We start from the raw sequence: 576,716 nt of genomic DNA, 5'->3' as shown, positions 1-576,716 counted from the left end.
ATTAATAAAAGAAAGAACAAGAACCATATGATCCTCTCAATAGATGCAGAAAAAGCACTTGACAAAGTACAGCATCCTTTCTTGATTAAGCCTCTTCACAGTGTAGGGATAGAAGGAACATACCTCAATATCATACAAGCCATCTATGAAAAACCCACAGCGAGGATCATTCTCAATGGGGAAAAGCTGAGAACTTTCCCCCTAAGGTCAGGAACATGGCAGGGATGTCCACTATCACCACTGCTGTTCAACATAGTATTAGAAGTCCTAGCCACAGCAATCAGACAACAAAAAGAAATAAAAGGCATCCGAATCGGCAAAGAAGAAGTCAAACTCTCATTCTTTGCAGATGATATGATACTTTATGTGGAAAACCCAAAAGACTCCACCCCAAAACTGCTAGAACTCATACAGGAATTCAGTCAAGTGGCAGGATATATAATCAATGCACAGAAATCAATTGCATTTCTATACATCAACAAGACAGAAGAGGGAGAAATTAAGGAGTCGATCCCATTTACAATTGCACCCAAAACCATAAGATACCTAGGAATAAATCTAACCAAAGAGGCTAAGGATCTGTACTCAGAAAACTATAGAATACTCATGAAAGAAATTGAGGAAGACACAAAGAAATGGAAAAACGTTCCATGCTCATGGATTGGAAGAACAAATATTGTGAAGATGTCAACGCTACCTAGAGCAATCTACACATTTAATGCAATCCCTATCAAAATACCATCAACATTTTTCACAGAGCTGGAACAAATAATCCTAAAATTTTTATGGAACCAGAAAAGACCCTGAATAGCTAGAGGAATGTTGTAAAAGAAAAGCAAAGCTGGCTGCATCACAATGCCAGACTTCAAGCTCTATTACAAAGCTGTAATCATCAAGACAGTATGGTACTGGCACAAAAACAGACACATAGATCAATGGAACAGAATAGAGAACCCAGAAATGGGCCCTCAACTCTATGGTCAACTAATCTTCGACAAAGCTGGAAAGAACATCCAATGGAAAAAAGACAGTCTCCTCAACAAATGGTGTTGGGAAAATTGGACAGCCACATGCAGAAGAATGAAACTGGACCATTTCCTTACACCACACACAAAAATAGACTCCAAATGGATGAAAGACCTAAATGTGAGACAGGAATCCATCAAAATCCTTGAGAACACAGGCAGCAACCTCTTCGACCTCGGCCGCAGCAACTTCTTCCTAGACACATCGCCAAAGGCAAGTGAAACAAAGGCAAAAATGAACTATTGGGATTTCATCAAGATAAAAAGCTTTTGCACAGCAAAGGAAACAGTCAATAAAACCAAAAGACAGCTGACAGAATGGGAGAAGATATTTGCAAATGACATATTGGATAAAGGGCTAGTATCCAAAATCTATAAAGAACTTATCAAACTCAACACCCAAAGAACAAATGATCCAATCAAGAAATGGGCAGAAGACATGAACAGACATTCTGCAAAGAAGACATCCAGATGGCCAACAGACACATGAAAAAGTGCTCAACATCACTTGGCATCAGGGAAATACAAATCAAAACCTGAATGAGATATCACCTCACACCAGTCAGAGTGGCTAAAATTACAAGTCAGGAAATGACAGATGTTGGCGAGGAAGTGGAGAAAGGGGAACCCCCTTACACTGTTGGTGGGAATGCAAGCTGGTGCAGCCACTCTGGAAAACAGTATGGAGGTTACTCAGAAAGTTGAAAATAGAGCTACCCTATGACCCAGCAATTGCACTACTGGGTATTTATCCTAAAGATACAAAAGTAGATCCAAAGGGGCATGTGCACCCCAATGTTTATAGCAGGAATGTCCACAATAACCAAACTATGGAAAGAGCCTAGATGTCCATCAACAGTTGAATGGATAAAGAAGATGTGGTATATATATATACAATGGAATATTATGCAGACATTAAAAAAAATGAAATGTTGCCATTTGCAACAACATGGATGGAACTAGAGGGTATTATGCTAAGTGAAATAAGTCAATCAGAGAAAGACAATTATCATATGATCTCACTGATATGAAGAATTTGAGAAACAAGACAGAGGATCGTAGGGGAAGGGCGGGGGAAATGAAACAAGACGAAACCAGAGAGGGAGACAAACCATAAGAGACTCTTAATCTCAGGAAACAAACTGAGGGTTGCTGGAGTGGAGGGGAGTGGGAGGGATGGGGTAGCTGGGTGATGGACATTGGGGAGGTTATGTTTTATGGTGAGCGTTGTGAATTGTGTAAGACTGATGAATCACAGACCTGTACCCTTGAAACAAACAATACATTATATGTTAATAAAAAATGAATAAAAACAAAACAAAACAAATCAAAAACACATCTCCACTCTGATTTAGTAATAGTCCATGCAAAGAGAACCAGAGAGAATCAATAACCTGTGAGTTCCAATTTGGGCAAAATGGTTGTAAGACTTACTACTTCAGGGCCTCAGTTACCTCATCTATAGAATGTGGGGACTCAATTAGATATTTTTTACGGTCTCTTTATGGTTAAGTATATATGAATCTAAGGTAAATTTCATGACTCTTTAAAGCATAGAAATAAAAGTAATGTTCACACTAAACAGAAGGTGGCAGTGTTGTTGAAGAAAAGGGTTAGATTTTAATCCTAGTAAATGCAGGTGGATTGCTATACAAGGTGTTTGTACTTTGATAAAATTAGTGCTGTAGCAAATTAGTGACAAACCACTAATTTAGCAGGATTAAGATATCCTGTTACAATAGTTATGTTTTTCTGAGGTTGATAACATCATTATACATGACATTGCTTTACTGTGAAATGCGACAGAATCAAATGTGATCACCTAACTCTCACACAAATATAGAAGTCATGCTAAGCTCAGAGCTTTCAAGTGAATAATAATTATTGTTATATTGGTTTCTGGTATTTTGAAAGCTTTTGCCTATTATTAAGTGACAACTTCCCCATACATATTTGTAATTTGGCATGGATATTTTTAGTGAAGCAAAGTTTTTCATTTTTTTTTGTTTTCCAACTTTTTGAAATGAAGGAGCATTCAAGCATATATATTTTAATGGGCTTTAGACAAATTATCTTTAACACTTGGTAATGGAATTTAATAATTCAGTCTTTGTTCTATCTTAAAATATTTAATAAGAGTTAAATGCTTATACTGGGCTTAAGATATGAAGTTAAGTTTGTGATCTGTTGTTTATTTATCAACATACTAGAAGAATATTGTTCAAGAAAGCAGCCGATTGTAAGGGCATTTGTAAAGTCAAGATTTTGTCCATGCTGTTTTAATATATTTTACTTGGGTCAGGTACAGTCTTCTCTCAGGGCCCCTCAGGTTCCTAGATTAGGTATACTACCTTTTATTGGGATACCCCTTTCCTCTCAGCATTTCTTGGAATATCTTCTATATGGAACAATCTTCCAACCCAAATTGTCTTTCTGTCCTTCTAAAAGTTTTTGAAAAAGATTAAAGTAAGAGAAAACAGAACCAGCCATGCTAAAGATGAAGCATGCAGATTATATGTTAATGCTAACACTCTTATAAAAACCCTTCCCCAGAGGAGTCTGTGCCTCGGCGTGTGTAATTTCCATGAAGCTCACACGCAAAAGGGAGAGACCAGTGTGGGAGAGTAGGAGGGCCTCTCCAGGGGTGGAAATCAAAGGCTTCCGCCCTTGTACTGCTGGGCTGCCACCCTCGATGCTTGTCAACCTGCTCCCCAATTACTGTAGCTCTTGTAGCAGGAAGGCTGCAATTTCAGTTTAGGTAACACTGTCCTCCTTCATGAGGCCAACTCCTCTCTTAGGCTATTATTTTATAGAAAGAGTCTCTCCATATCATTATACCTTGGTTTTTCCATCCCCAATCCCACCAGTCTAAACTACCTATTCCACTATCTGTGGTATCTTTCTATATGGTATCAGGAGCACCCCTTACTGCCTCAAATCCGCAATGGCAGCAACAAGTCATGGTGACCTTCTTGTCTTTCCTCCATTATCTGCTTTTGTCTCAGGATTTTTTTTTAGTTGGGGTATACTTGAGATAACATTAATTTCAGGTATACAACGTGATGAAGCAGTATTTGTATATATTACAAAACAATCACCATAATAAGTCCGGTAACATCCATCCCAATACATCGTTACAATTTTTTTCTTGTGATAAGAACTTTCAAGATCCACTCTCTTAGTGACTTTCAAAAATGCAATAGATACAGTATTATTAACTATAGTCACCATGCTGTATATATTACATCCTTAAGACTTATTCATTTCATAACTGGACATGTCAAGATTTTTATAACTGTTGTTCCCTCTGTCTGGAATGTTCACCTTCTGATAATCACATGCCTAATTTGCTTAGTGCTCCCAAATCTTTTTTGGTCTAATGTGACTCTCTGTGAGGACCTCCCTCATCATCCTATTGGGAATTGCTATTCCCTCCCCTTTTTCCATTTTATTATTCTCCATAGTGCTAACCACCTTTTAATAACTACATAACTTACCTATTGATTTTGTTTATTGCTTGTCTCTCTATACTAGAATGGAAACTCTATCCGGGCAGGAATTTTTGTCTGTTTTATTAATTGCTGCATTTTCAGTGCCTAGAAAAGTAGTGCCTGATACAAAGGAAGTGTGCAATAAATGTTTGTTGAATGAAGATATGATTGAATTTCCTCAGTGGAATTTTCCAAACAGAACATGTTTCTTCTTTGATTTTATTTGAAATAATAGAAGTAACACCAATGCAGTGAGGCAACATACATGCTTTTAAAACACGGTGGATGTTTTAAAAATATTTCATGAAGATTCTTTGTGTTTATAATGCAACCAAAGACAATCTACAGAAAAATATGTGGCAATATAAGACATGTGTTAATAACCTCTGTACAGGCTTAATAATGGAATCTTCAGATGCAGATCAAGGCCAGTTTAGATCTTTTTGCACCTTCTCATTGATGAGTTTATTTTTCTTTGTTCACTGTTTCTTCTAGGAGACTGCAAGGATTATTTGGCTGGCAAGTCGCTAGACAGTGTTGCGAGGACGTGCTGGCTATTCTCACTCCTTTCCTTTTTCTTCTCCAGGCCAATCTTGAAAAGTGTGAGAGGCACAACATATTCTACAGATCACTAGTCCAAGTGCTTCGTCTGAGGTGTTTGTCTAGTTTATGTGTTTAAAGGCAATGCAAGTTAAAATTTTATACTTAAGGAAAAGTATTCTGATAGCACTTTATCTGGTGAACTAGAAAGCAAATTTTCATAAACTCAGAACTTTGACCACATTGGACAACCCCCTTTTCTTTATAAACATCCCTTATAATTTAGCTTTATTTCAAAATTCCTCCCTGACCCCACTGCCCCTTCTCTTGAACAGACCTGTTCAGTCTTCACACATTCAAATTTTCCTCATTCTTTAAGGATCAGTTCAAAGGTTACCCCTTCTTTATTTCTGTCCCTGACTTCTCCAGATAGAAAGCAGTATCTGTCTTCTCTCCACCACCAAAGCATTTTGACTCTCTCTGCATTAAATGTTAGTCTTGCATTTCAAGGAGCTTCCAGGCCAGCAAGAAGATAAGACATACATGCTAGTAACTATCATGCTGAGTAGTGGTTGATTGGTATATCCTTTTAGATAATCACATAAAGTCCTGTGAGCATTTAGAGACTGAGCAGTAGCTTCTGACTCCTTCACCGTGGGCCCTTCAGGAATGGACACAATTTGGGGGTGGGTGGTGGAGAGGAGGAGGAAAGAAGGGCTTGCAGGGTAAGAGATAGACTGAGGCATGCGAGCAGGAATTCCTGTAAGAAACAGAAGTTGGCTCAATGAATACAGTGTAACAACGTTTATCAAAGGGAAGTGAATGGGAGCTAGGACTGGAAAGATAGGCCTGGGCCAAATCATGAAGGGTTCAGAGGACCAGGCCACGGAATTTAGTTTGCTGCTTAAACATTTCATGAGAGGAGTGACACGGACAGAGATGCACTTAAGGAAGATTAAACTAAACCAGCGTGTAGGCAGGATGATTAAGAGGGAAAGAGACTGTAAAGGAGGAGTTCAGGGCAACAATTGAGTGAAGAGAAGATCACAACAGCAGCAAGTGGGAAAAGAAAAGAGTGGGATGGTTGGTTGACATGGTTGAGCTAGAACTGACAGGACCAGACAACTGACTGGCTGAGAAAAGGGCAGAGGTGTTGCTGTGTCTAGGTTATTGGGAGGATGGTGTTCATGAGCCAAAACTCATCTGCAGGTTGTCATGTATGAGGAGCTTTTATTGGAGAAGGGAGGAAATGTTGAGTCTGACGTGGTTTCAGGAGTTCATCAAAGAGTCAATCTCTAGTAGGTTATTGGATACCAACTTGTTTAATTCATGAATATTATGTGAGCAACTTAAAGTGAGGAATGGTGTCTGAAATCTTTCATTTTCACCTCTCATCTCTCCAGAGTGCTAGCACGGTGCTGAGCACCCTATAGGTAGTCAAGAAATACAGATTGATTGACACCGCATTTCACTTTAGAGGCCAGGTTTGGGGGAAGAAGGTAGTGGCCTAACTCTAAAATTTCTGATTAAAAAGCCTCCAAGGGCGCCTGGGTGGCTCAGTTGGTTAAGCGACTGCCTTCGGCTCAGGTCATGATCCTGGAGTCCCTGGATCGAGTCCCACATCGGGCTCCCTGCTTGGCGGGGAGTCTGCTTCTCCCTGTGACCCTCCCCCCTCTCATGTGCTGTCTCTCTCATTCTCTCTCTCTCAAATAAATAAATAAAATCTTAAAAAAAAAAAAAAAAAAGCCTCCAAGCCTCTAAAGTGTGCTTCATTGGCTAGCCTGAGGCTTGAAATTCCCTACACTTGAATCCCTTGAGCTACTACAATGTACCTGGATATTAACATGTAAATGATGGCTGGGTGGTTACAATACATTAAAGCATTAAGCTTTTATTAGTTAACATATTCCTTGAATGAATGTATCAGTTCCTTAGAAGACACCTGGTCTTCAGGGAATAAGAGAAAGGACAGATACTTTGAAAGGGAAGGAAGTGAGAAGGGAAATTGTCAAGTATGGGTCAGTGAGTGGTCTAGTACAAAGGTGAATCTTAACAAGATACCACCCACATAAAAGAAAGGAAGCCAGTCCTCTTTCTCTGTAAGTTAATTTGCTATTCAAAGAATGATGTTTTTTATGTCCATACCAGAGAACCAAAAGAAGAATGTAACTTTCTATTATTTAGTGATTCTCCAATCAATTAATTAGTCAGAAACTCATCTGAAAAGGCTGGTAAATAGGATTTGATCTAATGAGACTTCCATATAGGCTGGCTGGAAAGAGAACCATAGGATGATGCTCCAACTCACTTAAAATACTGATTCTGGGCTCAAACTTTTCATTAACTAAGACAAAGCTTCTCCTGGACAAAGAAATCATCTGTGCTTTTTTTCCCCACCAAAAAGCTCAAACTCTTGTGGCAGCATCAGAGAATATTCTGAGTATCATCCATTTCATTAATTTCTCATGCAGTAGAATGACACCTATTGCTATTATAAGGTATTTCCATAAAATTTAATGGACTTATTTCTGAGAACAGAACTAATAAAGGTGATTACTCCTAGAGAATAAGAGCAAAGAATTCACATATTTGGATTGATCCAGAGTTGGGTTTTGTAGAATAAATAAGAAGACCAGGAAGACAAGAGAGGTGAGGAAATATTGAGGATCTAACTGAAGGCATATAGGGATGAGCCTTTAGCTCAAAAGGCTAAACAGATTGGAAATAAATGGGGAGGGGGTGTTATGGAGGGACAAGAGGTTTCAGTGATGTAAAGAATTAGATACACTATGCCAAGGTAGTGAATAAGTTGGACAGTTAGGAAGTGTTGGTCATTCAGTAAAAGAATTTATTTAAGATTTCAGAGGGAATAAATGAGAAGGCCTACATGACTACATGTAGATACTTTGTGAGAAGAGCTTCAGTAGTTAAGACTGGAGACGTAGGGTGGGGCCAGACTGAGGGTCTTGTATGCCTCTTTAAGGAGCTTGAACTACATCTGAAGGCAGCTGAGGTGCAGCAGTGAGGATCTTTATACTGGGGGGTGACGGGACCAAAAGTTGCTTTTGGGTCAGGTATATGAATAGGGTCAGGTATGTGAATGCTTGCAGGATGGGGAGCAACTGAGGGTAGAAGACCAGTTCAGAGGTTATTTCGAGATAAGGAGTGGTTGGTCTAAGGCAGAGGCAGCACTACAGGTGAGATTTGATTTCTGAAACTTTCCTGTGTTAGAACTAATGAGTTTTGGTGACTCACTGGGGTGTCAGAGGTGAGAGAAAGGGAGGAAGCACAGAATATTCCCAGGATTTTACATTTGGAGTACCACCATTAATTGAGATAAAGAAAAACAGAATAGGTTTTGAAGAGGAGTGGGGTGGGACAAAACTAAAATAAGTTTTAGTCACAGTATGTGAGAAGAACCTGTGAAACATAAAGATGGACCTTTGTGTCTGGATCTTGAGAGAGACTGGGGCTAGAGATGAAGATTTGGAACTCATGCTCTGTGTAGATGGTAGCTGAGATCATAAAGGGAGAGGAGGTGGTGTGAATGGAGAAGAGGACTCAATATGTAAACACTGAGAACTGCTAAGAGTAGAGGTAGAGGTCAGTTAGGAGAGAAAATGATCAGAGCGGGAGGAGGAGAAGCAGGATCAAATGGGGTTCTGAAGAGCAATGAAAGAGACAATCAACATCATAAATGCTGCAGGGGAGCAGGAAAGGCAAAGAGAAATAGAGTTGGATTTAGCAACTGGAAGGTGACTGGTTATTTTAATTAGAGCAATTTCAGGGGGCTAGTGAGGCAATGAATTGAGGACTATACTTATACTGAGAAAAAGTAGATAGTGAAGATAGAACTTGCCTCTCAGAAGTTTGGTGATAAAATAGGTGTACAGCAATAGAAAAGGACGACATCTGGTGAAAGGACTGGGTGGACTCAAAATACCAAAAGCCTTAACCTTGCAAAGGCTACGAGAGAGTTTGGAAGATGTAGTCATAGTGAAAACCTACCTTATAGCTGTGTCTTCCTGCGCTTGAACTAATGTAAAAGTTATGATTTGGGGGACATGAATTTGATATTCGGAATGTCTAAATCTGTTTGCCAGCAAGCTGAATTATAGGCAACTCTGCTGGATATTATTTTAAAGAATTTAAAGCTGTTCCTTTTGTTTTTCTTATCCAACTGCAAACATTTCTTAGGAGGACAGTTCACAGCCTGTGGCAGGCACAGGCTCTGCGAACTTCTCTTCCCTGGACTGTTTCCAAGTCTCCCCAGTTCTCTGAGAGCCTCTGAGAGTGAGGTTCTCCGTGCATGAAGAGTCGGACATCTGTAGTCCCGTTGGTTGTTCATTTCCGTGATACAGACGGACTCACAGCCTTCTGTGGAATTCTTGCCCTGATCTCTTCGATCACTGACACGTTAGCTATGAAGACTATTTTCAAGTTATTGTTTTAATAGGCCTTTTCCATCAGGCTCAAATAAACCATGACTACCTCACACTGGTTGGAAGACAGATTTAGAGTTAATGGGAGAGCACTACTAAATCGCAGTATAATACATGGAAAATTTACCTCCTTTTAATGTCATATTTTTTTCTAAATGGCTCTGATGAGTGGTTTTTTAGAAGGCTCGTGAAAGTAGCAGAGTATTTATAAAAGTTAAGACTTTATGACAGGTTTCAAAAATACCTGAAAGTCAGTATATATGTTCAAACTTAATAGTTCCATATCATAATACCCATAATAGATTTTAAAAACTTTTCTTGGCAATTAAAAAATTAACTAGTACTAAAGAGATATAAAAAAAAACCCCTAAAACCAAGTGAAATGTGTCAAGATTATTAGGTAGAAGCTGAAAATGAGTATGTGGGTTGGAGAATAAGGGTAGACTTTTATTTAAAGCTATCTAGAATTTAGACAATGTGAAATTACTAATCAGTGTAATTCTCTCCTTTGGCAATCAGGGGAAAGAATTCTTCTCCCAGTGGTTAGGAATCTGTGTGTTTGTGCTTACAACAATGTGACCTCTAAAACCGTGGAAGACAGGGTAGCACTAAATACAGTTTTGGACAAGGCAAAATTTGTTTTCAGTACCTTCAGGTCTTACTTTCTGTCCTCTTTCTCAGGGCTCTCAGATTCTTCCTGGCTCCTTGCCCTGCCCAAACCTTCCCTTAGAGAAGGGTCAGCAAAGGTGATGTTCAGCTTAAATTGAAATTTGCCCATGTTTTACTGCTTCTAAAGGAATTTATAAGTTTTGTTTCTAATTGTTGTATGAAAGAAAGGCTTTGTGTTCTATCAGATTTTCAGGCATTAGTCAATGGATGGAAAGGTGTTTGCAGGGGAAAAGGGACTTCTTGGCATAACACATAGATAGCAGCTTACCATAAACATCTATGCAAGACCAGCATGGTTTTAACAAGTGGGCTGAAAGTGTGACTGTGTATTTGTCATGTGCATAAGATAAGCCACATGTGTGTTCATCTAGAGAGAGCTGGGTCTGCCTACTCTCTTTGCTCACATCCTACTTAATCCTCAACCCACACAACCCAGCTTCTCTACCTCCACACTCCCCTTAAAGTCACTAATGGCTCCTTAGTTATCTAATCCAGTAGACTTTTCTTTTTCCTGTGTTTTTTCATGTCCTGGCAGTAATATTTGGTACCAACAATCAATTGCTCCCCCTCTCTGTGGTCTATAGCCTCCGGTTTCTCCTTTGGAATTCTGCTGATTTAGCTCACCTCTCATATGACAGACTTCTGGGTCCTTTCTTCTCTCATATACCCTCTAGCTAGGCAAACTCATTTATGTCCATTGCTTGAACTGTGCATTCTGTCTTCTTCATAACCAAATCTCTATCTTTAGCCCAAATCTCTCTCCTGACCTCCAGATCTAACATCTGTACCTGCAAATTCCACAGACACCTCATGTGTCCTAATCTGAAGTCACAAATCTCCTCTTTCTGCCCTGATATTTCATCTGTTTTAATCAAGATGGAAACTTTGACATTATTCTTGTTTCCTGCCTCTTTCTCATGCTTTATCCTATCAATTACCAAATTCTGTAAGTTTGTGCTCCTAAATGTGTATTTGAGCATACCCGCATTTCTATTTATTGTGACTACTGATTTATGTTAGGCACTTACCATCTCCAGCCTGGGGTTCTTACTCTGCTTTTACTCTGCTCCAGGCTTTGTTTTATGGCTACAGTGACCTTTCCAAACTTGAAATTAGTATTGGTCCCTTTGTCCTGGTTCTTTGTGTATCAACTGTAGAATAAAGACTGAATTCTGTAGCCAGACATGACTGATCTGTTTCCTACCAACTGGCCGCATTTTCTCTCCTAGCTCTCTGACTCTCCACTCATATTTCACCCTTTAGCAACATCAATCTCTTTGAAGCACGTCAAGAAGGCATTTTCATGCTCCTGGATTTGGGCAGATGCCATTCCATTTGCCTGGAATGCCCTCTCATCCTTCCCAGGCTAAGAAAAATCTCTTTTCCATTCATTTTTTCCTTTGTGAATTTTTGTCTGACACCTCCAGGCAGACATTGGGTCCTGTTTCTTTCATGTTCTCATTGTATCTTGTACATACTTCTAATACTTCTGTTGTCATACTGTATTGTAATTGTTTTACCAGACTGTCTTTCCACTAAACTACAAGCTCCTTAAGGGCAAGGACTGTGTATTTACATATGTACCTGTGGTTTCTAGAATAGTGCGTAGCATTTTCAAAAGATATCTATTCAATGAATAAATGTGTGGATTAATTAGAAATGCATAAAAATGTTTCTCTTTTTTTTTTTTCCCCTAAAAGTGTTGGGGCCCTTAAAAGAGGCTCATCTGCTAGGTTATTTACCCTAATTCCTTTGTCGACATTCTTATGTCTTTGAGTAATCATTTACAGGATGTTCCCATTTTATACTCTTGAACGACTCTAGTAGTTCCAGTTATGGAAACTCAGAAAAGAGATACAAACAACAAAAGGGTAGTGATAAGGAAGAAAGGTAAACTACAAATATGGCTCTTTTTTTTTTCCTAATGGAAATAACATTTGAGCTTATTTTAAGAGTATAATTGTGATCACAAGGTACTGATTTAAAAATACCAGATAAATATTCTAATTTATTTGGTCTTTCCAATAGGTTGGAACTAAATATTTAGAAAGTGATATTTCATCAGAATGATCTCCTTTTTAGCCCTAATACTTAATTATTTAATTCTTCAATAAAGGCAACACAACACATTGGCACACTTTTCATGCAATTACAGGCCTGGGAGCTGGGAAGTGCTATAGAGTGTTCTCTTGATCAACACAGAACACGTTACAGAGAACAGTTATTGAACAGTTACTACCAGACAGGTACTGTTTTAGTTGCTTTCATATATTAATTCATTCCATGAGGTATGCACTATTATTGTCCCTCATTTTACAGATGAGGAAACTGAGGCATAGAGAAGTAATTTGTTTAAAAGTATAGAAATTTTAAAAGAAGTATAGAAATTAAGTGGTAGAACCAGGATTTGGACCTGTCTAGTTTAGTCTGTTCATATGATGTATGAGAAAGCTAAGACCCATCAAGGGTCTTAATTACAAGGGACCCAGTCCTACATTTTTGGCTTCTGGTTGTACATCAGCACTTTTTGATTTATTCAGGGTATGTGTTGTAAACCGGTGGACCATTGGAAATAGTCCTTTCCCATAGCCAGTGTTAGCCTTATTCAGTGGCTGTTCATGGCAAGAGAAATTTTCTTTTGAAAATTCTCTTTAATTCAGAATCAGAAAAAAAAATCTCAAATAAAACACACATACCCACACATAATCACACACGCACTTGCAAAGACCATTCTCAATCAAAGTGAGTCCCTTTGATCATTGCGGGAATATAGAACAGGCCAGAAAATCCAACTACACCCATATAAACAGTATAACAAAATGCAAGAATATACATGATTATTACTTGATATTTGCTTTTAGAATTTCCAAAATTTAACTTCAATACAAAACTATTTAGTGTCCAGTTTTTCTCTAGTTCTGATGTGAAAGTTTGAATTCCCAAGTTCTTGGCCTCATTTTGGGAAGCAGTGGACCCATATGGGACTGCACATGTTAAGTTGCTGTGGTTGTGATTTGCAAGGCTCATGAAGAAAGCTATTTCACTGTTTTCTGTGGGGATTACAGAAATAATTGTCACACTGGTTTTTGTATCTTTAAATTAGAAGTTCTCGGCGGTGGTGGGCTATTCTTTTAGCAGCATGTTTCTGCTTATTGAAAAGCTTTGCTGAACACTATACCCACTTTGCTATGTAAATAAAGACATTCTTGTTGGAATAATGAAGTTCATGGGATGCCTCTTCTGGTAGGCCTATCTGTCAATCTGTGTTTAGTTGACTTTCTCAGCCCACCCATTCTAATTACTGCTTTTCAGTCTCCTAGAATGGGGATCTGGGAAGGGGATTTGTTACAATTGGGTTATTTAAATGGAATTTTCCAAATATACAGTATCTCCTCCTCAGATCACAAGTTCACTCCCCCATTCCTTCCTACTTGCTTTAGAAGCTCTTGGCAGGCTATTATTAAGAACTGAAGGGCAGGTTTCAAGCACCCTCTATTTATGAAATGGTGAGGGCCAGTCAGTAAACTGCATGTGTTTGGGATTATTATACTTTATTCTAATTTCATTTTGACTGCCGCTGAGTTTAAGAGTGTGAATTCTTTTTATGGAGATAACATCATGAATGCTGAATGGCAGATATGCTGTCTGTCATCTGGCCATTTTAGTGACTAAAGTTTGACTGACTTTTGGCTAAATATAGGTCATATTCTAAATATTTTGTATCATCCAATAACTTCATATAGAATCTATTTTTTGAAAAAGATGTTAAAATGTTAAATTGAAAGTATGGAGGAAAATATTACCTTGAAAGGTAGCAGACCTGTGTCATTATTTGTGTTGTTTAGTAAGGCAATGGATAGCTTTGCAATATCCCTGCCCTTGCCCTCTTGGCCGGTGACTCAGAGATGGCTTTTCAAAAGCTAAAGAATATGGTCTATGTCACATCAGTGCAGAGATCTCTACATATCTTCTTGGATATGAAAGCATGCTGTCTCCTGTTGTGACTTATTTATAAAGGAACACTGGAGGCAAAATTTCTTGCTTTGTAAAATGAATAGTTCTTTTCTATTCTCCCTTCTAAATGGTTGCGAACTTCACATGGCTCATAATCCCTTTAAGCATTCATCTTATCCTAATATTTTCCTTTGTCAAACTTCCTTTCTCTGTCATCCTTCTTAAATCTATTACTGCCTGCATTTCTCATCACCCACTCATGTCAGTTCCTCGTAGCCTGGCTGGCTTCCATTCCCACTCCCCTCTCTGGGGTCACTGATGGTCTCTTCATTGGCAAAGCCAGTGAACATTTCTCTGTATTCGTGTCTTTCTAATGTCTCCATCATTTCATGTTATTGATCATTTTCCCATGGCCTTTGTGTTTCTTTGTAGGAACAATAATAGTAATAATGATTAATAAAATTATTATTGATAAACATAATTACAAATTATATAATATATACTTTTAACAATACTTATTGCTATTTTAATTCTTAGAACTGTGAAATTCTGGTTCTCCTTCTATTTTTTAGTCAATTTTCTGAATCTTCTTTAATGACTCTACTTTCTTCTATAATCTACTTTCTGTAGGCATTTTCCAATTTACTTAATTTAGGAGTTTTAGAGTGACTTGCCTCCTTGCTCTCTCTCTTCCCCTCATAATTACTCAGTAAACAAATCTTTTGGATCTTCCTTTGTGGTATCTTTCACACTCAGCCCTTCCTGCTCATTGCTACCCTCTGATCTAAGTCTTCAGCACCTCATGTCTGGACTGCTGCCTCCCAGTACAGCCTACATATCACTGCTGAAGTGAATTCTCTATTCCACTAATACACAGAAATAATCTGGACCTGAAGTAAAGCAGTCGTGGTAGGATTGAAGTAGAGCAAGAGATATTTAGGATTCACAGGACTTTCTGACTGATTGGGTACTGGGGATAATGAGTTGGGATAGTGATCTGGGCATCACTGTATAGAGGGAGTTGAAACTATAGGAGGACATGGGATCACCCTGGAAATAGAAAGCTTGGGACAGAATTTCACTTCTGAAGGACAGAGATGACCTCCTCCTGATCTTGCTTTGTCACTGGCTGCGGCTCCTGAAGCACCACAGGGAAACCACTGCATAGCATGTGGTATGGAAGGAGGAGGGGTGAGGGACAAGGGGGAAAACATATTTATCGAGTCTCTCTTTTGTCCTAGGCACTGTTCTAGGTACTTCCCATGTGAATGACTTATGATTATGGTGATCCTGGGGAAGGTAAGTGGAATCAGTAATTATTCTTTTCCAAGATGTTAAAATTATCGCCAGGCAAACGCTTCCAAAAGCATTAAAAAAATCCTTCATTCCACTTGGAACTGGCCTGTGTGCTCTTCAAATCACAAACAAACATGGATAGGTTAAACCTATTATACAAAATTGGTTGCTAGAAGCCATTTGACTCCAGAAATGTGATGTATTCACATTTGTTTTTCAGAAAAATCTCTCCTGAAAATGTAGATGTTCCAGGTAACTATTGGTATAACCCCTATGAATTATTATCAAGATAATTAGGATTATTTTACCAGATTCTCTTAGCACAACTGGCAAATTCATTCTATACTCTCTCTTTTATTTTTAAGGGCCATAACTGACACATCACAAATGATTCCTAGCTATGTGTTGTGTTTAATTTTAAAAGATTTTCTCTGCTTGATGTCTCTAGAGGTTTTTGAAAACTAACACTATAGAGAGATTTGTTTGGCAGCTTTCACAAGTAAGCTGTTATCATCCTGGTATATATTTAAAAAGTTTTTCTTAACTTTTGTCAGTGTATACTAGTAAAAATTTGTGTTATGTTCATAGTGGTACTGTAATTTCCTTGGCTTTGTATTATTTTATCTCATCAGAATGCAGTAGCAAAGTTTTAAAATGAAATTTCTCAAAAGAATTAGAGTTTTCCATGTGTTAAGTTTTAAATAAATTATGATTTAAAGTCCTCCCTTTAAATGCATTAATTCACTTTAATTTTGTCTCTCCTTTGCAAATACTTGATCAGAATTTTATAGATTTCCTTAAGGAAACTGTGTTTATAATTTTTAACAGAATAATATATTATGTCTTTTTAAGATCTTATGATGTAAAATAAGTCATGAACCAAACTCTTTTGTATATATACTTCATGCTTAGAGAGTATAAGCATGTAAGTTGATGTCCATGTACATACTTAAAGATTTAGGTCTTTTAAGTTTCTAAATTAACATTTTAAAACAGGGCTTTCAGAATTTCTGTATCTGAGGAAATGTCCCTTCTATTGTGAAAGGCAACAAAAACTTTTCAAATAAATTTTTCAGGTGGAAATTTAATTATTCATATTTTGATGGGTTGTTTTGGAAATAAAATCTTTCCTACATTAAGAAGCAAAAATTATAAGCCCACAACAATATACTAAGGGCTTTAGGGCTATCTCATCAAAGCAGCCAACGACCTAAGGTTTGGCTTTTTTTTTTCCTGGTAAGATAGTTAATGGACCGCCATTGCTCTCTTCATTGCTGGGATTATTGTGACCTGAATTAGGAAGACTTTTGTGCTTTCACCCTTTAATTAAATTAGATAATGATTTTGTAGTCAGGAGTTCCCTGGAGATAACAAATTTATTGACACTGTAAATCAACCCCTAGATGCAATTTCATGCTGTTCATTTCACTGCTGGTAGACAGAGAGTCCACGTGGAGTATGGGACAAATGTTAATTCTGCCAAAGATTAAGTCCTTAGTGATCTAGGTCTAACTTGAAACAAATGGTGGAAAGATTGGGATAGGAGGCTAAATGCATGAAGTCATGCAGAGATGCCCTGCATTTCATATAGTTAAATATGTTAAGATATTGGGTAGCTGGAATATTGCAATAAAGTGAGTCAAATGAATGTTTTGTTTTCTCAGTGCATAAATAAGTTATGTTTACACTATACTGTCATCTACTAAGTGTGTAATAGCATTATGTTTTAGAAAAAATGTACATACCTTAATTAAAAATACTTTATTGCTAAAAATGCCAACCATCATCTGAGCTTTCAGTGAGTCATAATATTTTTACTGGTGGAGGGTCTTGCCTCAGTGTTGATGGCTGCTGACTGACCAGGGTGGTGGCTGCGGCAATTTCTTAAAATAAGACAACAATGAGGTTTGCCATGTCAGTTGACTCTTCTGTTCGAGAACAATTTCTCGGGAGCATGTGATGCTATTTGATAGCATTTTACTCACAGAACTTCTTTCACAGTTGGAGTTGATCCTTTCAAACCCTGCAACTGCTTTATCAGCTAAATTCGTATAATACTCTAAATCTTTTGTTGCCATTTCAACGTTCTTCACAGCATCCTCACCAGGGGTAGATTCCATCTCCAGAACCACTTTCTTTGCTCACCCGTAAGAACCAAATCCTCATCTGTTCAAGATTTACCATGAGATCGCAGCAATTCAGTCCCACCTTCAGGCTCCACTTCTAATTCTGGTTCTCTTGCTATCCCCACCACATCGCTATTACTTCCTCCACTGAAGTCTTGAACTCCTCACAGTCATCCTTGAGGGTTCGAGACCATTTCTACCAAACTACTGTTAATGTTGGTATTCTGACCTCTCCCCATGAATCATGAATGTTTGTAATGGCATCTAGAATGGTGAATCCTTTCTAGAAGGTTTACCCATCAGAAGAATCACTATCTATGGCAGCTATAGCTTTATGAAATGTATTTCTTAATTAATAAGATTTGAAAGTCAGAATTACTCACTGATCCATGGGCTGCAGAATGGATGTTGTGTTAGTAGGCATGGAAAAAACATAATCTCATTGTCCATCTCCATTAGAGCTCTTGGTGCATTGTCAAAGAGCAGTCATATTTTGAAAGAAATCTTTATTTCTGAGCAGCAGGTCTCAACAGTGGGCTTAAAATATTCAGTAAACCATGTTGTATATGGATATACTGTCATCCAAGACTTATTGTTCCATTTATAGAGCACAGGCCGAGTAGATTTTGCATAATTCTTTGCATAATTTTCAAGAGCCCTAGGAATGGTAAATGAGCATTGGCTTTAACTTAAAATCACCAGCTGCATTAGCTCCTAACAAGAAACTCAGTCTGACCTTTGAAACTTTGAAGCCAGGCATTGATTTCTCCTCTCTAGCTATGAAAGTACTAGATGGCATCTTCTTTCTGGTAGAAGGCTGTTTCATCTACATTGAAAATCTGTTGGTCATTCTAGCCACCTTCCTCAATTATCTTAGCTGGATCTTCTGGAGAACTTGCTGCGGCTTCTACATCAGCACTTGCTGCTTCACCTTACACTTTTATGTGATGGAGACAGCTTCTTTCCTTAAATCTCATGAACAAACCTCTGATAGCTTCCAACTTTTCTGCAGCTTCCTCACCTCTCTCAGCCTTCACAGAACTCAAGAGAGTTGGAGCCTTGGTCTGGATTAGGCTTTGGCTTAAGAGAATGTTGTGGCTGGTTTCATCTTCTGTCCAGACCACTCAAACTTTCTCCCTATCAGTAGTAAGGCTGTTTTTCTTTCTTGTCATTTGTGAGTTCACCGGAGTTGCACTTTTAATTTCCTTCAAGAACTTTTCCTTGGCACTCACAACTTGGCTAACTGGTGCAAGAGGTCTAGCTTTCCACCTGTGTTGGCTGTTCACATGCCTTCCTCACTGAGCTTAATCATTTCTAGCTTTTGATTGAAAATGAGAGATCTGTGACTCTTCCTTTCACTTGAATGCTTAGAGGCCATTGCAGAGTTGTTAATTGGCCTAATTCTGGTATTGTTGTGTCTCAGGGAATAGGGAGGCTTGAGGAGAGGGAGAGAGACAAGGAGGAATGATTGGTTGCTAGAGCAGTCAGAACACAACATTTATCTGTTAAGTTCACCATCTTACATGGGTGTGGTTCACGGTACCCCAAAACAACTACAATAGTAACATCAGAGATCACTGCTCACAGATCACTGTAACAAATATAAGAACAATGAAAAAGTTTGGAATGTTGCGGAAATTACCAAAATGTGACACAGAGACATGATGTGGGTGAATGCTGTTAGAAAAATGGTGCCGATAAACTTGCTCAATGCAAAGTTACCACAAAACTTCGATTTGTAAAAAATGCAGTATCTGTGAAGTGCAATAAAACAAGGTATTTCTTTTCTTTTTTTTAAAGATTTTATTTACTTGTCAGAGAGAGAGTGCGAGAGCAAGCACAAGCAACGGGGAGGGGCAGGCAGAGAGAGAAGCAGGCTCCCTGCTAAGCAAGGAGCCTGATGCAGGACTTGATCCTAGGACCCTGGGATCATGACCTGAGCTGAAGGCAGACGCTTAATGACTGAGCCACCCAGGCATCCCTAAAACAATGTATTTCTATACATTGTTTAACCGGCAGAAAGTCTAGTGTGCCAAAGTGAGGAGTGATAGGAGATGAGTTTAGAAAGCTAGGCAGGAGACAAATCATAAAGGGCCTTTCAGACCACGTAAGTAATTTGGATTTTTTTCTGACTTTGATGGAAAGCCAGTCTTTGCAAAGCTCATTTTGGCTATTACCTAGAAACTTCAATGCAAGGGGGTTTATCTATTAAGAATGCATTCAGCTCTTAACCATAGGAGACAAACTGAGGGTTGCTGGAGGGGAGATGGGTGGGGGGATGGGGTAACTGGGGGATGGACATTAAGGAGGGCATGTGATGTAATGAGCACTGGGTATTATATAAGGCTGATGAATCACTGAACTCTACCTCTGAAACTGATAATACACTCTATGCTAATTAATTGAATTTAAATAAAATAAAAGTGTTTTAAAAAAGAAGATAATTTATAGCTTTAGATGCTTAAATTAGAAGAGAGGATGGGTAAAGGAAGTCAACTGTATGGTGACAATGGTAGCTAGACTTACTGTGGTGATCACTTTGTATTATATGCAAATGTAGAATTACTATGTTGTACACCTGAAACTAATATAACGTTATATGCCAACTTTACCTCACTATAAAGCAATCTATCAATCAATCATAGAATAAAATAAAATAAAATCTTTTTTGATCTTAAGAGTTTCAGAATAATATCAAAGTGTCTCTGCATGACATATTTTTAAAAAATAAATAAGATATTTTGTCATCATAAAAAAAGAGAATGCATTCAGCTGAAAACAACAGAGAACCCTACAAATAGTGCCTAAAATAAGCCAGGGTTTTATTTGTCTCACACAATAAGAACACTGTACATTGTCAGTCCAAATCTGGTTCAGTGATATCAGTGAGGATCTAGGCTTCTTCCACTTTCCTGTGCTCCATCCTTAGCATATGGCTTTTATATCTTGGTTGCAATATGGCTGTTTCATGTTTGGATATAACCACAGTCTTGGCAGAAAGAGGAGAGCAAAGGGCTGAAAGTGTGTGGTTATTAGTCTGCCCTTTCTGAAAGCTCTTTTGGAAATTCTACTCAGGATTATTCTGATTACTTCTCTTTGGCCAGAACTGGGTCAAATGGCCACCTTTAAGTATGAGAGCAGCTCAGAAGGCGAGTACTGAGCTGCTTACTGTGCATCTCCAAACAAAATCAGGGCTCCATTAGTAAGAAAGAAGGTGGGGAATGGATACTGCATAGACAACTAGCGGTGTCTACTACCATAAGGGTCAGGTTTGCAGGCTATTTCGGGAATCATGGAGAGATGATGGAACTTAGACTAGGGTAATAGAGACAGGGGTAGTAAGAAGTCGTCAGATTTATGATATTAAAAGGGAAGAGCCAACAAGACCTTGATAATGGATTTATTGTGAGATGACAGAGGTGACAAATAGTCAGAGATGGTTTCCACATTTTTGTCCTGCTTACCAGGTGAAAAATGGTATTATTTACTGTGATAGTGAAGACTTGAGAAGGAAAAGAAATCTAGAATTCTAACTAAGGCACAAATGTCACCATTGCTGATGTCAGAGGCAGAAGTGCTTTCCCCGAGTAGTCAGCAGATCTGCTGTAGCAGATATTTAGAGATTAGGCTGGTGATGGACAGAACTTGAACTTTTCAAGCTCCTTAATACATCACCTCATACAAAGCAGCAGCCAGCTGTAGCAAAGAGGTCAGTTTGAAACTCTTGGGACCTTGAATCAAATGAATTCTCTGATGTCATTACGGTTTTGCTGTAATTGGCCTATTTAAGTAAGAAATACCCTCTTAGATTTGGGAGCTAGGTGATTTTATCTTAATTAGGTAGGCGACTGTGCTTCTAAAGAAACAGAAGGAAAAAAGGAATATGGTAGGGGAATATGCATGGGTGTGATAGCTAAGGGAATGGGTATTTTCACTTTAAAGAGCACTTAAGAGTGAATAATTAAAATGTGAAATAGTGGAATGAAACTCTGAAATTAATCCTGTTGGATGCTGGTTCCGTCATATCGTTATGGTACCATAGTGCTGTTAGGATTATTAACATTTAATGACTCTTTAATCCTGAGTCAAGTCAGAACTTCTTGGCCTACTTCTCAAAATCCTCCAGGATATGGCCCCATCTAACCATATTTCTCACTTTGTGCTCCTAGTGCCTAAAGGTTGTTCTCCTGTTTCCCTTTTGTTCAGCCCCTGTGGATGTATCCATCAGTGGGATGAAGGCTATTCCACATATTATACAGACCTGATGTGGCCTATAGGTCTACCAGCAGTTTCAGCACCATCATCAGATGGGGTTTAGGATTAAGTCTTATTGTGTGTATCAAATCACCGTGATGTACACTTTAAACATCTTACAATTGTATTTGTCAATTATACCTCAATAAAGCTGAAATTAAAAAAAGAATTAAGTCCAAACTTCCTTAATGATCCCTGGCATCACAGCATTGCACCTTGGACTGGGTTTCTAGCTCCACCCCATGCCACACACCAGCCAATTATTTTGCATGATACCATTGTTTCCTTTGAGGATTGAGGATGCTGCTCTGATCTCCAATCCACATAGTTCTTCCTACTCTTGTTACCTTGGACGGTGGTATTACTTAGTCTTAGGTACAGGTTTTTTCCCCCCCTTTGGTAAATGGATAGGTCTCCCAGAACCACACACAATTCTCATTGATTCTCACGGAACTACCAGAGACTCTTGTCACCATGTCTTGTCCTGTGGATTAATTTTAGTTCTGAGTTCTGCCTGAACAATATGTAAGTTTGTTTTGCTCTTGCATTCTGTGTTGCAAACTCATTTTTAGGTTTTGTAGTATCTCTTTTCTCCCACCTCCTCTTCCAACCTGGCCGATCTTCTCACTTGATATGACCGTTCTCTCCTCTGTGATTTTTCTTTTTCTTGCTATTCACCTGATTTGGAAAGGGCTTTTTTCCCCCTCTATATTCTAGATCCTACATACCTGACTAGATCTAGCTCAAGCTCTAGTTTTTAAACCTTTATCAACTTCTAGTTCCATTGTATTGCCTCTTCTATCTGACCTCTTCTAATAGTTGAGCTCTTTAATTATGAACCCATTTTTAAAATGTTTCATGAGTATATATGTATCTCTGTTACTTAATAATGAGCTCTTGTGGCCATAAAATAAAATGCGTGTTTAAATGATTTGACTTGAGGTAAAACTTCCCAAGTGGAATTTTGGATTTTCTCCATCTAGACTGCATCTTACCCACTGGCTACACTTCCCTCTCTACCACCTTATATCTCTGTTTAAAAAGGTGCTATTGTAATCTTTGTGATCTTTAGTTAGGTAATGGTTTCTTAGATATGACACCAAAACACAAGCAACAAAAGAAAAAATAAATCAACTGGACATCAGCAAAATTAAAAACCTGTGTGCTTCAAAGGATGCCATCAAAAAGTGAGGCAATCCACAGAATGGGAGATTTTTTTTGAAAATCATATCTGATAAGGATTTGTATCTAAAACACATAAAAGATGCTTACAACTCAATAATAAAAAGACAAATAACACAACTGAAAAGATTTGACTAAACATTTCTCCAAAGAAGATATACAAATGGCATATGAAGAGATGCTCAACATCATTAGTCATCAAGGAGTGCAAACCAAAACAACAATGAGATATGACTTCACACCCACTTAGCCACTGAAATGGCTATATGCAATAAAAAGAGATAATAACAAGTGTTGGCAAGAATGTGGAGAAACTGGAACCCTCACACACTGTTAATGGGACTGTAACATGGTGCAGCTGTTTTGAAAATAGTTTGGCAGTTTCTCAAATGTTTAAACATAGAGTTACCATATGATCCAGAAATTCTACTCCTAGGTATATATCTATGAGAAATAGTTTCATAGAAACAATTATACATGAATATTCTTAGCAGCATTAATCATAATAGCCAAAAAATGGAAACAGCCCCAGTGTCAATCAACTGATGAGTGGACAAATAAAATGTGATATATCTGTAAAATAGAATATCATTTGACAATAAGAAGAATTGAAATACTGATACATGCTAAAACATAGATTAACATTGAAAACATTATGCTAAGTGATAGAAGCCATTCACAAAGGACCAAATATTGTATGCTTCCATTTACATGAAATGTTTAGAATAGGCAAATCTATAGCAACAGGAAGTAGTGGTTGCCTAGCACTGGGCAACAACTGGGGGAGACAGCGGGTGACTGGAAGGGTGATGGCTAAGGAGTATGGGGTTTCTTTTTGGGGTAATAAAAATGTTCTAAAATTGACTGTGGTGATGGATGCACAACTCTGTTAATGTATTAAAAGCCACTGAATTGTACATTTTAAAGTGGTGAATTGTATGGTACGTGAATTATATTTCAATAATGCTGTTTTAAAAGAACAAAAACAAAACCTCCACTCTGCTGTTAAAGGGATTCAGTTGTTCCCCACCAAGAAAGAAAAGAAAAGATACCACTGAATATTCTCTGTGGTGGATGCTGAGATGCACTACTCAGAACCACACTTGAAAGACTGAAGGATTTATTCTCCCAGCTGCTCAGGGTGTGGACGACTGGTGGCTCACAGCAAAAGTCTCTGTCTGGGAATTGCCTTCAGTTGAGGGTACACCTCATCCCAACCACAGTCCACATCCCACGATGGAGCAATGTGGGTGTCCAAAGGCCAGATCCCTCTTCTTCCATTGAGGACACCTCTGAAGGGTCATCTCAGCTCCAGAGCTACTCCTGAGATCAACTGGAACTGTATCACAGCTCAGTTTCCCTGACTCTTTTACAGGTACCATTCTAAATAACACTCCCCAATATACCTTCTCCATACATCTCCATCTCAGAGTCTGTTTCCCAAGGAACTCAACTTAAAAACACCAAATATTGAATGACTATGACTTATTCTCATCTTCTTTAATATAGGTGGTCCTCATCAGTTACATAGTAGGGACTCAAAATGTTTGATGAATTGAATTCTTTTCCAGAGACTGACTTGTTTGCTATCTGCATAGAGAATGAGTTTATAGACAATGGCTGTCTATCTTCTACTTAATCCCTGAAAGTAGTTATTTCCGAAGGTTGAGTTGTCTGACCTCTGGTTTTGTGTTCTGTACTTTTGGCAAACTCAGCCCTTTCCACAATCTCAGTTACCAAATAAATCTTTCTGCTGGTGAATGTCATATCACCAGGCAGCTAGACATCTCCACTTGCCTGTCCTGTGCATTCCTAATTAAGATTGAATGCTAACCTGTGCTGTGCCTATGGGTTGGAAGAATTAAGAGTGGTGATCCCCTTAAGACTCTAAGAACAGAAAAGAATGTAAGTAAAATGTGAAATGTATCTGGAAGCTTGTGAGGTTGAAAAAGAGTGGGAATGAAGGCATGCTGAATGAATTACAGAAGAGCTAGCCAGGACTTGCAATTAAGACTGAGAGGTAGGCATGTTGTAATCAGAGCCATTAGAAATTGTGGCTTGCAGCTTGAGCAGTTCCTTAGAAGCAGCTAGGGGTATTAATCTCTGAAAGTGTCAGCTGTGGGAGATGTCACCACAACATCTAACTCAACAAACTAAAACTCATTTTCTTATTTTAACTTGATAACCCCAAATATCCATTTATCAATTACTGGCACCATTCTTTCTCTGGTCACTCATCCTTGAAAAATTCAAGAAGTCTTTGACTCTTTCAGAGACATTGCTCCTCATATCCAGAAAAATCTCACTATTTTTGTGAATCACATTCTTTCTCCAATTCAGTAGAACTGAATTATAGTGACTGCTGCTTTTTTGTGCATAACTGATTTCCAGGATTCATTAAACAGTCGTTTATTTATTTGTAAATTAGGTTTTTTAAAAAAAGATTATTTATTTATTTATTTGAGGGAGAGAGAGAGAGAGTGCGTGAGCAGGGGGAGGGACTCTGGGATCATGACCTGAGCCGAAGGCAGAGGTTTGACTGACTGAGCCACCCAGGTGCCCCAAGAAAAAATATTTTTAAACTGTTTCAGAGGAGGGTAATATACAAAACTCATAAACATTACTTTATAAAATAAGCTTTAAATTTTTAACACAACAAAAATAATCCCCCACAAGTCTAACCCTAACCTTATCTTACAGATATGCACATCTGTGTTTGCAAAGATATAAACAAGGGTATTCACTGCAAAATTGTTCACAGTTTTAAGAAAAAGGTTTGGAGGGGCCCCTAGGTGGCACAGTTGGTTAAGCGTCTGACTCTTGATTTTGGCTCAGGTCGTGATCTCAGGACCCTGAGATTGAGCCCCACACCAGGCTCAGCACTCAGCGGGGAATCTGCTGGAGATTCTCCCTCTCCCTGTCCCTCTACTCCTCCCTGGCACATGTGCGTGCTCTCTCTCTCTCACTCTCTCTCTAAAAGTAAATAAATCAATCTTAAAAAAAAAAAAGGAAAAAGGTTTGGAAACAATCTAAATGTCATGTTCCTATACAAATGGTAGTATCTATAATAGTGTTCTGCATATTACTGTTTTTCTTAAAATGTTATCTTGGAGATTGTTTCCTTTTAGGATATACAGATCTGGATATTCATTTTATTCATTTATTCATTTTAACAACTACATAAACCTTCCTCCATATTTCAGATACCTTACTTTCTGCTTGTATTTCTCAAACTGTTCCATGCTACTATGTCCAAACCCTCTCTCCCATTAAAAAAAAGAAAGAAAAAATATCCCTCATTCACCCTTCATTGCTCTTCATTGGAAACCCTATCTCTCTCTTCTCATACATGCATAAACTTCTCAAGAGAGTTCATATACTTCCTCAACCAGAACCCGTTCTTCAACCCTCTCATCTGTTTTTGTTCTCATCCTTTCAACAAAACAGCCCTCAATAAAATCATCAATATCGTTCATATGACTGGACACATATGAAGTTTTTTCTCCAACCAGTGATCTTCTTTGTTTGTCTTGTTTACCATGCAGCATGCTCTCCCTGAGTTCTGTGATGGAAGGCATTCCTGGTTTTTCTTCTACTTTGATAACCTTTTATTTTTGCCTTCTGCTTGGCAATTAGATCTTAGAGTTCCTCAAGTCTCAGTTTTAGGCCATCTCCTGTCCTCATTCTACTCTCTTCCTAGGCGAAAATACACTACAGTGTCCGTCATCCTCCACAGCCTAATGAGACTCCTACATGCCTGGCCCATTCAGCTCCCTAATTGACCAGCACCTCTCCTTGACCACCATCTTTTGGAAGTTTTAAAAGCACTTCAAATTCAGCATGTCCAAAATTACCTCATAATCTTCCCCAAAAATCTAGGCTTCATTTCCAGTGTTCCCTATGTTACTAAGTGCTACCATAATTTATCCACGGCAAAAGCCAGATACCTCAGAATCATCTTTGATGCTTTCCTCTCCATCCCTGAATCCATCACAAAATCATGTCTACTTAACCTCTTGAATGTCTTAAATATGTCCGCTCCTTCCTATCTCCACCGCAGCCAAAGAATGCCACGACACCCTTGTCTCTCATATGGACGATTCCAGGAGCCTGCTAACCTCCATCCGCTCTCACCAGCCTCTCCAATCCAGTCTCATCCAGAAGCTAGTGATCTGTTCAGTATAAACACCAGGGATGCTACATTCCAATGTAGGAACATTAGCGGTGCTCCTGGAATAAAGACAAATGCCTTATGTGGCTTATGTGCCCCTGTCCCCTTATTGTCTAGCAACAGCTCACACACATTCTACACCTTGGCCATGCTTTCCTCCTTTAATTCCTTCACTGTGCCATGTTCCCTCCCACCAAAGGTCTTTTCACAAATTGTCCCTCTGATGAGATATCATTCCCTCTCTTCCTTGTCTAATTAATGCCTGTTTATCATATGTCCTACAGATCTTCATACCCCCAAGAATCTCTTTCTGCCGTCCCTGACTGGATTAGAGTCTCTCAATTAAGACACATCTCTGCTTCCCAGCACTATCACAGTTGCGATTTTACATTGATTTATATAATTATTTTATTAACATCTATCTCTTCTTTAGATGACAAATTGAGAGCGATACATGTTATTTTTCATAGCAAAGAATGTTTCCCAGTAGAGTATTTCCTGGTAGATGGCAAATGCTCAATAAATAACTATTTAATCTGGGCCCCTGGGTGGCTCAGTTGGTTAAGCGTCTGCCTTCTGCTCAGGTCATGATCCCAGGTCCCAGGATCGAGCCTTGCATCGGGCTCCCTGCTCCCTCTGCCTCTCACCCTGCTCGTGCTCTCTCTCTTTCTTAAATAAATAAATAAATAAACAATCTTTAAAAAGATATTTTCTCTTCTGGTAAATGCATGGTTTTTACTTTAGTTTTGTGCTTCAACAGTTGACCTATTATATTATAGTATAAAGAGTGAGGTAAGGATACAGTATTTTTTTTTCAGATGACTATCCAGTTTTTTTCAATACCATTTATTTTTTTATTCTATTTTTTTTTAAAGATTTTATTTATTGACAGAGAGAGAGACAGCGAGAGAGGGAACACAAGCAGGGGGAGCGGGAGAGGGAGAAGCGGGCTCCCTGCTCAGCAGGGAGCCTGATGCGGGACTCAATCCCAGGACCCTGGGATCATGACCTGAACCAAAGGCGGATGCTTAATGACTGAGCCACCCAGGCGCCCCTCAACAGCATTTATTAAATAATCCCTCTTTTCCTACTAATTTGAAATGCCATTTTATTGAATAATAAACAACTGATATATCTGGGTCTCTTTCTGGACTGTCCATACATTCCATTATCAAACCATTCTAATCAATTTATTTTATGTTTTCATATCTTGTGGCTTTAAATTCTATGATGATATTTTTCTTTCCCATGAGTTATTTTAGCTTATTAAGAAAAAAAAAAAAACCCTTCTTTTGTCTTCTTATTTCTCCCTTGAATCCTTCTATGTGCTTTGAACTCTTATTTCATAGAGGCCATTTCTAATATTTATATCTGCTAAAGAATGGTTTGGCAGGATGTTCACCTGTTTCATGGGAAAATTTTTCTTGTGTGTATTCTTAGTCCACCTTCTACTTATGCACATTTCTTTCCTCCTTTTTCTTTCAGTATTTTCACATAGATTTTATGTGTCCTTTCTCAGCATCCTTTTGTATTTTGGGCTAATTTTACTGCAACACTTATTCAAATATACTGTGGCATTTCCCATCTATTTCTGTTTCTCATTCTTTGTCGTTTGCAGGTGGTTTCAGAGGAAAACAGCCTCAATGATGTTTTTGTTCTGCTATCTTAAAGCTGGGAGTCCTCTGACTTTTATCTTTTGAGGCTACTTTTGGTTCCTCTTAAGCTTTATAGATTCAGAGTTACCTGGAAAGGCTTTCAGGAACTTATGCTGATCAACAGGGCCCTGTCACTGCAAGTATTAGAGTAGCTGTAAGGTTATGGAGTAAGTCAGAATTAGAGGAAAAAAATAATATGCAAGAGTTTATAAGTGGAAAAAGTAAACCTTAATGAAATAGTAAAATGAAAGTATATAGTTAATTTTTTTCCCTGAGGAATTGGTTGTATGATGGAATGGTAAAAATTATAAGTGTAAAGTAGATTCACTGTTTATATTTTAAGAGTTTTAAGTGGTTCATGAAAATCTATTTTTTTTTAGGGGGGGAAGGGCAAAGGGAGAGGGAGAGAGAGAATCTCAAGCAGACTCTGTGATGAGCGAGGAGTCCGTCGTGGGGCTTGATCTCACAACCCTGAGATCATGACCTGAGCTGAAATCAAGAGTTGGATCCTTAACTGACTGAGCCACTGAGGGACCCCAAAAAGCTACTTGTTATTGAAATGCTAAATTATTTTAAAAAATGCAAAGATTTATAGACATTTTGTAGGTATTATTGCTTATTGTTCAAGTCAATGTATTAAAAGTTGTACAAAAATAAAGATGACGATATTCAGATGAAGAAAACATCTATATGTGCCTCAACACATGAGTAAATACAAGAATCTTTTACTCTGTTGCAAAAAGCATTAAGAACCTGTTTTCCAGGGGCACCTGGGTGGCTCAGTTGGTTAAGCAACTGCCTTCAGCTCAGGTCATGATCCTGGAGTCCCCAGGATCAAGTCCCGCATCAGTGTCCCTGCTCAGCAGGGAGTCTGCTTCTCCCTCTGACCCTCCCCCCCATGCTCTCTCTCTCATTCTCTCTGTCAAATAAATAAATAAATAAATAAAATCTTAAAAAAAAAAACCAACACAGCATGTTTTACAGAACCAAAAGTTTTCACTTTGGATTTTCTTTCCACCTTGTGTAGTAAAACAGTGACTTTACTACATCCAAATTCAGGTGTAAGAAGTGTTGTTGTTTTTTTTCCTGGCTGTTAAAAATGTGTGGCTTGTTCATCTCTCTTTCATTTTTGTTTTATAATCACTGTTGAGAGATGTAATTTTTTTGATGTTCACTTATGGTAATAGGCAAATTGTACAGTTTAACAGAAATTTTCCATTTTTCTACCTCTTCACGGTCATTTTAATTCATTTTCTTTAAAAAGGGCTCTGCAAGTTCATATAAAAGAAGTAGATCCAAGATCTTTACGTCCAGGACTTTTCTAGAACTTATGTGCTGTTTTCTCTAAGATGACTTGATCTTTCTTTTTGTCTTTTCTTTTTTATTGAAGTATAGTTGATGCAATATTATATTAGTTTCAGGTATACGACACAGTGATTTAACAAATCTATACATTATGAAATGCTCAGGTGACTTGATTTTTCTTTTTTTTTTTTAAAGATTTATTTATTTGAGAGAGTGAGATCCATCCGAAAGTGACTTAAAATGGTTCTCTCACTCTTTAGGCTTTACCTCTTCAAGCCTAAAGAGTGAGAGAGAGTGGGGGAGGGTCAGAGGGAGAGAGAGAAAGAGAGGGGAAGCAGACTCCCCACAGAGCGGGGAGCCTGATGATGTGGGGTTCGATCTCAGGACCCTGGGATCATGACCTGAGCCTAAACCAAAAGTTGGACATTCAACCGACTGAGCCACCCAGGTGTCCCAGTGACCTGATTTTTCTGATAACAAAAGCTGCCAATCTGTTAAAGAGTAACCAAGCACTATACTCTACTTGCTATTTCACCATAAATGACACTTTTGAATTTTTGGCTTTAGTCAAAGCACTGAAAATCTAGCAGCATTATAATTTGGTTTTCTCTGATTCAGAACCAGTGATTCACTGCTGATTACTGTTCTTACCTTGACATACATTATATTAAATGGTTCTAAGTTTTAATTACCATATTGATTCCAATGTACTAACCATCAGTGATCATACTATATGGAGCATTCAGTCTAGTGTAAAGGAGACTCGGGACATTTTATTATATTTTCTCTAATTAGCTGTTTTATTATTGGAAATGGGAAGGAGATAGAGTCTTACATAATCTAAATCTGAGATCCATCCGAAAGTGACTTAAAGTGGTATTAGTAAGTTGTTTGTCATTTTGTGGTTGGAAGTAAATTTGTCTGTCTCATTCTATTTTCCTGTATTGAAAATATCCATGTTTTTTCTTCCCCTGCTACAGAGAAAGATTTGTAGATTTTTCTCTAAATCCGAGCCAGGAGTTAGCAAAGTGACCAAAAGTGAAGGTTCTAGAGGAGAAAATAAATGTCAGGGTATAGATATAAGAGAATCCATCTACAGAGACAAGACTGAATAAAAAAATGGTCAGGCTCCATTAGTAATATTATATGCCTGGGGATGGGGAGGCATGAGGAAGTGGTTTGAGGTAGAGTAATTCCCTTGTTCCTTCCTGCTCTCCTTCACAGCAGTCAAACCTGTATCTGAAGCTCTCCTGGCCTCTTTCAAGACCCTTTCCATTTTTCCTCACCAGTGTTTCCCCCAGTAAATCTCTTGCGTATCTAGTCATGTCTTGGCATGTACTTCTGAAGGTTTTGTCCACATGTGGTTTTGCTCACTTGTGGGCCAGGGTATTTTCAGGGGGAGTTAATATCCCTGGAATCTGTGGTGACAGGAGTACTAACAGACATAGAAGTGATAGAATTTGGATACAAAAAAGAAACCCCAGGAGCTATTTGGTTAGCTGTCTCTTCACATCTGGACATTCTTACCTCTTCAAGCCTAAAATACTTGGACACTGTGACTTTTATTTTGTTGTTATTATATATTGTAATAGTTTAATTTATCCAAAACCAGGCTTTAAATTGTGTTCCTTAATACCTTCATAACAGGGCACACAGCTGTTTACCTTACTCCTTGAACCTTATATATGTTTATGTCCATTCACATGAATGCAGGTTTTTCTTTATAAGAGACATGAGGGGTTAAAATGAATGGCTTGAGGCATGTAGTATGGTTTCTGCTCCTATTTTAATGTGTGGCATTAGGTTTGAGCTCTTTGGTCAGAGAAGAGAGGTGAAGAAATTTGCGGAACTATACAAGAGAGGCTTTTTTGAGATTCAGGGCATAAACAGAGCTGTTGGGTTATGCGAGAGACAAAAGGTGACAAAAAGTTGGACAAGATGTCATTGTCTTGTCTTTTAAAAGGATCCCAAAACACATTTGAGATCCCAAAGGTTTAGAAGTGTTAGAAGTTTCTGTAGTCAGCACCCTTGGCTTGGACCTTGAAGTTCCAAAGGCAGACAGTGTGAACAATGGAACCTCTCTTCCTGGCTTAATGGGTAGTGGACATTGTCCAGTTGGAGACAGAATGGTAATTCTAGTGACAAATGGATTTGTGGGCATATATGAGGCAATCTTTTTGTGAACTCCAGAAAAACTGAAGGACATTTTGGGAATAACTAGTTTCCACTAGTTTATTGAGAAATAACATTACCAAAATATGGTCTTTAAGAGTGAACAGAGCTTTAAGGATGCTTTCATTAATTTTTGGGATCTCTTCCAGGATTTTTATAATCCTTATGCAATATATATCCACAACCAGTACTCCCACTAAGAAAAGTAGAACTATTGTTCTTTAGCAGAATTATCCTTAAAGCTGGGCAACCGGGCCCTTGCTCAAGGCCTCAAGATTTGGGGGACCCCATTCAGGTCCTCCTCCGTGGGCCCTCCCCACAGAGGACTTGTGCCTAACTAGAGCCTGTGTCCTCCACTCTACACTACACTTGAGTAATCCTGGAACTCCTTGCCCAAATGACCCCAAACCTGCTTCCAGAGCCAGTATAGTCTTCTTTGACCTGGGTGTCCTAAGGGTAGAGCATGCTACTGCGTGTACACCCCTAGCCCCAAGGGGTGACCATAAAAGATGGTTGTCTAGAGAGGTATGGATGAAGGTTGGCTTTGCAGGTTGGAGCATGCATATGGATGTATTTGAGGCTCCATACATTGCAAGAAAAAGCTGTAAGAGGGAAGAGAAGGGCAGTGGGCCATGGAACTAGCATCTCCAGATATCCTTTTACCGCAGGCCCTGGAAATACTGGGAGAAGGCCTAAAATTGGGACAATGTCAGTGTCTTTGTTAGAGAACTGGCTCATGAAATATGGATGGGGATTTTTAGAGATCATGTCTGGCTTGATAAATACCAACAAATTGAGATAAAAGTTGGATTTGGAGAGATTTTTGCAGGTGGGCTTCCAGCTTCTGGGAAGCAACTAGTCATGAGGGAAGAGCCCTAAGTTTGTAGTCCTACTGGAATTTTCCACACATCATAATTTCTCCATAATTCCTCAACATACATTAGAAGAGGGGGGATACATGGAAAGTGATTTTATGTTTATATTTAGTCCGAAGATTTCTAAAAAGACCAACCCTTTTTGTGCCTTATAGGGGATGTGTCAAAGTTTTAGGTATGGGAGCACTCCTAAAACTCCAGTGACTTTCTTCTTAAGTGTACAGTGATAATGTCATTGTCGTGGTGGCTAATGGAATGTATGCTTGTGTTTTATTGTGTTTCAAGAAGTTCTCAGTTTTAATTAGTAATATGATAATATCACAGATATAAGCCACGTAAGTAAAAGTCTTGGGAGTACACAATACTTTTATTTACTTTTTTTTAATTTTTATTTTTTTAAAGATTTTATTTATTTATTTGAGAGAGAGAGAATGAGAGAGAGCACATGAGAGGGGGAAGGGTCAGAGGGAGAAGCAGACTCCCTGCCAAGCAGGGAGCCCGATGTGGGACTTGATCCAGGGACTCCGGGACCATGACCTGAGCCGAAGGCAGTCGCTTAACCAACTGAGCCACCCAGGCGCCCTACACAATACTTTTAAAGAGTATAAAGAGCTCTTAATACCAAAAGGTGGGGAACCACTGTGTTAGACATTAGTGTTTCTCACATGATATGGACAGGCAAATCACCATTCAGATATAGAGTATTTTGCTAATAGCTATAAGAAGGGGACAAACAGCATTTGTGATTTTAGGCCTACCCAGTAAAGTAGTGGAATGCTACTTTTCTATTACCACCCACCACTAAAGACAGTGCCCAAAACAAGACAAAACAAATCTAGGTGACTTGCTAAAATAATCACTGTCAACTGTTGACTTTCTACTCCTGATCTTAGTTGATAGGAATCAGAGCTGGATAAGAATGCCCCTACGCAGGTGAGATTTGCTGGGCAGTACTCCTGAGCGTATGGGAAAGACAGGACAGTGAGGTGGTGATTCAGGGGATGAGGATGGGCCCACTAACATCTCATGCAGCAAAGTTGTCCTGTGTATTTCTGCAAGTCTAATACAGTGTCCTTTGATCTTGAAGGTATGTGAAGGACTTCTAACCTGTAGATAAAGAAGTCACCGTGAAATACAGAGGGAAACTCTTACTCTGAAGAGGACTTTGGGGAATGAGCCGAATACTCTCCAGGTGGGGATGACGGTGGAAAGATTGTGGGAAGACACAGGGTGAGATATGGATCTGTTTTTCATCTCATGTTATGACCGAGGTGCTAGGGATGGAAGCAATACAAAAAAGCTGGATTCATGGTGAGACAGCTTCTTGGGTCCCATCTCTGTAGAAATATACAGGTATATCAACTGAATGATTGTGCTCTTCCTTAGCCTCTGCCAAATAATTATTTGAACAGACAGTGAACTTTATAAAGGAATATAAGTATGTTATCAGAGGGAGAGCGTATATGGAACAACTTTCTTTCCTAGCTTACTCTTATCTTCCATCCACCATTATCTGCATAGCAGGGATGCTATTTTGAAACAATTTCAGATATTTTCCATTTCTCTTAATTCTTGCCATCTCAGCCTTTCATGCAATGATGGGAGGAAGAATTGAGCCAGCAATACTCATAATAAAAAATAATGAATCATAACTAATAGCTACATAGTGCCAGACACTGTTCTAAGAACTTTATAGAAAGTCTCCCTCTTGAGCATTTATAGGCAGAACACCTCTTGTTTGCTTGCTTTTGTTTGTTTGTTTTTTTTTTTTTTAAATTTTTTTTAAAGATTTTATTTATTTATTTGACAGAGAGAGACATAGCGAGAGAGGGAACACAAGCAAGGGGAATGGGAGAGGGAGAAGCAGGCTTCCCGCTGAGCAGGGAGCCCGATGCGGGGCCCGATCCCAGGACCCTGGGACCACGACCTGAGCCGAAGGCAGACGCTTAACGACTGAGCCACCCAGGCGCCCCTGTTTTGTTTTGTTTTTTTTGATTGTTGTTGTTGCTCTCTACTTTTTTTTTAATTTAAGAAAGGGAATGTGCTTAGGGAATCTTCCAAATTCATTTTGCACTTCTGATTTTATGTTAGAAATAAAATAGGATTGAGCTGAAAACCCGTTGCCATTCTTTTGTAGCACAGTCTCTGAGAGGCCTCCAGTTCCTGACTAGTGTGAGACAGACAAGTTCAACATGCAGTAGTTTTGGAGGCAAAAATAAAGCTCAGAACGAAATCTCAAAGGGCTTAAAGATGGTTACAGCAAGAAGGATCATATTAGTAAACATTCCTTCACCTATCTTCTATAAATTGCTTAAAAATATAGATTCTACTGATGTCAGATTTCATAACTGCATACAGTAGGACAAATTAAATTCTGTCATATTTTTCTACATATAGATAACTGATACTTACATAATCGGATTTTTTACTTGTTCAAAGAGTTAGTACCAGTGAGCTAGAGTAATATTGGAGAGTAAACAGAAAAATAATCATGTTCAAGCCTGAACTGAAGTGAAATTACAAATATAAAATCTGTTTGCTATATCAACCAGCAAATTCTTCAAAAGATCATTTGGAAGAATGAGAAGAAATACAAGTCTTTTAGCACAGTTGTGTAAAGTCTTATTTATTAAAATATAGTTGTGCTTGTTTGGATCAACTCAGAGACATGAAACTTAGACCCACTTTGAATTACTTATGACTTAGCTTTATATTTTACCACAAATGATCCAGTCATAATATAGACATGTTTAATTTAAATATACTTGGTATCTCTAAAAAGGAGTAATGCATTTTTTTGAGTAGTGAATGATCACAGCCTGAAGAACTACTGCATGTTATCCTTTGAGGTACAATTGAAAAGAAATTTGATCTTTCTTTTTTATGCATGAGACACTCAAACTTACATAATTGCATATGCATCTGGGATGTATATAATTCAGAATTAGTAAATATGTTTATATATTTATTCTACTTTCATGGTTCTCTTAAAAATAAATTGTAATAGAGTTCTAAAATCAGCTTTTGACATCATAACATTGTTTTAATTTGATAATTCAGATTGATTGGCACAAATGACAAAACAATCCCACATTCTAGGTATATGCAAGGAGTAATCTTGTATCTAGTAATTAATAATATCTTTCCTTCATATTCTTCTCCTTAAGTTAACTGAGAGAGTTAGAAAATGAAACCTGGGACCTAGAAAATGTGCCTGCTTGGAGGAATAAAAAAAATCTTAAATCTAAAACATGTATGCATTGTAGTGGCATGATGGACATTTTACTCTGAGAGTGTCAACTTATTATAAGGTTGTAAGAATTGCTCCCATAATCACATGGCACCCATGTAAACATAAATGTAACTGCAAACACTCTTATGCACACATACTCTCCTGCTCCATAAATTGGTTCACAGTGTCATGACATTATGCTTCATTACACAGAATTTAAACCCATGGTTCTCAAACCATGTGCTGACATACCTTGAAGCACTGGAAAGAACTCACAAGGTCATTGCAGAATATTTAAAATATCCAAGGAAACACAATGATACTTATCATCTATCAGAAATTTCAGACTATTAGCTTGAAGTAGTTTACAGTTTCAATATTACTGCTACATTCCTTTCAGTGATGCATATCTTTACAACCCTGGGTTTTTGGTGGTTCCTTTGAGGAAAAAAAATTACCACAGAAAAATCAATATGGAATAGGAAAGGAAGGTGTGATGTACAATCTGATTCTAAGATTTGAGAATCTAGTGTGCCCCAAAGGTTCATACATCCCGTTAGCAATTGCTGTAATTTAAGAATGAAATAATATTTTCTTTCAATTAATGTTCATTATTTTTTCAGAGGCTACTAAGTCCGTAGTATATAAGGGCCTGTTAAGTTGTTTAGACCTAACTACTTAATAAACAAAACTGTTAGGTTATTTTTTAGGCGAAAGTACTGTGCTGAGGCCCCAGTGGAGACTGACACACACGTAAGGAAGGGTGAGTATATATGTAACTGGTTATTGTGGACTGAGGCTATAGAGGATGTGTTGATGTCTGTCTGTAGCAGGTGGGATGTGTGAGGGGGGACTGAGAATACGCTCTGAAAAACTGGAACTTGGAGTACCCAGAGCAATGAGAAAAGGTGTCTGTTCTCCCAACTCTCCAATCACTGAGGAGTTGGTCACTGAGGCATGTCCACTAAAACGGCAGCAGGTGACTGATGTCAGCCTCCTGATTATATGAAGTGACCTCAAGAAGAAATTAAAAATGGGAAGAACCAAAACCACTAAAGCAGAGACATGTAAACGATATTTTTAAACAATCTGATATGACAGAAATATAATGTATTAAGATGACCTAATGGGGGAGGGTAGGGGTGGGGAGGTGGGCTTGAGCGAGCTCTGGGAAGCGCCACCACATGGCACACCACAGGGCACACAATGCACCACCCTGCGGACACAGCCGCAGGAGTGGAGGTCCGAGGTGGGGGGAGGGAGGGAGGGGGCGAAGGGAAGAGGGTGTGCTGGGGGCGGGGCTTGGTCAGACCGGAAGCTGAAGGCGCCCAGCGCCCAGGAGGCCCGCGGTCTGTCTAGCAGAGCATCAGGACTCCCTGGTGAGTGCGCCCCCGTTGCAGGAGGGTTTGGGCGAGAGTTGGGGGCATGGGGTGGTTTGGGGTCATATGGTTTGGTTTTTAATACTTAAATTTGGTAGAGTGGGTATACTTTTCAGGCAGCATTTATATGGGAAAAATTATATTTATATTTACAAAACTCACATTTTAAACAAAAGGATGTGCAGAAAAAGTCTGGAGTTAATCCAAAGTGATAGAAAATCAGAAATTTGAGCAGACGTCTTGCACAGCGGAAATGTTGGGCATCTAGGATGCTGCAGGTTCCAGGAGGGGCCTCACCGCCTCGTGCGCAGTGCGATCCTGTCACTGTGTTCTGGTCCCGAACAAATTTTCCACAGTGCCTTTTGTATTGAGGCCTTGCCTAAAACTGTGCAATGAGAGAGTGTTGAAGAAAATAGTGAAATAACGGAGCAACGGAGAAAAGCAATTAAATGGAAAAGAAGATGTTACTTCCTACAAAGCCAACTGTTTTTTTTTTTTAAACAAATTGTGAATGATGTTTAGTGATCAGAAAGATGTTTTGAACGTCTAAATTCTAAGTGATATTTTGATAATTATGAATAGGCAGTTTTACGGCTTTAGTTTCTTTTTAAGAAGGTGACAGCATTGTGCCAAAAGCCCTAGCTAGGACTGGCACACGCAGAGGAAGGCTTAGTGTTGTATGTAACTGGTTATTGTGGAGCCAGAACATAGTCGTTGTGTAGGTGTGTATAGTGGGTGAGGTGTGTGAGGTGGGACACACATAGGGATTTTCTCATTTAAAAATAATGCAGTCTGGTGAGCATTTGTGCAATACAGCATTCAATTTTAGGAATGGACTACGGATGTTAAGTAGGGGGTGCTTTTAGTAATTTATTTAATCCTTACCACAGAGAGATTAATTAATTTGCCAATGTCACACAGCTAGTTAATGGTAGAACCAGACTTTGAACCCTAGCTCCAGTGTTTGTGCTCTTAACCACAACTCTATGTAGTTTCTAAAGAACACTTTACTTTCACAAGGTTCTTATTTTAAACACTTAAAAGAGACAACAGCCCCGATAGTGGCTTTCACTTGATCTTAGCCAAAAGGCCGAGAAGCGATTGACAGTGGTTTTCAATCTCAAGAATCCAGTATTGGAAGAAGAAATCTGTGTAGGATGTCCTTGTTCTCTCTCCCTCACCAGTCCCATCCCTGCTTCCCCTTTCGAATCAAAACCCTTTAGGGGTAGAACTTCCAAAAAGCTTTGGTCATGTTTAAGCAGAGGGGACCTGTGTGCAGCTTCTTGATGATTATCAGCATGTTCATTGTCATTTTTTTTCAGGGCAATAGATCTTTAGACATAGTAAGGTCTAAAGAATAAATATTTTAGGCTTTGCAGGCCATATGGTTTCTGTCACAAGGATTCAGCTTTGCTGTTGTTGGGTGAAAGCAGCCCTAGACAATACATAAATGAATGGGGCATGGCTGTGTTCCAAGAAAACTGGTTACAAAAACAGGTGGCCAGCTGGACTTGGCTTGTGAGCCAGGCTGTAGTTTGCCAACCCCTGATCTAGATCTTTGAGTAATTTCTATATCATTTTTCTGAATAATAGTTAATGTACATCAACTGCATGCTGTGTGTCAGGCACTGGGCAAACACGTTAACATGTGGACTCATTCAATACTCACACTAACTCTATGATGTAAGTACTTTTAAAATCCTGTTTTACAGATAAGGAAATCAAAATATACAGAGTTCAAGTTACTCACGTATCTCACAGGCAGAGCTGGGGCGTCAGAGACTTTGCTGTGAAATACATTCTATTAATAGGTCAAAATGAGGTTATTGTTTTGTAAAGTATGTCAGTATTATTTTATTTGGATTTCATTATTCATTCTGATATACTTGGAAACTTATCTGTTACCGTTCCAGTAATCCATATTGCCTTTTGAGATCTGGTCTGCAGTTTTTGCTTGTGGGCTTGACATTTCTATCCTGCACCTTTAAATTTAAGTAAAAATCCTGATTGCCCGTTTTGCATTTGATGCTTAGCATGTAGTCATTAATATTTATATAAGGCTTACGAAACCCTATCTGTTTATGGCTGTGAACATAAAAGATCTAATGACTTTGAAGAACACTTAAGAGCAGTATCCAAATATTTAGGGATAAGTGCTTTTGGAAACACTCGACAAAACTATAGTGGAAGCTGCGGAGACAAGATTACTTCTCTCTGCAAAAAAAGACCAAAGACAAAAGACCATCCTGGGAACTTGAGGTTTTCTTTTTTTTTTTTTCTTTTCAAGTATGCACGTGCCAGCTGAGAAAGCTGGAACAGATCAAATAGAAGGGTGTAATTCCAGGGGCACAACTGACTCCTTTGTGAGAATCTTTGGTCTTTCACCAAAACATAGTGGCTCTAAATCTGACGTCTGGTGAATCTTACAGACATGATATCTTTAAGCAAGCAGGCACTAGAAATCATCAGGAAATAATTTTTATATGCAATAAGATATATGTTCTTTTGAACATAGTGTTTTAACTTAATAAAAAAAAAGGAAAATTTACCATACACTAGAAAATGTATCTAAAAGGAATAGTCATTCTATTTAGAGTTAGAGTGCAGGGTACTCATAAGAATGTCAGAGTAAAACTTATTTCATGGTAGTTATTTTTTTAACTGTGGAAAAATTTAAACAAAGGCCTCAAGGAATACAACAAACCATGTTATTTTTGTGCCAAACATTCTTGGTTTTAGCCTTTAAGCAGTATCTCTGTTTTCCAGTAAAAACAAAAACTAAAGCCCGGAATATAGAACCCTGCTTAAGGCTTCGTAACAGAGCAGGACAGAGGTGCTGACTGAATCTAGGTTTCTTAAATGTTTTTCAACTTCTTAATACAGCTGGATTGAGCAAATAGCTGATAGAGAAAATTAAGTCATTTTAGGCAGAAGTTTCTGGCAGTTTTCCCCCTTGTTATTTTTTTTATTCAATTAGAATAAATAACATTATGGAAATTTGCTGAGCATTATAACTATTTCCGTTTTTGAATGTGTACTGAAGTTAGATTATCCTATTCTCTCTATAGCCTAAATATATTTCACTGCAGAAATGACATTAGATAAAGAAGTCACTTTTGCCCTCTGTAATTAGGTCACTAATATGAATACAATTCTTGTGAACATCAAAATAATCAGAGAATGTGAGGGATGAAGGGGACTTTAGAGACCATCTACTGTGCAAGGTTTCTTAGCTTCAAAAATAGTAACATTTTGGACTGGATGGTTTTTTTGTTTGGGGAAGTACCGTCTTGTGCTTTGTAGGGCATTTACCAGTACCCCTAGTCGCTATCCACTTAAATCCTATCCACTTAAAAAAGTCCATCCGCCTGCCACCCCCCCACCCAGTTTCAGCTGTGACAATAAAAAATTCTCAATATTGCCAAAGCTACCTGAGGGTGGGGGAGTTACTGATGTTTTCTGAATTAAACTTTTCCTCATTTACCTAGTTAGTATCAGAGCTAGGTCTAGTGTGCCAGAGGTAAGAGAAAACAAAGAATGCAGTTATGGATATAATTTAAAACCTGGCATTAAATAGAATTGACAGACGGAAAACTTTTATTTAATAAATCTATTCTTGCTTTTATGGTTCTTTCTATTATGTTTAGTTCTTGTTTCTAGGACCTTCAGATTTTGCTGTCGATCATACCATAAACACACTGTTTAATTCAGCTTTTTTTTTTTTTTTTGGCAGCAAGACTTTCTCAATGAAGGAAGCAATGTGTTGATTTACACTCTAGTGCAAGCTCCTATCTCCTCACTATCCTATAGCCAAGAGTTCACAGACAAGCACCAGTCTATAGTCCCCTGTTTGATAGTGCTGATATAGCTGATCAGGGCCTCTAAGGGGGCTCCCTATCCAGGCCCCACTTCTTACCTTGAAGCTTTGTTCTCTGCCTGTCATATTCACAAAGCACATCACATTATTAACTGTACTAAATTGATTAGAGGCAAATAATTCTTTGTTAATTCTCTAAAAATTTGTATTTGCATCTTTATGAGAATGTTTAGGAAGAGAAATGTTTTGAGACAGGTAAGTCTCTTGATGGCATCACTGATTCTTTCAGAAATTGATTAATTCCATAAATATATATAAATTCCACACACACACACACACACACACACACACACACACACATATCAAAGAGAGAGAGAGAGAAATAGGATGAGAAAGGAGGTAGTTAGGCAAAAGGGGTGGGAGTACTTCCAGCAAGAGTGTTTAGGTGGAGAGAAGAGTGTCTGCAGATTCTAAGGCAGGAAGGAATATGGTACATTCCAGAATGGGAAGACGTTTCCTGAAGCTGAGGCTAGAGTTCAAGGGGGGAAATGAGGCCTTGGAAGAGTAACAGAAGGCAGATGGTGGAGAGCTTGTAAGCTAAATTAAGTAGTTTGGATTTTATCACAAGGACAATGGAAAGCCAGGGATGATTTAATAGAGACTTAACAAAGAATATCTATCAGAAAGCTGTTTCCATGATCCAAAGTTTTCCAGTTTTTTTTTTGTTGCTTTCATCTTAGAACTGGTCTTAAAAGTGACCTAGTAAAGAAGAACTAAATCATAATTATAAAGATATCAAAGAAGTTATTTTCTAACTATGAGTGTTTGTGGAATGATGCCAAACTAAACAGTGATCAACATCAGATCGCAATTTTGCACAGCTACAAGAGGATATTTGGTTCAGGACCTAACAGCCAGGAAAAAGATCTAGGAATGTGACCAGATCTCTTAGGCAGGAGAGAAAAGCAATGGTTTCTAAATTCAACTTAGAAAGCTAGTGGCCACAATAATTTCTATTAGCATTTGAATAAATAACCTTAGCCCTAACTAGAGCATGCACATTTGGAAAACAGTCACAGTTTTGGAGAAAGCTGCTGTCAGTTCAGTTTTTGTTCTGCTGATAGAACAATCTGTTCCTGTTATGGTGCCCTGCTACCTCAATGAAATAGAGAGATTGCAAGCTGTACAATTGGGAAACCAACAAAGTCAAGCTGTCCTGACTTTTCTGGTTTAGCCTTTGAATTGTCAACTGAGCTATAAACTGGGACATGTTTAACACAGGAGGAGGCCCATATTCCTAACCCCCAAATGTGGAATGCTTATTACTTTTCCCGATTTAATTAAACATATGATTGTTCTATGCAATATGAAGAGAATATGGCCGTTGAATCGGAGGATGACTAAAATAATATCATGGTGCTCTTTGATGTGAAACCAGAGTTTATGTAGCAGAGTGGGGTCTGGCAATAACTCCTGTCATTTTTCAGCTTTAAAGAGTAAGTCTAAACTGCTTCCTTTTGTACTTCGTGTAGATGACCAAGACAATGAGAACATTATTAATAGTAAATTCTAGTTAGTAATTTTCTCTGAAGCTATTGGACAAAATTCTTTTCATATCATGAGCTAATAAACAGGAATCTAGTATATTATGCAGGCTGCCTCTCAGACTTTGAAAGCCAGGAAGTTTTTTATTATATGTTAGAAAAAATATCATTTTCAGGATTATTTTGGGACATGTATGTGGTAAAAGTACCATTCAAAATGTTTTAAAATAAGTGTTAAATATTTGGCACAATATTTTGAGATGCTTAGTTAAACACAAGGACTTCTGTGAGTTTTTGCATTAAAATATCAAATTCTTTTCAAATGGAGGTTTGAGGAAAATTATTTTGGTCATATTGGCTTTGGTAATAATTCCATTCATTCAGTGTGCTTTATTTCCTGCCTATTTATTTATTTGTTTGATTGAGAGAGAGCAAGCACGCATGTGTGGGGTGGGGGGGAGGGGCAGAGGGAGAGAGAGAGAGAATCTTAGGCAGGCTCCATCCCAGTGTGGAGCTCCACATGGAGCTCGATCTGATGACCCTGAGATCATGACCTGAGCCAAAATCAAGAGTTGGACGTTTAACTGACCGAGCCATCCAGGTGCCCCTATTTCCTGCCTTTTTAAATACTAATTTTGATTCTGAGAAAATTAAAAAAATGTGTGATAAAGAGATTTTTTTCTTTTACTCAAAAATTAAAAAATCTTAGTAATTTTCAACTTAGTTTTGCATTCCAAGTATGGGTTTACATTAAAAAAGATCTTTCAAAACCTGTATGTTTTGTTTTTCTTTTTTTTGTGGGGGTTAGCAGGTAATTGTTAGGCTATGACTGGAACTTTAAGCAATATTACCATTCTGTCTACATGATTCTTGAAAATAATAGGGGAAATTTCTTCCCTGGGAACAGAACAAAGATGTTGTAAGTGTAAAAGTTGCAGGGTGAAGATATTATAATGCCATACTTAAAAACTATGTTAATATAGGAGTGGAGGAATTGGCTATGGTAGAGACATGTCTTTCAAGATTGACAGATGGCTTAGAAGAGAGCACTGGGGAAATCAAAGACTTTTTTTTTGGTGGATAGTGGGTGTCTAGAACTAGCTACGTTTTCAGAGGGAAGAGGAGTAAGAGTTGGATATGAAGGGGATGTTTTTTCACTCTCACCTCCATGGATACTCTCCGTATCTTTCCAACTGTTTCCTTTTAAGAGGAAAATTTCTAATTATCATTTTTTGGCTCTATAACAGTGATGCACACTAAATATGAACAGTTTAGGCAGACTAATAGTAGTTAGGGAATCCAGTAAATTGTTTTCCCCAAATTGAGATATTTGGGCAGTCTTCTTTTGATTTCTGTTATTGCAGTGAATTAGAAATATTGATTCTCAGACTCTGTCATTATTAAGCATTTCTCCATATAGTTAAGTCTAAGTATTTTTTTAAAGATTTGTTTATTTATTTAGAGAGAGCATGTGGGGATGGGGAGGGGCAGAGGGAGAGAGAAAGAATCTCAAGCAGACTCCCTGCTAAGCACTGAGCCCAACGTGGGGCTCAATCTCAGGACCCTGAGATCATGAGCTGAAATCAAGAGTCGGATGCTTAACCAATTGAGCCCCTCCATATAGTTTAATCTAATTGCTTTTTAAAATTCTTGTTTAAGATTTTCCACAATAAAGATTTTTTTTTTAGATTAAAAAAATTTTTTTTAAGTTATCTGTACAGTCAATGTGGGGCTCAAACTCATGACCCTGAGATCAAGAGTCACACACTCTTCTGACTGAGCCAGCCAGATGTCCCACCCACAGTACAGATTTTAATGTCTTTTTTCCTTCTCTTTCTGTTCTCTCCCAATTTCTCAAGCTTCTCACAGTTTTTAATGTGTAGTATGTGCAGTGAGTGCTGAACTAGCCACTTCTGCACTTTGAACATGATTTTTACCCTTTCCTCGACCCTTCTTTACTCATCTGGAAAATAAGGAGATGAACTAAAGCAGTGTATCTCAGTGGGGATTATCATAAATCAGGTTTTGTGCAGGCAGACTCTGAGAGGGAGACTTGAGTGCACAAGATTTACTGGTAGATGTTTGCAAAAGATACTCCTGGGATGAAGTTAGGATGGCAGGATGGGGCAGAGGGAGAAGCTGAGTTGCAGCAGGATAGCCAGCTGAGGTCTCAGCCAATCCTACAGGGAGCCACAGGGAAAGAGAGGCCCTATGGGATTGTCCCAAGTGGAAGCAGGCCTTTGCATGCCTTTATCTGCCAGGTATCATCTGTGGGTTCCCCCGGGAGGTGCAGTAACCTTGAGCAATGCTCAATGAGGAGCATAGCTGTGAACCATAAGCAGACAATATTCCCAGCCACTGAGAGATTGGCCTTGAAGAGAGGTTCTGGGCAGAATACCAGCTTCTACTACTAGTACTTTGGGCAGAACAATTCTTTGTTAGGTACAAATAGCCCAGGCATTGCATAGCTCAGACATTCTCCACATTTCCAAACAACCCCTGGGACCCTGGTTGAGGATCATAGGAGATCACTAGGCTGAAGCATTGCTCAGTCTACTGTGGATCGAACATTGTTGCTTCTGGACGAGTGAGTATATTTTGGATGAGAGTACCACCTGATCAAAGTTAGAAAAGATCTGGCAAAAGAATGAGTGTGTTATGACTCAAATAATGCTGTGCTGAGCCTAGTTGAATATAAATAGTTCTGGGGAATTACCAGATCAAAGGGCATGAAGATTTTAGAGAGTGTTGCTCTGTGGAGTGGTTGGGCCAATTTATATTCTCCCTAGCATTCTAGCAATCATATACTTTTACTATTTTCTCTCTATTAACTTGAATCTCTGTAAATTTCATTGTAGACGGAGTCCAGCAAGATAGGTAAGGAAGTGGCAAGATAGGAAGGAAGCTTGTGTACCACAAGATGAGCTACTGTGTCTGTTTTATCCAGGTTTCACTAATGCTTCCAAGAACCCCTCTGATGACATGAGGAGAGCCAGGCAGAGGGTAGCGGGAGAATTGCTGGGCCCCTTATCTACAATTAATGTTTAAGAAAAACCAGAACACTTAAAAGAGATAACGATTTATGGGGAAGAAAATGGAAATGTTTTAAATATTCACTGTACAATTCAAACTCTCTTGATGGTAAACCTTTGTTAGATTAGTTTAGTTTAGATGAACAGGTTTGATTAGTTCAATGCTGTCTTTTAATATCTATTTTGAGTTCAAAAAGAAATATCTGTAGCTAGCCTCATCTTGTTCCCAAGGGGCCAGCTGGTGCTGGGTTTGGCAGCTTCTTTGGAGAAAGACTCAATGAGTGTGGAGACTAAAATAACAAATTTGTTTTGATATTGAGTGATTCCAGAACATGATTTGAGACTTTAAAAATTAATTGCAGAGGTATCCAGCTATTATCTGTGAACAGAAAAACCTATTGTCTTCCACATTTACACAAAGTTCTTGATGTGGTCCATTTCAGGATCCTTTATTTTCCCCCTGTTTATTTTTGTTTTCTGTAATTATAGTTCATCCAGTAAATAATTAATTTGCCCTCATATTTTAGTGTGTCAGTAGATAATGACACTTTTCTACACTGGTAGAACATGAGTCAGCCCATCACCAGCATATGGCAGAGACCAACACTGAGTTACCCATGTCACTTGAAAATCAAGTTGATGTGTGAAGAAACTTTTAATTTTACTTTGGAGAAAACCTAAAATTACAAGGGCTAGGTTAAGTATTTTGTATTAACTGTATCCCTTGATTTTACATTTTTAAAAGTGACTAATCAATTATCCTAAATGCGAAAAAATACTAGGAAGGTAGGTGTATTTTGTTATAATAGCAAAACACCCCCAGTATTCTGCTATAAAAACAGATTGGTTTTCTGTAATTGTTTATGGGTCTATTAAAATAGGTTGATATTTTAATCTAGATTCTTTCATTGTAAGAAATTTAAATAATTATTACAAGGGCAAAACACATTTATTAAAGACAAATCAGGAACTATGGAAACAAAAGGAAGAAAACAAAAAATATTCATAATCCAACCATTTATAGACAACCATGCTTATATAAACCTTGGTTTACATTCTTCCAAGCTCTTTTCTTCTTTTTTGGTTGCACCATTCCAGACTTTTAAAAAATGCATTTTAGTTACATATAAAATGTATTACGTTATTAATAATTATTTCCTAGCCTACTTTAATCAAGTATGTCATGAACATATTTCTAAATTTGGATCCACTTTATTTTTCTATTTTTTTTTTTTAATTTTTATTTATTTGTCAGAGAGAGAGAGCACAAGCACAAGCAGGGGGAGCGGCAGGCAGAGCAGGCAGAGGGAGAAGCAGACTCCCTGCTGAGCAGGGAGCCTGATGCGGGACTCGATCCCAGGACCCCGGGATCATGACCTGAGCCGAAGGCAGACGCTTAACCGACTGAGCCACCCAGGCATCCCTGGATCCACTTTATTTTTCCAAACAAATGAATAACATTTCGTACTATGGAAACACTATAATTTGACCAATAAATTGAGGGCCATTTATATTGTTTTAAATATGCCATTGTTTGGCAGAGCATGATGATGATAATTAACAATACTGTATTATATACTTGAAAAATTTTTTAAAGAATAGATCTTAAAATATTGTCACCACACACACACATATACACACACACAGAATTGTAATTATGTAAAGGAATAGAGATGGAGATATTAACTAATCTTATTGTAATCATTTTGCAATATATACATGTATCTAATCATCATATTGAACATCTCAAACTTACATATGTGATATGTCAATATCTCCGTAAAGCTGAGAACAAATTAAATTACATTTAAAAAGCCATTGTAATTCTTCAGGAATACCTTTGTATATAATTCATTGAATGCTTGTTAGATTAGTTCCTTAGAAACATTCTTAGCAGAATTGCCATGTTTGAAGGCATGCACATTTTTGAATTTGATACAGATTGCCAGATTTCTTTCCAGAAAGGTTGTACCAATTTACACGCCCATTATCAGTCTATAAGCTTCCCCACCAACACTGTGCATTGGCAGTTGTATTGAGTTTTTACAGATAGGTGATTATCAGATTGTTTTAATCATTATCTTTCGATCATTAGTGAGATCGAATAGCTTTTCGTATAGTTTTTGGTCATTTGCTTTTCTTGCATGAATTGTTTCTTTATGTCTTTTAATCTTTAAACTGTAGTGTTCATCTTTTTAAATAGATTTAAAATACTCTATTGGTTAAAGATATTAACATTTTGTTCTGTGTACTACAATATTTTCCCTAATATTTTCTATTTTTTAATTTTGTTTATGATGTATTTTCTTTTTTCTTTTTTTTAGAAAGACTTTATTTATTTGAGAGAGAATGAGAGAGAGAGAGAGAGCATGAGCAGAGAGAGGGAGAAGCAGACTCTCTGCTGAGCAGAGAGCCTGATGTGGGGCTCGATCCCAGGACCCTGAGATCATGACCTGAGCCAAAGGCAGACACTTAACTGACTGAGCCACCCAGGCACACTATGGTGTATTTTCTTGAACAGAAATTGTAATTTTTACATGTAAAAGAAATTTTTTTTAGAGAGGGAGAGAGAGAGGGAGTAGGGAGGGGCAGGGGGAGAGGGAGAGGGAGAGAGAGAATCTTAAGCAGGCTCCACACCCAGTGTGGAACCTGACGCAGGGCTGGATCTTACAACCCTGAAACCATGACCTGAGCTGAAATCAATAGTCAGGTGCTTAACCTACTGAGCCACCCAGGAACGCCTCCCTACATGTAAAATCTTTTAATATTTTCCTTTATGATTTCTCAATTTCAGTTCATGCTTAGAAAGAACAGTGTCAAATAAAAATATTGTAGTTTCTATTATTTAAAATTTTTTTTCTAAGATTTTTTTTTTAAGTAATTTCTACACTCAACATGGGGTCCAGACCTATAACCCAGAGATTGAGTTGCATGATCCACTAACTGAGCCAGCCAGGTGCCCCCATATTGTAGTTTTTAAAATATGCTATTGGATTTAACACATAAAACTTTATTGCTTCTGGAATTTATTTTTGTGTATTATGGTGTGAGGTAGTATTTCTTTTTTTTCTAAATAGAGGGTAATTGTCATAATTATAATTGTTTTATAATTCATTCCCACTTATTTGAAATTATCCTTTTATCTTCCACTTAGTTCTCCAATATATCTAGATTTTCTGTTCTCCTTCATTTATATGTTTACAATAGAATAAGAGAAGATTTGATCACTTCCATCTCTTATGAGAATGAGTCTAGTGCTTCGTCATTAAGGATATTTGTTTTTGTGTTTATTTGAAAATGTTTTGATCATGTTGAAGGAATTTCTACCTTTAATGAAATCTTTAAACAGTATATCGTTGTGGATGTCAATTTTTTTTTTCAAATGCATTTTTCAGGATCTATTAGAATGACCCAATTATTGTTCTTATTTAGTCTTGCACCATAATAATTTTTATCGATAGATAGCCTACTGTTCAATCTTTTTTGCACTCTTAGTATAAAGACTAGATGTTTTAATGTTATTCATAAGTTGCTGGATATAAATTTTTAATATTATACATAAGAGGCTTGCATTTATATTTCTAAGCAAAACTGACACATTGTTTTCTGCCTTTGTCATCTTTTTGTCAGGTTTTGATACCAAGTTTTTTTTTTAGGATTTTATTTATTTATTTGAGAGAGAGAGAGCACGAGCAGGGTGGAGGGATAGTGGGAGAGGAAGAAGCAGGTTCCCTGCTGAGCAGGGAGCCCTATGTGGGGCTTAAGCCCAGGACCCTGGGATCATGGCCTGAGCTGAAGGCAGATGCTTAACAGACTGAGCCACCCAGCCCCGCCCCCCACAAGTTTATGCCTGACTCAGAAAATACATTTACATACGTTTTTCCTTTGTTTTTTTTTCTTCTATGCCCCGGAATTTTTAAAATAATATCTTAATTGTATCTTCCTTGAAAAATTGAAATAATTAATGTAAGAAAGCACTGGTCTGGCAGTTTTTTGAATCTAGGTATGTGACAATTTCCTCATCTTTTCCCCATGGTTTTAGTTTTTTTTTTTTCTCCTTTATGTGGTCAATATTAGTAGTGTGCATTTTCCTGTAAGAATAGCCCTAGGTTTTCAAATTGTTAGCATGGTATTGTTCAAAGTAGCCTCTTACACTTTTTTTTCAAAACCTTTGTGTTTCTTATTCCTTCCCTTTCTGGGTCAGCAGACAGCATGTTAATAGATAAAGAGTATGGACATAGGGGCCACACTGCCTGGACTTGAATCCTAGCTTCACTGTTTATAAGCTGTGTGACCTCAGGTAAATTACTTTATTTCTCCTGCCTCTCCAACTATAAAATGGGGAGAAAAATAGTTCCTACCTCATAGGGTTGTGGTGAAGATGAAATGAGGCAATATATGTGAAAAGTGCTTAGAACAGTGGCATTTATAAATACTCCACAAATGTTTATATTATTATTATTACTTGTCCCTAATTTTGTGGATATTCCCTTTCTCCCTTAAAAATATTACGCTAGCTGGTGGTTTATCTATTACATTTGTTTTGTCTTATTGTCTTCCATTTTATGCTCTACCCTGATTTCCTCTCATTTTTGTCCTTTTACCATATATATCTTTATAAATTACTGCAAATGTAATAAAATATTTGATAGGTATAGTTTAAGATGCTTAAAAATTTGATAAATACTTACTGCATTTGAAGAAATTTATAAAGATATACACAGAATATGTTTGCAGCAGGTATACTTAGGAGATCATAGATGCCATGCCAATATTCTCGTGCAGAATCCCAGATGCCAGAGTTCGGACTGTGAGGGAATCCTCTGGCTGGACAATTTTAAGTAGGTAGAGTTCTCCTTGACCTGACAGTCTATCCATCTCCTGTCCCTTCTGCCGAGTCTGCCACTGCTGTTGAACAGCACTTAGGGGTGCCCATGATTCCTAGAGGAGAGGGTCTACCACCACTCAGCAGAAGGCCAAGGTGAGGCAAGCTCAGAGGAAGCCTTCTGATACGACTCATCCCAGTGCATTTTCTCTACCTCGACTTTCTGCAAACTGGGAGGTTTTAGGCCTGGACTCTTTTTTTTTTTTTTTTTTACCATAATAATTTATTTAACCAATCTCTTGTCTTTGGACATTGCAATTTTTTTTTCATATATCTGTTTTTTTAAATTATGTTATTCTTGATGGCATTTGCAGTGCTCCTGAGGACAGAACTTGGTCATCAGATCCATAGAGCTCTATATCTATTTTCCTCCTTCCATTCCAATGCCTCTATTTTGCCAGTCTCCCTCATGTTTGTCCCAAAAGAATTTCCTATCCAAGGGCTTGCCAATTTTGAGAAGGCCTTCTGTCTCCGGGAAAGATCCTGTTATTGCGATAGAACCACAAATTCTATTTTATTGCAATAATACACAAATTGCAGGATTACAAAAGAAGCCACAATGATTCTCTCTTTTTTATCTGCTAGTCAGTGCAAAGCTAAGTAGATTATATACACTAACCATATTGGGCCTGGGCTCTGATGTCATTTACAGTGACATGGGCTTCCATTATCCACTGGTTGAGAGTTGATGTCCAGGATGTTGACTCCTCTCCACTCATCAGTGTGTCTGAATCCCCCTGTTCAGGGGAAACTGTCTGGACCTTCTCACTTTGCTTTTGCTTCTGGTTTTCTAATTCATACCCGAGTGTATTTAGTTCCTGATTTCTGGGCTTTGCCTGAGGTTTCCAGCCCTTGTGGTTTCTTGTCCTGCTGATGTGAAAATTGGCTTCTTCAGTTTTAATTCTTTCCACTCTCAGATATTATGGAAAAAAACAAAAACAAAAATAATTTCAGATATTGTCTCGGTGTTGTATACTTGCTTTGGCCATCTCACTTATTCAAACTTGACTCTCCTGAAACCTAATTCTGCTGTTCATCTTTGCTTCCTTGTGAAAACTTTGGTCTTCTCCCACAGCTCTGCTTGGAGAATCAGATACTGACCCAGTGAGGGAGGGTAAGGTGCCAAAGGGAAGGTGTGTCTAGAAGAATGGTTAACCCCACCTTTCAAGCTCTTAATGGGAAGCCAGCATTCAGGACTCATTATGGATAAAACCCAGTGTATGCCCATTGATGCTTACTCTCGGGCTTAATTTTGTTTCTAGTACATCTCTAGGTTCCATGCCTCCAATTTGCTGCCTGTAACCTCGGCAAGTTCTTAAATTTCTTTGACCTTTAGTTCCTGCAGCTGTAAAATGAGAATTCTAATAGGTAGTGATAAAACCACCTTAACTGGATTGTTATGTCTGGCATATTAGCTACTAGTGTTAGAATCTTGAGTTTTCCAATAGACTCATTTCCCACCCAGCAGTCAGAAAAGCTCCATAGTAGTTGCTGTCTGGGCTCTCATCAAAACTCAGGGCCAGCAAGGCATGTGGGACCCAATATGCTGGCACCTGCCCACCTTCTGTCTTTGCTTTTTGTCTTCTGACACAGAGACCCCTAATTAACTTTGTAGAGAGTTAATAATGCCGTACACTTTCTTATATAACACATGTTTCAGACTATTTACATATATTGGCCCAAATAATCCTTCTGAAAGATAGATTTTATAATCTCTATTTTATAGCTTAAAACCAAAACCAAAACCAAAATTAAAACAAAACAAACAAAAAAAACCAAACAACAGCAAAAACCAGTGGCTCTGAGTGATTACAAGCTAGCCTAAAGTTATGCATCCAGCAAGAATTCCAATCAGGATTCCAATTCAGGCTTTCAGTTTTAAGCAACTCTTCAAATAGTGTGCTTCTTCATCATTTTATCCTCTGGATACTTGGTCCATTGTCCTAAGACAAAAAGTAAACAAAACAAAAACCTCTCTATTTAAATACTTAAAAAAATCTCATCATTTCTATTCTCTCTCATTCTAAGCTTGGAAGCCAAGGTACAAGTTTGGTAAATATATTACCTTGACTTGTTGCCCAGTGTTGTAACAACTTATTCCCTGTTTCCTCCATCTTGTATTCTTGAAGGGATTTGCTATACTTTTGATTAATCTCTGAAAAGCCTAGAAAGATATCAGCCTCTCTTAACCACTTTCCCTGTCTTGGAAATATTTGTGGCAGCCAGGCCTTTCTCCACTTGTGGAGATCAAAATAAAACTACTTATAAAGAATGGAATGCTTGAAAGCTTCTCTGATTTTATTTCAATCTTGATGACATTCCTGCTTGCTTTATTACCCGTTTGGTGTGGGGAATTCAACTAAAGAAATTGCCAGATGTAAGAGATATAGTTATTGCTGAAAAAGTGAAAGTTTGGGGGCTTCTGCATTTGGACTAACTCAAACTACTAGCCAGCCTTTCATTTTCAGAAAAATTCCAAGGCATTTAAGTCCTGCTTTTCTGCAGCTTTCTTATCCACTGTTCTATTTTTCAGGTATCAGATGTTTATAGTTTTTATACTGAGTTCTAATGTAAAAAAGAAATCAGATGAACACATGCATGTTCTTCATTCAGAAGTCCCAAAATCCTGAAATCTTTTTTAGAGTGTGCTCAGTGTGACATAATAGTGAAAAGTTACAAGTCAGTGTTGGTGGTGAATTATGACCAAGGTCATGGAAAACACATTGCTTTTTCTAGTGGTTGCATGATTATCAGGTCTCTGATGATAAATCTGCATCCACTGGAAATGCAGTTAACTTACCTTGGTGATTTTGATTTATTAGCCTAGCAATGGACAAGGTTGCCCATTTGTTAGTGCTTGTTTTATATTTGAATAGCTTGGAAGCATATAAATTTGAGGCATAGCTTAAAGTTTGTCTAGTATTTCATATTTTATAGGTAGCATCTGATCAGAGGACTTCAACTTCTGTTATTTCTATTGTGATACTATTCAGTTTTTAATATAGTGAGGACATTTGATTTGCAATTTAGAGCATCTTTCTCTGTGATCAATGCTGAAGTTTCTAAGAACTGTCAGAACTCTAATAAAAACATGAAAGTTATAGATGAGCAATCAACTTCATTTGGCGAGTAAAAGTTAAATGGTTTAAAGGGAGGACATTGAAAAACTAGTGATTGGTAAGATGTATTCTATTTGAGCTTCTCTGAGCTTTTGTTAAACACAGACATAACTGTAAGGGCTTTTATTAAAAATTATACTTAAATTTAATTATACAGAAGAATCGTCTAGCATTGGTCTGGAAAGGCATAAAGAAGATTCTCTGTGACTAGAGTGAGAACTTACGGTATGGGCTTTGAGTGCCAAAATGTAGAATAAATTCCAGGGTTAACCTGACCATAGAAGGAGTTATGTGTCAGCCCGAGTTCTCCTTTCTCCTTCCTTATTGCAACCTGAGGCATAACACCTAATAGGAGCTTTTGAGTGTTAGCCCTTGTAGCTGGGTTTCTCAGCCTCCACAGAACAGTCATTTGGGGCTGGATAATTATGGGGGGCAGGGGAGTTGTTCTATGCATTGTAGCTATGTAGATGTAGGTAGCCCTACACCCAGTTGTGATAACCAACAATGTCTCCAGCCATTGCCAAATGTGCCCCCACCCTGGGAGTAAAAGTCACCCCTGATTGAGGACCACTCTTTGATGTTCATGTTGCAGGAAAGAGAAAAATGACCCTCGAGAAGGTATGCATTGGGGTGTGTATTAAAATAAGATGCAAAGCACGATATTTAAACCATTTGCTATTAATTAAGCACAGTCAAGTTGAGCTAACCCTTACAAGTTTAAACCAGTCAGAGATAGTTGCAGTGTTATTTCAATATTCTAGATCTGGCAACTGTGTAACATTTGATATTTTGCATTTGATGTTGCATTTGAATACAGCATTGAGAATGATCAAGTTTTTTGATGTAATTTAATACTTGGCATTTATAAATACTGAAGTTTTAATCATCATGGACAACTGTAATTTTATACTGTTACATGATGTTAAATATTTTAAGAAATGAAAAATAAGGAATGTTCGTCCTTCAGTTAACTTTTATTGATTCTTTTAAATCTTGTTGAAAGTGGAGTTTTCCTTCTGTGAGGCATTTTACTCTTTTCTGTGGTCACATTTGGTATTCTTCACCAAGGAAGTTAGCCTGTATTCTTGTCTGGAACAGAAGGGCTCATCTTGATATAAGTAGTTCTATAGTAGCAGCCAATTATCATCTAGTACATCACAAGGAAATATTCTGATTCTAGAATTCTTTGGGTGTCTAATGAAGACAGACATATGGGAGAAGTAGGAAATAACCACAGGGTTGTCAGGATCTAGAAAACTATCTCAATTATTCATGACTTATTTGGAATTAGTTTAAAAAATTTTAAACAAAAATTTTAAAGTTGGATAGTTACAGATTAAAAGAAGAACAAAGGAAGAATATAGGGGTTGGGTATTATCAAGCAACTGAGATCATTATTACTTTGGGGCAGTGTTTCTGTAAGTTTCATTGGAGCTAAGGCAAAAGGTAAGTAGTTAAGCAGTGTCAATTGGGGTAAGTAGTATTAATTATTTTTTTTTAAAAAAGGTTTTAAATTATTCTGCAAAGTACTTTTTTTTTGTCATGGAATTTGTCTGAAGAAATACATTTTTTTAAGGATTTGACAAAATTATATTGATAGAATCTTTTGCTTAGAGATGTTGAGATTTATTAAGTGTTTTCTGTTTTATAATATGGAAAAATGTTGTCAATTAGCTCTCAGAGTTTTGTGCCTTATAGGAAGGAAAGCAAATGGCCTCAGAAGGAAAAAGTTTTAAGTGGAGGTTACTAATATGCCATATTGTGTATGAAGATAATTAAGACCTCTGGCCAATGTCTGATTTTAGGTAGTATTGCATCTTCATGCCAACTCAGTTATAAACTATATCCCCATGTAGCCTCGTGAGTTGATTCACTAGTTTGGGGTACTTAAAAATTTTCACTTAAAAGTTAAAGAATTTTGCCAGATTAAATATATTTAGTGTTAATGCTGAGCTGTTACAACTGTTATCAGCAGAGACCAACACTCCTTTGAGAAAATAAAATTATGTCATTTTTTGAAGAAGAGGACACTATTATTTTTGTCGCTTTCCTTTAAAAGTCAGTTCCATCACTAAACAATCCATGTCCTAATATATAGGATCTATGTGAGCATTATACATTTTTTTTTTTACTATTGATGGTCTCTGTGCATTGGATCTAATGTTAATGGTAGACCAAAGAGATAGATCAGAGAAATCATTCAGAGAAATTATTCTGAAGTGTTCCTAAGTGAAGTGGAACAGAGGTGAATAGTGATTGTTAGAATAACCAGAGTAACCATTCCAGACCTCTGGTTGGTATTTGTGATTTGCTATGAAAAAAATCTGTCCTGGAGTTCTGAAAATGTACTAAAAAATGTAATGTTTACACTTTTGAAGTGATAAAGTATAAAAACATCACTTTGTCCATCTTTAGTATTTCACCCTATCAACCTAAGGCAATTAGCTTGATATAGAGACCGGGTGGTTCTTTTGGAACAGGTTGTGAATATAGTTCTGGTGATAAGAGATCATCGTTTTCTAGAGCTGTTTCCAGGACAGCATAGCCATGTTTTCAAGGGGAGGAAGTTATAGGCTTCTACTATGACTTACAATAGGGAAATATCAACATAAATTATTTTGGAGTGAAATTACGTGATCAATATCTGATGGAAATTTGCTTTTCAATATTTCCTCTTGGAATGTCTTGCAGTTTTTAAACATAATTCTCTGTATTTGAGAAGTTTGGGTAGTGTGCAAAATGTTTTATTCTGATGAGCATTAAAGAACCTAGGACCCAGCCTCTGTTTGATTTTCTGTATCTTAAGCTTATCCAGAGAGTCTCCTGCTTATTTTTAGAAATGTGAAGGAATTCAGAAGATTCTTTTCAACTGCCTCAAACAATTTAGGCAACTCCTTCATGGAGCCCTGGATCCCAGCATGTTCCTAATGAATTGCAGATTTCCAGTTTTGGGGATGTTTGTAATGAAGCTTTGGGGTTCTAAATGGGTCAGAGCAGATTTCGTACTTTGTCAAGTTGTGAGAAAATCTAGGAGGCAATCTGTGCTAAAGACTCTGGAATAATAATTTTGCCACCTGCTGGTTTTTTTGTTTTTCTAGGGAGAGGAGAACATTATTGAAGACTAACCAATGAGAGTTCTTTAAATATTGAGAGTTCTCAATATTCCTTATTGAGAGATGGGTCAGTTTGTTCCAGCTCAGTATAAAGATGAGTCAAATAAGATTCTAATCATTTAATAAGATTCTAATAATTTAAGTGAAAACTGTTCTATTCGGCTTAGATATTTGATATTTGGCTTAGATCTAGATTTGTTTTCTACTTAAAATTAAATGTGGAGAAACTGCCCTAGAGAGCACCCAGCATCCAACTCAATTCTTTCTCGAGCTTCAATTGGTCTGCTTGGAGAGATGAAAAATTCTTAAATTACTTTGTTGATGATTTTCTCTCCTCTGTTTTGTCTTTCTCGAAATCCTGCTCTATAGTCGTTTGACCTCCTAGACTGGTCTCCTACCTTTTGTATCTTCTCTCTCTCTCTTTTTCACATCTTTTTATCCTTTTGATCTACTTTCTGGGAGATCGCTCCAATTTTATCTTCTAACCCTTATACTGATTTTTAAATCATGCTTTTTAGTTTCTAATAGTTCTTCTTATGGTTGTTCTTTGAATGTTTCTTATTTGTGACATTTTGATCTCTTGTTACATGGATGAGATATTTTGACTTCTTGCTCTGATTTTTTAAAAAAGTTTTTTTTTTTTTCCCTGAATAACCTCTGTGTCCTACAAGTTGCTTCTTAAATAAGATGTTTGTTTTGGTCTGTCTTCCCTAAATAGGGGACTGAAAAGCTTCTTGGAAGCTCCAAGCATTTTAGTAATGTCAAATTTAAGTTTTACTGTGGGAGACAGGAGTGGGTCATTGATTGGGTTGATCAAACTCCCTAGAGAAATTAATCTCCTCTCTGGAGGGAAAAGTTCTGGGGATAAGGGCTGTGGGGGTGGAAGGAAGATGTCTCAGCACCTTGTATCTATATGTACAGTTACATAATCTCCTTGTTTTCAGTAAGTTTCCCATGTCCTCAGTTGCTTGGGATTTCCCCGATTTAAAGACCTTCTGTTTTTTTTTTTTTAAATTTAATTTTATTATGTTATGTTAATCACCATACATCATTAGTTTTTGATGTAGTGTTCCACGATTCACTGTTTGCATATAACACCCAGTGCTCCATTCAGTACATGCCCTCTTTAATACCCATCACCAGGCTAACCCAACCCCCAACCCCCACCCCTCTAGAACCCTCAGTTTGTTTCTCAGAGTCCATAGTCTCTCATGGTTCTTCTCCCCCTCTGATTTCCCCCCTTCATTTTTCCCTTCCTGCTATCTTCTTCTTCTTTTTTTTTTTTTAACATATAATGTATTATTTGTTTCAGAGGTACATGAACGCTGTGAATTGTGTAAGACTGTTGAATCAAAGACCTTCTGTTTTACGCTTTTCAAGCTTCAGTGGGCAGGGGTGAGGGGCATTACTTAGTAAAGTGGAGTAGGGGAAGACATATAGGTATCTAACCACTTTTCAAATCGCTTTGATCCAATCCTACTTATTTTAGGTTTCCACCTGCCTCCCCCACGTTACTCTCAGTTCTAGAAAAGCTGGTGCTACCAGATGCTGAACATTTTGGGGAATCTGTTGTGTAACTAGGTAGTTCTTGATTTCTCCCACTGCCAGTTAAGATTGAGCTTTCTCGGGTCTGGTAATTTAATTACTGCTCGTGGACCTGCTTTCTACCTTCCAAAACTTAGCTGCTGTTGTTTTCTCTCCTGTTCTTCCCCTTCTTTATGGACTCATGTCTTAAAAAAACAGGACAAATTAGATACATTTGTTAAATATGCTATCTTGCCCTGGAACACTCTATTCAATTGGATAGGAAACTTTCAGAAGGTAGATCTTTAATGGTGCACAGGGTTTGGTGTAGAAAGTTTACTTAGAGGAATTTCCTTTTTGAGCTAAAAGTAAAAAAATATCAGTTAAAATTTTCTTGTTCGGGGTATAGGTATTGCAACTATCTCTTTCTCAGGTGGTAGTTTTTTATCAAGCCAACTGTGTGAATTTTGAAAATTAAGACAAAACATAATATTTTTATGCGGTGAAAAAGTTCACCAAGGACTAGGTTATAGGTATAGCCTGACATTTCTGCAGAAAGGATCGTGAACCCAGAGATATTAATGCAGTTGACTCATAATGAGGGTCAAGTTGTTGATTTTTACAACTGTTACAGCAAGTAAAATGCTAAAGACCTTTATCATGACCGCAGAGGTCTGTGTTGTCACCTTGTTGTAGAGGAGGGCAAAATTTATAATTAGGCAGAGTGGAGGATCAGCTTCAATTTACATAGATCAAACTGAAGGAAAAAAGGAAACAGTTTCTTCTCTTTGTATTTTATACCTGGGATAAGGCAGGAAAAAAATACACTGTCAAATAAAGCAAAAAGGGAGTTGTAATTACTTCTAACTTATTTTGTCACAATAAAGATATGTTAGCATTTTTATTATCAGTGTTATTCCAAATTGTTTAGGCAATATTTAGCTAAATTTCAAGAGGATACTCTGTAAATAATATTTGGGAAATGGTAATTTTTACCATCACTTGAGAGTGTGTGTGTGTGTATGTGTGTAGATGATCTAGAAGGTAGGATAGATGAGGTGAGAGGATGAATTTTACCTTGAAGTTTGTAGAGGCTCCTCTGCCATTATATTCTCATTTGTGTCTCTGTAATATGTGGTTATATCATATATTTCTGGTGCTCACTCTCATCCTCCAATTAAAAGTTAAAAAAACATGGGATTAATCTAAAAAGAGTATCTGTAGGGTCATTTCCACATGACAGAGGATTTGACCTTTGTCACAGTGATATTTGCTGTTTAAGGATGGCTCTTGGGAATTTGACTCCAAGTTAAAAGAAGCATTTATATTTCTCAGTTCACCCGGAGGAGTAATAAACCATACTTCAACTTCTGAAGTCTGTTTCAAAGTCAAATGTCTTCCTTTGAGAGTACTTTGCTGCTCACTTATAAAAGTGGAAAAGGGCATTTCAGTCAATGCTTTATTCTCCCAGTCAGGAACTGAGGCTGAGTTAGGTGGCCACCAACAGGGATAATTTAAGGGACCCTCAGAAGGCCCTTCTATCAAAACATATCTCCCTGGAAGAAACCTATATATTTCCCCCTACTTTTTTGAACTGTTTCTAATTCTGTCTATTACAGATTTACTTCGATTTCAGTCTCTTTTTTTTTTTTTTTAAAGATTTTTATTTATTTATTTGAGAGAGAGAATGAGGGAGAGCACATGAGAGGGGGGAGGTCAGAGGGAGAAGCAGACTCCCCGCTGAGCAGGGAGCCCGATGCGGGACTCGATCCCGGGACTCCAGGATCGTGACCCGAGCCAAAGGCAGTCGCTTAACCAACTGAGCCACCCAGGCGCCCCTCTCCTTTTTTTTTAAATAAAAATATCCCAGGGAGGGTCGAGTAGTCTATTAATCAATCATTCATAATTCAATGTGGATTAGTTTAATTAAGTTGCTTTTCTCTAGTTAATGGAAGTTTTGATGGGGGTCAGAAAGAGAGAAAAAGGAAGTAATTAAGTCCCTGGGGTTCTTCAGTGTAAGGCAATCCTGAGCAGAGGGCACTAAAGTGGGCTCACTTGACATCTCAAGGGCAACATGAGGGTAAGGGATACTGGGATTGGGAAGGTGAGCCACAGGAGCTAGGAGATGAGTTAAGAAAGACAAGTGGGACAATGACAAAGACAAACTTTGAACTTATTGTGGGCCAGAATCATTTTCTATAATACAGGCCTTTAAGTTAATGTTATTGGATACTATGGAGGAATGGCTTTGTATTTTTGCTTGGAATTTGTGTTATGTTTTGTGTAATACATATCTTAATATTTGGGGAAAGAGAATGTAGACTCTTAAAAAAACAGACAAGCTGTATTAGAAAGATGCCATAAAACATATATGGTACTTATTATATTTTATTTATAAAATGTTTAATGTATAAGCAAACAAATGTTTAATTCAATTAAACATTATTCATTAAACTTCCATTAACTAGAGGAAAGCAATTTAATTAAACTATTTTTTATTTTAAACTTAAGGAAATAAATAATCAGGGTTATCAGACTAATTGTTGTCAAGAGCAAAGCAGAGATACCAGAATTATTCAGGAGAGCAATTCAGCAACTCTTTGATTGAAAGAAATATTTCTTTTCAGAAATTTATCTTTTTTTCTTTGTGTTTTGCTGTGTAGCAGGGATAATGCAATATAGTTGTGTCTTTGGTAGGCTTGAAAAATAGTTTAGTTTAAACAGGTGTTTCTGTTTTTCTTTTTTTTATAGCTTATTCTAAATTGTCAAGCCTTTGAAATAGAATCTATTTTAGGAATTACTGGGCTTGTTCGTCTTATGAAATAGCATATGTGAGTAGCTAACATATTCTTGGCTGATCACACCGATGGGAAACTGACAGCTATGCTAGAGTCCAGACACCCCTATCACTTTTGAGTTTTTATCTTAATTACATATGTATTATCTCTAAAGAAATAAATGATCTCATTCATAGCAGTTGGGCAAAATCAAATCTGGAAGGTCAGAAGCTACCACTTTATATGTAATAGTTAGGCTAACTATGATTTATCATCAAATCCAAATCAAGATAATTGTGAGAGTGAAAAGTGATGTTTAAAATAATTAAAGTGTTATCCATATGCTTTTTATCTATGCCCAGTTTAAACTTTATTACTTCTGACCTCTCTTCAAGTTTAGTACTCTTTCTTCTGCAGTGTGTAATCCAGAAGTTAAGTCCATCCAAAGAATTTTTAAATTTCAGGTATTTTTCAGTTTTAGAGTTTCCCTTTAGTTCTTTTTTAGAGTTTCTATTTATCTTCTGAGTACTCCATTTTTTCAATCATTGTATCTTGCTTGTATTGAATATAGATGTTTCTTGACTTTTGATGGTTCAACTCATATTTTTTTTTTAACTTTATGATGATACAAAAGTGATACATAGTCACTAGAAACCATACTTTGGATTTTGAATTTTGATCTTTTCCCAGGCTAGTGATATGCAGTATTATACTCTCCCATGATGCTGCGCAGGGGCAGCTCCCGGTCAGCCACGTGATTACTAGGGTAAACAACACACACTCACAATCATTCTGTACCCACACAACTGTTCTGTTTCTTACTTTCAGTACGGTGTTCAGTAAATTACATGAAATATTCAACACTTTATGTTAAATAGGCTTTGTGTTAGATGATTTTGCCCAACTGTAGGTTAATGTATGTGTTCTGAGCATGTTTAAGTTAGGCGAGGCTGAGATGCAATATTTGGTATGTTGGGTGTATTAAAGGCATTTTCAACTTAGGATATTTTAAAAGTATGCTGGGTTTATTGGGATGTAACCCCATCAAGGAAAATATGTATGTATTCTCTTGATTTTGAGTTTCTTGTCTCTTTGCAAGTTTTGTAGTTACAAAAAATTATATCTTGTATATTATCTATTATCTTTTACAATGAAGTTTGAAATATCTACATCTATATATATATCTTAACCTTTTAATTTATTATTTTTCTTTTTACTCCATGTTTTCTTGACTTTATCTTGTAGTTCTTTCATTGAATTTTAATTTCAGTAGTTATACTTTTTAAAAAATTTTGAGTATAGTTGACACATGTTACATTTCAGTAATTATATTTTTAATTTCCCTTAAAATCTTCTTTTCTAATTACTCCTTTTTTTCCCCATAGAAGTCTATTTTTATTATATGGCTACAATATTTCTTAGACTTCTCTTGTGCTATTGATTTTCTTCAAATGTCTGGTGATGCATGGTTGATCATTCTTACTTGTTAATTGGGAAGTTTTATTAACATAACTCACTGGTGTAGCTTTCCTTTGCCATTGTATACCTCTATGTCTGCCTGAGTATAAACTTTTGAGTAGGCATGTTGACCGTAGATAGGGTTGAATTTAAGATGTGTACTATATAATGGACAGTTCTGGTGCTTTCCTTTGGAGGGTAAGCCTCCCAAGAAAAAAAAACCCTCTAAATTCTTTAGGAATTGTATGGTATTTCTGCCACTTGTCTGAAAGTGAAAGCAGGAGGGTCTTAGCCAGCTGTTCAGTAGTTAACCCTTTATTCAAATACCCTCAATACTACTGTACAACCTATTTTTGCGTTCCATGCTTCCAGGTTGTGTTTCTGGGTCATCTCAGGCAAAATAGACCTACCTTCTGTGCAGCCTCATCTGCTATCTCTGGCTTTGTCTTCACACATGTCGTCAGCCCAGTAATCCCATCTACATCCCGTCATCTCTAAATCCATGCAACATTGTAGACCACTCAGAACACACTACTTGCTCTGCTTTCCTACCTCATTCACTTTTTGCTATTATATTCCCTTTCCTGCATTTTTAGATTCATTTCAGTGTGATTTGAAAGGGAAAAGAAAGTGTTTATGCTCAGGCTGCCATCTTACCTCAGTAGGAGCACTCGTTTTGAATGTTAATGTTGTTATTGAAATATTTATGCTTTTGCTTTTTTTGGTTTGTTTTTAAAGAATTTTAGGGGCAGTGAAAGATTTAAGTATCTTCTGGTTCCCTGCCGCCCCTTTATCCCTTATGAATTCTGTCATGGACTAAATACTGGACAAATCCAGTAAAAAAGTTGAATGACTGATTCAACATGAATGACCGACTAACATGAAACCATGATGAAGTATTTTAACAAAACATGTGAAAATTTTGTGGCAGCAAATTTGGGTTCTGGCAAAAGTAGAAAAACAACCAACATATAGCATCCATATGTAAAACAATATATGTTTCAAATGAATTTTACTTAAAATAATCTTTAGTTTTGCCTGATTTTATAGATGGATCCAGGAGAGACTAGAGGGAAGGGGTTAGAACTGGTGGAATTCTTTTTTTTTTAAATGTATTATTTATGATAAGGTTCAAGTGCATTTTATTTTTTGTTATTTTTTTAAAGATTTATTTATTTATTTATTTATTTATTTATTTATTTATTTGACAGAGAGAGAGAGAGCGAGAGCAGGAACACAAGCAGGGGGAGTGGGAGAGGGAGAAGCAGACTTCCCGCGGAGCAGGGAGCCTGATGTGGGGCTCCATCCCAGGACCCTGGGATCATGACCCGAGCCGAAGGCAGACGCCTAAGGAGCCGAAGGCAGATGCCTAACCCAGGTGCCCCGAAGCTGGTGGAATTCTTAGAGCAAAGAGGCATGAGGAGGTGTAAAGTAGAAGAACTGACAGACGATGAGGAAAGAGGTACCACAAGGCAGAGTAAAAAAGGAAAATATCTGGTCTCCTGTCTCGTGCTTCCTTTGATATGAAAGAAATTTGGAGGTAGCCCTGAACACTTAAAACTCAAAACTGCAACAGAAAAGCAAATTTGAGTTTCTCTAGATGCTCTTGGGTGTAAATAATGTGGATTCATGACTTGTCCTCAGTCAGAAGGTAGCTATCTACTTTTTATACCAGTGGAACGTTTATGTGAACTAGTTTGGAGATTCAAACCTTTCTTAACACTTCCTAATTAGGCTGAAATTCCATCAAGGGATTTGTGCTGACCTCATAAATGATGAATGTGAAATTTAATTTTCCAAAGTCACAGGTGCCCAGTCAAGGATACAATTTATGTATCTTTGTAGGATAGTCTGTGACATGTGACCATGGCTCTGGTGCTGAAATGCACGGGGCCTAGTGTAGAGCTTGCTTTTATGCCGTGGTTGAAAACTTCTGAAAGCCTTTGTTTCTCTGAACACTTTGGAGACCAGTCAGGTGCATTACTGCCTGACTCACAACAATTTTGCAGGATTTTTGTATATTTCATGACTTGGTTGGATTGTTTGCTTTTCTTATCCCTGGAAATAATCTAGTAAAATAAAAACAGTAAGCACACTAGCCACATTTGGCTTCTGTTTATAAACATATTGAGCACCAGTAATAATAGAAGAAGATAACTGACGATTGGTCAAAGACAAAAATAGGTATTACTCTTATATTACATTTGTCTGTTGTTTTAAAATCACCTATGATGCAACTATGAACAATTGGACAGAAAATATTTAAAAAAAATCAACTTCCCTTATATGGCTATCTAACCTTACAATGATGAATTGACCCAAACACGTAGCTTTTATGAAAATTACAATATGGCTTTTTAAATTATAATACTTTGCAATTAGCATCACATAATACAAAATGTTCCTGCCTGAAAATTTTATATTTAATTTCAATCTTGCAGCATTACACTATAATTGTATAGTCTTAAACCATCAAAAGTAAGTTTAAAAATGCATGTTTTCATTTTTACATATGGAAAAACTTTCTCAAGTAAATTAAAATACTGTTCTCTTTTCATTGAATAATAAATATGGGTTTCCCTCTGATGTAATTAATATAACCTATACTATTCAGTAGAGAACAGAAATGTTAAATCGTACATTAAAAAGTGGCTAAGAGTATTTCATTACCAAACCAATTCTGCAATTTCCATAGACTTATGGAAAATGTTATTCACCTCTTGGGGAAAACCTTTGGCAGGAAGCTCAGTTTTGCTTGGCATCCTGTTTGCATCTGTTTAGTCTCTGGTTAGCTTGTTCTTGATGTCAGTTGTATATATACTCTCCTCATGTTGTGGAAGAGAAAACAACTTTAGTTCTCAACCCATATTTATTTTTCTACTGATATTTAATCTCTATGTTGAGTTTAAGATAGAGGATTCCAGTGTAATAGTTAAAATGTGTACTGTTTGCAGTAGTGACAATTTCCAAGTAGTCGAACGGGATTCTGGAGTTTTGCTTCTTATTCTATTATAGGCTCTTCACTTAAACATCCCCGTGGTGTAAAATAAGGACATCATATGAAGTATGGTTATGTTTCTGTTGTGGAATGAACTTTTTCGAATTCTCAGCCATTTAATAGCATGACTGCCAAATGCACATTAAAAATTTTCTAGGTAAAAAGGATAATTAGAGTCAGTGAAAGAAAGATGGAGAAAAACAACAAAAGATAGTAATAAAATTTAGTCAGTAAATAATGTTACCTACAAAAACTATTTATGTGTAATGAAATATGAAGCATAAATCTCATTATTAATCCTTTTATTGGAAATTTTGGTGCCTGAATAAAATTATTTCCTTGCTTTTTATTGCCTTGCTTTTTAATTACTGAAAGTTTGATTATCTAAAATAACCATTGCTCTTTCTAAAGTGAAGTCAATGATCTAACATATAAGAGAATATTAAGGAGTATAAATTCATAATATGTATCTTTATGTTAATATTGAGATGATAAATTTAAAAGAGAGAAGCCATTAAAATTGGATAACTGTTACTTCAAATCATCAGATTTTATTAGCATAAATGTATAAGAGCTAGATTTGGCATCTATTTAATTGATACTAAAGGGAAGCCGGCGTGCATATGGCCTGATCCCTCGGTTATCTCAGAGTGGAATTTATAGTTGCTGAGTTGTGCTGTTCCACTGTCATTTTTGATATTATATTACAATTTCAACCTATGTTATAGGGAGAATTTCATTCTTAATTATGCAACGACTCTCCCTTAGTCTTTAATTTATCTTTTAATTTAGAGCCCAGATTGTCATTGTCTAATTACCCCCACAAGTTATATCATGTCAGTTATTCATCCAACTAACACTTCAGGGTTTCTTGCATCAGAGAACACATTTCATTTGAGTTTATCCTTTTACAGTACCTGATCCATAGTAGAGGTTATACTTAAATAATTTTGACAGGACTCTTTAATTAAATTTAAAGCATCATTCACCTTCCTTCCAAATATAAAGTGTATATTTGAATGTTGGTGGACCTTGGGAAGGAACTATGCATTTATGTTTGCCTACTTTGTGATTTTTTAAATCTCCACAATTAATCTAAGGTATGGTTGGGTTAGGTTATTATTATTCCTACCATAAAAATGAAGAAATTAAGATTTAAGGGCGTAAATAACCAGTCCAAAATTGTATGGGCTAGCCAAATGTGGAAACGGGATTTGAAGCTAGGTCTTTCTGACTCTAAAGACTTTGCTTTCAGCAAAGCTGGCGGCATCACAATTCCGGACTTCCAGCTCTACTACAAAGCTGTCATCATCAAGACAGTATGGTACTGGCACAAAAACAGACACATAGATCAATGGAACAGAATAGAGAGCCCAGAAATGGACCCTCAACTATATGGTCAACTAATCTTTGACAAAGCAGGAAAGAATGTCCAATGGAAAAAAGACAGTCTCTTCAACAAATGGTGTTGGGAAAATTGGACAGCCACATGCACAAGAATGAAACTGGACCATTTCCTTACACCACACACAAAAATAGACTCCAAATGGTTGAAAGACCTCAATGTGAGACAGGAGTCCATCAAAATCCTAAAGGAGAACACAGGCAGCAACCTCTTCGACCTCAGCCGCAGCAACTTCTTCCTAGAAACATCGCCAAAGGCAAGGGAAGCAAGGGCAAAAGTCAACTATTGGGACTTCATCAAGATAAAAAGCTTTTGCAAAGCAAAGGAAACAGTCAACAAAACCAAAAGACAACTGACAGAATGGGAGAAGATATTTGCAAATGACATATCAGATAAAGGGCTAGTATCCAAAATCTATAAAGAACTCATCAAACTCAACACCCAAAGAACAAAGAATCCAATCAAGAAACGGGCAGAAGACATGAACAGACATTTTTCCAAAGAAGACATCCAAACGGCCAACAGACACATGAAAAAGTGTTCAATATCGCTCGGCATCAGGGAAATCCAAATCAAAACCTCAATGAGATACCACCTCACACCAGTCAGAATGGCTAAAATTAACAAGTCAGGAAATGACAGATGTTGGCGGGGATGCGGAGAAAGGGGAACCCTCCTACACTGTTGGTGGGAATGCAAGCTGGTGCAGCCACTCTGGAAAACAGTATGGAGGTTCCTCAAAAAGTTGAAAATAGAGCTACCATATGATCCAGCAATTGCACTACTGGGTATTTACCCCAAAGATACAAAAGTAGGGACCCGAAAGGCTACGTGCACCCCGATGTTTATAGCAGCAATGTCCACAATAGCCAAACTGTGGAAAGAGCCAAGATGTCCATCAACAGATGAATGGCTAAAGAAGATGTGGTATATATATACAATGGAATATTATGCAGCCCTCAAAAGGAATAAGATCTTGCCATTTGCAACGACGTGGATGGAACTGGAGGGTATTATGCTGAGCGAAATAAGTCAAACAGAGAAAGACATGTATCATATGACCTCACTGATATGAGGAATTCTTAATCTCAGGAAACAAACTGAGGGTTGCTGGAGTGGGGGGTGGGGTGGGAGAGATGGGGTGACTGGGTGATGGACACTGGGGAGGGTATGTGTTCTGGTAAGCGCTGTGAATTGTGCAAGACTGTTGAATCTCAGATCTGTACCTCTGAAACAAATAATGCAATATATGTTAAGAAAGAAAAAAAGAAGAAGAAGAATGTAGCAGGAGGGGAAGAATGAAGGGGGGAAATCGGAGGGGGAGAAGAACCATGAGAGGCGATGGACTCTGAAAAACAAACTGAGGGTTCTAGAGGGGAGGGGGGTGGAAGGATAGGTTAGCCTGGTGATGGGTATTGAGGAGGGCACGTTCTGCGTGGAGCACTGGGTGTTGTGCACAAACAATGAATCATGGAACACTATATCTAAAACTAATGATGTAATGTATGGGGATTAACATAACAATAAAAAAAAAAAAAAGACTTTGCTTTCAATCGCTAACATGCCAACTCCCTAAAAAGACAGTAAGTAGAAGTAAGTTGGTTCTGCAGATTCATTGGTAGGTAAAAATACAGTTCCTCCTCTCTTTAAGTTTACAGCCTCATTGGAGAACATTGATAATGTCCAAATATTATATTAATATTGAAAGTAAGCCTACAACTGTGATAAATGCTTTGAAGGAAGAAGACACAACTTTTTTTGCCTGAGTAGTATTAACTGAAGAAGCTTGAACTCAGATGGGAAGAGTAGGAATTGACTTCTGAGCAATGATGCAGGAGCATTTCAGAAGGAAGAGTAAATGCAAAAAACCTATGGAAGGAGAAAGCATGATGCTTTAGAGATGAAAATGTAGGGCAGGACACTTGAGGTGAAGAAGAAAACCAAGGGAGTATAGTTTTGGGTGTCTGGGGGAAGATGCAAAATAAGGCTGATTTTTTAAAAGTGTTTGGTGAGCGCTGTGAATTGTGTAAGACTGTTGAATCACAGACCTGTATCCCTGAAACAAATAATACATTATATGTTAAAAAAAAAAGAAAGAAGAAGATAGCAGGAAGGGAAAAATAAAGGGAGGAAATCGGAGGGGGGAGATAAACCATGAGAGACTATGGACTCTGAGAAACAAACTGAGGGTTCTAGAGGGGAGGGGGTGGGGGGATGGGTTAGCCTGGTGATGGGTATTAAAGAGGGCATGTACTGCATGGAGCACTGGGTGTTATACGCAAACAATGAATCATGGAACACTATATCAAAAACTAATGATGTAATGTATGGTGATTAACATAACATAAAAAAAAAAGTGTTTTTTTTTTTTTCCCTTTTCTTTATACTAAGAATACTGGGAAGCCATGAGGGGTTTAACAATCAGCCAATGGCATGATTAGATTTGTGATTAATGGAGGTGAGCTTTTATGAGAATATTATGCAGCTGAGCTCTTTAGAGACCTCCATAGATATGGTAGACATTTTCATTATCAACTTCTGTTGAGCACACTTGCAAAGAGTCCTCTAGTTGGGTTTCTGTTCCCTCTTTCCTTGTAACTTGCTAACATTTTATTGAGGTTCTCTGAGATTTTCCAGCTGAATAATATGTGTGAATGTCCTTTCTAGAACTATAAAGTGCTATACGTCAGGCGTTTTTATAAGCCATAGCTTGATATTCAGTATCAATCCAATGCAATTAGTCTATTAACACTCAATTTGATGGACAGTAGATAGCTTTCTTCTTTCTGATACCTCAGATTCCCTCCTAGTAAAGAGCAAAGATTCACTTCTTAGTGGCAGGACTGAATAGGCATGTGATGACCCTAATCTGATTACTAAAAAGGCATCCTTGATGGTAGGGGTGAAGTCCATGACTAGAAGGTTGAAGGGAGGGGGAAATTACCAGATGGAGTTAAGTGAACATCAGAAATATACCAAAGGGAATAAGAGGGAGCCATAGATCTCCTAAATAATTTTTGTTCTCAATTTTGTCCTGGGGTGTTGAAAAATGCATGAACACACTATTTATTAATTTTATCAATTAAGTTTATTTATTAATTTCTAGACAGACTCTATTATGGCACATAGAGGGCACAGAGACAGTACATCTGACCCCTGGTTGTTCTTTGTGCTCTCTAGACCTCTTGTGAAGGCAGACATTCAGGTGATAGTTGTTAGCAGAGATAGTGGAAAGCCGTTCTCACCCCAGTGGATGGGGAAAGCATGGGATCAGAGGAGTCTGGGAAGGCAGACATTACGCAGCATGACAACAGTGATGATGCTATGTCCATGGTGCCTAGTAGAGTGTGTAGAAACTAGCAGGAGCGAAATAAAAATTTATTGAAAAAAATGAATGAATGAAGTAGAGGTGATTTAGTGTTGGGGTCCTACAGGAAAAGAAACTCAGGAACATGGAAGCTTTGGAATTGCAATACAAGTGGGGTTTTCATTTTGAGGAATGCAGCAGGAATCCAATTACTACGCCCTGGGAACAAAGTCAATAAGAGGCTGAGAGCAAGGCTGAATCAATACAGGATTGCTTATCTGGGGTTCCTTAAATTCTTCAGGATTAGAAATCTTGCTGCAGAACTGATCTTGTAGTTGGGGGATAAGAGGTCTCAGATTTAAGAATTAGAAGGATGACAGAGTGAGTCATCATAATAGCAGACCTCTTCCTAAACCGATTTTCTGGTTCAATCAGCAAGAGTGTTATTTGTTTTTGTTTTCTGATTGTTTTCTTTTGCTTTTTGCTTGTGTCAGATACTTTTATATTGCCTTAAGCTACTCATTGGGCTGCTGTAGCAAATAGGTGTGAATCTGAACAAGTTTTTTTCTTTTTTGTTTTCACCTCCTCCTTCAGTTTAATACTGTTTACCACAGAATGTTTTGGTAAGGAACCTGTTTTTGTTTTGTTTTTCTTCTGACCTGTTTTATCAGATAGGAACATGGTGGTTTCTGGTGGTTATTTTAACACATGAATTCAAGTTAGCCCGAAATGAAAGGATATTAGTATCATGGTATTTTTGTAGAGGCCACAATTTGATCTGTATATGATATGGCTATTAGCCTTGGATAGTGAAAATCTAAGTTTCTGGTACCAAATAATCTCTTTTTTTTGTCCATCTTTTAGTAATATTTTTCTAATGTTCCTTGTAGAACTACATGTCATCTATTTTCAGTCCATGTAGTTTGGGTGTATCTCCAGGGGAGGGTATAACTTCTGCTGAACAAAGAGAATGTGTGGCCCAAGCCAAGGCCTTCAGAGTGAGTGATAATTTATAAATGAACCTTTGCTAAAACTAAGGGCATCAGAGTATACTGAGCTCTGACAAAGTAAGACTAGAACTGTTGGAAGCCATCTTTTCACTGTATATAGGGATCTTGCTGGGGTTGGAGCCAACATAGGTAAGGGCTGAGAGATGGAAAGAGGGAAAAATGAGCCCTGATGAAATTTTAAGCCCCTAGATCCAGCCTTGCCTGAAATGTGTCACTTTGTTTAAATTTCATGAGCTAATGCATTTCTCTTTTGTTGACCTTAAGTTTCACTCTGCTCTCTGAAACCTGCTACAGAAAGAGATCCACTTTTCTTTGTTTATGGAAGGCAGGCATACAAAATTAATAAATGGTGAATATTAAACAGTGATAGATGATGAAATAAAAATCAAATTTTATTGAATGCCAAATTATATATTTTCTGAATGACTAAAATGGCACTCTATAAGTACAGATAGACTAAGGTTACACAGTTGATATAGGGATAATTGGTACGAAGGACCTTTTGGCTTAATGAGCTATTTCTTTTTGTAATAGCTATTTCTGTTTTTTTTTTTACAATAGTGTATTTTGTTTTTCAGTAAAAAAAGAGACTTTCCAACATATGTAATCAAGATGTTTATCTCTTGATCTGAATTCTTGCCCTTTTCTGTAGTACATGATTAAGAAATTTGAGCAGATATTTTCCTGAGAAATATCATCTACCAAAAAGTCATATATCATGATCTAGTGATTAAAATACTGATCGTTACAGACAATTCTTTAATGAAGAGGAAATACAGATATGGATAAAATGCTTCACCTCTGTATTTTTTTTTTTTCACCTCTGTATTTTAAAACTAGATTGCTAAGGGCATGAACCCAGCTAAATATGCTGTGGACAATGCCAGGTTGGAGCCAAAAGCCCAAGGATTGTATGGAAGGTTTGTCCGTGAACAATATGGAATATAAAGAGAAGACTCAAAGGATTAATTTGGCTTTCTTCATTCAGTTTCCAGTAGAAAAACTAAGTAAACAAAAAATATGGAAACATTGGAATCATCTGCCTCTTTTCAAATAAGCTCTAATGTATGGTTACATTGAAAACTTAACTTAGGGAAAATGCAACTGTTAAATTCTGATTTATTCAAATAGGTAAATGATAATATGACAGTGGGTGCTTTTATTAAAAAATAGTATAAATTTACTAGTCATTCAGGAGCTTTAAATTTTTTTTTAAAAGTGTCTAAATATAGCTTGGCAAATTAAGAGTCATTTTTAAAATAGCTAATGGATTTGAATTTTAATATGATGCACCTGAGAATTTTTTACATTTACTGAAATCAGCCTACTGATTTCCTTGTTTAAAAACTGAAGTCAGAGGATAATCACTTTTAAAGATTTGGTGGAGAATGTGATTTCCACTGCATCTACAGTAACAGATTTAAAGAAAAATTTGAAATTCTATAGACAGACTTTGGAAAGCAGGAAGTTATTTCAGTATTGTATACAAAATACTCTTGTAAAGAATATACAGTCTTAATGATACAGTAAGGCTAATTTGATCACAGTGTTCTCTACATTTAATTGATTACTTTTAAGATACCTTTTTTCTTGTCCTTTGTAATAACCTTATTTTGTAGAAAAAAATAATTCACTTACTTTCAGAACAAATATAATCTCACTTGTTCTTCTTGAAGCTAGAATTATTTTTTATCTCATATTGTGTCCAGTCCCCTACATGAGGAAACCCGTTCTCTCCTTTTTGGATGTTGGCCCAGTATTACTCTCTCCACTGATATTTTCCAACAATTGCATGAATTAATTAAATGGTTTTCCTTAGGTGTTCCAGTAATTTTTTGTTTAAGAGTAAAGTTAAAGAGTAACAATTTTCCAGGGGCGCCTGGCTGGCTCAGTTGGTTAAGTGGCTGCCTTCGGCTCGGGTCATGATCCCAGGGTCCTGGGATTGAGCCCCAGGTTGGGCTCCCTGCTTGGTGGGGAGTCTGCTTCTCCCTCTCCCTCTGCCTGCTGCTCTGCCTACTTGTGCTCTCTCTCTGTCTCTCTGCAAATAAATAAATAAAATCTTAAAAAAAAAAAAGTAACAATTTTCCAGTTCCTCCCACAGCTACACTAGAGTATAGATACCATCCTTTCAGAGCTTAATTTCTCAAGTAAGTGCTTTAAACCATTTTCTCTATTGCCTTACCATTCACTCACTGCCTAACACCCTGTAATCTGGCTTCTCTGTCTCTACTCTGTAGAAGCTGTACTGTTCTCCCAGTTACTAAACCAAATGGCATTTTCTCAGCTCTCTTATCAAAATTTCTGTTGAATTAATCACTTGATCACGTCTTCCTACTTGAAATACTCTTGTTCTTTGACCTTCATAATACTCTTGTTCTTTGATCTTCATGATATTACACTAACTTGGGTCTTCAATATTATTTTCTAAAAGAATAAAGATTTTATTATTCTACTAGAATGGTTTATAAAAATGATATACACGCATTCCATGTAAAGTTACAAAGAAAGCTGAAAATTGCTAAATATCCACTCAGAAATAGCCTCCATTATTAAATAAACATTCTCTCCATTACAGATGAATGCATAGCCAGATCAACTGAGTGGCGGGTACTTAGATATAGTTTTATTAAAATAGGATCAAACTATATACCATTTCTGACAGACAGACTCTAAGATGGTCCCTAGTTATGCCTGCCTTCTGGTATTCATACACTCTACCAGTAAAGCCATCTGAACTAGGAGTTTTCTTTTTAGGAAGACTTTTAACTACAAATTTGACTTATTTAGTAGACTTCTTTGCCATTCATTTATCTTTTTTTTTTGAATGAGCTTTGGTAGTTTATGTCTTTTAAGGAATTTGTCCATTTCATCTAAATTGTTTAATTTATTGGCATAAAGTTGTTAATATTCTCTTATTTTAATTTCTGTAGAAACTCTAGTGACGTCATCACCCTCAGTGCTGATATTGGTAAATTGCATTTTATCTCTTTTTTTTTGCTGATCTGGCTAGAAGTTTATCAATTTTATTGATCTCAAAAGAACTAGCTTTGGATTTCATTGATTTTTCTCTATTTTTTTTCTGTTTTCTATATCATTGATTTTAATTCTGATCTTTATTATTTTCTCTTACTATGGATTTAATTCATTATTCTTTTTCTGTGTGTGTGTGTGTGTGTGTGTGTGTGTGTTTCTTTTTACTAAGGTGGAAGCTAAGGCCATTGTTTTGAAAACTTTCTTTTTACGTAATACAGACATTTAGTGCTATGTTTCTTCGTAGATATTACTTTAACTGAAACCCATAAATTTTAGTATGTTGTGTTGTCATTTTTATTCAGTTCAGAATGTTTTCTAATTTCTCTTTCGATTTCTTCTTTGACCTTTGAGTTATTTAGAAGAGTGTTACTTAGTGTCCAAACATTTAGAGGTTTTCCTATATTTCTGTTATTGCTTTCCAACTTAGTGCTATTTTGTCAGAAAACATACTTTATATGATTTGTATTCTTTTAAACTTATTGAGATTGGTTTTATTCCCCCAAATGTACTCTACTTGAATAGAATGTGAATTCATCTGTTGTTAGGTGGAAAGTTTTATGAATGTCAATTAGATTAAGTTGGTTGATAGTATTGTACAAGTGTTGTATATCCTTACTGATTTTCTGCCAATTTATTCATTAGTTACTAAGGTAAGGGTTTGGAATCTCTGACTATAATTTTGATTTTATTGATTTCTCCTTCTAGTGTTGCCATTTTTTGCTTAATGTATTTTAGAGTTCTGTTATTAGGTACATAAGTGTTAAGGATTGTTATGTCCTTTTGATTAATTGACTGCTTTATCAGTATGAAATAACTTGATCTCTGGTGATATTTTTTGCTGTAAAATCTATTTTGTCTGATACTAATATAACCACTTCAGCATTATTTTGATTAGTGTTAACATGGCATATCTTTTCCATTCCTTTTCTTTTAATCTATTTCTCTTAATATTTTAAGTGGGTTTCTTATAGGCAGTATATACTTGGTTCTTCCTTTTTTACCCAATAAGAAAAGCTCATTTATAATGCTTTTAAATTAGGGGTATTTATACCATTTACATTTAATATTATTATTGATACGTTTGGGTTTAAAGCTACCATCTTGCTCTTTGCTTTCTATTTTTTCCATTTTTTGTTCTCTTTTTCCTTTGTTTCTACTGAGTTTTGGATTCAATTTTTTTATTCCATTTTACCTCCTTTATTGGTTTATCAGCTATAATTCTTTGTTGTGTTATCCTAGTAATTGCTTTAAGTTTACAGTATACATCTTTAACTTAACACATTTTACCTTAAAATAATATTATACTACTTCATGAATAATATAGGTAACTTAAAAGTTTACTTACACTTTTTTCCTGGCCTTTGTGCTATTTTCATATATTTTACTTCTTATTTTTTTGAAGTTTTTATTTAAATTCCAGTTAGCTAACATACAGTATAATATTAGTTTCAGGTGTAAAATATAGTGATTCAACACTTCCATACAATACCTAGTGCTCATCACAACAAATGCACTCATTAATCCCCATCACCTATTATATGTTATATATGCCACAATACATTGTTAATATTTTTACATTAAACAATTCTTTTAAAGAGATTTAAATAATGATTAAGTCTTTTATATTTACCCACTAGTTATCATTTTCTGTTTTCTTTATTCCTTTGTTTGGGTCCAGATTTCTATATTATATCATTTTTCATTTGCCTGAAGTCCTTACTTTAATAATTATTATAGTGCAGGTTTGCTGGTGATATTTTCTGTGTTTATATGTCTGAAAAGGTCTTTATTCCACTTTGTGTTTTTTAACAGCTTAGGTAAGGTTCAATTAAAATACTATAAATCCATTTTAAGTATACAATTCAGTGATTTTTAGCATATTTGCAGAGTTGTGCAACCATCCCCACAGTCTAATTTTAGAACATTTCCATCATCCCAAGAAAAACTCTTATGCCCATTTGTAGTCACTCCTCATTCCTTCCCCCAGCCATATGCAATCACTAATCTACTCTCTGTCACTATAGATTTGCTTTTTCTGGGCATTTCACATAGCTGGGATAATATAACATGGGTTCATTTGTGTCTGGCTTCTTTCATTAAGTATAATATTTTCAACATTCTCCCATGTTGTGTCAAGTATTGGGACTTTGTTGCCTTTTTTTTTTAGAGATTTATTTATTTGAGAGAGAGGGAGAATGAGAGCAGGGGAAGGGGCAGAGGGAGAGAATCTTCAAGCAGACTGTCTGACATGGGGCTTGATCTCACGACCCATGAGATCATGACCTGAGCTGAAACCAAGAGTCGGATGCTTAACCAACTGAGCCACCCAGGTGCTTTGACTTGGTTGCTTTTTTAAATCACCAAATAGAATTCTGTTGTATAGGTGTAAACACATTTTGTTTATCTGTTCATCAGGTGAATGGACATTTGGGTTGTTTCCACTTTTTGGCTATTGTGAATAATGTGGCTATGAACATTTGTGTGTAAGACTTTGTGTGAACATATGTTTTCATTTCTCCTGGTAGATATTCAAGAGTTGAATTGCTGGGTTATGTGGTTATTCTATATTTAAAATTTTGAGAAACTGACAAACTATTTTTTAAAGCAGGTATACCATTTTACACTCCCATTAGCAGTGTATGAGGGTTCCTATTTCTTCACATCCTTGTTGACACTTGTTATTGTCTGTTTTTACTTGTAGCCATTCTAGTGGGTGTGAAGTGGTAAATAATTATGGTTTTGATTTGCATTTCCCTGATGACTAATGATGCTGAACATCTTTTCATGTGCATAATTATTGGTTGTTAGTAAGTCATACTTTTTTTAAGGCCTTATTTTTCTTTTTTTGTCTTCACAGTTTTGCCTTTTCCAGAATGCCATATAATTAGAATCATATGGTAGTGATACACATTTAAGGTTCCCTATGTTCCCTATGTCTTTTCATGGCTTGATAGCTCTTTTCTTTTTAGCATTGAATAATATTCCATTGTCTGGGTGTACCATTGTTTATTTACCATTCATCTACTGAAAGACATACTATTGCTTCCAAGTTTTGGCAATTATGAATAAAGTTGCTGTAAATATCCTTGTACAGGTTTTTGTATGGACATAAATTTTCCATACTAAGGAAAATTTGGGTAAATACTAAGGAGCATGATTACTGGATTGTATGGTGAGAGTATGTTTAGTTTTGTAAGAAACCAAATTGTCTTCCAAAGTGGCTGTACTGTTGTATTCCCACCAATGAGATATGACAGTTCCTGTTGCTCCACATCCCTGTCAGCATTTGGTGTTGTCAGTATTCTAGATTTTAGCCATTCTAATAGGTATATACCTTTGTTTTTGAAAGATATTTTCCTTGTGTTTAGAATTCTAAGTTGCCAGTTCTTTACTTTCAGCCTTTTAAAGGCTCCACTGCCTTTTGGCTTTTCACTGGTTTAATTTGTATCTTTGTTTCCCTGTATGCAATATGTCTTTTCCTTGGCTGCTTTTAAGATTTTCTCCTGATCACTGGTTTTAAATGATTTCTTGTGGTTCATTATTCTTGTGCTTGAGTTTATTGAGCTTCTTGGATTTGTGGTAATATAGTTTTCACCAAATTTGGGAATTTTTTGGCCATTGTATCTTTAAATATTTTTCTGTGTTTTCTCCTCTCTTTAAAGGATTTAGTTAAACAATTAACGGAACTTTGATAAATTGTAGGATCACTTTAAATATTCCCACAACTCACTGATACTTTGTTCATTTTTTTCCCAGCCTTCTTTCTTTTTTTTTTTTTTAAGATTTTATTTATTTATTTGAGAGAGAGAGAGAGAGAGCATGAGTGGTGGGGGAGGGGAGAGGCAGAAGGAGAGGGAGAAGCAGACTCCCCACTGAGCAGGGAGTCCAATGTGTGGCTCTATCCCAGGACCCTGAGATCATGACTTGAGCCTAGGACCCTGAGATCATGATCTGAACCAAAGGCAGATGCTTAACCAACTGAGCCACCCAGGCGTCCCCAGCCTTTTTTCTTTATGTGTTTCAGTTTGGATGATTTCTACTGATACACTTTCAAATTTACTACTCTTTCCTCTTGCAATGTTTATCTCTGTTAATCCCATTCAGTGTATTTCTTTTTTATCTTAGACATTGTAGTTTTCATATCTAGAAGTTGTATTTGAGTCTTAAATATCTTCTAGGTTTTTGCATAACATGCTCACTCTTTCCTCTAGCTATTCGAACATATGGAATACAGCTGTAATAGCTATTCTAATGTTCTTGTCTACAAATTTTATCATCTGTGTAATTTCCAGGTTGGTTTTGATTCAGTTTTTTTTTCGCTCACTATGGGTCATATTGGCCTATTTTTTTGCAGACTTGATAACTTTTGATTAGATGTCAAACATTGTGAATTATTCCTGCTGGGTACCTCTTGACCAAAAGTGGAAGTCCTATAAATTATCATATAGTTTTAAATACAAAATACCACAATTAGTTTTGCTTACATTTAACAGAATCAAAAGATCCCAGAGTGAAAATGAAAGAACAACAGAATTTTGGCTCAATGTTATTTAGCTAGAAGTCAACAAAATACAGCAAGCAGGTCAAATTTAGCCCAAGGCCTGTTTTTGTACAGTGTGGGGGGTAAGGTTGGTCTTAACATTTTAAAAGATTATAAAAGAAAGAAATAAAAACCCAACAGAGATTGTGTGCAGCCCACAAAGCCTAAATATTTACTTTGTGTCTATAGAAAAGATTTGTAAAAAAAAATTCCTAGAAGATCTAAGGTTACTAAAATTATTACAAAGGATAAATTAGTTGTTTGTGTCATTTAAAAAAATTTCATGCTTCAGTTTTTTTTTTTTTAAAGATTTTATTTATTTATTTATTTGAGAGAGAGAGAATGAGAGACAGAGAGCATGAGAGGGAGGAGGGTCAGAGGGAGAAGCAGACTCCCTGCCGAGCAGGGAGCCTGATGCGGGACTCGATCCCGGGACTCCAGAATCATGACCTGAGCCGAAGGCAGTCGCTTAACCAACTGAGCCACCCAGGCGCCCCTCATGCTTCAGTTTTTAAGATAATATAAATTTTCTCCCTGTTGTGAATTATGAAGGAATACACTTTTACTTCCTCTTGCAGCTTCTACACCAATCTTCCAGCTTTGTCAGTAATATTATTTCTCTTTGTCAAAGTTTAAAACATCCAAATTATATTCTCTAACAAATTACTGTAGTTGTTTAAATAGATTTATTTAAATTGATTCAATGCCCATCAACACTTATTTTATTCATTCTTGCTTTTCCATTTCTGAATCCCTTATTTCATCCATTTCTTGATTGGTAGGACTTCAATTTTCATAAAGCTATTGTAGAAATTATATTTCTTATAACTTTGTGTGCTTAATAAAGTCAGTTGCCTGAATCACAAAAGAAAATTTGAATGAGTATAAGATATTAATGTCATACTCTTTTTCTCTCAGAACATTTTAGTAATTGCTCCATTGTCATCTGGAAGTTGCTGTGAAGAAGTATGGAGTTAGTCTAATTCCCATGATTAGAAAAAAGATTATATTATTTTTCCAACCTGGATCATGAGGAATTAGGAAATTATCCTTTATTATAGTTCTGAATGCTTTTTTTCTGTTCCATTTGTTAGATTAAATTTATCTCTCTATTAAGTCATTTTGTTTACTCATATCTATTAGCGTCTCTCTAATTTCTTTAATAATGCATTTGCTTTAATTCATTCATTAACTTATCTATCAATTTATTTATTTACTCAACACAGGTTCCACATATATAGGTTAACAACAGATAACAACAACAAAATAATCTCTGCCCCCTTGGACTTTACCTTCTGGTACAGGGAGAAATACAATAAGCAGACAAATGAATAAAAATGCCTATCAAGTGGTGATATGAGAGTGTTGTGGAGAGAATAAAGCAGTCGGATGCCAGCAGTGCATGTTGAGTGGGGTTAGGAATTCCTGTTTTTTTTTCAGGAGAGGGTGTCTCCAACAAAGTAACCTTTGAATAGGTACCTAGAAGGTGAGTTGTGAGCTAAGCAGGTATCTGGTAACGGTATTCCAGACAGAATATTGAAGACTCTGAGCCAGTCTGTCAAATGGAAAATGTGGCAAGTCTGTCCTATATGAAAAGCAAAGAGGCCATTGTAGTTAGAGCAAAGTTTGCATGGTGAAGTGGAAGAAGATGATAGTGTCGTAGCAAGTGGCCAAACTATGAAAATGACTTAGGATTTTACTCCAAGAGAGAAAGACATTGGAAGATATATTAGTTTCCTGTTGCTGTGTAACAAATTATCACAAATTAAGTGGCTTAAAACAACACACACATTTATTATCTCACAATTTCTATGGGCCAGGATTCTCAGCATGGCTTGAATATGTTTTATACTTCAGGGTCTCACAAGGCTTTATTCACTGTATTGGCCAGGCTGCTTTCTCAACTGGAGATTTGACTGGGGAAGAATCCACTTCCATGCTCATTCAGGTTGTTGCCAGAATCCGTTTCCTTGTGATTGTATAACTGAGGGGCCCAACTTTTTCCTGGCTGTTAGCTGAAGTTAACTCAGATCCTAGAAGCCACATGCAGTTCCTAGAGGCTATTGCAGTTCTTTGCCATGTGGGCTTCTTCATATGGCTGCTTACTTCATCGAGCCCACAAGGAGAGTCACAAATACCTGTTACAGACACAAAGATGCAAGGTCTCAAAGAATAAATCTCAACACAGCAATGACATGAAAATTCTTTTAATGTTACCGTTGTTCTTTAAAAGGGTGACATAGAAATCTCACTGATAAATCATTTAACTTTTGAATTTTGTAGAAACTTTTGTCATTTTAGAAATAGAGAGATTGTAGTGGCTGAAAGAGGCATATGAAACAGGTTATATCAGGTTGTTAGGGAGCTAATACTGAGCTGGACAATTTCTAAAAAAACCCCACACGTGTGTCCTTTAATCATGGATATTTTTTCTTTGTCTGCATTGAGTGTTCTGATACTGGATGTCAGTAGTTATGCATTCTTGAAGACTGGAAAGAAATTTGCAATTTCAAAATGTCCAGGAATTTGCTGCCAGGGGCTCTAAGACTAAGTAGAATTTTGTCTTAGAGGCAGTCTTTTTTCCTGAAAGCGAATAAGTTAATAAGTCCTCTTGGTCATTGATACAGGATAAATCATTGTTCTGTTGGTAGCTCTGGAATTTGGAGAAATCATCCAAACCAGACACCTCAGAATAGGGTGTTCCGTATTCTGTAAAAATCTGATATGACTGGGCAGAAGTCTATATGGAACAGAAGTGGTCCAGAGGAGCTTTGGATTGATGGAGGGGAAACTTATTGCTGGAAGACACAAATATCACTGAGTTTTAAAATATTTATCTTGAATTTAACCATCTTACCAATTTTTAAAATTCTGGTCATAGTCACTGTTATTATACAGTCTTATTAGCAAAAGGAGGTGGTTTTATCTCTTCTTATCCAATATTTATCCATTATAACTTACAAGACAATTTTGAATAATAACAATGATGAGGATATCCCTTTTTAGACTCTGATTTTACTTGAAACTGTTTTAGCTCTTATTTTTTTTTATGTAGGTCAACTCTGTGTCATATAATTTCCTTTGATTAATCTGTCCTCATTTATCCATGTAATTTTTACCATGAAAGCAAAAATACTGTCAAACTGGTACATGTTATCTCCCTATATTTCTATATGGGTATTATAATCACAAGAACAGTGCTTCCCCCAGGTTGTCATTATAGAATATATCTATGTATCTAGTAGTTATAGCTATTGATGAAGCAGTGTGTTATAAAGGAAAGATATTAGATGTAGAATTAGAAAATTTTAGCACAGGCCTTGGACCCATCATTTATTAGCTGTGTAAACTTAGGGAAATCATTTACTTTCCCTGAGCCTTCATTTTCCCATCTAAAAGTGGGGATAGTATTATGTTATTTATCTCATAGCTTTGTTTCTAGGCAAAAAATTAAATAACATTTTTGAAAACGTTTAAACTGCAAAACATTGAATACCATTGTTAGGGTGACTATATGTCCCAGTTTTCCTGGGACAGACTTGTTTATGTCTGTTATCCTGGGTTAGTTTTTAGAAGCACCTCTCCCACTCTTAAAAGTGTCCTAATTAGAATAATAGATTTTGTCACTCCAAATGTCATTGTTACTTTCTTTATACCTGTCTTCCTGGGTAGACTGAAAACTGAATGAAGGTAACAGTGGTTTTCCAGCTTCGTGTCACCTACAACACCTAGCCCAGTGCCTTTCACTTAGGACTCTTAACCCTTGAATTAATGAATATTTTTAAACAGGTATTGAACTGTGATAGTTTTTTGTGATGAGCATTATTAGCATTACCTTGGCTGATATCAGAACTTAAAATAGGTTGAGTGGGAGAAACTTATAGCTATATAATATATTGCTTTTTACAACTTGTGAGCCAAGTATAATTTAGAGATGTATCTGCAGTGAGCTGGAAAATATGCTTTTAGAATCATTAATTTGGTTAAAAGACCTGTAAAACACATAGTGAGTCTGTGACCTATGCTGACAAATAGAACTCCTGAAAAGAACACCGTAAGATCAGAAATGAAGAGATGATAGTGTTATCTCACATTCTGTAGTAGGTTTGAATAGTTTTAGGGATCCATTTTCTTATTGCTTTTTTATCAGCAGAAATTTAAGGTTCTGTTGAGCTTTTATGCATGACTTGCTAGGTTATTACTAGCTTCCTCTCTGTAGATGTTGAAAATTTTAGGCATTACTTCCTTACTCAGTCTGAGAAATATGTATTCTGGGTCATATCTTGAAGCATTTGTTTTTGGAGAAGCAGCATTCAGATACTTTGGAGATTTTGTATTTAATCATTTCAAGAACATGCGTAGAATCAAGAGATCTATCTTAGAAACTTTGAATTTAGGTTAGAATGAAAGAAAGCAATTTATCTTTTATATGTTCACAAAAAAGGAGGAATAATCCAAAGTGAAATGCTTGAGTTGCTGCATTGACAAAGTAACTTTTTGGATTTTTTTTTTGAGCGAAAAGAACCCAAGAAAAATGTGGGCTTTTTTTCTAGGATCATTAAGTGGCAGTGAAGTAGTCAGACCCATAAACTGTCCAATAATGTGGAAGCGATTACTTGGTGGTAAGAAAAATGAATGTCTTCTCATTATTGCAGCATCTTAACTTGCTAAATTAAAAAAAAATTGAAAAAAAATTTTTTAACCTCACCCTTAAATATACTTCACTCTTGGGAAAGAGAAAATTGGTGTTTACTTCATCTTTCTGAATGTAATTTTTTTTAAAAGAAGTGGAGATTTTAATTTACTGCAAAGCTTGTTACTGCTGCGGGTTTGTAAGTTGTGGAGGTGATGTATATTACAGAGTTAGGCAGCTTGTCCAACTAATTATACTCTTGCTATATTTGAACAGAACTAAGGAGAAAAACTGCTTAAATGCCGTTTGAGTTTTTTTTTTTTAAAGTTACTTTTTAGGTATGATAAGAAAAAAAATGCCCATTACTTTTCAAATTGCTTTTAAAGTTACAGTAGCATTAAAACAATATGTACTATGACACTTAGAGAAACCTAATATTTGAATAATGACTGTGTTTTTTTTAAAGATGTGAGATGAAACATTAGTGTGCATTTATTTATTTATTTATTTATTTTTAATTTTATTATGTTATGTTAGTCACCATACAATACATCATTAGTTTTTGATGTAGTGATCCACGATCCATTGTTTTCGTATAACACCCAGTGCTCCATGCAGTACGTGCCCTCCTTAATACCCATCACCGGGCTAACCAATCCCCCCTCCCCCCTCCCCTCTAAAACCCTGTTTGTTTCTCAGGTCCATAGTCTCTCATGGTTCATCTCTCCCTCCAATTCCCCTCGCCCATTTTTCCCTTCCTTCTCTTAATGTCCTCCATGTTATTCCTTATGTTCCACAAATAAGTAAAACCGTATGATAATTGACTTTCTCTGCTTGACTTATTTCACTTAGCATAATCTCCTCCAGTCCCATCCATGTTGATGTAAAAGTTGGGTATTCATCCTTTCTGATGGCTGAGTAATATTCCATTGTATATATGGACCACATCTTCTTTATCCATTCATCCGTTGAAGGGCATCTCGGCTCTTTCCACAGTTTGGCTATTGCGGACATTGCTGCTATGAACATTGGGGTGCATATGGCCCTTCTTTTCACTACATCTGTGTCTTTGGGGTAAATACCCAGGAGTGCAATTGCTGGGTCATAGGGTAGCTCTATTTTTAAATTTTTGAGGAAACCACACTGTTTTCCAAAGTGGCTGTACCAACTTGCATTCCCACCAACAGTGTAAGAGGGTTCCCCTTTCTCCACAACCTCTCCAACATTTGTTGTTTCTTTCCCTGTCCATTTTGGCCATTCTGACTGGTGTAAGGTGGTATCTCAGTGTGGTTTTGATTTGATTTCCCTGATGGCTAATGATGATGAACATTTTTTCATTGTGTCTGTTAGCCATTTGTATGTCTTCTTCAGAGAAGTGTCTGTTCATCTCTTCTGCCCACTTTTTGACTTGATTATTTGTTTTTTGGGTGTTGAGTTTGAGAAGTTCTTTATAGATCTTGGATACCAACCCTTTATCTGTAGTGTCATTTGCAAATATCTTCTCCCATTCTGTGGGTTGCCTCTTTGTTTTGTTGACTGTTTCCTTTGCTGTGCAGAAGCTTTTTATCTTGATGAAGTCCCAAAAGTTCATTTTTGCTTTTGTTTCACTAGCTTTTGGAGATGTATCTTGAAAGAAGTTGCTGTGGCTGATGTCAAAGAGGTTACTGCCTATGTTCTCCTCTAGGATTTTGATGGATTCCTGTCTCACATTGAGGTCTTTCATCCACTTTGAGTTTATCTTTGTGAATGGTGTTAGAGAATGGACGAGTTTCATTCTTCTGCATGTGGCTGTCCAATTTTCCCAGCACCATTTATTGAAGAGACTGTCTTTTTTCCATTGCATGTTTTTTCCTGCTTTGTCAAAGATTATTTGACCATAGAGTTGAGGGTCCATATCTGGGTTCTCTATTCTGTTCCATTGGTCTGTATGTCTGTTTTTGTGCCAGTACCATGCTGTATTGGTGATCACTGCTTTGTAATATAGCTTGAAATCGGGCAACGTGATGCCCCCAGCTTTGTTTTTCTTTTACAACATCTCCTTGGCAATTTGAGGTCTTTTCTGATTCCATACAAATTTTAGGGTTGTTTGTTCCAGTACTTTGAAAAATGTCATTAGAATTTTGATCGGGATGGCATTGAAGGTATAGATTGCTCTGGGTAGCATAGACATTTTAACAATGTTTATTCTTCTGATCCATGAGCATGGAATATTTTTCCATCTTTTTGTGTCTTCTTCAATTTCTTTCATGAGTGTTTTGTAGTTCCTAGAGTATAGATCCTTTACCTTTTTGGTTAGGTTTATTCCGAGGTATCTTACGGTTTTTGGTGCTATTGTAAATGGAATCGTTTCTTTAATTTCTCTTTCAACAGTTGCGTTGTTAGTGTATAAGAAAGCAACTGATTTCTGTGCATTGATTTTGTATCCTGCCACATTACTGAATTGCTGGATGAGTTCTAGTAATTTGGGGGTGGAGTCTTTTGGGCTTTCCACATAAAGTATCATGTCGTCTGCGAAAAGAGAGAGTTTGACTTCTTCTTTGCCAATTTGAATACCTTTTATTTCTTTTTGTTGTCTGATTGCTGTTGCTAGGACTTCTAGTACTATGTTGAACAACAGTGGTGAGAGTGGGCACCCTTGACGTGTTCCTGATCTTAAGGGAAAGGCTCTCAGCTTTTCCCCATTGAGGATGATATTCGCTGTGGGTTTTTCATAGATGGATTTTATGAGCTTGAGGAATGGTCCCTCTATCCCTATACTCTGGAGAGTTTTAATCAGGAAAGGATGTTGTATTTTGTCAAATGCTTTTTCTGCATCAATTGAAAGGACCATATGGTTCTTCTCCCTCCTCTTATTAATGTGTTCTATCACATTGATTGATTTGTGAATGTTGAACCACCCTTGCATCCCGGGGATAAATCCCACTTGGTCGTGCTGGATGATCCTTTTAATGTATTGTTGGATCCTATTAGCTAGGATTTTGTTGAGGATTTTGGAATCCATATTCATCAGGGATATTGGTCTGAAATTCTCCTTTTTGATGGGGTCTTTGCCTGGTTTGGGGATTAAGGTAATGCTGGCCTCATGGAATGAGTTTGGAAGTTTTCCTTCTGTTTCTATTTTTTGAAACAGCTTCATTAGAATAGGTATTATTTCTTTTTTGAATGTTTGGTAGAATTCCCCAGGGAATTCATCAGGCCCTGGACTCTTGTTTTTTGGGAGGTTTTTGATCACTGCTTCAATCTCGTTACTGGTTATTGGCCTATTCAGGTTGTCAATTTCTTCCTGTTTCAGTCTTGGCAGCTTATAGGTTTCCAGGAAGGCCTCCATTTCATCCAGATTGCTCAGTTTATTGGCATATAGTTGTTGATAATAATTTCTAATAATTGTTTCTATTTCCTTGGTGTTGGTTGTGATCTCTCCCCTTTCATTCATAATTTTATTAATTTGAGTCCTTTCTCTCTTCTTTTGGATAAGTCTGGCCAGTGGTTTATCAATCTTATTAATCCTTTCAAAGAACCAACTTCTAGTTTCGTTGATCTGGTCTACTGTGTTTCTGGTTTCTAATTCATTGATTTCTGCTCTAATTTTAATTATTTCTCTTCTAATGTGTGGCTTAGGCGTCGTTTGTTGCTTTTTCTCTAGTTCTTTAAGGTGTAGAGTTAGTTGGTGAATTCGGGATTTTTCTATTTTTTTGAGTGAGGCTTGGATGGCTATGTATTACCCCCTTAGGACTGCCTTTGCAGTATCCCATAGGTTTTGGACCGATGTGTTTTCGTTCTCATTGATTTCCATGAATTATTTAAGTTCTTCTTTGATTTCTTGGTTGACCCAAACATTCTTGAGCAGAGTGGTCTTTAGCTTCCAAGTGTTTGAATTTCTGCCAAATTTTTTCTTATGATTGAGTTCCAGTTTTAGAGCATTGTGGTCTGAGAATATGCAGGGAATCATCTCAATCTTTTGGTATCGGTTGAGACCTGATTTGTGACCCAGTATATGGTCTATTCTGGAGAAAGTTCCATGTGCACTCGAGAAGAATGAGTATTCTGTTGTTTTAGGGTGGAATGTTCTGTAAATATCTATGAGGTCCATCTGGTCCAACGTATCATTCAAAGCTCTTGTTTCCTTGTTGATTTTCTGCTTAGATGATCTGTCCATTGCTGAGAGTGGAGTATTGAGGTCTCCTACAATTAACGTATTGTTATCAATATGACTCTTTATTTTGGTTAACAGTTGGCTTATGTAGATGGCTGCTCCCATGTTGGGGGCATAGATGTTTACAATTGTTAGATCTTCTTGTTGGATAGAATGATATAGTGTCCTTCTGTGTCTATTATTACAGACTTTAGTTTAAAATCTAATTTGTCTGATATAAGAATTGCTACCCCAGCTTTCTTTTGAGGTCCGCTGGCATGGAAGATGGATCTCCATCCCTTCACTTTCAGTCTGGATGTATCTTTAGGTTCAAAATGAGTCTCTTGTAGACAGCATATGAATGGGTCCTGTCTTTTTATCCAATCTGCAACCCTGTGCCATTTTATGGGAGCGTTTAGGCCATTCACATTGAGAGTGATTATTGAAAGATATGAATTAATTGTCATCATGTTGCCTGTGAAGACGTTGTTTTTATGGATTGTCCCTGTAAATTTCTGTTGTAGGTCACTCTTGGGGTCTTTCTCCTTTTACAGAACCCCCCTTAATATTTCTTGCAGGGCCGGCTTAGTGGTCACATATCCTTTTAACTTCTGCCGGTCGTGGAAGCTCTGCATCTCTCCATCCATTCTAAATGAAAGCCTTGCCGGATAAAGTATTCTTGGCTGCATGTTCTTCTCATTTAGTTCCCTGAATATGTCTTGCCAGGCCTTTCTGGCTTGCCAGGTTTCTGTGGATAGGTCTGACGTTATTCTGATGTTCCTCCCTCTGTACATAAGGAATCTCTTCCCCCTAACTGCCCTTAAGATGGTTTCCTTGGTTCTAAGATTTGCAAGTTTTACTATTACATGCCGGGGTGTTGGCCTGTTTTCCTTGATCTTAGGAGGGGTCCTCTCTGCCTCTAGGATTCGAATGTTTGTTTCATTCCCCAGATTAGGGAAGTTCTCAGCTACGATTTGCTCAAATACATCTTCTAGCCCTCTCTCGCTCTCCACTCCCTCCGGGATTCCAATGATTCTGACATTGGAATGCCTCATGGTGTCACTTATTTCTCTGATTCTATTTTAATGGATTCTGGGTTGTTTTTCCCTTTTTATCTATTATACTGTCTTCCAGATCGCTTATTCTCTCTTCTGTCTCAGTTACCCTAGCTGTTAGATTATCTAGATTGGATTGGATCTCATTGATAGCATTATTATTTTTTAACCACAGTAGTTAATAGAAGCAAATCCTCACCTGGTCAATGTAGTCTGTTTTCTGTAAATAAACTTTCTGGATGAGAAACTTACCCAGAAATCTACAGTAATGCAGCGTAGCGATATTTATGGCCCACTATCTTAGTGAATGATGTTTACCTTAGAAGTCATGATGGGGGGGTGCCTGGGTGACTCAGTTGGCTAAACATTCAACTCTTGGTTTCAGCTCAGGTCATGATCTCGAGGTGGTGGGATGGAGCCCCGAGTCCAGCTTGTGCTCAATATGGAGTCTACTTGTGATTCTCTCCCTCTCTGCCTCTCCCCTCCTCTCTTGCTTGGGGTTCTTTCCCTCTCTGCCTGTCCCCCTGCTCACACTCAAGCTCCCTCTCTCTCTCAAATAAATAAATAAATAAAATCTTAAAAAAAAGTCATGACAGAGTAGGACAAAAGATCAGTCATTTGAAAATATATATTCAATTGTGATAAAATCAGAACTTTGAGTTAGGTAGATGAACACAGTATTATCATGTTATTATTATTGCTGATTTGGCATTTCAGGGAAGCTACGATGACAGTTATATTCTATATCCTTAATGGTATGCTTAGTTAACAAATGGAAAACACCTCATGCAAAGGGAGATAGATAATAGGGATAAAGTCGTTAAGGAAGCACACTCACAATACTCATTTACCACTTTGTCCAGTGATATTAAACTCTTACATGAAGTCTTTCATTTTAACTTTCAACATGCACAGGAGTCAACTCATTTGAATGAACTTCTCTCCGCCCCTTCCATTTATAGTGGGAGTGCTAATGAATAGTGAAGTGGCTGAGAATAATCGTTAACTGACTAGTAAATGATGGAACATCAGCTGTGTCCTAACAGTTTGCTATAAAACTAAATGTGAGTAATGTGGATCACATCTCAGGAATATAACATCATACTGTGATATAATGATTATAAAAAATACATATTTGGTGTTGGCTAAGAAGAAGAAGCTGTAAAGCAACCAAAAGCATTTAATTGGGGTCCTAGGGATTGCAATCTGAGAGACAGAGTCAACTGAAATTAAAAGTGTGCTCTGAACTGCGAGCGGAGTGCAGGCTTATAAAGGCAAAAACCATAGGTTTATATAATTTGTTTTGAAAAAATTATGATTGGTGCTGGCAGAGTTTAAACTGACTGCCTAATAACACAATTGGCTATTTAGCTACTGATGTTGCATTATCTATTTTAGTCCAGAGTAGAAGGATGTATTCTAGGAAGTGGTGGAGTTGTAACTGACAAAAGTCAAAAGTTCATGATGTTAGAGAAATGAAACTAGAGACAAACCAAGAGATGTGCATAGGCCCTACCTCCTCAGTGTCCTTTTGACTATTTTAAGTGACTCTCCTAGCAATGCTTACTTCATTTTGAATCTTCTTTTGCATTGGTCATGCAGAGGATCAAAATATATTTCTCAGACATATTTGGTCTTCATCTACAGTTCCTGAACATGCTTCAGAGCCATAAAAGTGAAATGAGTGTCTTGTTATTAATGAAAGTGACTTTTGGACCCCACCCAGGGGCAGGGGCTAATTGCCAAGAGGACCAACCATGAGAGAAGACGGATGGAACTTCAGTCTGACTGCCTGACCACCAGGGAGGGGAGAAGGACTAGAGGCTGATTCAGCCAATGACCAAAGACTTAGGCAATCATGACTATGTTATGAAGCCTTCATAAAAATTAAAGAGAGTAGCTTTTTGGCCTTTTTTTTTTTTTTTTTTTCTGGAGAGCTTCCATGCTTGGGGAACCAGAATGCTTCTTTTTTTTTTTTTTAAATTTTTATTTATTTATTTGATAGAGAGAAAGACAGCGAGGGAGGGAACACAAGCAGGGGGAGCGGGAGAGGGAGAAGCAGGCTCCCGGCCGAGCAGGGAGCCTGATGTGGGGCTCGATCCTGGGACCCTAGGACCATGACCTGTGCCGAAGGCAGATGTTTAATGACTGAGCCACCCAGGTGCCCCAAACCAGAATGCTTCTATGTGTCACCAAGTCAGGCCCCAAGCTCCATGAGGACAGAAGCTCCTTTGTTTGAGATCTTGCCCTAAGTATCTCTTCTTTTGGTTATTGATATGTATTTTTTATAATATCCTTTAATAAACTGGTAAACGTAAGTAAGTGTTTCCCTGGGTTCTGTGAGCCCTTCTAGCAAATAATTGAACCTAAGGAGGAGATTATTGGAAGTTCCAATATGTAGCTGGTCATTGGGAAGCATAAGTAAATAGGCTTGGGCTTACAGCTGGCATCTAAAGTGAGAGTTGTAGGGGCAGTCTTGTGGGACTGAATCCTTAATCTGTGCAATCTGGTGGTTTCTCCAGCATAGGTAGTATCAGAATGGAGTTGAATTTTTGGACACCCTACTGGTGTTCAACAATTGCTTGGTGTTGTGTGTGAGGGAAGCGCCTGCCCTCACATTAGAATTGGTCTTAGAACACCTAAAGCCATGTCATGCCAATTTGGAGGGGTCATTAGAGAACACTTAGTCTAAATACCCACCTGATGCTTAAGTTTCCTCTCTAAAACAAGATTAGGAAGAATATCTTTACAAACAACAGAGGATTCCAAATTGGTTGTCAAGTAGGTTCTTTTGCCCAGTGACCTTACATGTGTTTAATGAATGGATAGTGGTCTCCAACTGGGTAGGGAGGGTAGGAAGATCCCATTTCATCCTTAGTTAGCTCTAACCATTAGCTCTTTTCCTCACTAGATGACACAAAACCTGTGTTTGCTTAAATTTTTCTTTCTTAGTGTGAGCATTCCCAATGTCCTTATGTGTTTTTCCTAAGACATTCAAGTTTAAAAAATATTGATCTTAGTTGCTGTCCTCTAAGTATATTCCATTTAAAAAAATGTTTCTTTTTAAAGTGCCCACAGTGTAATACTCAAGGTAGCATTGGGTTGCTGTAAGTTTAAGTAAGACTATACACTATGTCGGTTTTAGATACCTTTTCTGTTTGAATTATTGTTGGAATTAGTAATGCTTGAAAAGGATGACAGCACAGAAAATGATCTATGTTACTAGCCAATGTTACCATGTTGTTTTTAAAAATGATTCTTGCTTTATGCTTCATTTACTTACTCAAACTGGTCTCTCCATTGCCAAAACTTCAACCTGGTGGATCTTTCATCATTCTGATTCTCTGTCTTTCCTGCTCTCATAGAATGTTTATTTTTTCTGATTATAAAATTATTCTTAAAGAAAAATTTAAAAATACAGTAAAATGTGAGGAAAAATATGATTCATAATCATTATTCAGAGATAACCATTCATCATTTTGGGTATTTCTATTTTTATAAATGGTGTGTGTGTATCTGTGAAATATGTGTAGTAGAGAAGGGATTATATTATAAATATATTTTTTACTTTACTTTTTCTGTTAAAATTATATTTTGAGCTTTCTCAATTATTTTAGAATATATTCCATTTATTTATGAATCATTTCTTATATACCAGTTCTTCAGCTGTTGCCCTTTAAATTGTTTACATTATTTGTGAGTATGAATAATCCCATAATGGACATGTTTATATACAAATGTACATCTCTGCATCTGTGATTATTTTTTTAAATAGATTTCTTGAGGGATTATTAGATCAGAAGATTTGAACATTTAAGTCTGAGTAATCTCTAAAAGATTATAAATATATTTGAATGTAACACATTTCAAAGCATTATTATAAAGAGGAAGCCTGAACTAAATAACCAACCAGCAAGTATATAAATAATGAAGGAGGAAAGAACTCTATTAGTCTGTCTAATAAAATGAGAAAGAAATTATACTCTACTATGGACAATTTTGAAGAGAGAACTTTCACACTGAAAGTGAATAAATTCATTGGCTTGTAATAAGAGGACACTTTAAGAGACAGTATGACATTTAAGTATGACACAACTATTTTAAGGCAGTCTTTGTCTTTAGTCTTTATTTTTTGCCTTCATTTTACTTCCATCCTGTGATAATGCATTGTATTTGACAGGGGCAGATATTTAAATGCTAATTCTAAGAAGAAAATTAAATAAGACATTTTTAAAAACAGCAGATTTTAAAGTGATTGCCATGAGCATTCTTGGCACACAGTGATATTCAGAGTATTTAACAGAAGTTCCTTGGGGTCATCTGACCAAAAAAAAATTGTGCTTCTTCATAGGAAATACATAATCACTGATGAATGTTCTTGTTCTAATTTTAATTTAATTGTAGAACTTTATTTATTTTTTTTACTGTTTGTAATAATGAAGAGAGAACTTAGGGTCTATGTTTATTCAATATAGTACTGGACGTCCTAGGCATAGCAATCAGACAAGAAAAAGATATGAAAAGCATCCACACTGGTAAGGAAGAGATAAAATTTTTACTATTTGCAGATGACATGATACTCCATATATATAGAAAACCCTAAAGAGTCCACCAAAAAACTACTAGAACTAATAAATGAATTCAGTAAAGTTGCAGGGCACAAAATTAATATACAGAAATCTGTTGCATTTCTATACACTAGTAATGAACTAGCAAAAAGAGAAATTAAGCAAACAATCTCATTTACAATCACACCAAAAATAATAAAATATCTAGGAATAAACTTAACCAAAAAAATGAAGAAAGAAAATATAAAACATAAAATTAGATGTACAGTAGAAAGAGCACTGGACAAGTAATGCCAATTTGTCTTCTTTTCCAATCTGGATGACTTTCATTTTATTTTCTTTGCCTTATTACATTGATTAGAACTTCCAGGACAATGCTGTAGAACAGTGATGAGAGCAGGCATCCTTGCCTTTTTCCTGCTCTTGGGGGAAAGTTGTTCAGTCTTCTGCCATTATGTATGGTGTTAGCTGTGGAATTTTTTCCTAGGTGCTCTTTATCAGGTCAAGGAAATTCCTATTCATTCTATTCCTTCTCTTCATATCCTGCTGACAAATGATAATGATGATGATGACGATGATTAAAGAATGGATGTTGGATTTTGTCAAAAAATTGTTTTCTGAATCTTTTGAAATGATCATATGGTTTTTCTCTTTTCAGTTGTTAATACGGTGAATTACATTTATTGATATTTGATTGTTAAATTATTCTTGTATTATTGGAATAAACCTCCTTTTGTTATGATGTATTATCCTTTGTATATATTATTAGATGTATTTTACTAATATTTTGTTGGGGACTTTCTAATATGTGTTTGTGAGGGATATATCTGTAGGTTTTATTCTGTTTTTCTTGTATCTGATTTGTCTTAATGCTTGCCTAATTGAAGGAGTTGGGAAGTATTTTTTCCTTTTTCAGTTTTCTGGAAGAGCTTGTATGGAACTGATAAGTCTCTCAAAAATTTGGTAGAATTCACCAATGAAGCCGTCAGGGCCTGGAGTTTTCTTTATGGAAAAGTTTTAACTACACATTCAATTTTAAAAATAGATATAGAGCTTCAGGTTATCTATTTTTTCTTGAGTGAGCTTTGGTAGCTTGTTCTTTCAAGGATACTATTTTATCTATGTTGTTGAATTTATGGGCATAAAATTGTTGCTACTATATCTTTATTATTATTTTACTTTCTGTAGAATTGTGTCGATGTGACTTCTTTCATTACTGATATTTATAATTTCTGTCCTCACTTTCTTTTTCCTTATCAGTCTGGATAGAAGTTTATCAATTTTATTGATTTTCTCAAAGAACTAGCTTTTGAAGTTATTGATTTTTTTTAAATTTTATTTTATTTTATTATGTTATGTTAGTCACCATACAATACATCATTGATTTTTGTTGTTGTTGTTGTTTTTGTTTTCTCTTGTTGATTTCTATTCTGGTTTTTTATTTTGCTTACTTTAGGTCTCATTTGCTATTCTCTTGATAGTGTTATTTAAATCTTCTTTGTCCTTACTCATTTTCTATCTATTTTGTCTATCAATTATTAAAAGAGGAATATTGAAGTCTCCAACTATAATTGTAGATTTATTTCTCTTTGCAGTTCTAACAGTTTTTTACTTTGTATAGTTTGAAGTTCTGTCAGTAGGTTCATAAACCTTTAGGATTGTTAAGTCCTCCTCTTTATTGTTATGAAGTGATGTTCTTTATCCCTTGTAATATTCTTTGCTCTGAAATCTAGTTTGTCTAATATTAATATAGCCACTCCAGCTTCTTTTGGTAAGTGTAGAAAAGTCTAGCCTTTCTATCATTTTACTTTTAACCTCTTTTAGCTATTGAACACCACACATTTTTGGGCTCTATGTTTTACATGGTGGGTTTCTGATCTCACTTTGCACTTTTGGGGGCCTGGCCAGTATCTTTTCTCCTTCATTGTGCCCCATTAAAATGCTGGGTCTGAATGGTTGGTAGTTTTATTTGTAAGGATATGGAGAAGGACACATTTTGGATATAAAAGATCATGGGTTTTATCTGGTCAAGTTGAGTTTGTGATTCTGGATAAACCACCTCAGGGCCTATGTCCAGCAGGCTGTTGAATATATGGTTTTAGAACTTGGGCGATATCAGTCCATAGGAGGCACTTGAATTTATGGGTATAAATGAATTCCACTAAAAGCTGTTCAGAATGAGAGAAAGACCAAGAATGAAAACCTGGCAAGCATGGATATTTATTGAGAAAGAATCTGTAGTTTAGGTAAGTTCTAATAGAGTAGGGATACTTACGGTAATGAAAGTTTCTTATATGTATGAATTGTTAAGTGCAAATGATAGTGAATCCTTTATTATGGAAAATTGTTTGGGTATTTCACTCTAAGATCTGTGGAGATTTTAATATTCCTACTAAAGTGCTTGATCTAAATGTAATACCCTAAATAGTTTAAATTACCCATAAATATTTTTGTAAATTTAGTCTCAGATGCTGCAAAGAATTCAGTTGTCCTGGTGAGCAAGTTATATAAACTGCCCAAAGGCTCAAGCTTGTCAGCTGTTTTGTTCATAATTCTTAGTGCCAAGTAGTACCGCAGAAGATTTACATATCTTAAGCCTTCAGTAAATACATGATTCAATTGCTAAATCTTCTGAGTATTTTCCTTAATGACCCTTGATCTCTCTTTAAGTGCTACCATTGCTGAGTAACCTTACCCTGATTGGGTTGGGGGAAAATATTGGGATAATCCCATTATAGACAGAAATGTCACAGGCTGGATTCTGCATGTTAGAACTCTTGGCAGCACATGTTCAAGAGAGGGTGTGAGGGCTGTTCAGACAATTGATCCTAAATAGGATTTTATTTTAACTTTAAAATTCACTTGTCTAGAAATTTTTAAGTGATGCAATGACATTTGATATTCTATCTCTACTTAATTTTTTTTTTCTTGTTGACTCTGGTTGTTATTGGTATAATTTATTATGCCTGTAACAATCCAAAGACAGGCTAGAAAATCAGATGATTCATTGTAAATGATTTCTCTAATGAATAAACTTTTCAATTTCTAACCCTGGCTTTGTTATCACAGAGATTGTGAAGTGGGCAAGGTCATTCTGCCTCCTGGTGTTGCAGTTAATCCGGTCTTCAAATTGTAAAAGGCTTCACAGTGATTGTGAAACTATGTCTCTGCTGAAAGCATGATTACTAACAGTTTAATCTACTCACCTTTTCACATTTTTTGTGTGTGAAATAAAAGTTTAATTTGAAGCAAAATGCAAGATGTGCGAAAAGAACCTCATCTCCTGTTGAGTTATCTTTCTAGGAATTTAGAGAGGTGGTAAAATTTCTTATGTCAGGGCTGTGAGTTACTTTCCTTGAGACGTTGACTAGTAGTCCCACTCATTTTATATAGAGTGGTCTTGGCCCATGTAACTAAAATTAGGCCAGGTATGTAAGTTAAAAGTAGTAAGTACTCTAAACTCTAAAACATATCCCCTTAGTACATATACATTTATAAAAAGCCATTTTATGCTATCTTTTTGTTAAATGTATCTATAGTCCCTCCTATACTGCCATTCATTCTCTTCTTATTTTTCAAATGAATATTTACACCTAGAGATTGCAATTCTTCAAAAGCCAGTTTAACTTGTCATCTTAATGACAGAGACTAATGATCAGCAATGATGATAGCACAGCTCAACAGACCCTTAAGTATTCAGAGCTAAAGCATGCAGTTACAATACTAAAATTTTTACTGTAACCAACATAATCAGTGGAGAAAAGACCACAGGCCCTCAAACAAGATGCACTCTTGAAACTAGGGTCAAGTTCAGGTTGTATTGCCTTTTTAAAACTGATGCTAGCATCATGCATGGATGAAATTTGCTATTTACAGCCCTCTCTTTTAGAAGTGACTCAGCTAGTGTGATTTTGAAATGACAGAAGCTGAATGTGACACCAGGAACAAACCATACTAAGATATAATTAACTATAATGAAAGAAAAAATATATTAGAGGTATTTTGAAATGAATAAGGATAATAGTCTTGGATCTTTGAAAAGTCAAGAGCTATAGAATAAGAATTTCAACAAAACCACAAAAATCTGTGTGTGCCAAGCCTTTTCGGGCAAGATGTCATCCAGTTTAGTACTCTGATAGTAATGTCCGAGCAACATCTGTCCCTGTGAAGATCTTCATGATAGTTACTATAAGAAATGGATAAATTGCCATTTTGGTGATAGATTATTTTGGTTAATGAAAAACATCTCATTAGCTTTTACTTCTTCCTATTCCCTCTTTTAAAAATTATGAGTAATGCATGTTGTTTTTAGGAAAATTAAAAAGTAAAAAGAAAAAGAAAAAGAATCATGAAATTGCATCAAATTTATTTTTAATTTTTACAAAATATGGTCATTCCTTACGTATTATTTTGAAGCTAATACTTGTTTTGTTAATAATATCATTAGGTAAAAATGTTTTAATTAGCCCTAGGTAAAGTAACAAAAAATGCGATTACTACTATTCAGGTCAATATTAATCCTTTCTTTTACAGCATTTTTCTGTAATGTGGAAAGAACAGCAGTAGTGATGTTAAATGTAAAAATCAGAAAGTAATATGTAGTGAGTTTTTTGACTTGCAAACCTGAGAACCAAATCCTGTAGCTGTGGGGACTAACTGAATTTCCTGTTGTCATTAACCGTCTTTGGTAAGCTAAGATGCCCTCATAATAAATCTGCCAGTTATGGAGTAGTGGTTGCAAAGTAGTAAATGTTCTGTGATTTTTTTCTTAAATGATTTTATTTATTTATTTGACAGAGAGAGAGTGCACATGTACACAAGCAGGGGGAGCAACAGAGGGAGAGGGAGAAACAGGCTCCCTGCCATGGAGCTAGATCCCAGGACCCCCTGGGTAATGACCTGAGCTGAAGGCAGATGCAACTGACTGAGTCACCCAGGTCCCCGCTGTGATTTTTTTTTTTTTAGCAAATCAGAAATTTTAAAAACAGTGATAACACAGAGCTCTTTACCTTTTTTCTTCTCATTTTCAAAAGTACTTCATCTTTGATTTTTCTCTTGTAGTTCTTACACTGTCTTACCTTGGTCAATATCCACTGCATCCTACTTCACAGCAAAGCCATTTTTATTCTTTATTGCTCCATACAAGCACTTCGTGTAGGAGAACACTTTTCCAGAAAGACTCTTTCTTTTCTTGGTTTCCCTGATCCTAGTATTTGCCATCACATAAGATTCATAAGCTTTAGTCACAAATTTAAATTTCATGAAGAAGTATTCTTGGAGGTACTTCACATGTTTAAAGTGGTGGTGTGGTGGTTAGGCAGAGGAAAACATGTCCCTATGTTTAGCAGCTGTCAACTGCCTTCATTTTTATCCTTTTCCAGGTTGGTGGCCGACTCAAATCTTACTCCATGGTCCTTTTACTCTGTTCTTTCCTTCTTTCTGTAATATTCATTTGAAATGAATGTTAAAGCAATGCCTTCTATGAGTTTGAGCTAAGGTTACTGTAGTAAAAAGTTAAATATAAAATCTTAGGTAAATAATTTAAACCATAGCCAGCAGGAGACACGTGGCTGGGACTTGTTATATTTGTTAAGACACCACTTGTAGGATGTCAAGCTTTTATCCAGCTATGATGTCTGTGGTGCCCATTTCCACACAGCAGCATCCTCATTTAACATCCCCTTTGGATAAATTTGGATTTCTTTTTTTTTTTTTTTTTTTGAGGAAAATGCATCCTTTCCCTGGCAAATAGGGCACATTGCTTAACTCTACCACTGATACGACCAAATATTTTCTGCTCTTACTGTCTCTTCTTCATTGCAGAGAATCTTCTAGACTGAAGAAATGAGTTCCAGATTCTTCAGGCATTGCATCTTTCTGTGGGAGATTCTCTTCATTCCTGTCATAGCCAGAGTCAGTAAGCCAATGGTTAAGAGGTTTTGAGTCAGAGGATCCTGGGTTGAATCCTGGCTCTGCCTCCTATAGGTCTTTGGCTTTGAAGAAGTTACTGGACCTCTCCAAGCCCCAGTGTCCTTATCTAAGAAATTGATATGATTAGTACTAAGTGCAGAGCATTGTTGTGGATCTTCAATAAAGTCATGATTTAAAGGGTTGGCGTAGTGAAGATGGTGCCCTGGGGGCTTCACACACCAATTACCCTTATTTTACAAACCTCTGTAAGATTCTCTCTGATATTCCAGTTTAGGGAAGGAGCACCTTGGCTCTTGTGTTGCTCTAAGCCTCTTTTCCTCCTTTTGGAGCCTCTTAACATCCTACCTTTTCCACGTATTTTCATATGCATCCTAAACTCAACATGCAAAAATATAACACTCTGCAATGACTGCACGTTTGTTCTTTCTGGTGTTGTATAAATCCTGCTACACAGTGCACCAGCAGCATAATGTGTTGTCCATCCTACTGCTTTCTGATGATGACGGTGAAGGTAATGGCCTCTGTGTAAATAGGTAGCCATTATATTTTTAGGATAAAGGCCAATATTAAATAAGATTTACTTATATTTAAGCTTCACTCATTGAAGACTCAATAGCCTTTGTGATTTTACTTCAGATGGTGTTACCAGAACATGGGCGTGATGTGTGTGTGTGTGTGTGTGTGTGTGTGTGTATGAGAGAGAGAGAGAGAGAGAGTTGTACTCCATGTTTATATGTATTTAAATCTAACATTTTTACTAAAGCTGCTATTGAAAATTGTTGCATGGGACAGAGATTAACATCTCTGGGATCCCTTAGTAAGAGTAATTAGGAAAGGTGATTTAAATAAAAAAGTATTTTGGGATTTGTCTGTTAGAGGTTGTAGAGATCTGTGGAGAAGCTTATCATTGAATTACAACTGAATAGGCTTTTAATAAATTAATCTGAACTAGAAATTATTTTTTTCTATTCCCTCATGTGAAACTATACCTAAAACTTATTAAATAACAGGGCAATTAAATGTAATTTTCCTACTGGCAGCATTGATTGCCTTGTAGAGAGGGCCAAATGAGCAGAACCTACAGGATCGAGATGTCTTTATAATATAGAAATACTGCAGCCTTTGTCCTCCGTGCTCACATTTTAATGAAGTGAGAATGTCCTTTTCTATTAGCATTTAGTGCTACCTCATAGAAGATGAAATAAAATGCTTGATAATTGTTTTTATCAAGAGTTCCATACAGTTCATTGTGAAGCACGATGCTATAATTACTGGTGATTTGAATATGAAGCCTGGAAGAAGGTAACTTTTTTCCCAGACTGGATCCTGGTGTTATCTTCTTTTTTTTTTTAATTTTGTTTTATTATGCTATGTTAATCACCATACATTACATCATTAGTTTTTGATGTAGTGTTCCATGATTCATTGTTTGCATATAACACCCAGTGCTCCATTCAATATGTGCCCTCTTTAATACCCATCACCAGGCTAACCCATACCCCCACCCCCCTCCCCTCTAGAACCCTCAGCTTGTTTCTCAGAGCCCATAGTCTCTCATGGTTCATCTCCCCCTCCGATTTCCCCCCCTTTATTTTTCCCTTCCTACTATCTTATTTTTTTTTTTTAACATATAGTGTATTATTTGTTTCAGAGGTACAGGTCTATGATTCATCAGTCTTACACAATTCACAGCGCTCACCATAGCACATACCCTCCCCAGTGTCCATCACCCAGCCACCCCATCCCTCCCACCCCCCACCACTCTAGCAACCCTCAGTTTATTTCCTGAGATTAAGAATTCCTCATATCAGTGAGATCATATGATACATGTCTTTCTCTGATTGACTTATTTCACTTAGCATAACACTCTCCAGTTCGATCCACGTCGTTGCAAATGGCAAGATTTCATTCCTTTTGATGGCTGCATAATATTCCACTGTATATATATACCACATCTTCTTTATCCATTCATCTGTCAATGGACATCTAGGCTCTTTCCATAGTTTGGCTATTGTGGACATTGCTGCTATAAACATTGGGGTGCACGAACCCCTTCGGATCACTACATTTGTATCTTTGGGGTAAATACCAAGTAGTGCAATTGCTGGGTCGTCGGGTAGCTCTATTTTCAACTTTTTGAGGAACCTCCATACTGTTTTCCAGATTGGCTGCACCAGGCTTGCATTCCCACTAACAATGTAATCTTCTAACCCACTCTCCATCCCTCCATCCGCCTTGTCATTGAAGAGAAGCCTGCAAGGCTGACTTAGAAGGATCATTCTCCAATTATGATCTTATTCTGTCCGTTATTTTTTAACTCACATATTCCTAAATTTCTCCACCATTGAGGAACTTCTGTTATGTTGTTTAAGGTATCAGATACAATTAAAAAAAAAAAAAATCACTGTACAGAGGCTCCTGGGTGGGTCAGTTGTTAAGCGTCTGCCTTTGGCTTGGGTCATGATCCCAGGGTCCTGGGGTCGAGCCCTGCTTCGGGCTCCCTGTTCAGCGGGAAGCCTACTTCCCCCTCTCCCACTCCCCCTGTTTGTGTTCCCTCTCTTGTTGTGTCTCTCTGTGTCAAATAAATAAATAAAATCTTAAAAAAAAACACTGTACAGTTTTTCTTTATATTTTACTTAAAATTATCATAGTGTAGCTTAACTTCTTTTTTTAAATTGAGATATAATTGACATATAACATTATATTAGTTTCAGGTGCACCACACGATTCAATATTTGTATATATTGCAAAATGATCACAGTAAGCCTAGCTTAACATCCATCACCATACATACAAATTGTTTTTTCTTGTAATGAGAACATTTAAGATCTACTTTCTTAACAACTTGTAAAAACACAATACAATATTATTAACTATAGTCACCATGCTGTATATTATATCCCCATGCCTTGTTTATTTGGTAACTGGAAGTTTGTAGCTTTTGACTCCCTTCATCCATTTTACCCTACTCCCTACTCCCTGCCTCTGACAACCACCTTTCTGTTCTTTGTATCTATGAGTTCAATTTTGTTTGTTTTAGATTCCACATATAAGTGAGGTCACATGGTATTTTTCTGTCTGACATATTTCACTTAGCATAATGCCCTCAAATCCATGTTCTTGCTAATGGCAAGATTTCCTTTTTTATTGCTGAATAATACTCCATCGTAGTATATATACACCACATTTTCTTTATCCATTCACCTATCGATGGACACCTAGTTTGCTTTCATGTCTTGGCTATTGTAAATAACGCTGCAGTGAATGTAGGAGTGTATATATCTTTTTTGAGTTAGTGTTTTAATTTTTTTCGGGTTAATACTCAAAAGTAGAATCATTGGAGCATATGGTAGTGCTATTTTTAATTTTTTGAGGAACCTCCATACTGTTTTCCACCGTGGCTACACCAGTTTATATTCCCACCAACAGTGCACAAGGGTTCCTTTTTCTCCACATCCTTTCCAATACTTGCTATTTCTTATTTTTTTGATAATAGCAATAGCCATTCTAACAGATGTGAGGTGATACCTCATGATGGTTTTGATTTGCATTTCCCTGATGATTGGTGAAGTTGAGTACGTTTTTATGTGCCTTTGGCCATCTGTATGTCTTTCGAAAGATGTCTATTCAGATCCTCTGCCCATTTTTTTTAACCACGATTGTTTGTTTTTTTTACTATTGAGGTTTTTGAGTTCTTTATACGTTTTGGACATAACCTCTTATTAGGTATATTATTTGTAAGTATTTTATCCCAATCAGTAGGTAGTCTTTTCGTTTTTGTTGATGATTTCCTTTGCTGTGCAGAAAATTTTTGATTTGATGTAGACTCAGTTGTTGATTTTTGCTTCTGTTACCTTTGCTTCTGATGTCAAATCTAAAAATTATAGTCAGGACCAATGTCAAGGAGATATTGCCTATGTTTTCTTCTAGGAGTTTTATGGTTTCATATCTTACATTCAAGTCTTGATCCATTTTGTGTTAATTTTGTGTCTGATGTAAGATAGTGGTCCAATCTCATTCTTCTGTGTGTAGCTGTCCAGTTTTCCCAATACCATTTATTGAAGAGACTGTCCTTTCTCCATTGTATATTCTTGCCTCCTTTGTTGTAAATTAATTGTCTCTATCTGCATGGGTTTATTTCTGGGATCTCTATTCTGTTCCGCTGATCTGTGTGTCAGTTTTTATGCCAATACCATACTATTTTGATTGCTACAGCTTTGTAGCATGGTTTGAAATCAGGAAGCATGGCGCTTCAGGCTTTGTTCTTCTTTTTCAAGATTGTTTTGGCCATAAGGGGTCTTTTGTGGTTTCAGAATTTTAGGGTTTATTCTATTTCTGTGAAAAATGCCATTGGAATTCTTATTTGGCTAGACTAATTTTTCATCTCTCCTCCTCAAATTTGATAGCCTTTATCCTGCCTCAGTCTTTTTTTTCCCCCTCCTAAAGAACCATGCCTAGATCTTTTATTCTTTAATCACGAGGTTTATTTGGGGAAACTTATACCTTTTATTATCACTTTTTAAAAAATTGTGAGGTCTTGCTCTTGTGTCTTTCACTTTCTTAAATGTTATCTCCTTACCTGTGTATATTGTCCCAATTAATAATTAAGCCTTGTTAGTGGAGGTCAATTCCTGTTTGTTACTCTAAGCTACCAGACTGCTTCTTTTGGGAGTACTTATAATGACATCGCCTTTAGTTCTAAGGTACTTAATTTTCACTTTATATTGCAGGTAACTTTTTTCATAAATTTTATAAGTTAAAAACTTTTCCATTAATTAATGCTATAGGTTTGGGAAATCGAGGTCCCAGAGAACAAGTTATATCATTCAAGAAGTCAGCAGTTAAACCTAGTTTTGGTACATATATTTCTGGGGAACTGGTTTTTGGTACTACTAAAAAAGCTACCATAATTAATTGCTACAGTCAATTGTTTTACAAATAATTTTTGAACATTATATTTAGAGATTTTTCCTAGGATCTGTGAGGGATATTATGATAATTCAGACAAAAATATTATCCTTAAGACTTTTGTAGTGTAATAGAGGAAATAACATTTGCACACAAATAACCATAACACAAGATTTAAAAGGACAAGTGTCATAAATGAGAGATAGTGTAAGGGCTGTGGGATTCTGAGGAGACAAGGAAGACTTCCAATGTGGAGAATAAGAGAAAACTTTGTGCAGAAGGAGGCCTTTGATATGTTCCTCTAAGGAAAATCTGGATTGTTTGATCTTTGGAAAATAGGGAAGTTGCTATCTAGGTGGCAAGAGCAGAGTGAGCAAAACTGAGGAGGAAGGAAAGTACAGGTGGGAATAGGAAATGGGGAGCTTGCTTGCTTTGTGTAAATGAGAGCACTGGGACTTAGTGTTGGACTTATGGCTTTGGGTTATTTATTACCCTATGATTTTATAAACAATGACACTTTGGTCAAAAGAGGAACATGAATATGGTAGTTTCCCTTTTTTTTTTTTAAGATTTTATTTATTTTTGAGAGAGAGTGAGCATGTGTGCATATGTGAACAAGGGGAGGGGCGGGGGGGGAGAGGGAGAGAATCTCAAGCAGACTCTGTGCTGAGCTGGAGCCCCATGTGGGGCTCGACCACATGACCCTGAGATCGTGACCTGAGCCAAAACTAAGAGTTGGACGCCCAACAGACTGAGCCACCCAGGCACCCCTGGTAGTCTCCCTTTATCCAGTTTTCCTTTCTGTCATTTCACTTACTGGTGGTCAACTATGGTCTGGAAGCAATGTTCCTCCTTCTGGCTTATTGTCAGAAGGTCAATAATACCTAACGCTACATCACAATGCCTACGTCATTCACCTCACTTCATCTCATTATGTAGACATTTTAGCATCTCACACCATCACAAGAATATGGTGAGTGCAGTACAATAAGATATTTCGAGGGATCACATTCACCTTTTATTACAGTATATTGTTATAACTGTTCTATTTTATTATTATTGTTGTTTAATCTCTTATTGTGCCTAATTTGTAATTAAGCTTTATCATAAACATGTTTACATAGGAAAAACCACAGTATTACAGGGTTTGGTACTATCCACTGTTTCAGGCATCCACTGGAGGACTTAGAAGTGTCCTCTGTGGATAAAGGTGGGGGGATTTTTTTCTTTTTGATGTCGAGTAATAAAGCCATTTGTGAAGGAAGAGCTGAATTCGTGTATTATTTGTCTTTAAACACTCTTACTCATTTTCACATCCTGGCCTATATATCATAGGCATAAGAATTGACATAGGCATAGGTCCAGGGAATTGACAGAATAGTAATGGTTCTATATTTTGTGATTTTAGGGATACTAGAAAAGCTCATTTCACAAAGACTTAACAAAGTCTGTGTGCTAATATCTGATATTTTCTTATACACATTCCTTAAAGACAAGTGATCAACACTTGATGTTTTTTCCCGTGTTAAAATATAAAAGCCTCTGGGCATAGTTCAAGAGCATCGTGCAGGGAAAGGATATCTCCAAGGGGGAAGAACATTTCTGGAAGAAAATCTAAGCAAACACTGATTTTTATTTTTTTGACTGACTTCACAATTTTGCCTAACCTACTGTTTTAATGTATCTCAGGAATGTCAAATATAAATAAATGTGTACATACATGTAAATAAAATATATAAATACAACACACTGAGTTCATTGGTGGTTTTAATATTATTTTTATTTAATAAAAATGAAACAAAATGATCAATGTTTTATACCTAAAAGGTGTTTCCTAGCACATGAAATTAGGAACCAGACTCTTAGTGGGTAGTTGGATTTGGGATTTTTCTCTGGAGGAAGATCAGCTGTTCTTTCTTAATGAATACCTTGATTTCTGTTAATGAGCTACTCAGATGTATAAAAGAACAATTAAGTTCACTTTCAGCCTTCTGCTATATTATTATAATTTTGTATAAATAGTTCTTAATAAAGTCATTTTCTAAATTGATTTTATTTTATGTAATGCTAGTTTTTCACTTAGAAAGGAAAATGCTTGAAGAGCTAGCATATGGTTACCTTATGCTGCTCTTCAGTTGCTTCTTCCTTTAGTGCATTTCATGCTCTTCTCTGTGGTCTTTTTTCCTTATTTTCTGTGATTTCTTCTTCCATGTAGGATTCAGTGCCTTCATGCTGCTCTTGGATGTTTGAGCCTTCCTCACTTTCCTGTTTTACCTGGGCCTGTTTGGGTCTTCCAGCACCCTAACAGATCTAGACTTCTCTTCCCATCCTCTTCAGCTTTTCCTTTTGTTCCTAATATTGCTTATTTGTCCATCTGTCCTCCCTCCCTCCTCCCCTTCCTCCCTTCTTTCCTCCCTCCCTTCTCTGTTTCCTCCTCCTCTTCTTCTTCTCCCTCTCTTCCACACCTCTCTCTCTGTTTTTCTCTTTGTGGCTTGTAGATCTTGTCAATATTCATAAAGGACTTGTTTTTTTGTTTTGTTGACAGTCTCTACTGTTTCATTTTTTCTCACGTGTTTTTGATTATTCTTGTCTCTATTAGTTTCTTCTACTTTCTCTGAATTTAATAATTTTTGCTTTATATGTGTTAAAGTTAAATAACAATTTTAAATACTTCATTTAATAAATACATTTAAGGTAATAAATTTACTTCTTGATACTACTTTGCCTACATTCCATCGGTTTAATTTATTGTGCTTCCATTTGGTTCCTCTTCTAAATATTTCATAATTTCCATTTTGATCTACTCTTAATCAATTAGTTATTCAGGAGTACACTTTAAAAAACTATCTTTATACCGTGATTTGTAACAATTGTATTATTCAAATTTTTAACACTTATTGGGACATTTCATGTGACTTAGTATATGGAAACATTTTTTAAATGCTCTATATGTGCTTGAAAAAATGTGTATATTTGTGCAGGATTCTAAAAATATATATTACATCAAGCATGTAATGTTAAATATATATCCTTATTATATTGTGTGTATTTGATCCATGTTTATAATAGTGGTATGTTAAAATCTCCCTGTCCGATTGTTTTACATTTTTTCCATGTAATTCTATTAATTGAAAGTTTGGAGCATTTTGTTAGGTTTATACAAATTCATGATCATCCTAACTTCCTGAAGCATTGTTTCCTTAACCATGATTTAGTGTACCTCTTCATTCCTATTAATAATTGACCTAATATCTATTTTTGCCTGTTAGCACTAGTGTTACAACAGCTTTTTTTTTTTTTTTTTTTGGGCTATTATTTGTAGGTAAATATTTTTTCATGAATTTCCAATCTTTATGTGTTCTTTGGTTTTAAGTCTATCTTTTATAACCAACCCTTTAGTTGAATTTTATTTGTCTTACCTTATTCTATAATCTCTGTCTATTAATAGATGGGTACCATCTGTATTCATGGCACTGATTAACAATTTATATTTATTTTACCATCTTATTTTAGGTTTCCATTTAAATTCCATTTTTTTCCTTTGCTTTTTTTTTTTTCTTCTCTTGCCTTCTTTTGGCTTGATAGAGTTTTCAGTAATTATTATAAGATTCCTCTGGTGGTTTCAGAGCTATACATTGTATTGCCATTCTACTAGAAGTTATCTTTTAACATGTTAGTAGAAATATTTGTCTCTAATTTTTTCTTAAAAAATTAGTCAGTATATTTATTCTCTTCTTAAGCAAGACAAAGGCCCCGAACTTTTAATCCATTGAAAATTGCTCCCTTCTGGATCTTCCCTACCCCCTTCCTGGTTATTATATTTAAAATTTTGGTTCCACATAAAAAAAAAAAAATCCGTATTAACTACTCATAAGTTTTGTAGGTAATAGTTATTTAAATTTACAAGCATTATCAAATTTCTGTGCTTTTATATATATATATATATATATATATTTTTTTTTTTTTTGCATTTTATTCATTCCTTTTGGGCTCACTTTCTTCTTCCTGAAGTATGTCCATTAATGACTCATTTTCAGGGTGTGTGTGTGTGTTTGCCAAGATTTCTTAGACTTCGTATTTCTAAAAGTCCTTATTTTGTTCTCACTTTTACATGATAGTTTAGATTGATTTTGAATTTTATGTTTCTTGTTATTTTTCTTCCAATGTTCTAAGATATTGTCTTCTGTCAACTATCATTGCTGATGAAAGGTTTTGCCAAAGTTGTCATCCTTTTCTATGTAGCCTATCTTTTCTCTATGTGGCAGTTTATGTTTTTTTTTATTCATTTATTCATTATCCTTCAAATATTTATTGATTGACAGTGAGTGCTCTAGGCCCTGGGTACTCATCAGTGTACAAAGCAGTAAAAATGCCCTGCACTCATAGATCTTACAGTCTAACAAGTGAATATATTAGCTAAGATAAAGCCAGTCGCTGTAATAAATTAAACCCCTGATTATCACTGGCTTAATGCTTTGAGATTTTATTTTTTATTTTTCACACTGTCTCTTATGGATGTTCCTACTTAGGGAGCTCTCAAGGTATAGGCTTCTTCTACTTTGTGACTATGTCATCTTTAACATTTAGTTCTGATGCTGTCCTGGGGTCACCAACGTTCTAGCAGCCAGAGAGGGAAAAGAGCATGGAGGGTCACATAGGAGGTTTTTAAGGACTAGGCCTGGAGATGGCACTCACCACTTGGGCCCATATTCTCATGGCTAGGATGCAGTCACTTGTTCACATTTAACCTCAAGGATGCCTGGGAAAGGTAGTTCAGCTGTGGGCCTAGGAGGAAGAGAAAACACATTTGGGAATCAACTAGCAGTTTCTGCCATGCCACAAGTAAAATGCATGGTTTGCTAAATAGTATTAATACTAAGGAGGAAAGTAAATCAAGGAGGGGGCTAGGAGGGTTGTGGGAGGTCGGGATCCCAATTGTATATAGGTGGCTGTGAAGTCCTTACTTAGAGGGTACATTTGAGTGTACACCTACAAGAAGTGAGGGATTGGTACCTTGTGGAGATCTGAAGGAACATTTCAGGCATAGTAAATAGCAAATGCAAATGTTCTGAGGTTGGGGGCAAGCCTGGTCTGGCTAGAGCAACCAAGAAATCAGTGTAGCTCTAGGACAGTGAACAGGTGCTGGGGTAAAAATTAGGTCAGTGATGTAAGTGATAATGTAGGGTTGTGTGAGCCATCAGTGGGTTTTGAATGGAGGGCATGATCTGACTTAGGTTTTAGTGGGATAGCTCTGGTTGCTGGGTTGAGAATAGATTGAAGGAAAGGGGTAGGGAACAGAATGAGACCAGTTAGAGGTTACTCTAATAATATAGGTGAGAAATGGTGATGGTTTGGACTAGAGTGTTAACAGTGAAGGTGGCGTGAAGGTATCAGATTCTGAATATATTTTGAAAGTATTGCTGGCTTAGGATTAGCTAATGGCTAGGATGTGGGATGTAAAAAAAAAAAAAGGAGTCAGGGGTGGTTGTTCAGCCTTATTAACTGGAAGAGTGGACATGTCATTTGCTGAGGTTGGAAAAATGATCAGAGGAAAATTAGGAACTCAGTTTCAATATGTAAAATTTGAGATGCTTTCATGACACTCAAATGGGAATGTGAAATAGCCAAGGAGAGAGGACCAAGCTATAAATACGTATTTGTGAATCATGAACACAAAGATAGTATTTAAAGCCACGAAGCTGGACGAAATAACAAAGTAAATATATGTGGTGGAAAAGAAAAGAGATTCCAGTTCTGAACCTTGGGACATTTTGTTATTTTGAGGTCAATGAGATGAGGAGGAACTAGCAAAAGACATTAAGGAGGAGGTAAGAGAAGGTCTAGGACAGTGGGGGTTCCCAGGAGCCAGATGCAGAAAATATGTCAAGAATGATTCAGTGATAGGGTGCCTGGGTGGCTCAGTCGGTTAAGGAGCTGCCTTTGGCTCAGGTCATGATCCCAGGGTTCTGGGATCAAGCCCTGCGTCTGCTTCTCCCTCTGCCTGCCGCTCCCCCAGCTTGTACTCTCTCTCTTTCTCTCTCTCTCTCTCAAATAAATAAATAAAATCTTAAAAAAAAAAAGAATGAGTCAGTGATGAAATGTATAAAATGCAGTTAATAGGTGAGCCAAGATAAGGACTAAGAATCGTCAGTTGGATTTAATAGCATGAAGCTCAGCAGTGACCTTGATAGAAGGAATGGCAAGTTGTGTTCCCCAGGAGACAGACCCTGAGGTGGAGATGAGCAAGAGGTTTTTTAGGAAGTACTTTTGGAATAGTCATCTGTGGAAGGGGAGGGAAGGAAGCAGGAATTAGGGGAAGTTGGGCTGTGATGCAGTCTAGTGAAGGTTGCAGCAAACCCCATGGGGAGCTCTAATGTTGAGATGGGGTGATGTATCTGGACCTGCACAAACCTCTTATTGACTAGTCATCGAAAGTGGGCTGTACTGGAAGGAGGCATGGTTTTGGACAAGGTGATTCCTTAGCCAGTGCAATCTGAGGAAGGGTCATAACTGAGAGCTCTCTTCTGGTGCATTTCCAGCAGCTGGGGAGTAAGTTCTTTGTGAGGCTCTGGCTGGTACATCACAGAGTCCATTAGAAGCAGTTTAGATAGAGTAGGGAGGGCAAAAGCCTGATGAGAGTGGGTTCAAAAAATAATGGGAAGACAGAAATCAGAGACAATGAACACAGATGACTCTGCTCTTCATTCCTGATACTTGCTAGGACGTGTCTGGATGTGGATTTATTTTTATTCTTCTTGCTTGGCATCGAAGTGTAGTTTCAATCTCAAGATTCATGTCATTTTTCAATACTGGCACTTCAAACATTGCTTTTTCTCCATTTTTTTTTTTCTGGAACTTCTTCTGGAACTACACATGTTGGGATCTTTCAATCTACATTTTATACGTTTGAATCGTTACTTTATCTTTTTATTTATATCTCTTTTTGTTATCTTCTGGGAAATTCCTCAGTATTATCTTTTAAGTCACTGATTCTCTCTCTTTTTTTTTATTATGTTATGTTAATCACCATACATTACATCATTAGTTTTTGATGTAGTGTTCCATGATTCATTGTTTGTGTATAACACCCAGTGCTCCATGCAGAACATACCCTCTTTAATACCCATCACCAGGCTAACCCATCCTCCTACCCCCCTCTCCTCTAGAACCCTTAGTTTGATTTTCAGAGTCCATAGTCTCTCATGGTTCGTCTCCCCCTCCGATTCCCCACCCTTCATTCTTCCCTTCCTGCTATCTTCTTCTTCTTTTTTTTTTTTTAACATATAATGTATTATTTGTTTCAGAGGTACAGGTCTGTGATTCAACAGTCTTACACAATTCACAGTGCTCACCATAGCACAAACCCTCCCCAATGTCTATCACCCAGGCACCCCATCCCTCCCACTCCCCACCACTCCAGCAACCCTCAGTTTGTTTCCTGAGATTAAGAATTCCTCATATCAGTGAGGTCATATGATACATGTCTTTCTCTGATTGATTAAGTCACTGATTCTCTTATACTATACCTAGTCTAGATTTTATTCTGTATACTGAGCTTATAGAATTTTTTTTCAAAGAATATATTTTTATTCCAAGGCATCTGATTTTTTTTTTAAAGATTTTATTTATTTATTTGACAGAGAGAGACACAGCGAGAGAGGGAACACAAACAAGGGGAGTGGGAGAGGGAGAAGCAGGCTTCCCGCTGAGCAGGGAGTCCGATGCGGGGCTCGATCCCAGGACCCTGGGATCATGACCTGAGCCGAAGGCAGACGCTTAACGACTGAGCCACCCAGGCGCCCCAAGGCATCTGATTTTTTTGTCTTTATTTTATTTCTGACTGTTTTGTTTCATATTTTCATATATTTTTTTAAAGAATATTATTTCTTCCTCTGTCTCTTGGTAGAGTTTTTTTTTAAGATTTTATTATTTATTTGAGAGAGAGAGCGTGTGCACATGAGCAGGGGGAGGGGCAGAGGGAGAAGCAGGCTGCCCACTGAACAGGGAGTCTGACATGGTCTCATTCCCAGGACCCTGGGATCATGACCTGAGCCAAAGACTGATGCTTAACCAGCTGAGCCACCCAGGTGCCCCTCTTGGTGGAGTCTTAACCTACTTATTTTAAATTCTTTTTCATATTCTTTTATCATTTTCATTTCCTATGAAGTGAATTACTATTCTAGTTGTTGATTTTATTGACTATCTTTCCTAGTGTTAGTTTCGGATATGTGTTTTATAATTTTGAAATTATTTTATAATAATTTTCAGGCTTATGTGGAGTAGAAGTTTTATTATATTTTTATATTTTATTTACTTTTATAACCACCACATTCTGGTTCACAATATTGTAACTGACACAAGGTTTCCCATTGCAGAACCAGGTCTTAATATTGGTTCCTTTGGGCTCCTGCCCTTGTGATACTAATGTATTTCAAATCCTATCTCTGAGCCCGTGGCTGGTGTGGCTAGGTCCTGGTGGTGAGACATGTGTGTATCTTCTGCCTCCCCAATTATAGAGCTTTTGATAAGCCCTTGCTCCAAACAGTGGTTTGGAAGTTTTGTTTTCTGCCTCCTCTCATCTGGTGGCTTTTTTAGCAGGGCCTGGCCCTGATCCTGTACCTGACATGGGAATTGTGCTGAGTTCTGGGTATCCCACTGGAGCTGAACTCCAGGTGGCCTCTGCCTGTGTCAGGAGCTGGGGCAGCATCCTCAGCTTCCATCCCATCACCACTGTGCACTTATTTTCTATTGCTGGTTCCTGAAGATCCCTACCTATGGCCTTCAACCAGATATTGGTTAGAAAAAGATCAGTGTTTTGGTATTTGTTGTTAATGTGTTACTCCTCTTAGAGATTTTTTTTTCTAGGAAGATATAAATGCTAGATATGGTACTGTATGTATCAGTGATGTGGTAATTAAAGATTTTTTGGTCTCTTTTGATGATTCTTCATGTTTCTAAAGTGATCCCATATAGTAGACAAAGTATTATGCCTCTTTATCCCTTATCCTCACTTCCTCTTTCTTACTTACTTTTAAAAAATCTTTTATAGAATCTGCATATATTTATAGACTCAAGAATAGAATTTATTACTAAGCTTTCACATGTATGCCATGGCCCTGAAATTCCTTCATTTCTGGTCTGATTATGTTGACCAATATGGCCTTGAGACACTCTCCTTCCTTCTTAATGGACTCTTTATTTCTGTGCTATTCCCACTCTCCACAAATCAGCTGCTTGTTCTGTTTCTCAGAAAACTCATTCTCTCTTGGCTTTACATATCACCTGTGTCTTAAAGACTTTCAGAGCTACATCTCTAACATGGAGAGGCAGAACAGGAAGTGACAGGTATGGAAATGAGGGCTTACAGGGGCCAGGTTTAGGAGCTAGGCTGAATGTTTTTATACATTTATTCATTCATTTGATCTCCCAGCAGCACTATGAGGCATAAGAATGATTATTATCCATATTTTACAGATAAAAGAGCTCAAGCTTATTGAGTTAAGTAAGTAGCTAACCTAATTTGTCTGGGACTGAGGTAGCTGTCAGGACTCAGGACCTTTGGTTTTAAAACAAGAAAGTACTTGGCAAACTGGGATGAATTGGTCCCCTGAGGCCTACGGTCAATGACTAGGAAATGGCGGAGCCCTCAACTTGAACCCAGGCCCCCTTAAGCCTAAGATCTTTGCTTTTCACCACCATGTTATATTGTCTCTGTTAGAATAAAGTAGGAAGAAAAAGGACTGATTCAAAGAGGAGGTAGAAGGTAAAGTCATGAAAGAATTCATGAAGGTATACTGTTTACTGGAAGGAGTTTTGTTAGGGAAAACTGTGCTTTAGCAGGAGTCAGGAGACCGGAATTCTGGTTCCAGTTCATTGGCAAACCCAGTGTTGAGGTGGACAAATCACTTACGTCCCCATATTGCTGTGTCCTCACCCATAAAATGAGAGGCTAACAAGAAGGCAACTCCTAAGATTGTTTCCAGTTTTAAAATAAACTCCAAAACCATTTCATAACCTGTAAATATTTTTACAAGGTGATCGAGAAAGAAGAAATCCAAAAGTAGACTCAGGATTTACAGTATTTCAGGATTTTGCTCAAATTTCTAGATTAACATCTCTAACATCAACTAGTATTTCTGAGCACAGCCAAATTTCATTTAAAGAGTTTAACAGTTTTGGCCTTTAATTTATTTTATTTAATTTGTGGTAATTAACTTTATGGTGTTTTCGTTGTTGTCTTTAACTGTTTATGGTCCCAAACATCTCAGCAGGAGCTGCTTTTTCAATCCGGTTTTCACTCTTTATTGTTATTTCTAAAATGTTAATGTCTTCTACTTAAGGCATGTGTGATTAATAGCTGAGAGAATGGGGCGCCTGGGTGGCTCAGTTGGTTAAGCAACTGCCTTCGGCTCAGGTCATGATCCTGGAGTCCTGGGATTGAGTCCCGCGTCGGGTTCCCTGCTCGGCGGGGAGTCTGCTTCTCCCTCTGACCCTATCCCCTCTCATGCTCTCTCTATTTCATTGTCTCTCTCAAATAAATAAATAAAATCTTTAAAAAAAAAATAGCTGAGAGAATGTACTTCTTTTTTTTTTTTTTTTTAATTTATTTATTTGACAGAGAGAGAGATAGCGACAGCAGGAACACAAGCAGGGGGAGTGGGAGAGGGAGAAGCAGGCTTCCCACGGAGCAGGGAGCCCGATGCGGGGCTCGATCCCAGGACCCTGGGATCATGACCTGAGCCGAAGGCAGACGCTTAACGACTGAGCCACCCAGGCGCCCTGAGAATGTACTTCTATAACAGCACAGTTTTAATCTGTGAAAATTACAAGAAAAACAGAGTCACAACATGCCACAATTATTATTGAAGGCATAACTGCATTTATTGACGTGTGAATCTTCCTAAGATATTTTGAAAGCGTTTCTGATATAATAGAGTACTTAAGAAATAAGGCACTATGACCTTTTTTGTTGTTCCTGGACACACATATCATATCTGATATGTTTCTGACTAAAATTTCACCAAAATAAAACTTATAAGATATAACTTCCAGTATTTTTAACATTTCATTCAAGAAAAGCCATACTTTCCTTATTACCTCCTCTCCCGCCCCTTTCTTTCTGTCAGTGTCTTAAGGTTGAATTCAGACTGGGAATTTGAGGCAAGAAAAATGTGGAATAGTGCCGGCCTTTCTGAAACTTGTGTGTGTGTGTGTGTGTTTGTGTGTATGATTACTGCTCAATCTGGGCCAAAACAATTAGCCCCTTTTCTTATTTGGATAATTGTGGTCTTCCTATCAAGGTAACTGGGTGCATAAAATTAAACAATTCCATACATCACCCGGTGCTTATCACGACAAGGGCACTCCTTAATCCCTATCCTAGCTGTGGGAACATGGAAAAGTTGGTCAAACTTCTCTGAACCTGTTTCTCCAGGCAGTGAAATGAAATCCTAACTACTTCCTGCAGCTGCTGGAAGGAGTAAACCTGATAATGTATGAATGCACATCGCCACCCCCCCCCCTTGCCCAAGAAACTCTTGTTTCACACTTTAGCCATCATTTCACAAACACTTTTTTGAGAAAGCCTTTCCTAATGGCCACCCTGTGGGACTTTGGCCAGCCTCCCCTACTATATTTGGTCCCAGCACCAGGAAGTTTCCCTGTGTAAATACACATCATCATATGTGTTTCTTTGTTGTTCATTTATTAATGTCAGCGTAACCCAGTAGACACCATAAACTCCATTAAAAAAAATTAAAGTCCATCAGCCACATTGCAAAAAATTATGACACGTTACATGGAAAATTTAGTGGTCGTGAAATTTCTAAGTAGATATTAATAACTCTGAAAACTGAGCAGATTATAATGATCGAGGACTTCTTGCAGGAGTTCAAATCAACTGCTTTTTATGAGGTATTTATTGCTTGGCTAGCCATGTGCTTGGTCTTATGGAAGACACAAAAGAAAAAAAAAAAACTAGTTCCTTCCCCAGTCAGGCTTAGACTAGCAAAGATATTGTTGGCTTTTAGCAAAGCTCTACGCTTCATTTTTCTTTTGAGAAAGAAAAGAGGAGAAATAAAACTAATGATGAGAAGAGTGTTTTCAGAGTTTTAGTAGGTTACTTTGAAAAACTAATAATTAAAACTTAAAATTGGGGGCACCTGAGTGGCTCAGTCAGTTAAGTGGCTGCCTTCAGCTCAGGGCATGATGTCTGGGTCTTGGGATCCAGCCCTGCGTTGAGCCCTGTGTCGGGCTCCTTGCTCCGCGGGGAGTCTGCTTCTCGCTCTCCCTACCCCCACTCGTGCTCCCTCTCTTTTCTCAAATAAATAAATAAAATCTTTTTAAAAAAAACCTTAAAATGTATTGTTAAATAAATTTAAATTGATGTATAACATATAATCAGAAAAGTACACAATTTCTAAGTGCACAGCTCAAGGAATATTCACAAAGTAAACCCGCCTGTGTAACCACCATCTGATAAATAAACATTACCAGCACCCTAGAGGCTTTCCTTGTGCGCCATCAGACTCTACACCCTTTCTCCAAAGGTCACCATTATTCTGTTTTCTATTACCATTAATGTTTTGCCTGTTTTTGAACTTTATATTAGTGAGAGCATACAGTGTGTCCTCTTTTATGCTTTCTCTCAAGATTATGTGTGTGAGAATCAGTTTTGTCTGTGTGTACAGCAGTTCATTCTCGCTGCTGAGACACATTCATTTGTATGAATCTGTTGTGATTTATCTATTCTCCCATCAGTGGACACTTGGGTTGCTTCCAGTTTTCACCTGTTACAGAAGAGTGCTGCAGGGATCATTCTTACGTGTGGCTTTCGGTACACAATGTAGTGCTTCTGTGGGGCGTGGCAGGGCGGAGCCATACCTAGTTGTAGATTTAGGTTTGGAAGGTACTGCCCAATAGTTTTCCAAAGATTACCAATTTACACTCCCCACAGGCAGTAAATGAGTATTTCAGTAGCTCTATATCCTTGCGAACACTTAGGATTTTGTTAAAGCCATTCATTTGGGGGTGTGGTACTTGTGGTTTTACTTTGTGTTTCCTAATGACTGATGAGTTTTGAGCATCTTTTCGCATGCTGATTTCCCACTTGAAAATCCCCTTTGCAAAGGGTCTATTGCAATCATTTGCCTACTTTTATATTACATTGTCCATTTTTTTCTTTGATTTGTAGAAGTTATTTATTTTTTTATATGTTATTTTTGTGCTTATAATTTTGGAAAGTACGGGGACTAAAAGTCAGTATTTCAATTCCCTCTAGTAGATGATCTCTTTACTGAGGTATGGCTCCATCTGACATTGCTTGCTTTCCTTTCCCCCCTATGTTACTCCACTTAACCACCATGGGATGATAGTCTTATGTCACCAACGCCAGCCCATCATCTTCTGTCAGTAAGCTTTGATTCTCGGTGGCCTTCAATGTACATGTTCATGTATTGCCAGATCCTACTTTATACATCTGTATATCAAAACCCTAAGGTAAGATCACAGAAAAACTCTATAGCTTACTGATTATGGCTCAGAAGGACCAGTTGTACACATTGAGGCCAAATGGGAAAGAATTCATATGTTTTAGCTAAAGAGTATTTTAAAGTATCATGTTCGAGTCTTCCCAGTTTAGCATCTTCTTTTTCATGACTTTAGAATTGAGATGAGATTAACAGCTTTCTTTTGTGACTTAAAGATTTAACTATTTTATGTAAAACCAGAAATATTTGGGATCTCTTCATTAGTGTCAGTGTCCATGCAAGCCCACAAGGAAATTGAGCATAACATCTGTTTGGTGAAGTTGAACCTTACATCCAGAAGGTCCCTGTGAAATCATCGGCTGGGTGTCTCTGATCCGGTAGCGTTGGGGTTGGGGTTGGTGGCAGTGACCCCCATGCCGGGAGAAGCCCTGAGACCCTCTTTGGTCAGAACAGCAAGGCTTTTATCTGTTCTCCTCATTGACTTCTGAGGAAGAGTTCCTTTAAACATAGGTTGAAGCTCCTCTTTTAAAAATTGTGTGTCTATTTTAAATCCTTCACTTATAGACAGGAATTTAGAAAGGAGGTGGAATTCAGTGAAGTTAAGTGGTTTGGCCAAGATCACACACTTGTGCAATGGCAGAATCAGGACTGAAATCCAACATTGCTCTCTCCACAGTGCTCTGAGACTCTGCTGTTTGTGTCAGCTGGAGCAATATCCTAATGATTCAATTATGTCCTTTTCCTTCCCAATTCTCGCTCTGAGAAGTGTATTCACCCAAGTTAATTAGAGAATCATAGGGAGGTTTCTGTGTCGGGAAAGGAGTGTGCTTGCCACTGTCACACGCATTCCCCAGGATCCCAGCGTAGCTGGTATTAATGATCATGCATTCATATAGTATCTTCTTTCCAACTCATTTTATGGCCATCTGACTAATTTGGTTCATAATTTTAATTATGCAGTTGTACTTTTTTTATTCTCCTATTGTCTGGTATACATTTTTACCCATTATAGATGCCTAATATTGGCTCTGCTGTATTGGACTTGTTCCGTTTTGTTTTCTTTCCCTGCACTCCTTTCTGTTTTCTCATTCCTGGTGTTTGGTACCAGCATATCTGATGTCTGGTCAGAGGGACAAGGAGACTCAGCAGAGAGAAGTCAGGAAGCAGATCTGGAAAATGACCTGAAGGTCCTTGTTGACTTGAAAGAGAAAAAGTGGAGGAGGGTTCACACTTATTAAAGAATGAAACAGGACAAATGACTGGACAAAATCTCAGAGGGCGATCGTAGTGGCCAAGGGTTGAGAGGCACACAGTGGGGGCGGGGGGGGGGGCGGGGGTTGCAACCAGGGACATGATGGAAAGAGGTCAGGCCTAGGCCACTTTCTTGGATATTCTGCTCCCAAGTTCCAGAGAACAGAGAAAAGTGGAGAGGGACAGGATGGAGACGGGAACCCTTAACCACACAGTTTTTTGAAATTTGGGGCCAGTTAGAATTATATACATTACAAAAGCAATGTAATAATAGATTTTAGAAAGTAATGGGGCCTTTGAGGTCTTCTTGCCCAACAGTTTTATTTTACAAATGAGGAAACTAAAGGCTAAGAAAAGTCAAAGCAAGCCCCTTGGCTCAGTTCTCTGTGGAGCAGTGGGATGTCAGTCCTATATTTTTCATCCATATTTACTCAGTTGCAAGAGAGAGAAAAGCCCAAGGCAAGGAGCTAGGTTTTATTCTAAATGCATTTGGAAGTCATGGAAAGGAAATGATACGCCCTGATACACATTTAAGAAGACAACTCCTGCTGTGTGGAGAAGGAATTGGAATAGGATAAGAGTGGGGATTAAGACAGCAGTTAGGAGCCTGTTTCAACATTCCAAGAACGAGATGATTGTGGCCGGGAGAGGGAAATCGAGGAGAAGGAGATATATTTTGAAGTTAAAATGTAGAAGACTTGATGGATTGGATGTGGTAGGTAAAATATAGAAGGAGTCAACGTTTTATGGCTTGCGCAACTGGGTGGTTATAGGTACAATTTCTAACGTGGAGAAGTGGGAAGGGAGTAGCATATGATTGAAGGTCAGGAAGATTGCTCTCATGCACCCTTCTATCAGCTGTTGAAACTGCCTGTTTAGATCCGTGGATCATGACCTGTTTCCCCAAGTCCTGCTGAAGGCCATAGGGCAGTTTTTTGTCACCAGGATCCTTAATTATACAGGGTACCATGATAAAGTCTTATCAGTCATCCGCTTTGCAAGGATAAGCTAAGGAGATAAGGAAGGGAAATACTGTTTCTACTTTTGTTTGCTTTTTATCTGCATAGAAATAGAAAGCCCTTAGCCTTCCTGTAACCCAATAGGAGAGCCTTGAGTTGCACCTCCTGGAGGAGAAACGGAGGAAGGATGTTTTCACAGATGTGCCTGAAAAGACATGGAAAGGTAGGGCATCCCTGTTCAGCATGCTGTTGCCATAATTACTCTTTCCACAGTTTTTGAAATCCTTCTTTAGGCCAGGTCCTCTTAAAGGCACTGGGACTACTGCAGGGAAGAAAACAAAGTCCTTCCTTATGGAAGTCACATTCCAGAACACTACTTATGTCACTGCCTGCTTCAGAATACTTCAATGGGTTGTTGCCCATTTCAGTAGCATAGAGTCCAACCCTTTGCTTAAATCAAACAGAGCCACTGCTTGCTGTCCCCCAAACCATGTGCGTTCTGTTCTCACCTTGCATTTGCTTCTCTGTTCCTCTTAAATCAGCCAATCTGACCCACGAAGGACTGATATTCAGTACCACACAGGTGTGCTGGCCAGCATCCAGTGCTACCTGGTCGATGCCTGTACTGAACCAGTTAATCAAAATGTCACTATTACCCCTACACCTAACCTCCTATTTCGCCCAGTCTCCCTTGAACACTTTTCTTAGGTCACTCTCTCAGCCTCCAGGGATCCCATCTTCATTTGAACTCATGGCACTCATGGATTTATATCACTTATTTACAAAGCTCACGGACTTTTTTTTTTTCTTAATTTAAATGATCTCTACACCCAATGGTGAGGCTCAAACTCATGATCCCGAGATCAAGAGTTGGATGCTCTACCCATTGAGCCAGCCAGGCACCCTAGCTCACAGACTTTCTTATGACATCTGGTATACAGTTGTTTGCATTTTATTTAAAATATTGACTTACGTGTTTGCCTTTTCTTGCAAAATAGATGGCATACCCCTTGTACAACCCAGACACTAGATTTGCACTTATTAATCGATCAACGTATCAGGAGGGACTCAGCATTTCCTAACTGTCTGCTGGGGATATAAAGTGGAGAGGGATTCTATCTGCCGATATTCCATGTCAGTGTGCTGCTTATCTTTAAGTAATTCCATCCTCCAGGGCTTCCTCCACCCCCAGCTCCTGTCTCAGCATCCTCTATCACCTCGGTTTGCGGGGGCATTACCATGCCAGCACCCCTTTAAGATGCTTGGCTAGTTTTGTGCATTAAAAGGGCTGTGGGATGTCTTGCTTGCCAGCCAATTTAATGCAGGCTGACACTCCTGGCACACTGAATTAAGGTGGAGGAGCTAAACGCCCCAGAAAAGAGTCCATTTCTATGGAGATTAAAACAAGAAAATGACAAGAGTACAAAACACCTTTATTTTCTTCTCATATTTAAATGAAAAGAAGACAGTAATTAAGCCAGACCAGAAGATGAGTTCTGATTGTTAATTGCTAAGGGAGGTGTAGTATTTTAATTTGTCCCAGTTCATTTGTAGAACTAGGCAGATGAGGTACATGGTTGGTGCTCTTGCCCATGGTATAATGCTGACAATTTGAGGTTTAATCATTTTTGGATGTTCCAGATTTGTTATTTTAAAACTGTAACTATAAAATTTTTCCCCCTCTGGGTGGAAGTTGAGGGAAAGTGTCGTAGCCTTTTATTTAAGAGCATGTGGCCATAGAGTCATGACTTCCATAGGGCCATGATGGTTTGTGGATTTTTTTTTAAAGATTTTATCTATTTATTTGAGAGAGAGAGCATGAGAGGAGGGAAGGTCAGAGGGAGAAGCAGGCTTCCCGCCGAGCAGGGGGCCCGATGCGGGACTCCATCCCAGGACTCCAGGATCATGACCTGAGCCGAAGGCAGACGCTTAACCCACTGAGCCACCCAGGCACCCCATGGCTTGTGGATTTACTCAAATAATCCCCAAATTATTTAACAGGTCTTGAACACTTCACTACAGTTTGATGCTCTAGTCAGCTAACTGAAAATTATACCTAGAGTTTTAGAACAAGAGGCTCCATGGGACTCTGTAAAGCATTTAATATTGCTATTTCTAATTATAAAGCAATGTGAGCACACAGTAGTATGCACTGGTGTAACTGATTCCCTGGCTGTAGGGGCAACATTTGATGCATTTTGAATAATCCTTTGGAAGTAATGATAATTTCAAATGTAGGAGGAAGGACTCAGCTCAATAAACACATTAATCAGCCCTTTCTTGAGCACCTCCAGAATGGGATGCACTGAGCCGGGAACCATGAAGGTCAAGGCAAAAGGCAGGGGTTCGCTCCTCCAGCTGACTGTTTGAATCTTTTGGGAAACTTAAAAAATGCAGATGCCTAGGTTCCACTCTAGACGGATATATTTTTAACCACCTCCCACCCAGGCAATTCTACTAGACATCCAGGGTTGAGGAGCCCCTGGTATGAAGTATAGTTTGGTTTTCAAGGCACTTGGAGTTTAATTGAGAATATAGGACTTCTATTTATATTTATCACTCTTTTTTTTTTTTTTTGCTCCTTACACAGAAGCATTTGATAAGTTTCAAATGAGAGACATGGACATCATGACTACTGTGTTTACAAGAACAGACCCCTAGAGGCCCGGGTGATCATGAAGGAGGTGGGATTTGAACCTATGCTGTAAGGATGGGTAGGACATATGTTTTAAAAAAAAAAAGGTGTGAGAGCAGGGCATTCTGAGTAGAAGGCTAGCTTCAACCTAAGCTCAAGTGTGTAAGCTCAAGGCAAGGATGTGTAAGGTATGTGCCAGGTATTAACAGGATATTATTTGGAAAATAGTGAGAAATCGGAGAAGCCTGTTTAGGACTCGGGCCCAAAGATGGGGATTTGAGTTCTGTATGTGCCATGAAATAACTGCTTATGTCGACAAGTTGTCTCACATCTCTGACCTCCAGTTTCCACATCTGCCAAAAGTGGGACAATAGTTCCTGTCAGGTTGTTTGGAACCAGTAAGGTAATACGTATACAAGCACTTGGTAAACCACAGAGCCCCACCCAGTGCTAGCTGTTGTTATCTCTGTCTTTTGGAGGGGTAGGCATGGAAGATTTTAGAGCAGAGGAGTGATGTATAACAAGTGTTAATAATTCATCCATTTTTTTTTTATGAGTGGGTGAAAGAAATAGCTAAAAATTAGTATTTATAATCAATGCATTATTTAATGTAATTGTGTTTAGGGACTTGGAGCCCAACTTTCAAAAAAGAAGATCACCCTAACCGCCCATCATGGTTGCTGCAAAGGCTATGCCTGATAAGGCAGAATGTGAGTATCACACTTCTGTAACAACTCAGTGCATAATGCTTCATGCTCCACCAGCTTTGAGGAAACTTTTAATTATTAATCCTTAGAACACTAAAGTTATTGGTGCACCTTGTAAGAATTCATCTCATTCCCTTTATTTCAATGTCACCAACTTTTGAGATATCTATAGCAGGTTTTAATGTAGTGTGCTGTCCAATATGGTGTCTACTAGCCACATATGGCTATTCAGTGCTTGAAGTGTCACCAGGGAAACTAAGGAACTGAATATTTAATTTTAAGTCATTTTAATTTCAGGACAAAAAACTGATAATTCAGTCATTGGAAAACTTTTAACCATGTTTGGAACAACTTGAGTATGTGAATATATTTTTGCAAGTGGATACTTTAGAAAATCTAAGGCCAGTATCTGAATTGAGAGGTATATAAGTACAAAATACAAGATTTTGAAGACAGAACAAAGAAAGAATGTAAAGTATCTCATTAATTTTTAATATTGATTAATGTTGAAATGATAATACTTGGATATAATTTAAATAAAATCTATAATAATTACTGTATGTTTTTAAAATTAATTTCATCTCTTTTCATTTTTAAAAATGTGACTACTAGAAAATTTTAAATTACATATGTGGCTCACATTGTATTTCTTTTAGAGCTGATCTAGACTTGGCAACACTTCAGTTAATCTTAAATTTAGGCTTAGATAGCCTGATTGAGAAACACAGAGTGCTGAATAGAGGGTTGGGATTATCAAGGTTTTCTGGTTAAGCAACTTCCCCTTGGCTCTTGTGACCCCAGACAGTATATGGTGCAGGCCAGTGGGCTTCTATTCTAGGCTACAAATAGAGCGCCATGTGGATTACTGTAACTCTCTATTTGGATAATACAGCACATTTTTAGATGGAAAGGGCAGAAAGGAAGAATGTTCTCTAGTTCCATTTTGCCTTTGGGTCATGCCCATAATTACTTAAATTATATTTGAAGGCTTGATCCTGAAAGCTGGGAATTCCCCTGTATCTCCTTAGCAACCGAATCCCACTCTGAGAGAGATTAACATAGAGAGATTTTTTTTTTCTTTTTAGAGGGGAGGTGCACTGTAAATTCTCCCTGAGGTAGGTAGGCAACCTATTAATGACTTATTATTGCAAAGACAATAAGCCACTTTGCTAAAGAAGGAATAAAGAAAGTGGGGGAGTGAGGAAAAGTGTGTAAGAGACAACTCAACAGAATGCTGTTTCATTGGAAGTGGAGCGTTGGGTCTTAATGCAGAATGTGTTTTGGAAATGATTGCTGAATATAGGTTTTAGGAGATGATAGCCATATGCCACTTGGAATTTGGGTTTCACTTGGTTTTTGAACTCTTTTTGAAAAGAAATTAGACAAATTATATTTTCCTCACTTATATGTAATGAAATTGAATATAAACTATTTTCTTTGAGATTCCTCTTCGAAGGGCTTCCCTTCCGTTTCCTAGTTTCCACAACTCTTTTCCCTGGAATGAATTAAACCATCTTTGTTCCGGCTTCCCTCTCCTGCTCCTCATCCCTAAAGCTCCTAACCTAACTCTGCCCTTCCTCTGAACCTGCTTTGAGAAGATCTTTCAGCACACACAGTAATATTCAATCCTTTGTTAGTTTTTCACTTGTTTGCTGTGTGTTTGTTATTTTTAGCCAAGGAATATTTCCTACAAAATGAAAACTTAGGAAGAGCTCAAATATGTAAAACAGATAAGGTCTGAGATGCTCTGATTGAAAGATGGAAGAGCCCCGAAGGCACATGAAATTGACGAAGCACAGTTTTAAAACCACCGCCTTAGTCTGGATTTGATTCACTGTTTTATTTCTCTTGGGATATTTCTGTTTTAAACCTCATCTCTAATAATACAATGCAAAGTCTTATATCTTTAAAGGGGAATTCATACATTCATGAGCTGGCAGTTGGTGGGATGTTGGTGACTTATGCTGGCCTATGTCATAGCGTATGGATCGTACCAAATGTCATGGCCTTTATTGACAATAGTTTTTCTGGAGTTAGGCTCTAAATACCTGGAAGGTAGGGATAACCAATGTCCTATTTATTTCAGCACATTTAGCACCAAATTAGCACCAAATTTAGCACACTTAGCATCTGGGACTTAGTAGGTGCTTAATGAGCATATATTAAACCTCATTGAGTCTGAGGTATGGCTTTTCTAACACCTGTGAAATCAAACACACAGGCACTTACTTTGACTATATAGGCAAAGGAGGCCTTAGCCATATAGTCATACATCTTTGTTTAGGATATCTCCTTAGTAAATTTTTGTGAAGTCTCTGGAGAGTGCAGCCTGTTTGTAGGAAGGTTAGAAAGCCTCTTAGTAAGGCCAGTTACTTTTGTTATGGTTATAAAAAACACATGTTTGCAAGTCCCTAGGTCTTTCTAGGGGAGAAAAGACTTGCTCAATGATACAATCAAGAGATGGCCAGTGGCTTGTTCCCTGTTATAGCTTCCATAGTCAGGTCTTCTGGTATTTTCACTTCACAGATTTACTAGAGCAATTACACAGAGCTCTAAAGCATTAAGAGAATTCTGAAGTTTTATGAACTACTAGTCATAATACCATTAAATTGATGATATATGAAGAGTGAGTTTTTTTTTAAATATAAAATAAATGTAAGAAAATATTTTAGGCTAGTGAAATTGTTTGGCATTAGAAATTCATTATCTTTCCCCATGGAAATGTTAATATTTGCACTCATGTTTTATGTAGGTAGCATAAGTATTTCAATCTCTTCATGAACTTTATCATAAAATATTTGTTATTGCTTATAATAATTTTTATTGCTTTTGGGGGGTTAGTAACTTGAAGGATCCAAAGTATAATGAAATTTTATTATTTGCAAATCTATTAATTAATTAGTTTTGGATAAAAAGAACTATAATAAGACCAGATTTATTCAAACCAATTTAGAAAGTTGAAATTTATCTTTGTGCTACAGAAGAAATGAGGATTGACTAATGAAATTAATAATATAAACATGGTTGGAGAAAAGTTTAGCTCACTGATAGTAATAATACAATAACTACAGTAATAATTGCTCACATTTATTGAAAACTTATTATGTGCCAGGCGCTGTGCTAAGTGCTTTGTAACCAAGTCCAATTGAATCCTCACAACCCCATGCAAGATATATTATTATTATTATTATCCTCATTTTACAAATGAGAAAATGAAGGCTTAAGACAATAAAATAAGATTCATGAGCAAATTGTAATTCAAGACCAAAATAGTGTGACTCAGGAATGAGAGCTCTTAAAATTCACTCTATATGCTATGAGTATATATTTGCAAATAAACAAAGCCTCAATTACAGGTTTTTTTTTTAAGAGAAGGAGCAGACCTTGACAACTTCCTCTTAATAATTGAAGTTCCAATGTGCACTTCAATGTATGAAAGCTGAATGCTTGTATACTTAACATATTATGAACAAAGAAACAGAAGCTTCAAAGATTAATTGGATGGATTCTTAACATCAAAGTTGTTTAATTTCTCATAATTTTAGACTCATTTGTTGAATATATATATTCAACTCAAATTATAAAAATAGCACACACTAGCTTTGCCTTTTCTTTTCCTTTTTTTTTTTTTCTTTTCTTTTCTGGGACAAACTGGCACCAGCCATTTGCCTTTCCTAAGGTGCTGAGATATGAATGCTCTTGTGCTACCTTGAGAATTTAACTTTTTGGTTCAAAGGCTAATTTTTAGTTATAGGAGAAAATCCGAACAGCTGCCTTAGCATCTTAAATGCCAACGAGGGCTCAGGCTTAAATGCCAACTTGGAGTCAGCGTGTCAACATGCCTTCAGCTGGAGCCGTTTTAGGATCTGTGAGAAATCACTCTTTTCGGGTGGTGGCTGTCTTTCTCTGCCCCTTTAAGAACAGTCCCAGGCCTTGTCCTGTTCAAGAACTTCACTGCCTGACTGGGTTCATGGTGGCAGTCCCTTGATGAGTCAGAATCTACTTGCTGGTTCCAAGAGGGCCATTAGCTTTGCCAGAGTGTATCCTAGCTTCTCCACAGTTCACAGGTGACAGGTGGCTCTTGGTGATGGGGAAAACCAGATGCACTGGTCATCAAAGAGCCCAGAGAGAAGTAAGATGCTGCCTTGGGAATTTAACTCCTCTGTCTAAGGCCAATTAAGAAGGGAAAATATCAACAGCTTTATCAGCACATTAAATTACAATGAGGGCTCAGGACTGGCAGCTTGAAATCAAAGTGTCTTGGTCTGTTTGGGCTGCTGTAACAAAATGTCATAATCTGAGTGGCTTATAAGCAACAGAAATTTATTTCTCACAGTTCTGGGGACTGGGAAGTCCAAGATAATGGTGCCAATAGATTTGGTGTCCAGCGAGGCCTGCTTCCTCACTGACAGATGTCTTCTCACTGTAGGTTCACAGGGTGGAAGGGACTACCTAGCTCTCTGGAGGCTCCTTCAAAGGGCACTAATCTCAGTCATGAGGGCTCCACCCTGAGAACCCTCCTCCTAATACCATCATATTGGGCATTAGGTTTCAACATATGAATTTTGGGGGAATACATGTCTTCAGTCCATAGCAGAAAGTGGCGATGAAAGGCAAATATTTCACTAGAGTGACCAGGCAAACCTCAGAGGAGTCTCCAGTATTCACAAGAAGTAGTGCATGAAGTTGGGAAAGGCAGCAGATACGTAGAAAAAAAGCAGGAAACAACTCAGGAGACCAGCTCCTGGGTGGGCTTCCAGCATGGCTGACTTTGGAAAGGCCCTCTGTGTGTCAGAGCTTTGCCTATAAATGAAGACTAGATCTTCATTTAGAATGAAGACATGATAGTTTTTATAAAGCTACATTTTCACCAAAAACCGGTGACTTCATCATTTCATTATGAATAAGTTTTATTGTTTGTCATGTGTATGACACATGGCAATACTGTAATTATAAGTAATTATAGGGGAGGTAGTCAGAAGAAGGGAATTAAAGGAGGAAAGATGGTCGTGAGAGGAAGAAACAGGAGAGGTTGTGGCATCACTCCTCAGAATACGTTACTGCTTTTCCTCTGGGGAGCACATGGTCTGGTTAGAAGCCTCCTCAAAGTAGATTTAGATTTTAGTTGAAACTTGATGAAACAGTTTTCATTCCAGAACGCCTGTCTCTTCCATGTGAGGACCGTGCATCATATGGCTTTGAGTGGTGACATTTCTGTGAACCATATAATGACTGATGTGTGACTTTGTGCTCTGATCTACACAAGGAACATGTATATGTCTTGAAGCACGTGCATGAAGTCTTGGCAAGTATTTTTTTATTAGAAAGAAGAAAAAAATCCACCAATCTATATCCTTAGAAATATGTAGATAGCTCTGAATGTGGGGCAATACAGAGGCAAGTGTGGGCGGACAGGGAGATTTGGGTTTGTCGATGACTTACATACTTTCCATAGGTGAGAGTGGAAAGAGGGAAGAAGCTAGGGAGCAAGAAAAGAGGTTGTTTTTTTCTAGAATGATTGCAGAGCAGCAATTCCACTGCCCGGTGATGGGGACACCTTAGTAGATGCTTTTTCTCCTAACCCAGCACTTTCAAGGGGGTGGCTAGAGTCCAATTGGCTCCCTCCTTTATTGCGAGGGTCTCCCCCAGGCTTCAGTCCTCAGGATGGTATTGTCCCCAAACTAACAGCTGCCTGTGGCCCCTGAGTCTACACGGAGAAAAGTCAGGGGAAATTTTGTGAAGGAATGAAGGGAGAACTTGTCCCCAATATTTTGTTATGAAAATTTCAAACATACAGCAAGCTTGAAAGAATTTAAAATTAACACCCGTAGATTTACCACCCAGTTTTTACCATGAATATTTTACTGCATTTGATTTATTTTGTATCCATCCATCAACATGCATATCATTAGTCAGGATTCATTATTTGCTTATATTTTTTATTCTATTGATATAAAATGTATGACAACAAAATGCCAAAATCTTCAGTATATATTCACTGAGTTATAATAATTACATATGCCTGTGTGATTGATCCACTGTGCATCAGAGTATAGAACATTACTGTTACCCCAGAAATTTCCTTCCTGTCCCTTCTCACTCAATCCATGCCATCCCTGACCAGAAAAACCACTGTTCTTTTCTATCTCCCATATATTAGCTGTGTTTGCACTAGAACTTCATATAAGTGGAAACATAAAGTAGTGTGTGTGTGTGTGTGTGTGTGTGTGTGTGTGTGTGTGTAAGGATGCTTACTTTGCATAATGATTTTGAAATTCATCCATGTTGTGTATGTCAGTAGCTTGATTCTTTTTTATTGCTGAGTGGTATTTCATTTGTGAATAGCCCACAGTTTGTTTACTGTTCTCTTGTTGATACACATCTGGGCTGTTTCGAGTTTAGAACTCTTATGAATAAAGCTTCTAGGAGCATTCCTGTACAACGCTTTTGTAAAAATATGTTTCGTTCTCTTTGATAAATACCTAGGAGTGGGATTGCTAGGTCCCAGGTTAGGTGTATATTAAGGTTTATAAGGAATTGCTATAATTTTTCCAAGCTGATTATCTTATCTTGCATTTCTACCAAAGACACATGAGTGTTCTAGTAGCTCCACAGCATCACCAATTTTGGCTGTCATCAGTCTTTTTAATTTTAGCCATTCTGATGAGTATGTGGTGGTGTCTGCTGTGATCTGAATGTTTGGGTCCCCCCAAAATTGGAATGTTGAAATTCCAACCCCAAAAGGTGATGATATTAGGAGGTAGAGCCTTTGGGAGGTGATTAGGTCAGACGGTGGATCCCTCAATCAACGGGTTAGTGCTCTTATAAAAGGGGCCCCAGAGAGCTCCCTAGTCCCTTCCACCTTGTGAGGATACAATGAGATGTCTGGGACCTGGAAGAGGACCCTCACCTGACCATGCTGACACCTTGATCTTGCACTTCTAGCTTCCAGAATTGTGAGAAATAAATGTCTGTTGTTTGTAAGTCACCCAGCCTGTGGCATTTTGTTACAGCAGCCCAAATGGACTAAGACAGTATCTCATTATGATTTTGATTTGCATGAAGATGACTTTTTAATTAATTAATTAATTTTTAGATTTTATTTATTTATTTGAAAGTGAGAGAGAGAGAGGGTGGGGGAGAGAGAGAGAGAGCACGAGCAGGGGGCGGAGAGGCAGAGGGAGAGGGATAAGCAGACTCCCTGCTGAGCAGGGAGCCCAACTCAGGACTCGGTCCCAGGACCCAGAGATCATGACCTGAGCCGAAGGCAGACGCTTAACTGACTGAACCACCCAGGCACCCAAGATGAATTTTTTAATTGCTTAAAACATGAGAGGGTGAAAAGAAGAGAGAAAATCTTGATCCTAAGAATACTAAAGGAGGTAGAGTTATAGGAATGGGGATCACACTGGCTAGATTGAAAAGCCGATTTGAATCAATAATTTGGTAATATACAACTTTACTGAGTCCAGGTTAAGAAGAGGAAGCCAAGAAACACTTATAAATGTCAGAATCAGCTAATAATGAAGGAAATATATCAGGAGAAAAACTTAGACAAGACTAAATGAGAATGATGTAGTCTATGCTATAGGGAATTCTATACATAGCTTGGGATAAAAAGAGTAAGAATCTTAAGAAAATATAAATGGGATAAGAGTTATTATAATGTTACCCATTTGTAGGTGTGTATTTTTTTTTTTCCTAAAGATTTTATTTATTTATTTGAGAGAGAGAGAATGAGAGAGAGCAAGTACATGAGAGGGGGGAGGGTCAGAGGGAGAAGCAGACTCCCTGCTGAGCAGGGAGCCCGATGCGGGACTCGATCCAGGGACTCCAGGATCATGACCTGAGCCGAAGGCAGTCGCCTAACCAACTGAGCCACCCAGGCGCCCAGGTGTGTATTTTTTATGTCACTGCTATTCCTACCTAATAAACCTATTGAGTTTATTTTGCAGTTATAATTTTAACTAGTTGGAAGGTAAATATTTGTAAAGAAATATACAGCCATATGAATTAGTCATCAGGTATAGAAAACACACTTAGATTTGTTAGTCGTTTTTGCGCCCAAGTCATGTTATGTGTCTGTATAGTAATATTTAAAGAACTTTAAAAGCTGAAGGGGATTTAAATTTTGTGTACTATAATTGGTTCCCCTAGACTTCAATAAATTAGAATAATCTACCTTATCACTCTCACCTTTGTAAGCTGATGTTTTCTAAAGTAAAATATTACATTGAAGGAGCATTACATGAACTTCTTTTGCATCCACTGTTAACTTCCACTTGGAACACTTACCTTTTATAATGTTCTGCAAGAATCATCACTGCCCAAATTTTAATCTCATAGTTTTGCCATTTGTGATTAAGAAAGTACATTAATTACATTAAAAAATAAAACATTTTGTGTTTCTGTTTTAGGTCCTGTATTAGAGATCACCAAGCAAGATTTTTTTCAAGAAGCGAAAACTCTCATTGCCCAACATTATGAGAAAATAAATGAGGTTAATGCTTTGCCTTTATCTAACTTATTTTTCAGGAAACTAATAACTATTTTTGTATACTACAGTGATTGTTCCAAATGGTTGCATGAACCCTAATAGATTCTGAATAGAAGAGACAAATGAAATCTTTACTAGCTATAAAAATTGATTTTAGATTGCATTTAAAAATAAGATTTTTATAGCTATCCAGATTATTTAATTACATGTGTATTTGCACATTTAATCCAATTTTTAATGTTTTGATGAATTATCACAGAAATATTTGAATTACATATCTCAAATAAATATCTGTATTTAAACACTATTAGATAAAGCTAAACTAGGAAATATGCCATGAGCTGTGTGCCCCCAGCATGACATGCTTCCCTGTATCTTCTTTCATGTCACCTTGCGTTAAGAGCCGTTTACCAGTCTGATGGTTCCTTGAGGGCAGTGATTCTTTTTGACTGTTGCATCTCCAGCAACAAACTTTGTGGCTGGCTCAATAAATATTTGCTGAATGGCATAGATTTGGAAGGTGAGAAGGAGTGTAAGGGAATGGGTCAGCAAAGAGATAGGAGAGTCAACACAGGATGATATTTTAGAGGAAAGCATCTCCAGAGGAGATGGGAAATTTGGGGGAACCGCTGCTATTGTGACAAATGGGTCTTTGGGGAGATAGGTGAGGAAAGGGGATCTTAAGATGACTTACTGTGTGCCACAGTATACCATCCCCTTTTGAATACTTAAAAAAAATTTTTTTTTAAAGATTTTATTTATTTGAGAAAGAGAGAGAGCGCACGAGCACAAGAGGGGGTAGGGTCAGAGGGAGAAGCAGACTCCCTGCTGAGCGCCCCAATACTTTTTATTTTAAAACTGAATTTTCGATAACGATTTTAAATATTTTTCAATGCTTACAGTGTAGGGGAGGGGGATTATAATTGTTACATGTGTTTCATTTGAATGGTCCTCTAGGCTGAGACTGGTCATAGGTGGTTTTAATTTTCTAATCAACATTGTTAACACTGCTTAACTAAGTTTTTCCTCTAACTGATTAAAAATAATTTTAAATTATATTGATTTCACTAGTAGGCACATGGGATGAAAACTTCACAGTCTAAAGAGTTAGATAGATGTACATTAGATAGATGTACTTGACTTTTTAAAGAATTTTTTCCAATCATAAGAGTATACTCTTCCATCTTTGGTTGCTTGGCAGAACATAGTACTAGCATATTAAAACCTCCTTATTGGTGTCTTGGGTTGGCAACTTTTTTTTGGAGGGGAGTGACGAGGGCAGGGAACTATAGCTCTATCTATGGGCCAAGAGAATGTCTAGAATAGAACAATTGTAATGGTTTGGATAATTACCTGTCAGAGACCTGGGGCTGTATTATTTTTCTATTACTCAAGGTAGTCAAAAGTAAGAAGGAATTAAGTGATTGAAAGGATCTGAAATACATATCTGATTATTAATATACTTTTCTTGAGAACCTATTTCCATGTATGAGCTATAATTTCTTATATTCAACAGAAAGAGGTTTGAGAGTGTTAGCATTTTATGGACGTTAGAAAATGCTTAAAAGATGCTTGAAAATTATTAAATTCTTATATGCTTACTATTTGAAAACTTCTGTTTTAAAATGGACTTTAAAGTTGCATTTGAAAATATCACATATGAGGAGAAAATTACTATTGGAGAATTTACATTTTTATTTTAAGTGGCGTATAACCCTCATTCTTGTTAAGGGCTTTTGGAGAACTATAAAGGATAGCATCTGCTTTACCTGATTACTGTCGTATGTTTTATAGTAAATATCTTATATAGTAAGGTATGTTGTAAAATGCATTTAGTGGATATAATTTTATTAACTTATTAATAAAATGTATAATTTTATTATATGATTAATATTAAATTTTATTAAATTTATTTTTGTTTTACTCACAGAATAAAGTTCAAGGTACTTCTATAAATGTTTTTAAAAATAAACATCAAAAACCAAAATCTGGCAAATTCATACCTTTGGAGATTAAAGAAAAGGAAACACTTGATGTGGTCCAAGAATTTCGGACAGCACACAAACGTATTTGTTTTCCCAAACACCTGTTCAAAAGTGAACATTTTAAGGAGCCCTCGCAACAAACTTCTTTCAAGGAGCCATACATTTTTAGTGTAAAGGAAAAATTCAAGGACTCTATGGATCTGATTGTGAAAGGTAAGTTTTTGGTGTAGCAAAGAAGTTCATTAAACCGACAGGCAAAACTGCTTCTGGTGTGCTTTTAATGGAATTTCCTTGTTGAAACAAAAGCCCACACTTTAATTCTTAGCAGTGGAAGATGGGGAGCCATGATTAAAAGAGTTACTAAACTCTGGGGCCACCAGAAATTGAGAGGAGAGAGTATGCTAATGGGCATGAGGAATTTATTGGGACAAAAATGCTTAGCCACGTCTTCCAACAGAGTGATATTTCTTCTAATATAAGACCTCAGATTGTGTAGTTCACAGTTAATAAAGCAGTGAGAGGTTTATGGCTTTGAATTCTATTGTTGAGCAGGATAGTTAGAGTAGGCAAGCTTTCTGTGAATGTGTTCCCCCCAAAACCCCAAAAAGATTTTTTGGAAGCTATAGAATTTTCCTTTAAGACAAATTATAGTAAAGGTTTACTTTCTATCAGGAACTTGGTAAGATGGAACCTGGAAGTCTATTTAAGCAAAGTGATACTGTTTTCTGGAGACTAATGGCTGAAATATGTAACTTCTAAGATACATTTCTGTTTAAGCCTTCATAACTTCACCTCCATTTTTCCTCTCTTGTTACTGCTTGTTATGTTATTCTTTCATGTGAATTTTTTTCATTCAATGAGTGCCTGCTCTATGGCGGGCACTATGTTAGAAGCTGGAGAGACAAAGATTAAAGGGCTCATAGAGTAATGGTGGGGATGAATGCCTGGGTAATTTCTTATCACCAATTGTGACAATTGCTGTACTAGAGGTAAGTGCAAAGCATTATGGAGACACTGAAGCGTAACCAACCAAGTGCCAGAATGAAAGTTTCTCAGAAGAGATCTCAGTAGGGGTGCCTGGGTGGCTCAGATGGTTAAGCATCTCCAGGTCATGATCTTCAGGTCCTGGAATCGAGCCCCTCATCGGGCCCCCAGATCATCGGGGAGTCTTTTTCTCCCTCTCCCTCTGCCTCTGCCTCTCCCCCTGCTTGTGCTCTCTCTCTGTATCTCTTTGTCTCAAATGAATAAATAAAATCTTTAAAAAAATTAAAAAAAAAAGAAGAGATCTCATTAGGAAGGGGTTTTAAGGAGAAGTTTGTTAAATGTAGGGTCGGAAAAGAAGAGGCCATTTTGAGCCATGGGAGAAAAATATTAAAGCTCTGAAGGAAGAAAGAATGTGATGCGTTTTGGGAAAGGAGAGATGTGATAAGAAGTGAGGTTAGGAAGGTGAGCGAGGCTAGATTTAGAAGAGAATATAATAGCAGGCCGAGGATTTGCACCTGTGTATAATAGAAAGCCACTGGTGACTTCAAGCTGAGGGCAGGGAAGAAGGTGGAGAGGGATTTACAGCAGCATTTCTCAAAGTGTAGTCTTCTGAACACTAGTTCTGAGGGATTCATCTCAGCAAAAGGGATCTCTAGTTAGGTAAGTTTAAGAAAATGCATTTACTGGTTGAGATTCATATTGAGCATTAATATATTGAAAGCTGTATGAAATGCTGCAGAAAAGAACTCTGCTTGCTGTTTTTAACCTATCAGCAATTCACTTGACCAAAGAATTCCTAAAGAAAGACATTGAAGTGCCTAGTCTGGAAAACTGGGTAGATAGACATCATTAAGTTGAGATCAGAATTCAGAGGACAAATGGATTTTAGGCAGGTGGAGAAGGGGATGGGAAAGATAATGGATTCAGTTTTAGATCTGCTAAGTAGATAGCATATGGAGAGAGTCATCAGGAAGTTGGAATTGAAGATCTGGCAGTTAAGAGAGAGAGACAGGTGAAGATTGAAGATTGATGTTGGGGGTCATCGCTATGCCATAATTGTGGGGGTCATGCATTTTTTCAACCAATATTTACTTATGATGTGAGATGTATAGAGACAAAAGATATACTGTTTGTCCTCAAGAAGTTTAAACTTGATATATGTAATTATAGTGTGACCCATAGTGTAATAAAAACAAGCTTTACTCCTACTTCCTAGGAGATTTAGAGTCTTTGGTACATTTTGAAGGATGAATAAGTTTACTCAAGAAAGAAGAAAAGTTCTATCTAGTCCAATGGTCTAACCTCTACATGATAATGGATATCTGAGAAAGTGATAGTGGTATATTTGCAGGAGCTAAAATGATTTTTCATAACTGAAATGAGGATTGAAGAGTAATTAGAGATGAGATTAGATATTGGAGAACTTTGAATTTTAGCCTTAAAGCAATGGGAACCATCCAGATGTTTTAATGAGAAGTTGCAGTGATTGCATTGGCATTTTAGAACATTTCTGGGAGCAGAGATGAGGTGTGATGACTTTTGGAGGCACAGAGTCTACCAATGAGGGGACTAATTTATATGAGAAAGGATGACTTGAATTAAGGTAGCAACCCTGGGGACAGAACAGAGGGGAGAGATTTTAGAGATATTTGAGAGGTAGAGTTATCTAGATTTGGTCAACAATGGATGGAACATAAGACACAGGGAAAGAGCTGTGGGATTCATTGGCATAGTAGTTTGTCCTAAGTGGCAGCATGGAAACAGATATGGCATATTAAAGGGTTGGAGATGCATCTTACGTAATGGTAAAACTGCCACCAGAAACCAGTTGGAATCTAGACCACGTACCTACTGAGCTTTGTTGTTCTAGGCGATGAAGTTGGGAAATAGCATTATTGAAATATGTTGGTGGTTTTGGCTGCCTTTGGGAAGTTATAAAAAAGAGATGAACTAACAAAAGCATTGGCTGGTTTGCAAGCAGAAATGAAAGGGCATAGTCATACCAGGTATCTGGGTCCTTGGTTTTGAGCAAATGTCTTAAGACTTACCAACGCAGCAAAAATCAGATTAAGGGTATGTCCTTCCTAACCCAGCCCATTATCTCAGATCACCTCCAGGCACTCACTAAGTTGAAAGACTAAGGCAAGGGGTGAAGAAGTGAAGATAAAAAGAAATTTTAAAGCTATGCTTAAAAAAAAAAAAACATTGAATGTGGTTATTGGCATGAAGAATTAATTAGGAGAAAATAGATTAAAAAATCTACCAAATATTTTAGAGACTTTTATTGCCAATGAAACCATGAACCTTGGTTGAATTGAATATTCAAAAGTAAAATATGGTGGCTTTATTTGGAAGTGATCCACAAAAGCTGTACAGTTCCAAAGGAGGATAATAGCAAGATGTGGCCAACAAACAGGAAAAAAACTTCCCAGAGTGGATCCAGGGGCCACTAAAAAAATGAATATGGGAGTTTACTCCCAGAACAGAATCACTGTATACTCAAAGAGCTTCCCCACCTCCAGGGTAAGGGGCTTCTCAGTGACTCCCCAGCAGATTCTATAACTTCTTTGGTATGGTGATTGCTATGTGTCTTCTCTTTTTTCCTTTCACTAAGGGAGTTTTTCCTGAGGTTATCCTGTACCTGCCCCACTACTGGATGTTGTGTGCTTCTGGGGAAAGGTGGAAATAATTTTTATGTTTGGTACACGTTATTACCCGGCCAGAAGGAGCCGCACCTGGACCTGATGGGGAAGACTGCAAACAGCCAGAGATCCTGGACTCTGAGCTGGATGTGTACTTTGGTTGAATTTTAGGTCCTCCTTTGGGGAGAGGAAGAGTGTGATTTGTCAGGAAATAAAAATGGATCGATATTTGATGTCCAAAAGGGCTGACTGTGGCAGAGACTGGCTAGTTTATCAAACTTATTACTATATCCTTTCTTCTTGGGCACTTGGCTAACGTACCTTTCTCATGTCCCTCATAGTTAGGTAGAGCTATGTGACTGGGGGTTTATATCAATGGATTATAGCTGGAAGTGATGCCCATTCAAAAAATGTCTTGTGTTCTCCTCTCAACATGGTCCCCCCCCACCATTTTCAAGTATAAGGACTCTTCTAATACTCTTAAAACAATTGCAATTCCACTCATGGGAGAATGGTAGAAGTGCTTTTAATAACTGTTGATTGAAAAATTTTTGTTGAGATACTCAGTAAATGTACAAACTCAGTATGCGGAATGCAAAAGTGAGAAAAATGGTGATGATTTGCTCCCTCATGGAACTTGTAGTCTAGCTGGAGAAACAGGTATCAATTAAATAATCACTTATATGCAGTTAAAAGTAGATGACAAATGAATGGGACCTGGACTGGGGGTCAGCAAAGGCTTTCCAGAGGCAATGACAATTGTAAGCTATGAAAGATATAGAGGAATTACTCGGTCAAGAAGTAATTCCTGCTTGGAGTTCTAGGCCATGGGAAAACCATCTGCAGTGGCCCAAAGGAGGGAAGCACAGAAGTGATTTCAAAGAAGTACAAAAAGAACTAATGTGGCTGCAGTTCTGAGAAGGAGCAGGAGAGGGGTAAACTGTAGCTCTCTGAGAAACAGAACTCGTAGTCAGTGCGGTGCTAGCAAATGTTTAATAACTGGCTATGGTGGGCAAGAGGGAGGAAGCCTGATTTATAGCTTTGCCAGTTTCCATGGTGTAAATACTCTAAAGTAGCCAATTTCAAGCTACCAATGTTACATCACTGATTATGCGAGTTGGGAAGAGATGCTCATGGACTGTTCTGAGAGTTGTGGCAAATACCTTTCATACACCACTTGAAATCCTCTCAGACTCACTTCTTTTTTTTTTTTTTTTTTTCTGTTTTAATTTTTTTATTGTTATGTTAATCACCATACATTACATCATTAGTTTTAGATATAGTGTTCCATGATTCATTGTTTGTGCATAACACCCAGTGCTCCATTCAGAACGTGCCCTCCTCAATACCCATCACCAGGCTAACCCATCCTCCCATCCCCCTCCCCTCTAGAACCCTCAGTTTGTTTTTCAGAGTCCATCGTCTCTCATGGTTCTTCTCCCCCTCCGATTTCCCCCCCTTCATTCTTCCCCTCCTGCTACATTCTTCTTCTTCTTTTTTTCTTTCTTAACATATATTGCATTATTTGTTTCAGAGGTACAGATCTGAGATTCAACAGTCTTGCACAATTCACAGTGCTTACCAGAACACATACCCTCCCCAGTGTCAGACTCACTTCTTATTCCAGCTTCTGATGTAGAGGCTGCTGCCTTCTCCAGGCTTCCCTGATGCCTTCCTGGCTTGGGACACCAATAGGAATGGGCTCAACACTGACACATGAGCCACCAGGAAGGGAGGATAAGAGTCAATGGATCACTGTTTCTTCCTTTCTTTCCCTGGGCAGAAGGGTCTCAGTTACAGTTTGTAAAGCTTCTCAGAATGTCCCAAACAGTTTCTTGGAGTGATGGTCAACTCAAAAAGGATTCTTAGATTAGCCCTTTCCTTCTTGTTTTCTTTCTTCCTTAAAATACTCTCTTAAAAATATTTTGATAGTGAGTTGTCAGTACTTGCTGAAAGACTGGGTGTGGAGTGTGAGGGAAAGAAAGAGTCAAGGAAGGATGATTCTTAGACTTTAGACCTGATGAACTGGAAGATAGGAATTGCCATTTTCTGAGACAGGGAGGAGAGGAACATATAGTTTTCAATGGGCAGAAACCTAGAGTTGAGATTTGGACACATTATGTTTAATGTGCCAATTATACAAAAATGAAAGTGTCAAATAGGTACTGTGTAATGTAAGTGTGGGCTCAAAGGAAAGAAAGGTTGAAGTCATTCAGGTACAGATCAATGTTGTCTAATATAAATATAATATGAACCACAGGTGTGATTGAGAATGTTCTAGTGGCCACATTAAAAATTAAAAAGAAACAGTCAAGGGGCATCTGACCCCTTGAGCATGTGACTCTTGATCTTGGGGTTGTGAGTTCAAGCCCCACATTGGGTATAGAGATTAAATAAATAAGCAAACAAACAAACAAACTTAAAAGAAACAGGAAAATTAATTTAATTTAATTTAAATTCTTAAAAAGATTTTATTTATTTGAGAGAAAGAGAGAGAGAGAATGAGTGGGGGGGAAGGGCAGAGGGATAGAGAGAGAGAGAAGCAGACTCCCTGCTGAGCAGGAAGGCCGATGCGGGACTCAATCCCAGGACCCTGGGATCATGACCTGAGCTGAAGGCAGACGCTTAACCATCTGAGCCACCCAGGTGCCCTGGAAAGTTAATTTTAATAGATTTATTTAACCTAATATATCGAAAATAGCCAATCTGAAATTGTATTTTATAGTTTTTTTCATACTAATCCCCCAAATCCAGTGTATATTTTAGAATTTGGACTAGCCACATTTCAAGGCTAAGCAGCTACAGTTGGCAAGTGGCTACTGTATTGAACAACATATCAATTTTATTTACAATCATTGACTTAGATAAGATCATCTAAGAAATAAATGTAGGTGGAAAAAAAAATCCAAGGACTAAGTCCTGGAGGTTGCCAACATTTAGAGGGCAAGAAGAGGAGTACCCAGCAAAGGAAGTGGAAATAAACAGCAAGGTGGGAAACCAGGAGTGTGTGAAATATGTTACTCATAGTTCTTTTTTTTTAAATTTTTTAAGGATTTATTTATTTATTTATTTATTTTAGAGAGAGATAGAGCATGCACTCTCGTGCATGCGAATCGGGTGGGGAGGGGCAGAGGTAGAAGGAGAATCTCAAGCAGACTCCCAGCTGAGCATGGAACCCAAAGCGGGGCTCTATCCCACTACCCTGAGATCATGACCTGAGCTGAAACCAAGAGTCAGATGCTTAACTGACTGAGCCACCCAGGTGCCCCATGTTACTCACATTTCAGTCAAGTAGGAGGAATCCCTTAGACAGCAAGGAAAGCTTATCCATTGTCCTAGAAGGAAGACAGGGGCATGGGCACAGACACAGGATGATTGGTAGATGGAAGGATTACTACTATTTTTTTTTTTTCCAGTGAAATTAGAAGTGAGTTCTTCACTTGAGGATGGGATGGGAAGTACTGAGTTTTGAGGAGTGAGGAAAAAGGTTAAATAATCATAGTCTGGGAAAGTGTGGAAGTGCTTGGACTATGAAATGATAATTTGCTGTAAAAAATATACCCCCCTCTTTTTTTTTTTTTTTTTTGTTAAGAGAAAAGAGAAATAGTTGAGAAGTGTCAATAAGGATAAAGGAATAATTTGACTTTATCGTAGCCCTGGAGTATGGAAAGGGTAGAAGAGAAGAATAGTTACCCTTTCAGAGAGGTGTTGAAGAAGTTGTGCCCTTAGAAAAATAAGGGTGGTTAGAGTGAGAACATAGCTAGAATATCACTTTAGCTGATGAAAGATCTGGGGTTTCTTAGGGTACAGTGAAGAGTTTGGGGAGGTGATTTAAGGAAGGATGAAAGAGTGAGGGTCTGTGGAGATTAAGGTCAACAGCAAAGAGAGTGAGAAGACTAGTTCTGAGGGTCTTTTATAGAAGGTGGTAATTCTTTCTAATGGTAGTCTGTGTTTGGGGATTGTTTTCTTTAGTGGCTTGTATTTAGGAGGCCAAGGATGTTGGGGGTAGGGGATGTGAGAAAGGAGTCAAGGTTTTATCAAGAGCACAAGGAGGACAGCAGTCCTCCCGAAAATCCTATTATAGGCTCTGTTGAAGTCAGAGGCATTTTACTGGGAGCCTTTGCATGTGTCCCACCCAGACAGCTGTGAAATGCTGATCTTAGAGTTTACATTTGAATTAAAATTGGAATTCATTTCTCAAAGTTCTTATCTCAAGAAGTGTATATTAAGTCTGTAACTTGGATCTATTTTTTAAACATATTCCCAATCTTCACTTCAGTGTGAATGGAAGCATGATCTAAGATATCAGTGGTATTAATTCCAGAACTTGATTAAAGTTTGTGAGATTAGAAAGAAAAGTGAGTCCTGTGTGTATGATATATGTACCTTCTGCTCACGCTGCACTGACAAATCGGTTGCATTATCTTCCGTAAGCTAAACATCTATATGAGAACAAACATTCCTTGAATTTGATCCAAGGATATCAACTTTAAAAATACACTGTAACAATTATAATATCAAACATTTTTAGTAAATATGTTCTTTGCGCTTACATATAATACATGTCCATATTTTTCTTAATAGAGCAAAATCAGAAAAAAAAATAAAATGATTTCTTCTTCGAGTATATAGACATCTACAGTACTGCTTAACCAGTTTCCATTGTCAAGCTGCCAGCAATTTATGGATCTTGATAATTAGAAATCACACGTAAAAATCTGTTTCTTTAATATATATTAAATATTAGATTATAGTTACCACATAATATATAATATTCATCTGTTTATGTATCCACTTGGGAACAAAAAATACGTGTAATTTTGAGTCATTTAAATTTAAAAACAGATTTTAATTAAACCCAATGAGATTTCCTGGTATTCATGTCAAGCAAATATATTTAGGTTCAATATTGGATTGTTCCTTAACCAGTTTAGAAAGGAGTAGATGTGTGTGTGTGTGTGTGTGTGTGTGTGTGTGTGTGTGTGTGTGCACGTGTATATGTATTCTTTGGTTTCCAAACACAAATCTTCCTTTAAATATAAAACGAAGGCATAATGAATTTTAATAATGCTTTAAAATAACTACGTGGCTAGAAAGCACTGGAGAGATCTATCAGAAAAATGACTTTGTGCTATGTTTATTTTTTTGCCCAGTGGTATGGTAAAAACTTACCAAACAGATTTTTTTGATCAACAATGTATATAAAATCTTCTATTTTATATTTTAGTGATTTTAAGTATACATATGATATTAACAAATACATTAAAATTGTTTTTTACTCATTCCCACAAAATTACTTGGAAGAATTTAAGACCAAGTTCCATAACAATTTATAAGAAACATGGAAATTAGAGATTTTTTTTAATGAGGTAGAAAATTATATTGAATTTGATATTACAAAATAATTTGAGTTTTGGAGCTTTAGAACTTGAAGCATACTAATCTTCCTCTATGTATAAAACAGACTTTACTTGAGGAATTTCTAAATGAGGGAATAAATTTGGGATAATCACAGAATTTTGCAACTGCTTCTCTGCTTCTCTTAGTTTCTTTCTGGTTTAGATTGCTATGTTTCTTCCCATTTCTTGCCAGTAATTTTCTTTTGCTTACCTATGCTCTTGAAAAAGGAACTTAAACAGAATTAAGATAGCAAATTATATATCTGAGTGACATATGTCTTGAACACAGTTCTTTCTTCCTTATACTTTTTCTTTTTTTATGCTGACCTGGTAAGTTCTAAAATAGAAAGATGCAGGGCAGGGACTCTGAGACAGGAGACTCATTGCTTCTGTAATAACATGGTTTACTACATTGAAGTAGTCATGAACTTCATTAACTTTTAATAAAGTAATAGTATCTTAACTTTTAAAATTATCAAATATTATAAAGGATTTAGAGACAATTAAAAGGCATTCTTTTTACCATCTGCCTTCTATTATTTTATTAGCCCAGAGGATAATTTAGGGAATAACAGAAATCTTAGGATAAAGTAGTGACTTGCAGGGGTTTTATGATTAAACATATTTGTTCCATGTTTTGCTTTGGACCAGGAACATAAGCAGAGAAGAGCTGAGGCTAGTGAAATATTTTACAGTGGGCTAGGGTTTTTCCTAAGTCATTTGTACATAAGCTTTCTGTACAAGTAATGTAATACCAGCTTCTCTGGGGAACTAAAATGAAAGCAGCTGCTTCCTAGAAATGGTTCCCTATTTGCAGTGAAAACCTTCAGGGAACCTTTGTTGCTTTTGGCTTCTCAGCATCCTTTAACCTTACCTCTGGTTGCAGTGCTCAGATTGGACTTTGGAGAAACACTCCCTCCCACTTTGTGTAGTTTGGAAAGGGCTGTCACTGTCGCCCACCTCCCCAGCCCCAGCCTTGTCATGTGGTTCAGGCACAGCCAGAGAGATGAGTTTATTCTCCTGACCACAGTGATGGGCGGAGTGATTGGGCTTAAACCAGCAAGGATGATGTGAGCTTGGAGATACCAGAGAACACACCACGGAATTCTAAAATAGGGTCAACGTGGAAGAGTGAGCTGAATGATGCAGATAAATAAGCCCTGATGACATTGTTTAAGCCTCTGACCCAAGCTTTACTGAAGACAGACTGTACCTGGATTTTCCAGTTTATGTGAATCGGTGATCTCACCCCTTTGGAGAAGGCAATATAGTTTAGTGGCTCAGAACGTGGGAGTTCAACTCCCTAGATCCAAATCTCAGCTTTCACACTCCTCAGTTTCTTCTATTTGTTTAAGGTAATTTGGTTTTCTGTTGGTTTTCACTGGCAATCTCAGGCAAACACCTTCTTTATCCTGTCATTGTAGAAAAAATTCCACTTAAGGTGTGCGTAACAGGCTGAATCATAGCTACTTAAACATAGCACATCCCGTAATTTCTAAAACCTGTAAATGTTCTCCCTTAATTTGGAAAAAAGGATCTTTGCAGATGTGATTAGGTTAAGGGTCTTGAGCTAAAGAGATTATCCTAGATTATCCCAGTGGGTCCTAAATGCCACACAAGTATCTTTGTATGGGAAAACCAGAGGGAGATTATGGACACACAGAAAAGGAGACACAACGTAACCATGGAAGCAGGATTGGAATGATGTGTCCATAGGCCCAGGACTGCTGGCAGCTCCCAGAGGCTGAGACAGGCAAGGAATGGATTTGCCTGTAGAGACTTTGAAGGAGTACAGTTCTGCTGACGCCTTGATTTTGGACTTCTGGCCTCCAAAACTGTGAGAGGATAAATTTCTGTTGTTTTAAGCCACCAAGTTTTCAGTAATTTGTTACGATGGTCATATAGAACTAATACAATGTCCTTCCAAAAATAAGTTTCATTTCTAGACATCATGTAAAAAAATAATTTTCTTTGTTATAATGAGTGCAGAAGCGTGATCAATAGGGCCAATTGTTTCAACTTTCATTTCCTTATTCATATATTTATTCAGAAGTTTTATTAAGCTCCTCCTTAATAATCAGATAATGTGTACCGTGGTCCCTGCCCTCATGACGCTTTCGGTTTAGCACAAATTACTTTCCCTTTCTCTCTCTCTTAAAAAAAATATAGATATTGTAGGGTTTTCTTGGGGGGGGCGGGGGTGAGTCCAGGGTTATGAGTAACACTGCCTTTTTTCCCTTCTGAATTTAGAACCGATTGAACTGAAGAATAAGACACAGGAATTGGACAAATGGAGATTAAAATGTTCCTTTTGTTACAGAGAAAGCTGATGGGAGAATATGGCTCTGGATAAATAGCCCTGTGGCTTGTTTATCCTCTCCCAGAATTAAACTCACCCCCTAGCCGTAGGCAGAACTTGACAGCAGCAACCCTTCCTCCCCTGCTCTCTGCACAGAGCAGCATCTGCCCTCTAACTAAGCCTTGTAGTGCAGAGGAGTGTGTATTTGCTCATTCCAGGCGGCAGGCTGGAGACACTTTGAAGGGACAAAGCCCAGCTTGGCTCTTCTAGTCAGAGTGAGAAGGGGGCGGGGTGAGGCATGCCTTGTCCTCTCACAAACCAAAACCATGAACCTTTCTGTCTAGCCATACCCTCATCTCTCTTGTATTTCTGCACTAAGGGAAAACACAAAAATATGTGTGCTCCCCGGTGATATAGTTTCTTATCATCAGGGGCCACCATGTTATTTACCACTGGCAGGATTTGCCTGTAGGCTGAGGTTTACATACCTTTTGGGGGGTTTGGAAAAGAAACAGCCATAAACTGGGTATTAGGGTAATTAAATCTTTTGGAATGGCATGTAATTTTCTCCTAGCAATGTTGGGCCCTTTGGGACATTAAAAAAAATGTAAGCCACGGAACATTTCCTTCCTCTTGGTGATTTATTTGTCGCCAAGGGACCCATAATTATTTCTGTCCTACTGTGTGGAAGTTAGTCAACCCTAACTACTAACATGTGTATTACTTGGCCCTTCTTCAGACACAGATCTGATTACTTGTTAATTAGTAAAATCAAGTAATGTTAATTTTAAACATTTGAGTCTGAACTTCTTATTTAGAAGTTAAGATCTCCGTTGTTTTTCTGAGATAATACCTTTCTGAGATTGATATATGTTTATATAAAAGAAATAAGCAGAGGCTAACTTAATTGACTTCTCTTTTTACTAATTTTGAACTGGAGTTTTTTTTTCAATGACTTTCACATAAGCTGAAGAATGCTATTGAGATAGTAACCCCATTTTCAGTAAGAGACAGACTTTTGTCATTTTGAGGCTACAGTATTAACATGCTCCCCTAATTGTCTCCCTGCCTCTGGTCTAAACCTGACTCAGTCTTTAAAGAAACTTATGCCGGAGTGATTTTTATAAAATGCAAATCCTACACTCTCTTTTTTCTAAAATGCTTCAATGTGTTCCCAGGGCCTATAGGATAACAGAGGTAAAATTATATATTTTATGCATCCCAACTATGAATGAGGTCAATGATGACCTCAATGCCCACTGTTTTAGTAGAGTGGTCAATTCAAAAGTGAATGGGAAGGGGCACCTGAGTGGCTCAGTCAGTTGAATGTCTGCCTTTGGCTCAGGTCATGATCCCGGGGTCCTGGGATGGAGCCCTGAGTCAGGCTCCCTGCTCGGGGGGCCTGCTTCTCCCTCTCCCTCTGCTGCTCCCCTGCTTGTGCTCTCTCATTCTCTCTGTCAAATAAATAAAATCTTAAAAAAAAAGAGAGAGAATGGGAAGAGAGAAGTGAGACAAGCATAAGAACTATTTCAAGGAGTTATATTATAAAGGAGAATATAGAAGCTGGGTGCCTGTGGGGGGAGGTGAGATCAAGAGAGAGTGGTGTTTTTGTTTGCTTGTTTGTTTTAAGATGAGAGAGATGACAACATTCCTGATAAGAACGTTCAAGAGGAGAGGGAAAGATTAGAATAAAGGAAGGAGGGGGGAATCGTTGGGGCAATGCCCTTGGGAAGGTGAGAGTGGAGGGGAACTATTGGACAAGTAGAGGGGTTGGCCTTACATTGGATCGTGGATGTTTTCACCTGCAATAAGGAAAGGGCATCGAGTGTTATGGGTACCAATGCTGTCAGGAGGGGAGCTTTGATGGTGTATTTTGACTGCTTTTGTTTTCTCGGTGAAACTGGAAGCAAGGATATCAGCTGAAAGTAAGGTCAAGGGAAGTGTTGAAGGTTTGAGGTGAGAGTAGAAAATGTGAAATAGAGAGGGAAGAGTGAATGGACTAAGGAGTTGTGCTATGATTACTGGATACATTAGGCTACCTTGGGTTCTCGTTCATGAATGTGAAATGAGGCCAATCATGTTTTTGTTTGCTCCTTTCACATCAGGCATGCTGGATGCAAATACCACAAAATAGGTGGAGACTTCGATTCAAGTAGGGTTTTGTGTTTCCTCAGATGAAGGTGACAAAATGTGGGAGGGGCAATGGAGTTGAGGGTCTGTGAGAGTGTGCATAGGGATGGGCTTTGGAATTTCAGCTGGCTAAGGTATGAAGGTGGCAATATGCCAGGATAAGTTATTTTTCAGGACAACCAGTTTTAAATAAAATAAAAATAAATAAATTAAAATAAAAAATCTTTTTTCATCACTTTCCTACTGCAGAGGTACTGACTAAGCAGGCTCTGTAAGGGGAACCTGGGTGGTAGCTTCACAAGACATCAGCAGTCTTCCAAGATGAGCAGACATTGTATTTTAGAGGGGTGTTAGGTACTCCTCCAATCTATGGCTCCAAGAACATCTCCCATCAGATTGGTTTGCCTGTGTACTGGTCTGTATATTTCCTGCTAGAAAGTAAGCCTTTAGTGGACAGGGAGCTTATCTATCTCACTTGCACTCAGTGCCTGAACAGCAGAATGTTGGGCTCCTTTGGAATCTGAAAGTTTGTCTATACGTGTCTGTTGGATAATGGAATGATGGGTGTGAGTGTGTGTGTAAATTACTAACCAGCTTTAGGCAAACCTGGTGTTTTTTCAAACTCCTTCATGTACCAGTGAGTGGATACTTCTGTTGCAAGGTGCTGATCCCTGTGTTACACCTTAGGAAGACCGAATGTGTGTGTGTGTGTGTTTGTGAAATGTGACAGTCACTGTAGAGAATAAAGAGATCGATCCTAATCACTGTCCGGTGTGAAACAGCTGTTGCCTGAGCTATTCAGTGCCCAAGGCAGTTTATTCATTTCTCTGGTCTGCATGGATGCTTCCAAAATGATTCTGTCACAGCATGTGTGTTCTGGCATTCCCTCTGAACACTGGGGAACCTGGAGCCAAGGATCTATTAGTGCCTGAAGTGTAGAATGTGTGACATTGATCATCTCCTCTCTGAGCTGGCACTGCTCTGAAACAGCCTGAGAACCAGGGGAACAAGTCTCTGCCAAATCCATCTGGTTTTGATCCCATTGCTCTTAATGAATCAAAACATTATTTTAGAGACACTATTTTTTTTTTTTAACTGTTCCAGAAGTCCAGTGAGTACTCTGACTATACTTAGGATGGATCTAAGAAGTGTTTCATGCAGTCACTGTAGAGACATTCATGAAGACATATAACGTGTTAGCATCACATATTTAAGAGGTGCTCATAAGTACTTCAGTGTGATTAAGTTGATGGCAGTTTCTACTTAAGTTCTTGGTTTCCAGCTACACCAAACCACTAAGAATGGCCTTTAAGTAGCATTTAAAAACAGACTGAGATATATGGTTGTAGCACTGTAAATAAATGACCTTTGCTTTTGTATTTCTCAGTGAAAGTTTGGAAATCTCTATCTCTACAAGCTAATTTTTGGTTTTACAAAACCTGAAACTGAAAATGGGGGCGCCTGGGTGGCTCAGTCAGTTAAGCATCTGCCTTCGGCTCAGGTCATGATCCCAGGGTCCTGCATCGGGCTCCCTGCTTGGCGGGGAGCCTGCTTTTTCCTCTCCCACTACCCCCTGCTTGTGTTCCCTCTCTCACTGTCTCTCTCTGTCAAATAAATAAATAAAATCTTAAAAAAAAAAAGAAACTGAAAATGTTTCCACTATTCTTCTATTGGAAACCAATTAATGGAGGAGAGGACAGAGGAGCTAAAAAAATAACATATATTGAGCACCTACTACTTATTAGACACTGTATTAAGCCCTGCATTATCCAAAGTCTTGCAAGATAGGCATGTCATTAGTTGCATTCTGTAGATAAGAAAACAGGCTCAGAGAGAGCCATGCCCAAGCTGCTGTTACGGATAGCAAATGGCAGAACCAGGATTCTGACTCTAGAGTTTGCACTCTTTCCACTCACGCGCGGTGCTACATCCTGATTCTCAGTGGCATTAGGAGCAAATAGGTAGGGTACTTGGAGGAAGGAATGTCTCCCAAGTGCTCTGGGAGTGTGGAAGTAGTGCTACATCTCCTTCTAATTTGTTGCATACCTTGAGTAACTCACTTTTCTCTGTATCTCAGTTTGCCTCATAAAACGGATCTAATCCGTGCTGCTTTGGAGGCCCATTCTGTTTTCATGTAGAACTATGATCTTTCAAAAGATGAGTGACATTTAAAGTGCCCAAATTCATCTTAGTTAATAACGAAAACGACACCATTGTCATTTATGTCCGTAGCAATTGAAGGCTTTCCTCGTTCTTCCAAAGATATTCCCAAGGGGTGGCATCGTTTTTAATAGGTCCTCACAGAGGCATCGTGCAGATGAAGACAGAGAATGTTGGGCAGTGACCACGAGGTAATTCAGCACTGATTGTCCGCATCAGTAGTGAAATATTCCAGTACTGCTGCTGCATTCACCTTCCTGTCTGACCAAAGCCACAGAGACCTGATGCATTTTAGAAATTTCACCAGAAAAAGAAATGACATCTGGGGGGTGGGGTGGGGTGCGGGGTTATTGTGCAATGTATTGGAGAGCTCAAGAAATCCCAGGAAATGAATCTATTTTTGCTCGTAAAAATGAAAAGCCAGCTAGTGTTACACAGATATTTTAAAGGTTAGGATATTAGCTTTGGGATGAGCTTTGGCAGTTGCTTTTTTTTTTTTTTTTCTTTTTATGAAAATGGTGACTGTTCCCTACATCTACCCAGAAAATGCTTTTTAATAATACCACATTCATTAATGAAAGCACAGATGGATTCCTTGGGTGGGAGGAATAACAGGAATATGGGGAAGGATTGACCGTCTCTGTAAAAGAGGGGAGGGCATGATTACTTTGCTGGGCCAACAATAATGAGCTGCCCAAAATGGCTAGAAAGGTGTTCTTGATGTTCCTAGATGGTTTCTTCTGTAGAATTGTTATGTGAGTAGTTAGAACTTAGCAGTGACACTTTAATGTTTGTAATTCTAGGACCCAATGCTAGAACTATCAGGCATTTCTTTGCCTGGCTTTTCAATGAAGTCTGATTTTAATTTGTACATAGTGCCTTTGTCTTGTTTAGAGAAAAAAAAATCACAATAACTGAAACTCCAGTTTGCTGAAATCTGCCTTTAACAGCTGATGTTAGTTACTTATAGACATAATCACATTTAGAAAAAGTTTTATGGCATCAGCACTAAAATCAAACAAGTGTATACTTTTTCTAATCATACATTTCCTACAGAGATTTTATTTTATTTTTATTTTTTAACACTTTTATTTTCATTTATTTATTTATTTATTTTAGAGAGGGTGGGAGGGGCAGAGGGAGAGGGAGAGAGAGAATCTTAAGCAGGCTCCATGCCCAGTGTGGATCCTTACACGGGGGCTCGATCTTACAACCCTGAGATCATGACCTGAGCTGAAATCAAAGAGTTGGAGCTTAACCGACCGAGCCACCCAGGTGCCTCTATTCCTTACAGAAATTTTAATTGTCCAGATCTATAGATTTGGGTCTCTCTTCCCCTTGACAAAGGAATGTTTTTCAAGTCTTGATTTTCACTGTAACTAGAGGTTGCACTCCTTTTGTGGTTGGCCCCCAAAGTTTATTCTCTTAAACCTAGAGGGAATTTCACATCTTCCTAGATTTATTCCTGTGTTCGTAGCCCTGATATAAACATCCTGTCCATGAGGAAATATTTGCACTGCTTAAAGAAGCAGCTTCTGTGGTTGGAGCGGGTGAGACAAGAAGACCTCGCAGTTGCGCTTCCATGCTCTGAAAGTAGTCCAGGATGCTGGTCTGTACATGGATGATAATGGGAGTCTAATCTGCGTGTGCTTGGGGAAAGAATCCGAGAACCAGAAAGAAAATAAAAAATCAAGGTCTGGTTCTCTTGCCACATGATCCTGGCCAAACTGTTTCATATGCTGGATCCTCAGTTTCCTATTCAGTTAAATGGCAGTGATAAAAATGACCATTGACTAGATTGCTGTGAGGACCAAGTAAGATACCTGTGTGAAAACATAAACGATAAAATACTAGGCATGTTATTAAAGGCTCATTGAAAGACTCATATGTGCAAAGAACATATATGCCGATGTGGAAGAGCTGATGGCTGTCTTATCCTTGCAAAGCAATTACAAAATTCTGTGGCAAAAAGAAAATTTTCTTGGAAATATGAATGGGTTGGCTGTGTTCCCTCCCTTCCTTTAATTCCCCTCAGTCAACAGATCATATTCAAACATCACACTTGGTAGGGAATCTAAAGCTTAGTGTGATACGTTTACCTGGTGGTTACTTGAAAACAAATGTTCTAGTTTTACGTAAATGTCTTTGAGCTATGTTGGTGCCAAGCTACATTGGTGCCCAAGTGTGTCATCTAGTTTTAGAGTTTCGTGTGTCATGTCGTTTTCAAGAGTTAATAAAACGTTAACTACTTAATAAACGGCTCGGGAACAACTGTGACAAATGATGTTGGCACCAAATGTACTGGGAAATAGGGTTTTTAGCAGAAGTGTCTTAATTAGGAGTGGGGCCAGGTTCCCTCCTCTATTTCACCTTGGTTTCTGCTTCTGCGACGCATCACAAAACTGGTCAGCTTTACAGCCTCGAGCCTCGTGATTGGCTGCAAATGAGTCAGATTCCTGTTCTGTCTGGTGGTTTAATACCGTTGGCAAGTCTATGTAGATAAACAACAAAAAGACTGCCAAATCCATTTGAGGACAAACAGTGTATCATGGTTTGGCGAGCCATCGTTTGTCCTTTCACGCAGACTTAGGCACAGGAAAAATATGACTCCTAATGCAAGGTGAGAAAGTATGTCAAGGTGTTTGAAATATTTTACCTAAAACAAGTAATGGTATAAAATGTGAGGAAAGCTAAGAGCTGGTGAGAAAACAAAGAAAGAAATAATCATTTACAAATAGCTGTTTACCTCACTTGAAAATGATCCTAATCAGGAATTTGCATTTCTTTAAAGCCTTTTTGTTAGTGATAATATCGCTATCCCTATTTCTCAAAAGGCAATTATCACATAAAATGGCTTATAATAGAAGTGTTATTGCTTTCCTGGCGTTCGGCATGTAAGATTTTTATTGGTATACTTGTCTTTTTTTTTTTTTCTAAGCACCTGCAATTATATTTACATTCTGACAAAATATAGTAGAGGTGGCACTTAAATCTCTAAGTTCCTGTCTACAATCCTAAGCAATTTTACGGTCTTTTTAGCTATACCTGTTTTCTGTAACAATTTCAAGTGCAATTAAGGCACAGAAGTATCATTTGTAAAGTTTCCACAAAGAATATATTTTGGGTATTGGTGCTAGATAACATTACAATAACTTGCTTTATAATTAGTGTGGCAGCTCTAGGATTAGCTCAGGATCAGACCCTTAGTAGTGAGGCTATATGATCTTAGCTTTGAGTGCAGGAAAATTCTGACTGAGGAAAGAAGAGGTGAGGTGCTGGCATTTATCATAGGTAATGTTGAGTGGTTGCCAGGATGGGATGTTGATGGTAACGCAGTGAGTTACCTAACAGATGACAGTTTGTGAGAACCAGGAAGAAGGAAGATCACAAACACCACACAAATTCTCTTCCTGGTTCTAGATTAAAATATAGCACTTTGTATTCTCCTAAGAATAGGCAATAAACTCACCTTAGATTTGTACTAAGAAAAGGAAATGAAATGCATACAAAGTACCCTATTTTGCATTCATCCAGCAATCACGAATTTATGAAGCATCTTCACAGATGCTTCATAAGGCAGGAAGGTCTGGGATTTCCCCCTATTTACAAGCTAAAAACTTAGCCTGCCACAGTTTCGTGGATACAGGCAGGAGACAGAATCAGGACCTTTCAGAGCAAGGACTTTGTTACTCATGGTACAGCACTCAGGCTGAGCTTCCTGTCCATAGCACTTCCTGTGGCCCCCAAGTCCCATGGTGGCCCTGTGGAGGACTCAGGTGGATGCTATTCATGTGGTGGGTTTGTGTTACAGCCGAGAGATGTGAGCTTGTGGGAATCCGTGGCCTTTAGAGAAAGCATGCTCTCTGTCCTGGGAGAGGCATTACTTCTTCAAAGTTGGCTTGCTGCAAACACAACCCTGAGTCTGGGTAAAGAGCAAAGAACTGCTAGAATCTGGCATTCTTGGCACCCAATGCAGTTATCAGGGGTGCTTAGGACCCATGGTGGATTGCCTCTTCTAACCCTTAGGAACTTGAGACAATTATCTTACAAACAATATGTGTCTTTTGTAGCATGTATAAATTCTCTGCACATATATTTGTGGTTTCAAAGCATTATTATTCCTTCTTTTTAGCAAATAAGGAATTTGAGGCTCAATGTGTTTAAGAAGCTAAAGTCACAAATAAATGGCACAGCAGAGACTACAACAGTGTTTTTAATTCATAGCCTAATATTATTACCATTAGACTGGTTTTGCTTTACTGCTAAAGAATTTTCAGGCTATGTTGGCTCTGTGTTTTAGTGAGGGCTTTTCCGTTAGTTTATTTACTGCTGTGTACATTGCAGGAAATGATTACTCTTTTTGTTCATCTATTGCTGCATTTTGATTTTATCAGACTAGAGTGTTCCTGCATCTTTTTCTCCCTTTAGCCTAGATAAATCTGTTTATTTCTAAAGGCCTGTAGCTTCCCCAGAGTTCTAGGAAATAAGGTCAAAACAATGAAATTGACTGTTCATAGAATTGCAGAATTGCAGAGATAAAATGTACATCAGATGCAATTTAGCCTAACCACCCCATCTCCATTTTACGAATAAGAAAGCAGAGGTCCAGAGAACCTCAGTGAATTGCCACCCAAGGTCAAAGGTCTTATTAGTGGTAAACAAAAGAGCCAAACCCGAGTTTTTTTGTATCTAAAATACAGTGTTTTTGTCACTGCACTACATTGCGTTCTGAACGAAAAAGAATTCAAGGATACTGGTAGAAGCTTAGTACCTTCTCATTATGTGTTCTAATGTTCTGTTTGGTAACAGTAGTACTTCTGTTTTTCATGTACAGGAAAATCACCCCAGGTATTGAAATGACAACAGAATCATAATTCCTTTAAATTATGGGTTACAAACTTAAGTGCCCTTCTAAGATCAGCGGGTAACTGTGAAATAGCCAATGTGATCAATGGGAGGAATGGAGTCTATGGCGAGCTAGAGAAAACACAGCCATCCAGACACACTCTGATTCAACATCTTGAACATTGTATACAACCCACCCCGCCCCCGCACCCGTATGTCTGAGTCTGGATTTGACCCTCCAGCTGCCATTTTATAACACCTGACTTGAATAACATTGTTTTAAAAGATTTGCCTTATCTTTCAGTGTGATCTTGTCACAGTCTTTTAGAGTTAAATAAGGTATTCTCAGCTGCTCTAACCCATCATCATGCTGAAAGAGAAACAAAAGAGGTTCTGTGACTTTATTGACTCAAGTCAATAAAGCTAATTTGTCACACCAACTGTGACTAGAACCAAATTTCTAAGACTCCTAGTCCAGTGTTCTGTCTACTTCATCTTGAAACATTTTAAAAAAGATTTTATTTATTTATTTATTTAAAAGAGAGAGAGAGAGAGAGAGAGCAAGCGGGGGAGGAGCAGAGGGGAGGGACAAGCCGATCCAGTGCTGAGGGTGAAGCCTAACATTGGGCTTGATCCCATGACCGTGATGTCATGACCTGAGCCGAAATCAAGAGTGGGACGCTTAACTGACTGAGTCACCCAGGTGCCCCATCTTGAAACGTTTTTTTTAAAAAAGAGTATTCAGTTTTGTAATGAAAGTGATGAGAGAATCAGATTTAACATGGAGCAACACATTTTGCAGGTAACCTCTCAGGAATCAATTAATAATTATTGGGTGTGTTACCATAGACCCATGCTCAGTGACATGAGATCTACTAAGACATATCGGATATCTTTATTTTTTCACTTCTGTCTTCTCTAGTTGGGAAAGTCAAAACTACTATTACAGAATAAGTAAATGCTAGGATCTTTGGCACTGACTTTAAGAAAACTTCAGAAAGAAGGGAGATTACTGGGGACTTGAAAGCCTCAACTCTCCATATTCTAATAATTATATTTATTAGCATATTTAAGAGAACCCCCCGGCACAGCCAAAGGAATATTATGATATTTGCCAGAGGATGTCAATACTAGAATTAAGTGTGTGCATGTGTGTGCATGCGAGAGAGATTGAATTTGAATCTGTGTTATTCATTCTTCATGTTAAATCATAATTTTTGACCATTGATACCTTAAATATTTGGTTGGCCCCTGATCTGAAATTTGTGGCAAGTGCTGACATAGAAAAGGTATGCCAACTAAAGTTGGGCTGAGATGGAGAGAGATGTCTACCTTCTGATTGAGGTACTATAAGAAATATCAGTTTTGAAAAATAAACTATCCCTCTATACCTTTGATTTATGTTTTGTTTTCACCAGTATTTGAATCCTGTTTTCATGCTCTGTAATGCTGTGGTCAGTCTTACCCTAAGAGTTTTATTCTGGGAGGGATTCCTCTCCTGTGCCTGTTTTGTAACTTGGTTGGCATCCCTTGCAGATTTGTCACTTGGGTCTTTTTCTTTCCCTTCGTTTCAGATGCTCAGTCTTACTGCTCTATCTGCAGAACTCTCCCTTCTTGGGTACTTTGAAATTAATCCTGATCTGGGGGTGGGGGGCAAACTTTTTCTATAAAAGTTCAGATAGTACAAATCTTTGGCTTCGTGGCCCATGTGGTGCCTCCCACAATTACTGATCTCTGCTTTTGTGGCACGAAAATGGCCATAGGTAATAGGTAAACGTGGGTGTGGCTGTGTTCCAATAAAACTTTATTTATAGAAATAGGTGATGGGCTGAATTTGGTCCTGGCCATGACTTGCCAACCCCTACTCTAATCCATTGGTGTTATAGTAGGGAGTGCTTACTCCAAGGGTTGAGCAAGATATCATCTCATCGTATAGGAAGAAGATCCTGTTTATATTTTGCTGTATTTTCTGATTAAAATGTCTATTTTTGTTTGTTTTATAATGTATATGTTAATAAAGTTGAATACAAATGTAATTTATAGATAAACAACTTTACATATATTGAAACCCCTGCTCAAAAAATTTTATACTGATAGCAGTGTGCAAAAAAAATTGGAAAATTGGAGACTTGTGCTCCAACTTTGCATGTTCTTCAAATACCATGCATTGGGGAAGATACTTTTGTTGTGCTTATACACGAGAAAGGCATTCTCAGTATAAGGAGGGGTGTGTGGAGTTGTGAAATAGAGACAGGGTTCTAGAGAATGTTAGGATCTTATGAATTCTCTCTCTCATATTCTCACATTTTAATCAGAGCTGCCTCTTCTACTCAATAGTTAATCATTAGTCTGATTTTCCCATTAACAGTATTCATTTCCCCCTTGGCATTCTTAAGAATACTCTGAATTATTACTTTCTAAATATTGTTAAAATTACTTATTCTGTATGAGGTGTTCTCTAGTTCTGATGATGGCTCAGACCATATATTTTATCATTTTGTTAACCCCACAGCATCTGACAGAAAGTCTGATACACAGAAAACAACATGTTTATAACTAAAGTGTAAAACAAAACATAATTGAGTGAAGACCCTGTCAGTCTCTTTAGAGACCACAGTTAGAGGCCCTGGCCTACTGTCTAAACTAATACTTGTCTTTTTTAGGAAGTTGTGATAGTTACAACGTTCTGGCATGCATTTTGTGATCCATTTCTTCCACTTCCTCTCCCCGCCTAGTTCTAAACATGCCACTGGGAAGTGTTAATTTTAACAGGAAATGCAATTGATTTACTGTGAGAACGTTTTTGTTAATATCATGAGACTGTTCCATACAATGTCAGTACTTTGGGGCAATAATAAATCCCGGGTCAGAATATCCATTATAGGTAGCTAGCAGAGGTAACCAATCAAAACCTTTTACACAGTGTCACATTATTGCTTTCTGGTAGCCTTTTAGCTTATACTTAAGAAGTTGTATGTTTTAAGTTTTGTTGTTGTCGCTGCTATGCATTTAATTGGAAAAGTTGCAAATGTAAAGTATAATAAATACAGACAGTTTTGCATGTTTAGTGTGGCTGTGCCAAGTTAGAGTTTAGTTTAAGTTGGGCACACAAAGCAGATCATGCTTGCATTCTGTGGTGACCAGCTTTTCTTGTGCCCATTGTCCATTTTGTGGAGATTGGCTCTATTTGTGTATGCCCAGTTTCAGGATTATCCTGCATTCCTGTTGGAACACTGGAAACCAGAATAGACCCTTTGGACTTTTTGCAGTACTGGCGTTTCAGTATTGTTAGCCATCATTTGTTTCTCTGTTAAGGGCTATATGGAAAGTGTACTCTCTTACTTTGTAGCCATTACTTGTCATCCTTCAGATAGCCACATTGTAAGCATAACCTCTCTCTTCCTATGAGGGGAAAAAATCTTTTAAACAGTATTCAGAGCAAGCCTAAACGTGTCACTACTTGAGTTTCCGTCTGTATTTGCTTATTTCCCTTTTTGCTTTCTTCTCATGCTTACCAGGCTCTCAGATTCTATTTGTAATGAAACAAACCAGACATTTAAACTGGAGGAGGCATCTTGTGCAGTTGGAAAGACAAGGAAAGGAAGAGGACACATCTTTACTCAGTGCTTGATTCGTGCCAAGTGCTCATTCTAGACACTTCTCTTGTGTGAAAAGCTTCCTTTTTTGTGTCTTAGCATGTTATTTATTTATTTATTTATTTATTTAATTTTGTGGTTGATAACTAGACAGATTATGTTAATAAAAATATACATGTGGTATTTGGGTGGTCATATGCCAAAGTGCTGTGGGTATGTGTAAAGTAAGAGAGTCATCAGTAAGAGTGCAGAAATAGGAAGCCATCAAGTATGTTAGTGTGTTACAAAAATTGGTAGGAAAATGCCTGTCATTATTTGTAGATGTCGATCCATGCATTGTTCAGCATATGATCAGTCTTAACACATTTATATTTATGGCAGATATAAGTCATTCTATCTTTGTTTAAATAGATTGACTTTTGTACAGAAACATGTGTCAAGATATATACATAGAGGGGCGCCTGAGTGGCTCAGTTGGTTAAGCGTCTGCCTTCAGCTCAGGTCATGATCCCAGGGCCCTGGGATCGAGCCCCGCATCGGGCTCACTGCTCAGCGGAGAGCCTGCTTCTCCCTCTCCCTCTGCCTGCCACTCTATCTGTGCTCTCTCTCTATCTCTCTGTCAAATAAATAAATAAAATCTTAAAAAAAAAAAAAGATATATACATAGAAATTCACTCAATATTTATACTGGATTAGATCAGGTGACTGGATTGGGGATTTGGGGTTTGTTATGTTAGAGCATATGGGCAAGTTGTAGGCTAGAAAAGATTTATGGTGTTTTCAATTTCCTTCTAATTATAGAATCTTATCTATATCAATAAAAGTTTATATTTAACTTTGTACGAAGTGTATGTGGTGAGCAAAATAATTGTATGCACCCATGCATCTGTAAAGCATAAATTAAATTTTGATAAAAAGTAAATTGATTCTTGATAAAGTTCTGAATGTTAATGGGACAGACATTCCCATCTGACTCTAACCATTTTCTATTCTTGCAGTATCTTTTTCAGTGATATAGGCTGCCTTTTTTTTTTTTTTTGGCACCCACATATAGCAAATAACTGTGAAACATTTCAAACCTCAAAGTGACACTAAAACTGTGAAGTATGAAATGGAAGTGCCAGAGCGTGTGAGACACATTGCATAGCACTGCTCAGTAATTCAGCGTGTGCATGCAAGAGAAATGACAACACCATTGCAAGATGCAACATGATTAATGCTACAAAAATTAATAAATAAAGCAATCTCCAGTTGGAAACACTCCCTAATGCCTCAAAGTTACCACCTTCTATGTTTAGCAGCCCTGCCCTGGTAATTACACCCTTCTCACCCCAGGAATATCTGCTGTGAGGAGTAAGATATAAATGAATATCCTTGCCATGTCAAGGTTAACTAAATGGTTGCGATTAAGGGCTGTGGTATTTTAGGTTTCTTCATGAGTGCTTGTATTTTTCTTCCTAACATGTGAATTTCATCAGCTTTACATTGGTTTGTCTTTTATATCTGTCTCTTACTCCTGATGATTGCTTCCTTCCCAGGCTTCTTCAGACAGTATTCTAGGGGGGCTCAAGTAGGATCTGTGAGTCCTCAAAATCGAGTTCAGGGCCTATGTTAGAGTGTCCTTATGTATTTACTTGCTTCTGAGGCTCAGTTTGTGAATTTTTATGCCTCACTTTTTGGAAATATGTTCAGAGGGATTTGGGGTTATTAGCCAAGTCTCCTATATTCTTTAGGTTAGACACAATGGGAAGGAAAGATGGGTTCCCCCTGGCGATGTCCATAGTGGTACAGGAGTCCTACTAGGTAAGGCAAGTGCTGGGGAATTGATGTTTTGTGTCTGTGAAAAGCAAAAGAGACCATACAAACGTTAATGATGGCAGCAACAGATCCCTCTTTCCTGAGTGCTTATAAACTCAGTGCTTTCTATGCAGATAGTTTACAACTTATTTAACACATTAGAGTCTAATTTATAATGCTCAGGTGTATCATTCCCTAATTTTAAGAAGGAGGAAACTGCGGCTCAGAGAGGCTAAGTGGCTTACCTCAGGCCATGCTGCTCCCTTTGTTTCTCACACTCTCTGGTATGATGCATTGCCTGAAGGAGTGAGTTCTTACCAAGTTTTCAAAAACTCTTGAGAATTATTGCAACAGCATGGTTAGTACTAAAGAGTTTTTAGTAGGTGCCCAGCTGTAAGCTAAAAGAATAGTGCTGAGGTTTTTGAAGTCATAACCCAATGATGGACTTTGTTGTAGTGTGAGGAGGGAGCATGGGGATCAGGTATGAAGGGTGGTGACCTGACAGAGCTAGATAGAATCCTCACACATCAGCCAGTCAGTTCTTTAATTCCCTCAATGTAGGTTATCTGTGAAGGAAAGGCATGTGTCAACCCTGCTCATGTTAAGATTTATATATTTATCTACCTATCTGCCCATCTGTCCATCCATCCATCCATCCATCCATCCATCCATCCATCCATCCATCCACATCTATCTTGATAAGAAAAACATGAGATTTCTGGATCAGAGACAGACTTTTAATGACTCAGAGAACATCTTACCTCACTTTCCCCATGCCTCATGTACAGTGGAGTTAGTACCACAGAAGAAGAGGCACTCTAGAAATTATGAATCTTAGAGCTTATTTGGGGGCACATTTGCCCTTCCTTCCTTGGAGAGGCCGGGGCGGGGGGCGGGGGGGGGGGCAGTGGCGGTGGTGCAAGAGAACAAGAAAGTGCACAAAGGCTTTATCAATGTTAAGTAAATCCATTCTGGGAGAAGGAAGTGAAGTGAAGGTCCCTATATATATTACTCTTTGGAATGTAAATAAATGGCTCGAGGGGAGGTGCCTCTAAATCTCTCCTGAGCCTCTGTCTTTAACTTCCCTGGCTTGTTTGCCATTCAAGTATCCTTTAACCCAGGTGCCAGAATGTGTTGCTCAGAGCCCTGACAATGCACAAACGGAAAAATATTCGTTGAGAATTATCTCCTGACACCTGTTTTAATTCTGTTTAAGGGAAAGATCAAGATGGGCTGACTAGGGATATACACCGTCTTTTTCCATCAGGTGGACCAGAGCCCAGTAAGCCTGAGCGAAGGCTCAGGTTTGCAAGAGTCATTTCAATGGAGCCACCTCTTTGGTTTTTGTTGCTGTTTGTTTTTTGTTTAGTCATCTGTTTTATTTTTTTGCAGGAGAGGGTGACCCAAGAAGATCAAATAAACACATTTCTTCTGGGCGATTTTGTTATGCCTTTGGCTATGATGTTTACTTGGTAGAAATTCAGCTATTTCACTAGGGGATGTCTGGCGTTATTTTGCTTTTGGGGGAAGAGTGTATGCTACCTAATTTGCTAAAGGCTTAATGAGTACTGTTGTATTTTTTGACTGGATTAAGAGAGAAATGAATGCTTGATAGAAAAGTTTTAGGCATAAGAGTATTTATTTAGCATAATATGACTTTGTGTTTTGTTTTCAATATTTGTGCTATTCCTAAAAGTTTACATCCTTGATATAGTATTTTGGTAGCACTTTATTTTATGGCACAGGTAGCCTCCACTGTATAACATGTTATATATCTGCCTCATCTCCTGTGGGGATTATAATCCATGTCATGTTATTATAACCATTACCACCACTAATTTTATTGAGCATTTACTGTGTACCAGGCATCGTGCTAAGTACTTTGTATGTATTATTCACCCAGTCCTCATGGTAACCTATTGTCATCATACCCATTTTTACAAATGAGGAAGGTGAATTCAGAGAAATGCTATAACTTCCTGAGGGTCATACTGGTGATAAATTTCAAATTTATATCCCCTCAAGTCTCTCTGCCCTCTTAACTACTTCTCTGTGTGATCCCTTATAAAAAATGCAGCATACCCACCTAAAGGATGAGATTCAGATTCCTGAAACATCGTATCAGTTAACAAATACTTTGTACCTGGTAGATATTGAATTGATTATACTTGAATAAATTGTCCTAAACTTTATTGGAGTTGTGTGATCTTTGTCTTCTTTTTCATTACTATTACATTAAATTTTTAGATTTCTGAATATAGTTAACCTATTTGTTGTTTTAGTACATTTTGCACTATTGTTTTATACACTGAGGTCTCATAGTGGAGTTACATTGTACTGACAAAACATGTACTGATTTCCAGTATTCTTCTTCTGACATCATAGAGAACTTTATATTTTCTTGCATTTAATTCAATCTGCTCTTGGTTCCTGGCTGAGTTTTCTTTGTTCATTCAGCATTTATTGAGTACCTGATACATGCCAGGCTAGGCACTTGAGGTATTTGTTCAATAAATGAATGAATATCTTTACTGTGGGATTAATAGAATATAAACTTTTGGAAAGTGGTGATGACATTTTCCCCTTTTCTTATAACTGCCATGGTCTCTGGCACATGGCTGAAGGAGATGGTCAATTACCACTTATTAGTTGAATGGTATTACATTGAGGATAATAATACCTATAGGAGGTTGGGGTACAAAAATATATAGTGAAATCTGAAGTATTCAGACAACTTGTCTAGCATATTTCCCTTTCTGACTAAAAATTCATTGTAGCTGTACCTAGTAGATGCATTGATAAATTACTTCATTTATTCAAGTAACATTTTAAAAAAGATTTTATTTATTTATTTGAGAGAGAGAGAGAGCAGGTGAGAGAGCACAAGCAGGGGGAGAGACAGAGGGAAAGGGACAAGTAGACTTCCTGCTGAGCAGGGATCCTGACACGGGGGCTCAATCCCAGGACCCCAAGATCATGACCTGAACTGAAGGCAGACACTTAACTGGCTGAGCCACTCAGGCGCCCCTATTCAATTAATATTTATTGAGTTTCTGACTTATAATGCTATGTGTGAGTTAGAAAGGGAATAAAAATGTCTCCGTTCATTAATAGCTCATAACATACCAGAAAAAAGTTCGTTTGTTCGTTCATTCATTCATTCATTCATTCAGTATTTATTAAGCATCTATTATATGCCAGCCACTCTTCTTGACACTGATGGTGTAGTTGTGAAAATGGAGCTTACATTCAGCTGGGGGAGGATTGGCCAAAAGCATGCAAACAGATAAGATAATCACAAAACACAAAGATCACAATGAAGGAAATAGAGTGATATAATAGACTGTGGGGACACACTTAGATGCAAATGTCATGAAGGCGTCTCTGAGGAACTTATATTTGATCTGCCATCTCAAGGAGAGGAGGGCGAGTGGTGTGCTGGTAAACTGGCACTATGGGGAAAAAAAAAAAAGCCCGATATAACGTGTCCTGACTTTCATGGTGTAAATATTGCCGCTGTAGCTAATTTCAGGCTACCAAGGGTTTAACATCTAGATTGCAAAAGTTTCTAAAGATTTAACAGTTGACCATTGAAAGCTGGTACAAGCCAGCTGCAGCTCATCACTGGCAATATGAAGAGAAATCCAGGCAGTGCAAAAAACCTTGAGAGGGGACAGGAATGGACTTATTGAAGGTCCTGAAGGGAAACCGCTGTGGATGTAGAGTAATGGCAGAGAAAGTAAGGCTGGCGATGTGAAATCATGTGAGAGAGATGACCAGGAATTGGATGATGTACAGCCCTGTAGGTCATGGCAAGGAACTGATTTTTGTTTTAAGAGTGGTGGAAAGTGATTGAATGGTTTTAAGGCAAGTGTTATGATCAGATTTCCATTTTAACAAGAGATGTTGACCTCTATTTGTAAAATGGAGTCATAGAGGCTAGAAGGAAATAGACTAACCAGAAAAATATTTTTCAGTCCAGGCAAAAGATAACGTTGGCTTAGATAGGGTTATTGTTCAACACATATGCACTCTCTTTCTCTTCCACCTTGGATTGGAGTATGCTTCCCTGACCCACTGATTGTGAGATTGACCCTGTACTTGCTTTGGCCAACAGAAAGTAAGAAGACATGATGCAAGCAATACATTTAAATATATTAGTGGTTTAACTTGTCTCTGTACTCTTCAGTCTGCCATGGAAAGACTGTGCCCCAGGTAGATGCACCCTCCAGCCTGGCCCATCTAAGCCAGCTGACTCAGAGCTGCTCTGGCCAAGTCCAGGAACTGTGAGCAAACTCCAAGCTTGTAATCCACTGATTTTTGGTTTGGTTTTTAATGCAGCATTATAGTGGCAATTGTTGTGGAATTAATGGAATTGGAGAGAAATGGGCAAATCAGAGATATATCTTAGTGCTAGGTAATGAGTTTCTGATTTGAATGGGTGGCTGTATGATGATATCATTTACAGACATGAGAAATGCAAGGAAGAACAGTTTGGGAGAGAAAATCAAGAGTTCTGTTAAATATATTTGAGATACTTATTAACATGCAAGTTTACATGTGAGACAATTGTATACATGAGTGAAATTTTGAGGACAGGTGTGGTATAGAGAATAAAGTTTTAGTCATTGGTGTGTGGACATAATTTGTCCAAGGAGCTGGATGAAGTCTCCTGAGGAACAAGTGATGTTAACATAAAAGGGCTTATGATAGATGCTCAAGGCACTTCATTCTCTAGATGTTTGATAAAAGAGGATGAGTCAGCAAAGGAGATTGAAAATGAGCAGCCTGGTTTTCATAGGAGCAAAGCCAGAAGAAAGTGTCACGTAGTCCCTTCACAGGAGAGTCACCATTGCCATTGTGTATTGCTGAAGGCCCAGTAAAAAGCAGACAGAGATTTATCCAGCGGGCGTGATAGTGCGGAAGTCATTGTGTCCTTGATACGGTGACTGTGCAAACCATATTGGGAGTGGACCAGACGGTAAGTGGGGTGAGGAAGTACAAACAGTATGTGTAGATGGTCAGTTTAAACATTTTCCTATAAAGCAAAGAGAAGGTTTTGTTTTGTTTTTAAGTGATAGCTGTGATGATGACTGCATGAGAGGTAATCGAAGTTAAAGCCTTTTATTTGACCTTGGTCAGTTCGTTTACCTATCCCACTTACTGTTTCTTTCAAATCTTTGCCATTCTCCTGAAGACCCTTTCTGTACTTCTTTACTAAACTTCTATACCCCTCTCCCAGTAAATGACCTCGCCTCCTACTTCATGGAAAAAATAAAGGTCTTGATGGTGAACCCTCTAGAAACTTATTCATAGCCACCTAAAACTTTATCCACTTTCTTTTAGAAGAAAATACCTATTTTCTCTAGAGTATGGCTAAATTCTATCCCATCCCTTCCCTTCCTGCCAGGAACCTACCTCATCTATTATATATTATTTCTTCATTTTATGTCTCTACCTTCTCCTTTCCAATAATATATAAGCATCCTAAAGTCTCTCCATCTTAAAAATATATCGACACCAAAACATTCTTTCTCAAACTTATTTCTGTGATGGTCATTTCACCTCTCTCCTCCCCTTCAAACCATACTTTTCAAAGGGAGAGTCTACATTTAATATCTCCAATAACTTTATTCCTTCAAATCAGTGAAATCTTGTCTCCACTTCTATCTTTCCCTTTAACTGTCCACCAATAGCCTCATAATCCCTTGTCTTAAATGTATGAGATAATGGAAATAGATTTTCGTAATAGTGCGTTTGGAATTACTCAATTATTTGTATAATTAATTATTCAGTTAACTGAATGCCCTAGGACATAGCCTTCATAATACCCACATTAGGTTTTGCGTCCCTGGTGCCTAGCCGACTGCCTGTCACATTAGAGGCACTTGGTAAATATTTGTTGAATTAATGATTGAATTAGTGGATGTTGGATAAAAACACAATCCCTGTCCTCAAGAAACTATGAAAGAGTTCACAATGTAGGGAGGAATTGGCGTTCTATATAACACACATGTGCTAGAAATTCCAACAGTAGAAAATCATATGACATCCACCCAGCCCACACACTAGAATGTGAAATGTCAGTAAATTGCAATCTGTCATTCTTGACTAATGAATCTGTCTATAAATTTGCAACATTAAGTTTTAAATTTTATTATAATTCATATGAAATTGAATATAATTTAGATAGTGGGTCTTAAAAAAAAGAGTGAAGGTGAGAAAAGCATTTTATAATCACTCAATATACAAAATCCAAAATCTCATTTTTTGAATGAATAGGATCTGGATTTAGCCTGTGTGAAGCACTTTCTTAGTATTATTAAGTCTCTGTGTTGAAGAGACCTTAACATTCTTCTAGCCCAACTACTTTCATGATATAAAATTCCTTAATATTTTCTGGAAAGTTCCTATCCAATCTCTGCCAGGAAACACCTGTGATGGGGAATACCTTCCCTTGTACAGTATCCAATTTCTGAACTATTAAAGCTCTAAATTCTAAAAAACTAGTTCCGTAGCTTCCATTGGTCTAGCTTAACTAAGTTTGGCTGCTTTTAGCCACCTGAATTAGAGCTCCTGGGCTTGCTTGCTTGTTTTTGTGGAAGAAGAAAAAAGGGATTCTTTATGAAAGTTAGGGGAGAAATGAGGATCAGTTGAAGGAGAACGTATATAGTGTCTACCATATCGGAGAAAAAAGTTGAAAGAAATTAATCCTTTACCTTGGCAAACACAAACTAGTAATATTAAAAATTTTATGTAACTGAATAAGAGATGTTCAATATTTTATTTATTGATTCATGTAACAAATGTTTGATGAATGTGTTCAATACTGTAATGAAATGCTGAGGACTCAAGGGGAATAAATTCAGTTCACATCATTAGCAGAGTTTACAGACTAATAATGAGAAGGTGGGCCAAGTAAACAACAAGTGTTGCAAATTGTTTCAATGTTAAGATAGACCAAAGAGCTGAGTCTTGAAATGTGAATGGCTAGCAAAATGGGAAAAATATATCAGGCATTCCTTCATTAAACACGTTTTTAAAATCGAACCCTTGAGAATCCAAAATGAAAAAAACCAGAACAAATATAAACTTAGGGCAGAGTCCAGCTTTTGTTCCTGGTAGTTTCTGCATATTTCTGGTAGCTCATGGCTACCATTGGACCTTGCATGGGCAAGGAAGGCACACAGAAAATAACTAGCACTTGCAAGATGGGAAGTCAGGTCAGAGACTTCCCCAAATCTGAGACCCCTCAAAAGGTGATACTGTTAATGAAAGACTAAACCAAGAAAATAAAAAGCCTTGCTTTGTAAGAAGAAAATGGCAGAGAAAGCTGACTCTCTCAGCCTTGGCTCTGAGAGAGGAAAATTCAAAGAAATTTCCCCTTATGATTTATAACCACAAACAAGCTCACCTGGGATTGAATCAAAATCCATATTACCAGTATCTGAAAAATCCCTAAGTGAGAAATTAGTTTAACATTATTTTGGGGGCGCCTGGGTGGCTCAGTTGGTTAAGCGGCTGCCTTCGGCTCAGGTCATGATCCCAGGGTCCTGGGATCGAGCCCCGCATCGGGCTCCCTGCTCGCCGGGGAGCCTGCTTCTCCCTCTCCCTCTGCCTGCCTCTCTGCCTGCTTGTTCTCCCTCTCTATCTCTCTGTCAAATAAATAAATAAAATCTTTAAAAAAAATAAAAAAAATAAAAAAAAAAAAAAAAACATTATTTTGAATTGAAAGTTCCCTTAACTGCCTGAAGGAAAAACAAGTTATTTCTTGAGGAATGGATCTTAATCCCAGGTTGCAAGTAATTCCCATTCCTATGGAATATGAGTTTACAATTAAAAAATTTTTAAATGCATGAAGAAATAGTCACTCTGAGTGAGAAACTTAGCCCTCCAGTTCCCTCAAAATGCAATTAGACTTATAAAGACCATAGATAATAGAATTGTCTGATAGAACAGAATAGAAAATAAGTCAGCTTAATATGTTTAAAAAGTAAAGTATAAAAATATGAATGAACTAAAGACAATAAAAGTGTTCAGGAAGATTTGATAAAGCAATTAAGGAACTTCTAGAAATAAATATATAATAATTTAAATAAGAAATTTAATAAGTTTTTAAATACAGATTTAATAGAGCTGAAGATAGAATCAGTAAACTAGAAAGGGTAGCTTAAGAAATTTACAAAAGGAAGCACAAAGAGATGGACAATATGAAAGATTAAGAGCTCTAGAGAGTATATTGAGAACTTATAACACAAATCTAATCAGAGTTTTCTAATAAAAAACACTAGAGAATGGGGAGAATGGTAATTATGGAAGAGATCACTGGAGACCTGATTCCAGGTCTGGGACAGAGAAAGGACAAAGTGAGCCTAGAACTCTTACTGTGGCAGAAAGGAAGGAATGTTCAAAGACTAATGGAGGTATGTCGAAATGGTACAGGAACTGACTGGCTGATTTTGGCATTATGAGCATCAAAAAGAATAATGATGGGAGTAGATTATAACACACTGAGTAAAAAAAAAAGAGTTAATGTGTCCCAAAAAGGAGGAGAAAGAAAAAGAGGAAAATCTCTCCTTTACAGATTAATACCAGTTTATAAACATAGAAGAAAACACATTAAAAAAAAAACCCACATTAATTTGCAATTACCACTGTAATGACTGACTTAGGGAAGAGTTATTAGTGGATGCCAAACCATGTTTTTATGAGAGATGGTTGAGGAGCAGCCAAAGTATCAGCCAGAAGTTATTTAGTAATTACAAAGGGAAAAATGTATGTTTATAATGGAAATATTTGATAGTTGCCACCTTAATCAAGTGATTAAATTTAGTAAAACCTTTTATAAAAAATTTAAAGACTTTTTATTTATTCGTTTTAGAGAGAGACAGAGAGAGCACAAGCAGGGGAAGAGGCAGAGGGAGAGGGAGACGCAGACTCCCCGCTGAGCTGGGAGCCCGATGTGGGACTGGAACCCAGGACCCCAGAATCATGACCTGAGCCGAAGGCAGATGCTTAACCATCTGAGCCACCCAGGCGTCCCTAGTAACACCTTTTGATGTGATGTAATAGGAAGGACACCATACCACTTCTGTACTATTCCTGTCAAAAATATTTAATTTTAATTTAGTCATAAAGAAACAGTGGGAAGAATTCAGACTGCCTTCAAGAATGTCAAAAAAGATGAAAAAGGGTAGGAGGAATGTTCTAGTCAGTGCTGTCCTTCGAAAGACAATGCAAACCATAGATATAATTTAAAATTTTCTGGTGGCCACATTAAAAAAGGTGAAGAGAAACAGGTGAAATTAATTTAATAATATATTTTATTTAATTCAATATATGAAAATATTATTTAAACATTTAATTAATTTAACATTTTAATTAGATATATTACATTTTTGTAGTAAATTTTAGAAATTCAGAGTGTATTTATACATATAGTATAGTGAATGTGTAGGAAGTGTATTTGTTCTTAGGAGCTATGTGATGAAATATTTAAAGATGGAATGTCATACTGTTTGTAGCTGACTTTTAAATGGTCCAGCAAAAAATAAATTATGTATAGACATATATGTATATGTACATTCATATATGTGTGTGCATATACAAATCAGTAAGGTTATAAAATTTGATGTAAACAACTACATTAAGAAGTTTAATTTATTAGATGAATATAGAACAATGAGAGATAGAATCAGACAAATATGGAACGTTATGAAAATTGTCTACACACTGTCAGTAAACTTCAAAAAATTTGGAATTATACATCATGTTCTCTGATTACAATGAAATTAAATTTAAAAGCAATGACAATGATAATTTAAAATCCCATAATTTGAAAATCAGAGATTACTTATGGAAAGTAAGGAGGATGGATTGGAGGGTATCATGGTTGGAGGCAGGAATTCAAGGGAAGAAGCTGTTAGTGTTCAGAGGAGAGATGATAAAGGTCTGCTTTGAGGCAGTCTGTGTGGGAAGGGATGGAAGGGATTTAATGACTGATTGTATGAGGAAGGTTGAGGGAGAATGAGTATAAGGAACTTCCAGGTAGATGGATGGAGGGTAGTGTCATTAATTGTGAGGGAGAAATGATAATTGGGATGTCTTTGGGACGTGTGTATAGAGATAGTTGGTTAGTCAGATTTGGCACTTGAGAGTGCTTTGGCAAGATATATAGATTTTGTGAGACATCTGCATTTAGATGATAAGTTTAGCCATGGGCATGGACCAGATCATTTAGGTAAAGGGTAGAAGGCAGCCAAGGAAAGAGCCGTGGGGCATATACAACAGCTGGAGGTGGTCTAAGCAAAATGAGTCCATGAAAGAGACAGGTGAAAGAGTCAGAAGTGATGAAAATTGAATGGTTGATTGATTCCAGTTGAATGAATGGCCAATTCCAGCTGAATTCTGAGGAAAGTGTGGTAAATAGTGTGAAGGACTAGAGTCCTTTGGTTGGCAGTTCTAATGCCTTATGCTCCATGTGTTTGATTTCATACAAAAAACCCCAGATAATTATTGTTTTACCTTCATTTTCTTTTCCCAGTCTCTCTGTTTGTCTCCTATTTACCAATTATTCTAACCAGAGGTGATTTATAATTTACGGATGGGGTGGCTGGGTGATAGACATTGGGGAGGGTATGTGCTATGGTGAGCTCTGTGAATTGTGTAAGACTGTTGAATCACAGACCTGTACCTCTGAAAGAAATAATACATTATATGTTAAAAAAAAAAAAAAGAAGAAGATAGCAGGAAGGGAAGAATGAAGGGAGGGAAGTCGGAGGGGGAGATGAACCATGAGAGACTATGGACTCTGAGAAACAAGCTGAGGGTTCTAGAGGGGAGGGGGTGGGAGGATGGGTTAGCCTGGTGATGGGTATTAAGGAGGGCACGTACTGCATGGAGCACTGTTATACGCAAACAATGAATCATGGAACACTACATCAAAAACTTATGATGTAATGTATGGTGATTAACATAGCAATAAAAAAAGAAAAAACAAAAACAAGCAAACAAACAAATATATAATTTACATTCCAGAACTGAATTCTAGAGTTTGGTATAATTGGTGTAATTGGTCTAGAGACTAGATTTTACATAAAGGGAATAGTTATGAACTCTGAGATGATATAATTTGCGCAAAGTCACACAATAGTCTGGTTCCCCATCCAAAGGTTTAGTAAACTAATTAGAAGTAATGTTGAATTTTTTATATGCTTTAATTGCCTTTCTAGAAATCTCTCTTTTCTTTGAGGGATATAACTGTACTTATTTTTTTATTTTGGATGCAGTCCTAACATGATTTAGTTAAATGTTACCATGGGGGCTTTTAGTTTAACATTTAAATGGATTATGGCCGAAGTTTTTAACAGATTTTTTTCAAAATGGGCATATAGGGGTGCGTGGCTGCCTCAGTGGAGCATGCAACTCTTGATCTCAGAGTTGTGGGTTCAAGCCCCATATTGGGTGTAGAGATTACTAAAAAAAAAATAAGTAAACTTAAAAAAAAACCCAACAAAATGGGCATATCTTTTGCTTTATTAATTCTTATAGTAACACAAACTTACTTTCTTTAGCATCACTGTAAAATTCACTCTAAGTTAGATCTCTGGATCACACATCTCATGACCTTTCCTCCCTATCCTTTCTCTCCTTTGCTTTTTTGCGGTGATTTTTGCTGTTAGTCATGCTGTCCATTGAGAGTGGCAGTCACATTTTATTAATTGGTATATCCTACATCTCCCCTCTCTAGGAGTTAGGACAACAATTTTCACTAAGTAGATCTTTCTGAAATAAATAAAATAAATACGCATGTTGAGTATCATAGCGATTAACAATGCAGGCTCCAAAGACTGCCTGCCTGCATTTGAATATTGACTCTATCTACTGCTAGCTATATAACCTTGGGGGAGTTAATCTCTGTTTCCCTGCTGCCGTTTCCTCATCTGTAAGATGGGGAGAATAACAGAACCTAATTTATGGTGTGCTTGTGAGAATAAAATACGATAACCCAGGTACAGCAATTAGCACACATAGCATATGGCAAATATTTTTAAGATTCAAAATTATAAATTCCTTCTCTACTTCTTCATCTTAGTATGTTTCTCAGTCTACCATGTGTCTTTACTTAAAGTGTGTCTTTTGAGCTCCATAGTCACCCTCCAAATTAATAAACAAGGCAGAAATGACCCTCTTTCCCTGATTAGCACCTGAGGCCCCCTGAGCCATGCGGGCAGTAATGATGAAGGAACTTACAGTCAGAGGGATACAGGTTGGAGTCCTGGCTCTGCACCTTTTAATTTACCAGATCTTGGGTAGGCTGCTTTCCTCCCATGTAAAAGAGTAATCACTGTGCTTCACCAAAAACAAACAAAAATGCCAAGAACTGGTTCTGAGGCTGAAGTGTGAGATGATTTGCAGGGAATGCTGAACAATACCCCTGGTATATTATAAATAGTCCATACATTTTAAGATTCTGTTTTCCATTTCTCCAAAATTTTTATATTTTCTGTTATATGTTTTAAATCTAAATTAACATAATGTGGTCAACTATGCTCCTCTATTTGTTAGCATTGACACACCAACCAGTTTGTAAATATTTCCAAAGTAGAGGGTTTCATTTCATAAGTTCCGTGTATCTTTAATATATATTTAACATACCTGAGGTGGTAGCTAGAAGGCGCTTTAGAGATATCAACTTAATATTTTGTTATAATGTTTCAAACTATGTTAGTTCTATTATCTGTACAAAATACAAAGTAATAGGTATTTATTTTTATTTTTTTATTTTTTTATTTTTTTATTTTTTTTTTAAATTTATTTTTTTTTTTGTTTTGTTTTAAAGGTTTTATTTGAGAGAGAATGAGAGAGAGAGAGAGCACATGAGAGGGGGGAGGGTCAGAGGGAGAAGCAGACTCCCTGCCAAGCAGGGAGCCTGATGCGGGACTCGATCCAGGGACTCCAGGATCATGACCTGAGCCGAAGGCAGTCGCCTAACCAACTGAGCCAACCAGGCGCCCAGTAATAGGTATTTAAAAATATTTATGTAAATTTCTCTCTAGACTCCAAGAACTAGATTTTTTTTTTTTTAAGCAGAACTTTGCCTTTCCTGGACTTCAGTCTTGCTCTCTCAAGTTGATGAGTGTTCCTATTTACATTAACTAATGATTGCTAAATTATTTTAAAATAGCAGACTCTCCTATAAAAGCTAAGCCTTATGATGATAATGATGATAATAATGCTGATATGTATAAATGAGGCTGTTGGAATTCATCGGTACGTGCTGTGCTATTGCAGACATTTCTCGAGGAGCTATCTCCTTTCTGATATATGCAGTTCATTTACTCTATACCTTCAGTGCTAAATTTTAGTAATTGCAAAACATCTGAGGAGCAAGGGGTGAAAAAAAAACCACTCAAATGTGTTTTTAGAGTATCTTTGTGCTAGTAATTTGTTTGAAAAATATTGTATCTCTTGTTATTAAAAAATCTGTGATTTGCAATTTAATTCAAAAAATGCACTTAGAACTTGAAAACAAATCGTATACAATTAAAACTTATTTTTTTAATTCCAGAACAAGTTAAACTGGGTAAAATAGTGACTAATATTGAATCAGTGGGTAAAAAAATGGAGAAAGAAAAGCATCAGCACCATGGGAAGTCCAGGTAATGTGTAATTAGCTATAACCTATAGAAAATGTATAGTTTTATTCTACTGTGCCAGTATTTCCTGACCAATTGTCATGGTTTCCCAAGTCTATTAACACCCCATGCATGAGGCTAATTTATCCTTCTGCTTGAGTCCCTCAAAGCGTATCAATTATCAAAATTTTAGTTTTCAGTTCAATTAACTTTTGAACTGGGGGATGTCTGAGTAGTTAAGCAGACCATCTGGGTTTTACAGTGCATAAGCTCAAATCCAATTTGTGGCTTTCTTGAGAAAAATGCCATATTTTATGATAATATTACATAAGTTTGGAATTTTAATAACTCATCTGCAGCAATTATGGAGCAGAGTTAAATTATAATTTTTCTTTTTTAACTTAATAATTTAAAGTTAGTCTTTTTCCAACAGAGGGTGAGGCTGATCCTATAGAGCAGAGCTTCAGGATAGGCGCTTTACGCATTGCTTCTGCTTTCCAAAGGTGTGTGGAGATGGGTCAGTTACTTTTCTGAATTGTTCCACTAACTGTCATCATCATCTTCAAGATAACTTTACAATTGTGTACATAACTGTTGACCCTAGAGCTACAGAACCTTTAAAGGCCCTTCCAGCACATTTTGTAGGAACATTTATACTTGTACAATGTAAATACTGCTCGGTTAAAATGTATTTTTTAGTGGCTTGTTTTACATTACTTCACAATGTAGCCTTGTCAGAAATTTGGGGTAATTGGCACAGTTGTAAGTAATAAAAATTTGAGAAAATATTGCCCTGGCTATTAACCATGTACCTTCCAACATTTATCTGGTGAACTGTGCCTCACAGTAAAAGATTCATGCTGACAAGTAACCACGTTCTTGGCTTAATTATAATATGATATTCAAATTTGGGAGAATGGAATGTAGGTACAGTTCTAAGACTAAGGGTTTGGTTTTATCCATGGTTGGGGAAGATATCAATTGCAAAAGAAAAGAAATGATTGTATTGGGAATTTACCAGTTTTTAAAAATTTACTTTTGGCCTTTACTTAATTTAAGCTGAGACCCAGGTTGGTCTAGCAGAGCGGTAACTGCTAAAAGAGCAGTTAGCGGAGCAATTTGACCAAATAGTTTAGAATTTCAAGTAAGCTATTAGTAACTGGAAAAATTAACTGAACTAATTTGAAAACCTACCATTTTCAGTATTTGAGATGGGGCCAAAAAATTCAAGAAAGAATAATAATGACTTAAGGACAAGTGGAGCACTCATTAATAGTAAATCTGATCAGGTAGAATATCTTTCAATATGTCTTTCTCCAGAGAGTTGAGTATTTCTCGAAGAATTGTTTCTTCTGCAACTGGTGGAAGATAAAGGTCTCTTGACACCCTAACATCCCATTTTTAATGAAAACATGTCCTCCTTAATGAGGAAGATCAACATCCTCTGAAATTAAGAGCAAGAACGTGTACTTTCAGTGACAGCCAGGGCACATAAAGCCTGAACTTCAATCCACCAGGGTTGCTTTGTCTTTATTTATAGCTAGCTTATGGCGGTAACTTGTTTCCTACCTTAGCAGTTAGCTTCATTTCATTAATGTTGGAAGTGGGATGGGAATACAGAAGGGAAGACAAATCAGTGTTCTGGGACATGGCGACTCAAGGTGTTAGAACACCGGTGTTTAGCTAGACAAATAAGATGCCATTAGAGTGAAATTTTTATTGAAATCTAGTTCACCACATAATAATGATAAAAGAAACTTAGCAACGAGGATATAAGCAACAGAAAGGGAAACAGAATCAATCAGAAATCAGGAAGGGGATGGTGAACAATGCAGAGACAAGCACTGGCACTAATTAGTATGAATTGCCCAACTCTTTGTGAGACTTTTGGAAGATTTCTGTTCAATACAAATAGACCCTTGTGAAGGAAGCTATGTATAAACTACTTACAATTCCCCTGAAGATGCCTGGGAAAATATTAATTTCTAAGGTGACACATAATATTTTTAGGTAGACCATAAAAATGAAAGAAATTTCCTTGGATAATACATGAAGAAATATAATCTTATAAATGTATGATTTCCTTTTCCCAGACTTCTCTATGTTTGATTTGTGGAGGGAAAACAAAATCAACTAGTTCTGCATTTTCAAATTTAAGTTTAAAAATGTGAAGTTCTTCAATGTACCTTTGAATTCTAACTTCAAAGATTATTATACATTAACATACTTTTTTCTGACAATAATGATAAATGTGAGTGCATTCTGAATGTTAATTTTCCATCAAGGAAATTAATTTACTATGCACTTATTTATTAGAACTATTTTTTTTAGTTTATAATATTTGGTGCATTTGAAGGTATGACAATTGCATTTCTGTAAATGCGTTCTGTAATTCAAGCAAGTGAGCCGGGACTTCATCCCCTAGTTTTGTGATCATTGGGAGTTTGTTATGCGTTACATGACAATTTGTATATAGGCAATAAAATGGGGGGTGGAGCAAGATGGCGGAGGTGTAGGAGACCTGGATTTCGTCTGGTCCCAGGAATTCAGCTAGATAGGGATCAAACCATGCTGAACACCTACGAACTCAACAGGAGATCGAAGAAAAGAATAGCAACAACTCTCTGAACAGAAAAGTGACCACTTTCTGGAAGGTAGGACGTGCGGAGAAGTGAATCCGAGGCAATATTCGGGAGGATAGACGGCAGGGGAGGGGGCTTCCGTCAGCCGCTTCTGGCAAGTGATAGAGCCGCGGAGCACAAAATCGGAACTTTTAGAATCTGCTCCGCTGAGGGATTTCACTCCCAGTGGCTAAGCGGGGGGTGGAACCCTCACTGGGAAAGTGTGGTCTCAAGACCCTTGGGGTCACAGAAAGCCCGGGGGTGCCTGAGTGTGGCAGAGCTCCCAGGTATCAGAGCGGGGAAGCCGGCTGCAGAGACAGAGCCGAGGCGTGGGCTCTCAGCTCGGGGCTGTCATAAACCGTGATCCGCGGCACAGTCAGGCCACTGCTCCTCCAGCAGGGACCCAACAAGCGGCAGATCCGGGGAGACTCCTTCCTTCCCTGGGAGGAGTGGCGCTGGAGCGCACCGCAGGGATCTGCTGGGTTTGGAGACTCCACACCTAGTTGGGCGCCGGAGATAGAAACGCTCGGTCACAGGCCGGGTGAGCACGGAGTGCGGCCAGAGACTGGGGAGACAGGAGTGACTGACTGCTTTTCTCTGGGGGCGCACTGAGGAGCGGGGCCACGAGTTCTCAGCTCCTCCGGGGCGCAGACTGGGAGGCTGCCATTTTCACTTTCGTCCTCCAAAGCTGTACGGAAAGCTCACAGGGAACAAAAGCTCCCGAGAGCAAACCGAACAGGTTACTTAGCCCGGACCAGCAAGGGCGGGGCAATTCCACCTCCGGCAAAGACATTTGGGAACCACGGCAACAGGCCCCTCCCCCAGAAGATCAGCAAGAACAGCCAGCCAAGACCAAGTTTACCGTTCAATGAGAATGACAGAACTCCAGCGCTAGGGGAATATTGCACATAGAATCCATGGCTTTTTTACCATGATTCTTTAGTCTTTCAAAGTTAATTTTTTAAATTTTCTTTTTCTTTCTTTTTCTTTTTTTGAATTTTTCTTTTTCCCTTTTTCAACCAACATCTTATTGATCCCCTTGTTAAAAAATACTTTTTATTTTTCATTTTTAGAGTCATATTCTATCCCTTCATAGTAGTTACCCTTATTTTTGGTATATATATATAAGTTGTTCTCCCTTTAAAATTTTGAGATAGTTTCTTCTAACAGATCAAAATATACCCTAAATCTCTAGTATTGTTTGTTCTAGTCTCCTGCCTGATCACATTCTCTCCCTTTTTTTTTTAAATCCTCTTCTTTCTTTTTTCAACCAACTTCTTATCAATTCCTTTTATAAAGTCTTTTATAATTTTCATCTTTACAGTCATATTCCATCCCTCCATCGTATTAACCCTTATTTTTGTACATATATAAGTTTTTCTTTCTTTAAAATTTTGGGAGGCACTTTCTTCTAACAGACCAAAATATGCCTAAATCTAGTGTGTGGCACTGATCTATGCACCAGCCTGATCATATTTGATCATATTTTGTTTTTTTGTTTTGTTTTGTTTTTGTTTGTTTTTATCTTTTTCTTTTTCTTTTTTTTCTTTCTTTCCCTTTCTTTTCCCCCAGTTTCAGGTCTTTTCTGATTTGTTTAGTATATGTTTTCTGGGGACGTTGTTACCCTGTTAGCATTTTGTTCTCTCATTCATCTATTCTTTTCTGGACAAAATGACAAGATGGAAAAAAATCACCTCAACAAAAAGAACAAGAGGCAGTACCGACTGCCAGGGACCTAATCAATACGGACGTTAGTACGATGTCGGAACTAGAGTTCAGACTGATGATTTTAAAGATACTAGCTGGGCTTGAAAAAAACATGGAAGTTATTAGGGAAACGCTTTCTGGAGAAATAAAAGAACTAAAATCTAACCAAGTCGAAATCAAAAAGGCTATTAATGAGGTACAATAAAAAATGGAGGCTCTAACTGCTAGGATAAATGAGGCAGAAGAGAGAATTAGTGATAAAGAAGACCAAATGAAGGAAAATAAAGAAGCTGAGAAAAAGAGAGATAAACAACTACTGGATCACGAGGGCAGAATTCGAGAGATAAGCGATACCATAAGACGAAACAACATTAGAATAATTGGGATCCCAGAAGAAGAAGAAAGAGAGAGAGGGGCAGAAGGTATAATGGAGCAAATTATAGCAGAGAACTTCCCTAATTTGGGGAAGGAAACAGGTATCAAAATCCAGGAGGCACAGAGAACCCCTTTCAAAATCAATAAAAATAGGTCAACACCCCGACATCTAATAGTAAAACTTACGAGTCTCAGAGACAAAGAGAAAATCCTGAACGCAGCTCGGGAGAAGAGATCTGTAACCTACAACGGTAGAAACATTAGATTGGCAACAGACCTATCCACAGAGACCTGGCAGGCCAGAAAGGACTGGCATCATATATTCAGAGCACTAAATGAGAAAAATATGCAGCCAAGAATACTATATCCAGCTAGGCTGTCATTGAAAATAGAAGGAGAGATAAAAAGCTTCCAGGACAAACAAAAACTAAAGGAATTTGCAAACACGAAACCAGCCCTACAAGAAATATTGAAAGGGGTCCTCTAAGCAAAGAGAGAGCCTAAAAGCAACATAGACCAGAAAGGAACAGAGACAATATACAGTAACAGTCACCTTACAGGCAATACAGTGGCTCTAAACTGATATCTTTCAATAGTTGCCCTGAATGTAAATGGGCTAAATGCCCCAATCAAAAGGCACAGGCTATCAGATAGGATAAAAAAACAAGACCCATCGATATGCTGTCTGCAAGAGACTCATTTTAGACCCAAAGACACCCCCAGATTGAAAGTGAGGGGGTGGAAAACCATTTACCATGCTAATGGACGCCAAAAGAAAGCTGGGGTGGCAATTCTTATATCAGACAAATTAAATTTTAAACCAAAGACTGTAATAAGAGATGAGGAAGGACACTATATCCTACTTAAAGGGTCTATCCAACAAGAAGATCTAACAATTGTAAATATCTATGCCCCTAACATGGGAGCAGCCAATTATATAAGCCAATTAATAACAAAAGCAAAGAAACACATCGACAACAATACAATAATAGTGGGGGACTTTAACACCCCCCTCACTGAAATGGACAGATCATCTAAGCAAAAGATCAACAAGGAAATAAAGACTTTAAATGACACACTGGACCAAATGGACTTCACAGATATATTCAGAACATTCCATCCCAGAGCAACAGAATACATATTCTTCTCGAGTGCCCATGGAACATTCTCCAGAATAGATCACATCTTAGGTCACAAATCAGGTTTCAACTGGTACCAAAGGATTGGGATCATTCCCTGCATATTTTCAGACCACAATGCTTTGAAACTAGAACTCAGTCACAAGAGGAAAGTCGGAAAGAACTGAAGTACGTGGAGGCTAAAGAGCATCCTACTAAAGAATGAATGGGTCAACCAGGAAATTAAAGAAGAATTAAAAAAATTCATGGAAACCAATGAAAATGAAAACACAACTGTTCAAAATCTTTGGGATGCAGCAAAGGCAGTCCTAAGAGGAAAGTATATAGCAATGCAAACCTTTCTCAAGAAACAAGAAAGGTCTCAAATACAGAACCTCACCCTACACCTAAAGTAGCTGGAGAAAGAACAGCAAATAAAGCCTAAACCCAGCAGGAGAAGAGAAATAATAAAGATCAGAGCAGAAATCAATGAAATAGAAACCATAAGAACAGTAGGACAGATCAATGAAACTAGGAGCTGGTTCTTGGAAAGAATCAACAAGATTGATAAACCCCTGGCCAGACTTATCAAAAAGAAAAGAGAAATGACCCAAATCAATAAAGTCATGAATGAAAGAGGAGAGATCACAACCAACACCAAAGCAATACAATTATAAGAACATATTATGAGCAGCTCTATGCCAGCAAATTAGATAATCTGGAAGAAGTGGATGCATTTTTAGAGATGTATCAACTACCAAAACTGAACCAGGAAGAAATAGAAAACCTGAACAGACCTATAACCACTAAGGAAATTGAAGCAGTCATCAAAAATCTCCCAACAAACAAAAGCCCAGGGCCAGATGACTTCCCAGGGGAATTCTACCAAACATTTAAAGAAGAATTAATACCTATTGTTCTGAAACTGTTCCAAGAAATAGAAATGGAAGGAAAACTTCCAAACTCATTTTATGAAGTCACCATTACCTTGATCCCCAAACCAGACAAAGACCTCATCAAAAAGGAGAACTACAGGCCAATATCCTTGATGAACATGGATGCAAAAATTCTCACCAAAATACTAGCCAATAGGATCCAACAGTACATTAAAAGGATTATTCACCACGACCAAGTGGGATTTATCCCTGGGCTGCAAGGTTGGTTCAACATCCGCAAATCAATCAATGTGATCCAATACATTAATAAAAGAAAGAAAAAGAACCATATGATCCTCTCAATAGTTGCCTAAAAAGCTTCGACAAAGTACAGCATCCTTTCTTGATCAAAACTCTTCAGAGTACAGAGATAGAGGGTACATACCTCAATATCATAAAAGCCATCTGTGAAAAACCCACAGCAAATATCATTCTCAATGGGGAAAAACTGAGAGCTTTCCCCCTAAGGTCAGGAACACAGCAGGGATGTCCACTATCACCACTGCTATTCAACAAAGTATTAGAAGTCCTAGCCACAGCAATCAGACACCAAAAAGAAATAAAAGGCATCCAAATCGGCAAGGAAGAAATCAAACTCTCACTGTTTGCAGATGATATGATACTTTATGTGGAAAACCCAAAAGACTCCACCCCAAACCTGCTAGAACTCATACAGGAATTCAGTAAAGTGGCAGGATATAAAATCAATGCACAGAAGTCAGTGGCATTCCTATACACCAACAAGAAGACAGAAGAAAGAGAAATTAAGGAGTTGATCCCATTTACAATTGCACCCAAAACCGTAAGATACCTAGGAATAAATCTAACCGAAGAGGCAAAGAATCTGTACTCAGAAAACTATAAAATACTCATGAAAGAAATTGAGGAAGACACAAAGAAATGGAAAAGCGTTCCATGCTCATTATTGGAAGAACAAATATTGTGAAGATGTCAATGCTACCTAGAGCAATCTACACATTCAATGCAATCCCCATCAGAATACCATCCACTTTTTTCAAAGAAATGGAACAAATAATCTTAAAATTTGTATGGAACCAGAAAAGAGCCCGAATAGCCAGAGGAATGTTGAAAAAGAAAAGCAAAGCTGGTGGCATCACAATTCCGGACTTCAAGGTCTATTCCAAAGCTGTAATCATCAAGACAGTATGGTACTGGCACAATAACAGACACATAGATCAATGGAACATAATAGAGAGCCCAGAAATGGACCCTCAACTCTATGGTCAACTAATCTTTGACAAAGGAGGAAAGAATGTCCAATGGAAAAAAGACAGTCTCTTCAACAAATGGTATTGGGAAAATTGGACAGCCACATGCAGAAGAATGAAACTAGACCATTTCCTTACATCACACACAAAAATAGACTCAAAGTGGTTGAAAGACCTAAATGTGAGACAGGAGTTCATCAAAATCCTAAAGGAGAACACAGGCAGCAACCTCTTTGACCTCAGCCACAGCAACTTCTTCCTAGAAACATTGCCAAAGGCAAGGGAAGCAAGGGCAAAAATGAACTATTGGGACTTCATCAAGATAAAAAGCTTTTGCACAGAAAAAGAAACAGTCAACAAAACCAAAAGACAACTGACAGAATGGGAGAAGATATTTGCAAATGACGTATCAAATAAAGGCCTAGTATCCACACTTGATCTTAGCCAAAAGGCCGAGAAGCGATAAAAGGGCTAGTATCCAAAATCTATAAAGAACTTCTTAAACTCAGCACCCAAAGAACAAATGATCCAATCAAGAAATGGGCAGAAGATATGAACAGACATTTTTCCAAAGAAGACATCCAAATGGCCAACAGACACATGAAAAAGTGCTCAACATCGCTTGGCATCAGGGAAATCCAAATCAAAACCTTAATGAGGTATCACTTCACACCAGTCAGAATGGCTATAATTAACAAGTCAGGAAATGACAGATGTTGGCGGGGATGCACAGAAAGGGGAACCCTCTTACACTGTTGGTGGGACTGCAAGCTGGTGCAGCCACTCTGGAAAACAGTATGGAGGTTTTTCAAAAAGTTGAAAATAGCGCTATCATACGATCCAGCAATTGCACTACTGGGTATTTACCCCAAAGATACAAATGCAGGGATCCGAAGGGGTATGTGCACCCCAGTGTTTATAGCAGCAATGTCCACAATAGCCAAACTGTGGAAAGAGCCAAGATGTCCATCAACAGATGAATGGATAAAGAAGAGGTGGTATATATATACAATGGAATATTATGCAGCCATCAAAAGGAATGAAATCTTGCCATTTTCAATGACATGGATGGAACTGGAGAGTGTTATGCTGAGCGAAGTAAGTCAGAGAAAGACATGTATCATATGACCTCACTGATATGAGGAATTCTTAATCTCAGGAATCAAACTGAGATTTGCTGGAGTGGTGGGGGGTGGGAGGGCTGGGGCAGCTGGGTGATAGACATTGGGGAGGGTATGTGCTATGGTGAGCACTGTGAATTGTGCAAGACTGTTTTATCACAGATCTGTACCTCTGAAAGAAATAATACATTATATGTTAAAAAAAAAAAGAAGAAGATAGCAGGAGGGGAAGAATGAAGGGGGGGAATCAGAGGGGGAGACAAACCATGAGAGATGATGGACTCTGAAAAACAAACTGAGGGTTCTAGAGGGGAGGAGGGTGGGAGGATGGTTTAGCCTGGTGATGGGTATTAAAGAGGGCACGTTCTGCATGGAGCACTGGGTGTTATACGCAAACAATGAATCATGGAACACTACATCAAAACCTAATGATGTAATGTATGGTGATTAACATAACATAAAAAATAAAATGAGGAGATTTTAAAATAATGATAGAATCTCTCATCGCATTTCACATTTATGTTAAAATGACCCTGCCATTTCACCTGAATGTTTGTAAAATATTTTGCTTAAGTGGATGAATTGTGGTCTACTTCTGTTAAAATCTTTCATTAATAGGAATCATGAACAATGCAATTAATAGTCCTAATTTGGAGACTTAAATATTTAACCATGGGCAAGATGGAAAAGAGCAAAGAAAACTGTGATTGATCAGTGTATCATGGCCCCATTCTTGGTGACATACAAATAAATTCTAGAATTTGAAACGGAGTTTTGCAAAGCTGATTGTATACTCAAGCCTTTTATATTTTCCCTTGACAATAAGATTTTGTCATACTAGCCATACCTCAGTTTTTTGGAGAACTGCATGGGTGTGACCACACCACATGAGTAACAGCTAGACTAATAGATCCTGTAAGTCAGTCATTATTTACTACTTATAGAGTGTCTACTCTATGCCAAATGTAGAACTCCGAACAGAACAGCCACAGACTCTTCCCTCATAGACCCTAGTTTTCTGATGAGCAAAATGTTTTAAAATCCTAAAAATTTCTATAACATTTATATAACGTTTTAATTGGCAATTGCATTTCTAGGCATTTATAATAAGAAAGAATTGGACAGGTTCACAAACATGAATATTCATAGATTTTCATCCTTGTTTATAAATACCAAAAAAGTAGAAGCAACCCAGATATCCAGCAAAAGATTGGTAAATAAACCATCAGTATGTTAAATCCATACAGTGCAATGCTCTGTAAGGGATCAAAATGACAATGAACATCTTTGTACATTTACAAATAAAGATATTCACGATATTAAGTGCAAAAAATAGGCTAAAATGTTCATGTACATTTTATGTGCACGTAAACATAGAGAAGGTATGAAATATATTACACATGTTAATTATGACAAATGGAGTTAGTATAAAATAGTAATAAGGAGTTTAGTTCTTGAGGTCCCACTGCTTGGATTCAAATCCTGGCTCCACCCATTTCTAGCTGGGATAATTTGAACTATATACTACTTAACCCCTAAGTGTCTTAGTGTCTTCATTTATAAAATGGGTGTAATAATAGTAAAAACCCAGAGTATTGTTGTGAGGATTAAATGTAGTAAGACACAGATGGGGCTTAGAATAGTGTCTGGCCCCTAGGAAGCATTTAAGGGTTAAAATTATGACTAAAATATTAGGGTGGTGAATTAGGGGTCATTTTTATTTTCTTCCTTTTGCTTATGTACGTTTTCTAAAATTTCTGCATGGTGCATAGTTTTTGATTCAGCTGACTTGGTTGAAGCTCGCCAAGTCACGATAGGAAAACATGTTATTTAAAATCTTGCAAAACAGAGAAGAAATAGATATGATGCTTGTTCATTTTTCTGATTTTTGTTTTCATTTAGAAAGCAAATGTTCCTGTTTGTTATCCATGCTCAGAGCCAGCAAAATTTGGTATTATTTTGTCTTCATTCAATAAATATTATACATTTATTATATAATATAATGATATATAAATATTTATATGCTTTCAATAATGTTTATAGAGGGCCTACTGCATGCCTCTTACTCTGCAGAGCACTGAGAGTACAACATGTTTAGTCTCTATTGATAGAAGACAAGTGGTTTCCTCTCTGTGATTAGCATCTAATCCTATAACATTGGTTTAGAAAGTCTGTATTACAAAATAGGGACTATAAATCACTCAAAGCTCTAACTTTATGTTTTGGAAACAGATCATTGGTCTTACCATTTGCCACCCCCATCATCAACCTTGGCTTGCCCTTACAACCCATGACCTCCTCTTCCATGGGGCTTCTGAAAGAATATGGTGAGTCTCATTGCATTAGTGTTAATAGCAACACAATGATTTTCATTATTTTTGCATTCTTAAAATGTAGTGTCAAACAGCTAGTATTTCCTTTCAATACCATGTCAAAAGATAAAGAGATTTCAGAAACAACTACTAATAACTCATTTTCAGCTCTTTTATTAGAACTTAAGAGATTGGATGTTTTTAATGTGTGTGAATATTAAAGGCTTTAAGAAATTATAAGTTTAAATTCTTATAATTTAAAAAGTCTCTCTATAGTTCAGTTATTGTTGTTTAAAAAATACATAATTCTTCAAAAGAAAATATAGATAATTCTTTAAAGTCCTGTAAGTGTGATTGAAAAATTCATTGGAACTTGGTGAGTTACTTGAAGACCTAGGGGGCTATTGATTCAAACTATTTTGTCGTTTTCCTCTTTTTAACTTTGTTCTTGAGCTTCAGGCTGTCATTAAGAGAAAACTCTTCTTGTAGAGTGACTGATTTTGGAAAAAATTTTTGAAAATTTGCAGAAGAAACTCCTCAAGTTCTTAAGGCACTTGCATAAAATTTCCTTTATCCGACTACAATTTTACCAGCATTTCGCTGTGTGTATTATTTTAAAAGGAATTCAAGCATCAGATGGAGGCTCAAGTAACACATTTTCATTAATCCAACCAATATTCACCAAAACTTTTAATATTGTGAATATAATGTCAGAATCTCGAACACATGTAAATGCTTAAAATTTTTGAATGTTGAATTGATCCATAGCTTGAATTCTTTTCAGGCTTTTTTTTTTTTTTTTCCCTTTTTTTTTTCTTTTCAGGCTTGATTAGATAGTTTAGGCCCGAGGTAGTATAAATAATGGGTGGGTCTCAATTGAGTCTGGAATTGAATATGTATATGAAGAAGTAAATGCTGTCAAAAATTCTTCGTAAAGCATAGGATCTAATGGGTGAAATAGTTTTAATAGATAATAATCTTGAAATCTGATAATCCTGAAAGCTGAGGTTTGCAGCCTTTAACTACCTCATAAGTGAAAGTTCTGTGACATTTAGAGTTTATTCACAGTCGTACTAAGCATTGATAAAAGCCTCTCTTTTCAAATACCGTTGAACTCAGATAAATCACATTTATTTAGAGGCACCCTCACAGAGCTGCCTCTAAGCTCATTGAAGGGTTCAGTAATTCTCATGGCTTTACTCCGAATGTAGAAATTTAAGTCTTTTTCCATATACATGGAGCTTACCGTACAGGGGCTTGACCACCGTTTGTTTAATGCTAAAGAAAAGACAGAAAATCTTTCTAAAACATTCATTGAGAGAATCTTAGTTACTAGCTGCAGATTATTGTGAAATTGTGAGTAGAAGGCCAGCAGAATGGGGCAGTCACCTACAGGATGTGTTCCGAGATTTGCTAAATGTTCTGTCCATGCAAAAATGTTCTCCTGAAATACCTGAACTATTTACTAATAGAGGCATAGCTTCATAGAGGCTAAAGTCTCCTTGTACTTATCACAGTGACAGGCACACATTAAGCGTTAATAAGCATTTGTTGAATGAATGAATAAATGAAGACAAATTAAAAGAAGTCCCCCAAATGGAATATATTTCTATGTATCTGTGTGTCTGTTTGTGCATAGTAGGCTAAAATTTGATAACTGCTAAAAGAAAACTGAATTTGGAAAGTAAGTAAAATACAAAAACAACAACGAATATAAACATGCAAAAGAATGGCACTGGACCCTTTTTTTTTTTTTGCAATTCTGGTTTACACTGATTATGTTTAGACTGCAGAGATACCATAAAAATAAGTAAAAGGTTATACATTTAGCTTATATGCTTTAAAACCAAATTGTTGGACAGATTATTAGTTTTATGATGTAAGTCTCTCAATACTCATATAACTTCATGGGGAGTTGGAAGGTTGAACATGCTGAAAGTGTAAAAAATTTCAATAAAAATATTATTTCCAAATGCTATAGGGTAGCTGTTCTTTTTTCCTTAAAATGAAATGTACTTTTAATCAAATAAGAATGGGAATTTCATCATTGCTTTGTTGTATATGAAGTATTGTTTTATTTTGCTTTGTTTTCAGCCAAGCCACTCTTTTATAATAGCAACATTTTTTTTTTTTTAATGAGAGCAGAAATATCTGAAGTCTTGTGGCCAGCAACTTACTTTATGTAAGCTATTAGAGAAATATGAAAGATGTTGATTTTCTTTTTGAATAACCTAGGTGTGGTCCTGGCTTTGTGTCTTGGGTGAAAATGATGAATACTTTACGAATACTTTTTAGAATTCATGTTAATTTTTTAGTTCATTTTATGGCTTTAATCTACAAATTTATCCGACAAAGCTTTTTCTCCACACCATTATTAACACTGTTTAGTAAGCTACAGCTTCACTGAATGTCTGAAACAGTCACTGAGGTCTATTTAATAAGAGAATGTAGCTTAAATTGTGAGGGAATGCAGATCTTGTGGTTTTCTCAGGGGTGTATGGTAATTTACTGGGCCCTTAAAATTGCCCAATTCTTTTTTAGAATAAATGAATTATTCTTATTAAAGGAAAAAGGAAAGGAAATTAGAACATGGGAGTTAAGACAAAGTCATGATTTCTATTCATTTGACCTATATATATTATTATATATGATATATAATAATTATGTTATATTACATATAAATGTATATACTTTATACTACTTGAAGCCTTGACTTTTAAAGTGGCACAGTAGTCCCCCTTTACCTGCAGGTTAAGATGTTCCAAAACCCCCAGTGGATGCCTGAAATTGCAGACAGTACCGAACCCTATATATAGTATGTGTTTTCCTATACCTACATACCTCTGGTAAAGTTTAATTTATACATTAGGCACAATAAGAGATTAACAACTAATAATAACAGAACAATTATAACAATATACTGTAATACAAATTATGTGTATGTGGTCTCTCTCTCAAAATATCTTATTGTACTGTACTCACCTTTTTCCTGTGATAATGTGAGGTGATAAAATGCCTACTGATGCAAGGAAGTGAGATGAATGACGTAGGCATCATGATACAGCGTTAGGCTTCTATTGACCTTCTGACCATATGTCAGAAGGAGGATCATCTGCTTCTGGATCCTGGTTGACTGCAGATAACTGAAACCACAGAAAGTGAAAGTGCAGATAAAGGGGACTCCTATATAGCACAGTAGTGCAAGCACTGGTTATTCTCGTCACTCTAATGAGGTTAGAATTCTGGCTCTGCCAGTTTCTAGCTGGGAAACCTCATCTAAGTTACTTAATCACTCCATGACTCAGTTTCCTCATTGATTAAATGGGGCAATAATCACAGTACCAACCTCAAAATTTTTAGATTATGCTTGTAAAGTATATAACATTACATCCTGGTGCTTAATAAAATTGAGCTTTGACTATTAGCCTCAGTTCCCTAGATGTAAATAGTAAAACATAATAGACTTGAAAACGTGGTGTTCAGTGACCGATCCTAAAGGATGTATTACTAGAAGCACAAGACAAACCTCTGTACCACACTAACTTAAACTATCATGGCACAGAACTCAGGAAGTGAGGTTTATTGTTATTGTATAAACACAATCACTGTGGCCTTTCCTGCATTCAGCTATTTTTGTCATTGTCGTTGTTGGCATCCTGTTCTAGACCTTGAATCTGCCTGTTTACTCTGCTAGTTCAATAAATTTGGTAGGTCACACTGAAACTGATATTCCTCAGGCACCCCTTTCACCAGTAATTTCAAAGCTTTTTCTCCATTTTTATGATTCTAAGGGAATAGGCCCATGGTAGGAATTCTTTAATAGGATTTTTCAATATAAAGTTCTGGGAAGAAGGGAGATGTTTCCAAAAAGCCCACCTTGCTCTACATGAGATCCAACTCAGTTGTGTGGTTTGGTGTGAATCCGTTCAATTCTCTGGGTTATATTTGCATCATCTGTAATCTTTGAGGAAAGAATGGAACTGCCTTCAATGAAAGGAATGAAAGGGTAGAAAATTTCCTTTTCCTGTATGGCCGCTTCTCAGATATTAAAATCTCTCTCCAAAATCGTTGACCAAGGAAATCTCTCTAACTCTGTATGCCTTTTTTTGTGACCTTATCCCTTACCTTTTTTGCTCTTAAAACATGTTTACTGTTCTCCCTGAACTCATAGCCAGTAACCAGCAAAAACCCTAAATCTTTACCCTCTGCTAAGTGTTCCCTTCACCTCTTGGTCTTACTGAAATCTGTGCTCTGTCTCCAGCCCTGAGGACATTTCTTCCTTTGCTGCGCTCTCAAGTGGTGATGGTCTCCTCTCCCATGCCTCACCCATCTGGGATTGGAGATGGGGAAGTGACCTCCTTATTCCTCATACTGTTTCCAGACCGTTCTCCCTTTCTCTAACACACCCAGCTTTGAATCCCATGTCATCAAAGGATATCTTCCATTATCTTTTCTTCTTAGTCTATTGATTTGTATCCATTCTCTCATATCTTAAAGAATTTAGCCCCTGGGTCCTTGTGACTTTCTCTAGTGCTAGTCTTGTAAGAACTGTGATTTTGGTGTCCAATAAGCGGTCTGATTCATTGGCTTCTCCATTCCTTGAGCTCTTTTTGTCCAATGATTTTGCCTTCCATCATACTACATATATTCTCTGATAGTTATACCTTTGAAATTTGAAACCTGACTTTGAAGAGCACTACCATCCAACCAGATCACCTTTAAACTCTAACAATATTTTTAGTCCCACTAAGAGTCTTGGGGCCCTCAGTGCTCATAGAGGTCTGGTCGGAAATTTTTGAATTTCTTCTCTAGATATACTCATTCCCTTGGTAATTTCAACCAATCTGTGTCTTTAAATATCATTTATATGCTGATGACTCCAAACATATCTCCAGCCTGGTTATTCTCCTGAACTCCAGCTCACATTCAACTGCTTAATCAGCATTTCTACTTGACTTTTAAATAGGCACTTCAAATCTAATATGTCCAATGCGGGAACTTTGTAGGTGGTGTTCTCTTTGCCTGGAAAGCATCACTCCTTGACCACTTTTGGGCTTTTGTCCAAATGCCTCCTTATTAGTGAGGCCATTCCTGCCAGCCTGGTTTACCTCACCTGCTTTACTTTGATCTCTAACACTTGAGGTCTCAGGACATGTTGCTTCTTTTATTTATCTGATTTTGTCTGCCTCCTCCTGCTAGAACATCAGCTCCATGAAGGCAGATAGTTTTGACTGATTTATTCACTACTAAATCCCTTGGATCCAGAATCATTCTTGGCATGTAGGAAGTACTCACTATATTTTGTTGGATGAGTGAAGATACTATTTTATTTTCTAAAAGACTGGTACCAGTTTTCATATTTATTTTTTTTCTATTTAATGAAGAAATCTATCTAATTTATTAGAATAAATATTTTCACCCATGGAGCTCAAATATGTTGTTTTCATTTTGAATAAAAAATATAGCTGAAAAAAAATACAGCTCTGTGTGTGTGTGTGTGTGTGTGTGTGTGTGTGTGTGTGTTTCTGAGAACATGGTGAACAACTATGCAGAGAAAGACTTTTGGGTACAGAACACTTAAAAATGCTGGTTAAATATTAAAAGATAAGATTAAAAACCTGGCTGAACTGGCAGGAAAGCATCAAAATAATAAAACCAGAAAATATAAGAAAGTCTGATTCCATAAGAAATAATAATTAATATTATTTAGAGTAGTTTCTTTTTAGGGCTCATACCTGTTCTTGGTAGCTTAGAACTTTCCTAGTTAAAACAAACAAACAACAAAACATTGGTATCACTTCTCTCCCTTTCCTTATCAATCAATCAGTCATATATATATGCATACATGTATTTATTAGGCCTCAGGAATCCAGAATTAGATTAATAGAATTCCTTTTTATCATGATGCATTATTATCACTTGTTCATGGATTGCGCTCTTTTATTTTTTATTTTCTATTTTTTTTTTAATAATATTGATAGCTATTTACATCTACTTATGTGCCCTTCCAGAATCCTATCCTTTTGCTTCCACCCTAGATTGCTAGATTTGGAGGGGTTCTATTAAATTTTTGATACTAATCCTTTGTTAGTTATACTGTGGCTAGTCTTTTCACTTTCTTTAAGGTGTCTTTGATAAATAATATCAATTTAAATATAGTAAAATTTAACACAAATGTTACCTTCTTTAGGACAAAAAAGTGACTATGAAGTACTTGCTGGTTTGTTCTTTCTCTATTCTGAATTTCTTACTATCATTATACATTATTTCAATTTTGTCTTTTTTTAACTTTAATCTCACAAGCCATGCCATAATAGTTAATATAAAGATGATGTTTGTTTAGATTTATCTGCCTCCAGGTAAATCAAGAATTGAAAGAAACATAATTTTTCAGAATGAAATACAGATGATATATCCTTTTATATATATAGGCCTTTTTAAAGTCTCAATAATATTTGATAGTTTTCTGCATCTTTTTTTAGATTTATTTCTATGCATTTGACATTTTTGGTTCTATTTTAAATGCTATTTTAAATTTTATTTCAGACCCTACCCGCTTTTCTACGATATAGAAATACTGTTGATCTTTTTTACATGGACCTTATATCTTACGGACTTTATAAATTAGCATAACTTCTAATAGTTTATCTGGTTTATCTGTTGATCCTTCTAGATTTTCTAAATACACAATCATGTTGTCCTTGAATGATGACAGTTTTTTGTTCTTTCTATTTTAGACATTTTCTTATTTTTTTTTACTTTATAGCATTTGTTAACCCCTCTGTCTGCACAATGTAACACAGAAATGGTGAGCAGCTTTCTTTTCTCAATTCCTATCTCAGAAGGAATCATTTTTTATATATATATATAAGCATTAAGTATAATGTGTAGTATTTGTTAAAGCCTCTCTATATTATTTTTAAAAGTTCTTGCTTAGTTAAGAGGTTTTTATCATGAGTCAATGTTGAATTTTATCAGATGATTTTATTTTGATTTCTTAAGATGATTATATGATCTCTCCCCTTTGTTCTTTTAATGTAATGAATTATGCTCATTGATTTTCAGATGTTAAACTATTCTTCAACCTTGGAATAAACCTAACTTGAATTTAATTTGTTGATATTCTGTTGAGGATTTTTAAACTTACATTGAAAAGAGAAATGACCTGTAATTTTCCTTGTTTATAATGTTCTTGTCAGGATTTGGCATTGAGGTAATGACATTATACAATAGGTTGGAAAAGATTCCCTATTCCCTCTTTGTTTGTCTGGAAGAATTTGTGTAAGATTGTGGTATTTTTTTCTTAAATGTTGGGGGAAAATCAGTATTGATGCCACCTGGCCTGGAGATTTCTTTATATGGAATTTTAAAATCACAGATTAAATGTCTTTAATAAAATTATGACTGATGAAACTATTTTCATCTTTTGTCAGTTTTTGTAAGTTATGTTTGTAGAAATATGTCTAAATTGTCAAAAGTATTGCCATAAAGTTGTCCATAATAACAGTTATACTGATGTCTCCTTTTTAATTTTCTATATTAATTATTTAGGTTTTCTCTCTCTCCCACATTCCCTTCCTTTTTCTCTTGGGTCATTTGCGCTGAAGGTCTGTCAACTTTATTTATTTTTATTTATTTATTTATTTATTTTAGAAGAAACAGCTTTTAGGTTTTCTTATTTTCTTTGTAGTGTATTCCTTTCTATTTCATGAATTTCTATTAAACATTATATTTTCCTGCTCTCATATTGGTCAGCTCTGAGTGAGCACTTTCTTTGAGAACCTAATATTTATTATTTGATTTTCCTTCAGCATTTACTCATTACAATGAACATTTTTATTTTTTTAAAGGTTTTATTTATTTATTTGTCAGAGAGAGAGAGAGCACAGGCAGGGGGAGCGGCAGTGGGAGAGGGAGAAGCAGACTCCCCACTGAGCAGGGAGCCCAACGTGGGACTCGATCCCAGGACTCTGTGATCATGACCTGAACCGAAGGCAGGCGCTTAACTGACCGAGCCACCCAGGCATCCCACAATGAACATTTTTTAAAATATGTTACATATGGTATTATTATTCTCAATTACTGTGACAGAATCTTCTCTCAATAAAAGGGTTGAGTTTTAGGAGGGCAACGCTTCCCCTTTAAAAAGAGCCAATAGAAAGGTAGACATTTTGGAACTCAAAAAATGCTTTATAAATAGCTTTTGTTCCCTTGTGAAGATAGCTTAAAATAAACAAAACCCTTGCTGTTAGACTCATATTGTATTGAGATCACTAGCCAAATGTTAGGTTTCATTTTTTTTTTCTATTATAAAAATACAGGGCACCTGGGTGGCTCAGTCATTAAGTGTCTGCCTTCGGCTCAGGTCATGATCCCAGGGTCCTGGGGTCGAGCCTTATGTCGGGCTCCCTGCTCCACGGGAAGCCTGCTTCTCCCTCTCCCGCTCCCCCTGCTTGTGTTCCCTCTCTCCGTCTCTCTGTCAAATAAATAAATAAAATCTTTAAAAATAAATAAATATAAAAATACATAGAAACATATTAAAGAACAATTTGGAAAAAAAATTAAAAAAGAAAAATGTTGTCCGTTAATGCCACTACCCTCTGACAGCCATGCTTAACAACTTGGTTTATTTCCTTCCAATTTTGTTCCTTTGCATCTTTTTAAAACCTAGCGGCAATACTTAAATTTTTTTTTCTAGTTAAGTCTAAGATAATAGTTTTCTTTCATTAATTGGACATGAGCATCCATTTCATTTTCTCTCAACAACTATAAGGGAATTCTCACCCATGTGCCAGTGCAGAAAACTCGAGCTTCTTCACCTGCCCACCCCATCAGAGGTTATTCAGGAACTAGTTAGCTTGGGTTGCTGTAACAAAATACCATAGACTGGGTGGCTAAAACAGCAGAAATATTTTCTCACAGTTCTGGAGGCTGAAAGTGTCTGCATGTTCAGGTTCTGATGAGAGCTCTCTTCCTGGCTTGCAGACAGCTGCCTTCTGTCTGTTTTGTCATATGGCCTTTTCTGAGAGCACACATTCAGAGAGGGAGAGAGCTCTCTGGTCGATCTTAATAGGGGCAATAATCTCATCATGAGGGCCCCATCCTCGTGACCTCATCTAAACCTAATTGCCAAAGGCACCATCTCCAAATACTATCACCCTGGGGGTAAGGGCTTCAACATATGAGTCTGGGGGGGAACACAATTCAGTCCACAGCACTCAGTTTATCAGAGGAGGAAACACCATGTTCTTTGTTCTTGCCTTTGGACACTATGTGAAGCCAACTGAAGGGAAGGGGTTAGAGAGGCATTTTCAACTCATTGTAGAAATGGAAAGTAGATTTTTTAAAAATAATAAATTCTTTTTCTTTTTTAAACATCACAAGATTTTTTTTCACCATTAAATGTCTGAATTTTAAACAGATTCTTGGACTGGTGGCTCCTATCCATCAGCTCAATCAACTTTAGCACTGTTCTCATCCCCAGTAGGTTTTCCAGAATTACTACCTTCACATGGAGAGCTTTCCCAATTCAAACTTGGGCTTCTTGAGCATTTTTACTTTTCTGACATCCTGGAGTGGATAAATAGACTGACAAGTCTTTCTATGTCTTTTCCAGTGCTGTCTGGAATCAATTTATTGACCACTTCTTTCAAGTCATTTGTCTGCCCCTCTCAGGTCATGGATTTCCATCATCTTTTTCTGAATTTGGAGGTCCCGTTGGTGCTGAGTGTAAGAGGTCTTCTGAATCTGATTGTTAGTTTTTTTTGGTAAAACCAACACAAAATAGATGAAGCAAATAACCATCAGTAGTCTTGACATCAACATGAACTTCAGTCATGGTCTGCCATTTTCTGACCATGGAATACATTTTGTCATGGGTAAGATCCATGCCATGGAAATCAGCCAGGCAGTTTTTGCCCTGAACATCCTCAGTAATTTGCTTGAATTTTCTAAGTGCAACTTCATCATTCCACAGATCAGCAAGGTTCACTTCAAAAACATGACCCTTGAGGCCATTAGATGCGATTTGGGTTCCTTGAGTTCTCGTGACTAGTGTTTTCCCAATATTTTTTATATTGAACATAGCTGGTGCCTTTCTATCATACCAATCTTTCTTAGAAAATGGATCAATCACTTTCTTCTTGGTTCCCTTTTTGCTATCTTTCATAAGGTGCTTTTTCTTGCCCCAAAATAATAAGTTCTAAACATTCTAAATAGATTCAGTTTTATTCAGGAATCCACTATATTATAACAGGTGGAGTGGGAGGGAGATGATGCTTGCCTTGTGTACGTTTAGACTGTCACTTCTTTTTTTTTTTTTTAAAGATTTTATTTATTTATTTGAGAGAGAGAGAGCACGAGAACGGGGAGGGTCAGAGGGAGAAGCAGACACCCCGCTGAGCAGGCAGCCCAATGTGGGACTCCATCCAGGGACTCCAGGATCATGACCTGAGCTGAAGGCAGTTGCCCAACCAGCTGAGCCACCCAGGCGCCCTAGACTGTCGCTTCTTGCCTTTTTGATTCTGTGGTCACCTATCTCCCCCAATTCTACTGTGATCATCAAGTACCTTCTCATAAGTATTTTCATTTATTGATGTAATGTCAATTATTATTTTATACCAAGGCGATTCTAAAAATGATTTGAAAAAGCTGAAACTTAAGATATTTCAAATATTTTTGTTATTTTATTTTTTGCCTCAATGGCTACTAAAAACATCAACTGAAGGATAGATGTTTATAATAAAATAATAGAATAAATTTGTTCTTAATATAATAATAATATTTGTATCATTCCTTACTGGTAATAAGTTTCTTTTTACATATTGTGTCCTTGATTCTCATGGGATATTCAGGCATAGCTGATCTAACTTTTCCCATTGTTCAGATGAAGAAACTAAATATTAAAAAGTTTGCAAGTAGGTCAAATCTCACAAGTATCAGGCTTCTGATTTCCAGTTCTTATTCCATTTTGTTGTATTGCTTTATATATGTTCATATTGTCTTATATGTATTTATGAATATTTTGCTCTTTAAATATAAAATTGGGATAATTTCTTCAATATCTTTTCTTTTTTTTTAAGTAAACTCCACACCTAACGTGGGGCTTGAACTCATGACCCCGAGATCAAGAGTCTCATTCTCCACTGAATGAGCCAGCCAGGTGCCCCTAACATTGGGATATTTTATGGCTATATTTCATGATAAAACAGAGTGATTCAATATAGGATGGGCTTATAAAATGAGTAATTTGTAGTACATACAATGTTATGAACTAAAGAGTTGTGTAAATTTGTGTGATTTTTGAGAGTTTTTCTACATCTGATCCCATGTAATCTAAATATGGTATTTCTCACTATTGTACATATTTTTAGAAGTACATTTTCAATCAGTCTTACAAGTTTATCAATAATGTTACTATATCATGTACAGTTTTAGAGTGTTAGCCTTTATGTTGAATTATAAATTATTTGTATTGCTGTTTCAGTATGTAACAATATAATAGGAAAGATAGCTTTCTTACATTATTCCCCACTGCTCACGTTAATAGACATTTCATAAAAATACAAGTGTTTTATGTCTGAAAATGTACCTTGGCTCATCTTCTGTAGGAAAATGTAAAAAGTGTTTGTTTTTTTTTTTTTAAGATTTTATTTATTTATTTGACAGAGAGAGAGATAGCGAGAGCAGGAACACAAGCAGGGGGAGTGGGAGAGGGAGAAGCAGGCTTCCCGCCGAGCAGGGAGCCCGATGTGGGACTCGATCCCAGGACCCTGGGACCATGACCTGAGCCGAAGGCAGACGCTTAACGACTGAGCCACCCAGGCGCCCCATAAAAAGTGTTTTTAATATACCCAGTTCTAAATAATAAAAAATTTTCATGCTGGGAGAAATGCATACTATGATATTAAAAGTGTTCAGCAAATCTCAAAGAGATACTTGAGGTATGTGAAAAAGCCCTTTTCATTCCATTACAGGAATACCTGTGTCTTGAATCCAGGTATCTCTCTCTGTTCATTGTATGTTCTATCAGGAAAAGGAAAACCAACAGGGTTTAGCTACTTTTAGTTAAGCTAATTTCTGAAATTTCAAGAGATTAAATATATCATCTATAAATATTGATGGTGGCAGGAAGATACATTACATAGTGTATTACAGATACTTCTTATTCAAAATAATCTTGAAATATAACATTTAATAATCACAAGTAGGTAATTCATTTGTGTATCTTGAAGCAAGACTGAAAGGGCATCTTTAGACCAATGATGTACAATAGAAATAAAATGTGAGACATACTTATAATATAAATTTTCTAGTAGCCACATTAAATAAGAGAAACAGATGAAATAAATTTTAAACACATTTACTTTAACCTAATATATATAAAATTTACCATTTATATATAATCAATATGAAAGATTATTAGTATCATATTTTACATTCCTTTTTTCTTACTGTCTTTGAAATCTGGTGTATGATTTAAAATACAGCACAACTCAATTCATACTAGCCATATTTCAAGTGCACATAGCCACACATTACTGGACTAAGAACACAACCTTGGATTTTGGGTTGCAGTGGACATCGATCCCTCATGCTTGGCACATAGTAAATGGACAGTAAATGTTTAAAAAAAAAAAGAAGAAAAAAAGGTAGCAAAGATAGGCATACAAATTTGTAGTCTGATCAGAAAATATATATCCACTTACTAGATGGATGATCTTGGTAAGGATATTTACCCTTCCCAACCTCAGTGTTCTTTTGCAGAAATGAGATATTTGTAGTGTCTTTCAGTATTATTGTGAGAGAATTAAATGAGGGTAACAAAGGTAGAACACCTACTTGGTTTCTTTCCATCTCATTTCCCTTTGGAAATCTGAATTGTCATACATTAGATGACATAATCTATTTGTATCCACTTTTATTAGATCTTATAAATTGCCCCACCAAACATTACATTTTTTTTCAGTTAAAGCGAGTGGAAAGAAAGAAACTAGAATCAGAGTAGAAGGTTCTTGGCATCAGGATTATAGCCAAGGACAGTTATGTTAAATCGCTTAGCATGCTGTGGAATTAATTGCCCATGATCTTAATTATAAATATTTAATACTTAATTTATAAAACATCCTTTAAACACGCAGGTCTACATTCAGATGTATGAACATTTTGGTAAATAAGCTTCAGTCTGATAGTTTAAAAAGTTAATGGCATAATCACTTCAGATCTTCTTATTTCCCTTCTGCTCAGACCTCACCTACGGCTCAGGAACTTGCAGTAAGAAATAGAAGCGTGATCTGTTCTTTTCTTTCCTCCATTCACACATACACATACCCATACACAATACAACACATATGCTGAGATGTGCAGAAAATATACATGTATGGTGAGGGGGCTGGCTTCATGGGCATGTGACACTGCTGTCACACAGGACTCCGCCCTCAGAAGGGAATCAGTTCTGGGGATTAATGCTCTGTGGTCACCCTCTTGAACTTCTTAGTAACTTACCTTTAAATTTGTGGTTTGTAAGTGAGTCTGATAGGATAATAGAATAAGCATTGGAAGCTTGGAACCTTAATTCACAAGTGGTCCCAACTCGTGCCTCCCTACCTGTCCTCCCCTCCCGGGGTGGAGTCTTGAGCACCCACTCCCAGGTTCCAGCCTAGTGACTGCAGACACCCTCTGTCCCATTTGTGTTTGTAGAGCAAGGAGCATCTGGTGAATGAGTGCAACCTGCACTCCTGAGGATCTGCACTCACCCAGCAAGTGTTCCCATACTCAAGAGAGCACAACAATATATTGCAAATAAAACCTGCTATGATAGACTGAGAGAGACCAATGAATAAATGAAAATCTGGTATGATGTGATGAATAATTATAAAGTTAACCCTGTGTGAGCAGTACCCCCACTCCCACCCGGTCTCTTCCCAATTAGAACACTCTTACTCACCCCTCAGTGTTAACCACCGGCTTTGGTTTTGTGATAACAATTTCCATGCTTTTCTCTCTAGTATTACCACCCAGCATGATAATTATTTGTGCCTATTTAAAAATTTTATATGAATTAAATTGTACTGCATATATTTCTTATGCCCTGTCTGTTTTGCTCAATACTGCTTGCAAAAATTTTCCATGCTATTACGGACTACTGTAGCTTGTTCATTTTCACTAATGTACAGTATGCCATTTTAGGAATATATCATGTAATATTTAGTCTACCTTGATGGACATTTGAGTTGTTTTCACTTTAGGGCTGTATCGGTACTACTGTGTATGTCTGCCATTGTGCATCTGCAAGGGGTTCTCTAGGGTATATACTAAGGAGAGAATTTTCTGGTTCATGGGTTATGTATACCTTAAACTTCTCAATAATTCCAGTGTTCCAAGGTTGGTACTAATTCATGTTCATACTTGCAGGGAATAAACAGTCTCATTGTTTTACATCCTCTTCAGCATTTGAAATTGTTAAAATTGTAAATTTGTGCCTATCAGTTGGGATTCAGTGTTTAAAAACTTTTTTTTAAAGATTTATTTATTTATTTTAAAGAGAAACAGAGAGCGAGCACAAGCAAGAGGGCAGGGAGAGGGACAGAGAATCTCAAGCAGACCCTGCACTGAGCATGGAGTCCAAATGGGGGCTCTATCCCACGACCTTGAGATCACGACCTGAGCTGAAATCAAGAGTTGGATGCTTAACTGACTGTACCACCCAGGCGCCCCACATATTTAAAAATTTTTAAACACTGGGGGCACATGGGTGGTGGAAGTGGTTAAGGGTCTGACTCCTGGTTCCAGCTCAGGTTGGGGGTCTCAGGGTCTTGGGATCAAGCCCTTCTGGGGCTCGGTGCTCAGCAGGGAGTCTGCTTGAGATTCTCTCTCCTTCCCTCTCCATTTGCCCCTCCCCTCCCTGTGCATGTGCAAATACACACACTCTCTCTCAAATAAATAAATGAATCTTTAAATTTTTTTTTAAATTTTAATTTCTCTGATTATTGATGAGATTGAACACTCTTATCATATGCTTCTTGGCCATTTGGATTTCCTGTTAAAAAAAATCTTGTTTAATTACTTTTTTCCATTTTTCTTTTGAGTTGTTGCCTTTTTCTTATTGAGTTTTAAAAATTTCTCATTTAATTTCATAAACTGTGTCTTTGTCAGTTGCATGTGTTGAAAAAAATTTCTCTATCTCTATGGCTTGTCTTCATATACTCTTTTATGGTGCCTTGACAAATAGAAATTGAATTTATCAGTGTTTCCTTTATGACTATTTCCTTTTGTATCTTGTTTGTGAACTTCAGTGTAAAACCTTCACTACCTAAAGGTCATTAAATTAATGTCCATTAATGTCTTCTAAATTTTCATAGTTTTTATGTTTATATTTAGGATTTAAGATTTTTGAAGTGTATTTTTGTGTAAGGTGTGAGAGAAGGGTCCAGTTTCATTCCCTCCCCAATCTCCCCACTCTCCACTGCCATAGTGACGCTCAATTGTCCTAGACATATTTATTGAAAAGTCTCTCTTTACCCAGTGGTCTTCTGGGTCACCTCTGTCATATACTAAATGTCCACATATGCATAGATCTGTTGCTGTGTCTTATTCTGTTTCATTGATCTGTTTGTCTAGTCTTAGAAGAGTACCACATGCTTCTAATTACCATCTATTTATAATAAGTCTTTTGTCTAGTTTTTTAGCTGTTTGTGACAGGAAGTCAATTCCCATAGCAGTTAATATTTCAAAAGTGGAAGACATACTTTCTTTATATATAACTATGACTCTTTCCTATGAACAGTAATGGAATTTGTATCTATTTATTCTTCCTTCTTGTCTCCTTTATCCACCACCCAATTTTATCAGATATGTTTTTTTCTTAGTGTATAGGTATACATTAAGAGTATACATGATAATGATTTCACTCATATGTGGAATTTAAGAAACAAAAGAAATGAGCAAAGGGGAAAAAAAAAAAAACAGAAAGAGAGGCAAAATCAAGAAACAGACTATTAACTATAGAGAACAAAGTGTTGGTTACCAGAGGGGAGGTTGGTGGGGAGATGGGTTAAATAGATGATGGGGATTAAGGAGGGCACTTGTTATGATGAGCACTGGATGTTGTATGGAAGTGTTGAATCATTGTATTGTACACTGGGAACTAATATTACACTGTATGTTAACTATACTGGAATTTAAATAAAAACTTAAAAAAGAGTATACATGGTATTCATACTTTAAATATACCTATTTTTGTACCAAGTGATTTACTAATTCCAAATGAGAATTATTCCCCTTGACTATAAAAGATGTGGAAATCAGCTACTTATGTCATTTACCAACTTCTTTTCATTCTCAAAATTTTGATTAGTTACTTATTGATTGTGTCATCTAGGCTAGGATGAAATTCTTACATCATGCTCATTTTTCATAGACATTTCTCTTCTGCCTTTTAGTTTGCAGCTTTGCTTTTTATAGGTATATTGTTCTTTTGCCTGGCTATTCAAAGGATTTTTTATTTCTGAATTCTTGTAATATTTCTGAGATATGTTTTGGTGAGCATTATGCTGTGACAATTTTTTTTTCCTGATATAAAGTATGTCCTTCAATTTGAAGGTTCTAATCTTATTTTATTTCAATGTTTATTTCTTAAACTATGTTTTTAATATATTTTTATTCTATTACTTTGTTTCTTTTCTTCTTTCGCCTGTTTCCTGTGTCTATCATTTTTCTTCTGATCCCTTTAAACTTTCTTTTTTATGTTTCATGTTCACTTTTATCAATCCTATTTTCAGTGCCCCATACTCCGTCTTCATTTCTGCAAATAATTTAATCTTTTTCCCTTTACGTCTTTTTGGGCTGCATCAACTCAAGCAGTGATCTCTATTGTGTCACCATATCTTTCTTCAGCTTTTATATCCATTTTTTTGAGTATTCTTTAAATAGAAGCAATTATATTTTTTCCTCCAAAACCTTTCTTAAGCAATATGTTTGGTCAAAATGTTTATCTTTCTTGTGGCAATATTTTTCACCTTTTTTTTCCCCCTGGCAGCACTTTTCTTATGGTATTCATGTGTAATTTTTAAAAATACCTTTTCCATTTTGTTTGCTTCTGCAGTATTTTGGTATATATTTTATGCTAGATGATGATGATGATGATGATGATGATGATGATGATTACTCACTTTGAAATGGGGTGCATTCTTCCTGGACCAGCCATTTATAGGAGGTTTGCAGATAGGAGTGGCCAGAGCAGTGTTCCAGGTTAATGGAAAACACTTTTAATGACACAGATCTATGGTGTGCATGAGTTCTTTTAGCCTTTGCTTCTCCCCAGCCATTTTATTTCCACTCTGAAGGACAGCTCACATTGCTGAATGTCTCTCCTTACCCTCCACTTCAACTGGAGGTTGAGTCCTGAAAATCTGCTTCATTTATGTGATTTCTCATTCAGTCAGTCCCACCTTCCCAACTTCTTGAGACCTTGTGAAAATGTGGTTCAGTGCACTTCTGTTGTCAGAATAAACACCTTATTTCCATTTTTCCCCCAAAGGGGTTTGCTCCCCAAGATGTGGTTACTTATGTTGGAGAATTATTCTCTGCATTACCTGAGATCAGCAACTGTGGTGTCTTTAATTTCCTCTTCTTGCACTTTCATGTAGTTTTCACTTATATTTGGAAGTTCTGTCTTATATAATGTGCTTCTGGATTTTAGATGGCTTCTGATTTCATCAAAGGAATTTGCTTTTCTAATGTTTAATTTTTATGATTGGCTTTGGACTATTTCCAAGAGAAGAAGGGGCTAAGATTGTATTTTTACTCCACAATTTACAAACCAGAAGGTGTGATAATATTTTTAGGAACTCAAGCAAATGCCAACAAGTAAGCCTCCCTGAGAGAAATACAATTCATACATCAATCTTTAACAGAAAGCATATTATTACTGTACTTTTATGTTAAATGATAGTCTAATAACTTCCTCAGAAGTTACTGGTAAGATGTAAAATTTACAATAACATTTTAATAGGGTTTATTAGTTTGTTAGTGCTGCTGTAACAAATTACCACAAACTAAATGGCTTAAAACAACAGAAATTTATTGTCTCACAGTTTTGGAGGCCAGAAATCTGAAACTAAGGTGTTAGCAGGGTTATGCTCCCTCTGAAGTCTTGAAGGGGGGATCCTTCCTCCCCTTTCCAGTTTGTGATATCCCTAGGTGCTGCTTGTCCGGTGGCAGCATAATACCAGCCTTTGCCTCTGATTTTATATTGCTGTCTTCCTGTATGTCTGTGTGTTTCTCCTTTTCTTATAAGGACATGAGTCATATTGGATTAAGGGCCCACTCTACTTCACTATGACCTCATCTTAATCTGACTAATTATATCTGCAATGACCTTGGTTTCCAAAAAAAAAGTCACATTCTGAGGTACTGGGGGTTAGGAGTTCAACATATATTTTTTTGGGGGACACAATTCAACCTAGAGCATAGGGGGTAGTATCTTTCGGTAGATAATAGATTAGCTGATTGTTCTAACTCACTATTTTTTAACAGATAAACAAAGTTGTTGTGAAACAACTCTAAAGTATTCTTAAAAAACACAAACTTTGTGCATTTTATGACAGTTATATTGAACCATTGAGACATATTGATTTCCTTATTTTAATACCATGTTTACATTTGTATCATTCCTAAATTGGGAAAAAGGTGTTTGGAGACCTGCCAGTGATTAATATCACAGGAGATATAAATATAGTCCAGCATTACTTAGTTATCTATTCATGGACAGATAAATATGTATATAAGACTATAAAATATGTTACCATGTAGCCAAGGAAATGTGGACATTGGAATAGCATCTTGTTTTAGTTTGTGGATAAATGAAGTCTATTAAACTTGGATTTTAATAATTTAACAATTCTGATGAGACACTTATTTCACATAATGGGATGAGGAAATATTATTTGGATAAAGTATCCTTTTTGAAATAAAATATGTTAGAAAAATTATGTTTTAAAAACTGTATTAAAAAAGTCACTGAAGAACTAAAAAGACAGTGGGGAATGCCACAGGCCAATTTTTCTTTGACCATCTATAACTAGAGTGGGAAGCAGAATATTGGAGTGCCAAACCTGTTTATGCCATGAAGGCATTATTGATGCTGCATAGTTGGGAAAAGTAAGCATGTGGATAAGGAAGACAGTGTCAGGTTTAGACTCTGTCTTTTTGAGATTTTTACAAAAAAGCCTCCCCACATTAAGCCAGGGAAAGAGCAAACTAGAATGAAACCCATTCCTTCTCCATCAATTACAGGAACTATTTTTTGTTTTTATTTTTTTTTGCTTTTTTAAAATTGCCTCATTGCTAAACAGAAAAGAAAAATATGGAAGAAAGTTCTCTGAGTTGTGGCCACATACAGGGTCTTGCATGGATTTGTACCTCATGTACACATAGCCTACCTTAGTGAGGGATCCTCAAGTTATGACTTAGTTTAAGTTGATTTCCAACTGGCTGGTAGAAGGAAATGAAAAACCCTACTGACTAAGGGGAACTTATATTATTTTTTAAGGACGAAGACCTTGCCCTTAAAAATCAATCAATGAGTCAGTAATAGCTAAACACATGAGAAAACAATGGAAAAAGTATAAGAACCAATTGGAATAAAGGACAATAGTAAAAGACTCATTCAGATTCAGATATTGGAATTATCAGATTTAGATATTAAAACAATTATACCAGTGTGTTTAAAGGGAATAAATGAGAAGTTGAAGGTATTTGTAGAGAATAAGAAGTTATAAAAAGTGACATAAATTTGGAATAGAAAGAGCAGAAATTCTAGAAAACAGAAACACAATAATTATATTGGCAGTGAACATATTTGGTAGCATGTTGGATGCAGCAGAACAGATACCTAGTGAACTGATAGAAGGGTTAGAAGAAATTACCCAGAATCCAATAGAAAGACAAATAGCAAAATACAGAAGAGAAGGCAAGAGTGATACCATGAAGAGATCTAATATATATATGATCAGAGTCTGAGGAGGTGTGCATATCGCCTCTTAGCAATATGGCAAAGGCAATATCTAAAGAGATAATGGCTGAGATTATTCCAGAACTGATGGAAGACACCAATCCTCAGATTTAAAAAGTCTAATATATCCTAAATTGGATAAATAAAAAGAATCATACACTTTGAAATCATAGTGAAGATAAAGAAAACCAAACAAAAAGAATTTTAAAAAGCCAGTTGGAAAGAAAGAAAGAAAGAGAAAAGGAAAAGAGGGAGAAAAATTATTTCCACAGCAAGAGCAGTAAGATAACCGATTTCTCAACAGTGACAATGAAAGCCTGAAGATAGTGGAATAATAACCTCAGTGTGCTTACAGCCATACCTGCTAGTCTAAAAGTCTATAGGCATAGTAAATATCTTTCAAGAGGTTAAATGAAGGGGCGCCTGGGTGGCTCAGTCAGTTAAGCATCTGCCTTTGGCTCAGGTCATGATCTTGGGGTCCTGGGATCAAGCCCCCCTTTGGGCTCCCTGCTCAGTGGGGAGTCTGCTTCTCCCTCTCCCTCTGTGCGCTCTCTTTCTCTCTCTCAAATAAGTAAATAAAATCTTTTTTAAAAAAAGAGGTTAAATGAGGACATAATTAAATAAACAAAAACTGAGTGTTTATGACCAACTGAATCTCATGAAAGAAATACTAAAGATGTACTTCAGGACAAGAAAAATGATCTGAAAAGGAAGAACTGAAATTCAAAGGAAAATATAGATTTATTTTTAGAAGATTTTATTTTATTTATTTGAGAAAATATTACTCATTGAAAATAAATGAAAAGAGATATTCCAGTAAAAGTCAAAGAATTTTAGAGTGTAGGGAAAAAAGTCAACTCTATGTTATGTATGAGATATATTTAAAACATAGAATATAGAAAGTTGAAGTAAAAGTTTTGTCAGCTTTCTTTTGATCTCTGTTAGCATAGTATATATATATCAATCCTTTTACTAATGTTAAGAATATAAAAGGTGAGGGACACCTGGGTGGCTCAGTCGGTTGAGCATCTGACTCTTGATTTTGGCTCAGATCATTATCTCAGGGTTGTGAGATTGAGCCCTGCATCAGGCTCCGTGCTCAGGAGGAGTCTGCTTGAGATTCTCTTCCTCTCTTCCTCTGCCCCTCCTCCCCCTCTTTAAAATAAATTAAATATTTATATTTTAAAGATTTTATTTATTTATTTGACAGAGAGAGAGAGCACAAGCAAGGCAGAGGGGCAGAGGGAGAGGGAGAAGCAGACTGCCCGCTGAGCAGGGATCCTGATGCAGGACTGGATCCCAGGACTCTGGGATCATGACCTGAGCTGAAGGCAGACACTTAACCGACTGAGCCACCCAGGTGCCCTAAAATAAATTAATCTTAAGAAAATAATGCAAAAGGTGATAAAGGTGCTATATCATAGATGTAGAAGAAGAGAGGGAAGATGTTATGACAGAAATGTTGAGAATGTAGACCCAAGAAGAATGTTTCTGGAAAAATATAATCCACCCTGACTCAACGAAAGAGTACAAAACTTAGACTTTTATAATCATTAAAGAAAGTAACTCAGGAGGCCTGGGTGACTCAGTTGGTAAAGCGTCTGACTCTTGATTTCCGTTCAGGTCATGATCTCAGGGTCATGGGATCGAGTCCCCTGCCCAGACCCCCCTTTTGGCTTTGCACTCAGCGCAGAGTCTGCTTGAGATTCTCTCTCTGCTCCTGCCCTGGCTCATGCTCTCTCTAAATAAATAAATAAATAAAATCTTCAAAAAAAATAATTCTTTGTGAAAAATCTTTCCACGAAAACTGCTGGGGCAGATGGCTTCACTGGCAATTTCTATCAAGCATTCAAAGAATAAAAAGCTCTAATTTCATATTTCAGAAGATGTTAAAATTTATATTTCAAAAATATAAAGGATTTATTTTAGTCTAGGTCCAATCAGGAGACATGGAGTGACCAGTGATTTAAACAGGGACATTTGATATAAAGAGTTATTAAGTCATGATAAAAGAGATGTAAGAGAATTGTACAGTGTATCCTAAGGCTGAGAGAGATCATCCGAGGATGGAAAGACTTTGAAGGGGCTTCCTGCCCCTACACTGGAGAAGATGTAGTTGCAGCCCGCTAGAAGGCAGAAAAGTTCACTGTGTACCTGGGTCAGAGATGGTCAAGAGGGAAGCAACCTTCTGGGTTGCACATGAACCTGCAGGGGCAGGCACACAGGCACACGGGTGTGCCGGGGCACTGGGTATGCTCCTGTGTAGGTGGGAGGCCTGAAATGCCTGGTGTCCACATCAGGAGAGGATAGATGAGCAGAGGGCGTCAGGGTGCCAGTGCTGGTGGAAGGCCTGGAGTGTGATCTTTCTATTGCAAGGACTGTGGAAAGTGACCATCAGGCCAGACTGGGGCTGTGAGTTTGCCAAGGGATCTATATCTCACATGTGTATCTGACATACTAAAGAGGTGGCAGGGCATATGAGTGGAAATAAAAGGGATTTTCCAATACATTGTACTAGAAAAGGCAAAATTGAACAATTATCTCACATTGTCTTATTCTTGAGGAGTCGTGACTAAAGGGGAAGGAACATCAGGTGTTTCTAGTTGCTAGAAATCTCATGATTCACAAGGATGTTGGTGAAAATTTATTAAGCTGAATTCTCATGTTCAGTTTTCTGTATGAATTGTATTTCAATAAAAAGTTAAGAAATGGGAATTTTTTTCATGGAAAGTATAGGGAAATACATCCGGGACCTTGGAGTAGGGAGGGATTTCTTAAATAATACACTAAGTCACAAAACATAAATGAAAAAAACTGGTTAGCTTACAAATATCATGATTAAGAAATTCTGTTCATCAAATGCACCATAAAGAGTAAAAAGACAATGCACAGAATGGGAGAAGTAATCCCAATACATATAACCACCAATTCTCTAAAACCCAGCATATATAGCAAATTTTTTCAACCTAAGGAGAAAATGAGAAACAAACCAGTAGAAACCTGGACAAAAGACAGGAAAAGGAAATTTGAAATGAGGATATCCAAATCCCTTATTAACTTATAAATAAGTGCTCAACCTCATTAGTGATTAGGTATATGCAAAGGAAATCTAGGAGATTCCAGATCACACCCACCAGATCGTTACAGATCTAAAAGACTAACAGTACAAAGTGTTGATGAGGATGTGGAAGGCTGGGAACTCTCCCCCTGCTGGTGTCAAGTAAAGCTTAATTGCAGTGATTCCACTCCTTAGCTTATGCTGTAGAATGGTGCTTCTCATCCTGTACTGCATGTCATTCACACAGGCTTTAATGTTCAAAGGAATCTTGTTAAAATGGAGATTCTGATTCAGCAGGTCTGGGTTAGGACCTGAGCATCTGTATTCCTATCAAGCTCCCAGGTGATGATGATTCTGTTAATTCATTGACCATACTTTTCACTAGTACAGCCCTAGGGAATCTCTTGCACACATTGCACCAGAATGCACATACAAGAATATTCCTAACAGCATGGTCTGTAATAACCTGAAACTAGAAACAAAATGTCATCACCAATACAATGATGAATAAAAGTTATGGTAAATGCATCCAAGGGAAGAGTATACAGCAAGAAAGTAGACAACCTACATCCACACGTAGCAACGTGGATGAGTTTTATAAACATAATGCTAGCACTAAAAGCAAAACATAAAAGCATTTTGGTAGATGAAGTTCAAATAAAAAGGTAAAGCTAAGTTTTACAGTTTGATACCATTGGCAAATTTATTTTAAAAAGACAAAGTAATGTTTACAAGAAAATTCAGGAAAGGAATTAATTCTTGGGGGAAGAAAAACATTTTAGGAAAGAAGGGTTCCGGGGTGGTGGCATATATATTGTTTCTGGTACTATGTGGTCCACTATTTGTTAAAAATTGTACACATATTAATTTATGTGCTTTGTGTATGTTACATTTTAAAATAGTAGATTTTTAAAAGAAAAAATTCACTATGAAAAGCAATGCTGTGTACCTATTCTGCTAGCGCCTTGGGAGTGGGAAGTCTTAGAGTGATCAACTGGCCCAGTTGGATCTGGACTGAGGAGGTTCCCAGGGTTTGTGACAATGAGTGCTAAAATAGAGGCAGTCTTGTGCAAACTGAGTTGGTTGGTGACTGTGCATCCAGACCATTTTACTACCAGAGAGGCCATTAAATACAAAGGATAAGTCCTGAACTTCTCATCAGTTATTGTAAAATTATGCTAGGAAATATAACAGTAGGAAGGCAGAGTAAACTCAGGGTTTAAAATAGGAATCTGAAGTTAATCCATTGGAGAGATTTATTTGAAGTTTCTAGTTATAGCATCTAGGAAAACGCCACATTGTTAAATCATCAGTTAGGTTTCTTTTTTTTTTTTAATTTTATTTATTTGAGAGAGAGAGAGAGGATTTGAGCAGGGGGAGGGGCAGAGGTGGAGGGAGAGGGAGAAGAAGGGAGAATCTCAAGCACAGAACCTGACATGGGGCTTGATCCTGCGACCCTGAGATCATGACCTGAGTGGAAACCAAGAGTCTGATGCTCAACAGACTGAGACACCCAGGTTCCCCCACCCCCCATCAGTTACATTTCTTAAGAAATCCCTGACTGCCAGTTTTGTCCTGGCTGGTCAGCTTTTCTGGATATCATGGGCAACTTATGGATTTTGACTAAGTTCTCTCACTTACACCCTCCAGTCTGGCTAACTAAGTCTCAAGTACTCTGTATCTCCAAGAGCATTTGAGTGCCCTGAGAATGTAGGACTCAGAGCCCTAACTCATTTTTATTGCTGTCCTCCTCTGTGAGATGGAAACTCTTCCACCTCCTGCTAGAGCTACTCATCATCCTTTAGTATCCAGCTCAAGTGTCCAATCATCACCTGTGAAGTTATCCCTGGACTCCTCAGGTAGAATTGCTTTGTCTCTGTGCGAACCTCCACAACATACATCTAGTAAACACTTACTTCAAAGTGGTAGTGAGTTGTCTTTATTTACTTTCCCTAATAGAATCTGTATTCTCAAAGCCTGGGACTGTGTCTTGTTCATCTTGTAGTCTCAACACTTAGCACATGCCTGGCACATAGTAAACATTCAGTGTTTAGCTGCACCTGGTAAATACTAAATAAATACCTGCTGGGATTGTAGACAATAAAACCATGTATCGGACTGAAATACTAGGTGTAACAATGTATTTAGCCCTGAAGAAAACAACACTACATTATTATTCCTAAGGTTTAGTAAGTATTGCTTGCTTGAGTGAGTGTAACGGTGGTAAATAACACTTCTGTAAAAAAAGAGGTATAAGAAAAAAAAGTAAAAAAAAAAAAGTAAGCTCTGATCTGTAGGCTACTCTTACTGAATGTAAATGTCTTAGAACATAAACCTCTCTGTGGTAGATACTCTGTTGTGTGTGAGTTCTGTTAAGTAACCACATTTATTATTCCTAATTAAGAAAAATAACTGATGTGTTTTTTCTCTCTAATACATATGGCAACGGCTGATACAAATTTTATGGACCCGTAGACCTATTTGTGTCCCTAAATGTATTTTTGAATCTATCCTAAATCTGAGGAGAACTATTCATTACTATGTCCTAACTCATAAGGAAACCAAAGTCAGTCATTCTTCAAATTTAATATCCTGGAAAAATATCCTAGTGTTCTAAAATATACTTTACACCAATGAGAATGTCTGTTGTATTTGGATGATTGAGCTTTGAAGGAGCTCCAAATTTTCCTGTGCAGTCCATGAGATGGGATTATAGTTTAGATAGATGAAGGCAATAACTGTTGAAATCACAGAATGTCCCTTCTTTGCTAAAGGGGGAAAAGAATAGTTTTGTCATTCCTGACTGCTTTGCAAAAGGTAAAATATTTCATTGCTTTTAAGTTGGAATTAATTTATAGCAACTATTCAAAGAATCTATTCAATTACACACCAATGAGTATGAAAATGGATTTTCTATTTTATGACCCTTCATTTTTATCAGTTTGTGCTAAGCTATGTCCACTGGGAAATACAGTGTATGTAAGGGATGTTTCTTTCAAGCATTTCATACATATCAATCTTTTAAACATGAGGTAATGAAACTATGATGGCAAACTATAATTCTGTTGCTTAAAAACAAATAAAAGCCAAGGTGGTTTGACTTAAAGATCTACTGGGGTTTAGTAGCAGTTCTTCAAAGTGCCATTTATTAATTGTCATACTAATTACTTGTACCATCAGTCCTATAAAGCAAACCTCTGTGAGAGCATTTCCTGAAGGTAGTTTTTGTTTTTCTTGCTTTTTAATTTTCTCTTTCTTTCTCCTCACTGTTTGGAGTATTTCTTCCTGAATATACACACTGAGAATTTAACTTTGTCCTTGATAGGCAAAATTTTAATATTGGTTAATTAACTTACAGTGACTTTTGAACTATTTTTTAAAATACAGAAAGCAAGATCTTATTCCTTAATTTGCCTGTTTTTCCAGTCGATTTTCCAACCAGATTTACAATCCCTTTATTACAATTAAGGTAGTTTCTCTGGCAAAAGTTTTGAAAATTAGATTTAATAATTCATGACCAAGTGTGCTATAGAATATTTTGCAAGCTTATCTGACTTAAAAAATCGAAGGCTAATGCATGAAAATGAGTATAATTGAATGTTATAAAGTCTTCTTTTCCCAGGTTTCTAATTTTTGTCTTAAATTCCTCTGTGGGGCAAAATTTGGTTCAGAAATGTATTGAAAAAATATTTAAATGACTGGTGCATTTTCTCTTATTGTGGTTTAAAAAATGAGACCATTTATCTCCCACTTACAAAATTGGGAGAACACATAGACTTTTAAAAAGAATTCTTATGTTTTTCATGATCTTAATTGTCCCCTAACCATTTTCATTTAGTTGTATGTGAATGAAAGTGGTTTTCCACAATTAATCTGTAGAGCATGAATTTTTAAAACGGTATTTATATTTTTCAATTTTTAGTGTTTTTGAAATAATACATAATTAAAAATAGATAGGATTATGTGTGATTCTAATAACACAGGTCTTTAAAAACATTTTCCATTAGAATTAATAAATTGATGTAGAGAAAAATAATAAGTAAAATGGCTAAATAAAATTATAGTAATTCACTCATTACTCTTTAATTTTCTGTTTTTCTATTGTTTTGTCAGTTAGGTTTTTAATTATCAATGAAAATGAGAACAAATCTTTTCTGAAGGATACACCAAAGATGTCTAGTTGCTAAAAATCTTTTAATATATTTTTGGCATCATTAAAATTGCCTTTGTATCAAAAGATTGGCCTCAAAATGAAAAACAAATACTTGGATAAAAAGAATAATTTATTTAGGAAAAGTGGGGATCTTAATTAAGGACAAAGCCTTAAAGGGAGATGCTAGAGTTAGAAAATATTGTTAGAATTTAAGGAATCAAAGAGGAAAATAGTTAAACAAGAATTTCAAGCAAGATCAGGAAGAACAGTAAAAGAAGAGAAAGCCAATGTTTTGTCTTATTTATAATGAGGAAGAAAATTCCTCTTTTATCTACTATTCATGGTAAATATGAGAATCAGACAAGACTATGTAGAAGTTAAGTATAAACTGTGAGGTGCTGAGCTTTGATTACTACTTTTATAATGGAATATTAATAACTTGAATTGTATAATATTGCAGAAATTCTGAAGTTAAAAAGATTCTTCCATGCTAATTTAAAATACGCACAATACTGATTCTCCTTAACGGAAAACCACCTCAATGCCTTACTTAAAAAATGATTTTTAAAATTTGTTGCATTTGCTAGCGGAAGAATAAGAGCTTATTCCCAGAAAAACTACTAGGCTATTTAGATTTTGAAATGATCTGTTTTTTGACTGATTTATTCTGAAGATGAACTTTAAATTAGAAAGTACTTTTAAAGTATTTGGGAGGAGCTTCCCCCCCTTTTTAAAAAAAATTTATTATGTTATGTTAATCACCATACATTACATCATTAGTTTTTGATGTAGTGTTCCATGATTCATTGTTTGCGTATAACACCCAGTGCTCCATTCAATACATGCCCTCTTTAAATTTTTTTTTTTTTTTAGATTTTATTTATTTGAGAGAGAGAGACAGAGATAGTGAGATAGAGTGCACAAGTGGGAAGGAGAGGGAGAAGCAGGCTCCCCACAGAGCAGGGAGCCCGATGCGGGACTCGATCCCAGGACCCTGGGATCATGACCTGAGCTGAAGGCAGATGCTTAACCGACTGAGCAACCCAGGCGCCCACATGCCCTCTTTAATATCCATCACCAGGCTAACCCATCCCCCCACCCACCTCCCCTCTAGAACCCTCAGTTTGTTTCTCAGAGTCCATAGTTGGGAGGAGCTTTTAACCTTTTAGGATTATAACTTAAATTTGATTTGACACCATAACATGAGTAATATAAATTGCTTATGTGAAGATGCTAATAGAAGGCACATAGAATATTTAATTTATCTTTGTTTTTTATTGAAATACAACTATATTTAGTGAAATGCTCACATCTCAAAGGTACCATTCATTAAGTTTTAAGAAATGGATATCAAGACACAGCATTTCTATCACTCCAGAAAGTTTTTGTCTGACCCAATCAATCTACCCCTACTCTACTCTCTGCTTCTAGAATTAAGCACTGACCTGATCTCTATTGTCATAGTTTAGTTTGGCCAATTTGGGAATTTCATATAAATGGAAACATACAGCACGTATGTTTTCTTGTCTGACGTTTTTCATTTAGCATGTTGTTTTTTTTTTAAGATTTTATTTATTTATTTGACAGAGAGAGACACAGCGAGAAAGGGAACACAAGCAGGGGGATTGGGAGAGGGAGAAGCAGGCTTCCCGCTGAGCAGGGAGCCCGATGTGGGGCTGGATCCCAGGACCCTGGGATCATGACCTGAGCCGGTGGTAGACGGTTAACAACTAAGCCACCCAGGCACCACATTTAGCATGTTTTTGAAATGTATCCATGTTGTTGCATGTACCAGTTCATTCTTTTTTTCTTTTTTTTTTCTTTTTTTTCTAGAGGGGTCAGGGGCAGAGGGAGAAGGGAGAGAAAATCTTAAGCAGGCTCCAGGCCCAGTGCAGAGCCTGTAGTGGGGCTTGATCTCACAACCTGAGATCATGACTTGAGCCAAAATCAAGAGTTGACCACTTAACCGACTGAGCCACCCAGACACCACAATCCCCAATTTTTTTTTTTTTTAGAGAGTTGGGGGAGAGAGAAAGAGTAGTTCATTCTTTTTATTGCTATTGCTTAATAATACCACAGTGTAGCTGTCCATTCTCCTGTTTATGGACATCTGAATTGTTTCCAGTTTTTAGCTATCATGAAGAAAGCTTCCAGTAACATTTGGTGCAAGTATTGGTGTGGGTCTATGTTTTCATTTTTCTTGGATTAATACCTGGCTGCGGAATTGCTGGGTTACAGAATAGATGTATGTTTAACTAAGAAGGAAAGTGGGTTTTACAAAGTGGTGAAATCATTTTACATTTCCATCAGCTGTGTGTAAGTGTTCTGGTTGCCCCCCATTCTCCAACATTTGTTGTCAGTCTCTTTCATTTAAGCCATTTCAGTGGGGGTAGCTCTTCGAGGTTTCAATTTGCATTCCTCTGCTTGATGACTATTGATGCTGAGCACTTTCTCACATGCATATTTTCCATTTGTATATCTATTGTGAAGTGTCTGTGTCTTTTGCCCTTTTTAAAAAAATTTTTTATTGTTATATCACCATACATTACATCGTTAGTTTTTGTTGTAGTGTTCTGTGATTCATTGTTTGCATGTAACACCCAGTGCTCCATGCAGAACATGCCCTCTTTAATACCCATCACCAGGCTAACCCATCCCCCCACCCCCTTCCCTCTAGAACCCTCAGTTTGTTTCTCAGAGTCCATCGTCTTTCATGGTTCCTCTCCCCCTCCTATTCCCCCCCTTCATTCTTCCCCTCCTGCTATCTTCTTCTTCTTCTTCTTTTTTTTTTTTTTTTTAACATATATTGTATTATTTGTTTCAGAGGTACAGATCTGTGATTCAACAGTCTTGCACAATTCACAGCACTCACCATAGCACATACCCTCCCCAATGTCTTATCACCCAGCCGCCCCATCCCTCCCACCCCCCACCACTCCAACAACCCTCAGTTTGTTTCCTGAGATTAAGAATTCCTCATATCAGTGAGGTCATATGATACATGTCTTTCTCTGATTGACTTATTTCGCTCAGCATAACACCCTCCAGTTCCATCCACGTCGTTACAAATGGTCCATCCACGTCGTTACAAATGGCAAGATCTCATTCCTTTGCCCATTTTTAAAATAGAGTGATTTGTTTTTTTTGTTACTGAGTTGTAAGAGTCTATATATTCTGGATTTAGCTCCTTGTCAGGCGTCGTGAATATTTACTCATAGTGCATAACTTGCTTTTTTTTCTTTTTGCCTTTTCTTATGAGCAGGTTTTATTTTTGATGAAGTCCAATTTTTCATTTTCTCTTTTGTGACTTGTGCTTTGCGTCTTCTTTAAAAATCATTGCTGGTCCCAATGTTGTGGAGATATTCTATACTTTTTCCCAGGTAGCTTTGTTGTTTTAGCTTTTATGTTTCAACTTATGATTCCATTTCAAAAATAATTTTTGTGTATTGCTTAAGGTAGTACCATTTGTTGAAGAGATTTTTCTTTTTCCATTGAGTACCTTTGTCAAAAATCTCTGTATTTTTGTGTGTCCATTTCAGGACTCTATTTCATTGGTCTGTTTATATATCCTTTTGCCAATACCATATTATCTTATTACTGTAGCTTTATAGTATGTGTTGAAATTATGTGGTATACATCCTCCAATTTTGTTTCTTTTCAAAACTGTTTTAACTATTCTTGTTCCTTTGTTTTTCCAAACAAATTTTTAAAGTTATCTTGTCAACTTCCAGAAAAAGTGCTGGCTGTGATTATAATTGGCTTTGCTTTGAATCTATATATCGCTTGAGGGATATAAAACAACAATGTTAACATTAAGTCTTCAATCCATCAGCATAATGTATCTCTTCATTTATGTAAGTCTTTAATCTCTCAGCAATATTTATGTTTGTAAAATATATACTTTATTTTTATGTAAGGTTTTACATGCTATTTGTTAAATTTATTCTTAACTGATTTTTCTAATCGTTCATGCTACTATATAGAATACAATTGATTTTTAATTGATTTTGTACACTGCAACATTGTTAAATTCACTTACTAGTTCTACTAGTTTTCTTTTCAGTTCATTAGAATTTTCTACATACACAGTCATGTCATTATGAATAAAGATAGCTTTACTTGTTTCTTTCCAAATTGTATGTCTTTTATCTCTGTCTTGTTTTATTGCACTGGTTAGAAATTCTAGCACAATGCTAAATAGAAGCAGTGATTACAGACATCCTATCTTGTTTCAAATCTTAGGCAGATAGTATCACTATCTCACCATCATGTATGACATTAGCTATAGTTCTTTGTATGTTCCCATTATCAGGATTAGGAAATTTCCCTTTTTCCTAGTTTGCAGTAAATTTTTTTTTTAAATCATAAATATGTGTTGAATTTTGTAAAATGTTTTTTCTATGTATATTTTAATGATTATTGATTTTTCACTCAGTGTTTTACTGTAGTGAATTACACTATTAATTTTCATATATAAAACCAACTTTATATTCTTGGAGTACACTTAATTGATCATGATATATTATGCTTTTCATATATTGATGGATTTGATTTGCTAATATTTTATTAAGGATTTTTGGGTCTATATTTCTCAAGGATATTGGTCAGTTTTTATTTCTTGTAAAATCCTTGTCTGGCTTTGCTATTAGGGTTTTTAATGGCTTCATAAACTTAGTTGAATTTCCTGGCTTTCCTCCTGCAGCAGCCAACCACCACGTTGTCCTCATGCAGTGTCTCTTTTGGAGACAGGCTTCTCTAGGTTCTTCTGCTCCACCTGTAAACGAAGGTTAGACCCACACACCTGCATCATAAAGGAGGTCTCTCTCAGATCTCTTGCCTTACCCCGGTCTTTTCCATCAGACTCACTGGAAGCCTTTATAAAAGAGTAGAAGAGTGGATGCAGACGCCCCATTTGGGCTTCTAAAATTCTGTACTACCAAGTGAGTCTGCATTTGGCCTTTAAAGTTTTATAAAAAATTTCAGCTGTTTTTTTATTGCATGCTTCTATGATGGTCATCTCTTCTTCTCATGGTCTGTCCAAGGTGAATTGTGTTCTGTCTCTTTTTGGAGGAGCTTATCAACCTTGTATTCTGTCTCTTCTTGGAAGATCTTGTCAACTTGTTCATTAGTTGCTTTGTGACCTCAGCTTTCTTAGTGGTTAAAAAATTATTGTTTTATAGACTATCTGTCTTGTTCTCATTGCTAGGGTGCAAAAGATTTTTTTTGTGTGTGTGGCTTTATATTAAGTAAAAGGTGAAATGATATTCCTTAATATTGTATCTGAAAGCCCACATAGTAGGTTTGATTTTCTGTCTCTCATCCTTTGACTCTGGGCTCCACTTCAGGATGTTTTCTCTCCTAGAATTAATAATACTGAGTGAAAATGCTTGATTAATTAGAGATATCCTTAAAGAACATACAGATGGTTCTCCAATTCAAAGAGTGAAGGATCATGAGTAAAAAACCAGGATTGGAATCTCAGCAGATCAATATATTCTGAGCTTCAGTTTTTTCTTTTCTAAAATGGGAGAGGTAATCCCTGTTTTATCTATCTCCTTTTGGATGAAGCTAAAATGGGATGATGTATGTAGAAGTTCATCTTAACATGCTAAATAGATGTAAGTTACTGATAAATAATTTTCAGAAAGATGCATATATAATTAAAACTTGAATCTCTGAAATGAATTTTTATTCTAATAGTTTAATATCTATAATTAATCGTTAATGATCTTGTAGTAGTAGCCAGGGGAGAGCGTATTTTATATACAGGAATAATTAATGGATATCTTTTGAGGACCTACTGTACGTGCTTTGCTTGTTGCTGGAGAGACACTGGTGAGCATGACAAAAGTTATTGACCTCGTAGTACTTATATTCTATTGGAGAAGACAGATAATAAACAGATTTCTGATGCTCTGCTCTCCCTGAGGAAGGTTCCGGCCTAGAATTTTACAATATTTTCAACAAAGCCACCATGTGAGGACTTGGTGGGGATTTTGCTTAGCTGAGCTTTCTTGCACCTTATTGTGCAGTTCTATTCTTTCTTTTTCAAACTAGATCTTGCCAGATAGAAAAGTATTGTTATTCATGTTTTGCTCTGCCGTCTGCTGTTTTTTTCCTGATGATTAGCTATTTAATTCAAACTTTTCTTGGCATTGGAAAAGTTTATGCATTTTGGAATAAACAGATAAAAAAGCATTTTATTATGGAAAATCTAAATATATACAAAAATAAAGAAAGTAGGATAATAAACCCACAAGTACCCATCACCCAGCTTCAATAATTATAAATTCATGGCCATATTATTTCATCCATGCTCCCACTCAGTTCCCTTCCCAACTTGGGCTATTTAAAGCAAATTCCTTGCTATCCTTCCATAAATATTTTTCAGTTTTATTATAAAATATGAGGAATCTATTTTTAAAACACAACCAAAATATCATATCTCATCTAAAAATTAATAATAACTTAATATCAATTAATATCTAGTAATTATTCAAATTCTATATTTTTCCCATCATATTTTGATAGAGGCTTCATTCAAGTGGAGATGAGAGTTGTTATATAATTTTTGTTTCTATCTTTTACAAAGATAAAGACATTTTGGTATAAGTAATCATAATGGAAGAGAAGGTATCGTCTGAATTTTGAAGGCAAAATGATGTTGATTACAGTTTTTTTTTTTTTTTTTTTTTTGGCTTTTTGAAAACTGACCCTACAAAATGCTGTGCATGTTGGGTATAGGAATACAAATAAATTTTAGACATTAACCATGTCTTGTAAAGAATTTATGGACTTGTGGCTGAATTAAAACACAGAAAAAGGTGACCCATAATGAGAAAAAACAATGAGTTGTGTTCTGTCCCAGTGGTGGAGATGAGTGGTCTCAGGCTCCATGACCATTCACATTGTTATATCATATCAGTGAGGTAGTTGCAGGGCATATTTTTCTTGATACTGAAAAGACAAAACTTTGAAAATTATTTAAATTTTCAATAATTAGAATGGATTCAGGCTTATCTTTGTAATCATGCCTGTCACATTCCTTTGAATTCTAATATGCTTTTTTGAGTGGAGAGAAAAGGTGATAGACCTTGAAAATTTGGCCTTGAATGTTGAGTATGCTTTGGGATGGTGGAAACTGGTTAGGATGTCTTATAGGGATATAGTAGTCAGGGTTCTCCAGAGAAACAGAATCAGTAAGATCCCCCTCAATTTTCTCTATCTCTTGATATAGATATACTTAGATCTTTATCTATATCTACTTATTTATCTATATATTTATATAGAGGTTTTGATAGATAGAGGTATAATTAGATGGAAAGATAGGTACATGATAGATACCCTCTCTCTCATTCTTCGTATGTAATCCCTTAAATCTCTCTCTTTCTCCTCTTGACTCCATATATGGAGAGATTTATTTTAAGGAATTAGCTTATGCAATTTTAGAGGTTAACAAGTCCAAAATTTGAGACTGTCTGCTGACAGAATTATCTTTTTGTGGGGAGGTCAGTCTTTTTCTTAAGGCCTTCAACTGATTGGATAAGGCCCACCCATGTTATGGAGAGCAATCTGCTTTACTCAAAGGAGATAGAAATGTTAATATAAATACCTTTATAGCAACATCCAGATATGTTTGAGCAAATATCTGGTCACTGTGTTTTAGACCAGGTGACACAAAATTAACTGTCACAAATGGAGACCATGGCATAGGCAAATGAGTGGACTTCAATACTTTTTTAGGTTAAGGCAAGTATAACACTTGAACCAGAGGAAGGATTCATATATTGACATAGTCATTAATAAAACCAGTACTGTAAATTAAGAAATAAACTTTATTTTGTTCTAATTTATTCTTAAAGTTGCTGCTAAAATGATACATATTATGTTTCTCAAAAGAACCAACTTTTGTTGAATTTGATCTGTTGCTGTGTAGGAGTAAGAAGACAGAGCATCTGTGAAATATTTTATTAGTACAGTCAATTTTCATTTATTAGTGATAATGGAAACAGGGTCCACATGGCTACTGAGCTTTATAGATAATATTTAACACTTTAAAATCCAGAATTTTCATCATCCACCAGAACTTAGACTATTACTTGTATTTCTAACAAGTAGAAACATTGATATATGTTTTATCTTTGCCTCCTTTCTGATAATGATTGAAAAGACTGAAAAGGATGAGTAGAAATTGGCTAATACTTAAGCCCAATACTTGTACTTTTTTATCACTGTAATACAAAATTCGTTTTGTTAGCTTATTTAACCAATATTGTTTGTTATATCTATGTGTGGTATTTGCTATATCTTTATTGACTTAGGCTTTGTGAATCTCTTTGTACTTAATTTTCTGTAATACTCTGCCTGCAACTTAGTTAAGTTTCCAGCAGTCATACATGGTCTATACCTCTCAAGGTGACAGACTAACTCTCTCCTAGCTGTGACTAGGAGAGTGGAAAAGAATAGAGTGAAACATTTAGAATGAAAATACCGACATAAGCAGAGCTAAAATGCTGTTCTGTAATTATCCTTTTGTTTTTGCCACCAGAATCTTTTCTCCTGCCTTAATGTATTGCTTTAATGAATTTTAGTAAAGATAATGATACATTAATGAACTTCAGTCTTCTGACAAGCCAATCATCAAAGACAGATGGAAATAACTAAAAATTAACAATCTTTCTTAGGGGATTAGATTCTTGTTTTTGTTTTCTAAAAAGGCCAGCTCATTCCAGAATTTGCACAGTTATTCTATCTCATGCATAACCTGTGAATAAATAAAATACCAAAGATTTGTGACAAAATATTTTGTAGATAGTTTTGTTTTTTAAAACTTAACCATCCTTTTATATTACAAAACAACCATATCTTCATCACAGAATTTCTGGAAAGCTAAATATTCAGGTCAACCTCCTTATACATGGAAGGGAGTGGCATGTGCATATTTTTTTGACTGATGCATATATGTGAAGGCATCATGGGAAGTCATCCCCTCAACCTCACAGTCATTCTAGGTTCCAGATTTTTTAACGTTGGGATTATCAACTTGCTTCAGAGACAAGTAAAGGAGTTGCTTCACGTCTCAGCTAACAACCTACTTCTCTTTTGTTCATTTAGCATTTAAACTATTAAAATATAAGATTTGATTGTGTCAGATTGTTTCCATGTGGTACAGAGACCAAACTGGGAAGAGTTTGACCTAAATATGTTTGGTGTGCATACCCCCTCATGTCCAACTCATGTATGTTTGGCACCAAAGCCTTGACTAAAATCAGTAAGATCCATATTGTCCAAACATCAGTGCATAGTAAACCTGGAAGAATTAATTAAAAAAAATTTTGGATTATATGAGACAAACTTATGGCTAGTTATTTGTTGCTTCTTTTTGCAGGGGTGGGGCAGGGACCACTAAGAACACTCCACTACCATTCAATATCCAGTTTTCTCCTGGAACTCTTGTCTTTTTTTTTTTTTTTTTTGCCTAGAAACCTATGACATCATTGCCATCTGTAACACAAGCATCATCCAGTTCATTTTAACATTTATTTGTTCAAAACTATTAGTGCATATTCTGTACTAGGCATTGTGGTTGTGTGGAGGATAAAACAATGCACAGGACACAACTTCTGCCCACCTGGAGTTTGCAGTCAGCGGCCAGCACACGCTGTATTTGTCATAGTGCTTCTTGGCAAAAATGACAGGTGAGCTGTCTTCAAGAGGCATTTTCAGATCATGTGTTCAGACAGCTGCCCTCGTATAGCAGAAGTAAATCTGTGACATACCTAGTGCCTGGGCTTCTGCTTTAGTTAATCAAGAGTATTTTCTCAGCCTAAGACCAGACTTTCCCAAAGCTACCACAACAAGCCGACCGTCTCTCTTACTTCCTGGGAGGGGAATATGAGTTTTGACTCTTTAAAGATATTGTATCTCTTCCCCCACCCCCCAAATGTTGTGGTCATTGAGTACAAATTTAAAGGAAGCCTTTATTTTTGTATGTATGCTTGTTATAAGGTTTAAACAAGTTGTATATTCATCTTTATAAGTAGAAAACGTCCTTGTTAGAAAAAAAGGGGTAAATGCCTCCTTAGAGGTAAATGTCCCTAAAGTTCTGTGATGATTTCTCTAGACTTTGCTTTTGTTCATAGTTCTTTTTTACATAATTTTTGCCTAAAATTGTATAGCCTTATTTTAAATGTGTTCTCTCTAAAGTTGCAATTAGTTATAATAAGTTGCAGAAAATGTGGAAAATATAGAACACTATCACACAAAAAAGATAATCCTTTATTATTCTACCACCCAGAGATACTCACTGTGAAATTCTGGCGTATTTCCTACAATCTGTTTTCTGGGTATATTTTTCCCCTTAAACAACAGAGTGCCATAGGAATACTCAGAAGTTGTTCTCATGATATAAGGAGACACTTCCTGAGGGGTGTTATCATGACCTAGGTGATTCTTTTTGAAGTTTTAAGAAGGAGAAAAGTCATTATTTAAGTCCTGTGAAAATGAAAACAGCGATTATATTGTACTTTGTTATTCTTGTCTTGTTTACTGGGTCTCTATGTACGTATTCCAAATCTTTAGCCATTGTAAGTGCACGACCGACCAACGTTGGTCATTGGTTACCCATTTTTGATAATCCTAGAACAAGATTCCATTTGAAAGAACATTTCATTTGAACTGTGAGTGAGTTCACGTTTATACCCTAGGAAACAAATTGTTTCATTCCTAAGAAAGTAGAATAAAGCAGAAAAGAAACTATGAGGTTAGGACTGGTGGGGCCAAGCTGTACGTCTGAGCTGTGAATCCACGTGACTACACGTGGTCCCACTAGAAATGGCTGCACTGGTTACGGGAAGAACTGCTGGTACTCTTAGCCCATGATTCTTAAACTCTTTTAACCTTAATTTTGATTCATGTCTTGGTCTTCAGATAGATGTTTTTTATTTAAACAAAAACACTGACTTTTCTCAACAGACTTTCAGGGCATTCATATATTTGAGAATGATTTTTTTCCCTGACCTTTATAAATCGAAGACACTTTGGTTATAAAATTTCTGGTTCACAACTTTTCTTTTTCCTGGAAATTCTGTTTGTGGTGTCCTATTATTTATTGGTTCTTTTGTTGTTTCACAGAAGACATTAGATAACAACCTGTGTTTTACACCTTTGAGATGTTTTTTTCTTTGTAAATGTGTATGAATTTTTCTAGTAGTTTAAATTTTCTTTATTCCTGTAATTTTGCAGAATGTACTGCATACAAATCTCTTTTAATTACTTTCTCCTAACACACAATAAGCCCCAACACTCAGAAGATTCCTATCTTTTTTTCCGCTCAGGAAATTATTATTCAGTAGTGGATGTTTTCTCTATTTCTGATTGTTCTGGTTTCATCTTCAGTAATGTATATGATTCCTTTGATGGATATTTATTTTTTGTCCTCTTTAATCTATAATCTTTTCTCTCATAATTTTCATCTTTAGATACTTCTGTATTCTAGGAACACTATGCTAAATCCAGTCATTTGATACTCTGCACTGTCTGTTACAGTCCTACTAAGTTACGAAGTACATTTTAATTCTGTCATTACATTTTAGGTTTCCTTGTATTTCTTGCCTTTTAAAAATGACTCATTTCTAATTTTATTTATCTTGCAAATATTATTACTGTTTAAAGTCTTAGTTTATTTTCTCCCTTTATTGCTTTTGGCTTCTATTTTAAAGAGTTTGGCTTATTAGAGTACAATGGAATGCCAGTACTAGTCTAAAATTTTCTTCTGGGTCTATTAGAATATTTTTGACTTAAACTCTTTTACTAGATTTTCAGAATTGCTGACTGTATTAATTTCCCAGGGCTGCTCTAACAATTTACACACTTGGTAGCTTAAAACAACACAAATGCATTCTCTTACACATCTAGAGGCCAGAAACCTGAAATCAATTTCACTGGACTAAATGGAGATGTTCCCCAGGACTGATTTTTTTTTTTTGAGACTCCAGGGAAGAATATTTCTGTGCCTTTTCTGCTTCTCAAGGCTATTTGCATTCCTTAGCTTATGACCTATTCCCCAAATCACTTCAGTCTCTTGCTTCTGTCATCCATTTCCTTCTCCTTTTCTGTAGGCAAGTGGAGGACCCTTGTGAGTACACGTAAGGCCCATTAAGATACCCCAGGTAATCTTCCCCTCTCAGGATTCTTTTTTTTTTTTTAGAGAGAGAGTGAGAGAGTGTGTGCATGCAAGTGCGGGGTGGGGGGGGCGGGGGTGAGGTGGGGTGGGGAGGGACAGAGGGAGAAGAGAGAGTATCCTAAGTGGGCTCCATGCTCAATGTGGAATGCAATGCAGGGCTCGATCTCATGACCCTGAGATCATGACCTGAGCTGAAATCAAGAGTCTAATGCTTAACTGACTGAGCCACCCAGGCACCCCTCAGGATTCTTAATTTAATCATATCTGCAAAATCCCTCTTGCCATGTAAGCTAACATTTATAGGTTTCAGGGATTGGGATGTGAGTATCTTTGGGGCCATTGTTCAGTCTTCCACTGGGACCTTTCCCCTTGTGTCACTGTCACTGGGCTTCAAAATTCAGAATGACCTGGGTTTCCACAACTGCTTACTAGCTGTCTGAACTTGGGCAAGTGACTTAATTTGCTTTCTTCTCTGTTAAACTAGGGTTATTGTGCAGATTAGATCAAGTAATACATGTAAAGTATTTAGCAATCTTGGTCCTCAATAAACATTAACTAACATTGCCATGATCAGTATAGGCCCCAGTATGTTTAGTCTGCCCTGAATGAAGAGAAATAGCTCTATGCACAGTGAGTGATTACAAACAGAGAGAACATATGGATTTTTCTCTCCTCTGCTGCATGTTCACTTGGGTGTGTCAGTTATCTTTCCTAGTTCTATAGTTGATGAGCAGGTATCAATGCCCACTTCTCTGCCTACTTCTCAGTAACCCGGAGATGTCCATCTGGAACAGTCTGGCTCTACTGAGGTGGGGCTGTTCCTATTCCACACCTTCATTCTTTATTATTTTTAGCTGTTCAGTGCATGAAAATTACAATCCCCATTATGCATTTCTATCACGTCCTGTCAGTCCCACCCTCTGCAGAGAGCTCTTCCTTTACAATAGGACTGTGTCAAATCCTGGTGCCACAGGCAGGATTGCTCCCTCTCCTAGTTGTTTCCTGAGACTTGGGGTGTCGAAGTGGATCCTGGTAGTTGAGGAAATGGAAAGGGAAGTGTTCTCCAAAAGCAACACCCACATTGTAGAGAAATGGGTTTTGTTCTTTTTTCTTTATCTTTTTTTTGGGAGATATTAAGCCTTTTTCTAACATTTTTCAGATGGGTTAGGAATTTTATTATTATGTAAAGGTCACTAATTGCTTTCCTCAATTCACTTCTGTCATCTTAATTAAAGAAAATTTTTTTTTCTCATCTGCAAATTGGTAAATGGTTAGACTTAATTTTTTGTGACCTTGAGATTTTCATCTTTTCCTTTATTGTTACAATATTTTAGTGGGACTGTAAAAGGGGCTGCCACACAGCCAAAAGTCACAAAGACCTATTGAACCAGAAATAATTCTTTTTAAACATTTATTTTTTTAAAGATTTTATTTATTTATTTGACAGAGAGAGACACAGCGAGAGAGGGAACACAAGCAGGGGGAGTGGGAGAGGGAGAAGCAGGCTTCCCGCTGAGCAGGAAGCCCGATGCGGGACTCGATCCCAGGACCCTGGGCTCATGACCTGAGTCAAAGGCAGACGCTTCACTGACTGAGCCACCCAGGCGCCCCTCTTTTTGAACATTTTTAAAATCCACTTTTAGCATGAAAGTATTTGCCCAACTTGTTCAAATACTTGGCAATTCAGAAACATATGCAGCCGCGATGCCACTATTCTGTATTATATTATATCCTAATAAGAACGAAGTTCTCATATATTTTTCTAACTCACTTCAAGTTTATCCTGCTTCTTAGTATTTGCTCTGTATCTATAAACTGATCCCATCAGAAGCCAAAAAAAGAATTATAGGTATGTCTTCCTTGCTGTCTTTCAGCACATGCTTAAATACAAGTGTTACTTAGAATCTGGTACAAAAAGAGTTTATCCATATTTCTTAGATGTTTTATAATATAAGATTTGGGAGCCATGAATATTAACTGGTATTCAGGAGATATACATGAGTTAGTCTGTTGAATCTTTATTTTTATTGAATCCTTTGGAAACAGCTCCTTTAAATAAATGAAAGAAGGTAAATAGTTTAAGCAATTTGAGAATACATATTGTTCATTTTTGACTAGAAATTAACAATATGATTGATTTAAATGGACATTTCAGTTATTGATTCTAAAATTTGAACTAATATAACAGATGGAATTCAGCTGCCCAAGCAAGCTTCTGGGGTTTGATTATTCAAGTGATTAAGATGCTATTTGTCAACTCTAGTTTACCACCCCTTTTAATTATATAGATAATCAAACTAAGAACTGCTAATTCTGTCTCCTAACTATTAATTGTTTGTAATTACCCACAGATTAAAACTGCATGTGCAATTAACTCAAAGAATTAATTGATACAAGGGAATTGATAAAAGGGAAACAGAACAAGCTTGGCATAAAAAAGGCTCTAGGGACACAGGACCACTTGAACCCACTAGTGTCTTGGGCTCTGTCATGTCCTCTTAAAGATACTTCGCACTTTCATTTGGACTTCAGCTCTGTAGGAGGCAGCTGCGTAGACTATTTCTTATGAACGATTTCTATTATTACATTATATATTATTATTATAGACTATGTCTTATTTCTTCTTTCATGGTTGACTGAAACAGTGTATTTGAAAAGTTTGAACTTCTACTGTCTTTGGGTCTTTTGCTGATATTCAGGTGACTTGGACAAATCTATCCATTTGCCACCTGAAGGCAATGTTTGTCACTACAAGGATTACAGAAGTGGTGAATGTTTTAGCTAGGTAGGGATTTTTCCTTCCTTCTTCCCTCTTTCTTTCTTCTTTCTCTTGGCAATACCACCATAGTATAGGATCTTATCAGTTTTCTGTGAGTCATTTGAGTAATTTTAGTTTCTAAAATAACTATGCTTATTAAATTTTAAAACTATCTCTCACCTGTGCAAAGAATTGGCTCATTGTTTACATAAATTTAAATAAAAATGGGAAATAAAATAGAAAACCACCCCCAACTGAAATGTATTTAAAAACTATTACCATTATAAACATCAAGATGATGCTAGAGAGTGAGTGAAGATAATCTGGTGGAAAATATTTGGTGCTGGAAAAAAAAAGAATTTTAAAAACCCATTTTAAAGTTTTTTTTTCATTCCTTCAGATATTTATATCAGTTGCATTGTACGGGGCCTTTCACTCTTAACAGTTTTGCTGATTGGCCTTTCAGTCAATGCCAAAGAAGCCCAGGAGCATATATTGAATTTATGCTTGGGGCACAGCATTATATTCAGCTTTATAGGAAGTACAAAGCAAGTCAAAGATGTTTAAGTTTAGAAAGGAAAATAAGATATACAGGAGACAACAAAATAACTTGAACTAAATATATAATATTATTCAAAAAGAGTCTAAATAAGTATTGAGGAAATGCAAAGGCAGGAAGACATCAGTATGGGTAGTGATTTAACAAAATTTTTAGGTTCCGAGTCAGCTCCTGTTCAGTTACTGACTCCTTGTTAATCTGATGGAAACTTTTTGGTTTCTTTCCAAATTTTGATATTACATTTCCCCCAGGTTTGTTGAATATCAGAATATTTTCTTCCATCCTGCTGGCTGTTAAACTGGGATTACTGAAAAGATTTCTTATTTTTCCACCTGTCAGTATACAGCCTACTCTTGCTCACCCTCATCCCAGCATTCAGAATCTGTTCCTCTGTGGCACTATCTGTGAAGATTGTTGGCTCCGTGAGGGTTTGGGAACATTTAGTCTGATGTATGACTTTGGTCTTCAAACTATCAGTTTATAACTTTTGACTGACTTTGTGGAATAAACTGGAATTTAAAGCATGTCACCTTCTGTGCCTGGCTTCTAGAGGAGTCATTAGCATACATCAGCGTGTGAATGATTACCTTGAGGATTTTAGTGCAAGGTTTACTGTTTCTTGAAGTGGAAAAGTTATATTTTCTGGTGTGATACCTATATACCGGAGAAAATAATGCATGGCCTTCTCAACTACATGAGTCAGTTTTGTGGGTAAACAAGATAAAGTATTTGAAGTGCTCTGGACTGTCTTGGAAAAATAATTTGTATAGCATTTAGTTTCATTTTGGGTTGGGCAGTTCGGTAATCAGGAAGACTCCCTTTGCCTGTGAGATCTCACCTCCGGAGGCTAATTCTTATTCACCAGTGTTTACATAGCTACCTTAATTGCATTGCTGATGAACCAGAAGCATGGAGCAATTCCAACCAAGATACTGTCTTTGTCCTGAAAGGGTTTATAAATTTAAAAAGAGATTGGAAAGAGATGCCCAATTATCTAAAATGTGAAATGCCCAATTATCTAAAATGTGAGAACACTTATTGTAGAAGTTCATTAAGGGAAGTAGGTGGGCCAGAGATAATGCTGGTGAGTTGAGGAATGCTTCAAATTACTCAAGAAAGCTTCATAGGAAATGTGAGAGCTTATACATCTCTAATAACCCTATGCTCTCCTTTTATATCCCCCTGGGGTTATAAAAGTCCCCTGTTAAAGTATAATGTGTATGGCCTTTCCTTTGCTAACCTCTTTCCAGATACTAATATGTTCACTTTCTTCATAATCTTTCCATTATTGGCATTTGTTTCCACTAAAGAATTTTATTTATTCATATTGAGTTATGATTGAAATATATGATTTCTTATGTTGCTTCTTCTAGAGACTTTGCCTTTTTGATAGAGGACAAAGATTCTTTTTGACTGAAATGGGAGAAATTATATACATATAAAATCAGAACGGGGTAGATGTGTGCATGTTATTGATTGGGATATCTCTGAGATAACATTACATTTTTTATTCTTTTATGTTCCCACTCTGCCTCCCTATAAGACATTTACCTTATGATCCTGTAAGTAAATTGAAGCAATGAAATGAGAAAATTTATTACTTCTGAGTTTTCTCTAAATTTATCTTAAATTAGCCAGTCCATAGATGACTCTATTAAATCGAAAGTTTCAGGAAAGAATATATGTATATAAATAAGTATTAGAATGAAAATTGGAAATGTGAAGACAGTTTGATTCATTTTGGATGGTAGGATTGAACTGAATTTTTCCTTCTTTTAAATGATTAATGTTTCTGAGAAATAAATAAATCTTAAATCTCGTCATCTTTTAAAAAAAATTTCTTTGCGGAAATCCCATGTTAACAACTGTCATGAGACCGAAGAAATATGTGGGTATATGTTGGCTGACCTTTTCCTCTTTCAACCTATTTACTTAAGCACTCTTAATAATTTCACTTACTTTGCAATTTCAAAACGTGTGCCTTCATCATAATTCTGATTTTTCTTTTAAAGTATTGTTGTAAGAGAGAGAAGCTTTCCTTTGATTTTTGTAAGTGCTACTCACAAATATGATTTTGCTTTAAGCCTCCTTTAAAAAAAGAAGTCAGTGTTCTTGAAGAGAAGAGAGTCAAAAGAATGAACCTATTTTCTGATGGGCACGCTGTTCGCAATAAAAACACAAGAGCTTCGCTGTATGAGAGAGCCAATTAACTGAGGCCTCTCTGTGCAGTACTATGGCTTCTCCATCTCCCTGATTAGATGACAAGATGTGATTTTAATACAGAATAATGGGGCCATAAAGATGATTCACTTTCCTCTTTGTAACACTGAGAAGTATGATCAGTGTGTACTTCTCTTGAATAAAAATTGTTTTAACCTACATTGATATTTCTAACAGACAAAACATTCTCCGAATGGAGAGGAATTGTGCCAACAAAGTCTTCCCGTTTGACTCCTCAACCCAGCTGGCCTAGTTTGTATGGGTCATCATCAGTGCTTCCGGATTACTGTCCTGTGAGTATTTGTGAAACTGGACATAGAGTTGAATTACCATTTTTTTTTCTGGCACGTTACTGGGTTAATTTTGATATGTGAGATTTCCTATGGACCTATTTCAGTCCTAAAATGATTCTCCATTGAAATTCATCTTTTTCCTGAAGCAGTGCTTTTTGTTCAGTTATCGTGTCTTGTGTAAATCTTGCATCGTGCAGACCACTGTAACTCCTAAATATGTGTATTAATTTTTATTTGAAGAGTACTGATAGCCAAAGTGATCATCACAATGGTTTTCCCGAAACGTGATAGTAACTGTTTTTGTAATGGTACCTGGACTGTCAAGTAAATAGAATGGAGGCCAGTGGAACATGAAGACATCTGTTAGGAGTGTGTGACAATTAGAGGACTAAAAAAATCCAAGGACGATTTCAAGACCACACATTGATGTTTTTCTGAATGAGGGCTCTCTAAACTGAAATATGGGACTCTGGGACTTGAAAATGGAATCCAAGCTTCACTATTCATCAGGGCAAGTATAAATAGTAGAGGAAACTCATATATATATATATATATATATATATATATATATATATATATATATATCTGGGTTTCTTACATCTTCTGTGTGTCTGTTCTGGGTGTGAATGTGCCTGTCTCATCCTTTCTCTGACTTTTTCTCTCTTTTCATATCACTAATTATTTTTCTTCTTGACTTGTCATTTGTACTAGTGTCCTTGGGCAGCCATAACAAAATACCACAGACCGGTAGCTTAAACAACAGAGATGTATTTCTCAATGTCCTTAAGGTTGGAAATCTAAGATCAAGCAGCCAACAGGGCTGATTTCTCCTGGGGCCTCTCTCTTGTTGGCTTGCAGACAGCTCCCTCCTTGCTGTGTCCTCACATGGCCTTTCCTGTATGTGCCCCTGTTGTCTGTCTCTTCTTATGAGAACACTCTCATATTGGATGAGGGTCCTCCCCTTATGAACATATTTAACCCAATGGCTTCTTTAAAGACCCTATCTCCAAATACAGTAACATTGGGGGTTAAGGCTTCAATGTATGCATTTTGAGGTGACGTAGTTCAGTTTAGTCAACTGAAATATATTGAGAAATTATTTTTTCCTGTCTATTGAATCGTTCTTTATCTACAATTTTAAAAAACAAAGGTTAAGTTTTTATATTTTTCCTATAAACCAAAACTTTTGAATCATGTCAGATTTAAGAAATGTTGCTAAATTTGTGAGTACATTTACTAAAGCTAAACACTGTTTTAGGCAAGGACATTATATGAATATCATTAAGGAAAATAATATGATGTCTTTAACAAAAGCAATACCCATGGAAGGCTATTTTTATTATTTCCCAGTAAAGGTAAAAAAATGAACTGCTGCTTCTAAGCCTTTCAGCTCTACCCTGTTTTACACTAACACTGTAAAGACAGCTCCTAGCTGTGTGACAAACTACATTTAAATGTATTTCTTTGGGGAATATATCTAGCAAGAGTAGACTTGATTGTGGAGAGCTCCAAATGTAAAACTGGAGTATTTATTAATTGCTGAGTGGGAAATTAAGAACACATAAGACTATTAACTATGGCTTTGACATAAAAGATAATGCTTTGGGTATGTGCACTTGTCTAAACAGATTGGAGTGGACTGGAGTGGAGACTGGGTGAGCGTGAATAGGCCTTTTGCATCAGTCCAGTTAGAGGCTTGTATCTTATCCTTGCAAACCAACTGTATGGGGGGTGGGGCTGTGAATGGGTAAGAGGGAGTAAGATTCAAACCTTCAGATTTCTTTCCTGAAGCTTATTGCATTATCATTTTCCACCACTGAAAGTTTAAATGGCTTTTTTATTTTTTTAATTAAGAAATTTTTTAATAAAAAAGTTCTCCAGAACTTTTTCATCTTTCCAAACTGAAATTCTCTACCCGTCAAACACTAAGTCCCTGTTCTTCCCTCCCCTCATCTCCTGGCAAAAAAACATCCTACTTTCTGTCTCTTATAATTTTGATTTGTCCTTTTGTGACTGGCTTATCTCACTTAGCATAATGTCTTCAAGGTTCATTCATGCGGTAGCAGTTGTCATAGCTTCCTTCCTTTTTAAAAAGACTAATATCTATTGTATTTATATACAGGTTTCCCCGTTATCTAAAGGTAGAGCATTCCTATGAAACATTTTTGTAAGCTGAAATTACATAAAGTGAAGAAATTACCATTGATTTTATATGGAAAAATGAGTATTCCCAGATCCAAAAAAATAACTTCTCCTAGGCTTTTCTGATATCTTAGGACACATCTTGCTAATGGGTGAACAACATACTTCAAGATTAGCACAGATGCTCACAAGACACAGTTCAAAGCTATGGCAGCTTGATGCTGAGATGCTTGCGGAGTGTAGTTTACAGGGGAGCTTGGCAAGGGCGCTCTCACTGCTTGGGTCGCTCTGCCTTTCTTACGGCTTGCTGCAAAACAAATGCTGAATGCTATTTTCACTTTTCACCTTTTTTCATAAAAGCCAAAATCCTTTTTGGATTACTTTGGGTTAGCAAAAACAGGTACTCATGTAGATCTTTCCTACAAGGGAAGTGGCAGAATGCGAACTTTCAAAAAACAGGGAATACTTGTACTATATTTTGTTTATCCATTCATTTGTTGGTGGACACTTGAATTGCTTCTACTTTTTTGGAAATTTTGAATAATGCTACTATAGATATGGTTTACAAGTATTGTTTGAATCCCTGCTTTCACTTCTCTTTGGTATATATCCAGAAGTGGAATTGCTGGATCATATTGTATTCCTGTGTTTAATATTTTAAGGAATCATCCATATTGTTTTCCACAATGGCTGTACCATTTTACATTCCCCGTAGCAAAGCACAAATATTCCAATGTCTCCACATCCTCATCAGCACCTATTATATTATACACTTTCTTGATAGCAGCCATACTAATGGGTGTGAAGTGGTACATAATCTTGATCTGAAGTTTGTTCAATCAGTCCAAAAAGTAACTAGGAAATTGAGAGTGTAGAAGCCTACATTGGTAAAAGAGGACGGAGAGAGGGCATAGAAAATCCTGTCTTTGATTTTGTTAGAGGAGAGAAAAATTTTGCACCTTCTGTTTTCAAAACACTCTCTACAGCATATCTACTCTTCTCAAAATTTTAATTTACTCAAATAAGAAAGTGACTAAAAAAATACCATCCCTTTTGAGCCTGACGGTTTTGTTTCCTTTTTAAAGTATTTTGAATCCTTATATGTTTTCAGTTCTAATTAAATAATAATTTAATAATGTTATATGTCTTTAGTTTTAATGTTTCATTTCTGCAACTGCAGTCTTATTGTATTAGAAATATGTTATTAGAATTTCTAGGTACTTTAAGCAATGACATATGGCTCCCTAAAACATCTTTAAATGAAGTTAAAGAAACTGCATCCTGAAGAAAAGGTTACTAATGTTACTTTTTATGATCTCTGAAGTACTGAGATATTTATAGTCTTAATTGTCTTGAAAGATAATATTTATTCAAGATAAGTGAACACCTAAAAATGTAATCCCTTGTGTAACATAAAAATGTAGTATTATATAGCAATAATATAGGAAAGACCACCACCTCCAACTTTCTTGCCACAATTTCATTTTATCATTCTTCTTTAAAAGGTTTGCTAACTTGGGGAGCTTGGGTGGCTCAGTCCATTAAAAGTCCGACTCTTGATTTCAGCTCAGGTCATAATCTCATGGGTCCTGGGATCAGCCCTGGTTGGTTTCTGGCTTGGTGGGGAATCTGCTTGAGATTTTCTTCCTCTGCCAAATCCCGCCTGCTCCCGTGCTCTCTCTTTCTCTCTCTAAAATAAATAAAATCTTTAAAAAGAAAAAAGGGGTTTTCTAACTTTATAATAATGTATGAAGCAATCTTGAAACCTATAACCTGGAGGACTGTAGTTGTGGAAAACAACCTTGGTATTTTTTTTTTTTTTCTGAGCCACACTCCTTTATTATAAAGGCACCACTCATGGGTTAACCCATTAAAAACCTTCTTTTTTATTTTGTTATGTTAGTCACCATACAGTACATCATTAGTTTTTGATGTAGCATTCCATGATTCATTATTTGTGTATAACACCCAGTGCTCCATGCAATACGTGCCCTCCTTAATACCCATCACCGGACTAACCCATTCCCCCACCCCCCCTCCCTTCTCAACCCCCAGTCTGATTCCTGGAGTCCATAGTCTCTCATGGTTCATCTCCCCCTCTGATTTCCCCCCCCTTCATTTTCCCCTTCCTTTTCCTAATGTCCTCCATGCTATCCCTTATGTTCCACAGATAAGTGAAACCATATGATAATTGACTTTCTCTGTTTGACTTATTTCACTTAGCATAATCTCCTCCAGTCCCATCCATGTTGATGCAAAAGTTGCGTATGCGTCCTTTCTGATGACTGAATAATATTCCATTGTATATATGGACCACGTCTTGTTTATCCATTCGTCTGTTGAAGGGCATCTCGTCTCCTTCCACAGTTTGGCTATTGTGGACATTGCTGCTATGAACATTGGGTTGCATATGGCCCTTCTTTTCATTACATCTGTATCTTTGGGGTAAATACCCATTAGTGCAATTGCTGGGTCATAGGGTAGCTCTATTTTTAACTTTTTGAGGAACCTCCACACTTTTTTCCAAAGTGGCTGTACCAACTTGCATTCCCACCAACAGCGTAAGAGGGTTCCCCTTTCTCCACAACCTCGCCAACATTTGTTGTTTCTTTTCTTGTCGATTTTTGCCATTCTAAGACCTTGGTATTTATCAAAATTCTGAGAAGGAAAAATTAACGTGTTTATCAATAATGCTCTTAAAAATAGCTAGGATAAAAACAAATATTGACAGAAATTTGTATATGTGAAATAACTTTTATTCATTAGTTGTTAGTAAGGCAGCCCTCTCCTCAGTGAGCGGTTATTAACTATTTTGCAGTGCTCTCCCTGAGGGGACATATGCCATTTGGTGATACCCTAGAATGAGGATGAAGTGACAAGTGAGGGAATGCCAAGAGTGTGCACATGCATCCATGTGGTGATGGGTGATAGGGTTCAGCGTAGCAGGTTAGAGGGGAAAGAGCATTTGTGGTTGTCTGAGGTGGGAGAGCAGGGTGCATTTCAGGAATTGAAAGTTCATTGTGACAAAAGTGCAGTGTTCGAAGGGGCAAGTGGTAAGAAATGAAACTGAAGAGATAAGCAAGTCCCTATTATCATCAAGTGCCTTGTGGGAAGACTGTCAGTCACTTTATCTTCCTGACCCTGGTTACAAAGAATTTGCCTAACCTTGACACTTGGAAGTAAGGGATTACAAGCAAATAGAATTCAGTTTAATAATTGGTTGCATTATAAACTGTTTTGTGTTTCAGAGAACAAACTGTGAGTCAGTCCTCTGGGCATTTGGCTTCTTTCCCCTCTGTGCCGCCCATCTCCCCCCTTCTCTAGGGGAACACATCCTACATAAGAAAGAAGAAAACAACTCGCTGGTCATATTTTTTAACATACTTATAGTTTCATCTCATAAACATAATTCATTAGTTTTATAGAAACATGTTTTTTAGAAATGAAAAAAGAAATTTCAAATATAACATCATTCTTCACATAAGCATAATTTTGTTTTTTTTGCTTTTTTGTTTTTATTTTTTATTAAGTTTTTAAATTTTAATTTCAATATAGTTAACGTACAGTATTGTATTAGTTTCAGGTGTACAATATAGTGATTCAACAATCCTCCACATCATTACTCAGTGCTCATTGTAAGTATACTCTTAATCCCCATCACCTGTTTCACCCATCCTCCCCCAGGTTCCCTCTGATATGCTTTATTTTAAATGAGTACCCTCAGTTGAAGTTATTATTTTTTTCCAACAAGAACATATTTTACTTGAATCACACTTCAGGATATATGGTTCTAAAAGATATATATATACATATATATATATATGTGTATATATATAAAACATTACATCCAAGAAAAATAGAATACACATTTTCTTCAAGTACACAAAGAAGAATCCCCTGGTTAAATCACATAAAAAGAGACATAACAAATATCACATTTAATGAGACTGAAATCATACCAAGTATATTTTCCAACCACAATGGTACAAAACTAAAGATCAACAATAAAACAAAGTTATAAAATCTACAATGTAAGTATTAAATATTTAATATGTAAATATTAAATAACACACTACTGCACAACTAATGGGCCAAATAAGAAATCGATCGGCAAATCAAAATATGTCTCCAAACGAAAGAAAAAAAACCACAATATTCCAAAACCTATGGGATGCTGCAAAGTAGATGTTAATGCGTTAATGCTTGTATTAAGAACAAAAGTTCAAATAAACAACATTACACCACAAGGAACTAGAAAAAGAAGAAACTTAGCTGAAATTTAGTAGAGGAAGGAAATAACAAAGAAAAATCAGAAATAAATAAGAGACCAGAATAAACAGTAACATAACATTGAAAATAATGACCAGTTTTTCCAAATAAACAGAAGTGCAGTGCTTTAACTACATTAACTAAGAAAAAAAAAAGAGTGAAGACTCAAAAACCAAAATGAAAAATGGAAGAGAAAACAATACAACAGATAACCACAGAAATACATAGTGTGATAACAGATTACTATAAGCAATTATATAATAACAAATCAAAAGACTTAGGAAAAAAATCCAGATAGTTCCTAAAAACACACAAGTTACCATGATGGAATCATGAATCTTGAATCCAAGAAATAGGAAATCTTCTTAGACCAATAACAAGAATGAAAGTTGAGTTAGGAATCAAAAATCTCCCAGCACAGAAAAGTCCAAGACTACATGGTTTCTTTGGTGAATTTTACCAAACATTTAAAAAACAATTAATGATAATCTTAAAATCAAAATCTTACAAATAATGGAATAGAGGGAACACATTCAAAATCATTCTTTGAGGCCAGTACTACCTTGATACCAAACAGGATAAAAACAATACAAGAACAAAAAGTCGAATTTGTCCAGTATAAGTATTGCTACTCCGACTGTCTTTTGACAACCATTTGTGTGATAAATGTTTCTCCACCCCCTCACTTTCAATCTGCAGGTGTCTTTAGGTCTAAAATGATTCTCTTGTAGGCAGCATATAGATAGGTCTTGTTTTCTTATCCATTCTGACACCCCATGTCTTGATTGGAGCATTTTGTCTGATTATATTCAGAGTAATTATTGATAGATATGTATTTATTGCCATTTTATTACTTGCCATTGTTTCTGGAGATTTTCTCTGATCCTTTCTTGTCTTTGCCACTTTTGGTCTCTCCTTTGTACTCATAGTGTCCCCTTTAATATTTCTTACAGGGTTGGTTTAGTGGTCATGAACACCTTTAGTTTTTGTTTGTCTGGGAAACTCTTTCTCTCTCCTTCTATTCTGAATGAATAGAAGACCTCCCAGAGAGGCCTTGCTATTGGATAGAGTATTGTTGGCTGCAGATTTTTCCCATTCACCACTTTGAATATACCATGCCACTCCCTTCTGGCTTGCCAAGCTTCTGTTGAAAAATCTCCTGCTAGCCTTATGGGTTTTCCCTTGTAAGTTACGGACTTCTTTTGTCTTGCTGCTTTTAAGATTTTTGTCTTTATCACTATATTTTGCAAATTTATTTACAACATGTCTTGGTATTGGTCTGCTTTTGTTAATTTTGATGGGAGCTGTGCCTCCTGGAGCTGGATGTCTGTTCCCTTTCCCAGATTAGGGAAGTTCTCTGCCATTATTTCTTGAAATAAATTTTCTGCCCCCTTTTCTCTCACTTCTTCTGCTGGGACTCCTATAATATGAATGTTATTGTTTGAAGATGTCACTGAGTTCCCTAAATCTGTTCTCATGTTGAATAATTCTTTCTTTTGTTCAGCTTCAGTATTTTCCACTATTTTGTATTCTAGGTCACTAATTCATTTCTCTGTTTCTTCCAGCCAGTTCATTGCATCAAGCCTGTTTCCAATCTCTGATTGGCTCTTTTTTAACTCTTTTATCTCTGTGGTAAGTGTTTTACTGATGTCTTCTTTTCTCAAGCCCAGTGAATATCCTTATGATTGTTCTTGAAATTCTTCATCAGGCATGTTACTTATATCTGTTTCACTTAGATTCCTGGCTGTGGCCTTATCTTGTTCTTTCATTTGGGATAAATTCCTCTGTCTTGGCATTTTATCTAAGTCTCTGCCTTCTCTGTGTTAGAAAAGCCAGTTATGTCTCCTGCTCCTAAAAGTACTGGCCTTATGAAGAAGAGGTCATATAGTGTCTAGGGCCTGATGCTTCAGGGAGTGTTTCCAGTGTGTGCTGTGTGCACTCTGCTGTTGGTTTTTGGCCGCTCTATCCTTCAGGCCAGTTGTCTACAGAGGCTCTACTGTGGGCGGTGTTTGGTCCCTGGCCTGAGTGTGGCAAGTTTTAACTAGGTGTGCTCTGGTCTGCTTGTGAAGTGAGACCTGACACCAACTCCACCAGAACTGAGGCCCTGCAGAACTCTCTGGTCAGGAGACATGGTGTGGGCAGGAGCCTGCACTGGTCTTCTGGGGGAAGGGCCCACCTTCTGGGACTGAAGCAAGCTTGATGGAGAAGGGCAGTCCTGCCTGAGTGCTGGGGGGTGACCCTTGGTGTAGGCAAGTTAGGCAGCTAGTGTCTGTGCTGAGCTGCTTCCCTCAGGTGGCTCTGTGTTTATGCTGAGGAGCAGGGGAGGGAAATGGCAGTGACCAGCTCTTTTGTTCCCAGAGAAGCATCTCCTTGAATGCTGCCTCTCAGGGAGGTGCTCTTAGAATAGCGAATAACTCTTCCCTGTGTACCGCAGATGTTTCTCAGATCTCTGTTTCCATGTTATCTGCCCCCAGGTTGTTTGGCTGCCTTCCCTCCAGGAGCAGCACAGTGGCCTCCTGGCTCTATCCCAAGTCCGCTGAGCTTTAAAATTCTAGGCTTTAAGCCCCGCTGTTTGCAAGAACTCATAATTCAGGCCCTCTTAGGTCTGAGCTAATAGCTTTGGGGAAACATTCTCCTTGTGTGTTCCCCTGTGTGCTCCTCTCTCTATCACCCTTCATCATGACCACAGCTCCCTCCCTTTTGCAGTAGCCATGATCTGTTTCTCCCTTCACAGCTCTGCAATTCCTACCTTCTTCAACATGGCCTCTTCTTTCCCTTTAGTTGTGTAATTTGTTCTGTCAAGTCCTCAGGCCAATTTCTGGGGTATTTAGGATGATTTGATAGTTATCAAGTTGTGTTCATGGGATGAGATGAGCCTAGTATCCTCCTACTCTGCTGCCAAATTTTTGAGGTGGTATTGCTTTTAATCCACATAAGTTTAATTTTGACCATAGAATGAATTGACTTTATTTTAACATGAACTTTCTAATTACTTTTCTCTGGAGAGTTTTCTTGAGCCATTTTGATAAAGAATCTAAGGAGATATTTTTCTTTTAACTTGGAAATTTAGATATCTTTTTGTAATTCTTTTTTTTAAAGATTTTACTTATTTACTTGACAACACAGAGAGAGAGAGCACAAGCAGGAGGAGCAGCTCGCAGAGGGAGAGGGAGAAGCAGGCTTCCTGCCACCAAGTGGGGAGCCTGATGTGTGGGGCTTGATCCCAGGACCCTGGGATCATGACCTGAGCCTAAGGCAGACACTTAACCGACTGAGTCACCCCAGGCGCCCCTCTCTTTGTAAGTCTTTACCAAATTGTACTGTCAGAAGATTTTGGACATTCACTTGAAGGATTTGATTACATAATAAAAAATAGTTAAGTTTTAGTATGTAAAGCATGTTTACTCACTTCTTTTCTCCCATCCCAATTTCTTCTCTCTGAGCTTCTCCTTCCCTTCTGCAAAACACTGGGGAGGTGTTTTAATTATTTTCATACTCATGGTTTTCTCCCTGGTGGGCTGCATTTGATTAAAAAAAGGTTATCTGATTTGATTTTCCGATATTTTTAAGAATTAGCACAGATCATCACAACTACTAAATTTAAATTTTCTATTTGTTCAAATAATTTCCTAATTCTTTTTTTGTCATTTTGGGTAGAAATAAAGTTACTTTTTGAAAATCCTGCAGTAGGCTTAGGATTAATGTAGGCACTGAGTTTACAGCTAAATGACTATGATTTTTTAACAATTTGAATAGCATCCCAGTAGTTTACTCTTATCTGTGTACTTTTTTATTTGTTTTGGTCTAACTACAAGGAGTAGTGATGCCTAATGTACGTTATCTTCAACCTTCATATTTTAATTTTGAAATGCATATTTCTTTTCCTATGAAATATTAAGGTTTTTAATCTTTTTAAATAAAAGCTTTATTGAGATATAACTCATAGAATTCAATATTTCAATGTATACAATTCAGTGGTTTTTAGTTGTGAATATATATATTCACGAAGTTGTGCAACCATCACCACTACCTATTTCAGAACATTTTCATGAGCCTCAAAAAGAAATCCCATACCCATTGGCAGTCTCCCTATTCCTTCCTCCTTTTGGCCCCTGGAAATCATTAATTTCTAAAGTTTTTAATCTTTATGATATTATGATATAATGAAGTAGATATTTACTTTTATTACTTTTATATATACATATATACAGACACACATATATATGTATATATATATACATACATACATTTTAAATTTACATAGTTGCAGTTAAAAGCCCACATTTCGATAATTATGGTGCTTTGTAGCAGTATTATCTTGGCTTGAAGTATATTTTTATAGCCATCATTTATTTTATTTTATTGAATCTTTCCTTTAGATAAAAATTCCTACTGTTGTCCTAGTTATGATACTTATTAGGAAAAATAAAGGAGGTGCTCCATGCAAAATTCCTTTAGCAATGATTAGGTCAAAAGGAATAGTCACAATAAATTGGTCAAGACTTATATTTAACTATTTTCACAAAGTTTTAAAGGCAGTCTCGGTGACGGCATGATTTGGATTGCAATGTTACTTAGATTTCCAGTGTAATACCGCTTGAACCACATCACAGTCCAACCCAGACTAAATACTTTTCAAAAGTGGAGGGTTGGATAAATAAATGGGATAATTTTAAATTTGTATTTTTGGATCAATCTAATTTTATAGAGAAAAATCTTAATCTATACTTCTCATTTACTATAAAGGACCATTGAATTTTTACTTTTGGAAGCATTTCACAATCTTTCTTTATTGTGGAAGCCAAAAGATTCAACCAAATTCTCAATCATATTGATCCTTTATTCTGAGATATCCCTGTGTGGGAAAGATATTTGAGAGAGAGACCCATGTATGTTGGTAAGAGACCCATATATGTTGGTAATAATGCTCACAGTAGTTCTAGTTCTACAGTTTCCAGTTAACATATGCATTCTTTTTAAAGCTGGAGTGTGATTGTTACCAAAACCTGGATGAAAGAATGAAAGTTGAATGCAGAGAGCATTTGGACAGATATTAGGTTGTGGGAATGAACAGACTGTGCTTGCCCTGGGGAATCCCCCCACACCCCCATCTGCTGGGAAGCTAGGTACGCTTGTTCTCTTGTAAAAGGAACATTAACTAAATTTCTTAAAAAGTAATGAAAGAGAACAAACTGTAAAAAGGCAGCCAAAAAAGGCAAACATCTGTTACTGAACATGTCTCACTTGACTTCCTTTTAATGTTCTTAGGAATAAATTTATGAACTAGGGAAGGTTCAAACTAATTAGCTTGTTTTCATCAAACAAAATGCACCAGACATGGATGTTGAATATGAATGAAAACTTCAGTAGTAATAGTAAGTAGACGCAGAAAGTACGAGTAGACATACATAGTGCTGGTATCCAGGCTTGGATATTGCCATGGCTAGTATTGCATTGAGTCAGATTTGTTGTAATTTACTTTTTTAAATGATTAGGGGGAAAAAGAGGTTTAAAAGTCAAGTGTATTCATTAAACAACAGGTGGATTAGGTGCAAAGTTTTCTCTTTAGGTTTCAGCTACTGAGATGGAATGATTTGGGGTAACAAATACAGGGCTACTCAAAGGTAAAGTTTTGCAGCACGTGCAGAAACAGTAGTTAATAGTATTACCTTGTAATAATTGTACAGATCCATAATCCTTTATTCAAAACTCTTGGGACCAGATATACTTAGCAATTCAGAAAATTTCAAACTTTAGAAAGGTAAGAAGATAAGTGGATTTAAAGTGAAACCTGTAATGAAAACATATTAATATTTTGCAGTAAAGCATATGAATGTTCTCATTAAGTGAGAGAGAGAGAGGCCACTATATAGGCCTTTTTAAGTTGATTCAGGTCAGGTTTTGCCACCAAAGCTCAAGTGAGTTAAATTTTCCTCCATAAAGTTATGAAAAATTTGTTGGTTTTGAAAGCTTTTTGGATTTCTGAGTCTTAGATAAGGAATCATAGACCTGTAGCAGTAGTAGTGGATGAAGGTAGATAGGGAAGGTAAAGAGATAAGGGCAGACATATATGCACACTTATATGAAAACACCCACACATATTATTAAGAAAAATATCGTGATCATATATTCATTGTTCTTGATTCTTGGTGCAAGATATCCTGGAATTAATTTTGGAATGCCCATGTTTGTATGATTCCTAATGGCAGAATTAAGCAGATGTGATTATATCTTGCTGATAGATGCAACCTCCTGTGAGAATCCTTTGCTGACCCCCACCTAAAAGAGCATCACTGCCTTTATTTTCATCCTACAAGGTACTCTGACCTGACAGTATATGGTGTATCTCTTTATTGGTTTACTCCTGGCCTTCCTCTCTAAAATGTAGTCTCCACAAGGCTGAGGACCTTCAAGATCACTGATGGAGCCCCAGTGCCTGGAGTAGTACCTGTTATAAGGCAGACGTTCAGAAAATATTTTCAGAATAAATGAATAACAGGTTGTTTGAAATTTTCTCTAAAAGGAACACAAAGGAGACCCAAGTTCCCAAGACAGTGAAAAATAGCCATGATAATATTATTAGGGAGAGGGAAAAGAAAAAAAATGACTTAAAGATGCTGCATCAATCTTACTGTAATTATTATTATATTTTCCGTGTTGACCAAAAGGAGTTGTACAATTGTTGATTCTTCGTTCTTAAATTGACTTTCCCCCCATTCTTCTTTTCTGGAATCATTCTCATTTTGTCAGGCAGTTCTCTTGTTGGTTTCTCTTTTTCTTTTTTCTAACCTCCTCCAACACTCATTAGAAGACCCTCTAGGTAACCTAGGTTACTAGGTAACATGGTATCCAGTTCTCTGCAGGGCTAGTTTAAATCAGAGGTAGATTTTAGGATATCTTGAGAAGTGGGGGGATATCGTTTAGGTCCTTCCCAGTTCATGACTCAATAATATTGTTATCATCTAGGAACTTGTTACAAATGTAGACTCTCAGGACCCCACCCCAGATCTGTTGAATCAGAAACAGCAGTGATTTATAAGCATATTAAAGTTTTATAAACACTGCTTTAGATCATTCCCTATTATATTCTGCCTTTTAAGTGAGCTTTGGTAAATAGTGACAGTGTATACAGAGTAATTTTTTTTCTTGACAAATACCTGAGGTAGAACTATGCTGTGTTAAATTTAGAGTCATGTGGTGGGACAGGGATGCATTTTCTTGTGAAAGTTGAGGAGTGAGATTATATCCAATCAGCGCTATTAGAAACACATTCTCAAATAATGAAATAGAACTACACTGAATGTCAAAATTGGTCTGGGAAAATATGCCAGATATTTTGATAATTAGAGCTTTCACCCAAATGGATTAATCTGGGCAATTTCAATAAGCTGATATATTCGTCCAAGTGTATCCCGAGTCTCTAGGAATCGGATCTTTGTGATTTATGAACACATTAAAGTTTGAGAAGAACTGTGTTATATAATTCCCTATAACAGTCCTCCAAATAAGGAGTGGTCATCAAGCTGTAGTTACGGGGCTGGGACCTTTGACCTCAATGCATTTGATTGTCAGTTCTAAATCCCATTGTGAATAAGTCCTACTGACTCCCTACAAAAATCATGGGATCTTTTCTAAAAGAAATAAAAGTGGAAAACAAAATTGCTGAGTGTCAATCAATTAAAAACCTAACAAACTCCAGTGCTGTCTTTGTTCACTATATTCTGACTGTTTGCCGTGATTAAAAATCTGTTTGTGTCACCAGTTTCATCTTTTGAAGAGAATAGTATATTGAGTCTGAATCAAGCCATTTTCTACTTGTGTAATCAAGGTGAAGATATTCAATTCTCAACTTCCTTAGCAAAAGGGAATTAAAATATCTATTTTGCAGAGTCTTGGTGAAGATTGAAGAAAATGTACATAAAACACATAATAGGTTCGAATTATTAGTTATAAGAATTTATTAGTTCTGTGATACAGTTCCAGATCTACCAGAGTACATAAATCTCATGATGACCAAACTCACGTTTACAGTGGTTTCACATTCCAATAAATCCCAAACAAATATACAAATGAAAACGATTGAATTAAAAAATTTAAAACACTGTTCAGTTTGTAACTGATTTGTTTAGTGATAAATTAACTACCTGGGAGGTCAGTTTAAATCCTAGGGGGAAACATATTCAAAATCAAATAAGCACCTTCTATCTATTGCAGCATCAACTTCAACATCAGTATGAACACAAGCATATCAGAATGCCCCCAGATTGTGAAATGGAAACTCATTTCCTCAATTTGTCCTTCTAATTCTAGCTTACCAAAAAATAAAATCAGTCACGTGTATTTATGGACTCATATGGTTTAAGACTTCAGAATGAACAACTCATATCTGGCAGCAGCTATTCTGTTCTTCAGCATTCTTGAATTTTAGTTTCCAAAAACACACACAAACCACAGGAGATGTTCGGAGCCATAACATGTCCTAGGAAGTGGTATACCTGAAAAAACTATGGGTTCCCAAGGTCTTTTTCATTCTTCTTTTTCTCAAGGGGAGAGGTTCTCATCATAAGCTCAAGGAATTTTTCTACCATATTATTTTTAAATTTTTTATTGTTTTATATGTCGATTATATACAACAGCATATTATACTTATCTATCTATATCTATGTATCTTAAAGAATAATACTAAAGCAAATACTTACAGAAATTAATAGAATTGTGTGTCTTTTCATTGTCTTCATATCCTGAGGAAACCAATCTCCTCAACTGCATGCTCATCATTCCCTCATTTGTCTAGAGTTTTAGTACATATACACCTATTTCTAATTAGCATTTTGTTTACTTTTGCTTGTTTTTCACCTCATGTATATGGAATGTCTTGTCTCTCTTTTGGCTCAACACTGTATTTTGAGATCCATCAATTTTCATAAGTGTCGGTGTGTGCCCCCATGTTTCATTCATTTTCACTGATGCACAACATCCCATTGAATGATTACACTACAATTTGATTATTCTTTCTGTTGCTGAGAGGTATTTGCCCCGCCCCCTTTGTAGTTATTTCCTATTATGAACAATTCTGCTATGTTCTTTCCCATGTCTTCTGAAATAGAAGGGCAAGAGTTTATCTAGGGCAAGAATTCCCAGGATAAATATGAACCTGCATCCTGCTGCACCAAGAATGGGTTATATAGATGCTGGGATATTGATTCCTTCAGCCCTTGAGGCAGGTTGGCAGGGCTTTGGCAGTGGGAGCTCAATAACTGATTATTGACTACGTGCATAATTGATCGCCTCTAGTTGAATGGCTGTGCTGGCCAGTGGGCATATGTTTAGTTCTACCAGGCACTAGCAAACACTGTTCCACTCCCGGCAGCAGCTTATGAGAGTTCCCATCGCTTCATATACTTGGCAACACTTAATATGTCAAAATTTTAACCTTTGCCAATTTGGCGGGCATGAAATATTTCTTTGTGATTTTAATTTGCATTTTCCTAATGACAAACAAGGCTGAGAATTTTTCACATATTTCTAGGCCACCATTATTTCTTCTTTGTAAATGTCATACTGTTGTATTTTTAAAAAATATATTTAGATGCAATTCCACCCCTTTTATTTTGTGTTCTTTATTCTTTCCGTTTTTTCCTTTTTTCTCCCCACCCCTTTGTTGTCTTTTTTGGAAATTGAATGGCATGCTTTTCCTTCTTGTTCCATTTTTCCTAGTACTAGTTTGGCATTGTGCTAGTTTTCCTTATACTGTTTTGACATTTATAGTCTTGTTTTTACTTTTGTAAGTGGTTAACCTATAGATTTTAATATACACATTTAACTTAAAGTATCTTTACCCTCTTTCCATCTCAGACAGAAATCTTAGATTGCCTTAACTACCAAAGTTTAGTTGTTGCTTATTTTTTTATGTTTTTATTTTAATTCTAGTATAGTTAACATACCGTGTAATATTAGTGTCAGGTGTACAATATAGTGATTCAACACTTCCATATATCACCTGGTGCTCATCACAACAAGTGCCTTCCTTAATCCTCATTACCTTTTCACCCATCCCCCCCCCCCACCTCCCTTCTGGTAACCATCAGTGTGTTCTCTACAGTTAAGAATCTGTTTCTTGGTTTGTCACTCTCTCTCTCATTTTTTCCTTTGCTCATTTTTCTTTTTGTTTCTTAAATTCCACATATGAGTGAAATCATACGGTATTTGTCTTTTTCTGACTGACTTCTTTCATGTAGCATAATACTCTCTAGCTCCATCCATGCCAATGAAAAATGACAAGATTTCATTACTTTTTATGGCCAAATGATTTTCCATTATAGATATACCACCTCTTCTTTATCCATTCATCAATTGATGGACACTTGGGCTGCATCCATATCTTGGCTATTGTAAATAATGCTGCTCTAAACATAGAGGTGCATGTATCCCTTTGAATTAGTGTTTTTGTATTCTTTGGGTAAATATCCCGTAGTACAATTACTGCATCATAGGGTAGTTCTATTCTTAACTTTTTGAGGAAACTGCACACTGTTTTTCAGAGTGGCTGTACTAGTTTGCATTGCCACGAACAGTGCAGGAGGGTTCCTTTTTCTCCACATCCTGGCCAACCCTGTTGTTTTTTTGTTGTTCATTTTAACCATTCTGACAGCTGTGAGGTGATATCTCCTTGTAGTTTTGATTTGCATTTCTCTGATGGTAAGTGATCTTTTCATGTATCTGTTGGCCATCTGTATACCTTCTTTGGAGAAATGTTCATGTCTTTTGCTCATTTTTTAATTGGATTATCTTTTTTGGGTGTTGAGTTTTGTAAGTTCTTTATATATTTTGGTTACTAACCCTTTATTGGATATGTCATTTGCAAATATCTTCTCTAATTCTGTAAGTTGCCTTTATTTTATTTATTTATTTTTCACATTTTTAAAAAATTTTAATTCTAGTGTGGTGGACATACAGTGGTTATATTAGTTACGGGTGTATAATATAGTGATTCAACAATTTATATATTACTCAGTGCTCATCATGATAACTCTGCTCTTAATCCCCCTCACCTATTTCACCCATCCCCCCACCCACCTCCCCTCTGATAGCCTTCTGTTTGTTCTCTAGTGTAAGTTGCCTTTTGTTGATTGTTTCCTTTGCTGTGCAGAAGCTTTTTATTTTGGTGTAGTCCCAATAATTTATTTTTGCTTTTGTTTCCTTTGCCTCAGGAGACGTATCTAGAAAAAGGTTGCTACAGCCGATGTCAAAGACGTTACTGCCTGTGTTCTCTTGTAGGATTTTAATGGTTTCCTTTTTCACATTTGGATCTTTCATCCATTTTGAATTTATTTTTGTGTGTGGTATAAAAGAGTGGTCTAGTTTTTTTCTTTTGCATGTAGCTGTCCAGTTTTCCCAATACCATTTGTTGAAGAGACTATCCTTTTCCCACTGGATACTCTTTCCTGCTTTGTTGAAGATTAATTGACCATATTGTTATGAATTTATTCTTGTGTTTTCTATTCTGTTACATTGATCTATGTGTTTATTTTTGTGCCAGTATCATACTGTTTTTTTGTTTTTGTTTTTAAGATTTTATTTATTTGAGAGAGAAAGAGAACACAGAGGAGAGTGAGAGGGAGAAGCATACTCCATGCTGAGCAGGGAGCCCCATGTGCGGCTTGATCCCAGGACCCTGAAATCATGACCTGAGCTGAAGGCAGATGCTTAACCAACAGAGCCACATAGGTGCCCCTGCTGTTTTGATTACTATAGCTTCATAATGTAACCTGAAGTTTGGAACTGTGATGTTTCCAGCTTTGCTTTTCTTTTTCAAGGTCAGGGTCTTTTGTGGTTCCATATGAATTATAGAATTGTTTTAGTTCTGTGAAAAATGCTATTGGTATTTTGATAAGGGTTGCATTAAATGTCACTTTGGGTAGAATAGACATTTTAATAATATTTGTTCTTCTAATCCATGAGCATGGAATGTCTTTCCATTTCTGTGTTATCTTCACTTTCTTTCATCAGTATTTTATAGTTTTCAGAGTACAGGTCTTTCACCTCTTTGGTTAGGTTTATTCCTAGGTATCTTACTATTTTTGGTACAATTGTAAATGGGATTTTTTTCTTAATTCCTCTTTCTGCTGTTTCATTATTGGTGTATAGAAATGCAACAGATTTCTGTACATTGATTTTGTATCTTGTGACTTTACTGAATTAATGTATCAGGTATCCGGATAATGCTGGCCTCATAGAATGAATTTGGAAGTTTTCCTTCCTTTTCTATTTTTTGGAATATTTGAGAAGAATAGATATTACCTCTTCTTTGAATATTTGGTAGAATTCACCTGTGAAGCCATCTGGTCCTGGAATTTTGTTCATTGGGAATTTTTTTATTTCTGATTCAATTTCATGCTGGTTATCAGTCTATTCAAATTTTTTATTTCCTCCTGTTTTCAGTTTTGGTAGTTTATACATTTCTAGGAGTTTATCCATTTCTTCTAGGTTGTCTACTTTGTTGGCATATAGTTTTTCATAATATTCTCTTACAATTATTTGTATTTCTGTGGTATTGGTTGTTATTTCTCCTCACTCATTTGTGATTTTATTTTTTTGAGTCTTTTCTCTCTCTCTCTCTCTTTTTTTTTTTTTTGGTAAGTCTGGCTAGAGGTTTATGATTTTTATTGATGGCTTTTTAACAGAATCAGCTCCTGGTTTCATTGATGTGTTCCATTTTGTTTTGTTTTGTTTTGTTTGGGTTTTTTTGGGAAGTGGCAGCAGGGGGAGAGGGAGAGAGAAAATCTTAAGTAGGTTCCATGCTCAGTGCAGAGCCTGATGCAGGGCTCAATCTCATGACCCTGAGATAATGACCTGAGCCAAAATCAAGAGTCAGATGCTTAAACAATTGAGCCACCCAGGCGCCCCTATTTCTGCACTAATCTATATTATTTCCTTCCTTCTCCTGGTTTTAGGTTTTGTTTGTTCTTTTTTTACTTCTTTAGGTGTAAGGTCAGGTTGTTTATTTGAGATTTTTCTAGCTTCTTGGCATAGACCTGTATTGCTATAAAATTCCCTCTTAGAAGTGCTTTTGCTGCATCCCAAAGGTTTTGGACTGTTGTGTTTTTCATTTTCATTTGTTTCCATGTACTTTTTAATTTCTTCTTTGATTTCTGGATTCACCCATTTAACCTCCATGTATTTTTGATCTTTCCAGATTTTTTCTTGTGCTTGACTTCTAGTTTCATAGCATTGTGGTCAGAAAACATACGTAGTATGATTTTGATCTTCTTGAAAAATGCTGGTTTTATGGGAGAATGTTCCATGTGCACTTGAAAAGAATGTGTATTCTGCTGTTTTAGGATAGAATGTTCTTTTTTTTTTTTTTAAAGATTGTATTTATTTATTTGACAGAGAGAGAGAGAGAGCACAAGCAGGGGGAGTGGCAAGTAGAGGGAGAGGGAGAAGCAGACTTCCTGCTGAGCAGGGAGCCTGATGTGGGGCTTGATCCCAGGACCCTGAGATCATGACCTGAGCCGAAGGCAACACTTAACTGACTGAGCCACCCAGGTGCCTGGGATGGAATGTTCTATATATCTGTTAAATTAATGTACTCCAGTGTGTCATTCTACATCATTGTTTCCTTGTTGATTTTCTGTTTAGATGATCTGTCCACTGATGTAAGAGGGGTGTTAAAGTCCCCTAGTATGATTGTATTATTATTGATTACTTCCCTTATTTTTGTTACTAAATGTTTTATGTATTTGGGTGCTCCTATGTTAGGTGCATAAATAGTTACAATTGTTATATCTTGTTGGATTGTTGTCTTTATTATTATGTACTGTCATTCTTTGTCTCTTGTTACAGTATTTGTTTTAAAGTCTGTGTTGTCTGATGTGACAATTGCTGCTCCAGCTTTCTTTTGACATCCATTTGCATTATAGATATTTCTCCATCCGTTCACTTTCAATCTGTAGGTGTCTTTAGGTCTAAAATGAATCTCTTGTAGGCAGCATATTAATGGAACTTGTTTTTTATCCATTCTGTCACCCTATGTCTTTAGATTGGAGCATTTAGTTCATTTACATTCAGAGTAATTATTGATTTGTCTGTATTTATTGCCATTTTATTACTTGTGTTGTGGTTGTTTCTGAAGATTTTTTCTGATCCTTTCTTGTCTTTCTGTCTTCTTATTTTGCTGATTTTCTTTAGTGATAGATTTGGATTTCTTTCTTATTCTTTGCATGTTTATCAATGGTTTTGATATATGGTTACCATTAGGTTTGTAGATAATATCTTCTGCATCTAGTAGTCTCTATTACATTGATGGTTGCTTAAGTTTGAACCCATTCTATTCTCTTCTCCTCCTTACATTTTAGGTGTATGTTATTATATTTTATATCCTACTTTTGGTGAGTTCCTTGATTGATTTTTTAATAGAAATATTCATTTTTACTGCTTTTGTGTTTCCTACTTTTATAGTGTCACTTTTGGTCTGTCCTTTCCACTCAGAGAGTCTCCTTTAATATTTCTTGCAGGGCTGGTTTAGTGGTCATGAACTCCTTTAGTGTTTGTTTGTCTGGGAAGCTCTTTATCTCTCTTTCTATTCTGAATGATAGCCTTGCCAGATAGAGTATTTCTTGGCTGCAGATTTTTTTCCTCATTCAGCTCGTTGAATAGATCATGCCACTCCCTTCTGGCTTGCCAAGTTTCTGTTGAGAAATTTCCTGCTAGCCTTATGGGTTTTCTCTTGTGATTTACTGACTTCTTTTGTCTTGCTCTTTAAAATTTTTTTCTTTAACACTATGTTTTGCTAACTTAATTATAATATGTCTTGGTGTAGATCTGCTTTGTTGATTTTGATGGGAGTTCTCTGTGCCTCCTAGAACTGAATATCTCTTTCCTTCCCAGATTAGGGAAGTTTTCAGCAATTATTCTTGAAATAAATTTTCTGTCCCCTTTTCTCTCTCTTCTTCTGGGACTCCTATAATATGAATCTTATTATATTTGATGGAGTCACTGAGTCCCCTAAGTCTATTCTCATTTTGTGTAATTCTTTTTTCTGTTTTTTGTTCAGCTTGATTACTTTCCATTACTCTATCTCCTATGTCACTGATCCATTCTTCTGCTTCTTCCATCCTGCTATTCATTCCTTCAAGTATGTTTCTCATTTCATTTATTCAGCTCTTGATCTCTGCTATGTTATTCCTGTCTCTGTGTTAAGGGTCTCACTCATGTCTTCTACTTTTTTTTCAAGAGTAACGAATATCCTTATGATCATTGCTTTAAATTCTCTATCAGGCATGTTACTTATATCTGTTTTGCTTGATTTCTGGCTGTGGCCTTGTCCTGTTCTTTCATCTGGGTTAAATTTTTCTCTCTCCTCCTTTTGTCTGCCTCTATGTTTCTGTTTCTGTGTGTTGAGAAAGTCAGGCATGTCTTCTGTTCTTGAAAGTAGTGACTTTATGAAAAAGTCCTGTAGCATCCTGCAATGCAGTGTATTCTGTTCACCAGAACCTGGCACTTCAGGAGAATATCCTATATCTGTTGCTGATGCCCTGCTCTTGTGTCTGATTCACTTTTGCTTTCAGTGCAGTTGTTTGCACTGACTCCCTGCCTATTGTGGGCTCTCCTTGCTCTCTGTGGTGTTAGTAGGGCTCAGGGAGGCCACCTCTGAGGCAGTGTGCCCACCAGCGAACTTGGGAGCAAGACAGCCGTGTTAGCAAAATTTGTCTGATCCTCCAAAGCACTGTGGCAGCTGTGGGCTATGGGCTGGGGTAGCCAGGGGTGTGAGGCTTGGTATGGCGCATGACATTGGCTGGGTGTAGCTGGGCCTGGCATACCACGGTAGCTGAGGGTATGCGTGGCTGGACTCTGCAGGGTGGCTGAGCAGGGTGCACTGAGGCAGCTGTGCCCTGGGGCAGCTGGGTGGGGTGCATAGCTTTAACAAAAATTGTGCTAAGCCCAGGGGGCTGATGCTAGCAGGCTTGGAGTGTGGGACTCCTCAGGAGAACTCATGGGTCAGACACACTGCTAGCAGGTTAAGTAGCAAGTGTGTGTGTAGCCCCGCCTCCTGCAGGTGGCTCTGTGTTTATGCTGGAGGGTAGGGGAGGAAAATGGCATCTGCCAGCTCCCTCATTTTTAGAGAAGTTCCTCAACACACTCCAAAAGCAGTATGAACAGATGTGTCTCCCATTTGCCCCTGGTGTTGTGTAAACTGCTTCTCCACACAGGCAGCTGTCTCTTTAAGGGTAGGGACCCAGCTATCACTCTCCCTTCTCACTTGCCCACTGCTGATTCAGGAGACTTTTAAAGCTTCAGGCTCCAAGTCCCACTGGTGTTACAAACTCTTGGAATTCAACACATCTGGTTTTCAAAGCCAAACATTGGGGGGATTAGTCTTCCCCAGGATCCTGCCCTCTCCATGCATTCAGCTCCCTCCCTCTCATGGGCAGCCTCCCTCTGCCTTTCTGATCTTCCTAACTTTCAGATGAAGTTTCTTCTCTATATTTAGTTGTGGAGTTGGTTCTGCCCATCTTTGATCACTCTCCAGTTTATTGACCTGGATGTGGATGATACCTACCTAAATGTAGGATGGGATGTGCTCAGGGTCTTCCTACTCTGCCATCTTCCCCAGTACTTTTCCTCTCTTTTTTTAAACCTCACAAATTAGATGCAATTATTTTGTTTTATACTTCATTGTTTAGGTTAATCTACATGCTTACCCCCCCTTTCTTTTTTTTTTTTATTTGTCATTGTATCTAGCATCTCAGACCTATAGGATGATTTTTCTTCTTGAACTGCATCCTTTAGACATACCTTTAGTACAGGTAAGTTTGCAAAAAACTTCACTTATAGTATATTTATTGGGGCGCCTGGGTGGCTCAGTCATTAAGCGTCTGCCTTCAGCTAAGGTCATGATCCCAGGGTCCTGGGATCGAGCCCCACATCGGGATCCTGGCTCAGCAGGGAGCCTGCTTCTCCCTCTGCCTCTCCCCTTGCTCATGCTCTCTCTCTCTCTGTATCTCTGTGTCTCAGATGAATAAATAAAATCTTTAAAAAAACAAAAAAAAACCCCATCTTCCAAAATGGAGGCTCCTGACTCCGTGAGAAGATTTTGGGAATCTCTGTGGGTTTCCTGGCCTATCACAACTTCGTATGGGTGGTTCTATGGCTTGAAAACCCTCCTGTGGTTTGTATGTGTTTGGGAAAGCTCTCAAATTTAATAATGCAAAAATACTGGTGAAAAATCCCAGAATGATGTGTTTGGTGCCTTCTAGTTCTGCATGTGTGCAAGGATATGGACATTTTTCTCTTTAAATCACTTTTTATACAAGTAGCACGAGCAATGTAAGGAAGGCAGCTCATTGCTATTTCACAGAAGGTGCTAGTGACATGACTGACTTCTTCTGGGGAAACATAAGTGTTAATAGTCAAGCCTGGCAGAAAAAGATTTTCAGTTTATTTCACATGTTTTAATGTGTAATTGTAATTTTATATGTATATGCTATTAATGATTTTCTCTTCACAGTTACCTACTTTTAAACAAACCTTTCATTTTACCTTGAATGATGTGTTTATATATACTTCTGGTAGGGTCACAAAGCTGTTTAAAACTATGAAAATTCCTTGCTACTTAGAAAATACCCTTTAACCACATTTGGGGTAAGTATGGGGGTGTAATATGCCAATTATAGATTACCTTTTTATAGCAAACATATTCTAGAATTCACACTAATACCAGTAATATAGAAATATGTCTTAAAGTTAATATACAAAGTGAAAGGCTTTCTTCCATATTTCATCTGGGGTTAATCAAGAATTTAATTATTATGCTGTGAGAGAAATTAGCAGCATTGTCAAAAGGAAAAAAAATCCAGATGAGATATGGAAAGAAGAGGATAATTGATGGATTAGACAGCTACTTCTAAAAAGAAGCTGGAAGTGTAATAATATTGTGTAAATTATCAGAAGTAAGCTTGGTACCAGTTAAATTGTGGGATTTCAGAAAATATGTGGGGCAAAGGAGTCTGAAAAGTGGTTTGGAAAAAATAACACACAGGTTATTACAAAATTTTGAAAAGTTTGACATGAGGGTTTAACAAATGACTTACATTTTACATCAAGTATTTAGAATGTGTCACTCCAGATGCATTGTCATGAAGTGACTAAGAGCTTGAAGTAGTTTAAAGAAGCAGCTAATACCTGTGGAAAGAGGAAAGATTTTGAGAGAGAATCGAGTTGAAACATTAAGGCAAAATGGACTTGAAATTTAAATATGTAGAAAACTAAGACTTATAAAAAATCCCATAGGACTTCTTAAATAAAAGGACTGCTGATTTTGCAAAAAGGAGACCACCCTCCCCCCCCCAAAAAATCCTGATTTTTTCTAATTCTGTTAGATATGAAGTTTCTAATTCTGTTAGATACGAAGAGAGGACACAATGGAGATTGTGAATTCAATGAAGTTGCAAGAGAGTAACTGGAAAAAATCAGAGAATATCTTAGTAACAAAAATCCTCAAGAATGTTTGCCTGAGACTGTATTACATAGCAGCCTTCACATTTGACACCCTTCATCATGGAGAACATGCCAATTTGGTTAGTCTGGCCAAGAAGGAAGCAGTTAAAAAAATATTAAGTTGGCAAACATAAATAGTAGTATCACATACGGACAGTGTGTTCCAAGCCAAGCACATTGTTTTGTGCTGAAGTATGGAATATATTGGTTAAAGTTAATTTTTGTAGTCAATTAGTATTTTTGTAGCCATGAATACATGTCTTGGAATATCTTGAGGGCAACATTTAAAATATATAAGTCCTGCTTCATGTTTTATTATCACCTACATGTTGCACATAACTTTTTTAAAGTACAGTATTATTCCTGAGGATGATTGTTTACTTTGGGAAAATGAAAACATCACCAGGGAATTCTAAAAGTAACAAGTAGTTGAGAGATGTTACAAACTAATTCTCAAGGTTATTGTGGCATTCTAACATAATTATAGAAGAAAAGTTAATCGTTGATCTTAAAAAAATGAATGGCATAAAATACAAATTAACATATACAAGTTAGATTGTATCTGAGAGAGCAGTATGAGACAGAATGAATTTAACTTTAAAAGAGTTATAATTTATTTAAAATATTTAAAAACAATCATTCTTATGTCCTAATACTATTTTTGCAGTACAAACACAACTGTCTTCCACATTTCATCTTTATATTTATCCTTTATGTATTTTGAGATTTTATATAAGAGACTTCTTTTGCTTCAGTTGTCAAATAGTGTTTAAACACAAATTTGAAACTTAAAAAGCAAAACTAAAATAAGCATTTTCCTTGTGGTATCGTGAGCATACCATATAACAATAACCAATATGTTTGCTATTTCTGACTTCTTATAGATTCTGAGGGGGAAGACAAAATCAACAACCCAAAATCCATTAACCTTTTCCTCATTTATCAAGATTACCTTAAATTCCTCTTATCTGAGACCATTTTTTTCAAAAGCTATTTTGTGCAAAAAATTGTCATGGCAGGTTATAAAGTAGATATGCAATTCATCAATGCCTCTAGGTATCAGTTTAACCTTTGGATCACACTGAATGGCCAGAGAGGGAATGACCAGCTATTCTGAGGTCTTGTAGAATTATCTTCCTGAGTTGTTCTTTTTACTGTTGACCGATATTGAAAGATTGTAAAAAAAAAAAACAACAAAAAAACCCCCCACACACATTAAACACTCTGGTGTAATTGTTGAATAGATGCTATTGAAGCTGACCATCACATTATACTAGGCTTCTTTTGAAGGACTCATGGAAGAAATTTTCACAAGAAGTTTGCTTCTCTTATAGACATTATGAATGTTAAAACTACTGTGTTTTCTTCATTACTTTTTGTATTAGTTTGCCAAGTCTGCCATAATAAAATACCACAGACTGGGTAGCTTGTAGAACAGAAATTAATTTTTTCACAGTTCTGGAGGTTGGAAGTCTAAGATCAAGATGGTGGCAGAGTTGGTTTATCCCGAGTCCTCTCTCCTTGGTTTATAGATGGCTGCTTCTTGGTTGTCCTCACATAGCCCTTTCTCTGTGCACACATATCCCTGGCATCTCTTCCTCTCCTTATAAAGTCACAAGTTCTATTGGATTAGGACTTCACCCTATTGACCTCATTTAACCTCAAGACCTTATTTCCAAATGTAGTCACATTGGGGATTAGGGCTTCAATATGTGAATTTTGGAGGGACATAATTCAGTCCATAACATTTTGATAGCTAGGGATTTGAGAGCCAAATCTGTGTGACACATCAAGTAATATCGGAAAATATTTGACATTATTTTTCTATCCATATTTTACCTTTAACCTGATTTTCTTATTTTCCTTTTTCATGTGTACTGTATTTTCTGTAAGCTGCCTTGAATCTTTTTTTACAAGACAGAGGACACATAAGAAAATAAATAAATTCTCATCTGTAATAGATTTGTATGGATATTTGCTCACTGGAATGATCAGTAGGAATTGTATTCCTGGGTGCCAAAAGGTGCTGGAGGAGGTTCAATGGTCATACTCCTCTGAGTATTGTCAAACAGGAAAGTACTTAGGCTGTGAAGCAAACCAAAAGTTTATTTGGGGTCTTTAGGAATTCCAACCCAGGAGACACAGATTCAGGAGGAAACTAAAATATGCTCCAAGGAGGGAGGACAAAGACAGAGCATATAAAGGCAAAACTGCAGGCTTATATAAGTTGTTTTGCAAGAACTCTGACTGGTGTCGGTAAAAATAATTAATGTTGGTCTATTTAGGATAGGTTACTTTACCAGGTGCTAAGCTGGAGTTCAGTGATGTGAGCCTCATTCTGAGAACTGCAACAGAATGTAGCAATTTGTGGTTGGCATAGTCTAAAAGTTCATGTTCCATCCAGGTGTGGTCGTGCATTTCCCCGGTGGTCTCCTGGTTCCTGACATCTTAGGGCCCTTGACGTTCCTGACTCCATTTTGGATATTTCTGTTCATGGTATACTTACCAATTTACATCAGTGTTTAGGTTTATAATATATATTAGAATGGAATAGTTCTTTCTCCCTTTGATAATAGAACATTAATGAAATTAAAATTTTACACACAATGAAGTTGTTTTCCTACTTAAGTCAATTCTTCTTTCTCTTATTCTAGAAAACTTTAATGAAGAAAGAGCAACAGCCTATCAAACCAAAGCCAGGACCAAAGCCAGGACTCAGGTATATCTTTTCTTTTTTTCCAGGCGTATCTTTATATGATAGCAGAAAAGTATAAATTAATGTGCTTTTTTTGGGTTTTATCTTGACTTAAGTATCTAGGTGTAAAGAAGTGCACGTTGTTGAAAGCTCAAGTTTTTAGCATACCATTTTCAGTGTTTCCATTTAATTCAGCTAAGGCAAGGAGAAAAAAAAATCCTTTTTTTTTTTTTTTTTTGAGTATATTAATGATCATTCAGTAGACCAGGCTGGAGCTTACTATGTAGTAGCTGGGAAAAGCAGTGTGACAGTTTTGTATATAATGCTTCAGCTGTTTTTTGTATTGGAAACAGGATACTACAGTTCACTATGCTAAAAGCATACCTTTCAATGAATCTGTGAGGGATTCTTTAGATTGCCTTGCTACTATATGTAGCAAATGTGTTGACAAACTTTTGTGAAAGACTATTGATTTTGTGAGATAGATCGGACAGTGAGGTGGAAAGAAGAGACTGTGGAAAGATAACAGTGAAGTTTCTTAGGACAGGTTTCACACTTGTGTTTTCTTATTCACTGGTAATACATTCATTCATCAATCCACCAAATATTAGTTTAGTACTGATAGTTTATTCATTTAATAATTAACATCAAGCACCTGCTATTTTAGGTGCTAAGGACAGAGTGAACACAATAGACTCCTTACATCTATGGAACTTAAAGCCTAGGCAGATTGCTCCTCACTATGGAAGGAGACAAAAGTTGGAGCTTAAGTCCTACCAAGTGATTGGGATTTAGTGAACACCTCAGTCTTTCCATGGAAGTCCTAGAAGGCCAACACCTAAGAGTGGAGACTATTCACAGGAGTAAGGAATTCACCTTAGTACTGAGGACAAAACAAATTGATTTGCCCTAACAAAAGCATAAAACCAAGCCTTGACAAGTTAAAGATGATAGACCAGTAATTCAACCACCACCTACAATAAAAAAACTCAACATTTTTTTAAGAACCATAACAGAACCCAGAATCTCTACAATGTACAATGTTTATATACAATAAATAAAATACTAGACATGAAGAAACAGGAAAATATGGCTTACATCCAAAAAAAAGTTATCCCAGATGTTGGAATTAACAGGCAAGAGCTTTAAAGCAGCTATTATAAATGTTCAAGGACCTAAAGGAAAATAAATTCATAATAACAGAGAATGCCAGTGTAGAAATAGAAATTATACAAAATAATCAAATAAAAATTCTGGAACTGAGAAATACAGTATCTGATATGAAAATGTCATTGGATGTGTTGAACAGCGTATTGGGAAAGACAGTAGAAAAGGTCGGTAAACTTGTAGATCTATAGAGACTTGTCTGAGGCAAAGTAAACCATAATTAGAATAAAAATGAACAAACCCTGACTGACCTATAATTTAATATCAAGTGGACTACCATATATGAATTGGAGTCTTAAAAGGATAAGAGAAATAAAAAGAGGCAGAAAAAATAGTTGAAGAAATAATAGCTGAATTTTTCCTAAATTTAATGAAAAACATCTTTACATATCCAAGATCATCACATCTAAGCAAGATAGATCCAAGAAAAACCCCATGTAGGCACAGCATAGTCAGAGTTGAGAATCAAAGGCAAAGAAAAAACTTTGGAAATAACCGGGGGCTGGGGGGTGGTGGTGGAATACACATTATTCAGAGGGTTACAGTTCTCAGAATGATGGATGTCTTCTCATCAGAAATGATAGAGGACAGAAGGCAATAAAATTATATATTTATAGTACTAAAAGAAAAAATATTATCAACTGATAATTCTGTATCTAATGAAACTATCTCACAGCACTGAGGATGAAAAAAACAATTTTCAGTTAAAGAAATTAGAATTTATTGCCAGCTGATCTGCACTTCATAAATGTTTAAAGGAAGTTCTTCATGCTGAAAGGAAATGATACCTGATAAGAATTTGAATCTACAAGAACAAATAAAGAAGACTGAAAATAGAAAATATATATTGATCAATATAAAAGAATATATTTTTTTAAAATTTCTTTAAAATTGACTTTAGGGCAAAATTATAACATTATTATTTTACTTATAAGTTAGGTAGATGCAAATATGTGTGACAATAATAGCAAGAAAACAGAGTCATTCTCTTGCAAGTTTCTTTCATTTTATGTGTAGCAGTATTAATTCTAAGTAGAGTGTGGTAAGTTAAGAATGCATATTACAATTCCCTGAGCAACCACTAATACAAAAAGGCAAACCTAAAAGTTAGTATGGAACCTAAAATGGAATACAAAAACTGTTCAGTTAACCCAAAAGAAGACAGGAAAGTGGAACATATTGAGTGAATAAACAGCAAATAGAAAATGGTAGACTTAAACCCAACTGTAGCAACATTTATATTAAATATACAGAATAAACAGTATACTTAACGTAAAAGCTCGTCAGGCTGGATAAAAAAGCAAGACCCAACTCTCTGCTCTCCATAAAAGATGAATGTAAAAACATTAATTGGAAGTAAAAGAATAGTCAAAGATAAGCAATGGAAAAATCTAGCAGAAGAGTGCTAAATTAAGATCAAAGTAGACTTCGAGGACTATTTCCAAAGACAAAGAGGACAGACACTTCGTAATTGTAAAAGGGTCAATTCATTAAAATTAGATAATAATCCTAAATATGTATGCCTTAGTAATAGAGATTCAACATAAATAAAGCAAAAATTGACAGGATTAAAGAGTAAAATGGATGACAACTCCGTAATTATGGCTGGAAAATTTTCCCATACCTCTTTTAATAATAGGAAAATTAGTAAAAAGAATAAATAGTGGTATCGCAGATTTGAACAAGCCACCAACTAATTGGACCTAATTGACATTTATAGAAGACTACAGTCAACAACCTTAGAATATTCTTTTTCAGTGCCCATATAACATTCATTATAGAGATAAGAAAGCAATGAAATAAACAACAGAGAAACAATATAGCAAGTTAACAAAGCCAAAAATTGGTTCTTTGAAAAGATTAATAAACTTTTTAAGGTCATAACAAAACTGATTAAGAAAAAGAAGAGATAAAACACAAATTCTGATATTAAAAATGAAAGAGATGTGAGTAACTTCATGCCTACTATGTGCAACAATTAAGATGAAGTGGACAAATTCTTTGAAAAAAGATAACATACAAACTGACACAAGAATAAATAGAAAATTTGGATAATCCATATCTATTAAATAAATTGAATTTATTATCAAAAACCGTTCCACAAAAAGACTTGCTTTAAAGAAAAGAAGGCTGTTTTTTTTATAACTACTTAATTGTGTTAAAAACACCTGAACTTCTTATATGTCTTTTTCCTGTAAATATTCTTTACCTGGTTAGTTTGATTGGGGAGTCTTTTTTCCTCATAGGTTTCACTAAATTAAAATCTAGTCCAGCTCTTTCAATGATTAAAAAATTGTACAGTCTGAAAGATGAGTGTTTATTATAGTTATTTTACTGGAGCCAGCCAGCTAATCTGAATGCTAAACATTTTCCTGTACGGTCTACCATCTGTTGCAGTCATAAAGAGCTATGGCAGAGTTTTGCAGGGATATCTTAAACATTTTAGGGAATGATGGCTGAAGGAAAGTTTAGAGGTCTTTGCTTTAATCCTTTTAATTTCTAGTTGAGAAAACTGAGATTCAGAAAGATTAAGTGACTTCTTCAAGGTCACAAAAGTAAAAACAAAACAAAACAAAACAAAACAAAACAAAACAACACAGAACTGTTAACTGGGATCCAACCCTTAATTCTCAGTATTCTTACCAGTCATGCTGCTTTATGTCATTTGTATACTAAATGTTAACAACCTTTCTGATGATTACTTAAGAGAAGTAGACTGAAACCTTACTTCATGAGTTAGCAAATCTTACAGTGGCTGCAGTGATTAAAAAGTATCACTAGAACAGAATCCCAGGGAGAGGGAAACTATGTGAAAATAAAGCAAAGTGGTGAGCAGTATAACACTGTAAATACATCACATACAGACATTTCATTGCAAATATCTAAGTGAAACAATGTTAATATTTTCTTGTTTATTTGAAATCTTGCACTATTTATATCATAGAAATTCCGTGAAACCTTAAAATCCAAATGTTGGGACCCTATAAGCTTGGCCTAAAGGATCTTTCTTGTTAGGAATTTCCCATATATTTTCAGCTAGAGGTTTCCTTAGAGTCTGTATGAGGCAGAGTGTATTAGAACCTTCCATCAGTCATCAGTCAACTTCAATAAGGTACTGGCCAATTTCTAAAGTACTTTTGCATTTCAAGGGTAAAAATATGTCACACATATATTACCACTGCCAGGCTACAGTAAATACAAGAGAATTTGTTTTTTCCCCTTCTCTTCTTAGTTATAGAAAAAAAGAAAAAATGATGGAATTCATTCACACATACCCACAAGCTTTGCAGGAACCCTCTACATTTGGCATATAGGACTGGTTTATGCACCTACTCAGCAGTATTTTTTAAGGAGACACTCCCTTGTCTGTTAAAGGGTGGGGCAAGGAAGTTAAGGTAACTAAAAATGCTGCTGCTGAACTGGATTTGGAGTCACGGCAAATTTGTGCATCCACTCCTATTCTCGGGAGGGAATGGAACCTGTTGCCTTACATAGATAAATGTGGTTGATAAGGCAGAATCATGATCATTTCTGTCCTAATCTTCAATGATCATAGCCTAAAAGACAAGTTTTCAAATTTCTATTTTTTTTTTCTTGGTCTTATCTCCCTGGTTTTTCAACTGTGAAGATCTCAAAATTTAGAAGGAGAAGAAAAGATGGCATGGTAGTACTTAGGTACATTTGCCTATACAAATATGTGTACAGGTGTACATAAGACCTTTAATTAGCGTTATTACTAAACAAGGAGCTGCAATCCTCAAATCCAGTATATTTAGGTTGAATTTAGTAGGTTGTAGACTACAAAAAGTGGCTACTTGCTTTTATTTTGGGGTTCTTAAATATATATATTTGTGTATTTTTATGAAAAAGAGGTGATCTTATTGCCTTGATTTTGTAATTTCTGCTGTAAATATTCATTTCATACACACCCTTGTGCAACATTCCTAGAATATAATTTTCATAGATGAACATTTATAAAATTGTTTGATTTCTGAATGGTTTTTATTTCTTCAGTATTTCAATTTAAATAATAAATTTTGAGATTGCATGACCTCACTGATATGATGAATTCTTAATCTCAGGAAACAAACTGAGGGTTGCTGGAGTGGTGGGGGGTGGGAGGGATGGGGTACCTGGGTGATAGACATTGGGGAGGGTATGTGCTATGGTGAGTGCTGTGAATTGTGTAAGACTGTTGAATCACAGACCTGTACCTCTGAAACAAATAATACATTATATGTTAAAGAAAAAAAAAGAAGAAGATAGTAGGAGGGGAAGAATGAAGGGGGGGAAATCGGAGGGGGAAACGAACCAGGAGAGACTATGGACTCTGAAAAACAAACTGAGGGTTCTAGAGGGGAGGGGGTGGGAGGATGGATTAGCCTGGTGATGGGTATTAAAGAGGGCATGTTCTGCATGGAGCACTGGGTGTTATGCAAAAACAATGAATCATGGAACACTACATCAAAAACTAGTGATATAATGTATGGTGATTAACATAACACAATAATAAAAAATAAATAAGTAAAAAAAAGAAACTCTCTTAAGTTTCAGAAGATCGGTAGAAATCCATAAGATAAACTATGGTTGAGAAAACCTGAAACCATTATTAAGGGAAGGTTGAGTTAATCATTTCAAAGAAAGCCAAGCAAGCTCAGTTCAATTCTTTCTAAACCAGAAAGAATTAAAGACAAATAGATGTAACTCTTAATTTTTAGTTTAAAAAATGTAATTTGTACATGAATTATGTATATATGTTTATTTTTTTACCTCAATAAAGGTAAAGATTGAATGATGTTTTGCAATGAGATCTTATCTTCTCCTACCACCATCTTTTAAAAAATCTCTTCATTAACTTCTTGATGCTTAACCTATTTTCTCTTATTTTTATATGGTACTTTTAATGTAAAGTATCAAATGCAGTTTATATTATTAGGTAAAGGGAAATAATGCATCCGCATACACAGAGTCCATTCTCAATATCTAAGCAAAAATTGTGAGCCAGGACCTATATCAATTGTAATCTATTGTACTATTATGATGACATTATACTTTTATTTTTTTGTGAGATTTTCTTTATATAAACAGTCTTTTTTGAGGTCTACTTGAATTTGTTTACTACCTCTAACCATATGGCAAATATCTTCTTTTTCCTTCAGATAACCTATTGTATTCCATGAATAAGACACTTACTTTCTTTTGATGTCTTTCTGCAGTGAGCTGTTAATCCCTTGCAGATTCATATGATCTCAGTGATAAATTTTCCTTTTGTTGAATTTCTAAAGCACATAATTGTTTTTTAAAATAATGACTGATTTGCAAGTATAGAACAGAACAGTTGACAGATCTTTAATTCATAGAGGAAAAACATTCTATTGTTGATTCATAATATTAACTTTCTAGTTGTAATAAGTTCAGAGGCTGGTCATCAGCCTTTCACCTTATTAGCATCTATTTCAGTTCTGGATGATAAAAATGTTATTTGAATACACCATCTATGAAAAAGTATACCATTTTGGAACCCCTAAATTCCTTATTTTTTTTTTTTATTCTTTAGGATTTTAACCATCCAGATAGTTCATGTAAATATGTAGATGTGGAATAATTACATACGTCTTCCTTACTATTTTGTAGCATACTGGAACTAAAAGGAGAGTAGCAACAGGATATGAGTAGCTAAAATGTTACTAAAACATAACATTGCACTCTTCTAAATTTTCTTTTTTTTGATATAATGGAATCTAATACATTTATTGTCATATGTAAGTATGAAATTCACATTTCAGAGTCTGGAAATTTAGGTGGGTACTTGAATGCTTCCTTTATAACTCTGAAATTACTGTATGGTTCATTACCATTTCTTTCCTGGAAGGGGTCAAATCCTCTTTTTTTATCTCAACACAAGTTTACAGTTTACCACCTGATAACTGGCCACTAATCTCTTTGGAAATTTTGTTACCTAATAATGTAACATTAGCTTGTTTATGGTTAGATATCTTTCACCAACAGTTTTTTTCTGTGTCAGTACTCAGCCTAAGCATTTATGAAAATATGGGGAATAATATTTCTCCAACAATACTTCCACTTGTGTGTTTTGCCTTTGAGAATAATAGAATCCCAGAGTTTAAGGAACCTTAAAGATTTTTTCCTGAAACCCTCCATCCAAAGTGTGCATCTTTATAACGTGGTGCCTACATAGCCTTTACTTGAAAACTCCAGAGACTCATAATGCTTCTGTTCAAGTGGCATCCCATTTAATTCTAAGGACTGCTCAGATTTTCAGACACTTCTCTGTGTGAAGCTCTTCACCTATGCCCCTTGAGCTGGTAACCCATTGGTCCTGATTTTTGTCTTCTTGAAGCCACCACCCTAGTTATCCATCTTCTCTTTTTAGATTAAGCACTTCAGTTTATATATAAAAAAACTGTTTTACAAATAAATAAATAAATAAATAAATAAATAAATAAATAAATGGTTTTACAACATCTTCATTAGAATGGTAATTCAACTTAGTTTAAGCAAAATGATACTTGAATCTTTATGCTCATATAAGTGGAGATTCCAAGAGAGTAGAGTATGGGGGGCATATGTTCTTTGTATCTGTTTAACATCTCAGGCTCAGCTGGTTCAACAGACTCAAGTACAGTTGGCCCTTGAACAATGTGGGTTTGGACTACAAGGGTCCACTTATATGAGGATCTTTAAAAGTATACTACTATAAATCTATTTTCTCTTCCTTCTGATTTTCTTAGTAACATTTTATTTTTTTCCAGCTTACTTCATTATAAGAGTACAGTATATGATACATATAACATACAAAATATGTGTTAATTGACTGTGGATGTGATCAGTAAGGCTTCCAGTCAACAGTAGGCTATTACTAGTTAAGTTTTTTGGGGAGTCAAAAGTTTTACTCAATTTTTTATTGCACAGGGGGTCAGTGCCTCTAACCCCCATGTTGTTCAGAGGTCAAATGTAATGTCTTCAAGATGTACTCTCTTTTCATTTATTTGAAATCTCTGCTTGCTCCTGCTTGGCTTTAATACCTCTTACTATGGACTTTTTTTTTTTTTTTCCATGTGTTAAGGAAAATGGCTGGCTTCCAGCTATTTGCAATTGACTTACTTCCTGCTCTTACCAAAAGGAAAGGTCTTTTATTATATGCCCCGACTCGTCCCTCCCCCCCCCCCCGCCCCCAGATTATTCTGACTGACCTTCCAACATGGAGGACATGATCAGCCCTGGACAAATCATATAGGAGTCACATGAGTGGAAGAAGTGCAGTTCTACGAAAGAGAAGGAAGTATAAAACAGAGGTATGGAACAAGTGCCCACCACACTCAAAAGTATCCCTTTTACAATATGTTGCTTAGGAAAAAACACAGTATTTCAGATGTAATTCTATCTATGCAATCTAGAGTGGGACCAAACTGTCAACAGTGTGGATCAATGTATGAAGCCCATTATGTCAGTTTTGGTGGACAGTTTCTTAAGGGCAATACTTACATTGATTTAATTCTGAAAGAAAACAAAAAACAAAACAAAACAAAACAAAAACCCTAAACAAGCAAACCCTAAGACCCCAGATATTCGAATATATCTCCATTTTGTTCTCCTTTTGTCCCTCCTTTCTTCTCTTTCTCTGCCCCTCTTTTCTTCACTATATATTGCCAAGCACACAAAGAAAAGTTGTTGCTCTTCAGGAATTCAGAGTATAGAGGGGTGATAGACCCAGAGATAATTATAAAGTAATGAGGTAATTGCAGTGATGGAGGAAATGTACCTAACCATTTTCATAGGTCCGAGAAGAATTATTTGTACAATCATATATATTAACCAATTGCAGAGATTTGCAAGTAAAGCTATCGCATTCCAACACTGGATTTAGCTCCTTGTCACATTTGCCTAAGATAATTAGCTCACATATTACCTTTTCAAGAATCCCACACCTGCCATGATACACATTTAAAATTTTATCTTCCACCCCTGCTAGCACTCCCTAACTGTCTTCCCTGCTTTATTTATTTTTTAAATCATAGCAAATATTACCTTCTAACATACTGGGTAGTTAAGTTGTTTACTGTGATTACTGTTTGTCCTTCCCATTAGAATATAAGCCCAATGTGGGCAGGGAATTTTCTGTTTTATTTACTAGTGTGTTCTCAGTGCTAGAAGAGCATCTTACACTGAATGAATGAATGAATGAATATTTGTTCAATGCATGAATTACATTTTTTTGATCTTTTCTCTATCTTCTAATGAATTTTCTTCCCTTTCTAGCCATTTGTAGCTTCTATTTCAAGTTTTCTACTGCTTACTGGTATCTTTACTGGAATATCCCATAGCTATCCCTCAAAACTGAAATAATTATGTATTCCCCTCTCTAAATCTTCTCTCCTTTATTCCCTATCTCAGCTAGTAATGATACTGTCCATACTATCATCCAAAACCTCCCAATGAGCTTATATTTCTCTACCTGGTTTACAAAGATTTTATGAGAACCTTGAAAATTGTCTTCCTGACATTTGGAAACATCACAAATCATTCCCTGGTATAGTAATCTAGTAAAAAACAAAACAAGAATAATAATAAAATTAAAATTAAATAAAAGAAATAAATTCAAGGTGGCTTGACATTGTTTTTATGCACATTCTGGCTCTTGGCACCATTACTGCTTTAATTACATACCATCCAATTGATAACTGATAAAATCTGGTCCATAGTTACTTACTTGTCCATACTTTGTAATTTTTTATACTCTTTCCTCTTTGAAAGTGAAGACATTTACCATTCTCCAGAATTCTCATATCACATTCATTGTCCAGTTTCTCAAAGACAGCAGATCAACAGATGAATCTGGAAAATTATTTGCCTGAGCCCAGAAAATTTAACAAACTAAGAGCAGCTTCAGTTTTGTTTTCTGAGATCTTTTCTTGGTTTGAGCTTCAGTTCTCTCCTGTATTTGTTCTTTCCTTTTTAGTCTGATGGTCATTCTTCTGAGCAACATAGAATCAGTACAGCCTGAGATACCGCAGTTCTAGTAAGCGCCAAGTGATGCCAATGCCACTGGTCCTCAGACCACATTTTGAGTAGCAAGCTAGGGGGCATATTTGACTATGTCCGGTGTTCACCTTGACTCCCAGCTCTATCAATGCAGAGGATGACATAGTTGCTTTTTGTTAGGGATATCGAGTTAATAGAGAGAGCTATGGTGAATCACCTTGATGGTGCTCCAGTGCCATAACCTTGTGATGCAAAGAAGTATGGGAAAAGAGATTGTATGTCCTGGGAATCACTACCATCTCCAAACTCACACCTTGAAGTCAAGTATTATCATATAGCTGCACGTTGAGTATTCTAGGCCTGCCTTCCTCAGGATTGTTCTTTTGTAGTGTCAGAAGAGGATAAAGGTATCTAAGTCTAGGTCAAATAATTGCTTCAATTCTCAATTTCTTTTCCCTGATATCATTTTATGGTGCTTGGTTTGTCCTTTGTGCTGATTCTCCACCTACCCTGGCTTTCCTGGCTTATGACTATTTCCCTGGCTTTTAGATTGTCTACTTGACTCTGAATCTTCGAGAGCTGGTGGCCCCTTGCTTGTGACTATTGCCAAGAATTTTGAAACTTCCTCTTAGTAGTTAATTGTGGAGCTTTGGTGTCTTCCTTGTATTACTTATTCTCCTGGGTAAGGGTTCTACTCAAGAAAGCTGTACACTGGAGCAGGAGCAAGGTTGGCGGTGGACCATTGGCAGCCTAGATCTCTGAACATGTCCAGAATCCAGCATCGGTTAGAGTCACCAAAGATCATTAGGTCAGCACCATCTGGTTTTTTCAATCTCGCCCAACTGGATGGAAAAGCACCACATCAATAGGCAGGCCAAAGAAGATGTGAAGCAACGAAACTCTGATAGCTGGATTCTCTGGTAAAACAGAGTTGGAGCATGTTGGCTTAAGCTACAGGCTGAATTGGGCACTTATGCTTTTCTTCCCTGGAACAGAGATGTCTGAGACCCTAGAAAAGTCTTGAGTTTACTTGGCCTTTCACATGCATAGGATATTCATAATTCCATCGATGTCTGCTGAGGGATGCAGCAGTGAGCGAGGAAGAAACTGATTACATAGAATCAGTACCTGGGAAAAAGAATGGCTGGGCCTGAAGAAAGGGCAAGGCCCTGTGAAGCTGTGATTCCTACATAGAATCAGAATGAAAATGTCGGAGGAGCAACAAGCAGAATCCTGGGAGGAGAAACACACATAAATCCTCATCTCTAAATCACCGTAATCCTGCCCACAAGTAAAATGAAGATGAGTGAATGTCTCTAATAGGGAAAATCAGACTTTCCGTTACTTTTCCATGGAAGAACTCACTGAGGGAGAGTAAGGGGCAGAAGCATGGGGAGAGAGGGCTATAAAGTCCCTCCTCTCTTTCCGCCAGCTTGCTCTGAAGACCGTCCACATTGCCTGCTTCTCTCATAGAATTTGACCTACCACTGTCTGACCATCACTCTGTGTGTGCCTGCATGAGGATCTCTGAATTCCATGACAGTCCCTAAAACATACATGTGGTTGGGACTGAAATACTGAGAATGATCTCAGAAAATGTTTCTAGAGTCCCCTGAATTCTCTTCCAGGGACAAGGGATCTGTGAACAGGCACCAGTCTTCAGTGCCTGCCCTTTTTGAGCAGAGGTGAGGGACACAGATAGGCAGGTAGAGCCAGCTCTCCTCCATGACCCACTAAAGTTTGGGTCAGGAGCCGAGGGCTGCCCTGAGAGGAATAAGCAAATTACTGTGTTGGGAGGAAGAGTGGACAATTCATGTTCCCTGTTTCGTAGATAAGCTCATGAAAAATGGACAACTCTGGTCACTGTGCCACAGAAAAAATCAGCTCCTCTTACACCTTTGGCATGAACATCCTAGTCATTTCAGGCATCTTTAGGGTAATTTTTTACAGTGCCCTACAGATAAAACATGTAGGCACAGTAAAAAGGAGTTTTAAATGTTTGTATTAGAGAGAGTTCCCTGAAAATTCATCATAGATTACCTTGACCATAAAATCAGAATCAATTAAATTTGAACAAAAATAGCATTTCCTTTGTACTTTTGTTTTTTTACTATGTAAAATGACAACGTCATTTTAATTCACAATAAATAGTGCTCCTCCAAAATGTTTGTATGTGAGGGAGAGAATAATTGTGTTTTTTGAACTGAACTTGGAATTTAGATATTTCTAAATTGTTTTGAGGAAAAGCTGTTGATAAATTGAAACCAAGCAGCGGCAGCAGTAATAACAAAACCCATCTTTCCATGGATATGACATAATAGGCTGGGAGATTTCCTTTAGGGGAAAATCAGGTGTGAGGGGGGCAGGGAAAGGAAATCCTCCCAGCGCATTATATCGCTTGCATTTCTGGATAAGTATTAGTTAGACAACTTCAGGTAGTAAATTGTTTAAAGCAAATACCCCTAGAGGCTTTCAATAGAATATCGACCTCCACCCTTTAATATGATCTAGTTAAAGAGATTGCTGTGGAACTGGGAGCAGCCAAAAATAGGAGGCCATTTGGGTTTTTTCTGGGGGGTGGTCAGGCAGGCTGACATCATGAGGAATGATCAAGACTCAAAAGGAGTGTATAAGGAACAGAAGGAAAGGCATTTCATTCAGATATTGAAACTAAACATTTTGCCCAAATTAAAGTGGTATTATCTTCCACTTCAGGAGATTGCATCTTATTTTTAAAAGTCCTAGGAGCCCTGCTCTGATTTTCAAAATGTACAGGTTTTGCTAACATGAAGTACTAAACCCCTTGGGAATATTTGGAAATGGAGTATTAAATAGCATTAAGACTATATTATTCATGGAAATGTAGTGCATCCCTGATCTTAAAAATCTTCCTTCCTTTCTTTTTTCTTTCTTTTTTTTTTTAAAACTCCATGCTGAACTTAATGTATTGTTTTCAAACTGAACAGACCTCATGTGGGGGATTAAAGTAGGCTGCAAACTTATTTCTCTCGTTACCCACATTGCTTTCAAATCTGGCATTCAAAGCACGAGGGCATCACATGTTTCTACTTCAAGGCTGCACATACAGGAAATGAAAGCCCCCAACACAGCTTGGTAGCAGAGGATCCAAATCAGGGTAAATTGTGAAAATTATAACCAAATTGCAAAGCATTTGGACAAAGAGACATGCTAGTCTAATCAGGAAAACAGTGATATTTACTTTTCGATAATGCAGGTTGGAAGAGGAATTGGGGGAGGGAAGTGTCACAAATCTCTTTTAATATATTTCTGAACTTGGCAACCTTAACTGGTTTTGTCACATATTTGCAGCTTAAAAAGTATTTGGCTTTTACAACAGCCAAAATAAGTATCCTTTAATCACTTTCAACCTATGAACAGATGGGCAAGCAGTGCTTTTATAAATGGAGCATACAAAATACTTCAATATCAGCCAAAACTAATTAGTAGCAATATCTGAACCAAACTCTAAAATTGATTTAGTGTTTAATATATATTACTCTATAAGCATTAGCAGTTGAAAGGAAATTCCCTGTTCAAATGTTTGCCAAGCCCAGTGTCTAATGTTCAGACATGATTAACTTACTAATTAACTTATTGTATCTTTTCTCACATGTAATCTTGCTTAATGATTTCTTCTCTCACTGAAAACTATTTGATTTCATACCTTGATCATAGATTTGTCAAACTTCAAGTGAAAAAGTCAAATTCAGCTACACAGCCAGCCCCGGTCTTTCTCTCAAGCTTTCTTAGGGTGACTTTAGTAGGAGGTGGCAGCCTGAGGACCAAGCAGGTGGTCTCTTCAGTGCTGAAAACTGGCTTTATTATCTAGCCTCTAATGACTCACATTTTTATCTTCACAAAGATTTTCTAGAAGAGTTTTATAGAGACTCTTTAGTGGTAAGAATCTGTAAAAATGAGAATTTTCTCCCTATCAGAATTGTGTTAAGACATTGTGAAAGAAGATGAATTTTAAAATTACACTTAGAGGGTAAGCAAAGGATAGTTCCTACTGATTCTCTCATCAGAGGTTACTTGGCCTCCATATATTTGATGGCCACGATGCCCTTCCCCCATCTCAGTATATGTGATGTGGTTGTATCTTTTCAATACTGCTGAAACACACAAAAGAAGAAAAACCTAAAGCCAGTCACCCAAATCATCCTAACCAACTGGGGATTGGGGATTTCCAAGGCCAACCCTTCTGAAGTCATGACGATTTTGTTCTCTTTTGATTTTATCACATACAAGGTAAGAAGGGCTTTGAATTCTGACTGCTAATTATAGCTTCATGATCTTTGGAAGTAAGCTAATTTCTTTTGCATCAATGTATAAAATCAGGATACTAACATCCAATAAAATTATTTTGATGATTAAAGGAGAAAGTATATCTGAAGCAAATGTTTAATAAAAAATTGCAGCTACTATTGCTATTAACGGATTTAATTATTATATGTTTCTTTTATGTTGTACAGTGCACATCAGTCTATTTCAGAAAATCTGAACAAAATAGAAAACGAGAAACAAATACAGTTGACTGTTGGACAACATGGGGGTTAGGCGTGTCGACCTCCCACACAAAAAATTTGCATATAACTTTTGACTCCCCCAAAACTTAACTAATAATAGCCCACTGTTGATCAGAAGCCTTACTGATAATAAAAAGTCAACTGACACATATTTTGTATATATATTATATACCGTATTCTTACGATAAAGTCACCTGGAGAAAAGAAAATGTTATTAAGCAAATCATAAGGAAAATACATTTACAGTACTGTACTGTATCGTAAAAAAATCCACATATAAGTGGACCTGCACAGTTCAAACTCATGTTGTTCGGTGGTCAACTGTAATCATTTTTCTTTAAACCTAAGGTTTTCTTTACAACGTGGTGTTTAATCATGGATTTGCATTTTATTGGAGGAGATGAATCAGAATCTATAAGGACAGGCCCTAAGCAGGAGTTACTTGAAAATATTTCTTAGATGCCACCGTTGATTCAGAACCACTGCATTAATACAGTCACTAATAATATTTTGTCATGTTTCTTTCTGGGCTTATTTATGTATGTCACTTAAAAAATAATGTTGCAATCATATAATGCATATAATTTAATGTCTTCATTCTCTTAATATCATTTCTTGGAATTGTAAGCATTTTCTTAAGTTATTACATAATCTTCATAAACATCACTTTTATGACCTCATAATTTATCATTGGATATAACACAATTTACTTAGATATTTGTTTCTGGATTTCTCCCATCATAAATGAAATTATGATGGATATTTTCATACATACAGCTTTTCTAAATTTCTATTTCTTTTAGAGATTAGTCTAGAGAGAATTACAGGCATGCTTTGTTTTGCTGTGCTTCACTTTATTGCACTTTGCAGATAGAAGCATTTTTTTTTCTTCTCAAAATGAAGGTTTGTGGCAACCCTGTGTTGAGCAAGTCCAGTGGCAACATTTTTCCAACAGCATTTGCCCACTTTGTGTGTCTGTGTCATATTTTGGTAATTTTTGCAATATTTCAAACTTTTTCATCATTATTATATTTGTTATGATTCTGTGATCAGTGATTTTTGTTACTATCGTAATTGTTTTGGGGCACCACAAACCACACCCATATGGACGACAAGCTTAATCCATAAATGTGTGTGTTCTAACTGCTCCACCAACTGGCTATTCCCCCATCTGTCTCCTCTCCTCAGGCCTCTCTATTCCTTGAGTCACAACAGTAGTGAAGTTGGGCCCATCAATAACCCTGCAATGGCCTCTAAGTGTTCAAGTGAAGGGAAGGGTCGCACATTCCTCATTTTAAGCTAAAGGCTAGAAATGATTAAGCTTAGTGAGGAATGCATGTCAAAAGCCCAGATAAGCTAAAAGGTAGGCCCCTTGTGCCAAACAGCCAAGTTGTGAGTGCAAAGGAAATGTTCTTGAAGGAAATTAAAAGTGCTACTCCAGTGAACACATGAATGATAAGGAAGCAAAACAGTCTTATTGCTGATATGGAGAGAGTTGGAGTGGTCTGGATAGAAGATCAAACCAATCACAACATTCCCTTAAGCCAAAGCCTAATCCAGCAAGGGCAAAGGCCTAAATCTCATCAGTTCTGTGAAGGCTGAGAGAGGAGAAGAAGCTACAGAAGAGAAGTTGGAAGCTAGCAGAGGTTGGTTCATGAGGTTTAAGGAAAGAAGCCATCTCCGTAACAGAAAAGTGCAAGATAAAGTAGCACATGCTGATGGAGAAGCTGCAGTGGTTATCCAGAAAATTCAGCTAAGAAAATTCTTGAAGGTGGCTACAATGAATAATAGATTTTCATTGTATATGAAACAGTCTTATAAAGAAAAGGATGCCATCTCAGACTTTCATAGCTAGAGAGGAGAAGTCACTATCTGGCTTCAAAACTTCAAAGGACAGGCTGACTCTCTTGTTAGGGGTGAATGCAACTGATGAGTTTAAGTTGAAGACAGTGCTCATTTACCATTCCAAAAATCTTAGGACCCTTAGGAATTATGTTAAATCAACTCTGCCTGTGCTCTATAAATGGAACAATAAATCTTGGATAACAGAACATAGCATGCTTTACTAAATATTTTAAGCCCACTGTTGAAACCTATTGCTCAGAAATAAAGATTCTTTTCAAAATACTGACAATGCACTTGGTCATCTAAGAGCTCTGATGGAGATGGACAATGAGATTAATGTTGTTTTCATGACTGCTAATACAATGTCTCTTCTACAGCCCATGGGTCAAGGAGTAATTTAGACTTTTAAGTGTTATTATTTAAGAATTGCATGTTGTAAGGCTGTAGCTGTCACAGATAGTGATTCCTCTGGTGTATCTGGGCAAAGTCAATTGAAAATCTTCTGTAAGGATTCACCATTCTAGGTGCCGTTAGCCACATTTGTGTTTCATGGGAAGAAGTCAAGATGTTGACATAAACAGGGGTTTAGAAGAAGTTGATTCCAACCCTCATGGATGACTTTGGGGATTCAAGACTCCAGTGGAGGAAGTAACTGCAGGTGTGGTGGAAATAGAAAGAAAACTAAAATTAGAAGTAGAGCCTGAAGTTGTGACTGAACTGTTGCAATCTCATGGTAAAACTTAAACAGATGAGAAGTTGCTTCTTATGGATGAGCAAAGAAAGTGTTTTCTTGAAATGGAATCTAATCCTGGTGGAGATATTATGAAGATATTGATGAAATGACAGCAAAGAATTTAGAATATTACATAAACTTAGTTGACAAAGTAGCAACAGAGTTTGAGAAGACTGACTCCAATTTTTTTTTTTTAAAGATTTTATTTATTTTTTGACAGAGAGAGACACAGCGAGAGAGGGAACACAAGCAGGGGGAGTGGGAGAAGGAGAGAGAGAAGCAGGCTTCCCGCCGAGCAGCGAGCCCCATGCGGGGCTCGATCCCAGGACACTGGGATCATGACCTGAGCCAAAGGCAGACGCTTAACGACTGAGCCACCCAGGTGCCCCCTGACTCCAATTTTGAATGAAGTTCTACTGTGGGTAAAATGCTATCAAATGGCACCATGTGCTGCAGAGAAATCGTTCATGAAAGGAAGAGTCAATCGATATGAAAAATTTTAACACTGTCTTGCTTTAAGAAATTGCCTCAGCCACTCCAACCTTCAGCAGCCACCACTCTTATCAGTCAGCAGCCATCAACATCGAGGTGAATCCCTCCACCAGCAAAGATTACAACTCACTGAAACCTCAGATGATGGTTAGCATTTTTTAAGCAATAAATTATTTTTAAATTAAGGTATGCACATTGGTTTTCTTAGACATAATGCTATGGCACACTTAATAGACAACACTATAGTGTAAATGTAACTTTTATGTGCACTGGGAAATCAACAAATTCATTTGACTCACTTCGTTGGAATATTCACTTTTTGGTATTCACTGTATTGTGGTGGTCTTGAGTTGAATCTGCCAATATCTCCAAAGTATGCCTGTACCTGTGTTTGTTTATCACAGGATAAAAGAAGCTTTTCTTTTCCTGACTGTAAGGTAATATGTGTACAGTTGCTCATGATTGAGGGGAAGATGAGTTGTCAGTTTGCTTCTCAGCCTTGTTTTGTAGTCAGATTGCACTTCTAATTAAGGTTTTGACAAAATAAGTTTGTTCAGCACTTTTTATTCAGTATCGTTAACTTGGTATTTAAATTGGGCCAGCTTCAATAACAAAGATGGAATCAGAAATGTTGATTAAAGCATAAAAATGTCTATACTGTATGGTTAGCAAAACTAGAATCATATGATACTAAGGCATTAGAGACTTCTGTCAAGAAGACTGACAGATTCCCTAGTGTCATCATCTTTTAAAGTGATTTTATGTGGCATAAATATTTTCTTGTCTTTATCATTCTTATATTGAAGTTGGTATTCAGGAATCATTCCATTTTCCTCTTCTAGGTTTTACCTACATTATATATAATGGTATAAGCTTTCTTTTTCTCTTGTTAATATCTTAAGTTTTCCTAATATTCCTTGTTTGTCCAGAAGTTTATCTTATTGGATGGGAATTTCTTAGGCAGTGGCAGCGGGACCAGGTTGGTTATTATTTAGGTCTTAGTGGCAATAGTTTTCACATAATAAGTGAGTCCAGCTCCTAATTAGGAACCACCACATCTAGGTAAATGACTTGCCTTTAAATGTGATGTTTAGTATGGAAAGTGAGATACAAACTAGATTTTTCAATTACATCATGGTAGAAAAAAAGTATTGATTCTTACTAAAACTTTATAAGTAAATACTTCTATAATAAAGACATTTTGTATATATTGAACTATTGTGCTATGTTATTTTGTAGATAAAATAAATTAATATGTGTTCTTAATTTCTATAGTATTATTATTTCTGGTGAGTTCTTTTTTTTTTAAGATTTATTTATTTATTTCAGTGAAAGACAGAGAAAGAGAGTGCAGGGGGGAGGGGCAGAGGAAGAGGGAGAGAGAACTTCAAGCAGACCCTGTGCTGAGCACTGGGGCGGGGCGGGGCGGGGCGGGGCGGGGGTAGGTGGGTGAGTGGCTTAGGTCTGACCCTGAGATCAGACATGAGCTAAAACCAAGAGTCAGACCCTTAACTGATTGTGCTATCCAGGTGCCCCTATTTCTGGTGATTTCTTAACTTATGATCTACATTAAAATTTTCATTAGGATTTTTTCACCTGAAGTTCTGAGGGGTTATTTGGAACCATTCACGTGCCATTTTAAGGATGTTTCATTCTCATTTTTACAAGTAAAGCCAAATAAATTGAAATTTATAAGTGGATCCTCATAAAGAAAAAAAGCATTTTTTCATATTTTTAAATCAAAAATTAATACTTATCATAATTTAATTCATTTATTCAGTCCAAGATAATTAAGTCTTATTCTGCTGATCTTGGATTAAGCAGGCTACCCCATAAAGTTGTCTGTTTGTGGATGAAAAGAGCCACACAGTAGGTTCATGTTTATGATATCAGTTTAAATTGAGAAGCCTGTAGTCATAAGTCTTTTCCTTCTACTAGAAATTGTTAGGAAAATGCATTTTTTATAGGCTATTGTTCTTTTGATATTTCTTTCAGAAGACATAATTTATGAGCTATAACTTGTATTAGGGGCTTTGGGCAAGTATGAGAGAAAGGGAGAAGCCACCTGTTGAAGATATGACTAAAAGGGGTGTATTTAGTATATATTTGGTGTAACAACCAACAATATCAGAGTGGAGAGGAATGGAATCTTTTATTGAGGATATACACGTTCATTCCATAAGGATTTAGTCATTGATCACCTTGAAATAAGAACGTATTATTCACAGTGAGGGCACTGATAAACTTCAAGTTTTTAAAAAATTTATCCCATAAAATGTTCATCACGAGTACTACTAATTGATGGAGATAATTTACCTCTGAAATAAATCTTTTTAAAAATCAATTTGAGGGGCACCTGGGTGGCTCAGTCGGTTAAGCAGCTGCCATCAGCTCAGGTCATGATCTCAGGGTCCTGGGATCGAGTCCTGCATCGGGCTCCTTGCTCAGTGGGGAGCCTGCTTCTCCTTCTGCGTGCTGCTCCCCCTGCTTATGCGAGCTCTCTCCTCGCCCTCTCTGTGTCAAATAAATAAATAAAATCTTTAAAAAAAAAATCAATTTGATAGTTATTGTATTAACTTTTGGTAAAAACATAAATATGTGTATCAGTTATCTATTGCTATAATAACATCACAAGACTTAATGGCTTAAAACAACAACTATTATTTCTCGTGAGGCAATTCTGATGATCTAGTCTAGACTCAGCTGATGCCACCCAGGTTCACTTGAGTGGGTACAACTTGTCTGTTCTCCTGTGGTCTCTCATCCTTAAGAGGCTTGCTGGCTTGTTCTTCTGCAGATGAAAGGTTCAGAGAATGGAACTGTTCAAGGCCTCTCAGGCACATGTTGAAAACTAGAACATCACTTCCATTGGGTTCTTTTGGCCAAAGCAATTCACAAGGCCAACACACATTAATAGGTGGATAGATTCCACCTCGGAGAGGGAAGTCAAAGAGAAGGCTTACATATCTGGGTGGGTCACTCAGCAGCAAGATGGGGAGTCTCTGGATCAGAGAGTTCTGATCTGTAGTGGGTTGGGGTCTTTTACAGCCCTAAGGTTTATCTTATGTATGGCTAGCAGATGTTGGTTGCAGTTTTGTGTGATATGCAAAGCGGACAGTCTCTAAATGGCTGAAACTATACTTTTTTTGGGAGATATTTAAAACAATTGGATGTCTAAGAATTTTGAGTTTGGAGCCAGCAGGCTTTCAAGCGTTAGCCTGGTGTAAGAAGTAAACAACATAGGGGCCATATGCAAGAATCATCTTTGGTGGGGTGCCTGGGTGGCTCAGATGGTTAAGCGTCTGCCTTCGGCTCAGGTCATGATCCTGGGGTCCTGGGATCAAGCCCTGCATCGGGCTCCCTGCTTGGCGGGGAGCCTGCCTCTCCCTCTCTCTCTCCTGTTCCACCTGCTTGTGCTCTCTCACTCTCTGTCAAAAAAAGATTCATCTTTGGTTCATTTCTATAACTATGTTAAACATACTTTACCATTTTTAGCATCCCTCCTTTTATATAGTGAAGAAGAAAATCTTTGGTGTGGTCTTGAAGCCATCTGGGACACCCAAAAGATAGGTTAAAATGTATCATAATAGTTTGTTTTTAAGTTTGGGGTTTGAACTTGGAGAAAACAATATTGGAAAGAATTGTTAGAGGAACCAAAAGTCATAGGTGCCTTTAGAGTACCAAAAAAAGTAACACAGCCACAGTAACATTAGATATTAGGAATACCAGATTTTGCAAGAAATAGATTAGAAAGAAAACAAAAAGATAATTATGATAAAGGGAATATTTTTGTGACATAAGTAACTTTTGTTGTCCAGGAAAGCTATATTGAAGGCATGAAATGATTTTTCCTTTGTTAAATTAAGAGCAGACTGTGGATTCAAAACTCAGTCTGTCAATGTAACAGAAAGTAAATCAAATTCTAATCTTACTTTTTGTATACCACTTAAATAACATTTTGTAGTCAAAGATTCCCGAGCATTTCTCTATTTTATGATCAAGCTCATCAAAATTGACTTAACTTGGTCAAAATTTGATGTATTTTATAGCTTCTTTTCAAATCCATTATTTGTAAATATAATTCACTTTACATCAAGCCTTATATAAATTCTTCTTCAACCTCAAATTTCCCTTTCCATTATTTTTAGCATTCCAATTATTTAGAGATGTACTAATGATCAGAGTCCATATATCTAAGGCCTAAGATAAAACTTCTTTCTTTTTTTAATTTTTAAAAAATTTTATTTATTTATTTATTTGACAGAGAGAGAGATAGCAAGAGCAGGAACACAAGCAAGGGGAGTGGGAGAGGGAGAGGGAGAAGCAGGCTTCTGGGGAGCAGGGAGCCCGACTCAGGACTTGATCCCAGGAATCTGGGATCATGACCTGAGCTGAAGGCGGACGCTTAACAACTGAGCCACCCAGGCACCCCAAAACTTTTTTCTTTTTAAGTTGATTAAAAAAAAAACAGACAATACACATCCATCCTTTTATAAACATGTTTGCATTTCTTCATAATTCTTTTACTTAATATAGTTCTAATCACTCATATTAACTATAGCTTTTAACCAAAATAATTTCAGTTCTCTCTCTCTCACACACACACACACACTTTTCACTTTTCACACACTTTGACTAAGAACTCTGTGACATTCAAGGCAACTTAAGAGACCAGCAGAGCTCTTGTGCTTCAACAATCTACGACACACATCACTTTACAATCATACATAGCTCTTTAAGATTTATTCTCTCTTCTTGTTAGAACATGGAACTTAGGGTATAAACTTGGCTCACTTGGGTATTTCTATAACACTTCTCTTATTTCTTCTGAGAGAAAGGAGAAAAAGCCAGGAACTCAGAATTCGTTAGATTTCGCTATACATCCTGAAACTCTGGACAGCCAGAAGTAATCATTAACATTTTATCTTCATTACCAGTTTATTTCAGACATCAAGGCCCATTCATAAAAATTGTTGTATTAACCAAACAAAAATCCTCTTAGAAGGCAGAGCTCTCTTCTAAGCTACACAAAATCAATTTTAATTTAAACAAACAAATTGAAAAATTTGCTTCATTTTCTTTGCCTTTTCTGGTAGCTTTGTCTAAATGGGATATTTCTCCAGAACACAAAATGATATAGTTTTGACTCAATCTAAAAAAGTTTTCTCGAGAGAATGGAAGACCAGCCATAGATACAAAAGAGCTACAGTTACAAGAACATTGTACAAAGCTAACTTTTCCTTTGCAAGGAGAGTAAGGACTTTTTTTTTTTCCATTTATACACACAAGCACAAAGAGAATGAACAGCCTTAGTTCTACATCTTTAACTATAGGTTAAAAATAAATATGGAACACAGTTTTCTGTGCCTGAGCAAATTGCACTCCTCAGTTGTGGTTACTTGGGAGTAGGAATGTCAGGGAATCAAAAAAGATCTCTAAGGAATACTTGTTATGAAAGTCTCTTGATATGGAGCTGATCTTCATTCTAGTGGGAACAAAATTGTCTCAAATATTTTTAGCTATACTGGTGTTCAAACAACATGTAATACAAGGCATATCATAAACTTCAAGACTCATAGTAAAGGGTGCCTGGGTGGCTCAGTTGGTTGAGCGACTGCTTTCGGCTCAGGTCATGATCCTGGAGTCCCTGGATCGAGTCCCGCATCGGGCTCCCTGCTCGGCAGGGAGTCTGCTTCTCCCTCTGACCCTAACCCCTCTCATTTGCTCTCTCTCATTCTCTCTCTCTCAAATAAATAAATAAAATCTTAAAAAAAAAAAGGCTCATAGTAAAGACAAATGAAAAAGACTGAGCTGGGATTCCCTGTCATCTACCATCTCTACCACCGAACAGAGGCTAGATGGCTGGGTGAAATAATCAAAATCAGACTCCCAACATTTCAGTCACCAAGGAAAGAAAAATAATGTCTGTTGTACAAAGTAGAACAGGACTCCTCAAGAACCAGCCTACTGCAGACATCAAAATAAACTCAAAGGGAAAAAAAAAAATGCAGAAACAGAGTCATGATACTCACTCTGAGAATCAAGAAAGTTGGGCCTCGGTTCCAGAGATCTATATACAGTCACTTTTTAGGGCAAGACTCAGTTCTGGTATGTGAATCGATCTGGGCATCTCCTTGGAATTTCAGCTGTGAAACCTGTAGAAACAAAAGAAATTACCAAGAAAAAAAGATTTTTATATGCTAAAAGTTGCAAGGAAACTAGCCTTTGAACTTTAGATGACTTAGAAAAAACTGACTACCATATAAAAAATACAACATATATAAATGAAAAAAGTAGATACAAGATTACCAAGATTACTGTCTGTCTGTCTATAGTAGAAAGTCTGTAGTATTCTCACATATTTATCATCACTGCAAGGGCCATCCACACCAGTATGTCAGGGCTTGTTATGGTTTCCATTATGGTCGCTTGCTCCTGGGATCCTGTAGTCCATGACCTTAACAACACACTACCATGCCTTTCGATTGAAAGCCTTTGGAAAAGAAAATCACTTTTCAGATGATTGGTAAGCAGAATATCAGTGCCAAATAATTTTGTAGTCTTTAGTTTAAAATAGCTTCTGGGATAAGAAAGTTATTTTGACTAACTTGCTCTGTCATATGAAAATATTTTGTTCCTTAAATATTATATATTGCTCTTTTGAATAGTTATGGATAAGCTTTGACAAATTTGCTTTCTTTTGGATTTCCTTTCTTCACAAGGTTCATTTTATATATGTTATATTGATTCTAGCATATTCAAACTTCTTTGGAGAATCCTATTGACATGTTCAGGTGATGTATATGAAATCTATGTACAAATTATAATACATTTCCTATTTTAACACATTTATGATTGAAATGAATTTGAGACTTTTCAGAAGTGATTATTTTTCTTATTAACTATAATAAGAAAGTTTTATATTTTATTTTTAGGCTAAAGTCTATTCTAAGTAAAAGTGGTAAACTTGACAATAAAGTTAAAAGAATTGGACCACACATAGAAATCTTCCAAGTGTTCCGGGAAAGGACCAAATTTGTAAATACCAAAAAAGTAGTTAGAATGATCATCATCATACAGGCCTATGTCAGAGGATGGCTTGAACGCAAAAGATTGCAGAGAATAATGATCAAGGTAAAGCATGTGTTAAATATAATGTGTATAAATTTTCCTATGTAGATTTTAAATTAATTGAGTTTTGAATAGTCACCTGGTCAATGTATCTATGATTTTTCTAAATAAAGTTCTGACTACATTCTTTTCATTGAGAAAATGTTATGAATTATCTACTCTGCTGACAGTTTCAGATTTGGTCAAACTGGAGAATCTGAACAAAAGGCCTAGTTTATCCTTATTAACCCAATAGTTCTGGGACCACTTTTATTCTAAGGCCAGGACCACCTGTCCTTGCCCTAATTTTGTTCCCCCTTTTTTGCTGCTTATTGTCCATATAAAGCAACTTTCTTCCACTTCCCACACTCCTGGATACTCTTTTTTTTTTTTTTTTCCTGGATACTCTTGTACAGCATAAACATTCAACTCAAAAAGAACTATAGACACACACACACACACACACACCTGAGCAACTTGCATAAGCAGCAATCTTGAGTTTCAAAATAAATATCTAGGATCTATTTTGTCTGGCAACCATTAATTTATTCTTTGTATCTCTGAGTATGTTTATGCTTTGTTTTGTTGGTTCATTTGTTTTGTTGTAGATTCCACATATAAGTGAAATCATACAATATTTGTCTTTCTCTGCCTGACTTATTTCACTTAGCACAATACCCTCTAGATCCATCCATGTTAAAAATGGCAAGATCTCATTTCTTTTTATGGCTGAATAATATTCCATTGTATGTATGTATGTATGTATGTATCATCATCTATCTATCATCATCTATCTATTATCTATCATCTATCATCACCTGTTTATCATCTATCATCTATCATCTATCTATCATCAATCATCTATCTATCTATCTATCTATCTATCTATCTATCTATCTATCTATCTATCATCACATCTTTATCCCCTCATCTATTGATGGACATTTAGGTGGCTTCCATATCTTGGCTATTGTAAATAATGCTGCATTGAACATAAAGGTGCATATATCTTTTAAGAATTAGTGTTTTAATTTTCTTTTAAAAATACCAAGAGTGGAATTGCTGAATTGTATGGTAGTTCTGTTTTTAATTTTTTGAGGAACATCCACACTATTTTCCATAGCAGCTGTACCAATTTACATTCCTACCAATAATGCACAAAGGTTCCCCTTTCTCCACATCCTCACCAATACTTGTTATTCCTTATCTTTTTGATAGTAGCCATTCTGACAGGTGTGAGGTGATATCTTATTGTGGTTTTGATTTGCATTTCCCTGATGGTTAGTAATATTGAGCATCTTTTCATATGTCTGTTGGCCATCTGTATGTCTTCTTTGGAAAAACATCTATTCAGGTGTACTATGCCCATATTTTAATTGGATTTTTTTGATATTGAGTTGTATGAGTTCTTTATATATTTTGAATGTTAACTCCTTACCTGATATGTCATTTGCAAATAATTTCTGCCATTCATTAGGATTTTTTTTTTCATTTTGTTGATGGTTTCCTTTTGCTGTGCAACAGCTTTTTAGTTGGAGGTAGTCCCATCTGTTTATTTTTGCTCTTGTTGGTCTTGCCTGAGGAGAAATATCTAAAAAAGTACTGCTAAGACCAATGTTCAAGAACTTACTACCTGAATTTTCTCCTAGAAGCTTTATATTTTCAGTTCTCATTTAAGCCATTAATACATTTTGAGTTTATTTTTGTTTTTGGTGTAAGAAAGTGAACCAGTTTCATTCTTATAGCTGTCCAGTTTTAACAACATCATTTATTGAAGAAACTGTCTTTTCATCATTGTATATTCTTACTTCTGTTATCACAGATTACTTGACTTTATAAGTGTGGGTTTTTTTCTGGGCTGTCTATTCTCTTCCATTGATTTATGTGTTTTCATCACTATAGCTTTGTAGCATAGTTTGAAATCCTGGAGCATGATACCTCCAGCTTTGTTCTTTTTCAAGATTGTTTTGGCTATTTGGAGTTGTTTTGGTTCCATACAAATTTTAGGATTATTCCAGTTCTGTGAAAAATGCTACTGGTATTTTGATAGGGATTGCAATGGATTGGTACATTACTATGGGTAGTATGGACATCTTAATAATATTAATTCTTCCAATCCATGAGCATAGTATGTTTTTACATTTATTCCTGTCATCTTCAGTTTCTTTCATCAGTGTCTTATAGTTTTCAAAGTACAGTTCTTTCATCTCTTTGGTTAAATTTATTTCTAAGTATTTTATTCTTTTGAATGCACTAGTAAATAAGATTGTTTTCTTAATTTCTCTTTCTGATAGCTTGTTATTACCATTAAGAAACATAATATAGTTCTATATGTTGATTTTGTAGCCTATAACTTTACTGAATTCATTCATTAAACTTAGTAGTATTTTGGTGGAGTCTATGTTTTTTATTTTATGTACAGTATCATATCATCTGCAAATAGTGATGATTTTACTTCTTCTTTTCCAATTTGGAAGCCTTTTATTTCCTTTTCTTTTTTTCCTAATTGCTGTGTCTAGGACTTCCCCTGTAATGTTGAATAAAAGTGGTGAGAGTGGGCATCTTTGTTTTGTTCCTGATCTTAGAGGAAAAGCTTTTAGCTTTTCATTATTGAGTATGATGTTAGCTCTAAGTTTGTTATATATGACCTTTTTATTAGTTGAGGTGTGGTCCCTCTATACCCATTTTATTGAGAGTTTTTATCAAAAATGAATGTTGAATTCCATCAAATGCTTCTTCTACATCTACTGAAATGATCATATGATTTTTATCCTTCATTTTGTTAATGTGGTGCATCATGTTGATTGATTTATGGGTGTTGAAACATTCTTGCATCCCCTGGAAAAAATTTCACTTGAGCATGGTATATGATCATCTTAATGTATTGTTGAATTCAGTTTGCTAATATTTAGTTGTGGATTTTGGTATCTATGTTCATCAGGGACACTGGCCTGTGATTTTCTTTTCTTTCTTTCTTTTTTCTTTTTTAAATTTTATTTTATTATGTTATGTTAATCACCACACATTACATCATTAGTTTTTGATGTAGTGTTCCACAATTCATTGTTTGCATACAACACCCAGTGCTCCATTCAATACGTGCCCTCTTTAATACCCATCACCAGACTAACCTATCCCCCCAACCCCCTCCCCTCTAGAGCCCTGTTTGTTTTATTGATATTTATCATCTATTTTTCTACCAACTGGATTCTTTAATATCAGACAACTATATAACAAAACCAGTAAGTAAGTGGGCATATCATATAAATGGTTGATGGATATCTAAAAACTAATTTAAAAAAACTATGTGAAAACAAGCATGAATTTAGAGTCAGAATTCTGAATCTTGGAAAATATTTGTTGAAAAGGTTAAAAATAACATATAAAGTTTCTAACATGGTGCTTAGCACAATGTGCACAAATAAATGATAAACATTTTAATATACTAATGATAATAAAAAAATGCCATATTTGATATTCTTTTTTTTCCTTTTTTTTTTGTGATGTTCTTCTCTGGCTTTGGTATCAGGGTAGCACTGGCCTCATAAAATGAGTTTGGAAGTGTTCATTCTGAAAATTTTTTGGAAGAGTTTGAGAAGTATAGGTATTAAATCTGCAATAATAGTAGGGGACTTTAACACCACACTTACGTTAATGGATAAATTATCCAGATGGAAATTAATAGTGAAACATCAGCCTTAAATGACATCTTAGATTAGATGGTTTGAATAGCTTTATGCAGAACATCCCATCCAAAAGCAGCAAAACATACATTTTTCTTAAGTGCACACACAACATTCTACAGGATAGAGCACATGTTAGGCCACAAAACAAGTCACATTAAATTTAAGAAGATTGAAATCATATCAAGCATGACCATTGAATGGTATGACACTAGAAATCAATTACAAGAAGAAAAGTAGAAAAATCACAAATATGTGGAGATTAAACAACAGGCTACTAAACAACCATTGGGTCAACAAAAGAATCAAAGGAGAAATTTTAAAAATACCAAGAGACTAATGGAAATGAAAATGTGATATATCAAAATCTATGGTATGCAGCAAAAGTAATTCTAAGGACTAATTCATAGTAGTACAGGCCTACCTCAAAAAAAAAAAAAAAAACCCAAGAAAAATCTCAAACTATTTAATTTTGCACTTAAAGGAACTAAAAGGAGAAATGAAACCCAAAGTTAGAAGGAAGGAAATAATAAAGATCAGAGCAGAAATAAGTGAAATAGATACTAAAAAGATGGCTGAAGCTCTAGGACAAGTTAAGTGTACCTTTTTTACAGGAAGGCTGGGGGTGTGTTTCAGTCTGCTGATTGTGGTAGTCTGGGGGTGCCAAGAGCTGTCTTTTAAATTACAGTACTGTGCAGCCCAGGAATGTGAACCCCCTTGGCCACTAGAGCCAGGCAACCAAGGGGCATCCCCTGCATGGATTGTGCACACCCTCTGACTTTAGTAAGGCAGGTGAAGAGTGTAGGGGGCAGGGCACACTCATTGGTTTCAGCAGAGCTGTGGGAAAACGCTTTGGTTGCATGTGCCTGTGGGCTTTAGAGGTGCAGTAGGAGAGTGCTTTGTTTGTGTGTGCCTGCTAGGTTTAGCAAGAGACTGGGAGAATGTCATGGTCACTGGCACTTGCTGGCCCCAGCCAGGGAGTGGAGCAGTACTGCAAACACCCATGCTCACAGGCTTTAGCAAGGGACTGGGAGAATGTTGTGACTGCTCACACTCATGGGCCCCAGCCAGTGCCACCACCATCCACCCCCACCAGCCTTAGCAAGGCAGCAGGATGGCACTAAATCTGACATACCTGCCTGTATTAGGTTGGGGGAGAGTGCAAAATGGCATCTGCCAGTGTGTCCTTCTCTGAAGAGAGTCCCAGCTGTCCCCTGCCCCTTGCCTTAAGATTAGCAAATGAATTCCCTTCACATATAGTCTAGGTGCTTTTCAAACTGTTACTTTTGTACTGGGTCCAGGAATGAGTGAGACTAGGTGAGTCTTTTAAAAGGACAATCTCAGTTCCCTACAACCCTTTGTGTCCCTTGATGGGTTGGTTTTCCTACCCATCTTGAGATAGTCCTTTTATCCTTTGTTGTAGAGGAACAGTTCTGCTAATTTTCTTTTTCAGAGGGAATTGTCCACATGTAGCTGTGGTTTGGTGTGTTTGTAGGATAGGTGAGATCAGGATCTTCCTATGCCATCATTTTGGGCCACCCCCTGTACTACCTATATTGATGAACTATTCCATCACCCATAGTCCAAGCTATACCTGGAGTTTTCTTAGACTCTTTCAACTTCCTCATTTCCATATTCAGTTGATTATCACCATAACGTTTCTTGTGTTGCTCTTCCTCTCTTTGTTTTTTGCCAGAGCTTCTATTTATCAACCCTCAAATGGAGAACTACAGTTGTCTTCTAATTATTCTCCTTGCTACCTACCCTCTAATCTGTCATATGCAATTAAGGAAATTTTACTCTGATTGCCTTATTCCATTTCTTATAATCTTTTAATGGCCCTATATTGCTTGTAGGAGGAAGTATAAATTCTCTAACGTAGTACACATGACCTCCCTGGTCTGGCACTTGCCCACTGTCCATCTTCATCCCATGATACTTCCTCACTAATGCCCTGTGCTCTAGCAAAGCCCAAATTCTTTAATTCCCTGATTGTTTCCTATTATATCTTATGTTTTAATGCTGTTCTCTTAAGCTGGAATACTCTCCCTCGCTAATGTTTGGATAAACTCCAACTCATCTTTCAAGATCTTTCTTAAATATATGTGCTAAGACATTGTCCCTGGTCCATCAAGCAGAAATGATCTCTCTATTCTTTTGGTCATTATTGTGCTCAGGTTATCTATATTGTGACCTTTTATTTACATGGTGACCTATTTGGGAGTACATATCTTCAAATTTATAGCACCACATTGCTTCTTTTTAAAATTATTTTTTATTATTTTATATTAATCACATACATTATATCATTACTTTTTGATGTAGTGTTCCATGATTCATTGTTTGTGTATAAGGCACAGTGCTCCATGCAGTACGTGCCCTTTTTAATACCCATCACCAGGCTAACCCATCCCCCCACCCCCCTCCCCTCTAGAACCCTCAGTTTGTTTCTCAGAGTCCATAGTCTCTCATGGTTTGTCTCCCACTCCGATTTCCCCCCCTTCATTTTTCCCTTCCTGCTATCATCTCTTCTTCTTTTTTTTTTTTTTTAACATATAATGTATTATTTGTTTCAGAGATACAGGTCTGTGATTCAACAGTCTTACACAATTCATAGTGCTCACCATAGCACATACCCTCCCCAATGTCTATCACCCAGCCACCCCATCCCTCCCACCCCCCACCACTCTAGCAACCCTCAGTTTGTTTCCTGAGATTAAGAATTCCTCATATCAGTGAGGTCATATGATACATGTCTTTCCCTGATTGACTTATTTCGCTCAGCATAATACCCTCCAGTTCCATGAACGTCGTTGCAAATGGCAAGATTTCATTCCTTTTGATGGCTGCATAATATTCCATTGTGTGTGTGTGTATATATATATATATATATATATATATATATATATATATATATAACATCTTCTTTATCCATTCATCTGTCGATGGACATCTTAGCTCTTTCCATAGTTTGGCTATTGTGGACATTGCTGCTATAAACATCGGGGTGCACATACCCTTCTGGATCCCTACATTTGTATCTTTGGGGTAAATACCCAGTAGTGCAATTGCTGGATCGTATCGTAGCTCTATTTTCAACTTTTTGAGGAAGCTCCATACTGTTTTCCAGAGTGGTTGCACAAGCTTGCATTCCCACCAACAGTGTAGGAGGGTTCCCCTTTCTCTGCATCCCTGCCAACATCTGTCATTTCCTGACTTGTTAATTTTAGCCATTCTGACTGGTGTGAGGTGGTATCTCATTGAGGTTTTGATTTGGATTTCCCTGATGCCGAGCGATGTTGAGGACTTTTTCATGTGTCTGTTGGCCCTTTGGATGTCTTCTTTGGAAAAATGTCTGTTCATGTCTCTGCCCATTTCTTCATTGGATCATTTGTTCTTTGGGTGTTGAGTTTGATAAGTTCTTTATAGATTGTGGATACTAGCCCTTTATTTGATATGTCATTTGCAAATATCTTCTCCCATTCTGTCAGTTGTCTTTTGGTTTTGTTGACTGTTTCCTTTGGTGTGCAAAAGCTTTTGTGTGTGTGTGTGTGTGTGTGTGGTGTAAGGAAATGGTCCAGTTTCATTCTTCTGCATGTGGCTGTCCAATTTTCCCAATACCATTTGTTGAAGAGACTGTCTTTTTTCCATTGGACATTCTTTCCTGCTTTGTCAAAGATTAGTTGACCATAGAGTTGAGGGTCCATTTCTGGGCTCTCTGTTCTGTTCCATTGATCTGTGTGTCTATTTTTGTGCCAGTACCATATTGCCTTGATGATTACAGCTTTGGAATAGAGCTTGAAGTCTGGCATTGTGATGCTGCCAGCTTTGCTTTTCTTTTTCAACATTCCTCTGGCTATGCAGGGTCTTTTCTGGTTCCATACAAATTTTAGGATTATTTGCTCCATTTCTTTGAAAAAAGTGGATGGCATTTTGATAGGGATTGCTTTGAATGTCTAGATTGCTCTAGGTAGCATTAACATCTTCACAATATTGGTTCTTCCAATCCATGAGGATGGAACGTTTTTCCATTTCTTTGTGTCTTCCTCAATTTCTTTCATGAGTATTTTATAGTTTTCTGAGTACAGATCCTTTGCCTCTTTGGTTAGATTTATTCCTTGGTATCTTACGGTTTTGGTTGCAGTTGTAAATGGGATCAACTCCTTAATTTCTCTTTCTTCTCTCTTGTTGGTGGTGTATAGGAATGCCACTGATTTTGTGCATTGATTTTATATCCTGCCACTTTACTGAATTCCTGTATGAGTTCTAGCAGGTTTGGGGTGGAGTCGGGTTTTCCACATAAAGTATCATATCATCTGCAAAGAATGAGAGTTTGACTTCTTCTTTGCCGATTTGGATGCCTTTGATTTCTTTTTGTTGTCTGATTGTTGTGGCTAGGACTTCTAATACTATGTTGAATAGCAATGGTGATAATGGACATCCCTGCCGTGTTCCTGACCTAGGGGGAAAGCTCTCAGTTTTTCCCCATTGAGAATGATATTCGCTGTGGGTTTTTCACAGATGGCTTTTATGATATTGAGGTTTGTACCCTCTATCCTTATACTCTGAAGAGTTTTGATCAAGAAAGATGCTGTACTTTGTCCAGTGCTTTTTCTGCATCTATTGAGAGGATCATATGGTTCTTGTTCTTTCTTTTATTAATGTATTGGATCACATTGATTGATTGGCAGATGTTGAACCAACCTTGCAGCCCAGGGATAAATCCCACTCGGTCGTGGTGAATAATTCTTTTAATGTACAGTTGGATCCTATTGGCTAGTATTTTGGTGAGAATTTTTGCATCCATGTTCATCAAGGATATTGGCCTGTAATTCTCCTTTTTGATGGGATCTTTGTCTGGTTGGGGATCAAGGTAATGGTGGCCTCATAAAATGGGTTTGGAAGTTTTCCTTCCCTTTCTATTTTTTGGAACAGTTTCAGAAGAATAGGTATTAATTCTTCTTGAAATGTTTGGTAGAATTCCCCTGGGAAGCCATCTGGCCCTGGGCTTTTGTTTGTTGGGAGATTTTTGATGACTGCTTCAATTTCCTTCATGGTTATAGGTCTGTTCAGGTTTTCTATTTCTTCCTGGTTCACTTTTGGTAGTTGATACAGCTCTAAAAATGCATCCATTTCTTCCAGATTATCTAATTTGCTGGCATATAGTACTCATAATATGTTCTTATAATTGTCTGTATTTCTTTGGTGTTGGTTGTGATCTCTCCTCTTTCATTCATGATTTTATTGATTTGGGTCATTTCTCTTTTCTTTTTGATAAGTCTGGCCAGGGGTTTATCAATCTTGTTGATTCTTTCCAAGAACCAGCTCCTAGTTTCGTTGATCTGTTCTACTGTTCTTTTGGTTTCTATTTCATTGATTTCTGCCCTGATCTTTATTATTTCTCTTCTCCTGCGGGTTTAGGCTTTATTTACTGTTCTCTCTCCAGCTCCTTTAGGTGTAGGGTTAGGTTGTATATTTGAGACCTTTCGTGTTTCTTGAGAAAGGCCTCTATTGCTATACTTTCCTCTTAGGACTGCCTTTGCTGCATCCCAAAGATTTTGAACAGTTGTGTTTTCATTTTCATTGGTTTCCATGAATTTTTTTAATTCTTCTTTAATTTCCTGGTTGACCCATTCATTCTTTAGTAGGATGCTCTTTAGCCTCCACGTACTTCAGTTCTTTCCGACTTTCCTCTTGTGACTGAGTTCTAGTTTCAAAGCATTGTGGTCTGAAAATATGCAGGGAATGATCCCAATCCTTTGGTACCAGTTGAAACCTGATTTGTGACCTAAGATGTGATCTATTCTGGAGAATGTTCCATGGGCACTAGAGAAGAATGTGTGTTCTGTTGCTTTGGGATAGAATGTTCTGAATATATCTGTGAAGTCCATTTGGTCCAATGTGTCATTTAAAGTCTTTATTTCCTTGTTGATCTTTTGCTTAGATGATCTGTCCATTTCAGTGAGGGAGGTGTTAAAATCCCCCACTATTATTGTATTGTTGTCAATGTGTTTCTTTGCTTTTGTTATTAATTGGCTTATACAATTGGCTGCTCCCATGTTAGGGGCATAGATATTTATAATTGTTAGATCATCTTGTTGGATAGACCCTTTAAGTATGATATAGTGTTGTTCCTCATCTCTTATTACAGTCTTTGGTTTAAAATCTAATTTGTCTGATATAAGAATTGCCACCCCAGCTTTCTTTTGGTGTCCATTAGAATGGTAAATGGTTTTCCATCCCCTCACTTTCAATCTGGGGGTGTCTTTGGGTCTAAAATGAGTCTCTTGCAGACTGCATATCGATCGGGCTTGTTTTTTTATCCAATCTGATACCCTGTGCCTTTTGATTGGGGCATTTAGCCCATTTGCATTCAGGGTAACTATTGAAAGATAGGAATTTAGTGCCATTGTATTGCCTGTAAGGTGACTGTTACTGTATATTGTCTGTGTTCCTTTCTGGTCTATGTTGCTTTTAGGCTCTCTCTTTGCTTAGAGGACCCCTTTCAATATTTCTTGTAGGGCTGGTTTCGTGTTTGCAAATTCCTTTGGTTTTTGTTTGTCCTGGAAGCTTTTTATCTCTCCTTCTATTTTCAATGACAGCCTAGCTGGATATAGTATTCTTGGCTGCATATTTTTCTCATTTAGTGCTCTGAATATATCATGCCAGTCCTTTCTGGCCTGCCAGGTCTCTGTGGATAGGTCTGTTGCCAATCTAATGTTTCTACCATTGTAAGTTACAGATCTCTTGTCCCGAGCTGCTTTCAGGATTTTCTCTTTGTCCTTGAGACTCGTAAGTTTTACTATTAGATGTTGGGGTGTTGACCTATTTTTATTGTTTTTAAGAGGGGTTCTCTGTGCCTCCTGGATTTTGATACCTGTTTCCTTCCCCAAATTAAGGAAGTTCTCTGCTATAATTTGCTCCAATATACCTTCTGCCCCTGTCTCTCTTTCTTCTTCCTCTGGGATCCCAATTATTCTAATGTTGTTTCGTCTTATGGTATCACTTATCTCTTGAATTTTGCCCTTGTGATCCAGTAGTTGTTTATCTCTCTTTTTTCAGCTTCTTTATTTTCCATCATTTGGTCTTCTATATCACTAATTCTCTCTTCTGCCTCATTTATCCTAGCAGTTAGAGCCTCCATTTTTGATTGTACCTCATTAATAGCCTTTTTGATTTCGACTTGGTTAGATTTTAGTTCTTTTATTTCTCCAGAAAGGGTTTCTCTAATATCTTCCATGCTTTTTTCAAGCCCAGCTAGTATCTTTAAAATCATCATTCTGAACTCAGGTTCTGACATCTGACTAATGTCTGTATTGATTAGGTTCCTGGCTGTTGGTACTGCCTCTTGTTCTTTTTTTTTTGAGGTGATTTTTTTCCGTCTTGTTTTTTTGTCCACTGGAGAAGAGATGAATGAGAGAACAAAATGCTAAAAGGGTAACAACAACCCCAGAAAAATATACACTAAACAAATCAGAAGAGACCTGATACTGGGGGAAAAGAAAAAGAAAGAAAGAAAGAAGAAAAAAAGAAAAAGAAAAAGAAAATGCAAAAGAAAAAGATCAAAACAAACAAACAAACAAACAAACAAAAAAACCCCAGAAAATGATCAGATATGATCACGCTGGTGCATAGATCAGTGCCACACACTAGTTTTTCGGGGTATTTTGGTCTGTTAGAAGAAAGTGCCTCCCAAAATTTTAAAGAAAGAAAAACTTATATATGTACAAAAATAAGGGTAAATATGATGAAGGGATGGGATATGACTGTAAAGATGGAAATTATAAAAGATTTTATAAAAGGAATTGATAAGAAGTTGGTTGAAAAAAGAAAGAAGAGGATTAAAAAAAAAAGGGAGAGAATGTGGTCAGGCAGGAGACTAGAACAAAGCCATACACTAGAGATTTAGGGTATATTTTGGTCTGTTAGAAGAAACTGTATCCCAAAATTTTAAAGAGAGAACAACTCATATATATAGACCAAAAATAAGGTTAACTACTATGAAGGGATAGAATATGACTCTAGAAATGAAAAATAAAAAAAGTTTTTTAAAAAAGTGATTGATAAGATGTTGGTTGAAAAATGGAAAAAGAAAAATTCAAAAAAAAAAAAAAAAGAAAGAAAAAGAAAGTTAAAAAAAACATTAACTTTGAAAGACTAAAGAATCAGGGGGAAAAAAGCCATGAATTCTATGTGCAGAATTCCCCTAGCGCTGGAGTTCTGCCTTTCTCATTGTTCGGTAAACTTGGTCTTGGCTGGCGGTTTTTGCTGATCTTCTGGGGGAGGGCCCTGTTGCCGTGGTTCCCAAATGTCTTTGCCGGAGGTGGAATTGCCCCGCCCTTGCCGGTCCAGGCCAAGTAATCTGCTCGGGTTTGCTCTCGGGAGCTTTTGTTCCCTGCAAACCTTTCCTACAGCTTTGGAGGATAAGAATGAAAATGGCTGCCTCCCAATCTCTGCTCTGGAGGAGCCAAGAATTCGGGGCCCCACTCCTCAGTGCATCCCCAGAGAAAAGCAATCACTCCCATCTCCCCAGTCTCCGGGGGCACTCTGTGCTCACCCGGTCTGTGACAAAGCGTTTCTATCTCTGGCTTATGACCCCGTGTGGAGTCTCCAAAGCCAGCAGATCCCTGCAGTGTGCTTCTGTGCCTCTCCTCCCGGGGGAGGAAGGGGAGTCTCCCCAGATCTGCTGCTTGTTGTGTCCCTGCTGGAAGAGCAGTGGCCCGACTGTGCCGCAGATCATGGTTTATGGCAACCCCTAGCTGAGAGCCCGCGCCTCGGCTCCATCTCTGCAGCTGGCTTCCCTGCTCTGATACCTGGGAGCTCTGCCGCACTCAGGCACCCCCGGTCTTTCTGTGACCCCAAGGGTCCTGAGACCACACTGTCCCAGTGAGGGTTCCACCCCCTGCTTAGCTACCGGAGCGACGTCCCTCAGCGGAGCCAACTTCTAAAGGTTCCTGTTTTGTGCTCTGCTGCTCTATCACTTGCCAGTATCAGCTGACGGAGGCCCCCTCCCCCGCCGTTTATCCTCCCTAATATCGCTCAGATTCACTTCTCCGCACGTCCTACCTTCCAGAAAGTGGTCGCTTTTCTGTTCATAGAGTTGCTGCTATTCTTTTCTTCGATCTCCTGTTGAGTTCGTAGGTGTTCAGAATGGTTTGATCCCTATCTAGCTGAATTCCTGAGACCAGACAAAATTTAGGTTTCCTACTCCTCTGCCATCTTGCTCCTCCCCCGCACCATATTGCTTTTCGACACATATTATACAATCCTATTATTTTAACTATTTGCACTTATTATCTGCTTTTTTCTTATTTATTTAGTTATCTGTATATGTTTACATGGTTTCTGTTTTGTTTGCTACTGTGTTCAAATGGCTAGAATAGTGCTTGGTACATATAAGTATTCAACAAATATCTATTTGGATGAATTAATTCAACAAAATATGGTTATAGAAATTTATCAGGGTACTCTAATGATTCACATTTATATATAAAGAGAAATAATGTGGTTGTATGTATGTAAGTATATAATACAGAATATATATTATATATCATATTTATACACCTATATATGATTATGCATTTAGCTTATGATTTAATTTAATTATGGCATTTCCTGCTATTGAAGGGTATTGTAGAGTCATCCATCACCTCTGGGAGAAAAATGAGCCTAGTAAACTTAGAGAGCAAGAATGGGCCCAAGATCATGCTGAAAAGGAGATACTGACAAGGAAAATGTTGAATTTCTATGTAGAGGTAGAATTTGAAATGAAAAGAATGGGACACACGTTTAAAGAGTTGGAGCCAATATAAACTAGATTGTTGACTTTGATTTGGTTATAACATTTGTTGTGATCATTGATTTCTTTTTTATTCTATCACTGGTATGGGGCTTTGTATGTTGATGGCTGCTCTGTTTGTGTGGTTAATGTTGTCTTGCATGCTGTTGAACAGCTAGTGCAGCAGGCCTGTAATGCATACATTGTCAGGTTCCAGGACTGTGCCTATGTGCAAGGTTGTTGTTGGGAGAATTCTTGATAGACTTTCTGCTCTAGAGGCTGCACAGCAAATCACTGGATAATTGTCAGCACCATGGCAATCCCTCTGCTGGAAAACTCCCATAGTCATATTGTTTGGCTGCCACTTCGGAGCTTGTAATTGTGGACAGTGTCCACTAGAATGTCACTTTGAATTACCTCAAGAGACTGTACAATTTCCATCATTTCCTGTGAAATACTCCCGTTTGGGTTTATTTAGAAATAATGGAGCAACACTGAACTATCATATCAGTCATAAGGGTACCACAGAGATCGCTGCTTTTAACTATAAGCATCATTTATTTCCACCATTCGAAGTGTCCTTTTCCTTTTAAAAACTCTGTGTTGTTTGTTTGCATGTGTTTTGGAATAAGTAATAGTGATCTAAAAAAACCCCAGTAAAGGTACAAAAACAGTATTTTTTTCTCATTGTGATGATTCTAAGATTTTACTTAATTTCAGTCTTTTTCTCTGAATATTCATAATTTAAATTTTTAAATTTCAGTCTTAAATTGATATATTCATTTGATATTTGCCCAAAATACTGAAACTCTAGGGCATTTGAATAGCTCGTGGTTGCAATAAGAAAGTGTTCAAAATTGTTTTTGAATAAATATTTGTTGAATAAATAGACTTGGAATAGTTCTGGAAAAATCTGAGTTTTAAGGTTACCATAACAGTATCCCATGCATAGGCCAGGGGTCTTTAATCTTTTGGTCACAGAATCCTTTGAAAATTTGATAAAGTACTGATTTCCTCTCATTATCTCAAAACACAAAACAGAAACAATAAGAAAATCCTGAAGCCCATCCATGGTCCCCATGGCACAGTTGACATTGAACAGAAGAGTTAAAAATTTTTTGATAACAGTTACTGTGTATTGGATCCAGTTTCTTGCCTGGTGTGTGATCACATAGAGCATGTAATCTGAAGAGGCATGCAGATAACTAAAAGAAGTCTTAGGTACTATTGGAGAACTTCGACCATTTAATCCAAAAGGCTGTGTCTGGTGTGGGTGTTGGATAGTGCCAATACATTGAGATCCAGAAAATGAGGGGTAGTTATATTCTGTCAGGTAGACCAGTAGGCTGAGAGAGTTGTAGGCACAGTGAAAGACAATCAGTGACCATAGGTGAGCTAGAACATTGAGGGGCTGAGAGTTGGTTGGGAGGATAGTGGCAGTAGAGGAAGCTGAGATAGCAGTCAGATTAAGCATGTTCTTAAAAACCATGCTAAGGAGTTTATGCTTTTACTTAGTATATGGGAATGGATGACTTTAAAGCAGATCAGGGACATTAATAGATTTGCCTTTTAGAAAAATTACTGACTCTGGGCAATGAATTGGGGGAAGAGGGTGACAGAATTAGAGGGAGGACAACTAGTATGCTTTTTCAATAATTCGGTGTGTGATAATGGTGGTGTGAGTTAGGGCTGGAGAAATGGAGCAGAGGTAGGACATTGGGTTTGAATGGATTTGAAGATAAGGGAGAGGGAGGAGTCAAGAATAGTTTCTCAGTTTTTGTGCTTTTTGTCTTGGGCAACCTGGTGGGTGGTTGTGAAATACAGAATTTAAGAGGAAGAGCCAGTAGAAGAGGAGAGGAAAGAAAAAGAGATAGAGTCCCGTTTTCGACACTGACTTTAACTACCTATGGGAAATCTTTGAGATGTCTGGGAGGCAGTTGAATGTATGGGTCCAAAACTCAGAAGAAAGATTGGGCCATAAGGAAACATTTAGACTTCGTCAATAGTTCTTAAATTCTTTTCTACCTTAACATACTTGAGGAAGACAATAAAATCTTCCCACTCATGGAAGTAGCCCCATTTAGCAGTGATTCTCATGTTATCTCTGAGAAAGTTCTTTACTCAGGTGACAGGATGGCTCTCTTCATTCAGGTCTGTGCTCATTGTTAATTATAAAAAAGTCTGCTCCATACTACCTTATAAAAAATTATATCCAGTCTGGTCACTCCTTATTCTATTTAAAAGACTTCAAACCATTTACTGCCACCCAACACATAGATATTTGTTTATTGGATTATTGTTCCTTCCATTACAATATAACTCCCTGAGACAAGAATTTTGCCTTTTCTTTTCATTAATCTGTTCACAAAGTCTAGAATAATTCCTGCTACATATTATGTTCCTAATTAATTAATTAAATTATGTAAATTAAGTATATAAGTTAAAACAAATAAAATTTTCAACATGATGGAAGATGTATAATAGCATATTTGGATCAGAGGATGTGAAATTTGAAAAAATTTTTCCTAAATATTTTGATTCAGCTCCTTGACCAAGGATGGCTTCCTATACTCTGCCCCTCTCTGTAGATTTGAGATCATTATTAGTGATACTAACTGGAGCCATGGGAGTATCGTATTAAGAAAGAAGGTGGAGTCAGTAGTCTCCAATGCTGCTAGGAATGAAGGTAAAGACAGAATTTTCTGTCTTTACAACAGTTAGTTCATGGATAACCTTGGCAAGTTTCAGTGGAGTGATGTGTGGAAAGCAAAGAAGTGAAAACATCTAGAGTAGATAAATATGAGACACTATGAGCTTTAGGGCAGGATAGTTTACAATGGAAAAGTACATTTAAATATTTATTGCAAAAATGAATAAGAGGGGAACGTTGATGATATAAGAGAGATGAGAATAACCCATATTAGAAGGTTAAGAATATTGGAGGGAGTGTGTTTATAAGACACCTGACAGGATTAGCCTTAGGTAAGAGAGACCTATTTCTCTGTTGTAGGACCAAAGGATGTTGCTGAGTGTTTAGATTTGGTGATAGGAAGTTGAGATAACAATAATCTAATGCTTTCCCCTTGGTGAAGTAGGGAACAAAGTCATTTGCTGAGAGTGAGCATTTAGAAGGTGAGTTTGAATGTTTGAGGAGATTGAGTTTCTACAGAAAATGACAAAAATAGAGATGCCTAGAAAAACACAGGTGAGTTTTCATGCCACTTTGAGAACCCAGGTGAGGTTGGTGATCAAGAATTGAAGTGGTACCACTCTTCTAACTTGTATAATTATCTTTACTAGCTATGAAAAGTAAGGCACAAAGAGTTAACAAAACTTGTCTAAAGTTACACATCCAGCCAGTGGCATAGCTGAATTTTGAGCATCAAACCTAAGTCTGCCTGGTTCCAGACACTTTAAAACATTAGACCATTCTGGTAATAACAGTATTCAATGATCATTGCAAAATGGTGGAGTCTTTTCTCAGGTCAGGCTCAATATAGACATTGGTATGTCCTGCCAAAAGCCAAAATTAGATTAAAACTCCATTCTGACACTGTATTGGGGTGTGCTCACATCAGGAAGATGATGCAGAGAGCCCCAGTTGTATTGATATAAAGGAGCACCAATTGTGTGGCAATCAGAAGCCGCTACTTAAATTTTGCAGAGATGCATGGGAGTAAGACAAGATTCAGTGATACCGTTGACCAAGAATGTGTACTCACAGTCTTTATACTAAGCAATTAGAGGTAGAAAAATTAAGCATGTGCTTCAGGTATATTATAATCATTCTGACCAAGTGGCAGGTGACACAGAAAAGAGGCCCGAAGAGAGAAGAACCCAACCCAGGAGAGAAGCATTTGCTTTAGCCACATGTGTGTGGCTAAGGGCTTCACTAATTCTTTAGTGGGTGGGGAAGTGAGGCTTGTATACTTGTTAAGCGTGTTTATGTATGTGTGTGTAAGATAACAATTCAGAATATTCAATCCTTATTTCATTGGGTTTTAGTTTAGGTTTAAAAGCCTAAACTAGGTTTAAAAACCTAGTTTTAGGTTTAAAAACCTTTTCCTGCTTTAATAAGGTTTTTGTATAAAGACCCTTTTTGGATCCCTTCTCAGCCTTTTGGCTAAGATCAAGTATAGTATCTGTTCTTATCAGTTTAAAGACCCTTTTGGATAATGTCATATGTAAGTGTTTAGACAAGGTTAGACTCAGTTAATATATGTGGGCAAGTTATCTGCTTATATGTCTAAATATCATTTTTAAAAAGTTAAAAAGTCAAACTGTAGTAAAACATTTGATATTGCCCCAGTGTTAAAAAAAAAAACTCAACATGTAAAGATCTATCATAAATTGATAAGAAACACACTACAATAATAAGAAATAGGTAGAAGACATGAACTAGTACTTTACTATAGGAGAAGGATAAATCGCAAATAAATAGGAAAAGAGAGCACTCCAGCTAGTAATTAAAGAAATTAAGCCCCACTAAATGTCATAAGGTAGTGGAATTCTCCAAACAAGCAATCCATTCATTACTTTTTTTTTTTTTTTAAGATTTTATTTATTTATTTGACAGAGAGAGCGAGAGAGCACAAGCAGCGGGAGCAGTAGAAGGAGAGGGAGAAGCAGGCTTCCCGCTGAGCAAGGAGCCCGATACGGGGCTCGATCCCAGGACCCTGGGATCATGACCTGAGCCGAAGGCAGACACTTAACCATCTGAGCCACCCAGGCGCCCCCATTCATTACTTTTTTGAAATAAGACATGACCATATCAAACAAAAGGCAGGCTAAAAATGCATACTAGAAAAATTTTTAAACATCGATGTGTACTAAGTATGATACATTTACCCTTTAAATCAACATGGATTGGAAAATTATAATTACTAATTTGCAGTGAGTCTTTTATATTCCAATATTGTTTTTGTAAACATCAATTTGTACATTTTTCTAATAAATTCTATCCTCAGAAATGTTTAGAAATATGATGAAAGATTTACATACGTAGATGTACATAGCACCATAGTGGAGGCATATTTCCATGAAGAAGACTAGCAGAGAGGCATGCTGTCGTAAGAACCACGCAGATGGACCCTTATAGTTTTCTCCTGCTCAACTTCTTAAACATGAAAACGTAGATAACCTTCTGAAAGCCTCAGATCTGAGAAGGAGGCCCTCACAAGACAGGCTGTGTCCCCAAAAGAGGATTTATTAAATTTGGAGGGAAAGACACTCCAGCTGAGTTTGATGGCTGCCCAATGCCCTGTTCTCTTAGCAAATGTCATCATCCATCTAAGAAAGGCACTCCAACCAGGGCCCTTTTGGCTCTTGTTCTAAGGGCACAATGAGAACATTGCTTGATTCTTAATTATAAGTAAAAGAAACCTACTAACAGATTTAAGCAGAAAGATTTTGAGTAGAATATTGGGCAGAGGTCTGGAGAATTAAGTTCTGAAATGTGAAAGTATGATGAAGGCTAGATAGCTCTCAGGCCTCCAACCACATCCTGCATAGAAAGAGTCTAATGCAGATACTGAATCCTGGGTATTCCTGCCTCCATGAGTGCTGCCCTTGAAAAATGGATATTGCTACCACAGTTACTGTACCACACAAATAGATTTACCACTGTTTGTCTTCAAAGCATTACTAGTTTCAATTAAAAAATCTGGTGCTGATGTAGATAATGAACAGAGCTCAACAGAGGAAACTTGGGTCATTAGTATCTGATGTGTGGCTTCAAATTGTGGGAGGTTTGTTCTGCCTCCCACAAAAATTCATATGTTAGGGAATGCTCTACCAGTGTTACCAGTGTGACCAATTCATTATTTTTTCTAAAAGTGACAAAAGCCTATTGACTAGAAGGCAGATTAAAAACAAACATTGGGAAATGTTATTAAATGTTGAAGGAAATGTATTAGGAAAGAAATCAAAACAAACAAATGGTGTTGGGAAAATTGGACAGCCACATGCAGAAGAATGAAACTGGACCATTTCCTTACACCACACACAAAAATAGACTCAAAATGGTTGAAAGACCTAAATGTGAGACAGGAGTCCATCAAAATCCTAAAGGAGAACACAGACACCTCTTCAACCTCAGCCACAGCAACTTCTTCCTAGAAACATCGCCAAAGGCAAGAGAAGCAAGGGCAAAAATGAACTATTGGGACTTCATCAAGATAAAAAGCTTTTGCACAGCAAAAGAAACAGTCAACAAAACCAAAAGACAACTGACAGAATGGGAGAAGATATCTGCAAATGACATATCAGATAAAGGGCTAATATCCAAAATCTATAAAGAACTTATTAAACTCAACACCCAAAGAACAAATGATCCAATGAAGAAATGGGCAGAAGACATGAACAGACATTTTTCCAAAGAAGACATCCAAAGGGCCAACAGACACATGAAAAAGTCCTCAACATCACTCGGCATCAGGGAAATCCAAATCAAAACCTCAATGAGATACCACCTCACACCAGTCAGAATGGCTAAAATTAACAAGTCAGGAAATGACAGATGTTGGTGAGGATGCAGAGAAAGGGGAACCCTCTTACACTGTTGGTGGTAATGCAAGCTTGTGCAGCCACTCTGGAAAACAGTATGGAGGTTCCTCAAAAAGTTGAAAATAGAGCTACCATACAACCCAGCAATTGCACTATTGGGTATTTACCCCAAAGATACAAATGTAGGGACCCGAAGGGGTACATGCAACCCAATGTTTATAGCAGCAATGTCCATAATAGCCAAACTATGGAAAGAGCTAAGATGTCCATCGACAGATGAATGGATAAAGAAAAGGTGGTATATATATACAATGGAATATTATGCAGCCATCAAAAGGAATGAAATCTTGCCATTTGCAACGATGTTCATGGAACTGGAGGGTATTATGCTGAGCGAAATAATTCAATCAGAGAAAGACATGTATCATATGACCTCACTGATATGAGGAATTCTTAATCTCAGGAAACAAACTGAGGGTTGCTGGAGTGGTGGGGTATGGGAGGGATGGGGTGGCTGGATGATAGACATTGGGGAGGGTATGTGCTATGGTGAGCGCTGTGAATTGTATAAGACTGTTGAATCACAGACCTGTACCTCTGGAACAAATAATACATTATATGTTTAAAAAAAAAAAGAAGATAGCAGGAAGGGAAGAATGAAGGGAGGGAAATCTGAGGGGGAGATGAACCATGAGAGACTATGGACTCTGAGAAACAAATTGAGGGTTCTAGAGGGGAGGGGGTGGGGGCATGGGTTAGCCTGGTGATGGGTATTAAAGAGGGCACGTACTGCATGGAGCACTGGGTGTTATATGCAAACAATGAATCATGGAACACTACATCAAAAACTAATGATGTAATGTATGGTGATTATTATAGCATAATAATAAAAAAAATTCATAGAATGCATGAAAAACACTAAATTCAAGTAAATTAAGAGGAATATAATGTATAATTAAAAGTGTGGACCCTGGAGTGTCCCTGTTTTGGTTTCAAAACCAATTCTGCAACTTGCTAACTTACTAGCTATTGCAACTAACCACCCAATAACTGGGAAAGTTATTTAAAGATTTTTTGCCTCAGTTTTTTCACTTGTAAAATGGTACACAAAGCACATCAAAAGAAAGATGACGCAGAGAAAAATTCATGGACTTAAATACATTCTTAAAAAAAATAATGAAAATAGATGAATTAAGTCTTTAATTCAAAAAGTTAAGAACAGGAACATAATCCTTTAAAAAGGAATTAATAAAGATAAGTAGAGAAATTAATGAGCTAATAAATGTAAAATGTAAAAATAATTGAATTGATAAATAAAATGGAACTGTTTATTTAGAAAAGAAAAAACACCTGAAATAGATTAATTTTTACACTTTAATTTTTAAAGCCTATTGTAATAGAATGTAGAAAATGTATATATATATATATATATATACACACATATCTATACACACACACACACACACACACACACATATATATATATAAATATAGTCAGTTAAAAGGCAAACTGATAAAACAAAGTTTGTACATATGCTGAAAAGGATTAATTTAACAGAGTTTTAGAAATCAGCTTGAAAAACCTGTAAAGTCCAGTAAGAAATAAGTAAAAGACAATTTTCAAAAGAAAGAAAATAAACAAGGATTTGAGCACCCCTAGTGAATAGCTTAGGCAAGAATCACCATTACAGAATAATGCCTTAATAAAACTTTTTTTTTTCTGGCCAAGTGGGTTACATACCTATTGTAGAAATCTAGATGCCAACCTAGGAAGCTTCCATGAAAATATCCATCATTGAAAGCTCTATGCTATGGAAATTATGGGTATCTGATGACAAAGCTTCTCATACTGAGGCTCTCTGAACTTCAAGGAGATTATCTTATTCTACAGTGCATGTGTTTAGCCAACCTATGCAATAAACATTAATAAATACATCCATAATTTAAGAAACTGAGTGAAATAGATGGAATGAAAAGGGCAAAATCAGATTAAATATATATAGAAGAAATATGTAAATATGGGGCTTTACTGTCTATATTTCTGTTTTATAGGCTTTGTCTCATGGACCAAATTTGAGAGCAGTTATAAACATGTATCGTAGACAGATCTATCGTGTTAAATATCGACTTGGTCTTTGGAGGACAAGACAAATTATAAACTTTGTAGAACTAGAGGAATGGATGGACAGAAAAAAGTGTAAGTGATACCGTCATTTCTGGTTTGATTTTAAATTTGGAATTGATTTAACCATTGGAATTTTATATATAATTTACATGCAATTACCCCTAGACACCATAGGTAGATCTATTTTATATTGCTGAAACCTATTTGCATTTTATTTATTTTTTAAAAGTTTTAAAAAAAGTTTTATTTAAATTCCAGTTAGTTAACATGCAGTGTAATGTTAGTTTCAGGTGTACAATGTGGTGATTCAATACTTCCATACAATATCTGGTGGCTATTTGCATTTTAAAGTGATGTATATTTGATTTAATTTATTAGGATCCTGTGTTTATAAGCAAGAGATAACCCATTCTAGTTAACCAAAGCAAAAAGGAAATTTAAAAGAAAAATATAGGAAAGGTAGCTAAAGAATCAGCTTTCACACAGAACTCAAAACAGAACTACTTCAGGGCACCTGGGTGGCTCAGTTGGTTAAGCATCTGCCTTCTGCCCAGGTCATGATCCTAGGGTCCTGGGATCAAGCCCCACATCCAGCTCTCTGCTCAGTGGGGAGTCTGCTTCTCCCTCCCTCTGCCCTTCCCCCCTGCTCATGCTCTCTCTCTCTCTCTGATGCTCTCTCTCTCTCAAATAAATAAATAAAATCTTAAAACAAAACAAAACCCAAAACAAAAAACAGTGCTACTTCAGAGATTTAGAGATCAAAAAAGAAAAATCTCTTTTTGCCTTTGGGAGATAGATAAGCTGTTATCATTTTAAGACTTTTTTGTTTCTATGCTTTAAATTCAAATTCCAAGGAGAGAGCACCTGATTGGTTTAATTTGAATCATGAGTCCAACACTCTGCCATGGGAAGACAGAGAACTTTGCTTGAGAGTTGAACAGAAGCTCTATCCATTGGGGGAGGAGTAGCTCCCCAAAGGAAAACTGCATATTGCTAACATAAGAATAGCTAATGGACACCTAGCAGACTAGATAGAAATCTATTATGTATGTGTTGCTTGTTAGTGTTGAAATTCTGTCCACAGAACAATTTCCCTAATATATATCTTAGCTTTCAGAGAGCCTGATTCCTATTATATTTAATGAATTTACATTGCTTAGGATTAGGATGGAGATTATAGCCAGTGTCTTGATTAAAAAAATAATAAATGAGGACTTCTTGTTTCTGGTTCCACATATAAGGAGCTTGGAAATCCCCACTCCATCTTAACAATAAGTAAAAAAGCTGAACAGACTAAAAATTTTACTTTTTTTCATGGGTCTATAAGAGAAGAGAAGCCACAGGGCAAAAAACTGCCCCCAAGATTAAAGAGACAGACACACAAATACAGGGAGTTGCAGCTTCCCAGAGCAGAGACTCATGAGTAGAAATGGATGTGGGAGGAAATAAGTGTTGGCAAAGATGTGGAAAAAAAGGAACTCTCATACACTATTGTTGGGAATGCAAACTGGTGCAGCCGCTGTGGAAAACAACATGGAGGTGCCTCAGAAAATTAAAAATAGAACTATCCTATAATCCAGTAATCACACTACTGGGTATTTACCCAAAGAATATGAAAACACTAATTCAAAAATATATATGCATCCATATATTTATTGTAGCATTATTTACAATAGCCAAATTATGGAAGCAATGCAAGTGACCATTGATAAATGAATGGATAAAGAAGAAGTGGTATATATACACTATGGAATATTACTCAGCCATAAAAAAGGAATGAAATCATGCCATTTGCAACAACATGGTTGGATCTAGAATAAATGCCAAGTAAAATAAGTCAGTCAGAGGAAGACAAATACCATATGATTTTACTCATATGTGGAATTTAATAAAACAAATAAATAAAGAAAAAAAGAGAAAAACCAAAACCAGACTATTTAGAGAACAAACTGGTGGTTACCAGAGGGGAAGTGGGTGGGGGGATGGGTGAAATAGGTGAAAAGGATCAAGAGTACACTTATCACGATGAGCACTGAGTGATGTAGAGAATTGTTGAATCACTATATTGTACATCTGAAACAAATGTAACACTGTATATGTTTATGTAATTATACTGGAATTAAAATAAAAAAAAAAGAAATTGATGTGAGAACCAGTGCCAGGCAGGAAAATTGAACTGTCATGGACAATAGTTAGAAGCTCAGTGTGAACAATTCAGAGAGTTAAAAACTCCAGGAGGACTCAGTCATAAGACCACCACAGTATGGTGATATTTACTTCCAGGAGCTTGACCAGATTCCCACAGTAAATGTCAGAGAAAGGGAACCATTTTGAAATTTGCCAGAGCACACTCTTCTTAAGAAGGCCTACCTTAAGGGGAAACTAGTTAACCAGAGCCTAGCCTACTGGGTTTTTTTCAGAACTTAACTGACCTGGTGAAGATAAATACCCAATTTCAGTCCACTTTGGCCATCCTGTCCCACCTATAGGGGGAAAGAAAAAAACCGAGAAACACTTGGATAGTTCACAGTTCAGAGACACAGGGTCACTAAGAGACTACATCCTAATCATAGGTCTATAGAACAGTTCCTCCCATACCTTACTACCACATTACTAAAGGTCCATTTACAACAGTCCCTTTTGCCTGTTATAATGTCTGGCTATCAAGAAAAAATTGTAAGGTGCAAAAAGGCAGAAAACACAGTTTGAATAGACAAAGCAAACATCAGAACCGGACATGGCGGGGATGTTGGAATTATCAGACCAGAGATTTAAAACCACTATGATTAATACACTACAGGCTCTAAAGGATAAAGTAGACAGCATGCAAAAGTAAGTGGGTGATGTAAGCAGAGAGATGGAAATCCTAAAAAAGAACCAAAAAGAATGTTAGAGATAACACTGTAATAGAAATGAGGAATGCCTTTGATGCGCTTATTAGTAAATTGGACATGGCTGAGGAAAGACTGTCTGAGCTAGAAGATAAATCAGTAGAATCCTTGAAAACCAAAAAACAAAGAGAACAAACACTGAAAAAAAAAAAGCACCTGAACAAAATATCCAGGGGCTATAATATAAGGATAATGGGAATACCAGAAGGAGAAGAAAGAGAGAAAATAACAGAAGAAATATCTAAAACAATAATGACTGAGAATTTCCCCAAATTATTCTTAGACACCGAACCACAGATTCAAGAATCTCAGAGAACACCAAGCAGAATAAATTCTGAAAACTACACTTATTTTGGTGTAGGCATTATCATCTTCAAACTACAGAAAATCAAAGATAAAAAAAAAATCCTGAAGGAAACCAGATGGAAAAACACCTTGCCTATAGAGGAAGAAAGATAAGAATTACATGCAATCTATTAGTAACCATACAAGCAAGAAGAAGGGAGTGAAATATTTAAAGTAGTGGGAGAAAAAAAAAAAAACACACCTAAACCTAAAGTGGTGGGAGAAAAAAAAAACCTGCCTAAGAAGAAAAGAACAAGGACACACATTACTAATATCAGAAAAAGGGGATATTTCTATTGATACTTTGGACATTAAAAGGAAAATAAAGGAATACTATGAACAACTCTACGCTCACAAATTTAATATACTAGATGAAATGGACCAATTCCTTGAAAGACACAATCTGCTAAAACTCAAACAAGAAGAAAGAGACAGTCTGAATAGGCCTATGTCTATTAAAGAAATGAGTTGATAATTAATAACCTTCCAAAACAGAAAGCACCAGGCCCAGATGGCTTCACTGGTAAATTCTACCAAACATTTAAGGAAGAAATTATACCAATTCTCTATAATCTTTTTAAAAATTATTTATTTAATTATTTAATTATTTAATTATTTGAGAGAGAGAGAAAACATGTGAGCAGGAGGGGAGGGGCAGAGAGAGAATCTTAGCAGGCTCCATGCCCAATGTGGAGCCCGACATAGGGCTCTATCTCATGACCCTGAGATCATGACCTCAGCCAAATTCAAGAGTTGGACACTTAACTGACTGAGCCACCCAGGTGGTCCAATTCCTTATAATCTTTTTCAGTGGTAAGAAGCAGAGGGAATACTTCCTAACTCATCCTATGGGACTAGCATAAACCTAACACCAAAAATAGACAAAGGTAAGAAAACTACAGACCAAAATCTCTCTAAATATAGATGCAAAATCCTCAATAGAATAGTAGCAAATCAAACCCAAAAAAGTATAAAAAGTATTATATACCACCACCAAATGGAATTTATCCTAGGTATGCAAGGCTGGCTCAGGATTTGAAAATCAATTAATGTAATCCATCATATCAACAGGCTAAAAATGAAAAATCACATGGTCATATCAATAGGAACAGAAAAAGCATTTGACAAAATCCAATATCCATTTGTAATATAAAATCTCAGTAAACTAGGAATGGAGAAGAACTTTCTCAACTTAATAGACTATCTACAACAACCCTACAGCTAATATCATACTTGATGGTAAGTAATTTTAAACTTTCCCACTGAGATCAGGTACAAGGATGTCTTCTCTCACCACTCCTTTCCACACCATACTAGAAGTCCTTGATAATGCAAAAAGACAATAAAAGGGCATAAAAGGCATACAGATTGGGAAGGAAGAAATAAAACTATCTTTGTTCATATGATTGTTATGTGTGGAAAATCTGAAAGAATTGACTAAAAAACCTCCTGGAACTAATAAGTGATTACAGCAATATGGCAGGATACAAGATTAATATCCCAAACTTAACTGTTTACTTTTATTCCAACAATGAACAAGTGGACTTTGAAATTAAACAACAACATTTACATTAACACCCCCAAAATAAAATGTTAAGTATAAATGTAACAAAATATGTACAAGGTCTCTATGAGGAAAACTACAAAACTCTGATAAGCAAAATCAAAGAACTGAATAAATGGATAGATATTCCATGTTCATGGGTAGGAAGACTCAATATTGTCAGAAAGTCAGTTCTTCTTAATTTGATTTATAGATTCAGTGCAATCCCGTTCAGAATCCCAGCAAGTTACTTTGTGGATTTTGACAAACTGATTCTGAAGTTTATATGGAGAGGCAAAAGTCAAGAATAGCCAACACAATATTGAAGGAGAAGAACAAAGTTGGAGGACTGATGCTACTCAGCTTCAAGACCTACTATAAAGCTATAATTTTCAAAACAGTGTGGTATTGGTGAAAGAATAGACAATAGATCAGTGGAACAGAATAGAGAGCCCAGAAACAGGCCCCCATAAATATAGCCAAGCGGTCTTTGACAAAGGAGCAAAAGAAATACAATAGAGCAAAGATAGTCTTTTCTCTATTGTAAATGGTGCTGGAACAACTGGCTATCCACATGCAAAAAAAAAAAAATCTAAACACAGACCTTCATCCTTTACAAAAATTAACTCAAAATGGATCGTAGACCTAAGTGCAAAAAAAAGAAACTTCTGGAATGTAACATAGGAGAAAACATAGATGATCTTGGATATGGCGCCTTTTTAGATACAACACTAAAGACATGGTCCATTAAATAAATAATTGAAGATCTGGATTACATTAAAATTAAAAACTTCTACTTTGCAAAAGATAATGTTAAGAGAATGAGAATACAAGCCACATGCTGGGAAAAATATTTGCAAAAGACGCATCTGATAAGGACTGCTATTGAACATATACAAAGAACAACTCAGGAATAATAAAACAAACAACTTGAATAAAATTGAGCCAAAGACCTCACCAAAGAAGATATACAGATGATAAGCATTTGCAATGTTCAATATCATTGTTATTAGGGAAATGCAAATTAAAACAGCAAGATACACTACACACCTATTAGAATGGCTAAACTCCAGAACACTGTCAATATCATATACTGGTAAGGATGTGGGGCAACAGGAACTATTATTCATTATTAATGAGAATGCCAATGATACAGCCATTTTGGAAAACACTGTGGTGGTTTCCTATAAAACTAAACATACTGTTACCATATGATCCAGCAATCATGCTCCTTGGTATTTACGCACAGGCATCGAAAACTTATAGGCACACACAACCTACACATGGATGTCTATATCTGTTTTTTCATAATTGCCAAAGCTTAATAGCAACGCAGATGTCCTTCAGTAGATGAATAGATCAATAAACTGTGGTACACTGGACAAGGGAGTGTATTTAGAGCTAAGAAGAAATGAGCTATCAAGCTATGAAAAGACATAGAGGAATCTTAAATGCATATTACTGGGGCGCCTGGGTGGCTCAGTCGTTAAGCGTCTGCCTTCAGCTCAGGTCATGATCCCAGTGTCCTGGGATCGAGCCCCACATCGGGCTCCCTGCTCCGCAGGAAGCCTGCTTGTCCCTCTCTCACTCCCCCTGCTTGTATTCCCTCTCTCGCTGTCTCTCTCTCTCTGTCAAATAAATAAATAAAAATCTTTAAATGCATATTACTAAGTAAAAGAAGCCAATCTGAAAAGTCTATATACACTGTATACTTCCCAACCATATGACATTCTAGAAAAGGCAAAACTATGGAGAAAATTAAAAAACTTGTATTTACCAGGAGTGGATGGGGTGGGGGGGAGGGATGGATTGGCAGAATATAGAGGATTTTTAAGGCAGTGAAGCTATTCTGTACAATACTGCAATGATGGATACATGTCATTATGTATTTGTCTAAATCCATAGAATGTGCAACATCAACAGTGAACTCTGAGGTAAACTGTGGACCTTAGTGATTTTGATGTGTCCTCCTTAGTAACAAATGTATAACTCTGTGAGTGATGTTGATAATGAAAGAAGGCTATGCTTACGTGGATGTAGTGGGTATGTGAGAAATCTCTGTACCTTCTTAAAACTACTCTTAAAAAATCGTCTTTAAAAATAATAAACAAAAACCAACAAAATGATGCAAGTAAATTATATTTAATTGAAATAAACATCTTTCCACTTTATAATGTAAAAGTGCTACATTTTTGGTATAGTTTCATCTAATCATAAAATATGCATTTCACAATGGACTGTACATTCCATGAAGACAGGGACTGTATCTGTTAACATTCTTTAATGAATAGCCACTATTAACAAATGCCTGGCTTATCAAAGGGCTCAGAAATATTTGTTGATAGTTTTCATTAACTTTATTACTTACGCTAAAATTATATGCCAACAAATATTTACAGATAACCAGAATTCTTTGAGTTAGAAGGACTCCTTTTCTGTGGCTAGAGGTTAGGGAAAGAAGTCAAAGAGATTTTATGCACATCACGGAATTAAGCTAGATCAAGTAACCCAGTCCCAACAACTTGGTTTCCAGAGAAAAGGGTAGAAAGGAGCAAAATGTTGGAGATGAAAAGATGGGAAGAAGGGAGAAAAAGAAACAAGTGAGAGACAGAGGCAAAGAAAGAGAAAACCTTTCTCTCATTGGGAAGCTGCTAGGACTCCTTTACTTAAAAATCCTTTAAAAAAAGTGATTTAAAGAATTACCAACTAAGGCATCCATTTGCACTAAGGGTTAAAGTAACTCTAGAGTCCACAGAATTTGCAAGTTATTTTTTTGCCTTTATGTTCCTCAGAAAATTCTCCATCCCTTCCATATGTGGATTGCTAATTGGGTGATATTTAGCAGGTATCTATCTTTACACATTTTTAAGAATCTTTCAATGACCAGAAAATTTCATTTAATTTTCATGATTTAAGTTTTATATTGACCCTGATTAAACCTGCCTAGAATATTAATTCTGCTAGTGTGTGGCTGAACATTTGCTTTTCAAGCATAATATAAAGGTTAAGCACATTATTGTCTATTAATATAGTTACATGGCCATAATGTTAATATGTCTCTTAGTTTGATCTAGTGAGAAACATCTAAAACTGATTGAATGAAAAACTAATAAAGGTAAATATACTTTTCAAGGACAAATATATTTCCTTAACCAGAAAATTAAAAGTGACATTCTTTGTGTGCTAGTTTGGATTTCTCCAGAATCAGACCCTGAGACAAGAATTCAAGTACAACTAACTTCTTTGCAAGTAGATCCCAGTAAATACTGTTAGTGGAATGAATTAAGACAGGGAAGGGATAGAAGCCAAAAAAGAATGCCTTATCAGACCGATTACCATCAACTGGAGCTTGATCCCTCTAGGGAACATTGTAGACAACTTTCCTTAAGTGCTGGGCCTTTATCCACCAACTCCCAGTTGAGGGAGGACCAGTGGCTAAGGGCCACTGCATTGGGGGTCTTAAGTCCCTGGCACTTCTGCTCAACATTTGCTGCACAGGTGGGCAGAGTGGAGTCCTGCAACCAGAGGGAGACCTGAGGCAATAAAATGAGATGCTGGTGAGTGAAAGGAAGGGCAGCAAGCACAGAAATGTAAGGGACAAGGCAATATGGATGGGGCATCAACAGCAACTGGTCTAGTTTGCTTATTAGAAAAGAGAGAAAAAGCCATAGATATTCTAAATATAAATTTATTTTGCTGCTTTGTTTCAGGATCTGTAATAATGGCTTATATTTAGGCAATCACTCCATATTTCTTGAATTTGTTGATGTTTCATGACTGTCCACCTCCACTGAACAAACAAGTGAATAAACGGAAAGTCGAAAGTCCATGTGGTTGAGCGTCAGGATCATACACTGACTCCTGTTAGAAACCACTCTAGTGCCCTTTGTCATTTGGAGCCCATACTTCAGAGCTAAGCCTGTACTGAGGCAGACTTTGTCATCCTGTAAATGCTGATTGACAATCACCTTCATGGGGCCAATCCATCATACCTGAGAGTGGAGACTCAGTATTACCTTTTTGAAAAGAAAAAATAAAAGGTTTATGGAGAACTACACTTACAAAATGTATGCATCCATTTTCTTGCTTATTATCTAACCCCCGTTACTGCCAAGTATGAGAGATAGGTAAAGGATGGCCCTACTGAGTGGTTTTCTGTGGAAACCTTGAGCCAGGAGTGGCAAGATCACTTTCTGTGGTCACTCAAATCCAGTGACCTTAAACCAGGAAGGAGGAATACATGAAGTTAGGGGGCAAAAGTAGACATCATTCCATTTAGGGGCAAAATCAGAAGTAGAATAAGCAGTCCAAAGGACAATCACCAATACAAGTAGCTAGAATGTAGACAGAAGCCAAAAAGAGATGAAAAAATTAGGGGAACTAAATAAAAATGATTACTTAGATGGGTCAGTAGAAGTCAAGCCCCCAGAAACCCTGACATCAAAGCTATGTCTTATGCTTTAGTTTGAGCCTTGATGTATGCACTGTCCATGGGCAGTTGTCATATAAACCAGACCAGAGGATGCCAGTGTTCTCTTTGGGGAAACAGGTCTAAATCTTGACTACTAGGGAATGTAGTAGGAGGGAGAAGCATGCCCCATTTCCTTCTAACCTTCCCCGGGAGGCTGACATAGTGCTACTCTAATCACTAGACATACAAATAAAACTGGAAGGAAACCTTCTTTGAATTTAGATGAAACTTTCTGGTAGTTTGTTCTTGACATTTTATTTATAACAAAAAATATTTCATTTTGTCTCTTTCTTTTAGTCTATGAAACAATGTTTGCTAAGAGAGAAGATTGGCAAGGATTAGAAAGAAGTGAGCTCCTCAAGTTCTTCAACGACTGTGGTCATTTCCCAACCCAGCAGCAAATTGACGAGGTTTGGGACCTGGTCCATAGAGGTGAGTGGTTTCCCATTTCTTATCTTCTTTTCCCTTTCTTTGCCGTTCCCTTTCCTTCTCTTATTTAATTTAAATATAATTTAAATTTAAAATAGTCCCATTTTTCTTTTTCCATTAAACTTGTCCTATAAATCCGTTTCCTAAAATTTTTAAAATCTTATTTTAATGTATATGAAAGGAGAGATTTAAAGGACAGCTAAAAATAAGTTAATACAATACAGTTCTTTTTTTTTTTTTTTAGAGGGGTGGAGGAGTTGATTTTAAGCTTTTAAGATATTAATACATTTTTTGATACAACATAAGTTATACCTAACTCAGTATATTTTAAGCCACTATATTTTAAATACTGATGCTAAAAAGCTTTCTCCTGGATAGTTAGATTGGGTACTGAAGAACATAGCCAAGTTTAAATGTTTAAACATTGTAAACTATTTCAATAAAATAGAATTTTACAGTTAAAAATAATTTCTTTTCTGAACAGTAAATAGGTGAAAGGATAGTGTTGTTTGAGAATATTTAATAATTTAAATGGAACATCCCTCCCTTCTCTAAAGACTGGTAAGGGGGTGAAAATTGTCACCAAGATGGGGGAAGTCTCAACAAATTTTCCTTAATTCCTTAAGGTTCTTCTCAATGTCTGTGACCATACTAATGCTATGGCTTGCTGTTAGTTCTAAAGATGATGGATGATGTATCTACAGTTTAATTGAGAAAAAAAGATAAAACATTTCAGGACCCTTTTAAAATACAACAAAAGAGGGGGCGCCTGGGTAGCTCAGTCGGTTAAGCATCTGCCTTTGGCTCGGGTCATAATCCCAGGGTCCTGGGATCCAGATCGAGCGAGCCCTGCATGGGGCTCCCTGCGCAGCAAGGAGCCTGCTTCTCCCTCTCCCTCTGCCCCTGCCCCCCCCCCCGCTTGTTCTCGCTCTTAAATAAGTAAATAAATAAATAAATAAATAAATACAAGAAAAGGGCTCACATGCCAATAGAAAGATGATTAAGGTCAGAGTGACAAGGTTGAAGTTTCCTTATAGGTTTGAAGTTCTCTTTCTTAGTTAGTTCTTAGTTTAAATTTACCTAATTTATTACCTATGGACTTTGCTTTGCCACTGCTGTATCCTTAGCACCTAGAAGAGTTTTCTAGACTCTCAATGACTATTTTTTCATAGACTGAAAGAGGCATCGAAATTGCTTTAGGCTTTACTAGTCATGACTAGACTGTTGAAGTCATTTTTTTCCTGATGACAAAAACCTTGAATGTTTATTATAGAAAATTTGGGAATCTAGAAATATACAAAACTGCTAAGAAGTAGCAATTATAAACATTTGATGTCTATCTTTCTAGGTTTTTTCTGTACATATAATGTTATTTTTATGAAAATTGAGATTATTTCCTTACTGTTGTACCTTTGAATTGATTTCATTTTACTTTATAATAATAATAATGAAAAAATTAAGCGGCAAAATAGCATGAATTAGACATTTCAGAAACTTATACTGATTAGTGTTAGTAACTTAAAATGTAATTTTTTTTTCAAATTAATAGTTTCACGGAGATATTTCCGTCCACTGATTATTTTGGAGTACAGCATAAAGACATATTGAAAGCGTGGCTCTGGAATGAGCTTTCCTGGGTTTAATTCCTGGCTTTACCACCTACTAGCTGTATGTCTTTGGACAATTTATTTCTCTCTCCTGTTCCTTATTTTTCTCAACCATAAAAGGAAGATAATGCTATCTAAGTCATTGGACTGTTGTGAAGTTTAAATGAAATAATTTCTGTAAAATATGTGTCCCAACGTAAGTGCTCAGTAAAGTTTGCTATTATTATTCTTAAGTAATTCTTAAGTATACTTAGTTATTTTTATTATTTTTTATTTTGAAAATGTTGAAGTGTTAAACTATTTGTATACTGATTCATTTTATAGAGCTTATTTATTGAATGTTTTCTGTTGGTTTCCACCCTCTCTTTTGATTATCATAATGACCTGTGTGTGAGATGCTCATTTATGTTCATTTTACAGATGAGAGGACTGAGACTTAGAATGAGACTTTTCTAAGCTCACTAGTAGAGTTGGAACTTTATTCCTGGTCTCTTCAAGTCAGACACAGTATTGTTTCCATTTTACTATGTGGAGAGACTTTAAAAGTCTGTGTTATGAAAGCATAATTAGATGATTAAAACACTCTTGACAGCAAGTACTGCCTTTTATTGATCTTTCGCAGGCTAGCCTAATGCCTTGCGATAAAGTAGGTTTTCTGCGAATGACTGAGTTTATTAAATTTCTTGTTAAAACTAGAATTTTCAGAAGAAAACTTAGTTTAAAAACATATTGTTTTTATTATAATGCCTAAAATTGGGAAGCTTTCTTTTATAGAAAGGAGCCACTCTAACATAATTTCAAATATATGTCCAATTATGTTGCTCCATCCAGTTAAAAAATTCTTTTGGTACATAAGAAGCTTTCATTTGAAATGGAAATATCCTAACTAATGGAAGAAAAACAGAAAATTTATGGGAAATGAAACTAAATTAATGGTTTTCTACTTGCTTCTTGTATATATTCCATTTTTAAAAGAATCTGATTTTATGCATTTTAGATTGTCAGTCATCTTCATTCATACTGACTTCTTTGATTGTGGATAATAGCTCCAGATGTGCAACCTACGCATTTTTTCATCCAGTAGAATATTTCACCTAGTGCATATGTAGTTAATTCAATTGATTAACTTCTTCAGTGTATGACACCAAGTAGGTCAAATTCCTAAAGCTCTCTGTATGTGTTCAGGTATTTTTAGCTTCCCCCCCCTTCTTTATTCTCATCACTATGGTAACAAAAATTTTGTGACTGAGGACAAGATTTTTGTCTGAAATTCTTCCTTTGGGAAAATGAAGCAACTTTAGGCTACATGTATGTGCTGATCTTAAAAGCTGAAGACTATGCAAACATGATATTGTTTGATATTCATTTAAATCTCAACAAATGAAACTAATAACTATAGAATGGCATGTCTGAAAGTCAGGAAAATAATACATTGTGGTTCTATACCATCTATTCTCGTATCTGCCTAATGTTTTAGAAATTTGAACTTTGAAGGTTTTCCAGTATTTTTCCAGCATGTAAATAGAACTTTTAGTTTATTTTCTGCAGTTAAAATGAACAGAAAACAACGACGAAGAGAAGTCTCTTTTCACTATGGAGCACTAGACAAAAATCTTGAAATCAGAAACATAGAAGTTACTTACATGTTATTTAACCTGACATATTTTATGCATCTGAAGAAACTGTGACTTAAAATAGAATGTGAATTATTTCAGGCTCCCTGACTAGTTAGTGGCAAACTATGACTAAATCCTGGGCCTCCTGCTCCTCAGGGCACAGTTTTGTCCACCATAAACGGACAACACTGCATTTTATTTTTTGCTGTTTTCAAAGAAAAGACTTTATTAAATGGGAAACATATAATGATTTTCCCTTAAAATTTTTTTTCATATGAACAGGCACTCTATCAATAAAATTTTAATTATGTAGGAAAGGGATTAAAGAGGATTTAGAGAGATAGTAGAATATTCTAGGGTAAAAGAAATGTGAGACACTGGCAAATTCTGGTGGTAAAAAAATGCAGAAGTAAAAAAAAGCACAAGTATTGGAGGTAACACACTACAACAGCCTTATTTTAAATAGCTTCTAAAAAATTTAGCACATATTTATTGTAAAACATTTTGTAAATACACACTAAAAACAAGAGATGAAATGAAAAATACTGGCAATTTTATGTTCCAGAATGCCATGAAGCTAGTGACTAGGGTCAACTAGAATAGGTAGTCAGGGCTTATATGGATCTCCTAGTGCCACCATTAACATTTGGGGAGAATATTTGACAATCTTCTTTTTTTTTTCTTTTTCTTTTGATCACACTATATATTTATGTTGCTGGTACAAATCTCAGTCCATGAACTCCCTGTTTTTCTATAACAAGTTAATTTTTATTTCTAGCCTCTAGAAAATCGAATGTCAGTCAATCTGACTTTTCATTCTTTTTTTCTGAGGCTATGGCTAAATAAGGATAAAGGGCATTTATCTAGTGAATAGCACATGGAGTGTCTACCTGATCTGCAGTATCATCTTTTGACAGGCATTGCTTGGTGTATTCATTTGCTAGGGCTGGCATAGAAAAATGCCACAAACACGGGTGTGGATCATAGATCACTTTGTGTTTATCATACTTGGGTTCATTGAACTTCTTAGATCTCTAGATTAATGTTTTTCATCAAATTTGTCCATTTTTCAGCCATTTTTTTAGTACATTTTCCTCTCTCTCCTTTCCTTCTAGGACTCTTATTACACTTATATGAATACACTTAATGTGTCCCAGAGGTCCCTGAGGCTGTGTTTACCACTTTTTCAATTTTTGTTCTGTTCTTCAAAGTGGATAGTATCTACTGATCTATCTTCAAGTTTACTTTTTCCCTTCAGCTTTCTCAGATCTGTTGCTGTACTCATTTTGTAAAGGTTCCATTTTGTTGTTATATTTTTCAACTCTAGAATCCATTTAGTTACTTTTTAAGATTCTATTTCTCTTGATAATCCCATTTTTGAGTAATTGTCATATTTTCCTTTAATGCTTTAAATATAATTTATTTCAATTATTTGAGTATATTTATAATAACATCTTTGAGGTCCTTGTCTGCTAAATCTTGTATCTAAGTCCACCCAGAGTTGGTTTTTGTTGACTGTTTTTTGCCTTGAGTGTGGGTCACACTTTCCTATTTATTTGAATATTTCTGTTGAATACTGGACATTTTAGGTAGTATGTTGTTGTAACTATGGATTCTGGCTTCCCCACTCCAAGGGTTTATTTATTTAGTAACTTGTCTGGACTTAGTATCTGGAATCTGATCTGTCTCCCCTTCGACCCCCACCAGGTGTTTAGCGATTCATTTCCCTGCTCAGTTATTGTTTTAATTTTTTTTTTTTAGAGTGGCTTTTCAAAAGTCTGTCTCTGATTCTGTATAATTTAGTTGTCAGCCTGTGATTGGATAAAGTGTTTACTCAAACGCCTTGAGCCCTTAAGGTTTCCACCCTCTGCCTATGGGTCTATGTGTGGATTGGGAGCACAATCAGTGTTCAAATGCGCTCATATTTTATATCTGCCTCACATTTTATCTTCCACTGGCACTGTTGGGTCTTTCCTATTGTTTTCCAGTTAGCTTGAGATGTGTACAGTAATCAAGCCATTCTATGGCTTTCTCATTTCCAAATCTGCCTATTAAATCTTTGGCTTTCCTGTGGTGGCCCCAGCTGAGATTGAATTCAGGCTAGCAGAGCTGCAGCTTCTCTCCATTTATTTCTTATCAAGTGTGTTACATGTACTGTCAATGCCAATGGATGTGGAGTTTTTCCTGCCTCTTCAAATCAATTTAGCTTCCTGGCTGGTTGGTATCTGGTTATGGGGGGGAAAGTAATAATCCTCATGCTAGACATATTGATAGTGGTTCAGGTCTTCATACTCTTGTCATGATCCAATTCAGTAAAGCCTAGTATCTAGTGGTCTACCTCTGTTCACTGGAGAAGGACAGAATGCTCAAAAAATATGGAGACAAGTAAAGGAGTAGAATTCTTAGCACAAAATCAGATTATCTGAAATGACACAATAAAGATGATTTAGGCGTGTGGTCAGTGTTAGGAAAGTTTGGCACCTATCCTAATGGCTATATAATGAGAATGTTCCTTCTACTATCACCTCCACTTACTAATGAAAAGAGTCCCTGAATTGATTTGCCATGAAGATCTTTAGCAGGATTTCATGTATTTGTGTTATAGAACATTGGATCACTTTGGCAGTGCTTGATGTTTGTCCCATCTGGTATGATGGCTCTACTGCAAAGCTCCCATGAATCTATAGACTCTTTCCATGTGGTACAAAGACATAAAGGTTTTGTCAGTGGTGTCCATAGCCCTTGTAGAGCAGGATGCCACTTTTTTCCCCTGGTATTTTAGTAGATATTTTCTGATGCTTTCAGCCATGTGGAAGGTAAAAACACTTTCTCTTCTCTGATTGATGACGTTAGGAATAAGTCCTAAAGTGAAAAGAAATGCATCAGAGCATACCAAATGGATGCCTTCCTTGGTTGTGGCAATCCAGAATCTTTTTGGATAAAATTGTTGTTGCAAAAATATTCAACAAATACATTTTGAGCACTTTATATGTTCTGTGAAATATATTGTGGTTCAAGGTCTCAAAATCCACATAATAACTGGAGGGACATGCGCATATATAACTAGATAAATACAATGTAAATATTTATATAACAATAGTATGGAACACTAAGCTGATACAAATATGTTTTAAGTTTGGAAATCAGAGAAGGTTATAGAGAATGTTGAAGATGAGTCAATCATTGTAGGATGAGTTAACTAGATTATAAAAGAAAGACAGAGATTTCACACATAAAAGAGAGATTGTGTGCAAAACAAATTAGAATTTCTAGGTCAGCTGGTTAACAGCAAATAGGAGAAATCTGTGTCTGCTGGTGGGTAACTGGAGAGGGCTTGGTGTTACTAAAACTTCTGACTAAAAGATGCCAGATCATTCACTGAGATCTAGTTAACAGTGTGGTTGCTTTTCCTTGTAGAATTCTTGTTTTGAATCCCTTAGTCTCCTGTCATCTGCCTATTTGAAATGGATGTTTTCAAATACATAATGCAAATTAGATTTTGGATATAAATCAGTTTTGTGTCAGTAGGAGCTATTTAAACATTTTCCCCTAGAGCTTGAATACCCCTGTACAAACTAGAGACCGGACCCTGGGGGCAAAGAGCAACCCTGAAAGATCTGTCTATCATCACCTTGCTTCAGCTACCTAATCCAAGCAGCTGCTCCTAAAATTCTGCCTGCTTTCTCCCCTAACACTTTTTAAAGATGGTTCCTGACATTTCGTTTCATCTTTCATTATTTAACTCTGTTAATGCCTTCTTTCCCCCAGCTATGGCTGTGCAAAGCCTGGGAAAGCCTATGCTAATGATATGCCCTGGGAATGATCAGGGTCAGTGAAAGACTTTCCCCTTTCCCCTTTTTTCTGTCTTCCTGCAGTCATGTGAGTTGTTACTCCAATTAGTAAGTTACTCTAATTAGCCATTCTGGGATTTTTTTTTTTTTTTTTAAGCCTTTGAGTCTTTTATTGTTTGGGTTGAAATATTTGTACCACTGTTATATAAGCTGCATAGAGAATCTGACTAAATTTTGTAATATTACTTAATGCTAGCTATTCTTCTAAAGCCTGTCTGTTTTTGTTAAGTAGAAAATAACCATCTTCAAGAAACAGCAGGAACAGCAGGGGTTTGAGAGTAGTGTAACTTCAATAAAGGTATAATTACTTTCATAAGTCTATTAGAGGGCAAGGCTTTAGGCTCCTTTTGTTATATCACTGTTTATTAAGATTATATACCCGATACTCTTTACGTGCAAAGATCCACTAGCAAGTCTTTGTTTTATATGATTAAATTACTATAATATCAGGAACATGAACTCCCTATTCGGAACATCTTTGCTGGCAAATTTCTGATAAATGAAACATAATATAAAATATTTCATCAGAAATTCTTATGAAATGAAAAATTTTATGATATAGTATAATTATTTCAACATCATAGTCATAGCATTAAAGAGCTTTGTTTTTTTCTGGCATTCCACTTGATCCAGAGTCCCATTAATTCCCTCAGTGAAGTGAAACTTCCAAAGGAATTAAAGTAATTTTCAGCCTTTAATAGTCAAAGGAGTTTTGTAGATCTCACCCAGTCCACTTTTTAAGTCACTTTCAGGAATGCACATTTTCTAACATTTTTGATTCAAGATTTTTAAAAAAATTAGTGTTGAATCACCATATTGTATACCTGAAACTAATATTACACTGTATGTTAACTGGAATTTAAATGAGAACTTAAAAAAATTGTGCTCTTCTCAATAAGGCACCAGGATGTTCCCAGGATGTGAAATCTCTATCATGCTCTATATAAATTATCAATGGTGCTGAAATGCAAGTTAATGATTCAGATCTGTAGAACCACACTTTTTTCAGGCAACTGCCAATTTGGCATCATAGAAGCCAATTGCTAATGTAAAGCCTTGTTTCCTTAAAGTTTACCTCTACAGTCATGATAAGCTCATTAGTTTCATTTTAGTGTTTCACTTTCCAAAATTTAAATTCTGTGACTGTTTCCACATTGAAATCCACAGGTTATAATTTTTTGTAGATGTTGTAAATATTTATACAACAATAGTATGGAACACTATTTTTTTTTTTTTGTGAGTCGTCTTGGCCTTTTATGCAAGGAGATGTTTATAGAGTGAGCTTCTTTTAGGGCATAGTTTTTCAGGCATTTTAACATAAATATGTCATGTTTCTGCCATAAAGATGTTGGGTTTCTAGTCTTTAGAAATGTTCCTTCCAGTGTTGCTTCTTTATCTACCAATGCTTCTATATATTATTTTGGCATGATGAGCAACCAAACATCCTTTCAGCTGATGATCCTTAGTGGTTTGGATATAGTGGACTTGATTCTCATTTGCATCCTTGTGTGCCCTTGTCTTTTGAGGTAAAAACAAGTACACACATGTAAGTACATTTGCAGAGCATATGTGTTCTAGTTAGTAACTCCCATCAGCGCTAATTGCCCCAAAAAGGCAGATATCAGACTCTTCTCATTCTCTTTATTCTTTATGGAGTTTAATTCATAGTACTAATCAGAGAAGAAAAAATTGACTGTACACCTACAATTTATTGTGCATAGTTTCTAAGATTGAGATTTTCCTTTAACATTAAACAATCACTTAAACTAATGGCTTTTAACCAAGGTCTCATAACATATTCATGTATTTAAATAAGTTGTAAAGTGAGTTCCAAATAATTTGATTCTAAGAAAGTTAATGTACCCCAATTTTAAAAATAAGAAAGAAATTTGAATCGATTACAAATGATCCCTGTCACATCACTCTCACTCACTGGAATTCTAAAGACTTTGTTGAGAGAGAAAGGGTGGAGCTATGGCTGGGGTGCTGGGAGCTCCACCCAAGGGCAGCCGTTGTGCATGCACCGTGCAGGTGAACCTCCCCTTGGGCGGTTAAAGCCAGAAATGGCATCAGAACCCCTGTCTTGTATTAATGGCCCATATCAGCTGGCTAATTTCTAGCAGGTCAATCTTAATCTGCTTTATCTGCCCTTGAAAAACAATTCTGATTATTGTAGAGTAAAGAGTAGTACTGCTTTTCAAGGATGAGGTGACTGCTCACATAACTACGGTAAATCTCTCACTTGTGCCACATTTTTGTTTTCTGTAGCTGCCTAGAACCAATCATTGTTAGAAACGCTCCTAATACCATGTTCTCCATGATGTTTTTCGTTGAAGTGAAAGAGAAAGAGGCCTATCGCCAACTACCATATTCCAAACTTGTTATTCTGCAGATGATAACTAGCTCCCTAATTGTACCATTTGCAGGCCTGAGGCATTTATAGTAACTTGAGGACTTTTGTTCTGTTTACACCCAGTTGTCTGCATTCCTTCAGTTTTCTGGAGGTGCTTGCAGATAGCCACTTCGAGTGCAACCCAGGATCTCATTCCCTTTAATTCTCATTTCTAATGGTCATATTCCTATAGTGACTTACTTTCTTGGCTAACTGGATTTTGTCATTCCCAGTAACTGTAAGCTTCCAACATCTGTTTTTCAAGCCCCCTTCTCTCTGACCACCTCTGACATCTTTCTGGCTCGTCTTCCCCTTTAATAAATCTGCAGCACATGGGGACATTCAATCCATTAATTGTATATTTAATATATTTATGCATAAATATATTTACAGTATTCATAACCCTTTGGGTCTTCCACCTTCCACCTACTCAGCTTGGATTCATTCCATGGTGCCCCTCCCATACTGTTAACCTGAAAATAAGAGCTGTAATGAGAAACCAACAAGCATTTTATTTGGGATCAAAGAATTGCAATTCAGGGAGCACAGATTCAGGTAGAAATCCAAATAGTGTCTCACTTGTAGGGTGAAAGCAAGGATTTTTAAGAGGGAAAGGAAGAGCGGTGGTTACATGAGTTGAAGAAAGGAAAGAAGTTTTCGATGGATATTAACAAGCTAAGCTACTCTGGATTATACACTGATTGCTGATTCTATCTTCAGGAAGTTCATAACGATCAGTCTTATGATCAGGATGTCTGTTCTCCTACTGACTTCTTGGTCAATTGCTTGCTCTTTTGCCCAGTCCAAAGGTTATGGCTCAGTTCAAAGAAAGGCAGACAAGCCACTTTCTCTGCAGTGACCACTCCAGCTCTATTTAAAATGGTTCTAGTCATGTCAGTTTTTCACAATACATAACTTCCTTACTCTCCTCAGACTTAATTTCCAAAAGGCTGTATCTGACAGAGCCAAGTCTCTGCCTAGTTCAAGAAGATGAACATGGCATGACTGGAGAAAAACATAACCGTGCTGATTTATTTCACTTTAAATTTCTGATCATAAATGTCAAGTGGACCCTTAGAACTGACAGGCAATTTTATTCCATTTTTTTTGAGTTAATTCAATCTCTTCTTCTCCCAGGTTAATGTTTCACACAACTCAGTCCTTCTCAAACTTTCAGTAGCTCCATCTTCCCCCTCCTTGCTGATGACTTATCTCTAATGAAAATGGATGTAGCAGACCCAATTAGAAAAGACTGTGATCTTCTTACCTCTCAATCTGTCATTTTCTTTTTAAGATATATTATGAAATAATTCAGAACTATGAAAAGAATCACTGAAATATATAATAAACACCACTCAGGTGGTACATTAATGGTACATGTATCAACTTAGATACATATTTTTAAAAAAAATTACAAGTAAAAGAAAAGTTTCAAAAGGACACATAATTTATGTAAAAATTGTGTTTTCAACATGATATTTTATATTGTTTTAGAGTACATGTATTTGCAGTAAAACCATAAAGACATGAGTGAGGTAAGGGAAACCATAAATTTGGAATAGTGATTAACTCTTTTTTTTTTTTTTTCTTCATCAAGGAAGAAACAGCTTCATTAAGGGTCTAGCCATGTCAGGGAACCCTAGTCAGTCACAGAGAAGAGAGACTAATATTGGTACAGGGCAAGAGTCCAGCATTACAGAAATATACTCTCAAAAACCAAGTGTGAAACTAAAACCTCCATCTTAATATCGCAACAGTCAGAAATGCTGCTGAGGTTAGCCTATGTGAAGCTTCTGGAAGTTCCTGGTGAAATCATGGGATTTTTTTGCATAAAAGGAGAGCTTTCCAGCATGGCTGATTCTGAGCTGCATATAAGGTTATGGGTATGGGATGGAAGAAGTAGAGAAAAGGATAAGGGGGACGTTCTCCTGACTCACACTAGGCCATCTCAGTGTGCAGGTTAAGAGAGCGTCCAGGGAGGGAGGGAAGGAGTAAGAATACAGTTGAGAAGGAGTCCATAAAAGACCTGCATTGTTTTTTGTTTGTTTGTTTGTTTTAGTGGGAGTAAGGTATTATTATTTTCTTTTTCCTTTTATTACTTATTTTTAAAGATTTTATTTATCTTATTTTAAAGCGAGAGAGAGAGAGCACGTGCATGCATGTAGGGTGAGGGGCGGAGGGAGAGGGAGAGAGAAAGGGGGAAAGAGTCTGGAACAAATTCCACTCTGAGTGTGGAGCCCCATGTACATGGGGCTCGATCCCACCATGGCGAAATCACATACCTGAGCCAAAACCAAGAGTCAGATGCTCAACTGACTGAGCCACCCAGGTGCTCTATTATTATTTTCTTTTCCCTTTTAAATAACCATTTATCCCAGCATGCTTTGTTGATTCTTCGATCAAATCAGTGATCTCTTTGAGCACTGATTTACAATGCTGCTTTTAACATATATCAAATTTCCATCTAAATTTGGGTCTGTTTCTGGATTTTCATTTCTATTTGTTTTTTTTCTTGGTGTATTCCTGTGCCAGTATCCCAATTGGTATAGCTTTATAGTGATTCATTATACCTGACAGGGAAAGTTCCACCACTTATTTTTGTCTTGGACCTTCTTGGACTTTTCATCTCTATATAAATATGGGAATTAGCCTTTCTAGTTGCATTAAAAATGCAGTTAATATCAAAATAATTTGTAGAAAATTAACTTCTTTTTGATATTAAATCTTTCTACTTATCTGTAGGTTATTTTTTATTTTTAAGTTTCAAGTTTTTTATTTTTATATTTTATGTTTTATTATATATTTTATATTTATGTCTTTTATGTTTTTCAATAGTTTTCTTCATTTTTTTCCCTAAAGATCTTCTTTTTCCCCTAAAGATCTTATAAATTTTTGTTGGACTTACTTCTTTTTTGTTTTATTATATATATGATTTTATTTATTTATTTACTTGTTTGTTTGTTTATTTATTTTATTTATTTATTAGAGAGAGAGATAGAGCATTATTGGGGGAAGAGCAGAAGGAGAGGGAGAGAGAAAAATCTCAAGCAGACTCCATGCTGAGCATGGAGCCCGACACGGGGCTCGATCTCAGGTCCCTGAGATCATGACCTGAGCCGAAATCAAGAGTTGGACCTTTAACGGCCTGAACCACCTAGGCACCCCTTATTTTATATTTTTATATTAAGAACAATTAACATGAGATCTCCCCTCTTAACAAATTTTTATAGTGCACAATATAGTATTGTTGACTATAGGTACAATGTTGTACAACAGATCTATAGAACTTACTCATCTTGCTTAATAGACTTGTTTCTAAGCATCTTATTTCATTTGTTGCTGTGGGTTATGAAGGAAGATTCAGTTTTCTTGTAATGTTTCTTAAGTTGGGTGCTGGGTACACATGCTCATTTTTTTTACTTCTTTTTTTATGTCTGAAATACTTAAAAATAAAAACATCAAAATTCTCTTGATCCTTTCTATCACATATAGAATAAGCTTCAAATACCTAACAAATGATACATTTCCTACCTTTCTGACCTCAATTCCTACCCCTCTCCTCCTTGCTTACTCTACTCTAGTCAGCCTGATGACTTTACTTTTTTGAATTTATTAAATTCTTTGCATTCACTATTTCTTCTACTTAGAATTTTCTTTCCTCATGGATCACTTTGTAAGAGTTCGACTCGTATCTTTACTCAAATATCATTTACTCAGAAAGACCTTTCTTGATTTTTCTTTCTGTAATGTCTCACTTTCCTCTCATTGTCTTCTGCCCTCTATCCTCCTCCATTTCTTTGATATTTACTTTTGACATATTTAATGTATTTATATTCAAACATATATTTGTTTGTTTACTGTTTATTTCCTCTACCTGCCTGTTGATTTTCAATATGACAGAGATCTTATCTTTCCTGTTCACTGCCATGATCCAGTTCATAGGGTAGACCCTTGTACTTACACAGAAAGAGGGGGAGAGATGTCATCAGCCACTTCAGAATGGAGGATTCATGCCAGTACTAAGGGAAGAGATATGAAAGGAAAATCTTTCCTACTTTCCTCTAAAGTTAATAGAGTAGGAAAAAAGGAAAAAAGTATCATCTGCCCATATAGTCCTAGAGATGATAAAAAAGTAAGACTATTCAGTCACCTTCTCTTATCTCATGTCTTGGGGCCAAGAAGTACTGCTACCCTTCAGAAAAAGTCTGCTCCCCTCAGAAGGCAGGCCTGTAGAGATCCTATAGGCTTGACCAGGTAATAATTTCTTATTCATGATTACTCTTTGGTTTGGGGGATATGATTTAAAGTGTGGGGCATCTCTTGTAGATCTATTGCAAATGTGTCACTTTGTAGGAATGTAGGATGGTCTGGTATCATATCAGCATCAGCTTTGTTTACCAGGCTCCAGAAGGACGTCTTGTTGCTGTTGTATTTATTTAGTCTGTATGTTGTTTTTAAGGTTTTTAAGGTGAAAACATTTAATGTATCCTAAGGTCCTACCTATCGAGACATACTCAAATTGTTTTTTGCAATGATCTGGTGAACTTAGGACACACTTGTGCAGCCAGCCAAGTATGAGTCACCCCACAAAAGGGAAAGTTAGGAGGGGATTAAATCTGATTAGGATTCAAATACACGAGGTGATAAAGGAGCTGGCTCTGCTGCCAGGCAAAGCTACTCTCTTATGTGGCCAACAATGAGGCTTCAGTGACCAGTTATGTTAATCAGACACCTGCTATAAACAATATGTTCATAGGAAAGTTAATAAACAGTACCAGGCCAGTGTCTGTTATGAGTCAGCAGAAATAGACTGTTTAATCAGAGCAAATGTTTAAATATTAAAAGGGGGCATTATTCTTATTGTTAAAATAAAAATAAGAATGATAACTGGTATGCAGTCTCCTTTGTGGGGCCTAGTTTTGTTGGTCCTGCATGTAATGAATTTTAAAATCTGGTAGCTATCAGCTTATATCCAAGAAATTTATTATTTGGAGCAGTTTCTGAAGACAAAAGTTTTTTTTTTTTTTTAATTTTTTTATTGTTATGTTAATCCCCATACATTACATCATTAGTTTTAGATATAGTGTTCCATGATTCATTGTTTGTGCATAACACCCAGTGCTCCATGCAGAACGTGCCCTCCTCAATACCCATCACCAGGCTAACCCATCCTCCCACCCCCCTCCCCTCTAGAACCCTCCGTTTGTTTTTCAGAGTCCATCGTCTCTCATGGTTCTTCTCCCCCTCCGATTTCCCCCCCTTCATTCTTCCCTTCCTGCTACATTCTTCTTCTTCTTTTTTTCTTTCTTAACATATATTGCATTATTTGTTTCAGAGGTACAGATCTGAGATTCAACAGTCTTGCACAATTCACAGCTGAAGACAAAAGTTTTGAAATTAAAAATACAGATTTATTTCACCAATACATCAAATGTCTTAATCAGCTCAGGCTGCCACAATGAAATACCATAGACTGGGTGGCTTATGCAACAGGCATTTATTCCCCATGATTCTAGAGGCTGGGAAGCCCAACATCAAAGCGCCAGCAGATTCAGCTCTTGGTGAGACCCTCTTCCTGGCTTCAAGAAGGTTCTTTTCTCATTGTTTCCTCACACGGCAATAAGAGTAATCTCTGGTGTCTCTTTCTCTTCTCATAAGGGTACTAATTCTGTCATGGAAGCCCCACCCTCAGGATCCTACCTAAACCTAATTATCTCCTAAAGGCCCCACTTTCTAATACTATAACATTGGGGTTTAGGGCTTCAACATACAAAATGGGGGGGCACAAATTCAGTCCTTAACAATAGAGATATACGTATTATATATAAAGCAATACATCTACGGGTTCATAAATGTTAGTCACTTTGTATCCTTTCTTCTTTCTGTTCTGAGGGAAGGACTCAACTATTAAACCTGCCTTGGTTTCTGTGGCCAACTCATGCTTAGTCTAGTGCTTCCTACTTGATGGGAGTGATAATCGTGATCTATTTATAGTAAGTTTATCTGGTGATTCCCTTCTCCATTTGGTATCTCTATTATCATTTAGTTCTTGCTGAGGTCATAATTTCATGATTCATGTAGGAAAGAACTTTGGTATAGAACTAGAGTTCTTGCTTTGCTGCTTTGTAAATGTCCTGCAACCAAACTTATGTGTAATTACTTTTTCTGAGAAGTTCTAAAAAAAATAATGGAATCGGTTATTTGTAAATTGTAGTAAATGATTTCCCTAAAATGGATTTATCAGTCATCAGTAAGCAAAATGTATAGAAATAAGAAAAAAGTGGGGCACCTGAGTGGCTCAGTTGGTTAAGCAGCCGCCTTCAGCTCAGGTCATGATCCTCATGGTCCTGGGATTGAGCCTTTCATCAGGCTCCCTGCTAAGCAGGGAGCCTGCTTTTCCCTCTTCCTTTGCGCCCCTCCCCCGCCCCTTGTGCTCTTTCACTCTCTCAAATAAATAAATAAAATCTTTAAAAAAAGAAATAAAAAAGTAAATAAAAAATAGGCCAGAATGTTTATTTTTTGTTCTGAATTTTAATCCTTCATATTCACAGTTTATATATTTAAGATATTATCATAAAAATATTTTTTCATAGAAATTTCTGAGTTCTAATGTTTACAAATGTGTAAAATGTCAAAAACAATATCAAACTGTTAAAGTCTATGTAGAACATTTTGTCTTCAGAGTATTATTTAATTATTTATAAATTAAACATGGATTAGTCTCTCATTACAGAGAAGTAGCTTTCATTTTGTGTGGATTCTATTTTCATCTGTGTAATAGAAACAAGCTGCAGAGTATTTGAGGAGGAACCACTTTTCACATTTGTATAGCTCTTTGAACTTCACAGTGAAGAAATATTTTTTGATATAATGTATTCTTGTGAAATTTAAAAAATTTCTTCTTTGCTCATCTTATATATGCATATGAAAGTACATGTTTATAGCTACTTTTTTTCCTTTTTTTAAAATTTATGGCTAGTTTTATTTTACAGACTAGGATCACATTATATGCATTTCTCACAATCTTTTTTCACTTAGCAATACATCATGAGAACCCTCTATCTCTTTTTTTTTTTTTTTTTTTTTTTTTTTTTTTTTTTAAAGATTTTGTTTATTTATTTGACAGAGAGAGATACACAGCGAGAGAGAGAACACAAGCAGGGGGAGTGGGAGAGGGAGAAGCAGGCTTCCCGCAGAGCAGGGAGCCCGATGCGGGGCTCGATCCCATGACTCCGGGATCATGACCTGAGCCGAAGGCAGACGCTTAACGACTGAGCCACCCAGGCGCCACCCCCTCTATCTCTTTTTAATGTCTCCATGGTATTTTATGATATGGATGCACCCCAGTTTATGCAGTCATTCTCCTGTGGATGAGAATTTACTTTGTTTATAGTTTGGGACCATTAAAAACATCTTTTTGTGTTGGTGCTTTGATTCCCAAAAGTGAACTTGGATCAAAAGATATAAATATTTTTGGGGCACCTGTGTGGCTCAGTCATTAAGCGTCTGCCTTCGGCTCAGGTCATGATCCCAGGGTCCTGGGATGGAGCCCTGCATTGGGCTCCCTGCTCCGCGGAAAGCCAGCTTCTGCCTCTCCCACTCCCCTTGCTTATGTTCCCTCTCTCGCTGTGTCTCTCTCTGTGTCTCTCTCTGTCAAATAAATAAATAAATAAATCTTAAACAACAACAAAAAAATATTTTAAATTTTGGTTGATATTTACAGAATGCTTTTCAAGAAAGGCTGTAACAACTCAGATTTATACCCGCAGAGTTTAAGTATGCCCTTTTAAAAATCCCAATTCCCAGTGGCAAGTGTACTTGCCAATTTGGCGAGGGTGAGATGATTTAAACTTAGTTTAATTTACATATTTGGATTTCTCTATCTGTGATATTTAATTGCTCTTCATATTTGGGTGCTTCTCTATGATTTGCCTACTTACAGTTTTTATCCATTTTGGTTGTTTCTCTTTGTCTTACTGATTTTAATGTGCTTTTTACTCTATTGTATATATAAATTTTTCACTTGCCATATATTTTACAATCATCTTCCAGTCATTTAATTCTGAACTTTGTTTATCTTTTTGTAATACAAAAACTTTATATTTCTATCTCTACACCCAACATGGGACTTGAACTCATGACCCTGAGATCAAGAGTCACATGCTCTACTGACTAAGCTAGTCAGGTGGCCCCTCTACTCAATGTATATTTTTATACCTTTGGCTTACCTTTCTTGGTTAATAAAGTATTTTAAACTCTTAAGTTATACATAGAACTTACTAAAATTTTTTTCTAAAATTATTATATTTTACATATCTTTAATTATCTGGAATTAATATCTGGATATGATGTGAGTATAGGTCAAACATTCTTCCAAATGATTATCCACTTGTATCAACATCATTACTAAGTTAATTATCTGTTGACCACTAAATGAAAATACTTTTCTATAAATTAAGTCCCTATATATACTTAGATCTAATGAAAGACCCTTTAGGCTATTGTATTGATTTATGTGCCTATTGTATTAAAGTTTTTGCTATAAATGACTGCTTGATTCAATCTATTTCTGATTCAGCATCTATTGATTACATTTTTTCTGTTTTAATATCTTAATTTAACAGATTTTGTTGATAGACTGTATGGCATTGTAGTGACTTTTCTAGAATAATCATACTTTTTAATAGTGGGAATCCTGCTGGCTCTATTTGGTGATATTTTATTTAGACTATTTCAGCTATTTTATTTTATTTTATGTTTAAAGATTTTATTTATTTATTTGACAGAGAAAGACAACAAGAGAGGGAACACAAGCAGAGGGAGTGTGAGAGGGAGAAGCAGGCTTCCCACTGAGCAGGGATCCTGATGCGGGGCTCGATCCCAGGACCCTGGGATCATGACCTGAGTCAAAGGCAGAGGCTTAACGACTGAGCCACTCAGGCGCCCCTAGCCTATTTCAGCTATTTTAATAAATAAGACTAAACTGTAGATATTTTGGAATAATTTCATTAAGTTTTGAGGTTAAGATCATGTTGGTTTTATTAAATAGAGATTTTTTTTCTATCATGTTCTATGGTTCAGGAAAGTTTAATTAAAATATTTCAAATATTTGTTCTTTAAAGGTTAGGTAAAACTTAGGTATGGAACACTTGGTCCAGGAGTCTCTTTAACAGATCATTAATCACTGTTTTAATCTACTTTAATTGCTTTATTCAAAATTTCCCTTTTTTGGGGATTAATAGTGATTTATATTAGTTTTAGGAAAATACTGATTCTTTAGATTTACAAGTGTATTGCAATCAAATTGTTTTTAATGCTATCCTATAATTTCTTTTAATATTTTTACTAGAAACGGTTATGTCTCCTTTCTCTACAAATGGTTACCTCATATTTTCTGCTCCCCCTTTTCTTTGAAAGCTAGCAAGGGTTTCTGTGTTATTAGTCAATGCAAACCACCAAAGTTTGGATTTATACTTTTGCTTTTTGTGTATTTTTTTAATCACTATTAGCTTTTACCTCTAATAATTTTCTTTTACTTATTTTATAATTTTAAAACATTTGAAGAACAGTATTAAATTCCTTTATTTGTAGTTATTTCCTCTTAACAATGAAGGAATACAAAGCTATAAATTTGATCTTGTCCTAATTTTTTGTTTGAAGTATTCCCTTTTTGATTTTTTATAGGCACTGGGTTATTTCAGTCCCTTTATTTTAAATATTTCTTTAACAAGGTGTAACTTATACACTCTAAAGTGCACAAATCTTAAGTATACCTCTAGATGGATTTTACATATCCATACACCTGTGGAACTACCATCTAGATCAACATATAGAACGTTTTCATGACCCCAGAAAGTTCTCTTTTGTCCCTTCACATCAATATACACTTCTGAGAGATAACCACTAGACTGATTTGCATCACCAGAGACAAGTTTTACGTCTGTATGAATGGTATCATCCAGCATGTACTCTTTGTGTATGACTTTCGTCACTTTTAATATCTGTAGGAGTCTTCTATGTCCTGTGTAACCATATTTCATTCTTTTTTATTGTTGTTTGGAATTCCATTGTATGAATATATCATGATTTACTTATTAATTCTTTTATTGATGGCAGTCTGGTTTATTTCCTGTTTAAGGTAATTATACACAAACTCTTATGAACATGTAACATATTTCTGATGAGCAGACACATTTATTTCTTTAGCGTATATACTTAAAGAATGGAATAACTGGATTGATTCAAAAATTACTTTAGAATTTATTATTAATTTTCAAATCATTAAGTATTTTAATTCATCTTTATATTTTTTAGTTTCCAATGTAATTGGATTATATTCAGAAGATATGTAAAATATAAACTTTTTTTAAAGATTTTTTTTTTTTGAAATAGGGCAAAATTTATATCCAAGTTGGTTAAAATTTTCTTAAACACAATTTTGGTATGCCTTTGGCAATTATTTTTGTCTGTTGGATCATCTGGTTCTGAAAGTGTGTAGTTTCTGTATGTATTGGTCTGATTCAGTTTTTTGTTTTCAGTTTATTATTCTATAATTCTAGTAGAGCTTGCCTTATTATGTCTTTAGCTGCCATATTGTCTGATACATAGACATTTATGATAGTTATATTTTCATAAATCTTGCCCTTCGCCATTCCATTCTGTCCCTCTTTATTCTGTTTAGTGGGTTTATTCTTATGTGTCACCATCTTGAAAATTAGTATTGCCACTCTAGATTTTTTTTGTATTTGCTTGGTATCTTTTTGTCCAAAAGTTTATTTTTAGTATTTCTCTATCACTTTTTAAATTCTGTTTTTTAAATAAATTGCATATAACTGGATTTTGTATTTTCAGTCAACTAGATCATGATTATTATATATATATCTTACTTCGATGTTTCTTTTTTCCCTTTTCAGTATTATTTGCAGTTCAATCAAGTCACTTTTTCTTTTTATCTCTTCACTGAAAATTTTTACTGCAATGTTTCATTCAATCAATTTTAATGACCTTTTCTATTTAATCATAATCCAACATATATTTGTCTTCAACTGTGTATGAACAAGGTACTATTTCTACCCACTCTTTTAATCTAGAACGCTTTTACTCTGCTGTCTTCCCAACTCTTTTGTTTGGCAGAGATATGTAAGTATTTTTACTTCCAGATTATTTGATTTTCCCCCATAGTATTAATATTCTTTTTCCAGGGTTCTTATTTAGTACTTATTTTATGCATAATCTCAGTCTCTTATTGTCCATTTTGATTTAATATCCATTCATTTATCAATATTGATGTAGATATTCCGGGTTATTGCTCACCTCTCTCTCCTCTTCATCTTCCTCTGTCTTGTGGTTTTTCTTCTAATTAATTTTTTGTTGGTTATTATCCTCAGGTGGAATACATGGGAAATGCGGTGCCAAAATTCTTGCACTTCCAAAATATAGATTTTTCTTACATATGAACCATCCTTTGTGTATAAATGTATTGAATTATATTCCTTTCTTTTGGCAGTTAGCAGATTTTCTGGTACTTTTTAAACTTTTCTATGTTGATGAGAAGTTCAATGCCTGCCTGATTCTTTTGCTTTTTTAAGTAATTGCTTTTTTCAGTCTGGAACCATATAAGATTTTTGTATGTTTGTTTCTTTATCTCTGGAGTTCAGGAATTTTACCAGGATATACTTATTTTTAGGTTTTTTCTTACAGTCCTAATTGGAATTCTGGAACTTGATAAGCCTTTTCTTTTTTTTTTAAATTTTTTTTTTTTAAGATTTTATTTATTTATTTGACAGAGAGAGAGAGAGAGAGAGATCACAAGTAGGCAGACAGGCAGGCAGAGAGAGAGGGAGAAGCAGGCTCTCTGCTGAGCACAGAGCCCGATGTGGGGCTCGATCCCAGGACCCTGGGATCATGACCTGAGCTGAAGGCAGATGCTTAACCATCTGAGCCACCCAGGTGTCCCTGATAAGCCTTTTCAACCTGTAGAGTCAGATCTGGATTAATTCAAGCAAAATTTTTTTCTATGATTTGATTACCATTCCCTCTCCTCCTCCCCCTCCTTTCTTCTTATAAAACCTTCATTTGCATGTTATACTTCTTGGGTCTGTTGACATGTTGTTTATCTTTTCTCTGGAGATACTGTTCTTTTCCCCTCTTCTCCCTATGTCTTGAATTTATTTCATCCACTATCTTCTAGTCTACTACTTTAGGCTTTAGTAGTGATTATACTTTTTTCAATTTACAAACTGAATTATTAAAGTAGAGAATTGTATTTTTGTTGTTGTTATGGAAAGTTTTTTTTTTTTGTTTTTTTTTTTTTACTTTTAATTGTACTTAACATTTTCTTACTTTATTCAAGTGGTTTTCTGTTTCCATCAGCAAATCTATTCTATTAGGATCCATCTTTTCTGGGTGTTCTATTTCTTCTTCTTCTGTCTGGCTCTTGGGTTCCTGGAGTGTAAAGTTATTTTTCTTTTCACACGTGTGGTTCTTGGTGGCCAGGGCCAGCTGCTGGTTACTTGAAGTCGTGAGAGTCTGGATAGTGTTGGGGGGAGCAGCAGTAGTTTGGCAAGGACTGGCTAGCAAATTGTCAATAGCTGGCAAGGCACCAGAAAGAACTTGAAGAACCCTGACTGCTCCCTGGTGATCTTAACAGTAAAGGCTTCCTCAGCATCTAATGTCAGAAACTCTTACCCCCCCCACCCCCCCGTAAGCCTTCCGGTGAAATGAGACTAGTATCACTCCTGGTCCTATCTCAGAGTAAGGGTGGTATTCCGATCCTTGTCCCAGGACTCTCTACCTTAGCCTCCAATCTCTTTTTTATCCCAGAGGAAACCAGGGAGCCCCTGGTATCCCTCTGACACTCCAAGTCCCTCCAGTCTGGGGAGTAAAGCAAGTGCTCCAATCAGTTGGACTGGAGTGGCAGAGGAGGGTGGCAAGTATGAGTCCCAAGGGCCAATATAGCCTGATTGGTTGTTTCAAGTATTACGCTCATCTCCCAATTTGGAAAATGGAGGCACTGAAATTCAGTGTTTGTTTCAGTGACACCCGGTTAATCCAGTGATGTCTTTTATGTTGTTAAAGATATTTAAATAATAGCTATTTTTAAAAATCTTAGTGACATCACTGTTTAAAGGGTCAACCGATTTTGATACTCTGCAACTCAATGACATATGAATGCATTTTGACCTAAAACCTCTGATTCTTTCTGAGGGAGGTTGAAAGATTCATATATTTAAACAGAATTAAACAATTACAAAAAATAGGATAATTTTTCTTTCTGTCTTTGAGAAAGACACTGAGTTATTCTTTATGGAAATTGTGAGCATTGTGAGGTAATTATTTGCATGGTGGAAAAATGAGGGAAAAGGTTTTTTTTTTGTTTTTTTTTCTCCCTTCCTTCCTTCCTTCCTTCCTTCCTTCCTTCCTTCCTTCCTTCCCTCTTTCCATTTCTTCTTCTCCTTCTCATTCTTCTCTTCCTCTTCTTTTTAATACATAGGTGCTAAGAAAGGAAAGAGGAAAATTGAGATGGCAGATTATTCCTTGGCACCCCTTGCTTTCCAACTAATAGGTTGATTTGAGGCGTTGTGTAAGGAGGGGTTATGTGCACACATGAAAAGAAATTTTCATGATTAACCTGGTGACACTTGGGGTCAAAACTAACTCTTATAGGCCCATGTAAGAAAAAGCAACAGCCCAGATTGGGTTAGTGAGCCATTCTGCCCTTGGCCCTGCTTCCTCACAGAGCAAAGGGAAGTTTGAGACCCTGCAGCCCTGTAGTAGCTAGACTAGCAGAGAGTTGCTATATTCAGTAGAACAATAAGAAAGGTTGGGACACTTGAGAAAGTGGTGTTTTTATGGGGTATATGGGATAGGAGAGATGTCCCCGCTAAGTAGCTGATGGACATCAGACTTCCAATGAGGAGGCAAGATGGAAGAGCATGAATACATTGTGCCTACAGGCATGTGATATATATTTTGGAGACTCTAATATAACTGAGGGAATCTGTAGAAATCATGATGTCTTAGAATCATATAGATGGGGTTAAGAGCAATTAGGATTTATGTACTAAAACTAATGAAACTATTTATGCCATTAGGTTGGTGACACTTGGAACATTCAAATTACATGTCTCTACATAAGGAAAAGAAACCTGATATATTCTCTAGCCTCTTGAGATTTATCTAATCTGCTACTGATCTGAGCAGCATTTTCTTCATTTTTCTTTTTTCTTCCTCAGCACTGCTAGCTTTCTGCCAGAGAGGAAGCATTGTGTAGTTGATAAGGGTTTGGGCTGTAGGTAGGCTAACCATATAATTTATCACCCCAAATGGGATACTTTAAGAATTAAATGACATGCCATTAATAATTACATTGGGACAACAGGAAAAACTACGAATCTTCTGGGTAACAAGGGATGTGTTGTCAGCTGAGCCATGGAGCCAGATTGTGTGTGTTTGAGTTCTGCATCTGCCATTTATGAGATCCTGTGCATTCTTCAAACTCCCTTTGCTCTGATGTTCTGATGTGCCAAGGATGATAATAAAGATACCTACCTCATAATGTTGTTGTGTAGATTAAACTACTTAATATACAGAAAGCACTTTGAGTACTACCTGGCATTTACGTAAGTGCTTAAGTGCTTTACAGATGTTAACCATAGTTACCATACAATTACCATTTGGTGGGAATGTCTTAACCAAGTCTACTACAAATTGTTCAACAGGTATCAAAAGTGACAGTGTTTTAAAAGCCTGACACATTATTAAATGGCACATTTTTAAGAAAGCAGTATTCAAATGTGTGGTCTGATTCAAAGAAAAACAAATGTCACTATCTTTGCATGCAAAGTAATTAGAATATATTTTCCAATTTTCCAAAATGATAAACGGCCACCAAGTACTAGTAGAAAGCTAACTACAAGTTTGCATAATACTTTATGTTATAGATAGCATCAAGTTGCTCTTATTTTTACTGGATTGGGGAAGGTGATTTCTACCTCTCAAAAGAACAGCAATGCCTGGTAAATGGTCTCTTGCACTGTTTGACAAGAAATCACAAATAGGGATTTAATATCATCTCTCTGCTATCTTCTCTAGATCAAATAATGAGATCTATTATCTATTATTTACTGTATGGTTGACATGTCCTGGACAAGGAAGCTTAATTGAGGTATTCTCGGTTTTCTTTCCTAATTTTTCCCTAAATGTAAGAACTCTCCAAGACTGTTTCTTTAATTACTTCCTACACTTTTCCCCAGTGCTTTCCTGAGGTGACCTCATTACCTTTCTCAAGTTTCACTGTCATTTCTATGTTTAAGACTTCCACACACCCCCTCCCCTTCTCTCCCTCCCTTCCTCTTTCTCTCTGGTCTGACTTCTTGGCTGAGCATTCTTCTCACATTTCCAGTATTCTAGGAATCATTTCCATTTCCATATCCACTGGGACCTGAAATCTATTGTGATTCTTTCCACTTGTTTCACACCATCCAATCACTTGTGTTTTCTTGATTCTTTTTTCATGGTATCTCTGACTTTCTTTCCTTCCTTTCTGTTTTCTTGGTTGCTCCCTTATATCTGACCTATATAACTTATGAATATGCTCCTGAGACAGTACCCTAAATGTTCTTTTATTTAAAAAAAAAAGATATAAAAATTTATTGCCACCTTTCTGGAAAGCTTAAGTTATAACCAGAAGATTATACCAGAGTTAGAGAGACTTAACTCAAAGGAATAAACATAGTAGTGACATTTGAGACAAATGATGGTGAGTAGAAGACCTCTTTCCTGGTCTCCCTCATCTACCCAGTTAGTACTAGGTTAGGAGGGATCAAATTTTATTAAGGTAAATTATCACTTTTAGGCTTGTTAGTCATTTACTCCCTACAACCTCCATGGTAGGAATATACTTACCTACACTCTTGATATTGGATTTAGCCATGTGACTATCTTTAGCCTAATGGTGGGGGGAATGTGCTTTATTACCCTTTCGTTTTGCATTCATCCATGTGACTTGCTTTAGCCAATTGGATATTAGTAAATGTGACACCAGCACACTTGACATGTACTTGGATGTTTAGTCTTCTTGTGCCTATGCCATTGTTATGAGAATGCTATGCCCCAACTAGCCCTCTGGTCCAAGGATGATGAGACATGAAACAGATTGAAAACCAACCTTCAGCTTATAGCTGCCTAGTTGACCCTGGCTTAGTTTAGGGGACTCGCAGATGCCAGATGATTCACCTGAGCCAACTAAACGTCTATCATTGACACTTATAAAGATGAGAGGTAAATAAAATCTTATCATTTTATGTCCCTCATAGTGTATGCTATTTGTTTCATAGCAATAGTTCCTTAATACAAGTTTCCAGAAGATTTTTTTTAACTTCAAATAAGTAAAGTATTTCAGTATGTGATATTTATTAAGAGTGGTAAAATTCATATAATTTATAAAGATTGTCAGGATAATATTAGGGGAAAAGGGGGAAATCAAAATAGACATTTAACTTGTCTTTTCACTCAACAATCTAATTCAGCAGATCTTAAACCTTAAAGTGATTAAGAATCACCTTGCATAGATCATTTAAAGAACAAATCCCTGTCTTTAGCCCTAGCAATCAATTCATTAGATTTGGGTGACTTCCAGGAATTTGTATTTTTAACTGTCATTCCCAGGTAGTTGTGATGCAAGTAGTCCAATAAACATTGGTTTCATTTTTTTTTCCTCCTATTCTTTTCTCTTTTTCTTTTTTAAGATGCCATACAGAGAAAAGTATAAGATGTATTTGGGTGACACATAAGACAAATATGATGTAGAAATGAAATGATAAGGATTCTGTTCTACTCTTCTCTATCCTACTGAATCTTTTTATCCATTATGAGTTGAAGATTGAAGAGCAACATTATCTTATTATTTTTGGTTTCCTGTAGTTTACATCATAAACTCAGAAAGCTTTAATTTTTATTTTAGTATTATTTCTATTTAATACCAAACAGTTCTCCAGAGGCCTCTTTTCAACCAATGTTCCCTTTGGCAGTGAAATCCACTTACCTTAACTGACTGTGATTCTACTTCAACCTAGTTCTCAGAGTCATGATGGTAATATTCATTTTACTATCCCAAAAGGCTCTTAGTATTCATCAAATATTTGATTAACATTGTCTAATAAAGCTTATAGAATGCAGAAACATGAAACCTAACTCCACCATGATTTTTACTACTGTCTTGTTCATTAACACTGCAAGTTGCTTCTCTAAAATAATTAAAATCCATAATTGAATACACTAGAATAATTTTGGAAAATTAGTTTAATTATTCCAGTACTTCCATTTGGAAAGCTTGCATTATTTATTACAACTAAATGGATAAATGTGACCCCTCTTTTCTTTCTTTTCATTTCACACTTATTTTTTAGGAGGGAGTATTTGTTTTGCATATTTGTGTTTTTTAAGGGAGTGAATAATAGTTCTTAAAGCTATGTTGACAAAAACATAAGGATAACTTGGGCATTATAAATAAGATGAGTGCACTAACTGCAGAACTCCTATTCACCTTCAGGAATTTGCTCATTATACTAAGCAATATTCAACTCCCTCTCCTCACTTAGTATGTTGTCCAAGTTTTAAGTTATTCCATACCTTTAGAAGCAAAATATAATATGGGAAATTGTAAATCTTTCAAAGGGACCAGATTTACCTTTTCTACTAGCTTTAGACTTATGGTCCACTGGTTAGCTAGAGTGGGTTTGGGATACATGTACTTCATTACTCTACATTAGCTCTATACTTGAGAATGGCATCTAAGACATGGCTGCATTATTTATATGACAGAAGAACTGGAGGTATTTTATAGGCTAGGAAATAAAAACCTAAACAAGGTATTTTAAACTTAGATTAAATCCCTCTTGGCTATATTCACGTAGCAATCCCAGCAATCATACGGTAGGAAGCTAAGTGTATCTTTATTAAAAGCACTTCAGTTCAGCTTTATGAGATAAAAGTTATTCAGAACACTGGATGACTGTAGTGACTTCATTTTTTTTGAAACACATATTTATGAGAAATAGCAAGGGCCTCAGTGGAAATTACACAATTAATATTTTAGGAGGTCTGGGGTTCACCCAGTCAGCAGTAATATGAGGTGGTTGGGTCATAAGTCACAAGTATGCTTGGATTTCATAATTGTAAGCTTTACCTCTGACTTAGTAGAATAATTCAACTGACAACACAGAATCAAATGAAAATACTCAAACAATTTAAAAGAGAAATAAATTAAACCTAATATGAAAGGTCAAAAGCTCTCCATTAAAATTTATATTTGTGAATTCTCTCAAGTTAAGCCAAATAAATACCTATAATAAAAGGTTTAAAAATACCACTGCCATTCCTATTACCAAATTTCTTAGCTTGAAATAAAACTTGCAGATCCGGGTTTTGCATGATATCGCTGCAAAAATGCTGCAGAAATCTCCCAATTTCTAAACCATTTCCCCTCCTCCTTCCACATTTTTACTCCCCAGTCCAATCCCACTTCCCAGCCCTCATAAACTACTTACATGTTCTTTCTAGGGAGAGTTGATCAACTGGAATAACATGATGTAATTTACATTTTCTGTTGAGTAGAGCTCATGTTCCCCCAGAAACTAAAGAGTCAGTGTTGACAATCATAATGTGTAGCCCATGACTGATTTTTGGAAATGGCCTTAATTTTTTAAAAAAGTTTTATGATTTCATGCAGTACATGTTTATAATGTCATAAGAGCAGAGATCATAGTCTCTTATTCTCTGGCACTTAGCATGTATCTGACACAAAGAAGGTGTGTAATAAATATTGGCTAAATGAATGAATGAAAATTAAGAGCAATAAACAAATACTTTTGAGGGCTACTATAGTCAAGACCATGGTATTCTGAAACTGAACTTATTTATTCATCAAACATTTATTGAGTACACATTATGTATCAGACACTATTCTTGACCCTGGACACATGAAGGAAAGAGGAAAGACACTCTCACTGCCCTATTGTAATATATAATCCAATGCAGGATATAGAAGATTATAGCACACAACAATAAACTCTGTTACAGGGGAGGACAGTGTGCCATGGGAGCACAGAAATGCATCACCAGACTCAAACTGGAGATCTCATGAAATAACATTGTGAAAAAAGTGATATGTAAATTGATACCTGATGAAAGAATGGGATTTAACTCAGTGAAACCAGAGGTGAGGGAGAGGAAAAAAGAATGGAATGAGCATGTGAATGAGGCTGAGGCAGGCAGCAAGGTCACATCTGTCATGGACTTGTGGCACACGTTGTGGAGGCTGGGCTTTATTCCATGAGCTATGATGAAACGCCTGGGTAGGAAACCCAGAAGTTTAAGTGAAAAGTATGTTTTGATTATAAAAAGTGTCTGATTTTAATGACTTGCTTCCAAAGAATAGAGTATGGAAAGACAAAAACTTCATAGTGGAGAAATCTGGCAAACACCGTGGTACCCAAGTGATGGGGTTACTGTCACCAGCGATGTCACATGGTACCAGGTGCTGCTTGATATGGTGTGAGGAGAGAGCACCTCCGTGGTACTGTTTCCAGAATCCCATTACCTCAGTTTAATCATGAGAAAGATGTCAGATCCAAATTGAGAGTTATTCTATAAAATGTTTGACCAATACTCCTTAAAACTCTCAAGGTCATGAAAAATAAGAAAAAGACTAAGGAACGATTACAAACCAGAAGATACTAAGGAGATAAAAAAGTAAATGCTTTTTTTAACTTTTAACAACTCCCCGGGCGCCTGGGTGGCTCAGTTGGTTAAGCGACTGCCTTCGGCTCAGGTCATGATCCTGGAGTCCCTGGATCGAGTCCCGCATCGGGCTCCCTGCTCGGCGGGGAGTCTGCTTCTCCCTCTGACCCTCCCCCCTCTCATGTGCTTTCTCTCTCATTCTCTCTCTCTCAAATAAAGAAATAAAAAAAAAAAAAAAAAAAAACAACTCCCCACTTCCCACTTCTGCCCTTGCCTTGGTAAGTGGGAAGATAGCATCCCCTCCTCTATCAGGAAGAGGAAATGCAGGCTCACTCTCTGTTAAACCAGTGCCTCTTTATATAAATAAATATTCATATGTAGGCTCAAGTGGAGGGATAACTAAGATTCACGGGCCCAATTTTGTCCCTCCTTTGAGTAAGTCATGCAGAAATGTGTCTAGGAGCTCTCTTTAAAACCTTTAGAATGTTTTGGGGCGCCTGGGTGGCTCAGTCGTCAAGTGTCTGCCTTTGGCTCAGGTCATGATCCCAGGGTCCTGGGATCGAGCCCCACATCGGGCTCCCTGCTCAGCGGGAAGCCTGCTTCTCCCTCTCCCACTCCCCCTGCTTGTGTTCCTGCTCTTGCTGCGTCTCTGTCAAATAAATAAATAAAATCTTTAAAAAAAAATAAAATAAATAAAATAAAATCTTTAGAATGTTTTGACATTGATTATTCCGCATCTTCTGCTTAGGGCTTCCACGCACTCTCAGAGTCCAGAGACAATCCCATCTAACATCCTGCTACAAAAAAAAAAAAAAAAAAAAAAAAATTGTATATAATTTTATGAATATGGAAACAACCAGATTCTTAATATTGATTTCCAGGATGGAAGATGGAGGGGTAAGAGAAATGAAAAAGAAAACAAACAGATCCACAATAAGGACAGCATTTTAGAACAATCTTTAAATATATATATATATTTATATTTTGGTAGATATCTAAGACCATATTTTATTTTATTTTCTTCTGTTTTTTTTTTTTTTATTTTGTTCAGTTAGCCATTGTATAGTACATCATTAGTTTTTGAGGTAGTGTTCAATGATTCATTAGTTGCATATAACACCCAGTGCTCATCACAACACATGCCCTCCTCAATACCCATCACCTGCCTACCCCATCCCCCTCCCCCCCTCCCCTCTGAAACCCTTAGTTTATTTCCCAGAGTCCATAGTCTCTCATGGTTTGTCTCCCTCTCTGATTTCTCCCCCTTCAGTTTTCCCTCCCTTCCCCTATGGTCCTCCATGCTATTCCTTATGTTCCACATATGAGTGAAACCATATGATAATTGTCGTTCTCTGCTTGATTTATTTCACTTAGCATAATCCCCTCCAGTTCCATCCTTATTGATGCAAATCGTGGGTGTTCATCCTTTCTGATGACTGAATAATATTCCATTGTGTATATGTACCACATCTTCTTTATCCATTCATCTGTTGAAGGTTATCTCAGCTCCTTCCACAGTTTGGCTATTGTGGACATTGCTGCTATGAACATTGGGGTGCATGTGCCCCTTCTTTTCACTACATCTGTATCTTTGGGGTAAATACCTAGTAATGCTGCTGGGTCGCAGGGTAGCTCTATTTTTAACATCTTGAGGAACCTCCATACTGTTTTCCAGAGTGGCTGTATCAGCTTGCATTCCCACCAACAGTGTAAAACGGTTCCCCTTTCTCCACAACCTCTCCAACTTAGTTGTTTCCTGTTTTGTTGATTTTTGCCATTCTAACTGGTGTAAGGTGGTATCTCATTGTGGTTTTGATTTGTATTTCCCTGATGGCTAGTGATGTTGAACATTTTTTCATGTGTCTGTTAGCCATTTGTATATGTCTTCTTTGGAGAAGTATCTCTTCATGTCTTCTGCCCATTTTTTGACTGGATTATTTGTTTTTTGGGTGTTGAGTTTGAGAAGTTCTTTATAGATTTTGGATACCAGCTCTTCATCTGTAATGTCATTTGCAAATATCTTCTCCCATCCATGGGTTGCCTCTTTGTTTTGTTGACTGTTTCCTTTGCTGTGCAGAAGCTTTTTATCTTGATGAAATCCCAAAAGTTCATTTTTGCTTTTGTTTCCCTTGCCTTTGGAGATGTGTCTTGAAAGAAGTTGCTGTGGCTGATGTCGAAGAGGTTACTGCCTATATTCTTTTCTAGGATTTTGATGGAGTCCTGTCTCACATTGAGGTCTTTCATCCATTTTGAGTTTATCTTTGTGTATGGTGTAAGAGAATGATCCAGTTTCATTCTTCTGCATGTGGTTGTCCAATTTTCCCAGCACCACGTATTGAAGAGACTGTCTTTTTTCCATTGGATATTCTTTCCTAATTTGTCAAAGATTAGTTGACCATAGAGTTGAGGGTCATATTTTGACTGTGTGGTTATATAGACATGGAGACATGAAGGAAAGGAAGATCAATATCATATTTTGACTGTGTGGTTATATAGACATGGAGACATGAAAGAAAGGAAGATCAATAGCACAATGCTTATGGTGGTTATCTCAGAATAGGGTGATTTCAGGGGATTTATATTTGCTTTTTTATACTATTCTTTATGATAGTATTTCAAATGTATTTTTATATGATCTGCTAAAACCTATAGAGCTACATTTTAAAAAATACAAGTTCTGGAAAACTTGAAAATGAGACCGATATCTTACTTTCAAAACTGTTTAGAACTTTCAGTTTGGTAATATATATTGGGAATCCCCAAGAGTCTTTGCCAGTACAATGTGACTATAGAATTCACCTTTTTTAGTATGGCATATCTTTAGGAAATATTACCTCAATAAATGTGTCAAAGAAAGATTATTTTTAAAATTATATGTAAATCATTGGTGTTCTATGACTTCAGGAATTTGTTTTTTTCCTATGTATCTTTAAGGTAATATATTAAAAAATTTCAGTGATGTACTTATTGTCCCCCTTTTCCCCATTACAAAGTAAACTCCATGAGATTAGGGACCTGAGCTGCCATGTTTATTACTGTAGGCCCCCGTATGGAGTAGTACAATAGGTAATCCATAAATCCTTGTTGAATGAATAAGTAGATGATTTTCCTATATCATTCTTGTATTCAACTGTGTATACATTTTGATTGGTAATTTTAATGTGGAATTGCTGAATCACAGAGTAAATCATTTTTAGGCTTTTGAGTCATGTTGTCAGGTGTCTCTCCAGAAAGATTAATACTTCATATAAGACCACTAGTTGTATATGAGAACGTTAATTTCTTCTCATCCTGGCCATCTTGGGGTAGTATCATACTTTTTCATTAATCTGATAGGTGAAAAATGATTTCATAGTGTTGTTTTTAGTTGTCTTATTCAATTGCTGGTAAAAGGGAATATTTTCTTATAAGCTTACACTCCATTTGAAATTCTTTTGTTAATGATCCATTTGGGTCATTTGCTAATTTGCTTAATTGGTGTGGCTATCTTTTTCTTAATACTTTGAAAATGTTCTTTATATACTATAGTTCTTATTCTGTCAAAATCCAGATGCAATTTTCTCCCAACTCAAAGTTTATCTTTTAATTTAGATAGTATTTTTTTAAAGTGTTCTATATGATATTTTGCAGTTCCTCAGTGTTTCTGGTCTGATACAGATTCTTTTTTATATTTTGATATTTTGTTGGTCATTTCAATTTTTTATTTTTTTTCCTGTTCACTTCTTTGTTGGCTGGCATTAGTCTTCAATAATATTTACAGAAAAAAATACCTAGTATTCTAGATTCTGAGCTCTAGCTTTTAGAGAATCTTTCTTTTTTTTTAAGGTTTTATTTATTTATTTGACAGAGAGAGAGAGCACAGGCAGGGGGAGTGGGAGAGGGAGAAGCAGACTTCCCGCTGAGCAGGGAGCGCAATGCGGGCCTCAATCCCAGGACCCTGGGATCATGACCTGAGCCGAAAGCAGACGCTTAACCGACTGAGCCAACCAGGCACCCCTTAGGGAATCTTTCTTTTGCATTTACATGTGACCTACAATTTGGCTGCACATCAAATCTTGGGTTACAGTTATTTTCTCTAAAAACTCTGTAGATGTCATTTCATTTTAGCATTTAGTGTATTTGGTGGAAAACTTCTGAAGCCACCTTGATTCCCCTCCCCCCTCAAACTACATCAACCTGAGTGGTTAGGGAGTCTTTGTCTCTGAAATTTAAAATCCCATTGCCATATAGCCACGTATTTTTTTTTTTTCTGCATTTATTTTCTTGGTTTTTAGTAATCCCTTTAAATACGCAGATTCAGGCATTTCTGTAGATCAGAAAAGTTATTTTTAATTTAATTTTTAATTTTTATTTTTATTCAGATTTCTCTGGTATCTTCTTAGAAACACAAACATGTCTTTTGGATACCGATTTTGTAGCCCTTTTGCTTGCTTGGAAAATTTCTTCCTTTTGTCCCATACATAGTGAATTCAAATTTCCTGTAGGGCCAATTTTACCTTTCATTGCTCTTGATGCATATTTCAAATCTGCAATTGCATTTTTTTCAATTTCCCTTACCTCGTGGGCTCTTTTTTCTTCTTTTGCTCCACCTATTGCTTTACCATTTTATTTTTTACCTCTAGTTTCAGAATCCATATTTCCTTTGAATTTTATTAGGATTATAAATTTGATACATTTACAGACTTTACTTTTGTTTTCAATAGTAAGTTACTTTGGTCTCTATATATCTATATCTATATATCTTTATATGTTTAGATACTTTTAAAAAATATTCATTGATGTGTGCCTGGGTGGCTCAGTCTGTTAAGCGTCTGCCTTCAGCTCAGGTCATGATCCCAGAATCCCAGGATCCAGCCCCACATCGGGCTCCCTTCTCAGTGGGGACTCTGCTTCTCCCTCTGCCTCTCACCCTGCTTGTGCTCTCTCTCTCTCTCTCTCAAATAAATACAAATCTTTTTACAAAAATTCATTGAACAAGAGAAATCTATTCAGGGTTAGTAGTTGCCCATAAATGGTTTGATGGATTCTTATTGTCTAAACTGAGCTGTAAAAATCCTTTATCATATCTTGAGATTTTAGACTGTTGGACTAAATTTCGGTAACCAGTGATCTGGCAGCCCAAGGTGAACTAAAGTTATAGGAAGTTCTGTAACTTTATTATAAGAATTTACTGCTATAACTAACAAGGGAACTTCCTTATAGAGGAATCTCTTCTTTATTAACAAAACTGCTATGCTGGGAACTGGCTTCTGGATGGTGTGTCTTCTTTTGGCTCTTAACCTCACACACTCTTTCCTATGCTGCTGCTGCTCCACTTAACCTGCTGACAGTGCAGCCCAAGCGCTACCTCCCAGAGCCACTGACTTCCTAGTGGCAGACAGGAATCGAAACCAGTGCTCTATATTGGCTACGCACTGTCCGTGAATTCAGTATTTACTCATCAAAGTTAAGTGGTATCAGAGAGTTTCTGCATGGATTTCTTCCTTCATGCTGATTTGGAACATCTCAGCAGGAGAGTTTGGTAATCACTTTTTTAAAAAAGATTTTATTTATTTGACAGAGAGAGAGAGCGAGAGAGCGCGCGCGCACAAGGGGGGGGGGGCAGAGGGAGAAGCAGACTCCCTGCTGAGCAGGAAGCCTGATGCGGGGCTCTATCCCAGGATTCCAGGATCAAGACCTGAGCCAAAGGCAGTTGCCTAACTGACTGAGCCATCCAGGCACCCCTGGAAATCATTTCTTATTTCCTATCTTCAATATGATCCCATCTGTACTATTTTTTGTATAATTTACTAAAACATGTCATGGTGGTGTTCCCCTCTCATTGTTGATCAGATTGCCTTCTATTTTAATTTAATTTATTTGTTTTTTATTTTATTTTATTTTTTTTACAATCTCTGTGTCATTTCAGTAGGAATTTGAAGCAATGAACAGGTAAATGCCTTTCGTGTTACCAGGAATTTTCTTTACTAACAATTTCTGATAGAAGCTTCTCACCATCTTCATTAACTTTTTCTGGAATCATGCAAGTTGGTTTTATTCATCAAATATTGAATATCTGTTATGTTTCAGACACTGAGGATACCAGGATGAATAATGTCCTTTCTGCAGGACAGTCACAATCTAGATGGCTGAACATCAAGTAAACAACTAGTTTACCATGCAATGTGATGAGTTCAATCACTCAGGCATGGGAAAATATTACAGCAGCTCTTTAGGGAAGGCATCCTAGAGGATATAATTTGAAGTCAAACAGATTTGATGAAAACATAGTAGCTCTTCTGTTGAACAAACCAGGGAGGGCAGGGGAAAGTCATTGCAGACAAAAGTAACAGCTTTTGCAGAAGCCCAAAGGATGCAAGTGAAAGAACTTGAAGTGTTTCATGTTAATAAATCTAAATAGGTTTTTGTCTTTTAAAAGTCTTTTAATCATGACTTCCATGTCTTCTCTGAAGTCACTGAGAAACATCATTGCCAAAGGAAAGAACCCAGTGGCATAGAATAGCATGGCACTCCAAGTTGATATCATTTCATTGTTTTGTATATTTCTACATTATATTCCATGATACCATGTGATTTTTGTTGAATATTTTAATGAAATCAGGGTCTTGTATATCTGGAGTATTCTTCTACTCTTTTAATAGGGAAATGGTATCAAAAAAGGAATGAATGTTGACTTGATTTGAATTTTCTTACTGACCCTAGTTGGACTCCTTTGATTTCAGCTGCTTTTTCCTAAATATATACAAGCCATCTGTCTAAAAACCTGTCCTCAGATTTTCTCTTGAGATTGATGTCAACATTTCTATTTCTTGGGACCCATCCTTAAAACAAAAAGGACAAGACACCTTTTGCCTTAGTCTTTTGGTACCTTTTCAAGTTTGTATGGTTTCTAAAATTTCATTTAAGGTAGTATGTGTTCATATCTGAAGATGCTTTCAGCCGTCTCTGATTCAGTCATCTACCACACTTAAATGTTCTTTTAACTTTTTTTCAGTTATCTTAAGTTTCAATTTGCTACATCTAACAGAAGTTCATTTTCTTTCCTTCTTAGATGAATATAGAGAGAGGATGTATATTACCTAAAAGATACCAAATTAAGCCTGCAAGTCATTTGGCACTTTGCTGGCTTAAGTCATACGTAATCATGCAGAGTTCTACAAGGGCCAAATGTAAAGCATTCACTCTGCAGGGATATCTCCCTTTATTGATAGTTGAGACCTTTCTCATTTAATCATTCTTTACTGTTATCTTGGATTCTTTACCTTTGAAATGCTGAAAGGTCATTGAAACAAAATTTCTTAACCAATTTGGATTTGGATAAATCAGGAGCTCATTAATTGGCTGTTCATTTAAACTACTTTTCCCCAGACAGGCTTTGCAAGGTCTGCTAAGCTTAGGCTGTTGCCTTTGGTCAGCTGGGAAAGAGCAGTTTGTTTTCAGGATGGACTGAGTTACAGGAAGTTGTTGAGCAAGGAAGGGTCAGACAGAAGAACTTTCGTAGTCTTCAGGCAATTTCTGAGGCAATGTTTTTTATTCCCTTGGCTAGAACATTCAAATAAAGATTACATCCCAAAGTAAATACAACTGACTCACTGTCCACTGTTTTGGCCAATTACATTTCCTTTCTTCATTACTGTGGATTATGGAGCAGACATCTTGAGTTTATTTCCAAGACACCACTTTAATTAGCATCATATTACTGTAACATAAAGTTTGGATTTTTAAAAATCATGCCTTTAAGAGCTTTCATTTCTTGCCTATGGGGTATACAGCTGTTACTTAGATAATAAATAAGGACCATTTCTATAAAAAAAAAAATCTCTGGTAGCAATTTTTGCTTTGCTGAGGTAAGCTGTTAGTCATCTGCCTCCAAAGAGTAATCAGCTAGATTTTAAATATTGCTGTGTCTTTCTAGTTTTACAATATATTTGATTAGCCAATAAATATAGGTTCAGTGTCTTTCCAAATTAGAGTTACTATGTTTGCATTCTCCTTTACTAAGGCAAATTATTTCTTTCCTAATATTTTGATGAAAAAATATTGTTTCTTTGAGAAAATTAAAGGAGCTAAATAAAACTGTGGTAATTGTACTATTTTGTTTCTAGAAAAAGTAGCAGGTACATATTTACATGTGTGTATATTTAACTGACAGATATAGTCAGATGAACATTTGCATCTAACATTTTCTGTTCTCTATATAACATTCTTCACTTGCCCTACTCTGCTTCCCAGGAGCCAGAAATTGTGTTTGTGTTTTAGGGACTTCGGGAGAATTGAAAGTGTGTTTTTCTCTGCTCATTTGAAGGGGATAAATCATGTCTCCAACTTTATTTCTAGCCAGACATCACTTGTAAAAGTTGCTCTCTAAATACCCAACTATGCTGATAAATACCAGTTATTGAACAGTTTTCGGGGAAACATCTATTTTTATTTCTTCCTTTACCACCTTCAAGTATGCCTTCTTTCTGTTTCTTAACAATTTCTCAAGCAGATCCATAGTTTTCTTGTCCTCTCACGTATTAAAAAAATAATCCATTACCATTTATTCCAGTGCGAAATTTTATTTTATTTTATTTTTATTTTTTTTTTCGAGAGAGAGCATACGTGTGTGTGTGCACGTGTACATGCTTGGGGTGGGGGAGGGGCAGAGGGAGAGAGAGAATCTTAAGCAGGCTCCACACCCAGTGCGGAGCCAAGGTGGAGCTTGATCTCACAACCCTGAGATCATGACCTGAGCCAAAATCAAGTCAGATGCTTACCTGACTGAGCCACCCAGGCACCCCTAGTTTTGTTTCTTTCCCATACCCCATCTCTTTCCAACCTGGCCAGGCAGGTATTGGCCAGAAACATGGGTGAACAGGAGCATGGCCTGTGCATTCCTTCATCCTCCTGGCTGTGGCCCCTTCTCTTCCTCTTCTAGCTCTACCAGGGTTGGAGCTCACGGTGGGGGTTGGGGAGAACTGGTGGGAGGACTAAATACAAGGCGCGAAGATGTTTTTTACTTAATTGTCTTCTAATCACCGATTCTCTCATGAGGTGTGTGGCCTTCACAGCACCCTGTGAGGTCATCCCTCTTTCAGTTTCTTGATGGGACATTGATTCTAGCATGGCCTCCTCTTCGTTTCTGCCGTGCCCTGTGGTACAGCTCAGAACCTCTGGCTGCTAAGATCCCCATGCCCAGGAGGTAGGCTTCCAAGTTGAAATACTTGCAAAGCAGCCCAAATCTGGCTACTTTCTGTGGTAAATGTGATCTTCCAGAAATGTGAAATCCTTGCCACACCAAATATGTGGAAATGGTGGCAGCTCCCACCATTGACCCTTGCCTCTTCTCTCACTACTTACCCAATTCCTTTTTCTTCGATCTAATAGTCACAGAGCAATATTGCTACATAAGCAGAGATAGGATGTTGGTGTCTCTTTCTTGCAACCTCACCCAATTTTTATGGTTCATCACTTGGCTTTGGGTGGAAGGAGCATATGCCTTGTGGAGAGCAGAGAGGAAAAACAAATTACGCTAGACTAGTGACTCACTACGACAGATATTCTACTTTATATCCCTAGTATTCTATTTAAACAATGTTCTGTTTAAACATGGTAGATATGGAGCAGGGATGGGATAATGGGCTAGTTCTAACTTCTTTTGGGAAGTTTCCCAAGGATATACCTGGAATTGTCTTTAGAATGTGCTGTTTTATTGCACCTATGATACTAAACTTTGGGTAATTGGCCTCCATTTGATGACAGTAGAACAAAAGCCATCCAGTATTATGTGGAAATAACAAGACAATTGGGGGCGAAAAAGAAAAAAATTAAAAGAAAAGTTACAAATCAGAATACACAAACAAATTTACAAATGATAGTAATACAGAGATTTTTTGGGGGCGTAGTTTTCTTTTTAAAAATGAAATAAAATTTTAGCATTATTTTTTACCTTGATAAACATTCAGGGTAATGTGACATTTTTGCCCTAGTATCTGGCCTTCTAGGGAAGAAATGAAGGATTAATTTTGCTGAGTAACCCTGGGCCTAAAAGTCCTGTAGCTTCTCTGTTATTCATCCGTCTCAGGCCTAGGACCTCTCTGAGGTTCCTCTACCTCCTTCCAGGAAGCCAAGGAGGTAGTAGCCACCATCACTCATTTTCTCCCTTGGCATTCCATTCTCTGAAAGACTCACTGGAGAATGGGATATACTTTTTTGTCCCCCTATTATTGTAACTCCCTAGGACAAATTCATAGTTTTTTTTTTTCAACTCAGAATTTTTAGTTATTCTCACAAAAAATACAACAGGAGAGACAGAGGAGAAAGATTCTATGAAGCCTCCCTACCACCTCCCTGCCCCTCATAGCTAGCAGAACTTCTTTCCTTTCTTTCTCTCCCCGCTGTTGCCCCACTCCATCACTTAAAAGATGTTATTTTTTTTTAAGATTTTATTTATTTATTTGACAGAGAGAGATACAGCAAGAGAGGGAACACAAGCAGGGGGAGTGGGAGAGGGAGAAGCAGACTTTCCGCAGAGCAGGGAGCCCGATGCGAGGCTCGATCCCAGGACCCTGGGATCATGACCTGAGCCGAAGGCAGACGCTCAATGATTGAGCGACCCAGGCACCCCAAAAGATGTTATTACATTTATTGTTTCTGTCCCTTCCACTAGACAGTAAACATTTGGGGGAACAAATACCTTGTCTTGTTTGCCATTATATTTTAGGCCTAAAGGAGGCCTTGGTAGACCTTGAGTTTTGATAAATATTTAATGAATAAGAGAATGAATGTCATCAGGGATAATTGACTTAATTTTCTTTTCTTGTAGTGTTTTTGTCTGGCTTTGGTATCAGATGCTGGCCTTGTAAATGAATTTGGATATGTTCCTTTGTCTTAAATTTTTTGGAAGAGTTTGAGAATGATTGGTATTAATTTTTTTTTTTTTTTAAAGATTTTATTTATTTATTTGAGAGAGAGAGAATGAGAGACAGTACATGAGAGGGGGGAGGGTCAGAGGGAGAAGCAGGCTCCTCGCCGAGCAGGGAGCCCGATGCGGGACTCGATCCAGGGACTCCAGGATCATGACCTGAGCCGAAGGCAGTCGCTTAACCAACTGAGCCACCCAGGCGCCCTGGTATTAATTTTTTAAATATTTGGTGGAATTCACCCATGAAGCTATTTGGTCCTGGGCTTTTATCTGTTGGAATATCTTTGATTACTGATTCAATCTTGCTTGTTATTGGTCTGTTCACATATTCTCTTACTTGATGATTCAGTCTTGGTAAGTTTTATATTTCTAGGGATTTATCCATTTCTTCTAAACATAGATGTAAAAATCCTCAACAAAATACTAGCAAACCAAATTCAAGAGTACATTAAAAGGATCATACACCCTGCAAGGATGGTTCAGCATATGCAAATCAATAAATGTGATACACCACATTAACAGAATGAAGGCTAAAAATTATATGATCATTCCATTATATGCAGAAAAAGCATTTGACAAGTTCAACATCTTTTCATGATAAAAACTCTCAACAAATTAAGCATAGAAGGAATATACCTTATATGACAAACCCCAACATCACACTCAATGGTGAAAAGTTAAAAGCCTTTCCTCTGGGATCAGGAACAAGACAAGGATGCTGATCTCACCACTTCTATCCAACATAGTACTGGAAGTCCTAGTCATAGCAATTAGGCAAGATAAAGAAATAAAACACATCCAAATCAGAAAGGAAGAAATAAAATCACCTGTTTGCAGATGACATGGTCTTATATATAGAAAGCCCTAATGACTCCACCAAAAAACTATTAAAACTAATGAATGAACTCAGTAAAGTTGCAGGATACAAAATCTATATACAAAAATCAGTTGCATTTCTATATACTAACAATAAGCTATCCAAAAAAATTAAGAAAACTATCCCAATTATAATAGCATAAAAGTAAAATACGTAGGAATAAATTTATCCAAGGAAGTGAAAGATCATACATTGAAAACTGTAAGGCATTGATAAAAGAAATCTAAAAAGATGAAAATAAATGGATAGTCTATGCTCATGGGTTAAAAGAATATTGTTAAAATGTCCATATTATCCAAAGAGATCTACAGATTTAAGGCGATCCCTATCAAAATTACAATGCCATTTTTCACAGAAATACTGAAAAACCCCCACAAAACATTCCTAAGATTCGTATGGAACCACAAAAGACCCCAAATAGCAAAAGCAATCTTGAGAAATAAGAACAAAGTTAAAGGCATCATATATCCTGATTTCAAGTTATATTACACAGCTCTGTTGACCAAAATGTATGGTACTGGCATAAAAACAGATGTATAGATCAACAGAAGAGAGAGCCCAGAAAGAAATCCACACATTAATAGTCACTTGATCTTCAACAAAGGTGCCAAGAGCACACAATGGGGAAAAGATAGTCTCTTCAATAAATGATGTTGGGAAAACTGGATATCCACATGCAGAAGGATGAAACTGAACTCATCTCACACCATATATAAAAATCAACTCAAAATGGATTAAAAACTTAAATATAAGACTTGAAGCTAGAAGATAACACAGGGAAATAATTTCTTGACATCAGTCTGGGAAATGATTTTTTGGATATGACCTCAAAAGCACAGGCAACAAAAGCAAAATTGGACAAAGGGATTGCATCAAAAAACAAACAAACTTTTGCACAGCAAAGGAAACAGTCAACAAAGTGAAGAGACAATCTATGGAGTGGCAAAAAGTATTTGCCAACTATACGTCTAAGAAAGGGTTAATGTCCAAAATATATAAGGAACTCAAACAACTCAATAGCAAGAAAACAAATGAATGAATGGGCCTGAATAGACATTTTTTAAAAGAGACATACAAATGGCCAATAGGCACATGAAAAGGTGTTCAACATCACTAATCATCAGGGAAATATAAATCAAAACCACAGGGAGATATCACCTCATACCTGTTAGGATGACTATTATCAAAAAATCAAGTGATAGTAAATATTGGTGAGGATGTGGAGAAAAAACCCTTATACACTGTTGATGGGAATGTAAATTGGTATAGCTGTATGGGAGACAGTATGGAGCTTCCTCAAAATATTAAAAATAGAACTATCATATTATCCAGCAATCCTACTCCTTCCATATCTGAAGGAAATGAAATTAGTATCTCAAAGAGATATCTGCACCCCCATGCTAATTGTAACGTTACTCACAGTTGCCAAGGGATTGAAACGCTAAATAACCTTTGATAAAATAGATGTGATCAGCTCTCCCACAACCCCTCTGCCCTCCCCATGTGACTATCCCTTTAGAAAAGCTCTTGCTGGCCCTTCCTTAAAGATGTTTCCACTTCCCTGTGCAAAGGCCTGTAGAGGGAAACTGCACATCTGTTCTATTTGCTTAATCTCATGCAGCTAAATATCTCCTCCTCCTCTGAGATGGTAGAACAGTCACTACTCAGGGATCATCTAAGTAATGAGCTATCAAATTCTCACCACTATTGGAAAAACCGCTCTACCAACTTAGAATAGACGTTCACTTTCAGTGTCAGTTGTTTTTAGGCAAATCTTGACTTAGCTAAAATTATGTCCAAAGGAAAGTAATTTCTCAAGCTTACTTGGATCCTCTAGCTAAGGTGCCTTTATCTTAGCCATTTTACCTGCTAACAAACACACGCTGCTCTTCATTCTGTAAAAAAATGAGCTAGCCATCAGGGCTTGTCCTGCCCTGCCCTCCTCGGAGCTTTTCTGCATTCCCAGATGCTCAGAGTTAACATCAATCTTTATTCTTTTATACCTTTACCATAGAACTTTCAGTGTGTGCGTGTGTGTGTGTGTACACATACATGTGTGTTCATATGTTTTGAAAGCTGTGTGGATTAAAAGGTTAAGGGCATAAACTTGGGAAGCAAACTGCCTCAGTTTGAATCCTGGCTCTAACATTTATCAGCTGGGTGACTGTGGGCTTGTACTTTACTTCTCTGGACCCCAGTTTACTCACCTGTAAAATGAATTTGTGTGAGATTTAAATGAATAAAGCACTTACATTAGTGCTTAGTGCACATGTGATACATTTTATGTGTTAGCTATTCTTTTCCAATGGTCACATATATATTTGTCTCTCTGGGTCATAGCAGATTATAAGCTGTTAATTAAAGGCAATGGTGATATCTGTGGTCTATAGTGGACACTGCTTGGTGTAGCTCAGAAACCTGAGAATTGTTGACTTCAGTTCCGTATGAATTTTCATTCTTTCCCTAGTCCCTGTATTTCCTGTCTTTGTGAATGGCATCCTTTATTCTCCCATATGCCCAAGTCCCAACCTGGATTCATTCTTTGTCTCTCCTTTTTCTTTATTTTCTCTTCTAATACCTCTCCTCGACCTACCTGTTCTTTCTGCTTCTATCTACAGTCCTATTCCCGAAGACCGAACATCCTACTGCGATAGCCCATAGGTGGTTTTCTTGGTTTCACTCTTGCCCCATTCTTTAACCTGCTGGCACGGTAACCTTTTAGACACATAAGGAAGGTCATGGTGCTACCTTGCTTAAAACCCTCTCATGTTTTCATTGTGCTTAGCATAATATCTGTTTCCCTTATCCTGCCCTACCAAACTTCCCACACCCTGATCACTGCCTGCTTCTCCAACCTCGTCTTGCTCTTTTGGCATTTTCTCTGCTCTTCCCATCTGTCCAGCTTCTTTCTACCTTACAGCCTATTGTTCTTTGCAGAAAGAGTGCTGAAGGCTTGCCCTGTTTGGTTCTGGACTGAGGTGTTATAATTTCTCTGTGTTATGGAAATTATGCAATCACCCAAGTGCCTTGGTTCTCTGTTGGTGTCTTTGGCACAAACATAAAAATTGAAGTCTTGGTTTTTGTTTTTGTTTCTTAATCAGGGTACTCATTTTTTGGCATTGAAAGTACAAGCTCATTAGTGACTTTGGGGTATTGAAATGACTAAATGCAACAAAAGATCAGAGCTTTGAATGACATCTGTACTCATGCAGTTGTATTGAAACTTATTTCCTGGCTTACCACTGGTTATTTTTCTTCCCATCCCCTTATTTGTTGCAGAGACTTGTGGCAATTATTGTAAATGTTTATATCTACTTATTAGAGTGATTACTTTGCATTTATGTCTCAGCAGTGTGCACCCTGTAACTCACACAAAATGTTAGCTGTTAAAAACGACTGCTGGGCCTGAGTTAATTAAAAATACAGAGGAGGCTGAATCTTATTGTGGGTGTAGTATCAGGCTCTGTTTGGACAGGAGTTTTTATATATTATGAAGTGGAAAATGCAAAAAATAAAAAAAAAGAAGAAAAGCATTGTATCTGGATAGAGCCACATGCTGGAACCATGGTTGCTAATTTTTATACAACAAAACAGATGGTTTGTGTTTGATTATGATCCTCCTTTTAAGAAATTTATATGCCAGTAAGATCTAGGCAGAATGTAGATTTTTGTGCCATTTCCAAATTTCCTTCTCTATAGTCCTACTCTCTACCCACACCCCCCTATTTTTTTTTTTCACCTCGTGAAGGACAGTGTTAGCAACAGCAATAGCACTTGAATTAACTTAATTTATTTTTCTATGTATTTGCAGAATGGTTCAAGGTCCATAGCAAGGTGAATGTTTTCAGACTGTGCATGCATTCTCAAACTGCAGAGATCACCCAAGGGTAAAAGTATACTGATTGCTGGAAGCCATTAGGATCCTCCTCTTTCTCTTCCTTTAGAAAGACAGGCAAATCGTAGGCTTGTTTATTACGAGAAACCTGAGATCTCTCTTACTGTGTACGTTTAGAGGGAATTTCAACATGTATGTTTTGGGGAATTAAAATATGATAAAAGGCATTTTTATGCATGCTTGGATGGACTGTTGGTATTAATCTACATTTGTGATCATCAGTTGGTGACACATTTTCCAAAAATGATAATATCATGCTTATTTTTAAAATCCTAATGTTCGCTTTTCATGGGTCTAAAAAGAGTTATTTTAATTCAAGGTAAATTAAAACTCAAGTTTTTGTTGGAGGAAAACTATTATTCTCTTCTATACCTTTCCCTTCTTAATGAGAAAAAAATGAGAGAGTTATTGAGGATGACAAAGGTTGATTAAGGTTGTTAGTCAATTATATTTAACAATGTAGGGAAAAATCTCTGGATTTCCTGTTTGGGTGGTTGATAGTGTTAGTAGCTGATAGTTTAGTATCAACTGAGGTAGGGAATATGAGGAAGAAGATGTGTACAGACCAATACTAAGCGGGGATTAGTTTGTAAATCATTAGGTCGGAACTGCCCACCAGATATTTAGATAAGTATCTAAGTAATGAGGGCGATCACTCATCCCGTTGGGGCCAGAGTTGATTTGACTTATTTAATTTGTTAGATCGTAGTCTTTTCCTCCCTTTCTACCCTACATTCTGTAACCCATCCAAAAGTGTGCAAGAAGATGACATTCCCTGATATAAGAGAAGCTTTCTTTGGTCAAAGACCTATTTAGGAGTTATGGTCACCATCAGTTCTACTCATATTTTATTAGTGTAAGAGGCTATGAAGCAGCATGGGAAAGGATACATCTCAGCTAATACTTTCTCCCTTCTGTTCCCTCATGGACTATTGTCAGGGAGGATGCTATGGTGAGCAATCCACTTACGGTGAGCAATCATCCAGGTCACAGAAAATTGTAAGGATAAATACATCTGTTGTATGAATTATTACCAGGTAATAGTTCATTAAAGAATGGAGTTTTTATGGGATAGCCGATAGTGAGAGGAGAGGCACTTTCCAGGTGCATTACTGGAGATGATACGAGTATGACCTCAAAAATTGTGTTGGACTATTGGAAAATGAATTGTAATGGAGGGAAGAGATTGATAGAAAAATAGTGGGAGATATATTCATTCCATTAAAACTGAGTAATGGAGGAAAGGGATAAAGAGTAGCCAGGGATACATTTTTCCAGTCTTACTGATTTGGCTCCTAGGATATTTTTATTTTCTTTTGAAGTTCTATCTTAAAAATAAAGGTTATGAAAAATTAATATCATTGGAGGAGGCAATAAAACATAGAGGCATATGGCTTTCTCTTTTTGATAGTATTTCTAAGCATATCCCATTGAAAGTATCTATATAATAAGAGAGGGTTGTTATGGTTATTGTTATTGTTTTTGATGTTTAATAGAGACAAGAATGTGATGCTTGGTTTCAAAATGCTTATCAACATATATCTATCCAGATACAGAAATCCTTTATTATATGTGCAATTAAATGTTATATAAATATTTACATAAATGAAATTCAAATAATTTGGGAATCACAGCTGAGTTTTTTAGAACCATTAGTTTAGTACTTTGACTTTTTTCATTGATTATGCAACTTATTTTTCTAACTTATTATAGTAATATTTCACATTTTATTAATCTGTTCATTTTTAGTAACTGCTTTTCTAGCATTCATAGAGCTAACACCAGTAAAATGCAAAATTGGAGACTCCTACTCTAATACTGGATTTTTTTAACACAAATATTGATGTTTGCATTTAATCAAGATAAAAAACAAAGGTTTTAATCATTTTTATGTTTAGCTTGTAATTCAAATTCTAGACAATTTCTCATTAATATGTTTATTACACTTAAAAGGATTCCAGTGGGATGATTTAAAAAACTCTATTTGATGGTTATATATATGCACATATATATTTATTTATATATATATTTAATTACAGAGATATCCTTGAACCCATAAAGCATGACAGCAAAGCAGGTCAATTTCTTAAACAACAGTATTTCATTCAGTACCTTGGTGGTTGTAATTAACGTTTCTGTTTAGTTCTAATTATAGTTTTTGTATCCCAGCCATTATGCTAATGGTGTTATTCAGTAGTATGTGAGATTGCATTCATTATCACTGGTGAATTAAACCTTTATTAAAGAAAAATTCCCGCAGGCCTCATTCTGGAGTTAAGTAATTATTCATTTGGTTTTATCCTAGCAATTAGCTTATATACTGTAGCACTCATTATTGAGTTTCTATACCTCACTGAATGAGATTAACCCACCATGGTAAATAAATGCCTAACAGCTCCCAAGCTCACAATGTGTTGCTTTTTAAGCATATTATTATGTAACAAAATAAGGAATCAGAATGCATTGAGGCAGCATTCTGGCTTCCAACAAATAATGTACTTGCTGGGAAGACTATGTTGGACATTTTATGTTTAATTCAGCATTAAATGTATTTGAATTCCTCCAATGCTAAGTTCACCTTTGTGGGTGTATGTTTTCCTTTGTTTAATTTCATTCCATTACTTGCTTGCTTGTTGAATTATGTTACTATGCCCATTTGATGTTGATAAAAGCCTTTTTCAATAGCACAGACTCTAAATAGAACATCCAATTAAATCTCTATTCCAAATGTATTTGGAGAGGGCTAGATCATCCAAGTCTTTTAGCTGGATGAAATCTTGAGCCATTCATTATAAATCATTAGAATTTATTTGATTTTAGTAAAAATATTTCAAATTACTGCTCTGTTTTTACATAACCATTCATGCCATCCAAAGTCCCACCTTCTCACTGTCCTGTAGAAAAAAAGACTACCCACATTTTCAAGTTTCCACATTCATTATCAGCTGATGTTACTTTTTGAGAGAAAGTGTCTCCCATTACCTTTTCTCTTCTTGGAAATACCTTTAGACTACCTACTCTGCCTCCTCTGTTTTTTTTTCTAGAATTCATGTAATTCATAAAACACCACAAAGTAAAGCATAGAATGGAGCCCTTTTGGGTCACAGCTGCCTCTTTTCAGTACCTATGGAGAATGTTGTCACCTTTCTCTTTACGCTCTCTAAGATAGTCTATATAGTCTATATATTAAGGCACAACCTCAAAAACAGCAGTATAAACTTTGTTATTATTGCCATGATGTATCTGGAAAGATTGTGTTAACAACTTTTCATAATGTAGTCATTAATGTTCTTGACCGGAAATGCCATTTATATGAAAATGAATTGAGAGATTTCAGAATTTTTTTTTTTTTTTAAAGATTTTATTTATTTATTTGAGAGAGAAAGACTGAGAGAGAGAGAGCATGAGAGGGGGGAGGGTCAGGAGGATCAGAGGGAGAAGCAGACTCCCTGCCGAGCAGGGAGCCTGATGTGGGACTCGATCCAGGGACTCCAGGATCATGACCTGAGCCGAAGGCAGTCGCTTAACAAACTGAGCCACCCAGGCGCCCCGAGAGATTTCAGAATTTGTTTGTTTCCACTTCCTAGTCTATCCCAAATGTTTTTTTTTTTACAGTGTAGATGTGGTGTTTATTTAAAGTCTGTGGGTAAAACTTTATTAATTTCCTAATCCAATGCATATTGAGTAGTAACACAGTAGCTTAATTTACACCATGAAATACTGCATCATAAAATACGTATTTTTCTCATGTGAAAAGTAACTTCTATAATTGAATGTCACTGGCATACATTATTTTTTCAATTAAAAGATTAAGCATAATACACATTCCCAAGAAAAAGTATATTTTTTAAATCAATAGGATCTTTTTTAAATTTTTTTAAATTTTATTTTATTATGTTATGTTAATCGCCATATATGACATCATTAGTTTTTGATGTAGTGTTCCATGATTCATTGTTTGTGCATAACACCCAGTACTCCATTCAATACGTGCCCTCTTTAATACCGATCACCAAGCTAACCCATCCCCCACCCCCCTCCCCTCTAGAACCCTCAGTTTGTTTCTCAGAGTCCATAGTCTCTCATGGTTCATCTCCCCCTCTGATTTCCCACCTTCATTTTTCCCTTCCTACTATCTTCTTCTTTTTTTTTTTTTTTTTAACATATAATGTATTATTTGTTCCAGAGGTACAGGTCTGTGATTCAACAGTCTTACACAATTCACAGCGCTCACCGTAGCACATACCCTCCCCAATGTCTATCCTGCAGCCACCGCAACCCTCCCACCCCCACCACTCCAGCAACCCTCAGTTTGTTTCCTGAGATTAAGAATTCCTCATATCAGTGAGATCATATGATACATGTCTTTCTCTGATTGACTTATTTCGCTTAGCATAATACCCTCTAGTTCCAGCCACGTCATTGCAAATGGCAAGATTTCGTGTTTTTTTGATGGCTGCATAATATTCCATTGTATACCACATCTTCTTTATCCATTCATCTGTTGATGGACATCTTGGCTCTTTCACAGTTTGGCTATTGTGGACATTGCTGCTATAAACATTGGGGTGCACGTACCCCTTCGGATCACTATTTGAGAAGTTAGAAATCTCATAGACAGAACTTTCATCATCTTGAAATTACTTTGCTCATTTTAGCACAAACCCATTTCTTTAATGCTTGTTTTACAATCAGGATTATTTCTTTTGGTCCCGGATTATTGGTAAATATTTGTTAGACAAATTAATAGTTCTGGCATTTCTGAGTGCCTTTCTTCGTAGTAGATAAATATTGCATGGCAACCATATATTTTTCACATGTCAGTACAGGCATTGAGATAATTAACATTAAAGCAATACCGATAAACTCTTATTGAGAATCTTCTATGTTAAGTGAACCAAGTATCAGGCCTGCCCCCATGTCCCCATCACGGCCACCTCACTTCTGCTGTGGCAAGGAGAGTCCACACTGCTGAAGACTGTGCTTCTAGAAGCAACCGAGTGTTTTGAGGACTTGCTCCCATAGTTTCTCTCTGTGCAGAATCAGGAAAGAGTTAAAAGGGACTGCCACTGTATACCAAGAAACAAAAGTCTGCCAAAAAGCCCACTCAAGGCGCCGGCCCTGCCTAACTGGCCAACACCACCTACAGGAATCTCCAGCACTGTAACTTACCCCATACACCTTACAGCTCAACCCGGACCCCTGAGAGTTTAGGATGCTTCAGTCCTCTTCAGAGACTCATCTCACCACTGAGAGCTCACTTTAAAGACTAAACTTGCGTTGCCTGTGCTGCAGAAATAAAATCCACTCCAGTCAGGAAAATAAACAAATAAATAAACAAACAAACAAAGAATTAAGTACGAAGAAAAAAATCTTTATATTTAGTTATGTATCTTTTAAGAACACTTTATTTATATTTTTAAAGATTTTATTTATTTATTTGACAGAGAAATAGAACACAAACAAGGGGGAGCAGCAGAGGGAGAAGCAGGCTTCCCGCTGAGCAGGAAGCCCAATGCGGGGCTCCATCCCAGGACCCTGGGATCATGACCTGAGCCGAAGGCAGACACTTAACCGACTGAGCCACCCAGAGGGCCCTTAAGAACACTTTTTTAAATCACAGTGATTAAAGGTGGATCCACCAATGGCATATTGACGATGCTTATGAGGGTTGAACAAAACACTTTTCCATGTTCATAATCATATAAAGATCATCCTTTAATATCTAAAAGTGGCCTTTAATTGCAGGTCTGTTGGTGTTTGTACTTCATACATTATCTAATGTTTCTGTTATACTTTATTTTTCTGGGTATCATCTTGTTTCATCTGTGGCAGTTGTTTTTCCAGAAGATCTAGGCAGTATTTGAGATCAGTTTTTGGCACAATCTCTTGGGCATCATCAGGGGCTCCCTGCACATGACCACCCTCCTCCCTCCACTTGGGAACCTGTGCCAGGCTGCTGTGTGAGGACATCCTCCTGGTTCTGCCCAGAGTTTTCACTCCATCGCCCCATGACAGGCCAGGGCACTGTGGTTCCCCCTGCCTGGTGTGAATGCCTACCATGGTCATTCTCACTTAATAGCTTTAGGACTGTCTTATTCAGGAAAGGAAAGGAAGAAAAAGAAGAGGGGACTCCCTAGATTCTTAACTTGGCTCTACCACTTAACCTCGGTGTGACCTGTGAATGTTACTTTACCCATCTGTTTCCCAGGATCTTCTCTCTTAAATGGAAATAATGAATGCCCCTCAGAGTTGCTAGTAAGATCAAATGAGTTTGATAGATAGGTGTTAAGCCCTTAGAACAGTGACTAGCACATAGTAAATTCCCCCAAATGATGGAAGTCTATAATTATAGTCATCATTATTATTTTAAAATTTAAGTGACATGCCCAAAATATCATAACTTAGGCCATGTGGTAGAATCAGGACCTATGGCATCTACCCCTGGAGCAGTATTTTTCCTTCTATACACCATACCATTTGGGATGAACACTTATGAAAAATATAGTTCATCGTGTGGCATTTCTACCTCATACTTTAGCTAATAGTGTCAGTGTGACCAGTCATCGGCATTAAGTCATTCAAATATTAATTACTCCTGTTATACTCTAGAGAGTTTTCTATTCTTGCTGTGATATTTTCTCTCCAGCAACACTTGTCCATATTTAGAGGCAGAGTGAAACTGCATATTCTTCACTTCTAAGATCTAGAATTCTTGCCTCATTTGATTCTATTGAAACTAAGACTCACCTTGATCATCATCAACTAATATTTATCAATGGCTTTTTTACTAGGAGTTAGGGGACAAAGTTCCTTCACTCTAGGAGGTTACATTGTATCTGGAAAAAATAACAGGCATATATGTTCCAAATATCCCTAGTCATCACTAACCTGTAAGTATAAACAAAATCATATTAACGTTAATACACAAATTTCCCGTAATTGTAACCTGAACTGATTCCAAGGAGTTCCATAATTTCAAGAAATCTCACCCAGTATTTTCCTGGGAAGCCCTAGAAGGACTTTGTAGATCCTCAGGCATATGAGCATTTGTCTTCTCCTTTCATTCTCAACTCCCTTGAGGAAGGCTCAGGCTCTTCTGCCATTCCTTGCTGCTATATTCTCTATGAAATTGCTCATGAGTGTGTCTCCTGGTTGTCTGAAGCTACAAAACTCAAGAGATACCAAACATGCTATATTGTCTGAGCCAGAATTTTGTGTTTTGTGCCTTAATGGGAAGACTGTCCCTCTTGCTAATTATGTATCATGACATTCTTGTGAGCTGGTACTTAGGCTGCATGTTTGTGGCCCGCGCATCATAATGCTCTTCAGCCCTCTGCTGTACAGAGGTCCACCAACTCAGGTTCCAGGCTGGAAAATAGATGCAGACTGTCAGAATGCAGGAGTCCGCAGGGTCTACATCCAGCATCTTGAGTGTATACGATCTTGCACCTGCTGGTATCCAGACAAGAAAGACAAGTTCTCTGGCCACGAGGGCTACTGCCCATCTCTTCTCAAAGGCTACTGAAACTCTTAACTCCCTAACTTCCAGTCACGATGGCCTTCTCTCTGTGCTCCGAATGTGCCTCAGGCTTTTCTCATGCTTCTCCCTTTATCTAAAATAATAATAATCATGGCCAATACTTATTGTACACTAATTCCATTCTTGGTACCGTTCTAAGTGACTTACAGGTGTTTACTTGTCTAATTCCCTAAAACAACTCCAAGAGGTAAGTGTTACCGTTTTTCTCATTTTAAAGATTAATAAACAGAGACACACAGCTTAAGAAATTTTCCTATGGTCATACATTTGAAGGTGCAGGGTCAGGACCTGAACCCAGGCAATGAGATGCCAGAGCCCTCCCTTCTTCCATATCTTAGTAAGGGGCCCATAGCTTTCTGCATGGCTAACTCTGTCTCTCTCTAGTCCCTCCATAGCAACTCTGCTATCTGGAATTACCAAGTTTACCATTTTTGTTGTTATTTCTTGTGTATAGTACTTCCTATGTTCTAGGGAATGTCCTAACTGCTTCACATAGACTAACTCACACAGTCCTCAAGCTTATTAGGAAGGTGTATTATATTTTACAGATAAAAGAGTCAAAGCTTAGAAATGTCAAGTAACTTGCCCAAGGTCAGGCAGCTAATAGCTATTGTAGCCAGAATTGAAACTCATGCAGCCAAGCTTCAGAGTCTATGCTACTAACCATGCAACTTCTACTCCTCAGTGAAGGGAAGGACCTGTTTTTTAAGGCCTCACTTGGATCCTCAAGCCCTGGAACCTATGGATGCTTAATATTTGTTAAAGTGTTAAGTAAATGAATAAATCCAACTTTTCATCTGTCAACATCGAAGTATAAGGTTTCATTCCGGTAATGTTTTACTTCCCTTTCCCTGATCCTTCTCCTCTCACTTTCCAATGGCCTAAATTATTTCACTGTGACCTTGGAACTGCTGGTCCCCAACCATCCAACCCTGGCTGTAACATAAATGTGGCTTTCCCAGTTCTCTTGTAGCCTTTTCAAGTATTGGCTCTTTGTTTTCTTAAGAGCCAGAAGACAGAACAAGATATAGGATTGAAATGTTTCTGACATCCCACTTTTGCTTGCAGACCATAAATCCTTTTTATAAAAGATTTTGCTTTCAGAGATCTGTGTCATTTGACCATGCTGCTCATACCCATGTCTATTTCGCTTCCTTATATATTCTAAGTTCCCAGCACAGTGTATGGTCCAAAGTAAATACTCAGTAAATATCCGCCTCCTGGTTATTTGCATTTCTTTCCCTTCTCAGCATGGAGGCACTTCTTTACAGGCTCCCTTACTCATGTGCATATCAGCTCTTGTTAACAGGCCCTTGGGAGATAACAGTCTGCCAGTTCATCAGAAAATGGCTAAAGGTTTAGCTGAGACAGGAATAAAAAGCCTTAGTAGAAAGTAGTCTAATCCAAAAAAAAAAAAAGTGGTCTAAGATAAGTATCAAATGAATATCATCAATTGATTTATCAAAAATGGCAGGAAGGACATTCAGACCCTTGGCTTTCACTTTATGAACACAGCCATATTTCACAAAAACAATGTCTTTTGATAGGGGTACGATCTAGTACTGTTTATTTTCCCTTGAAATTCTTGTCTTTGGTATGTGATTAAATGAAAAGGAGGAGGATATAATATAGGGCAGTGCTGATGGCATAGAAGCTACTATGAAGCCGGCTGTCTTCCCAGAGGCCAGGTTTCTGTCTTTCCTCTATTGTGAGGCTCCTTTCAACTTAAATTTCATTTAATGTAGTACAAAGCCTTTTAAATTGTGAAAGGCTATTCAAGTGAAAGACTGCTGTTATTGTACTAATAGGAATATAATTAAAGAGCAGTAGGACTCAATGCCACCGATGTGAGATGGATCCTGGGGTCTGCTGGGCAGGGAGGCTCACTGATACAGACTTCTAGTCCCCAGACTCTCCCTGCCTTTGAGTGGACTCAGAGAGTGACTACACTGGAATTTGCACTGCCCAGTCCTACTGCTGGTCACTTAAGACTTAGTAATGTTTTGATCACTTTCTGACTTCAGGATAAAGTCAATTTACCCATAAATTAATCTAATTCACATTGTAATATAAATCCTCACTTTTAATAGAGAACCTATGTGCCTCCTGCCACGCGTAAGTGGGGAAATGGAGCTTAAGTAAGGAAATGGAGATTGATTTGGAATTTCTTTTTTATGTCAAGCAAATAGGCTAATGCATCATTCCTCACAAAAATATCTATGCCTCTGTTACTTCCATCCGTTACCCTGCCCTCCTTTTGCTCTGATAGATGCACAACTTGGTTCATGTTCCAATCTTGGTCCGTTCAGTTGTGTCCTAGATCCAGCCTCATCTCACCTTCTTCATGACATTGCTCCAGTGATTCTCACCTCTCTCTCCAAATCATCAATCTTCCTCTTTTTACTGGGTATTTTCCATCAGTATACAAACACTCTGCTCTTTCTCCCAGGTTAAACAAACAAACAAAACCCACAGAAACAAAAACTTTCTCTGTCATTTACTACTTCTTTTGCAGCAAAATTTCTTGAGTTGTCTACACTTACTGTCTTTGAGTCCTCTCCTCTTATTCTCTTTTAAATCCACTATTTCTCACACACCTTCTCCCATTCCTCCACCCAATCTGTTCTTGTCAAAGCCACCAATAACCTCCATTTTGCTAAATCCAGTTATCATCTTACTTGGTCTACCGGCAGCGTTTCCAAGAGCTAGTCACTGCCTTCTCCTTGATAGACTTATTGTTGTGGTTGTTCAAAAACATCTCTTGGTTTCTCTCCTCTCTCTGGTTTTTCCTTATCAGTCTCCTTTGCTGATTCCTCATCTTCTCCCTACCACCTTACTGTTGCAATTCCCCTACCCTCTGTCCTTAGTCCTCTTCCCTCCTCTGTTTATACTTACTATCTTCGTGATCTTTTTCATTTCATGGCTTTAAATATCACAGGTATGCTGACTACTCCCAAACTTCTATATCTAGTCCTGACCCCTCTCCCAATTTTAGGCTTGTTTATGTATCTGCCTAGTCAGTATCTCCACTCAGAGGTCTAATAGATTCTCTAGATGCAGCATACCCAAAATAAACTCTTGATCTTCTGGTTCAAATTGGCCCTACCTACATTCTTCCCATCTTTATTAATGGCAATTGCATCCTCCTTTCTCTAAGCCTCTGAATTTGGGGGACATCCTTGACTCCTCTCTTTCTCTCACTCCCACATCTAACCTGTCAGAAAATCCTTTGGCTGTACCATTTATTCTTCCTGGAACATTTTCTACCCAGATATTCACCTGACTAACTTCCCTATCTCCTTCAAGTCTTAGTTCAAACGATACCTTCTCAATTCTGTCTACTCTGACCACTTTATTGTGCAACACCCTCTCCTGATCTCTGTACTCCTTATCCCCCTTTCCCTACTCTGTTATTCTTATTACTACTTTCCATACTTACTGCCTTCTAACATGCCAACCTGGCTATTTTTCATTTGCTCCCTCACAGTCATTCTCCACCCTGCTCTGTGCCCTGGGATGATGAAATGTATGAACTTCATCAACAGGCTCCCTGGTCCTTTGGGTTTCAGTTGTGTGTAATCAACAGGAGGCAGTAGCACTAGATCAGAGGGCAAAAGGGCAATGAGGCTGGGGTATTTATTTCCCCAGCTCCTTCCCTGCTGTGTCTTCATCCATTGGCTGCTTTGCTCTACTGAAATCTATAACTCCTGTCATATGGCCCTTGATGAGTTTTGATAACTATGCCCTTCGCTGGTTCCATCAGGCCTACTGGTATAACACCTCCCTGAAGTTGTTAGCCCTGGGATTATGCACTAGCCCTTGTTGGTTTCTCTAAACCTTGACCTTACCTTTTTTTTTTTTTTAAAAGATTTTATTTATTTATTTGACAGAGACAGAGATAGCGAGAGCAGGAACACAAGCAGCGGGAGTGGGAGAGGGAGAAGCAAGCTTCCCCTCGAGGAGGGAGCCCGATGTGGGACTCGATCCCAGGACCCTGGGATCATGACCTGAGCCGAAGGCAGACGCTTAACGAATGAGCCACCCAGGCGCCCGTTGACCTTACCTTTTTTAAGTAGTCTTTTTTATTAAACTTTTCATTAAGTATGTCGTCTATTTCCTGAGATCCTAACTGAAAAACATACTAATATACTTTTTATCATGTTACTTATTGTCTGTATCCCGTAACAGTGATCTTCATCTATTTTGTTCACTGATGCATCCCCCAAATTTAAAGCAGCGCCTGGCACATAGTATATGCTCAGTATGTATTTGTTGTTAGTATGAATAAGCAAATGAATTAAGGATTCTTATCATGCCTTTTCTCCTCCTCTAATAATGTGGTTCTTGATACTCTGATTTAGATATTCTCCCAAATTTAAGGTCATAGCATATCAGTGTGGGAAGAGATTTTTGTGGACATCTACTCTTTTAGTCAACATTCCTGAAAGGTGGCTGTCTGGCCATGTAGCTTGTGAAAGCACAGTTTTGCCTGTGACAGTATTTTCATTTTCAAACATCACTAATTATTAAATAATACATCATTATGTTCTCTCTCTGAAGCTCACATCTTTTTCTCGTAACTCTACCTTCTGGAGTTCCAGGGTTAAATCTCACCTATCTTTCCCTCTGGTACTCTTGCTAACATGTGTAGATAGCTAATATGGCCCTCTGTGTTTTCACTCTGCTTGAAGGGAGGCATCCCCAGCTCTTTTTCAATAAGCAGTCTGCAATATTCCATGGAGCCCTCCTTTGGTTATGTTCCTCTTGTTAAAAATTCCACAAGAAATGTAATGCATAGAATTGAATATATCATTTCAACCCAGGCAGAAATAAACAAAACAGGCATCTCCTTTGATCAGATTATTGCATTTCTGTTAGTGCAAACAAAGCACTAATTGAACATTATTATTGTTATTTTTTTAAGATTTATTTCTTTATTTGAGAGAGAGAGAACAAGAGCAGGGGGAGGGGCAGAGGCAGAGGGAGAGAGAATCTCAAGCAGACTCTGAGCTCAGCGCAGGGCTCGATCTCACGACTCTGAGATCTCAACCTGAGCAGAAACCAAGAGTTGGACACTTAACTGACTGTACCACCCAGGTGCCCCTGTTGTTATTATACCTGTTATAAGTCAAGGAAGGATTGCTCTCAGGTTGTATGGTACATGGCGCACAATTCTTTCACTCAAGGGGCTTGCAGTTGAGTAGGAGGGAGCTGGGCAAAGAAATAAGGAAGGTGATGCTGTGTCCCAGCTGGTAGGATAGAAGTGTGTATACGAACATTGTTCACAGCTACTTTGAAGGACTGATTCATTGAAGCAATGTTTGTGGCAGTGAAAAGGATGTATTGGGTCAGTCTAGATTTTTTTTTTTAGTTTTTATTTATTTGAGAGCGAGAGAGCATGAGCGGGGGTAGGGGCACAAGGAGAGGGAGAAGCAGGCTCCCTGCTCAGCAGGTAGCCGGATATGGGGCCAATCCTAGGACCCTGAGCTGAAGGCAGACGCTTAACCAACTGAGCCACCCAGGCGCCCCTCAGCCTAGGTTTTAATTCCAGTTTATTCAGTATTATCAATTGGTTTACTTTTTTGAAAAGCTGATGAGCAAAACTATATTTCAGTTGTTTCAACATGTGCTTCTCTGTAAATGAGGTTGACTTATTCAAATATTCATTAACCATTTGTAGTTTCAGTCAATTCCTTGATAATTTTTTTACTATTTCTTTATTTGTTAGATTGTCTTCTTTATTGATTTGTTAGGGCTCTAAGTAACTTCTATAGATTAATCCTTTGTAACATAGCTTGTAAATATTTTCTTTTTTACTATTTGTATATCATTTGATATGCTGCATTTTCATTATCATTCAATTCAAAAGACATTCTAATTTCTATCGAGATCTATCAATAATAGATCATTTATCATAGATAAATGTTTTACTAATGAGTCATTTGGAAGTACCTTGCTTAATTCCCAAACATTTATGGATTTACTGGTTATCCTTTTAAAAAAAATTATATTGATTTCTAGCTTAATTTCACTGTGGTCAGAAAACATACTTTGAATTATTTTATCACTTCAACATGTGTTGAAATTTGCCTTATGGCCTAGAATATGGTCATTTTTGGTAAATGTGCTATGCACAATTTGAAAAGAATGTGTATTTTAGACCAAATTTGTTAATTATGTTTTTCAGATCTTTCATAGTCTTACCAATTTTTATATTAATATTCTATCAATTATTGAGATAGATATTTTTTTTTAAAGATTTTATTTATTTATTTGACAGAGAGAGACACAGCGAGAGAGGGAGCACAAGCAGGGGGAATGGGAGAGGGAGAAGCAGGCTCCTCACTGAGCAGGGAGCCCGATGTGGGGCTCGATCCCAGGACTCTGGGATCATGACCTGAGCCGAAGGCAGACGCTTAATGACTGAGCCACCCAGGTGCCTCCGAGATAGATATTTTTAAAACTGTTATGGTTATGGATTTGTCTGTTTATCCTTGGGTTTTATCAATATTTTTGCTTTATATATTATATTTTAGTAGTAACAAATAAATTTAGAATTGTTATGTCATACTTATGGATTGACACTTTTATCATTATGAATTTTCCCACCATATCTGTCATGCTCCTTGCCAAAAATTTATTTTGTTCCATTTTGTTGTAATTATAGTTACAGTACCTTTTATTTTTGGTTATTGCTGAATGGCATGTCTCTTTCCATGTATTTTCTTTTAAGCTTTGTGTGTCCTGATAAATATGATGTGGCTTTTGGAAATGGTTTGAAATTTGCTTTTGTTTTTATCCAGTCTGACAATCTTGGTTAGCTGCATACTTTATGCTATTTCTGTTTCATATATCTTGCCAAATGTTTGTATCTAAATCTCCCTTCTCATTACTCATCTTCTATTTGTTCCACTTGTTCTACAATCACTTTTATCTCGATTCTTGAATCATTTGTGATTGTTTTTACTTTTTTTCAGTTTCATTCTCTATCCTTTGTTAGTTATACTGTCCTTTCCATTTTCTCTGTGGTTATTTTAGAGATTATGACATGAATATTGTCTTGTTAATGTTTAATTTCAATTGACTCTTTCAACACTTCTCAGAGTGTAATGTGTTAGAACACTGCCAATCTGCCTTGTGGTCTAGAGTGGCAATTTTTTAAATTCTAAAAATCTCATATAACATTATTTTTATATAGTCAATATTAATTTTCTGTGTTTTTGTTTTTTTTTTCCTCTTGGGTTTTTTTTTTTTTTTTTAGAAAATTCATTATCTATACTTATATATGATTTTCTTTGTATTTATATCGCTTGGGTTTCCTGGTGCTTCCTGAATTTCTGGTTTGATTTTTTTTCATAACTTTTGGAAAATTTATGAATTTCATCTCGTTCTGTCTCTTCTTTTCTTCTGAGACTTCATGACCTATGTGCTAGACTGTTGCATTTTTCCCAAAAGTCCTTACATTCTTTTCTGGGAATTCTATTTTTTTTTTTTTTTTTTTTGCTTCTCTTGTTGTTTGGGCACATATTTTCTGTGATACATACACATACACACACACACACATACACACACCCCTATACCTATATATATGTTTCTGATTTAGCTCTAGTGATTAACATAAGGATGTCATCTCATTTGGGAGTAAAATGAAATAATTTTGTATTAATAAGAACCTCCAGCTCTCTGGTATCAAATACCGGCCTCCCTTTCTATGCTGGAAGTCCATTTATATTAATTATGTCTCAGTATAATACAATAATGTTTCTCTCACTTCCAGTTCTTAAACCACCTCATTCTGGTTTGGTAAGACTCTGACCAACTAATTTTATACTTTCAATCTCAGAAACTAAGACCCTGCTTTTCTTGCCCAGTGTTGACCATGGTTCCAGCGGCTTACAATGTATTTTCACTTCTCCATTCCTTCTTCTGGGCAGTTAGATTCCCAATGTTGGGCAGGAGTCTGGCTAGGTAAAGCAGTGATATCCTTATTTGTCTGCCTGTGTCAGGTTTAGCCTGTGTGTCTGCCATTCTAACTTACTATATATGGACTAAGTATCTATGGTGAGAGCTTCAAAAGGACTCTCTGCAGAAGGGCTCACACCCAAGTAGTCTGCATAGGCATTGATGGCCCTTTGCTAGGCTAGACTATGCCTTCTGGGTATCTCTCAGTTGTTAGTGTCTTAATATCTTCCTCTGATGCTCAAATCTGTGTTCATGATTAGTTTGAAGGTTTGGGACAAAACCAGGAAATATCCACCCTGCCCCCCATTTCTTGAATCTGTCTATGTGCCTTGATCTCATGGAAACTGGAGATACAAAAAGGCAGCCCTTCTTTTGCCCTTGGCAGTTCTCTACCATGTAGCTTTTCATCTTTCCTCATTGTTCTTTCCTTTGCTCCAGTAGCATAGAGGCAGGTCGGCATGCGTTGTGATGAGCACTGGGTGTTATACACAACTGATGAATTGTTGAACACTACATCAAAAACTAATGATGTACTATATGTTGGCTAACTGAAAATAATAATAAAAAAAGAAAGAAAAATAAATGAACAGAAATGGCAAAAAAAAAAAAAAAATTAATGCCTAATAGATGGTCAACTAGGAACCAAAAAGCCTATTTCCCCTTCTTGAAGGGACCTCCATTATTTACAACCAGTTCTTTGGAATCTTTTTCATTTAACTATGGGGAGGTTCCCGCAAGGAAGTAAAGAGAAGGAACAACTTTCCTACAGTGGCCTTCCCTCAAAGGCACCTTCATTTCTTCCAGTGGTGGTGGCAGTTGTACAGCGAGGTGAGCATTGAGGGGAATTAGAGCTGATTGCACAGCATACATCTCTCAGCAAGCCTCAACAGCTTATAGCTTTCTAGACTTAGAATGCAGTACATCAGCTTCTTGTTTCTACTCATTTGTGAATCTTAGTTTCCAATTTTGCCCTTTGGCTCCTAATAGCATCCAATTACATACAGAAACACTATATTTTTAGTGGCCATGTCACAAGAGTTTATATGGAGCTTGACAACCAATTAAAAGCTTGTTTATTATTTATATAAACTGTGCTTGTCAAGCCACATATTTCACACCTTTTGTTAGGTAATTGATTAAAAAATCAAATGTAGGGACGCCTGGGTGGCTCAGTTGGTTAAGCATCTGCCTTCAGCTCAGGTCATGATCTGGGGGTCCTGGGATTGAGCCCCGTGTCAGGCTCCAAGCTCAGTGGGGAGTCTGCTTCTCTCTCTCCTTCTGCCTCTCCCCCTCAGCTTGTGCTCTCTTTCTCTCTTGCTCACGCTCTCTCTCAAATAAATAAATAAAATCTTAAAAACATAAAATAAAAAATCAAATGTAAAACTATTTCTTCATTGAATATTCTTATTTATATCAAATAGCATATGGAAAAGTGCATAAAGATTAACATTTAAATATTTTTTCTCCTTTTTCTTTACATGTCATCTTTAATATGTTGTCAATTCTTATATTAATGGTTTGGGTACTTACACAGGCTGGTTAGTATCACTGATATAATGGAAATGGGGAAGGACAAAAACTAATAATATGGTTTTCTTCTATCTGTATCTGTATATGTATTACACCCTACATCTAGACTTCATAATTATTCCTATTTAACATTATATCATGATTTTTATTTGTAAACTACCAAGAAGTTGGGGGAAGACTTGGACCTGAGCTATCCAAAATGGTAACCAAGAAGTTAAAAATTTAAAAATTAAAAATTCAGTGCCTTAGTCACACTTACTACATTTCAAGTACACAAGAGCCACATGTTGCTAATGGCTACCATATTGGGCAGCACAGATAATAGAACATTTGCATCAACCTAGGAAGTTCCGTTAAGTATCTCTGATCATGTAGAACTAGAACCTACAGACAATGTAGATCTCCCAGGTCAGGCAAAGCAATCTCAAAAGGTTCCATCAAAAACTATCATTGGAAGTACCATTAGGTAAGTTAAGTCTGCATGAGAAGGGCCCAGTGGCTTGCCATAGGTAAGCAAGGTATATCATCTGAGGATATGATAGCAGGCAATAATCAGATGTCAAGACAGGGAAATCAGACAAATCTGGCAAGAGAGAGAATTTAGGGGCTGGGTGCCTAGTCCAGAGAGCTCTAGCAAGATCAAAGTAGGATAGTTTCTAATTCTAGATGAGACTAGAAATTTGCAAGATATTATGTTAAGAATTTAGTTCTGCTGGAGGTAAGGGGCAGAAAGAATGTGAGTGCTGGATTGGGAGTGATTTTTAGATGAAGACTAAGGTTTATTTATGAGGACCTAGTCTAGAATCCAATTAATAGAATTAGATTATAATCTCAGAATAAGGCTGATTTAACAGCAATTAAACAGCCCCTGATTAAGAATATGAGGCAGAGCAGAATGCTGAGATAGGGTTAAGTGTCCTTTCTGTGGGATGGTAGGTGATAAAAGTCTGAGATCAACAGTTCATTATAACTAGCTGAATAACAATATTACATATACAATAAAAGAGGGAAATGAATACCACAAGGCTTTATAATTCTACTTTTGTACCCAATGTAGAAAGAAATGTGCAGTTTATTCTTTTTTTAAATTTTATTATGTTATGTTAATCACCATACATTACATCATTAGTTTTTAAAAATTTTTTTATGTTATGTTAATCACCATACATTACATCATTTGTTTTTGATGTAGTGTTCCATGATTCATTGTTTGCGTATAACACTCAGTGCTCCATGCAGTACGTGCCCTCTTTAATACCCATCACCAGGCTAACCCATCCCCCCAACCCCCGCCCCAGAACCCTCAGTTTGTTTCTCAGAGTCCATAGTCTCTCATGGTTCATCTCCCCCTCCAATTTCCCACCCTTCATTTTTCCCTTCCTACTATCTTCTTCTTTTTTTTAAACATATAATGTATTATTTGTTTCAGAGGTACACTAATTTCTTATCTGAAGAGCTACTACTTTGAGATTGAAGTTTTCTTTCCAAGTAGCATGGTTAGGAACTTTTTAAAAAGGTTCATACTTCTTGGGTCTACTGGTGTTATTTTCATATTTTACTTCTGAACTTTTTTTAAAGCTAAGTCTATGTTATTTCTCCCCAAATGCTGACATCTGGCATGACAATTGCAATCATTCTTTTATATTCATTATGATTTTAAGTTTGATTCTCAGCCATCATATTTTGAAATGCCATATTTACTTAAAGTTACCTAATTAATATGTTATAGCCATCTTATAAAAAAAGAGTTCATTTTAAAGGGAAACAAAATAAAAACCCATATGCTTAATATTGAGATAGTAGTTACAGTAATGCACTATTTAGGGACTTGTAATTTAGTCATCATGATTTCATAACCAATTGTTCGCCAGCCCTCAGGGATTAACAATATGGTTTCCATGGTAATTCTGGATTCTAAAAATGCTCATCTTTGCCCTAAATGGATAGTAAATAGTTTGAATAGAAAACGACCTGTCTGTTAGCCAGGATTATACTTTAGTGTTGTAAGAAAGAGAAATACACTACCTATTTAAAAATAGACTAGTTTCAGGGCACCCTAATAGGTTCCAAGTCTGTAAAATCACAACCCCATGATTGCTAGTGTTAACAAAAGCTTGTTCTTTAATTACCTATATTGCATTCGGCTTCTGTTTCCTTCCAAAACCCAATTATGGCTAATAGCAGGGGTAAGGTGTATTCCTGTTGTTTATGGCAGTTAATTTTAAAGGGTTTTTTTAAATTTTCATTTGTCTTCATGACTTAATGAATCAGGTTCAGATTTTCATTGGACACCTCCAGCTTAGTAGTCTTAACCTTGCCTGCATATATAAGTAGAATTTTTATATAATCTGAATGTCTTTATTATTTTCCTTAACCAAAGGCTGTTCTCTAAATGATGGAAATAATGCTATTTTTCTAAGTTCTTATTAACAGGTTTTTTAATGTGGCAACTCCAGCTCCTGACACCAAAGGGATATTTTGAAATTTGTAGAAAAGAGATGGAGAACTTTTATTTATCCCTTCCTCCTCCAAATCCATTTTGTCCCAGTGTGTTGTACATTGCCTGATCATTCTCTGCAGCTCAAATTCATATGTTCTCCTGCAGAGACTAGCAGCTTGCCTTCTAGAGTTGAATCCAGAATAATTCAGCAGTCTAATTTCTGATTTAATTTTGCTGCTGTCCCAACTGTGGTGTAAACCCAGCTCTAAGAACTGAATGTAATTTGTGGCACTTTGCCTCACTTGAAAATACTTATGTCTCTATTCCTCATGTGCACCAGAGTCATTGTTTCCATGATAACTAATGAACTCTGGGTGGAAAATGGAGAAAAAGACACATACAAGATAAACAAGAAAATAAAAGACAGAAATTCAAACAGTAGGAAACAGTTCTATTGTTTTATTGAAAATTAACTTCAGTGTACTGTCTGTAGGTGGTAGGTGCTGTTGTGGAGATGGGAAGAGACGAGTAGTTTTTCATCCATCCCTCTAATGCTCCTTCTTTTCCTTCCCCTATGTTTAGAGTAGTCAATTAAACACATGGACAAGTGAGACAACAGGCTGGCCTGTCATTCTGTACTGTTATTTGTCATTATTTTGACTGAGTTATTTTCTTTCTGAAGAAGTGTCATTATTCTGATTATGGTCTATTCCTGAAAAAGACCCTTCCCCTGCATTAGCTAGGCAGCCCGTGAGAACCTTTTCACTCAATGTTCCCTGATCTCAGCAATGCTGGTGTCACTTGGGCTGATGTTGGAAATGCAGAATCTTAAGCTCCATCCCAGCCCTACCAAATCATGATGTACATTTGGATAACACATGTACAGAACATTAACAAAATCTCCGAAGAATTTATAGACGACTTAATAAATAGTACATATCTTTTAGGCACAATTTATCTAGAGAGGTACAAAATATATATTAATAGATAAAGTCTGTAAAAGCAACTGATTTTTATAGTGTGGGATCTTTACTTTCTCATTTTCTAAAATACTTTATTTAAAAAGAAGTCTCTTGAGGGATACAAGCTTGCTTCTTAACAGTTCTCAGGCTTCTATTCCTTCCCTCTGGCTTAGATTTGGGTTTCTTCCAGTAGTTCTAAGGGAACTCATATTTATCTTCCATCCACACCACAGCCATTTTGACCATTTTTATTCTGGGCATATGGTTTCTCCAGTATATCATCAATATTTAGACATTCATCACTTTTTGTCTTTAACAATGTAATAAGCAACCTCATAGGATGATGCAAGACATTTCCATTGGGATGAATCCAAGTTTTGATAAAATTCAGTCTTTCTTTTTTTTCTTTTCTTTAAGATTTTAAAAATTTATTTATTTGAGAGGGAGAGAAAGCAAAAGACAGATCATGAGCGGAGGGGAAGGGGCAGAGAGAGAGTGAGAAGCAGGCTCGCCACTGAGCAAGGAGCCCTGCTCATGCTCCATGCTCCATGCTCCAACCCAGGACCCTGGGATCATGACCTGAGCCAAAGCAGATGCTTAACCAACTGAGCCACCCAGGCGCCCCTAAAATTCAGTCTTTCTAGTGGAAATTTCTTCTCTTAAAAATGATCCACAATGCCAGGGATAGCCTCAAGATGGATATGTGTAAGTTATCCCTTCAGTTTTATTGGTTTCATGTTGCCATTTATAAGAAACTTGCCACAATAGAATCTTTCTTTTTTTTCCCAATTTAAAAATTGGAAATGAAATCAAAGGTGTTATATTTTCTTCATGTTTCTTTTTCTTGGCATTTTCTAATCTAGGCTGATGTAAATTAAAAAAAAAAGACATGTTTATAAGCATAATGTTTTTTTCTTTTTTTTTCTTATCAAGGGGATACAATTCTTGATGTCAGTGGTCATTAGATGTTACCTTATCATGGACAGTAGCATTCCATGTAACCCTTTACCTGTTTGGAGTGAAGCACTACTTTACTAACATATTTTGACATTGATTTTTTTTAACAGAGTAATTTTCAAAGTAGTATAATGGTAGTATGTCAAGGGGTATAGCAAGAATTTTGAAAATCAATATTTGATTATTTTTTAATGAAATAAAGATTTTCTGATGACTATAAGTATTTTTTTGTCTGTATGGCAATGGTGAGTATTAAAATGCATTACAGGGGCACCTGAGTGGCTCAGTTGGTTAAGTGTCTGCCTTCAGCTCAGGTCGTGATCTTAGGGTCCTGGGATTGAGCTCTGCATCGGGCTCCCTGCTCAGCGGAGGGTCTACTTCTCCCTCTACCCTACCCCTCCTCATGTGCATGCACTCTCTCGCTCTCAAATAATAATAGTAAATTAAATAAAATGCATTACAACTTTCTGTATCCACTAGTTTAATTTTTACACTCCATCATTTGGTCCTACTTTTCTTCTTCCTTCCTTCCTTCCTTCCTTCCTTCCTTCCTTCCTTCCTTCCTTCCTTCCATTTTCCACTTTCTTCCTTCTTTTATTATATCGCTATTGATCCTCTTAGATGACATGCTATCTGGTACCAAAAAAATTTCATCTTCGATCCCAGAGATCTTTTTAACCTGAGGCAATATAATTATATTACTTGGGGTAATTCAAGCATTTATTTTGTAATCTAAAGTGGACATTTTATACAGCTAAAAAAAGGCTATGTATGTATGCAGTCATTTCTAAAACCTTGAAACTAAGTTAAAATTAGATTGTGAAATTAAGGGAGAAAATGGGGAGATATTAATTTGATTTTGCGAGCACTTCTTCATAGTTTTCTTTTCAGTTAATCCAACAGCCAACATTTACTGAGTATCTACTAAGTGCCAGGCATTGGCAAGATGGAGGTGAATGGCTGAGAATGCTCTATCTGACCTTAAGGGGAAATGGTATGATAAATAATCTCAACACAGAGCCTGCTTTGCTTTCATTCTGTGTCTGTTTTATCCCATTGAGAGAGAATCAACAATTATTTTACATTCATCTTGAATATATGATCATATGACAGTCTCTTAGAATAGGGAGTATAATTTCTTGAGCTATTTAGACCTTTTGTTTCAGTATAGCCAGAGCTGTTCTATGAAACATATAAGAATCTTTTCAAGACATCAGGCAGGGATTCATGCTCCCACCGCACTATAATCTAGTGGTGCTGAAAGTAAAATAACAATAACAGAAACCCTCCATCCAACTTTATTGTTATGACTTATGTTAGCCATTTACTAGACTGGATGGCTGCCTAGGGCACCCAAATGATAAACTATTTAATCTGTGGTAAAGCATAATCCCTAAACCTAGTACTTTGCGGAGGACCATGGAAACTAGTTTTTATAGGTTGAATTTGTTTATTTGAAACTTATATATCAGTTATTAAATTTCTCTATTCCTGGCCCCTCTAAGAAAAGATTTTGCTCCAAAAATATTAAATTATGAATTAGCTTTCAAAATGTTTGAAATCAAACTAATTTGTCCGTAAGAAGAACATTGGATAAAATAGTTTTAATCTCTCTTTTCTAATATTTTCTATAAGAAAATTACCTTCTAAATTATTTTTCTCTCTTGCAAACTAGATACTAACAAATTAAAATTTACCACACAACAGGGTTGCTTAATTTTAAAATATTAGCATGTAAGAAAAATCGAAAGACACTACAATTAGAGAATAATCTTACACTTTAGCATTTAAATGCTCTCAATATTTTCATTTATTTCCCATTGCCTTTCATTAATCTTGGCCCCTAAATTTACTCATTGGATATATATGTTAGTAAATTTTAGATAAGAGGTTTTGTCATCTCTTTTTCCTGAATTTATTTTGTTTATGTATTCAAAATTTACTTACTAAACATAATACAGTGTTTACTGCTTAGGGGAGTTTCTTTTACATTCCTTGTCAGTCTTATTTTAATCTTATGAAATCACATTATTTCTCAGATGGCCAGGATAAGTTAAATGATTAACCACAATGCCTGAATGGCTAAGCACTTTTCAGCACAAAATGAAACATTTTCCAACACTCCATTTTTGTTTCCCAATGAGATTTTTAAAGTCTTTTTAAAGTCTTCTCCTGTGGTACTTAAAACATTTGACTTTTATGTTAGTTGTTTGTGTGACTATCCTATTTTACATTTCTTCATGTTATATTCATCTTTGTACTCCTTCCCCTCCTCTCCCTGGGATGGCCCATGCTGATGTGCTTGTGGGATTGCTTAATTTACATTTCCTGAACTAACTAACTGTAACTTGGATTTGTAAGGAAAGGAAATAAAGTGCCACGTCAAAATGAATTTCTGATTTTTCATTCTTCCTCTTAACATACATGCAAGCATTTCTCTTAGTTATTAAAGAGAAGCATGATTGCAATAGGAAATGTTAAAGTTATAGAAAAAGGTAGAATTTTAAAATTTATTCCTAGCTCAATTTCTAAAACACAGTATTAGCATCATGGTACACTTTTTCCATAAATTATTGTTACACAATTTTGATAACACTTTTGTATCTTTTTTCTTCCTTCAGCCAGCCAACCTCTGATACATGTTTTTTTTTTTCTTTTATCAAACTAATAGCAAAAAAACAGGTAATGCTTTCCATGGCCTTGTTTTTGATTTCTTCAGATTTGTTATAAATTTAAAAAATCAACTATGCCAAGGTGAATGAACCTTTGTTAAAGTCTGTTCTGGAAATACATATTTGAAGAGAGCAGCACACTGTTGAGTTTATCCTTTCTTTTTTTTTTTTTTTTTTAAGATCTATTTATTTGACAGAGAGAGACACAGCGAGAGAGGAAACACAAGCAGGGGGAGTGGGAGAGGGAGAAGCAGGCCTCCCGCCAAGCAGGGAGCCCGATGTGGGGCTCGATCCCAGGACCCCAAGATCATGACCTGAGCCGAAGGCAGACGCCCAACGACTGAGCCACCCAGGTGCCCCGAGTTTATCCTTTCTATTGCAGGGCACATTTATATCACCCTGCCTTTGTTCTTTGAACAATAGTGACCAGAGTAACTAACAGAAGGCTGAGAAGATAATCACAGAAGAGATTTCCAAGGCCAGTGTATATCCATTCGATGGACAAATAGGGCACTTCTTTTCTAGAAAGTCCTAATTATAATGCAATCCAAGAGTAGAGAAAGTTTCTCAGTGTTTTATGGTAAGTAATTATAACCAAGAGAGATAGGGAAGGATTGTATCAATTCTAAGGGGGAAAAAAAGTGATTGGCATTCTTTTTGTTGTGGCATAGAGAAAAAAATAAAATCAAACAAATCTGAGTTTGGAACCAGAGCTACCTCATTTAGAGTTGTGGAACATTCTGTAAATTTGACCATACTGAGCCTTTTAAAAATCTTTAAATGGGAATAACAACAAAAATATAAGATCTTTGTGATTGATGAGATCTCCTGTACGGCAATGCCTGGGGTGCTGTTGGCTCATAGGAAGCGTTAAATGTTATTCCACTTCTTTATTTTTTTTTTAACTCATAGATTTAATAAAACTATAGTCATTTATTCATTAAGACATTCAACAAATACCAAATTTAAAGTTGAACTTGGCATTAAACATACAAAGTAGAGGAAGATGGGCATGGTCTCTATTTTCTTGTCAACTTGACGATAGCTTGTAAAGAGAACTCCAGGACAAGAGAACCATGCATTTCTTAGTCTAAATATTTGAGTAATTTCATGGATAATTGTTTTATATATATGCATAAAATTAATGAACAACTTTATTGAATGTAATTTACATACCACATTCATCTTTTTTATTTTTTTATTTAAATTCAATTAGTCAGCATATAGTACATCATTAGTTTCAGATGTAGAGTTCAGCAATTCACCAGTTGCATATACACCCAGTGCTCATTACATCACATGCCCTCCTTAATGCCCGTCACCCAGGTACCCCATCCACCCACCCACCTTCCCTCCAGCAACCCTGTTTCTTTCCCATAGTTAAAAGTCTCTCATGGTTTGTCTCCTTCTCTGATTTCTTCCCATTCCATTTTTCCCTCCCTTCCCCTATGATCCTCTGTGTTGTTTCTTATATTCCTCATATGAATGAAACCGTATGATAATTGTCTTTCTCTGATTGACATTTCGCTCAGCATAATACCCTCCAGTTCCATCCATGTCGATGTAAAAGGTAAGATTTCATCCTTTCTGATGGCTGATTAATATTCTAATATATATATATCACATCTTCTTTATCCATTCATCTGTCTATGGACATCTCAGCTCTTTCCATAGTTTAGCTATTGTTGATACTGTTGCTATAAACACTGCAGTGCTGGTGCCCCTTCGGATCACTATATTTGTATCTTCAGGGTAAATACCAAGTAGTGCAGTTGCTGGGTCATAGGGTAGCTCTATTTTTAGCATCTTGAGGAACCTCCATACTCTTTTCCAGAGTGGCTGTACCAGCTTGCATTCCCACCAAAAGTGTAAGAGGGTTCCCCTTTCTCTGCATCCTCGCCAACATTTGTTCTTTCTGACTTATTAATTTTAGCCATTCTGACTGGTATGAGGGGGTATCTAATTGTGGTTTTGATTTGTATTTCCCTGACGCCAAGTGATGTTGAGCACTTTTTCATGTGTGTATTGGCCATTTGTATGTCTTCTTTGGAGAAATGTCTGTTCATGTCTTCTGCCCATTTCTTGATTGGATTATTTGTTTTTTGGGTGTTGAGTTTGATAAGTTCTTTATACATCTTGGGTACTAGCCCTTTATCTGCTATGTCATTTGCAAATATCTTTTCCCATTCTGTAGGTTGCCTTTTAGTTTTGTTGACTGTTTCCTTTGCTGTGCAAAAGCTTTTTATCTCGATGAAGTCCCAATAGTTCATTTTCCCTTGCTAAAGTTCATCTTTTTAAAGTGTACAATTCAGTGGTTTCTAGCATATTTGTAGAACTGTGCAACCATCACCATAACCTAATTTTAGAACATTTTTTTCTCCCAGGTTTTTATTTAAATTCAAGTTAACATACAGTGTAGTATTGGTTTCAGGAGTAGACTTTAGTGATTCATCACTTACATATAACACCCAGTGCTCATTACATCAAGTGCCCTACTTAATGCCCATCACCCAGTTACCCCATCCCCCTACCCACCTCCCCTCCAGCAACCCTCAGTTTGTTCTCTATAGTTAAGAGTCTCTTATGGTTTGCCTCCCTCTCTGTTTTTATCTCATTTTATTTTTCTTTCCCTTCCCCTATGTTCATCCTTTTTGTTTCTGAAATTCCACAGATGAGTGAAACCATGAGGTAGTTGTCTTTCTCTGACTGACTTTTTTCACTTAGCATAATGCACTCTAATTCCATCCACATCATGGCAAATGGCAAGATTTCATTCTTTTTGATGGCTGAGTAATATTCCATTATATATATATATGTATATTATTATATATTTTATATATATATATATTAATCAGTGGATGGATATTTAGGCTCTTTCCATAATTTTGCTATTGTTGATAATGCTGCTATAAACATCAGTGTTCATGTGTCCCTTTGAATCAGTATTTTTGTATCCTTTGAGTAAATACCTAGTAGTGCAATTGCTGGGTCATAGGTTAGTTCTATTTTTAACTTTTTGAGGAACCTCCATACTGTTTTCCACAGCAGCCACATCAGTTTGCATTCCCACCAGCAGTGTAAGAGGGTTCTCCTTTCTGCACATCCATTTTGATTATGTGTATTTCCTTCATGTTTCTTATGCTTTGGGTTCATTGAGCTTCTGAGACCTGTGAATTTAGTTTTCTTTAAATTTAGAGAATTTTTAAAATTTAATTTTAATTAAAAAAAAAACTTTAAATGTCTTCAAATATTCTGTTCTCTCTCCCTATTGTGCTCTTCTCCTTAGGGGACTTGAGTTACACATGTATTAGACTGCTTGAAGTTGGTCCCACAGCTAACTGATACTCTGTGTATATTTTTCATTCTTTCCCAGTTCCATTTTGCATTGTTTCTGTAGCTATGTTTTCAATTTCAAATACTGTTCTTATATAATGCATAATCTGCCACTAATCCCATCAAGAAATTTTCATCTTAGACATTGTAGTTTTCATCTCTAGATACTTGATTCTAGTCCTTATTATATCATTCATTTGCTACTTTGCATGTTTAATCTTTCTTTTAACTTCTTGAACATATGGAATATGGTTATAATAATCATTTTAATGTCTATTGATTCTATCAATAGATCAATTGACTTTTCACCTCAGTATAGGTTGTACTATTCTGTTTCTTTCATGTCTGGTAATTTGTATTGCATGGTAGACATTTTGGAGTTTACCTTATTGGTGTTTGATACTTTTATTCCTATAAATATTATTGTGCTTTCGATCTTTGTGAGAGCATTTTTTACAAACCTAGCTGAAGTGGTTAATTCTTCTACTACCCACCATGTTATGTTTTGTCACATCACTATGCTTTTCCCTTTGTTACATGAGTAATAATTTGCATGTATTTGTTCATTTACTTTTTTATTATTTATCTTATATCCTGATAGATGATCAGGTCCATGAAGGAAAGTGCCACTCTGTTCTCTTTTTATTTTTAATACCTTGCACAGTGTTTAGCATGTAATAATTACTCAATTAAAAAATGAGCTATTTTAGTTTTCTGCTTATTTATTTATTTATTTATTTTAAAATATTTTATTTATTTATTTATTTGAGAGAGAGAGAGAGAGCAAGTGTGAGTGAGGGGAGGGATAGAGGGGAGGGAGAGGGAGAAAGAGAATCTCAGGCAGACTCAGCACTTGAGTACAGAGCCCGATGTGGGGCTGGATCTCATGACCCTGAGATCATGGCCTGAGCCGTAACCAAGAGTCAGACATTTAATTCACTGAGCCACCCAGGCACCCCAGATTTCTGCTATTTTAACATTATGTGTTAACATTTTGCTTTGGGGCATTAACATTCTTAGCAACATTCGAATTTCACTCTAATAAATGTAAAATATAAACCATCTTCGTGCTTTCTAATTCTTTTTTTTTTTTTTTAAGATTTTATTTATTTGAGAGAGAGAGAATGAGAGAGAGAAAGCACATTAGACGGGGGAGGGTCAGAGGGAGAAGCAGACTCCCTGCCGAGCAGGGAGCCCGCTGCAGGGCTCCATCCAGGGACTCCAGGATCATGACCTGAGCCGAAGGCAGTCGCTTAACCAACTGAGCCACCCAGGTGCCCCTGTGCTTTCTAATTCTTATTCTATGAAGTTATTACTGATTAGCCTGATTTTAAGGAAATCTAAAACAGTATATTTTCCCCAAATTTCTTTATGAAATATTCTACTAAAATGAATCGTTCTTAGAAATACATTTATATGTACAATTTAAAAGAATGCATGCTGTCTTTCATTTGAATGTTTAACATGAAATTTGTATCTAGATAAATAAGTGTCAGACCCATTATTTCCTTCAACCACTTCCGGAGATTATTAAAATTAAGGTCTTGGTACAATGTAAAAAATTCCATGTTTCAGTTTGCTATAACAATTTATCAAAATTTCCCCCATTCCTGTACAACTTACTGTCCAATAAAATGATACTTTGCATCTTAAAAACTTTGTAAAAAAACAAATCTATCATTGATACAGATCTCTATTATTGTTCAAAAGTTTAAGTATTATTCATATTTAAGCCAGCTAGTTCTTTTGAATGGAGCATATTAGAAAGATTCAATTATTTCATGGGCCAATCAGCTTGACACAAAGAATCCATTCTGTTTCATTGCACAAGAATGAATTCCTTTATAAAGGCAGCTTTATTATAAATATATCTCAGGGATTATAAGAGTCACAAAATAAGAGAATGTGAATGGCTCATTCCAAATTTCTCATGACAAATAATAAAAGAAAAAAAAATTGAACTGTATTTTTAGTATTTTAAGTCAGTAATATGATAATTATATCCCAAATATTACATGTCAGAATACAAATAATTATCACATTTGTTTTTAGTTCTTGGTGATTTCTCTGAAAGTTAGATATAATAATGTCCAAAGACTTTTGGTGAAAATGCATACATGCCAACACTCCTGAGGAATAAATAGAAAATATTCTTTAGTTTGCAACAATGATCTAAATTTCAGGGGAATATAGTGGGAAACTTTTTCTTTTTTTGGTAGGGGTACTTTTTGCATGCTTTTATTTACAAAGAGATAGTATACCATTTGGAAATTAGAGACCCTTAGACTTATTTCTTATATTGGAGGAAGTTCAAGAAAAAAGTAATTTCAAATCCATTTTCCATGTAAACATAGATATGAGAACATGGTACTAAAACTAACATTGAGTGCTTACTAGGTAGGTACCAGGTGCTATTTTAAGTGTTTCACAAGGATTATTTCATTTAATCTTTTAAAAAAATTATATGTATGATTTTTTTTGTTTTTAAAATAAAGTGATTCAATAACTTTATATATTACTCATTCCTCATCATGATAAGTGTAGTCTTAATCCCCCATCACCTATTTCACCTATCCCTCTCACCCACCTCTCCTCTGGTAACCATCAATCAGTTTGTTCTCTATATTTAAGAATCTGTTTTTCTATTTGTCTCTTTTTTCTTTGTTTTGTTTCTCAGTTCCACAAATGAGTGAAGTCATATGGTATTTGTCTTTCTCTGGATTACTTATTTCACTTGCTAAGTAAAACAGACCTTCTAGATCCATCCATGTTTTTTATATATATTTGTCTCACATCTTCTTTATCCACTCATCTATTGATGGGCACTTGGACTGCTTCCATAATTTGGCTATTATAAAAAATGCTGCAATAAACATAGGGGTGCATATATCTTTTCAAATTAGTGTTTTTGTATTCTTTGGGTAAATGCCCAGGAGTGGAATTATTGGATCATATGGTAGCTCTATTTTTAATTTTTTGAGGAGCCTTCATACTGTTTTCCACAGTGGCTGCACCAGTTTGCATTCCCACTAATAGCGCACAAAGGTTTCTTTTTTCTCCACATCCTTGCCAACATTTGTTGTTTCTTGTGTTCTTGATTTTAGCCATTCTGACAGGTGTGAGATTATATCTCATTGTAGTTTTGATTTGCATTTCCCTGATAATTAGTGATGTTGAGCATCTTTTCATGGGTCCATTTAGGGGAAAAACATTTTTTTTAAAAATCCAGATCAGTCACAGATTATGTGACAACCTAAATGATGGGTAGCTGTATTGCTCAGAAATAAAAAAAGAAAGAAAAGATATTCTGTTATTATTCCCAACTGCCATCCTAGGTAAAACATGTTGATGATGCTTGAAACATAAACCTTCCTTTAAAAATCTGAATCAAACTCCAAAATTTTAGGGTAAATCATCGGAGATACAGCTGTTAGCCTGTTATGAACGGGATGCAGAGAGTAATAGTATGATAAAAATGCTAAACTCAAAAAACCTTCTTGTGTGACTACCCAATGATGGGAACAATTACCATAAGCATAGACAGCATTTAGCAGGACTATTAAATTAGGTCCCTGTAATTTATCATTTTGACCCAAAAGTGAGACTATATATTTTATTTTATTGTTTTCTTTTATTAGGATCATATTGTTAACCACCAGATGGCTGGTTTAAAATACTGATTTCAATTCTAATTTTGAAATTGGATACCTGGAGTATCAAATATGTATAAACTAAGAAGTTTGAGAATGTATATTAGAAATAACTATTTACATACTCTATGTCATCTGTTAAGGAGTCTAAGACTCAGAGATTTATATGAATACACATATTTAAACACAAAGATACACATAGCTACATGAGCTTTTGCAGGAATGCAGATTTTACCCTACCTTGACAGTCATGGTGACCTTTTAGCCACTATTCTCTCAGTCACTTATGTCTAGTTAATGCTAATTTTTGAGCCAAGAAGAAAACTTCATTGAAGCATAGAAAAAGTTCTCCTGAAGGTCTGTTTCCAGGTTATATTATTCACAGGGAGGAGCTAGTTGTCAACAAACTGTCTCTTGACTGTACTTTAAGGTTAAAGGTGAGAAATGAACATTGTGAATGTGATCTAATTGCAGTGTACTATGTACCACGTTAGTATACTTAGTGATACTTACAAAGGGTATTTCCAACCCAAAAGGGAGTGGATGTTAAGGGGAAAGATGGTCTTTTGACAAACAGTAGTTTTTAATTTTAATGTAGTCAAATTCATCTCTTTTCTTCTTTACTTTGTATTATTTCTGAAGATTACTCCAGAGCATTTTCTGAACTATGTTACATTAACTTTTTCCCCTTTTCTTCAAGATAATACAATATGTTAGGCTCATATTTGTTATCAATTTAACTAATATGTCTTGTCAATTTGCCATGGACCACTAAAAACAATCTGTTTATTATTTCTGCCAATCCATTTGATCTTAGTGCTTGCTAATCTGTTTTTCTTTAGTTTCCATATAACTTTTTTTACAAAGTCTTCTTTAGAGCCCCATTAAAATAGAAAGATAGCAGGTCTCTAATTTACTTTATCCTTTAAGCTTGTTATCCTATGAAAGAAATTAAATACAGCACAGTGAATTGCATGCACATTTATAAATTATGTAATAAGCTTATCTTTATTCAAGCAATTAATCTTGCTCTTGTGGAAAAACCTAAGGGGAAATAACCCAAGTTGTCTTATATTTCCAAGAAACAACATGAACAAAACACTGGAATTTTGCTGCTTATCCATATCTAAACATCATAGAACTTTTCTTCTAAATACAATTATTAGTTAACCTGATTGATAAATGTTTACTCTGATCTAGAAAACAGCATAAAATGATATAAGTCTATATTAAGAGTGCTATTTATGTATCTATAGGAAAAGTATCCCATGAGAGTTTCTTTCCAAATGCCTTTAATTAATTTGGAGAATGAGGAAAGACAGTTAAATATATACATGTGTGGTCTTTCCCCTTTTCATTGGTAACCAAATCTCTAAATTGTTAGAAGCAGCAGTGTATCTGGATAAAATACATGTATGTTATCCACTGGGAGTTTAGTTTTATCAGAGATTATTCTGCATTGGTTTTGGTCCTTTTAAAGAATACTTTAAGAAATGTAAATACTTAAAGTATTTCCTAACTTATCAAAATCCTCTATTGATATCCTCCCAATAAAATGAGAAAAGTAAGCTTCCTTTTACTTCTCTCAAACATCTTCCAATCTTAAAAATATATCTTATGATTTTTGAAAATATTTTCAAGATTTCTAACATATGTACCTTTTCTATAGTCCTACAGTTGCTTGGCCTGTGGTTCGACATATTTAAATGGGTTCAATATTTCCCTTCCTTCTTCCCTTCCTTAATATTTTACCATTAGCTTCTCCATTCTTTAGTTCTTTGTTTTGATTCAATTTTATTTGGCTCTATTTTAACAAAATACGGTATTTTATTGTTTTGTTTCGTTTTATTCCAGGAAGAGGTTGTGGGGGCTGTATTTCCTGAGAATGTTTTTTGTATCTTTATACTTGACTTCACTTAAAACTCTTGGATTACACCTTCTCTCAGAACTTTTAAGTTTTTTTTTCTTTCTTTGTTGACTTTTGTTTTGGAAAAACTGAAGCTGTCTATTACCACCTGTTGGAAGTGATTTAGGTTCCAAAAGTCTACTTTGTATATCCTTAAGTTCATTAAGATTGCCATGGTCTTTTTGATGTGTAAGCTTGACTAGGCTACAGTTCCCACTTGTTCAATCAAACACTAATGTAGATTTTGCTACAAAGGTATTTTATAGATATGTTTGAAGTACATAATTGGTTGACTTTAAGTAAGGGAGATTATCCTAGGTAATCTCTGCAGGCCTGATACAATCAATTGGCAGGCTTTTAAAACACAGCTGAGACCTCCCTGAAGAAGAAATTCTACCTGTGGATAGTGTCTTCAGCCATGCCCAAGAATTCCAGCCTGCCCTTCTCGATGGCCTGCTCTATGGATTTGGGACTTGTCTACCCAGTCACAAGTGTATAAACAACACATCTCTTAATGTATATCTCTTACTAGTTCTGCCTCTCTAGTTTAACACTGACTGATAAAGATTATATTAAAATGTAGAACTGGGCAGTTGGTGGAGGCTAGAAGAATATTGAGGACTCCAATAATGAAAGTCTGGATTGCCTTGAACAGACAGACAATAGAATTATGGAGGTTAATGATTCTGTTAATAAGGACTCAGAAGGAAGTGAGAAGCATGGTAGAGAAAATCTAAATCACCTGAGAGAATATCTAAATCACAGACTATTGGTGGAAATATAGAAGTTAAAAATACTGCTACTGAGGGTTCAAAAGGAAGTGAGGAACACATTATTAGAAATTAGGGGAAAGGAGATCCTTGTTATATAGTGGCAGAAAGCTCAGTGGAATTATGTCCTATAGTTATATAGAAAGTAGTTTGTACATTATGACTGGAACATTCAGTTGAGGAAATTTCCAAGCAAAGAATTGGAAGTGTAGCCTGGTTACTTTTTGCAGCTTATTGTAAAATGCAAGAGGTTAATTTGAAAGAAAAGCTGTTAAATAGAAAGGAACCAAAAATAGATTATTTGGGAAATTCTCAACTTACTCAAATTGTGAAAGATGCTAAATTAAGATGTTCACTATAGGAAAACATGCTCTAAAGGAAATGCTAAGAGTGTGGCTGGATGACCTTTTGCTAATACCTCAGAAAGATAAAAAAATACAATTTAATTACAAAAAGGTTCTTTAAAGAGAAAAAAAAATGTGTGATTCATAGAAACTCTCAGTTATCTATGCAGAAGTCACAAATTGGGGTGAAATTTTCCAGGAAAGATGTGTAGAGAAGCCTCTTGTCTAATGGAGTGAATCTCTGTAACATACATGGGAGAACCACAAGATTCTTGAGAATTTTATACCAGCAGAACCTGGTCAGTTTGGACCAAAAAGGATAGAGACAATATGAAATGGAAGAAGGCTACTGGACACCAGAAATATATAGGCAAGAAACAGTGATAAAACTACTCAGCTACAAATCCATGCTACCCTTCATGAAAAAAGGAAAGATGATTCAGAGGGCAGAGGTGAAAACCACAGAGGATTATTTCCAGCCCTTGAAATCTAATGGAGTTTATCCAGCTGGATTTCAAAAACACTTATTTTTATCTTCCCATTATCTTTCTTTTGAATGGAAATGTCTTAGCTGTTATCTTATGCTTGTTTCACCATCGGAATTTGGGAGCAGACAATGTGTTCTTAAATTTCAGAGGAATACATAGAGAGGAATTATGCCCCAAGATGGCTTCTACCCAGAGTATAACCCATACCAAATTTAGATGATTTTGATGATGAAATTTGGGACTTTGGAGCTGATGAGATTTTTGTACTTTGACTTGATGCTATCAGTGGTTGTGACATAAGGGGCATTGGGATGGGGTGAATGAACTTGGCATGTAAGACAGACATTAATCTTTCTTCCTTTGGCTCTAACTCTGTATCATTCTGAGGTGTGGAATGGAACTGAATATCTCAGTTACTTTTTCTGCTTCTCCTATATTCCATATACACAGATAGGTCTTGTTACTCCTTCAAAATGTCATGGAGGAACATGATTCTTCCTTTCAGTCCAAGATCTGAAGAAGTTTGTATCAGCTCTAGATATTCTCTCTCATTTAGGTCTGAATTTCATTGTTTCTGTCAAATATTCTTGAAATTTATTAGAGGTTGTGGGAATTTTAATGTTTCACTAAAGATGTTAATATATTTCTATTTGGTATATTAAAAAATGTCTTGGGGTGCCTGGGTGGCTCAGTTGGTTAAATATCCAACTCTCGATTTTGGCTCAGGTTATGATCTTAGGGTGGTGAAATGGAGCTTGGAATCAGGCTCCCTGCTCAGCAGGGAGTCTGTTGGAGATTCTCTCCCTCTCCCTTTGCCCCTCCCCCTGCTCATGCGTGTGGGCATGTTCTCTCTCTCTCAAATAAATAAATCTTAAAAAAAAAGAAAAACAAGAAGATTGGGTAATTCATATTTAATTTAATTAATTATTAATTAATTTTTAATGTAATAATTTAAGGTAACTACATATTTGGAGTTTCTATGCTTCCAACCTAGGAGCTAAATATTTTTGTTAAAATATTCTCAAGAAAGTGAAAAGAAATAACTTTTGAATTATGTATGGTGAGCTCAATAAAAACTGCCATTGTGCTCTTAAGTTTTAAGAGTTTTTTGTGCTATTGTGTTCTCTCAAAGTAAGAGCATTCCGATTAAGGTGAGAGGAGCATTTGTCTTTAGTCAGAATAAAGTCATGTTAATGGATTTAATCTGGCCATCCAGAGACTCAGACTTTCAGAGAAAGATGTATTTTTAAAATGGAATACTTAAAATTAACCAGAATACCCCAATCATATATGAGACAATGTTTGCATTATTTCTAGTACATAGACAGTCACACACAAGGACACACACATAGGCTTTTTTTCCCAGCTGTTTTAATTGTCATTTTTAAAAATTACTGAATCATATTCTTTTTATATTATGCATTCTGGCAAGTTTTTCTTATGACTATTAATTATTATATGTAGCCATATTTTGCTAAGATTATAATAGTTTTCAGCTGATCTTGTCGAGTTTTATTATTATGTAATTGTTCCCCTGAAAATAATGATAATGTGATACTTTTCGTAATTATGCATCTCTCATCTAGGATGTGACTTTATGATATCTGTTTCTTGACTTTTGCATTGGCTAGAACTTTTAAGACATTAGATAATAATGATAATGATGGACATTGCTGTTTTTCATTAATTTTAATGTTATTATGTACTGCTAATGCTTGTTTTAGTTAAGTATTCTTCTCTTCCAAGTTTACTAGATGTCTTTATGAAGAGGGTTTTTGTTTTTTTTTTAGTTTTATTAAATACCTTTTCAACATCTATTGAAATAATTTACATTTTACTTGATCTATCTCATTCCCAACTTAAATCTTTATTCCTCCTTCGGGAGCATGGGTGGCAGTTAAGTATCTGACTTCAGCACAGGTCAGGATCTCAGGGTCTGGGATTGAGCCCCCATAGGGCTCCATACTCAGCGGGGAATCTGCTTGTGTTTCTGCCCCTCCCCCTGCTCATACTCTCTCTCCCTCTCTCTCTCTCTCTCAAATAAATAAATAAATAAATAGAAACTTAAAAAAAAAACAAACTTTGTTCCTCCTTAGGTATTAGTATTTAAATATACTGTTGGGTTTTTTATGTTATTTTATTTCAGGTTTTTAGATGTGAAGTTATCTTACTCTTTGATGTTGAATAACAATGCTTTTTTTAAAAATACAAATTTATCTTGAGTTTTTCCTTAGCAATTTATTTTAGGTTTTAACATACCATTTTTTTTTTTACATAGGCTTTTAGAAGAAAGAAAATGTCCCTCATTATAAATCCTTATAATTCTATTGGAATTATTAACCAAAGTTATTTTGTTTTATGTAGCTATATAATTCATGAATGGTATTATGATCTGTGTTTTTATCTAAATTTCATGAAGACAGAAAAAGGAAGAGTCTTTTAGCTTTCTTTATCAAATACTTGAAAATGTATTGAATTTGCTTTTAAGTCTAAAAAGTAAAAATAAAATGGAAATAAAATTAAAATGTTAGCATATTTCTTTATGAACTCTGTTTTTTCCACTGCAGAAGTGAACCTTTTGAAATAACTGTACTTTGAATATTAAGTAATCCAATGGCTGCAATTCCATAATTTTCTATTTTATAATAGAATTTTTATTGGATTTATAAAGATATATTAAGGACACAGTAACCTTTGAATTATGCAGTAAAGAACATTCTGGTAAAATTCACAATATGTGCCTGTTTTCATAAACAGAGGGGATTTAAAAGTAGTAATATTTGTTATATTTTAACAATTTTTAAATTAATATTTGCCTAGACTTTAACAAATTTTTAATTGATGCATGTCCTTATTTTGTATTCTTTACTTCTCAGTCAAGTGTTAGTGAACATTTTTGCTTTTCTTTAAGGTGAGTAATAACAGTATTTAACTATGATATGAAAGATCAACAGCCCTTGCATTTATTTTTACTGCTATATCATCCAGTGGCATATTGTGTGACTGCCTTCAACCATTTTGCCCTTCGGTTTTGAATCTTAATGTTCTGCTCTTCATTAATGATCATTAGGATCTTGTATTTCTTAAAAGAAGTTAAATTTAAGAAAGTTTCATTAATTTAAGAATGGGGATGCTTTAGATTCATTTCCCTTGTTCAAGACAAATAATTTTTACACTGATAAATTGGTATCCTTGTCTTAAATTTACTAATAAATAGAAAAAGCTTAGATAAAAATGGCATGATGAAAAGTATGACATTCACTTATTTCAAGTCAAAGAAAATGAAAATAAAATAAGTGCTGTGGCAGTGACAAGATATTAAATGTACAACATTTAGAGATTGGTCACCTACAGTAGGTTGTAGGCAATTCCACCATTGGGGTTTAAACTCATATTTGATAATCCTATACAGAAACCTCCCATGACTGGTCAGTGGCACATGAGAGATAAATTAGCATTTTAATGAGAGCATAATATTCTCAATGGAAGAGAACCTCCACTATCACCATTGCTTTTACCTTGTGAACTTTGTGTGAACTTTATGTTTGTAGGAAGGCTTTGAAGTGTACTTTTACCTTGGTGATAAATTGAGTTACATAGTAGTGCAGTTACTGGGCAAAGGTAAAGGGTAGGCTATTTCTACCCATACTTATAAATATTTGTTAATAATTGACTTCAATAACAAGGTCTGCCATTCTGGTTTAATAACCGAGGGTCACTAGTGAAGCTTTGTTAGCCCCCTAACTCTCCCTGATACACTTAGGACTGGTCTTGGACTTAACAATTTACACACATGCCCTATTTGAGTCTGTGCTGGGATTTGTGTTGAGGACAAGCCCATTAGGAAGAAAATCTTAGAAGCTCAAGTTTCTCATCATTCAATGTAAATACTGTTTTTTCATCTGAGATTGTGTTACTCTTGCATTTTTAGTGTTAAAATAGCCTTTAATAATAATTACAGAAAGGGACAATTATGATAATAGATGATCTTTCTTTTTATCATTCTTACTTCTTTAAAAAATTTTTAATTTAAATTCAATTTAATTAACATATAATGTATTATTAGTTTCAGAGGTAGAATTTAGTGATTCATCAGTTGCATATAACACTCAATGCTCATTACTTCAACTGCCCTCCTTAATGCCCATTACCCAGTTACCCCCTCCCCCCCCACCTCCCCTCCAGCAACCCTCAGTTTGTTTCCTATAGTTAAGAATCTCTTATGGGGTGCCTCGGTGGCTCAGTTGGTTAAGCGTCTGCCTTCAGCTCACGTCCTAATTCCAGGGTCCTGGGGTCAGGTCCCACATCGGGCTCCTGCTCAACAGGGAGTCTGCTTCTCCCTCTCCCTCTGCTGCTGCTCTCTCTCTCTGTCAAATAAATAAATAAAAGGAGCTTAAATAAATTAAAAAAGGGGTCTCTTATGGTTTGCCTCTCTGTTTTCATCTTATTTTATATTTCCTTCCCTTCCCCTATGTTCTGTTTCTTAAATTCCACATATGAGTTAAATTATATGGTATTTGTCTTTCTCTGACTTATTTCACTTAGTGTAATACCCTCTAGTTCCATCCACATCATTGCAAATGGCAAGATTTCATTCTTTTTGTAGACTGAGTAATATAACATTGTATATATGTACCACATCTTCTTTATCCATTCATCTGTCCTTGGACATCTGGGTTCTTTCCATAGTTTGGCTATTGTAGACATTGCTGTTATAAACATTGGATTGCATGTACCCCTTCAAATCACTGTGTTTGTATCATTCTTACTTTTTATGTAAAGCTGACAACTTTAAGTCTCTTTCCCAATTAAAATTTTTTTTTTCTCTCTGGGGTCTTTAATCTTTTTTTAAAAATTTTTTAATTTAAATTTTAGGTAGTTAACATACAGTGACAATATTGGTTTCAGGAGTAGAATTCAGTGATTCATCACTTACATACAACACCCAGTGCTCATCATAACAAGTGCCCTCTTTAATACCCATTACTTACCCACCTCTATCCATCAACCCTATCCTAAGAGTCTTTTATGGCTTGTTTCCCTCTCTCCCTTTTTTCTTTTCCCCCTTCCCATATGTTCATCTGTTTTCTTTCTTAAATTCCACCTATAAGTGAGAGTGTATGGTATTTGTCTTTCTCTGACTGACTTATTTCACTAGCATGATACACTCTAGCTCCATCCATGTCATTGCAAATGGCAAGATTTCATTTTTTGAAGGCTGAGTAATATTCCATTGTGTGTGTGTGTACACACCACATCTTCTTTATCTGTTCATCAGTTGATGGACATTTGGGCTATACTCTGGTTTCTCTTCAGATCACATAAATCTTTTGCATTCTATCAATTTAAAATTTTTAATATTTTATTTTTTAAAGTATCTGCTCAGCTTGTTATTTTTAATAGAAATATTTTAATGTTTATTTGATCTAGGAGTGATCTGCCACCAAGTGTCCTATTAACTACTTATGCTCTATTGTGGTTTCTTTGGGGTTGTGGGAGAATAAAAATTATGCATATGGGATTAGAGTTGGCACATACTGAAAGTAATAATTATTCCTTATGCTTTTTTGTATTTCCAAAGTTTCCTATCATGAATACATGATGCTTTTAAAACCATGAAATAATGTTAAAATAACCATGAAACCAGAATATTTGCCAAACACAAATAAACTCAATTAGTAAGATCCCCATTTATAATTTTTTTTTTTTTTAAATCACTGTGTACAAGTCTGGGAACCAGTGCCTTAAATATTCAGATTCAGGCTCTGCAAGAGGGAAGCAATGAGATCTCAATAACTCAGTGCCCTGTTTGGGAGAGAAAGGGAAGGGGCATTTTGGGGTTCTCTGAAAATTCACATCTAGTATAAATTTTGAACATAAGGAACCTCACTTATCTGAGAGGCAGGGGAATACTGGAGGAGGCTAAGGAGGTCACACTGGGATTTTATGCTAGCTTACATCCTTAGCACACTAAGAGGGTTTTAATCAGTTGATGAATACTGGTGTTGACCTGAGAGATCATCAATATCCCCTATAAAATAAGTTCTTGTGAGAAGACCAACTCAGAAAACTGCCTGAAAAGAGCTATGAGCTGCTGCCTCTGTGAGAGAAGCCACAGTGCTGACGAGCAGACTGTGCTGGGACAGCTGAAGAGTTAGAAAGATGGGAAGGCAGCTTCAAGAGGAGAAGCCACCAGGTGACTAGCAATTCATGAGGCCACTAACAGTCCCATGATACCAGGAACACTGTGTTTAAATTAGTCTGGCATCCTCGTTAAAAGGACAGGCTTTGAAGTGAGACAATTAAGAGTAGATCTTGGCTTCACTATTTATTAACTGTGAGGCCATGAAAATGCCCTGCAACCTCCCTCTGCCTCAGTAACTGAAGATGTGATATGAGTATTATAATATGAAACTCAGAGGGTTGTCAGCAGGTTAAATATATGTGCTTTTAGGATTAAATTAGTTAATGTATATAACTGGCTTATTAGCACACCGCCATCCGCATGCTAAGCTCCCCCCAAATACTATCAGTTATTGTTTTATTTATTTAATTTAAAAGCCTTTTATTGACCCTTTGTAAGTATGAGACACTCCTAGGTGATAGGAGATACAGTGAGTGCGTTAGCAAACAGCCATGGACCTTGCCTGCCTGGAGCTAAAAGTCTTGTGAGGGACACAGATTTTAATCAAATAATAATATAAATAATATAATTACAAACTTCAGTAACCATAATAGAGAAAACATGCAGAGAACAATAACTCTGGGATCTTATATTGATCTAGTCTGGTGATAGTCACAGGAGACTCTCGGAAGAGACATGAAGAAGGTATAGAAGTTACTGAGGTAATGGAGGGAAGGAGAGGGGAACATGCCAGGCAGGCAGAACATCTTGAGCAAACATTCTGAAACAGGGGGAAGCAAGGTGTATTTATGAAACTGAAAGAAAGCCAAGGTTGTTAGAGATGGAGATGGCGGCAGGGCCAGAATGTTAAGAATCTGTTAGGACATAGTAAAGAGCTGACATTATTTTAAGAGTATCATTAGATGAATGGATAAAGAAGATGTGGTATGTATGTATATGTATACACACACACACACAATGGAATATTATGCAGTCATCAGAAAAACCCGAAATCTTGCCATTTGCAACAACGTGTATGGAGCTAGAGGGTAGCGAAATAAGTCAATCAGAGAAAGACATGTATCATATGATCTCACTGATATGAGGAATTCTTTAATCTCAGGAGACAAACAGGGTTGCTGGAGTGGTGGGGGTGGGAGGGATGGGGTGGCTGGGTGATAGACATTGGGGAGGGTATGTGCTATGGTGAGCGCTGTGAATTGTGTAAGACTGTTGAATCACAGACCTGTACCTCTGAAACAAATAATACAGTATATGTTAAAAGAAAAAAAAAAAAAGAAGAAGATAGTAGGAAGGGAAAAATGAAGGGGGGGAAATCGGAGGGGGAGATGAGCCATGAGAGGCTATGGACTCTGAGAAACAAACTGAAGGTTCTAGAGGGAAGGGGGGTGGGGGGGGATGGGTTAGTCTGGTGATAGGTATTAAAGAGGGCACATATTGCATGGAGCACTGGGTGTTATTCGCAATGAATCATGGAACACTACATCAAAAACTAATGATGTAATATATGGTGATTAACATAACATAATAAAAGAAAAGAAAAGAAAAGAAATTTTTAAAAAATCACCAATTAAAACAAACAAAAAAAAGAGCATCAGGAAACCATTGAATAGGAAAATTTATAAAAAATACATTTTAAAAATATTACTGTGGCTGCTGTTTAGAGATAAGATTGGAAGGGCCAAGAAGACTATTTAGGAGACTAAGTTGTTTGTGTCAACATAGGTGATAATTTTTTCTAGATTCTACCATTAGGTAGATGTTAGTTCCACAATAGCCAAACTGTGGAAGGAGCCCAGATGTCCATCGACAGATGAATGGATAAAGAAGATGTGGTGTATATATACAATGGAGTATTACTCAGCCATCAGAAATGATGAATACCTACTGTCTACACTGACGTGGATGGAACTGGAGGTTATTATGCCAAGTGAAATAAATCAATCGGGGAAAGACAATTATCATATGGTTTCACTCATATGTGGAATATAAGAAACAATGCAGAGGACCGTAAGGAAAGGGAGGGAAAACTGAATGGGAAGAAATTAGAGAGGGAGACAAACCATGAGAGACTCTTAACTATGGGAAACAAACTGACAGTTGCTGGAGGGGAGGTGTGTGGGGGGATGTGGTAACTGGGTGATGGGCATTAAGGAGGGCACATGATGTGATGAGCACTGGGTGTTATACGCAACTGATGAATTGTTGAACACTACATCTGAAACTAATGATGTACTGTGTGTTGGCTAATTGAATTAAAAAAAAAAGAATATACTAAAACTGTAAAGATAGATGGCAGAATGACAGTTGCCTTTGAAGGGGAGGGAGGTTAACCAGAAATGGGTATTAGGGATCTTTCTGGGGTAATAACATGCTCTATATCTTGATAGGGGTTTGGATGATATAGCTGTAAACATTTGCTAAACTCATTAAACTGTACACATTAAAAAAAAAAGAAAACACTTCTATCTACATGAAAGAAAAAAAAAAGATAGATGCTATTTACTGAGACAAGAAACCCTGGCACAGGACAGGTTTTGGCATATAGACTTTGAGATGCCTATTCGTTAGCTAAGTGGAGTTCTCAATTAAGCGACTGGGTTTCTTGATTTTGCCACATTTTGTTAACTCTAAGATATATACTTTCATATTTTAGTGTTTCCGAAATTAAGCTATGTCTTATAATCAATGGTATGCCATAGTTAAATTTCTAGTCCTTTATATTTCTTAGTGGTGTGTAAATTGATGGGGCCCTCAACATCTGTAATGTGTTAGATCCAACAAAATATTGTTAATGATAATAATAATAACAAAGAAGACCACCATAACACCAATTAGTAGCCCACAAATGACCAATTAACCAAAACTTCTGATCAGCATCCAGTAGGAACCACTGACCCTTAGAGCATCCAAAACAGTGTAGGAGTGACCAGAAAAGGCAATGGCTTCCTTTCTTCCACCCACCCACAAGCAAGCAAGATGGAGGAAGAGACAGGAAACTGCTGTCATTATCTTAATAGGATAGAGGCTATACCAGCATCTGTTAAATGGAGGTCATCATAATGATAATAATAACTAATGCTTAAATAATGCTGGCTATAGGCTAAGTGTTTCTCTAAAGACTAGATATTCTTCTAAAGACTTTACTTACATTAACCCATGTAGTCCTCATAACAACACTATAATGTAGACAGATTTACTATGATACTGAGCTGGAAAGAGGTTAGCTAACTTGCTTCAGGTCACACAGCTCATAAATGGCAGATCCAGATTCACACCCAGGCAGTTCAGCTCCAGAGCCTCTGCTGTCAGCCACTGCTCTCCCTACCGAAGATAATTAACTACTTGGTGACCTGGGAGCAATAGAGTTATGGAAACTTTGTGTGGGCTTTTGCCACAGAAACAGACCTAGGACATATACATGGAAGATCTTCAGATTTTTACTACACATACAGCTTGGGGAGGAAGGGGTAAGGAAGAGCTGTTAATCTGAGTTCTGAGAACAGTATCACTACATCTGAATCCAATGTGGCCATACTGGCTCAGCAGTGCAGTAAAAGGAAGGTGCTCCATAAATAACAAAAATTATCAATATCAGCAACAAAAGTTAAATTCCTACTTTTAATCTTGGGATGTCATATGTAATAAAATAAAAAGAGAACATGTTTTATAAGCTGTATGCTTTCTAAAATTAAAAGTGTTTATCTCTAATCAACTTTGATATTATGAAGGAAGGTACAATCATTCAAAAATCATAATGCCTTGTTTATATAAGCTCCAAGCCTCCATTTGTGTTACCTGATGGCAAATGGTGACACTAGCAGGACTCTGAGCTAGAAACCTTCAATGTGGGTCTGCTGTTAGAGTTCGCACTGTGTCTTATTATCCTAGCAAGTGCAACATTCCACTGACTTCATGTGTTTCTGCTTAGTCTTCAATCAGAATATGCCGGTAAGAAAAAGTGGCGGTTATACATTTTACCGCTGTTGAGATTTTAGTTTAAGGCATTTACTTTGCCTGAAATTGGAAACATTTGTTTTTAGGATAATACAGTACTTTATTGAAACTAATAAGCATAAACCTATCAAATAATGTTACTAAACATCCTTTTTTAAACTAAAGGAGTTAGAAAGATATAAATGTTGGGGAGGGGAGAAACCTTAAGTGCAATTCTATCTTTTCACACTAAATAGCTGCGGTTATTGCTAGTTTTTCCTACTTTAATTTTCTTTATGGTTTCAAAGAGAGACTCTGATCTATTTTGTTTCCTTATCTTGTCTATCATGGAGAACTTCAGCATTGTATTTTATTTAGCTGTGTGATTTCTCATGATGCAGTGCTGCATCCCTAGCCTCCCTTACAACTCGGAAGGTAACCCTCTGCCTGAGGAGCTCCCCTCTCAACTTCTTGAAGAAGTATGACTGAGTGAAAAAGTAAGGCAGGTTCACGCTTCAGCACTGCTTTATAATAGTTCCAGCTTCCTCTCTGCTCTTGACAGATGATGTTGGCAGGTGTTAACATAGATATCACCTATATAATTCTAAATCTATATGTAATCTTTTTTTTAAAAAAAAATCTATACATAATCTGTTCACATATGTGAGCATATGTGAGGAAGAGTTTTTGTTTATTTTGTTTGTTTGTTAGTTACAAGGGAACAATTTTGAACTTTCCCTTTTAAAAGGAGGCAGAAAAGTCCCTAATATATGTGTATAATTGAAAGATGCAATAACATATTTTTTTCTGACTCTCTCATCATTTCTATTATTGAAATAATACTAGATGAAAATTGATAACACATTAATCTAGTACATATAGACGTGGTACCATATAAATGCTTTATATATCTTATATCACTTAAATGTTAGGATTATCCTAACAACAATTGTATGAGAACAATATTATCACCTGAAGGTAAACTGATTTGTGTAATATTTCACAGCCTGTTAATGATGATTTGAACATTAGGGCCCAGGTCTGTCTATATCAACTGGGGTCCAATTAGGAAATAGAAACTACACAGTAATTTGAGCAGGAAGAATTTAATGTAAAGAATTATTAATTATGATCTGCTACTAAGGGGTAAAAATAACTCTAAAGAATTGAGAAGAGCACATGTAGGGAGTGGCTGGTACTCCTAGGTTTGAGGCAGAGCACCTAAGGAAAGAACAAAAAAATTTTTTTAAAGATTTTTTTTATTTATTTGTCAGAGAGGGGAAAAGCACAAGGGGGGGGGCGGTGGCAGGCAGAGCAGGCAGAGGCAGAAGCAGACTCCGTGCTGAGCAAGAAGCCCGACGTGGGACTCGATCCCAGGACCCTGGGATCATGACCTGAGCTGAGGGCAGGCACTTAACCAACTGAGCCACCCAGAAAGAACAAATTTTAAAGGAGACCTTCTACCTTCACCCTACCCCCACCACCGTGGAGCCACATCTTGGAGAGGGCAGAGCTGTGGCCCAGCGAATGGCAGAAAAGTTCACTGAGGTAGCAGGCTAGGGGAACTCATAGGAAAGCCACTTTCTGGGGTTCTTGGGGAACTGTCCATAGGGAGGTGTCACACTGTGGAAGGTGCTGCACTATGAACTTGGTAAGAAGCTCCCAGTGTGTGTGCATGTAGTGGGGAGTGGTTCCAGGAGACACCCCCCAGAAAGTGCCCTACACTTCTGGCTACTGTGCACTCTAAGAGCCAACAGAAAGAAGTACCCAGAACCAGGAAGAGCCCCTTCACCATCTAGTTCCCTTCTTGGCTCTCTATGGAAGATGCTTAAAATTGTGCCTTATGGCAAAGAAGTGTTCTAGTCTCACAAGCAGGACAGTGACAGGTGGATTAGGAATGAGGTAATAGATTGATACCTGGCACACAGCCCACCAACAAATCTACTTTCTTAATCATTTAAGCATTATGTCATATACTTACTATACCACAAAATATGCTATTTAACAAAAAAAAGGAATATAAGAAGAAAGGAAGGAAACTAGGAAGGAAAGAAAAAATGCAACAGGGTTATAAATGGAGATTTACATCAGTATTTCTTTTTTCTTTGAAATGTTTCTAGGTAGAGTCACTTTGAATTCATTCCTCAGGAGATTGTCTTATTGAATCTTAGGCACTGGCTTATCAACCGAAAACTGAAGTTGCAAAGTGGAGGCCCAGGGTCCATAACCAAAGATTTTTCACTCTACAGTTCAAATTAATTTTGAATTCTTGTTTCCTCATCTACTAGTTAATGCAGGTTATGTTTGGTTGATAATCATTTGTTTGCAAATCAGAGCTTCCTTAGATAATCCAAAGCCTAATTGCATCATTTATAGACTGCAAGATTTAGGCAAGTTATTTAATTTCTCTGGGCCTCAAATTCTTTATGTAAAATGGAAATAATAATAGGATATGCCTTATAGATGTTTTATGAAAATTAACTGTATTAATGTTTAAAAGCATTTGGAACAATTCCTTGCATATAGTAAGTGGTATATAAGTATTTGTATATGTATCATTATATTTTCCTATAGACCATAGCTTAGAAATATTAATTCAGTCATTCCACTTTGGGGAACTCTACGTTTAGTCCACATTTTTGTCAGATTAATCTGATTTCATTGTTTACTGGCAATTAAAAATATATATGGTTATGTTATGTATAATATGAATGCTGTTCATTGGTTACCTTACTTTTTACTATACCTATTAACAATACTGCTTTAAACTTACAGTGTTTGAAGACGATATTTGTAAATCCCTTACTCCTTAATTTTTGCTAGGAATTATCTGAACAGTAAGATTGTTGGTGAAGTACCTTTGGCTAAAGAAAACCCACGTTGTCAACATAGCGATTAGCATTCAAATTATTAAATAGTTTTTAATGTTGCATCACTTACAAGAAACACATTAGACAAAAATGTCTAAAATTTAAAAATTTTTAATATTCTCTCTCTTTTTTTTTTTTTTACAGAAGACCATGAGAAATATTCTGAACTCATCAAGAAGTTCAATGCGATTGAAATGCTATTTACACTCTATCCTCCTCAAGGTGCCCATGTGCGTAATAATATACGACTTAGGTCAACTTGGCTGAGACCAATAGTAAATGGTGAAGAAGGTTATAGATATATAGGTAAGATGCTGAATCTTATTATTTCTTTTTATAATATAGAAGAAATGACTCTTTTTAGAACTCTTATTTGTCACTTAGATGATGTAGGGTAATACATAGACCCTATAGAGTACTCATTTCAGTTCTTAAGTATTATGCCTGCAATTTAAAAAGTGGCTATTTTAGCACGGAGGACCATAGTGGAAGGGAGGGAAAATTGAATGGGAAGAAATCGGAGAGGGAAACAAACCATGAGAGACATTGGACTCCAGGAACCAAATTGAGGGTTACAGAAGGGGGATGGTTGGGGGGAATGGGGTAACCGGGTGAGGGGTATTAAGGAGGACACGTGTGGTGATGAGCTCTGGGTGTTATACGCAACTAATGAATCGTTGAACACTACATCAAAAACTAATGATGTACTATATGCTGGCTAATTGAACATAAAAATAAAAAATAATAATAAATAAATAAAAAATGCTATTTTACACTTTGGTGCCTCCTCGAGAATAGTGGAAACACACTGTGTTTTTTCATTCACCTGATGATAGACACTTGTGTTACTTTTAAAAATGTGATACTATAAGGAAAGTTACTATGAACATTCCTGCACAGGACTGTGTCTAGACAAATGCTTGCATTTCTCTTAACTAAACTGTTTTCCAAAGTCGTTCTATCATTTCATATTCCCCGTCAGCAGAGCTCTGAGAGCCGCATTCGCGCTACAGCTACATCAGTACTTGGTGTAATCAGTTTTTCTAATTTTAACCTTTCTAATAGATATGTATTGGTATTCCATTGTGGTTTTCATTCACATTTTTCTAGTAGATAATGACATTCAGCGTGTTTTCATGTATTTGTCATTGTATGTCATCACTGGTGAAGTGTCTTTTCAAATCTTTTGACCATTTTTTAATATATACTTTTTATTTGTCAGTGTTGAAAGTCCTTTAATATTCTGAATATAAATCCTTTAACATATATTCTCTGAAAATATTTTCTCCTAGTCTCTGTCTTGTGTTTTCTATCTTTTAATAATGCCTTTTGAAGAGAAGTTTTTAATTTTGATGAAGTCCAGTTTACCCCTGTATTCTTTATGTTTTTACTGTGATAGCCAAGATATATCAGTCAGACTTCTAGTCACAAAGTTTTCTTCTAGAAATTTTATACTTTTGGGTTTTATATTTCAGTGTATAATCTATCCTGAGTTACTCTCTTTTTGTACTTGGCTCAAGGTACAGGTTGAAGTTGTTTTGTTTTGTTTTGTTTTTAATTTAACATGTTGATATCCAAATGTGCTAGTGCTATTTGTTGAAAAGACTATCCTTCTATGAATTAACTTTGTATTTTGGCAAAAACAAATAGACTAAAAATATATAGATGGCATATAAGCACATGAAAAAATGACCAATATCATTAGTCATTAGGGAAATACAAATTAAAGCCACAATGGGAATACTCACCTATTGGAAAGACTAAAATAAAATTTGAAAATATAACAATGCCAAGTCTGGCAAGGATGTAGAGCAACTAAAGCACTCATTCACTGCTGGTGGAAATGCAAAATGATTCAATCAATTCCTAAATATTATGGTTCTTTCTTATAAAGTTAAGTTACTCTAACCATAAACCCAGCCATCTTACTCCTGGGTAATTGCCCAAGAGAAATGAAAGTGTCTGTTTACCAAAAACTTATATATAAGTGTATATAGTTGCTTTAGTCCTAATTGCCAAAAGCTGGAAACAACATAAATGTTCTTCAACTGGTGAGTAGATAAACAAAATTTGTTACCTCTACACAATGAATTATTTTCAGCTATAAAAGGGAATGAACTACTGATATACACAACAACATGAATTTCAGATGCATCATGTTAAGTGAAAGAAGCCAAATTCATAGGCTATATATAGATTCTATTTAAATGACACTTTGGAAAAAGCAAACTATAAGGACAGAGATCAGTCCAGTGTTTTGCAGGGCTTACAGCTGGTAGGGGGGTTAGATTACAAAGAGGCAGCATGAGGGAGCTCATAGGATGATGGAATTATTCTGTCTCTTGATCATGATAGTGGTTATATGGCTCTAAAAATTAGTCACAATGAACTGTATACCAAAAGAGTGAATTTTACTATAAATAAAATTTTAGAAATAAACACAAAATAAAAAAAGAAAAGAATTTATATGAATGACAAACAAGTCCAAAAAAGATGTGCATCATTATTACTCATTAGGGGAATGTAAATTAAAACACAATGGAATATAGCTACTTACTATAATGGCTAAAATTAAAAATTGAACATACCAAGTGTTGGCAGGGATGGGTAGCAACTTTACCACTAATATTCTGCCATTGCAAATGTAAAATGGTAAAAATGCTTTGCAAAATAGTTTGATGTTTTCTTAAAAAGTTAAACATTTATCTATTTTATGACCCCACCATACCACTCCTAGATATTTACCCAAGACAAAAGAATGTATATTTACATATAAAGACTTGTACATGAATGTTCATAGATCTCTTTTTTTATAAAAGACTCAAACTAGAAACAAGTCAAATGCCTATCTACAAGAGAAAGGATAAACAAATTGTGATATATCCATCAGAATACTTCTAACTCAGCAATATAAAAGAACTATTGACAGTATTGATACAGGTAACATGGCTGAATTTCAAAAGAATCATGCTGAGTGGAAGAAATCAGACAAAAAAAGAGGACAAGAGTATGATTCCATTTATAAAAAAGTCTAGAGAATGCAAACTAAACCTTATGACAGAAGCAAATCTGTGTTTACCTGGGATGGGGGTGGGGAGTGGAAGTGAAATGTGAAAATGTGATGGGTTACAAAATTTTGGGGTGATGGAAATGTTTATTATCTTCATTGTGGTGATGGTTCCATGTACGTATGCATATGTCAATATTCATCAAATTGTACACTTTAAATATGTGCAGTTTTCATTTATACTTCAATAAAACTATAAAAATAAAGTTGGAAACATAAATTTAAAGAACCAAGATACTGAAATTTGTATTTTGGTCATATTTTTGAGAAACGACTCTCTTTAAGTTTTAAAACCAGCATTTTAGAACTTATCTACAGAGAGCCACAGATTTAGTGCGCTCATTGGGCTAGTGCATATAATGGTATACTTATGTGCTCTTTTCTGATAGAGAGTATAGAGGAAGAAAAGGAGAGAAAGAGAAGGAAAATTATGAAAAAGATAATTGAGGGTTTTAGGCTCTGTAAGATTAATCAAGACCCTTGTTGCGATTTATCTTCTTTTTGCTATTTTCCACCTGAACACTACCACAATGTGACCCATATAATTCTAAAAGATTTGTGTTCATTGTTTATATAGCCCATTTGTGAATACTTGGTACAAATAAAACAAACATAAAGGAAATATGCAAGAGGCAATATGTTGTAAGTTAAAGACTCCATCTTCTGAGGTTTTATGTTTATCTTTTCCCTTTTTAGTAAGTGACCAAGGTCTCATCGTTTTGAATTACAGTTGTTATTAAATTGATAGACAAAATAGTTTGCAGCATTTGCCTTGAGAAAGATTAGTCTATTACAGGAGTGCTTTCTGAAACTCAGTATCTGCTCCACTAGAAACATTTTAGGGAAGATAGCTCCGGGAATTTATTATGTGTCTCAACATTAATAATACTCCACAATGTAAGCACTCCTGTTTATTGATTTCACTCTGTAGATTTAGAGAAGTATCATCAGCAACAACTGAGGAGTAGTTAATAGAATTACTGAATGCCCTATAAATGGCATGGGTTGCTAACAAATTATGTAGTATTAGGACCATACATATTCTAAAAATATTCATTATATCCATGTTTTTACACCCCACAATTCCTATAACAGTGGTTTGAATGTCATTGGAATGCAACATAAGTCATGACTTCAAATTGCTTAATATATACAAAGTATTTCTTCTGAATCATAATTTTATAATTTTTAGATCAATGAAGGCAAAAAAAAAAAGGCTTTACATTTTTCTCCAGGAACATAGGTTTTGTCAAACTTATTTTCAGAAAATAAGTTTAACAAGTCTTTTAGAAGGCTTGTATCTTTTGTTACCTTTCCTTATGAGCTGTCTGTCCTTCAGTTTCCTGGTATTATGGCCTGTCACAGACACACTGAACTTGTTTTTCACCTTCATTAAGTGTTTGTGACTTTGGTGGATTCTCAACCTGGAAGCTGTAGATTATATTAAGGAACTCCTGGAATTCTAATGGGAATACCTTGAAAGGAGTAGGTTAGCCATTATCTTTCAAGAAAATCATTTAGAGAATACAAATGAATGATTAAATTACTTTCTCAAACCAATGGTGCATTCTTAACTGGAATCATATTATTATATTAATGTAAGGTTTCTAATTAGTTCAGATCCTGAATAATGAGCAAAGACCTCTAGTTTTACTACTTCTTTTCCATGTATCATTTCCAGCTCTTCATATAGTAAATTTTACTTACCCTATAACATATGGTTATTTAAGTTATGTAATTAATACTGGAACTGATTTCCTGTCCTAATCACTGTTTTGTTACCCATTATAAAAGTACAAGATATCTTTTATGCTATTCAGTTTATTCCACTGCCTGCAGGCAAGACCTGATGTACATTAACCAAATGAGAATCCCATCTTTAAAGACTCTGGCAATTACATAATTGTCCTTGACAGTCAGGTCTGATTTTTGGTGATGATCTCTCTCAGAACTTTCTACTCTGCAACATTAGACTCTTTTTTTGCACATGCTTCATTACAGTTGTAACTTTTTCACTATCCACAAAATTAAGGCTATGCATAGATTAATAAGAATCTTTCTTTTTCAATAATAGGTCTTTTAAAATATTATTCCTCAGAAGTCCTCTTTCTAATCCTTAATGTCTTCTGGCACTTCTCTCTAAACATTTTCCAAATTTTCTTGTTTCTTTTAAGTGACAGAACTCAGAAAAAGATATGATAATCCAATATATCTAATTTATTGTGAGCATAATCCAGCTTCTACATGTTCTGCTTATATCTTTGCGCTTGTCTTAAACCTTTAAAATACACATCTCAGGGGCACCTGGGTGGCTTAATCGGTTAAGCATCAACTCTTGGTTTTGGCTCAGGTCATGATCTCATGGGTTGTGGGATCAAGCCCTGTGAGGGCTCCGCTCTCAGTGGGGAGTCTGCTTGAGGATTCTCTCCCTCTGTCCCCACCTCCCCCCAAATAAATAAATCTTTAAAATACGCATCTCAGCATTTGGATTTCTATCCATCATTATTCTCTCCTTTTTGGGGGCCGTATTTCCTTTAATTATTGCTCTGTGTATAATTTATTTTGCCTTCTTAAATTTGGTATCCTGATTTGTCCTGATTATCCTTAACTTATTTAGGATATAGACACTTATTAAGTTTTGAACCTGTTCTTCGAGGTGTTTTGTAAGATTAATTATTGAAAAATGAAAAACTCAAATAAATCCTGTTTGAAGGGAGCTTCATATACTTTATATGACTTATATATGTGCCAGTACAGGAAATGGTCTCTTATAGTTTGGGTAAGTTTAAATGTACTATGGTTAGTTCGATGTCTTGCTTAGCCTATGGATTACCTGCTTGCTTGAGGAGAATAATATCATTAAAAACTATATTTTGTATTCATTTGGACTTATAAAGTTGTTTGGGTACATACCCATTGATCTCCCTTTTTACCAACTATAAACTGCCAGCATCTCTACTTTTATGTTATTTAGTGTCCCTTTGATTTTCCTTGTTAAGGGCAAATTATGTGACTATGTTTTCATGAGAGTAATTGCTAGTGGAACAATGGTATTTTATTTTTAGATGATGGTTCATTTGGTTAAAACTCTCAACATTTGGTATACTCACAGAAATGGTTCACAGAGAGATAAAAATGAATGCTATATTGTATCTGGTGAAAGTTTTTCAACTGTGGGCAAGTTATTACAAATTCTTTAGGGTGATGAATTAGCTCTTGCTCATTTAATGGAATGAATGCATTCTATGTGAATTCCATTTTTTTTTTGGACTTCATTGATCAAATCAGAGAAATGTCTCCCACTCATCCAGTTGCACTAGGCAGGTTGGAAACATTTTAGAAAGACATTAAGATGTGGTGTCAGATCTATAAGCTAAAGGAAATGTGAGATGCATATTTACAATGATCTACCACTCAATACTTCTTAACTTTTTAAAATGAAAATTGTAGGATTATGTTTCATTATTTGAATTCTGCATCCATTTATTCAACAAGCATTAACTGAGTATCAACTATGTTCCTGGCAATGAAGCTTGAAAAATAACTTAAACCTAATCCCTCCCCTAGAAGTGTTCACATTTGAGCAGATCCAAAGCACTATCAGAGTATTGGCTCAGTCAGTCCCAGTGAGCACTTTTATTGGTCTATGGGTCAAACAAATAGCTACCAAATAAAGATCTTCCAAAAAAAAAAAAAAAAAAAGTCTTGGGAGAACATCTCTAAATGACAAAGGATGACAATATCTGAAATAAAAACTCCAAACTCAGTTTGTCGTCCATATAAGTAAAGGAGAGTTATGCTGGTTAAACAGTCTTTCTGGGCAAAGCAGACTATTGCCATAATATAGGGTTTTGGGGAAGAGTGGTAGCTAGCCCCCAGGATGCACCCAATGATCCATGCTTTTGTGGAAATATACATACTGTATCAGGGTTGGTCTTTGTTATCAACGAATACAAGCAAAGTTATGGTATTTTACCTCTGAGGCTAGGTCATAAAAGATTTTGTGGAAGATTTTGTGGCTCCTGCCTTGCTCCCTCTTAGATAAGCTTCTCTGAGGAAAACTAGCTGCCAGGTGATAGAAGTCTTCAGCAGAACTGTTGAGAGGTCTTTGTGCTAGTGAGTTGAAGGCATCTGCCTATAACCAGTGAGGAGTTGAGGTCTGTGTGAGTAATGGAACATGGAAGTGGAGCCTCTACCACATCAGTCCTTCAGATGACTGCCACCCCATGAGAGATCGTGGCCTAACCCACCTAGAAAATCCATTCCAATTCCTAACTCTCAGAAACTATGTGAAACAAGCACTGTTTTAGGCTTCTAATTTGGGGATAATTTGTTACACAACATGCAAGTAGTGATTAGTGGCTTTTAGCAGTGGAAGTGAAATGACATAAGATTTAGGGTATGGTTCTTCAGGAAAGACCAAGTTGCTGATTGGCCTTCAAACATGTGTTACTAGAGAGACTTTTGTTCATTAGTTAACTTTCAAAAGTAGGATCTCTCACCTATTGGTTGGTTTTCAGAAGTATGTTTCCTCAATTGAGCTATCCCTGGTCGATAAAACAGGTTTAAAACTTGTTCTGGGCATTATTTATCACTATGGCTAGAGAATTATAATTGATTGGTTAAAGAGGATTACAAATATGTTGTAGTTTTAACTTATTACCATAGCTGTAGAACTGTTAGACTTTTCTTAAGAGGATGAGGAAATGTTATTCTCAGTAAATAAGCACATAAAGAAAAAAATCAAGATTTCATGCTAATTGATATAACAAGCAATTAAGTATAATTGTGAGGCTAAGAAAAGGGAATGACTACATCTGGCAGTATGCAAGATGATTTTATAAAGACGATGACATATGAGTTGTTCTTACAGCATGGGTTACAGTTACTAAGTAAAGAATAGAAGATAATGTTATAGGCAAAGGTCTTTCCCATGCTCTTCAGTTGTGGGAACTAATTTTGTTTTAGGAAATTCTTCCCCCCCCCCTTTACTGAATGGGAAGTCATCAGAGAGGGAGAAAAACCATGAGCGACTCTTAATTATAGTAAGCAAACAGAGGGTTGCTAGAGGTTTTGTTAATGTAGTTTATACACTATACACACACACTATAATCTCTCCTCATATGTCAATGATTATTCTAGGTAATAAATACATATTTTAAATATATAAGTAATATGTAAAATTAGAGATTAGAGTAACTTCTTATATGTTAAAGAGTATTTTAGGTAATAAATTCAACTTTAAAATGCAATAAAGAATTTGAAAGTTTGCATAAAAGTGTCTCTAGCCAGTCAAAATTGATATAACAAAGGAAATATATTAAAGCTCACAGGAGAGAGACTCACTCAATGCCCATTTACTCTTTTAAAAAATTTTATTTTATTTTACTATGTTATGTTAATCACCATACATTACATCATTTGTTTTTGATGTAGTGTTCCATGATTCATTGTTTGCGTATAACACCCAGTGCTCCATTCAATATGTGCCCTCTTTAATACCCATCACCAGGCTAACCCATCCCCCCACCCCCCTTCCCTCTAGAACCCTCAGTTTGTTTCTCGGAGTCCATAGTCTCTCATGGTTTGTCTCCCCCTCCAATGTCCCCCCCTTCATTTTTCCCTTCCTGCTATCTTCTTTTTTTTTTAAACATACACTGTATTATTTGTTTCAGAGGTACAGGTCTGTGATTCAACAGTCTTACACAATTCACAGCACTCACCATAGCACATACCCTCCCCAATGTCTATCACCCAGCCACCCATCCCTCCCACCCCCCACCACTCCAGCAACCCTCAGTTTGTTTCCTGAGATTAAGAATTCCTCATATCAGTGAAGTCATATAATACATGTCTTTCTCTGATTGACTTATTTTGCTCAGCATAATACCCTCCAGTTCCATCCACGTCATTGCAAATGGCAAGATTTCATTCCTTTTGATGGCGGCATAATATTCCATTATATATATATACCACTTCTTCTTTATCCATTCATCGATGGACACCTTGGCTCTTTCCATGGTTTGGCTATTGTGGACATTGCTGCTATAAACATCAGGGTGCATGTACCCCTTCAGATCACTACATTTGTATCTTTGGGGTAAATACCCAGTAGTGCAATTGCTGGGTCGTATGGTAGCTCTATTTTCAACTTTTTGAGGAACCTCCATACTGTTTTCCAGAGTGTATGCCCATTTACTCTTACTTCAGATACCAGAGAAAGCATATTCTTGTTTGTGAGAATTTCTCCCAGTGTAATGGATCTCAGCTTTGTTAGACCATTTATTAGATGACATATAGGTTGAACCTCAATAGGGTTACACTAAGACACATAATTAAATTGTCACAAGTCAAAGACAAAATTAAAAATGGTAAGATCAACAGAGAAAAGAGAGAATTTACTTACAAGAGGTTTCATCCCCTCCCCCTCACAAGATTTTCGGCAGATTTCTTAACAGAAACTTTTTAGGCTGAGAGAGAATGGGATGATTCAAAATATTGAAAGAAAAATAACTGTCAATCAAGAATTCTATACTTGATGAAGCAGTACTTCAGAAACAAAGGAGGGATAAATCTTTCCCAAACAAGCAAAAACTGAGGGAGTTCATTACCACCAAGCCTGACTTATAAGAAATGCTAAAGGGAATTCTTTGAGTGGAAGTAAAAGAATGTAATTAACATCATAAAAACATAAAATAGTAGGGTAAATCTCAGTGGTAATTGTAAACATATTGTCATATTTAGATTCTATAATATGGTAATAGTGGTGTATAATTCAATTAAAACTTCAGCTTAAAAATTAAAAACAAAACAAAACAAAAATAGAAAACCTAGAAGAAATAGATAAATTCCTAGAAGCACACACCTTTGCAAGACTGAATCACAAAGTAATAGAAAATCTGGATAGACTGATTACAAGTAATAAAATTCAATCAGTAATGTAAAAGCTCATAAAAACAAAAGACCAGGACCAGATGGCTTCATAGATGAATTCTACCAAACTTTAAAGTTAGTAACTACCCTCAAATTATTGAAGAGGAATACTTCCAAACTCATTTTATGAGGCCAGCATTACCCTGATAACAAAACCAGACAAAGACACCACAAAAGGGGCGGGGGGGGGGGAGAGAGAGAGAGAAGAGTAAAGAAAAATACAGACCAATATTCCCAAAGAACATAGATGCAAAAATCTTCAATGAAATATTAGCAAACCAAATTCAACAATAGACTAAATTCATCATTCACCATGATCAAGTGGGATTTATTCTAGGGATGCAAGGATGGTTCAACTTCCACAGATCAATCAATGTGATACACTACATTAACAAAACAAAGAGTGGCTCAGTTGGTTAAGTGTCTGCCTTCAGCTCAGGTTGTGACCCCAGGGTCCAGGGATCAAGTCCTGCGTTGGGCTCCTTGCTCAGTGGGGAGCCTGCTTCTCCCTCTGCTTGCCACTCCCCTTGCTTGTGCAGTCTCTCGCTCTCTCTGACAAATAAATGAATAAAATCTTTAAATAAAAACAAACAAAAGGTGAAAATTATATTGTCTCAATAGATGCAGAATAAGCATTTTACAAAATTCAAAATACATGTAAGATAAAAACTCTTAACATAACATAAGAAGGTCATATAGGACAGACTCACAGCTAATATCATAGTCAATGGTAAAAAGCTTAAAGCTTTTCCCCTAAGATCAGGAACTTCACAAGGATGCCTACACTGGCCACTTTAATTCAACATAATATTAGAAGTCCTTGCCAGAGCAAGTAGACAAGAAAAAGAAACTAAAGGCATCCAAATTGGAAAAGAAGAAGTAAAATTCACTATTTGCAGAAGACATGATTCGATATGTAGAAAAATGTAAAGACTCCACCAAAAAACTATTTGATGAATAAATGAATTCACTAAAATTGCAGGATACAAAATTAACATACAAAAATCAGTTGCACTTCTATACACTAGTAATAAGCTACCAGAGAAAGAAATTAAGAAAACAATCACATTTATAATTGCATCCAAAAGAATAAAATACCTAGGAATAAATTTAACCAAGGAGGTGAAAGACCTGTACTCAGAAAACTCCAAGATGTTGATGAAAGAAATCAAAGACAACATAAATAAATGGAAAGATATTCAATGCTTATGGATTGGAAGAATTAATAGTGATAAAATGTTCATACTATCCAAAGAAATCTTCAGATTCAATGCAATCACCATCAAAATACTAGTGCATTTTTTACAGAACTAGAACAAAGAACCCCAAAATTTGTATGGAACCACAAAAGACCCCAAATAGACAAAGCAATATTGATAAAGAAGAACAAAGCTGGAGGTAAAACACCCTGAATTTCAAACAGCACTACAAATCTATTTTAATCAAAACAGTATGGTTCTGGTATGAAAACAGATGCATACATCAATGGAATAGAATAGAGGGCTTAGAAATAAACTCATGCATAAATGGTCAATTAACCTATGACAAGAGGCAAGAATATATAATGGAGAAAAGAGGGTCTCTTCAATAAATGGTGTTGGGAAAACTGGGCAGCAACATGTAAAAGAATGAAACTGGATCACTATCTTACACCACATACAAAAATTAATTCAAAATGAATTGAAGACTTGAATGTAAAACCTGAAGCCATAAAACTCCTAAAAGAAAACATAGCCAGAAGGGAGGTGCATGGGAGGATGAGTTAAATAGGTGCTGGGGATTAAGGAGTACCGGGAGTTGTATGGAAGTGTTGAATTACTACATTGTGCACCTGAAACTAATAAACTAATGTACTATGTTAACTAACTAGAATTTAAATAAAAACTAAAAAAAAGGAAAGAAAGAACAAAGAAAACAGAGGCATGGGGTTGGGGGAGGGGGAATTGGAGGAAGGTGGTCAAAAGGCAAAAACTTCCAATTAGAAGATAAATAACTACTGCGGATGTAAGGTACAACATGATTAGTATAGCTAACACAGCTATATGATATATAGGAAATTTGTTAAGAGAGTAAATCCTAAGAGTTCTCATCACAAGGAGGAAATTGTTTTCCTTGTTTTTCCTTTTCTTCTTTCTTTTCTTTTACTGTATTTATATCAGAAGATGGATATTAGCTAAATCTATTATGGTAATCATTTCACAATGTATGTAAATCAATCCATCATGCTGTATGCCTTAAACTTATATGGTGATACATGTAAATTATTTCTCAATAAAACCAGTAAAAAATAAATGTGATTTTCTTACATAACGTTATAGCAGAATATTTGAAATTTGTGCAGGATATTGGACATTTCTTTGTTGTACATACTGTGTCATTTATTGAAGGAAATAATGTATCCCAGGCCCCTACCCAATTCAAGCTAGTTTATCTCCTCCCAATCATTATGATAACCGATACCACATCCTCAAAGTTCCAAAATATTCCCTAAGAGAGGTTTCATACTTGGTAAGATCCTCTGTGCTAAAAATAAATACATAAATAATTATATGTATGCATGTGTGTATATACATATATGTACAGACACTCAGATCTTGTTATATGTATTACAAAAAAATCACCATTTAATGGTTTTGTAAAATAAAATTGGAAAATGGTATTTAAAACTACATTTGTAGTTTTAAAAATGTATTTAAAACTACATTTCAGGTGTGAAGATATAATACCTCTTTGAAACATCTCTTCCTCTGATAGTTCTATAAGCTTTTGAGAACACACTCTATTTAATTATCCTTATTCCCACTTAGCACATAGTAGGCATTTATGCATTAACTATTTGTTATATGAATCATACATAAAGTATTCCTATAGCATTTGAGCTCTTGTTTTTCATGTTAAAGGTAAATACTTTTTTCCATCAGTATATTAAAGTTACTTTTGTTTACTCTTTCCGGATTCCTTCGAAGATTACTGTAACATGTTACGGTTATACTATAGTGCAGCACGAGGGGGCGCCTGGGTGGCTCAGTTGGTTAAGCGACGGCCTTCGGCTCAGGTCATGATCCTGGAGTCACAGGATTGAGTCCCGCATCAGGCTTCCTGCTCAGCAGGGAGTCTGCTTCTCCCTCTGACCCTCCCCCCTCTCGTGCTCTCTCCTTCATTCTCTCTCTCTCAAATAAATAAAATCTTTAAAAACAAAAAAACAAAAAAAACTGAGCCAGCCAGGTGGCCCTGAAAAAAAAAAATCTCTATACTATAGTGCAGCACAGTTCTTTAATATTTAAACTTTTTATTAATAAATAAAATATAATTTAACCATAATGGAGGCAAAAATCCAAGGTAATAAGAGCATATTCAGTCACTCCACAAATCCTTATTGAGTGCCTTTATTGAGTACTCTGTGATAGACATGAGGAGAATTCAAAAGTAAATAAAACAGCCTTCCTCTTGTGTTTATGATTTAGGCTGGGGAAGTGATACCAATACATAATTAACTACAGTAGAAGATATAAAGTGATGAGAGATGTAAAACAATTGCATATTGTGTTCTCACTTGTTCTGCAAACAGGCTTGAGAGGTTGGGCGTAGTAAGGGTTTTGCAAAAGAGAGGATCATAAGCCCTGATGCAGAGACTTGGGATGTCTTGGGAGAACTGTCAGGATGCCTTTTAAATTATTTCACGCTCACAGGAAAAGAGTGCCCTCAAGTAATGCATTGATAGTATGCTTAACTGGCCCTTCCAAAATAATTTAAAATAATGCACTTGTTTATTAAGGAGTAAGCATTGCTCCATTATATTAGTGATCAACCATAGTGTCCTAGACATTGATATTTTTATGTATGAACTTAATATAAAGATGAATTACACATAACTTGCAAAATTGTGAAAAAGGAAAATATTACTGCGAGTAATTATTATTTTGGAGTATTTTCTTCCAGTATTTTGTAAAACCACTTGTAACTAGAATATTTAAGCCCTGGAAAGGACATTACATGTCATTTTGCTAATTCCCTTTTCATCTTTTTTTAAAGATTTTATTTATTTATTTGAGAGAGAGAGAGAGGTAGTGAGAGAAAGAGAGAGAGCACAAGCAGGGGAGAGGGAGAGCAGGCTTCCCGCCGAGCAAGGAGCCCAACACGGGTCTCGATCCCAGGACCCCGGGATCACGACCTGAGCCGAAAGCAGACGCTTCACTGACCGAGCCACCCAGGCGCCCCTCCCTTTTCATTTTTACAGGGAGCCAGTTAGGAGGTATTGGAAAAGAATCATTTGAATTGAGCAGAGGGCACAGAGGCTAAGTAGCTAGTTCAAGGTCATCACCTTAATTATAAATGTGATGATGATTCAGGTTCAGAGTTTCATCCAGCCCATTGCTGTCCACCCTCCACCACCACATACACATGCTTCTCAACTCATCCTGGCTTTTTATGAAAAGTAATTTTTCTGGACAAAGTAAGCATTACCACATCTGTCTTTGTACTAGTCTTTATTTTTCTCCCTGTTTTCCTCAAGCTTAAAAATTGGCTGCTAGTTTTGTCCTTTGAATATTTTCTAAAGCAAAAACCAAAAACAGTATCACTCACTCCTCTTTCTGCTCTGTCTTCAGAATGGAGGTGAGGCAAAGGCCTGGGGCTAGAGTAGCCTGGCGCTGTAAAAGCTCTTGCCTGTGGACACGTTGGGTTCCAACTTTTCTGAAAGGCTCTGACCATGCAGTTTTGGCCTGTCAAATCTTGTTTTGCATGGCTATTTTTAGCTCTGTTCCTTTCCTTTTCCAACTACACATATTAAAGAGTAAGAAATAGTACTTCATCATGAAACCTCACATGAGACAGAAACTGATCCTTATTAGATGTAAACTTTGTTTAAGCTGAAAATTATTTAATATCCCTAGGGTAGAGTAATGACTTTTCCACCTAAAACTGAAGTATAATGAGGTAAAAATGTTTTCCAACAATACTTTGGAATTTTTATAATTGTCCTCTGTATTGTTTGACTGTCAGTTAAATTAGAACATTTGATAATTGTAGGGAGCTGATAAGACTTTCTATTAAAGGTATGTCATTATGTTAATCTCAGTTCAAATATAGTTTGCCTGAACCCTGTTTTGATTATATAATATTAGAATAAATTAACCCATTAAATAAGCTTACCCTGGAACATTTTAAATGCTTTTAATGTTAACATTAATTTAAACAAGTATGTAAATCATGTACTGAAACTATTGTTGTCTTTCCCTCTTAAAGTCTTTAAAATTTGCAGCAGATATTTCTATATAAATATAGATAATTTAGACTTAAAATCAACTGGTGAATACAATTTATTTGGCTTATAACTGCATATTGTGTGGAAGTAGTGAGTGAAGAATTAAAAAAAATGTAGAAGCTCCAAGGTTTCATTTGATATGAAAACACCTGCATACTGGAGTTATTTAATAAATACATTGACATCTGTTTTTACAAACCACTTATAATTTTATTTAAAAAACAATCTTTGTGGCATGTTGCAAATAATAGCGCTCTTTCAACAATTTTAACTGTACTTCCTTTATTCATTCATGGGAAGGACTCAGTGACCATGAGTACCACATACATGCTTTTAAATATTCACATCACAATTATATACTGTCCATTTTTTGGTGTTCTGGTCTGCTTCCTTTTTTTCAGAGTAAGTTTGACAGACGTCTATGCAAAAAAAAAAAAAATGAATGATGCCATCTTACCCTATTTAAAGGAAAGGCTCAAAACTTCATTTATTCGTTCATTCGATGAATATTCTGAAGTGCATACTATGGTACTATGTACTAGGAACCTGTAGCAATGAAGAGACATAACAGAGTCATAGAGCAGGCTGAACACTGAGTGGATTTCTTTCTAGCCAATATGTAGGTGGACTCTTAGGACCTCTGAACTAAACAATATGCAAAGTACATCATGTTTTGGCATAAAACATTTGTGCCTTTCATGATTACACATACTGACCTCCACCTTACGGTCTGTCTAATGGGCACTTGAAAGAGATTTTAAGAGTAAAATTTAAAGGCAGAAGAGGGAAAAGTGTGGAGGAGATGAGTAGGAGAGGAATTTTATAGTAGATGCTGGTGCCTAATTATTTACAAAAATATCACTGTACATTGTCATAGGTATGAACAGAAGTTTAGAGAACTATTTCTATCTTTAAAAAAAGTGCTTATGTAATGTACAACCTATGTATGTTAGTAGTAAAATAGTTCTGCCACATGGTAGAATATACTGAGATGTGTTCTTCCACATTCATGTTTTAAGAATAACATAGTCTTTGTGGTTTCGGTTTCTGGCTTTAAGTTTGAGGTTAATCAGAATTCTTCAAATCAACATCTGTGCTCTAGACACTATATTATTAGGAAGCAAAAAGAAAAATAATTACATTTCACATGTACTGAATGTTTCCTATATGAAAATCACTGTACTAAGTGATTTGCCTAAATTTATGTAAGCAATATTATTTAATTCTCATGGAAATCCAATGAACCACGTGCCTAAGAACAATGATTCACAGAGAGGCAATGTACCTAAAATATACAACTAGAAAGTGGTAGAGTTTTGACATGAAACCAGCTCATGGTTCCTGACTTTTCAGCCCTTGATTTCTAAATACTTAAAGTGATGTAGGATATTAAACATATAACCTAAAAAAAATAGATCAGAATAAAAGATTCAAACAACAGTTTCAAAACAAAGCCAAAGGGTGCCTGGGTAGGGATATCCATTCAGCATCCAACTTTTGGTGCGGCTCAGATCTTGATCTCAGGGTCCTGGGATCAAGCCCCACATCAGGCTCTGTGCTCTACAGCACAGAGTCTGCTTGGGATTTTCTCTCCCTCTCCCTCTACCCCCTCCTTCCCTGCCACCTCACTCATGCACACTGTCTTTCTGAAATAAATAAATACAAGGCCAACACACAATTATTTGGATGGTAATCCTTGTATATTGTGAATAGACATAATATTTTTATTTGCAGTGTTAAGTCTTGGTAATTAAAAAAATCTTTTTTTGGTGGGGGGACAAAATTAGTTCTTATGGGCCAATACCAATGACAAAGTTACATTTTATTGATTTTTTTAAAGAATAATATAATATTGGCTTATTACCAAAAACTATTTAAAAATTAGAAAGGATAAAGAGAAAAAGTTATTCTTCTACTCAACAATATTTATTGAACCCTTAAGATCACCTATAAAATATGCCACCAAGAGATAACTGTCATAAAGTTTTTGCTGTATTTTCATGTTTTGCTTTTTAAAAAAATATACTTAGGGGCACCTGGGTGGCTCAGTGGGTTAAGCATCTGCCGTCGGCTCAGGTCATGATCCCGAAGTCCTGGGATCTATTCCCACATCAGGCTCCCTGCTCATTGCGGAATTTGCTTCTCCCTCTGCCCTTCACTCTGCTCGTGCTCTCTCTCTCTCAAATAAATAAATAAATAAATAAATAAAATCTAAAAAATATACTTAGTCCCCCTTTTCCCAGGGGGGATACATTTCAAGATCCTCAGTGGATGCCTGAAACCGCAGGTAGTACCAAACCCTATATATACTGTTTTTTCCTATACATATTTATCTGTGAAGTTTAATTTATAAGTTAGACACAGTAAGAGATTAACAACAATAACTAATAACAAAATAGGATAACAATATACTATAATAAAAGCTATGTGAATGTGGTCTGTTTCCACTGCTCTCAAAATAACTTACTTTACGCTTTGTGATGGTATGAGATGCTAACATGTGTAACTGATGAGATGAGGTAAGGTGAATGACGTAGGCGTAGGGTTAAGGTACTATTGACCTTCTGTAATACATCAGAAGGATCATCTGCTTCCAGACCACAGTTAACTGCAGGTAACTGAAACTACACAAAATGAAGCTGCAGATAAGGGGTGATTACTGTAATTTTAATAATAAGGTGTGTATAAATTATACATGCACACAGGACTTTTAAAATTAGTTTTTCGGGTTATAAAAATAATGCCTTCTCATTGTGGAAAATGTAGAAAATGCATTTACAAATAATTAGAATACTCTGTTAATTTTTGTGTATTTTTATTAATTGTATCATGACTTATAAGACATTTTACTAACTTCATATTTTAATAAAGTTAAACACATCTGTATATATTGATTTTTATCATAGTTAAGCCAGGAATATTCACATGTCTGAATGGAAGATGATAATGAAGAAAGCAATGGAAAGATACTGTTAGCTATGGGACAGTGTAGTAAGCTTTCTTGATTGAATAATTGAGTGATTTGGGTCATTCAACATGAGTCTAAAAGAGGCAAAAGAGCATCAGTCACAATTCTCTATATAAGAAAATGGCCAATCTCTTTCTCTATGCTCCTTTGTTTATGTTCAAGGAAAAAAATTAGTAATACAGCAGAGTATCCAACTGTGTAAACTGTTTAGCCATTTAGCGAAGTTCTAGAAGCTAAGAGAACTCATCATTGCCTATGCTAAGCTCAAGTGTCTATAGATAATGACACTCACTCATCCCACAAATCCAAATTACTATTGATATACTCCCACAATCTTAAAGTTTCTATTTCTGCAAACTTCAAAGTACCTTCAATAAAAAAAAAAAAAAAAAAAAAACCAAAGTAAAAAAGGAAACAGGGAATGCTTTCTTAGCATTTGGCATCTGAACATATCCCCAGGAGCTTAGAACAGTCTGGCCTAAAGGGTGAGTCACCAGAAAAGAGACTGTAAAGTGTCTGTCTCTCCTGTAGAGCAGAGATGGGATGATTCAACTGTACAAGTTTAAGTATTAGATTGTGGATGTCGAGCCTAACGGGTTTTATGTACCAATCTGTGACACATCCCTCAAAAGTATCCACTGCAATGTCTGATGAATTATGTTTCTAATTTAGTCACATTAGAAGATTGCTAAATTAAATTCCAGTGGACTGAAGCTAACAGAATCAGCAATGCCCAGAAATATCGTCAGGTAGGACCAGTTCCAGTGGAACCAAAGTGCCCAGAATGCGGAGGCGGCCGGTGCTGAGTCCCACTGGCGTATAGGCCGTGCGGCAGGTCCTCAGTTGGCACGAGGAGATTTCCCAGGTGCAGGGAGAGGAGCACTGAGTTATGCGGTGAGTCTAGCTCCACGTTTTAGGGAGAAACCTAGAAGATCTTAGCAATCATCAGCCTGATCAGAAATTCCACCTAAATTGTGGATTGAAGGATGTGGCATAAGAAGCATATTTCCTAAGACAGGGGAAGCAGCAAAACCAGCAACATTGCTAGGGAAAAAGTCAGATCAGGCTCCGTGAGTGTTCTGACAATGTGTTATCCAAGAAGACCCTTGATTTTGGGCTCTGAACTGAATAAGGAAAAACCTATAATTCACAACTTTTCCAGTCTTGAGTTTTTTGATTACTCTTTCCATCTGCTGAAGTCTGTCTGAAGTAATTTGAAAATTAAGTCCTCACATAACCAGTGAAAGTCTTTCTGTCCCCGTCATAAAACTAGGATACATAAGGAAACACCTAGGTCAATATCTTTTCCCACAAAAGCCTACAGCAATCCCTCAGTTATCTTATTCATTTAGAAGACTTTTTATTCCAGAGATTTTCGACATAAACTGTTATGGAGAGAATCGCCTAGTGAACCTCATCACCACCCATCTTCATCACTTATCAGGATCTTTGCAGGGTTTCAGAACGCTCCTTGCTCTCTCTCCGCTTTCTTCATTCTTGTTCAAGTTACGTTCTTTCTAGTCTGGACCACTGAAAGTCTCTTAATAATCTTCTTCTTGCCCACCCAACAGTCTGTTTTCCACACAAAGTCAAAATAGTCTATTCTATGTAAAATCTGGGATGCTTATCAAGGCCTAGGAGGCCTTTCTGATCTGTCCCTGGCCTGCCTCTCTCATCTCTATCACACCACTCATCCCAGGCTCACCGGTCTTCTTTCTTTTGTCTAACTCCATCAAAATCATACCACTTTAAGGCTTTACAATACCTGTTTCCTCCTCCTGTGAAGCTCTGACCCCAGATCTTTGCAAACCTGGTTTTTCTTGATAATTAGGTCTCAGTTCAGATGTCACCTCTTTAAGGAAGTCTTCTTAACCAACCAATCAAAAATGTCCTGCTTCATGCCTTCCAGTCTCTCTCAAGTGTGAGTTGCTTTGTTTTCATCATGTCTTTTATCACTATCTAATATTATATTACTTCTCTGTTTATGATGCAGCTCTGACCTCCAGAACTATGGCTCCAAGACAGCTAGAAACCTTGCCCCTATGTTCACAGCGGTAGCCTACACTTCTAGCCAAGTAGTTAGCTCTGGCTGCACGTTAGAATCACTTGGGCAGCACTGGATAATACAGTCTGGGGTGGGGCCCAGGCATCACTTATTTAATTCAGACCTCACAGGTGATTTTAATGCATACAAGAGATTCTAGTGCCTTATGAAAACACCTGGCACGTATAAGATACTAAATAACTTTTCATTTAAACCAATGAAGACTCAGCTCCTACTTTACAGATACCATGTACCAAAATATCCAAGAATTTCATTTTGAATATGGCAGTAGATAATTTATCAGGAATATGTTTTCCTCTGAGAATTCAGGACTTTGGTTTTGCAGTATTTATTGGTAGACAGAGACAGAGTGATTATGTTTCCTGTTTTTTTCATCCCTGGATGAGGAAATATCTGTCTGGTGCTAGTGCTAACCATTTGTTTATGGGTCAGATCCGGTCAATCATCTGACTAGGAGGTTTCTAAACTAACTTTACTAGCAGGTTCTTACCCAGGCCAGCAATCTTACTACCCAGCTCTCTGACTCTTCCCTGGAGGAGTTTGTGAGAAGCTACCCTTGCAGGATTTACTACTATTTTACCTATGGCCTTACACATCCCAGAATGGAATCTGCTAGCATCAGTCCCTTTCCTGACCCATCTTGTTCCTGGCCTGGTTGCAATAGGTCAATAGATTTAGGATGAACATTACTGTTAAGTTGGGAAATGTAGAAAACACTTCAGCTGTTTTAAAAAAATCAGGAGCCATAAAGCAGGGTAACAGCCATTCAGTGTTCTAGCAAGGACAGACCTCATGCTCCTACTGTTTTTGTGGATATTTGCAGTTGTCATGTGATTCAAAGAAAGCATTATAAAACACACTGCTGACTGTGATTACTTCAATTTTACTGAGGCAGGTAATAGGTAGTAGATAGATAGATAGACATATAGATAAGTAGATCTTTTTTTTTTTTTTTTTTCATTTTGCAGAGCAGAAAACTGAGGTTTAAGGAATTATGCCCAAGATTCCAGTCAGTTTATGGTAGTCTCCTTTTCATATAGTGGTATCATCAATTACAAAGAATGATGAGCAAGATAGGGTGATTGAGCTTTCTTCACAAACCAATGACTGCAGTATAATTTTTCTAGGTAACCTCAAAACTTCAAGTGTTCAAGGCTGTCCTTTTCTGCATGCATTTTAAAATGTGATGAAAATGTGGCATGATGGCTTTTTAATTGAAGTATCCATTTCTTTTTCCAACATAACTGGCAGTTTTAGAAGTTGTATAAAATGAGTTCATTTTCAACCAGATACAAATACTATGAAATATAAGTAGAAAAATAAGAATTAGAAAAGAAAACATATATCTAGTTGAATCCATATTATAAAATATGTTTTATTAGATCTGTTTCATATAATTTTCTCCATGAATCTACCAAACTGAGAGTTTTTCTTGCTTTAATAATTCTGATATTTGCAGTTTTTTCCCCCTGTGACTTACTGTTTTGTGAGAATCCATTACCATTTTTTATCTATTTTATTAAATTTTACATTTGAAACCTCAGGTTCTTATTCTATAAATGTGAGAGTGAAATTCCTAGAAAGGACTATTGATGGGTAGAAGGAGAAGTCCTCAGTTAATATTTTTGGATTGTTATTTTTTTCACTTATAAATATTAGTGACAAATGTTAATTGCATAATTGAGAATTATCTATAAAATATCGAAAATGCTCATGGGGACTCTTAAAAGGAGAGGGGGAAACAAAAATGGAAAGTATTCAATTTTGCTCGTAAGGAGCATAATGGACAAACTCTGAATGCGTCAATGATTATGTATTTCATGAATGTATGACTCTATGCACTTTCACAGACTGGTATCTCATTTTCCAACACTACTTTTCTCTTATATTGAGACTAAAATGAAAGTACCATGAATCAGAGACTGAGATTCAGACCCCAGCATTATTATACAACATAGAAAAACTATCATTGTGAAAGCAAAGCCCTTATTCCTCGAATAATTTGAGCTATCAGGTTTTTTTTTAAATTTTATTATGTTATGTTAGTCACCATACAATACATCATTGGTTTTTGATGTGGTGATCCACGATCCATTATTTTCGTATAACACCCAGTGCTCCATGCAGTACGTGCCCTCCTTAATAACCATCACCAGGCTAACCAATCCCTCCTCCCCCCTCCCCTTTAAAATCCTGTTTGTTTCTCAGAGTCCATAGTTTCTCATGGCTCATCTCTACCTCCACTTCCCCCCCCCCATTTTTCCCTTTCTTCTCCTAATGTCTTCCATGCTATTCCTTATGTTCCACAAATAAGTGAAACCATATGATAATTGACTTTCTCTGCTTGGCTTATTTCACTCAGCATAATCTCCTCCAGTCCCATCCATGTTGATGTAAAAGTTGGGTATTCATCCTTTCTGATGGCTGAGTAATATTCCATTGTATATATGGACCACATCTTCTTTATCCATTCATCTGTTGAAGGGCATCTTGGCTCTTTCCACAATTTAGCTATTGCAGACATTGCTGCTATGAACATTGGGGTGCATATGGCCCTTCTTTTCATTACATCTGTGTCTTTGGGGTAAATACCCAGGAGTGCAATTGCTGGGTCATAGGGTAGCTCTATTTTTAAATTTTTGAGGAAACTCCACACTGTTTTCCAAAGTGGCTGTATCAACTTACCTTCCCACTAACAGTGTAAGAGGGTTCCCCTTTCTCCACAACCTCTCCAACATTTGTTGTTTCTTTCCCTGTCCATTTCTGCCATTCTAACTGGTGTAAGGTGGTATCTCAATGTGGTTTTGATTTGAATTTCCCTGATGGCTAATGATGATGAACATTTTTTCATGTGTCTGTTAGCCATTTGTATGTCTTCTTCAGAGAAGTGTCTTTTCATCTCTTCTGCCCACTTTTTGACTTGATTATTTGTTTTTTGGGTGTTGAGTTTGAGAAGTTCTTTATAGATCTTGGATACCAACCCTTTATCTGTAGTGTCATTTGCAAATATCTTCTCCCATTCTGTGGGTTGCCTCTTTGTTTTGTTGACTGTTTCCTTTGCTGTGCAGAAGCTTTTTATCTTGATGAAGTCCCAAAAGTTCATTTTTGCTTTTGTTTCACTAGCTTTTGGAGATGTATCTTGACAGAAGTTGCTGTGGCCGATGTCAAAGAGGTTACTGCCTATGTTCTCCTCTAGGATTTTGATGGATTCCTGTCTCACATTGAGGTTTCTCATCCACTTTGAGTTTATCTTTGTGAATGGTGTTAGAGAATGGTCGAGTTTCATTCTTCTGCATGTGGCTGTCCAATTTTCCCAGCACCATTTATTGAAGAGACTGTCTTTTTTCCATTGCATGTTTTTTCCTGCTTTGTCAAAGATTATTTGACCATAGAGTTGAGGGTCCATATCTGGGTTCTCTATTCTGTTCCATTGGTCTGTATGTCTGTTTTTGTGCCAGTACCATGCTGTCTTGGTGATCACGGCTTTGTAATATAGCTTGAAATCGGGCAACGTGATGCCCCCAGCTTTGTTTTTCTTTTTCAACGTTTCCTTGGTGATTCGGGGTCTTTTCTGATTCCATACAAATTTTAGGATTGTTTGTTCCAGCACTTTGAAAAATGTCATTGGAATTTTGATCAGGATGGCGTTGAAGGTATAGATTGCTCTGGGTAGCATAGACATTTTAACAATGTTTATTCTTCTGATCCATGAGCATGGAATATTTTTCCATCTTTTTGTGTCTTCTTCAATTTCTTTCATGAGTGTTCTGTAGTTCCTAGAGTACAGATCCTTTACCTCTTTGGTTAGGTTTATTCCAAGGTATCTTATGGTTTTTGGTGCTATTATAAATGAAATCATTTCTCTAATTTCTCTTTCTACAGTTGCGTTGTTAGTATATAAGAAAGCAACTGATTTCTGTGCATTGATTTTGTATCCTGCCACATTACTGAATTGCTGGATGAGTTCTAGTAATTTGGGGGTGGAGTCTTTTGGGTTTTCCACATAAAGTATCATGTCGTCTGCGAAAAGAGAGAGTTTGACTTCTTCTTTGCCAGTTTGAATACCTTTTATTTCTTTTTGTTGTCTGATTGCTGTTGCTAGGACTTCTAGTACTATGTTGAACAATAGTGGTGAAAGTGGGCATCCTTGACGTGTTCCTGATCTTAAGGGAAAGGCTCTCAGCTTTTCCCCATTGAGGGTGATATTCACTGGGTTTTTCATAGATGGATTTTATGAACTTGAGCAATGTTTCGTCTATCCCTATACTCTGGAGAGTTTTAATCAGGAAAGGATGTTGTATTTTGTCAAATGCTTTTTCTGCATAAATTAAGAGGACCATATGGTTCTTCTCCCTCCTCTTATTAATGTGTTCTATCACATTGATTGATTTGCAAATGTTGAACCACCCTTGCATCCCAGGGATAAATCCCACTTGGTTGTGGTGGATGATCCTTTTAATATATTGTTGGATCCTATTAGCTAGGATTTTGTTGAGGATTTTGGAATCCATATTCTTCAGGGATATTGGTCTGAAATTCTCCTTTTTGATGGGGTCTTTGCCTGGTTTGGGGATTAAGGTAATGCTGGCCTCATAGAATGAGTTTGGAAGTTTTCCTTCTGTTTCTATTTTTTGAAACAGCTTCAGTAGAATAGTTATTATTTCTTCTCTGAATGTTTGGTAGAATTCCCCAGGGAATTCATCAGGCCCTGGACTCTTGTTTTTTGGGAAGTTTTTGATCACTGCTTCAATCTCGTTACTGGTTATTGGCCTATTCAGGTTGTCAATTTCTTCCTGTTTCAGTCTTGGCAGCTTATAGGTTTCCAGGAAGGCCTCCATTTTATCCAGATTGCTCAATTTATTGGCATATAGTTGTTGATAATAATTTCTAATAATTGTTTCTATATTATTGGTGTTAGTCATGATCTCTCCCCTTTCATTCATAATTTTATTAATTTGGTTCCTTTCTCTTTTCTTTTGGATAAGTCTAGCCAGTGGTTTATCGATCTTATTAATTCTCTCAAAGAACCAACTTCTAGTTTTGTTGATCTTATCTACTGTGTTTCTGGTTTCTAATTCATTGATTTCTGCTCTAATTTTAATTATTTCTCTTCTAATGCATGACTTAGGCATCATTTGTTGCTTTTTCTCTAGTTCTTTAAAGTGTAGAGTTGGTTGGTGAATTTGGGATTTTTCTACTTTTTTTGAGTGAGGCTTGGATGGCTATGTATTTCCCCCTTAGGACCGCCTTTGCAGTATCCCATAGGTTTTGGACCAATGTGTTTTCGTTCTCATTGATTTCCATGAATTGTTTAAGTTCTTCTTTGATTTCCTGGTTGACCCAAACATTCTTGAGCAGAGTGGTCTTTAGCTTCCAAGTGTTTGAATTTCTGCCAAATTTTTTCTTATGATTGAGTTCCAGTTTTAGAGCATTGTGGTCTGAGAATATGCAGGGAATCATCTCAATCTTTTGGTATCGGTTGAGACCTGATTTGTGACCCAGTATGTGGTCTATTCTGGAGAAAGTTCCATGCGCGCTTGAGAAGAATGAATATTCTCTTGTTTTAGGGTGGAATGTTCTGTAAATATCTATGAGGTCCATCTGGTCCAATGTATCATTCAAAGCTCTTGTTTCCTTGTTGATTTTCTGCTTCAATGATCTGTCCATAGCTGAGAGTGGAGTACTGAGGTCTCCTACAATTAACGTATTGTTATCAATATGACTCTTTATTTTGGTTAACAGTTGGCTTATATAGATGGCTGCTCCCATGTTGGGGGCATAGATATTTACAATTGTTAGATCTTCTTGTTGGATAGACCCTTTAAGAATGATATAGTGTCCTTCTGTGTCTCTAATTACAGACTTTAGTTTAAAATCTAATTTGTCTGATATAAGAATTGCTACCCCAGCTTTCTTTTGAGGTCCGCTGGCATGGAAGATGGATCTCCATCCCTTCACTTTCAGTCTGGATGTATCTTTAGGTTCAAAATGAGTCTCTTGTAGGCAGCATATGGATGGGTCCTGTCTTTTTATTCAATTTGCAACCCCGTGGCGTTTTATGGGAGCATTTAGGCCATTCACGTTGAGAGTGATTATTGAAAGATATGAATTAATTGTCATCATGTTGCCTGTGAAGACGTTGTTTTTATAGATTGTCCCTGTAAATTTCTGTTGTAGATCACTCTTGGGGTCTTTCTCCTTTTATAGAACCCCCCTTAATATTTCTTGCAGGGCCGGCTTAGTGGTCACATATTCTTTCAGTTTCTGCCGGTCGTGGAAGCTCTGCATCTCTCCGTCCATTCTAAATGAAAGCTTTGCCAGATAAAGTATTCTTGGCTGCATGTTCTTCTCATTTAGTATCCTGAATATGTCTTGCCAGGCGTTTCTGGCTTGCCAGGTCTCTGTGGATAGGTCTGACGTTATTCTGATGTTCCTCCCTCTGTACGTAAGGAATCTCTTCCCCCTAACTGCCCTTAAGATGGTTTCCTTGGTTCTAAGATTTGCAAGTTTTACTATTACATGCCGGGGTGTTGGCCTGTTTTCCTTGATCTTGGGAGGGGTCCTCTCTGCCTCTAGGACTCGAATGTTTGTTTCATTCCCCAGATTAGGGAAGTTCTCAGCTACGATTTGCTCAAATACATCTTCTAGCCCTCTCTCGCTCTCCACTCCCTCTGGGATTCCAATTATTCTGACATTGGAACACTTCATGGTGTCACTTATTTCTCTGATTCTATTTTCATGGATTCTGAGTTGTTTTTCCCTGGCCTCCTCTTTTCCCTTTTTATCTATTATATTGTCTTCTAGGTCGCTTATTCATTCTTCTGCCTCACTTACCCTAGCTGTTAGATTATCTAGATTGGATTGGATCTCATTGATAGCATTTTTAAGTTCTGCCAATTCACCTTTCATTTCTGCCCTTAGAGACTCTATGTTGTCATTAATTGATTTCTCCATCCTAGCCATTGTCTTCACAATTGCTAGCCTGAATTCCATCTCCGACATTTTGGTTATATCTGCATCCATTTGTAAATCTGCAGCGTAAGTCATAATCTCTGAGTCTTTTCTATTTTGGGGGCTCCTCCTCCTAGTCATTCTGTTGATGGGTGGTTGAGGGAATGTATAGAGTCCAAATTATTGACCAGAACCCAAACAAGATGCACCTGTTTTCTTGGGACCTTAGGGTTGCTGGCGTCTTGTTTTCCCAGCCTGTCTTCTGGGAGAGGGGCCTGCCGTGCTGTTACTCAGGCAACCCTGTTTTGGCGGAGTTGCCCTGCACCCCTGTGGCGGGGGATGGGCTCAGCGGGAATCAGTTTTTGGGGCTTTTGTTCTTTGGTGGCTTTCCGCGTCTCTTCTGCGAGTCAGAGCAGAAGAGACCGTTTCCAATCCTCTGCCTCAGAGCAGAGAGATCGCAGTCTGTTCTTCAGTGAGCTCTCCAGGCCACACCGTCTCCGTTTCTGTCCGTGCTGCTATAAACTGCAGCGTCCTGGGTTGTGCGCCCCTCCGCAGCGCCCCCAGTCCTGCCTCCAGGTTGGGGCACGTCTCTGCCCTTTGTCCTTCTAAAACCGCCAGCCGCTCCCAGTTCGCCCGCACGACCCCGCTGCTCAGGGTTTCCACCCCGGGGCCTGCCCTAAAGTCCTTTCCCCGCCACTACAGGTCTGCGAGTCTGTGCCCCGTCCGCAGTGTGCGAGGCTGTCACTCACCGGCGGTGTAGGATCCCCACGACCAGGCACCCTCCCACTGTCGTTTATCCTCTGATATCTGCCCGCGGAATCACGGCTCCCCACTTCCTACCTCAAAACCAACCACCTGCGATATTCTGTTTGTAGAGATCCAGATCTTCTTACATCTCAGGCTGGTTTCGTGGGTGCTCAGAGTGGTCTGGTAGATATCCAGCTCAATTCCGGGGACCAGTTGCAATAGGGTCCCCTACTCCTCCGCCATCTTTCCTTCTCCAAAACCTCAATATAGTTGTTTTAAAGGAAGTTCAGTGAACTGTCAAAAGCAGCAGTATTCACAGCATACCAGAGTAATTGCCAAAGTATCCATCTGTCCGGCATCCAAGCAACAAGCTGCAGATCACGTGTGCTCTCCTTCCCGAGGTATCAGTTTTGAACAAAATTATCCTTTGTGAAGAAGATACAGTAGTATCAATTGAGTCCTTTAGTGATACTCAGAATTTATTGGAGTTCCATACCCTTAAGTAGTAGGATGAAATGAGAATACTCTGAATTTAATCATTAATTGTTCCTCAATCTTCCCTGAGGAAAACATTCATTATAAGGTAGGACAGGGATTTTAAATATAAGAAAAATCAAAAGAATCGCTTGGTGTGGCATTCATCATCTTCAAAAATGTGCATATTTTAAATCACTGAATTTCAGTCAAGATTTTGCCTTCATACTAGAACTAGAAATGTTTTTATAACATGCCTAGAGGAAAATTCTTTGTTATGGCTTCACTGAATACTCATTAATTTTGTAACAGAAGAGGGGAGTTGATAGTAATTTTGCACCTATCTGCAGATGTATGAAATGTTTAGTCATTTTAAGGTAAGAAATTCTCACATGTCAACATTTCACTGAATTTAACAAAACTGCTTCATTTCTGTAAGGAGAATTTAATGTTTAATAATCATAGAAATCTAAATTCTCTGTTACTTAGTGAAGTTGATTTAAAAATGTAAGCATGTAAATAATATTTATATATATATATATATTTTATATAATATATTTTTATTTAAAAGTATTTCCAAACATAGAGAAATACAGAAACTAATATAATGAGCACCCACTTATTCATTATCCAGATAGAATTTTTTAAAAAGATTTATTTATATATTTTAGAGAGGGGATACAGGGGCAGAGGGAGAGGGAGAGAGAGTCCCAAGTGGACTCCTTGCTGAGCAGAGATCTATCTCAGATCCCTGAGATCACAACCTGAGCTGAAATCAAGAGCCAGTGGCTTAACCAACTGCACCACCCAGGTTCCCCATATCCAGGTAGAATTTTTTTTAAATTTTGTTTATATACTTCTCTTTATTTTTTCTGTTTCTTTATTTTTCCTTAAAAAGGTCATGATATAAAGCATGCAGAAGAGTTTCCTGAGGAATTGTATATATATGGTTCTGAGTAGCCCTGGCTGATGGATAGCTAGAGGCTCAGCATGGTCCCGGCATTCCCAACCCCCATCTTCACCCCCCTGTGCAGGGGAGCTAATCAGTCACACCCTTTGCTGTGCCACGGGTCAACTCAGGTTCCTACCAGCTCTCTGGCACCATCCCTGTAGGCAGCCCCTGATCTCTTTCAGGCCATTCTTCATTCTTCTGGATAATGGACTAGAAATGCGGGTCTGTATTACAGATACTACTACTGCTTACAACCAACACTAAAGGAAATCAATACATAGCTTTAAGTTCAGTCAGTGTACATTGACTCCAAGAAGATGATAGAATGCAAATATGAGTTAGGTCCCTTTGAGAGGGCTCTAGGTATCTACAGTTGGATTTTCCATGCTCAAAACATAAAAACATAATTTAAATGCTCTAATGAAGAAGAATTCACTAGTCTTGTCATTTTTAAGTCTTGAGGAATTTTTTAGGCCTGGGGTGACCTAGGTTCACATTTTCCTTTTTGCTATAAAACCCAAAGACATAACTTTTAGATTATGATATCCACTGTGGTCACCTTCATTGTGTTCCTATTCTATTCCCCAAGCCTGGTTGCAGAGTGAGAGGCTGAAATATATGTATATATATATATCTGTATATATACACATACATATATATATACGTATATATATACATTTATATTTTATATATATATATATACACATACATATACATATATACATACATATATATACATACATATATAATATCTATGTATTTTATATGTTTTATATGTATTAAGATATATATGTGATATATATAAAAATATAAAAATATATATGAAGTTATCTGTAAGAGAAGGCTATGTAGTTTATATTATTATATATAATAATAAAAATAGATAATTTAGTTAAGACCTTAGGTTCTGGAGTAGAAGAGTAGAGTAATTAGGGCTCAATCTCACCTCTATCACTATTAGTTGTGTGTCTTGGGACAAATTATTTACTTCCCTCAGCACCAGTTTCCTTACCCATAAAATAAAAATCTTGAAAAGAGCATTTGTGGATTGATTAATGCAAAAGTAATGTAGCATAGTACCTGAAAAAAAAAAAATACCTAGTAATTGTTGGCGACCTTCATTATTAGACTTCCTAGTAAACATAACTACTTTTTTAACTTCATAAAATGGATTTTTAGAAAATTTTAATTCCAGTTAGTTTCAGGTGAATAATATAGTGATTCAACATCTCCATACAACACCTGGTGCTCATCATGACAAGTGCCCTCCTGAACTCCCATCACCTATTTCACCCCTCCTCCACCCACCTCCTCTCCTGCACTGTTGGTGGGAAGGCAAACTGGTACAGCCACTGTGTGAACTACTTTAATAAAACAGATCTTAAGGTGAACTAGAAGCATACTAACCTAGTGGAAAAACATCTCAGTAATTCCTTTCCTTTTTCTTCAATACTCTGGGTAGAACGTTTAATCAATAAACTTCATTTTTCTGTATAGTCAAAACAATATTACTTATTTCAGCCTCTGTTAAGGCTGCCAAACAAATCTAAATTCCAAAATACAGATTAGTTAATGCATACAGATCACCTAAAAGAAGGCTTGACACATACTGAGCACTCAAAAAATGTTAGCTACAATTGACTTTTTTACTGACAGATTTTAACCTATTTTCCATGAACACAATATGTGTAAAAATAAAAACATATTTTAAACTGTTAAACAATTATGTTTTCTCCAACAGAACTGTAATGAATAGAATCTGTATTTTGTTTAAAAATACGCTAAAATATTAATCATTTAAAAATGACAGTTGAAAAACATATTGTAGGAAAAAACTGCTACAAAAGACTATTGAAAGCAAAATATTGAGGGTACATAAATTTTATAAATTTAATGGGACATTGCAATAGAACTGCTACTGTGTAATTGGTGATTTTAATGAGCTTCAATTTCTTTGAAGAGACCATTATTATAAACAGGATGCCCATATCCATGGTAACAGGGAGGATACCTCTTAGCTTTTTGAAACATACAAAGATAATTAATTAAGTTTTCTTTATTTCTTTTTTCTCCATGCTCTAAAACAACAATAAAGGCGGGTTTTGCTCATTTGTTCACCAGGATATTACACACAGTTCCAATATAAAAATTTAAGTCTAGTGAGGGGAAATCAATAAAGACCACTGTGTTGAGGGATGGGAATAGGTCCTTGGCCTACAGAGATGACTGGCCAGTAAGCTTGCTTCCTTAAGAGAGTCAATTAAAGCCACAAAATTTCATCTTCATCAGATATTACCAGATAAAGATAGAAGTCTGACTTTTGCTAATTTTAACCTAAATGTCATTGAAAATAGCTCTTATTAAGGCAGAGATACCTGAGCAATTTGCCTACTAAAAAGAAAAAAAATGTGTGATACTGTGAATGCTATTGTTAATGTTCTTGGTCTGGAATTCCAGTATATAAAAGTACACATTTTCTCTCACCAACCAGCTGTTTATTAATTAAAAAGTGAAAATATTACATATATAAACTGAATTTTCATATGATATATATATCATATGCTATGATACAGAACATGGAAATATTATATCTGAAAAATATGTCTGAAAATATTATCTCTATCATCCAGCCAGCTCTGTATTTGCAGAGCAATTTCTCCACAGGAGGGAAAGCTTATTTTAATAATTCAGGACCACATTTTATGCTATATAAATATAGTACTATAAACTGTAATAGTTAAAAATTGTGATTTCAAGGACTGCTAAGGGCGCAAATGTGAGTGTTCTGGTGCCTTTTAGCGCCGTTGAGCTGGTCCTCTTGGAGGGCCTGAGTATGCTACAAGATGCAGTGGGAATGGGGCCGGTCAGCAGGGTGCAGCCCAATGAAAGGCTGTTGCCTCTGACTACTCACCCTCTGTGTGTTACCTCTCCACTACAGAGATGTGCACTTCTTTAGAAAAAGGGTGGAGAGTCTTCACAAATGGGGGAGGAAAGTCCACAGTGAAGGATGGGAACATTTTCAGGATCCCAGATCATTAAGCAACACTCAGAGCTGTTCACAAGCCCTTTAACACACCACTCTTTCTTTTATTTATATATAAAAAAAAATAGTTACACTCAATGCCACAACACAAATTTCTAATTGACTTCATAAAGGGATTTGGTGAAGAAACTTTTTAAAAGTTTCCTGCCATCTTTTGTTTTGTTGTTTGTCAGCTTGGCCTTCACAAAATAGAACAAAAGCAACCCATGAGTTTTGCTTTGTGAGATGCCAGAATGATAATTGCTGGACTATTCGCCACATCCTGTGACTCAGTGTGCGGCCCTAGGCAGTGCCAGAATGTCTGAGCTGAGCCCATTCTGGTGGAGGCCGTGAATTTCTGGGCTGTGGGGTGACTGGCACGGGCGACAGTCTGACCCCTGCCAGGCCTTTCAGTACTTCAGTTCACACACGACTCCTTGGGCCCATCCTCGAGTCATTTGTAATGTCCTCGGAGGCCCCATTTTGACTGACCTTTTGTGAATCTTCTCGGTAAATATTTTCTGATCTGGCTTCTCACCCAACTGGATAGTTTCCAAGGGCCCTGGAATCAGTTCAGGGCCTCTGCTGGTGTGGGAGCACATCCCCGTATTCCAGAATGGCATGGAGCAGTGTTTCTGTCATTTCAGGGGGTTGTGGAATGTTGTTGATCGCTTTATATAACTCTACCTCATTTGGAATATAAAAGCAACGCAGGAAGTGATTTTTCAAAGGTCGTGTTGTGTGCGCATATCTGACCAAAGTGTTGAATAGCTAGGTTGAGCAAAGTGAGGTTTTTCTAAAACAGCATAAAAACAAAAAACAAAAAAACCTTTTAGACCTCTCTGCCGTTTTTTCATATTACATACTTCCTGGTCAGCCTGAGAACATCAGTTGGGGCACACAGTTTGCTCTTAAATAACAACAGTTACATTTCTCTACTATGGTATTATCTTAAAAAATAAAATTCAAAATGTAGAAAAGCCTCAAAGGATAATTTTTGATTTTTTATAAACTAATATTCAACATTATGTGCACACACACATGGACAAGTACAAGCATACTGAGGATAGTAATCAAAGATGTATTTGGAACTGAATGGAACCTTAAGTTTAAACAAATTTCTTAATTCTTTAAGACTCCCTTCCTGTTGTTATAGTACAAAAGAATAGGACTTGAGTGACTGTTAAAGTCATTTCTTAAAATGGTGTGGTTTCTAATGGGAATTCCTTTTTTTAAAAGCTTTTATTTATTTGAGAGAGAGACAGTCCATGAGCAGCGGGGAGGACACAGGGAGAGGGAGAAGCAGACCCCCGCTGAGCGGGTACCTCAACATGGGGCTTGATCCCAGGACCCTGGGATCATGCCCCAAGCTGAAGGCAGGTGCTTAACCGACTGAGCCACCCACGTGCCCCTAGTGGGAATTTCTTATATGATAGGAAACAAGTGCATTCAAAGGTAAGAGATGCAGTGCTGTTGTTTATCTAAGTAGGGATGGCATAGTGTATCAGTTCAGGGGAGGCTCTTACAGCTTTCAGGAGGACATGTCTTATGCCTCTTATCAGCATTTATTCTTCATCAATTATTTTATAACCATTCTACTTGTCATACTTTAAACATAATAATCATCTGTTGCACACATTCATTATTCATTTTCTTTATTACTCCATATGTCACAATGAGTTGGTCTGATTTTAAATAGAAAAATACCTGCTTTTCCTGGTATTGTTGAGAATTAACTGTTTCATGTGGTCTAATTTCCTAGGTAATTAAAATCTACCATAGAAGCATCAATTTTTAAATCATAGTCATTTTAATGGAAAACATTGAAAACGTTACAACTTCCATAATTCCAGGCGTTCATAAACAGAACACTTTGAACATAATTCAGTTTGTATGTGTGTGATTACTGTGATCTGATTACGTTACAGATTCTGCTTCTGCTCAAGGCCATTCATTTTTTTTTTTCAACTTGCTCTTAGAATGGAGACTAAAAGCTTTAATATGGCCCGTAACCTTCCTGCCTCCTTTGCCGGCCTCATTGTACATTATGTTCTCAGGTGTTCTTATTGTTCTATCCATTTTTGTCTTTTTAAATCTCTTGCTCTTCCCATACTCCCCCCTGCCACAGAATCCTAGTACATATTGTTCTCTCTACCTTGGATGCTTTTCCTTCCCTTCTTCACTAGATAATCCTACCCATCCTTCAGATCTCAATTCAAGTGTCACTTTCTCAAAGAAGTCTTTTCTTACCTAGCTGACTAGTAATATGGGCTCAGAACTATATGCTTGCATTTGTTACTATATTCAACTTCTCTTAATTATCTCCCTCTAGACAGTGAGTTCCACAGGGGCAGAAACCTTGTCTATTTTATTCACCATTACATACTTCAGTGCCTGGCTCAAGGTAGAGCTACATCTTCTGTGGGGGTGATATTGCCTTCAAGGGGGCAAACCTTGGTTCTTGAGGGGTGAAAAAAAATCTTAGATATTACAGTGATTTGGGACCCTCCAAAGGGCCACAATACATAAAAAGATAAGTAGCATATTTGTGGTATTACATTTTCATGGCAGCAGTGGGGGTTGTTCAGAAAAAAATATATAGATAACTAAAAAGACTCCTGATAGGGTGAAAATGAGAAAAGGACTGAGAAGGTAGGTCACTTAAGGTAGGTGATCAGTAAATATATATTGAAAGAATAGATGACTAAAGCAAGTTCATGATTGCAAGGAATAGTTTCTGTCCTGCACACCGTTTTCTCCAGAGTTGTTTCAGGGGTATATTCCAGCACAAAGTGACTGATTTTGAGTTTTCCTGAGGCTTTTTCAAATTTTATTTCCGATTTCCTCCTTCAGTGTCTGGAGGTCAGCAATTTCTTATTTTTATCAGGTTACTTATCTCCATCTCTTAATCTCTTGTGGGCTAAGAAAACAGATGGCAAAGCTAGGAAAGGGTTTAAAATAAAAGCTAAGGGGCTGTACCTCTGAAACAAATAATACATTATATGTTTAAAAAAAAAAGAAGATAGTAGGAAGGGAAAAATGAAGGGGGGGAATCAGTGGGGGAGACGAACCATGAGAGACTATGGACTCTAAGAAACAAACAGGGTTCTAGAGGGGAGGAGGGTGGGGGGATGGGTTAGCCTGGTGATGGGTATTAAAGAGGGCACGTATTGAATGGAGCACTGGGTGTTATACGCAAACAATGAATCATGGAACACTACATCAAAAACTAATGATGTAATGTATGGTGTCTAACATAACATAATAAAATAAAATTTTAAAAAAATTATGGTTATGAAAGAAGAAAAAGCTAAGGGGCTATAGAATGAGGGCCTAGAAAGTTCCTTTTTGACTATGTTTCAGGCACTGTACTGGGAACTGTTTGTCAAGTAAATAGTGATTTTATGCAAGTTTCCTATCTTTTTAGGCTGCTTAGTAGCTTCCTTCTCCCTCTCTCCCCTCTCTTTTCTTGTATGGCCTAATGTTCCTTCTCTTCTGAACATACAGGTCTGCCAGACAGAAACCCCTAAGTGAATGATGTGTCATTTTATCCCAAAACATACTTTCCTGTCTCAAGGTAGATTGTATTTATGTATTTCCTGAATTATTGCTTCTTCATAATAGGAAACATTAACAAAGAATTTCAATGTGTTAGTTTATTCAAATTATTCTTCTACATAAGGTATAGATTGATGTCCGTATCTTTCTGTTAAATATATTTCTCTGCTTTTTCTACAGAAGAACACATTGCTGTTAACTGGTTAATTCGTCCTTTTCCAGAAAAATATGCTATGAAAACCTCTTTATTTGTGTACATATTTTCTGTACCATTCTTTCTCCTTATCCTTGGAGACTATATTCTTTTATTTCTTTTTATATTCTCCAAACACTTTCCCATCTATGGTTGCTAACTGTACTGATTTTTGTTCCATATCTGATTTGATTTTTTCCTTGAGATTTCACCAGCTGCTGGACTTCATTCTATAGCCTAAGACATAAACACTACCTTCTCTATGTGCATTTCTTATATTCTCTCCCGCCTCTATACTCATAAATAGGAACTTCTTATAACATCTCCACCTCCTTTTTATTTCAGTGCTTTTGGTATTTAAGTATTTTAGTATTTAAGATTATTTAAACTTGTGTTTGAGGTCTTTTCATTTGATAAGCAGCCAAGAGCCCAGAAACTCTTTTCTGAGGTTCCATCTGGTTAATATTTTCAAGCACAGCTTAGAAATTAAGGACAAAGGCAAACTACACAGAGCCTGGGAAGGTCTTAGTAAATCCATGCTTTGACGGTGGTCATTTGCACTACTATTCGAACAAGTTTGTGTGTTGGTTGGTCAATGTAGACGTGGCAGCTGGAGTTGCCTCAGCATAGCCAGTCCTATCCCCATGACTCCAGGTAAATCCCAAGTGAATTTGAGCAATGATGCAAGGTGTTTCAAAGAACTAGTGTCTGTTCACTGCTCTGAAGAGGTGAGAGTTCTTTGTGGGAAGGAGCTATGTCTTACTCTGTGTCCGTCATTGTATCTGTTTTGCTTGACGGAACCCCTAACAAATATTAGGCACTTAACAAAGGCTTCCTGAATACTTCGCAATTAACAAAAAATACCCCTTTGGCTGTTTGTCCATATTCGACTCATTTCTCTTATCAGCACCATTTACTTCCTAACGAATTCATCTTTAATTCCGCTCTAGTGTTGTGAATATTTAAAAAATGAAAAAATTGAAAATGTTTAATCACTTTTCCGTAATGTATTATCTGTGACATCAACTACCTAATCAATATTTTACCTCTAATTGCATTTGCACACATAAGGACATTATACATGATGTTGTATGCACTCAGTTTTGTCTTCTGACTCCCGAAAGCTCTCTCTCTCTCCTCCATCTGTCCCATTATGCTCCCAGTTTGCTGCTGCTGCTGCCGGCAATGCCGTGCATATTCTTACGTTGTGCAAAAAGACCCATGCAGGAACTGATCACTGATTAGCAATGCATTTCCCATAGTGAAAAATTGGCCTAAAGTTTTGAGAAAAAAAATAGAGCTGCTGAAGCTGAAAATTAGTCTGCCAGTTCAGATCCATAGCAAATTGTTATTGCTCTCCAACTTAGGATCTTTACAATAGATAATTGAAGATTCTCTTAACTAAAACATTGTAAATGGCATAACTATGATGATCCTATTTGGAATTCGGCCCTTGTTTTCAGGGATTCACTGTTTTGAAAAATGTTTGATAAATTTATAGCAGAAGACAAAATACTTCTGCCAACTACGTAAGTGCTTTGGACATAATTTGTATTCCTGCTGTTACATGCAGAAACTTGTGCCCAAGGAAAAAAAGTAAAAAGAAATTTTGTTTGGAAAGAAACCAGCAGTCTGGAAAGGTAGTTTTGATCTATAAATATCTCTCTTAAGAAGAACTAAACACCAACTAAATTCAGTCTCAAGAAATAAAATGCACAAGATAATCAAAATATTCCATTCACTTAAAAATGCTTATACTGGATATATATTTGATGAATTTTCAAATAAGAATGTCCTCTGAGAATTATGATAAATTATTTCATAATGAAAAATGAAAAAAGAAGTACATTTTATGTATCACGAAATGCAAGTAACCGTGTTGAAATGGAAATAGAGCGCGAGAGAGTTGAAAGACCTTGATTAACGTCCTGGCTTGGCCAGTTACTAGGCATTTGTCATTGGAAAACCTAGCTTTCCTCATTTATAAAATGGAGAGAACTACTCAAAAGTTAAGAGGTTTATGGAAAACCGTGTTTGTGAAAATGCCTTGTACATTGTGAGTCATCAGACAGATAGGGGCATACTTATTTTAAATTGTATGACATGAGATACTCCGAATAGAGATAGATCCTAATAAGCAGCTAAGAAATATGTTATAACCACATAGTTCCACGTTTTGATTAAAGCATTGTTAGGCAGTTCCTAATTTTCATGTATGGTGTCTAGATGCCCATATGGTCATTTCATGAAAAAAAAAAAAACACAACTTTTTTTTTTTAATTGAACTTGAGGAACTACCATTGGGGTCGCGGCTCGCTCCTCTGTAAGCCAAGACTCTCCTTCCTCGCCTTCATAGACCAAAGAGTCAGTGACAGCTCAGAGTTTAATATTGGATATATGTTTAAAGAAACATTTTCAGAACCAATAGACATCTACCAAAAGGATGTATAGAACCTGCAAATGCAAATTTCTGAGATGCACTGTACTGTTTTTCAGTTGAACACACCTGACCATAAACTCCCTTATATATTTTGCGCCCTTAGACTTCTCTCTCTGCTTCTTCTGCCTTGAATTGCTACAAAGGTACGGGCGGAAGATCATGAGGAATAACTCTTTTCGTAGAACCCATAGTAAGAATGGTATTTTTCTGCTACAGAATATAGAAAAAGGAAAGTTGTTGAGAGAAGAGGGACCCACGGACCTAAATACTGGCTTGTGCCTTAATGACATTCGCTGAGTCCAGAATTTCAAAGATCTATTCCTATTCCTCCTGCGCCTGCATACCTGCATCTGTCAGCAGTCACAGCAATGACAAACAGATGATTATTCAGCCCAAATTGTCTATATAGTCATTATGAAAAATCACAAATTATGTTAATGCATCAACCTCCCCCTTCCACAGAAGTGTTTTAAGTCCATTTCCACATGATCTAATTCAACATTTATAATTTTGCATTAAATTATAATTAGTGTTCAATCAAAATCACATGGACAAAATGCTCTCAATACCCTGGAAACTATCAACCCTTATAAAAGTAACCTTTAAATTATGCTAAGTTTTCATGATGTAATCGTTGGAAAAATTGTCATTTCCATTAGCAGTGCTGAAAAGTAATCATTTAGAAATAATTTTATCACTGTAAAAGTATCATGCTCTATTAACCTGTTTTGCAAGCAAAATGCTTACCTAACCATTGAAATGTAATGTTTAATACCTGTATTTTAATACGTAACATTTATTGTATCATAGATCTGCAGCATTGATTCTGTCCTGTTAAAAATATTTCTATATGATGTTTGCTAATTTATTTGGGGATACAACCAGGTTACTTATTACATAAATAGTGATAAAATCCTTACTGCAAATATCTGGATCAAGGGTTCTTAATTAACTGTTCATGATCAAACTTCAAAGGAATCCTTAAATCTCCTGAAATTGTGTGCAAAACTTTGGTCTATGTAAATAGGGGTTGGATCTCAAAGTAGTCCATCACCCAGTAAAAGACAAAAACTATAATATATGTGATAAAAATCATATATATGAGTTTTAAAATTACATTCATCCACATATTTGACAAAAACAAACATTTCCCTCTGTCTTTCTTGGTTTCCTTTGAATACTGTACATTCACAGAATATTTTGTTTGCATCCATCTCAAGATATATATCACATTCTACTTGTAGTATTATTTTTTTTTTTTTGGAGGGTTACCTTATCATATCTCTACTGGTTGCAAGGTTTCTGAGGGTAGGTGTGTCTTATTCATATAAATTTAACACAACCAGAAACACCTAAGTAGGTAGGCATTCAATTATTTATTGTTCATTTACTGAGCCCACAGGTAGTATTTTAGGAGTTGGTGTTAAAAGACAAACCACTCAACACTTCTATCATATGTTAAAATTGCTAGAGCAAAGTTTACAGCAATAGGACAGAACAGGGCATGCTGGTTTCTCTCTGTAAACGTAGTCTATCACAAGAATTAATCTGTAAAGCTTTACGTGAGAAGATTTGTGGGAAAGTCTCATTTTTTTCAAATTGATGACTTTTTAAAAATTATTGGATGCACCTTTCCTTCTTCATCATTTGGTCAGGCCTAATTTATCATGTATTATACTTTTAGGTATTTATTAATTTTAATACTCTTCCATTGAGGTATCATTTATATGTCACCAATGATACACTAATTTAGTTATTTTTTAAAAGATTTTATTTATTCATTTTAGAGAGAGAGCGTGAGAGCAGAGGAGGGGTAGAGGGAGAGAGAGAAAGAATCTGAAGCAGACTCTGTACTGAGCTCAGAGTCCAGCACAGGGCTCAATCCTAGCACCGCGAGATCATGACCTGAGCTAAAATCAAGAGTCAGACGTTCAACCAACTGAGCCACCCAGGTGCCCCTAATTTAGTTTTGCTTCAAATGTATCTTAATATACAGAAAGACTGGTAGTATTAGTGTTCTGCATCATTCTTTTTCTGAATGTTCTTTGATATTCTCAACTATAAATGATCAAAAATGGAATTTAAAATAAAAACATTATGTTTTCTGAGGAATTCTTTTAAGATTTTCATTTTGATTTCTATCTGTATCTGTTAAGAATGCATTTGGCTGAAAAAAGCAGAAACCAGACAAAAAGCAGCTTCCAAAAAATATAAATTTACCTCCTATAACATAAAATCTGTAGACAATATAGTTAGTGCTGCAACTCTACAGCACCATATGGGACTCAGCTTTTGTTCTTTGTTCTTTTTTTCTATGTTCCATTCTTCCATCTTTAACTTGTGAGACTTTGTCTTTAAGCTTCTTGTCTTAAGGTCTTAAGATAGCTCATGTACCATGAGACTAGACTACGGAGCTGAGTTCTAGGCAGAAAGATGAAGGAAGGAGCAAAACAAACAAACAAACAGAAAACCTTATTTCTAGTTTCCCAGTGGCACTTTGCCTCTTTATAGGATAAGAAGCTCTGGGATGCTCACCTACTCTCATTGACCATACTAATGTTCCCTGACATCACTAGCCGCAGTGGAGGCCAGAGAGGTGAATAGTAAAGGTTTTCAGCCTCTGAAGTTAAAGATGATAAACAACAAAGGTGTTGCTACTGCTTTTTGATAGCCAATCCAAGGTCTGCAGTCCTATTTCATTAAATTAGCAAATATCTTGGAGTAAATTTACATATATGTGTGTATATTTATATATACCTTTCCCTTAAAACAACACAGTGTTTTTCTCTACTAATTCCAGGATTCTTATATAATCTCTCTGAAAGGACAGCAGTTATCATTTATGGAGAGCTTGCTATCTTATGAGCATTGTGCTAAGCACCCATAGTCACAGTAACCCCATGAGGTTAGAGAAATGAAGATGACCAGTATACACTGTTATACAGAGATCACAAGAATACAATTTAAGTGAACAAAAGAAGGTGTAGAATTGCATACAGCTTGCTTCCTTTCACATTATAATATTATATATACAGTCAATGGTATTGTAATAGAGTTGTGTGGTGACAGATGGTAGCTACACTTGTGAGCACAGCATAATGTATAAACCTGTGGAATCACTATGCCTTACACCTGAAACTAATGTAACATTGTGTATCAACTATACTGAAGTAACAAATATATATATGTATATATATATGTGTATATATATATATATACATGTAAAATTGGAGAGCTAAACCAGAAACGAATTAACTATAAAATATAGATTGTGGGTAAGGTATTTGTGGGACAACTATGGCAATTTGATCACAGACTGGACATTGCATGAGATTTTGGGGGTTTTTGGTGAGATAATTGTATTATTATTATTATTAGGTAGTATCTGTAACTTACTTTAAAACAATTTGGTAAATTGTGTATGTGTGCATGTGGGTGTGTGTTCCTTATAGTAGTCTCTCAATTTTCATGTTAAAAATATTCATAATTAAAAGTTTTAAAAAATTAAAATGTAAATATTAGATATGATTGACTTGATTTAGATGTTGACCTTTATCTGTTGAAAATATCAAAAATTTAACAACCCCCCCCACCCCAGTTTCTGCTAGCTTACTACTTGTCTTATATTTCTGGCATGGTAAGTTTGGCAATTGTCCAATAGGGAGAATGAAATCGGACTGAGAAGTAAGGCTAATTAGGGAAAAGTAAAATGTGAGTTTTATTTGTATAGAGAAAGCTGAAGAATAACATATTAGTGTTTTCAGGGTTGCAAGAATTTTATAAGATGCAAAATGTCTAGTCATTTTCCCCTTCTGGGAATAGAGAACAGGTCTTAATACTAATTATAAAAACTTGCATTTGCATAGCACTTTATTGTTCCCAAAATACTTTCTGTCTCCTGATAGAAATGATTGTAGGAAATCGAATGAGCTACTCCGAATAATTTAAGATTCACCCTCATTCTTTGGCAAAGAACAGACAACCCCATGACAGGTGGGTTGTACAATTCTCCAGTGGTTAAAGAGAAGCAATGTATAACCCCTTGGGATACCTTTCAGTTTATGCTTTTATGTTTCCCATCCTTTGTTATACAAAACAAGCCATACTTAAATAAAACATTAAATCCAGGGTACGCATATGTAAACCATTCTCCAAAGAGCAGCACTTAATTAGAACCTGAAGTCTATTAACTCACATACTGGTCTTTTTTGCCTGAAAGCTATATTCAGCAAATGATATTTCTGTAATAGAAATAGTTATCGTTACTGCAAATGTGAATCTCTACCATTCCTGTAAAGTGGCACTTGCTGAGTTTTAAAACACATGCAACACCCCTAATACTTTGGATTCCAAGGCAGGTTAGTCCTTTAACTGCTGGCAGTGAAAATAGGATTTTCTTCCTAGTTGCCATGTGTTTCCTAGAGGAACGTGCGATCAAAACAAATGTTAGCTATAGATATGTTTATATGTTTTGCTTTGTGACATCTTTCCCATTTGAATTGCCCCCTTTTAAATTCTTAAATTTCACCGGGGCAGCCTTAGATACCTATTTGTGGACATGTGCTCTTCTTGTTCTCTTAGCTAGGTTTTATTTGGTGGGATTTCTTTCTAATATTTTTCTGTGTCAGTTAGATTGTAAGCCAAAAGAAAACAAAATAAGCTTATCTGGAAACAGTGATATGGACCTCAAGGCAGTGTAATTGCAAATTCTGTAAAAGAGAGATTTGATTTAAGTCCCTTTCTTTGACATACCTTAATGAATAACTAGGTAAAAATAGTCAAATTAGTCCTTTCTCAAGATGAGGAGTTTAGATATACAAAACTATTTAGAGTAGATATTTCAGATTCAGTCTTCAGAGGATGTAGTGTATTTGCCACTGTGGAAGACAGACGCAATGAGCTTTAGGTTAGTTTGCAAGTAATGGGATTGGATTTAGTTGAGTAAGACCTGGGCATCCAATCTGCAGGGACTCCCACCTTGGCAGGCACCCTGGAAGCCATGGAACCTGAGACCTCAGTGCAAGAGACACCAAGACATCTGTTTGTTCTAGGAAAGAGAGATGACCCACCAGAGCTTTTCATAAAATAAATAGTCAAGGGCCCAGAAGAAGTGACTGAACAAACTTAAGGAAGTACATAAATGAAGCCAAGAGCAACAAAGAACCAAAACATTGCTTGGAAACCAAAAATATAATAAACATTAAAAAAAAAAAGAACCTTTGTAAGATAAATCTCTCAAAAGAAAAGCATGAAGTACACAAAAATACAAAAAAAAAAAAAAGAGAGAGAAAATGGGGACAAAATATAAGAAAATTAGAGGATCAATCGAAACTGAAATATTAGAATTTCAGAAAGTAAAGATGGAAAAAAATGAAGGGAGAATATTATGAAAGAAATAATGGAAAGAGAATTTCCAAACATTTAAGATAAGAACAAATTAAATAAGCCTTCAATGTATCCATCAAAATAAATGCAGTAGGCCTCCCATCAAGATTATGTTAAATTATCCATAAGCTTACAAAGAGAAGACATAAATAAAAAGAGGTTATATTAAAATCATTTTGAATAGAAATGGCATTGCGCATGCCAAGAACAATACTATAAGAAGGGAGAAATGCATTGGAAATTGACTTAGAAACTATTATTCAGTATTTTTACACTCACCTGCTTATTGTTTTATACACTAATATTAGCTTAGATTTTTTGTTTTTCCCAATTTCTTTTGCTCATCAACTCTTCTTGCATCTCCAACTTCCTTCTGGGAACCTTCTTTTTCCAGAAATATATCATTTAGAATGTCCTTTAGAACCTATGTTGATGGTAAATGTTCTCATTTTTATTTATCTGAAATTACTTTATTTCTGTTTTGGTCATGGATGATAGTTAAGCTATATATTTAATTCTTGGTCTGTAGTGATTTTCTCTCAGTATCTCAACCATTCCCTGCTGCCATTTCTATTGTCACTCATTTTTATGTAACTCTTTTGTCTTCTCATTCTTTTAATGTCTTCTCTTGGTCTTTGATTTCTTACAGCTTCACTAAGAGGTATTTAGATATAGATAAATTATTTGTCTTGTTTGGGATACCAGAGTCTTAAATTTCTATATTTTATTATGTTCTTAAAAATTCTGTTCTTAAAAACCCACTGTTCTTTAGAACATTTCATCTTTTCTGTTATACACTTTCTTTTTAAAGCTCCTTTAAGTTTATATTGGAACTTCTCATTTTTTTCTTTGCATCTCAAAACTTATCTTTCATGTTTTGCTAAGTTTCTCAATTTCTTCTTCTAGTTTACTCTTCTCCTTCAACAATGTCTGCTTTTGCAACGTAACCAACATGGAAGTTTATAATTGCAATTATTATATTTCTCATCTCTAGCAATCCACTTAGCTCTTTTTCACATCGCTTGGTATTTTAATAGTATTTTATTATTTGTTCATCTTTTCAGTTCAATCTTATTTCTTTAAACTTTAATTTTCATTATATCTCATATATTTGTAAAATTTGATTTCTTGGGAGTCAAGATCTGCAATGTGTTGTTCTGCTTTCTCTGATGGCTGCCTATTTCCTGGGGCATTATGTAAATTTTGGATTATGAGTCTATAAATCCCTTAGAAAAGATTTGCCATGGCTTCTTTCCAGGTTTCTGGGACACCCTTATCCTGGAACAACTATAAATTCATTTCTGAGTTTGGAGTTTCTGGAACCATATAGTTAGCATAAATTATAATCCTAAACCCATGAGAAAAGAACTATAGTTACAAATTCTCAATGAAGTTCTTTTTTTTTTTTTCTGCCTAGTGTCCAGGTTATATCAGACACATTTCTATGTCCTTTCCTTTTCCCCATGGACAGATTTTTTTCTAGTCCATCCTTTCACTGAGGTTGAACTATATATGGAGATATTATATATAGAACATTATATGGAGATAACTCCCAACTCTTCACCTTATGTGAGTCAAGGCTTGTCTCTTATTTTCCGTGCACAGCTTTGGATATTGGTTACAGATGACAGAGACTAACAAATTACCTTTTAGTAGCTATAGCTTTGTCTTCAGCCTTTCATTCCTGTTTATATCTCCCTATTGATATTTGCTCCATATGCATTTTCATTACTTTAATAAGGGGTCATAGAATCTCCAGGCTGCATGGGGCCCGAGTTTTCTATCTCCTCTCTCCCTTTCTCCACAATTTCAGTGTTTTAATAGAATATACTTGCAAAGTATTCTTAGAGCCTATGCATCAGTTATCAAGCACCTTTTAAGGTGATCCATCCCTCATTTTTTGATCACTTTTGATCACTTCTTTTGCCATTTTAATGTTTAGATTTGATAACCTTTATTCATTCCACTGCATAATCTTTAAAAAAATTTATATCATGGTGGTGTTTTATATTTATAAATCAATTAGATTATTTTAAAGAATCTATTTTGTAAGAGAAAGGTTGATTTGAGCTATAGCATCATATATGTGAGGAAACGGCCTATTTCACACATTTCCTAATGGAAAATTTTGTATTGGGGTATAGAAATTTTACATGTACAATAAAACCCCACTAATTTTTATTAATTGGGAATAAAGTAGTTATCAGGATCAATAAGAAATATATTTTTAAAATATTTATTTATTTATTTTAGAGAGAGAGCACAAGCAGGAAGGACAGAGGGAGAGGGGGAGAAAATCTCAAGCAGACCCTGAGCTGAGCATGGAGCCCGACGTGGGGCCCGATCTCACAGCCCTGAGGTCACGACCTGAGCCAAAACCAAGAGTTGGATGCTTAACCAACTGTACAACCCAGGCACCCCTCAACAGGAAATATTAATAGAATCATTGCTTTTAAGTTAGAAAAACAAGCTGATAGCTAATAAGATGTTGTTGAGAACATTGGCCAAAGATCTATAAGACCTGCTAAGAGTCCCAAACTACATGAAGCAAAAAGTGACAGAACTGAAGGGAGAAAGGTAATTCAGCAATAATAATTGAAGGCTTCAATTACCCACTTTCAATAATGGATAGAAAAACTAGGCAGATCGACATGGAAATGGAAAACTTAAGGCTGAAAACCAACTAGACTTTACAGACATCTGTAGAACACAAGACTCAACAGCAGCAGGTTACTCATTCTTCTCAGGGTCAATGAGAACATTCTCCAGGATAGAGAATATGCTAGGCCATAAAACAAGACTCAATAAATTTATAAGTATTAAAATCATACAAAGTATGTTCTTTGACCACAATGTAATTAAATTAGAAGTCAACATTGAGAAAATTTGGGAAATTCACAGTGTGTGGAAAATAAACATCACCCTCTTAAATAACCAATGTATCAAAGAAGAAATCACAAGTGAAATTTTAGAAAATACTTTGAGACGACTAAAAATGAAAACAACTTACTGAAACTGATGGGCAACTAAAGTGGTGTTTAGAGGGAAACGTATAGTTGCAAAGGCCTATATTTATGTATTTTTTAAATTTTATTTTATTATGTTATGTTGGTCACCATACATTACATCATTAGTTTTTGATGTAGTGTTCCATGATTCATTGTTTGCATATAACACCCAGTGCTCCATTCAATATGTGCCCTCCTTAATACCCATCACCAGGCTAACCCATCCCCCTAACCTCCTCCCCTCTAAAACCCTCAGTTTGTTTCTCAGACTCCATAGTCTCTCATGGTTTGCCTCCGCCTCCGATTCCCCCCCCTTCATTTTTCCCTTCCTACTATCTTCTTTTTCTTCTTCTTTTTTTTAATATAATGTATTATTTGTTTCAGAGGTACAGGTTTGTGATTCATCAGTCTTATACAATTCACAGAGCTCACCATAGCACATACCCTCCCCAATGTCTATCACCCAGCCACCCCATACCTCCCACCCCCCACCACTCCAGCAACCCTCAGTTTCTTTCCTGAGATTAAGAATTCCTCATATCAGTGAGATCATATGATACATGTCTTTCTCTGATTGAATTATTTCACTTAGTATAATACCCACTAGTTCCATCCATGTCGTTGCAAATGGTAAGGTTTCATTTTTTTTGATGGCTGCATAATATTCCACTGTGTGTGTGTGTGTATGTGTGTGTGTGTGTGTGTGTGTGTATACACACCACATCTTCTTTATCCATTCATCTGTTGATGGACATCTTGGCTCTTTCCATAGTTTGGCTATTGTGGACATTGCTGCTATAAACATTGGGTTGCATGTACCCCTTCGGATCACTACGTTTGTATCTTTGGGGTAAATACACAGTAGTGCAATTGCTGGGTTGTATGGTAGCTCTATTTTCAACTTTTTGAGGAACCTCCATACTATTTTCCAGAGTGGCTGCACCAGCTTGCATTCCCACCAACAGTGTAGGAGGGTTCCCCTTTCTCCGCATCCCCGCCAACATCTGTTGTTTCCTGACTTGTTAATTTTAGCCATTCTGACTGGTGTGAGGTGGTATCTCATTGAGGTTTTGATTTGGATTTCCCTGATGCCGAGCGATGCTGAGCACTTTTTCATGTGTCTGTTGGCCATTTGGATGTCTTCTTTGGAAAAATGTCTGTTCATGTCTCTGCCCATTTCTTCATTGGATCATTTGTTCTTTGGGTGTTGAGTTTGATAAGTTCTTTATAGATTTTGGATACTAGCCCTTTATCTGCTATGTCATTTGCAAATATCTTCTCCCATTCTTTCGGTTGCCTTTTGGTTTTGTTGACTGTTTCTTTTGCTGTGCAAAAGCTTTTTATCTTGATGAAGTCCCAATAGTTCATTTTTGCCCTTGCTTCCCTTGCCTTTGGCGATGTTTCTAGGAAGAATTTGCTGCGGCTGAGGTCGAAGAGGTTGCTGCCTGTGTTCTCCTTTAGGATTTTGATGGACTCCTGTCTCACCTTTAGGTCTTTCAGCCATTTTGAGTCTATTTTTGTGTGTGGTGTAAGGAAATGGTCCAGTTTCATTCTTCTGCATGTGGCTGTCCAATTTTCCCAACACCATTTGTTGAAGAGACTGTCTTTTTTCTATTGGACATTCTTTCCTGCTTTGTCAAGGATTAGTTGACCATAGCGTTGAGGGTCCATTTCTGGGCTCTCTATTCTGTTCCATTGACCTTTTTGTCTGTTTTTGTGCCAGTACCATACTGTCTTGAGGATTACAGTTTTGTAATAGAGCTGGAAGTCCGGAACTGTGATGCCACCAGCTTTGCTTTTCTTTTTCCACATTCCTCTGGCTATTCAGAGTCTTTTCTGATTCCATACAAATTTTAGGATTATTTGTTCCATTTCTTTGAAAAAAGTTGATGGTATTTTGATAGGGATTGAAATGTCTGTATTTAAAAAGAAGAAAGATCTCAAATCAATAATCTACTTTCCACCCTAAGAATCTAGAAATAGAAGGAAAAAAAAACCTATTAGAGCAGAAATAATGAAATAAAGAATAGAAAACAATGGACCACTTGCTGGAATTGGAGAATTCATGATTTAAAAATTAACTGCAAAGCAACAGTAATCAAGACAGCATGATTACTATGGATTTAATTGTGTTCCTTCCATATTCATATGTTGAAGCCCTAACCCCCAATGTAAATATATATGGAGATAGGATTGTTAGTAGTAACTAAGGTTAAATAAGGTTGTAACAGTGGGTTGTAATTCCATAGTACTGTGGCAAAATAAAACATGCAAAGAATTGAATAAATTTTTCTCCAAAGAAGATATACAAATGGTCAGTAAGCATATGAAAATATCCTCAGCAATTTTAGTAATTAGGGAAGTGAAAATCAAAATCATAATTAAAATCTTCTTCATACCCACTAGGATGGCTAAAATAAAAAGACAGACAATAATGATTGTTGTTAAAGAGATGGAGAAATCGTAACACTCATATATTGCTGGTGGGGATGTAAAATTATACAGCCACTTTGGAAAACAGTCTGGCAGTTACTCAAAAGGATAAACATGGAATTTCCATATGACCCAGGAATTCAACTTTTAGATATCTACCCAAGATAAGTCCATATAAAAACTCACATACAGATGTTCATAGCAGTATTATTTTTTTTTTTTTTTTTTTTTTTAAAGATTTTATTTATTTATTTGAGAGAGAGAGAATGAGACAGAGAGAGCACATGAGAGGGGGGAGGGTCAGAGGGAGAAGCAGACTCCCTGCCGAGCAGGGAGCCCGATGCGGGACTCGATCCAGGGACTCCAGGATCATGACCTGAGCCGAAGGCAGTCGCTTAACCAACTGAGCCACCCAGGCGCCCCCATAGCAGTATTATTGATAATAGCACCCAAATGGATAAACAAAATATGTTTTATCAATACCATAGAATATTATTCAGCAATTAAAAAGAATGAATTGCTGATACATGGCCCAATATAGATAAACCTTGCAAATGTTATGCTAAGTGAAAGACACTAGTCACAAAGAGTGACACATTACATGATTGCATTTATGTGAAATAGCCAGAACAGGCAAGTCTATACAGACAGATTAGTGGTTCCTTAAGACTAGAGAGTGGGGATAATGGGAAGTGACTGCTAATGGGCAGGAGTTTTTCAGGAGTGTTGAAAATGATCTGAAATTTGATTATGATGATGACTGCACAACTCTCTGAGAGAAAACCATTGAACGGTATACTGTGAATTTATAGTATGTGAAATATCTCAACAAAGCTATAGAAACATAAACACACATACACAGACTAGGTCCTGGACCAGCAGCTATTCTCAATTAAGGGAAGACAATTAGGAATAATCCTGCTTTATCTATACGAAGTATATTTTAGGGTAATCAAATAGCCTTAGTTGACAAGGGAAAGGTTTTTTTTTTTTTTTTTGTGGTGGTTTTTACAAGATATTTCAACAAATAAATATGGAAGAATTGATAGAATTAGAAAATTATCATTTTGTAAACCCTTAAAAACTAATTCAGACAAAGATCATCAAAGAATGAAGCTATGGGGTAAAAGCGTGATTGGTAATATTATAATGGAGGGGTCAGCCTGTCGCCACTTGAACTGACGTTTATTTTAGTATCACTAAGAAGAAGACAATTAGATATTACGTGCCTCCTCTGTGATGTTATGTGAAACACACAGCATCATTTCATTGTTTTTGGTGGGAAGAATTGCAGGAGGACATTAAATCTGAATTTATTAACTTCTTTTGGGATAACTTTCAATTTATAGAAAATTTTGTGGTAACAAATTAAATGAGACCATAAAGGAATCAAACTGAAACATCTAGAATACAGGAGATTCTATAGGACAATAAACCCTGTATCTTCAAGTCAATAGGATAAGATTTTAAAAAGATGGGAAAGAGGACTGCTTCAGATTATTCAGAGATTTGGGAGACATAAACAAACATGATGTATGGATCTTGTTTGGATCCTGATTCTAATAAGTCATATGCAAAAAAAAAAAGACATTTTTTGAAAAAATTGTAAATTTTTGAATATGACTTTTGAGTCAGATAATGTTAGATGTGATAGTGACATTATAGTTTACCAGGAAGTGTGCATATTATTAAGGTACCCACTGAAGGTGTGAAATGAAGTGACATGAGGTTTAACATTTCCCCTAAAATACTTTTAGCTATAAAAAAGGAATGTAAAATATTTATAATTGTTAAATCTACATGATAAGTATATGAACTTGTAGGTTCTATTTGTGTCTGAAAATATTCATAACCCAAAATTTTATTTTAAAAAGTATGTGCCATGTGGGATCACCTTTGCCCCAATATTCTCTCTTCTTGCCTCCACTGAAGTATGGCACACTCACAGTTCCCAATTATTCAACGTGGGGGTTGACATCACAGTGCAAATCCTATATGGTGGTAATAAATTACAAGTGCATAGACTCACATTTCTCATCTTGTTTTGTACAAGATAGAGCATTAACCAATCCATTCATGCAGGAACTTTTAAGGCTTATTAATTTTTTTTCAAAAAGTGATGGAAAGCCAATAAGGGTTTTAAATAAGAGAATGACATGATAATTTCAGAGAACTGGAAAGATCCCTGTACCCCTTGGAAAATGAATTAGAGGATAAGCAAAACAAATGAGAGGAATCCAGTTCTGTCAATCATTTATTTATTCAAATATGTTTATTGGGCATTTAGTGTGTGCTAGGCATGCTTCTAAGTGCTCAGGTAATGCAATAGTAGAAGTGGTTGATGATTGCACTTTGAATTACAGTAGACATAGAGAAACTTGAAAAACTTGGATTTATTTGAGAGTCATTCTCCTCTTCCTATTATAGGAGAAGGGAGGAGAACACCTTTACCAAAGGAAACTTATGCCCTACTTTTAGGCAGAAAGGGGGAGGGCAGAGAGTTCTTCCTGCATCTGTTGCTTCTCACTTGTCTTTAGCTCAAAATCATCCTTTTGCCAGGATGACATATTTTGGGATAGCATATTCAGATCCCCTTTAGTCACATTATGCAATTATAACTACTAATATGAATCCATATTACTTTGCTTTTCTGGATTTGGACTTCTTATCTGGAAAATGAAAAAATTGAGCGAAATGAATCTCTAGTGTTCTTCTGGGGTCTCAAATTTTATTAGAAGACATACTTTTCATCATCTGTCCTACATGATCTTCACATTCGTAGAAATTGTAACTTCATAAGAATTTCTAATATAAGATATATTCCAGAATGTTCTACAAAGATGTGAGGATTAATCATGGAGGAGTTTAGCCCATCCCTTCAGTAGAGTTGGCCAAAAAGATCCAGCTGTTCAAATTTAATACTCAGTTTTATAGCTGAATTTTAAAAATTTCTGAAATCAGCTACTCAGTTTGCGACATAACTTTAATTGCACATTTAAAAAACAGAATTGTGTCAAACGTGGTTTATTAAATATGCCAAAACACTGACCATCTGATCTCAGTATCACAGTCATGTAGTATAAAATTCTAGTGTCTAATTTGGAGTCTGTATTATCCTTGGAGGGCCATAGAGGAATTCATTATCTACATATGATTTCAAACATTACTTAATGACCACAGATTTTCTAAATTTCCTAGATTTATGAGCAAGTCAAAATATATTGACTATGCTTTTTGTCTCCAGTTCCAATCACCTACATCATTATTTAAAGTGTCTACATATGGCAATGGAAGCAATTACCAATCTAACCAGACTTCAAGATCTTAGAGTAGGAGGACACGAGAAATTCAAAACAAACACATATTACTCTTTCAGCCTGGAGATGGGTAGGGGGACTCCACATTACTTAAATGCTGGTATTGTCTCATTAGGATATATGTTTGTGTGTATTTCAGGGTATTGATGCCTCAATATAATTTTCCTTTTTTTTCTGCTCAAGAATATGATCAATAATGTCAAAATAAGACTGAAAATAAAACTCAAGTTTCCAATTTTTCATTCTGATATAAACTAGATGCACCAACCATTATTAAAATTGATGAGCTTAAATATGTGTCGTCCTAACTGATGTATCCAAGCCTCAGGGTGATTCTGCCTTTGGCATCACTGAAACTTAATGTGAACAATATCACTCAAAACAATTTCATAATAGGGCCTTTATTGTTGGTTCATTAGCATCCAGAGACAGTTTTGCAAGGGATTATTCCCTTCTATTCTGCAGGATATTTTTCCTTTCTTCTCTCTGACATTGTGTTTTTATCTGAGAAGATTGCTATGAGTGATCAGATGCCAGATACAACATGGGCTTTTTATCTAAGTTCTGTTTAAAAAAAAAAAAAGAGCTGGGAAAGTACCCATTCTGCCACTAGAAAAACTTTATAGTGTAAATTAGAATTATAATATGCCATGGTGTCATATTATAGAACTCAGTGCCAGTTTCATTGTAATCAGTTTACCAAGCATCCATGGAAACAACTTTTTTCCTGACTAAATTACTATACATCCACAAATTTTGGAAACGAAATCTACACAGATGCAGAATCTAAATAGAACAAAACAAAGAGCTGGCAATATTCCATTGAATTAGGGCAGTGGAGGCAAATAGTTTGTGTAATTCAGCTATTCTCCCAACTTCACCCCCGCAAGTATTTTTATTTATTATCTGAATATACTCATTCATTTATTCAAGGGTTTATTGAGCATCTACTATATGCAAGGAACCTTTCTAGGCACAGGGAGATGCAGTTGTGATCTAAATAGTCAAAAATTTCTGCCAGCAGAGAGTTTATATTTTAGTGGAGAGAAACAAACAAAATGAATTAAATATATACTGTGTTATATGCTCATAAATTATATGGCAGAAAGGGACTAGAAAGGGGCTAAGATGTCCCAGGGGGAAGGTGGTACTTCAGTTTAAATCGAATGGCCAAGAAAATCTCATTCATAAGGTGACATTTGAGCAAACATCTGAAGGTGTTGAGGAATTGAACTGAGCGGATAATTGAGGAGAAATTCTAAGAAACAAATGGAACAATAAAGGCAAAGAGCCTGAAAAGAAGGGTGTCCAGAGTGTTTCAGGAAAGCGGGGGAGAACATGTAGTTGGAAGGAAATAAATAGGGAGGTGAATAGTCGGAGGTGAGGTTACAGAGCTTAAAGGGAGGGGTCATTATACGGTTTTTTGGCTTTTAGCCTGAGGGAAATGGGAAGCTTAATGTAGTGTTGATCTGAAGAGTGGGATGATTTACTCTGGCTGCTGTGTAGAAAATAGACTTGGGGGAGGGTGGAGGCTGAGAGAGGCAGAAGCAAGGACTATTAAGAGCTATTGCAATAATCCAGGCAGGAGAGAATAATGGCTTGGAAGAGCTTGGTGACAATGGAGATGATGAGAAGTACTCCGATTTTGAATATATTCAGCAGATAGAGCCAGCAGGACGTGCTATGGGATTGGATATAGTTATGAGAGAAAATAAGTCAAAATCTAATGATTTTAGCTTGAACAACTAAAAAAAGATGGAGACATTTACCAAGCTGAAGAAGAAGATGAAATATGAATGAAGCAGCTTTGGGTGAAATTCAGGAGTTCACTTTTACATGTAAATTTTGAGATGATTATTACACACCTAAGTGGTGATTGCAAGAGGTCAATTTAACAGCATACCTGGCTGTTAATGAAATATTTTTTTTTCTCAACTAAATCTTAAAAGGCAGTTTTTAATAAAAAGACCTTCTAACCTAAAAGAGTGTTTATTTAAAGAACAGAACAGAAGTTGAAACCCAACTGCAGGGAGAATAGCCATGCTACCTGGGATTATGGTGTATGAAATGTCAAGTTTCCATCTCTTTCCTGGACCACGAGATCTCTTGGCACTGTTTCTCTTTGCATATTTGCCTTATTCTCCCTGTTGCTTTGTGATTTCCTCTGCTCTATACCACATTGCTCTTCACAGCACTAATGTCAGATAGAATATATAAATATGACTTTCCAACTTGGCTATCAAGAGCTAACTGGCCTACAAGTTCCAGAAGAAAAAAATTTGATTGGCCAACTTGTGTTAAGTGTCTCTTCCTGGATCTAAATATCTGCATTGGGAGAGAGTTAGAGGTAGCAGTACCATAGGATCCCAATCTAGATAATAATTATTAGTAAAATTTAATTAAAGTAATTAAATTTGTTTCCTCTATCTTCATATATTGCTCCAGCCTTGTTATTCCACCTGAATGAATAGGTTAAATACCCCAAGACCACCAAATCTAGCTGCTGATCAGGATTTGGAACTTTGTGTGTATAAAGATATTTTAAGTAAAACAAAACAATAGATTTAGAAAATGATCTTCAAGGAATAACCAAAACAATCTCCTACCCCCCCACAAAAAAGGGCATTTTAATTACTCAGCATTTTCTTGGGCCTTTCCAGACTATCACAGGCACTTGTGTGCTGCTAAGTTCTGGAGGGGTAAGGATTTGTACCATTTGCTGGTTTTCATGGGCGAAATAGTCCCAATATGGCCAATTTCAGGCTACTAATGATGTCACTGAATGCAGAATTGGGAAGAGATGTGTAAAATCTGTTCTTACTAGTCTAGCACATCACTGAAAGGGCTCATTTTTCCCTGCCTGATATGTAGTGAATCCTAGAGCCCCCTTTCATACCAAATCTGGAGTTTAGGGAGCTGTTGAAGCTGGTGACATAAATTTGATCGCCATTAACAAATTTATGATATTTAAAGATGGGGATTGGTTAAGGACATCAAGGGGGTGAAGATAGAGGAGTGTTCAAGGCACAGAATATGATACCATGTCAAAGAGAAGGAGGAAGAATCCTTAAAAGGCTGAGAAGAGGCAGTTCATTAAGGTAGGAGAAAACTAGACAGTTGACTCATCTGGAAACTCTGTGAACATCATTCCAGAAGAGATTGGAAAGATAGGAAGAGGCCACACTTTTTAAGGCATTACAGATAATGTTAAGAAAATTTTTGTTTATCATAAGCTAGTAATTGCTTTCTGTCTTGAATTGGAGATATTATAATGTTAAAAGATTTTGACGTGTCTTACTTTGCTTCTAGAATCTAAATAAAATTTGAATTTCCTTTCAGAAAGTCAAATAATTCAATACTGTCAAATTGGCCAATGTGCCCAAATATCTTGAAAATATACTTTTTAATTAGATCGTTTAAAATACTGACTTTTTTTTCAGTTTGAAAACTAGAAATTTTCTATATTCTGGATAAAAAGAACAGATTATATAATATTCTAAACTTTAATTTGATTAGTAGTTTAATGCACTAATTAATATGTTTAAAAACAGAGACTGGCATAACCTAGTGTGAATGGTGGCATTAGTACATTAAATTATGGAGATTTTTTTCCCTATCTATTTTTCCTTTGTTTATAGCAAATACAATCTGAAAACCTTAACTAAGTTCTTGAATAGTCATACAAGATTTAAAGCCTATTTAAAAAGAAGAAAGATTTGTGTTTGTTGCTTTTTATGTACATCTCAAACTCAATTAGATAAAAGTTAGTAGCTGAAAATGGACCCACAAAATATTTTTAGTTCCTTTTTTATTTCAGGAAAATGCATTTCTCATCTCTCTTACCACATAAATATTAATCTGGTTTCATGTTAGAGTCATAGAATAATCTTAAAAACCGAAGGGCCAGTGAGTGCCATTTGTGAATAACATCAACAATTTGATGGTCCCGATCATCTGCCATTGCACATTGTCATCTCAGCTGGGCAACCCTGGCAATATTGCAGCAGGCTATTGTTTATTGAGAAAGCTAATATTAGGAGAAGATGTGATAAGAATGCCTTTAAAAAAACTAATTGAATGCTATCTGTTTTTGGCAATAGCGTCTTGTATCTCTCTGTAGTTTATCGCTTTAGAGTCCTTTATTCAGTCTTTTTATAAAATCCCATTATTTAAAAATTGAGGGCAGTGTGATGGCATGTAAGGAGCTTTATATATTAGTCTGATACTCAATGATAACCCTTTGTCCTCTACTGCTCAACAAATCCTACTTTATTGAAAAACATGAGAAAACCTGCAGAAAACATTTGAGATATGAGTCATAATCCCAGTGTTCACTTCAAACATTATCCACATTTTTATAGTAATTTTAGAAAGGAAAAAGTGAAGTCAAAACGTTGAAAACATTATTAAGGGTGGGGAGACTTCTATTCGGTTATGCCCTTTTTGAATGTTTTTCAGCTGATTCCTCTTATCCGATTACATTATCCCCAAACAGGGCAGATAAGTAGAGAGATACATAATAAAGAAAATATAGTAAAATATTAATTGTAGACCTAACTGGTTTTAATTGTATAATTCTTTCACCTTTTTAGTACGTTTGCGAATGTTCAGTAATAAATCATTGGAAACAAAATACTCAAATATTCCCCTGCTGGCTCTATCATTGAAAATGCAATAGACATTTGTTTGTTTCATTGAATGATTATTTATAATAAATTTAAATTAAAATAGTCTTGTGGCATCAAATACTATTCGCTAAGGAATTTCCATGCCTCCGATCTGAATTTAAAGAAGCATAAACTGGGAGGAAAAAATCAATGAATTACAATATGTAGTAAAAACACAGTGGAATAGCAAGAAAATAGTAATGGGAATTTTATTTCTATTTTTGTAAAAGATCTGGAAAAAAACCAGAGTTCACAAAGTCCTAGTTCTTCCCACAGAAGTGCATTAACCTGATTAACTTTCAAACTAGGGTTTAAAACAATTTGAGAGTGGGAATTGTGTTTTACTTAATATTTGTTTTTTCTACAAAACACTTCCCATTTGCCGTCCAGAAACAAAAAGTAGGAGCTAACCCAGTTCCCAGTGACAGGGACTTTCTCTTTTGTTAGGATACTTTTCTGGTTTGGCTGTGGCATTTTGGGACTTAGGCATTGTTTTTGATCTGTCTTCTCCTTCCCTTCTGCAGGGAAGGAGGATGAGAGCAGAAGTATCAGATGGGTTGTAGGCGCCCATCTATGTAGTAGCACAAATACCAGCTGAACATATTTTTGGTCAGGTACAAAGAAACAAATGGCTGTTGGTTTTCCCAAATGTTGTTTACCCTTCTGATATTCTTCCCAACAACCATCACGTATAAATATGTATGGTATTTATTTTAGTGTGCAGCTGAGTACAAATTCAGCAAGGTGCTCTGGTACCAGTATTTCTTCTTTGATATGAAGTTATTGAGCTTTTTAACTGAATGGATTTGGGACTTTCTTGATGACTACTCCCAGGCTAAACAGTTAGGCTAACCTTTATTGCTGATAGAGAGTATCCTAGAAAAAAATTGACGGGATTTTCAAAACCGGTTTTTGCCGAAGGATTTTGTATAAAATTGTGGCAGAAGCAAGGGACTTGGCATGATTTTGATCTCTAGTTTTGAAGACATTTATATTTGTGGCAAACACCAAGCATCAAGTACAGTACCTACAATCTTTTTTTTTTTTTTTTAAGATTTTATTTATTTATTTGAAAGAGAGAGAGAGAGAGCGGGCACGCACGAGCAGGGGGTAGAGGCAAAGGGAGAAGGAGAAGCAGGCTCCCCACTGAGCAGGGATCCCAACTCAGGGCTTGATCCCAGGACCCTGGGATCATGACCTGAGCCAAAGGCAGACACAACGACTGAGCCACCCAGGCGCCCCCCTACGATCTTTTCTGAAACAATTTTTAGGACAAGGGTGAAGCAGTAACAATAGCAGCAGCAAAGGGTGTTGCACCAATGGTGAAAAGTGGCAGAGGATGGGAACTAGGTACCAGGACATATTTCCCAGTTTAAATATACCAGAGGAGAGAAAAACAAACAAGTAAACAAACAAAACTTCCTTTCATCAGAAACATCATTGTGTTTTTAAAAAATATTTATTTATTTATTTGATAGAGAGAGGGGAGGGAGGTGGAGAGGCAGAGGGAGAAGGAGAGAGAGTGCCAAGCAGACTCCACACTTAACATGGAGCCACATGGGGGTCTGGATCCCATGACCCCGATATCACCACCTGAGCAGAAAACCAAGAGTTGGGACATTTAACTGACTGTGCCACCCAGACGCCCCAGAAACATCATTGTTTTAAGTGGCTTAAAACAAATCAAAATCGATTTGATTTTGAATGTTCTATTTCCTGAATTTTCTTTTTCTTTCAAAATGATATTAATATTCCTGAACTGGAAGCAAAGGGTATATTAGGCTTGACTATCAAAGGGTTTTTGTAAATGGTTTAGAAGTAGTGAATGGACAGGGTTATGAAGGAAAGGAGGATGAGGCGAGGAGGAAGGACTGGAAGGCATGAAAAGACAAAAGTGTAAGGTACAATAGCACCACAGTCTCTAAAAGGCATCAGTTCCAAGAACTGCTCCAGAGAGCAATCATACCGTTCAAGAACAGTGAGTACTGTGAATACTGTATCTCAAGGCTCAGCAGAGGAAACGAAAAGCACGCTAGGTATTTTAAGAAGACATGGACTTGATACAATAAATTAAGTACTTAACAAAAATCATTGGAGGGTACAGGGGTGGATTTTAGTTTGGACTTCTAGGATTGGCTCTCAGAGCAGTAAAGACCTGACCCACCATGGAAGCTCCCACCTTGGCAGTTGCCACTGGAGTTACGAATTCAAAAACATCCAATAGCTGATCCAGAAATCAGGATGTGAAATTAGGAGGATTAACTGTTGCTGTTCCAAATTCTTCTAGTTTCTCAAGAATCTAGATAATAGTCTTTGGAACACTGCAGTGGAAGGAACCCACTTTTTTTTTTTTTTTTTAACTTTATCTGCTAGCAGAAAGGTGAAAAAAAAAAAACAGGTAGAAAAAATATCTCCACATCCCTTTTACATTCCAGATCCTTGAAAGTATAGCTAATTGGTAGAAGATAATATCCAGAGTCTTAGTTTCAAGGACATGTCAGAAATAAGGTTTTTATTTCCAGTTGCTCTAAATCTAGAAGGAAGGTTGAAGGGAGGAGTCCATCCCTGATATCCACTGCAGAATCAATATCCAAGAATAGAAAATGTATATAAATACTTGTGTAATTATTTTACATGTAAATTCCTGGAGCTAAGATCATAATGTGTGTAAAAATATTTGTGTAAAATATAAATGTATATCAATTAAATATGTATGCAGGTAATTAATATTCAGACAAAAGGCCCAAGTATGGAGTCTGTGGACTAGCTAGATTCAAATCTTAATATTGCCATTTAATAAGTATGTGATTCTGTACAATTATTTAACTGCTGTGGCTTTCTCATCTGTGAAATGAGAATTACAATAGTGGCATCTCATAGGGCTGGTATCAAGAATAAATGAAAAAATACATGTAAGGTGCTTATCTAGGTGTCTGACTCATTGCTGTTACTGCTGATGCTGTTGTTCTTGTATATTGGAGTCAGTCACCTCACCTCCACTGCTTGGGCTTGAGGTACAGAAATAGGATTTACTAACCTTGTGACTGTGGGAAATTTACTTAAAATTTCTGTGCCTCAGTTTCCTCCTGTATAAAATTGAGATTATAATGGTACCTGTCACATAGAGTTGTGATAAGAAATAAATTACACAGTACACATAAAGTGCTTAGAACAGTGTCTGACACAAAATAAAATCCAGGGTATTTTTGAAAACATCTTACATTTAGTTATTGAATTTGCTTTCACATTATCAGTCTAGTCAACATTTTCTTTCAGGAGATTTAACACAAGGTCTTTGTTTTTGCAGTCCTTCTGAGAAGAAACAGAATAAACCTATTCTGCTTATTGTATCTTATAGGCACAGATTGCATTATAGTCTCGGGCATGAAACTGTCTAGACTGGTACACAATATTCATATGCTACCCAGATATGATCTGATGGATAATATATGTAATTTTTTCACTACCAATACAGTAAATGCTGAATTATAAAAATTCTAGGTGTAACACCACTAATTTTGTCTCTCAAAACCAGGGAACTGTGACAATAGAATAAATCAAGGAAAAATGATGCAGTTGAGGGTATGATTACAGATTGATTTTATTAAAGTTAGATTTGTTTATAAGAAAAAAAATTGAAGTCATAACTGATAAATTTAAGCAACAATACCTATTTTGGAAGACTACTCGTTTCCATGGAAATTACTTTGTGATCAGAAAACAACCTGCATTCAAATCTCCATTCTGCCACTTACTGTCTGTGTGACTTATTAACCTTTCTGGGCTATGGCTTTCTTCATTCTAGAATGGGGCCACCTTACAGAGTTCTTGGTAAAATTACATTTAAATTTATACATATTATCCATGCCCATAGGTTTAGCAGGTACATCATCTGGAGTTCTTTTTACTCTAAGATTTAGGAAACATTTTTTATTAAATAATTTTTTTGTACCCAAAGCTCATTATCAGTAACAGATTATGTGACTCTGTAACCAACAGTACAACTTCAGATTAGAATATCAAATGTAATGCAATCTAAAGATAAACCAAAGATATACAACTAGACTTACAAATGATTGAAACATATTTATCTGAAAATCTATGTAATATTCAATGGTGTTTCGGTTGTGAACTTTAGGCTGTATAAGCTCTATAATTACCTTAATAGGTTAAAGCCCAAACTTTGATATTTAGTACCTTCTTGATCTTGAACAAGATACTCAACCTGTTAGCTTCAACTTCCTCATTTGTGAATAGGGATGATTAAAGTACTTACTATAGCATCAAATAAGCACCTAGTGCCCAGCAAATCTCAATAAATGTTAGCAATTATTGTTATCATCATCATTATCATCATTAAGCATCTGTTACATATTTCAAACTCGGATTGAGGGTTTAACTACTAAAGTATCTGACATGCAGAGTCAAGTTAGTGAATTATTCCTTTGGTAAATAAGCCAAGTATGTCCCTATTTATAACCTGAGTTGTAGACTAGTCACATATTATTTTGACTAATAAATATACACTTATTTAAAAAATTTTTTTTTGAATTTGAAAAGTAATATAGTATAGTGGTTAATAATAATAATTTAGTATTTATTATGTCTTTTACTTATTTAACTCATTTACTATGTGTGTTTTGCTCATGTATTAACTCATTTAATCATCACAACAATTATAAATAGCAATATGGTCATTATCCACACTTAAAAAGTGTAAAAAATGAAGCATAGAGAGATTCTTTCAAGGCCACACTGATAGTAAGATTGATGATTCCAACCTGGACAGTATGGCCCGGAGTTGGTCTTCATAACCACCATTTAATGCTGCCTGTCTAAATGAAACTCTAAGTAATGCTGACTTGAGTATTCCTTCATAATCCACCTCTTAATTGGGCAAGTTACTTAGTCCCTCTAAGCCTGGGTTTCCTTTTCTATACAACCATTAAAACATTAGCAGTTACAATGTTAGAGTATTTTATTCTCCAGAATTCAAGGGGGTGGGAATAGGCTGATTATTGTCTAAAAAATCAATCATAGTAGAAGAAAAATGCTTTTCCAGAGACATACATGAAGAAGGTAGAATTGTAAGGTACGGGCAACATTTCAGGAGCATAAACACAATAACAGCATGGGAATAGAAGAAGAGAAATAGGGAAAGATCATGACTATGGGGACACTTATTGAAGTTTGGATAAAAGAGAGACAGAAGGATAGATTTTTTAGCAGTTGCCATATGTGGTTAAGTTTTGATAGAGTGACCAAAAAGATTCATAGGATTGGTGTTGAGGAGCACTGATGAGTAGAGAAATAAACAAAGAGAGAATAGATTTTTAAGAATTTATTTATTTATTTGAGAGAGAGAAAGAGTATGCATGTGCATGCATGAGCGGGAGTGGGGTAGGAGCAGAGGGGAAGGGAGAGGAACAAGCAGACTCTGCACTGAGCGCAGAGCCTGATGCGGGCTTGATCCTAGGGCCCTGGGATCATGACCTGAGCCAAAACCAAGAGCTGGACACTCAACTGACTGAGCCACCCAGGCACCCCAAGAGAGAATATTTTTAAAGGGAGGTTCAAATGGATGTGCAAAAGTGTTGACTGTCAAAAAGATGTCTAAAGATTACTTTAAAATAATTTTAAGAAACTACATTTGGGACATTTTATTATGAGACTGAGTAAAATTTGGAATTCTTCATCATTACCTTAGATTATGCCAGAAATGGAGTCACACCGATCCCTGGCTTATATATGAGTTACACTGTGGGATCTATAACCCAGAATTTTAAATCCAACTTCTGCTCAGCATTAAAATTACTTTGTACTCGAGCCAAGAGTATATTTCATGATTTTTATTTTTCTGATAAAAGGATAGCATAAAGGAGAGGAATATCAAGAAAACTGAATTTGTGCCAATTATAATTTTGTTTCGAATGTCCTGCTCAAGACAAGATATGCCTGAAAGAGAAGCAAATGTATTCAGCACCATATGAATTTACTGAATTGAGGAAGTCTAAAGAAGTACTTTATTAAATTTCCAATGGGTCATGAGTTTTAACCAAGTCTCAATGGAGACCTAGTTTCTGAAGGACTTAGAAATTCTTCTGTACAGGGACCCCTGGGTAGCTCAGTTAGTTAAGCATCCAACTCTTGATCTCAGCTCAGGTCTTGATCTCAGGGTCATGAGTTCAAGCTCCTCATTGAGCTCCATGCCAGGTGTAGAGGCTACTTAAAAAAATCTTCTGTTCAGAGAATGTTCATGTCAGATAGCTGTGGATCTCTGTGAGTATGAGATTGTGCTCACTGCTGAGGAACTTGTAATTAAGCAAGATTTGTTTTGTTTGTTTGTTTGTTTTTGGTTGTTTTTAATCATTCGTTCAAACTAAGTGTAATTTTTTTTTTAAACTTGAGAAATTCATGAGAAGTAACAAATGGAGAAAAAGACTTTGTCATGGGTAGAACATGTTAAATCTCTAGGCATGGCCATCTTTGGAAGCAGAAATGCCAAGTGTGAATCTAGAAGGTTTAGAACTGGGGTTTTTCATGAGCTCAGTTCCACAAAATTCTTTCTGGGGTGGACTTACTGAGAAATAGTTGCTGGATTCTCAGGCTGAAAATAGTTTCCATGGTTTTTCAGCAATAGTAGGATGAATTTTAGAGAATGAGGGACAGCTGGATCATGTTTGCATAGTAGCTTTATATAGTAAAGATATATTGACTAACCTTGGTTTTCATTATAAAATCAGAGACCCATCTGAGTTGTTGCTAGTGATACCAATACAATACAAGGGGATAAAAGAAGTGATTCCATCAACCTCTGGCATGATGGAGCTTGGAAAGCTGAATACTCTTGGAGACAGAAACACTGCAGGTATATCTATCTCAGTTCTTTGGAAGAGGAGACCTATCCAATGAGGTCGTGGTTGGTGGAGATAAGGGTGTTCTGTCCTCATCAGAGGATACTTAGAGCCAGCCTTGGTTTTACACTGGAGGTTAATCTTTATTATTTGCTTCTAGTGTGGCAACTATTAGTTATTTCTCAGGCGTGGGACAAGTGCCTAGACTGCAGTGCATTTTGGTAGTAGGAAGTGGCCTCACATTTGCTTAGATGTGACAGAGTGACATCAAGTGGCAAAATATAACTGTGAGCGTATTTACTCTGTGAACATACCCAATTCTAAGCCTTTTCACAGATGTAGACCCTGTATGGAAAGGGATTATATAGTCAATAAATATGTTTACTCAGCATGTGTCATCGCCTAGCTTCAAGGTCTGGGAGAAGGAACTTTGAAGCACTCCATCAGATGCTGTCTTAAGATTTCCAGAGTCATGCCCATATAAGAAGGGAGAGGTGGAAAGGCAGGAAGATTGGATGGTTTTGCAGACCTCTTGGAAACACCAGATAGGTTTATCTATCTGATTTACCTAAGAATAGTGAACAAAATGAAGAATTTATATTCCTCGGAATTTAATTGGGTAATGTATGTGGGTGAAGGAAGTAGCATTGTGTGTTGAAAACCAATTAGGAAAGGAGGAAGAATTATATTATCAGTGGTTTTCACATCAGAATGTAGGCACATTAGTGGTAAATACAGAATATGTCTATAGGAAAAGGTTGGAGGAAACAATATGGTGGTCCATTGGAAAAGGGTTGTTTGCTTGTCTGGAAGTGGCATTCACATAGCACGCACACTATTAAAAACAACAATGACAAAATACCAAATAAATAAATAAATAAATAAATAAATAAATGGTAGGGCAGATGGTGATAAACTAATCTCCATCTCAGTGGAGGAGGACAAAAAAGAAGAGAAGGGGATAATAACAGATACAATTTAAGAAATTAATGATACATTTCAAATATAAATCAAGTGCTTTATGTGTCTTTCCTCATTAAATGCCTATACTATTTCTTTGAAGTAGGTACTGTTATCTTCATTTTACAGATGAAGAAATGTAAACTCATCTTTCTTAAGATCATAAGGTGCTAAGTTAAAAGTGCCAGTATTTGAATTTTAGTCTTTCTGGTCCCAAAGTTCATGCTCATAGCTCTGTACTAAAAATGTCACAAGAATTTTTATCACTTCTTGGTGAGATATTGACCATCCTGCTTTGAAAAGTTTGTCCATTAAATGTCCTTATCTAAATCCTGTTAAGATCAATTGGATTTCAATTAGAGTGCAATAGATTATGACACACATGGTCTGAACCTTCTTTGCTCTTTTCCATTGTGCACAGATATTGGGAAACTTTAATTTTATTGTGATTGTTTCTTCTCCGAGGCAATTTGGCAATTTGAATCTTCATTCTGCTTTGTCCCAATGTAGACTAAAATGAATAATGAAACACTTGAGTATTTTCTCGTATATTATTATAATAATATCATACCACTTTTGTTTTTTGTTTTGTTTTGCTGGCTGCTTGGAGTTTATTTTCTACTTGGTACAAGGCACACGGTTACAGGATGTCAGGAAGGCTTGTGTGTGGCTTGGATAGTAAAGAGTGGGGTTCTTTCAACTTCCTTTTTGGTGTTTTGCTGTTTTGAAATGAAAGAGCCCAACTGCTTCTGCTTGTTGCAACCAGGACAGGAGGAGAGGGGCTCTGATGAGCATTGTGGCCTCCTGAAGACTGGTGGCTTGTGGCGGTAGCTCAGGATCAGGGCACTCCTTTTGACAGGGAGATGGAAAGCAAATGATGGTCAAGGGATGTACTAAATTATGGAAAGCATCTAGGGTAAAATGCATTTGTACACATTTTTTTCCTAGGTTTTAAAATGTGTTTTCTGGATAGGTCTCCTTCTTACGTTAATGTCATGTTATTTGGAATATTAAGCTCTTGCCTTGATTCACTACCATGACTCCCGCAGAAAAAATGATCTACCCTGGCTCAGAGAAATTTTGTATTTGTGCCTTTTACACAGATTGTATAGTCTTTGGCTTTTATTACTTTGTCTTTTTCTATCACCTCGAAAAAATATGACAAAGAATTTCTAATTGAAAACTCTAAAACTGCCCTTGTATTTTCATCTCTCATGTCTTTGCTTCAAAGCTGTGTCACTTCGCCACTGGGCAGAGGATGAGATCCAGGTAATGGAAACAGTCCTGGCCACTATTATATGAACCTGGCTGAAGGGCTCTTACTGAGAGTGGATTTCTTATAATTGGGCCTGAAAGATCCAAAGAAAGTTTTGAAAGGTGGAAGAGGTTGGCATATTTTCTTTGTCTTAGTAGTTATGAGCACTGAGTACTTGGAGAAAAGGAAGTTGTCCTAGCCATCTCTTGAAGGATAATACACTAAGTGCAAACACATTCTGTTCCAAATATAAGGATAACACCATATTAAGAATTCAGAATTCTATTCCCATAGTTTATTATATAAATACTTTTAGGGAAAATATTATATGATATTATCAATAGATACTGAAAGAAGCAATTGAGAAAATTTAACAACCAGTCTAAATCAATCAATCAATCAATTAATCAAGCTTCAAGGAAATCTAGAGAACTACATATTCAAGGTAAGAGCAAGAAAGATATTCAATAAAGAATATAAAGCAGAAGAAAAATGACTTTTTTTTTTTATTTCAAACATTTCTATGAAAAAATACCATAAACAAATCTGTTTAAAAATTTGATTTGGAGTGGAATTGCATTTTAGAAGACAGAGGTTTATTTTGATGAGCTATTTAAAATTAAGCAAAAAAGGACAATCTGGGGTACCTGGGTGGCTCTGTAGGTTGAGCAGCTGACTCTTGGTTTGATTGGGGTCGTGATCTCATGGATCTTGGGATCGAGCCCCCGGTCTGGCTCTGTGCTCAGTGTGGAGTCTGCTTCAAGATTCTCTCCCTCTGCCCCTCCCCCCACATGCATGCAGAAGCCTGTGAGCACGCTCTTTCTCTCAAATTAATAAATAAATAATTAAAAAGAGGATACCCTAATAGCAAAATAGACAAAAGATGTAGAGAAACCATTCACAAAAAAAATCCAACAGCCATTGAATATATGCAAAGCTGCTCAAAGTCACTAGTAAATGAAGAAACTCAGTGGATTAGCAGCCTTTAGACCGGCCACAATTAAAAAAAAGTGAAATAAAACAATAATGGCTATTGCTGGCTAGGTTGTGAGCAACGAAGTAATGTCACATGTTGGTGGTAGAAATGGGAATTTCATAATATTTTAGAAAGCATGTGGGCAATATCAATTAAAATTAAAAATATACTTTTGACTGCACTACATCTTGGGGGAATCTATCACATGGAAATGAAAGCACTACTAAATAAACAAGCATGCTTATTTTAAGCATTTTTTATTTGGAAAAACTGAGGAACAAAGTAAACACTAATCCATTAAGCAATGTTATGGTACATTCATATCACAGAATACTATGCACCACATAATATAATGAATTGGAGCTATACTAGTTAGCTTGGAGAGATTTCCGTGAATTCTTCTTGAGTGAAGAAAGCAAAATATGCATAATACAATGTCATTTTTCTAAAACAAAAATAAGCATTATCAAAATTATTGAACACTAATTAATCTGCAAGACACTCTCTTAGAGACTAATGCAGTGACACAAAGAAGTAAATTACTGATATTTTGAAGACACAGGACAAACATATAAAAAGGCAAACAATAGGGGTGCCTGGGTGGTGCAGTTGGCTAAGCATCCAACTCCTGGTTTCTGCTCAGGTCATGATCTCAGGGTCATGGAGCCCCATATCCAGCTCTGCGGTCGGTCAGTGCAGTCTGCTTGGGATTCTCTCCCCCACCCCAAATAAATAAATAAATAAATCTTAAAAAAAAAAGACAAACAATAATATAATGTAACATAGACCTACTTTAAAAATGAGTGATTTAGTCTTTTCAACAAATGGTGTTGGGAAAATTGGACAGCCACATGCAGAAGAATGAAACTGGACCATTTCCTTACACCACACACAAAAATAGACTCCAAATGGTTGAAAGACCTAAATGTGAGACAGGAGTCCACCAAAATCCTAAAGGAGAACACAGGCAGCAACCTCTTCGACCTCAGCCACAGCAACTTCGTCCTAGAAACATCACCAAAGGCAAGGGAAGCAAGGGCAAAAATGAACTATTGGGACTTCATCAAGATAAAAAGCTTTTGCACAGCAAAAGAAATAGTCAACAAAACCAAAAGACAACCGACAGAATGGGAGAAGATATTTGCAAATGACATATCAGATAAAGGGCTAGTATCCAAAATCTAGAAGGAACTTATCAAACTCAACACCCAAAGAACAAATGATCCAATGAAGAAATGGGCAGACGACATGAACAGACATTTTTCCAAAGACATCCAAATGGCCAACAGACACATGAAAAAGTGCTCAACATCGCTCGGCATCAGGGAAATCCAAATCAAAACCTCAATGAGATACCACCTCACACCAGTCAGAATGGCTAAAATTAACAAGTCAGGAAACAACAGATGTTGGCGGGGATGCAGAGAAAGGGGAACCCTCCTACACTGTTGGTGGGAATGCAAGCTGGTGCAACCACTCTGGAAAACAGTATGGAGGTTCCTCAAAAAGTTGAAAATAGAGCTACCATACGATCCAGCAATTGCGCTACTGGGTATTTACCCCAAAGATACAAATGTAGGGATCTGAAGGGGTACGTGCACCCCAATGTTTATAGCAGCAATGTCCACAGTAGCCAAACTGTGGAAAGAGCCAAGATGTCTATCAACAGATGAATGGATAAAGAAGAAGTGGTATATATATACAATGGAATATTATGCAGCCATCAAAAGGAATGAGATCTTGCCATTTGCAACGACATGGATGGAACTGGAGGGTGTTATGCTGAGTGAAATAAGTCAATCAGAGAAAGACATGTATCATATGACCTCACTGATATGAGGAATTCTTAATCTTAGGAAACAAACTGAGGGTTGCTGGAGTGGTGGGGGGTGGGAAGGATGGGGTGGCTGGGTGATAGACATTGGGGAGTGTGTGTGCTATGGTGAGCGCTGTGAATTGTGCAAGACTGTTGAATCACAGATCTGTACCTCTGAAACAAATAATGCAATATATGTTAAGAAAAAAAAAAGAAGAAGATAGCAGGAAGGGAAGAATGAAGGGGGGGAAATCAGAGGGGGAGACGAACCATGAGAGACAATGGACTCTGAAAAACAAACTGAGGGTTCTAGAGGGGCGGGGGGTGGGAGGATGGGTTAGCCTGGTGATGGGTATTAAAGAGGGCACGTTCTGCATGGAGCACTGGGTGTTATGCACAAACAATGAATCATGGACCACTACATCAAAAACTAATGATGTAATGTATGGTGATTAACATAACAATAAAATTTTTTTAAAAAAATGAGTGATTTAAATAGTGCTATCGTTTCCAGTGAGTTATAAAAGGTTCTGCAATTCATATGTGGATCAAAAATTACCTATAGCCCAATGGGACATGTTAGTATTATGAGTCTTAATTTCTTATAATAATAATGATAGCGTCTGGTATTGGAAGAAAGATAAATTGAGATAATATAAGTAAAGCATTCAGCACAGTGCCTGGCAAAGAATAAATGTACATTAAATGGAAGCTATTATTCTCATTGTCATTATTGTTTTTAAATGCTGAGGTTATATGTTTTTTGAAAGAATATCACAGAGGTGAAATGCCCTTCTCATCACATCATATTAGCAGGAACATGCTACCAATATGACTTATTAACCTGGTGATATAAACCTTGATCAACTGGCCAAGGTAGTGTTTGCCAGGTTTCTCCACTCACTATTAGTTACTTTCCCCCCTACCCACTTTCTGCAGTCTATTTTCTGAAATCCCATAACTAAATCCAGCTCACACTCAAGGAGGTGTGGTTGGGAAATGAAACATTTCCTCTGGAAAGTGGGAATATCTATATAACTTATGAAGAACTGTTATGTAATGAAGATTTTTTTCTCCCCCCCATTTATTCAATCATCTTTTTACATGTACTCATGTATATTTCTTTTATACTTTGAGCTATAATCTAATATACATTCTTTTGTTGTTGTTGTTCAAATTGTTCCAGTTTCAGACATTGGGTGATTTTTCAGGTTAGTTCCCGCTTCCCTTTGAAATACCCCCATCCTTTTGTTTTCTTTTTTTTTTTATTATTATGTTATGTTAATCACCATACATTACATCATTAGTTTTTGTTGTAGTGTTCCGTGATTCATTGTTTGCATGTAACACCCAGTGCTCCATGCAGAACGTGCCCTCTTTAATACCCATCACCAGGCTAACCCATCCTCCCACCCCCCGCCCCTCTAGAACCCTCAGTTTGTTTTTCAGAGTCCATCATCTCTCATGGTTCATCTCCCCCTCTGATTTCCCCCCCTTCATTCTTCCCCTCCTGCTATCTTTTTGTTTTCTGAGCACTTCCTTACTTTCTGGCCTTACAAGATTCTGCAGACTCATTTTGTATTGTCCCTGCCCTGGCCCTAGAGATAGCCATTTCTCCAAGGACTCTTGGTTCCTTTATTTTTTGGGGGAGGGGGGTGTGTGAAGAGAGAAGGGGGAGGGGCAGAGGAAGAGAGAAAGAGAGAATCTTAAGCAGGCTCCACTGCTCCAGTCCGTCGCAGGGCTCAATCTCACAACCCTGAGATCATCACCTGAGCTGAAATCAAGAGTCGGATGCTTAACCAACCAAGCCACCCAGGCACTCCAACTCTTGGTTCCTTTTACTGGAGAATAGTCTTTAGAAACCAAAGTCTGGGGACTGGATGTGTTCATTGTTGCTAAGGTTTCCGGGTTCCCTCAGTAGACAGATCTAGGAAATAAAATATGAATACTAAGCCAAGTTTGTAAACATAGTTATAATTATTTCTGTATGTATCCATCTGCATCTGTCCATTTGCATTTTGTTATTAGCCTCCAGTTTCCAGTCAAAACATTGTTTTCTCAAGTTACTTAGGTCAGCTCCTTTTCCCTCTCCCCCTTCAGCAAGTTGATGCCAATTTTGATGAAATTCATATTTTCGGATTGCACAATAAGTAGAGTTTCATACTGAAGTCTTTCACATAGAAAAACTTTCCCTATTAGTAATCAGACTGCTTTTCTCTTAGTATTCTATAAGCTACATCTCTAACTTTCATGTTTTTATGTTGCTCTTATTGCCTATATATACCATTGAATTGTGTCCTTGATTCTTACTTACTCTGTGCCAGGCCCCCACTTATAACAGCGCTGCTCCCCATTTCCTTTCATCTTGTGAGAGACATCCTCAGTGTGATCTCTTCTCTTTGCTGGCCTCCTGAAGTCTAACTCATGCCACCTGAACCTTGGGAATCATTCACAGGCATCCGTCCTTAGTCTCTGCCATAACTCCAGTAGAGAAGTGCATATACTCAGTTCCCTCCCTGTCCTGACCTCTGCCTCCTTCAGTCAGCCAGTCTTCTCAAAAGTCCCACGTGGGAACCTCAGCAATCTCAGTAGCTCTCCTCATACCACACTGGGCTGCAGTTTGTTCTGTAAGGCTGCACGACCATTATCTAAACCCTCTCCACAGCTCCTGTTGGCATCACCATATTGGCCACTTGGTTTTTTTTCAAAAGGATGGCAGCCCCTTCAACAAAACCCCTTTACTCTAAATCTTTCCGCAAACTGTATGTGCTTTTGGTCATTGAGATTTCTTTTTTTCCATTTCCCCAGGGCAAGGTACAGGGGGTTAGGGTGCCTGACCCTTTCTCATGAGAGCATCAGTAGCTCCTCTTTTGTTTTCCACCAGTTTGCTAGTCCAATTCCTATTCTCTGCAAGTTGGAAAAGACTCCATGTGCTAAATTCTTCAGATTGTGGTGTCTCGGATCCCCCAAATGCTATACATTTTGAGCAAAGCTGTACTCTTCCAAGTGGAAGCCTTGCTTTTGAAAGTATTGTTTTTGCTTTGTGTTTTAAAACCTCCTCCTTGAAATGTCATAGTCCTCTTTGTTCTAGGATTCTTCTGCTGTTGGGCAGCGCATATGTAGAATGTTGCAAAATTACTCACCTCATTTTAAATACATATGCTTAGTAAATAGCGATATGTTTTTGATCTTTAGAGATTACAAGGAGGAAACTGACTGTTCAAAAACTCAAGAATGGAATGTTTATTAGCTATTTATAATTTTTTCCTTGTTTCAAAATTGATGCGTGTTAGAAACAAGGTGATTTATTTCAGTCACCCTCAAGAAAGCCATCACTGTTGCCTGTAATGGCAGAGCCAGGAGCTGGGAGCGGTGAAGAGTCGGAAGCAAACCTTTAATATTTCAAAGTAATATCCAACTACATACAGGCACACATGTGTATATGTAGATACTGTATACGAAATACTATGTAGAAAAGTATTCACACAGAATTTTCTTTTTTTTTAAGATTTTATTTTTTTATTTGAGAGAGAGAATGAGAGAGAGAGAGAGAGCACATGAGAGGGGGGAGGGTCAGAGGGAGAAGCAGACTCCCTGCTGAGCAGGAGCCCGATGCAGGACTCGATCCCGGGACTCCAGGATCATGACCTGAGCCGAAGGCAGTCGCTTAACCAACTGAGCCACCCAGGTGCCCCACGCAGAATTTTCTACCTAGTCTTATGCAAGCTGTAGTTTCTTTGAAGGCAGTTCCCATAACCGTGGTTGTTTCGAGGACATTTCACGTAGGCTCATAAAACGCCACCCGAGGCGGCAACACAGCGGCGTCCCGCATCCTGCTGTCAGTCTGCAGTGCGGGAAGCCTGCTGCAGGTGTCCTGCTGCTGTCCTTGCCATCAGCACCTGCGCAGACCATGCTGCACTGATTCCAACCGGCCGAAGGAGAAAGCTCTCCCGGACTTTGTACCACTGTTCCCTCCGTCTCAGCCCGGATGCCCTGTGCTCTCAGCAACCCAGGACATGGTGTAAGAAAACCGATTTGTCAGCTCTGCCATTTTCTCACTGGGGCCTTTCTCAACAAAAGTTATTGGCCAGAATCTCCCCCGGGGGCGGGGGGGGGGGCGGGGACGGGGGCGTAGGGGATAGGGAACAGGGGAGTGGAGAGTCAAAGCAAAATCATCTTAGCAAGGGGCAATTCAGATTATGTAAATACACCCATCCCAGGCAGCTGCCACTGTCTTAGTCCATCAAGATGAAAATACTCAGCTAACTCTTCTCCTATTAAGAGTTTTTCCCCAAGAGGATTTCTTGGTCTTTCTTTGCAAAGAGGTCCATGGAGGATTTGCTCTGCCAGTCTTCTGGACATACTCCTGTTTGAAATCCTAAGGTGCACAAAATGTAGTTTCACACTTGGGCCCCTGCTATATACTAGCATCAAATGTAACTACTTAAATATGTCCCTAATTATTTGTCATCTAGGATGATACTTTTGCTATATATTGACTACAATAATCTGGCAGGCAGGGCCATAATACCAAGTTACGTAGTTGCTTTCATTTTTATTTTTTCTAACTAAATCTCTATGATCAACATAATAATTGCAGGGGTTTTTTGTTTGTTTATTGTTTTCGGTTTGTTTGTGGGTTAGGAAATGGAGACTCAGAGAGGTCTCAGCTCCTAGCACTTAGCATGACCCTGTGCAAATAAGGCTCCTTGGATACAATGACCTAAATGTATATTTTAGTTTTTACACAATCCGCATTCGTTTTCTTTCCAAGTTGCTCTACAAAGATTCATTTTGAAGCATTCACAAGAAGTAGCCAATAGTGTAGAATAATACATAACCTTGAAGAGGTCAGAGAGATTGTATGAGAAATAATGAAATAGACTTGAGCATGAGAGTCTGGAGGTGGTTACAAAGAAAACAGACCACAAAGCATACTTTGAATCTTTGAGAAAATTTTAATATTCTTCTCTGAAAATGCAGCCTATGAAATGCATATTTTTAGCATATTATCTTTTTAATTTGAATACTTTTTCAACTTAAAATCATTTCTTTAAATTATTGAAGTATAAACAAAGATATCAAACTTCTGATTATTTATTCATTATCTACAGTAAAAATGACTGTCCACCATATATTCCAATCTAGAAACTCGAAAAATCTCTAAAATTGTTATTTTTACATAGATAATATCTACTGTTGAGAATATGGATAAACAGAACTAAAGCTAAATTATAATTCCACCCACTATTAATATTCTGCTATATAATATTATGGGTGTTTTCCTACACATATAACTTTTTTAAAAACCTGGGATCATATTGTAGATATTGTTTTGTAATCTGCTTTTCCATTTAAAGCAACATTGTAACATATAGGTATTTACTAAATATGTTTCTGTGACATATTTTAAAAGCCTTGGTTGAAGTTGCTTTCTTCTATAGAGGTTTTTCATTTGTTCTTGGAGCCCAACAAACTCTAAATTTATTGAGATATTTTTGGACACACAGGTGATAGGAACTGGAACATCAAACCAGGGCCAGGTTTGGGGTTCTGCTCTGTTTACCCAGCCTCCTAGAGATAAGAAAGTTTCCTTGCTGTTTTTCTCTGAAGTGTTCCTTTTCTTTTCCTTCCCTTCACCTCCCTAGCCCTCCCCTCCCCTCCCCTCCCATCCCCTTCCCTTCTCTTCCTCTCCTTCCCTCCCCTTCCCCATTCTCCCTCTGCCCTCCCCTCCCCTCCCTCCCTCTGCCCTCCCCTTCCCTCCCCTTCCCTCTCCTCCCCTCCCCTTCCCTCCCCTCCCATTCCCTTCCCTTCCCTTCCCTCCTCTCTTTCTCTCTTAACCTCATCCTGCCTACTCTGATACCCTATCCTCTGAGGCCCAAGCCCTCCATTGTGGTCTCCTGCTGAACTCTCCATTTTGGGTGGACCCTGTGCTCTATCTCCTGTCCCCACTCCCCTTACAAGGCTGAATGAAGTTCAAGTATCCAGGGTTCTGCAGAAAACCTCAGACCAAAAATACCAAACCAAACCAAATCAAACCAAAACTGGTTTTGGCTTTCAAATATCCACTAAGGTTACTGATTTTACTTTGTTTTTGGCCTCTGCATTTTCTTCCTTCTCTGCCAGCTTAGCAATGCAGCTAAAATATATATAATAATTCATTCAGGATTTGACTTTTTAATCAAAAGGATTGTTCTCTGCCATATGACAAAAATGAAGGTCAAGAATATTTACTTTGAAAGATTAAAAATATATCATGTATATTTTTATTCTCTCTAAAATTAAATGATTATTTAATTGAAATATTTGTGAAATAATGGATTATACAATTTAGGATTCGGCTCCCAATCCCACTTCTGATCACCAAGAATCTAGTCATCAGTGTGTGAGGTTTTCTTTGCCCCCACACCAACAAGTAATTCTTGGACACCTGCTGGGTGTCCTGTTAGTTAATTCAATTCTGACACTATCTATCTGGAGAGAGCATCATATCCCACAGTTAAGGGCTCAATCCCAAGAGCCTGCCCCCTACTTCAGATGCAGATTGCAAGTAGTAGATTCCCAGGTTACATACAACTTCTGTTCAACTTGGCTAGAAATCAGAGTTTCCCACAACCCTTTCCTTGGTTTTGATTAATTTACTAGAGCAGCTCATAGGACTCAGTGAAACACTTAAGTTTACCAGTTTATTAAAGGATTGATAAGGGACACAGTTGAACAGCCAGATGAAGAGATACGTAAGACGAGGTCTGGGAGGATTCTGAGTGTGGAGCTTCTGTCCCTGTGGAGTTGGGGTATATTCACTCTCTGGTGTGGATATGTTCATCAACCTAGAAGCTTTCAGAATGCCCTACTATTGGGATTTTTATGGAGGCTTTCTGAAGTTAAGCATGATCCATCATTAACTCCATTTTCAGCCCCTCTTCCTTCCTTCTCTCAGAAGGGGGTACTGAAAGTTCCAGGCTTCTAAAAAAAAAAAAAAAAAAAAAAGAAAGTTCCAGGCTTCTAATCATGGCTTGTTCTTTCCAGTGACCACCCCTCATCAAGGAGTTCACCTAGAGTCACCTCCTGAGAACAAAAGATGTTCCTAGTCCTCTTATCACTTAGAAAATTACAAGGGTTTTAGGAGCTCTGTGCCAAGTTCCAGGGACAGAGACCAATATATATATTTTTCTATTACCTCACACAATTATTAGTGAAATACCTTTATAAAGCCTATATATTATAACATCATGATATAAATAATAATAATACAGCAACTATATTTTGAATACTTATGAAGTGTCAGACATATCTTGTTTTAAACTAATAGACTTGGGGCTCCTGGGTGGCTCAGTCGTTGGGCGTCTGCCTTCGGCTCAGGTCGTGATCCCAGGGTCCTGGGATCGAGCCCCACATCGGGTTCTCTGCTCGGCGGGAAGCCTGCTTCCTCTCCCACTCCCCCTGCTTGTGTTCCTGCTCTCACTATCTCTCGCTGTCTCTCTCTCTCTCCGTCAAACAAATAAGTAAAATCTTAAAAAAATAAAAAAATAAACTAATAGACTTTATTTTTTTGAGGAGTTTTAGGTTTTTAGAAATAATGGTGGAGGGTAGAGTGTGTTCCTATATCCCCCCTCACTTGCAGCCCCCTTCTCCCATTCCCTATTGTTAACACCCTGCGTTAGTATGGTATATTTGTTATAATTGATGAGTCAATATTAATACAGTATTATTACACATGTTATCTTTTTTGGATCCTTTCAACCAGACAAGATAGATATTATCCCCATTTCAAAAATAAGGAAACTAAGATTGAGTATTAAATCTGGATTGACTGACAAATGTATAAGAACAAGAGCTTGGACCATTATATTCACTTTTTTTCTATTTTACCTACTTTGAGAAATCCTATGTTTTAAATATATTCTGTCTGATGAAATGTATGGTTGGTATTGTATATAATTTTAAAAAAGATCACAATAGGAAATCATTTTTTCCTAAGATCTGATCTTTAGAACTAACATGCTTATCTTGTATGACTACTAGATTAGAACACCAGTTGGTGGTTGCCAATGATCACAGTTGCAATGATAATTACTAATTATTTTATAAGTACTCTGAATGTAGTATAATTTAGTTTTGTTATTATAAGCCTTGCTATTTGTCTAATGGCAATATAGATAAACATAAAAACAGCAACAATGCCCTGATTCTTCTTTTACAGCACATCAAGTCATTAAATTCCTTTTAGTATAAATGTGCATTGTTCTTTTCATAACAAACTATTTTTCGGTTATGTTTTTGTTTCATAACAATGAAAGGTCTTAAAAGGCAAAAATACACTGCCCTATCTGTAAAGTAGTGCTGTGTATAATGGTGGACATAGTATATCTATGGCTTTTATTTCTCATTTGGAAAGTCATTTTATACCTAAAGATGGATCTAGTATAAGCAATCTATATGAATAGTGGTTTATATTGATTTGAATATCAGTATCAGAGCTGAGTATCTTGTATTGCAAAGAAAAATCAATACTGTTGCTCTTATGGTCAAACATATGTTGCATCTAATTTATTTCAAGCATGCTGTATGTTGATGGAATCCAGGTTCTGCCATCCCTTCTCTCAGCTGTTTGGTCTCACAGTAACTCTTGCTGAGTCTCTTGGCATGATATAGAATGTAGTGCAATACACCTGAAAGAAATGTGTCCAAGTCAGATCTTCTGAATGTTCTAGCACAACTGTAATTTATTTCCTGTGATTTTTATGTTTTCAAAAGCATGACACATTGCTATATTAATTGAAAATTTACTAATGTAATTATATATTTGTCTTATAGTGAATGGACATCCAATACTCAAGAGAGCTAACATCCGGATTGTTGGAAAGTTGGTATCCAGATCTATAAGAGAAAGAAAAATGAGACATTTATCGCGAGAAGTAGAATAATGTTTCAATACAATTTTACTATCTTAAGAGTTGAACCTATCTACCCAAAGAGATATGTTAACATCGGCCATGGATTAATTATATATCACCAGGAAAAAAATGACAAGCATCTCTGGACAGCAAAAGAAAGATTTCAACAAGTCAGTTTATAATTTCTAAATATCTTTGGATGAACCATTCATTGGATCTTCTTCATTAAAAGCTACTGTTTTATTATACTGAAGTTGAAACCACCTAGTGTCAAGTATTCCTTTCACTGGACTTTAATTTCTTGTGTTCCATTACCAATAAATGCCATGAAGAATATTTAAGACTTTTATTTCTAAAAACTCACTTAAGTTTTTTGGAAATGGTTTCTCAGAATATGTTTTAAACTATATGACTTTATTAGTGTGGTCATAGTATTATTTTTCCCTATTCTCATTCCTCACTCGAGTGAAAGACTGGAAGTCAGTTTAAGTGCTCCTGAATTACCTGCCTTAGTTCAGAAAGGATTTGAAGCACAGCGGCTAGCACTAATTTCTTAAGAATCTTGCATTTAGTTTTATCTGTCTATCCATCATTTGTCCATCAATCCCTCTCTCCCCCGCCCCCTCCTTCTGTGAATGGGGTTGGAGAAACAAGTGAAGGACAGTGAAGGAACAGAACCTGCACCTCACATGGAAACTAGATATGAATAGAGGCAGGAACTGTGTGTGTTTCATTTTTTCAGTTCTTACCTCTGATCTATTACTTCTGTAATCAACTCCGGTTTAAGACTAAAATCTCTCTCAGGCTACTTTATGCAATAGAGTTTAGGGTAGAATCCATATGGAAGTTATTAGAATAAAATCTTTAGAAAAGCCAGTTACAGGAATCATGTTAAGTAATGGCCTCACCAAAACCAGAACCAGGCTGGATTAAAAAACATGCTGATCCTCTAACCAGAAAATGTTTGCAGTAAAACATTTGATGGGGGAAAAAAGCGATGACGAGCTAAAATGTAGACATTAGCGTATTTATGAAATTAAATTATCCATATTCTCTCTGTTGGTAATTGAGAGGGTTTCATTTTAAAGAAAAAAAGTTTTTCTTTATTTCAATACTTTTAGTGTTGAAAGCTGGAAAGTGCACAATAAAAAAAAAAAAAAGGAAAAAAATCACACATGAGTTGAGTTCCAGCGTGGTAACAGATCATCAGCCTGCTCCTTTTTATAGCATTATTAGGATAAAAATTTGGCTAGATTTCTGCTACCACTATTAAAAAAAAATTGGGGAGCAAAAGCATAGAATTATAATGAGAGGCACCTACAAACTAAAATACAGGATTTCCTAATGAGTGTCACTAATTCAAATGGCAAATATATTTATAAGAGAAAGCAATGAATATAAAAATATCCAAGTTACCTTATGAAAATAAAATATAAAAATTATGATTATGACAATTAGGGGCAGGATATAGAAGTTTATTTTTCCTTTAACAAAGTGTGATGATTGTTCTTGTCTCCTATTTCCTACATTTGACTATTGTTCTTGATTTTCAGCAAACTGAGGTAGGGCTACTGAATGTCTTTTCGAGGTGTGATCCTCCATTAAAGTTCAGTGACAGTATGTCACTCTAGAGCCCAGAAGACAGTGTAAGGTCAGGGAAAAGAAGCCTTCACTTCTCAATAGTCAGTTTCTATATAAAAATTGGCACTTGGTGCTCATCAAAGAACAAGAAATATTGGATATGCTCTAAATGTCCATTGTGTTTTTGAGCCAACTACCTGATGGAAGTCATCACTTATATGTAAATGAACTGTCAATGGCTTGCCACGGTTGGCAGTCACTGGACTGTGAAGGGTATGTCTTAATAAGAACCAAAGCTCTTCTCAGACTTTGATTTACTGGAAATAAAATAGAAAAGTCCTCTGAGACTACAAAGGACACTTGTTTCAGATAAAATGTCTAGACAGTAGCAATATATTTAGGGCTTTTATTATAGCAAAACTGCAAATTAGGATGGAGTGGTGAGAAAGTCCCTGTGACCCAGCTGAGTTCTAAAACACTGCTTCTGACTAGAGTAATACAATCTTTAAAATAGCTAAGCCAAATTAAATAAAAGTGCATTAAGAAAAAAAAAAAATCCAGAAACAAGGAAGAGTCAAGATTCAGGTTTGTTACCTCTTTTAAATCATCTATGTCTTATGTTTTGCACTCTCTTATGAGTCTATATTTTTCTTAATAAATCCAGCTATTAGAATAATCATGCAGCTATGATCTTGCAACATGGACTACCTCTCAGAAAAGTCAGATTTCAGGGGATTCTTCTTTGTCTATCCATTCCTATTCCCAACTTCCATTCCAAAACACACTACTGCAATACTGAATTCTCTGTAACTATGAATATTTTTATTAATGCTGTTAATAACAATCGTATATTAAGTTTGCATCTTGCTTCGGTACTTGCAGTATACTTTTGCATAAATATGAATGATGGAAACTCTTATCAGTGTGAAAAAAACGATTAAAGAAGACAATGTAGGTGATAAAACTTTAACACTTCATGAAGTGAATCATCTCCATTCAGAGAACTGCAAAATGGGGTGGAGGGCAAGAGGCTTTTCCAAGATAAAGAATAAAGAACAAGGAAAAGAAAAATAGGAGATATCGGCTGGGGCCACATAGTCAACCTTGTTGGGGGTGGAAAGGAACAAGGAAATAAGTATTGAGCCCAGACTTGGCTTGGCATTTGGGTATTGGCTGACTGTTTCTCTGGTCTAGTGGAGCATTTATAGGGGCCTGAAAGTTATCTAAGTTTCAGTTTGCTGACATGGTGGCCCAGGCAGGAGCAGCTCCATCTTGGGCCTAGGAATTTATTTCAACAGTAAGCAGACCAAATATTTATATTAACTACTTTCTCCCAAACACACTATGTTCAAAGAAGTCTATCAGTCAGGGTAGGTTAACAGCTTTGAAAAACAATCCTAAAAATCCCATTGGCTTTAAGTAATAATATCTTTTTTGCTTACTTCAGTGGCCAGCCTGAGTCAGCAGGGACTCTGCCCCATGCAGTCGTCCAGAGAGTCAGGCTTTTTCCATCTTAATAGCCTTGCCACTCTTTAGGGCCACTACGGCAGTCTTCACACCCAGGCAGTAGACAAAAAGAGAATGTGGAGAAAGCATACCCACTTCTTAACTGCTTCGAACACATCACCTCTGCTCACATTCTATTGGAGACAACTTGTTACCTGGCCCCATTGAAATTCAAGGGGGCTAGGAAATGTAGTCTATTTGATATGCAAGAAGAGAATATGTCCCCTCGCTGCTAAAGGGATTAAATTGCATTCCTCATTATTTTAGGGAACAAGAAAAATTTCAAATGCCTTAACTTGGATGGTCATCATCTGGTTTAACCTTCTATTATAAAAGTATCCAAGTAATCTAGATTTTTTTTTAGTTTTCCAATATTGTGATGTTAATCTAGATTTTAAATTCTAGATTTTAAAAAAATTCATCAAGAATCCTGCAAACATCTAGCATCAATTTAAAGGGAAACCTTTTTTGTTTTTTAAATTTCTCAGGTATGTGTTTTTTCTTTCCTGAAATTGAAGAACTTGGGGTTTTATTTTTGTTTTGGTTTTGTTATTCAAATAAAAATCACGTCAAGTAAATAATTTTCAGTAATATGCTGATAGGAACCATTCTTTTTATATAAAAGACCACTCATTTCCAGTCTGGAGAAATAGGCTACCAAAAACTAATACTTGCAGAGCAATGGAGGGAAACACAGAATTGTACCATTTCCAAACTTTTCTATATAAATAATCAAGAAAAGAAATACAATAAAATAGTGTGGGACTGATTTATCATTTCAGAAGTAATTCTTCATTTTATTCCAATGGGAAGAATATTGAAGAATTAAAAATTTTCATTCTGGGGTGCCTGGGTGGCTCAGTGGGTTAGGTGGCCAGCTCTTGATTTTGGCTCAGGTCATGATCTCAGATCCAGGGATTGGCCCATTTGAGGCTCCGTGCTGGGCCTGGAGCCTGCTTGGGGTTCTCTCTCTCCCTCTGCTCCTCCCACTACCCCTCTTCATGCTCTCTGTCTCTGTCTCTCTCTCTAAAGGAGGGGAAAAAAACAAAAATTCTCATTCTAAAAGACTTTTAAACAGCTAAGAGAAAACAGAAAGATAAAATGTAAAGAACCAGAATTCTAAATAGGTTTGCAGAAAGTTGAACAAATGTGGTAGCTGAAGCCTCCTCCCTTCAAAATTGCCATCTCTTTCTGGAATTAATACTTAAACATTCAAGTTTGGGGGTTATTAAGCATATTTCACATTGGACTCTAATTTGTGTCTCTTCCAATTTTTTTGAGCCGTCTCTGTACATGTAGCTAGTATTCTACATTGTGAAATACACATTTCCAATATAATAATAATAATAGTAATAATAATAATGCACAAACTATATTTTCAGCCTCCTCATACAAAATTTTGCTTTGGAAATGAGTCGCATAGGGGCAAAGGGCAAGTACAAAGCACTTGTCCTGCTAGAGTACCTCACAGCAGTGACCTGGCCTGGTGATTCGGAGGCCCGTGGCTGTGGGGTAGCTTCCTGATTCAGAGCTTCCTGATTTTGGCAAGACTGTTCCTGGGGTGATACAAAGAGTGACTCATGAAACTCCTTCAATCTGTTTCTTCTGCAATGCCAACAATTTTTTGAGTTGTCCATCTCTCTTAATAAATCTTTCTGGTGAATATAGCTACGGTTGCCCTGTCATCTGAAACTGAGAACCAGACCCATATATTTTCCTTCCTTCCTTCTTTCCTTCCTGTCTTCCTTTCTTCTCTCCCTCTTCACTTACTAATGCTAGTCCATAAAGATTCTACCAATATTAAGGTATTTAAAAATTCAGATGCCTTTTTCAAATTGAACATTTTGGATGTACTACGTAGGCCTAAATGCCAGATATGCAATCTCCTGACATGTCACATTGTCCCAAGCAATCCCAGTTCCACTTTTCCTCTGCATATAACTGTGGCTTCATCTTCATTGAAAACATATTTGATATCTTTTTTTTTTAAGATTTTATTTATTTATTTCACAGAGAGAGACACAGCAAGAGAGTGAACACAGGCAGGGGGAGTGGGAGAGGGAGAAGCAGGCTTCCCGCAAAGCAGGGAGCCCGATGTGGGGCTCGATCCCAGGGCCCCGGGATCATGACCTGAGCTGAAGGCAGAGGCCCAACGACTGAGCCACCCAGGTGCCCCACATATTTGATATCTTAAATGGTATTTCTATAAGTAATTCTCTATAAAAGAAAAGCCAAGGATATCAGAAAAGTAACTTTATTTTTGATAGCAGGATGATAATTTGATGAAACTCCAGAAGCTTGACAGTTGCTTATAATCCACAAAAATGAAAGGGATGGAATAGGCTGAGATTTATCAGTTTAATCTTTCTGCATTTTGACATGTATATTAAAGACTAGACTATTTGTAAATGTAGTACTGTTTCAATGATGATATAATGGTTAGTCTGGAAGTGGAATCCCTCATATAGTTAGATGACTAATGGAACAGACAGTGTAGACTCTGTAATAAGTGAAATACAGCTTTAAGAAAAACTGAGATTGCCTTATGCAACTATAGGTCCTATAGATTTTCATCATAAACCAAGATATCAGGCTAATCTGTAAAAAGGTCTGAACATATGTCTTTGAAACATCATTGGTACTTCAGAATCTTAACTAGGTGATATTCTTGATAAAAGTGTGAGTTTATTTATAATACTCCCTTTACTAAAAGAAAAATACCACCACCAAAAAAAAAAAAAACCACCGTAAAAATAAAAATGTACCTATTTTATAGAATTGAGTCGCTGGAGCAGGCATTACTTAAATGGTCTAAAGACCTCATTTTATAAAAATCAAAGCTTAAGTGGAGGGTGAAGTGAGAGCATACAGCAATTTAGTGTCTGAGCTGGGATTGACATAGGATCTGCTGATTCCAGGCCAGTCTTCTTTATCCTATTCCTTCTTACGTCCCCAGAAGACAAAATGAGGATAATTTCCCTAGAAAGAAGGATCCACAATGCAGGCCGGAGCCAGGCAACTTCGCAAACTACACTTGCCAGCGGTACAGATGCCTCCTTCTGACTTCTCTGATCTTCTCTCTTCTCCCACATAAAAAATCTCCCTGCTGTCCTTGCTAGCATCCTTCTTTTCCTCAGGCTTGAGAATAGGTTGGCTAATTTGATCAATTAAATTGGTTCAAGGTGTTAATGGATCCTAATGGCTTCATGTATTACCTTGTTTGCATTTTAACGAGGCCCATGAACTGCCCGTGAGTGACTAATGCTGGCAGATTCTGACATTGTGCAAACCAGGTGAGGGGCATCCTGGCAACATTCATGTCACGATTTACTACTGACTTCATTGAACACAAGAAATCCCTATTAGAAATTTTACTCTGTGTGTTTGTTAGGATAGATACTAAGCGAGCCTCCCTCCTACTGCACATCTTGTGACCTGATGATTGTATCAATACAGCATACTCTTTCAGGTTTTATAGAAGGGAAGTCCATGTTGGATCTTGACTCCCAGGCTAGCCGATACCAATTCTCGGAGCTAAATCTCAAAGAATTACATTTCTTAAAAAACTCATGTCTCTTATGTAAGATAGTTAGCCAGTTCCCTTCTCTTCAAAACGTTTTCTGGATTTGTCCCTTTCTTTTTCATGTCGCGTTCATTCTGCTAGTCCAGGACCTTATCACTTCTAATCTAGACTTCTTACTATGTCTCTGAATTTTCTCCAATGTCAGTGTCCCCGTTCTCCAATCCAGCGCAGCATTGCATGGCCCTTCTACTTAGGTACACATCCGTTGTTCATGACTTTCTAGACCCTCAGCTGAAGTTCAAGTCTTTACCCTGGTGCTCTGTGCTACTTACAATATCTCTTTATCTTATTGCCTCGTCTGCCAACCACCCAAAGAAAGCCCCCTCCGTTAGTTCATGGCACCTCTCCCATTTTCTCCTTGTCTGCTCGAAATTTAGCCAGTCGTCTAGACAACCAGTCCTAGAGCTACCTTTTCAAATCTTTCCTAGAAAACTTTCATCCTTAGTGTTTTTATTCCCTTCTGCCAGCTTGAATTTGTCTGCATCATTTATTTTTGTTCTTGATAATGTTATTTTGCACTGATTTATACTGGTCTCAGTGAGCTGTTTCATGTGCATAACTTTTAACTGACCAGAAAAAGAAAAAAATTAAAAAAAAAAAGGCTCCTGAGAGCAAAGATTATACCACATCCCTAAACCTAGCACAAGTTTTTGAGAAATGTTCATTGAATTAAGAGGATTTACACCAGACTGCTCAATCAAGCTGAACAGGCTAGCAAGGGTTTTACTGAGATATGAAAGGCTTCAGACTTTGATCCTACACCAAACACTGGAAAATATAGAGACAGTAGCAGGTCACAAAAAGGCTGATGAAAAAATGTGTTATCTAAACTGAGACAATTGTGAAAGTAAAAGGGGCACCAAAAATAACTAAAGTTATTTTTTTTCCCACGAAATTCCTAATTTTATTATATTGGACCTATACAATAACTCTATTAAAAACTATTTTCAAAAAATAAAACTTTCTTAAAAATAGCATACATCTACATGCCTTAATGCAACATACAAAAATACCTTTTTATTGATTATTTGAACATAAAAAGAAGATACGCAGCATAACTGTTCTTGGTATTGTTACCAGAGCCCTAGGGTGTGGGAGCACCTGGCCCCAGGGATCACAAACAGACCAGGTTTGACCACTTGCCACTGACAAAATCTAAGGGCAGAAGCACCAGTGGTGGTGAAACAAGAAAGGAATTTAATTCAGGGAGGCCCACACCAACAAGACAGCAGACTAGTGTCCCAAGAACTATCTCCAAGGTGCTGTGAATAGGCTAAGTTTATACAGGAAAAACGAGGATCAAAGATGGGTGGGTATATGCATCTGAAGTTAGGTTGATCATTGTCTTGGGGTCAATCACACAGGGACTTGATGGCTTTAGGGTAGCTGTTATTGCTTGAGGGTGTAGTTTCAGTTCCCATCACTGGGTGTTTTGTCCTCTGGGTCCCTCGCTTGAGTTAACAGGTAAGCTGGAGGGAAAAACAAAGCAATTAAGAGGAATAAGTGGAAGGCAAAATGGTGTCAGTCAGGGCAATACTGGATCCTCCTTCAGCATTAATTCACATTTTTAAATCATGTACTTTAAGGAATTGGCAGTAGCTCTTTACTACAATGCCATTTGTATTTCTCTCAAATATGGTCTCATTCTTTTTATTATTTTTTTTCATAAAACTGCCTGAAATAGACTTCTAAGTTGCATCTTATGGTTAACAAATTTAAAATGGACACCTTCTATTGAATATTCTCTGTAGATCATATTAGGTAAGCTCAAAGCAAATTCTGCTAAATGGAGAACATTCTCAAGCATAAAATTTTTTGTATTAGCATACATAAATATTTCAACCCCAATATTTTCACAGATATTCATAGTTAGCCTCCAGTTAGAGTCCATTCTTTCATATTTTTACATGAAAAAAGTGTATCAAATATGTTAAGATGATTTTTGAATGTTTTATCAACTTTAGATGGTATAAAATCATAGGCATTTTTTCAGTTTCATTGAATCCCAGAACATAACTTATTCAATTAAATATTAGAACTCCCATAACATGGTGTTCCTACCAGTCGAGATACTCCAAAGCAAAACTATAGAATTTCAGAATTAAATCTTACATATTATTTAAGCTACTCTTGCTTTTATATGAATAAATGTCAGTGTCTTCCTGTTGACTAGTTCTTTCCCGATACAGTGCAAATCAATAAAATCTTTCAAAGATAGCATTTTTTGACAACTCCCTTTGTTGAATATTTTTAGTAAAGATTTCATATTGATTTTGAAGAAAATGAAGAAAATCTAGAGGACTCACAAGCGTTGATTTACAAAGTCATTCTTTAAAAGCAAAACATTTCTGAAATCAGGTTGGTGATGGGCAGGAGTGAGAGAAAGTACATACCGCTACGGTGAAGTATGGCTTCAGTTTCAATCTTGTCTTCATTCCCCAAACTTTGTAGTAAGGTTATTCTTTTTTTTTTTTTTTTTTTTTTAAGATTTTATTCATTTATTTGACAGAGAGAGACACAGTGAGAGAGGGAACACAAGCAGGGGGAGTGGGAGAGGGAAAAGCAGGCTTCCTGCTAAGCGGAGAGCCCAGTGCGGGGCTTGATGCGGGGCTTGATGCGGGGCTTGATCCCAGGACCCTGGGATCATGACCTGAGCCGAAGGCAGATGCCTAACGACTGAGCCACCCAGGAGCCCCTGTAGTAAGGTTATTCTAACTCAGTTCACCAGGAGCCCCTGTAGTAAGGTTATTCTAACTCAGTGTGTGTGTGTGTGTGTGTGTGTGTGTGTGTGTGTGTGTGTGAAATTCCACAACTGCAGCTTCTATTTCAGAATGCTGCAGCTTATTTGTATGCAGTTTGAATTATGTGCGTACTACAACCAATTCGAAGAATATTTCTGCCCCAAAATTTCTTAATTTTGTAAGGACATTGTTTTTACCGTAATCCCATTCTTCACAAAATGTATATTGATATTATCCCTGCAAAAACAAAAGCTGTATTTTTAATGTTGAACTTTTTAACTTAATTTACAAAAGCACTTAAAAAATAACAGATGCCTCATCTTTGAGAGAATAAAATTCCAAAAAAGCTTTACTTTAATTCCATGAAACATATGAAAAAAATCATACCATTTTTACAATTATCTTACCTGATATTTCCCTTTATAGGATCTGATGATATTAATATAATATACTTTGTATATTGTCTCTTTCTGCCAATAGAGTTAACACATTAATAGATACCACTTAATTTGGAGATCATGTAAAAGAAAACTTGGATTTGAAAATAAGCAAAAATCCATTTAGTAATGAATCTAAATCGATGTCCTACTTCACGGTGTTATACTTAAAGGTATCTTCTGAGTCTGTACATTTTAAGTCATCATCTTTGGGCATAGTCTTCTTAAAATAACTACTGGAAAAAATTTTGAGAAATAAACTCAGTCCTTAATTTTTTTTTTAAGATTTTATTCATCTATTTGACAGAGAGAGAGATAGTGAGAGAGAGAGAGCACAAGCAGGGGGAGCGGCAGAGGGAGAGGGAGAAGCAGGCTCCCCACTGAGCAGGGAGCCTGACATGGGACTTGATCCCAGAACCCTGGGATCATGACCCAAGAGGAAGGCAGACACTTAACTGACTGAGCCACCCAGGCATCCCTCAGTCCTTAATTTTTAACTGAATGCTAAAGATTTCTTGAGTCGACGGCTATTAAAAAATGTTTGTTGCAAAATTAAAATGTTACCATACAAGATATGGGTTAACAGTTCTGAAGCCATTTTACAGGTATACTAGACACGAACAAAGAAGTAAATACATTGCAGATTATGAGTTAAGTTTCTCACTTTCTGAGAAGTTACAAATAAGCAAAGTGTAATGATTTAGAATAAAAAATTCTAAATTCTAGAACAAGCTCTAATAATATATTGTATTGAATTTTAACCCTAAGGTTAAAAAAACTCTGTGAGTCCATAATAATACATAAATGACTGCATAAATAAATGGGAGAGAACATATGCTACCAAAAATAAGTGTAAGTTATAAAGCCACTCTCTGCTCTTTATTGTTGACTGCTCAGTCTCCATTTCCTGTACACATTTCACGTACAGCTAATCTGTAATTTGCCGTGTTTCTTACTGACTCCACCAGCTCAAGGTCTGGAAGTTCAGTGCGTCTTGGAAACCCTGACAGGGGCCAGAGCACAACTGTCTGGTACACCATGTGGCCAGCAGGGGCGGTGGCATTAAATACATCCCCCACCTGAGTGTGGGAAACCTTTCACAATGTATGCCTATGTCAAACCATCACATTGTACACTTTAAGTACATTACAATTCTATTTGTCAATTCTACCTCAATAAAGCTGGGAAAATACTACTAAAAGCCAGGATATTGCTAAAAATAACGAAGTGAGTTTAATTTACATTTCTATTTCCAAGACCAATGGTAAGAGCTTCCACCCTGATGAGCGTCCTTAGTAAATAAAAATATACTCAATCCTCCCCCCCAAAAAAACCCTTTCCCTAATGTAACTGGATACCAAAAGGAGTTGCTGTGTCTAGCTGCTGTTGTTGACACACACTTTGCTTTATCAGGGAATACTCTGCATTTTGTTCTTGAATGGAAGATGTAAATTGTATTATTTATAAAAAAAGCTTTGGAAAAGAGAGATGGGTCATTGAAGACTGATTTCTTGAATTAACCTCATATTGAATGAGGCTATTTGCTGCACATAAACATCACGTACTGCCAGATGATAACTATGACAGAAGCTGGAAGTGCACAGGGGAGCTTTACCAAGCTAATTTTGGCTTATTTTTAATGTAGTTATTAAAATGAATACTTCAGTAAAAAATGAAAAATCTGAGGAAAATACTAACTAGATTGGAAGCTGGGACAATAGGTGTAAGGCAGCACTGTTTCGAGCAAACTAGAATGTGTGGCCACCTTAATTATAGAATGGAGACTGAACCAGTTCCAAGGATGAATTGTTTGTCCTTTCGAAAATGCTAATGCTTTTAGCCAGGAGCATGCACTTTTTAATTTGCCATAGTCCTCCTTACTGTGTCTATTTACTCTACAAAGTGATTTCATCAATTATTTGGGTAGAATTGATATTTTTATAATATTCTCATTCATAATCATGGTGCATTTCATCACTAGTTCAGGTAAAATGGAGGAAAGAACATTAAAATAGCCATCAGCTGGTGACTGCCTGGTGACATCTGGATGGTGGCAAATATGTCACAGAACCTCATCCCATGAGGTCACCGAGCTTGTGATGGAGCAAGACTAAAACAAGGCAATTACCTAATGACACAGACAAAAATAAGGACACCATGCAAACCACAGAGATGACCTAACATCCCCTTCCCAGATAACGTGTGAATGTTGCTTATTTACCAATTACAAAATTACTTCTTTGTTTCTCACACCTCTTAGATAAAGTTAAGATTTCCAATAACCCACAACCCCCAAGCAATTACCTCTGCTTTCTGACATCATCCAGTCCAGAGCAAACCCTCACTTCCTTAAGCTCTCTCCCAAATCACCAACACAAGCCCAAATCCTGTCAAAAGCCCCCAAACCCATCCTCTTCTCTCTGTTCCCCGTGGCGTGCAGTTTTCCTTGCTAAGCCGAGTAATCAGGAGAATTGATGCTCAATTTGAAGACAGGTTGTTCTAATGGTCTCTGTATTTGCATCTTAGACACAGGTCTTCTATGTCCTTAAATAATGGCTTGAGGGGTGCCTGAGGGGCTCAGTTGGTTAAGCAGCCGACCCTTAATTTCAGCTCAGGTCATGATCTCAGGATCCTAGGATGGAGTCCTGCATCTGGCTCCCTGTTCAGTGGGGAGTCTGCTCAAGGATTCTCTCTCTCCCTCTGCCCCCACCATGCTCTGTCTCTCTCTCTCTCTCAAATAAATAAATCTTTAAAAAAATCATAGTTTGATTTTGGGGATTGTTATAAGTTGAATTGTGTCCCCTGCAAATATTTGTTGAAATCTTAACCCCCTTAATCTTAACTTCTTATTTTCTCCTTCTTTTTTTTTTAAAGACATATTTAGTTATTTGAGAGAGAGAGAGAGAGTGGGGGGAGGGGCAGAGGGAGAGACTCTTCAAGCAGACTCCCCTGCTGAGCACGGAGCCCAATGTAGGGCTCGATCCCACAACCCATGAGATCATGACCTGAGCTGAAATCAAGAGTTGGATGCTTAACCAACTGAGCCACCCAGGCGCCCCTTAACTTCTTATTTTCAAAGCACCCAGAATGTGATCTTCCTTGGAAGTAGGGTCATTACAGACATAGTTAGTTAAAATAAAGTCATACAGGAATTGAGTTGGACTGTAATCCAGTATGATTGTTCTCATAAGAAAACGGTCATGTGAAGACGCAGAGACCTAGGGGAAGCACCATGTGTAAATGGAGGCAGAGACTGGAGGTGTCTGGTAGCACCCAGGGCTACCAGAAGACGGAAGAGGCAAAGAATCGTCCCTTTGAGAGTTTAAGGAGAGTACGTGTGGCTCTACCAACACCCTGATTTCAGACCTCTAGGCTCCAGATTCTTGAGAATTTCTGTTATTTTAAGCCACTTAGTTTATGCTACTTTGTTAAGGTGGCCCTGGGAAATAAATACGGGCTTACATATTTTTGTTAGGTGTTTTCCTAGGCATATTATAATTTTGTTGCTATTATAATCAGTATCATTTTCTGTTATAATTTTAAGTGGTTATGGGTTCTTTATTTCATATATTTAATATATTAAAACATACTCATTTTTTCTGATTTTATATATTGACCTTCTATCTAACCATCTTGCTGAAACTTATTGTGAGCTCTAATTGTTTGTTTAGAAATTATCATATATCCTCTTTATTGATAAATGTGTTCTATACAAATAATTGTTTTATTTATTCTTTTTTTGTTGTTTTAAGATTTTATTTATTTATATGTCAGAGAGAGCACAAACAAGGGGAGAGGCAGGCAGAGGGAGAAGCAGACTCCCCGCTGAGCAAGGAGCCTGATTCAGGACTCGATCCCAGGAGCTTGGAATCATGATCTGAGCTGAAGGCAGATGCCTAACTGACTGAACCACCGAGGTGTCCCTGTTTTATTTATTCTTTACCAATCTTTATGCATTTATTTATTTTTCTGCTAGCCTTTCCTTGGCTAGAAACTTTAGTGCAACAATGAATAATGATGAATGATGAGTGAGAGTGGGCAACAGTACTTTATTTATGATGAATAAGCATATTTCTCAAATTTTACTGTATATATGTATTTTTTCCTTAGTTTTTCATTTGTCATGTTAATGTCAATGTATAAATTACATCACAGTATTTTCTTCTTCCTTTTTTTTTTTAGAGAGAGAGAGAGTGCATATGCACAAGAGAGGGGAGGGACAGAGGGAGAGGGAGAGAGAATCCCAAGCAGGCTCCATGTCCAGGGCAGAGCACGGCACGGAGCTCAATCTCATGACCCTGAGATCATGACCTGAGCCGAAATCAAGAATGGAGCATTCAACTGACTGAGCCACCCAGGCTCCCCTGCAGTATTTTCTGATGTTAAATCATTCTTGAGTTCTTATGAGAAATCCTCCTTGGTTATAAGGTATTTATTAAACACTGCTGGATTTGATTTACAAAAACTGTATTTAGGATTTCTTCATCTATGTTACCACATGTGATTATTGGTAATTTTGGATTTTCTTGAATTCTCTATCAGGTCTTATTTTCAAAGTTACATTAGCTTCCTGACATTAATTTGTTAACCACTCTCTAATTCTATTATATAAAACTTTTTATATAAGATAGGATTTGAAATTAATAAAATGATTCTATAAAATTGCCTCAGCTTACTAATAGCTTTTTTAAGGGAGAGACTGTAGACTGCCAGTTTCATTTTTTAAAATAGGTATTGGGTGTTTTTTTGTTTTTTGTTTTTTGTTTTTGTTTTTTTTTTTAAGTTACTTTTGGTAATTGACATTGACAAATTTTAATGTCCTGGCAAAAAATTTGCTACTATTTGTAAAATATCTATTACATTTATAGCCATGTTCTTTTCCTCTCTATATTAATGTTAATATAGTACCTACCACATAGGGTTCCTGTGAGGATTAAACAAATTAATGTAAAGTGTCCACATCAACCTTGCTAGAGGTTGTTTATTAGTCTTTTTAAGAAACATTCTATTACTTTTGTGATTATATTTTTTTCTATTTAATTATTGTCTGCTCTTGTCTCTTTTATTTCCTTATTTCTGCTTTCTTATGTATAATCTGTTTTTCTTTTAATAGCTTCAGTAGCTAATTGTTTTTAATACCTCTTGTTTTTAGAATAATTGCATAATAATAATTGCAGAATAATTTGTCTAAAATTTCTATCTAACCAATACTTTAGCTGTATCTATTGGGTTTGATATGTAATATTTCTGTTATTCATTGCAAATATTTTGTAATTTTAATTTTTATTTAATCTTTAACTTAATGATATTTAGATTATTGTAGTATTCAAAGGTATGATATGATTTTTAAAAACTTCTCACTTCACATTTTAGATTGTTGAATTTGGAATTATCTCCAACATTTGTGTTTTCCATTTATTATGCTTTTCCTTTGCTGATTTTTCTCCTGTCTGCCTTCTGTTAGATTGATCAATTTGCTTTGTTACTGGTTTATTGCCTTTATAGATATTAACGTATATACTCGAATGCATTTTTCTATCAGAGTTTAAAGTTTTCATTACTTCTATTCTCCTGCATGAGAAATAACATTTAGCAAGTTTAACTCTTCATTGTACAGAATTTACTTTTAGAATTCTAGATTTGTATATATTTTGACCAGAAAAATAGTAATTTTTATGTTAAATATTTTATTAATGTTTGTGGTATTTTTCTTTCTGGAATAACTTTTATTCTTGTTAAATTGTACCCATTAGTAGTTTCTCCAATGAGGTCCTATGGGTAGTAAATTCTGTTACGTGTTGAATATCTGAAAATATCTTCACTTCTCTCCCTTTTGAATGATACTTCAGCTGGATCTAGAATGTGAAATTGGAAGTTATTTTCCTTCAGTACTTAGAAGATTTTATTCTAACATTTTCTACCTTTTATTCTTGCCAATGAGATCACCGCTCTATGTCTGTCATTCCTTTTAGGTAATATTTTTATTCTTCTCAAAGGCTTATAAGATTCTTTATTTGTTCTTGGTATTCTGCAGTTTCACTAGGATGTATTCTTGGAGTAATTGTCTTCATTTATTTGGCTTGGCTTTATATGTACAGTTTTCATCATTCTTCAAAGGTGGAAAAATTCTCAGCCACATTAAACAGACATTGCCTCTCTGTCATCTCTATTCTCTACTTTGGGAAACTTATGAGACCTCAATTTATTGGTGCCTCATTGCATCCTTCATGTCCCTTTCTTTCTCTGTTGTGCTTTTACTTTTTTTTTTTTTAACCTCCCAAACTGTATTCTGAAAGAACTCCTCAGGTTTATATTCCAATTTAGTAACTCTTTCTTCTTTCTTTTCTTTCTTTCTTTCTTTCTTTCTTTCTTTCTTTCTTCTTGCTTTCTTTCTCTCTTTCTTTTTCTTTCTTTCTTGATTTTATTTATTTGTGAGAGAGAGAGAGAGAGCACAAATGGGGGAAAGGGCAGAGGCAGAGGGAGAGAGACAAGCAGACTACTCCCTGAGCAGAGACCCCAATGTAGGGGTTGATCCCAGAACTTTGAGATCATGACCTGAGTTGAAGTCAGGTGCTTAACTGACTGAGCCACCCAGGTGCCCCAGTAAGTCTCTTTTTAATTGTCCCTCTGTTCTAGAGTATTATTTTGTCCATGGAATTAAAAAAAATAATAAACATATTAAATTGCAAATTTCTGCAACTGGTTCTTTTATATATATATCCATTTATTCTTTTTCCCCATTTATTCTTGATTCATGATTTTGTTTCATAATGTATTTTTAAAAAATATATTTACCATTTTTTCCTTTTATCTTATTTATAATCATTTAAAAATTTTTTTCTACTAGTTAATCCATCTCCATATTACTGAGTTTGTGGATTGTTACATAGTATTAGCTTTCTATACATTCCTGTATATTGTGTCATGCAGACACTTCTTACTAGGAATTGTTTCTAATTGTTTATCGTTCCTTTTTCTTTTTCTCCCTCTTTCTTTAGTCATCCCTACTTAATTGGTTATTTTCTGGTTGCCTACCCTGACCCCCATTTCATCAGGGACAGAATTTGGACTAACAATGGCAGCAAAATATAAATGATCTTGGAGCGATTACGGATTCAGTTGTTTACCTAATGCTTGGTTAGCTCTAGTCCAGGTTATTGGTTTGGTGTGTGTCCCTTCCTCCAACACAGTGTGCAGCTCTATACAACCTATAGCCTCAGGTGACTCCTGAAGCTTTCCAGTCTCGCATTACAGGTTTGATGGCCCTACTCCAGTTCCTGCTACCCCTCAAGAGTCACCTTTTGGTGACCTCTCCGTACTTCAGGGCTTGGAGCCCAGCAAGCCTATAATTCAGCCCTTTATTTTTCTGAGTTGCTATTCAGTTGCTGGTACAGGGAGATGTGAATCTGTTTTTCACATATTCTATCATTTTTGTGTGCTTTGATTAGATGGGGTAGTTAATAGTATGGACTTGCAGTGATATCTGGACTCCAGCACACAAATGAATGCCTAAGATTTATTTCTGGAATAGAAACATTTTCTCTTTAAAATATTTGCATGTAAGAAGAGTTAGTTTGAAAAATAACAACAGAAATCTTTTATCTTGCTCTATATCAGAGAACTGTGAGAAAAGAAAGAACCACCACCAAATAAAAACTAAAAAACACAAACAAACAAAACAAAACAAAAAACAAAACAAAACAAAATTGACAAATCAGAATTTAGGTAATTAGAACTTTTTGATAAAGTTTCTGTGTTGGAGCATATCAGGCATTCCTCTTCCCAAAGAAGGTTAGAGACTCTGAACAAAAAGGAATATTGGAAAAGTAAAATAACAGTAATGTTGAGTGCTTACTATGCATTAGGTCCTTGCAGGTAGGTGGTCTTAGTTCTCAAAATTACCCTATGAGTATATTATTATCTTCATGATATGGTGAAGAAACTAATTGAGGCTCAGACCATATAATTAGTCCAGGCTGAGCCAATGGAGAAATTTAGGAGTACCTAAATCTGAGCCTAATTTGTGCCTAAATTTCTGTCAAGTTGTCTTCCCACAGGGAAAATGGGATTACCCACACATTAAAGCATAAGAGTGAAAAGTTTTTAAAAAAATTCTTTAGGCTGAAGTATCTTTTCTCCTTCACTATAGCTAATCCTCCCACATTCTCTAGTAATAACTTTCTCTACCCAACACCTTTTCCCCCTATTTCTCATGTTATTGAGAACACATGCATTAACCTGAAGGGAACAGTATTTGTTCCTTGGCAAATTTGAAGTTTCAAGAAAACCAAACAAAAAGAAAATCCAGAGGGAGTGGTGAGACCAAAAGGTTCAATTTCCTTTAATCACACTTCTGACTTTTTTAGGCCCTTTAGCAGATGGACTTAGGTTTATTTGGGGGATTGTTGAAATCCCTAAAAGATGGGTGCCATCAGGGTAGAGTTATCCACAGGGACAAAGCTTAGAGAAAAACAAATGTCTTACTTCCTAGAAACTGAAAATGTCAACAGGATAAGCTTAAAAATCAATCTGCTAGTTCACAGAAAGGATCAGAAAAAGTGTAAAGTGATCACAGATGCTCAATTTTTGGAGCAGACATGGTGTGGTATAAAGAAAGAAGTACTTCTACTAACCATCAAAATCCAGTTTTTCCCTAGATCAAGGAAGCAATTCTTTTGGGGAGGCAAGGCTAAGGTGTATCCCTCAAGGAAAAACTGAGAAACACTCACTTGTCTGGCACAGAGGTAAAAAGAACACCTACTAGTAATAACAATAATGAATATATATGGAGTGTTTGCCATGTGTCAGACAGTGCTCTTAGCTGTTTATATGACATGATCTCATTTAAACCTCACAGTATTCCATGCCAGGTAAATATTATTATTCTCATTTTGTGGATATATAAGTAATGTTTAGGAAAGCTAGTAAATGAAAGAGTCTGAACTTCAATCCTGTCGTTAACATCTGGGCTTTTTGAGTTATCATGGTTGTTCTAGATTGAAGTTTCTCACCTCAATACTTTTCATATTTTGGGCCAGATAATTCTTTATTGTGGAAGGTTGTTCTATGTATTATAGGATGTTTAGCATCATCTTTGTCTTCTACCTCATAGGTGCCAGTAGTAATTCCACAGTTATAACACGCAAAAATGTCTCCGAATATTGCTAAAAAGCCCTCGGGAAGCTAAATTGCCCCCAGCTGATAACTGCTGCCCTGTATCAATCCATTACAAGAAAAGAGCAGAAGTAGATAAAGATTGAACCTGCCCAGAATTATTGGCAGGTTTGAGGCTTACATATATTATACACTCTGCTTGGCGTAGAATACAAAGTGCTTCAGTCATATAAAACAAAAATCCACAGGCACTTGTCATAGGCACTCAAAAGAAAGCAACTTTGCACCAAGAATATTTGCTAGGTTGGTTGGAGAGGTCACAGTTGTAAAGAGCCAGGTTCTTTACTCAGTATGTTGAGAGAAATAATATGATATGGTAGTAAAAGAACAGGCTTTGGAGTTGGATGAATTGAGTTTGAATATAAGTAGTTTTTTTTATAGTCCTATTTGAATGGTCTTGGGAAAAATTACTTACACCTGCCAAGATTCCACTTCTTCATCTATAAAAGTGGAAATTTTTACTCTTTCCACAAGGTTTTTGGAAACTTATATGTAAACATGTGTGTATATGATGTAGAGTACAGTACATTATAATGATTGTCATAAGTGATGCCAAAATAATATGTAAGAATTGTTCCATCTATGGCTAAAAAAATGACTTATAGTCAAGAACATATATAAACTTGCTTCTGCATGTCCTGATTCCAAAGATGAATACTGATATTCTCTTTAGATAGTATGTAACACAACCCAACTAACAAAATCCAAACCAGAGCTGCTATTGTATATAAGGAAAATTGGCCAAGTTCTTCTACGTGACAAATGATTCTGTGAGCAGAGTTCACAAGGAACAATTTGTGAGTTTGAGAACAAGAAGCAATAATGTGGTGTCACCAAGAATTTGGAAAACAGGCATCAAGGTGAGCTTTTGAGAGTTAAAGTGTAAGATCACCGACCATAGTTGGGCAAAATCATTTTATAGACCAAATGACTGTCAGGCCAGCAAGACAAATATATAACCTGACTAAATGTATTGGCCAGTCTAGAGAAACAATGTGTCATGCATTCAGGAAGTGGGGTGGGAATTTGGGGGCCACAAGAAACACAGAAGAAGGAGAATCATTTTGGTAGTGCCACCCAAGTCTGTCCTGGGGTTAGGCACCAACAAACACCAGGAATTTTGGGTGTGTTAGCAGGACTATCTCTAGAGAGGGTTGTATAAGTCTATCTTAGCATAATTGCATCACCATATTTCATTACTTCAACAAAAATTTAGTGCCTAATATGTGTCAGACACTCTTCAATAGATAAGAAAACATAACATTGAAAAATCAAGATAAGTCTCTGCTTTCAGAATTTACATTCTAGTGTGGAAGATAGACATTTTGAAAAAAAATGAGCAAATAAATATATCATGTGGAGAAGTGTGCTAAGGAAAAAGCAAAGGAATAGGAACAAGAGTACTATTTTTGGTGAGTTATCAGCAATAGCCTCTTTGAAGAAGTGGCATCTGACTGGAGACTTGAAGGATGGAAAGAAGTACAACCATGCAAATGTCTGAAGGAAGACAAATAGGCAGAGAAGACAGCACATGCCAAGGTCCTGAGGCATGATCTGTCTTGGAAGGCTGGAGGAAGAGCAAGGAGACAAAAATGGATGAAATGTACTAAGGAAAGAGGGGAGAGGTAGAGATGAAGTCAAACAGATAATCACCTGCCAAATTATGCAGAACCTTACAGGCCATGATTACATTTTTGAATTTTAATTTGAATGAATATGAATCAATTAGAAGCTTTTGAACAGAGGAGTGTCATAATATACACTTTAAAATGACCTCTCTATTGATTGAAGAACAGATAGTAGAAAGCAGGTAAAAGTGGAAGCACAGAGAATACTCAGGAGCCTACTGCAATAACCCAGGTGACAAATAGTGACTACCTGGATTTGTGTGCTAGCAATGAAAGTGATGCTAGGCAGTCAGGTAGTAGATGTTCCCTGAAGTTGGAGGCTACAGGACTTGCTGAGAGATCGGATGTGGGATGTGAGGAAAACAGAAGAGTCAAGAAGAACTCCAAAAATTTTAGCTTGAATTCTGGTTCAGGAGAATTGTACTTGCTTGAAATGCGATATACTCAAGGAGGGTGATGCGCAGGTATGGAGAGTAGTTTACATTCGAGATGCCTATTAGATATTAGAGAGAGAAGTAGGATATTGGAAATACAAATCTAGAGTTCAGGGGGAGGGTTTGGGCTAGAGATATAAATTTAAGGTCTTCAATATAAAGATGATGGTTAAACTATTGGATTAGATGAGATTACCCAGAATGAGCATATAGAAAAGAGACCAGAGCTATGGACTAGCCCTAAATTATTATAATATTGATAGGCCAAGACACTTGAAAAAAAATATCTAGCCAAAAGGGCCTCAATAGATGAAACAGTTTCAGCAACAAAACAAATTATGAAAACAGTGGGTTGAATAAATCCATTGAATGAACCCATTGAATACAATATGAATTCATGACTCCATACTGATATAAAAGTGATTAACGGAATAGATGGGGGAAAATAGAAAGCTTAGCCTGAAAGCAAAGAGCATGCCAACTAATAAATGTCAAAGATAAAAAGTCACCATTTTGAAACCATGATAGTAATAATTAAGGCAAGAATCATCAACAAATATTAAGACTAAAAGTTTAAAGTTAATGAGAAGCAGAATATATACAGATTCTCAAAGTATCTCCTTATTAATTACTTATTAATTGTAAAGGGAAAAGTAGTAACTCTACAGGGAGAACTTGGAGGATATCACTCTAGCCAAATGATCAGAGAGAATGTTATCAATAATGGAACAAGCCAATACTGTGTGTCTCCTAATGAGATGTGCTGAAGATGACACACTTCCATTTCTGTAATATTCTTACCAAACATGCAAACCTAAATGTAATCATAAAGAAAAGTCATTCTGTAAAGTAATTGGCCTGTATTCTTCAAAAAGTCAATGTCGATTATGCTAAGTGAAATAAGTCAAGCAGAGGAAGACAATTATCATATGGTTTCACTCATATGTGGAACATAAGGAATAGCACGGAGGACCATAGGGGAAGGGAGGGAAAACTGAATGGGAAGAAATCAGAGAGGGAGACAAACCATGAGAGACCCTGGACTCCAAGAACCAAACTAAGGGTTACAGAAGGGAGGGGAGTGGGGGGGATGGGGTAGCCGGATAATGCGTATTAAGGAGGGCTCGTGTTGTGATGAGCACTAGGTGTTATACTAATGAATCTATGAACTAATGAATCTTTGAACACTACATCAAAAACTAATGATGTACTATATGTTGGCTAACTGAACATAATAAAAAAATAAAATAAAGGACTGAAATGATAATTAAAAAAAAGTCAATGTCATGGAAGACAAATATAGTCTAAGGAAAAGTTCCTGATTAAAGGAGGTGTAACAGGTAAATTCAGTCATGGTTCTGGATTGGATGCCAGATCAGAAAAAAAAAATTATTATAATGGGTATTATTGGGACAACTGGTGAAATTTGATTAATTCTAATGTAGAATACAGAATAGTATTGTATCAATGTTACAATATCTGATTTTGATTATTATACTATAATTATGTTAAAATATATCCTGGTTCTGAGGAATTACACAGAGAAGTAAAGAAGTTAAGGGACCTATGGTCTCTAATCTATTCTCAAATGGTTCAGGGGGGAAAATGAATGAGAGAGAATATGATAAATTGTGGCAAAATGTTGGCAGTTGGTGAATCTGGTTGAAGGGCATACTATTCCTACAACTTTTCTGTAAATATAAAATCATTTCAAAATACAGGTTTAAAAGTCCTTGAGAATCACCAGGGTGTTGGAAAACCAAGGGAATATGGTACCAGGAGTGTTATGGCTGGGAAAACTGTGCAGGAATGCTCAAGGAGGAGGACGTCATCATTGTGTTTTACATAGTTTTACACAGTTGAAAGATCAAGTTAGAGTAGACTGAGAATTGACCATTCGATTTGGCAACATGGAGGCCTAATTGGAGTGGGTTCAAGAAAGAATGAGAGGATGGGGAGAGAACAAGCTGTGACAATTCTAGAAACTCTGCTGAAGATTTTGATGGGAACAGAGAGCAGAGCCATTGGGGCAATAAGTAGGTGGAGATATGCAGTCAAGGAAGCATATTGTTAAAGACTGGATTCATATGGTATTATTTCCTCTAGTTTAATTACTCTTGGTCTGATTTCTGCTTTCCAAGAAAACTTCTAATACGTATTTGGCTTGAATGTAGGTCTACATGCAAGGGTTTTGAATATTTTAGTTTCATTGAAGAGATCATTCATTGTAAATTAATAAATCTGCATTCCAATTTTATACATGAACTGCTTACTATGATTCTGTCCTAGAGAGATGGATAAAATCAGGTTTCTGTCATACACAATGATTTGGAGACAAGGAGGGGGATACATCTAATTTTGCAGAGTTCTTTCAGAACTGTGTTGAAACCTTCAAAGATACAGCAAGTCAGCTATACAAATTATGGAATATTAGAGTCATCTCTACTTGTTCTGCAATATTGTAAAGACAATTTTTAAAGAAAAAAGAAGCCCTACCACCTACCATAATTACATCTCAGCAATTGTGACTCTCAAACATTTTATCCATAACAAGTATATGTCTGAGTATGAAAGTTAAGATGGTCATCCCTGGCACCATGGAGAAAACAAGGGTAATGAATGTCTCCCCATAAAGCCTCTGTGGGACAGTCTGCCTCCCCTTTTCTTTGGCAGTGGGAGTCCAAATTTACCTTAAGGCTGAAACTACTTTTCGACTCCATTTGGTATTTGCAACGTTTTGCAAAACCTCATTGAAAACTGTAAAAATTTCAACAGAAGCCTCAGAATTTTGTTTTGTTTTATTTAAGCAAGGAAAACCTTTATCACTACCACAATAAGTTTATTGTGTGTAATTTTAATGTTCTTGTCCCAGCGGATTATTGATTTTAGGATGAAAAACATAAGTCATCTAAAAGAAAAACATAAGTAAACTTAACGAAATAATTTACATAATTGCTACTATTCACTGAGAATTTACCAAGTGCAAAGATGTACTGGAAACGATATTATTCCTCACAAAAATCTTACGGTTTAGGTTGTTATTATAATCACATTACAAGAGACGAGGCAATTGTAGCTTAATTTAAAGTACCCAAAGCAGGATTTGAATTGATGGGCTGGCTCCAAAGCCTCTGCTTTTTCTGCCGTGTGCATTGCGTCTTTACCATAATAATTTGCCTATCCAAAGCCTTATCTAATCTGATTTACTTCCTTACTCTTGCTTCTTATGAATATCCATTGAGATTTTCATATTCTGGGAGAAATAGTCTAAGATTCTAATACTTAAATTTTCAAAAGGTCTTTAAGCCTGAATCTGAAGAAATTTGAGGACTAAATAATTGAAAGTGTTCAGTCAGAGGAATATATTGAAAAGGAAATCAAAAGTAAGCTAAAAGAGCCGTGCGGAGTGATACCTTCCACGGACCACTTGCCTTCTCAGCAATATTGAATTAATAGGGCCATACTTCAGGTGCAGATTGTCGGACATTACTTGCAGCATCTACCTGATTTTTAGGAAACAGCCTATAATTAGAAAGTATTAGCATTCTGTACACCATGGCGAGCACATCAAATCCTAATGTACATTTTCAATAGGGAAAATAATAGCTAGAAATATAGTTGCTAAAAATGGATGGTGGCCTAGAATAATACTCATTTTCCCCCTTGTTAATAGTACCTAAGCTCCATAGTCACAGTACATTAACTCATGCATTTTCAGCTTTTTTACTGGGGCTAACAAAGGCTCAACAGATTCTCTGCTTCAATTAACAAATTTTTATATTTATAAAAAAGAAATGTTTAAAAATTTTGATCTTACAATTAACTCTTACTGGGAGGAAACAAAACCATTTGCAGACTTCTCTAAGCAATGCTTTTTACTCAACAGATATTTTCTAATACAGAGTTACCAGAAAGCATCATGGTGATTAAATAAAAGAAAATAATGTATTTATAACTGGACTGAGGAAAATTCAACTAGAATGAAAAGGAATTGTATATTTCTGTTGGTATTTGGTCAAATCTGTTTCTGCTTGAATTTAAATGACAAAATGAGGTCAAATCTTATAAATGAAGTTTTTATACAAGGGCACAGTATAGATTAAATTAAAAATAAAACTTATTTCTATATGACTTTTAAGGTACAAACAAGATAGATTAAAGCAGTTTTTTGGACTGTTTTGTAAACTACCATTATTCTGTTCAGTATTTTATTTACTTATTTAAAATTTGTTTCTATTTTAATTTTTATTAAGTTGAACCATGTGTAATTGCCGTTTTCATAAGCCAAAACTGACAAATATCAGCAATTTCAAAATAATATATATACATTTTTTTACATAGAACTACAGACTTATCTCGGGACTACTCCCACTGCATCTCTGATTCCAGCTTCCCAGAGGCAACCACTTTCAGATTTTGAACTGTTTCTTCCATTTGCTTTAAAAAATAATAATAATTCCAGTGTAGTTAACATACAATGTTATATTAGTTTCAAGTGTACAATATAGTGACTCAACAGTTTCATATATTACTCAGTGCTCATCAAGATAAGTGTACTCTTTTTTTTTTTTTTTTTTTTTTTTAGTTTCAAGTTTTTATTTAAATTCCAGTTAGCTAATATATAGTGTAACATTAGTTTCATGAATAGAACTTAGTGGTTCATAACTTACTGGGTGTTAACCCAGTGCTCATCACAACAGGTGCCCTCCTTAATCCCCATCCTCCATTTAGCCCATCCCCCCACCCACCTCCCACTGGTAACCCTCAGTTTGTTCTCTATAGTTAAGAGTCTATTTCTTGGTTTCTCTCTCTCTCTCTCTCTCTTTCCTTCTTTGCTGCTTTGTTTTATTTCTTATATTCCACATATGAGTGAAATCATGGCATTTGTCTTTCTCTGACTGGCTTATTTCACTTAGCATTCTACCCTCTAGGTCTACCCATTTTGGTGCAAATGGCAAGATTTTATTCTTTTTTTATGGTTGAATAATATTCTAGTGTGTGTGTGTGTGTGTGTGTGTGTGTATCTTTACACATCTTCTTTATCAATTCATCAGTCAATGGACACTTGGGCTGCTTCCATAATTTACCTATTGTAAATCATGCTGCAATAAACGTAGAGGTGAATATATCCCTTTGAATTAGTGTTCTTGTATTCTTTGGGTAAATATCCAGTAGTTTGGTTACTGGATCACAGGGTAGTTCTATTTTTAATGTTTTTAGGAACATCCATACTATTTTTCACAGTGGCTGCACCAGTTTGCATTCCCACCAACAGTGCAAGAGGGTTCCTTTTTCTCCACATTCTCAGCAACACTTGTTTCTTGAGTTCTTTATTTTAGCTTTTCTGACAGGTGGGAAGGTGATATATCATTGTGGTTTTGATTTGCATTTCCCTCATGATTAGTGATGTTGAGCATCATTTCATGTGTCTGTTGGCCATCTGTATGTCTTCTTTGGAGAAATGTCTGCTTGTTGCTTGGTGTTTTTTTTAAATTATTATTATTATGTTATGTTAATCACCATACATTACATCATTAGTTTTTGATGTAGTGTTCCATGATTCATTGTTTGTGTATAACACCCAGTGCTCCATGCAGAACGTGCCCTCTTTAATACCCATCACCAGGCTAACCCATCCTCCCATCCCCCTCCCCTCTAGAACCCTCAGTTTCTTTCTCAGAGTCCATAGTCTCTCATGATTCATCTCCCCTTCTGATATCCCCCTTCATTCTTCCCTTCCTGCTATCTTCTTCTTCTTCTTCTTCTTTTTTCTTTAACATATAATGTATTATTTGTTTCAGAGGTACAGGTCTGTGATTCAACAGTCTTACACAATTCACAGCACTCACCATAGCACACACCCTCCCTAATGTCTATCACCCAGCCACCCCATCCCTCCCACCCCAGACCACTCCAGCAACCCTCAGTTTGTTTCCTGAGATTAAGAATTCCTCATATCACTGAGATCATATGATACATGTCTTTCTCTGATTGACTTATTTCGCTAGCATAATACCCTCCAGTTCCATCCACGTTGTTGCAAATGGCAAGATCGCATTCCTTTTGATGGCTGCATAATATTCCATTGTGTATATATATATATATATATATATATATATATATATATATATATTACACTATATATATATATATACCACCTCTTCTTTATCCATTCATCTGTCGATGGACATCTTGGCTCTTTCCACAGTTTGGCTGTTATGGACATTGCTGCTATAAACATCGTGGTGCATGTACCCCTTTGGATCCCTACATTTGTATCTTTGGGGTAAATAACCAGTAGTGCAATTGCTGGGTTGTATGGTAGTTCTATTTTCAACTTTTTGAGGAACCTCCATACTGTTTTCCAGAGTGGCTGCACAAGCTTGCATTCTCACCAACAGTGTAAGAGGGTTCCCCTTTCTCTGCATCCCCGCCAACATCTGTCGTTTCATGACTTGTTAATTTTAGCCATTCTGACTGGTGTGAGGTGGTATCTCATTGAGGTTTTGATTTGGATTTCCCTGATGCCGAGCGATGTTGAGCACTTTTTCATGTGTCTGTTGGCCATTTGGATGTCTCCTTTGGAAAAATGTCTGTTCATGTCTTCTGCCCATTTCTTCATTGGATCATTTGTTCTTTGGGTGTTGAGTTTAAGAAGTTCTTTATAGATTTTGGATACTAGCCCTTTATCTGATATGTCATTTGCAAATATCTTCTCCCATTCTGTTGGTTGTCTTTTGGTTTTGTTGACTGTTCCTTTTGCTGTGCAAAAGCTTTTTAATCTTGATGAAGTCCCAATAGTTCATTTTTGCCCTTGCTTCCCTTGCCTTTGGGGATGTTTCTAGGAAGAAGTTGCTGTGGCTGAGGTTGAAGAGGTTGCTGCTTGTGTTCTCCTTTAGGATTTTGGTGGACTCCTGTCTCACATTTAGGTCTTTCAGCCATTTTGAGTCTATTTTTGTGTGTGGTGTAAAGAAATGGTCCAGTTTCATTCTTCTGCATGTGGCTGTCCAATTTTCCCAAAACCATTTGTTGAAGAGACTGTCTTTTATCCATTGGACGTTCTTTCCTGCTTTGTCGAAGATGAGTTGACCATAGAGTTGAGGGTCCATTTCTTGGCTCTCAATTCTGTTCCATTGATCTAGGTGTCTGTTTTTGTGCCAGTACCATACTGTCTTGATGATGACAGCTTTGTAATAGAGCTTGAAGTCCGGAATTGTGATGCCGCCAGCTTTGCTTTTCTTTTTCAACATTCCTCTGGCTATTCAGGGTCTTTTTTGGTTCCATACAAATTTTAGGATTATTTGTTCCATTTCTTTGAAAAAAAGTTGATAGCATTTTGATAGGGATTGCACTGAATGTGTAGATTGCTCTAGGTAGCATTGACATCTTCACAATAGTGGTTCTTCCAATCCATGAGCATGGAATGTTTTTCCATTTTTTGTGTCTTCCTCAGTTTCTTTCATGAGTATTTTATAGTTTTCTGAGTAAAGATTCTTTGCCTCTTTGGTTAGATTTATTCCTAGGTATCTTATGGTTTTGGGTCCAATTGTAAATGGGATTGACTCCTTAATTTCTCTTTCTTCTGTCTTGTTGTTGGTGTATAGGAATGCCACTGATTTCTGTGCATTGATTTTATATCCTGCCACTTTACTGAATTCCTGTATGAGTTCTAGCAGTTTTGGGGTGGAATCTTTTGGGTTTTCCACATAAAGTATCATATCATCTGCAAACAGTGAGAGTTTGACTTCTTCTTTGCTGATTTGGATGCCTTTGATTTCTTTTTGTTGTCTGATTGCTGTGGCTAGGACTTCTAATAGTATGTTGAATAGCAGTGGTGATAGTGGACATCCCTGCCATGTTCCTGACCTTAGGGGGAAAGCACTCAGTTTTTCCCCATTGAGAATGATATTTGCTGTGGGTTTTTCATAGATGGCTTTTATGATATCCCTCTATCCCTATACTCTGAAGAGTTTTGATCAAGAAAGGATGCTGTACTTTATCAAACGCTTTTTCTGCATCTATTGAGAGGATAATATGGTTCTTGTTCTTTCTTTTATTAATGTATTGGATCACATTGATTGATTTGCTGATGTTGAACCAACCTTGCAGCCCAGGAATAAATCCCACTTGGTTGTGGTGAATAATCCTTTTAATGTACTGTTGGATCCTATTGGTTAGTATTTTGGTGAGAATTTTTGCATCCATGTTCATCAAGGATATTGGTCTGTAGTTCTCCTTTTTGATGAGGTCTTTGTCTGGTTTGGGATCAAGGTAATGCTGGCCTCATAAAATGAGTTTGGAAGTTTTCCTTCCATTTCTATTTTTTGGAACAGTTTCAGAAGAATAGGTATTAATTCTTCTTTAAATGTTTGGTAGAATTCCCCTGGGAAGCCATCTGGCCCTGGGCTTTTGTGTTTTGGGAGATTTTTGATGACTGCTTCAATTTCCTTAGTGGTTATAGGTCTGTTCAGGTTTTCTATTTCTTCCTGGTTCAGTTTTGGTAGTTGATACATCTCTAGGAATGCATCCATTTCTTCCAGATTATCTAATTTGCTGGCATAGAGTTGCTCATAATATGTTCTTATAATTGTTTGTATTTCTTTGGTGTTGGTTGTGATCTCTCCTCTTTCATTCATGATTTTATTTATTTGGGTCATTTCTCTTTTCTTTTTGATAAGTCTGGCCAGGGGTTTATCAATCTTGTTAATTCTTTCAAAGAACCAGCTCATAGTTTTGTTGATCTGTTCTCCTGTTCTTTTTGTTGTTTGGTGTTTTAAATAGCACCTTAGTCATCTGAAAGTGTTAATGTACCCTTTAAAGATGACTAACTTACATTCAGGAAAAGCTTATACACTGAAAATACGAAATTTAGAATGGTATAAGATATAAAATCTAAACAGTCTACCTGATTACTCATTTTTCTATAACTGCTTTGTCCAATCTGAAATTATTACTATAACTTTATCATTATAATTAATATAAATGCAATTATTTGAGGAATTAAAAAATGTATGGTGTAAGTGGACTGAGTAGCCTTTTATTGGAAAGATTAACTTCAATTTAACACATGTTTATTAAGCAATTAAGCATGTGGATGTGCCATCCACAGTTCTAGGCATCTGGAATGCACAAGTGAGCCAAAGACAATGCTCCCTACTATTGTAGAGGTTATGTTACAATAAGAGCAAACAGGCAATTAAAAATAAAATAAAAATAAAATAAAAAGTGAACTTTAGAGTGTTAAAAAATAATATATACTATTGACCAAAATAAAATTGTAGCCCATAAGGTAGATTGTGGTGGGGATAGTGCTCACTTGGGGGATCAGGTAGGACTCATTTAGAAGGTGACATTAAACATAATTGAAAAAGGTTTAAAAAAGTAAGATGTTTCTGCAGACATTTAGGTGGAGGGAACAGGTAGTTCAAAGGCCTGAGGTCAGGAGCATGCTACCATGGGTGGGTGTGGTGAGGATGCCTGCAGGTCTTGAGTGGAACGAAAGGGAGCAGTAGGTGACGGGGGATGGAGGCAGAATCAAGGAAGGACCAATGAGAATTTGACCCTTTACTCCTAGTGAAAGTGGAACCATTACAGGACATTGAGTAGAACAATGACGTGGCCTGCCTCACATTTTAAGGGGATCACTGTGGGAGCCGTGTGGAGCATGGACTTTAAGGAGATGAGGGCAGAGGCAGTGAGACAAGGTAGGAGGCTGCCGCATCCCTCAGACGAGAGCCTCCAGTAGTAGCAAGGAGTGGTCGAAGTCATCAGATTCTAATAGACTTACTATGAGAACTGCATTGCCCTATGAGGGACAATTTAGTGGGACATTATAATTTTGTGAGAACAAGAGGTAAACACATGAAATAATATAAAAAAAGACAATATAAGTAATGTTGAAACATGAAATGGCACTAGTTTTTTGGGGTGCGTGTATGGTGGGGTGGGGAGTAAGTAAACAAACATTTAATGTCCACTGGACACACTGTCCCAGCTGTGTCATTAACCAGCTGATTTTGGGCAAATTATTTAAATTCTTGGGGCCTCCTTTTCTCACCATATAAAATATTGGGCTTAGATCTAAGGTCACTCAGTTTTGCCACTGACTCTCCTAGGTTACCAATACAAGGACTTCTAGTGAAGGATTAGTGGAACAAACTACATTCTGTCCTGCTGCAGTTGGCCCTGAGACTAACTGATATTTGTATTTATCATTTTTCTCCTTCACCACCCATTTTATTATCTTTTATCCATGGCTAGCTTTTCTGCTAATCTATCTGATTTGCCAAGTAGGGTAAGCAAAACCTTTAGGGCGTCTGAGCTCATGATTAAAGCTCCAAGGGTCAGGAATGCTACAATTCCTGGTCACGGGAATGGGAGACACAAGAGCACTAAAAGGGTCACAGTGAACAGATTTCCCAGGCTCTATATATACTTTCTAGATATACCACTTTCCAGACACATTATATATTAGCAGCCCTATCTTACATGGTAATTAGAAAGGATGCCACTGGCAGTCCAGTAACTTCCTTCTACACTTGCTTAGTCTCTTGGCATGAGGAGCCCAAAATGATTTAGTAGAGTCCTTAATGCGTCACCTGTGGAAATATCCTCCTTCTGAGAACCAGACCCAATCTCTGCTAGTGGGTCATGGAGTGGTGATGATGACAAGAGTCGCTCTCATTTCCACCCTGTTTCCCAGACCAAATGCTCTGTCTTTCAAGGACACAGTACCATATAATGGCTACATGAAAATATAGGCCACATCTTGAAAGACAGGACCCCAACCTTCCAGGATGTTATCTGTATGCTGGCATTTTAGCTGTACCTTTAGGAGACCATTTCAATGTTTTTGTATTTGGCTGTTTTAGGATGATGTGGTCATGGTAGGAATAAAGAATTCCACAGTCATCTTCCCACTATCACACATTCTTCCCCACAAAACTGGTATAAGATAATGTTGCACAGCATTCTTTGATGATAAATCAGATACTTCATGAAAACTTGTATAGTAGGGCTGACTGAGACAGTGAAGGTAAGAAAGACAAACTCATACTCAGAAACTAAGTTAATTTTAACAATTCTGAATCTCTATCCCTTCCAAGAAGGAAGTGGTTCAAAGTAGTCAACTTTCCACCAAGTGATTCTTTGGTTTCTTTGAGGGATACACCATATTGAGGGCTCAGTGTCTGCCTTGGTCACTGACAGATGGGCTGTTCAGCTGCTCAGTAGCTAGGTTAGTTTTGGTGAAGGGCAGTCCATGTTACTGGGTCTATTCATGGAGTCAAGTTCTGCCACTATGGCTACTCTGTTCATAGATCCATTGTGCAGACACTGAAGTGGCCAACAGCAGAGGCTGGTTGACTTCCGTAGGAAAAGTCAGTCTGCCCATCTGGTTGCTTAGTGCCTTTTCTTTAGAGAAGTTTGGCAGGCATTGTTGTGAAACACAAAGAACTGCAAATTCTGTATGTATTCCCCTAGGTTCATTCACACACTTCTTCCTTAGACTTCTTTGTCTCTGATTTTCCAATCTTTCTCCTTACAGGCCTTCTGATGAAACAACCAACCAAGCCATTCACTGCTGCCCAAGCATATCCACAACTCACAAAGCTGATAACTAGGTGTACTTCTTGAAGCTCTGCCCACTGGAATACTGTCTCTCACCATTGTTATTCAGGACCACTGCTGAGTAGGGCTCTATGTAGTGCATTTATGGTCCAGTTTTGGTTCTCACAGTCATATTAAGCCAACCCATCTGTGAAACAAACTGTTTGTTTTTTTTTTCCTTCTCTTCCATTAACTGGTCATAGGGAATCCTCAACAAAGCCATGAGTGTGAGATAAGAGAAAGAAAGTTAGGTGCAACTGAGGTAGGTGACATGATAGAGTGGGCACCTGTTCACATAACTGACTTTTGTCTTCCCTATGTGCTTAAATCCAATCCCAAATAGACGTTTCCATTGCACGATGGGTTGCTGCTGTGCCCATCAACCTGATAGGTCTGGCTCATATGGGAGGCTCCAATTCCATAGTCACTCTACTGAGGCATAATACATGCTAAGGTCACTTTTTAAACATTGAATAGTTCTTCTGTATAGGCAATATGGATTTGCTCCAGAAATCTTGGGGGAGTGCATCATGACTTTGCTATCAGGGCTTGCTAGCAGATCCCCACGGCATCCTTATCCACCATGGATACTCCCTCTAATAATGTGGAATCTTCCGTGTCTTGTGGCCAAGGAGAAGTGTTGTGTGTATTGCAGTCTGTATCTGCCGCAGAACCTTCTTTTGCTCTGGGCCCCATATAGTATCAAACTTCCAAATCACTTGATAAATGGATCAGGGCAACATTCCCAAGTGTTTTATGAGCTACATCCAAAATCACATTCTGCACAGCAACTACATTGGTGGCTACTATTTAGTTATGTTTTCAGCCATTAGCTGTTTGCCATGATCCATCTGGTTTTCCAAAGCACCAAATTGTTGAATTCAATGGGGACATGATGGGGACCACTACTTCTGCATTATTTAAAATCTTTGAAGGAGGCAATGATCTCTGACACTTCACTGAAGATGTGTTTTGCTTCTCATTTGCGATTTCAGCTGGGTCTGGGGCTATTTCAGGGACTGTCACCTGGCTGCTTTTCTACCTGCTGCTATGGTTCTTAATTTACAGATTAGAGAACCAGTGTGAGGGTTCTGCAAGCTGTTAATTATATCCGTCCTGATTGTGCACTCAGATGCCAGGAAGATAACCCTTTAGTAGGTTCATGGACATCATTTTTCACCAGGCCTCCCTAGACCCAGCTCTAATAAGGAGTCCTGAGGATCTTTTGAATCCTCTTGTTACCAGTATTAGCTCATACACCTTATTCAACAATCCTTGAAATATATGGGTACAATTCCTCTGGTAAATGTCTATATGTCTTTTTGGGGGGTAAGGAGGAGGATTGGAGAATAGATATTGTATATATTTATTCTGGCATTACAGGATCATTCCTGAAGGAGAACCTGCCTCCTCTTCAGTCAATGTCCATTGGGTCTGATTCATGTTTGGTGGCTGGTAAGATGGTTTTCTATCCTGTTGGCTAACACAGACTTGCTCACCTGCTCTTGATATATCTTGGCTTTGAAAGTTAAGCAACACCCTTTTAGAGGCCTCTCACCTCTCAAAACGTCATGGTCTATTTGCCATAACTACAGGTATCTCCTGCATATTATGGTAATATATCCACTTTGCCTCCAACAATTAAATAATATTACTTGACCTCCATTATCACAGAGTCCTATCACCATCATTGGTAACTTAAGGTCCAGTTACTTAGCTGTCCTACAGCCTCCATTGGATTTCTTAATGATACCAATGCCATCCCCCCATTAACCCAGGCCTTATCATTGAGTAAAGGGATACTCCCTTCAGCTGTCCCGAAAAAAACAGTCATCTCTGTCTTATAGGATAAGTCCACTCTAGCATACATTCCTCTTTGACCCTTTTGGCCCCTTCCTCAGTACTGTGGCAGAGCAGTTCTGATAATCTTACCTCAATTACCATCATTTCTTCTGTGCTTGGAAGAATCAACCCATCAGTCTATTAGAACTGGCCATAGGTGACCTTGCCTGGTCAGTAAATCTTGAGTCATGATAAAGTGCCCCACATCAATGAACTCTCTCTTATTCAACCTTTTATTCTGCACCCACTGGGCCATCACTCACAATATCTATTCTCAGGCATAGTCTCCTATCCACCTCCCCCCCCACCCCCCCCTGCCCAGGATGTTTTGGTCAGATCCCAAAGCTATTTTGGTGATAATCCTTTTCCTCCCATAGCAAGGACTCCCCCCCTCACCTCAATCTGGCCATGCTGAGCCTTAATTCTAGTTATTGGTTCAGAAGTACTGAGAAGAGGGGGTAGATTTCACAGGGGCAGGCATCATCTTGTGAGGCAACTCCATCAGGTGATACATTTACATGTCCTCTAATGAAAGGAGATTGGTGTTCTCTAGCAAGGGGATGGGGTCCTTTTCTGTCAGTGTAGTGACTTAAGAGTCTGCAGGTTCATGCGTCTCAAACATATTCATCCAAATGTTCTGATTTCAACAACTTTACCAGGAACTCTAACTCTGACTTTGGCATGGGAAATTGGTCAGGGCTGGAGTTTCAAACTATTGCACTTAGTAACAGTCCACCTACTTTAAAATTCTTATAATTACCCATCTGTTAAGCTTAGAGACATTGTATAAGCCAGTGTCTTCCCTTCTGTCTGTATCCATCCCAAGTCACCTCACACAAGAACCCAGTGATTATAGTGTGGCAGCAATATCAGGAATTATATCCATGTCATGACCAGCAATGGTATCCTTAATTGCTGTCTGATTGGTAAATGACTGAGTTTCAGAATACCATGTTGAGAGATGGCTTTCTGAGACAAATTCTCTTACCAGCTATCTTAGTTTTAGTTCCTTCAGAAGCAGATCCTGAGCAAGGAATTAAGTGCAAGGAGTTAATTTTGCAGGTGATTTCAGAAAACGCAGGTGGAGGAGGGATGAAGTGAAGCAGAGAGGGAAGCAATGAAGGGTGAGTTAGCAAGTATGTTGCCACCATGGACAGCCAAGCCTTAATTCCCCAGGGACCTCTGGGACACCTCAGACTGCGAAAAAGGCACAAGAAGACTGGAGCATTTACCCACCAGTTTCCTATGTATCATCGGATGATGGACTTTTTGGATGCACATTACCTCTTTGACACCTTGGAGTTGCCTGCATACAGGCCCAGGGGCAGGAGAAGCTCTCATGGAGAGAGTTGCAGGTCTCAAATAATTACTATTATTGAGGCACTTTCGTGTCTTGGCTTCTATGATCACACACTCTACTGGCTTGAGGTACTACCGACTCCCAAGTTTATTCTTCTAATGTAGACTTCTCTCATGTTCTTTAGACCCTTTGCCTGTTAGATATTATTACTCAGAGGGCTTACATGCATCTGAAACCCAGCATATCCAAGACTCAACTCCCACCTTCCCACTTTCTAAAATGGTTTCTCTTTCTGGATCCCCTGAATATATGATTGGCACCTTCCTACTGGTTGCCTAAATCAGAAAACCAGGGTTATTCTAGCCTTGCCTCTTTCACTTTCTCTCTCTCCACATTCACCACTCAAAAATGCCATTATGTCTTCTAAATACCTTTTACATTTTCTTTTTTCCCTCCACCCACACTGCCATAGTGCAGACCATTATTATTTTTACCTGAATTACTGTTACAAAAGCCTAATTGATCTCTCTGCTTTCCACTCAATCCATTCTCCACAGTGCAGTCCCTGTAATATTTCCAAGGATAAGCTTGATAAATTGTTCCTATACTTAAAATAGTTTCTCGTTGATCTTAAAATGAAGACCAGTTCCATTGAGGTAGTGATCCAGGTCCTTTAGATCCAGCCTCTGCTTCTCCCTATCCTCAATTCTTTTCATTTTCACTCTTAAAGGCTAGACTCCGGGGTACTAAACTTTTTTCAGATCCTTCCTTTTCTGGATTTTCACACATGGCTTCTCTGCCTGTAATACTCCCTTTCCACTCTCCACTCTTCCTTAACCTTGTAACTGCTTATAATTCTTTACGTCCCAACTTAGACATTTCTTCCTGGAGGTCTTCACTCCTTGATTCCCTTGAGTGGTTTGATTGGCCAGTGATGTGCTCCTACTAGTAGTAATCTTCACCTCCTTGTCAGAATTTATTATATTTCATTGCAATTATTTTTAACTGATTTCCTCTTAAGTTATACTATATGATCTGTGGGGGCAACAATCATGCCTTTCTTATGCACTTTTAAATTTTCAGCAACTAGCCATAGTTTCTAGTACATATTAGGTCCTTAACAAATGTCTGCTTATAGACAGATTATTTATTACCTTTAGCTCTTTAAAACATACTGTATTTCATAGATATTTTACTTGATCATCTCTGTTTCTTCAGTGCCTAGTACAGTGCTCGGTAAGTAGAGGCATTTGTTAACTATTAGTTAACTTAAGAAATAAAGATCTTATGATATTGCTTAGTAACAGTAACAAGCACATTACTGATACCAGATGAAAATACCTAATGAGAATCACTAGTACAATCATGTTTATGCTCAGGATGTATAAGTCATTTTCAGTTTACTAATGTTATCCCTCTTCATAATTACATATGCAATGGTACCAAGCAAATGTTATTTCTAAATTCATTCAGAATGAAGGAATACTTGTTAAATAGTATCTGTGAATATTCCCCTAGTTATTTTGGGGTAATAAATAATTCACATACTCAAACTTGAAAAAAAATTGACAAATCCCCATAAAAGTAATGAAAATCATTACCATTCCAAGATTCAGTGGTGTATTTTAAGATAAGAATTGAAGAGGCATCCTCAGGGAATTACCTTAGCAGGGAAGCCAAAGAATTTCCCCTATAAACTTTTCGCTCCACAGAACTAAATGTTAAATAGCTTCATGGTTAGAAAATGTATTCTCCCTTCCACTAGCTAAATGTTTCTCTGTGGCTTGGATTATCATTTCCTAAATCTGTTATGACACGCTCCTTCAGAGTGCAGCTCAAAGACACTTCTGCTGCTTTCCTTCATCCTTGTGAGGTATGTCTAATAACTTCCCACCAAATCCTTCATGTCTTTGTTTTCCATCCTGGAAAACATATGGTCTATTTTATCCAAATAGAGTTCCTGTCAGGCAATTGGGAGACCAGGATATCCTGTTTTAAATTGGGGTTATCTGGAGGGAAATGTCACTTTTTGAAAGTATCTATTATTCTGTGTCTTGTCATGGAGATATTAATAAAATTTGATAGAATATGGTAATGCAAGTTTGTTTGCTATTCTTCACCATGCTGTGGTAACCCCGGTCTTTCTCTCTCCAAAAGAAAGAAAAACAAATGACTCTCTGGAAGGTTTCTAAAATAGTACTAAACAAAAATATTTCAACATGATTGATAAAGTCTTAAGACTTGGATATTGGTGATTGGAATGGCTGAGAGGAGTCAGTGCTCCTGAACTAGCCTTTTAATAAAGTGGGCACATATTGGAAAGATATATTTTTGACATTTTGCATAAGGCAAAAAATCAGCAAGCTTGACTGAGCAAGATTGCCTGCTGTTAGATACAGTGTAGTTCTTTCATTAACACTAGATTGAGTTCTGGACATGGTCCAAGCTTGATGGAGATCTACATGAAAACCTGATTTACATTTGTTGAGTTTTCCATGCATTTCTGAAAAGCTGCCCGATCTGGTATCAATGGAGGTACTGTATATTAAAAGAAAACACAACCAACTATCTTCCATTGAGTTGGATCATCCTGATTACCTTGATATTTTTGTCCAATTGTATCAGATACTCTGAGAAAAGCAAAACAGTATCCTTTTGTATGTTGAACTTATTATATTAATTTTCTTCATGCAAACTAATGGAATTGTAGAATTTCTGTGGGGTCCACATAGGGTATTTTCAAATGAAATCACCTTATCTTAAAAGCTGCTTAAGGTAACATACTATGTAGAGAGAATGATTTTATATGAAAAAGTAAATGTCAATACGCTGGCAAAAAAATAAATAAAAGGTTTCACATGGTGGTACTTTTAAGAAAGTTTTAGTTTGATTTTAAATTTGTATTTGATTTTAAATTCCTATAACCTGCAGCTTTTTATATTATCATGATTACATTGTTCTTACATTCAGAGTTCTACTGCCCTCCAAAAGCACCTGGGCATATATCCAGTTTGTGGATTACCTTGAATTTGGTAAGTTAATATTTTTAGAGAGCTTCAGAGAGTCTAATTCACTTCCTGATGTAATATAATATCAATTGCTAATGAGAGATAATTACTGTTTTAAGCAGAGCTGCGATGTTAGCTTTTTCTTTTCTGTTGCTCTTGTTCTTTTTTTTAGTGTATGCCTTTCAAAATACCAATACCTTTTATTTTTTCACTGTGAAATTGAAATGTGTCCACTGATATACATTAAACTTTAAATTCTACTAATTCATATAGGTGTGAGCAATGTAGTCATAAGTCAAATTTCCATATGACCCTTCCACCTCAAACAAAACATAAATGTCATTGTGTTTTTATGCTAATGTAAATTGAGATGTGATAAACTCTTCCCTTTTTTTCCCATTTTCTTTTTCTAATTTTAACAGCAACACCTGCTCACTTATTCACATATTCACATATCTCTGGCATCGCATTTAAAGTGCATATGTTGCAGATTGAAATTCAGTATATAATAGGGGAGGAGAAATAGTTGGGTGACAGAGATTGGAGAGGTATCTTATAATTTACTAAGAAAGTTATATCAGCACCTCAGCTCTCTTTCTTCAATGTAAAACCATCGCTAATGAGCATAATTTTTTTTTCTTCTAAGATACATCCACTAATTCTTAACAATGCTCAGATAATTCAGTATATGTTATTGGTTAATAACATGAATAGAAACATTTTTGATAATTTAAAGATATGCATGCTAAAGATTTCTGTCTTCAAATATATAATTAGCTTGCCATAGGGAAAATTTTGGTTAGCACATTGATTATATAGGATTATAATAGATATAATTTTTTTGATGTCCTCTAAAGTCATCTATTAAACTTAAGAGATTCACATTGGCATTTATGTGCTGTATTTAGCAAATTTGTTGTCAACTTGAAGATACCAAGTTTAAAATTTTCCTCTATTTCCAAATTTATTCCGTAGGAAAGTTATTGAGGAAAATATCTCACATCAACAATGTAGACTAAAACTATCATGTTATTTACTTTCAAGGGAGATAGAAGAATGGATGAATATTTTCAGAACTCTTTCAAGTATCTGAGAATCATGCGTGGTTCAGAATATTTATTTGAATTCAGACAGAACAAAGAGGTGATATTTATTTACTTCTATAGCATATGTATATGTCAAAGAAAAACTATAGTATAATATACAAAGAGAAATTCTGAGGGAAAAAGTACCTCAATTTCTGTATTGTCATACTTTTTGACTTTAAAGAGGTGATTCATTCCTTTAAATTTCATATAAGAAAGATGTTCAGCGTCTCAAACAGCTATCCTTGTTGATCAGTTGAAATTCATACCATAATTACAATTAAAATTGAAGACGTATTTATTTCTTGTGGGGCTTATGTGGTAGACACATACCTTGAACTTCTTTCCTCACATAATATTTTAGAGTATTACAGCACAGTCTAGGAATGCTATTCATTTCAATAGGAGCATCCTAACAAGCTTGACCTCAGAATGATCCTGAAGTTTACAATCTAGATTAAGTAATTATATTCTAATCTTGGGATTAGGACCAAAACTATATGGAGGTACAGAGGAAGGAAGATTGTAGTTTCTTAGAAAATACTAGGCACACATAAAGTTAGATTTCAGTTGTGCTCACAACTATTGCTATTTGACTTTGGAATTACAGTCTATGACTGAATTTCAGCGTAGGGGGTACTAGAGAGTTCATCTCAGTATGGTTGGAATTCTATTCAATTTTACCTCATTCTGTGTTCTTTAGGCTAATAGTAAAAGAGTACCTGAGAGATGTTTTTTCCCTCCTGACATCAAATATATGCTTTTTTTTTTTTCTCAATACCATTTCTTTAAGTCTCTGACACCAACTAGGTGTCCAACAAGTCAGTTCAATTCTGACACTAATTACCTGGAATTAGACCCCATAGCCTAAGGGCTCAGTCCTTCAAGACTGCCCCCACTTCAGATGTCAGTCACAAGTCTTGAGACACCTGTACTTCTGACTGGGCTGGCTCAGGTTTAATAACTTGCCGAAACAGCTCACAAAACTCAGGAAGACACTTTGCTTACATTTACCAGTTTATTATAAAGAATACGAATAAACCAGAGGAAGAGGTACAAAAGGTGATGTCTGGGAGGCTCTAGAGCACAGCACCTTGTGGGTGTACCACCAGCCCCGCACATGGATGCATTCATCAACCCAAAAGCCCTCCAAACCCTGTCACATAGGGATTTTTATGGAGATTTCATTAGGTAAACATGGTTGATTAAATCATTGGCCATTGACGATTAACTCAATCTCCAGCCCCTCTCCTGTTCGCAGAGGCTGGGGAATAGGGTTGCAAGTTCCAAGCTTTTAATCAAAGATTAGTCTTTCTGGTAACTAGCACCCATCCTGAAGCTGTCTAGAGGCCAGGCAAGGGCAGACTCATTAGAGCTTAAGACAATTCTATTACTCTTATCACTCAGGAAATTCCAAGAGTTTTAGGAGCTGGGAACAAAGGAACTGGGGACAGAGACCACATATCTTTCTATAATATCACAATACTTATTATAAACCAAATGAGTCAATCATAGGTAAAAGGGAATTAATTGAAATTGCTTTTAGCTTTCTATATGATTATGGTTTTAAGTCACTAATATTGAATACTGATTTTGTATATTGCAGACACTGGAGTATTTTAAATGCCAGGGCCTCTGGGCATCAGGGAGTTTCCACCCTCCTCAAAATGAGACTAAATTGACAGATGCTTCTTATGTGTCATTTTGTCAGTTGACTCCTATGACATTAGCCGTTACCCTCTGCTTCCCGTAAGGCTTTATGTATCTAGTCCCAAGTCTCTCCAAGTCTCACAGGCCTCTTCTGTGTTCCCTGGACCCATCCTTCCGGAGTCACCAGCTTTTCTTCATATCTCAATCATTTCTCTGTGTGCTTCCTTCTCCTTATGCCTCACCAAAGCCTGCCTTGGCCCTGAGGACCTAGTTTCTGCCGGTGGCATCTCAAGAGGTAGCACTTTATTCTCTCATTTCCCATATCCTTTGGTCACAAGAGGTGGGGTTTCATTTCCTATTGTTCCTCTTTGCCACTTCCAAACCATTACCCCATCCACTCTCGCTAACATTTGTATATTACTCCTCTTCTAGCTCTTCCCTTTCATACTCAGGTCTACTTATCTTTATTCATTACAGACATGAGCAAACATCTACATTCTTCTCCAAATCAAATTCAGCTAGAATCCTGTGAGGTTGCAGCATACTGCTGGGACTGGTCACCAGAATAGTGAAATTTCCAGTCCACTGATGCCACTTTCTCTCATTCAAATCATTGCAATCTCTCCTTCTTCCTGCTCTCTTTTCCTACCATGGTCTTGGTTCTGATAACACTCTTACTTATACCTTAAATGTCCAGTTCTTCTGGTTTAATTTGTTTATTTACATTTGAGAATTTATCAAAGTTGCACAACAATTACATCTTCTACATAGATCACACCATCCATGCATGAAGTTGCAGGAGAGATACATTTTTTTGCTAAGTACACATTTATCTGATATTAATGTTGTAGCCCTTGCTTTTTTGTGCTTACATTTGCCTATAATATTTTAGAGCCTCCTAAAGTGCTCTAAGGTTCAGTGTAATCACTGTAAGATTTTACCCATTTATATATACTGTTCGGAGAACACAAGAAAGAGAAATTTTTAAAAGGCTGAATACTTAGCCTTGTCCATCAAAGTGTTTAGTGATTTTAATATGAGAACAAAATATATTACTCTTTTCATCCTTTAAAAAGTGAAATTACATTGTGATAATCTTCTATACTTCTTTCTCAGAAGCAATTTACACTAAGAAAAACAGGGTCCAGGGCTGAATCTCTTCTGTCTTTCATGCCTAAGTGTAACTCAGTTGGATGACTAAAAAAGAAATCCCTGGTTTAAATAAACTATCATTGGAAGGGGAAGACCTAGAGATTAGATCTGGTCCTAAGGGAAAAAATGAGAGTAGCAGAAAGAATCTAGTTCTAGGGGAAAGAGATGATCAAGCATCAGGGGAGGGGCTTGACTGGGGTCCGGGAACCTTCCTATCATCCCTTCTCCACACTGTTCTCTCCAATCCTCCTTCCATGGGCTTCTCCCATCCTCCTTAAAGCCCTTTGGGGTCTTCCAAATATAGAAGAATTCCAAAATGGCCTCACAAAGAAACAGAAGGAGACAATAAGTATAATATGCTCAACCTCATTGATAAGGCAAGTACTTGGAATAAAAACAGTAAGATGCCCTGGAAGTGTTTTAAACAATGAAGAATGTTTTTGAAGGAATATACTTTTGTTTCCAGTTGAAAACTTAATGTAACATATAATTCTCTAGAAGAATTTTAATGCAGAAATGATCTAGATTTCAAATTTGTAAAAAAAAAAATATCAAAATAGTATTACAGCAACAAAAACACTGTTATTTTGGTACTTAGTAACACATCAGTATTCTGGCATAATGAAATACCAGAAGCCAGCATTACCCTCCGCTGGCATGCTATATAGGGCAGAGTTTTTCCCAAACCACAGATTTAAACAGTCTGGTCTATTTAACAGTGTCTCTAGATATTGCAACAATGTCAAATTTTGAGCAACCTAATAGTGGCACTTTTGATCACCCCACTCTGATTTTATCTTGCACCTCGCTCTCAAATGATAACCAATAGTGCTTCAAAATTATTCAAATAAAAGTATTGAAGTTGAATGATAATCTTATCCAATGGATATCTCTTTAAATGTTTAATTATAGCAAAAGCATAGTGTTTAATCAATATCTTTAATAAGATGCAGCACATGTTTATACCAACAAAAGTGATAAAAATACACATGTGGTACACAGTAAGGAGAATCACATGATGAGATTCAGATTTTGTCTAAACAAGGAAGGACAAGGTTCTCACATACTCAAGTACATATATATCTAGGGCACACATATAGTAATTCAAAAACCTTTCTGGTCAACGAGTGCAGAAGCTACAAAAAACTGTCAAACCTGGAAGGGCCAGATACTAGAACAATACCTCAAACCTGGAAAGGGAGGATTTTCCCTAGAAGGATCAAGGTCAATGTTTCTTCGGACTAGCAGAATTGGGGGAAGGAGACCTCCAAGTCAGAATTGATTGGCTACTATTTAAAACGTTTTGTAACACAAAGAAAGCAAACTGACTCCTTTCCGATTTCTATTATAAGCCCATAATGCTGATCTAAAAAAAAAAGTATAAAAAAGAAAACTAAAGACCAATCTTACTTAGAAATATTGATGCAATTCCTAAATAAAATATTAGCAAATAGAATCCAGCAGTACATTAAAAGAATAATTCACCATGGCCAATTGGGATTAAGTCCAGAAACCAAACTGATTCAATATTTAAAAATGTATTACTACTATTCAGCACATTAATAAGTCAAAGGAGAAAAAAACAAATGATGGTTTCAACATATGCTGATATGACATTTGAAAAATTTCATTACCCATTCCTGATTCAAGAAGAAAAACTCTTAGAGAAATAGGAATAAATAGAAATTTCGTTCGCATGAAAAAATATGTATGCTAACTAAAAGTGTCATGATAAAGAACGAAGCAGCTGAAGTATTACAATTAAAGTCAGAAATATAACAGTGATACCCACACTAATTGGTAGTGTTTAAGATTAATGAAGAAACAAGTAAAACATTGCTATGAAGGGGAACACATTATTTCATCCATTCTATTCCACAAATATTGATTGAAAGCCAATAGGTGTCAGCCATATAATATGGCTCTTAGGATATGCTGCTATGGAAATATGGATGGGCTGCACTCTTGGAGTTTACATGCAAGGAAGGTAGATTTTTTTGCAAATTATATTATAACTGCATGCCTGGAGGGGAAAAAGCCCAATATTGACTGCATTTTAAAAGTTTAGTTGAGAACTAGTTAAAAATTACTTTACAAATGTCAATAAGCAGGTAGCAAAGATGATTGAGTAAATATATTCCAGTTAAAGAAATAATAATAATAAAACCCCGTAGAAATGTAGAAAAAATACACAGTACCTCTTTTTAAAAAATGATAAACTACAAGTGTGAGAAATAATGTCTGTTAAAAGGGGAGACAGTCTTTACTCTTGCATAGGAAAATTTAAGGATATAAATTTCTTCTTAAATTAATCAATAAAGTAAATGAAATCCCAGTGTGAATCATAACATAACTTTCTTTAAACTTCAAAAATTTCATCTAGATGTATAAATATCTGAACTTAGATGAGAGATTCTGGAAATAGGAGGAAATATTCATATCAGATTTTAAAGTTTTTATGAAGCTACAGTAATTAAAATAATGTAGTCCAGTAAAAGAATAGATAATTCAATGATGCCGACTAATGAATAAATAGGTTAAGACCTTTATTGGAATTTACTATGTAAGAAAGATGGCATTGCAAATCCCTGGGAAATGATTATTCTCAATCACTGATGTTTTGAACAGTGACATAGCTATTTAAAAAAAAATAGAATTGGATTCCTACCTCAAAGCTTAACACCCAAATGAATTCCAGATGAGTTAAAGTTTTAAATGTCTTTTTAAAAATGCAATCATAGAAATATTGGGATGAGATACAACAGAATATTATGATAATCATAGAAGAATTTCCTAAGCCTGACACAAATTCTAGAAGTCACAATGAAAGGAATGGGTTCACATTTAATACATCCTAATTTAAAACTTCTACATGAACAGAAAAACTCCCAAAATACTAACAAAATATATTCATAGCATATAGCACATAAAATAAGCTAACATCCTTCAAATAAAAGGTCCCCGCTCTTATATATCAATGGGATAAAGAAAAAAACACTTTTTCTAAATGGTCAAAGGGTATGCACAGGCAACTCACAGAACAGGGGATATAAAGGCACAATATCAATAAAATATGTTCAATTTCATGGAACAAGCACAAATTAAAGTAACCAGGAGATGTAACTTTTTACCTATCCGACTGGCAAAAGACAAAACGACTGGTACTATCCAATGTGGGTGAGAATGAAGGCACTGGGTACGCTTATACAGTACTCTTTGGATTGTAAATGAGTTCAGTGCAAACTTTTTGGGAGCAATTTGTCAACATATGTCAATATTTTAATTGCTAGTACCCTTTTAACTATGGATTCCAATTTTAGGAATAAGCGCTGTAGAAGAAAACAGCGTATAAAGCATGCTTGCATGCATAGGCACAGTATTTATGTTCTTTTAACTGCATAAATTTGGAAAAAACTAAATTTTCATCTTTAGGGATTGGTTAGATAAGTTTTGCTACAATGCATGTACTAGAATATTATGCAGTGGTTGAAATAATGAAGTAGATCTACATATTCTGTTTTAGAAAATGTCCATGGTATGGGGCTCCTGGGTGGCTCAGTCGTTAAGCATCTGCCTTCGGCTCAGGTCATGATCCCAGGGTCCTGGGATGGTCCCACATCGAGCTCTCTGCTAGGCGGGAAGCCTGCTTCTCCCTCTCCCACTCCCCCTGCTTGTGTTCCCTCTCTCTGTCAAATAAATAAATAAATAAATAAAAGAAAGAAAAGGTCCATGGTAAATTACTAAGTGAAAGGGTAATAGAATGTTCTCTGTTGTATAATCTAACTACTGTAATTCGATTGGATATGGGATATATATTTGTAAACTCACATACATTTGCATAAGGCTATACGGCAGATTGTTAAAAGTTTTTATCTCTAGAGAATTAAATTCAGAGGAAGAGAGCAGAGGGAAAGGAGAGTAGGACATATTCTGTACATTCTTCTGTATTGTCTCAAATGTTGTTTTATCTAGGGAGCATGCATTACTTTTATAATAAAAAATAACTACAAAGATTTAAAAGTTCTTTGCTGAAAATCAATCTGAAAATAGAACTCTATGTTTTCCATGTTTCCCGATTTTCTTTGAGAAAAAGTTCTTTCATTTATACTGGCATACTGGATTTCTAGCAAAAGTTAACTTTATGAACAAGTTAATAATCTATGTTTTGAATTATTTATATGCACTTTGAAGCTTTAAGGCAGAGAGGGCAAGCTCCATATTTTCCTCCCCTTCAGATCATAATCCTCCCTCTGACACCATGGTCTTCTCCATATTGATGAGGTGCAGAGAGTGGAAAGAACGTTAGATTTCAGATGGAAGGTGTGCTATGCCTTCTTATCTGTTACCTTCCACCAGATAACCATGAAGGGCAAAGAAGTGAATTCAGCTGACAAATGTTTAGCCATTCTGGGGCTTAGTGGTGATGCAGCATAGAAAAGTAAATTTATAGGTATTTGTAGGAGGGATTCTTGATTAAGGATTTTTTTTCCTGCTTTGGCATAGGTTGAAGGATATGCTTCACCTCCAACCCACCTCCACCCACCAGCCTTAGGTTTGGTCCTTGGGGAAATCTGGGATTTGATTCTAAGTCCTGAAGAGGTCTGTCTCTGGTCCTGATTCCTACTCAGTCTAGAAGTCCATTTCAAATTTAAAGTCACACGAGAGGAATTTGTGTGTTGCAAGAAGAAAATACAGGATTTATTTTGGCCAGTTCCTGCAGAGTTAGATCCAAAGAGCACTCATACGGATTCAGTCCTCTGAAGTGATTTTTGTTTCCCTGGATTTCTTACAAGAGACCTGGAATTGAGTGTCACGTCAGACCAGAAATGCAGCCCACACAGGCCCAGAATCCCATAGGTACCCAAGAAAGAATGTACCTGTACTTCTCTCTGTTGTGCTACTAATATGTGCCTGAGGAGAGTAGCTTTATGACTTTCTTTTTCCTAAACTGTGGCTCTAATCTATCAAGTTTTGTTTTGTCTGTGTGCTGAGCAGTTCTCAAAATAAAGCAGTTTTTAATATTTTCTGAACATTCTCATTGTTCATTCATCACTATTCTGTCAAATATTTGGCACATTCCTTGACCAAAAATCTGGCAGGTGTGAATGGCATTGGTTTGAGTTATTTCCCCTATAATCCCTTGCCAGAGCTCTGATACTGTAAGGACCATTACACCATGTCTCATCTGTTCCCTGTATTTCTAAAACTCATTCTTCTAGGAGAATGACCAAGTTCTTCCAAGGCTGGAAAAAGAATTCAATGCTTCATTTCAGACATGATCAGGAAACAATAAAGACACTAGTAGAAAACAGGAGAACCAAAAAGGCTTTATCTGGCATGGCTTAGCATTTTGCCATGCATATTCTGTCCTTAATTTGGAGACTAACCTGCTGGAGGGGCTGTGTGCTTCCAGGATGAAGGAGAAAAGACGCATAGACAGGAAGGAACAAATTCTATTTCAGCAATACACTTTGTTACTGTGGTCACATAGCAGATGCAGTCCTCTTCACCAACACTTTCCTAGATTCCAATAAGCATTTAAATATAGAAAAGACACCTAAGATTTTATCTCTGGCAATCTGAGAGCCTTGAGCCACAGGAAAGTCATATAAAATAACACTTTTTTGATCAAATTTCCTTTTTATTTTTTTCCCTTTCCTTATCTGAAAACCCTTAACAGTTGATTTAGTGCAGAAATCATTTGATGGATTTATCTTGAAGAAAGAATAATGTAGCAAAGGTTTATATATTTTCTTTCTGATTTCTGAAGATCCTGGAAAGCTCTCAAACTTTTTTGCTGAGATGAAATCTTCCAGGAAATGAGAACAGTCCTCTTATAAGAGTAGCATAAGCATATTTAAGGAGAGGGACACATGACCACAGCATAAGGTTTAAGGTGGTGTATGAGTATTCAGGCTGCCATAACAAAATACCATTGACTAGGTGCCTTAAACGACAGAAATGTATTTCTTCACAGCTCTGGAGCCCAGAAGTCCAAGATGAAGGTGTTGGCAGGTTTGGTTTTTCTCTTGAGGTCTCTCTTCTCGGCTTGACAATGGCGGCTTTCTCCCTATGTCCTCTGAACATGCACATCCTTGATGTCTTCCCCTCTTCTTATAAGGACATCAGTCATATTGGATTAAGGTTCCACCCCAAGGACCTCATTTTAACCTAATCACCTCTTTAAAGAGCTTATCTCTAAATATGGTTACATTGAGGTACAGAGGGTTAGGACTTTGACATAGGAAGAGTGGGAGCACAATTCAGCCCATAACAGGGTGTGAGAGAGCATGCTCCAATAAAAGGTCTATAAACAGAAGGAATATGCCATGATGTATAGCAACATTCACAGACACTCTGGGGAAACTATAATGACTGATTAGAGCCAGTGACCTGTAGAAGGAGATTCCTGGGTGTCTCCGATGGTAATACTGACTTTTCTACTAGCTAGGATCCTTGGGAATCCCTTAACCTCCCCAGAGTCATACTAGATCCTTCATCTATCTGAAAAGTAAAATAAACATGACCGCTCACATGAACCATCATGTGAGGTTCAAATAAAATCTACAGGAGTATTTTTTCTTAATGCAATCTATAAATGTAAAATATTTTTATAACCAAGGATTCTCTAGGAAATTCCTTGGTGAAGGTGAGTGTGAAAGACCATTTTGAAGAGAGGAGAAATCTGCAGAAGGAAGAATACATTTTCCATGGGAGGATGGTCCATGCTCATAAGTATTTTTTTAAAGATTTCACTTATTTATTTATTAGAAAGAGAGAGCATGAGCAGTAGGAGGGGCAGAGGGGGAGGGAGAAGGAAAGGGAGAGAACCTCAAGCAGACTCCTTGCTGGGGCTCCAAGGGGCTCAATCCCATGACCCTGAGATCAGGGCCTGAGCCAACACTAAGAGTCAGACACTTAACCAACTGAGCCACCCAGGTGCCCCACTTCATAAGTATTTTTTAAGTGAAGGATGATTTAGAAGATCCAATTCTGACCAGCTCAAACAGAACAAATAGTGTAAGATAGATTTTACATCTCTTCCCTGGACCTTATAGTTTTAATTTTTTGGGTTTTTTTGGTTATTGTTTGTTTGTTTGTTTTTCTAATTTGGGGGGTTGGACCTATAACTGGCTCTATGGCCTTAGTCACTTCCATACACTTTATGGTGCCTTAGTTTCCACATGTATAGAAGGGTGAGAATAACATCTGCTTAGCCAATTCTCGGAGACTCAATTCAATAACAGATGAGAAACTTCTTTGACATGGTTAAGAAGACACTATTCAGTTAGAAATTGATGATATTTTATATAACAAACTAGTTTTTTCTAGCACCTAGCGCATGACAGGAGCTGAATTAAGGCCCATTGCCTGACAATGATAGTTTTAAACAAAACACTAAATTGTTCAGGAGAGTATAATTCCGAGATGATAGTTTTGGAATTCAGTTCTCAGTATTGCTGTAGGAAGGAGAAATGACAGAAGAAAGGTGGCCGACTGAGATGCATACCAGGTATGATTTGATGAGGGTCTGTCCCCAGAGTGTGAAATGGAGGGGGAAGGGATAACATACTCTAAAAATTGGTGACATCAGCAGATACGTACAGAATGGGAGGAGGTGAAACACACACAATATATAAAGCAAGTTCTTCCTTGTGGAATTAAAAAGTCTGGTTTTACAGGCTTTCTTTAAGTGCTTATGCAATGCACAGTACATTGCTTAGTCTGCAAGAGTATTCTATAGAATAATAATCTTTACTCTTAGAACTTGCATAGAATTCTGCCCAAGTTTTCTTTTTCTCAATTTCACTCTCCATTACTCCTAGTTATACCCTATGTAACTACACAATGGAGATCAAAGTGCTGTTTATTTTCCTTAGCACTCAGCTTTTTTTTTCCATCTCTTTCTGTCACCACCAACAAAAGTGTCCCTTTTTGTATATTTAGATATTTTCCCATACATTTTCTTATTTTTGCCTCCAAATCTTTATGATCTCTTTTTTGTGCTGAAAACTAACACAGAGTAGCTTTCTGGGTCTCATAAAATGGGTATGGTAGATTGCTTGAAAAACTGGCTATATTATGCTTCTTCCTATAAACATACCCTTACCATGTTACTTAGCAGTTTCTCCCATCAAGAGATGGATTCTACTCCCCTACACCTTCAATCTGGGCTGACAATTGCTCTGGCCGATAGACTTGCTCTGGCCAAGAACCTGTGGCATAAGTAACAGTGTACAAATTCCAGTTCTAGGCTTCAAGAGAATCGCAATTATCTGCTTTGTTGCTGTTGCAAAATTCTGACTATCCAGTGTGTGGGCTAACATGGCTTGGGTTATAAGACCTCGTGTTGCAGAAATGACTTACCTAGCTGACTGGAGATGCATAAGGCCAGCTGAGCCCAGAAGAACCAGTCATTTGAGCTTAGCCTAAATTGCTGGCCCGTAGAATCATAAGCCAAATAAATACATTTTGAGAGGTGGTGGGTTATATAGCAAAAACTATTACAATGGGCTACTTAGGAAGTTTGTGAAGTCTCCCTCTCCTTTGATGAGAAATATTCGCAGAAATTTGATACAATCCTCACATCAGCATGTTACCGTATAAAGGATAAACAGTAAAACAGTCGTTCGAGGACATTTCAAATTCTTTAACTTTATAATATATATTAACATTAAGATATATTCTTTTTTTCGGATATATTCTTTATTAATGACATTTGGAACATTCCAATATTCTTAAATGTGCCAAAGCAAAATTCCAGAAGGTGTACGATTTTCATTTAACTTCACTCTTCTAACATTTCCTGTGATTTCAGATCTGAAGAGGATCTAGCAGTAAGCAGAATCCAGAAAATGTTCATTTTCTTGATGCTGTCCAGGGGAGAACGTTGGCTTGGTGCCATTGCTGCTTTGGGGTCATAGCCAACCTGGGAATGGACAGCTGTTGTTATTCAGAAAAATTCAGACAATATTTGGGAAGACATTAATTTAGGGGGAAAATTAAGAGGAAAATGGGAAAACAACAAGGTAAATAAGAAGAGCATTTTTTAGACTGTAAAAATATCTAATGATTTTAGAAGTGTTTAATATATCTTCCAATACAGTCCAGAGGGGGGTGAAATAAGCAAGATTTGTAATGTACCTAGCAAGGCATTTGAGAGGCAATGTGGCATAATGAAAGCATATGGGATTTGGGGTCAGAGTAGACTAGTTTTTTGGGCAAAGGCAATTTTCACGTATTCTCATTCATACGGAAACAAATGTCTTTCGGTTCTGTTTATGAATCTATAACACACCCCAGTTTAAAACATATTAATTTGAATCTTTAGATACAAATTTCTTTCTCCTATTCTGTAAAGCAGTAGTTCCCAAAGCATAGTCTGAGATCCTAGAGGCCCCCGAGATAAGAAACTATGGTAAGAATCTTCCATTAAGCTGTACATTAAGAGATTTGGAAATTAAAACAATTCTATTCTTCTATTTTCTTTGACTTAGAAAATAATTTTTATTAAAACATTATTTGTGTTAATATGTAATGAGTTTATTTTTATTTTAAAATGAGTTAACAAATATTGATATGTGTTCTTCATTTTAATTTTTAATATTATGAATATTAAACATAACCCATATAAATGAAAATCCTTTGGCATTCTTAACACTTTTTAAGAACATTAATGGGAACTGAGACAAAAAAAATTGAGACCCACACTGTCCAGTAAGTTGGATCAGGTATTATTATACCCATTTAATAGATTTGGAACAGAAGAATTAACAATGAATTTACTTGAAGGTGATTTATTGGATGATGATCTAGAATGAAGAATTTTTATCTCAAAATTTCTTTCACATTTTAAGTTTACTTTTTACCAATGAATTTTTCATATTTAGACATTTTTATTGCTCAAATTAAAATGTAATAAAAATACACTTTTTTAGAGTATACAATTACCTGAATTTTAACACAAGTATGGATTTATAGAACCATCATTCCTGAAGGGTACCAGGATATGCCATCCCAAAATATGGCTCTTTGGCATATGGATTATTTTGAGCTAATGGTCATTGAGAACCAGTAGGTACAGGAAAAACTCTAAAAACAGGGCACTACTTTTCCTTTTATAAAGGAAATTTACATTTATGCAGGAAGTTTTCCTTTGTAAAAATGTCTCTGTCTCCCATAGCAGGAAGAGGAGGACTTTTAAGTCTCATCAGTGGAAGACTTATCAAAGGAGAACTCTTAGCAATGGAGAAGGCACTGACTTAAATCTGCATAACAAATCTTAACTGAACAACTCCCATTTACCATACTTTTCCTGGACCACCTTCCCATAACTTCTTTCCTTTGCCCAGAAACCCTAAATCCCCTTTCCACTGTTTAGCCTAAAATGCTATTTAAGTCCAAATTCTAACCATCCCTTTGGGCTACCCATCACTGGATGTTCCCAAGTGTACATGTACTATGTACATGTTAATATATTTGCTAATCTGTCTTTGGCCAGTCTACTTTATAGGGCCCTACCTGGAGGACCAAAGATAGGTAGAGAAAAAGATTTCTTTTCCTCTTCAATACCACCATAAAGGTATAAAACAGTTCTATATCTGTAAAAATTTCATCATGCTATCCTTATGTATGTCAGAACCTCTCCCAGGACTGTAGTTTGTCTTTTTGAGAATGTCATATAAATGGAATCATGCTATATGTAACTTTTGATATTGACGTTTTTTTACTCAGCATAATGCCTCTGAAATACCTCTAAGTATTGTGTATTGAGGTTCATGTCTCTTCATTAGGAATAATGTCCCATTGTGTGAATGTTCCACCATTTGTTTATCCATTCACCTGTTGAAGGACATCTTGGTTGTTTCCAGTTTGGGCCTATAATAAATAGAAGGGCTGTAAACATCTGTATATAGGCTTTTATATGAGCATAAATTTTCAGTTGCCTAGGATAAATGCCCAGGAGTGGTATTTATGGGTCAGATTGTAAATGTATGTTTAATCCTACAAGAAAATGGCAAATAATTTTCCAGAACAGCTATATATATATATTTTTTTTGGTTAAGCATTGATTCTAGTCTTTTCCCTATTTTTAAATTGGATTGTTTTCTTATTGTTGAGCTTTGAGAATTCTTTACACATTCTGAACCCAAATCATGTTCCAGATATATAATTTCCAAATATTTTCTCCCAGTCTGTAGTTTATCTTTCATTCTCTCAATAGTGTCTCTCTCATACAAATGAAATGGTTTCAATATTGGTGAAATTCTATTTTTCAATATTTTCTTTGATGGATCATGCTTTTGGTGTCATGTCTAAGAACTTTGCCTAAAATGATTTTGCCTCATATGATTTTCTTCCATATTTTATCCTAAAAAGACCTTATAGTTTTATGTTTGACATTTAGATCTATAATCTATCATGTGCTAATTTTTGTTTAAAGTATAAGGTTTAGGTTTTTTTACTTATTTATTTTTCATTTGATATACAATTCTTCTAACACCATTTATTAAAAAGATGATTCTCTCCTCATTGAATTACATTTATAATTGAGCATACTTATGTTGGTCTGTGTACTCTCCACCCTGTCTCATTGATCTATAGATCTGTCCTTTCACTAATAACACATTCCTGATTACTGCCTCTTTATAGTAAGTCTTAAAAATGGAGAGTATGAGTCCCATGATTTCCCCAACTTTACTCTTCTTTTTCAAATTTGCTTTGGTTATTCTAGCTCTTTTGCCTTTCCACATACACATTTTGAATTAAGATACTTGTCTGTATCTATCAAAAATCCTACTGAGATTTTGATTGGAATCATGTTAAACCTATAGATCAGTTTCAGGAAATTTGGCATCTTTACTATGCCGATTCTTCTTCTTTTTAAAAAATTTTATTTTTTTAAGTAATCTCTACACCCAACATGGGGCTCGAACTCATGACCCTGAGATCAAGAGTCACATGCTCCTCCATCTGAGCCAGCCAGGCACCCCTATGTCAGTTCTTCTAATCAATGACCACATGACCACCGAATGTCTCTCTGTTAATTTAGGTCTTTGTTTTCTGTCATTAGTGTTTTGTAGTTTTTAGCATATAGATAGATACACTACAGTTTCATTAGATTTACATTTAAGTATTCCATTTATTGGAGCTGCATTCCATGGCATTATTTTTTAATTATTTAGTTGTTTACTAAATATAGAAATATGATTGATCTTTGTGTTTGCCTTCTACCTTACGCCTTTGCTAAACTCATTACTTTTAGGAGGTTAAAAAAAATTCCTTGGGGTTTTCTACCTATACAGTCATATTGTCTGAATATAAAGGCAGTTTTATCTCTTCTTTTTTGATTTGTATGGCTTTAAGTTTTTTTCTTGCCTTATTGAACTAATTAGGACTTCCAGTTTAATATTGATTATGACTGGTGAAAGTAGAAATGCCTTTCTTCTCAGTCTTAGTGGGAAAGCACTCTTTCACCACTAAGTACGAAATTAGCTGTAGGTTTTTCATAGATGCTCTTCATCAAGTTGAAAAGTTCTCATTTATTCCTTGTTCACTGAAAGTTTATATCATGAATGAATTTGGAATTTTGTCAAATGCTTTTTCTTCATCAATTAAAAATCATGTTGCTTTTCTTCTTAGACTGTAACACGGTGGATTACATCAGTTGCTTTTTGAATATTGAAACTGTCTTGCTCTCCCAGGACAATTTCCACTAGGTTGTGGTGTTTATTCTTTTTAAATATTGCTGGATTGGAATTGCTTATATTTTGTTGAGGATCTTTGTATTTGTTAATGAGGACTATTAGTCTGTCATTATCTTTTCCTGTTGGTCTTCATCTAACTATACCAAGGAGGTGCTGACCTCTTAAATTGGGTTGAGGAGTGTTCTATCGCTTTCTATTTTCTTTTAGAGATTGTGCAGCATTGGTTTTACCTTTTCCTTAAATGTATGGTAAAATTCTCCAGGGAAACTGAGTCCAGAGATTTCCTTTTTGGAAGGTTTTAAAATACAAGTTTAATTTCTTCAATATTTATAGGGTGAGTCTGCTTATCTCTTTCTACTTGGAAAGTTTTGGGAGTTAGTAGTTTTAAAGGATTTGTATTTCTTTTAAGTTTTCAAAGTTATGTGCCTAGATTTTTATAGTATTCTTTCACTGTCCTCTTAATGTCTTCACAGTCTATAGTGATATAACTTCTTTTACTTCTTTATTGGTAATTTTTGTCTTTGCGCTTTGTTAGTCTTGCTGGAGGTATATCAACTTTATTGATTTTTTTCAAAGAAACTGCTGTTGTTTCATTGATTTTTTTCTCTATTGCTTTTTGTTTTCAATTACATTGATTTTTCTTCTTTATTTTATTCTTTCTGCTTGATATATTTTGCTCTTTTTCTTAAAGCAGAAGTTTATTATTAAGTTGAAGACTTTCTTCCTTTTCAATGTAAGCCCTGAATGGTATAAATGTACAGCTAAGCATTGATTTAGCTGCCTCTCACAAATTTTGATATGTTCAAATATACAGATATATTTAGATTTCCTCTTTGACCCATGGATTATTTAGAAATATCTTGCTTAATATCCAAATGTTTAAAAATATTTCTGTTAGCTTTCTGTTATCTACTTCTAACCTAATTCTATTATGGTTAGAGAACATACTCTTTACGGTTTCAATCATTTTATATTTGTTAAGATTTGTTTTATCACCCAGGATATTGTTTATCTTTGTCAATATTTCAGGTGCATTTGAAAAAAAAAATGTGTATTCTGCTGTTGTTGGCTGCGGGTTTTGTAACTATCAAAAAGGTCTAGTTGATTGATAATGTTTTTCAGTTTTTCTCTACCCTTGATAATTTTTTATCACTTACTGAGATGAGTGCTGAAATTGCCAACTACAACTGTGAATTTGTCTAATTCTCCCTTTAGTTCTGTCACTTTTTATTTCATGAATTTTGAAGCTCAGTTTTGGTGCATAAATATTTAGGATTGTTGTGTGTTCTTAACTAAATTTACTTAATCATTATGTAATGTTCTTTTTGTTCCTAATAATTTTATTTTCTCTGAAGTCTATTTTGTTTGATATCAACATAGCCATTACAACTTTCTTTACATTGATATTTGTATGGTATATCTTTTCCTATCCTTTTACTTTTAACTTACTTATATAATTATATTTGCAGAGGGTTTTTGTACACACATAAAGTTGGATCACCTTTTCTTTTTAAATACATTCTAATAATCTCTGTCTTTTAGTTAGCTTTTTAAGGCCATTTTTGTTGGATGTAATTCTTGATATGTTGGGACTTGGGTCTACCACTTATTTGATTTATGTTTCTTCCTTCTCTTATTTGTTCTTCTGCATCTCCTTTCTTGCCTTCTTTTGGGTTATTTGACCAATATTTTTAGTATTCTGTTTTACTTTCCTCTATTTTCCACTCTATTTCTTTGGACAGGATTTCAGTGGTTGTTCTAGTGACTATAATATATATACTTAACTTTTCTCAATCAACTTATAATCAGTAGTTTACTACTTCAAGGAGAATGTAGAAACTTACCACCATTTAGGTCCTTTTAACTCCTTCCCACTTTATGATATTAATAGTGTTATGTAATGCATTTACATACATTGAAAACCATATTTGAAAGTATTATAATTTTTGCTTTCTGGTGTCAAACATATTTTAAAGAACTCAAGAGAAGAGCAGTATGTCATAATATTTACTCGGTTATTTACATTCTGTTGTGACTCTTTTATTCTTTTTTTTTTAAGATTTTATTTATTTGACAGAGAGAGATAGACAGTGAGAGAGGGATCACAGCAGGGGGAGTGGAAGAGGGAGAAGCAGGCTTCCTGCTGAGCAGGGAGCCCGATGTGGGCTGGATCCCAGGACCCTGGGATCATGACCTGAGCTGAAGACAGAAGCTTAACGACTGAGCCACCCAGGGGCCCTGATTCTTTTATTCTTTACCATCTGTGTCCCTCTTGTGTCGTTCCCTTTTCTCTGATGAACTTCCTTTGGAAATTCCTTTAATCTTGGTTTGCTGGCAATTAATTCTTTTAGTTTTCCTTTATCTGTTAATGTCTTTATTTCACTTTCATTTATGGAGGATATTTTTGCATGAGATAAAGTTCTTTTTTTTTTCTCCCAGCATTTTAAAACTGTTGTTCTACTTCCTTCCAGTGTCCATTTTTTTTCTTATCAGCAATATGGGCATTCAAATCACTGTTGCACTCTAAGTATTTGAGTATTTTTCTCTTGTTCTTTCAAGACTTTTTCTTTGCCTTTAGTTTTGAAAAGTTTAATTATAAAACATGTGTGTGAACTGCACTTCTTGAATCAATAGGTTTATGTCTTTCTCCAAATATGGGGAATTTTTGATATTAATTCTTCAAATATTAATCAGGATAATGCTCTTTTCCTTCTCCCTTTGTGTCTTCAATGACAGAAATTTTAAAGTTTCTGGCATTGTACAAAAGTCCATGAGACTCTGGCCATTAATTTTAAAATCTTATTCCTCTTTATCATTCATATTGGGTAATTTTTATTAATCTATCCTCAAGTTCACTCTTTGTTTTGTCTTTTCCATTCTGCTATTGAGTCCATCCAGTGTTTTCTGCTCTAAAATTCTGTGGTTCTTACTTATATCTTTTATTTCTTTAGTGAGACTTACGTCTTTTCATTCATTTTAATAGTGTCTGTCTGACCTTACTTCTTAGAAGACTTTTATAATATTTGCTTTCAAATCTTTGTTAGATAATTCCAACTTCTGTGTCATCTGAATTTGGCATCTGTTTGTTGCCTTTTCTCACAAACTGGCATTTTCTTGGTCCTTCATATGCTGTGCAAATTTGGATTGTATCATAGACATTTTGAATATTATGCTAGGATTCTCTAGGTCTTGCTTACATCTTCTTTTTTTTTTTTTTTGAATTTTATTATGTTATGTTAGTCACCATACAATACATCATTAGTTTTTGATGTGGTGATCCACCTTCCATTGTTTTCGTATAACACCCAGTGCTCCATGCAGTATGTGCCCTCCTTAATACCCATCACTGGGCTAACCAATCCCCCCGCCCCCCTCTCCTCTAAAACCCTGTTTGTTTCTCGGAGTCCATAGTCTCTCATGGTTCATCTCTCCCTCCAATTCCCCCCCTTTCATTTTTCCCTTCCTTCTCCTAATGTCCTCCATGCTATTCCTTATGTTCCACAAATAAGTGAAACCATATGATAATTGACTTTCTCTGCTTGACTTATTTCACTTGGCATAATCTCCTCCAGTCCCATCCATGTTGATGTAAAAGTTGGGTATTCATCCTTTCTGATGGCTGAGTAATATTCCATTGTATATATGGACCACATCTTCTTTATCCATTCATCTGTTGAAGGGCATCTCGGCTCTTTCCACAATTTAGCTATTGCAGACATTGCTGCTATGAACATTGGGGTTCATATGGCCCTTCTTTTCACTACATCTGTGTCTTTTGGGTAAATACCCAGGAGTGCAATTGCTGGGTCATAGGGTAGCTCTATTTTTAAATTTTTGAGGAAACTCCACACTGTTTTCCAAAGTGGCTGTACCAACTTGCATTCCTACCAACAGTGTAAGAGGGTTCCCCTTTCTCCACAACCTCTCCAACATTTGTTGTTTCTTTCCCTGTCCATTTCTGCCATTCTAACTGGTGTAAGGTGGTATCTCAGTGTGGTTTTGATTTGAATTTCCCTGACGGCTAATGATGATGAACATTTTTTCATGTGTCTTCTTTTTATGTCTTCTTCAGAGAAGTGTCTTTTCATATCTTCTGCCCATTTTTTGACTTGATTATTTGTTTTTTGGATGTTGAGTTTGAGAAGTTCTTTATAGATCTTGGATACCAGCCCTTTATCTGTAGTTCATCTGCAAATATCTTCTCCCATTCTGTGGGTTGCCTCTTTGTTTTGTTGACTGTTTCCTTTGCTGTGCAGAAGCTTTTTACCTTGATGAAGTCCCAAAAGTTCATTTTTGCTTTTGTTTCACTAGCTTTTGGAGATGTACCTTGAAAGAAGCTCCTGTGGCCAATGTCAAAGAGGTTACTGCCTATGTTCTCTAGGATTTTGATGGACTCCTGTCTCACATTGAGGTCTTTCATCCATTTTGAGTTTATCTTTGTGTATGGTGTTAGAGAATGGTCGAGTTTCATTCTTCTGCATGTGGCTGTCCAATTTTCCCAGCACCATTTATTGAAGAGACTGTCTTTTCTCCATTGCATGTTTTTTCCTACTTTGTCGAAGATTATTTGACCGTAGAGTTGAGCGTCCATATCTGGGTTCTCTATTCTGTTTCATTGGTCTATATGTCTGTTTTTGTGCCAGTACCATGCTCTCTTGGTGATTACAGCTTTGTAATATGGCTTGAAACCGGGCAATGTGATGCCCCCAGCTTTGTTTTTCTTTTTCAACATTTCCTTGGCGTCCAAAATCCTCAACAAAATCCTAGCTAATAGGATCCAACAATACATTAAAAGGATCATCCACCACGACCAAGTGGGATTTATCCCTGGGATGCAAGGGTGGTTCAACATTCGCAAATCAATCAATGTGATAGAACACATTAATAAGAGGAGGGAGAAGAACCATATGGTCCTCTCAATTGATGCAGAAAAAGCATTTGACAAAATACAACATCCTTTCCTGATTAAAACTCTTCAGAGGGATAGTGGGAACATTCCTCAAGTTCATAAAATCCATCTATGAAAAACCCACAGCGAATATCATCCTCAATGGGGAAAAGCTGAGAGCCTTTCCCTTAAGAACAAGAACACGTCAATTATGCTAAGTGAAATAAGTCAAGCAGAGACAGTCAATTATCATATGGTTTCACTTATTTGTGGAACATAAGGAATAGCATGGAGGACATTAGGAGAAGGAAGGGAAAAATGAAGGGAGGGAAATTGGAGGGAGAGATGAACCATGAGAGACTATGGACTCTGAGAAACAAACAGGGTTTTAGAGGGGAGGGGGGTGGGGGGGATGGGTTAGCCCAGTGATGGGTATTAAGGAGGGCACGTATTGCATGGAGCACTGGGTGTTATACAAAAACAATGGATCGTGGATCACTACATCAAAAACTAATGATGTATTGTATGGTGACTAACATAATAAAATTAAAAAAAAAAAAAAAGAACAAGAACACTTCAAGGATGCCCACACTCGCCACTATTGTTCAACATAGTACTAGAAGTCCTAGCAACAGCAATCAGACAACAAAAAGAAATAAAATGTATTCAAATTGACAAAGAAGAAGTCAAACTCTCTCTTTTCGCAGATGACATGATACTTTCTGTGGAAAACCCAAAAGACTCCACCCCCAAATTACTAGAACTCATCCAGCAATTCAGTAATGTGGCAGGATACAAAATCAATGCACAGAAATCAGTTGCTTTCTTATACTCTTGCTTACATCTTCTGAAGAATGTTGACATTTTCAGCAGCCAAGTGGTCTGGTTGGTTTCAGGTTGCAAGTTCTGCCTTATGGGAATTGTAGTCTTAATGTCACTTTCTTTGTCAGTGCCTTTGTAGTATTATTTGGATCTGTCCTATGTGTGTTCCACCCTGTAGACATTCTGAGTCTTGGGTGCTGATCTACCCTGCAGTTCAGTTCTCAAAGTTGATGGTATGTTATTATGTGTCAAAGCTGTACACGTGCATCTTGGGAGTGTTCCCAGGACTACATAAACTACTTTTTCTGGTTACTGTCCCAACTCTTTTCTTTATGTGACCTCCCTAGAACTTTTTGGGCTCTCTGGGGCTCTTCTTTTCAGTTCAGCCAGAAAACTGGGGCTTTATTTTCCCAGTTCTATGATGTACTTCCTGCAATTGTAATCGTTTCCTGAGCTGAGATGCAGCAAGAAAAAAAGCATCAGATGCTTACCCCACTCTCTTGGGGCCTAATCTCCTCTGATTTGTAAGGAAGCTTCTACTTCCTCACTGTGCCTCCCTTAGCCATCATGGTTGCTGTTGCTTCCACTGCCACCACCAGTTGCACTGGATTGCTTGAGGACTGGGAGAAGAGAGAAAGGAGAAAAGAAAACCACAATAACACAGGGGTTTTTATCCCACTATCTTTGACCGTTAGAAGGTCTCTTTCCCATATTGCAAGTCACACGTTGACAGCTTCTCCTGGAATTCTTTCTGTCTGTGAGAATGCCCACTTCTGGGTTTCAGGTGACATTGAGACCAGGTCTGGAGATATCAGAGCCAAAATACGGTAAGATCACTGGTGATTTAGTGGCACTTAGAATTATGCACATCCACCCATCCCAATCTGCCTGTTACTGTTTACTTTTCAGAGTTCTCAAATAGCTGCGCATGCATTCTGTCCATGTTTTGTTATGCATTCAGTGGCAGAATGTTCTTATCCCATCTTACCAGACAACAGAACCCCAATAAGCTTTTTGCAGTCATGTAAAAGTGCTGAAATACCTAAGAAAAATCTTCAGAGTTCGTATTAGGGAAATGTGATGCTTGGACTTTATAGCTTCAATTTGTGATCTTTTACTTGTTATCACTGATATCTCCATACTGGCTCAGGAGGAGCTGCTCTAGTCTTAACCAGAAGTGCATTCTTCCCTCAATTTCTTATAGTACCCTTGAGATACAATTGGAATGTTTAAATAAAATTGTATTAAAAGTGCATGGTCAAGAGAATGAGAAGACAAGCCACAGACAAGGAGAAAATATCTGCAAAAGAGACAACTGATAAATCACAGTTATCCAAAATATACAAAGAATTCTTCAAACTCAACAATAAGAAACAAAGTGATTAAAAAATGGGCCAAAAGTCTTAACAGACACCTTACCAAGAAATAGTTATAGATGTCAAGCAAGCATATGAAATGATGATCCACAACATATGGGAAATGCAAATTAAAGCAACAGTGACATACCACTAGACACTTAATACAATCTAATCTAAAACAAATCTAAACACTGATGATACCAAATGTTAGTGAGGATGTGAAGCAAAAGGAACTTTCATTCATTTCTGGTGAGAATGCGAAATGGTACAGCCACTTTGGAAGACAGTTTGTCAGTTTCTTACAAAACTATACATATTCTAACCATACAATCTGGCCAAAGAGTTGAAAATGTACATCCACATAAAAACCTGCACACAGATGTTTATACATGCTTGATTTTATAATCGCCCAAACTTGGAAGTGACCAAGATGTTCTTCAGTAGATGACTGGGTAAATAAAATGTTATATATCTAGTCAATAGAGTATTATTTAGCATTAAAATAAAATGAACTACCAAGCCATGTCAGGCCACGGAGCAACCTCACATGCATATTACTAAGTGAAAAAAGCAAATCTCAAAAGGCTATGTAATGTATGATGCCAACTATACGACATTCTAGAAAAGGCAAAACTAACGATATAGCAAAAAGATCAGTGGTTGCCGGGGAATGAGAGAGGGAGTAATGAATAGGTGCAGCATAGAGGATTTTTAGGGCAATAAAAATACTCTATATAATACTAAAGTAATAGATACATGTCATCCAAATATTTATCAAACACATCAGATGTATAATACCAAGACTTAACCCTAATGTAAAGCATGGACTTCAGGTGATTATGGTATGTTGAATGTAGGTTCATCAGTTGTAACAAGTGTACCACTCTGACAGGGGATGTTGACAATAAGGGAGGCTATGCATGTGAGGAGGTAGGAATATATGGGAAATTTCTGTACCTCCCTCTCAGTTTTGCTGTGAACCTAAAACTGCTTTAAAAAATAGTCTGAGGGGCGCCTGGGTGGCTCAGTCGTTGGGCGTCTGCCTTCGGCTCAGGTCGTGATCCCAGGGTCCTGGGATCGAGCCCTGCATCGGGCTCCCTGCTGGTCAGGGAGCCTGCTTCTCCCTCTCCCACTCCCCCCTGCTTGTGTTCCCTCTCTCTGTCAGATAAATAAATAAAATCTTTAAAAATAAATAAATAAATAAACAAATCTTAAAAAAAAAAAAAAGTCCGAGAAACAAACAGGGTTTTAGAGGGGAGGGGGGTGGGGTGATTGGTTAGCCCGGTGATGGGGATTAAGGAGAGCACGTACTGCATGGAGCACTGGGTGTTAAATGAAAACAATGGATCGTGGATCACCACATCAAAAACTAATGATGTATTGTATGGTGACTAACATAACATAATAAAATTAAAAAAAAAATTCCAAAAAAAAAAGTCTTAAAAAAGGAATGAAATTCTCACATATGTTACAACATGGATGAAATTTTAAGACATTATGCTAAGTGAAATAAGCCAGACACAAAGGGGTAAATACTGTATGATTCCACTTCTGTGAAGCACCTGCAGTAGTCACATTCTTAGAGACAGAAAGTAGAGCAGTCGTTACAGGGGCTGGAGGGGTGAGGGAAAGGGGAATTGTTGTTTAAGGGGTATAGAGTTTCAGCATGGGATGATGTAAAAGTTCTGGAGATGGATGGCAGTGATAGGAGTACAAAAATGTCCATGTACTTAATGCCACTGAACTGCACACTTAAAAACGGCCTAAAAGATAAATTTTTTGTAATGTATACATCACTATAAAAAATAAAATAACTTTAATTTTAAAAAGTACATTAGGAAGTAGGGAGAAAGTAATACATAACTAGATCATAGGTCGGCAAACTATGGTGTGCCCATGAGCCAAATCTAGTCATACCAATTAGTTTACTTACTGTCTATGGCTGCTTTTGTATTATAACAGCAGAGTGGTATAGTTGTGAAAGAGGTTGTCTGGCCGTCAGCACCTAGAATACTTACTCTCTGACCTTTACAGGAAAAGTTGGACAACCGTTATTCTGAATGGTATGGTACACATCATTATGGTCATCTTGGGATTCCCCAGGAAGCATCTTTCAGCTGAACTTCAAGCCTGACCTATCTCTGAATAGGAGCATATCTTTTGCAGAGAAAAAGGAGTAATGGGAAGTTCTCTTCTCCTTCTAAAATCTTACTTCCATTTATTTAACTATTATTAGTAAGTTAAATATTTTTTTGCAGGCATTCTGCTAATTGCTTACAATACACTGCTAAAAAAAAGACATCCCTGCCCTCATGAAGCTGTCAATGTAAAGCAATTTTTGCAGATAGTTGAAAGCCGTCTCTCCCTAACAGCCCCTTATTGATCCTATATCTATTTTACTGGGCAACATAAATCAAATCTGGCATCTCTTATACATGATAGCATGTCTGAACAAAAAACATTTTTCAGGCTTTCTTAGAATCTTCTTTTGCCTACTTAAACATTTGCCCGTTCATTTGGAATCAAGAAATGATGCTAAAAATGCATTTCAAGTCACAGATATGTGTGCTAGTGGTACAATTTTTGCATCATCTGCAAGTTTCGAGTAAATATGCCTAATTTTCTAGTATATTTGCCTACAGCAGACATAGAGCATTATCCTTGACAATGAATGAAAAACTCCTTTAGTTTCAGAACTTGAGGGACATGTCCCAATACAATTGTATTTCTGTTTACTGTGTAGGGAATAAATTTATGACAGGTTTTTTTTTTTTTCAATAAGACTTATTTAATGTAGCTCCAGAGAAGAAATTTGGAATGATGAAATGGAAGATAAAGAAGCAGTTTTCACTCAATATATAGAGAAAGATAACAGAGTTGAACATACTTAATAGTTCTATGAGCCAATAAATATCATAGAGGTCATACATATATCAAATACTTATAAATTATTTTTTAAATCTGGGGGTGATGTTTTTATCTTTCTTTAAAGAGAAGAAAAGTGAGGAGTTTGGAGGAGCTATAAATAAAAGAGCTATTAAGTGGTAAGCAGCCTCCCAGTTTTCTCTCCCATCAAACCATGTATATAAATGGGTTTCTCCAAGAATGGAGTGAAATGTCCAACATATCCACCCATGATCTTGGTTTTCTTATGTGCAAAGGGAATGCTGAAATGCCTCTGGCTCCAAAGAATATACCCCATTGCTTCATGTTCTGTTGAATTCATCACCTATTTGTATGACACCAAATTAACTAAGATTGTATTCACATGTTCAGTTGATATATTTAAGTGTATTAATAATTTTTGTTTAATTTCTTTTTTCCAAGTTTTTATTTAAATTCTAGTTAGTTAACATATAGTGTAATATTGGTTTCTGGCATAGAATTTAGTGATTCATTACTTACATACAACATCCAGTGCTCATCACAGCAAATATCCTCCTTAATACCCATCATCCATTTAACCCATCCTGCTGCCCACTTCCCCTCCAGCAACCCTCAGTTTGTTCTCTATAATTAAGACTCTGTTTTGTGGTTTGCTTCCCTCTCTTTTTTTTTCTTCCTTCCCCTATGTTCATCTGTTTTTTTTTTCCTGAATTCCACATGTGAGTGAAATGATATGGTATTTGTCTTTCTCTGACTGACTTATTTCATTTAGCATAATTACTCTCTAACTATATCCATGTCGTTGCAAATGGCAAGATTTCATTCTTTTTTATGGCTGAGTAATATTCTGTTGTATGTGTATACCACAACTTCTTTATCCATTCATCAGTCAATGGACATTTGGCCTCTTTCCATACTTTAGCTATTGTTGATAATGCTGCTATAAACATTGGGGTCCATGTATCCCTTCAAATCAGTATTTTTGTATCCTTTGGGGAAATAGTGTAATTGCTAGATCATAGGGTAGTTCTATTTAAAAAATTTTTTTTAAAAAGATTTTATTTATTTATTTGACAGAGAGATAGAAAGAGCCAGAAAACACAAGCTTGGGGGAGGGGGAGCGGTAGGGAATGGCAGAGGGAGAGAGAGAAGCAGGTTCCCTGCAGGGAGCCTCACGTGAGGCTCAATCCCAGGACCCTGAGATCATGGCCTGAGCCGAAGGCAGACACTTAACTGACTGAGCCACCCAGGCGCTCCTATTTTTAATTTTTTGAGGAATCTTCATATTGTTTTCCAGAATGGCTGCACCCATCTACATTCCCAATAGGGTAAGAAGGTTCCCCTTTCTCCCCATCCTCACCAATATCTGTTGTTTCCTGTGTTAATTTTAGCCATTCTGACAAGTATGAGGTCATATTACATTGTAGTTTTGATTTGTATTTCCCTGATGATGAGCAATGTTGAACATCTTTTTATGTGTCAAAAGACAATGAATTTATGATAGTCCTTAAAAAGAAGTAGACATGAAGTACAATTACACACAATTTAAAGTCAGTTATTTTGAAATTAGGAGGCAAGTTTATCAAATTGTTGCAAGTTTATCAAAATTGTTGCATTGATTTACTTTCAAGTGATTGATTTATCTAATCCCAGGAATCCCAGTTAATATCTGTGTTTTTTTAAATTTTCCATGGACTCCTTTTGTCTTTCATTTTCTTCTCAACCATAAAAACATAGTATTTTTTTTCTCTGTAGAAAATATCCATAATACAAATCAGGAACAAATTAATACATATTTTAATTTCAGAAGTGTTATAAAATTACATAAATAAATAGAAAATTGTTACAGATTTTGTTGTTGTTGTTAAATGTAAAAAATAGTGTGTACCAGGAAAGCCTAGAAACCATTTTGTTGAAGTGTTGGATTCTAATGTAGCAAGACTATGATTTGTTTAATGGTTCAAGGGTTACAAAAATGCCAGCTAGAATCTGGATTGGTAACAATTCAGTGTCAAGTAAAATTCTGACCAAAAAAAAAAAAAAAAAAAGCTGTAGGAAACAGTTGAAAGGCGGTCTCTCTAAATATATTTCATGTTGTCTGTAGTGGCCAGCTGAGATACCTAGTTCTAGATGGAGACATTTTTCAGAACTATAAATAATTTTTTGATAACTGTGAAGTTTGATATTGTGGCATATTGCTCCAAGGGGAAGCAAAATTTTGGTCAATAATGTAAAGAAAACAAAACAATTGGTGTGAGGTTTCTTCAATATGTTTATCCTGTGACTTCTTCAAGAATTCTCAGTGCCATTACATATTGAAGCCTACACATTACGTGGACTTGAACCCTATGTATCCAGAGGCAGAGCTAAACATTACCAGATTTTGAGACATGAAGCAATATGGATTTTTTCCACTTCTCAGTGTGCCAAATTTTCCTCACCAGCTCATTTGCACTATTTTATAGATGGCTACATTTCTCTTTTCATAATCTCCAACCATTTATTTAGCGGGTTTTACTATTATTGATGGTCCAACAGAATGAATCAGAAATGTAGCGTCATATTTTAAATTCATTTATTTATTCTTAGAATGAATGCTTATTTTATAACAACTCCCCTGTTGCTGCAAATTCCAGGAATATATGGGATTATAAAAGTTGGAGCCACATGTAACAGTTTTCTTAGAAAAATTAATATGAACATAATTATGGACATAATAAAGATGTGAAAAGAAAGAGGAGTTCATAATAGGGCTGACATGCGCTCAATTGTGTTACCTAAAACATATGCTTTCCGTAGATAACACTGCCATTCATCATGCTTCCTTGTTCTGATGATGTCCAGGAAGCTCAGAGGCAAACTTGGAGTTCCATTGTACAATTGTACAGTTGAGTTAACCCTGCCATTTAGGCTACCTGTGTTCTTCGTTTTTCCTTATATCTTATTTGCTGATTCTTTTTTCCCCCCAAATTATTATACTTGTTATTGTGTCTCTTCTATAAGTTGCCTTAAGCCATTTTGTAAAGAATAAGGTTTAGATAAATTCAATGTTGAAAAAATACACAATGCCGTATCATCACAAACTCGTGATTTGGAGGCCTTGAGTGCAATCATTTACGTTGTTGCTTGAGAAATATTCCTAGCTACTCTTACGAGTTTTATCATAACCAAAGTTCTCTCTCTTCAGACAAATAAAAACAAATATACATATACATTGTACAAAATACATCTGTGAAGGATGATCTCAGAGCACTCACAAAATTTTCTCTGAGAATAATGCAAATGCTAGGCAAACAGAAAGTACCAGAGCAAAATCCTATGACCCTATTGGTAACTTATCTGGTTTAATTACCTGGGTAAGAATCTATTCATAAACGAGTGACCAGAAATGGGGAAATGGCAAGTGAATAGTAGTAAAATGAAGGACGGCTCATTTCATTCCAACATTTCTAATAACTTCTGCCTCTATTGCCTATTAGACCCAAATGATGACAGTCAATAGCAGGAAACCAGTTCAAATAGCAGGATAGCAAGATAGTTGTATGGACTTTATAGTCAAAATGATGAGGATGAGGGTTCAAATCTTGGTTTATCTCTTACTTGTCTTATGCCCCAGGGAAGTTTTCAACCCTTGAATGTAAGTTTTCTCACTGTTGTAGAGATAATATTATCTACCTTCATAAAATTGTTATGAGGATGAAATGAGGTGATAGGTGGATACATACATAGAAAAATAGGTAGGTAGAGAGAGTCCTCACTATCACAATTACAAGTGATCCATAATATTAGCAGCAGTCGTTGTTTGTAAATATCAAGAGACTTAGCCCATTGTTTGCTTATTTTAATGGAATCTAAAGATGTCATTTTGGGCTACAAATAGAAGAGCAAATAAAACAAACAGTTCTATATGATCAATGGCAGAGATGACTGTAGGTCTGAGGGACCGCACAGGTCACAGGCTGTCAGCATTATTGGTGTTGCACTTACCTGGCACTAACAGAGAGACTGATTAAAATACCGCCCCCAAATTTAGTAGACAACAAGGCCACAAGGAAACGGAAGCTTACTTCTCCTGAACTCAGATCTCTGAGGAAACTCTGATGCCTTTAAAATCAGTGTCTGTCTCAGTGTCTGCAATGTCTAAAATCAGTGTCTGCAAAAAAATAATTCCAATAATTTGCTGAATTTTTTAAAGAGGGTTTTTTTTTTTTTTTGACTGTGACATACCTAGGATTTTCCAGTAACTAATAGAAAGGCCCAACCAATATCCTCCCACAATATCCTCCCACATTACTCTCAGAATCCTTTCCTTTCTCTACACGTTCCCTCCCGTCCCCTGATCCTGATAAATGTAAGGTTAGAAGCTAGAGTTACCCTCTTTTATTTCTGAAAGCAAACATAATAATCTTCCTTGCTGGAGCTTCCTGGCCAATATCCTTTCAGAAAGAAGTGTTCCAGTTTGAGCTCACGGGTGAGCTACTTCTGAACATTCACAGGTTGATGCATTTTACCTTCACAGTCATTGTGTTACCTTATCATTCATCTTGCTAAAAACACCTGCCGAGAACTCGAGTGTGAAAGGGGCAATACAAAACTCAATATTATTCTTTCTAGAAATATCACTAATTATAATTTCACAGGAAATGAATATCCAGCAACCGTGAGTTAAAAAGAAAGAAAAGATTGGAAAGATCTATCGAGTAGAACAAAAAAACCTCCAAAACCTTTTTTTTTTTTTTTTTTAATAGAAAAAAGCTTTAAGTTCTTTGACACAATGCAATATGACAAACCAGGTCCACCAATTAAATAAAAACTTCCCATGATAAAGCCACAGATTATTTACTAAAGGGGCAGAACAGGCTCATCTATTTACAGGGAGCTATGATTCTGGTGTATGTTTTCCCAACAGTAAAAAGGAGAGAAGAATCTATTTTGGTGCTATTAGTTAGCTCACAGCTGGGTTTGATAAAGAGGGGTGTCTGGGATATCTGATGTGGTCTGTAAGACAAACCCAGGGGGGCTGCTTTGACTGTGGTCTGAGGCCAGAGGCAACAGAGAGAATGACCTGTGGGAAATACCTATTTCATTCGAGTCCCAGAGTCCAGGGAAAAGGTTATGGCATAAGAACCCACACTAATCTGAAGAAAACTTTTAGTCACAAATCAACACGTTCTCTTTCCTCCTCATGTTTTCTTATTAAAATAATTGGAATTTGCTAGAAAGGCACAAACTATCTGAGGAAAGGAAGAAAGTCAGAGAGATCGAAGGGAAGGAATGGGGCAGGAAAACAAATAGGTAAGAAGAAAGGGTAGACAAAAAATACATCGGCTTTCTTCTTTTAGGAATTTTGTTCATTTAGCCAACATGCAGGAGCCCCTTAAGTAATGGGAACAAATGAGGGAGTGCTCAGCCTGGGTTCTCTGAGTTTGAGCTGCCGAGCACTATCTTTAAAAATGTGGTTTTACATTGTAGTGCACACAGTAACTTGAATTACAATAGTAATTCTGGAACAGAGATTCTAAGACGCCTTATGCTATCGACCAATAAGAATCATTAACAGTTAACCATATTAGTTATTTGTATTAAAATATTTACTCCTGTTTCCTTGAAAAGTTGATCTTTGTAGCTAGAATACTCCTCACAACTCCAGCAATCTCTTGCTCTCCTTAAAAAAAAAAAAAAAAAATCTATTGACTAGTTTAACAAGGTAAACTTCTGTTCTGGTCTTAGAGAATTATCAAAAATTACCATAATTCTCCTCAGATTATACTTTGCTATTCTGGTTCTCAATTACCTTATCTAGTTGAAGAGCAAAATGTTGTACCTTTAAAAAAATTTTTTCTTGCACTTAGTTTTTCCTGTTTTCTTGTCAAGAAGCTTGTGCTTCTATCCCTGCATCTGGTTCTCCGAGGCTGCTCGGCTTTATATCTTTTTGGTATAAACAGTGATTAAACATCCCTTCCCCCTCCTAGTTTTAGGCAGACCTAATCTAATCTGTGTTATGTGACAAGACCAATTAGTCTCGCCCACTCTCCTGCCTTCTGTCCCTCCCCTCTCAGCTGCCACCCTCTTGGCACCGCATCTCTTCTAGGAAGTAGCAGTAGGAGCCAGATTTCCAAACTGAATTCATTAGATGAATATGCAAGTCCAGATTGCATAAATGTGCTCACATCCTCAAGTAGAACTCAGACTCAAGACTTCTTCTGACTCTTTTCTCTCATTGCATTTTGTTTGTCAGAAGATTTCTGACTTCCTCACTGGCTAGAAAGAAAGGGAAGCTATATGGACTAGATATGGGCAAATGGAAGGCCCAGAACTGGACTGAACAAAATAAAGACAGAGAGTGCCATCCTTTTCTTGGATGTGTTATTTTCTGCCAGCTTTCACAAGGAACAATCTGCCTACCTCTGACACGTATAGGTGGCCTGCAAAGTCCAGCTGATGGATGGGCAAGGCATGCCATTCATAATTCACGCTCAGAGCACTTGCACCACAACTAGTTGGGTCATTTGGAATCAGAAGGGGACCCTGAGGACAAGACATGGAAACACGAACAGCTGGTGGTGCACAATTCTGATGAGTCTATTCCATAGCCAGACTGCAGCCACCACAGCTGGGGACAGCAGGTGCCAAGAAAGCCTGACCCATTGGATCTTGAGGGACCAAAGAGAGAAAACACTTAAGCTCACTTCACTTTGTTTCTGCTATCAAAAGTATTTTTTTAGATTTTTAAAAATCTAACTTTTTTTTTAAATACTGTAACTGCTAATGGGGGGCTGGACATTCTATGATAAGCTATTTGGTAGCTGGCAGCTTACATTTCAAAGCTGACAACTATAGATACCATGTCATGTTACCCGATTGAAAGTCATAAGTAACTCTCTGGGGCAACTGCTAAAATAGGTATCGGACTTTTTAAAAAAAATTTCACAGTATCCACCAATAAAACCTGAGTCCCCCTGCAAATACGCCTGCTAGTAAGTCTTCATTAGAGAGTAAGATTGGAGACTTCCTGTTGTCTTAAAAGCACAGGCAGCTTCTCTTGGATTAATTGAAACTTTCCTTATAAAAGTGTAAATGTGAGAGACAGAAAGAGGTGGAGGAAGGAACAGAGAAATAAAACAAGTATCAAAGCCTTAACAACAGATTTCCCTTTCTAGGCGTTTGAGATGACAATATGATGCTATTTTTTGCGTGTTCAGTTTGTCCCTCACCACAAATTCCTGCAGCTCATTGTCATCTGCTGCCAAGCCAGCACCCTCCAGAAGCCTGAAGGTACTTAATGTGGGCTCTCAGTCCATGTCCGTTGGACTAAGAAAGCCTGGGCTGTGACATTATTGCTTCTGTGTTTGCGCCTGCCCTACACAGAGACTTGGATCACTGGTATCATCCGTTAGGTGGAAATTCCCACTAATATAAGCTGGAAAATAAAAAGATTAATAGAGGATCCCTTGATCAATTTAGATGTGGTCCGAGAGTACAAACGTGACTCCTTAGACACTATAACATTTCAGAAAGCTCCCTCTTTTTCTGGGATGCCTTGACAATGGAAACAAGAGTCAGAACTATTTTCTTTCTTTGCATCTTCAAATGGATTTTAATGTCCTGTCGCTCCAAGTCTAACGTAGTAAATAAATTCTAGATAGTTCCCGTGCAGCAGTTTTATGTTATCCCAGCACAGTGCAATCAAGGGTAGTGGTCTGTGGAGGGAGGAGTTCTCCTGAAAGGCCGTCTACGTTAATTCGCCATTTTTCAGCATTCTCCACACTGTGATTTGTACAGAATTATAGGAGCTGCTGAAGCCAGCTGGCTCCTTTGTCTTCCCTTGACTTCTGGCCAGCCTCTATTCATATTGCTTCGACCAGAAGATAAAAAGAAAGAAAGAAAGAAAGAAAGAGAAGAAAAGGAACTCATAGGTTTAGGAAGTGACTTAAATTGTGGCAAAAAAAAATGTATCTGAGGTATTTACCAGTCAACTAGTGCCTAGTAAGCTTTCAAAGGGGTTAAAAGTGCAAAGCACAGAAAGAAAAACAAAAAATGTATCCAATCAGGTCTTTGCTGAGTTAGAAGTTTCTGCAGTTGGTGAGTTGGTGAAATAGTCCAAATTTATCACGCCTTTGAGCTTCAGTACAAGGGGAGACACATGTCTGGAAGCCTTAGAAAGTTACATTGCCCACTTAAGGGTGTAAAAACGGAGTCTTTCTGGAAAACGATCAACTTTTATTAAGGCTCTTAAAAATGTTCATACTTTTTGGCTAACAATCCCAATTCCAAGAAACAAATTTAAAAAATTTGATAAACAGAAAGAATTATACACAAGGAGGGTCATCATAACACTACTCAAAAGAGTAAAAAAAAAAAATAGCAAGAAATTAAATGTCGGATAATTAACAGGACAAGACTTAGACCAACGTTATCCTAACAAAGGCAGAAGCCTTTGTGTCAAGCCTGGATTTTGCATAAGAAACATACAAAAATATGAATTTAAATCCTTAGATAATCTTTCATAACATGGTTTTACATATGAATTTTATATTTAGGATCTGGCCTAGGGTGAGGCAAAAAAGTCCTTTGCTGGCAAAATTTAAGGAGGTGCTCACCCTCGGGGGCTTGCAAGAGCAAGCCATGAGAATGAGCGGTTCCTTAAATCACGTGCCCAGAGCACCTGTCTTGCCTCCCCCTGTCCTAGTCCTGCACTTGGTATCTTCCAGATACACTGTAATAGACACAAGCACTGCTCTCTGGCAGGACATTTAGGTTATTTTTAATGTTTTGCTGTTATAAATAACACTCTGATAGATGTGTATATGCAACATTATACACATTTGATTTTATCATTGGAATACATTTAGAGTGGTGGGATATCTTCTTAAAAGGCTTAAGGATTTGATCCATATTGACATATTTCCTCCAGGAAATTGATATGCCTCTACACTAATTCTTTGAGGAGTATTTGAGAGTTTTTTTTTTTAAATTTTTTTATTGTTATGTTAATCCCCATACATTACATCATTAGTTTTAGATATAGTGTTCCATGATTCATTGTTTGTGCATAACACCCAGTGCTCCATGCAGAACGTGCCCTCCTCAATACCCATCACCAGGCTAACCCATCCTCCCACCCCCCTCCCCTCTAGAACCCTCAGTTTGTTTTTCAGAGTCCATCGTCTCTCATGGTTCTTCTCCCCCTCCGATTTCCCCCCCTTCATTCTTCCCCTCCTGCTACATTCTTCTTCTTCTTTTTTTTTTCTTAACATATATTGCATTATTTGTTTCAGAGGTACAGATCTGAGATTCAACAGTCTTGCACAATTCACAGCGCTTACCAGAGCACATACCCTCCCCAGTGTCCATCACCCAGTCACCCCATCCCTCCCACCCCACCCTATTTGAGAGTTTTTAATGCATATTTTTTTCTACTCATTTTAATCTTTGCAATATGATAGAAAAAACTCATTGTTTCTATTTTCATTTTTTAGTGTTAGTAATATTAAATATTTTAACACTTTTTCCTTTGTGCATGTCTATTGCCTGCTTATGTGTCTTAGCATATTTTCCATCAGGGTCTTTGTTTTTCTTTTTTTTAAAAAAATATTTTATTTACTTATTTGAGAGAGAGAGAGTGCAAGGAGGAGGAGCAGAGAGAGAGGGATAAGCAGATTCCCCCCCTGATCCCAGAGCCCGACTCGGAGCTCAACCCTAGGACCCTGAGATCATGACCTGAGCTGAAGTCAGATGCTTAACCAAATGAGTCACCCATGTCCCCCCTGGGTCTTTGTTTTTTCTTAAAGATTTATAAGTTTCTCATAAATTAAAGCTATCTAATCTGAATCTCAGATACGTTACATTTGTTGTCATCTGTATTTGCCATGTTTTGCTGTGCTAAATTAAAAATGGTAAAAAGCACTTTCTGTATGTTTTCTTTGTCCCAGGTACTGTATTAACTCTTTTTAATCATTAACTCATTAATCCAGATAAGAGGTATGTACATTTATTCTTCTTCATTTTACAGTGGATGAAACCAAGGTATAGAAAGGCTAAGAGGTACATAACGTGCCCCAAATCATTCAGCTATTTAGGGGTGGGTGAGTTTTCTTACTGAGGAAGGCAGTGTCTTGCGTCTAAACTCTTTCTCTCTTTTTTTTAAAGATTTTATTTATTTATTTGACAGAGAGACAACGAGAGAGAAAACACAAACAGGGGGAGTGGGAGAGGGAGAAGCAGGCTTCCCACCGAGCAGGGAGCCCGATGCGGGGCTCAATCCCAGGACCCTGGGATCATAACCTGAGCTGAAGGCAGACGCTTAATGACTGAGCCACCCAGGTGCCCCAATGCATCTAAACTCTTAAATGTTGCCCTACACAACTTCCTAGGACAGAATAGACAGTAATAAAATGATAAATCAAATCTATTGACCATTTTTCACTATCTCTAGTGTTATGCTATTTTGTTTTAGGATTTTCTCTATGTAAGTCAGTATATTAAAGAGGAATTACCTATACATGATATTTGAGATATCAGATATTGGGGATATTTGGTAAATTAATATTTAAAGATTCAATGTCTCTATCATATTATATACCAAAGTTTATTCCAGAAGGATTAGAGTTAAATGCTAAGAAATTAGATAATTCATGTTTGCTAGAAAATTATATATTGTATCATTTAGCTAAATATAGTATTTTCTTATGATCTTTTGTGACCTATTTGTATTATATACTTTTCCTAATTTATATTGTTTTGAATGTTTAAATTTTTCATCCAGGTTGTCCAGCTATTATATTTTTCCTTTAAAAAATAATTTCAAATAACTGACCCTTGGAATTATACATTACTAGCTGAACTATCTTGAGTTGCTTGGAAAAATAAGTGTTGCTAAATAAATCCTGGATCCTATCTACTCTATAGCCTGTTACACAGATTTGTACAGGTAAGAAGGCAGAGCAATTATAAATCAACATCGGCACTTTAGAGCATCTGTGTGTGTTCAGAGACAAGTCTCCATGGGTTTTCCTCATTTCTGAACATATTGTGAGCAGAGGCATGGTGGCCTTTGTCCTAGAATATCTTTTCAAAGAGCAAACAGCCATGGAAGATAAAGATATTGTCTCCCTTTGGAGCAGAGGGCCGATCTGTTTAAGGCTTAGCATAATAGAGATAATATCTTGCTTTGCCACCAAGGTCAAGCAGGTTTGCTTACAGTCCATTACAAAAGATTTGGGTTCCAACTCAAGGCTCCTCAGCTGTGATGCAAATGCACTGGTGCCCAGCCACCATCTGGCCCACTCCACATCAACCCTCCTAGAGCTTGGGTGCAAGAGGAATTAATATAAACAAGATACTCATCAAGGTTTTTTTGTCTCTGACCCATGGGTTTTGTGTCTTCTGCCAGCTTCATGAAATTATGGTGGGACAATGTGTTAATTTGAAAGTAGGGTAAATAGAATCTCATGCTCCTCATAGTTCTAGATGTTGATTTTTTTTAAACTTATATTGATGTGTCTAGTTTGTTCTCTGATATGTCTTAATACATGTGGCATATCTCTCCTATTTTTAGCCTGTGGAGCACTCATTATGCCTCAGCTATGGTGTTTGTAAGATTATGACCTTCTCTTTTAGTTACTTCCACGGGCTCCCAAGGTGAAATTTGTGTTTCCCTCCTAGCGTTTATTTGACAGCTGACCCTCTCAGTTGTCCTCAGGATGAGGTGAAAAATTCATCTTCAGTTTTAGCTATATAGAAATATTAAAACTTATTTCTTTGAGTGGAGCCACAGAATTTCTCAAATTAATTTTGAGGTGTCTACACACCCAATATTTTAAATCATGCAATACCAAACAGAATTCCATATATTATTAACATCTATAAAAGACAGTTTTTGAGTGATAAAATAGAAGGAATTTCTTTTATTTATAGATTCATTTTTTCCTTAAACTTGTTCACATATATATATATATCTTTATTAATCCCTTCTATTTCTCCTTTCTTTTTAAAGATTTTATTTCTTCAAATTACATATCTTCATTTCTCCTTATTTTAATCAAAGTATTTCATGATGTAAATTTGCTTTTAATTTCATCTTTGGCTGGGTTCCACGGGTTTTAATATGCAGTGTTGTCATTATACTCCCTACGTATTTGATAAATTCAGTTTCAGTGTATTTAATAGCATACAGTTTATTTAGAAGAGTATTTAATTTCCAAGTGTTTTATCAATATCAAGAACAAAATGGTATTCATTGGCTTCCTGTGATGCGAGATGAAAACACTGCCATACTTTAACTTCTCACCCAAATCCCAGTTTATTTTCATATAATTTAATATATAGTTCCAGTTTTTAAAATTCTCACAATATCACATATTTTACTTTTTAAAAATAAAATCGCCACTTTCACGACTGTATGTATAACAATTATTCAGACATTTAAAAATGGATTTGATGCCCACCTTCAGTCAATTATATTATGACTTTTTTGTTCTTTAAATATTTTGTTTTAGTGTTTCGGAGTCAAATGATACCGAGTTTAAAGCTTGGCTCAATGGCCACTTACTTTCTGTTTCCTTGTGTGAGCAAAGGCAATCTCCGAAAGGGGAGCGTAGTCTCGGCACTGTCTTTTTGGAATGGTGAATGACACCAGTTGTCACTGGGAGAGGATGCTCATTGCTCACCCACTGCCTTTTCAAGAACAGATTGGTTGCTTGGAGGAAAATCCTACTGTGTGTAAATGCCCATGACCCTCTGTATACCCTCTTAGTTTCTCTCAAATGTCCTCAATCCACAACTGCCAAAGGAAAGCCCTTTCTGCCCTTTATTGGGCACCTTTGCTTCTAATCCTCTGCTTTCCAAAATAGGTGGTGTTTATGGAGTCCTTGAGCTCTTCTGCTTGGATCTCAAAAGGCCATCCTTATCTCAGAGGGGAGTGAGTTGGAACATGTCTCTGAGTGTCTCTTCTCAATGTGGTTTTATTGCTATTATTTCTATCAGGAAAATCTTGAAAATTCCATAATGAAGATAATATCTTCCCCAAGTCTTTTTCTGCCACAGATTCCTCACACTCCCCATTTTTACATACTCTTGGTCATTTCTATCATCAAGAGCAGTCACATGTTTGTATATACACACGGCATTCTACCCAGACCTGTAGGTTACTTTTATTTTTTCTTGTCTTGTGCTCTGTTGTAATTAAGAGTAAATGCCTTATAATGAAAAAGGCCAATATACATATTTTCTAGGTAACAGTATTAGTCACTCTTAGGACCTGGGCACAGTACAAAGTGCTTTGTATGTACTATACGAGGGGATTTAAAACCACTTGTGGGTATATACAGCTGTCATTCACATTTAACAGATAGAGCAACTGAAGACTTAAGCAGTTGTCATTTGCCGAAAGCCACGTAAGTAATAACTGGCAGATCCAGATGATTGAGGCAATAAATGGTAAGGAAGAAACAAGTGGAAGAGACAGCACCATAGAGATTTAAGAGGGAAAAGAGATCACTGTGCAATAGAGTGATCTAGAAAAGGAAGTGGCCTTAAAATTGCACCAGCAAAGGTTAAGTTTGAAACCAAGAAATAAGAAGTGTTTAGACCTATTAATTCGACATAAGGGATAAGAAATCAGCTAAGAGTTAACTTCTCAGTAAAGAACGAATTAAGAAAAAAGCCATATGTCACTCTGGCTGAGGAGAGACCTGGGCTAAGATTGGGAATCATGTTTTCTAATCACAGGGCATCTTGGAAGATGCTGGAGCTGGAAATGATGCAGTTTAGTCATGGTTAGCACAGACTAAATGTACAGAGTGAATTAACCAGTAAAGACAAAAGCAGGGAAAGCAATGAAAAGGGTCTGAACCAAGAAAGAGTGGCCAAAACAGAGGGCGAGCCATTCTCAGGAGTCCTTGTGGAGTGATAGATTATGGGGGTTCTGCAGAAAGCAAGTATCAAAGATTGATTCCATAAAACACAAAACAATGATTGAAAAATGAAACAATCCAGCCTAATGCCTTCACTCGACAATAGAAGAAGCTGCAGTCAAGGGGAGAAATACCCAGAATCTCCCAGCCTGTTAGAAGTAAGGCTCCTTCCCTGCTTGCTCCTTGCCCTGTCTTACAGTCCATATTTATGTGAAAGTCATAGAGGCCCTTATGCCCAGTCAGTGACCCGAGTCTCACTTTGTCCAAGGTCCTGAATGTGATGAAAAGAAGAGTTTAGAATTGAAATAATTCCCCCTTTGCCACATTTTTCACAGGCAACTTCAGCCTTCTCTGGCATTCCTCACTATATCCCACTTCCCACTATGCTTCTTTCTACAATGTCTCAAATTTTCGACTTACTCCTAACCATCAGACCATAGATACTTAGTTTATTTCATCCGAATATTGCCAGAGCAACCCTTTAACAATGTATGCAGAAATGATTCTGAAAAAATACATAGAATAAAAGTTTTTATTTATTTATTTATTTATTTTAAAGAGTTTTTATTTATTTATTTGACAGAGAGAGACACAGCGAGAGAGGGAACACAAGCAGGGGGAGTGGGAGAGGGAGAAGCAGACTCCCCGCTGAGCAGGGAGCCCGATGTGGGGCTCGATCCCAGGACCTTGGAATCATGACCCGAGCCGAAGGCAGACACCCAACGACTGAGCCACCCAGGTGCCCCCAAAGTATATTTATTTAGATACAAGATTAAGAAAATGAAAGTAGGAAAATTTGGGGCCACTTAACTAAGAGTTAGCAGTAGGGAAATTATCTTCTTAGGTTTGTTGTGCTTACGGACAGGAGTTAAATACCAAATAATGGTATTATTTAGTATGATTTTTCAGATACAAAGAAGAATAGAGCTGCAACCTCCCACACACCAGCCCTGGAGGAGGTCAGATAAAGTGGAACGATATTTAGTGCCCTAGAGTTTTCTAAGTGCACCCCAGTAAGAGGTGAAAGTCTATGCAACCCACTCCACACACGTACTCATTAAAATCAACAAATATTTATGGAACACTTGTGATGTGCAAAACATTTGGTGAAGTGCTGCAGAGGACAGTAAGGTACATAAGACAGAACGTCTGTCCTAAGGGAATTTGGGATCTAGTTCTAGCCATTCACCAGAAAGACCATGAGGGAGAAAAATGTGCTTCCAGAATTGAAAACTAGTAATGGGCAAAGAATAAGACAAGAGAAGGAAGACAGTATGTCTTCATGTGAATAAGCAACTTGGAAATTACTGCTTTTACTTAAAACTGTACTAATTTTCATAAGACCCTTAAAAGTGAATAAGGAGAAAAATATTTTACAGTCAGATACGTAATGTCTCCCCAGTGTTAAAATGAAAACATTTCTATGATATTTCATTAGCCTGCTTCATAAGAATGAAAGACTAGGGAGACTTCACTGCTTTATTAGGTAAGACTCGAGAATATAGCTAAGGCAATCGGGAGAAATGGCAAAATCTTGCAGAGTCGCATATAAACCAGGCAGTCATATTAATAGATGTTTATAAAATTGGATTTCTCTTCACTATCACATTTTTCTTAATTTTTCGTGGTTAATTCTCTTTTTCTTTCTCTCTCTTACACACACACACACACACACACACACACACAAGCAAAAGTGGTTTGTGGTCTATTAGCATAGTCACGCAAAGAGAAATGGAAATGGGTGGTCTTGTTGGGAAAGGAAAATGCTGACATCCTCAAATACAAAGAAGCAAGATATGTAAGTGGTGAGAATGTGGCGGGGCAGGGTGCAGAGATTCTTGGAACGTTTTTGCAAGGCATCAGGAAGCTATCTCTATATTCACAATGATGTTTCTGTCTTGTCAGCATTTTTTCTTTATTTGTGTTGGGCTTTATGACATATCTAGGAATAATAAATAATTTATAAGATGCAATAATGGCCTGGTACATTTCTGGCAGATTTAAAAAAAATTCTTCTCCAATAACTCATTTGATAAACTCTTGAATTCTTTTCTCTAGAACATTTTACACAACAATGCTTTGTTTTAAGGGTTGTCTATCAATGAGTTGCAAAGCATTCATTATGCATTCAAGCCTGCTTTTTTGTCTATCCCTTTCTTGCCTCCTTTTATTTTTCCCATTTAAGTGGCATTTTTCTGGTAGTAATCTGATTCTTTGGGATGTAAAATGAAATCATGCTAGAAAAAAAATTAACTCTTTAGACTCACAAGGACAATTGCAGTCTTTTATAGCAATGATCAAACTTCAAACTACAATTTGATTCAATATGTGTTCTTTATCATTTGCCTACTCATCCCTGCCCAGGTACATGCACACACACGGAGTGGTTAGACTGCTATGCTATGAAAAAGGAAAAATAAACAACATCATTGCCCATACATACTCCTAAGAAATAATGTTTTCTTGTTTTATCAGACACTTCTTGAACATATATACTTAACTGGCTGTCCTGGACATTATCCAAAATTAATACATGGTGTGACTTTTCTCCTCTGTTTGCTTTTATAAACCTTATGGATAATCCCAAAGTAGGTGGCAGGGGGATCAGAAAGCGTTCTCTATTCTTGATTATTTCTTGCCCACAATGTGGGTAGCTTAGCCTGTTGTCCTTTGTGATTAAGGTTATACTCATATCATACCGTCAGCACATCTAGTGCCAGGGAATGTGTTTCTAGAAGTAGAATTCTAGGTACGCTATGTGATCCACATTTTCTGTTCTTTCCTGGAACTCTTTATAACCAAGGATTTAATTTGCAAACTGGCCAACTGTTGTTTGGCTATGAATCCAAGATTTTACACATCGAAAGTAACTAGTCTTTATCATGAATGAGAAGGTTCACGCAAAACATGAATGAAGACAGAAATAAGTGATCCAACTATATTTAAAGATGACCATGAATCGCAGTGATAATGGGGGCACGGGAGAAAACAGATTAACATCTGAGAACAAATGAATGCAGGAAGAAGAGTGGGCAGTTGACTAGCTCTCTTTTAAACAATTCTTGCAGTTTTTTAGAGATGAATATGTTTTCTAGTTATAGCAAATACTTACTCATTTCATTCCAGGGGTGCAATGTATCGAACAAAGAACTCTGCTTCTCTTTGGGAAGATGGAGATTCTTTTCCTCACATTCAACCATGTACTCTTTCTTGCAGACACATGTAAAACCAATTAGCAGATCTTTAAGTTAGACGTTTTGACTTGTGTTCTGGTTTCTCAATTCAAAGATATTATTTATCCTAAGATGTGCCATCAATTAACTCTTTTCACACATACACACACACACAACAATAACAACATTAAATGTACACATCAAATGTCAGAGGTATGGTGATTTTGGAAACATTGAAATTAAAAAGTGTGCTTCTAGGAATCAAGAATCTCCAGGTTGTTAGTCTCCAGGTACAGAATTTTAACTTGAATAGCCCCTATAGTAACTGTATAGACCCTGATTCATTCATGTAGCCATGCAGGCACACTCCTGGGACATTCTACAGGTCAGGCATTCTCCAAGTGTTGGGATTGCTTCAAAAATAAATTACACTTGATTTCCTTCCCTCAAATACCTTATGGCTTAGAAGAGGACAAAACACGTTATGTTCGATTAAGTACATTCCAAAGTGGAGATGATACTTTGAGTATGGCTGAGAAAAACAAATACTTGAGAAATAAATGCTATGTTCTGAGTATTCATCTTAGGAAACCATTGATTCTAATTTGGCTGGGGAGGGGAGGGAAATGGATAAGGGAATCTTTCGAGAAAAAGTGGCATTTTTTTTTTTTTTGCATATTGAACGATGAGTAGAACTTTGCACTACTTTTTCACTGTAATGATTCAAATTATCTTTAAAAATTAATTTCATCAAATCCTTTTGCATTACATGTTTTCAGCCTGAACTTTCACATAATTTATCAAGATATTGTTCATAGCTTATACTTGTGTTGCCTGCTGAGCACTGGGCTTCATTCTTATTATGCTATGTTATCATTAGATAAGCATCAAACCAGCATTCTGTAAACTCAGTTCTACTGAGCACCTGAGCATGCTAATGCAGCACTCGAGGTAACTGTTGTGTAACCAAATCCAAGATAGGACTCCTGTCCTTGAAGAAACTCAATCTTGTTTAGGAGTTTTGATTGCAAATTAAAAACATAAGCAATGCCGCAAGATAGCATGTGCTAATATGAGCTAGGAGAATTGGGGAAAATAGTAAATGCTGTAGGAAGAGAAAGGAGAGAAAATTTTGTGTCTTCTGGGATGTCTCATAGACTATATCTTATAAAAATGGAAAGAGTTAAAAAGTAAAGAGGAATCAGAAACTCCCTAAAGGAGACATGGTAGAGGCCAAGCCACAGAGGAGGGGCTTTTCAGCGTCTGGAGATCAGAAGTTGATCAGCTGGGTTGGAGGTATGCTTATGTTGAGTCATAGTGAGAGAATTATTAAGGATCAACAATTTTGTATTGAGCACTTGCTGTTTGCCTGGAACAGAGGTAGGCCTTGGAGATAAAATTATTAGGACACTATTCTGTTCTTTAACCTCCAATCTGTTGGGGATGACTGCCAAATCAACAGATTATATCAATATCTTAGGTAGTCAAAGTAGTACAAGGGGGCTACCCCATTGACAAAGAGTACCTTTTGAGGCTCTTGGGTTAGGGGAGACATTTGCAAAGCAGTTATTATTTGGAGCAGAAAGTGAATGCCAGATGTCAGAAAAGAGCTAGGGAAACTAAAGCAGAATCCATTTGTAATACTTATTTCTTTTCCCATCCATTAGACATGAACATTAATATATGAATAAGACATCCCATATATAGCATTCCAACTAAATACTGCCTTTAAGCTAAACAGCAAGCTTAATGGTCTGTTTTCAGCAGATAACTATTACTTATAAACCAACCTAGTAATGCTTACTCTTGGGGGATACATTTTCCATATTTTTGGCTGACATTTCTAGGTCCCTGAGCAGATCTTATTAGCTTGGTGATTTTAATCTCTGCCTTTTAAAAATGAAGGTCTTTGGCTCAAAATTTCTTCAGTTGATTTATACCATCCGTATCCTTTTCATCATGCTGCTATCTCCTCAGTGATATTAAACGGTGATTACTGGGCTTGATCAACACCACACGCTTCCTTTTGATTTAACAGTTGAATATACACAGGTTTTAGTGATCAGTTTAAAGTTCCTTGTAAACTGTATTTATATGCTGAGCTCTTGAAACAGAGTAAGCAATGTCTTCACCTTGAAAAGAGATGGACGCCACTGTATTTTTTGTCACTTTAGGCAATATTACTTCTAGGGTTTATCAGTGATGGCCATTACCCAACTAAAATTCATTTAGGGTCTGAAACGAGGCTCTGGAAATGGCAGTATTAGTTCTTTTCTGTGTCTTCTTTTCTGTGTTACATATTCCTAGTTTACAAATAAACTGACATTTATATTAATCACCTCTCTAGAGCAAACATAGCTGAAGAAGGGCTAATACATCATCCCCAAATTGCTACCTAAGTTCTAATTCCAAAATCTTTATTGCTGCTGATGATAAATGGCATAAAGAAAAAGGGAAATTTGGGGTTTTCAGTTGTGTGGTAGCTGTAGGAAAGAAAATGTTCTGCATTTGAGATAAATTTTGAAATATATTTTCAAATGATTCTGATGAATCAATAAAGATTAAACATCATAATGCACATTTATCATTTTTCTCAGGAGGTTATTTTAAATGAATACATTAATAAGTCCCAGTTTTGTTCAAAGCTTTAGGACTCTTTGCTCAAGTCTAAGAATGTAAGCAACGGTATAGGAACCACTAAAATACTTACCGAAAGCATCAGGACCATACCCATAAGGTTTAAATAGGCTTTGAAAAAAAAATGGCCCTTAAATTTCAATAGTTTCTGACAAGATAAAAAACCTTCTGACAGAGTCTGAGAAATGTAGGCTTATACCTATAGATCACAATGAAGGTAAGACATGCAGTAGACTGATCTTCAATCTTTTATAGCACTGAAACTTGGGACTGTCTAATGATGTTAAAGCAAGATGCTTAAAGCTGTCCATCAGCCTTTGAAACATCACCATAATTAAATTTCAAGGCTGTACTCCATAAATCATTGGAACAGATATTAGGGTTGAAAAGGTCTCATTGATATGAATGGCATAAGTCATCTAGATGCCTAATAAGAGATGCCACCTTAAATATCATTCTTTGATTAACTCTGAAAGAAATACATCTACCAGGAGGGAGTGAGGGGCCACCTGAAGGTCTACTGAAAAGTAGGTGTTGCTTCTGATAAAAAAGCAGTTATAATGAGTAAATCCCAAGATGGGGCAGCTGAGCAAAACACAAAGACAGAGAGATGGTGTTTCATATATGTAAATACAAGGGCTGGGGGGGAAACAAGAAAAAAAATCATGTACTGATCTTAAGAACGCAGAGCTGTCTCCACCAAGTTTGCTGAGTCCTCCTCCAGATTCTACCAGGGGAGGCTTGGGACTGTTACTTTATGAAGTACCACCTAATTCAAAAGACCACTTTCTGTTAAAGCTAAAGCTTCAATCTAGCTTCAACTGAAACTGCTTCATTTCATTTTAAGCAGAGGGAAACAGGATCATTGTGAAGAAGACACACGGATTGGTAACAGAGTCTTTATTTGGGCTTTCCACACCACCATTATTTTAAGCTTTGTGAGCTTGAGCAATTTCTTTAACTTACCGGAGCTTCATTTCCCATATGTGAGAAAGGCATAATACCCATAGCCATCTCGTGCATTAATAAATAAGAATAGGACTTTAAAAACTACAGTGTTATGCAGATTGAGTATTGTTGCTATTAAGAATCAATTTGTTGATAAAGTAGTTCATTTTTATTGGAAATACATTAATTATATATTTGGAGTACTAATTAGGAGAATAATTAACAAATAACTTGATCTTCAACTTTGACAAATATTCCTAAAGATAGTCAGTGTATTTACTCATTTTCCATTGGGTTTACACATCAGGGTATGTGCCCTGGCGACTCTCTCGAGAACCCAGGGACCCTGTGTCTGAAATTTGCAGTATTTGCCACCAGATGGCGCTGTGTAGCAAGTAAGTACCAAGTGCCTGTGCCACTGGTAGGTAATCTCTGGGCTCCTTCCAGCACAGGGAGAAATAATTTGTGGAAAAATACTCATGATGGGTGTTTGCATACTGTGCATGACATTTTAAAAAAGCAATCAAGGTAGAATGCTATTGAAACTAACATGCAAACAACCAATATCTTATACCATATTTGTGTTTTCTGCATCTTATCCATTTTTTCTGTGATTTTAGGGCATAAATGTTTCTGTGGTTAGCTCAGTGCCCAGCTTCTCAGTCATCTCTACCTTGAGTAAAGGTAGTTATTCACCTTCAAGGTAAGTCTGAGTGATCATAATTGAGATTTGTATGATGTAGAGTTTGTTAAATTCTATTGTTGTTGATGCTTTAATCTTAGAGGTGCAAGTATTTTCCCCAGTGCTTTCTTGTCCCTGTGTTAAGGCTTGCTGTCTATAATGCTATTCCAAAACCTTCAGTAATAGTATAAGCCTGTTCTGAATTCTCTTGTGAGCAGCAGCAAATGTGGGACCAGCAGGGGGTGAGGAGCATTTTCTTTTAATAGCAGCAGCTCCCCCAAACTCACTCTGTTCCCCTCAAAACTCAGACCCTCTTACCTCTCTTTTTATCTTCCAGATCTGTTTTGTTGTTGTTGTTGTTCCTCAGATAGTACCCTGCTATCTTAGGTAAATCTTAGGTTTCGTCTGGTTCTGCTTTCCTGGCTAAGCTCTACCAGCACTACAGAACCTAAGAGGTGAAGGATACAATAGATTCCTTTTAGAATGATAATTTTTTGTTCCTAACACACAATCTAAGTGATCATAGGTAACAAGTAATTACAAAATCCAAGTTGTTGGATTTTATGGTCAAGAAAGATCAATTAAGTCTCAACATCATCTGCAAGTTCATTTTTCCCACGTTGCCAAATCTTCCTAATCCTGAAAATGGTCAGGAACAAGCTCTTTCGGGATCCTTTGAGCCACAGAGTTTTCCCCTCTTCTGGACTCTATCACAGTCCCTTATGATATGCTGCTTTGCATGGCTTAATTGCCTTTAACATGTGTATGTATTTTATGGCCTGGTTTTGCTTAAGGACATGTTTGCTGTAAGTAATAGAAAAGCTAGTTTAACTTATCAAGTACTAAAAGATGGAGTTTTTATTTCTTCTATAATGTGGAGTCAGAGACACCAGGGGCAACAGCTCTGCAATTCATTTATAACTCTCTCATGGACCCTATTTTTTCTTCTACTGGCTCAAAATCAGATGTGATGGCTGAGTCAGCCATCTTGGATTGTAAACTGGTCTTAAGAAAGGAAGCCAGTTTTAGCAGGGAAACCAGATAGTAAAAGTCTGGGTTGATGACACACTGTTGAGAATCCTATCAGCCTTTGGCTCTCTGCCTAGATTTTATAAGAGAGAAATAAACTTCTACTGTGTTGTAGTGGGTTGAATTATGGCCTCCCAAAAAATCTGTCCACATCCTAATCCCTAGAACCCCGTGAATATAACCTTATTTGGAGAAAGTCTTTACAAATGTAATTAAGTTAAGGATCTCAAGATGAGATCATCCTGAATTATCCAGGTGGGCCCCATATTCAATTACAAGTGTTCTTATAGCAGACACGGTGAGGGGAGACACCACAGAAGAGAAGGCTCAGACACACAGAAGAGAAAAGGATGTGAAGAAAAGAGGCAGAAATTAGTGTGATCCAGCTACAAGGAATGTGGGAAACCACCAGAAGTTGGAAAAGGTAAGGAAAGAATCTCCATTAGAGCCTCTAGAGGGAGCATGGCCCTGCTAACACCTTGATTTTGGACGTGTGTCCTCCAGAGCTGTGAGAGAATACATTTCTGTTGTTTAGAGTCACTCAATTTGTGATAGTTTCATACAGCAGTACTAGGAATAAATACACTTGTTTAAGCTGCTATGTTTTGAATTTTTGTCACTCATGAGGTAACCTAATCCTAAATAATATTTTCCCAAACTATCTTGTAATCATCTTGAAATCAAAGATTGCATCTTATAATCACTCCTATCCCTCACATGGGCTAGGAGAGACAGTGCATGTGCGTGTGTTATTATTAGTGGTACCACATTTGCATTGCTACCGATTCTGAAGGGAGACTGCTAGTCTCAAATAATGCTTGGAAGAATTTCAGGAAGAGGCATTTTTATCATTATTACTGCCTAGCAAAACACGTAAGCTAAAGCAAACGATGGGTGAGAGGAAAGTCAAATCTGGAGTGGCGAATCAAAGTTTTGGGTATGCTAATATGTTGATGTCTATTGCAAGGTCTGGTTTACACTGTGAATGGAACAGACATTTCTCTCCCACTCACCAATACTAAATAAAGACCAGCAGTTGTCTGCTGTACTTACGTTTAACCTGCTTTCCAAGTTAATTGGTTTTCTTCCAGTTTTAGCATCTTGAAGACTTCCTCAGTTTTCTTTCATGCTGGTTTGTGGTTTATTTCACTTGAATGTGAACACACATATTTTCTTTGGGGGGGGAGGTTTATGATTGTACTTAATCGGATATTGAAATAATCAGAGCATCCTGAGAGTTTTCAGAAATGAGAATTAGAGTGCTCTACTGACTTACTGACCTTCGTGAAGATCACATTAACCATGAGGAACTTCAAAAGATTTGTCTTAGATTCAAAGCGTATTTTGCTGTTGAAGAGCTCTATGTGTTCCTAGAGATGTAAATTCATGAGTCAAGGTCTCAATTTCTATATAGGTAAGGGGGAGGAAACATGTGCAAAATTGTTTGTACACACACGCACACATATCCATGCCATATATATATATATATATATATACACATATATATATGTGTATATATATATATATATATATGAACCAGCTACTTTTCATAAATTACATTATCACCTTCTTTCCTCTCAGTTCTAAAAGGTAGCTATTATTATATAGTATCTCCAGAGAAAACACAGTGACTTGTTTAAATGATTTGTCCATGATTACACACTAATAAGTATTAGAAAGAAGGTTCAATCCCAGGTCCAACTCCAAAGCGTGTTGTTGCAAATTCATTTTTAAAATTTTCTCTCAGAAAAACTTTCTTGATCCACCATTTTGTATAAAGAGAAGCTATGACAGACTTGATATTACTAGATAATTACTGGCTTTTTTACTCAGAGTTCATTCCTTATAACTATCTCTGTTTTACATTTTGTCAATTTAATCATAGCTGCAAATTCTTGGGGTTTATCCTATTACTACTTATATCTCATTAAAGAATGTAGAATATGATATTCGACGAATGCTACCTAATATTTGTGATTTTAAACATGGGCAACAATTAGTTTATGTTTGTATTTTCTTTTTTTTAAAGATTTATTTATTTATTTATTTGAGAGAGAGAGAGAGAGAGAAAGTGCACATGCATGAGCAGAGAGAAGGGCAGAGGGAGAGAAGGAGTCTCCCCTCTGAGCCCAGAGCCTGACTCAGGACTCAATCCCAGGACCCTGAGATCATGACCTGCTTAAAAACCAAAAGTCAGACGCTCAGCCAACTGAGCCACCCAGGGACCCCTATGTTTGTATTTTCTAATACATTTAATTTTTAAGGACTACCTGGGCATTTGAATCTGTCAAAGTCCTACTATTGACTTAACTCCCTTCCAAATACTCCCTTTCATGATAACAGGAGGAAGCTTGGAGCCCATTATTTTCTGAAAGTAGATCCTTCTTGAAGTACTAGAGATTTTATTTCAAAGAAAAATGCTGGTTCGTTCCAGCCCCACTTATGCATCCAAACACCATCTACATTGAGATGCAGCTAGTGGAACTTCCATGAAATTAGATTCACCTTTTGTAGGAATGGGTAAGAAGCAACGTGGCTGACAGGATGTTATGGCAAATGTTGCGATGTCCCCTTCTCTTGGGAAACTCTCTGTTGGGCATTTCAGAAAGTGCACATTATCAAATGCTAGCTATTTGGAGTACATCCATTTCCTTTCTGATTGTATTGGACATAACACGTAAGATGCTATTGAAAGTCTACATTAATATTTAAATTGTCAAGAGATTCAAGAGTTCAGCTGTCAGCCTAATAATTGACATACACTGAACCAAGGTTTGAATCAATTTACATTTTCAAAAAATAATTTCTTATGCCAGTCTAGATAGCTTAAAGTTTATAAAAAATTACACTGGAAAACACTCAAAGTCTTTAAATAAAGAAAAACATTGACAGGGTTAGACCTATTTAAAAAGTAACATGGAAACTAGTAAATAAGCAGAGTTCCCTGAATGCCTGGTTATTCCTGCATAAACGAGCTGGTTTATTGGAAGGACGAAGAGCTGTCTGGGTAACAAGGAGCTCTCTTTGCCCTAGTGCCAAGCCAGTCTGAAGGAGGGCTCTTCAGGGGAGCATTCATTCTTTGAGGCATTAGGAACTCATTTAATACCCTAAAGTGGACTCATTATTTCCTAAAAGCAATGCTACAGCCCACCTAAAAAGTCTTTCATACAGAATCCCACAGTTTAAACTAATTAAATTCTGCATTATTTAGTTTAATGCACATCATTAAAGTCATTTTTCTTCCTTGAGAGTGTGGTGAATTCAAATAATAATAATAATGCCTTGTGTTTGTAAAGAACTTACAAAGCTTTTTTTTTTTTTTCGTTTATGATGTCACTTGATCTTTAAAGTAAGTATCCAAAGTTGCCTGTGCACCCAGCTGATTCCACAGCCAACTCTCCAAGGGCAAGGACCAAATCTGTCTCCTTCCCGCATCTTGCCGAGGGCCAGGCATGATGAGGCAACTAACAACCATACTTGCTGTTTGACAGGGACTCCTCTAACCATTTGTAAGAATCAACTCGTTTCATCCTTAAAATTGTCCTACGGGGACACATGCAATTGTTCTTGTTTTACAGATGAGCAAAAAAAGGCAAAAAGGGACTGAGTAACTTACCTGATATTCTGCAGTGGGACATGGGTGGAGCTCTGGAGCCCTGGTTCTTGGCCACTATGTTTCATTTCACCCCAGTAGGAGTGTTCTTTGCGGTGGGACACAAACCTCTGTTGCATTTGTGAAGGAATGCAGGGATGCAGTGAGCAGGCACGATACTATCACCCCCAGTGGAGAGCTCAGAGGGAGAGCAATTTCCTCAGTCCTACAGTTGCAAGTTGTGCAGCTGGAACTCAATCCGACACCTG

General features: G+C 36.6%; 1 protein-coding gene and 1 pseudogene across 1 annotated transcript; both read left to right on the top strand.

Moving 5' to 3' along the window:
• The first annotated feature begins 122,878 nt into the window (after positions 1 to 122,878).
• IQCM (IQ motif containing M) lies at positions 122,879 to 485,309 on the top strand. The gene is made up of 14 exons (XM_078068245.1): positions 122,879 to 122,938; positions 123,514 to 123,599; positions 132,014 to 132,096; positions 134,024 to 134,291; positions 173,501 to 173,591; positions 216,857 to 216,993; positions 253,376 to 253,440; positions 255,037 to 255,210; positions 257,785 to 257,849; positions 282,548 to 282,746; positions 304,740 to 304,884; positions 314,360 to 314,494; positions 407,028 to 407,189; positions 485,005 to 485,309. Exons 2-14 carry the CDS (start codon positions 123,563 to 123,565, stop codon positions 485,112 to 485,114), a joined length of 1,671 nt encoding a protein of 556 aa, XP_077924371.1. The 5' UTR covers positions 122,879 to 122,938; positions 123,514 to 123,562; the 3' UTR covers positions 485,115 to 485,309.
• Positions 300,287 to 300,404, top strand: LOC118523040 (U2 spliceosomal RNA; annotated as a pseudogene).
• Positions 485,310 to 576,716: the final 91,407 nt, after the last annotated feature.

Source organism: Halichoerus grypus, chromosome 3, assembly GCF_964656455.1.
Source record: "Halichoerus grypus chromosome 3, mHalGry1.hap1.1, whole genome shotgun sequence".
NCBI classification, from domain to species: Eukaryota; Metazoa; Chordata; class Mammalia; order Carnivora; family Phocidae; genus Halichoerus; species Halichoerus grypus.
The sequence above is the reverse complement of the archived record's forward strand: the minus strand, read 5'-3'. Positions and strand labels throughout refer to the sequence as shown.

Excerpts from the sequence above, each read along its gene's own strand:
- IQCM (XM_078068245.1), top strand. The coding sequence starts at position 123,563 with ATGGTTGCTGCAAAGGCTATGCCTGATAAGGCAGAAT. Across the intron at positions 216,994-253,375 it reads TGCTCCACCTGTAAACGAAG|CATCTCAGACCTATAGGATG; the intron begins GTTAGACCCACA and ends CATTGTATCTAG. Across the intron at positions 304,885-314,359 it reads ATGGATGGACAGAAAAAAGT|TCTATGAAACAATGTTTGCT; the intron begins GTAAGTGATACC and ends TCTTTCTTTTAG.